Source organism: Homo sapiens, chromosome 7, assembly GCF_000001405.40.
Source record: "Homo sapiens chromosome 7, GRCh38.p14 Primary Assembly".
NCBI lineage: Eukaryota > Metazoa > Chordata > Mammalia > Primates > Hominidae > Homo > Homo sapiens.
The window spans coordinates 89,839,632-90,394,918 of NC_000007.14; the positions used below are offsets into that span (position 1 = coordinate 89,839,632).

A 555,287-nucleotide genomic window follows, 5' to 3' on the forward strand; every position below is an offset into this window, starting at 1 on the left:
AAACTTTTTCTACGGTAGCTGTTTAAACTGAAAGAAAATTGTACTAGGTATCCATTAAAGTTTGATCAGAAAAACATATGCCACTGTAGACATTTTGAGCTTTCTCAGGAAATTCAGAGTTTCAAGGTTACAAGGAAGCTGCCACCAGTTATTTCATCTGCCTTCATCACCAAACGGGGGTTCCTGAGGAAGATGCCTCCAAATTGCAGGCAAAATCCATGTCTGCCATCTGCTGATGCTCATGTGCCTGACCTGATGTGTCTCTTCTTTCCTATTTTGAATCTTCATGAAAGCCTCTAATTGGCAGAATATCACTGGAATCCTGCAGGCCATGGAGTATGGGAACTGTAGTCTCCAGGCTTCCAAAATTCATAAAACAGGACATTTTTCTGACAGGCCACCTCATCTCTTGTCAACTGAACCAAAAGAGCCAAATCAAAGAGTACAAGGCAGTCCTCCTCTAAAGAGTGACGCGTATTGCCTTCTCAGTCACTGAAAACCCTTGTAAGAGCTCTAATTATGCCAGAAAATGAATTTTCATGAAGAGAATTTGTCATCAGCAGCAGCAGCAAGTATTTATTGCCACAAAAATGAGAGAAGCACAGTTATTGTTCCAGGAGCATACAATGCCTTAGTCGGGAAGATAAAACTTTATTATTTTTAAAAGTGTTGAGCACCAAATTCATGTCAGGGACTTGACTAAAGGCTTTTCGAATTTCTTAAATCCTCATAACTTTTCTCTGATGTATTTATTGTTTGCTCTATTTAGCAGCTAAGAAAATTGAAATTCAAAGCAGTTAAGAGGAAATTGCCCAAGTCCTATCTACAGCATTGGTGCCAGACATACCCGGATTATGTCTGATTCCAAAGCTTTTGCTCTTTCTGCTACACAGTGATGGTGGTAAAGTCATATTTCTGAGGGTCAAATAATTACTATAAGAAAATAAGTGCTAAAATAATTCAAAGAGATGAACAAAAGTAAATTTATATTGGATGATCATAATCACCCATTCTTTTTAAGTCAGGATCTGTATTATTATTTTGTGAACATTTGACATTTGTTTACTACCACAGATAACTTAGGGTATCTCTTTGAAACTTCTTACTTCTGTTGCCAGTTAACAGGAATAAAGATTTAAACTTGAATTAAAATGCTATTCAGGGACTTCCATTAACCAGTATCAGTTGGTTGCTTCTAAAGCTAACCATGAGAAAAATATATATATATTTAAAGAAACTTTAGCAAGGACTGTCCATTCATTGCCTGATGCTATTTGGGAACAAAATGGCTCAATTCTTTTTGTCCTCAGATTAATAGAGCAAGCTCAAGTGTTATAAAGAGCACTTTAACTCCCTCCAATATTTTCACTGTGGTTTCTTGTGGCAGAGCTCATTTGCAATAATCCATGTGTAATTTGGTAAACCAAATGGAAAATCTGGCATTGTAACAATTCTCTTTACTGGGAGAAATGCTAAATATATAAAAAATTGAAAGGCAAGGCAACCCCATTCTTCAACTTTATCATCTCTTTGACAAGTGAAATTTTCCATTTGTTGATAGAATATTAAAAAACAGATGACATAAAACTGAAGAAATGTAATGAGGAACTCTGATATGGTTGTCCTATGCTTTCTAAGTATTGTAAGATGTGAAATGTGTATTATAAAATGTCCTTCTCAAGAGATTGAATACTCCTAGACCTAAAATTGAATTACTATAAAATACTTGAAATCATTAAAACAAGTATTTCTCTTTTTATTTGGCATATTATATATGTAAATAACATACACTAATTCTTATATCAGCCTGGTATTGGAGAAAGGCAACAAGGCTGAAGCAATGGGAAAGGGCTTTACTTCATAAGGATGACTTTTTTGAATGATAAAAGTACATAGTGAACCACAACATAAAAAAACATTTAGGCATAAAGGCTAAATCACTTATTTTGAAGTAAAAAATCATAAGATTTATACACTAGAATTGAATGTTTATCAAGAATACAAAAAGAGACTTGGCAGGTACGGTGGCTCACGCCTGTAATCACAGCAGTTTGGGAGGCTGAGGTTGGTAGACTACCTGAGGCCAGGAGTTTGAGACCAGCGTGGCCAACATGGTGAAATCCCATCTCTACTAAAAATACAAAAATTAACTGGGCATGGTGGCATAGTCCCAGCTACTTGGGAGGCTGAGGCAGGAGAACCGCTTGAACCCGGGAGGCGAAGTTTGCGGTGATCTGAGATCATGCCACTGCACTCCAGCCTGGGTGACAGAGCAAGACTCCATGTAAAAAAAATATATATATAAAATATACAAAAAGGAAGTTATTTTAGATTTAGATTTTGATATTTAATTACTCCATATGTTAGAGATTTTTAAATAAATTTTTGCTTAAAAATGCAACAGTGTCAACTTTGCTGTAATTTGATACTACTTTCATTTGAATTTACAACAGGGTGGGCTTATTTTTCACATTCCATAGAAATATAAGTTCCAGAGACTTCAGCATCACCTTTGGGATCTTATGAGGTCAGTAAATAATACCCTTTTCTTCCCATCTTATGTTCAGAATAGATTTAAAAATAAGGCAGAGGAAATAGATCGAGATTTAAACAACAGCTTTATGACTGATAAAGCAGATTAGAGAATGTGGCATCAAACATGCATCAAATAGCTTCCCAACATGCCATCCCCAAAGTAGACAGACTCACACACCCAGAGACACACCGAGCTGTGGGCTTTTCCCATCCCATGGAGTTCATCTGAATGCACAAGAGCAAAGAACAAAAGTGGAGGTAGTGACTTCTAAAAGTAGGAAAGAAGGGCTGGGTTGGCTTTCCCCAAAACCTGCAATCAGTGAGAAGTGAGTGATGGGTGAGGAAATGAGGCAGTAGTACTATGCTACAGGGACCCTGTACATGGAAAAACGAGGGGTAAAATAGTGTCTCCCGTCCCCAAAATTCAAATTGAAATAAGGAATCAGTGAGGGTGTGTAGCTTCCAGGGTGACAGCCTGCAGTCATCCTCCTTCACCTACTAAATATATATGTTTTTTTTCCTGCATATAGCACATACAAATAATATATATTTCATTTTTACAAAATATTTACTTCTTTTTCTCATTTTAGTGTTCGTTAGCCCATAGTACAGGCATATAACAGTTTTTTCCACAAAGTATTTTAACCTAGTACTGGAGATGAATGGATAGATAGGTAAGATGATTGATACATATATATAGATAGAGAGAAAAAAAAAACTTCCAGAAAATACTGCATTGGGTCTAATCATCTTTTGTATTATAAAATAACAATAAAGGGTTACAGTCCATATAATAGATACTAACAAAATTAGTTACTAATTATGTATCTGAATTTATACGGGTTATTTGCCTTCCCTAGACTGCTTTATGCATCACAACATATAGCCTTGGATGCAGAATGCAATTTTCTATGCCCTTTAGAAACTGCTATTTCCCCTTTTTCATCTGGTTATACATTTTCATTGTGCCATCATTGTGAATAATTGGGCTCACATGATACTAATAGCATAGAGATTTGGAATTTTTGCATTTATAAAGATCTAAAATAGTCATGATTAAATATTTGGAAGAAACTAAAACTAATTTTGAATAACTGTTATTGTGATGGGGGATGGGATTCAATCTTAACACATTTAGGAAATGCAAAATAAATTATCTAATCTCCTTAATTATGTAGAGTATTTTAATATATGCAAAATTAAACTTTAAATGATCGTTCAGTAAGATCAAATATTCGTTATGAAATCACTATTTAATCATTGCTCATAGTTGCCTAACCCATTACAGTTCAAACTGCTGTTAAAAGAATGGCCTAAACTTGCAGTTTCACCTATTACATTGTTTGAGGAGCCACAGATCATAGCGTGTGTGGTCCAAAAAAAGTCAGAAAGAATAAAATTGATATTAGCATTTTTTGTTTACTTCTCTTAATATTGCTGAAAAAAGCAAAGACACTCTTCATCCTCCTTGATGTGATGCTGATTTTCCATTCAAGTGGAATCCCACAGCAGGACATTGGAATTAAGCAATAAAGTGCTCTTGGTGACCAAACACCAGACATGTCACAATTAACATGAGTAAATTAGGTTACATCTTATTTGTCAACTCATTTTCATTACTAGTTTTCTCTAACCACCAAATGGATGGGTTAGAAAGTGATGGATTATATGCCTGTTCACCAAGCTGCTATAAGTGTCTTAGAGGCTTTGTCAAGAAAGTCACCCACGACTGGGCAAGCTAAAGGGACTTGCCAAAGGAGTCAAGAGGAGGTAGGCAGAGCATGAAAGCCCTTCTTAGGAGAATGAAAAAAGAAATGGGAACAGAAGCTAAAAGGTAAAGCAGATAATTGTAATTAAAGTTTCATTAGAAAGTATTCTCCAAAATCAACCAAATAAAGTTAGTGGGAAACGGTATATAGATAATGGATAACAATCTAGGATTTGAAGTCAGACAGAACTAGACATGAATTTCAGCTCATACATCAATAGACAGTACAACCTGAATAAATTTCTTAATTTTTCAACATTTCAATTTCCTCATTGAAAAATTGTCATAATAATACTATTATGATTGTGGCGAAGAGAAATGAATTTTTTTTGCATATCAAAATTGTTCAATAAACACTCCCTATAATTACTGCTGCTTTGCTGTGCTGTAGTTTTTATTAATGTAGAAAGGCATTAGCTCCCATTTCTTTAAATTCAGCAGTGTAATTATGAATATCCATCACCATTTCTGCTGCCAAGACCACTGCAATGAAGTAGGGAAAAGGGAATGGCATACTGAGATGAGAGCCAGTGGGAGTGGCCTGCCCCATGGTAAGGAGTATTTTATCACTTATATCGTTTATAATTGTCTGTGAAAAGTGATTTTTAAAAAAACTGGCTTTTAATACAGTTTAAATTCCCTACAGATAATGCATCCCTTTATTGACTGTGCCAGTGAAACTGTCCGCTCACCATATCCTGCCCCATGCATCACCACTGCTCTTTATACAGATGAAGTCTGAGGGCCAGAGAATACAAGCAAGTAGCCAAAGTTACAGAGGATCATTTTCAAGCTGCTTCTTTTCAAAAATAATTCCACATTTTTTCAGTTCTTTCCAGCTCATTTGCCACTTCCTAACTTCTTTTGACTCATGTATCAGGTCCTTAGTTTGGTTTTCCTCCAAAATCTAAACTAACACAAGCAAAATCCATTCATTTTCAGAGGTTCCTCATAGAAAAGGTAGAAACAAATATAGTGCATTCACTCTAAAGGATTTTTACTATTTCTGTTTCTACCTCTTATGCAGTATTCCTGGTCTCTGCTAGTCCAGTCTTACGAGGCTCTGTTAACAACTGGTGTGATGTACTAAAATGTTTGCCTGGAATAAGGCGACGACAAAGTCGAGCCACCTTTATGCCATGTCATATTTTAATAGTGTTTTGTTTCTTAATCCTTCCCAAAAGGGAAAAAATACATGATAGCTCTTTTCCCCCAACTGTAAAGAAAAAAAGAAAAGCTAAACAATGTTGGGATTTCTTCCAGATTCTATTGCCCCTTCACTGAAGCTATTGTGAGATGTTTCTTTCAGTGTGTGTATTAAGAATCCACTCTGCTAGCTAAAGTCAGGTAAGTTTCCACTTGTCACCACTGAAGGAAGTAAAATGCCAAGAATGGAACAAATGACACACACCTTTATTTCCACCATACACAATGTGCCTTTCCACTTGGCAACACAAAGCAGAACAGATAAAGTAATATTCTGCTAAATAATTATGCACACCAAAACAATGGCTATTTGTGCAACTCAAGAAGAAATCGTTATGTTGTTTACTGTTCACAGTTCTCACTGTCAAAGGTCAATATTGTGTTTTGTGCCCTGATTGTCTTAAATTAATAAACACTATTCTCTTGCTGGGTTGAGAAAGAAAAGAGCAATCTGTCAAGAGAAGTATTTCTCTTTCATTAAAAGATTTTACTCAGTCCAGAAAACTGCTCCTACCTCCACCTTCCTGGCTAGTAATGAGAGAAAATCCATGGCAACCAGTTTCAAGCCACCTAAATAAAGATGTCCCAAAGAAATCCTATGATGAATATGATCTTTTTCCAGAAGAGCATTTCTCTCCATAATTATGCTATAAAACAGATTTCACACCATAGGTATAATGTATAAAACATAAGCTAAAATTTAGGGCCTAAGATTTGAAAAGTCTAAAACATTTCTATCTCAACAGTCTCTATTTACTCTAATCACTTTTCTATAAATAACTATATCCATGTGGTCTATTCCAAAAGTCCTCTAAGCATATCACATGTTTCTGCTCAGAAAAGTTTGATAGTACCAATTATTACTTACTTCAGGAAAAAGGATATGCATTTAATAAAATTAATTGGGGAAATTTATTCATAAATGAATATAAAGATTGTGGTGAGGATCCTTAAAATGCTCATTTCACACTCAACTCTAAAGTTTACTCATGATTTGACTAACCGATAAAAGCTCTGCAATAAAAAAGCAACGTAATAATACAGTTTCTAAATGAGCAAGTATTGAAGCCAATTGAAACCTAGTAGGTGAAAAGGTTTTTTTTATAAATGTTAAAAGCTGAAGCTTGAAGGGATAGGAAATAAAACATTTTAAAAGCATCAGTAAGAGACAATCTTAGGTATAAACATAATTATTTATTTAGGGGATTCCTAGAGATAGATGCTGCAGCCAGCAAAGATATGATGGCACGTAAACCACATCAACAAGAGAAGTTGGAACAGCTGAAATGTGATGTTCCTCCCAGGGAAGCAATTTGGACTCAAACCAGGCCAACAGTGATGAAAAATCATTATCATTGAGTGACCAGTTCTTTAGTTGTGTCTCATTATGGTTTGAGAAAGGTATTTCAGGTCTGGACTTGGAAGCTAATGCTTTTATCACAAGCATCGAATGCTAATTTGTTAATCCAGATCTGCCAGGACAAGCATAGTTTCTTCTTATTTCAATTACCTACACTGATGGTTAGAAAGCACACCAGAATCCAAGCATCTGTTTCATTTGAGATAAAAAGTGTTTAAAGAAAACAAAGTTAATACCATATGCATTATAATTAAAATTCTGCTTGGACAATAAAAATGTTAATATATAAGTGAATTTTTTTTTTTAATTTTTAAGACAGAGTCTCGCTCTGCTGCCCAGGCTGGAGTGCAGTGGCATGATCTCAGCTCACTGCAAACTCCGGCTTCCAGGTTCACACCATTCTCCTGCCTCAGCCTCCCAAGTAACTGGGACTACAGGCACCTGCCACCACGCCCGGCTATTTTTTTGTATTTTTAGTAGAGACGGGGTTTCACCGTGTTAGCCAGGATGGTCTCGATCTCTTGACCTTGTGATCCACCCACCTCAGCCTCCCAAAGTGCTGGGATAACAGGTGTGAGCCATCACACCTGGCCTATAAAGTGAATTTTTTAAGCAAGGGGAAAAGCTCAAATTCAAATTTTAAATAATCTGTTGGTTGATTCTCTATTAAATGAGTTCAAGAAAAAAGACTAATCATTCACATCCTCACTACCATCAGAGATTGCTAATTACCATCTTTTTCCAACTTTTTTGGGGCTAATTCAGAAATTCAATGTTTATGACATTTTTCAGTTAAATTCTTCATAATGTATACTCAACAAAAGACAAACATCTCACATCAGCCAGCAAGTTTCCTCCCAACACTTAATATCTTCATATTTGGTAAAGGTAACAATCCAAAATAAAATCATTTTACTTAACGGAATTAACAGAGAATGAAATCATCGCACTGTTTCTTTAAAATAATTGTCTAGAATATGAGGTTTTTCCACCAGGAAATATTATGAAAATACACATTGAAATTATTTCCTACTCAATCAGCAGTTCTATTAAGCATTTTACAATCAGATGCTTCAATGCAAGATGCAAATTGTTTTATTTCTGAATCCCCTCCCTCACATTGTGTGACTCCTGAAATTGCTTTAGAAGGAAGCACTTGTTTTTTAAAATAATATTGTAATTCTTTAATAGATACAAAACTAACAAAGAAACTTTGCTTTAACAAATAAGCAATCATTTAGGAGCACATATATCCCAAATATAAAAGATTGTAGATTTAAGCTATTTGTCTTTTTTCCAAGATCATTTGGTTTGAAAGATTCCTCTACTCAAAGGCAATGCGCATCATTTCCACTTTGCTAGGTTATTTGGGAAACACTACAGAAGTGGTAGAGTTTATATGCCACAATGGTTACAATTATTGGCTTTAAAGTCAAACATGAGTCAGAGTCCCAGGTCTGCTACATAAGATTTTGTGATCTTGAGCCTCAGTGTTATTATGGGTAATTGGAATAAAAATAGTATCTTACATGTTTGCTGTAAAATTGCATTAAATAATGCTTAATGCCTATGTATAATAAACAACAAATGTTATCTATGATAATTGTGATTAATAGTATAATTAATAAATGGATATACATTTTTATTTCTATAAGTATGGCTGAGTAGATACCCTGAATCATTGTCTCAATTGAATCAATTAAAATTCCAGTTAAAATATAGCATTATTTTTCAAAGCATTGTTGAACTGGCATGAAAGTTAGAAATTCAAAAGCCCTAAACAAAATTAAAGCATTACTGCTTACTCTAAGAGGTAAAAAAATAATAAATCTGGCATTCACCCGAGGGTTCGAGACCTTGCTATTCTAATCGGCAGGTTTGTGGAGTTAGGGACAGAAGACAAAGGCAGCACTCTGTTTATAGGTGGAATTTAGGATGAGACACTCCAGATAGCTGGAAAATGTTTACTGGAGCTTTGTTCTTGCTTTTATTTTTGTTGAATGGCAAATCATGCTTTCTATAAAATTTTTAAATCCTCAAAATAAATTTAATTTAGAGTAATTTTGTTTGGTACTGGCCACGGGCAATTGGGAGAAGTAAATGCAACTTTTCTGAAAAATATCACTTTTGGCACAACCCTCAAATAATTCCCACAGATAAAGTTCCAAGGATAAACAACTCAGAACTGAATATCATAAAACACACATACAGAAACAAGATATTATATGTAGAAATCTGTAGAAATAATAGCAGAAACAAGCTGACAAACATTAAGAAAAGGAATTATTTGAAACACACTAAGAAATAACTCTATATGTCTAAAGAAACAAAAAAAGTTTGATATTTTGACTAGCAACTAGGAGACTATAAAAATGAACGTTCAGATTTGAAAAGGAACCAAATAAAATCTCAGGAAATACTGTACTAACTAAACTTAAAAAGTCAATAACTGAATTAAATTCAGCAGCAGAGATAAATTATGAACTGGAAGAGATATTGTCCAGAAAATAGTCTGGAGAGACAAAGAGATGGAAGACAAAAAATGAAGTGAAGGGGCACAGACAGAAAAGGGCTGATCAATATGTAATTGTTGTTTCAAAGGGAGATAGAAAAAAATGGGAAATAAACGATCACAGAAAGAGATAATAGTTGAGAACGTCATAGAATGTTTTAAAAAAAACCACAAATTCTCAGTTCTAAGAATATCAGTGAATACTAAGAAGGGTAAATAAATACATTTGCAAGACGACAAATCATAACTAAACTGTGAAACACGGAAAAAAAAAGTCTTTATTGAAGCCAAGGAGAATAAACAAATTACCCACAAAGAAAAGGCAATTATATTGGTAGCTGACTTCACAACCACAGAAAGAAAAAAATAGATGTCTTGAATATTATTTTCAAGATGCTGAGATGAAATAACTATAATCTTAAAACTTTGTACTGAGCAAAAATATCAACCAAGAATAAGGGTGGATAAGGATATTTTCAGACCAAGAGAGTTAACACGAGAATTAAATATTTAAAGCTATGCTTCAGAAAGAAAGATAATGATCCCAGATAGAAATCTGAGATGAAAGAAAAATAATGGACAAAGATACTGGTAAATATGTGAATAAATCATAAAATAAGAATGTCTATACAAGTATGATTTATCAATAATATTTAAACATTAAAACATTAAAAAAAGAATGTCTTGGGTGTAGGTGGGTGGGAACAGATTCAAAATAAATTATAGGTCTCATACAGTTACAAGGGAAATGATAGAACTTACAGGATTCTTATATTCAGGTAAGGTTGCCAGATTTAGGAAATGAAAATATGCTTTTCATTCATTGTTTACCTAAAATTCAAATTCAACTAAGTGTCCTGTTTTTTAGTCTGGCAACCCTATGTTAATTGATATGTATGAAAAAAAATTATGCTTAAATTTAAGTATGCAGTTAATTTAATAATATAAAATCAATTAGTGCATTTTGCCATATTTACAGATTGAAAAGAAAAATCATATGACAACTTCAATAAATGTAAAAAAAATTAATCAATAAAATTCAATATTCATTAAAGGTAATCTTCAAATGGAAATATATAATACACTTTTTTAGTCTGCTTATGAGTATTATGAGAATCCTTAGTAAATGTCTTACTTTGTGGTGACATTATAAAGTAATTTTCTTTAGAATCACGGATGACACAAGAATGGTTACTATCACTACATTTATTCCACATTGTGTTTGAGGTTCTGACCACTGGAATAAGAGAAGAAAATAAAATTATAAATTCTCACAATTGGAAAGGAATAAAGCAAGTCATTCTCTCAGATTATGTAATTGTCCACCTAAAACAAAGAAATCTACGGGTAATTGTCAATATATTATTGATGTAATTATGGTGTGTGCTAAACTGGCTAGATAGGTAGTGATAGGTAGTGATTTTGGATTTGGACTCCCACTAACTTGGAATATTTCTGAGTTAATTTTACAAAATCAGCATATTTCTTGTTTAAAAAGAGAAAGAATCACAATGTTGCTGGAAATCAATATATATATTGATATATATATATGTCTTGTTCTGTTGTCCAGGCTGGTGTGCAGTGGCAAAATTGTAGCCTCAACCTCCAGGTACTCAAGCAATACTCCCACCTCAGCCTCCCAAGTAAATATGACCACAAGTGCACACCATCTAACTCGGCTAATTTTGTTTTGCTTTGTTTTGTTTTGTTTGTAGAAATGAGGTCTCACTATGTTGCGCAGGCTGGTCTTAGACTCCTGGACTCAAGCAATCCTCCCACCTTGGTCTCCCAAACTGCTAGGATTACAGGCATGAGCCACCATGCCGAGCCATAAATATTTTTAAATAAATATAAAATACTATTGTATTTTTATATGTCAACATTAACAGAAAATGTAATTTTCAAAATGATATCATTTTTCTATGGCAACAAAAAAGTACCAAGTACCTAGAAATAAATTTAATAAAAATTGGATAAGCATTGTGAAAAAAATTAACTTTTATAAAGGCAATAAAGAAAACATAAGTAAAGGGAGAATTATGCCATGAATCCATAAACATAATTGCATGTGCACATGCATACATACCCACAAGGTTGGTAATTGATAATAGAATGGAAGCTTCTGCTGAGTGGGGAGAACATGGACTCCAATACTTAATTGTGGGCCAATTAGTTATCTTATAGAAGGAAAATAAAAGTGGATTGCTAACTTGCCACAAAAAAATAAAGTTATAATATTTATGATTGGAAGGGAAATCTATAAAACTAGTAGAATACCATGAGGAAAAACAGGTTTATGACTTTAGGCTAAATATAAAAAACATATACCATAAAGGAAATTATAAATTAAACTACAGTAAAATTAAGAACTTCTGTTCATCAAAGTTTAAAAGGTAATTCATAAACTAGAAGACATTAGCAACACATATTAGCCACAAATGCATATGACCTCAAAAATATTTTAAAACCCTGTAAATTGATAAGAAAAATATAAACATTTAAATAAAAATAAAAAAGGTAAAAAACACAGAAACACTTTTTACAGAGTAGAAAACACAAAATTCTTGTAAACATGAAAAATTTTCAGCTTCATTAGTAATCAGAAAAAATTTAAATAACAATGAAAATTCAATAAATAATGACAAAAGTTGTACAATTTAAGAAATGGGACAATACCACATGTTGGCAGAATAAAAGGACATATATTAATGAAAATTCTCTTCCACTGCTAGTGGGAAGATAAATTGAAACACCTTTTGGGAAAGTTGAGCATTACCTGGTAAAGTGGAGTGTGTGTGAAATCTGCAATCCAGAAGCTCCATGTCTACACGTAAAGCTTAGAGAAATCCTTGCACAAGTGTTTCAGAAGCATTGCAAGAATCAAGAAAAGAACATCAGTGGTTAAGAACCACGAACAACATAGTCAGGCTCTTAGATTGAAAACTCCTGTCTGCTACTTTATAACTCTATCTTAGTTAATTTATTAGCATTGTTATGTTCTTGCATCCTCAACTGTAAGTTGAAAATAACAATAGTACCTATTTCATAGGCTTGTGTTGATATTTAAATATTTAAAAGTGCTTGGAATAGTGCCTGGCACACAGTAAGTATTATACTGTTATCTGTTATTATTATTTACAACAGCATTGTTAATCATCAAAAAAAAAAAAACCTGGAAATACTGCAAATATTTGCCACTAGGATATGTATGTATAAAACTATATGTATACACACACATATATATTCATATATGTACACACATAAACACAATGGAATACAATATAACAGCAAAAATAAAAACTTTAGAATAAACAAGATAAGCAACTCAGACTATACAATATGATGCAATTTTTGTGATTTTTTAAAGGCAAAATGTTACATTGTTTAAGAAGGTATATTTTATTAAACTTGGGGAAAAAGAGAGGGAATGATTTACATGAATTTAGAATTTCAGAATGGTTGTGTCCTCTTTGGAGACAATGAGTGGAATGAAAGCTGGGAGTGTGACCCAAGGGTTTCTATAGTGCTAATAATATTCTCTCTCTTAGCCTATAAGAAGATTGAGATTTATTTAGTCTTAAACTGTATGTATACCTCTTGTGCACATTTTATGTTCTGTATTTTGCCAAATATAGTGTGAAGTATTTTAATGTGAAGTATTCCACAAACTCAAGGTATAAATATGGCTTCTTTGCTTTAACTTTAAAATTAATTGCTTTACTTCTCACTTGCCTTGTTGATATGGTTTGGCTCTGTGTTGCCAACCCAAATCTCATGTGAAATTGTAATCCCCGTGTGTTGAAAGTAGGGCCTGGTTGGAGGTGATTGGATCATGGGGGTGGTTTCCAGTGGTTCAGCACCATCTCCCTAGTGCTGTCTCATGATCGGGTTATCACGAGATCTAATTATTTAAAAGTGGCTCTTCCCCTTTCTCCTGCTGCCATTTAAGATATGCCTTGCTTCCCCTCACCTTCAGCCATGATTATAAGTTTCCTGAGTCCTCCCGAGCCACATGGAACTGTAAGTCAATTAAACATCTTTATAAATCACCAGTCTCAGGTAGCTTTTTATAGCAGTGTGGGAACAGATAATACACTTGTTAACAAGAAAATCATTTCCTCTCTAAAATACCACCTCCTTTACAAGTTGTCCTAAACATGGGTTTTTTTTTTTCCACACCTAAGGAACTAAGATACACGAGTCCTGGATATTTTCTGTCTCTCATTTTCACTGCTTGTCACAATTGTATTGCAATGCTAGAAGCTAATTCAAAACAATTTTACTGACGATGGGGATGCAATATGACCCAGATGGAAAATTTATATTATACACATCTCATCAGCAGCAATTTCTGAGATGAGGTTAGAGCAGCAGTAGAAATACAAAAGAAATAGAAGGAAACGGAGAATGGAATCATAGACAGCAGAAAAACATTTACCCCTTAAATGTCAAATTGGGGATAACAAAACCAAATTAGCCTCATACAAATTTTACCTCTCCTTAGTAATAATGGTCCCTAAAACTATACTTCCTGAAACAGAAAACAAGCCCTGATTAACACTAAGGATGCTGTATTTCTTTTGAATTTCCTATTTTCTTCATGCAGAGCAATGTGTCAAATCCAAGTTGAGCTTCCTGCACAGGGCTGCTTAGGATCTGTTCATGATACACAAAGTGAGTTACTGGGTTGGAGGTTTCTAGCAGAGAGAGTCAGAATAAAGATGAGAAAAAATAGAAGAATGCCATTTTTAAATGCTTATTAGATGCGACATAAAAAAATGTATTCTAAGGTCTGTATTAAAAAGATTTTGCCCATAATTCCAGGGTAAAAAATGTTAAGCATGACTGCACAGAAATGATAAGGCACTGATTTATGTATAGACTAGGGGAGACAACAATTTTTTGGTTAGACTATTCCGTCACACATTATAAAATGGCTTTTCCTTTTTTACTGTTTAGTTCAATAAATCTTCTTGTCTATTAATCTGAATTGCTGGCTCAAGCTACATACCATGATTTTCTCACTGAAATAAAGTCTGTGGGAGAGGCCCCTGGCATAAACTAAAATCTTATATCAAGTGCAGAATTCTTCTGTCTCCTGCAGGCCCATTGCAAGATTTTACTGTGTTTGCTTACTAATATAAGCTAGAGAAATTCCCATTAATGTTTAAAGCAGTTGTAAGCCCCATGAGGACCCGAAATCACTTAAAATCCTTTAAGTGTTTTTCATAACACACATTAATCACTATTTCAGTCAAGACATATATGACAAGGAGTGATGAGCAAATAAAATGTTATAAATAAAATGCCTAGAAAAATATTTATTAGTATTACATTATAGTATAGTTTATGAAGTTAAAAAAAGAAGATAACAAATATTAGCTAACAATGATATAAACCTGATAAAACAGTAATTGGAACTAAAGTGTTCTAATGTCCTAAAATTCTAAAGCCAAGGCTTTGGTAGCTGGGAACAAGAACAGCTATACTCCAGAGGCCAATGTGGGGAAAGTGGAGACAGTCCTTCAAAGTCAAAGATGCAGCAAGTAAGAAAGAGTGAGCTGCCTAGACGTGTGACAGTAGGATGAGCCAAGGAAGCTCTGTGGCTGAGTCTTCTGGCAACACAATTTTGGGGATATTGACTCTTGAAAGACAAGCTGAGTCTGAGTTACCTGCTCTGAACCCAAAACACTTAAGAGCACAAAAATTCTATAGGGTTAGTTGGCAAAATTTCCAGAGATAAAAATGAAAATTTATGAATAACTTCACAAAGATTGCACAGACATAAGAAAGTAACCCACTTGGAGTCAATCCAGCCAAAACAAGAAATAAAAGAGTAATAATAAATTAATACCTGCAAGACAAAGATTTTGAAATTGTCAGTCCTGGCAGTCAGAAGAAATATGTATGAAATATTTAGAGAAATAAAATGGGCAATAGCAAAAATAAGCATAAATCAAGAAAATATCAGAAGTGAACAGACAAAATTGAAAAACAGAAATTCTAGAAAAAAATTTGAAATAAATAATTCAACAAATGTTTAAAACAGCCAGAAAGATATAGTTGAAATGAGAATTAGAGAGCTAGAGATACATAGAAATAATTTATCTGGAATGAAAAAAGAGAGATAATGAAATGAAAAATGTGACATAGGTTAGGAGATGTGGGTGTGATGAGTCTTATCTATTGTGATTACAGAAGAGAAACATTTGACTTTATCATGGGGCTACTACATAATATATTGTTCAGTCTTAAGTTTTTATTAAAAAAACTTAAGGCTAATCACTTAAAGAACAGAATGTGTAAACTGCAAAACAAATGTTGGGAGGAGTATAATAAGAGGGAAAATATGTTAATAAATCAATCAGTGTGAAAAAAAGTAATGAAGGAGAACATGTATAAAGAAAGAAAAGCAGAATAGATAGAAACAAAAACACCAGAGGAACTTGAGAGTAAAAACAAATCTAAGCATATAAATACCCACGATAAATATAAATAAGCTAAATTTTGCATTGACAGATACTGTCAGAAAAGACATAGGAGTTAGCATACTTACTATATATCAAGTAATTACAGTTAGTTTTAATATTGATGTTTAACACACAGACCTTCTATTTTTAACTAATGAGGGCCTCTAAAGTTAAGTTCTGAGCTCTTGACATGACAACGGAGGTAGCTAGAATTGTTCTAGATTTAAGTTCCCATTTCTCCAAGATGTGTTGGTTTCTAAAACGACAGGGAATGGTATTTAGAGACCATGATCAAGGTATTATGGAGATTCAATCCTAGAGAACTGATGATAGTTTCTAGGCCTTTTCAGTAGACAAAGCAAGGAAATAGGCATTTCTTAAAAGGGAATGCAGCATAAAGCCTGAGTTCATATCAGTAATTCCTATTCGAAATTAAATTGTTTCTATCTCTTTTCTCTTGCACTGAAAATTTTCAGTTCCTAATGACATTAACATATTTTACTTATTTTATTCTACTAATAATAAAATAACAATCCTAATGATACAGGAATTAAAAAGAAATTACTTAGGCAGAGAGTGAGGGTATGGAAGTCCTCGATAAGGTTTTCCTTTTAATGAAAAGCAGCCCCAAATTATTTTTCCTTCTAACAAAAAAAAGCAGCCTGTAAAATCGAACTGCAGACATAGATGCTGGCAGTTGTGCCAATCATGTTCAAGATGGTGGCTCTATCCTACCTTCTTTTTGTCAGTCACATGTACAGTAAGAAGCAGACAAGATGGCACCAATCAACTGAAAAGTTCACTTGCATAATAAGATTAGGGTGGGGTGACCAGCCTTCCCCACACGCTACATAAACATCACACCTGATCCAACCAATCTGTGAGCCCTATGTAAATCAGACACTGCCTACACAAGGTGGACTATAAAATCTGGCACATCTGCCACCAGCCAGTCTTTTCCACTCAGAAGACCCCATCTCTCAATAGAGAAAGTTGTTTTTCTTTCTCTTTTCTTCTGCCTATTAAACCTCTGCTCCTAAACTCCTTGTGTGTGTCTGTGTCCTAATTTTTCCTGGCATGAGATTACAAACCCCAGGTATATACCCCAGACAACATAGCAGCTTCATATTGGGGGCTTAACTAGAATACCAAGGTACAACATTCATTGAAACAGTAAGTAGGGGAGTGGACTGCAACTCTGTCCTTTCATTTTGGGGCTCTCGGTCTCCATTTTAGAACCAAATCAAACCAAATACTGGGCCTCCTTCAATCATTTAAAAATGATTAGCTTGGGTTCCAGATTTACAAAACTTGGTGGACAGGATTACATGGAGAATCCCCCAGCACTCGTGGGTTGTTGGGCATGTTGGCCATGTTTGAACCAGCTTTGTTTCATAGAGAACTTAGCCATCATGTGGGGCTAGTGGAAGTCCTGGGGCAACTGAGGATTTCTGGCTGGGGCTACCTCCCACTGTTATCCAAAGGCTCTCCAACTTTCCTATCACAATTTCCTCATTTCCTGGTCACAACCACCATATTTCTTATTCTCTCTGAGTATGCAATGTGCAGGAATTTTTATAGTTCAGGGAAGTAGTCTTGTTTGGCAAGATCAGGGAATGTCATAGTAACCAGGGATATAGCTCAAGGGAAGGCATCTTTGTGATTTTCTAGGAACAGAACCCCCCAACCCTTCCACAGTAGGCATTACTCTTGGCCCTTGGTCTGGAGAGCACATGGCATTTCCATGTCACTCTCTGCCCTTGGTCTGGAGAGCACATGGCAGTTCCAGGTCTCTCTCTGCCCTTGGTCTGGAGAGTACATGGCAGTTCCAGGTCTCTCTCTGCCCTTGGTCTGGAGAGCACATGGCAGTTCCAGGTCTCTCTCTGCCCTTGGTCTGGAGAACACATGGCATGTTATGGTCACTCTGCTGTTGGTCTAGAGAGCACATAGCAGTTGAAGGTTAAAAGAGGCACCTAGAGGAATGGGGATCCTCTCCATGAGGCAAATTGTCGGTCCTTTACAGAAACACTCTAGCTTCCCAATTCTCCCTTTTTGCAGCCCTCTTGTAGAGAACAGGCTGCTTCTGTGAATGACAAAACTCTGCCTTCAACAACTAGGAGTAAAATATCCTTCAAAGCTAAATTTTAGCCTCCATACTGTCCCATCAGCAGGAAAACGGCCATTCAGTCCCTATATTCTTTTAAGGCACCTATCCTGCCTCTAATTAGAATGGTACTTAATTAGTAAGGGGATTTTAAGTTCAGAAGTTAAATGTAACCATTCTCTAAGGGTACATGCTTTAGCACAGACCATAACAGCAAGATACAGAGCTCAAACTAGCACACTTTCTCCATTAAGGAGGGAAATGCAACTGTCACATAGTCTCTCCTGAGATCTGCAGGGAGCCAGGCAGGTCACACAAGGCCAGGACATCAAAGGGAAATCACAGGCAGAGGACTAGAGCTGCATGGGTGAGTGTGACTAATCCCAATCTCTTAGTTCCTCTGGTTCCATGGCTGGGGTTCACACCTGCAACCATGAGTAGCACGTTCAACAAGGTGCCAGGATCCAGGAACCAAGAGGGAAAAAAAGCAGAAAGGACACCCCCCACTGTCTTCCTCTCCACCCTGGGTCACACCAAAAGGAAGGAGACTAAAGGCATGCCTTTTTCTCACTTCTCATTCTAGAAAGGTACCATCATCAGCCTGCACTCGCCTGGAGTCCATTCTGAAACACAAAGACTCATTTCACCCTGAGACTTTAAAGAAAAAGTGGCTCATTTTCTTTTGCACAGGGGCATGACCTTCTTACTAGACCTTTGCAGGCATTACAAAATCAACCCAGCTCTTTTAGTAGTCATATCAGGCAGGCCTATGGAGAATGATTCTCCTAAGTTAGAGAAGCAACTTCAGGGGAAGAATCTGAGGATTCCCCTTAGTTGGGTCCCCCTCAAGTTCCCTTCTCATTACAGGACCTTAGGGAAATAAAGGGAGACTTAGGCCAATTTTCTAACGACCCTGATAGATATACAGTTTTCCAAAATTTAACTCAAGTGTTTGACCTTTCATGAAGGGATGTTATGCTGCTTCTAAACCAAACCCTAACTGCAGCTGAAAAACAGCCAGTTCTGCAGGCAGCAGATAATTTTGGGTATGAGTAATGTGTCTCCTGTGATAGGTAAAAAGGGAAAACAGAAAACGGAGAAGGTGAAAAATAGTGGTAACAACTTTGCCAATAGAAGGAAAGCAGTATTTCTTGACAACCCTAATTGGAAAATCTAGACTTTTCTATGGTGTTTTTCCTTCTTTCATGATTTAAAATGGCTTCTATCTATTCTTTTATAATGTTCCTCCAAACCGGGAAAAGTTAATTTCCCCAAATCTTAAAAGGCTTGGCTTAGAGTTCAGCTTGGGAAAAGGGAACCCAGAAGCCTGACATGCTAGCAAAAAGGTAAAAGCACTTTTTTACCAGTCAGGCTTTTGGCTTCTCTCTCCCTGTGAAAATCAGTAAACGAAATAGTAAGGAGCAATGTTTATATTCTCTGTAAAGTTTTAATCAATGAAAGAGGATTTGTGAGGTTGGTATTACACTGTAGCCAATCTGGTGTACTTTGTGTGTCTTTCTGTATAGTTCTGTCAAAAGAAAGAGTACCTTAGGTTAGGATACAGGCCCAGGATGCCATAAGCCTGCTGTTCAAGCCAGCTCAACAAAATGGTCCATAATAAACTTTACCTCCATCTTGTTTCATGTCCTTGGGAACATGTCCTATAACCACATGGCAATACTTTTTTTTAGTCTCTGTCTTCTTGTGCTAAGTCAGTTCCTGGGTGAGGGCCACAAATTCAGAAAAGCCAGTTTATCAATCTGGGTAGGGCTAGCTAATACATCAAGGGCAGGGTTTACAGAATATCTTAAGCACTGATCTTGAATGGATCAGAATCTTGTAATCTCCAGCTGTGTGACTCCTGAGCCATGGTTTCTAATCTTGTGGCTAGTTTCTTGGTCTGATCCGCAGGCTAGAGGGAAATATATCTTGGGAAGGGGCTGTTATTATCTTTGTTTTGGGCTATAGTCTGTAGACCAGGCTCCTCCCAAAGTTGGTTTGGCCTACACCCAGGGATGGGCAAGGACAGCTTGGGGGCTGAAAACAAAATGAAGTTGGATGAGATCTTTTTCACTGTCTCTGTCACCACTTTGCAATGATGGTTTCAAAAGCTGCTTGCCACCCCTTTAAAAATATCTTGTACACTCAAGGTTAAGTCATAACCTAATTAAGCCTTGTTTGTTTCATCTGTGAGGTTACTCTTTGTAAAGTTCAAGAGCCGAAAATCTTAACTGCTTGACATGGCTAATGTCCTTTGAAAGGATTTAAAAAGATTTTCTTAAAGAGTGCTCAGCTTAATTAAAAGTGGAAATTCTAGTTATAGGTAGATTTAAAAGACCTTTATGTATTTTTCTTCTTGGATCTTGTTTTTCTGGAAAAAAAAAAAGGGTGGGGGGGGTTCTTCTCAGTTGACTAAATTACTTATTCCCATTTTTTTTTCTGTCTTGCCACTCTTAATGCACACATGAGAGGCTCTAAGCTAAAGTCTGATAGCCTAGGACTCCTTGAGGAAAACAGAGGAAATGCCACAGATGCCATTTTGGGGGGAAAAAAACCCTCTGTTTTCCTCATGAAACCCAGTAATTAAGAGCAGATAGTTCCCTCTCAAAGTCAAAGGCTCTGTTCTGTTTTGCATTGTGTTATCTGACATTTTTAAGTTTTGGGGCATCAGAAATTACCTCACATTAGAGAGTTTTGTTGTATAATAGCTAAGAAGGAAAGATACTTTAAGGGATGCCTAATAATAGTTATGGAGGGATATTTAATTCTGCACATTTGTATCAGAGAATCGTGCTCTTGACCACCTGAAAGATATGGAAACATCCTCATCCCCCACTGAGATGAGACTACCATGGGGGATGGGGTGTTTACAAAATAAGCTGATTGGCTTTGAGTTGCCTTGCAATGAAATGCATGGAAGAAGCACTGCACTGTCTTCTCCCATAGTATCTCCCTCCTTTTGGGGATCTAAAATCTAGTATAAAAAGGCACACTTAATTTTGGGATCTGTGTATTATATAGTATTTTATAGTGTATTATATAGTATTATATTATATATAGTATATATTGTATTATAGTATATATAGTCTTTTCACAAATTCAGTGTTGAAATAAAAGCATAGAAAGCTTGTCTTAAAATGCTAATCGGCCCTTTAGCAAAAGGGATTATAAAAGGTTTGTAAAGAGTTCAACTCATGATCAAATTGGTTAAAATTAGATGGAATCATCTATAAGGTTTTTTAAAAACAAACTGAGGTTAACATTAATAAACTAATGCAAGGGTAAAATTTGGCTTTCAACAGGATTTTCATGTAATAGTAAAGGCTAATGAAAGGTTTTTGCCTTTTGAGTCATCATTTTGGCAAAATAAATAATTTATGGCAATCTGGAATTCTATTTTATAACATCAAGTGTTTTAACACTCTAACATTTAACAGTCTCCCCAAAATCTAACTTCAAGTTTCAAAATTGTCTTTCCTGATGCCTGGCTTTCTGGATGGTTCAGAGGGCCCCTGAAACATCCAGAGAAGAGGTAAACAGGATCATTTGAATATGTTTAGTTACATGGGATTGCCAAAATGATGTTCAATCTTCTTTAGGTTATATTTTAGTGAATAATACTAATATATGTTCCAAAATTGTATGGGATTTCTAAAATTCTAATGTCTAACTATATGCTATCAATCATAATTAAGGTTAAAGTTATTGTAAACCACAGAGATAACTAAACTCCTTTGTCAGTAATGTTTTTAACTGTAACTACCCTGGATATTTTGTCATTTGCAGACAATTGTTGTCTTGCTTTGTTCCTTCTCAAAAGATGGTTTGTAATCAAGCTATAGGACTTTAACAGGTGTTCTCAAATGCAGTTTTCTAACAGCATTGAAAACTGTAACATTGGAATAGAGAAAAAACGTACAGGACCCATGAAGAGCTAAAATGTTCATGAATATCAAGCAAGAGTTAACTTAAGTGGAATGAACTCAGGAAACTGAAGCAAATCTTTTTGATTTTTGGCTGGAATATTGCTAATTTATGTTTTATTTTTCAGAGTCAATGAAACTTATTTTGAACTATTTACAGCCTTTAACAATTAAGTAAGGTATACTCCTGTGAACAAAATTTGGAGCATGTTTGTTTCTCTCTGTGTGGTTCCTCTAGAATTTGTAAACTATCTGTGAGTACTCTTAACTTATGACAATATAGTTGTTTGCATCAATGAATAAGAATCCATTTTTCTTTTGCAACAGGACACAATTGGAAAAACTAGTTGTTTTATCAAGGCTTTTACTGGAAGGGTATGCTTCCCTTTAAGGAGTGAATCTCAACTTGCAGAGCCAATAAAAGCCCCATGGGGAGAACTGGTCTCATACACCTGCCTATACAGTCCCCATACAGGGTTCCTGACTTGTGGTCAGTAAATTATGTTACTTTCTTACAGGTCCAGGAGCTCCAAGTTTATCTTGAGACCTTAAGAGGAGAGGATCACCCAACTCACAGGTATTTGAGGATACAAACCCATGGCTGGGCTTGGCTTTAAAGAGTCTTATCTGAGATTCCTTGTGGAACAGAGTTCCATCAAAGCCAATCCAAAAGGCCTATGTAGAAACAACCATTCTTGCTGCACGTTATGCAAGTAATCAGGACAAGTATAAGACTAAAGTTTATTCTACAAACAACACAGTCCTATCATAATTTGTTTTTACCAAAAATGACACTGGAAAGAGAAATTATGCACCAAAGCTTATCATGTATTTGTCATTAAAGCCTAGTCTCATTAATTGTTTTTAAGCTTTTTGCCTACCTTTTAGACTAACTCTGCTCATTTCTGTAAATCAAGTGGTGATCTCCTGCAGCTTGGAAGAACCAAAAAGGGATGGGTAATGTAAAAATCTGGATCAATATGCTAGTTCTGGGCAATAAACCCACAAATTCGGCTAGGTAATGAAAGTGAGTAGGGTGTCCATAACCCAGAGGTTTTTTGCTTGAGATATTAAAACCAAGGAACTTCATAGACCCACAGAGGGAAAATCTATATCTTGGCAAGTCAAATTTTATATGGAAAAAATCTACTATGTCACCTTTGCAGGAATTGCTATACTCACTCTACTATTTCCAATAGAGTTATACACGATAGCACCTTCTAGCTGAAATATTGGACAGAGAGTTTCCACTGCTGTAATATTTTACTTAATTATTATCCTTGTAGCAAGGATAATAGTTACCAACAAAAAGGAAGCATGAAAGTTTTACTAGCACTGAATCTGCTAGAACTTTTTATTGGGTTTGGTAATATGTCACACCCTAGCTATGCAAAGAAGGCTATAAAGAAAAGAGATTTTATATAAGAAATGATCTTGTATGGTAAATACTTGTCCTAAAGAAAATAGCTGGTTCTTTAAAAGAGGAATGTTTAGGACAAGTCAGAAGGTCTAAGCATGTCTTAGATGGTCTGTGGAAATCATGAAGGGATTAATATTTGCGGGAAAGATTTAGCCAAGGTTTAAAGTTAGCCAAGGTTAACTAAAGTTACTCTAGCTACCCAATTCCAATGCCACTTATCCTAAAAGGAATGTTACTTCTATATTAACATTTCAACAACATCTGTTGGAGGCAAAGCAGTTTTACAACCCATTGGAATGGCTGACACAATCAAACTCCAAATGGTGTTGCAGACAGGACCACACATGGACATGTCTTTCTTCCAAGGACCTTAGATTTACCCCAGGAGGAGCCCTAGCTACTGTTCCCACACAACGTCCCTATTCAGGAGAAAGCAGCCAGAAAGGGTCATCATCCAACACCCCCTAAAAGCAGTTAGGGTTACCACTCCACAGGGGAAAATAACACAGGAGTTAAGAAGAAATTGCTTAGGCAGATAGTGAGGCCATGAAGTCCCCAGTAAGGTTTTCCTTTTAATGAAAAGCAGCAATTAGTTTCCTTTCTAACAAAGAGCAGCCTGTAAAATTGAGCTGCAGACATAGATGCCGGTAGTTGTGCCAATCATGTTCAAGATGGTGGCTCCAACTTTCCTTCTTTTTGTCAGCCACATGTGCAGTAAGGAGCAGACAAGATGGCACCAATCAACTGAAAAGTTCACTTGCATAATAAGATTAGGGTGGGGCAACCAGCCTTCCCCACGTGCTATGTAAACATCATACTGAATCAAACCAATCTGTGAGCCCTACATAAATCAAACACTGCCTCCTCAAGCTGGACTATAAATTCCAGTGCATCCACCACCAGCTGGTCTCTTCCACTCGGAAGACCCCGTCTCTCAATAGAGAGAGCTGTTTTTCTTTCTCATTTCTTCTGCCTATTAAACCTCTGCCCCTAAACTCCTCGTGTGTGTCTGTATCCTAAATTTCCTGGCACAAGACAATGAACCCCAGGTATATACCCCAGACAATATAGCCACTTCACCAATATTGTAATGAATATAATTATTGAAAACAATATTTAAAAATTTTAAGTATATCATATAATCCTTAGAGTATGTCACACTAGTGATCTATGGTAAATTTACTAGAATTTAGGATCACTTAAAATAATTCTCCTTTGTATGGTTTATATCACCATATTGAACCAAAGTCAGATTCGTTAGCTCATTTTTTTTATTTTAGCTCCTGCTTTTGTGCTTCTCTCTTTTTTAATTTTAGTTTCTATTTTTTGAGACAGAATTTGACTCTGTTGCCCAGGCTGGAGTGCAGTGGTGCAATCTTGGCTCACTGCAACCTCTGCCTCCCAGGTTTTGAGCAATTTTCATGCCTTAGCCTCCCAAGTAGCTGGGATTATAGGCATGCACCACCACACCCAGTTAACTTTTTTTGTATTTAGGAGAGACGAGGTTTCGCCATGTTGGTCAGGCTGGTTTTGACCTCCTGACCTCAAATGATCCACCTGCCTCAGCCTCCCAATGTGCTGCGATTACAGGTGTGAGCCACCATGCCTGGCCCTTTTGTGCTTCTTCTACTAATTTTCAGAAATTACATAAAAACACATTTACGTGGTTTCAAAGTCAAACGCACAAAATGTGGCATATTTAGTATAGTTTGGTTTCTATTTATGAGCCCTCCATATATTCTTTTTCTTTTAAAAAGTTCTTATTTATTCATTTTTTAAATTTAGGCAAATATATATAAGCAAATATAATATATATATAATTATACAGGAAAACAATAATACGTTATACACATTCTCGCCACCTTATTATTTTATTCCATAGCAGTACATAGAGAATTTCCTCATTCTTTTAGAATTGAATAAAACTTCATTGTGTGGATATAATCATCTTTTACATAGTCCCAAACCCAAACATCCATGAAAGGTCATGGATAAATAAATATCCCTGCAATGAATAGTTCCATGCAAACGTCTTTTTGTGTTTTTACTAGAGTATCTTTGAGATAAATTCCAATCAGAGAGATTGCTGGGTCAAAAAGTAAAAGCATTCATAGTTTTACTACAAATTGTAAAGCTTCTATTCATAACAGTTTACCATTTTATATTCCCTCTAGAAACATACTTGTTTCCCCACAGGCTTGACCAAAGAGTATGTTGTCAAATACAAACTTTTGCCAATATAATAGAAATGGAATTTCACTGTAGTTTCAATTCGCATTTTACTTCTTGGGAAAAAAATTGAGAAACATTTCATATGTTTAAGGGTCATTTATTTCTCTTTCTCCAAGAACTGCTCATTTTTCTCCACAGTTATAATTCCTGTCTATTTTAGAAGGTCTGTATCATATTAACTCTTTATTTCCTAAATGAATTGCAAATATTTTTTCTAGTTTATCATTTATCTTTGACTTTGTTTATGGTTATTTTGCCATTCAATTTTTTAGTGTTCCAAAGGGTCAGTCTTTTCTTTACTGTTTTTGTTTTTTAATCAGAGTTAAGAAAGTTTTCTCTACTCCCAGATTACAAAGGACCTCACTCAGCTTTCCTCCTAGTACTTGTACATCTTATTTTTAAAATTTACATTTCTAATTCATTTTTATTTTTTCTTGAAGTATGGTGTGAAAATGAATGTAATTTTATATTTTTCTATATGTCTAACCAGTTATCCCAACATCAGTTATTTTGATATGATTGACGTGGAAAAACTGTACACATAGAGTTTGGGAACAAGTATACATCCACGAAATTATCACACCATCAAGGTCATAAATATATCCATCACTGCACTTCCCAAAGTTTTCTCCCACCCCACTTTATTGTTATTGTTATAATTCTGTGTGTGTGGTAGGAACACAACATAATATCTACAATTTTTGCAAATTTTAAATACATAATACAGTAAGGTGAGCTATAGGCACTATGCTATATGGTACATCTCCAGAACTTGTGTATTTTGCATAACTGAAACTTTGTACCCTTTGCCAACGTCACATATTGAAAAGTCCATCTTTTCTTCACCAATTTGATATGCTGACTTCATAATATAGTAAATTTTCACAGGGATTTTAATCTATTTCCAGATATTTTCCCTTTCTTCTCTTTAGTTAAATGTCTATTTGGTTTTCAACACTATGATATTTCAATCACTATATGTTTTAATATCAGATAGAACCAGTTCACCCCATATGCCACTACTCTATCAGGACATTCAGGGCTATTCTTGCTTGTTTTTCCAAATGAAATGGCTAATCTATGTGTTTATGTCCGGGGTGGGGGGGTGTGGAATCTTAATGATAATTACACTGAGATTATATTAGATTTATTTATTAATTTGCAAAATATTAACATATAATATTAAAGCTTCCTATAAGTTAATATGGTATATAAACACAACACAAACCCAATTAGAGGATATACTGAAAGAGAAGTCCTTGTTATGTTCATAAATATTTATATGCAAGCCTAGATGTGTTTAAAACCTATATGGAGAAAGCTATAAAAAGCTCCTGAAAGGCACAAAAGTACCTACAACAAAAGGAAAAGATATGCCATATTTTTGCATACACAATTCAATATCATATAGATGTTAATCTTTGCCTGCACACGCATAAGCTCAGTTTCCTGCTTATTGTCTGAAATCCTTCTTTCGACACTTTCTAGAAAAACATCATGGAAAAGTCAATGTCAAAACACACTGTATGGGTATCACAGACATGAAAAAAATCTGAGACTACCGTAGAGCATCCTATAAAGAAATGCTGTATCATTAACACTATTGATAATAAAGAACATCATGCTATATGGAAAACGACAAACATCAAAAACTCTAAGAGCCAGACTCTAAATGCAAAGAAATTTGGAAAACTTTCAACACAGATGTTTTCAAGGGGTCTCTGAAGCCTTTTAGGGATCTGCAGGGTTGAGGTGATTTTCAGTATTATTATTATTCTTGAGACAGGGTTTTGCTTTGTCACACAGGCCGGAAGGCAGCAGTGCAATCATAGGTCACTGCAGCCTTGAACTCCTGGCCTCAAGTGATCCTCCTGCCTCAGCCTCTTGAGTAGCTGGGGTTACAGGCATGAGCCACCATGCCCAGCCATTTTGCATAATTTTTAATGTGTTATTTGTCATCTTTCATTATGTTGAAATTTGCCTTAATGGTTCAAGAACAATCATAGGTAAAATTATTGACAACTTTTCATGAATTAAGTGGTATTCATGAAACTGTGCCAGTGGACATATTTTTCACCACCACACACTCAGAGTACTAAAAAATAATGGGGAAAGCCAATTTCTCTTAAAAATATCTTAGGTGAAGTAGAAATTATTGATATTATTACATCTCAACCCTTTGAGTACCCATGTTTTAAATCTGTGTGACAAAGGAGGAATTATACATAGAGTACCTGGCTGCATACCGAAGTATAATAGTTGCCTCTAGGAAAAGCACTTAGGCAGTTGTTTGACTGGTGAGCTGAACTAGCTACTTTTTCACAGAATGCTATTTTTAGTTGAAAGAGTGGCAGACAAGAAAATGATGAGTATTCAAATTTGGGCTACCTTTTAGAAAATTTCTTAACCATAAACAAAGTCAGCCTGCTGTTTCAAGGTAAAGAACTGGCTACATTTGTCAACAATGATAAAATTTAAGTTTCCAAGTGAAAATTAGAATTTTGGAAAACTGGCATCTGCCACCATGCATTTTCCAATCTTCAAAGAATATGTTTTGTGGGGATATCAGTTGAGGTTTTGACACTACATAATAAACGTGTTAATATTTGAAAGTTCCCCAAACTCAGTGAATCAGTATTTTCCAAATACCTAACGCATGATGTTATAAAATCATGCATGGTAAAAGACCATTCAGAGTACAAGATAAACTAATAAATTTTAATGTAACACTATAGGACAAGGCCATTGATATGTGAAGTGAGCTGAATGGTGGCCCTGAAAAAGATATTTCCATGTCTTAATTCTCAGAACCTGTAATTATTAACCTTATAGGATAAACAAGTAAATTACATGTAAAATATGTGATTAAGTTACATATTTTGAGACAAGAGGCATATCCTGGATTATCTGGATGGGACCTAAATCCAATGACTAGTATCCTCATAAAAATGAGCCAGAGGTGGACTATATAGACAGAAGAGGAGAAGGCAACGTGACCACAGAGGCAGAGATTGGAGTGACAGTCACGATTCAAGAAATACTGGCAGCCACCAGAATATAAAAGAGACAGAAAGGGTTGGGCACGGTGGCTCACGCCTATAATCCCAGCACTTTGGGAGGCCAAGGCAGGTGGATCACCTGAGGTCAGGAGTTCAAGACCAGCCTGGCCAACCTGGTGAAACCCCGTCTCTATTAAAAATACAAAAATTAGCCAGGCATGGTGATGGGCACCTGTAACCCCAGCTACTTGGGAGGCTGAGGCAGGAGAATCGCTTGAACCTGGGAGATGGAGGTTGCAGTGAGCCGAGATCAAGGCATTGCACTCCAGCCTGGGTGACAGAGTGAGACTCTATATACTTTTACCAAAACAATATATGGGAGCAGATTGATACAGAAGCAGACATAAGAATGCAGCTGTCTTCTCTTAAGACAGACATTTAAGAAATTTACACAAACGCAAAACAATCCCACTCTAATAACTGTATTTATTTTGGAAAATATAGTTAAGTTTTCCTAACAATTGTTATGTTGACAAATTATGGTTTTAGTATTGTAATTTTAAAATGAATTATTACATATTTTTAAATTTTTCAAGTTGTAATTTTTAATACAATAAATGATAGCTATGATCCACATAAACAAAAGTTCTTTGGGATCCTCAGAATCTTCAGAAATATACAGAGGCCCTAAGACCAACAAAAGAATACTGCATTAACTAGTTTATTATACTTATAATTTCATATTTTATGCATTCATAAGAATGACATCTGATGAAAAATCTACACCTCTATAAATTCAAAAGACTTCTTTCATTAAGAATAAAATATTGGAAAATGAATTCAGAGGTCTCTATGAGGTGTGCCTGGAGGAGGAAGCTAAATTTCAGTTTCTGAATTGAGTTTATTAAAGGTTTGGAACTTCTTAATAAAAAGATAAAAAAATCATTTGACCCCTCAATGAAAAAGCAGAGGAAAAATGCAAAGCTTGGGGGAAAACTGTATAAAAAGTCATGATCATAACATTTTAATATTGCACAGAGAAAAATACTTCTTCATATTTCTATGAAATCTATCCAATCACCTTACATGCAAAACTATTTTTATTTCTTCTTCCCAAACTCCACCCCAAATTCCTCCCCAGCCTTACCCCATCCTTTGACCTTATGACTCCTTCCTTTTCTCTTAGGCTCTACATCACAAAAGCTCCCAAAGTCTACTCTGGAAACACTCAAATATCCTTCAGGAGTGGAAGAGGAAAAGAAATTCCATGGACAGTCAGAACCAACTTTTAAAGGTAAAGGTGGGGATGAGAAAGAAACTCAAAACATTGATGATTTTGGTCTTGTTCCATAGGCTTACATTTTCTTCTCTATGGACCAAGTACCTCCGTTTAACTTAATTATTAAATGGCATTCATTCATATTTTTAATTAAAAATACTTTATTGATAAAAAATACTAATACCCATCTGAGCCTTCAGCGAGTTGTAATCTTTTTGCTAGTGGAGGGTCTGACCTCAGTGCTGATGGCTGCTGACTGATCAGGGTGGTAGTCGCTGAAGGTAGGGGTAGCTATGGTAATTTCTGAAAATAATACAACAATTAATCTGGCCACATTGACAGATTCTTCCTTCAAAACAGATTTCTGTTGTGCTGCTGTTTGACAGCGTTTTACCCGCTATAGAACTTTGAAAACTAGAGCCAATCGTCTCAAACCCTGATGCTCATTTATCAACTAAGTTTATGTAATATTCTACATTCATCATCATTTCAGCAATGTTCACAGCATCTTCAGCAGGAGTAGATTCTATCTCAAAAAAACACTGCTCATCCATAAGAAGAAAACTCCTCATCCATTCATGTTTTATCATGTGACTGCAGCAGTTATGTCACATCTTCAGGCTCCACTTCCATTTCTAGTTTTGTTAACTATTTCTAGCACATCTGCAGTTATTTCCTCCATGGAAGTCTCGAACCCTTCCACATCATCCATAAGGGCTGGATTCAACTTCTTCCAAACTCCTGCTAATGTTGATATTTTGACCTCCTCCCAAGAATCATGAATGTTCTTAATGGCAGCTAGAATAATGAATCCTTTCCAGAAAATTTTCAATTTACTTTATTCAGATCCCTCAGAAAAAAACACTTTCTATGGTAGCTATATCTCAAATTAAGACTAGAAAGCTGAAAGGATTCCTTCATCCATGGGCTGCAGAATGGATGCTGTGTTAGTAAGCATGAAAATTACATTAATCTCCTTGAACATCTCCATTAGAGCTCGTGGGTGACTAGAAATCTTTTTCTGAGCAAAGTCTCAATAGTGGGCTTAGAATATCAAGGAAACCATTCTGTAAAGAGTTGTGCTGTCATTTACACTTGTCAATTTCCAGATCACAGGCAGAGTAGATTTATTATTATCTTATGGGTCTCTAGGATTTTAGAAATGATAAAAGAGTATTTAGCTTTGACTTTGTCAGCAGCTGCATTAGTCACTAACAAAAGACAGCATGTCCTTTAAGACTTTGAATCCAGGCATTGAATTGACTTCTCTATGATAGTCCTAGATGGTATCTTCTTCCAATATAAGGCTATTTTTCTCCTATGGAAAATCTATTGTTCAGTGTAACCACTTTCATCAATGATCTTAGCTGGATCTTCTGGATAACTTGCTGCATATTCTACATCAGCACGTGTTGCTTCACCTTGCACAATTTTTAATTTTAATTTTTTTTAAATTTTAGCCTTTATGAGCACATAGTAGGTGTATATATTTATGGAGTACATGAGATATTTTGATAAAGGTATACAATCAGTAATAATCACGTCAGGGTAAATCGGGTATCCATCACCTCAAGCATTTATCATTTGTGTTAAGAACATTCCAACTGGCTAGGCGCGGTGGCTCACACCTGTAATCCCAGCACTTTGGGAGGCCAAGTTGGGTGGATCGCCTAAGGTCGGGAGTTTGAGACCAGTCTGACCAACATGGAGAAACCCCGTCCCTACTAAAAATACAAAATTAGCCAGGCATGGTGGTGCATGCCTGCAATCCCAGCTACTCGGGAGGCTGAGGCAGGAGAATCACTTGAACCCAGGAGGCAGAGGCTGTGGTGATCAGGCCATTGCATTCCAGCCTGGGCAACAAGAGTGAAACTCCATCTCAAAAAAAAAAAATCCAATTATACTCTTTTACTTATTTTTAAATGTGCTATAAATAATCATTGACTGTAGTCACCTTGTTGTGCTATCAAATACTAGATCTTATTCATTCTATTTAATTACATTTTTGTACCCATTAACCATTCCCACTCCTCTCAGCCCCACCAGTACTCATGCCAGCCCCTGGTAACCATCATTCTAATCTCCATAACCATGAAGTCAATTGCTTTAATTTTTAGCTCCCACAAATAAGGGAGAACATGCAAAATTTGTCTTTCTGTGCCTGACTTATTTCACTTAACCTAATGTCTTCCAGTTCCATCCACGTGGTTGCACATGACAGGATTTCATTCTTTTGTATAGCTAAATAGTACTCCATTTTGTATATGACTATTGTGAATAGTGTTGCAATAAACATAGGAGTGCAGGTATCAACTCAATATACTGATTTCTCTCTTTTGGGTATATACCTGGCAGAGAGATTGCTTGATTACATGGAGCTCTAATTTTAATTTTTTGAGGAATCTGCAAACTGTTCTCCATAGTGGCTATTTTTAATTTACATTCCCACCAACATTGTACAAGGGTTTCCTTTCCTCTGCATTCTTACCAGCAATCATTGTTACCTGTCTTTTGGATAAAAGTCCTTTTTACTGGGGTGACATAGTATCTCATTGTAGTTTTGATTTGCATTTCTCTGATGATCAGTGATGTTGAACACATTTTAATAGGACTGTTTACCATTTATATGTCTCTTGAGAAACGTCTATTCAGATCTTTTGCCCATTTTTAATCAGAATATTAGACGTTTTTCTATTAACTTGTTTGAGATCCTTATATATATGGGTATTAATCCCTTGTCAGATGAATAGTTTGCAAATATTTTCACCCAATCTGTATGGTGTCTCTTCACTTTGTTGGCCATTTCCTTTACTGTGCAGAAGCTTTTTAACTTGATGTGATCCCATTTGTCCATTTAGCTTGGTTGCCTATGCTTGTAAAGTATTATTCAAGTAATTTTTGCCCAGACCAACATCCTTGAGAGTTTATCCAATGTATTTTTTAATAGTTTCATGGTTTCAGGTGTTAGATTTAAGTCTTTACTCCATTTTGATTTGGTGTTTGAATATGGTGAGAAATAGGGGTCTAGTTTCATTATTCTACATAGGAATATCCAGTATTCCCAGCATCATTTATTGAAGAGACTGTCTTTTTCCCAATGTATGTTCTTGGCACCTTTGCTGAAAATGAGTTCACCATAGATGTGTATGGATTTCTCTGGGTTCTCTGTTCTCTTCTTTTGGTCTAGGTGTCTGTTTTTATTCCAGTACCATGATGTTTTGGTTACTATAGCTTTGTAGTATAATTAGAAATCAAGTAAAGTAATTCCTCCAATTTTGTTCTTTTTGCTCAAGATGGCTTTAACTATTCTGGGTCTTTTGTGGTTTTATATAAGTTTTAGGATTGATTTTTCTATTTCTGGAAAGAATGTCATTGGTATTTTGATAGAGATTGCATTAAATCTGTAGATTACTTTGAGTAGTATGAACATTTTAACAATATTGATTCTTCCAATCCTTGTACGAGGAATGTCTTTCCATTTTATGGTGTGTACTCTTCAGTTTCCTTCATCAGTGTTTCATAGTCCTCATTGTAGAGATCTTTCACTTCTTTGGTTAATTCCTATGTATTTATTTGTGAATATTTTATCCCATTTACTAGGATGTCTATTTACTGTGTTGATAGTTTCTTTTGCTGTGCAGAATCTCTTTAGTTCAATTAAGTCCCATTTGTCAATTTTTTTTTTTTTTTTTTTTGCAATTGCATTTGGAATCTTCTTCAAAAAATCTTTGCCAAGGCCTATGTCCAGAATGGTACTTTCTAGGTTTTCTTCTAGGGCTTTTATAGTTTTGGGTTTTGCACTTAAATCTTTAATCCATCTTGAGTTGATTTTTGTGTATAGTGAAAGGGAGAGTTCCAGTTTTAATCTTCTGCATATGGCTAGCCAGCTGTCCAAGCACCACTTATTAAATAGAGTATCCTTTTGTCATTGCTTATTTTAGTAGACTTTGTTGAAGATCACATATTTGTAGGTGTCTAGCTTTATTTCTGGGTTCTTTAACTGGTTCTATTGGTCAATATGCCTGTTTCTGTACCAGTACCATGCTGTTTTGGTTAATGTAGCTTTGTATTTGTAGTTTGAAGTTAGGCAGTGTGATGGTTCCAGCTTTGCTCTTTTTGCTTAGGATTGCTTTGGCTATTCATGTGTTTTTAGTTTCACATGAATTTTAGAATAGCTTTTTCTAATTCTAAGAAGAATATCATTGGTAGTTTGATAAGAATAGCTTTTGGCAGTATGGCCATTTTAATGATATGGACTCTTTCAATCTTTGTGTCATTTCTGATTGTCAGCATTGTTTTGTAATTCTCCTTGTAGAGATATTTCACCTCCCTGGTTAGCTTTATTCCTAGGTATTTTACTTTTTGTGTGTGGCTATTATAAATGGCATTGCAGTCTTGATTTGGCTCTCAGTTTGGACACTCTATATAGAAATGCTACTCATGTTTATACATTGATTTTATACCCTGAAATTTTGCTGAAGTTGTTTATTAGATCAAGGAGATTTGGGGCAGACTATGGGATTTTCTATGTAAAGAATCATGTTGTCTGCAAACGGGGATAGTGTGACTTCCTCTTTTCCTATTTGGATGCTTTTTATTTCTTTCTCTTGCCTAATTGCTCTGGCTGGGACTTGAGGTACCGTGTTGACTAGGAGTAGTGAGAGTGCACATCCTTTTCTTGTTCTCATTCTCAAGGGGAAAGCTGCCAGCTTTTGCTTTCTGCATCAATTGAGATGATCACATGGTTTCTGTTTTTAGTTCTGTTTATGTGATGAATCACATTTATTGATTTGCGTATGTTGAACCAACCTTGCACCCCAAGGATAAAGCCTACTTTATTGTGGTGGATTAGCTTCTTGATATTCTACTGGATTTGGTTGGCTAATATTTTCTTGAAGATTTTTGCATCTATTTTCCTCAAGGATATTGGCCTGATGTTTTCTGTTTCATGTGTCTCTGCCACATTTTGGTATAGGAATGATGCTGGCTTCATTGAAGGAGTTAGAAAGGAGTCCCTCATCCTCAATTATTTTTGAAAAGTTTCGATAGGATTAGTATCAGCTCTTCTTTATACATCTGGTAAATTAGGTGCAAATCTATCTCATCCAGGACTTTTTCTGGTTGGTAGGCTTTTTATAACTAATGCAATTTCAGAACTCATTATTGGTCCATTCAGGGTCTGAATTTCTTCTTGCTTCAATTTTGGGAATTTATATGTTTCCAGAAATTTATCAATTTCTTTTAGGTTTTCTAGTATGTGTGCATAGAGGTATTCATATAGTCTATGATTTTTTTTTGTATTTCTGTGAGGTCAGTGGTAATCGTCCCTTTGTTATTTCTGATTTTGTTATTTTGTATCTCCTCTCTCTTTTTTCTTTATTAGTCTAGCTAGTGGTCTATCAATCTTATTTATGCTTTCAAAAAACAAACTTCTGGTTTGCTTGTCTTTCGTACAGTTTTTGCATCTCAATTTCATTCAGTTCAGCTCTGATTTTGATTATTTTTTTCTCCTGTTAACTTTGGTGTTGGTTTGCTTCTGTTTCTCTAGTTCCTGAATGTTTTATGTTATTTTGCTAATTGAAGATCTGTCTAACTTTTTGATGTGAGCATTTAGTGATAAAAAACTTTCCTCTTAACACTGCTTTAGCTGTGACCCAGAGATTCTGATATGTTTTATCTTTGTTTTCATTAGTTTCAAAGAATTTCCTAGTTTCTGCCTTAATTTCATTGCTTACCCAAAAGTCATTCAGGAGCTAGTTGTTTAACTTGCATGTAATTGTGTGGTTTTGAGGTATCTTCTTAGTATTGATTTCTATTTTTATTGCACTGTGATCAGTGAGTGTGGTGGTATGATTTTGTTTTTTTTAATTTGTTGAGAATTGTTCTATTGCCAATCATGTGATCTATTTTGGAGTAAGTGCCATGAGCAGATGGAAATAATGTATATTCTGTTGTTTTTGAAGGAATGTTCTGTAGATGTCTGTTAGAGCCATTTGGTCAAGTGTTGAGTTTAGGTCTCAAATAGCTGCGTTACTTATCTGCTTTGATGATCTGTCTAATACTGAAAGTGGGATATTAAAGTTTCCCACTGTCATTTTTTGCTTCTATAAGTCTCTTCATAGGTCTCTAAGAACTTATTTTATGAATCTGAGTTCTCCAGCATTGGGTGTGTATATATTTAAGAGTTAATTCTTCTTGAGTTGAGCTTTTTATCATGATGTAATGCCCTTCTTTGTCTTTTTCATTACTGTGGGATTCATGTCTGTTTTATTTGAAATTAAAATAGCAACCTCTCCCTTTTTACTTTTCCATTTGTTTGTACATTTTTCTCCATTTCTTTACTGTGAGCCTATTGGTGTCACTGCATGTGAGAAGAGTCCCTTGAAGACAGCATATCATTGGGACTTGCTTCTTTATCCAACTTGCCACTCTGTGCCTTTTAAGTAGGGCATTTAGCTCATTTACATTCAAGATTAATATTAATATATGCAAATTCAATCCTGTAATTGTGTTGTCAGCTGGTTGTTATGCAGACTTGATTGTGTGGTTGCTTTAATAGTGTCAATGCTGAATGTGCTTAAGTGTGTTTTTCTCATGGCCAGTAACAACATTGCCATGGTTGGAACTCTCTTAAGGAACTCTTGTAATGCAGGTCTGGTGGCAATGAATTACCTAGCACTTGCTTTTCTGAAAAGAATCTTATTTCTCATTCACTTATGAAGCTTAGTTTGGCTGGATATTAAATTCTTGGCTGGAATTTCTTTTCTTTAAGAATGCTGAATATAGGCAGTCAATCTCTCTGGTTTGCAGGGTTTCTGCTGAAAGGTCCTCTGTTAGCTTCATTGGGTTCCCTTTGTAGGTGACCAACCCTTTCTCTCTAGATGCCTTTAATATTTTTTCTTTCACATTGACCTTGGAGAATCTGATGACTATGTGCGTTATAGATGGTCATCTTGCACAGTATCTCACAGGGGTTCTCCAAATTTCCTGAATATGTGTGTCAACCTCTGCAGTCAGATTGGGGAAATTTTTGTGAACAATATCCTTAAATATGTTTTCCAAATGGCTTGCTTTCTCTCCCTCACTTTCTGGACTGCCAATAAGTTTTAAGTTTGGTCTCTTTGCATAATCCCATATGTCCCAGAAGTTTTATTTTTTATTTATTTTTGTCTGACTGAGTTGATTTCCACAATTGGTCTTTGAACTCTGATATCCTATCTTCAGCTTGGTCTATTCTGCTGTTAAAATTTCTGATTGTTTTACGAAATTCTTACTGTGAGTTTTTCAGCCCTATCAGATCAGTTTGGTTCTTTCTTAAAATGGCTATTTCATATTTTAGCTCTCGTATTATTTTATTGGATTCCTTAGATTCTATGGTTTGGGTTTTGACTTTCTCCTGAATCTTGATGGTATTCATTCCTATTCAGATTCTGAATTCTACGTCTGTCATTTCAGCCATTTCAGCCTGGTTAAGAACCATTGCTGGGAAGCTAGAGTACTTGTTTGGAGATGAGAACACACTCTGGCCTTTTTAGTTGCTAGAGTTCTTGACTGATTCTCGTCTGTGTGGGCAGATGTTCCTTTAGTCTTTGAAGTTGCTGGGAAGTGTTGCTTTCATATTCTCCAATGCCCTTGAGGGTTTGAATTTGGTATAAGTTGGATTCAGTTGACTGGCTTTGTTTCTGAATGATTTCAGTGGGCCAAGGCTCAGCTTAGCTCTCCTGGGCTGTGTGCTGTAACCCTGAGGGACTGGTATCATGCCCACGGCTTTGTCCTCTGGCCCCTCAAGGTTAAGCACCCACTTGCTGTAGGGGCCAAGGTGTTGCCAGTCTGATGACAAAAACATTTTGATGAGGGTTGCTGGCCAAAGCACTTTGATGGCATGGTGGTGCAGGATCCACACTCACAGTGGTAATGCAGCAGCATTCAAGTGCACACTTGCACTGACCTGATAGGTTTATCTTTTGGTCTTCCTCTACTCGAGATATAAGTAGTTTACACACAACAATTAGAGTGTTGTAGTATTCTGTATTTGTCTGTGTACTTATATTACCAGTGAGTTCTGTACCTTCAGATGATTTCTTGTTTCTCATTAATGTCCTTTTCTTACAGATTAAATAACTCTCTTTAGCATTTCTTATAAGACAGGTCTGGTGTTGACAAATCCCTTAGCTTTTGTTTGTCTGGGAAAGTCTTTATTTTTTCCTTCATGTCTGAAGAATATTTTCACTGTATATACTATTCTAGGGTAACAGTTTTTTTCTTCCAGCACTTTATATATGTCATGCTACTGTCTCCTGGCCTGTACGGTTTTGACTGAGAAGTTTGCTGCCGGACATATTAGAGCTCCTTTATGTTTCATTTTTTTTCTCTTAATGCTTTTAGGATCCTTTCTTTATCCTGGACCTTTGGGATTTGATTGTTAAATGTCTTGAGGTAATCTTCTTTATGTTAAATCTGATTGGTGTTCTATAACCTTCCTGTACTTGAATATTGATTCCTCACCCTAGGTTTGGAAAGTTCTCTGTTATCTCTTTGAATCTCTTTCTAACCCAACTTCTCTCTCTCTCTATCTTCTATTTAAGGCCAATGCCTCTTATATTTGCCCTTTTGAGACTATTTTCTAGATCTTTTAGGCATGTTTTATTCCTTTTTATTCTTTTTTATCTTCTCTATTTATTTTCAAATGTGTGTGTTAAAGCTCTTTCTTCATTCTTTTTTCTGCTTGTTTCATTCTGCTTTTGAGAGACTCGGATGCATTCTTCAGTTTGTCAATTGAATTTTTCAACTCCAAAATTTATGCTTAGATTTTTAAAAATTATTTCAATCTCTTTGATATATTTATCTGATAGAAATTCTGAATTCCCTCTCTGTGTTATCTTGAATTTTATTTAGATTCCTTAAAACAGCTATTTTGAATTCTCTGTAAGAAATGCCATATATCTCAGTCACTCCAAGATTGGTTACTGGTGTCTTATTTAGTTCATTTGATGAGGCACCCACCACCATGCCCAGCAATTTTTTTGTATTTTTCAGTAGAGATGGGGTTTCACCATGTTGGCCAGGCAGGTCATAAACTCCTGACCTGAGATGATCCACCTACCTTGGCCTCCCAGAGTGCTGGGATTACAGGCGTGAGCCACTGCACCCGGCCATCAAAGTCCTCTTTACTCTACCTTCTCTTTTCATCAAGTGGAAGGAGTCTCTCCTGGAGTTGCGAATTGTGCTGTCTGGGTTTGGGGGATGGGTGACACAAGCACTACCTTGGCCAGCCCAGCTGGTATCTCACTGGGTCACATGCATCCCATGTTCACTGGCTTCAAGCCCAGAACAACATCAGGACTTGCCCAGGAATTGCAGTCCTTGTGGCCTAGACTGCCTTTCAAGTTTATTTAAAATCCCAGAGCACTGTAGCCCATGGTGGTGGGGCTAGGTGGAATCCAGCTTCCAACTGCTGGGACAAATAATTCCTCTTTGACTGGGGCTAGTCTAAATGCTTCCTCTGTGGGTGCTGACTGAATTTTTATCTGTTCTTTTCTGCTGTGACAGGACAACACTGAGTTCCAATTAAAAGTCCCATAATCACTTCTCTTTCCTACCCCAAGCACACAGATTCTCTCTCCCCATACCACACAGTACTGCTAGGGGATGGGGAAGGAGTGGTGTTAGCAATTCAAGACTGTCTTTCCTACCTTCTTCAGTGCCTCTTTCCTTGATATGATGTTAAACTCAGCTACTGTAATTGCTCACCTGACTTTGATTTTTATGAAGGTGCTTCCATGTGTGGATAGTTGTTCAGTTTGGTGTTCCTGCAGGGGAGATAATCACTTCAAAGGGAATGGGAAGATGTTGGTCAAAGGGTACCAAGTTGCAGTTATGAATAAATCTAGTGTACACTATGACTATAGATTACAGGCACAGAGCCACAACCTGTGGCTCTGTGCCTGTAATCCTAGCACTTTGGGAGGCTGATGCAGGCTGATTGCTTGAGCTCAGGAGCTCAAGATCAGCCTGGGTAACATGACGAAACTCCATCTCTACAAAAAAAAAAAAAAATACAAAAATTAGCCAGATGTGGTGGCATGTGCCTGTGGTCTCAGCTACTCAGGAGGCTGAGGTGGGAGGATTCCTTGAGCCCAGGAGGCCAAGGTGGCAGCAAGCCATAATCGAGCCACTACACTCCAGCCTGAATGACAGAGCAAGACTGTCTCAAAAATTTAAAAAAAAAGTATGTATTGTATTTATTTTGGTTATCTCCATATTTTTGGAGATATCACAAGTACAACTGTGTGAGGAGATGGATATGCTACTTTGCTTGACTATAGTAATAATTTTACTATACGTTTATCAAACATTTTGTGTACCTCAAATATAAACAATTTTTTCTACAGTTAACCATGAAGGAAGACTTTACTCAGTCTATTGCAATAAGGGACGGAGACTGAAATCAACTCTGCTGAAACAAAAGGCAGGAAGGTTTCTAAGGTGAGCTAGTGGAAAAGCACTGAAGTACATTAAGGGGAAGGTTGATCAATGAGATTTGTCCAGCACATTGGGTTATTCCTGTTATTCCACAATTCACAAATGTTTTTCTCTGTGATCAGGCCACCTTTGTTTGCTAATCAGTGCCCATCTAAATTAGGCCTGTATGGAACCACAGAGACTGGAAGATGAGGTGCTGTCTTATTTGACATTAATACTTCAAAAAGATGTTTCTAGATTCTTCAGAAAGGCATTTCCTGGGTGGTAAAACTGGCAGGATGGCCAGTTCCAGATATCTGACTGGAGATGTCTAGCACTCACTTCCTTCACAAAAAAGAGTCAAAACGGTGAATAGATAACTACTCATCTGAGAACATTAAGGTTGTCTTGGTCACTAGTAACAATATTTTAGATGCTAAAATGCTGCTTGTAAATTCATGTCAGAATGCTAACATACTTCCATTTCTTCATCCCATCCCAAAAAGCACTCTAAGAAGATCACAATAACCATGTGAGGCATTCAGGGCACAAACACACTTTTGTTCTGCTATCTTTTCTCTGACACTCAGACCACCCTTGCCTATAGCAATCATGTTTGACTATAAGCTACTTGAGGAAAGACTCTTTTTAAATTAAATTTTATAGCTCTTAGAGGTGTTAATACAGTAATGTACAAATGATTATGTTCTAATAATATTGACTGATGCATTAAATAAATGAACATTCCCCTCCCTGGAGATACGTATCAAAGAGCTCATAGCAGAATCTGAACATATCTATGGTCAAAATCAGTTTACATGCCAAATCTATGTAATCTCACATCCACTGCAATCCAACCTTCTTTATTACAATAACAACCAAGTCAACCTTTTAGAATACAGCCACAAGACCAAAAATCCATTAGACCTGAGTGACAAATAGGAACCACAGAGTTCATGCAGATAGCTCCCTGATACCATAATAAGTATAAATGAGTTTTTTTAAAGGTTCCTGTAGAAAAATATGTAGATAACCAAAAATAAAAGTACTCATTTTATTATAAAGTGTTACATGTGCATTTAATACATGCACATTTAATGCATTTCCTACCAGGTGCCAGGTCCTTTTGAGAAATGAAATTAATTATTGAAAATATTGGAATATTGAAATATTGAAATTATTGAAAATATTGAAATTAATATTTTCACTGTTTGTCTCCATCAAATGTCTTATTAAAGGTAAGTAGACCTTCTGCTAGCCTATTTAGGTAAGAATATAAAAATGTAGGGTTATGGGCCTGGCGCGGTGGCTCACGCCTGTAATCCCAGACTTTGGGAGGCCGAGGTGGGCGGATCACGAGGTCAGGAGATCAAAACCATCCTGGCTAACATGGTGAAAGTCCGTCTCTATTAAAAATACAAAAAATTAGCCGGGCGTGGTGGCGGGCGCCTGTAGTCCCAGCTACTCAGGAGGCTGAGGCAGGAGAATGGCATGAACCCGGGAGGCGGAGCTTGCAGTGAGCCGAGATCGCGCCACTGCACTCCAGCCTGGGCAGCAGAGTGAGACTCCGTCTCAAAAAATAATAATAATATAGAGTTATGTACATGTGGAGTATTTACTAAATTGATCTGATCTTATATGAATTATTTCAGGCACTCTCGTCTTCATCTTAAAATGGAATGGGAATCTACATCATTTGGGACTTCCCATTACTCTCAGAAAATAGCCCACCTCTGCTTTTTGAAAATAATTCTCGGCCGGGCGCAGTGGCTCACGCCTATCATCCCAGCACTTTGGGAGTCTGAGGCGGGCGGATCACGAGGTCAGGAGATCGAGACCACGGTGAAACTCCGTCTCTACTAAAAATACAAAAAATTAGCCAGGTGCTGTGGCGGGCACCTGTAGTCCCAGCTACTCGGGAGGCTGAGGCAGGAGAATGGCATCAACCCGGGAGGCGGAGCTTGCAGTGAGCCAAGATTGCGCCACTGCACTCCAGCCTGGACGACAGAGCAAGACTCCAACTCAAAAAAAAAAAAAAAAAAAAAAGAAAAAGAAAATAATTCTCCTCAGCTGTATTTTGGTTCCCCTAGTTTTCCAGCTACTCAGAGTTTAGTATTACAATTATCTTATTATTGTTCTCATCTTGAATCATTTCAATAATCCTTAAAACATATTCAGGTTTTCATAAACTAAAAAAAAAGATAAGCATATATAAAAGAAAACATCTAAAGAAATCTGTATTAGTTGTCTAACATCACATAACAAATTACCCAAGATCTTAGTGACTTAAAACAATAAACACTTATTAATTCACAGTTTCTGTGGGTAAGGAACTCAGTTGTGGCTTACCTGGGGGTTCTGCCTTAGGATCACTTAAGATCTTAGTGACTTAAAACAATAAACACTTATTAATTCACAGTTTCTGTGGGAAAGGAACTCAGTTGTGGCTTACCTGGGTGGTTCTGCCATAGGATCACTTAAGATGTTGCAGTCAGGATGTCAGCCATTTCTGCAGGCATCAGAAGACTTGACTTGGTCTGGAAAATCTGCACATAAGACAGCTCTCTGCCATGGTGCTGGTTGGAAAAGTTCCTCTTTATGAGTTACTTGAGTGTCGGCATGACGTGATGGCTAGCTTCCCCCAGCATGAGCAACCTATGAAAGGGCATGACAGAACCTATAACACTTTTATGATCTAGAATCAGAAATCATACAGCATTATTTTTTCAATTTACTATGGCTTACACAAGTCAGCACTATTCCATGTGAAAGGGAATTACAGAGGGGCATGAATACCAGGAGACTAAGATCATTGGATGCCATATTGGAGGATAGCTATCATAACATTTTTCTCTTGTTCCCACCTATCTATTATATTTGCTAAACAATGTTCCTCTCTGGTTTTGCTGCCAAGCTCCTAAAATATTTGATCTACATCTTTCACGTCCTCTCTTTAAGGATTCTAATTCCTTCTTATCCTTTTTGTCATCTACTTCAGTGCATACAACTCCATGAAACTATTTCCTCAAAGGTTACTAGTTATCTCTTTCTGCTAAATGTATGACGTTTGCCTTTCCTCAGACTTGTCATTCAACATTTTAAAGTGTTTGCTACTATGAACAACCCCCTAGTGACATTTCCTCATTCTTTGGCATCTTTGGCACTTTATGGGCTTCTTCCATCTCTTTGATGCCACTTAGCTTCTCCACTGTGTTTCTATCTATGGAGTGTTCTCTAAGTTCACACCTCCATTTTTCTCCCTATAGTTTGGTCTCATATATCCTCACTGCTTTGGCTGTGACATTTAGTATCTGGCCATTAGTAAATATGTATCTCCTTCCCTACTCAATCATGGTATGTTCTTGCCAGCTGCCTACTAGCATCTTCATTCTCTAATCTCTAAGAAATTCCCACTGATTCTTCCTTCAATACCTCTTTGAAGAATCTGCCTTATCTCTTTCGTTCCAACTACCACTACTGTAGTCCAAGCCCTCTCTATCTCACAACCAGATCAACACAGCACTATTTTAGCTGATATATTTACTGGACTCGAGGGCTGACCTTGCCTTTTCTTTAATAAAACTGTCATACGCTTTTCCACTACATCTTCTTTAAAAATTCCTTTTATCTTTTTATTTTTAATCATGAAAAGATTCATTATCATCTGATTTCAAATCTAAACTCCTTAGACTAGTTTCTGAAACACTTAATGTGTTTTGGAACCACACCATTTGGCTACCATACTTAATTCCTTATTTTCTTTATTTCTTACTCTTATTTACCTTATTTTTCCTTAATGAGGTTAATCTACTCATTGTCCTGCAAATACACAAATTTCCACATTTCCTTTCTTTAATTCTATTCTCCACCACACACACAGAAAAATATGCTCTTATTTATGTCCTCCATTTTATGAATTTTCCAGTCTCAGTTTCCACAATCTCAATGAAATCTTCTCTGACTACTTTGTTTCATACTAAACTGTTTGATTTTTTGGTTCCTGATGCCCTATTAGTCACCCACATCTCTGATTCTTCATATGTTAGTTTTATTTCCACAGCTCAGTTGTCGGCTTCTAAATGCTGGATTTATTTATTTCTTCTCATATTTCTTTTAAAACATCTAAAATAGTCTACAAGTACCATGCTGAGCACATAATAGGCCATGAATAAATATTTATTGGTTAACTAAATGAGGAAAACAACTAGAAAATTCCCATGGCATTTGGCAGAATGACTACAGGCAAAAGGCTCCTTCTCAAAATATATTATCTAAAAGTGCATTTTCCCCATGTGTCAATGAAAAAACAAATGACTTTCTTCTAGCATAGCCAAAGTTAGCTCTTAAAGCATGTGTAAAATCCAAAAGACAGAATTTCTGAAGGCACAACTGTTTAACTAAAAAGACAGATACGCAAAAGAATTGCTTCATTTAACAAGTACAGAGGAAATAGATCACATTCCAAAAGTAATTTGATAATTTTGGCAGCTGGAAAATAATTTTATAAAAATTTAAGCAATAAGGCTGTTGTCTTGGATTTGTTAAGGGAAAGGAAATTTTCATAAAGCCAAAAAAGTAAAAGAAGAACTTACATATGTGAGTATCAGGAAAAGAAATAGTGAGGATAATTGTATCACTGAAGAAACATCTTTTTTTCTAATTCAAGCATATAAAAAATTAATGTGACTATTAACAACTATGACCTCTCTATAGAAAGAAAATATATCCGTACTTCCCCCAGAGTCTCACAGTTGTTGTGTCCTCCTTTGGAAGCAATATTATGTCTTGGAACCTGTTTGAGGCTCTGCAGTCAGTGGAACTGTTCATTACTAGCTGAGTGACCTTAGGCAAGTTACTGAATCTGGAGGAAACTTACCAACCTCACAGAGCTGTTGGGAAAATTAAATGAGATTATGTATCTGAAGGAACCTGGCATGGTGTCTGACTCATGCTGGCCAATACATCTTAGTCTCTTTCCATTCTGATTAGCAGAGATAAAGAGATATTGGGAGACAGAACCACACTAGAGTAGGAAGGAGGAAACTGGGACTATTTTCCAGGTTGAGCTGCTACTTAGATATTATGGCAGGAACAGCAAATTTTCTTACAGATTCCATTTTCTTCACTTAAAAAGATTTTTTAGTTTTAATTTTTGTGGGAACAGGGTGGGTATATATATTTATGGGGTACATGAGATATTTTGATGCAGGCATCCAATGTATAATAATCACATTATGGAGATGGGGTATCCATCTCCTTAAGCTTTTAACCTTTGTGTTACAAAAAACATCCAATTGTAATTGTTTAGCTATTTTTAAATATACAACTAAATTATTTTCATTATAGTCACAGTGTTGTGCTATCAAATACTAGGTATTCATTTTTCTAAATATTTTTTATGCTCATTAAACATCCCCATCTACCCTCAGTGTCCCCACTACTTTTTCAAGTCTCTGGTAAACATCCTTCTACTCTCTATCTCCATATGTTCAATTGTTTTGATTGTTGCATCTCACAAATAAGTGAAAACAGGTGATGTTTGTCATTCTGTGCCTGAGCCTGACTTATTTCACTTAACATAATGGCCTCCAGTCCCATCCATGTTGTTGTAATTGGCAGCATCTCATTTTTTATGGTTAAATAGCACTCCATCATGCATAAGGACCACATTTTCTTTATCCTTTCATCTGTTGATGGTCACTTAGGTTGCTTCCAAATCTTGGCAATTGTAAACAGTGCTATAGCAAACATGGGAGTGCAGATATCTCTTCTACATACTGATTTCCTCTCTTTTGGGTATATACCTGGGAGTGAGATTGCAGGATCACATGGTAGCTCTATTTTTAGTGTTTTGAGGACGCTCCAAACTGTTCTCCATAGTGATTATACTAATTTACATTCCCACCAACAGTGTAAAAGGGTTCCCTTTTCTCCACACCCTTACTAGCATTTGCTATTGCCTGTCTTTTGGATAAAAGCCATTTTTACTGGGATGAGATGAGATCTCATTGTAGTCTTGATTTGCATTTCTCTGATGATTAATAATATGGAACACCTTATCATATGCCTGTTTGTCATTAGCATGTGTTCTTCTGATAAATGTCTATTCAGAGCTCTTGCCCAGTTTTAAAAATCTTTTAAGTTCAGGGGTACATATGCAGGTTTGTTACATAAGTAAACGTGTGCCATGGGGGTTGGCTGTATAGATTATTTTATCACCCAGATATTAAGCCTAGTACCCATTAGTTATTTTTCTGGTCCTCTCCCTCCTCCCACCCTCCACCCACCGATAGGTCCTAGTGTGTGTTGTTCCCCTCTATGTGTCTCAGCATTTAGCTCCCACTTATAAGTGAGAACAGGAGGTATTTGGTTTTCTGTTCCTGCATTAATTTGCTAAGGATAATGGCCTCCAGCTCCATCCATGTCCATACAAATAAGGTGATTTCGTTCTTTCTTATGGCTACAGAGTAGTCCATGGTGTATATATACCACCTTTTCTTTATCCAGTCTATCATTGATGGGCATTTAGGTTGGTTTCATGCCTTTGCTATTGTAAATAGTACTGCAGTGAACATACACATGCATGTGTCTTCTTAACAGAACAATTTATATTCTTTTGGGCATATACCCAGTAATGGGATTGCTGAGTCGAATGTTATTTCTATCTTGAGGTCTTTGAGGAATCACCACACTGTTTTCCATAATGGTTGAACTAACTTACACTCCCACCAACAATGTATAAGCATTTCTTTTTCTCTACAGTCTCACCAGCATCTGTTTTTTGACTTTTAATAATAGCCATTAGACTGGTGTTAGATGGTATTTCATTGTGGTTTTGATTTGCATTTCGCTAATGATCAGTGATGTTTGTGCCCATCCTTCTTGAGGATTTCCAGGTATTTGAAGGGACTTGGGCCCCAAGTCCAATATCACTGTGGCTTTGGCAGACTGAAAGAGATACCACCTTGGTTGTCTTGGATAAGATCTGCAAGAATTCTCTGGGTAACCAGGCAGAGACTCTTGTTCTTTTCCCTTACTTTCTCCCAAACAGAGTTTCTCTCTGTGCTGAGCTGTCTGGAACTAGGGGTGTGGTCATGAAAGCACCATGCTAGTGTTAGCACGGCCACTAGGTCTTGCCTAAGGCCCGCTGTAACAACCACCTGGCTACCACCTTTGTTCACTCAAGGCCCTAGGGCTCTACAATCAGCAAGTGAAGCCAGTGCAGTTTGTGTCCTTCCCTTCAGGATGTTGAGTTCCCCCAGGCGGGTCCAGAGATGCTGCTTGGGAGCCAGGGATTGGAGTCAAGAATCTTAAAAATTTGCCTTATGTTCTATTCTTCTGTGGCTAAGCTGGCATTCAAACCACAATATATATTTCTCCCCATTCTTCCCTCTCCTTTCCATAGGCGAGGAGCCTCCCTGTGAGCACTGCCACCACCACTGGCCTATCATGGGGTTCTGCCAGGTCACCACTGATGTTCACTTAATGCCCAAGGGCTCCTCATTCATCTTGTGGTGAATGCTGCCAGTCCTGAAACTCAGCCTTCAGGGCCATGGGCTCTGCTCTGGCCCCAGGGCAGATCCAGAAAGGCTGTTCAAGAGCCTAGTTCTGGAATCGGGAACCCCACACTTTTGCTTACGGCTCTACCCCACTGTTGTGGAGCTGGTACCTTAGGTGAAAGACAAAGTCCCATTTACTTTTCTCTCTGCTTTTCTCAAACAGAAAGGTCTTTCACTGTAGCCACCACAGCTGGGAATGTGCTGAGTCACGTCTACAGTCAGCATGTTTCAGAGTCCAAGGACCACAGCATACTACTTGGTTATCTCTGCTGGTTATTCAGGCACCAAGGACTCTTTAGTCATTAGGTGATGTATCCTGCCAGGACTGGGTCCTTCCTTCAAGGCAATGGGTTCCCTTTGACTCAACATGTGTCTAGAAATGTCATATGGGAGACAGGGCTTGAAAAGGGGACATCATAACCCTGACTGGTGCCATATCCTACTGTGGCTAAGCTGGTAACCAAGATGCAAGACAACTCCTCTTTACTCTTTGCTCTCCTCACCTTAATTAGAAGAAATAGGACACTTTTGTTGTCACAAGCTGCTCTGCCTAGGGTTGGAGTCGAATTGGCTCAAGCACTTCTTCAGCCACTCCAGCTGGTGTCTCCCTAGGTCATGTGCCCCCTAGTCCTCTGGCTCTGAGCCCAGCCCAGCACTAGGATTTGCCTAGGAATTGCGGTCCTTCTGGACTGCCTTTCAAGTTTACCTAAGACTCCAGAGTACTTTGGCCTATGGTGCCAAAGCTTTCCAAGAAGCTGAAGTTCTGACCGATGGGATGAGTGATTCCCCTTTTGCTAGGTCTGGTCCAAATGCTTTCTCCATGTGCTGGCACTAGCTGAGTCCAGGCTGGCTTTTCTCTCTGCTATGACAGAGTAGCAATGAGTTCAGTGTATGCCTCCCAGTCACTGTGCTCTCCCTACCCTAAATGCACAGGCTCTCTGCACTACAGAGCCATTGCCAGGAAATTGGGAAGGGGTGATGTCGCTGATTCAAGACTGTCTCTCCAACCCTTCTCTATGCCTCTTTCAATGATACAAAGTTAAAACCAAGTACTATGATTGCTCACCTGAGTTTTGGTACCTGTGATGGTTCTTTTCTGTATCCAGTTGTTAAAATTTGGTGTTTCTGCAGGGAATATGAATGGTGTAGGCTTCTATTCTGCCATCTTGCTCCATCCCTCCTCTTCTTATAGAAGCCCCTGAGTTTTAATGGGTAGCCAAATAAAGATATATTTCTTTTGGCTTCCTGGAGTTTCTAACTGATTTATTTGCAATGCCGTTTGGTAGACCAGATACTACTTTACTACCATTCACCACTAACTTCAGTCCTACGCTCAGCCAAATGACAACATTCATGACTCTTTTTTGATACCTATGGGCTCTTCTGTGTATGACCACTGGACCAGATGATCTCTAAGAAATCTTCCAGCAATCAGTGGTTCTGGGAAAACACATGGGATGATGTTCATTTCTCTTAGTCGATATTGCAATTACTTAGTGGGTTTTCTCTTTTTCTCAAAATTTAACAGGAAATTTGAAATGATCTTGGTTTTAAAATTCTCAGATGTCTTCTGCATGTTAAACCTATCAAATATTTATTTAGGAGACGGATGGCATATTGTGGTTGCTGTAACAAAATACCATAAACCTGATGGCTTAAAACGATAGATTTTTTTATTCTTTCACAGCTCTGGAGGCCAAAAGTCCAAATTCCATGTGTCAGCAGGGCCACAAAGACTCTAGGGGAGAATCATTCCTTTCCTCCTCCAGTTTCTGGTGGCTCCAGGCCTTAGTGGGTTGGTGGTTGCATCACTTCAATACTTGTTTACATCTTCATATGGCCTTATCTATATCTTTGTCTGCTGTCTCTTACCAGGACACTTGTCATTAGATCTTGGTCTCATCTCAAGAACTTTAGTCCCATCTGCAAATATTTTATTTGTAAATAATATCACATCCACAAGTTCTGGGGATTAGGACTTGGATATATGTTTTGGGGAGTCACCATTGAACTCACTACAGATGGCTACATAAACAATCACTTATAAAATACATGCAGTAGAGCTATCTCATACTCTAACAAGGAAATAATCATATTTCCCTTTTTAACTATTTACAAAAAAATGAAAAATTTGTTTTAAGATATTTTCATATGAATTGTGAAGCTACACATTTAAATAGCAATCTTTTCAATCTATCAATATCTTCTACATTATCATAGCATTTTCATTATTGTGAATTTTGTTCTAATTTTGGAATTTACTACTTCTTAAATAGATAACAATTATTTAGAAAGAAGTCTTGGAAAAACCAATTTTTTTCTTCTGTTTAAAGAAACAAGTACACATAAATACAATCTTAAAATTCAACATAAAAGTATGGAGAAAAAAATTATTCTCCTTCAATATTCCTTTCTTAATCCCTCTCTCTTCCTTAGACAAATAACAGTTTAAAATTTCTTTCCGAAACTTTTGGGCATACATAAAGGACAGTTGTTTGTGGGTTTTTTTGTTTATTATAAATGAGATTATGGTCAGTGAATTGCATTTTCTCTTTACCAATACCTCTTGAAGATATCTGTCTACATGGACATCTATACTATTATTTTTGTAACTGCACAATATTGATAGAAATAATGCGCCATAATTTGTTGATGAACATCTAATTTACTTTCAAATTTTTTATATCACAAAAATGTTTTAATGTCATATATCTTTAAGAACGTGCAAATATTTCTATAGGATAGATATTTAGAGGTAAAATTCTTTGGTCAAAGTTATGCACATGTCCACTTTGATTTATCCTGCTCATTTGTCTTGCAAAATGCTCTGTGAAAGGGACAATTATGGCTAAAGAATAATCCTTATGTGGTCAATTAACCAGCTATATTCTTCTATAATAGCTGGACAGATCATGTGGGCAAAAGGATATACATGTATATGTTTATATGCATCTGTATATTTTTATGTACATATGTGTGTGTGTGTGTGTGTGTGTGTGTATAATATACTGTTTGTTTTTTCTATCTAGGTGTTATAGAAAGCCACTTAGCATCAGCTGGATAAATTAGAAAAAAAGTCACTTATGCTAATATCCCCCCATCCACCCAAATAGGCTAAGCATCATACACTCAAATAAGGAAAAAGAGAGCCATTTTTTTCAGTGTAGTAAACAAACCACAATAAAAAAAAAAAAACCTAAAAGAAAAAAGTAGCATCTGTTCTGCTTTATGGACCAGTGCCATGGTCCCAAGGCAGAACACTCTCTCAGTTCAAGAATTCGCCCTGAGAATGGAGGCAGCTCCAAAATATCTAATGGAGGCATCTTAAATCAACACAAGAGCTCAATTCAACAATGCCATCACAACTCTGTACTTTTTTCCCAACAGTTCTAGCAGAAGAAAACTTGCTAAAAGTTATATGTAACTTGAATTCCAAGGTGATCTGAATAAAATGAGTGCAGCACCACAAATTATGTATTTAGATGCTTTTCAGCTAATCTAGGAAAGAAAGAATATCTTTTCCTCAGGCAAAAGGTTAAACTGGAGTGACAGTAGCATAAAAAAACTTATTGTGGTGCCTCAATAGCTGTCACTCCTGACTTCGGCACTCAGCATAATTATATCAACATAGTAATAAAAATAATTCCAAAGTATTTGAACATGGTATGTCCTTAAAACAGGTTGACAACTAAGGATGCACATATTTTGAAGGTAGCAGACTTACAGCTCTTTAAAATGCAGCAGGAAACTGCATTTCTAAAATACAGGAATACATAGAATTATTTATCAAGTCATTATAGAATATTTACAGCCTTAGAAAATTTATCATGTTCCATTAAGTAGAGTTTGCTTCCATCAAGCTATTCCTTATGCAGAGCTTCAAATACCCTTCATCTAACCTCACTGAAGTCCAGTGTACACTTTCTGCCTCTGAAATATCTCCACATATATCCTTATCACATATTTGGCAAAATAGGGGGTCAAGCAATAAAAACCTGATAGGTTGTATTGCATGGAATTGCTTTCTGATCAAAATCTAAGATGCATAAAATGTTGGGTTGTTGCAGAGTTTGTTGTATTTACAACAAAGCAGAAAAGTTAGTCAATTTAAACATATGAAATCGGCTGCGCTAAAGATTAGAACACCCTGGGGATCAGAGACACAGTTCAGGATGGCTGAGCACTGACAGTGTGACATATTTCAGGACAAAAGGATTTTGTACTGGGGGAATGATTCCATTCTACCGACGAGCAAATGGAGCAAATGATTATTTTTGCATTCTTTATGTGTTATTCTTTGACTTCTCTTTTCACCATTTGGAGATCAAACTGTTTTTGGCTGTTCTGTGACTTTTTTAACCAACGATCGGATACCTTTTTCTCTGCTTGTTTTCACTTGTTTTTTATTTATTTATTTTGAGATATAATTAACACTCAGTAGTATGCACAGCCAGGCACAGTGGCTCATGCCTATAATCCCAGCCCTTTGGTAGGCCGAGGTGGGTGGATCACTTCAGGTCAGGAGTTCGAGACCAGCCTGGCCAACACGGTGAAACCCCATCTCTACTAAAAATCCAAAAACTAATAATAATTAGCTAGGCACGGGGCATGTGCCTGTAATCCCAGCTACTCCAGAGGCTGAGGCAGGAGAATCACTAGAACCTGGGAGGCAGAGGTTGCAGTGAGCCGAGATCACGCCATTGCACTCCAGTCTGGGCAACAGAGCAAGACTCTATCCCAAAAAAAAAAAACAAAAACAGTATGCACAAACTTCAACTGTTCAGTATGATGAGCTTTAATAATTATATACAGCTATGTAACCAACACTGAAAAAATACATTTAAAAAAATCCCTTGTGCTCTGTTCCAGTCGATTTCTGTCCCCATCCCCACATTAACTATGAGATTTCTATCAGCATAGATTACTTTTCCCTGTATTCAGATTTCATACAAATGAAATCCTACAGTATATGCTTTTTATCACTTAATATAATGTTGTTGGTTATCCTTTCTATCACTTAATATAACGCTGTTGGTTATCCTCCATGTTGTTCTGTATATCAATAGTTTTAACTGCTAAATAGTGGTCAATTGTATGAATATACTACAATCTATCTATCAAGTCTCCCATTGTTTGATATCTGGGTTTGTTCTAGTTTTTGTTATTATAAATCTGGTTGCTATATCTTTTTACATGTCACGTTAATACCTATGAGTAGTATTGCTAGGTCATAGGGACTGCCAGTTTTCCTAAGCATTTTTATCACTTTACACTCCACCAGCAACATATGAGAGGTTCTTCACTCCACATTCTCACCAAAATAAGATGTTTTCAGTTTTTTTTTTAAATTTCAGCCACTCCTGTGGATGTTTAGTATAGCATCTCATTGTTGCTTTAGTTTGCAGAGCCTTATATCTAGTAATGTTAAAGACTTTTTAAATGTATTTATTGTTCATTCATAGATTTTCTTTTGTGAAGTGTTTAAGTCTATTGCACATATTTCAATTGGGTTGTCTTTTTGTAGTTGATTGGTAGGAAATTTTTATCTATTCTGTATACAAGTCTGTTGTCAGAAATTCTTTGAATTTTATTTATCATTTTGAGATTTACTTATTAATTTTTAATGGAGTCTTTTGATGAGCAGAATTTTAAATTTAGCCTAATTTTAGTAATTAACTTATTGTCTCTTATGGTTGATGCTTTTTGTGTTCTATCAAATACATCTTTGCCTAACCTGAGGTCATGAAGATATGTTTCTTTTTTCTTCTAGAAGCTTTATAAGTGTCATTTTATGTTTAGGTCTGGGATCCATTTTGAATTAATTTTTGTATATGGAATAAGAGTGAAATTACATTTTCTTCCATATAGATATCTAGTTGTTCCAGCAACATTTGTTGAAAAGACTTTGGCCAAAGAATTGCTTTGGCACTTCTTTGAAAATCACTTGACTACATATTTGAAGTTGAAAATCACTTTACTGAGTATTTGTGGTTTGTTTGTGTTCTATTAATTTATTTGCCTATGCTTATGCCAATACCACAGTTCCCTGATTACTATACGTTTATAGTAAATTTTGAAGTCAGGTAGTCTTAAGTCCTCCAATTTTGTTCTTTTTCAATATAGGTTTTGCAATTCTATTTTCTTTTCATTACCATATATAATTTAGAACTATCTTGTCTATTTCTTCAGAATAGCCTGTTGACATTTTGATAGAGATTGCATTGAGTCTATCTATCAGTTTAGGAAGCCTAGACATTTTAACAATGTTGCATTTTCCTATCGAGGAACATGCTATACTTCTCCATTTATTTAGATCTTTAATTTCTCTCCCAAATATTTTATAATTTTCAGTGTAGAGGTGTTACATATCTTTTATTAGATTTACTCTTTCTTCTCCAAGGTTTTTTGATGCTATTACATATTTTTAACTGCTATTTTCCAACTGGTGGTGGGATGGCAATTTGCTCTATGGCTGGGGCCCTTGTAATTCCAATCTATTACAAGAGCCCACACACGGTTATTAAACATGCATTAGCAGGTCAGCTGGTTTCTGCCTATCCTGTCTGTGATTAATTCTTCTAGAAAGGAGAACAGTGATAAATCTCTTCTATCCTATAAAGAGTTTCTCACTCTCTGATGTCTTGTTCATTTGGGTTTCTTTATGTGCTCAGCTTTATGATGTTTTTTAAAATATCATTTTTATACCTTATCTGGTTTGTTTGGGTTATTAATTTAAGACTAACGGTCTTTTGTGACTTTTTACATCCAAACTAGAAATCAATCAATTATGTGGTTTTTTAAAATAGTTTTAAGGTAACCTTCCTCTTTACTATGTCTGAAAGTACAAAAAGGAAATGAATCAAATAGTGGTCAGGACAACAAAATCATAAAGAAATCTGTTGACTTATGGCTTGCTATGTGCTAGGTCCTAGATTTACAAGTATCACCAAATTCAGTTCTTAGAACAACCCTATGAGGGAGGCATGACAGTCATTATCCCCATTTCACAGCTGAGTAAGCTGAAATACAGAGTACATAACTAGTTTGTCTGATGAAACACAGCTCTTAAATGAAAAAACTGGGATTTAAACACAAGTAGTATGGGTTTCGAGCCTACATTCTCACCACCTTCTCTTCAATTTCCCTCTAACAAATCTTATCATTTCTACATTTACCCTCATTTCCCAAGTACGATAGCTATCTGGAATTTTTAACTGTAAGTGCTCATTTCTTTATTGAGTTGTGCCGCTTCTGCAATTTTCATCTGCAATTTTCATCTATACAATCTCTTACACTCACTTAGTATTTTTATATAATAGATACAACTTATTAAGTGCTCATATAAAAGATATTGTGTGTTATTAACAGTAGTTTTGTATATATTATTCACAAATATCACAAAAATTCTTAAAGATAGATGATGTTGTTCTCACTCTATTTGGGGGTCCAAATTAAGTTCCAAAGCAAGCAATTGTCTTAATTCACATAAAAATTAGTCAAAGGGTGAAATTGGAATCTGACCAATCTTGGGTTTAAAGCCCATGTTCCCTTTACCACTCCACACAGCCTCTCTCTCATGAATGACTCTCCGAGTCTTCTGAACTCATCGTCACAACTCCCTTTCCTCATATTTTATTAGGTACTCTAACTGGGTATTTATTTAAATGCTACTTCTTTGTGTATCATTACTTTATTTTTGCTTCTGCTATTTTAAATTCATTTGTTTGAAGTTAAGGCCTCAATGTCTACTGGAGCCTCCTTTGGAGGATATTCTTAAAACTGAAATTTAGATTAAAAAATATAAATGACGAGTTAATGGGTGCAGCACACCAATATGGCACATGTATACATATGTAACTAACCTGCACGTTGTGCCCATGTACCCTAAAACTTAAAGTATAATAAAAAATATGTATATATAAGGAAATAATCATTAATGGAAATGAGTGAAAGAAGTCAACCAAGCAGACTTTCAGATGTGTACAGTAGATTGGGGTCTGGGGCCCATACTATGGGCAGGACCTGGTTCTCAGCTACTAGAGTTAGGAGAAATAATGCAGAATCTCTCTGCTCATTCTCATAAAGGTATGAAATTACATATGATTCCACATTACCATTATTACCATTTTTTTTCAAACAACCCCTCATACCAACTTTATCTACTTCAAAATACAATACACAATTAATGTCCATTTTAACATGGATTCAACAGAATGAAAGGAGATCAAAAAGGCTCCCAAACTCCTCAGGGCTGACTCTGATACTTGCACTCCACCACCATTACTGCCAGTAAAACTTGTCCAATTCTAGCCTCATATATCAAAAATCTCATGCATAGCTTCCACATGCATATAGTTTCTTGAATCATTTAGATAAAAGAAGAAAAACTCTATAATAAGGGCTTGCAATCGGAGAGACTGTCACTTGATCTACTAATACTCAATTTATGGTAGGCCCTATGCAAAAATCTATAATTCGTAATTTTGCACCTATTTCTGAAATTTAATGGCACTTAACAAGATTTAAAAATACTGAACGCTTATCTTCATTCTCAGTACAGAAACCCTTCAGAGAAAAAATTCTGCTACTCTCTTAGGACTGAATCTCATTTCAGACACATGTTCCTTTCTATAGCTCAGGTGTAATTATTTAAATGTCATTAAATCCTTCAAATCTGTTTGATAAAGTAATTGAAATTAATTCATGTAATTTATTTTACTTTCAATGATAGAAACGTGTGCACATAAATGTCACTGCACTGCCAAACCCAGTGGATCGCAACTGAGTTTTCTTTCTGAGGATTTCTAGTCAGCAGGGATTTTAACTTCCAAATGCAAAAATTTCTCTCTTGCAGCACATAAGTGGGCTGAGGCACTAATTAGCAAGTTTCATTAGTAAGAAATTCTCTCATTCAGGCCTATGACCAAAGAGATGAAGCTAGGACGTTATTGAGACCAAGTTCCTGCTCTAAAGCGATCCCTGTAATACTATCACAAATTATAATAGTGCTTTTTATTTTTTTCTTTTATTATACTTTAAGTTTTAGGGTACATGTGCACAATGTGCAGGTTAGTTACATATGTATATATGTGCCATGTCAGTGTGCTGCACCCAGTAACTCGTCATTTAACATTAGGTATATCTCCTAATGTTATCCCTCCCCCATCCCCCCTGCCCCCACCCCACAATAGGCCCCGCTGTGTGATGTTCCCCTTCCTGTGTCCATGTGTTCTCATTGTTCTATTCCCACCTATGAGTGAGAACATGCGGTGTTTGGTTTTATGTCCTTGTGATAGTTTGCAGAGAATGATGGTTTCCAGCTTCATCCATGTCCCTACAAAGGACATGAACTCATCCTTTTTTATAGCTGCATAGTATTCCATGGTGTATATGTGCCACATTTTCTTTTTTTTTAGGTTTACTTTTATTATTATTATTATTATTATTATCATTATTATTATACTTTAAGTTTTAGGGTACATGTGCACAATGTGCAGGTTAGTTACATATGTATACATGTGCCATACTGGTGCGCTGCACCCACTAACTCGTCATCTAGCATTAGATATATCTCCCAGTGCTATCCCTCCCCCCTCCCCCCACCCCACAACAGTCCCCAGAGTGTGATGTTCCCCTTCCTGTGTCCATGTGTTCTCATTGTTCAATTCCCACCTATAAGTGAGAATATGTGTTGTTTGGTTTTTTGTTCTTGCAATAGTTTACTGAGAATGATGATTTCCAATTTCATCCATGTCCCTACAAAGGACATGAACTCATCATTTTTTATGGCTGCATAGTATTCCATGGTGTATATATGCCACATTTTCTTAATCCAGTCTATCATTCTTGGACACTTGGGTTGGTTCCAAGTATTTGCTATTGTGAATAATGCCACAATAAACATACATGTGCATGTGTCTTTATAGCAGCATGATTTATAGTCCTTTGGGTATATACCCAGTAATGGGATGGCTGGGTCAAATGGTATTTCTAGTTCTAGATCCCTGAGGAATCGCCACACTGACTTCCACAATGGTTGAACTAGTTTACAGTCCCACCAACAATGTAAAAGTGCTCCTATTTCTCCACATCCTCTCCAGCACCTGTTGTTTCCTGACATTTAATGATTGCCATTCTAACTGGTGTGAGATGATATCTCATTGTGGTTTTGATTTGCGTTTCTCTGATGGCCAGTGATGGTGAGCATTTTTTCATGTGTTTTTTGGCTGCATAAATGTCTTCTTTTGAGAAGTGTCTGTTCATGTACTTTGCCCACTTTTTGATGGGGTTGTTTTTTTCTTGTAAATTTGTTTGAGTTCATCGTAGATTCTGGATATTAGCCCTTTGTCAGATGAGTAGGTTGCAAAAATTTTCTCCCATTTTGTAGGTTGCCTGTTCACTCTGATGGCAGTTTCTTTTGCTGTGCAGAAGCTCTTTAGTTTAATTAGATCCCATTTGTCAATTTTGGCTTTTGTTGCCATTGCTTTTGGTGTTTTAGACATGAAGTCCTTGCCCATGCCTATGTCCTGAATGGTAATGCCTAGGTTTTCTTCTAGGGTTTTTATGGTTTTAGGTCTAACGTTTAATTCTTTAATACATCTTGAATTGATTTTTGTATAAGGTGTAAGGAAGGGATCCAGTTTCAGCTTTCTACATATGGCTAGCCAGTTTTCCCAGCACCATTTATTAAATAGGGAATCCTTTCCCCATTGCTTCTTTTTCTCAGGTTTGTCAAAGATCAGATAGTTGTAGATATGCGGTGTTATTTCTGAGGGCTCTGTTCTGTTCCATTGATCTATATCTCTGTTTTGGTACCAGTACCATGCTGTTTTGGTTACTGTAGCCTTGTACTGTAGTTTGAAGTCAGGTAGTGTGATGCCTCCAGCTTTGTTCTTTTGGCCTAGGATTGACTTGGTGATGTGGGTTCTTTTTTGGTTCCATATGAACTTTAAAGTAGTTTTTTCCAATTCTGTGAAGAAAGGCATTGGTAGCTTGATGGGGATGGCATTGAATCTATAAATTACCTTGGGCAGTAGGGCCATTTTCATGATATTGATTCTTCCTACACATGAGCATGGAATGTTTTTCCATTTGTTTGTATCCTCTTTTATTTTCCTGAGCAGTGTTTTGTAGTTCTCCTGGAAGAGGTCCTTCACATCCCTTGTAAGCTAGGTATTTTATTCTCTTTGAAGCAATTGTGAATGGGAGTTCACTCATGATTTGGCTCTCTGTTTCTCTGTTGTTGGTGTATAAGAATGGTTGTGATTTTCGTACATTGATTTTGTATCCTGAGACTGCTGAATTTGCTTATCAGCTTAAGGAGATTTTGGGCTGAGACAATGGGGTTTTCTAGGTATACAATCATGTCGTCTGCAAACAGGGACAATTTGACTTCCTCTTTTCCTAATTGAATACACTTTATTTCCTTCTCCTGCCTAATTGTCCTGGTCAGAACTTCCAACACTATGTTGAATAGGAGTGGTGAGAGAGGGCATCCCTGTCTTGTGCCCGTTTTCAGAGGGAATGCTTCCAGTTTTTGCCCATTCAGTATGATATTGGCTGTGGGTTTGTCATAGATAGCTCTTATTATTTTGAAATACGTCCCATCAATACCTAATTTATTGAGAGTTTTTAGCATGAAGGGTTGTTGAATTTTGTCAAAGGCCTTTTCTGCATCTATTGAGATAATCATGTGGTTTTTGTCTTTGGTTCTGTTTATATGCTGGATTACATTTATTGATTTGCATATTTTGAACCAGCCTTGCATCCCAGGGATGAAGCCCACTTGATCATAGTGGATAAGCTTTTTGATGTGCTGCTGGATTCGGTTTGCCAGTATTTTATTGAGGATTTTTGCATCAATGTTCATCAAGGATATTGGTCTAAAATTCTCTTTTTTGGTTGTGTCTCTGCCCGGCTTTGGTATCAGGATGATGCTGGCCTCATAAAATGAGTTAGGGAGGATTCCCTCTTTTTCTGTTGATTGGAATAGTTTCAGAAGGAATGGTACCAGTTCCTCCTTGTACCTCTGGTAGAATTCGGCTGTGAATCCATCTGGTCCTGGACTCTTTTTGGTTGGTAAGCTATTGATTATTGCCACAATTTCAGAGCCTGTTATTGGTCTATTCAGAGATTCAACTTCTTCCTGGTTTAGTCTTGGGAGAGTGTATGTGTCGAGGAATGTATCCATTTCTTCTAGATTTTCTAGTTTGTTTGCATAGAGGTGTTTGTAGTATTCTCTGATGGTAGTTTGTATTTCTGTGGGATCAGTGGTGATATCCCCTTTATCATTTTTTATTGTGTCTATTTGATTCTTCCCTCTTTTCTTCGTTATTGGTCTTGCTAGCGGTCTATCAATTTTGTTGATCCTTTCAAAAAACCAGCTCCTGGATTCATTGATTTTTTGAAGGGTTTTTTGTGTCTCTATTTCCTTCAGTTCTGCTCTGATTTTAGTTGTTTCTTGCCTTCTGCTAGCTTTTGAATGTGTTTGCTCTTGCTTTTCTAGTTTTTTTAATTGTGATGTTAGGCTGTCAATTTTACATCTTTCCTGCTTTCTCTTGTGGGCATTTAGTGCTATAAATTTCCCTCTACACACTGCTTTGAATGCGTCCCACAGGTTCTGGTATGTTGTGTCTTTGTTCTCATTGGTTTCAAAGAACATCTTTATTTCTGCCTTCATTTCGTTATGTACCCAGTAGTCATTCAGGAGCAGGTTGTTCAGTTTCCATGTAGTTGAGCGGTTTTGAGTGAGATTCTTAATCCTGAGTTCTAGTTTGATTGCACTGTGGTCTGAGAGATAGTTTGTTATAATTTCTGTTCTTTTACATTTGCTGAGGAGAGCTTTACTTCCAACTATGTGGTCAATTTTGGAATAGGTGTGGTGTGGTGCTGAAAAAAATGTATATTCTGTTGATTTGGGGTAGAGAGTTCTGTAGATGTCTATTAGGTCCGCTTGGTACAGAGCTGAGTTCAATTCCTGGGTATCCTTGTTGACTTTCTGTCTCGTTGATCTGTCTAATGTTGACAGTGGGATGTTAAAGTCTCCCATTATTAATGTGTGGGAGTCTAAGTCTCTTTGTAGGTCACTTAGGACTTGCCTTATGAATCTGGGTGCTCCTGTATTGGGTGCATATATATTTAGGATAGTTAGCTCTTCTTGTTGAATTGATCCCTTTACCATTATGTAATGGCCTTCTTTGTCTCTTTTGATCTTTGTTGGTTTAAAGTCTGTTTTATCAGAGACTAGGATTGCAACCCCTGCCTTTTTTTGTTCTCCATTTGCTTGGTAGATCTTCCTCCATCTTTTTATTTTGAGCCTATGTGTGTCTCTGCACGTGAGATGGGTTTCCTGAATACAGCACACTGATGGGTCTTGACTCTTTATCCAATTTGCCAGTCTGTGTCTTCTAATTGGAGCATTTAGTCCGTTTACATTTAAAGTTAATATTGTTATGTGTGAATTTGATCCTATCATTATGATGTTAGCTGGTTATTTTGCTCGTTAGTTGATGCAGTTTCTTCCTAGTCTGGATGGTCTTTACATTTTGGCATGATTTTGCAGTGGCTGGTACCGGTTGTTCCTTTCCATGTTTTGCACTTCCTTCAGGAGCTCTTTTAGGGCAGGCCTGGTGGTGACAAAATCTCTCAGCATTTGCTTGTCTGTAAAGGATTTTATTTCTCCTTCACTTATGAAGCTTAGTTTGGCTGGATATGAAATTCTGGGTTGAAAATTCTTTTCTTTAAGAATGTTGAATTTTGGCCCCCACTCTCTTCTGGCTTGTAGAGTTTCTGCCGAGAGATCAGCTGTTAGTCTGATGGGCTTCCCTTTGAGGGTAACCCGACCTTTCTCTCTGGCTGCCCTTAACATTTTTTCCTTCATTTCAACTTTGGTGAATCTGACAATTATGTGTCTTGGAGTTGCTCTTCTCGAGGAGTATCTTTGTGGTGTTCTCTGTATTTCCTGAATCTGAATGTTGGCCTACCTTGCTAGATTGGGGAAGTTCTCCTGGATATATCCTGCAGAGTGTTTTCCAACTTGGTTCCATTCTCCCCATCACTTTCAGGTACACCAATCAGACGTAGATTTGGTCTTTTCACATAGTCCCATATTTCTTGGAGGCTTTGTTCATTTCTTTTTATTCTTTTTTCTCCAAACTTCCCTTCTCACTTCATTTCATTCATTTCATCCTCCATAGCTGATACCCTTTGTTCTAGTTGATCGCATCAGCTCCTAAGGCTTCTGCATTCTTCACATAGTTCTCGAGCCTTGGTTTTCAGCTCCATCAGCTCCTTTAAGCGCTTCTCTGTATTGGTTATTCTAGTTATACATTCTTCTAAATTTTTTCAAAGTTTTCAACTTCTTTGCTTTTGGTTTGAATGTCCTCCCGTAGCTCGGAGTAATTTGATCGTCTGAAGCCTTCTTCTCTCAGCTTGTCAAAGTCGTTCTCCGTCCAGCTTTGTTCCGTTGCTAGTGAGGAACTGTGTTCCTTTGGAGGAGGAGAGGCGCTCTGCTTTTTAGAGTTTCCAGTTTTTCTGCTCTGTTTTTTCCCCATCTTTGTGGTTTTATCTACTTTTGGTCTTTGATGATGGTGATGTACAGATGGGTTTTTGGTGTGGATGTCCTTTCTGTTTGTTAGTTTTCCTTCTAACAGACAGGACCCTCAGCTGCAGGTCTGTCGGAGTACCCGCCTTGTGAGGTGTCAGTATGCCCCTGCTGGGGGGTGCCTCCCAGTTAGGCTGCTCAGGGGTCAGGGGTCAGGGGTCAGGGACCCACTTGAGGAGGCAGTCTGCCCGTTCTCAGATCTCCAGCTGCGTGCTGGGAGAACCACTGCTCTCTTCAAAGCTCAGATGGAAATGCAGAAATCACCCATCTTCTGAGTCGCTCACGCTAGGAGCTGTAGACCAGAGCTGTTCCTATTCGGCCATCTTGGCTCCTTCCCCTGCCACATTTTCTTAATCCAGTCTATCGTTGTTGGACATTTATCTTGGTTCCAAGTCTTTGCTATTGGGAATAGTGACACAATAAACATACGTGTGCATGTGTCTTATAGCAGCATGATTTATAATCCTTTGGGTATATACCCAGTAATGGGATGGCTCGGTCAAATGGTATTTCTAGTTCTAGATCACTGAGGAATCACCACACTGACTTCCACAATGGTTGAACTAGTTTACAGTCCCACCAACAGTGTAAAATTGTCCCTATTTCTCCACATCCTCTCCAGCACCTGTTGTTTCCTGACTTTTTAATGATCGCCATTCTAACTCGTGTGAGATGGTATCTCATTGTGGTTTTGATTTGCATCTGACAAAAGGCTAATATCCAGAATCTACAATGAACTCAAACAAATTTACAAGAAAAAAACAAACAACCCCATCAAAAAGTGGGCGAAGGATATGAATAGACACTTCTCAAAAGAAGACATTTATGCAGCCAAAAGACACATGAAAAAATGCTCATCACCACTGGACAAGCGCTTTTGAAAAACCAGGAAAGACCATAGCAGCAAATAGAATCCCTTTAGAAACTGATTTTGGCATGCCTGGAACAGATGCTACAATCACTTCTAGTCAGTAAGCACTCATGAACAACAAAACTGCTACAGGCAAAATGAGCTAATATCTGACCCAAACTCATGTTCACAAAGTCGCTTCAAGATCTCACTTCATACATTTCCCTACATATTTTTTCAGGTGAAACTACAACCTGCCTTTTCTTGAGTAACCCGCCCTTTTGTCCGCTTACAAAGCACAACAGTGTAGATAGTGTTTGGCTGGCCTGTTAGAAAGTTGATTTGTCATTGCCATTTGTCTAACGCATGCTTGTTACAGAACAAGGAATATGCTTTCAAATAAGGGTATGAAATGTGGTTTGATGAAACACAGTGAGTGAAGGAAAACTTAGTCCTTGCCTGTGTACTTGTAACATACTAGTCAGTCTGGTGTGGAATATAATAATCTACAACTGATCTGAGCAAATATTTCTCTCTGATTAGAGGACAGTGATGATAGAATATTCCAGCAAAGTTAAAAAGGAAGAATGTGGTTTCTCCCTATGGTGTAATCCCAGGAGGAGTTCACTGTTCTTCCTATTTCAGAATTGCTGACAGTTGAAAATTATCTTCAGTTACTTTATTATCTGTTTAGATTTGAAGATAAATGAATCAAACATCTAATTTAATGCAGTCATTTAATTCTACTGGTTACCTATTCTCTTCTATACAATTGAGTTTTGTATTTCATATCAAAGGGTATCTTTATAGCAGATTAATATCTAAACCACTAGAAAAAACCTTTATAAGTGAAGATGTTTATATGCTCATACATATTTAAAAAATACTTGCATTCTGTGAAAACTACAAATGTCAAGTGACTTACAGACAACAGGAAATCATATTGAATTTGTGATTAACATTATAGTAATAACTACATCGCACAAATACACAGATGTATATTTGTTGCCATGATAAAAGTTTCCTTAAATTATGTGATTTGTAACATATCTTAGCACAAGTCATATTTTCCTTGGTGACCCATGTTACCTCTAAAATATCCACTGGTAAATATATGGACAGAATGTTTATTTTCTGTTTGGACTACAAAATCTACATAGACGCATGCAACCTTTAAAGCAATGCAACCATTAAGTAAAGCAAATGACTAAATTTCTGTGTTGTACTTTCAGCAGTGCCATGTAAACATGAGGCCTGAGGGCACGCTTTAGCAGTTTGCTCTTGCCCTTCTTCAGGTCTGCCCCTCCACATGGGTAAGGGAACTGCAAGGCCAAGGCTCTGGGAGCTTGGAACTCTGGAATTACTAAGTGGGAAGCTATGGATGAAGCTTGCCTATGAGGACCAAAGTGTACACACATATGTACAAAAGGCACCAAGCATCTTGTAATGCAAAACTGATCTTGGCAAAAGAACTAAGAAGCCATAGGCCTACATCTCGGTATACCTGTGAAGATCTAAGTTTTCTAAGAATCTTCAATTCTGACATGGTCTTCCAGTTCATTCCAAATGCATATTCACATTTTGTATCAAAATATGAGGATAGCTCATATTTTGTAATCATTTTCTTACCTTGATTTATAACTTTTAAATATTTAGATATATGATATTTAATTACTATTTTTAGTTATACCTTCATCCTAACACAGTTAGGACCAGGTTTTATCTTTAATAAAGACCCCAATCTTCCTAAGCATGACTCACTTTTCCACTTCACTGCAGAATGGTTTGATTACAGGCTCTAAAAAAATAAACAGAACTAATTGCCTATACATAATACATCATAAGTGCCACAATATGCAAGCAAAAGAGGAAACATGCTGCACACATATATTATCAGATAAAGTGCAACAAAGAACATAAATGTATTATTCATGACATGAAGTGAAATGACTAATGTCTTTAAAACTACATTGCTCCCTACCCATGGACATAAAATGAATTGTTTTAAATGTGTACATGATGACATTACAAGCGTTACTAAATAAATTTAAACACTTCAACGGGAGCTATGAAAAAAAAAAAACGGTCAACTATAAAATTACCCAAATTACATTTTCTCAATTTTTAACAAAATTATAATCATGTTTTTGTCTTGCTTATTAAAAATTTCATAAAGTCAAAAGATATGCAGAAAATAAAGAATACATGTGTATAACTCCAGAAAATACATGGAAAGAGAAGGAGTTTATCATTAAAGTCTTTGCCACAATACACTTCTCTTCATAATGCTTGAAAGAAATCTTCATAGCAGAGTGAATCAAATGGAATATGGTAGACTGGTAACAGAGGCAGAATCTATCTGCATTAGTGCATGGAATGCATCAAGGACCTGACTTTTTAACTTATTAAACATATCTGTACCAGATTTTAGGACAATAAGAAACTCGCTTTAAGTCAAAGGATTGAGAAATCTCATATTGATGGGAATTACACATTCTTTTTAGCTAGTATCCCAAGTGTTATACCCAAAATGGCTCACTAAAGTAACATGAAAATGCTTTAAAAATAGAATACTTGATGATTCATAAAAATAATTAAGGACTGTGTTGGACCAAAATTTTATCATGATGAAGAATAATTTTGCTACCAACAGAAAAATAATGCAGCATATTTTGCAAATTCTTATGCATATTTTGCTCTTTTGAAAGTCTATATAAACATCGACTTACATTCTTTAATTTTTATTATAATCACATAACTACAATAAACAGAAGCTCAGATTTGCTTCTGACTGTCACTGACAGAATCAACATATATTGTCTGAAATTTCCAAAGTCAGAGGCAGTAACATTAATTAATGAAAATTACAATGGTTTTGCTTTGAAATTGTGAACTTTTACTTTTTTTCTTTTTAATTATTATGGATACATAATAGTTATATGCATTTATGAGGTACTTTGATACAAGCATACGAGGTGCAATGATTAAGTGGGGATAATTGAGATATCCATCACCTCAAACATTTATCATTTCTCTGTGCTAGGAACATTTCATATCCACTCCTCTAGTTATTTTTAAAACATACAATAAATTGTTGTTATAGTTGCCCTGTTGTGCTACAGAACACTAGCTCTTATTCTATCTAACTGTATTTTTGTACCCATTGACCATCCTCTCTCTATCCCCCTCCTCACCACCCTCCCCAGACTCCAGTAACTATCATTCTACTCTCTATCTCCATGAATTTAATTTTTTTAGTTCCCACATATGCATGAGAACATGCAATGCTTCTCCTTATCTGCCTGGCTAATTTTACTTAATATAATGTCTTCCAGTTCTATTTATGTAGTTGAAGATGACAAGATCTCATTCTTTATTATGGGTGAATAATATTCCACTGTGTATATGCACCACATTTTTTTTAATCCAGTCATCTATCAAAGGACACTTGGAATGATTTCACATCTTGACTATTGTGAATAGTGCTACAATAAACATGGGAGTGCAGATATCTCTTCAATATATTGATTTTATTTCTTTTGGATATAACTCAGCAGTGGGATTGCTGGATTTTATGGTAGTTCCATTTTTAGTTTTTTGAGGAAACTCCATACTGTTCTCCATAGTGGCTGTACTAATTTACCTTCCCATCAATAGAGTACGAGGGTTCCACTTTCTCCAACATCCTCACTGGCATCCATTATTGCCTGTCTTTTTTTATAAAAGCCATTTTAACTGGGGAGAAGTATCTCATATAGTTTTGACTTGCATTTCTCTGATGGTTAGAGATGTTGAATATTTTTTCATGTAACTGTTGGCTATTTGTATGTCTTCTTTTGAGAGATATCTGTTCAGATATTTTGTCCATTTTTAATTGGATTAATTTGCTTTTTTTTCTGTTGTGATGTTGAATCTTGTCTTTTTCTTGTACTTTTCTAAAACGCTTGGTAATGTAAGAACAGAATATCAACAATGTAGAATTTTACTAGTATGTTCATACAAATGCACTTCAGAAACAAAAAAAGAGCCAAAAGCATTACTACAAAATAAAAGAAAATCATTGTCAATATTCAGTTATGATTTTGCAAAATCTGTATCCATAGCAAAAACTGTTCTTTGGTTAATTTGAACTATTCCCTCTGATATATTCAATTTTCTGTATTAAACTAAACAAGAAATATGATCCTAAACTAACAGGGAATGAGTATAGGAAGGAAGAAATAAAATAATATCCCACTGTAATCAGAGTAGAAGAATGTATTAGTTACATGGAAAGGCATTTGTGCAGTATTCTTCTCAGGTTCCTTTACATTTATCCAATGATTGAAAAGACAGCATCTACTGTAGTAAAATGACGCCTCCAATTTCACAGAAATACAAGGGAACAGGAAAAAGTTTTAAGTTGCAGTAAGATTATTTTAGCTTAAAGTACAAAGAAATTGTTGAAAAAATAATACTCTACACAGAAAGTTTTTGGAAGGAAACACATTATAACTGGTCTGTTGTACATATATTTCTTGCTAGCAAAACAAGGTCTCTTTTCTAACCCACTATATAATTTGCTCTGATGTAAGTTGAACCTTATGTAGTTCATCAATGTTAGAAACATAAACTAGGGCACTGAGATTGTATAAAACTAAGATGTACTTCTTTGCTAACACAGACATTATTCCATAATCATTTACAACAATGTATCATTTATCTTTAATTCTAGATTTTCCTTTTGAAATTTTGAAATATATGACTCTAGCTGCCTTCTGCATGAATATAGAATTTTTTAAGAGTCAGTGTACTTTTTAAAGAATAAATTGACTCCTTTTCACACATAAGTCAAAAATGGCAGAAAATATTTTGCTTTGATTTAAAAAAAATGACACCAGCTGAAACCCAAAAATGTCAAGTAGATACTCATTCCATTTTTAATGGGGTTTCCTTTCAAAAAATAATTTCAATATTGTTTAGGTATTCTTAACGCCCCCAAGACACAAGGAAGAGTAGAAGAAAGACGAGTGCCATGAAGTGAGAAGAATCCAAAATTAATGATATATAATAAAAATCAAAAAAGCAAAGAATAGTCCCATTTTATTAATCAGTTTGATTCCTGAATATCTACTGTGTCGTCACAACTGGTCTAGCTATATATTATCTAGGAATGTATAAAGAAACCAAGTAAATACACATGCAGCAGAAAACAATTGTTTACTACACAGTTTAGTAGTGGCTTTGTAAGCAATAGGAGTTTCAAGTATCAAGAAATCTATGTTTATAGGGAATGTTCAGCAATTATTTTCAGGATGGAGAGGACAAAAGGAAATAGACAATGAAAGCACCAGGAAGTGGAAGGAGACTGGAACTCAAATTCATTGAAAATGTCCAACAAAACAAGCACTGTCCTTTGTGTTTTTGTTGTATGACAGAATTTCCCTCGATTATGGTTATTCATGTGGGAGGGAGTCATGATATATTCAAAAGAAGACAAACAATGTCACCCCCTTGAAGTGGCTCTTTACAAGACACAGTGAACTTAGGTATCAAAGAGAAAATAAGAGAATATTTAAACTAATTACTTGTAAAATGAGTGAAGGAGGAAGAGCTGAATAAAACAATATGTAGACAGTAATAAAATTCATATTGAAGGTGTCTTCTGGAAAAGATAATGCATTCAGGATCAATGAGTATATTTTCCAATTCCACAACTCAGAAACCAGTTGTGATGATTCAAAAGAAATGAGAATAACACTAAAAACAAAGAAGGGTGCCAAACGCCAACACAGGAATACCTGCAAGATATAATGCAGACTGAAAAAAAATATGGATTAATACACAACTCCTGTTTTACAAGAAATCAAAATAGTTCTGCAAGAAGTACAAAGAAAATTTCAGCAACTGGTTTTAATTTGAAACAGTAAAGGCTAGAGGAATCGTGTTGTCACGGGAAAGACAAAAGATATGTCACTTTAAGTTTTACTCCTCACAACACTCTAAGGCCATGAAGTAGTACCTATGATGAAAGCATTTGGCTACAACCCCAGAGAGATGCAGGATGTAGCATTCCCACACTGAGCAAGCTAAAATCCAGACAAAAGGATTATATACAGCCAAACTTTCTTGGATTAAAAGCAGGCTGGAGAGAAAACAAAATAAGGAAAATCAGCCTGAATTCAGTAGTTTCAAAAGATAATAAGAATTAACTTTACAGGAAATAATTCACCATAAATGCAGATATCAGTATACTTCCTCAGCCTAGTTAATAATTAAAGTCATAACATTTAACTGTAAATCTTGCCTTTCAATTGCATTTTGAAGGGCTAATTATGAGACCTTTATAGACAAAGAGGAGAACCAAGGAGAATTCACGTTTAGTGTTTTTGAGCAGATGGAATACCTGGTTAGAGCTGCCCCAATACAAAGTCAGTCTTATAAAAACTCATGAAGAAACTCTGCAACATAAACATGAAACTAAACATAATATGCAAAGTACAGGTACAAAAGTATGCTTTTGAAGATGTACTAAAGGCAGCAAAAGAAAATCATTTTAAAAACTGCTTTCCTCTCTCAAGAAAATTAAATAAAATAGATTCAAACGTGATAAGCAAATATGCTTACATGAAAAGGAAGATTATGGGGTTAAGCTAAAATATTTTGTTTAAATCTCTGAAGAGCTTAAAATGGCATTAGAGGACATATAAGCTTAGAAGCTATTGAAAAATAAAAGTAGAATCAAAAGTGTCAAAAAATCAAATCACTGCTTTGGATAAGAGGCTTTAAAAATCACTCAGAATATGATGTAAAGAAAAGTAAGAGACATTGAGAATAGACAGCAGAAATCCACATTTAGGAATAGGATTTCCTGGCAAATCCTATTTGAAAACAGAACAGATGGAATAAAAATAATATCCAAAGTATATTAAAAGAGTATTTCCCTAGTCAAATATAAACTGCATTCACCTCAAAATAAAAATCAAACATTAACTTGAGGCAAGCAAAAATTGAAACACAGCATGCTAAAAGTTATAGGGTACGGCAAAAGCAGTTCAAAGAGGGGATTTTATATTGGCAAATACCTACATCAGAGAAAAAATAAATATCTCAAATAAACAACCCAACTTTACACCTCAAGGAACTGGAAAAAGAACAAACTGACCCCAAAGTTATTATAAGGAAGGAGATAATAAAGATCAGAGCAGAAATAAGTTAAATAGAGTCAAGAAAAACAATGGAAAAGATCAACTGAAATAAGAGTTGATTTTTTGAAAAGATAAACAAAATTGACAAGACTTTACCTAGACTAAGAAAAAAAGAGAAGATTCAAATAAATAAAATCTAGGTGAAGTTATTTAATGAGAATTGTCATCTCAATTGAATCTGGGTTTATTCAATTTTTGAGGACAAAGAAAGAACGCTTCAAGCATCCAAAGAGAAGAGACATTTCACCCACAAAGAAAAAAGGATTTGATCACATCATTTTTTCTACTTGACTTTATTAAATGCTAGATAATCTCTACCAATGTTTGCAAATATTAAAAGGAAATGGTTCTGACTCATGAAATCTGTAGTCTACTAAATCACGATTCTGGAAAATTAGCAAGGGATAGAAATTTTTTATTGAAAAAATGATGTAGGAACTACATCATTTATGTGACATTTCAAGGGGAAAGAAACTGTTTGAAGATATACACCAGTGAACGAACACATAAATCAAAATCTACAGCCCACAAATGATTAATTTGTTAGTGAGCATTAAATATATATTCATTTATTTTTAAAACACACACACACGCACACACACATATATATATTATGTATACAGAGAGAGAGAGGGAGAGAGACAGAGAGACAGAGAAAGAGAGAGAGCATGCACGAAAGAGAGAGGCAAGTATAGTAATGGTGGAAAATCCAGTTACAAAATATAAATTAATAAGAGAGATTAAAGAAATTGAAAGTTTTCCAAGTCTCCATCTTATAGAGAAGAAGTCAGTTATCATAGTTGATATTTTTAATAATACAGAATCCTGAAAGTTTTTTAAAGTGTTAGAATAAATCTCTAGCAATTTGAAGGCCTTCCAAATTAAAAAAGAAAAAAAAAAATCAGAGAAACTCAGGCCATAAAAGAAAACAAAACAAAGAGATAAGAAGTATTAAACAAAGTTGCAATATCAGTAAGAGGCAAATTCAGATTTATCATACAAACTTCAAAGGAAGAAAGAATGATACTTCTATGGATAAAAGGACAATGTTCAAAGGCTATTAAATTGTCATCACTTTTCTGCATCAAATAAAGCAAAAAAAAACAAAGCAAAAAGGATTGGAAATGAAAGTTGACATTAATGGAAATGAGATAATGCAGTAAAAGCTTGTTTAACTGACTTTCTAGATTAATTGACATCGTCTAGTCCTCTGTCAAATATAAAACATATCCATAGCCGTTTAAACACTAACCACTGACAGGTTCCTTCTACTGTATGTGCATACTCTTCTGTTCACATCAGTTGAGTTGTATGCTTACCAAGAGTCAGTTATGTTTTTCCAGAACATGCTTACATTTGTTACACTTGATATCTATATTAGGCATGATATCGTATATAAAATATTATGTATTCAATGAAATAAATGTGTAAAATGTTTGTACTTAATTGAAACTAAATGAAACACTTTGTGAGGCTTTAATGTGGTTCCCTTAAAATGTTCTGTCAAGTTAGGTGTAAGCTAAAAAACATAAATTATTGAGAGATGAACTATCAACTGCAAAAACCTAGACATATTATTGTACACTCAGATCACTTTCAAAAATGTTTCTAAATTCTCACTCCACTTAAAAATCCACAATCAAAAATAACAGACCTTACATAATGGGTATGATTTAAGCCAGAAAAATAATAGAACTCCAGTTTAGGGCCCATATTCCTAGAAAGGCCGTGTATCACAGAATTACCAAACAAATATGTAATCTGTATGTTTTCAGCCAAAATAAAAGGTTTTCAATAAGTACAGATATTCTTCTTTATCTACTACCTTAGCAGACATTTTTTGATTAATTGATTTACTCCAGTCCTGATCATTTTAGATGGAGTGCTTCTATTGTTGTGAAAATTTTAACACTCCTCTCTCAGTATTTGACATTAAATAGTTTAAATAAAGTGAGGTTATGGAGGTGACTAATAATAATAAATAATATAGTATCTAAATTTGGTTTTATAGATTTATGCCTAGACCTATTCCCTGCAAAAAAAAAAATACTCCTTTTTAAACTTCCCTTGACCATTTATAAAAACTGACCACATATTAGACCATTTGCTATAAAACGTACATTTTTACAGTAGTGATATTAGAGTTTACATTACTTGGCTATGGTGAAAATATCCTGAAGCCAGAGAATATCTTCTGTGTTTCAGGACACAAGGGATTCAGTATAACTAAAGCAGAATGGCCTTATAGGCCAGTTATAAGGACTTTAACTCAAACTTTGAAGACTTAAAGTAAAATTATCTATATTTTATGGTTTTCTTTTTAAAATTTTCATAGAGTAAAATGTATTTTGTATGGATTTTACTAAATGCACAGAATCATGTATCTACCACCTCAGTATCATATAAAATAGTTTTAACAGTCTGACAACTTCAACAAAAATAGGATGAAAGAATCAAGGACATGAATAGAGGAACCAGTTAGGAGGCAATGGCGAAAATCAGAAATAACGTATGGCTTGAACCAAAATGGTGGCAGCAGAGGTGGTTTAAAGTTTTTAGATTCAATAGGTAATTTTTAAGGGTAAAGCCTGCTTGATATCCTGCCAGAATGGATGTTAATTAAAAGCGAAAGAGGATTCAAGGATGAATCTAAGTTCATTTTAAAAAGCAAATAAAAGGACGATTTTGAGATGGGGATGATAGAAGGGTGAGTTCAAGTTGAAATATTAATTTTGAATTGTCTATAAGATGTCTAAATAATGAAAGAATCAGTATTTGAATATATGACTATGAAGCAAAGAAAAAGGTCTTGACCCAATATATAAATTTGAGAGTTGTCAGTATATAGATGGCATTTAAAGTCATGAAATAGGATAATATCAACAACGAACTATGTGTAGACAGGAAGGAGGTCCAATGCCTTAGCTTAGGATGTTAGAGAGGTTGGAGAGATTAAGAAGAACCAGCAAAGGAGACTCAAAAGAAGCAGTCATTGTAAACAAAGTGAGTAATAATTTGTGAGCCAAAGCAAGAAAATGTTCCAAGGATAAAGGAATAATCAACTGTTTCAAATTCTGTAGATAGGTCAGTTAAGAAAAGGACTAAGAAATGCCATTGGATTTCGCAACTTGGAGGCCATTGGTGACCCCCAAGGACACCCTTAAAAAAGTTCTGTGTATACAGTCTGATTGAAGTAGGCTCAATCCAAAAGAGAAAAGAAGAATTGGAGCCAATGCAAACAGCCAAATCTTTTGAAAAGCTTTATTATAAAAGAAAAGAGAGAAATAATGGTGGTGATAGTAGGAAGAAAAAGTAGAAGCAGTTGGGTTTGTTTTGATAAGATAATAAAAAATCACTACATGCTCATTCACAAGTTTAATGGAAAGGAAGAATTGATAATACAAGAAAGAGAAAGAACTGCTAGAGTGAATTTCTTAAGAGGATGAGAGAGAATGAGAGAGAATGTGTATGAGTATGGGGGTTTTCTTTGCTGGGAATTTAGACAGTTCATTTATAAAAAAGGAGTCTGGGCATAACACATGAGCATGGATACAGGTAGGTAGAGAGAAAAGAATGGATAGACTCAGGCAAATCCTCTGATTGTTTTCATTTTATCATCAACAGCAGAGAGTGAGAATGAGGGAGGAGATGACAGAAGTTTTATACGAAACAAAAGAATCTGAAAGGTTATGTGAAAAATGAATATATGAGGGAAATATAATATAATCGTTAGTCATCATTAGGGCACACTTGAGTTTAGATGTCATAAATTTAAAGTGAGATAATGACAGTGAGGGTATTGATAAGATTTTCTCCAGCCATGTTCAACTTTGCAGGCACAGTCACAAGGTAGGCAGACAGATGGATTTAACTGAGATTGTGATTTCTCCAGGAAGTATAATGAAATAAGAGAGACACAATGAAGTTGTGGATTTATGGCAAAGGAATGATTAGGATGATGAAACATGGAATTATCACTGAATAAGAAAGGGTGTAAAGACATGTGCTGAGTTAGGGACAAGGAGAAGGTGGTAGACCCATTAATTTCAGGTCTCTATGATGGGTAAAAGGATTATTGGAATTAGAGTACTGGGGAGAGTCGACTAAAATAACAGAAGGTGATAGAGAATGAGAGGCTTTGAAATCAAAATTATAGAATGGATATTGTTAACAATAATGGCAAAATCTAGGCTATAAACAGGAGTGAGTTGTAGAAATAGGACTAATAGCAGCGGAGAGTATAAGGTCAAGAGGATGAGAGACCAAAATATCAGATAGATGATTTCATAGATCTTGACTGCACCAGGAATTATGACAGGCAGTGCTGGTGTTGGAGGAAGAAACAACAATACAAGAGTTTAATTTTTCAGGAAATGAAGAGAAATGAAATACAGACTGTACACAACTACAAAAAGAAGGAATAGTGGGTGGTAGAGTATACTAACAGGAGATTCAAAATTGGAAATTCTCTTAGGGGAGAAAGAAAATTATAGTCATCAGTGAGGAGCTAAGAAAACTCCTACCCCACCTCCATTCTCGGTAGCTCAGAAGGGCTTTTTCTGAGCTTGGCCTTGGCAGTCGCTGAGGAAACCAGTCACTCTAAGGAAGCAGTTTCAGAAAAAAGCAAAGCCATTGCAGAATTAAGCAGAGAAAGGGCCTGAGCTAGCTCTTCAGCTTGGCTATCATGGCATGGAAGGAATCCAGAAACTCTCACATGCCCTCAGGAGGGTCATGCAAGGTAATTGATGGGATGATTAGCAGGGGGCCAACACCTGTAACTGTGGGCAGCCGACCATGCAGGCTGGAGATCAAAAGGAAATCACAGCCAGACTTCAGGGACAGCTGCTGAATTTTGAAGAGCTGAAATAGGGTCAAGACAGCAGAAAGCATCACAGTTTCCATCCAAGCCAAGAGAGGAGAGTATCACATATTCTTCAGTCTCAAATTTCAGCAGAGGTGGCCAACAAAGCAAAAGCTGCGACAGACTAGTAAGGGACATCATTGCTGCAGAATTCAGTACCAATACAGAGAGCAGTACAAGGACACACAGAAAGCAGAGACCCCTTCTCTGAAATGAAGAGAGACAATGAACACCCTTGCATACTCACTCTACCTTGGGAAGAAATATGAGAAGGAGGTAGTATTTGAAAATCTGAACATATTCCCAAAGGGAACTGTTTTAACACAGTCAGTAGCTTGTGATGAAGGTTAGATCATTTATCACAAATGAACAAGCTGTTTCTTCACAGATCTGAATGCAAAGACCCTTGTAACACATGCATTGAGTAAATAAAAATAAAAGTAAAATAAAGAACTATCTCATAGATAGTTATAGATTCTTTTATAGATAGACAGGCTATCTTCAACTAAGCTCTAAAATCAGCCTCAAATGTTGAATCAAAAACTGAATTATGATATTGTGGTCTGTTTGGAAGAAGATTTAGGTCAGGAGTATGAAACAGATGAAACCACACTGCAGTAATGAAGGTCAAACATGAAATGATTACAGTGTATCTAAGAAGAATTAGGAGATCAAATGCTGGAACATTACAATGCTGCAATTCTAGGTCACTACTTCTGGGAATTGGATTCTATCTTAGCCAAGTGTCCAGGTTCTCACAGGTCCAGTGGCGAAAAATGTGCTGGGGACAGGGATGGAGATAGAACAAGTACATCATCTTCTATGCTCCTGCATCCAACAACCCCAGTTCCCCTGACATAGTAGTGCTTACTCTACAGGTTGACAGAACAAATAGGTAATCCTTTTTAATCTATTGGTCGGCTTCAGATTATAAGCTTTTAAGGTAGCAAAGAAAGCTATATTTACATGTGAAAAGAACAGTTCATAAAGCCTGGATTTAAAAATAAAAAGCAAAACAAACAAACAAAAAAAATCACCTCAAATCTTGTGAGATGTCTGTAGAATAAAATCACAAATTGATAAGAACAATCTCAATTAAACCTGGCTGATATTAGCAAATATTCTTATCCAGTTTCCCAATTCTTGTTAAGACACTTAATAATCCTAACAATAACTAATGTCTATGAGTGCTTAACATTTTCCAGGCACTAGGCTGTAATACTTACACATACATATTATCTCCTTTTATTCTTACAACAACCCTATGAGGGAGCTGTTGGTTTTATCCCTATTTTACAGAGAAACTAATGTTTAGAGAGGTTAAGTAATTTGTAGAAGGACAAATACCAAATAAGTAGTGAAACAGCAATTTAAGCCCAATAATGTTCATTTCAGGGCCCATATGTTTTACAAGTGAAGAGTACCTCCCATATGATTAGCATTTATAGAAGACTTATAAAGTCTTACTATTAAAGACTTAAAGTTTATAGTTGTTTTGCTCATCTCACTTTGTGTCCCTTAAAACATCCCTGTGAAACAGGGACTGGTATTATCCTCATTTTTCAGGAGAGAAAATTAAGGTTAAGAGAGGTACTGAGCCCAAGGTTATCTCCAGCTATAGAGAAATGAAGCAGGAAGTGTGGAGAGAGAAGTTAAAACAGGGAACACTCACTCAGGTTTAATGTGGATTTTTTTGTATAATTTTACAGAACACAAAATAACATGTGAATCCAGTAACAAAAATACACCTTCCAAATCTGGCCAAATTATTGTCTAATCTAATGACTAGGGCACTGATCCTTTCTCTTCCTAATTAGCAAGTAAATATCTGGAGAGATGCTGTACTTGCCTAACTTATTGGGGTGGTGTTACTAATCTTCTACAAATGCCTCTTCTTCCCCAGATGCCATTGCCAAACTTGACTAGTCACATTGTTGAAAGAATATACCCAAATGCCCAGAAAAAAGCGTCTACTTCTTCAGTTACCAAGTGACTCAGAGGCAGTTTAAAAGAAAGGGAAACAAGAAGTATCTTAGGTAGGGACCACATATTCATTGCTCATGAGTGCCCCAGCTATAGCTGCCACCCCAGTAGCCTGTTTTGTTCAGCATTTGTCCAGGAAAAAAGCCTCATGATTTGTAGGATATATGATATAATCATCCTAACCATAGCTGAGATTGTCTTATCTATGATTAGGTCCCCTTGTTTAGAAAACTTGTCAGCCACATCCTTATCAGCTTGTGACCCAGACAGCCTTGCTGCAGAGGTTCAGGCCAGGATGTGACAGAAGGCACGGGAGGCGAAAGGCTGTACAGAAGCAGCAGCATTGAAGGACCAAGTTCTCATTACTGAGGCACTTCTGCACAACCCACAACTTCCAAATCTATTTCTCCCTATGTTCTAGATTTTTTGAATGGGTTCAAAAGGGAAAACAGAACTGCATAGGTGAACATTCATTTTATTGGAAAAATTTTAGAATCCGCTCTGCCTAAAATGTGAGGAATGTGTGTATTTAAATTTTAATACTGGAAGATTGATACTGTCACAACTAAGAAACATACAATGGCTATGGTAATACAGTATTAAAATGCTCTATTTTCCTCTTTTTAATACTACTTAAGTAATAATAAACAATACATGTAGAATGAATGTTCAACCTTTTAAAACTCCTTTTATTTTCATCATTTTATCTGTTCTCTATAGTATCTTGTAGGTAATAGGGATGATAAGATCTTATTTTCCTGATATATTTTCAAAATTATATTTTTGCCTTATTCTCAATAAAAGGATACAAAGCTGTAGTTAGACAGGGGAATAAATTTTTTGAGGCCATCATACAACATGGTAACTACAGTTAATAGTAATGTATTGTATATTTCAAAATTTCTATGAGTAAATTTTAAATGTTTTCACCACAAAAAAAGATAAATATTTGAGGTGATATGTATGTTAATGAGCTTTACTTGATTATTCCATATTTTTAAATATATCACAACATCACTTTGTACTCCAAAAATATATACAATTATATATTTTTATAATTGTCAATTTACACCAAAATAAGAAAACATATTTCAGAAATCAGAAATATGCCCTTTAAAAAAATTATGACATGTTTGAGTAAGATGATAATACTGATGTCATGTTTTTTGGATTTTCCCAATCCTCCTTAAAAAGCTAACAGAAATGAGAAGCAACTGCTAATCAGTGGAGGGTTTCTTTTTGCAATCATGTGATTGTGCAAGGTTGCACAATCTGTGTATATACTAAAAAGCATTGAATTGTGACCATTAAATGGAAGAATTGTATAATATATGAATTGTGTTCAATAAAGTTGTTACTTTTGGCAGGAATTAAACAACAGACATATTTCTCACAGTTATGGCGGCTGAGAAGTCCAAGATCAAGATGCCAGTAGGTTTGGTTCCTGCTGGGGGCTCTCTTCTTGATTTGCAAATGGCCACCTTCTCACTGTGTTCTCATGTGGTAAAGAAAGAGAGTAAGCTTGGCCAGGTGCTGTGGCTCAAACCTGTAATCCCAGCACTTGGGGAGGCCAAGGTGGGTGGATCAGGAGGTCAGGAAATTGAGATCATCCTAGCCAACATGGTGAAACCCTGTCTCTACTAAAAATACAAAAATTAGCTGGGCTTGGTGGCACATGCCTGTAATCCCAGCTACTCGGGAGGCTGAGGCAGGAGAATGGCTTGAACCAGGGAGTCGGAGGTTGCAGTGAGCTAAGATTACGCCACTGCACTCCAGCCTGCTGACAGTGAGGCTCCGTCAAAGAGAGAAAGAGAGAAAGAGGGAAAGAGGGAAAGAGAGAAAAGAAGGAAGGAAGGAAGGAAGGAAGGAAGGAAGGAAGGAAGGAAGGAAGGAAGGAAGGAAGGATGGTTAAAAAAGCTCTTATTTTTAAAAAGCTAACAGAGTAACTAGGATATCATGATGGGTTAAAGGAGGCCACAGACATTCCTGTCATTAAGAGGGAAAGTCTGTTTTCCTTGCCCTTGTGTCTGGGCTGTCTTATGGCTGCTTTGAATAATGGAGTATGTGAAAGTGATGCTATGCCAGTTCCAGGCCTAGTCTCTCTTAAGAGAGCTGGCTGACTCCATCTTGGTCTCTTGGAGACTTCACTGCTATGTTAGAATGTTATCTTGAAGTCACTCCAGTCTAAGGAAACTTAAGTTAGCCATGTGGAGAGAGAAAGAGAAAAAAAGGATGGTTGGCCAGTCCCCAGGTGTTACAACTCTCAACTATTCAAGCCATTTCACCCAGGTTGAGGTTGCAACATTGTAAAACAGAGACAAGACACCGGTGCCATGCCATGCCTGCATCTATGACCCAAAAACATTCTGAGATATAATAATTGTCCTTCTAAGGCAATAAGCTCTTGGTATGTTTGTTATGCAGCAACAAACAGAATAGATTGCAAAACAAGGTGATGAAGTATCCTGTACATCCCAGGAAAAGAGCAAGAGAGTTTGAAACACTGAGCACAGCAAGATTCTAGGAAGAATAGCAGCTGTGCAGGAATAAATAAAGAGGATACAAACGGAATTCTGACAAGTTCTTAAGGGCAAGAAACCCAGGCATTTCCAAAAAGCATTCATTCCCAAAGGAGGAGGTTTCCACTCAGGGTGGAGTGTTTAAATGACCAAACTTAGCACAGTCATAACTTCAGGGAGACTTCACAGGTTCCTGCTTATAGATTAGTACAAGGGGATTGCAGAAAGTTCTGAGGGTGTTGGGACAGACTGGGCCCTCTGGGATCTCAAGAATAACCAAAGCCCTACAATGAAGAGAAATTGCTCAAAGCAGAACACCACTTGTTCAGGATAAAAAGCTCCCGGGTGTCAGAGGGACAGAAGATTTAGATTCCAGTGAAAAAGGAGAGTAGAAGAGGTGGATCTCAGAAAATATTAGAGATTCATCTATGCTGATAAATTTCTTTCTTTTGTTTTTAAGCATGTCACAGTGAAACCTAAGAGGAAACCTGGAATTATGAAGCTGGAAAAGCAATCTTGACTTTCATTTCTGCTAAGCAAACACTTGCTTCTAAAATACAGGAAACTGCTTTTCACTTAAAATGAACAATTAAAAGGATTGCAGCAAAATTCAACTAAAAAAATTGCAAGTTATCAAGGAGAAAAAAAAACCTAAATCATACACTAATAGAAAATAATTCACATAAGAAAAATATGGCTACAAAACAGAGTTGGAATCCAATATAACCAAAAAACACTACAAAATTATAGAAGCTATTAAATAAAAGACAAATCCAAATTTTAAAACATTGTAAATGTTGATGGACTTAGGGATCATTAAGCAACAGATGTAGATGAAAGTAAATGAGGATTAAACTAGACAAACCAATAAATAGAAATTAATATCACAGAATGTACCACTGTGGAAGCAGAGAGAAAAGAAAAATGAAAAAAAGAAATTAATAATTTTTTAAGTTAGATAAAATAGTAAATTAACAAAAGGCAAAAACAATGCAACATAGATACATAAAGAATTCCTAAAATAAGTGGAATAAGTGGAACAGGAAAAATACTGGAAATATATAATTCAAGGAAACATTTCTTAAATAAAAGAATTAAATTGCATAATTAAAGCACATACAATAGGAAACTAATAAAAATTTTGTTTTTCTTTTTCTTGAGATGGGGTCTTACTCTGTTGCCCAGGCTAGAGTGCAGTGGAGTGATGATGGCTCACTGTAGCCTTTATCTTCCAGGCTCAAGTAATCCTCCCACTTCAGCTTCCCAAGTAGCTGAGACCACAGGCATGCACAGCATACCAGACTAATTTTTTATTATTATTTGTAGAGACAAACTCTCACTATGTTGCCCAGGCTGGTCTCAAAATTCTGGGCTCAAGCAATCCTCCCACCTCGCCCTCCCAAAGTGCTGGGATTATAGGCATGAGCCACCATGCCCAGCCAAATATAAATTTTAGAACTGAAAGATACAATAGCTCAATTTTTTAAACTCAATAAATTGGCTCAACAGCAGAATGGAGGGGACAGAGAAAAGAATCAATGAACCAGAAGATAAAACAATAGAAATTACCCAACCTGAATAACAAAGAAAAAATTCTTTTAAAAAGTGACATTCAGGGAGCTGTGGAGCTATAATAAAACATTCACTCAAGAAATCAGAGTCTCAGAAGAATAGGAGAAAGAGGATGAGGATAAAAAATTACTCAAGGAAATAATAGCTGAACACTTTCTGAATGTTGCAAAAGACATAAACCTATAATTAAAGTAGCCAAGTGATGAAAAACAGAAGATTTTAAAGAAATCTGCATCAGAAGACAGAGTAAATCTTCTAAAAATGAAAGGCAAATTTTAAAAATCTTCAAAGCGGCAAAAGAGAAATGTATTCCTTTTCTATAGGAGAAAAATATTTAAATGACAGTGGATTTTTTATCAGAAATCATGGAAGCCAGAACAGAGTAGCACATTTTTCAAATACTTAAAGAAATGAATTTCCAACCCAGAATCCTATACCTAATGAAAATAGCTTTCAGGGGTGAAAAAGAAATCAAAACATCCTCAGATGAAAAATTATTACTAGAATAATTTATCACCAGCATACCTACCTTACAAGAATTACTAAAGAAAGTTGAATTTATAATTTTAAAATTCCCCCAAAAAGGAATATTCAGGCCCACATGATTTCCTTCTGTAATTCTAACAAATGTTTAAAAAATTAATTCTACACAATCTCTTCCAGAAAATGGAGGACGAAGGTACGCTTTTCAATTAACTTTATGAAGTTAGTACTACCAAAATGCAAACCAGCAAAGGATTTTAAACAATGGATTGACACACTGATTTATACAGTAAAAAAATGATAACTTGGGTGAAAATAATTTAGCAGATATAATAATTTAGCAATATAAAAGGCAGATAATTCAATTAAGAAGGAAGTATACTGGTCCAAGAAACAGACTGTGAACGTCAGAGTTATGGCTCTATTGATATATATGGATAGAAGAGAACAGATCAAAAGAGACTCAAGAGAAAGAAGCCATGGAATTTGGAGAATTGTCATTAATGGGAATTGGGAATACAGGAGGAGAAATCGTTTTGTAATGAAAATAGTAAGTTCACGTTTGACACTCTGTGGACACTCTAATGGTCATGAACTTACAACCCTGAGTCTCAGGAGACAGATACGTATTCTGGAGACTTCGATATATTAGCAGTATAGCCATAGAGGCAGATGGAATTCACTCAATAATCCTATGCAGAGGGCCGGGTGTGGTGGTTCACACCTGCAATCCCAGCACTTTGGGAGGCTGAGGCAGGAGGACTGCTTTAGGCCAGGAGCTCGTAACCAGCCTGGGCAACATAGGGAGACCCCATCTCTACAAAAAAAAGAAAATTAGCCAGGCATGGTGGCTCACTCTGTAGTCCTAGTTACTCTGAAGGCTGAGGTAGGAGGATCACTAGAGCTGAAGAGTTCAAGACTGCAGTAAGCTGATTGTGCCATTATACTGCAGCCTGGGCAACAGAGCAAGCCCCTGTTTCTAAATTTAAAAAAAAAAATTAAAATAATTTTTAAATTAAAAACAACAAGAATCCTATGCAGAGTAAAAACAAATTTGTCTTTTAAAAATCAGTGTTTTTAGAACCTTATTTATTCAAGTACCACTTTCAGAACTTTTGACATCTAGCACACCATATCACCCACACTATTGTATATTTAATAATTTTCTTGGACTCTCATATCTTCTACTTAAATTTATTTTAAAACAAAACCTTTTATCAGCACTGTAAAATAAAATCAATGTTACCTCTCATAATAAATGGGAAATGACCATAAAAATAAATGTGGTTCTAATTGTTTATATTTTAATCCAATATTATTACCTGTGATACTCCAGTGCCTGCTTCAGCTCCTGGCAGCTGTTCTCTTTGTTAAAATAAAGGGTTTTTTAAGAAAGACTTACCACAACCTAATATAATAAGACAAACTTTCCACAATCTAAAATAATAAAAATTAAAAATAATTTAAAAGGAGAACAATTGAATTTTTACTATATGATTGGATATGATTTAACCCACTGTGATATTGGATACTGGATATTATTTCATGCCCTGTGAGCCACCTAAAATTATTTCCTGTGCTACCTTTGGAATGTGATCTCCAATTGGGGAAAATATTGCTTTGAAGGATAGACAGAGGAAGAGGGTCAGAGATGTACTCAGAGTGTCAGAAAGGGTCAGAGTTCCAAGGTGGACTAGAGTAAAGGAGGAGAAATGAATCAGTAGACATAGAATCAACAGGGTCAAGTTATATAGAATAGTGTCAAATAGCATAGAAAGATTAGCTCTGGGGATTTATAGAGGCACATTCAGGATGGCTCTCAAGAGTCCAGATAATGATTAAACAAACAAGTAAACACCTACTTGCTCCTGAGCTATAGCTTAAGGAACTGAGTGAAGCTAAAAGATCTTACACTTGCTCCCCATCAGGTGACCAATTTGAACCTACACCTAACATTAGCTCTCCTCCAGCATCTCTTCCTCTCCTCTCTGTCCCCTCTCCCAAGCCCACCATCCTCTTGCTGTACCTGATGCGTTAGTAAAGAAGTATGCCAAGAGCATGTAGTGTAGGACCCCTCACCTGTGAGGACCATTTGCAACTGACCACATTCTCCCACTCAGCAGTGTCTCCCGCAATAAAAGCTTTGTGCCCAGACTAATCACCTTTCAGAAGAAGTCAAAAGCGAGGCAGTCAGCATAAGATGTAGGAGTGAAATGAAAAATCATATAGGAGATAATAAAAATATACAGGAGCTTTAACTTGCTACAACTCCACACTGCTCTACTTACTTTCAAATAAATGTGAGCCTTAAATCATTATGCAGACTCTGTGATGAGTATGCACTGCATAAAAAATGTTAGCTTCCTTTACTCTTCCAAAATGTGATTGATCATCTTCCACTCCATCCGCTCTGCACACTTGACTCGTTTTAATATGTGGTCAAAAATAATTTTTATTTGCAAAGTGTGGTCAACAAGTAACACTTTGGGGAAAAAAATGTTTGTTTAGCAAATCTGAAGGTCTTCATTTGCATTTTTCTCTTTTGTTCACTGATCTCTGACAAAATGATATTTTTCAACCTTTCCTTTTTGCCAAACCCATGAAACCTTACGTGTCACCTACATTAAATATACACAATTTCCTTTTAAATGTATTCACACAACTAGTTTAGAAACAGACTTGTGTATAATCTGAGAAGTTATAACTTCTTATACTCAATAGTTTTCATTCTAAATAGTTTTAGTATTTTTAAGCCTCATTCCCACTGAAAAACATCCTCAAGTTAATGACATAAAATAGATGATAAACAGATGTGAATAGAGCAACTCAAATTCTGTAAAATATTATATCTCCCAAATGTCCAAATTTCAATTTAAAACTTAAATACAAATTTAGACAACTATTTTCATAAAGACTTGAACACTGTGCATAATCAACAGAGAAAAATAATTTTTGTTTCACCAAACTACAATAAAGGACCAGAGTAGTGTGAACATTTGCATTGAAATGAAAATGCAATGTTCATTCCAATATAGAGCAGAACCTCTAAAATGTTGTACAGCTTATATATTCTATGGTATTTTTGTAATCTAAACTAAGACAAACAAGCACAAACTTAGTATAATTATAAGTAGTCAAAGAAGAGTTAAAAGAAACTCAGAACCACCATTCTCCTGAATAGCTCCAAGAGAGAAAGCGGGCAAGAGGGAGAGGCAAAAAGAAGGAAGGAAGGGAAGAAGGGAGGCTGAGGAGAAAGAGGGAGAGGGAAGGAGGGAGGAAGAGGTGGGGCCAACAGGGAGGGAAGGAGGGAGGAAGAGGTGGGGCCAACAGGGAGGGAAGGAGGGAGGAAGAGGTGGGGACAACAGGGAGGGAAGGAGGGAGGAAGAGGTGGGGCCAACAGGGAGGGAAGGAGGGAGGAAGAGGTGGGGCCAACAGGGAGGGAAGGAGGGAGGAAGAGGTGGGGACAACAGGGAGGGAAGGAGGGAGGAAGAGGTGGGGCCAACAGGGAGGGAAGGAGGGAGGAAGAGGTGGGGCCAACAGGGAGGGAAGGAGGGAGGAAGAGGTGGGGCCAACAGGGAGGGAAGGAGGGAGGAAGAGGTGGGGCCAACAGGGAGGGAAGGAGGGAGGAAGAGGTGGGGACAACAGGGAGGGAAGGAGGGAGGAAGAGGTGGGGCCAACAGGGAGGGAAGGAGGGAGGAAGAGGTGGGGACAACAGGGAGGGAAGGAGGGAGGAAGAGGTGGGGACAACAGGGAGGGAAGGAGACTTCAATCTGTGACTTTGTCATTTGGCTGTGTGTGTGTGTTCCTTCCTCACCACTGCCTCTTGACTACAAGTGATTTCTTAATTATCCTATAAAACAAGGGTCAGCAAACTATGGCCCACAGGCCAAATTCAGCCTGCTGTCTGTTTTGGTATAATAACATTTTACTGAAATATAACCCCACTCATATGTTTACACAATAGAGTTAAGTAACTGCAACAAAAAGACACATAGCCTGCAAAGCCTAAAATATCTGGCCGTTTGCAAAAGAACTTTAACAACCTCTGCTCTAAAACATTACCCAAATGGCATTTCATCCCCTGTGAAATTTTCCTGACTCTCATTAATATTATAGTCCTGCATTTCCTGATAGAAGATGGCAAATGTTATTTGCATTGCACGATTACAGTCCATTATAGGTTTTGGGGTGAAGGGATTATATGTATCTTCTCCCTACACTGTGAGCTGCTCAGGAGCAGAGGCTCTGCCATTTTAACGTCACCTACCTCTGGCCCAATACCTGCCATAAATAGAAAGCTCAATTCATGTTTCTGCATGAATAGCATAACCTTTTACATGATGGAAAAACATCATAGTACCTCCAGAATTAAAAGAAACATATTACCATGTTATGATTAGTCATTCTCGGGGTGTGACTGAGAAATAGGCTCAGAATTAGTAGATGACATGATGTTCGTGGCTGTTTTGTTTTTTGTTTTTGTTTCCAAAGTGGCTTATTTGATTTGGATTCCAGAAGCAAATTCTGAGAAGGAGATGTGTGTGTGTGGGAAATGTACCGGGTACTGTTCTAGGGAAATACCATCTGTGATGGAGTAAAGGTGGTAGGAATGGGCAGAAGTTGAATTGCAATGCAGTTGCCACCAAGGCCTCAGCCAATCCCATACAGAACGTTGGAACTAGGATAGTCCTGCAGAGTTTTCCAGGATTGAGGCAAAAAACTAGGCCTCTGCACCACTGCTTAGCATAATCAATGGTTATGGGAACATCTGGAAGAGATAGCATAGAAGAGTGGTCTGCATAGAAGCAGTTCCCTTCTGCCAAGGAAGCTGAAAGCAAGTCCTTCTGGAGGAAGATCCAGCTGTGAGCCATCAGCAGGCAAAAACTTAGTGAATGTGTGTGTGCCCATGTTGGCTGTGAAGAAAAATCTGGGAGGGGGTCTATAGCAGCCAACATGAGCAGGCGGAGACACTCCCTCAGAAGCTCATACCTCAGAAGTTATGAGAATAATATAGAACCCTGAGCCCCCAGCCGTGATCTTTCTAAAATAGGCTAAATATTCACAAAAGCACCAACAGGGTTCAAGCCCAAGTAATCAGTTCTCCAGCCTCTGTGGCTGTCAATCTGCCATGATCTGTCCCTTCAGTCTTAATAAAATTACTGCAGACAGGGGAAATTGCCCTCCTATGGAACTATGGGAAATCACAATCGGTAATAGTCTTTTAGGCCAAACTGTGAGATTTCTTATAACTTGCACAGCCTAAAGTTGATCGGTCCACTTAGAATTAGGAAGCCTAGCAGGAATGATTAAAAAGCATCCATTCAGAAAACATTCCCAGACTCATCACCATCTGGTCAGATCTGATTATTACACAGTCAAGGAAACTCCCACCGGAGACACCACAGGGAGAATTCTTCTGAGGCTGCCACTTAGCATTTGTTAACGGCAGCAGGGAATAAGTGTGATGTACGACAGGCACTGTATGCCAGGTACCTGCACATCATGCTGCACTCCACTGACTCGTCTTTCAGCAAGTCCAGAGATAAGGAGATGCATGGTGATATTTTAAAGTGCTTTAATGATTTTTTAAAAAGAGTGGAAGATACATACTTTTGAAAACAAGAAAGAAAACAAAACAAAAAAAAAATATGCTGAATGCAGAGCAGCATGCCCGTCTCATTCCATACTGGTCAGCAGCCTCCGCGCTCCAACTAGGAACACGAATGCCATTTTTCAAACACCCCAGATGCTTCCCTGCATGCAAGACTTTCTAACCAATTTTTCAAACTAAGTACAACCCTGAAATGTGACTGCTTTCTCAATCTGCTTTGAAAGAGTTTCAGCAGTTTTGATTTCTGCCAGTAGGTTTAGGATCCCCACAGAACACAGCTACAAATAAAAGCTAAAGATAAATAGAAAGGAGAAAGTAGGTTTTGCCAGGGTGCTAACTCTTCTGAACTTCACATAGGAGAGGAGACCTGCTGTGATGAGACTGTTGGTTAGAAAAAAAGACATATCAACAAGATTCACCAAAAAATCCCAACTGCAACTCAGAAAAGCTTCCAAAAGTTGACATTCTATACTAATAACAAGTGAAAAACATCAATTACATTTACATTATTGAAGCTGAGCATAAAGAGAACTGGATAAATCAAAGAGATTCCTCGGGTTTTTCCAACCTTCAGAGATTCTACCCAGGACATTTAGTAAACTACAAGCAAGAGGACATGTCAAATAGGCTAATCTGACAATTCTTAGGCATTCATTTGCAGTCATGAATGGTACACAGATAATCTTCCTATTGAAAGTTTTTCAATAAAATTCAAGGGCCAGAAGTTGGGAAAGAATTGGTCATTTGTTGTTGTAGCTGTCTTCCATAACTTGGCTAGTGATTGAAAAACTTCTCAAATGTAACTGCAGCAACTTCGCTGGAGTACAGCCTGGAGTACAGCTGTGATCAGCAAAGCTGACTAGGCTCATGGCATTTGAATCAAATCCTCTTGATGTGTAATTTGTCTAAAATATTTTCTTCATTATGTTGTGTTAAGAACTCTTACTCTGCAGACCAAGTCTACCTTGCATGTGACAAACATGATTTAAACCAGTGGTTCTCAAACAGGAGTGAATTTGTCCCCATGGGACATTTGGCAATGTCTGGAGACATTGCTGGCTGACTCAACTAGAGTGTGGGGAGTGTTAATAACATCTAATGCAGGGTTGACCAATCTTTTGGCTTCCCTGGGCCACACTGAAACAAGAATTGTCTTGGGCCACACATAAAATACACTAACATTAACAATAGCTGATGAGCTAAAAAAATAAAAAAATAAAAAAAACTCATAATATTTTAAGAAAGTTTACAAATTTGTGTTGAGCCACATTCAAAGCCTTCCTGAGCCACATGCAGCCTGTGGGCCACAGGTTGGACAAGCTTGAGCTAGTGGGTAGAGGTCAGGAATGCTATTAATCATTCTACAATGCATAGAGCAGCCTCTTTCCCCCCAAAAAATTCAATAGTGTCAAGGGTGAGAAATTCTGACTTAGATCTTGCTCAGGTTGAGACTATAGAAGCCCTGTGGAAGAAAATGCTGCAAAGCAGTTCAGTTGTGCGCAATATGCACATGAAGTATATGCAGTATGCACAAGAAGGGCAACAGAGCTTTGCTTCAATGGAAATCTACTGAGCAGATCTATTTTAGGATCTTGTACTGTCCATCACAGTTTGCATCAATCTAATCAGTCTATAAAGCAGAAGAATAAAAAAATTAAGTGCCTACATTCTGCTTTCTCTGATTCCTGCCCAGGATTTTGACTCTTCAAAGACAGGAGCAATTTTACAACCTCATCCTCAGTTTAGTGACTAGTTAATGCTGACTGCTTTGCCTTGTTACACAAGAGGTTTACAAACAGAAAAGCACAGATGACTTTTAACCATTAAAAATTGTGCCTATATGTTTAGTGAAGAGGACACTAGCTATTTTCCAATCCAAGATTTACATGATTAATAACACATGCCATTCCTCAACCCTTCCTTATTTGGGGAACTCCTTCATTATGAATTCAAACCTTTTTAACCTGAACCCAGGCCTCTATTTAACTGTTATTGGATAGTTCTCCATAAATTCATAATGACCAGATTTTAACTCATCTGTTTGCTAAAAAACTGATATCTTTCCAATGTATTTTCCTCTTCCACTATTGTCTGTTGACCAGATCAAGCATTTATACCTTCTTTCTCTAATCACTCCTATTTAGTTAGGCTCTATAGATTTTTTACTTTGAGTTATCTCTTCTACTCTCCCTTCCACTTTATTTATAATATCATACTCCACTTCTAGGTCTCCCAGAGCCTTTTTTCAGGTGTTCCTGCTGACTCGAGGCTTTCCTTTTCCTTCCTACACCATCCCAACTACATCTTTTATATAATAGTCATCTTCATCAAACCTCACCCATTTTAATCCATTTGTGTTATATTTATTTAAGACTTAAGGAGATACAGCAAGGTAGTTGGTTGAATAGGTTCTCACAGAAATTCATATCCACCCAGAACCTCAGAATGTGACTTATTTTAAAATAGAGTCTTTTCAGATGTAATTTGGTTGTACTAGATTAGGGCTGGCCCTAAATCCAATGACTGTTATCCTTATAAGAATGTGCGTGGACACCCAGAGAAAAAGGGCAGCCTAAAGATGGGGGGCAGATATTAGAGTTATGTGTCTACAAGCCAAAGAATGCTAAGAATTGCCAGCAAACACCAGAAGCTAGGTGAGTAGCATGGCATGGTTCTTAGAGTCTCCAAGAGGAGTAAACCTTGCCAATGTCAATGCCTTAATTTTGGACTTCTGGCCTTCTAAATTGTGAGAGGGTAAATTTCCATTGTTTTCAACATTGAGTTTGTGTTAATTAGTTCTGGTAGTCCTAGGAAACTATTACAGCGGTCATAACAAAATGCTTCAGTCTTCCAACTACAGGTAGCATAATTGTCCAAAGACCCCAGGTGCTGCTCTAATACCCACTTGGCGTTTGCTCCAAGGCCACGTTTCCCATAGGCTGCTCCCTGCCAGTGACTAAGAGCAGCATACACACAAAGCAGAACAATTCCTGGGAGGCACAGACTACTTTGTTGGCCAGTTTGACTCCAAGACTCTTTCAAAGCCTTGTTACACTATTCTTAGACTGAATACTGTCTGAAATGCTCTCATCCTGCCTTCTTTTCCTCTCTTCTTTTGGAATAAGTCTGCCTCCTGGTCTGATGATCCTCTAACCTTCCCCAACTCCCCTCCTAATTTTTCCCGTAAGTGTATCCCTAATAAAATGCATACATATTAAATTGTACCTTGCTATCTACCTCCTGGAAAACCTGAACTGACCCAGAAGAGAATGACAGACTCTGGTTTCTATTTGAAAAATAGAAAATAGATTGCTCTGCCTGGTTTGTGGAAAGTAAATTAGAATTTGGCAAGATTGAAAGGGAAAGACCAAATAGAAATATAATGCAGTAGCTAAAGGAGAGAGGCTTGTGGCTTGCAGTATACTAGTGATAGCAGTAGATGCAGTGGTCAGATTCCAGATATACTTCGGCAGTAAGACTTATAAAACCTGGTGATGCATTTATGTGAGGGTGTAGGAAAAATCAGTATCAAGTTGATTCCTTAATTTCTAGCAAGAGCAAATGCAAGGATGTTGGTGACATTCACTGAGATGTAGAATGCTGGAAGAGTAAATCCAAAACTAAAAAATTAAAATTTTAGTTTATATATGTTAAGATCAAAATTATTTGCAGATATCTAAACAGAGACGTCAAAGAGAGAATTGATTCTTAAGAAGCTCAAAAGAGTGGACCAGACTTCTACATGAAGTTGGCAGATATAAGAATCCAGTGTTTAAAGCAGAGGGAGTAATTCAAATCTTTTAGGAAATAATGTAGAGTTAGCAACAAAAGGGCAGTCATGAGGCCTTCCAAAATGTAAAGGTCAAGACCAGAAAAGGAAGTGGACAATGGAGACTGAGACAGAATGAAAAGAGGGGTAGGAGGAAAGTGTGAACATGGTATCCACAAAGGGAAGGGAAGAGTGCATTTTGAGGATGAGTGGAGGGTTCACTGGTCAAATGCTGTTGCAAATACAAGAAAGATCATTTAAAATTGTCCATTGGCTTCGGAGACAGTTAATCTTCATGTTGGTGGAATGGTGATGATGGACGCAAGATGGGAGGGGTCTGAGAAGAGAATAGGACTTCAGATCAAGTTGCCTCTGTCAGTATGTAAACCGTTATGCCCCAAACACACATCACTGATAGAAAAGCTTGCATTCATAACAAAAAAAATATAGCCAAGGGGATTTCCACTTTGGTATTTTTGAATGTAAACTTTAAGCACTTTCCCACCACCACTTATCAATGTTTTCTTTTCATATTTATAACCATAATAAAAAAGATAAACTTTTGTGTAGCCAGAAGGCCAACAGAAACAAACAGCAATAATAGAAGCTAAAACAATGTGTTTCTGGATAAGGAGTCACAAGAGACAAAGGCAGAGCAGAGATATCGACTCTCTGTGTTGTGTCATGTGCCGCATTTTGAGCTCTCTGCATTGAAGGATATCTGCTACTTGAAGGCAGGACAACTGTTTATTTGGAATTTACCTCTTTACTGTTTGGTCAATAGTCTCTATTCCAATATACTCACAAAGTATTGTTTTAAGCATAAAATCATATTAAGATTAAATATACAAATTCTTAGATTATCATCATCATCTGATCTCTCTGAACTTCTTTTTCATTTTACTACATTCTTTAGTCCTTCCTGGCAAAACCCAACTCCTCCATTTTCCTTCCAATACCACTGTTATAACCTCTTTGACGTCATTAGAGACAACATTATTCAAAATATTTGGGCTACTGGTGATCATTGCCCATAATCTCAGTCTCTACTGTCACATCAGTAAAAGCCTGATGACTCTTATTTAAGAGAAAATAAGGAGGTTCTAGACATCAGAAAGACTACCTGATGACTCTTATTTAAGAGAAAATAAGGAGGTTCTAGACATCAGAAAGACTATCAGTCTATTGTAGCCTAAAGGAATACTATTCAAGTTTAAAGTCAATGGAAGCCTTAAAAGGTTGATATGGTATTCAAAGTGCAATCACTCAATATAATCAAGTGTCTTACTCTTTACAGATAAAAGACCAGAAACAAAAATGTAATATAAAGTTTACTAGGATATTACTTGGCATTTATTGCAGGTAATATAAAGATATTTTAAGAAAAAATGCATATTTTGCATCTATGTGAGATTTACAAGCACATATCTCCAAGTCAAAATTAACACTGAAGTCCACATGGCCAGAGACTAGTACACAAGTACACATGAAATGAGTTTGGTAGTGATCTCCCAGATAAAACCACAGCAAAGAAGCATCAAAGCAGCAGCATTGTGAACTCTACTTCAATTCTTTAATGTACCATCTAAGTTTGGATAGTTTGGAGGTCCATACAAAGGCATTGGTTACCCTGGCCCACATCAAGAGTGCTGGATATTTTTGCTTGCAGTAATGAAGTATTTACACACATATTACATGTTGCAGAAACACTCCAGCTACCTGAAGAAAGGGCTAGCATACTAAAGAGGAGAAAAATAAAACAGAACAAATTTTGATATGAATAACTATGCCTTAATAGCAATACCAAGGGCCATGTAGCTTTCTGGACAAGGTTTAAGATGGCAGTGGTGGCCCTCTACACCCGGCAGAAGAATAAATCTTAAGGATATTCAAAAGGCACATGTCCTGTTTTCAGTATATGTAATAGGGGAGGTTTCTCCCCTGGACCTCCAGGTGCAGTTAGGCTGCCAACAAGTCAGAATAATGAGTAGGCTCACCCCACACATGCCCTGCTCTCTGTACCCCAGGCAGGCATTTGTCAGAGTATAAATTATCTACAGTGGTCTCCAAAGGCTCTGGAAAGTTAGTGTATATCCTTGAAAAAAGGAGAGAAACCCTAGAACTAATATTATAGAAAATAGGGGCTAAGTAAAGGTATATTCTAAGTAGAAAATGTTGCTCTGGTTAGAAAACACACACACAAATGCATTCTTGCCAACACCAAGTGAAACATCAGATGCTAGTTATTCAATTCTATATTCCTTCCTAGTCACTTTAAAATCTAAGGACATGAATAGCAATGTTTAAATGTCAGCATTGAATCTTGACAACAGCTTAAGGCCTCATTATTTTAACGTATCTTCACTGAGTGATAACAGACACCAAAGAAATACATAATTAGATAATTACTTTGTATTGGCTCAATCTTTTTAAGGACTCCAAAGAATATTAAAAACTTTGAAAGATCAAGGATGCAGCAAATTTAACTCTTCAATGAAATGCAAATTTAAAATAGCACTGCAGTAATGCTGACATTCTGCCTTACGGAGGAGGGTAGGGAAGGAAGGAAACCAATCATCTATATTAACCAACAAATCAGTGACCAGAACATTTTCCACAGAAAGTAACAAAATATCTGATCATTTGAAGCTTAAATGATAAAGTTACTCCATTTCCTCGTGTAACAAAAAGCTTGAAGTAGTAATTCAGAAGTGGTTCAATAGTGCAACTATGCCAAACCACTGGACTGTGAGACTGATTTGCTCAGCCTTCTTATAGCCTCAAGGTGCCTGTGGCCTTCCCCATTGAGAGTTGAGGTGTGAGTAGATGAAGTACCTAAGGGAGCACTAAGACAGGGAAAGTACCTTGCATGATCACATCCAAAGAAGGAAGAGAAAAAAGAGCGGAAGAGTATTTTCCCTTCATACAATTCTCTCTTATCAAGAAGAAAAGTACCTTCCAGCAGATTTCCCATTACTTCTCATCGGTTAAAACTAAATCATATGTTCATATTGAGACTAATCAATGCCTAAGGAAATGGGATTGCCACATTGGATTAGATATATCAGCCCGGCCTCCGAGGACTTGGTAATTGAGGTCTGAATAAAATCGGAGCATTGCTAGCAAAGAAAAAGGGAGAACATTAGTAGACAACAAGCAGTGTCAGCCACAACTCTACATTTTATACTAGAGGTCAAAATATTTGGCTCTATTGGATGTTTTAAGTAAAGTAGTTTCTCTTTCTTTCCAAAGTAATGCAGAGTTTCAACTTTATAAATATAAGAACCAGTTCCCTGGATGACCTCCCTGCTGGTATAATAAAGCACTAGGAGATAGGTGCTTGCATGCTTTCCAAGGAATTTAGACCCCAGTCACGTGAGACTCCATGGATTACAATCATCACTGAACTTCCCCCAAAGCAAATAAGTAATTAGTGCAGTCTCCAGAACATAGAGTTATTGTGGAAAAATACAGCTAAATACAGCAAATGCTCTATTACTGGCTTCCACTTCTGTGCAGTCTTCCAGCTCTAAGTACAAGTCATTGCAATAATCTGATCAAATGGTATCAAAGGTGAGGCTAACTGCAGCAAAGAATTTCTGTGCTGGCCAGTTAAATATTGATTATTCCCCAAAATGGAATGGCCACTTTAGATCATATCACAGAACTAATAAACATTATCTCCTTGAACTCAAAAGGGACCCAGAAATAAGCTCAGCTTGAGACTTAACCAATTTATTCTTTGTTACTTTGATTCTCTCTTATTTCAACTTGGATGCTTTGCTAGAATTAGTATTATGAGAATACAGTGTTATTTCCAGTAGGTCCTTCAGTTGTAAATCTGAAATTCCAAGTATAGTTCTGATCTCTCTATATTGAGCTAATTCATTCAGTGTCACTGATGGAGGGTGAAGCATCTTATGTGCCTGAGATAAGAGATAAATGAAAGAATTCTTCACAGTCTATTGGGAACACAGAGAGGTAAACAGTTACAAGGTGGTATGCAAGAAGAAACAATCTGGAAAAAAGGGAGCATGTCACACATGATGTGGTAAAACAGTGCTATGTACTCAGGGTGAGCTTTGGAGGCAGGGAGGAGGTTGTTCAGATCTATCCAGGGCCACTTACTAGCTGTGTGACAGAGCATACATTGCTCTCTCTCTAAAACACAGAAAAATGTGTTATTACTACCAGAGAGGTTTTAAGCATTAAATGAGATGAAAACTGCAAGTGCATGGCACCCTGCCCCCACACAGAAGAAAAGCTAGATAAATGTTTTTCCGTTCCCCTTCTTGTTCCTATCCCTTCCTCAGGGAGAGACCAGGTCAGATTATTCTGGAGAGCAGAAAGCTCCAGGATGGGGCACAGTGGACCAGGGCTCAACTGCCAGAGATGAGTGCTGTAAGCACTGAATAAGTCTTTGAGTAAATTCAAACTGAGGTCAGAAGGAAGAGTTGGGAAATAAGCATTGCCTATTTTCTTTTTTCACAATTAGTTTTATAAAGTTTTATTTATTTTTTAACATGTTTATTGTGGTATCATTTATATGCAAAGAACAGCACACATTTAATATGTACAATTTGATGAGTTTGGACATATGTGAACACTCATGAAACCATCACCATAATCAAGGTAATAGACATATCCATCACCTTCTAAGTTTCCTTGTATCCGTTTGCTTTTTTGGGTTTTTTTTTTTTTTTTTTTTTTTTTTTGGTTTGGGAGAGGGGGTTGTTTGTTTTTGCTAAAAACACTTAACATGAGATCTACCCTCTTAACAAATTTTGAAGTGTACAATACCGTATTGTTAACTATGGGCACTATACTGTGCAGCAGACCTCTAGAACTTATCTAGCATAACTGAAACTTTATACCTATTTAACAACTCCCCATTTACCTCAGCCCCTGGCAACCTAGGGGCTAGAGTAGTCTTTGCTTCTGTGAGTTTGACTGACCTCATACAAGTGGAATTGTGCAGTATTTGTCCTTTTGTGACTAGCTCATTTCACTTAGCATAATGTCTTTAATGTCCAGCTATGTTGTCCCAAATGGCAGGATTTCCTTCTTTTTTAAGGTGGAGTAATATTCTATTGTGTATATAAACCACATTTTCTTTATACAGATATTTTAAGAGCTAGTGTGAGGAACCAAAGGCCCCTGTGTTTGCTGATTGGTTTCACTCAAAAGTAAAATTTTTTGTATGCCTTCATCACAGGAGGTAGTTTTAGAACTTGAAGCAAGCAACCCACCAAAGTTAAGCTCCTACCCTCCACAGAGAATAGCAGATTGGGATGCTATCTTCTTTGATGACTACATTTCTAAGGGATGGCTCCTAGGTCCTAAAGACAGTCCTGTGTTGTAAAAGGAGCTAGGAGCTTTTAAAAATATGTACATCTCAAAGGGGCAGAGTAAGAATTTGGAAGTATAAGTTTTCTAAAATAAACTCCCTAAGAAAGGAAGGGGAGGTACTTCTGCAGTTAGGCCATCAGGATTCTGTCAGGGCTGGGGTTGACAGGGGGGTCAGAGCCCTAAAAGGATAAGGAAATCTGTCTAAAATTTATTAAGGTGGAGGAAAATGTTACACTCATTTTTGTCAATAACAAAGGGCCAAAATTTTTAACTTTGATTAAGTCTAAGTTATCAATAATTATCCTATATGGCTTGTGCTTTCTGTGTCTTGTCCAAAAAACAAAAATAAAAACAAAAACAAAAAACTTAGTTTATCCTAAGGTCACAAAACTTGTCTTCTATCTTTCCTCTGGGGATATAACAGTTTTAACTCTGATATTTAAATCATTGAGCACTTTGTAATTAATTTTGTTATGTGGTATAAAATAAGGGTTAAAATTTTTTTCTTTCCGTATGCCTATTCTAATGTAGGCATACTATTTATAGAAAATAAAAGGTATTCTTTCCTCATTGAATTACCTGGCCACTTTTATCATTGATCAATTGAACACCTATGTTTGAGGAAATTTCAGATATCTCTATTAAGTTCCATTCCCAATAGGAATCTATCTTGATTAATGTAGCTTTATATATAGTAAATTATGAATTCAGGCAACATAAGTCATCCAATATTTTTCTTTTTAAAAATTGTTTTGGCTATACTAGGTCTCTAGCATTTCAATATAAATCAAAGCATCTGCTTTTTTTTTCCTGCCAAAAAGCCTACTGGAATTTTGATTGAGATTGCATTGAATCTATAGATCAATGTGGGGAGATTTGATATCTTAACAACATTGAGTCTACCAATCTAAGAACCTGGTATATCTCTCCATTTATTTAGGTCTTCTTTAATTTCAGCAAGCTTTGGCAGATTTCTGTGTAGAGGACTTGTACATCTGTTATTGAATTTATCCTTAATTGCTATTACAATTTTTTTATTTTTCAATTATTCATAGTTAGTATATAGAAATGCAGTTAAGTTTTGGATAATGATTGTAGTGATTTGAATAGTGGCCCCTAAAATCTGTGTGTATCCAGAATCTCAGAATGTGAACTTATTTGGAAATAGTCTTTGCAGATATGAATACTTAAGAATATCAAGATGAAATTATCTTGGATTTAGGGTTGGCCCTAAATACAATAACCAGTGTCCTTATAAGAAGAAGAGAGGACATACAGAGGCACACACACACACACACACACACACACACACACACACAGACAAGCACACACACAAAGTCCATATGAAGATGGAGGCAGAGCCTGGAATTACGCCTGGAGCCACCAGAAGCTGAAAGAAGCAATAAAAGATTATTTCCTGAAGTTATCTGGGAAGGTTGTTCTACATTTTATCCAGTTTTCTAGTTGGTTATGTGGATAAGTCTCATACAGTATCTTGGTGTACATTTTGCAACTAGTTTATTTTGACTTGTATGTCAGCTATCAATTTATTACTTCTTAGCTTGAAATCCATATTTCTTTATCTTGCATTGTCAGAATGAAGTGGATCTTACTTTTTTTATTTTTATAGACTTTGTGGCTACAAATGTAGTTTGTTTCTTTGTTTGTTTTTTTTTTCTTTGAGACGGAGTCTTGCTCTGTCGCCCAGGCTGGAGTGCAGTGGCACGATAGCTCACTGCAAGCTCCGCCTCCCGGGTACATGCCATTCTCCTGCCTCTGCCTCCTGAGTAGCTGGGACTACAGGCGCCCGCCACCATGCCCGCCTGATTTTTTTTGTATTTTTAGTAGAGATGGGGTTTCACCGTGTTAACCAGGATGGTCTCGATCTCCTGACCTCGTGATCCGCCCAGCTCGGCCCCCCAAAGTGCTGGGATTACAGGCGTGAGCCACCATGCCCGGCCTACAAATGTAGTTTTGTTACATGGATATATTGCAGTGGGGAAGTCTGAGGTTTTAGTGTAACTATCACCTGAATTGTGTATATAGTATCCATTAATTTCTCATCCAGCACCCCCCTCCTACCCTCCCATCCTCTCACTCTTCCAAGTCTCCAAAGTCTATTATTCTACTCTCTATGACCACGTGTACAAATTTTTAGCTCCCACTTATAAGTGAGAACATGCAATATTGACTTTCTGTTTCTGAGTTATTTTACTTGAGAATGGCCTCCAGTTCCATCTATGTTGCTGTAAGAGGCATGACTTCATTCTTCTTTATGGCTGAATAGTATTCCAAGGTATATACATACCACATTTTCTTCATCCAATCATCCGCTGATGGACACTTAGGTTGATTCCCTATCTTAGCTATCGTGAATACTGCTGCAATAAACACACAAAGCAGACATCTTTTTTTTGAGACAGAGTTTCACTCTTTTTGCCCGGACTGGAGTGCAATGGCAGGATCTCGGCTCACTGCAACCTCCACCTCCTGGGTTCAAGCGATTATCCTGCCTCAGCCTCTCAAGTAGCTGCGATTACAAGCATGCACCACCAACCCCAGCTAATTTTGTATTTTTAGTAGAGATGGGGTTTTGCCATGTTGGTCAGGCTCATCTCAAACTCCTAACCTCAGGTGATCCGCCCACCTCGGCCTCCCAAAGTGCTGGGATTACAGGCATGAGCCAGCGTGCCCAGCCAGACATCTTTTTGATATAATGATGAACTTTCCTTTGGGTAGAAACTCAGAAGTAGAATTGCTGGATTAAATGGTAGTTCTATTTTCAATCTTTTGAGAAATCTCCATTTTGTTTTTCATAGAGGTTGGGTCAACAAAATTAAGACAGAAATCAAAAATTTTTTGAAATTAGTGAAAGTGGAGACACAATATACCCAGACTTCTTGGATACAGCAAAAGCAGTGCTAAGAGGTAAGTTCATAGCATCAAATGCCCACATTAAAAAAAAAAATAGAAAGCTCAAAAATCAGCAACCCAACATGATACCTCAAGGAACTATAAAAACAAGAACAAACCAAACCCAAAGCTGACAGAAGAAAAGAAATAACAAAGATTGCAGCAGAACAAAATGAAATTGAGACTAAAAAAAAAAATACAGAAGATCTATGAAACAAAAAGTTGGTTCGTTGAAAAGATAAACAAAATCAATAGACTGTTAGCTAGAGTAACCAAGAAAAGGAAAGAGAGAATCCAAATAAATACAATCAGAATGGAGAAAGGAGACTTTACAATTGAAGTGGACCTTGTAAACATTTCTCCTTAGTTAAGTGGAACACATTAGGCTTTGTCAATAGAGGGAACTGGAGAAACTGGAAAGGGGGTTCTTTCTCTCCTCAGTCCTAGTGTGATTTTTTTCCCCTTCCCCTGATGTGGCTGCTGGTGGCGTGGAGAAGGCCCAGCAGTGCTCACCTTTCAACGTTTCTCTGACACCTCGGATGGCAGCTTCCTGCAGACCAGCTTCATCCCCTGATGCCATAGAGAACTTCTCCACCACCCAGCAATCCTCAGCCACACTGTATCCTATGGGGTCTCAATATTAGCCTTATGATGGGAGGGGACATCTAAATTCTTTCTTTCTTCCTTGGCTATGCTCCGTCATCCATGGAGATAGTACTTACTCCCATATTCTTTAGAGTCAATGCTTATCCTTTTTGGCAGTTACCCACTTTTGCAAGTTAATGATTTTTTCATTAAATATTGCCCACTCAATGGAGTGACAACTTTAAAGTACTAAAGGAAAATAAACTGTCAACAGAATTGTGTATGCAATGTTATCTTACAAATCATACAATATCACTTACAAAATGAAGGGGAAAGACTTTTCAAATAAACAAAAACAGAATGTATTTTTAGCAGACCTGAATATAAGAAAGATTGAAGAAATTTCTTCAGGGAAAAGTAATAATACTAGAAAGAAACTTCAATCTACACAAGGAAATAAAAGCACCAAAAATGGCAATGAATTTCATATAAAACTCAAGCTTTAAATGTTCTTAAAGGTCTATTGATTGCCAAAAGCAAAAATGACAGCAATGTCTTGGGAAATAATAGCATAGGTAAAATTATAATAGGTGATAAGTCACATATTATCAGTAGCATGAAAGGTGGTGGTGAAATTGGGAATACAATGTGGAAACGTCTTCACATCACACATAACGGGGTATAGTATTATTTGAAGGTAGAATGTAATTAATTTTAATACCATATAGCAATTCCCACAACAAGCTCTATGGTAAGAGAAACAAAACTTATTTTCATGCCAAAACCTGTAAAAAAATACATTATATGGCTTTATTCATGATAAATAGAAGTAATCTGACCGCATCTCACCTGCAGAATGGAGAAACAAGGGGGCACATCATTACCATGGGACACTAGTAAACAATAAGGAAGAACAAATTGCTTATATATGAAATAAAAAGGATGAATATCAAATTGAATATGCTAAGCGAAAGCAACCAGTCTCAAAAGATTAAATACTGTGTGATGCTATTTACATCACATTCTAAAAAAGGTGAAATTACAAGGACAGAAAGCAATTCAGTGGTGGCCAGGGCTGGGGGTAAGAAGAGAGATTGACTACAAAGGGGTTTGTGGAAACTTTTTGAGGTGATGGAGGTATTCTATATACTGGTTATGGTGGTGATTACATGCCTGGATGCATTTATTTATCAAAAATCAGAGCTGCACACTAAAAACAATAAATCTTATTGCATGTAAATTTACCTTAATTTAAAAGAAAATGAAAAAAATTTCCGTTTTCCTGTTCAAATTACTAGTGTCATATCTGTCTCCTGACTGAACTTTGCATGTATATCAGAAAGTTTACTATATTTTATTGAGAATATTTTTGATAATCTGGGTGTTCAATTATACATGTTTAAGTTTAAATTCCTTTGGCCATTGTTTATGACATAAATTTCAAGGCTTCTACTGACCAACTGTTTGTTAGAAGAGTTCCTAAGGTACCCCCTGGAGTAAAACCCTGGCTGCTATAATTTCATCTCAGTCCACAATGCAAAAAAAAAAAAAAAAAAGGTGTATTGCCTTCTCTTCAGGAATGTGCCCTTGGTAAGCATCTCATTTTTTTACAGTAAGATATCAACCTTGTCTTCAGTGTGACTGACTGTACAAGCACACGTCCATGTACATAATCAGCAAAGTCAAAGAACATCACTCCAACACCTGTTAGGAGCATAACCTCAAATTCACTGTAGCCAATATCCATCAAAAGCTTGAATGTAAAACAATATTTATGGAGGATTGCCTAAACACATGCTATCTATCCTCTCATCTGGTCTTTAAAATTTATCCCTAAGTTAAACTAGACCATCCTAGGGAGTAACCTACCTACACAACACCACTGTGGCCTCTACAAATTGATGTGACTGACATGCTATTAAAGACCTATATTAAGGGAGGTTGTAAGAAAGAGCTTAATGAAGCTCATTGTTTTTGTCAAGGACATTGTTCACTGTGGTACATAGTGTTTCTTTTCTCAGTATAATATATAGTCCTGTCTCTCTTGGTCAATATTTATGATACAGAAACCAAGACTAGCCCTATTCTCATTTTTTTTCACTCACTACTAGAAACTTTAAAGAGAAGTCTTGCTCAGCATCAATGATATTGCACGGAGGATGTAGGAGTATGCATTTTTAAGCCTGAAGAACATACATGAACTAACCTACCTGTAGTCACTTTACTTTTACTCCTTTGTTTTCACCATGTCTCAGTTTTCTTACTCTTGCTAATTCAATTCATCATGCTATTTTATATAATTGCTACTTCAGAAATGATAAAATATAAATAGATTCAAAATTAATACATGTCCATAGACTAGTGATTGGTTTTCTTCTAAGTTAAATAAAGCAAACATGCTTTCTGTCCACTGGCCATAATAAAGCTCAGTGCTAAGCATAGAGAAAAGAATGAAATAGACATCTGCTTTAGGCTATACTTTTACCATCATTCTGTAGAATTTTTGCCTAAATCTCAAGTCTCAAAAATTAAAAACAGAGATTCCCTTTAAGAAAACTTTCTTTTTCTGGTAGTTCAGATTATTGGTACTTATTTTGTCTTACTTGCAGTGGAAGATCCACCACAGTTTTTAATACAAGAAAACTATTTGATGATACTGTCACTAAAATAATATCCAAGGGAGCTATTAGACTAACAGCAAAATGGAACTTGGAAAAAAGATCACACCATTTGTTTTACATGGCTACTATATACAAGAATATGCAAAAGTGAGCTAATAACATTACAATATTCTTTCTCCTGATGGCTGTAAAAGTGTCATAGTAATTACTTCTTATAGTGTGTTGTTACTTAAAGAAACTTAAATGTAGTTTTACGGCATGATTTTTGCTTTCTCAAGACAGAGATAACAGTAGAGACAAGACTGAAGTGAGTGTTCAGAAGTTCATTTCAAGAGACCTGGGTTCTAATTCTGTGTCTTCTATGTCACCCTGAGTAGGTTACAGCTTCTCTAGACTTCAGTTCTATGACAGCAGATGAGAGTGGCCTTGAACATAAATGAGGTCCCTTGAGCTAACAACATCCATACATTCAACAAAAAAATTATTGAAAACCTGCCATGTTTCTGGTTAGCACTAATAAAACACCTGTCCCATCTTCATGGATATCATCCATGAAACACAATATCTAACACAACCTATTACTGCAACAAACACCAAAAATCATGCACTAACGCCTACATCGGTACATTGAAGTACCTACTTCAATGACTCTTATCCTGTAAAGGGCTTTCCAACCCCAAAGTGCTACCTTTCCTCCCCGAGTAAACTTCCTGTCAGTTGCCTCCTGTTTTCTTTTCCCTTTTGGTGGGGAATAAAGATAGATTCTTAGTGCTTAGGTTAATACATCTTTCTGCCTGTGAAGTGATTTGAATCCTAAAGAGGTAGTAAACCCTAGTACTCTCTCTCAGTCCATGTATTTTGATCTTGTATTCAAGAAGACTGCACACATGAAGAGTTTGCAATGCTTGCTTTTGAGGAAAAAAGTGTGTGTGCGTGTGTGTGTAAAACAAAGAGAATCCCTGTGTAAAATGGTTACTATAAGAAAAAAAAAGAGTGACTATTTGAATATAGATACAACTAAGGGAAACTGAGCCATATTTTGTTAAGATTGAAATGAAAAAATAAATGAAACAAGATTTTCATTTTCTTCTCATCATTTTGCGGCTTCAATTGATGAAGAGGAGTGCAAGAAACTGTCTGGAAACTCAACCATATTTTTACAGTCTTAGTGAGTCCAGATAGGATAAAGCCCAGAATGTGCAATTTGAAAAATGATTTTTATATTAGTGAAATATATTTTAGCACATGAGACGACATCTTTTTAATGCTTCCTGCAATACATAGCCTCATCCTGTCCTATAAAGCCTTCATTTTCCCCAGAATGACCTGGCAGCCAGCTGAAAGGACACAGTGGACTGCCTGACTGATTACACCCTTGGAATATTTATGTAACTTTTCGATGGCAGCAAAATGCTGAAAAGAGGATACAGCAGATAAGGTAATGGAAGCCGGCCTGACTTAAGCCTCATGTAATCCCTGACATCTCCTAAATCACTAGGTAAGATTAGTCAGTGATAAAAATTCTCCAACAGTGGGCAGCTCTCTGAAAGCCTGCATCTTCCTGTTGAGTGGAATGTCAAATTTAGAGAATGTATTATCTGACCTACCAAAGATACTACTTTTAAGTCCTTGACCAGTTAAGTAAACAGTGCAGACAACTATTATGTGGTTTTTATTTTACTGTTGTTGTTTTATAGCTGAGTTATATCCCAGCCAGATTCACATTGTGAATGTTTAGTTGAATGCTGCACCAAATGATAGTTGCACCTATTCAGGCCAAACCTCAAGAAATGTTTTTCCTCTTTACTTCTGTCTTTGAATGACTTCTATTCCAAATGTGAAAAGGACACATTTTCCTTTCCTACTGTGTGGCAAAAATAAGGCAATCTCAGATCTCTTCAAAATTGTCTCAATTTTTACCTTTTACAAAGAAAGAAGGAGTCACCTACCTCTTTCTGTAGACTAAGAAGAATGCTATATAAAAATCCATACAGTACAATGTAATTTTTTAATCATTTCATATAAACAGGGAAGATTCATAGAGATACTCAGAAAACAAAGTATTGGGATTTTATGCAAATATATCATTATAGTATACATTTTTATATAATTTTGATCATTGTTAATATTTTCTGCATTATAACATTTATTTGACAACTTCTATCTAACCCAGTTATTTTATTGCAAGGTAATATGGATATATTAGTCTTAAGTCAAAGGTAGATTCTACTATCATGAATTTAAGTGGTATTCTCTATCCAGAACCCAAATGGTCTTATTTGTTAGGTTTCTTGCTAGGTGCAAGATACAGTGAAGGGAGCATTACTCTTTGTTAAATTTAAGAAGCTTGTAATATATAAAGCCATATACAGTATATAAAACTAGAGAAATTCTCTCTCTTCACTTTTTTTTCTAATGTGTGGTCCATGGCCTACCAAAAATACTATGCATCAGACATAACGAGGATGCATATGTTTAGGAGCATTACTAACATTTAAATATGTTGTAACAATTCAGGCACAAAAATCCGGCGCAGAAAAGCTAATACTTTTTCCCCATGATTCTGAAATACTGGAATCAATGTCAACTCTCAAACACATGCACATGAGTTATAGGTTCACCCAAAAGTCAACAACATAGCTAAACAGAAAATCACAACCCACAGTTGGCTCCAATGAGTAAGAATTAAAGAGAAAAAGCCTGTTTCTATCTTGAATTTTGTTCAGAAGTGTTTTTTTTGTTTTTTTTGGTTTTTTTATTATCATTATACTTTAAGTTTTAGGGTACATGTGCACAATGTGCAGGTTCTGTTTTGACTCAGCAGGTGAGGGATGAAAAAACAGTAAAAAATTAACTTCAAGAGCTAGGTGCGGTGGCTCACGCCTGTAATCCCAGCACTTTGGGAGGCCGAGGCAGGTGGATCACAAGATCAGGAGATTGAGACCACCCTGACTAACACGCTGAAACCCCATCTTTATTAAAAATACAAAAAATTAGCCGGGCATGGTAGCGGGCGCCTGTAGTCCCAGCTACTCGGGAGGCTGAGGCAGGAGAATGGCGTGAACCTGGGAGGCGGAGCTTGCAGTGAGCCGAGATCTCACCACTGCACTCCAGCCTGAGTGACAGAGTGAGACTCCGTCTCAAAAAAAAACAAAAAAAAAACTAATTTCAATTTTCAAGTTTTAAAACAGCCATTGTTAATAGTTTAGAATTCAGATCTAGAAGAAATTAAACAGTAAACAACACTGCCAATATGGTAAATGTTAATATTAATGTAAATATTAAGGATTAGGATAATTGCTGTGTTATGGTTCCAGAAATCTGAGTGCTATGGATTAAGGGATTTATTATAGAGATTAGACCTTATGCAACTGTGGGAGAAGAAGAGGAAATAAAAGTACAGAGGACAAAAGTTGGAGGATCAGTTCCACTGAATAGGATGGGGCCTGATTAAGAAGTCTATTGACAGCTGTTGACTCTGCATTTGTTGATGAACTCAAAGTCACTGTAGGTCAGTCAGCAGAGGTGACAAAGAAGAAGAAAAGCTGAATGTAAAAAGGGGTAGAGCAATAAAAACTGAAACCTGCAAAGACAAAGTTAAACCAGTGAACTCACTAGAACGTGTGTTTATCTCTCAGTATTTCCAATCTCAATCACATCCATAACCTACAGACAAAGCTGGTACCCTTCGTCACAGAGCTGAACAAGTATCTGGCCTGGGACTTGAAGTAGCTAAAATCGGAAATCTAGATAAACCAGCAGATCAGCATCATACCCCTCATTTAATGTTCTGTAATATACATTAAGCACTTATCACTACATCTTATGTTAGTAAAGAAATGGAAAAGAATTGATATATAAATATACATATATATACACACACACATATCTACATATACACACATATGTTTATATATGTAAAAATAAATTCATATCAAAATAAGAAATTATCATAACAATTATAGTTCTCATTTCTAATCGGTCATGTTGTTGCAGCTGGTATCTAGAACTTCTCTATTTCACTACCCATCACACATTCTCTTTGCTCTCTAAAGCAATTTGGTTACTAAAGTTTTCTTGCCTGGTAAGGTGACCCAAACCCTCAATTCTAAAATATTTGGCCTATTTATATTCTATCACTATAGTTTTTCATTAACCTTTTTTTTTCTGTAGAGATAGCATCTTGCTATGTTGCACAAGCTGATCTCAAACTTCTGGCCTCAAGGGATCCTACCAAAGTGCTGGGATTATAGGCAGGAGCCACTGTGCTCAGCCATTTCTTTATTAACTTTTATCACAGGTGATGAATGTACTAAGAGGCACCCCAAGGATGTCTGCATTCCTGACATATTCCTTCTAACCTTCCACAGCATAACAGCAATACAATTATCCTCTTGATAATCAAGAGAAACAACCTGAGCCAGCACAGTTGTCTTCTTTGCCTGTTGATTAACAAGCATAAGAAGCCCAGAGTGGTCAGTCTCAACTTCCAAATTAAGGGAACCAATCCAGTGTCCCCTGGTGGAAACATAACTCCCTCAATAGTTAAGATCTCTAAACTAGAAAAGCGTAAAGTCACTGGGTCAGGAATCCAACATTTTGCTAGTGGATCACTAGGGAAATTATGAGAGGACCGTCTCCTATTTTTATTCCTTAATTCCAGGAGTCATGAATCCCAGTTATGAGAGAAAAAGGACCCTGTGTTGGACACTAACCTAGAGCATGTACCACATCCTAGACAACATTGTCCTAAACCCAAATTGCGTTGTCATCTAGCTGGTGCTGTAATAAAATATTTGAAAGACCATTTTACCACTCTCTCTGGTCTTTGCTAGCTATCATTCATGGTTGTTTTTAAAAAGGCATTTTCCAGGTAAATAGCTACATACCAAGTTATGGGGGTAAGTCAATTTGCTTCAAAAACAAAACCACATCTGAACCAGCTGCTAGAATTGGAGTTAGCACATGATTAACTGTATGATAATCCACTGACATTCTCCAAGGTCCATCTTTCTGCTATACAAGCCAAAAGGCAAACTGAATGGAGATTTACATCACCATTTTTCAAGTCTACAGTGGTGATTATAATCTCTACAATGATCCAAGTTTGTGGTATTGCCTTTGACTTATTAGTTGGTAGACAGAAGTTCCAGAGGCTACCACTTGGCCTTTCTTACAATAACAGCCACTATTCCATGGATTAGGGAACTAATGTGGAAACTATGCCAGTTGCTGAATATGCCTGATACAACTATGCATTCCTGAACTGAAGAAATCATCACATAATGGATTCAGGTACCCATTGGTCCACTCAAATCCAAGTCAAAACTCCATTGATTGCTTTACATCTACAACTTTACTCTGTCTAGAAGACCACATTGCATTTAGGGTTTCTAGGAATAGGTGTCAACTATAAGACTATTGTCCAGTAATTCTCAAAAACACTGGTTATTTTTCCTTCTTCAATTTACCACCCTGGTAAATAGCAATAGATCCCTTTGAGGAATGTTAAGATTTCCATTATAGAATTATGGCTGTGTCAAAGGACTGTTCATCCTCAAAGGGACCTGGCCTCCTCTTCACTCAAGGGACTCTGGTTCTGAAAACTGAATCATGTTTGGAAATTGATTGACAGGGAATGACTCTATTGTTGTGATTCAAATCAGACTTTTGTTCCAAGACCTAGAGTTTGCCACTTAAACAATTAAAGTAAGACTAGAAGAGGCTGAATAAGGCTTCCAGTTTTACAGATACCATGATCATCAATGTCCTCTCTCCATAGGTCAAATCTGATGACTGCTTTGCTCTGCTATCCAGTATGTTAACTGTGCCCACCTTACTTCTGGCAACGACGTGCCAGGTTTTGGTCCCTGCCACCCAGGGATCCCCTCATCTCCTTTGAATTCAGGGACTATAGTTTGATGACAGCTTTTTTTCACTGTCAATCCTGAACTATAGAGAATGACAACCACAGAGCTCTCCAAGGACACTGACTTTTTTTTTTTTTTTTTTTTTTTTTTTACAAATATTTCTTACAGCTTTGTTCAAGAGCATCTTCCTTCCTTCTTTCTTACAGTTTTGATGAGGGAGTGTTCTCTGGTCCCTTCTGAGGGACAGAATTCAGAACTGGGTACACAACTCTTACATAACAAATCTACTTTTACATTCCAACCTTTCTGACCCTTTGCATATCTTCCTCTATGGTAAAGCAAGGAACTCCTGAAATTTCAAATTCAATTAGTGTAGGCCACCTCTGGGCCCATGTTTCAGTAAACTCACCAAGAAAACTCAGAGCCATGCTAACTGTCTAAGCTACAAAACTAAACCCAGAATCTCTCCTTAGTTCATCCATATCAACAAATTCAGCCCAATCCAATATTTCATTTCTTCTTCACCGTTCCAACTTCTGTATTATCCATTTCCATACATGTACCCCAGGATTCTATCCATGTAAATTCGTAAAATCTTGCAGTTATCTTGGCATGTCTGGTACCTTTCATGTGTCACATTTTGTACCTAACATCCAGGGCTGGCCTGAGGATTTTAGTCTGGATATAGATCTAGAAGACAATATCTAGGGGTAGATTCTAAGGAGGATCAGCAGGGCCTTGCAATGATTTTACCTTAAAGGAAGCTTCATGTTCTTCAGACAAGGGGAGACTAACACCCATCGGCAAGGGATGAAGAGCTGCTTCTCCTGGCAAAGGAGACTCAGCAGAATTTTGGTTTCCCATGTCCCCCACTTTATGAGGATCTGTTCGTATGTCCCCATCTCAATTATTTTGGTTTTCACTTCTCCCAACTCAAATTACTAACTTTTAACATATGAAACTCTGAAGGATTGTGAATTCAATTTGTGTTGAATTTCAGGCAATTTTAGGACTAGACTTTGGATTTAACTTTCAGAAATCTCATCCCTGTGATTACAGTAGGTAAAAGCGTATTTTAAGATAGTCATAAAAGCATTCTAGTCCATTCCTTGAATCTTGAGACTTGAAGCCACCATTTCTTTCTTTTTTTTTTTTTCCTTTTCTTTTTGAGACAAAGTCTCACTCTGTTGCCCAGACTAGAGTGTAGTGGTATGATCATGGCTCACTGTAGCCTCAAATTCCTGGGTTCAAGTGGACCTCCTGCCTTAGCCTCCCAAAGCACTGGGATTATAGGTGAGAGCCACCATGTGTGGCCCATTTCCTTATTCATGCTTCCCGAACACTTAGAAAGAGCTGAGCAGCAGCATTATGGCCTGTGTTTTGAACAAAATTTCAATGGCAGCAAGTATCTGGCCATGCAAAGCCTTGCCTTCTATAGTCACTTGATTGCAGTTGTCCACAGTTGATCATTTAAGATCCTATTTTGCCATGGCATGGCATGCTACTAGTATCCCCTTTGTCACTGGAGACTAGGTCATTAATGCATCTAAATTTTATCAGATCAGAAAAACATTTGCAGATTATTCAGAACCAATACAAAGACCCCATTCTCAAGGTTCTGTTCCTATGGAAGCTCAAAAAACAGGCTACATTTGGTACCACCGAGTGAGAATTAAAGCGAAAAAGCCTGCTTCCATTTGGGATTGTGTTTAGAATGATCTATTTGACTAAGCAGGTCAAAGATTAATAAAAACAAGCAAAAACGAATTTAAACCTCAAAGTTGTACATGTTGAACACATTTTTGATGCCCAAAAATTTCCGTTCAATTAAGCAAAAATATAGACAATGTTCAAAACCGCCAATGTTTTCTACATCATATGTTTTAACTCTAAAACAAACTACAGAGGCCTGGCACGATGGCTCATGCATTGTAATCCCAGCACTTTGGGAGGCCAAGGCAGGTGGATCACGAGGTCAGGAGTTCAAGACCAGCCTGGCCAATATGGTGAAACCCCATCTCTACTAAAAATACAAAAATTAGCCGGGAGTGGTGGCATATGCCTGTAGTCCCAGGTACTCAGGAGGCTGAGGCAGAGCAATCGCTTGAACCCGGGGGTGGAGGTTGCAGTGAGCCAAGATCATGCCACTGCATTCCAGCCTGGGCAACAGAGTGAGACTCCGTCAAAAAAAAAAAAAAAAACTAGAAAATGACAGTGTTTTCAATATATTAAATGTTAGTATTACTGATTAGCTTGAGTGCCTAGACTAAATCCTAGGGGAAAAAATGAAAGATAGCTATACTAGATTTATTAGGGAAAGCAATTTTCATAAAGGCAATGTATTTGATAAAGCAAAGCATATGGTCTAGCTGGCAATTAATACAAGCCCTGTGGTGTGATATTTGCCTGTACGTGTGTGGCAAAACATCTTTCTCATATCACCCTATTACAATAAAATGCATTCGCAGCAAAAGTAAGTGCACTGTCAGCCTGGAAAAAGCCAATGATTGGTATCTCTGAATCCCTTTATGTATAGAAAATATCTTCTCTCTCCTTCCCCTTGAGCTTTTAGAGTCAGGGTTTTAAAAACAGCAGAAAAGAAATCCTCTTTGAAATTTCTTTTAAGCTGATTAGCTGACACTTAATGAGTATTAGATATTGCACTGGACGACAATAGGCATATATATATGTAGACATAACTTTCAGGTACTAAAAAACTCCACCTTCAAAACCAGCTCTTAAAGTATTTAAATATTTAACAGAACTGAGTACATTTGTCCAAATGATGCTTTCCTTAATATCACACAAGGCACTAGCATCCAACTTGTCCCTCCAAGTGCCCTAGACATGGTGCCAAGCAAATGCTGGCAGGCTCTTCTAAGCATACTCTTTCTAGGTATAGATCCATGAAATAGTGCCAGTTCAATGTGATGTGGCTTCTTGCAAATGCTCTTTTAATGCATTGTATTCCCCAACAAATAATGTCTCATGTCTGGTATGTCAATTTCTTTCTACAACATGGGAATCTTTCAATCTATTCATTCTTGTTTATAAATGCAAACTTTGCATTATTCTATTCACACATACACACCAAAAAGAAACATATACTAGTGCATTCCAAAATATGTTCCAATTATACTAATTTAGTCTTTTGGATCTATTCAAGTTTTTCAAACATTAGCTCTTACTGAACTCCTTCAAAATACAGTCACATTTTAAGACTGCAGGATTAGTTAAGTGCAAGGTCACATTGCAAAGTCAGTAGTACAGAGAGCAAAGATTCTCAGAATCACTGATCTCTCTTCCCTTTTAGTGACCTTAGACTTGCCCCCTTCTTCCTTCTCACCAAGCAAAAGACACTCTCACTTCCACAAGGGTCTCAATCCCACTATGTCCAATACTAATGAGGAGGGAGAGACCTTCATCTTAGTAACCTCATCACAAAAGAACAGAGGGGAACAAGTTCGTTATTATAGCAAAGGTCAACATAGGTCTTTATAGAAAACTAACATATATAAAGATGTAGCTCATCAGGGGTTGGAAAGGAAAGAGAACCAAATGTTTATAATCACCTGCATTATCCTGCAGCTATTGAAGAAGAGAAAGTTGTCACCAATGCATCTACATTTTTAAATTCCTTTAGTCTCCTTTAAAGGTGCCTACCTCATTTTACATAGAAGTGTAAATTAATACAGAGAAGTGCTGAAATCATGAATGTAAGACTTAATGGATTCTACAAGCTAAATACACCTGACATTATTGTCCATATCAAGAATCAAAACAATACCAGAATCTCTGTGCCTTTTTTTCCCTGTTTTGAACCATCACAGCTGTCCTGGGTACAAAGGAGTCAGTGCCAGGACATTTCTCATATTTCATTTATACAAGCTACTTATTACAGAGCAGCATACAGAACTTTTAGGGAATGTAACTTATACAACACTGAGCACAGAATATATCTAAAATTTCTCCACTTCTCACCACCAGATACTGCTACCATTTCTAGCCCGGAATTTTGCAATAACCTCCCAATTTATAATCCCTGCTCTTGTCTTTCCCCTTCAGAAAATCTTCAAACTAGCAGCTAGAGGGAACTTTTTAAAGTAGGCACTCCATCATGGCATTCAGATCGTATCATTCCCCCACTTATAGTAACATTTCTTGCTCTTGGCTGCACATTGGGTAGCTTCAAAACCTACCATTGTCTGGAGCCACCCGCCAGAAATTCTGGTTTAATTGGTCTAGAGTATGTACTGAGCTCCACAGGTGATTCTAATATCCAGACTTTGCTATGACCTCAAGGCCCAACATGAAGGCAAGTTACCTTTTTAATTTCAGCTCTTACTGTGCTCCCTCATTTAGACTATCTCAAATACACTGACCTCCTCTCTGTTCCATGAAGTCAACGGGCCCACCTCTGAACCACTACACTTGATGTTCCATATTTTTCTTCATTGCTTCTTTTCCTGTGACAGCTAGCTCCTTCACTTCCTTTACATCTTTTTAACTTTTAAGTTCAGGGTACAAGTGCAGGCTTGTTCCATAGGTAAACTTGCATTATGCAGGTTTGTTGCATAGATTGTTTCATCACACAGGTATTAAGCCTGGCACCCACTAGTTGTTTTTGTTTATCCTTTCCCTCTTTCCACCCTCCACCTTCCAGAAGGCCCCAGTGTGTGTTGTTCCCCTTTGTGTGCCCATGTGTTCTCATCATTTAGCCCCCACTTATAAGGGAGAACATGCAATATTTGGTTTTCTCTTCCTGTGTTAGTTTGCTAAGGATAATGGTCTCCAGCTCCATCCATGTCCCTGCAAAGGATGGCTGCATAGTATTCCATGCTGTATATTTACCACATTTTCTTTATAATTCTCGTTCTCAGTGACACCTTCACTGGCTACCCCTGACATTTTATACCCCCCGTCCTGATTCATATTTTCAGCAATAATCACTATCCAACATACAATATATCTTCTTTATTTATTTTGTTCCACCTGAAGAAGCCTGTTGGTTCAGGATGGTGCCCCTAACTCATGGAGCAATGCTATTACACAGCCGGAGCTCAAGAAATGTTTATTAAATAAACAAATGGCATTTTCAAGTAATGAAAACCCTGCTAAAGAACTTTGAGACAGCATCTAACAGCCAACATTGGAATATTCATTGTGATCATAAGCCTTAAGCACATTCTCAACCAAAACTGGCTAAATGAAAACAACCTAGATAAGAAGTTGCCATGTACAGCAAAATACAGATACACTGTCTGCACTTCATCCTTCAGACAAAAGAAACCCCTAGAGCAAAGGTTATTTCTTCTTTTGTGGAGCATTCAGAGCTTTCAGGACTACCAGACATCTAAAAGCCTACAGAAATTAAAAAAAAAAAATCAAATGGGAAATAGACCATGTTTATCCTCTCCCTTGCATATATATTTTTTTCATATTTCCTTTGTAATTCACTCATTTGGGGTCTGAGAAATTTCTTTATATGTCATTGTGGAGGTGCACTCATTCACAATGATTGCTTTCAAGCACATGACATGGCATCCACTTCACCCCCAACTCTCTGCTGCCTCAAGAAGACTGTCCTAGAGAAAGTTAACATCCTGATTCCTTTTATTTTTTTTTGGTCAAGAAATAAATCTTGAAATAAAAACTCCTGAACTTTCTACCCTGCCTAAAATTTTGGGCTAAATAAAATATCTTCTGAATTACCAATCCAACAAGAGAGAGATTTTTTAAAAGAGAGAAAAAGAGAACAACTCATCAGCAGAGCAGAAAAATCACAAATCACTAAACACAGGGCTATTTCCAGTTGCACCCATAAGCAGTGCTGCTAAAAACTAGGTCTCAATTCCACTGGGTCTAAGCCTTCCTCTTGCTCGAAGAAGCAGCTAAAACATTGTTCGTTCCCCACTTGCCTCAGAGACAGTGAGATTCTTGAGGCTTCTGTTTAGAAAAATTGTTACAGTCTCTCAATACGTCTGTGTTTTTATTATCACTGTTAATAATGAAAAACAAACTGTGGTCCTTCGTAGCTCCGATACACATGCTGATAACCAATCTACCTGAACACTATAAAATTCCTGGTAGTCTCAATAAATATTTGATAAAATAATAAAACTCTCACAGTTCTGAATTCTTTTCTACTTCCTATATGTTCAACTTCATATAGGGATTTCTGATTATAGAACTAGCATAAAAAGAGCCTTCTAAAATTTGGATTTATATTTAAATTCTGTTCTAGTGATGAAATTTCATTCCTAAGCTACAAACCAGCAAGATAAACCAGGCAAATCATTTTGCTTCATTTTTTCTTTTCATGCTCCCATCCTTAGACTTAAAATAATCCCAGCAGAAAATGATAAACCCTATTTCCTAGTATTCTATCATTAGACAGACTGTTCTAATAAGTAATATTTTAAGAAACAAAATAACCAAGAGTTCATTGATTAAACAAACAACTAGTTTGTTCAACAAATAGTTATAGAATGCTATTTACTATACTCATATTTTTGGCAATACAGCAATAAACAAATACACACAATCCTTTACCTCATGCACATTATCATCTAAAGGGGGAGAGAAACATTTATTACATAAACTTAAATATATCTATCTACATTCAAAAAGTATTTATCAAGCTCCTTTACGGCATAGGAGTTGGGTAAAAATGGTGCACAAAATACATATGACCAATGTTTTCATGGAGTCTAATGAAGAAGACTGTATTAGCCTATTTTCATGCTGCTGATAAAGACATACCCGAGACTGGGCAATTCACAAAGAAAAGAAGGTTTAATGGAGAATCACAGATCCACATGGCTGGGGAAGCCTCACAATCATGGCAGAAGGCAAGGAGGAGCAAGTCACATCTTATATGCATGGCCACAGGCAAAGAGAGAGCTTGTGCGGGGAGACTCCTATTTTTAAATCCATCAGATCTCTTGAGAACCATTCACTATCATGAGAACAGCACAGGAAAGACCCACCCGCATGATTCAGTCATCTCCCACTGGGTCCCTCCCACAACACGTGGAAATTATGGGAACTACAAAATGAGATTTGGGTGAAAACACAAAGCAAAACCATATCTTTCTGTCCCTGGCCCCTCCCAAATTTCATATCTTCACATTTCAAAACCAATTATGTCTTCTTAACAGTCCCCCCAAAGTCTCAACTCTTTTCAGTATTAACTCAAAAGTCCACAGTCCAAAGTTTCATCTGAGACAAGGCAAGTCCTTTCCACCTATGAGCCTGTAAAATCAAAACCAAGTCAGTTAATTCCTAGATACAATGGGGGTACAGGTATCGTGTAAATACACCCATTCCAAATGGGAGAAATTGGCCAAAACAAAGGGGCCACAGGCCCCATGCAAGTCCAAAATCCAGTGAGGCAATCAAATCTTAAAGCTCCAAAATGATCTCCTTTGACTCCATGTCTCACATCCAGGTCACACCTATGAAAGAGGTGGGTTTCCATGGTTCAGGCAGCTCCACCCCTGTGGTTTTTCAGGGTAGTACTTCCCTCCCAGCTGCTTTCATGGACTGGCATGGAGGGTCTGTGGCTTTTTCCGGCACACAGTGCAAGCTGTCAGTGGATCTATCATTCTGGGGTCTGGAGGATGGTGGCCCTCTTCTCACAGCTCCATTAGGTGGTGCCCTGGTAGGACTCTGTGTGGGGGCCCCAAACCCACATTTCCCTTCTGCACCACCCTAGCAGAAGTTCTCCATGAAGACCCCGCCCCTGCGGCAAACTTCTACCTGGCATCCAGGGATTTCCATACATCTTCTGAAATCTAGGCAGAGGTTCCCAAACACCAGTTCTTGACTTCTGTGCACTGGCAGTCTCAACACCATGTGGAAGTTGCCAAGGCTTGAGGCTTGCACCCTCTGAAGCCATGGCCCAAGCTCTACATTGGCCCCTTTCAGCCATAGCTGGAGCAGCTGTGACACAGGGCTCCAAGTCCCTAGGCTGCACACAGCACGGGGACCCTGGACCTAGCCCCTGAAACCACTTTTTCCTCCTAGGCCTCTGGGCCTGTGATAGGAGGGGCTGCCATGAAGACCTCTGATATGCCCTGGAGACATTTTTCCCATTATTTTGGGGATTAACATTCAGCTCATTACCTAGGCAAATCTCTGCAGTCAGCTTGAACTGCACCCCAGAAAATGAAATTTTCTTTTCTATCACATGGTTAGGCTGCAAATTTTCTGAACTTTTATGCTCTGCTTCCTTAATAAAACTGAATGCCTTTAACAGCACCTAAGTCACACCATGAATGCTTTGCTGCTTAGAAATTTCATCTGCCAAATACTGTAAATCATCTCTTTCAAGTTCAAAGCTCCACAAATCTCTAGGGCAAAGGAAAAATGTCAGCAGTCTCTTTGCTAAAACATAACAAGAGTCACCTTTACTCCAGTTCCCAAAAAGTTCCTCATCTCCATCTGAGACCACCTCAGCCTAGACTTTATTGTCCATATTGCTATCAGCATTTTGGGAAAAGCCAAAGTCTTTAGGAAGTTCCAAACTTTCCCATATTTTTCCATCTTCTTCTGACCTATCCAAACTGTTCCAACCTCTGCCTGTTACCCAGTTCCAAAGTTGCTTCCACATTTTCAGGTATCTTTTCAGCAGGGACCCACTCCTGGTACCAACTTACTGTTTCAGTCCATTTTCATGCTGCTGATAAAGATATACCCAAGACGGGGCAATTTACAAAGGAAAGAGGTTTGATGGAGAACTCACAGTTTCTCTTGTCTGGGGAAGCCTCACAATCATGGCAGAAGGCAAGGAGGAGCAAGTCACATCTTATGTGCATGGCAGCAGGCAAAGAGAGAGCTTGTGCAGGAAGACTCACATTTTTAAAACCACCAGATCTTGTGAGACCCATTCACTATCATGAGAACAGCATGGGAAGGACCCACCCCATGATTCAGTCATCTCCCACCAGGTCCCTCCCACAACACATGGGAATTATGGGAGCTACAAGATGAGATTTGGGTGGAGACATGGAGCCAAACCATATCAAAGACAAACATTAAATAAAGCCAGCAACAGCAATAAGTTCTATAAAGGAAACTAACAAGGTTCTACGAGAGAAAATAACGAATTTTTTCAGGAAGTGACATATCAGCAGAGAAATGAAAAATGAGTAGGTGTTAAATGTGTGTTTAGCAAAGAGCAGTCTGAGAAGATAGGAAGGTTTGCACAAAGACCCTGCCAGAAAATACTTGCCAGTTTGAGAAGAACTGTGAAACTACACTAATAATGCCTGGAGTGAAGATAATATTTGAAGATGAGTTAAACAAGCTGGGTGCAGTGGCTCATGCCTGTAATTCCAGCACTTTGGGAGGCAGAGGCGAGCGGATCACTTGAGGTCAAGAGTTTGAGACCAGCCTGGCCAACACGGTGAACCCCCTTCTCTACTAAATATACCAAAAAAAAATTAGCCAGGTGCAGTAATGCGTGCCTGTAATCCCAGCCACTAGGGAGATTGAGACAGGAGAATTGCTTGAACCCAGAAGGCGGAGGCTGCAGTAAGCCAAGATCAGGCCCCCCATCTCCAGCTTGAATGACAGAGCAAGACTCTATCTCAAAAAAAAAAAAAGACTTAAACAGAGTTCATATCAGAACTTTTATATTAAATTTCTGAAGAACATTAATTTTTTTCAAAATTTCCGAAGTTCGCATGTAACAGAATTTTATGCGTCACTCACTAATGTACTGCTTCACAAAGCATCCTTCATGAACCATCATTTTCATTTTAAACAGTTTTATAGCCCAGTGCATTTAGAATTGCAGCTGAAACAAAATTAAATCAATACCTTTTGTGCAGAACTTCTCAAATATTTAGAATGATAAATTGTAAATATTCATATGGAGAAAGAGGGGCAGCACTTAACAAACATTATATTATGGAACTCTTTTGGAGTATTTCAGCAGACTACTGCATAAACAGAACACATTCTGAAAAATAGTGCATTAATGCATTTTTCCAAAAAGTATTTATTGAAGACCTACCACATTACAGTTCCTATTCTGGATTCCAGAGATACGGTGATTAATGAGGTAGACCACCTGCCCTAGGGAAACAGTGTACCTAGTAGGAAGGAGTGATACCCATACATCAGATTACTATGAGTGTTATTCCAGACATATGTGCAAGTAGGTATGGTAACACATAACACAAGTGGGAGCATCTAGCACTTATCTACTAGGCTTAAAGGAGGATAAATGTTGATACTAATTCTTGAAAATAGTAATCAATATACAGTATACTTTAAAACTTCTTATTTTTACAACTGTGGAATTATACAATTTAAAACCTGAATGAGATCTTAGAATAAACTATCTCAAGTTTCTCTTTTATCCATAGGTAGAAACTAAAACTCAAACAAAACATCTTTTTACATAATAATTTCATGATAGAGTTAAGATGAAAATTTGATTTCTAGTATACAGTAATGAGGGCATTTTATTAATTGTATTGCATCATAGTAACAACATTCAGAATATTAGAGCATTTTCTCTCCATGCTTTCAAGACCCTAAAAGACATTTTCATGTCTTAGCCATAGACTCTCACACTTATTGGGCTACATTTCCAACCAACCAGCCCCAAAAATTTGGTATGACAAAGTTTAGGCCACATGGCATGAAAATGTCTTTTTTTAATATGTATATATAATATATATTAAATTATAATATATATTTTTAATTTAAATATATATTTAATTTAATTTAAATATATATTTAATTTTAAATATATATTTAATTTAAATATATTTAATTTTAAATATATATTTAATTTAAATATATTTAATTTTAATATATATTTAAATATATACAATATATAATATATATTAATATATAATAAAATATATATTATATATTTATAATATATAATTATATTATAAATTATATATATTATATAATTATATATTATAAATTATATATATTATATAATATATATTATAAATATATATAATATGTATATATTATATTTTGATATATATAAAATATAATATATAATAAAAATATAATATATATATTTTAATTTAAATATATATTTAATTTAATTTAAAAATATATATTTAATTTAAATGTTCTATATATTATACATAATGTATATATAATATATATACATTACATTATATATACACATTTATATGTAGAGAACAGGCAGATGCTGTTTAATATGCATATTAAATGTATATATACATTTAATATATATTATATATACATTACATTATATATAATATATATTATATATACATACATTACATTATATATATTATATGTATATATAAAATCTATCCTAGAGATATAGATAAATGATAGATAGATAGATATAGAGATAGAGATATATATCCTATACATATACGCACACACAGAGATGGTATATTTTCTATTTTTCTATTCAAGCTGAAGGCCTAAGAACTAAGAGAGCCAATAGTATAGTTTTATCCCAAGAGCCAGCCAACTGAGATCAAAGAAAGGCCAGTGTTTCTGTTCAAGTGTGAAGGCTGGAAGAGACCCATGTCCAGCTCAATGTCAGGCTGAATGGGATCCCCCTTACTCAGTGCAGAGTCTGCCTGTTTGTTATCTACGGGTCTTCGACTGATTAGATGAGAACCGCTCACATTAGGGAGGGAAACCTGCTTTACTCATTCTACCAATTCAAATGTTAATCTCATCCAGATACACCTTCACAGACAGGCTCAGAATGTTGGCCAAATGTCTGGGCACCCCACAGCCCAGTCAAATTGACACATAATGTTAGCCATCACAAGTCAACCCCTTATCAATTTAATGCCCATACTCACCTCCTTAAACCACACTTAATCTCCAAATAAAAGCAATAACAAGGTCATAATTCCACCTAACATAATACAATTATTCTATGTACAATTACAAACACACTAACTTTTTCCCCAGAAGACAAGATAAGGTCTTTGAGTGAGATTCACTCAAAGATTCACCCATAAGATTATTACCATTTTTACTGTACATTTTCTATGTTTAGATATGTTTAGGTACACAAATATTTGCCAGTGTGTAACAATTCCCAACAGTATTCAGTACAGAATGTGCTGTACAGGTTTGCAATCTAGGAGAAACAGGCTGTACCACATAGCCTAGTTGTGCGGTAGGCTGTACCATCCAGGTTTCTGTAAGTACACTATGATGTTCGCACAACAACAGAATCACCTAAGGACACATTTCCCACAACTTATCTTTGTCATTAAGTGATACATGGCTGTACTACGATGTAAAATTAATAATACTTAAGAACTGCAGTATCAAATCAATTCATCTTATGTTACGTGGTTAGAAAATAAGGGAGAAAAGAAAACAAAGATATTTGTACTTTTTCATTATTCATTCTGTATTCCTTTTGCCCTCAGCAAGCACATCTGCTAGTAATGGTTTTTTACCTGGTGGGAGTGACCCAATCTTTCATTTCTGGAGGGTCTGGGCCATTAGTAGTCCTGCCTGGACTGGGTTGTTGTAGTTTTCCTTTAACCTCAATCACAGGGTATAGTGATATTAAGAGATGCCCTAGGCAGGGCACAGTGGCTCACACTTGTAATCCCAGCACCTTGGGAGGCCAAGGCAGGTGGATCACCTGAGATGAGGAGTTCAAGACCAGCCTGGCCAACATTGTGAAACCCCATCTCTACTAAAAATTCAAAAATTAGCCGGGCATGGTGGTGCATGCCTGTAATCCCAATTACTAGGGAGGCTGAGGCAGGAGGATCACTTGAACCCGGGAGGCGGAGGTTGCAGTGAGCTAAGATCATGCCACTGCACTCCAGCCTGGGCAACAGAGCGAGACTCCGTCTCAAAAAACAACAACAACAACAACAACAAAAAAGATGCCCTAAGGGATCACCTGTATTCCTGATACATTCTTCCTTACCTCCATTGTGAAGTAGCAGTCCAATTTCCCCTTGGTAGTCAAGATCAATCACCCCAACAAGCACAGTAGCTTGCTTCTTTGAATGTTCACTTGGAGGCATGAGGAGCTGAAAGTACCCTGCTGTAGTCTTAACTTCCAGTTCAGTGGAATCATTGTTGTATCTCCTGGTAGAAGCATTTCTGTATTTGGAACTAAGGCCTCTAGGCCAGCAGAGCATAAGGTCATGGAATAAGGTCATGGAATCAGAAAGCAAACTTTTGCTAGTGAATCACTAAGGGCAATAGTGAGTGGTGCCACTTCCATTTCCATCCCTTCATTCCTAGACCCATGAATCCTGACTATGGGAGAAACAGCACCATATATTGTATGCTCATTCGGATAATATATAGTTGGCCCTCTGTATCCATAGGTTTCACATCGAGAGATTCAACTAACTACGGATCAAAAATATTTGGAAACCAAATTTCACCTTGATATGGTTTGGCTGTGTTCCCCACTCAAATCTTCTCTTGAATCATAGTTCCCATAATCCCCACGTCATGGGAGTGACCTGGTGGGAGGTAATTGAATCATGGGAGCAGTTACTCCCATGCTGTTCTCATGATAGTGAGAGAGTTCATGAGATCTCATGGTTTTATAAGGGCCTTTTCCCCCTTTGCTCAGCACATCTCTCTCCTGCCACCATGTGAAGAAGGATGTGTTTGCTTCCCCTTCTACCATGATTGTAAGTTTACAGAGGCATTCCCAGTCATGTAGCTCTGTGAGTCAATTAAACCTATTTCCTTTATAAATTACCCAGTCTTGGATATTTCTTTATAGCAGGATGAGAATGGACTAATACATTTTCTGAACAAGTACAGACTTATTTTTCATGTCATTCTCTAAACAATGCAGTACAATAGCAATTTACATAGCATTTACATTGTATTAGGTATCATAAATAATCTAGAGATGTTTAAAGGATACAGGAAGATGTGCATAGTTTATATGCGAATAACACACCATTTTACATCAGGAACTTGAGTTTCCATGAATTTTGGTATATGCAGGGGGTCCTGGAACCAATGCATGGCTACTGACTAACAACTGTACAGCCTTCTGTAGAACCTTGCCCAAATCCTGCAAGGTATTACCATCTAGATAACAATGTAACTGAGTCTTCAAAAAGTCATTCCCCAGTTCTATCAAACCAGCTGCTTCAGGATGGTAGGGAATATAGCAAGACTGTTGAATTCCATCATGATGGGCCAATTGCCACACTTCTTTTCTGTAAATTGAGTTATATGATCAGAAGCAATGTTGGGATATCATGATGGTGAATAAGACATTCTTTAAGTCTTTGGATGGTAGATTTAGAAGAAGCATTATGTGCCAGAAAGGCAAATTCATGTCCAGAGTAAGCGTCTATTACAGTAAGAACAAAATGTTTCCCCATCCATGATGGATGGAAGTGGTTCAATGTAATCAACCTGCCATCAGGTAGCTGATCAACCTGGGGAATGGTATCAAACTGGGTACTCAATGTTGGGCTCTGCTGCTGGCAGATTGGGCACTCTGTGGCAGTCATAGCTCAAGTGGCTTTGGTGAATGGCATCCATGTTGCTGAGCCCAGGCATGATCTCCATCCATGCTACCATGGCCACTTTGTTCATGAACCAACGAGGTGATAACAGGCTATCTGGAGAAAGAGGCTGGCTGGTTTCCCGAGAACTGGTCAACCTATGCAGTTAATTATTAAAGTGCTTCTCTGCTGAGGATACCATTTGGTAAGCATTCACATGGGATACAAATAATTTCACATTTTTGCCCATTCACAGAGTTCTGTCTTCATACCTCTTCCCTAAATTTTCTTGTAACCAATTTCCCAATCATGTTACTTCCAAGTCCCTAACCATCCAGCCAAACCATTGGCCACCGCCCATAGTCAGCATGCAATCACATGTCTAGTCATTTCTCTTTGCAAGCAAAATGAACAACTAGGTGCACTGCTTGAAGTTCTGCCAATGGATCACAGGAAATTCCCTATGAAGCCATAGGTGCAAGGCTGGGAGAGAGAAGGGAGTGTAACAGCAGTGGGGACCACTGGCATTTGAACCACTTTTTCATTTAATTTACTTGTGTTTTCAGTACCTCCTCTGGCCTGATCATGTACAAACTACTTCCATTTGATGATGTAGCACTGCTAAACATGCCCAACGTTATGCCTTGGTGGGTCTCTTTACTACTGTAAATGTGTCATTAGCATGTTTAAATCAAATCATATTAGCGATCAAACTTCAGAAACCTCACAACGAATTCAGAAAACTTACCCTTAAAATTCTGTTTCTCTAGAACCACTGTCAGTACCAAAATCTACGGGTTAGAGTTCCTCAGAGAAACAGAACCAACAGTATTTGATTTATATCCAACTTATTGTAAAAATTTGGTTCATATGATTATGGAGGCTGAGAAGTCCTAAAATCTGTAGTTGGCAAGCTAGAGGCCCAGGAGAACCAGTGGTATACTTCCAATCTGAGTCAGAAGGCCTGAGAACCAGGAGCACTGATGTTATAAATTTAGTCTGAAATATGGCAGGCTCAAAACCCAAGAAGAGCCATTTTTCAGTTTGAATCCAAAGACAGGAAAAGACTAATGTCTCAATTCAGATGGTGAGGCAAGAGTTCTCTCTTACTAAAGATATGGTCAGCCTTTTTGTTCTTTTCATTCCTTTAACTGATTGGATGAGGGCCACCCACATTAAGGAGGGCAATTTGTTTAACTCTGTCTATGAATTCAAATGGTAATTTCATTCAGAAACACCCTTGCAGACACACCCAGGATGTTTGACCAAAGATCTAGGCCTACTCAGGTTGACACATACCATTAGCCATCACAACACCTTAAATAATAGACTTAAACAGTTCCTTACTAAAGCCTAAAATTTTGAGTGTGGTTTGGGGTAGTAATAAATTTAGGACTCTCATCTTTCTGTAAACTTTACTAAATATTAAATAAATGTTAATACTGTTACAGTAGGTAGTTAGGCATAAGTGGGGCAGGAGAGGGCTCTCCCAACCCACAAGAAATGTTGGGTGATCGTTCGGCAGTTATCACATTGCCTCTGTAAAAGTGATAAATTGGGAGCCAGTGCCAGGGAGAAGCCATTTCCTGATGGTCCACAACTACTGCACTAAAGTGTTCATTGAAAGCAGAAGCCAGGGAGAAGGAACTTCCTGGGCATGCACGTTAAGAGACAAAATGGCAGAGTATGATATTCCAGGGTCACTCTACTGGAAAAAGGAAGAAAGCCTCAGATGGGCATATGTACAACTTCCTAAACACAATGCACTTGTTCACTTCCCAAGGGTAAGGAGGGCACTGTGCATGTGGGCAGCCCACCGTAAGGGAAGAATCATGGGAAGGAGGCCAGTCTATAAAGTCCTAGAATCAAGGTTAAATGTCACACTTGAACTTCTCTCTCTTTAACCTTCACATGTCATCTTGGGTCTCTGTCAAGTGAATTTTCCTTCCTTTCCTGTTCTAAGATCTTTTAAATAAACTTCCACTCCTGCTGTGAAACTTGCCTCAGTCTCTTTTTCTGCTTCATGCCCCTCAGTCAAATTTCTTCTGAGGAGGAGGAAAAAAAATTGAAGTTGCCACAGATGCATATGGATTCATCACCAGTAACTTGGGGTAACTCAGATCTCTTCCATCGGTAACAATACTGGTATTTTCTAGTTCACAGAATAAAGGGGAAAATGTAGAAGGATGACAAATTTGTAAGAGAAAAAAATGCTGTTATCAAGTCAAACCTCAATTGCTTGACTTCAGGCTGCTGGAGAGAAGTTTTAATGCGTAAATTCTAGTTTGAAACCTTAGTAATTTGGGGAGGAGTTGGTGGTGCTGATAAAATATTCGTGAAGAGTAAAATGAACAGAATAATGTAAAAGGGGGGCAATCTGGTTGACCAATTGGGAAACATAAACTACCATTTGCATGGTGATAAAGGCCAGTAACCTACTTAAACACTGTCTCAGGAGTCCCAGAGCTTTGTAGTGTCTTGAAGTTGCTTGTTTGTTTGTTTGTTTTGAGATGGAGTCTCACTCAGCCACTCAGGCTGGAGTGCAGTGGCACAATCTCAGCTCGCTACAACCCTCACCTCCCGGGTTCAAGCAATTTTCCTGCCTCAGCCTCCCAAGTACCTGGGACTACAGGCATGGCTAATTTCATTTAATATACCACACCTGGCTAATTTTTTTTTGTATTTTTATTTTCATCGTGTTAGCCAAGCTGGTCTTGAACTCCTGACCTCAGGTGATCCACCTGCCTCGGACTCCCAAGGTGCTGGGATTACAGGTGTAAGCCACCGTGCTGGCCATGCCTTGAAGTTCTCTAAGCTCTCTTTGGTTGTCAGGGACTGGCTGATGCTAGCAGGAACATCAAAGCAGGAGGCCACCCAGATTAGACAAGGAACTATGGGAACCCTAGTCCTTGCTTCTCTTCTTTGGGACTCTTGTCCCCTCTACAGCCTGGAGTTGACCAGAGGACCTCTGGGACTCATACATTTAGTGTCATCTCACATCTCTATGGATGGCCTCTGTTTCAGAATTCCTCCCAGTGACTGCCATGGCACATGATTTGGGATGTCTTGCTCAGATTTTAAAATAGACAAGTTCTGGAATATAGGATACCTACAGTCTATACCAAGCTTCAGATTTGAGCAACTCCTGCCTTCTGTACATCCATTCTTACCAGCATGTTCCAATGATGTTGCCACCTCTATCTGTAGTACCCAGGGGCGATAGAGGTGGTGGCAGGCATTACTTACTCTGTGCCCCCCACACCCACATGGCAACAAAGGTGGACACGTCACCCTCTCCTCAGCCTGCAGCACAAATGTTGTGTCTATCCCCACTGAAGCTTTTTGAGACTGTTGCTCCCCATCCCTAACAAAACCTTATTAATGTCTTCTCTTACTTCCAATCACAGTGATGTTATCTCCTGCAGGTCTTAAGTCATGCCAGATGAAGGACAAACATTTCTTACATCTGGGACTGCTCTTTATAGCACCTCAGCTATTCTTTCGCTGGTGGCAGTGTAGGGAAGACAGGAGTGAGGTCATCATTGACAAAGATCACACTCTAGGAATGTTGTGATTGCCACCTAAAGAGTTGGAGAGAAGATATGGTTGGAGGATGCGTTGTTCTATGTTTACTCTACAAGCTCTTGAAAGATAAATTTAGCATGTCCAGAAAATGAATGACATATGTTTCACATTTTCCTGCACAATCTGAGTGAGCCTTGCATTTATGGTAATTACCAAGGAAGCACAGTGTCAACCTTCAGAGAATCGTGGGAAGTCAGTATTTATAGGTGGAATGATGAATGGTGCAGCATCATGAGTGATGATGTAACCAGCATTAAATAGATGGCATCAGGAAATTACAGAGGCAAAAAGATCTCTAATGTTTCGAAGTAAACAGAGCCATGACATTGTGAGTAACAACAACTTTGCTACCTCTTTCTCCTGGTAAGAAATGAAAGTAACCAGGAACACTACATTTCATCTGAAGAGATGGTTCATAACAAATATTTGCCTACTGTCTCAGTTTGCACAGGTTGCCCTAACAAAAATATGACACACTGGGTATCCGAAACAACAGAAATTTATTTTCTCACAGATGTGGAAGCTGGAATTCCAAGACCAAGGTGTTGGCATGTTTGGTTTCTCCTAAGGCCTCTCTCCTCTGCTTGCAGATGGCCTTCGGCTGTGTCCTCACCCAGCCTTTCTCTGGGTGTGTATGGGACAGGTGTCTCTGTCTCTTCTTATAAAGATATCTGTCTTACTGGATTAGGGCCTCATCCTACTGACTCATTTAATCTTAATCACCTCTTTAAAAGTTCTATCTCCAAAGGCAGCCACACTGGAGGTTAGGTCTTCAAAATATGAATTTTGGAGAACAACAATTCAGTCCATAACACATAAAGCCCTACACAACCTAAGGATAGCTCTATTAAAAATGTTCCTTTTATAACACCTCAAAACACCTCACTGCTACCTATTAATTATAATTTGGCAGCCATGGATATTATTTTAGGGTGTGTCTGAGGAATTAAAAAAAACAGCTTTTTCAAGTTAAAAGTACATGTGAATAACAAGACATATGTTTCTCAAAGCTTAAGATGGTCTCCACCAGCAGTTCAGCAACTAGCAGCACAAAGTATGAGCAAACACTCAAACACAAGCATGAGCTAAAGTAAAACTTAGGGTCAAATGTACCTCTCAAAGTATATGATTGGAGCTAACTTTTTTATTTTAAGTTACAGAAAAAAAAACAGGAGAACTGAAGAGAAATCTTCATCTAATATGTTGTTTAAAATCTGGAAACATATTTTCTGTACTCTTGCATCATTTTTTTTTTCTACCAAGTAACAAATGGATGTGTCTTCTTGCAGGACCAAAAACAAAAAGAAAAGTAAAACACAGAGTTCTCAAAAGCACCATAATCCCTTTAAATTTGTGTTTGAGATGTCATTAGTTAACGTACTGTTCAATGTACTAATAAACCACATAGGCCTGAAAGAATCCATACAACTTGAAATTTGTGGAGATATTTAAGAAAAAGACTTGACTTATCGAAAGCATTATAAAGCATTCTCATTCACAGAAAGGCTTATATTAGGATTGATTCTCAGATCTCAAATTTATCGGACCACCTATCACTAAATAAATACCTTTATCAATAAATTATACTGCAAAGCCTTTGCTGAAAGTGCTGAGATTAATATCATAAAAGATCAAAAAACTTCTTAAGAAAGACATTATAGTTTCATGTACATCTGATGCAAAAAGAAATAAAGCTCTTTAACCTGAATTCTAAATTTCATGTTTGGCATAATTCATAGAAGAAGCATAAATATTTGACAGATTGAGAAGGAGACAATATGGCTTTTATCCAAATAATTTTCTAATAATTTATCTGAAGCAATCATTTACAATGAGGCACACTAACTAGATTAATAAATAGTAAATCTTTAGAACATAAAAAAAGTTATCTCTATATTATCAAATGAATAAATCAAAGTTAAAATTTAAAATGTGAGCATCTACTGCATCTACTATACAGTCCCATTTAATATGGAGCACTCAAGACACTGACAACTGGTTCTGTAAAATTTAAAATAGCACCTATGTTAAGGCTCTGTTTTCACAGATACCTGCTTTCCCCTGCCCTCCATTCCAAAAAAAGATCAAATTTTAAAGAGCACTTTATATTCATGTGGCATCTGTACACAAGTTCTCCAGAGAGAAAGAACCAATAGGATATCATAGGTAAATAAGATAGATAGATAGATAGATAGATAGATAGATAGATAGATAGATAGATAGCTTTTATAATGAATTGGTTCACATGATTATGGAGGCTAAGTCACAAGACTTGTGGTCAAGAAGCTGAAGAACCAGGAGGGTCAATAGTGCAGTTTCTGTCTGAAAGCCAGCAAGGTTGAAACCCAAGCAGAGCTGATTTCAGTTCAAATCCAAAGGAAGGAAAAGACCCAATGTCTCAGCTCAAACGATCAGGCAGAGCTCTCTCTTACTCCCTCATCACTCTTACAGCTAATAATCTAGTTAAAGGCACAAAATCACCTTTGGAAGAATATCATCAAAGGCACGGAAGGAACAAGTCTTTCGACTTAAGCCCCATAACTGTCTGTTAAAAAAAATAAAAAATATTTATTACCATGAAATACTATATTCTTAAAATTATACTTATATTTCAGCAGACCCTATCTCATATCCTGTTTTATATTGATGCAATTTGATCATTCTCCTAAATCTTAAATTTTAATACATATTTCTACTATTGGCAAAGAAAGGAGAAAAATAGTTATTAAATGCTAAATTGATCTTTAATTCATTCAAATTTTTATTGAGCACCTACCTCACACCATTCTTGGTTAGGAGAATCTGTGCTCCTTGTCATCAGATTGTTCTAACTTGTAAGTAGAGCTAGAAATGTAGAGTGTGTGTGTGTGTGTGTGTGTGTGTGTGTGTGTGTGTGCAAACTCACATATTTTCATTATGGTCATTTAATCTAACTTTTAAAACACAGTGCGGGCCAAATAAAAGACACTGGTGATCCAGTTTTTGACCCCAGGCTGTCACTTGTTTCACTTTGTATTATACCATCATTTTTCTCTCCAATTCTGTGCATCCTTTAACTGCCTGGCAACTTTCTCTTATACAATAAAAATTTGAGACTTAAGATCTCAGTCTTCCTCTATGTCTCAAGCATTGCCATCATTCTCGGTGGATCTAACAAGGAAAGGATTTCTTAGTCAATCACTTTAGTAACTTCATTTCTTAACATCTTCAGTTCCAGTGACATAAACTTCATCTTAACTCCAACAGCCACATCCTGGACCTTATTCTTTTTTTTTTTTTTTTTTTTTTTTTGAGACGGAGTCTCGCTCTGTCGCCCAGGCTGGAGTGCAGTGGCGCAATCTCGGCTCACTGCAAGCTCCGCCTCCCGGGTTCACGCCATTCTCCTGCCTCAGCCTCCCAAGTAGCTGGGACTACAGGCGCCCGCCACTACGCCCGGCTAATTTTTTGTATTTTTAGTAGAGACGGGGTTTCACCGTTTTAGCCGGGATGGTCTCGATCTCCTGACCTCGTGATCCGCCCGCCTCAGCCTCCCAAAGTGCTGGGATTACAGGCGTGAGCCACCGCGCCCGGCCGACCTTATTCTTAATCTGGTTCACTCACTCAATACTGACCCACCATAGACTTCCTGAATCAAAACATTCATTTCTCCACACACAAACTCTTTCCTCCAGAATCTCTCATATAGCTATGTCCACAGCATTTATTCTTTTACCTTTCTGAGACCACTAGTCCTTAATCCTTTCAAAGGGAGCCTCTCTAATCTTCAGCCTTCACTTCCTGTTCTATTTTCCCTAGACTCCGTGGTCCCCCATATCAACCACTCTCTTGCCAGTGTCTGTAAAACATCTTTTGTTTTTCTTCCATCAGTTTTTCTTAACTAAATGCCAGTACAGGATCAATTCACAAACTCTTATTTTCTCTATGCCTGCACCCAGACTAAGAGACACCTCAAGCAAAAATTACGCAAATTGGCACATTGATATCACAACACATTTTATATCTCCATTGTTGGCAAACTGCTACTTGCTGCTTGATCTTTTTTTCCCCAACTTTACTGAGCTATAGTTGGCAATTTAGAATGTATCTATTTAAGGTTTACAACTTCGTGATTTTTATATACACATATATTATGAAATGTTTGCCACAGTCAAGCAAATGAACATATCACCTCACATAGTTATAATTTTGTGTGTTGAGAACACTTAAGATCTACCCTCTTAGCAAATTTCAAGGATACAATAGTATTAACTATAGTTCACATTGTTATACATTAGCTATCCAGAGCTTATTTAACTAGCATAAGTGAAATTCTGTACCCCTTGACCAACATCTCCCCATATCCTCCTCCCCCCATCCTCTGGCACCACCATTCTACTCTCTGTTTCTATGGGTGTGACATTTTTGGAGTCTACATACAAGTGAGATCATACAATATTTGTCCTTCTGTGTCTGGCTTACTTTACTTAGCATCATGTCCTCAAGGTTCATCTATATTTTTGAAAATGACAAGATTTCCTTCTTTTTTAAGGTTGAATAATATTCCATAGGGGTGTGCGTGTGTGCATGCATGTGCATGCAGGTATATCACATTTATTTACCCATTCATCCATAGTAGACATTAGGTTGTTTCCATATCTTGACTATTATGAATAATGCAGAAATGAGCATGAGAGTGCACATATCTTTAAGATCTTGATTTCTTTTTCCTTTTTAAAATATATACCCAGAAGTGGGATTACTGGATCATAAAGTATTTCTATTTTTAATTCTTTGAGGAACCTTCATACTGCTTTCCAAGAAGATATAATAGGGAAAAGATAGTCTCTTCAATAACAGTGTTGGGAAAACTGGATATTTACCTACAAAGGAATAAAATTGAACCGTATTTCACACTATCTACAAAAATAAACTCAAAATTAATTAAAAACCTGAATGTAATATCTGAAGCTATAAAACTACAAGAAGAAATCAGAGGAAATACTTCTTGATATTGGTCTGGGCAGTGATTGTTTGGGTATGACACCAAAAGCACAAGCAACAAAAGTAAAAATTGACAAATAGAATGGCATAAAACTAAAACTCTTCTGCACAACAAGCAGAATAAAGAGACAACCTGAGGAACACGAGAAAATATTTGCAAACCATGCATCTAATAAGGTATTAATATCCATAATATGTAAAGAACTCATGCAACTCAATAGCAACAAAATAATAATAACCTAATTTTAAAATAGGCAAAGGACCTGAAGAGACATTTCTTCAAAGAAAATATACAAATGGCCAACAGGTATATGAAAAGGTGCTCAAAATCACTAACCATCAGGGAAGTGCAAATCAAAACCATAATGAGATTTCAGCTCGCTCCTGTGGCTATTATCAAAAAGACAAGAAATAACAAGTGTTGATGAGAGTGTGGGGAAAAGAAAACCCTTATGCACTGTTGGTGCAAATGTAAATTAGACAACCTTTTTCATGTTTCCTTCCTTAGCTTTCTCATTAATTCTGCAAAATATGTACTTGAAATCTCTCCATTATTTTCAAACTCCACCAACTCATCATTCAGCAAATAGCCTTCCCTCCACCTACAAAGAAAAAACTACAAGCTGCAGAAGGAAACCTTCAATTCTTTGCAACTTCACCTATTCTTTTTCCTTTCTTCCTGTCAGAGAGAAGAATCAGATTCCCAAATCTAACGCCTCCCCCAGTGCTCTAGATACACCCACACCTGCCTCCTCAGGAGCCTCCCTCATTATTTATCCTTTTGTTCATTTCCCTATAGTTTTGTTTACTCTTGTTCTATCATTCATTCAAAGAAAATTTAAACATGCTCAGAGTTCTGCTGTGCAAAAATAAAAGGATCCTATATCTCCCTCCACAACTGCCTTTTCTCATTTACTTTCATTTAAAAAATAAGCACATACTACATAACAGCCACAGTCTTTGAAAACGTTGTCCACTCTTTTTGTCTCCTACTCCTCTCTTCCCATTTACTTCTCCATCCACTGATGTGCAGTTTCTACCATCACTTCATGTAGTTCTAACTGTTTTGACCAAGATATCCATTCTGGTGAATCCAACAGACACTATGCAGTTCTCATCTTATTTGATGCCTCTAAATCATGTAACACTGTTGAGCACTCCCTCCTATGTGAAATTCTATCTTCCCTTGATATAGACAGTGCCATGCTTTTTAAGGTCTTTGCTGCTTTTTTTTTTCAGATGGGATGGGCAGAGAATGGACATCTTCTGTTCATTGCTTAAAAGTTGATATTCTCATAACTTCTTCTCATAACTTCTGTTTTTAGTCTACAAACTCTCTCCCTAATAACCTCATTTATTCCCATGGCCTTAATTACTACTACTAGTTCAGTGTACTCCTGAGTTTCAGAAAAGTATATATAATTGCAAGGACATTAATCTGCTTAAATATCTCAACCACCACTTATGCAAAAATGAACCAATAATTGCTGCCACAAATGTTTTCCTCCTCTGTGTTTCCTATCTCCATGAAAAGCAGCAAAATTCTGCCAGCTAAATAGCCACACTTCCATGTTTTCCATCCTAGTAAAAAGCAGCAAAATCCTGCTAACTGTAACCCTCCAGTGTTTTCTATCACCAGATAAAGTCACAAAATTCCTGCTAGCTGATCAAGCAAAAACCAATTTAACTCTTCTTCCTCTTCTAGTTGATTCCACCTCCTCAAAATTTGGCAAAGCTTACGCTTCATCAATCTTTGCTGCTATTTCCTTCTAAATTCGAAATGTCATTATCCCCTTGTGTGATCACTCTAACAGCCTCCTATATGATCTCCTCACTCCATCTGCCACCACTCTCATCACCTCTGATTCCATTTTCACATGACAGCCTGAGTGACCTTTCAAAAGCTTAGGCACACTTATGTCACTCTCTGGTTTAAAATCTCTCAGCAGCTTATCATTGGTCTCTGAATAAAGTTAAAAGTCCTAGAAGGGCTTGAAAGATCTGGAGAATTTACACAGGCAAATGTGTTTCCAATTGCAAGCTTGCCAGTGGTTTTTAAGAGATATTTAAGGACATAAAATTCTAAGCTCTATTATCTGCCCCCAAATAATTATAATAATAATACTTAATACTTATATAGCACATCTATTTTTAAAGCACTTTCATATATATTATTTAATTCGTGGCTTTCAAAAGCCCATTTTTGGGATAAGAAAATTGAGAACTCAAGGTTAAGTGGTTTACACAAGGTCAATTATCTGCTAAGTGACATGATTGGTACTCAAATTCTAGTAAAATTAAGTCACTTTATAGAAGAGACTGATATAAAAAAAAATTTTTTTAGAGTTTCACTAAGCAAATTGTTTGGAATGAGATTAAAGCCAGAGTCATCTTATGTTGAATTTTGATAGATGATAGATAGATATAGATGAGTTTTTATAAAAAGATCCCAGTGCAGAAGCAAAATAACTGTTTAAAAACAAGTATCGGATATTTAGAGGAAATATTATTTCTAGGAGAGGACACAGTATTTTTTAGCTTCACTTTATTTTGTCGAAGACTAGCTCTGGCACTAAACTTGATGCATACAAAAGATGTCAGAAAATATAAAGATTTAACTATTTGCAGCTTTGTCATTTTATTTATTTCAACACTAGAACTGACTTTCAGAATGAAAAAATAAAAATAAAAAAGAAGTTCCTGCCATAAAATTAATCACTTGTCAATAAATAAAAAGTAAAATGTGTGTTGGACTGAAGTGAAGGTTGACTAAAGAGTAGCTGAATAGATAAAGGAGATTCAACATTGTCATCAGAAGATATGAGCACCATACCACAAGGGGAACTTGGGGAACTCTGCCAAGAACAGAATGAATGCCCACTGCCAACACAAACTGACAGAGGGAGCCATGGGAGCCAGTGTGAAATAAAAGACAGAACAGAGTTAATTCAGGTCAACCAGGCCTAATGAAAGACCAGATAAGAGAAGAGATAGAAGCCAACCAAGTGGAAATGCCTGTCTAGATAACAGCTAATGAAAGAACCCACCAAAATTAACTATGAACAAAAGATTGTTCTTATAGCCAACCCTCCAAGTGATTGAAATGCAAATGCTTTCATGAAAGCAGTCTTCTCCAAGTAAAGAGAAAATCTTAAATGAAACTTTTTTTTTCTTTTTTTTAGAAAGAGTCTCTTCTCTGTCGCCCAGGCTGGAGGTGCGATGGCACGATCTCAGCTCACTGCAACCTCCGCCTCCCGGATTTAAGCGATTCTCCTGCCTCAGCCTCCTGAGTAGCTGGGATTACCGGTGTGTGGCACCACGCCAGGCTAATTTTTGTATTTTTAGTACAGATGGAGTTTCACAATGTTAGTCAGGCTGGTCTCGAACTCCTGACCTCGTCATCCTCCTGCCTCAGCCTCCCAAAGTGCTAGGATGACAGGCATGAGCCACCGCGCAAAACCGAAACTTTTAACATCACGTTTTGAGACAAAAATGATTCTGAAAGACATTTTGGCTTAAGAAGAAATCACTTTATATTCCATTAGTTCCCTGAATTTAGCAAAAACCTTTGAGAAGAAAAAGGTCACAGTGATAATTGCTACTGTTTTCCCAATAATTAAATAAAAACAAAAATAATAATAAAAATTAAAACAAACAAAATCTTCCGGGGATGAAAAATCACAGTGTGACTATATGACCATCCAGAACCAGATTCCTCAATGAAGAGAGGTGTGGTTAAAGGAGCAATCCAAAAACCACTCAATTTTGAGAGAAAGGTTTTATGCCCAGTTTAAAATAATAAAATAAATGAAACTAAAGGGTAAAATAAATTTTTGGAAAGCCCTTTTTTTATTTCATGGCCACTGGAATAGACAGAGTTATTCTTATTTTGCTAAATATTTTATCGTGAAAAGACTAGGAAATATATCAAACATTACTAGCTTTGGTAACCAAGGTTTTCCTTTACAGCAAAAGATTAAGAAAAGTACTAAGTTGGCACAAAAGTAATTGCAGTTTTTGCCATTACTTTTGTGCCAGCCTAATAATAAGTAAAAATTAATTGACTAACAAAAATCGTAACAGACACCAAAAAAAGTTTCTCCTGAGACTAACTAAAGAAACATTCACATCTTCATGCTGCCAGGAAGACAAACTGCCATACAACCAGAGGCTAACTTGGGATTGCATGCATTTACTAGCTTTGAATGATGATAGAGATAAACTCTTTAATTCTGCTTTGAAATCCTGTGAACCCTATAACTTCATTCACAGATATGTGGAGAAAAGAATATTGCTTTCTTTTCTATTAGTTTACCTTGCAAAATTTCACCAGTCAGGTTATACTTGCCCAAACCTCTAAGTTTGCTATTATATATGACCAGAAACTAAAAGCTACTTTTGGTAAGAGCGAAAAATGAGTCACTCTTGGATACCATTGGTGAGACTCCAAACTAGCTACAAACTTTTATAGTATAATTTGGCAAAATCACCAGAATTTAAACTGTACCTGCCCTTTGACTCAGCAATTCAACTTTGGTGAATTTATTGTATGTATATACTTGCTGAAGATATAAGCCTGGGTATTTGGAGCCACATGATTCATACTAGCAAAAAAAATGTCCATCAATAAAGAGGCTGATTAAATAGATTATTACCCATTCGTACAATAGAATTTGCACACATTGAAAAGATTGAGGTAGATCTGTATTCGTTGCTAAGGAAAGATCTCCAAGGTGAACTAAGATGAAAAAAATCAAGTGTAATATACTGTTAATGTATCCTTCCCTTCATGAACAATTTTGAAAACATTTTCCTATGGATATATAAGGATGTATTCATATATGGATATATTCAGGTATACAATGTTTTTGTAGATTTATACACCAAGATTTCAAACATAGTAAACTTTGGGTTTAGGACCTGAATGGAAATGGGAGGGTACGTTTTTAATTTTCATCTTACATCTACTATACCATCTAAATTTTATTATCATGCACATATACAACATCTTCCAAAGTTTCTATGGGATTTATCCTAGAAGCTGGCATTTGAGACCACTTTTATTTGTCTTTTTCCGATAAAATATAGTTTCAATGCAGCAAAAACTGTCAAATATGAAATAAACAGGGTCAAATTAGTCATGGTAGGTTGTCTTTGCTCAAAACTAAGCATAAACAAATGCTTATATCTAATCTATATCATATCCACAGCAATGGCTGATATGATCTTATTCTCTCCCTCATTCCAGAATAAGCATGTTCGATAGGGCACTAGTGTTTAATTAAGCACAATTTTCAAAGGCTGGATCAGGCCCCACTAGACATATAAATGCAATATACTTAGTACCATAAAGTTTGCTAATAATGCGCATTCATAAGGTAAAAGCCTTTTAATATCAGGGTATTAGGTTAGCTGGAATCCAATTTATGAAAAAAACCTTCTATATGTGCTCATTGGTAAGCAATAATGCATTTCAATTCCATGCCGGCACAAAACCTCTCAGGTTCCCTTATGCTCTTTTAAATAAGAATCATAGAACATTAATAGAAGTGCTCTCCTAGGTCTCTATTCAAATGTTCTTTGATTTATAGATTTCATTAACAAAGATCAAGCAAATTTCCTTTTGCTAGTATTCCAGAGTGAGACAAAGCTGCTAACACTTGTTTTGTGAAAACTTGCATTATGGCATTTTAAAACTACTTTGTTTTAGGGCTTTGTCAAACTCAGACATGATCTCTTTTCAGGGTTAGGCCTATTTTGATCACTTTTAATAAGTAATAGATGGATGTTTTAACATACCAGGAGACAGAAACAGTCAAAGAAATATTCTACTCTTTCCTGTATTTCTTCCCTGAGGGCAATGCTTTAAAAAAAATCAATTGTGATATATGTCACATTGCATTTCAGCCCTCTGCTGAAGAGGGAAAATTCTGAGGAGCTGGGACCCCTCCAGTCCTAACTCTGAGCTGGCATGGCCCACACTGGTCATAGGGTGCAGACACAGAGAGGACTGCCTACAACTAGGGACTTCTTCAAAGGCAAGAGATATTCTGACCACTGTTTTGCACACTTTGAAGTAGAACTAGGAGTGGTGGTAATAGCCAATCATAACTCATTTCCTCTCTGAGGCTGGTTCAAGGGGCATGTCTTTCTCTTTTCCAAAAATGATGTTAAACAGCAACCAAGCCTAATTTCCCCCAGAACATTTCTCACATAAATTTTACAAGCATTGTATTTTCTGTCTGTTATGTTTTGTTTCCTGGTAAAAGTGCACACAGATAACAGCTTGATTGTGACACGTGCTTGTGAACAATAAATATTTATTATCACAACACTTCTTTGTTCCCAGCTTGGTGAGTCTGGAGAGATTTTAGGCAAATTAAGGGCAATTTGAGCCTGGATCTCTCAAAACAGTGCTAAGTAGAATTACTGAAGAGATACTTCTCATTTATACCAGAACAAAAATTCTTATTTTCACACATATATCAACATTTGCTTAATTCATGCTCACCAGATAATAGTACACCATGTTAAAGAAAATCTGTAGCTATAGAACTACATGTTGAATGGAAAGCGATTTATTTTGAAGTCCTGAAACTGATGACTAAGACGGAATGTTATGCATCTCAGAGCACCTTGCATTTTAGTAACATGTAAAAATATTTTTAATTAGTATGAGTATCATTTATCAGCATTGTCTACTCACAAAGTATTTAGACACACAGCTATCTACACACAAAGTATTTTGCACATGTTTAAAAATAGCCTTGTGGCCTTAATTCTTATTAATATGAACTCTATATAGTTTATAGAGTTTATATTGTTTATGTATAATTTATATTGTTTATTCACAAATACTCTATCTCATGAGATTGCCATAAGAATAAGGCATATACTGTTGTATTTCCATTGTGGAAATTTCAGAAATACAGACTCAAAAAGATAGAGTTCTCAGAATCACACAAGAGGTTCAAAACTTGAGCCTTTCTGTCTCCAAATCCTAAGCCTTTCTGTAATACCTTACTTACCTGCAATTTAGTAAGACATTATATTAAAAATATTTTGGTTCATATGCTCTATGTACATCGAGCTATAGGATACAATGCCAGTCTTCAAATAGCACACTAGTCAGTCAGCTAACAAATACATATTGAGTGCCCACTACATGCCAAACACTGTTTTAGGCTATAACAGTGAAGATAAATAATCCCTCTTCTTACTGAGCTGATATTCTAGGAAGATAGGATCAAAAATAGAACACATTAAGACAATTTTAGGTACTGTTAATTGCTGGGAAGATGTCTTAGTATAATGTCATAGAAAGTGGCCACTGTGGGACTCTGTTTTAGATAGGGAGGTCAGGGAAGGGCTCTTTGAAGAAAATGGCATGTGAGTTGATACCCAATTGAAGAGAAGAAAGGAGTCATGCTTTGATCTGGGGAAAAGATGGATCCAAGCAAAAGGATAGCAAGTGCAAAAGTTCAGATCTGTGTGTATCCAAAGTAATGGAGGCCTAGTGTGAAAGGGGAGCGTATAAACAGATGAGGTTGGAGAGATGGACAGGGGCCCATCACATAGGCCCTAAAACTTTAGCCTAACAAACCAAGATTTATTTCTTACGCATGTCACATTCCAATAAGAATTGTCTGGGGTGAGAGGTTTGCTCCAGGAAGGCAATGAAGACCCCACCATCCTTTCATCTTGTGGGAATATCATGTTTAATATACGCTCTCCAATTCTGCCACACAATAGGAAAGAGACAGGAGGATCCTAGCTGGGAGAGTTTTATGAGACAGGCCTGGAAGTGATGTCCACTACTTCTGCTTACATTCCATTGCCCAAACTTGGTCCACATGAAAGATGAGGAGGATGGGAAATGTAATTTAGCTGTGTGCCCATGAAGAAGATAAAAAAAAAAAAAAAAACAGGATATTGGTAAGTGTTAGCATTCTTTGGTGCAGGCTTCATATAATAATTTTTAAAATGATCTTTCATGTACAGTGAGAAGCCACTGGACATTTTAAGCAGAAGAGCAACACAATCTGATTGTTATTCTGAAGGATCACTTGCCTGTTGTGTGGAAGCTAAGCTATTATGAGCATTCAGTCAAAGAGACTAGTCAGGAGGCTAATGCAGAACTCAGGGTAAAATTTTAGTTGTTCAATTAGATTGTAACAAGGTAAATTAAGAAAAATTGTCAGATTTTGAATACAGTTATTTGTGGGCACAGGTAGAGTTTACTGACATATTGGTTGCAAGAATGAGAGAAGTGTCAAAATGACTTATTTTTTCCCTTTTTTTTTTTTGATTGAGCAATTGGTGTAATTTATTGAGATATAGTGGCTTAGAGGAAATTAGATTTGGGGTTGGGGTAGGAGAGACCAGAGAGTCTCTACTTCTATTTGAACACACTAAACTTGAAATACCTATTAGACCTTCAAGTGAAGATATCAAATAAGAAGTTGGATGTGTGAATCTGGAGCTCAGGAGAGTAATTCAGTTCGGAGATACAAATTGGTGGTCATTCATTGAATTGATGGAATATAAAAATTCAGAAATGTCATTTTATAATATTTGCAAGGAACTAGAGAAACAATGTTTAAACATATATATTTTACTGAATATGTATAAAATATAAAAAAATTAAGATAAACATTACTTTCAAGAAAAACTATTTGTTGGAAAAATACAGATTAATAAAACCATACTATGAATTTACATCACAATATGGGTATAATTTCTTGTTTGCAAATAATATAAACATAGTGCTTTTGGCTATAATAATAAGAAAAAATAGCTTTTGTGTAAATCTTCTTAAATAGGGATAGATGGCACTATATAAGCATATCATATATTTTCTGATTTTAGCTCTTAGAAAAAATAAAAGCCATGGCTCAAAATTTAAAGTGATATATAGGAAATCAAGCTTCTTGATATTGCCACTAAAGCCTAGAAATATTAGACACCAATAGAACTAAACCCAATCACATTCAAAAGAAATAGTTGACCTTCAAAAAGTTTATTCCAATTGGGAAAACTTATTATGAAAGTGTTCCACTAAATGAAATGTAACACATTTTATTTTTAGTTCATAAAAGCCTACTTATATATTTCTAAATTTTTAATTCAGTGCATGAAAATAACTTTAAAAGCTTCAGTAGCTGAAATTTTTTAAAAATTGCATCAAAATATTTTAAGAGTATCTTTTCATCTTGAACTCAGTATAGCAGGAAAATGTTCACTATCTCATGGGTGGCTTTTGCAATGCCAAAATTGGTTCTTCCCTAGTATATTTTACTTCATCTTACTACCAGTTTTCACATGAATTCTTTGAGGGATGGAGTGATTTTGCTTCTGTTTTTTCACTGGGAATTACTTAATCCTAAATCTTGTGGAAAGATAAGGCAAAGAAAACCAAGAGAACTCATTGAAATAGAAAAAGAAGGCTTAGTTATGTTTTAGATATCATAGCTTTTTTTTGTAAGGGACTAAACAGTTCATTTTACCTGTGTTAACTGATCAACCAAGCAGCCAGTCACGTATCTGACTTTAATGATTTGTCTTGAAGACACAAGTTTTTTAAGTAATTAGTTGCTCAATATAATCACCATTTAAAAGAAGAAAAAAGCATTACCAAAACTTTAGGCAAAAATAAAAAGAAAGTGAAAATAACATAAACTTCACCAATATTAAAGAGGAGTTATTGAAAATTATAAAACTCTTCCTATGAAGTTGAAATTGTGTTATTAATAGCTTCTAATAATCTTCTTCTCTGAGTGTAAATACATTGTCTTTAATTAAAATCCCAGTGAGGGGCCTTTATAGCATGACTTAACTCTTCCCCAGTGACTATTTTTAAAAGTGCGTATTTGGAGTGGATAAAAGAGCTCTGGATCACACAAATATCAAGATCTTCCACACTCCCCACAAGAGAGCATATAGACAAATGCTGCCTGGAGCACCATAAGAGCAATTTAATCAAGGTCAGTCTCTTATACAAAATGCTTACAAGTTCATCCCAACATTTCCTTAACCAAGAAAAAATAGATTTATTACATTGTAACATTATATTGCACTCACCCCTCAGAAGCAAACCAAATCCCCACAAATGAGAAACAGTTTTAAGGACACAATCCTTAACATGGTATTCAAGGCCCTCCTTGATATATTCCACAAACCCCAACATATCCCCCAAAAATCTTACATGTGCACTTTCTATCAGTCAAACCTCACTCGATTCCCCAACCCATGGCTTTGTCTGCCGTCTTATTCCACCGTATCTGTATTTTCCAAATAGTACACATACCAAGGGCTATTTCATAAGATACATCTTCCTAACAAATGTCAATGATCTTCTTCTGTTTTGATTTGGGCAAGCACCCAGATACACACACCCACATACACACACACACACACACACACACACACACACTCACTCTACACCCTTCAGATTTCCACCACACTGCTACACCTCCACAGAGCACTTATCACATTCTGATGTAGTATTTTGAGTTCATTTTACCCATTTTAAGTAGGCAAAAAGCCTACTTAGAAGTATAGCACAAGAACTCACTCAAAAGAGTAAGTAGTAGTGAAGCAGATACTGGAGTAGGGGTCAGAAGACTACTTTGAAACCCACTTAGCAGAAGCTTAACTTCTCTCTCTCTATTTCTCTCCCTCACTCTCCCTCCCTCTCTTTTTCTCTCTCAACTTGCTTTTATTGATCTGTAAAACCAGTGTATCAGAAATTACTTTGTAGTAGGATTATGAGGCTTAAATTGGTAATATATGAGAATCCTACGATATGAAGCAGATAGAAGCATAAAGCATTATTATTATTATTATATACTACTTACAATGTACCTCTTATACAGCAAATGTTCAAAAGTCATTTTTATATTCCTATCACATTGAAAAAAGAAAGACATGAAATATTGTGAAACAATAGTAAATTTACAGTAAGTCCAGGTCCAATTGGAAATCAGGCAAATAAATCAAAGGTCTCAAAAATATATGAGTTTGTTGATGTCAATAAAATAAATGTTCTCTCATCCACCCTTCCATTCTATTTGGTTGTCACAATAGCACAAAAGGACACCTGAGGGTTAGAAAATGTAAGAAATAATTCTGATGTGGATCAAGGCTCAACCGCCTAGAAATGAAGATGGTGTGTTCCCTTGACTGCTCTGCAGCGCACTTGCTACTAATCAGGAGGTTCTATTCCCGCCAAAAGGGTTAGGATAGATTGAAAACATGATTTATGATAGAGGCAAAAATATAGATAACAAAGGTAAATGTGTCGTTTGAATGCTATTTTTTTAAGAAAAGAAACTGAAGAAAATGTGAACTCAGAAAAAGAATGTTTTCATAGAGCAAATTATTTTACATACCAACTGTATGAAGAGTCAGCCCTCTGTATCCATGGGTTCTACATCCATGGATTCCACAAACCATGGATCAAAAATATTTGGGAAAAAATAAAAAATAACAGAACAACAATAAAAATACAAATTTTAAAAACAATACAGTATAACAACTATTCATGTAACATTTACAGTATACTAGGTATTATAAGTAACCTAGAAATGATTTAAAGTACACAGGAGGATGTGTAGGTACATACTGCAAATATTACATAAGGGACTTGAGCATCTGTAGATTCTAGTATTTGCAAAGGATCCTAAACCAATCCCCACAGATTATCAGAGATGACGATACTGTATCATAGCGTAAAATAATAATTGATATTTATAATAAAGATTCTAAGTTATTAATAGTTGTATGTTCTATATTCTTTAATTAGGTGGAGATGCTTATAGTACTTCATAAAAATATTTCATACAAAATTATACAAAAATGAAGTTTCAGTGCTTTCATTATCTAGAAAATTTACTCTTGTGAAAAGAATTATTTGCAGCAATATCAGATAAATGAAACATTGAGCTAATTAAGCAAAATATTTTGTATAATTTCTGTCTAACTATTTAAGGAAAGTGCTTAAAGAGTACTTTAAACAAGATTTCAAGAAGCTGTTAGTGCCTGCATTCTCCTTGGAATAGTTAGGAATAAGCAAAAGAGAAGATGAGACTCCAGGACAAATGAACACCATTATTAAAGATGTGGAGGAATGGACATATGAGGCCTGTTCATAAAAACATAGAGACCAACGTGGGGAATAATAATTAAGAGTAAATAAGGTGCCCAGAATGTAAAGAGAGGCTTAAAAGTCATGCCGAGAAATGTAGTTGTAACAGAAAGTGAGATAGAGCCATTGAAAGCTTCTGATCTAGCAGCAATCTTATGAAAGCATTATTTAAATAACACTTTGTTGTTTTTTTTTAATTCTTTTTTTTATTATACTTTAAGTTTTAGGGTACAGGTGCACAACGTGCAGGTTTGTTACATATGTATACATGTGGCATGTTGGCGTGCTGCACCAATCAACTCGTCATTTAACATTAGATACATCTCCTAATGCTATCCCCCTCCCCTCTCCCCCCACCACACAACAGGCCCTGGTGTGTGATGTTCCCCTTCCTGTGTCCATGTGTTCTCATTGTTCAATTCCCACCTATGAGTGAGAATATGCGGTGTTTGGTTTTTTCTCCTTGCAATAGTTTGCTGAGAATGATAGTTTCCAGCTTCATCCATGTCCCTACAAAGGACACGAACTCATCCTTTTTTATGGCTGCATAGTATTCCATGGTGTATATGTGCCACATTTTCTTTATCCAGTCTATCATTGTTGGACATTTGGCTTGGTTCCAAGTCTTTGCTATTGTGAATAGTGCCACAATAAACATAAGTGTGCATGTGTCTTTATAGCAGCATGATTTATAATCCTTTGGGTATATACCCAGTAATGGGATGGCTGGGTCAAATGGTATTTCTAGTTCAAGATCCCTGAGGAATCACCACACTGACTTCCACAATGGTTGAACTAGTTTACAGTCCCACCAACAGTGTAAAAGTGTCCCTATTTCTCCACATCTTCTCCAGCACCTGTTGTTTCCTGACTTTTTAATGATTGCCATTCTAACTGGTGTGAGATGGTATCTCCTTGTGGTTTTGATTTGCATTTCTCTAATGGCCAGGGATGATGAGCATTTTTTCATGTGTCTGTTGGCTGCATAAATGTCTTCTTTTGAGAAGTGTCTGTTCATATCCTTCGCCCACTTTTTGATGGGGCTATTTGTTTTTTTCTTGTAGATTTGTTTGAGTTCATTGTAGATTCTGAATATTAGCCCTTTGTCAGATGAGTAGATTGCAAAAATGTTCTCCCATTCTGTAGGTTGCCTGTTCATTCTGATTGTAGTTTCTTTTGCTATGCAGAAGCTCTTCAGTTTAATTAGATCTCATTTGTCAATTTTGGCTTTTGTTGCCATTGCTTTTGGTGTTTTAGACATGAAGTCCTTGCCCATGCCTATGTCTTCAATGGTATTGCCTAGGTTTTCTTCTAGGGTTTTTATGGTTTTAGGTCTGACATGTAAGTCTTTAATCCATCTCGAATTAATTTTTGTGTAAGGTGTAAGGAAGGGATCCAGTTTCAGCTTTCTACATATGGCTAGCCAGTTTTCCCAGCACCATTTATTAAATAGGGAATTCTTTCCCCATTGCTTATTTTTGTCAGATTTGTCAAAGATCAGATGGTTGTAGATATGCAGCATTATTTCTGAGGGCTCTGTTCTGTTCCATTGTTCTATATCTCTGTTTTGGTACCAGTACCATGCTGTTTTGGTTACTGTAGCCTTATAGTATAGTTTGAACTCAGGTAGCATACCTCCAGCTTTGTTCTTTTGGCTTAGGATTGACTTGGTGATGTGGGCTCTTTTTTGGTTCCATATGAACTTTAAAGTAGTCTTTTCCAATCCTGTGAAAAAAGTCATTGGTAGCTTGATGGGGATGGCATTGAATCTATAAATTACCTTGGGCAGTATGGCCATTTTCATGATATTGATTCTTCCTACCCATGAGCATGGAATGTTCTTCTATTTGTTTGTATCCTCTTTTATTTCCTTGAGCAGTGGTTTGTAGTTCTCCTTGAAGAGGTCCTTCACATCCCTTGTAAGTTGGATTCCTAGGTATTTTATTCTCTTTGAAGCAATTGTGAATGGGAGTTCACTCATGATTTGGTTCTGTTTGTCTGTTATTGGTGTATAAGAATGCTTGTGATTTTTACACATTGATTTTGTATCCTGAGACTTTGCTGAATTTGCCTATCAGCTTTAGGAGATTTTGGGCTGAGATGATGGGGTTTTAAGAAGAGACTGAATTAGTGAGACTGAAGATAAGGAAGCCAGTGAGCAAGTTCTTGGTGTCACCCAGTAATTAAGTTCTGGGATATTATTGGAAAATGATCCTTCCTTATTTAAATATTCACCAATACATGAAGCAATCTTATGAAAAGAGTTATCATGTAGACAGTACACAACTGTGAAAGAAAAATATCTTGGGCCCTGAAAATCACTAAGCTAAATAGAAAACTCAAGCTGGAAACTGCTCAGGGAAAACCTGCCTCCCATTCTATTCAAAGTCATCCCTCTGCTCACTGAGATAGATGCACATTCTGTTTGCCTCCTTTGGAAAGTCTTATCAGAAACTCAGAAGAATGTAACCATTTGTCTCTTACCCACCTGTGACCTGGAAGGTCTCTCCTTGCTTAGAGTTGTCCCTGCCTTTCTGGATGGAACCAGTTTACTTCTTACATATGTTGATTGATATCTAATGTCTCCCTAAAATGTATAAAACCAAGCTATGCCCTGACCACCTTGGGCACAAGTTGTCAGGACTTCTTGAGACTGTGTCATGGGTGCACGTCCTCAACCTCAGCGAAATAAACTTTCTAAATTAACTGAGACCTGTCTCAAATTTTCAGAGTTCACACAACATATATGAAGACACAAAAGTTAATTAGTATTGCTTCAATGTCTCCAGCCCTTTACTTTCTTGCCTACCAAAGAAAATTCTAGCTTAGCCCATTCTGTCCTTCCCATCATGCTCTATTTGGGGGATTCAGAAGGGTTCTTTGGAAGCTTTTCATTTGAATAAATCAACAGAAGAGTCAGAAGTCTGCAGCTAGGGAAGAGGTTTTCAGGGGATTCTGGAAAATGTAGAAAGCATAAAGTATGGGAATATCAAAGCAAACATTTTACTGGACAATGTTAAACAGGCAACAAAAACTTTATTCAAGACTATTGCAATACAGCCATTTTGGAGAATAGTACAGTGGTTCCTCAAAAAACTAAAAATAGAATTACTATATCATCTAGCAATACCACTGCTGGGTATACACAAAAGGAAATGAACTCTGTTGAAGGGAAGTCTGCACTCCCATGTTCACTGCAGCATTATTCACAATATCCAAGTTGTGGAAACAACCTAATAGTTCACTAATGGATAATCAATTTTTAAAATATGTCATATATACACAACAAAATACTGTTTAGCCTTAAAAGAAAAAAAAAACAGGAAATTCTATCATTTGTGATATGGAAGAAACTTGAGGACATTTAGTTGAAATAAGCCAGGCACAGAAAGACTAATGCCATATGATCTCACTTATATGTGGGATCTAAACAGGTTGGACTCACAGAGGTAAAGTGTAGAATGGTGGCTCCTAGAGGCTGGGAGTTGAGGGGAGGAAGATCGGGAAAGGGGAGATGTTGTTGAATGGGTACAAAGTTACAGTTAGAAGGAATAAGTTCTGGATGTTCTATTTCACAGCAAGGTGACTACAGTTAATATATTGTACATTTTAAAATAGCTTAAAGTGAAGATTTTAGATATTCTCATCACAAATAAACAATAAATATTTGAGGTGATGGATATGCTAATTACTCTGATTTGATCATTCCACAATGTAACATGTGAACAACACTTTTTTTGTTTTGTTTTTGTTTTTGTTATGGAGTTTCACTCTTGTTGCCCAGGCTGGAGTGCAATGGCGCAATCTTGGCTCACTGCAACCTCCGCCTCCTGGGTTCAAACAATTCTGCCTCAGCCTCCCAAGTAGCTGGGATTACAGGGGTGTGCCACCATGCCCAGCTAATTTTTCTATTTTTAGTAGAGATGCAGTTTCACCATGTTGGCCAGGTTGGTCGTGAACTCCTGGCCTCAGGTAATCCACCCATTTCAGCCTCCCACAGTGCTGGGATTACAGGCATGAGCCACCACATCCAGCCTGTAAACAACACTTTGTAGCCCATAAATATATACAATTATTGTTTGTCAATTAAAAATAAAGCTTTACAAAAAGAATATTGCAATAGGAGAAGGAGGCCTGAACTCAGTGTAAATGCAATTCTTCTGAAACAAACACCTGGGAAGTTTTTAAGAGCTGAGACAGAAGGGTCTTAGACCATCTGTGTTTGCTAGTTGGTTTTACCCAAAGAGAGAGTCAACATTCTCATACCTTCATGACAGGAGATAGTTTTACAACTGGAAGCAAGGTGCCCACCAAAGTTAGGTTCCTACTCTCCCACAGAAACTGGGATACAGAAGGTCTAACTTCCTTGACAATTACATATCAAAGAGATGGCTGTAGATCTTTGAGAAAGACAATCCTGGGTGGTAAAACTGGCAGAAGGCTTTTAAAAAAGTTTTGCATCACAAAGGAGCAGTGAAACATTTATAATTACAAGTTTTCTAAAGTGAATGTTTTACCTTAGAAAGGGAGATCAGGGGTCTAGAGGTCGGTCGGAAGCAGCCTATTTAAACGTTTGGGGGAGCTGAAGGAAACACTAAGGCTATCTTGGTCAAATGCAATTGCTTTGAATAAAAAAAGTGAAAAAAAATAATTTAAGAGTTATTACTGGCATAAACAAAAGTAGTGCTATTCATAATGTTTGAGAAATACAAGTGGAAAACTTGAGTTTTTATTGTAAAGGAAAATTTTTAAATCCCAGGGTATCCAAACTCTTTATGTAAAAGGGAAGTTTAAGCTTGAAGGCTGAGTCTCCCTCTTCCAGATGACTAGCTATGACAACATTATGCATCAGCCCAAGTAAAAGGCCTCAGGCATCTATGAAGGGCCACCCCCACAGATCATTTCTAAGTAAATTCTCCCATAAACAAGGACATCCCAATTGTAATTTTAGGTCTACAATCTAAGTCTAGCTCCTAAAACTATAGTCTGTTCAATTCCACACTGAAAACGTCCACTACAAGCTTATCTTCCCAGGTGCAGAAAAACACAAGATGAGATTGTCTTTGTTCCTCTACCTAACTGATTTTTCCTTTACTGCCTTTTTTCTCTTTATTTACCTTATCTTACATAAAATGGTAGTCTCACAAAAATGTAACCATTTGCCTTACTGCCTACCTGTTCCTCTTCCTACCTACCTGTTCCTCTTCCTGCAGGTCTCCTTCCACCCACTTTAATGAAATAGATAAATACTAAACCTCCTGAAAAGCTCCTTGGAATGACAGCCACAGATATGGCTTATGATTTTCCCAGATGTGCCCTAAAACTGGCTTAGTAAACCTCGAATGATTGAGATTTTTGTCTCTGTTATTCATTTCAGTTACCATTATGAAATTATTTTTTGGTTATAGTTTTTCTATTACAATACTACATGGGGACTAGACTGTAAGCCTTTTTGAGTGTTACACACTAGTATTAAAATACCAACTGCCAGAATAAAAACTAGCACATCCGATTAAACTTCGAGTAGCCTCCCAAAAATGATCCTAACTGAAAATTATTTTCCAAAGAAAGAAAACTATCTTGATCTGAGATATGTTGATAAAAGAAATCAATACATTAGAAAAAGTTTTTCTAGGAATCCAGAAAACAAAATTTAATAAATAGTATTAATATTGTATCCCAATGAAGAAAATATTGAAAATCTTCTTTGTCTGTGGCTATTAAAATAGCTGGTGAGAAGATATCCCATTTAAACTATATCCTCTACCAACCTCTCTGTTTAATGAAGATGTACAATATTATATATTTGCAAGTTCTTAGAAAAGAAGGGAAGATTTTTTTAATTCCAGGTACATAAGGTTACATATGATAAATTGTTTTTTTCTAGCAATGTTGGTTTTACACTCACAATGTTTCATTAAGAGTTTCACATGAGAGACTGAAGACAATCCATAATTGGCATAGCTGTTTTCTTTCTCCAACCCAGTCCACACCACCCTCACACCAACCTATCTGCTTGCATGAATAGACAAAAATGCCAAAAGATCCTCAACTCAGGCCAAATTGCACGAAAAAAAAAGTTACTGAAGCAAGAAAGTACTAAAGATTGTTTCCTCTGAAGCCTTTATGTGACGTCCCTAACCTGCAAAGTCCCCAACCTCTAAACTTCCCATATTCTTGCTCTTACAGTGTCAAGGAAATGGACTGGACTTTTTGCATATGAATGAATGGGTAAGAGTAGGAGGGGCTGTAAAAGGAGGTTCCCTCAAAGTCTCCATTAAATACTCATTAAAGTCCTCCTCTGTAAACTGTAACTCCCTCATCAGACATCACTGATCATCTGTTGGGCTTAATGACCTACCAATAAAAACTAATTTGATCTTAATTGAATCTCAATGTGAATGTTTTTTTAGAAATAAACAAATTACAATTTTCTATATATACCAATTTTTCTCATTGCTGCCTTTTCAGTGACTTTTCATTAAACCTCAGATACTGGTTCATCAAATGAGTAACATGTTATGGGCTTCCTTATTTCTCTAACTCCCTAATTCCTTCTTTTCCCATATTTTGGGGTACTGGAAAATTTAGGAATCAACAAGCAATAACCAAACAATTCCATTAATAAATGGGCAAAGGACATTAACAGACACTCAAAAAAAGACATACATGCAGCCAAAAAAGATATGAAAAAAATGTTCAACATCACTAATCATTAGAGAAATGCAATTCAAAACTACAATGGGATATCATCTCACACCAGTCAGAATGGCTATTCTTTAAAAGTCAAAAAATAACAGATGCTGGTGAAGTGGTGGAGAAAAGGCAACACTTATACACTGCTGGTGGGAATGTAAACTAATTCAGCCACTATAGAAACCAGTTTGGAGATTTCTGAAAGAAGTTAAAACAGAGCTGTCATTTGACCCAACAATCCCATTACTGGGTATGTATCCAAACAAAAATAAATCATTCTAATAGAAGGACACATGCACTCATTTGTTCATTGCAGCACTATTCACAATAGCAAAGACATGGCCTCAACCTAAATGCCCAACAACAGTGGACTGAATAAAGAAAATGTGGTACATATACACCACAAAATACTACACAGTCATAAAAAGAGTGAGATCACATCCCTTGCAGCAACGTGGATGGAGCCGGAGGCCTTTATTCTAAGTGCATTAACAAAGGAACAGAAAACCAAATACCACATGTTCTCACTTATAAGTGGAAGATAAGCACTGAGTACATATGAACACAAAGAGGGAAATAACAGACACCAGAGCCTATTTGAGAGTGGAGTGTGGGAGAAGGGTGAGGATCAAAAAACTACCTATCGGGTACTATGCTTACTACCTGGGTGATGAAATAACCTGTACACCAAATCCTTGTGACATACAATTTACCCTTATAACAAACTTGTACAGGTATTGCTTGAACTTAAAAGTTAGAAGAAAAAAATTAAATTAAAAAGAAAAAGATTCTGAAACCTGTTGGACAGATTTTTAAAAACTCCTTGAAGTTGCTGCCTACCCCATGGAAAAGCAAAATGAATGCAAGAACCTTTGTCTTTTTCCTCATAATAAACGAAATGTAAAAGAGGACAGGTGTCATTTCTTCTTGCAAGGTAGGAACTTAGAAAATAAGTTGGACTAGAATGTATTTATTTATGCTGATAATGTTATCTTTACAATTTCCCTGCTTTCAGAAAAACCAAAAGTCCTTATCCGTCCACTCAATTTAACTTGTCAAATATTCATGAGTACCTCTAGAGAAAATATATTCTGCTAAACACTGTGGGAGATTTAAAAAATAGTGACACATACTTGTGTCCTAATTGTAGAAATAAGACATGTTTACAATTTTATTTCAAGGCTGAATGTGTAAAGAGAGGCATATAAAAAGTCACATGGATGGTTCAAAGGGAAAAATAGCTTCCCTCCATTTGAAGAGAACCATTCTGCCAGTCTAGTTCTGTGTTAAGATATGTGACTTCAATAAGTTTCTTTGACCAGGGAGCATAAAACAAAAAATAAGTGTATATTAATTATTAGTGATCAGTTTCTGAGTTGAGAGAAAGATCTAGAGAACTTGGACCAAGGGGCAAGCAAGTTTTCATATTGCTCTAGAGGACAGAATAAAGATTTGGATCTAGAAAAACCTTGGAGGCCAATTTCAAAGGTTTATAGTGTCAAATTGGAACCAACCAAAATGTCCAACAATGATAGACTGGATTAAGAAAATGTGACACATATACACCATGGAATACTATGCAGCCATAAAAAAGGATGAGTTCATGTCCTTTGTAGGGACATGGATGAAGCTGGAAACCATCATTCTCAGCAAACTATCGCAAGGACAAAAAACCAAACACCAAACTATATATAATATATATTATATATAAACAATATATATTATATATATTATAAACAGTATATAATATATATTATATATAAATATATATAAAAAAGAACAAAAAATATATATATATATATATAAAAGAACAAAAAAAAGAAGTTTAATAGTGGTAAATTGTGGACATTGAGGGATATAGTGTGAAACAAATACAGGGTTGGGTCATCAAATCAGATTCACAGCGATCAGAGATCTTACCCAGAATCAAACCATACTAACAAGTTTAAAGAGAAAGAAAATCATGAGAGAGGGGAAGGATGGAGAAGCTGGGATAGCCAGTGTCACTTTCAGGTCATTTTGTGATGCATTAGTATCTGCTCTGATCTAGATTTAACATGAGCTCTAAGTGTTGCATGCAAAGCACTGCTTACATAAAAGCGAGCCATCACTGTCATAAAATATCTTAATTTTTTTTTTTTTTTTTTTTTAGACGGAGTCTCGCTCTGTCACCCAGGCTGGAGTGAAGTGGCGCAATCTTGGCTCACTGCAAACTCCACCTCCCAGGCTCACGCCGTTCTCCTGCCTCAGCCTCCCAAGTAGCTAGGACTACAGGCGCCCGCCACCACGCCTGGCTAATTTTTTGTATTTTTAGTAGAGACGGGGTTTCACCGTGTCAGCCAGGATGGTATCGATCTCCTCTCCTCGTGATCCGCCTGCCTCGGCCTCCCAAAGTGCTGGGATTACAGGGGTGAGCCACCGCGCTCGGCCAAAATATCTGAATTTTATTCTCAGTTACTAGTTTGTGTGATGTTTTCCAGGTAGCCTGCCCTATAAATTCACACATTTCCAGGTTTATTTAACATAAGCAATCCTAGACAGACCAGATACATGTGCAAAAGTTCTCCACATGTAAGAATTCTCCCACTATTAAATAGCAGCAGATCTTTCTTTAGAATGTTTACAAGGGTTTTTGATGGATCTTTTCTTCCAAGGGCATCCCACAGCAGGGTGAGAAAATGACTTGTAGGTCTATGGCTAACATTTTTCTTTCCAGTCCACACTCTGACTTTAGTCACTAATCCCTTGGTACATATTTCTCAAGCATCTTTTCATTATTTGTCTTAAAGTATTTTATACAGATGAATAAGTCTACTAACATCCTGACAACTACCATGTTTTGAAACATCCAATGGGGAGTAGGAATGTCCTCTACAAAGGATGTTAATTGCAACTATATGTTTTTCACAAGTCTTTTGCTGTTCTCTTACAAGTTTGATTACTCTTTTTCCTCTATCACCTATAGTTATTTGAACCATTGATATGTGTTGATGGAGGCAAACAAAGTTGAGTTCACTTTTATTTCTGGCCAATTGGTTTCCATATGTAACATTTACAGTCTCCAAGTTAGCCTCCCAAAGTATTTTCTAATCTTTGTAAAATTCTATCGGTTAACAAGGCATTTGTTATACTATATAGCTGTGACAGCAAGATTAAAGTAACATTTAACATACCATGAAATTAGATAAAAATTATAGTGTCATTCCCTCCCAACCATTCCCTCCCAATAGAAATGATATTTTTTCCATGTGCCACATGTTTCCAAATGCCTTAGGAGGTTATTGTTCAGAATATTCTAGATTCCATCTGGTTTTTGATATAACCATATCCCTGCTACCAGTGTGCAGGTATTTACAGACACAGGTTTCCATGTGGCATTTTTTAATATCCTCCTTCTATTTCCCATAATTATGACACAGTGTGTTCACTATCTGTTTTATCCAAACCAATTACAACCTGAAAGCAAACTCACTTTGCATTTGTGACACCTAGGTCATTAGAAAATGATGATAGAAGTCTCATCGTCCAGTGACAACCTGCTATAATTTAGAATTAGCATAGTGTTCCCACAGTGTACCTTCCCAACCTGGCTTTTGACCACTCTTGGCCACTGGCCTTTGAAAACATCAGAATCAATAGTGACTAGAGTATCTGATAATTCTTCTTTGATAAGAGTATGAACCCTTTCCCAGGGTTGCCAATGATTATAGCAGTCCAATAGAATAATTATTCAATTAGTTTATTTACTTAGAGCTTTAGAATCCCCTCAAAGTGATTTTTGTGGCCAACCTCTTAGAAAAGCACTCCCTTTAGTGTCACTGTTTGGGTTATCAAGTCTTTTTCTTAATGAGGACAATCATCCCAGAACATTATTTCAGACTGACCTACATATTTATTTCAAAATCAAAGCTATCCCAAAGCCATCTCTTAAAATCTCTACAGAACATCTGGTATGGCATGGCCATTGGTGATCAAGCTACCACATATGTTGCTGCCATTTCACTTGTATGGGATTGGTACCATTTGGAAAAACAGTCTGAAATGGAAAATTTTGTGTGCCCCATGAGGCTATCAGTTGTGTATATTTTACCTGCAAACACAGTTCCATCTTACTACACAATAAGGCTTCCCATAAACATCCTTATGTACCTCCAGAAGGGACTTATTAGTAATATAGGATTACTGGGTTCCATATTAGCTTTTTTAAAGTGCATTTCATCCACATTCACATTTGATATACTCGAAGGAACAAAACAAGCTCTAATATACTTGACAAATGGCATCAATCTGCTTTCCATCATATCCAGATAGCTGTTACAGCAATATGTCACCATGACTTAAGCCCACACGGAATTCTTAAGCTCTGCTGTTTGGCATTCTCTGCCCTATAAGATTCATGGTAGTATTTATCTCAAGTCAACTGAGAAATAACCAGAATGGCAAATTCAGCTTGTAAACAATGAGCTGAATGATAGTAGTAGTCAGCTGTCAGTAAGTTGATTCATCAGGAAATGCTGTGTCACTTCTTTTCTTAAATTACCCAAGTGGAGTCCAATTTCTCTTCCTTAGACAAAACAGATGAGGAGGTTTCTCCCATACCCACCATTACTCATTGCCAGACTTGAGAGAGATAGCTAAGAGTATTCTTCTCTTGTCCTTATTACATTCCTCTCTGGGATCATGTCCCACCTCTGTTTGCTGTGATACACTCCATTTCCATTTATAACCTGCCCCCTTTATCCTTTTTCCCACGGTTGTGTTTCTTATCTGAAATGTACTGTTGAACCATAACACTGGCAATAACAAAATCTTTCCTAATGCTGCTCCTTGGCCTCACTCCCTGGGATAACTTGTCAACCCATAACATCTCTGCCATTCAACAGAATCTAGAATTACTGACATGTCCCCATTCATCAATTTTAAGAATCCACAACAATAATTAAAGAATGTGTTACAGGGTGTTGCTAACACCTCCTTTTCCATTGCTTAAGAGAAATAGGGCAGGATGAAGGGAGACTGCATCAAATGGGAGGCAGAAGTGCCAAATTTCAGCCAAATTCAGCTTTACCCAGGATCAAAATTTATTAACGTAATGACTCAATTTTTATTTTTATTTCATTCAAAGTTTATGACGTTTCTTTTCTTAAATAACTTTTTTATTGATTATGAAATAAATATGTGGGATTAGGTTAAAACATTAAAACCAAATTGACTTATTTCTTCTGACATTCTATAGCAGACATAAGTATTCTCTGAGATTTTTGGAAGAACTTCCTTGTATGCAGAAGTTCCACAGTAGCTGTTAGGAGCAGGAGTAAAATTATGACTCTGGGAGTTTAATCACTGCAGTCCTTGCCAGGCCTTCACACTGAAGTGCTGGAAAGCTCTGGGCAAATTACTTACTCTCTCAGTGTTTATTTCTCCAACTGAAAATTAGGTTGATTTCTCCAACTGATAATTAGGTTGAACTAGTAATTTTTTCTGTATTGTTTGTGATATTTTAGGAAGATATCACCCTTGACGGTTTTCTATGACTTAAGAAGTTGAATCAAGTTTCAACTTCTTAGCAAGACATACAAGTTACTTCAAAATCTGTGACCTCCCCTCCACCGCCAAAATGCTTCATTTTAACTCCTATTATTCCCTTTATGTACACCAATGTCAGCAAACTTTTTCTGTAAAAACCGAGTAGCAAATATTTTCACCCTGGCAGACCATATAGTCTCCATCAGAACTACTTAATTATTTTAACACAGAGACAGTTTCATTTTCACACTGCTGATAAAGACATTCCTGAGACTGGGCAATTTACAAAAGAAAGAGGTTTATTGGACTTACAGTTCCACGTGGTTGGGGAGGCCTCACAATCATGACAGAAGGTGAAAGGCATGTCTCACATGGTGGTGGCAAGAGACAGAATGAGAGCCAAGCAAACGGGTTTCCCTTTATCAAACCATCAGGTCTCGTGAGATTCATTCACTATCAGGAGAACAGCAAAGGAAAGGCCTGCCCCCCATAATTCAATCACCTCCCACTGGTTTCCTCTCAGGACACATGGGAACTGTGGGAGTTACAATTCAAAATGAGATTTGGGTGGGGACACAGCCAAACCATATCAGTCAGCTATAGACAATACGTAAATGAAAGAGCATGGCTATGTTCTAACCAAACTTTCTTTATGGACACTGAAATATGCATTTTATATAATTTACATGTCACAAACTACTATTCTTTTTATTTTTTTCAACCATTTTGTACAGCTCATGGGTCTTACAAAAGCAGTCAGTGGGCTGGATTTAGCCCTTGAGCCATAGTCTACCAATCCCTAATGTATACTGTGCTTACATCATGCAAAATGTCTCTCCATTTCCTAAATAATTAAAGTATTTTCAAGGTTCAATGCCATTGCACATAAGGATTCCTTTGCCTAAAACATCATTATTTCCACACCCTCATTTTTTCCTGACAAATTCCTACAGGCCAATCAAAGGTTGCTCACCTAGTATCCCTCCCCAAATCTTCTGCAATCTTTCTATCTCAATATGACAGGATCAACCATTCAGTGGGTTAAACCAAATACCTTACTCACGCTTGACTATTTCTCTCACATCTCACATGCAATTCATGAGAAAAATCTTCCCAGTACTATTCCAAAATACATCCCAAAACCTACACTTCTCCGTATGACAGTCTGAGACACCATCATCTCTCCCATAGACTGTTTCCAACATATAAGCCAGAGTGCTATTCCTGAAACATGCTTCCCAAGCTCCCATCTCAGGACATTTTTCATTTGCTATTGTTCATGTCACAAACATTCTTCCCAGAGATATTTCCAAAAATCATTCACCTGCTTCAAGTCTTTGTGAAAATGGCAAAATTTCAGAGACAATTTCTAAACACTCTCTAAAAATTTCAAACTCCACCACTCCCAAAATTCCATATCTTCTTTCCTGGTTTATTTCCTTCTTCACATTTACAGCATTTGACATATGATATGTTTTACTTTTTGGTTTATCATCTGTATCTCTCCACCAGAATGAAGTTTCACATCAGGAAATTTTGCCTGTTCGTTCACTGCAGAATCTTCAATGCCTCAAACATCATCTACCACTTGGTAAGTTTATTCATCACTTACTATGTTACAGATTCTATTACAGGCAGGCTCACTTTGCCTGAATCCTCAATGTCAAGTCCTTATTTAACATCTCCGTGTTCTGAATGTTCCTTCAAAATTCATCATTGCAGAGAAAGACAACTCTTATACAGTGTCGATGAGAATGTAGATTAGTACAGCCATTGTGGAAAACAATATGGAGGTTTCTCAAAAAACTAAAAATAGAACTGCCATAAAATCCAGCAGTCTCAAAAATATGTAGGTATTTACCCAAAGGAAAGAAAATCAGTACATCAAAGGGATTCCCACATCTGCTGATTATCGCAGTACTGTTCACAATTACCAAGATATGGAATCAATCTAAGTATCCATCAACAGATGTATGGATAAAGAAAATGTGGTGTATATATACACAAAGGAATACTATTCAGCAATAAAAAGGGAGTGAAACTGTCATTTGCAGTAACATAGATGTAGCCAGATATCATTGTGTTAAGGGAAATAAGCCAGGTACACAATGAAAAATATCACATGTCCTCACTCATATGTGGGAGCTAAAAATGTTGATCTCATGGACATAGAGTAATAGTACCATATGCTGGGAAGGGGGTGGGAGAAGACAGGTTGCTCAATGGGTACAAAAATACAGTTAGACAGAAGGAATACGTTCTAATGTTTCATAGTAAAGTAGAGTGACCATAGTTAATAATAATTCATTATATATTTCACAACATCTAGAAGATTTGAAATGTTCCCAGCACAAACAAATGATAAATGTTTGAGGCGATGACTATCCTAATTACCTTGATCATTACCCATTGTATGCATGTATCAAAATATCACACATTTCTCAAAAATGTATAATTATTATATATCAATAAAAAATTCATCATAATAAACCCTTTAAAATCAAGGAAAAACGTATTCAGATCTGTCATGACTCTATGCCAAAAACTCACATTGGACTCTACTCCAAAATTTTCCATGTGTACCATATTACAATTTTAGGGTTTTATTAAGCCTTTTGGGAACATCAGAGACATAAACAATAGGTGATTTAAAATCAAAATGAAAGTATATAATGCATTTTAATGACTTTAAGATTAAAATATTCATTTCTGTTACCAACTATTACTTTTTTAGCATACTCTCTATTAGAATCTACAACTTCAACTCAGATTTTTGCTACATTAAACCAGTCTTAAGAAATATTTTTTTACCCAAATACAAAAGTGGTCAATCAAACCACCCACTCATTTACTACCTCTTGAGGATACTTTTAAAAGGCTCAGTTAGCCAAAAAGCCACTTTTCTTCTAGCAGGATATATATAGACATTGAATCTGAATAAATTACTGGACTAAACCTGCATAGGCAAGTAACTTAGTGCTTTTATGTAGCAAAGTGTTTGCTATATATTGTACAACGTATTTGACAAAATCATTTGATTCTGTTAGATGTGCTCATCTTGCTATGGCAGACTTCAGATATTACATCATTGATTACATCATCATTACAATCACTTTAGGTTTGTCTCCAACCTTGCCTATTTAATTCCTTTGACCCAAAATCAAAAAAATAAAAACAGAATATTACAATGCAACGAAGAGGGAGAAATTCACCAAATGTCAGTATTTAGTTACTAAATTTGATAAATATAAATTATTGATATATGAGTAACAAAAATTAATTTTTAGTAGTGATCAGAAGATATAAAATCACTAGGAAATCTTAACTCAAAAAAATTTCCACATAAGATTGAATCTATCATATATCTATTTCAGAGCTTTTGTTGGTATTGGGCAATTTGAACTGCTTTAAACAGCACAAACCCTGTTTTTAGGTTAGGGCCAAAGCTGCAACTGACAAACATGAAAAGAAAAAGTCCAAGATATCATCACAGTTTATTTGTGAAAATTACCATTATATAAGGATAATTCTCCATAAACACAAAATAAATAAAAATTTAATAATCTTACTCATCACTCCTTGTTGAGGGATAAGTTAATATATTTAATGAGCTTGGAACAGTGTCTAGAATGTATTAAACTTTAAATAAATGTTGGTTATTGTTGTTTTGCGCAATGAGAGTAGTACTACCAGAAACTGGAAAACGCACAACCTATATAGTTTGATATTCCAAGGTAGGTTCTTAAAGCCACAGGGTAAATACACATCTTTATAGAATATCAGTTTTAACTTCCACAAGCAAATCAAATTAATTTAAAACTTTTAAATTAAAATAAATATGGATATACTATGCAGTTAAATACAACATGCAAATTAATATTTTAAATAATAAACTATATTTAAAAGAAATTTTCCCATTCATGGAGGAGAGTTTCAGGATGCATTTACAAACCTAGCTCAATCTCTTCCTCTTAGGGATATTTTGGTAACAAAACAGGCTTTGACAAGCATTGCTTTATGAAGCACCCTCTTTGTGCCTATATTAATAAAAAAATAGCATATGTCTGCCCTCATTCTCCATGTAGAAGAGTAAATCTTATCACCTTGCTCTGTCTAGCTCTTCAAGGACCAACATTTTTTTCTTGCTGCCTTCTTCACCAAGGGTATGTGGAAGCAAACCTGAGCTAATCCTTGCATCTACAATTCTTTTACTTTGAACATTGCAGAACTAAAATTTACTAATACCTACCTGAAAACTCCCAAAATGCATTTGTTTTTTAATATTTGATTAATAGATTATAATTAGGAAAGAGTAAGTACCATATATTTGCATCTTGATGAGGATATTTAAAAGGAAGAAATCAAAATAATGATTTCTGGTGTTTTTGAGAAGTTCTATAGAATTTAGTGTTTATATCTTGATTACAAAGCCTCTTCATAATTTACAAGTTGTGTCTCAGCTCTGCCTCCCATTTAAATCTGATTAATCCAGATGACCTTGTTCTAACAGCAGGTGGGTTACTGTGATTTATTTTGGGGAATTGCTAATGAGAAAGAAAAAATGTTAATTATAAAATATCTGTGTCCTAGGCAAACAAAATATAATTTTTTGAGGCCACATATTTGAGGAATTATATCCAAATCTGGTATATTTAAGACTTTCTACACTGAGTTGAAAAATATCAGAATATCCACCTCTCACAGAAAGAATTTAAAAATGAAGTACCTAGTTAATATCAAACCCTGACAATGTGTACTAGGAGAACAAATAATTTGTGAAATTAACTTATAACCACCTGATATTTAGACCTAATTGTTTATATTTGTATTTTCTAGATATACTTGTGTATGTATATCTATGTATACATATACACATAATAAACATGTATATACAAAAAATTATTAAACTTGTACCAAAATATTCTAGATTAATGTAATATATTTCCACCAGGTGAAACTAATAAATAAGCTGAAATGAGAGAAAATATGTGGGTTTTGCTATTTTTTCTGATTCTAAATTTCTTGAGTGAAATTTACAAAGTCAGAATATATTGCCAAAAATTATGACCTAGAAACTATATTTCAGAATGGTTAATACAGCAGTCAAAACATGTGACATAGAAAGAACACAGCATTCTTATACCTTTTGGATGCTGGTAAATTTTAATTTTTTTTTACTTCTACAATGATTACATTAATAATTGCTTAATAATGTCGTTACACTGTATATTTATGTTTTACACATGCCTTTGTATGCACATCACATTTTACAATTAAAAAGGATTACCTGAAAGAAAAAGATAAAAGTTGCAAAATTATTTACTAACACCATAAAGAGTCCAGTAAGACACCTAGAAACGAAATCAACTTCCCTATAGGTCACTGTTTTTCTGATCAATAGCAATTGCTAATAGTGTAGAGTAACTAAATAATTAAGATACTTAGGGAAACATCTAATAGGGAATATTTGAGTTTTGCATGAAAAAAACATAAAAGTATTGAAGAATTTTTTTAAATTCTGAATAAATAGACATACTGTTGGATAGGAAGACACAATATAGTAAGCATATATATATAGTAAGCATATATATAGTATATATGTATATATATTGTGTATATATATGGATGAATCTATGAGTATATATATATAATAAACCCCCAATTCAACATCCTATATTTTTTATTTGAATTCTAAAAATAAATCTGTTTTTACAATACATAAACTATATGTTTATACTTATTCTGGTTTTTATTATAAAAAATTTCAAAGACACAGAAAAGTAAGTTTATTTTTATAGGGTGTTTTAAAATAAACACTAAGCTTAATACTTAGACTTAACAATATGTAACCATATTTGATTTATTTATTCATTTATGTATTTGCTTGCTGTAATAAATTAAGAATATCACAGCATTTCTATCTTAAGTATTTTAGTATGTATTTCTTAAAAAATGAAAATATGTTTCTGCATAACCACCATAAAAGTCAATATCTAACAAATTAATATTATCTAGTTCATATTTCCTTAACTACCCTAAAAATGGCTTTTATTGCTCATTTGTTCACACTAGAATTAAGACTGACATGTGCCATTTGGTTAGGCCTTTTAACATAGACTTCCCCTGCCACTTCACCACTTCAGACACACACACACACACACACTTTTTCATTTCTTATCATTGACATGTTGACCAAGATAGTTATGTCGAATCTCCCATATTATGAACTATCTTTGTGGTTTTTCTAAATGTTTTCTCATGGTCTTGTTTAGCATTTTCTTCTTTATTCTCTGTATTTCCCAAAAAATAAAAGTTAGACATAAAAGCTTGATTAGATTCAGGTTTAATACTTTTGACAAAAATGTTTAATAGGTGATGCTGATTCTGCTTATGAAATTATAGAGGTACAAAATATCTGGTTGTCCACTGCGAGTGTTGTTATGGTTGATCTTTGGGTTCAGGTGGGGAGAGCCTGATCCCTCCATTGTTCAGTTACATGTTTTCCTTTTGCATCCTTAAAGTATTCTGTAGGTAGTACTTTTCCACTATGCAAATATTGAGTTCCTCAGCAACCTTTCACCTAATGGTTTGGCATACACTGATGATCTTTGCCTAATTCAATTACTTTGTTATGAATTACAAAAAAAGTGGTTTTTCTAATTGTATTATTTATTCCATAGTTATTAATTTCCATTCTTCAAAAAATATATATTTTTGAGATAATTTGTCTACGCTGAAATACATTTCCAATTAGAATGAAAGAATAAATGCTTATTTCTTTCTTTTTAATTAGCAATGTATATGTCTAAAAGGTAGTGTAATAGTCACCTCTACCAGTAACAAATAAGGTTGGTTTTTGTGTTTTCTCTTCTCTGATATCATTATGTATCCACGTGTTTCAAAGAATTGTAACTATTATTCTTTCAGTGATAAAACTGTCTCATCTTTTTGGCCAAGAGAGCCCCGCAGGCTGGTTCCTGTGCCGTGTTGAAAAATACGTCATTAGTCTTTGAAAGCTTCTTTGCTTTCTGGCACAGCAAGATCTTCCTGGCTCACCTTTTACATTCCTTTTTACACACCTGGAAACTGCCATATCTCTAAGAAACCTTGTTATTTGTGGAGAGCCATATTTAGAGACCACAGTCAGGGTGCTAAAAGGGTTCATTGCTAAGGGTAATGCTTCTTCAATCTCCCTTTCTAGAACGGTGCTACAAAATATAATTTGTTATTAGAAAAAAATCATAGGTTCACATGAGTATTTTCAATGCACGTTGAACATGACAGGGTTTTCAGTTAGATTATTTGTTATTATACTGATTTATTTTACCCACATTAAATTAAAATAATACTATTATTAAAATTAAAACTACGAAGTAAAATTATTAGATTGAGTGAAAAAATATACTTTCTAATCCTTCTAACATAGCAGTTCAAGGTATAATAATTAAACCATAGTGGTATGAGTACAGAATTATTAAATATAGATCAGTGAAAGAAAGTTAACATTTCAGAAAGATTTAAAATGACATTTTGAATTAGTGGTGAAATATGAACATCCACTAAATAGTATGTGTACAACCAGCTACATGATTGGAAAAAAATTGTTAAATTCTTCTGTCATAACATACATAAAAATATTTTTTACTTGAATTCAAAAGCTAAAGCAAAATCAAAAGCATTATAATAAAACACAGGAAAGATGCTTTCAATCAGATAGAAAGAAATGCCTTGTTAAACAAGATGAAAAGCTAGATTTTATTAAGGGAAAGATTAATAGACAAATACTTGAAAAAGACTTGAAACTAGATAAATACTTGAAACAAAAGTTTCAAATACATGACATTACGAGAAATATTCACAATACATTATCTAGTGTATCATATACCATTAGATAATACAGGAAAAACTCCTATAAACCAATTTTATAAGGAGAAAATGTCAATTAAAAATGATAAGCATATGAATATGCAATTTACAGAAAAAATACAAGTAAACATCTGAAAAGATGTTCAGCCTAATATTTAAGAAAATGTAAGTTAAAATAATCATAAGATCATTTTTGGCAAAGGTATTATCAAAAATTAAAATTAAAATGGTTAAATGTTAGCCAGGATGTAGGAAACAGAAATTCCCAGAGTTATGGCAGGAGCATAAATTGGGTCATCTTTTGGGGAGGGTAGTATGTTAACCAACCAAAATGTTGAATCTTTATGACACACCAGCTTCATTTCTGGCTATCTAGCCATAGAAATACACATAGTTAAAAAGATTATGTGCAGGAATATTTATTAAAGCATTGTTCACAATACAAAATTTTGAATAACTTTGTTTATCCACTGATGTATAAGCAGCTTAGAAATGTATGGTATATTTAGAACATAAGGAAAATATATGTGTGCCAGTTTCATATTTATGGCACAGAATATGTATGGTAAGATCTAATGTATTTTTCAAAACATATATGCAAAAATATGCAAATAATTGCATATGCTATATATAAAGAAAGGGGTGAAGACTTGCTCTTTGTCATATGTAAATATGAATTGATAACATCTCTGTAGTTATGTGACAAGGAAAGAACAGCTAGCAACAGGATATATTTTATAGAGAAAACAATTTTTTGAAAAATAACCTAATAAGAACTTAAAATAAATGGCAAAACCCAGAAGACAGATGTTGGTTTATACAAAGATTTCAGAGAATGGGTGATACTGCTGTGCATGACCCAGAAGAGTAACATTCCAGAGAAGATGACAGAACAAAGCAGAGAGAACGAATGATGGTAAGAAAGAGAAAGATGAAAGACGAGAGGATGATCAGTCACAACTTTAGTGGTAACATGGCTAAGAAGTACTTTAGATAAGAGGAAATCTCTAAAATGAGATTTTTAGATGTTTGCATAGAGCAAAGAAATTTTTCCTGGAGACGTACAACTCATGGCAAAAAGGCTGCCCTATGTGAGTTATGTTATCTATAAATGCTTTATGTGAGTTATGTTACCTACATAAAAGCTAAAATAATACTATTAAAATTAAAACTACTAAGTAAAATTATTAGACTGAGTGAAAAACATAGATCTTAATTCTTAAACCATATCACTTCACAGAGCATAAATGCTCCATGTGAGTTATGTTTCTGTAAAAATAACAGTGGAGAGGTTGTCGTAACCTTTGGGGAACAAGACAAACTTGTCACATGTGATGAAGCCCCTAGACACAAAGGTGGCAGTAAGAAGTCTCGAGATCGCATCACTGCACTCCAGCCTGACGACAGAGCGAGACTCTGTCTAAAAAAAATAAAAATAAATAAATGCTTTTAAAAAAAGCTCCAAGGATTCAGAGAAAGCTTAATGAAACCTGTAGAGACAGATAAAGCGTGGGGTAGAGTTTTTACATCATTTTGCCCAGCTTTCAATGACCCAGCATACCCCAGACAACATCTGAATTGTATGTGCTTCTGGATTGCTTGTGTTTGGGCAGGGGGGTTGTTTGTTTTGCTATAAAAATGTGTTTCTAATGTATGAAGAGAAGGGAGAAAGAAAGAAAGCTAGGGAGGTAGAGAAAGGAAAAGAGGAAGGAAGGGAGGTAAAAATAAAAGAAGACAGGGATTACTATGGCTTGAATGATTTTGCGCCCTCCAGATTTCATGTTGAAAGTTAATTCTCAGTGCAACAGTATAGAGAGGTGTGGCCTTTGGGAGGTGATTGAGTCATGAGGCCTGTGCCCTCATAAATGGATTAATGCTGTTATAAAAGGGCTTGACAAGGGGGTTCATTTTCTTTTCACCCTTCCATCTTTACCTCCAGGTGAGGACACAGCCTTCTTTCTTTCCAGAGGAGGTGGCATTAAGGCATCATCTTGGAAGCTGAGAGTAGCCCTCCCTAGACAACCAAAGCTGCCACTGCCTTGATCTCAGACTTCCCAGTTTCTAGAACTAAGAAAAATAAATTTCTGTTCTTCAGAAGTTACATCATCCCAGGTATTTTGTTATAATAGTACAAAAAGGACTGAGACATAGATATCTAGCACTCCTTAATGAACTAGGAGAAAAGCTATCTGAATAATGTCTAATAATCACTATCTTCCTTCTACTAGTTCCTCCTTTACCACCCCTATTTCATTTAATAATATTGCTGCTTGCTCAGTTGCTTCACCTTAAACTTTACTATTATGTTTTATTCTTCAGTACTACATTATTCTTCTCCCCAATTAGTTGCAACATCCTGATGAATCAACCTCGCCTAAAAATAAGTCATCTTCCACCTGAGAAAAGCATCCTCTTCACCTCAGAGCTTCAAGAAGAAAGTACATGTGGTGCAGAAAAAGATAAGATATTCATCTAACCAGCCAAATCAGGCATAATCAACTTTGGTAGTGAAATAGTGACAGATGGTGCAGGCTGTTCAACTGCATATTCAATTCCATTATTCCATCTCTTACATGCGGCCCCTCTTCTCCTTTCTGACTGCCACTGTCCTAACTAAAGTAGCATCACTTCTCACCTGGACAAAAGCAGGTGCCCAACTTCTGGCATCTGCCACTCCATTCTGTGCAGAGATTCTAGATGAATATTTGTCTCAATCATTTGTAAGGCACTGAAATGACTTGGGCTAATGTAAGCAGAAAAAGAATTGTGTACAGAATACCAGAAGGCCCTCAGAATGAGTTGGAAGGCTATAGAACAAAGCTCAGGAAATTAAGAAAGATCAAGTAACGCCAGGGAGGGAGAAATATAGTCAAGGTCATGTCACGAGAAGACTTAGGGCAGACACGGCCACTGGTGCCAATACAATGGATGATCAGCAGTACCTTGGCTAGATACACTGTTAACATTATAGATCGCTGTATGTCACTACATCATCTCATTAATCCCTCAAGTCAAAGAATTACATAGGAGTTTCTAATTGGCTGAATTAAGGCGAAGTGTCTCCTTCTTCAAGTGGGAAGGATAAATGTCTGCCCTCTATTTGGTTTCTACAGTGGGAGACAGAACTCCACTTCAGATTAATACATAATAGAGAATTCTCCCCAAATTGGAATGGTAATTGCATTCTTGGTAGCCAAAAATAATAATAAGTTTTCACTGCATTCGTCTTTAAAGGAAACCCTAAGCCTTGTTACACCTCTTTCAAACTCATTACTGACTACTTATTGCCAACTCTATAAAATCTACATTTCTAAATATAAGTAACATCTAGGCAATAATCAAACCATCTCTTGAATTCCCTTTCTAGACTTCTTTCTTTGAATTGATTCTTAACAGACCATTCCCCTATTCCATTGTTTCTATTATATAGTTCTTCCTGCTGGTAATTATCTTCCTTAATTCTACTTTTACAAGCGTTACACCACCTTCAACATTCCCTGAAATGCAACCTTTTCCAACAATTCCTTGTTTCCTGTTAACGTCTCCTTTTCCAGAGGTCTGTAATCAATTCTTACGATTTTATGTTGCCTTGGCATCCATTTTGAATATGTTTACTTTTCTCATACTAAAAGCAGGGCTCAGTCACCCTTGGCAGTTTTACAGCCCCACCCAGGTTCCTCAATGTAGTCAGTCCAGATGTCTGCTTTATACAAATTCTTCCTGGCAAGCACCTCCCTATGGAACAGCTAGATATAACCTACTCTACTGGCCCTGCTGACCCTCACTGTCTTCATGGACTGTGCAGATATACCACAGTGACCGCCTTTCAGTCACACTGTGACCTCCTAGAGCTCATGCCTGCTTGTTTTAAACTTACCAATTAAAACTCCTTCAGGAAACCTTTTTGGATAATGCCCTGGTCCCCAGCAAAGTCACTGACCCATGGGCTTCTCTCTCTCTACTCCCTCTCCCCTGGTGCTGACTGATCTCCAGGCATGTTGTTTACCCCCAGAGCCTGTAAGTAATAAAATCTTTATTTCTATCTTGTGTCCCTCCTAATCATTTAAGGGGTGCTTCATTATCTTAAAGACCCTAAATTTAAAGAGTCCCAATTTATAAGATTTACCTTCCTCCCAAATTATATTTTAATTATTTGTGTGTGTCCTATCTCTCCCTCTAGATTGCAGTCTCTCAAAGAGCAGAACATGATTTATTTTTCACATTTCTTCAAACATTTTTCACATAGGTGCCTAACAAATGCTGAGCTGATTGTGCAAATGTAGCATTCAAAAGCAAATATAAAACAGAATAATTCACAAGCAGAAATGGTTTACAGAATTACCATGGAACAAAAAGACGAGGATGATACAATAAGAGAAGATGAGCTCTACTTTACAAAAGCTCTTTGCAAACACAAAAGTCTGAGCATAAGTCATTCTTTATGCATTTACCTAACAAAAGTATTCATTTTCAAAAAGATTCACTATATCCTTTAAAAAGTAAACTTGCTAGGAGTATTAAAATGTCACTTGATTTGCAAAAATAGTTATTTTAAATATCTATTGTATAAAGAAAGTGCACATGTACATAAATACAAAGGATGAAATCTTTTCATCAAACTCCTACTCTTCCAAAAATACTCTCTCTGGCTCTGTATTCTACGACTAAACGGAGAAGAGGGACAATGAGCTGATTTAGCAGGCAGCTACAAATGGTGATTGAAGGATCTGAAAAAAGATCTATTAAAAGAGGTCAAGAGAATGAATATTATTCAGCATTAAGATTAAAGGTTGATTTGAGACAATTTAATAACAATCTATAAATACATGAAGGGCTCTCACACAGGGAATAATCACCAGCTGCTCTCCAACTCCAATTTGGACCAGAACAGGAGAAAAATTATGTTAGATAAAAGAAAGAATTATTGATAGTAGGAATTATTTAATACTAAAATGGATAGCTAAGGAGAGTTGTGGACTCTCGTACCTTGTAAGAGAGCTTTAAAATGTTGCTGATGAAAACACACAACCTGCCTGTGGGTAAAAGAATGCACTAGATAATCTCTCAAGATTATTTCCCCATTTCTAGAATCAGAGGTTTTAAATTTATTTCTCTTTTAGAAAATTTTACTTTTCTTTCAATTTCTTGTATTGTCTAAGGAAAACTGTGTTGAAAGAATAATTTTAGGATTTGGTTATATTCTAATTTTCTTCCACATCCATCTTTAAGTTCTGCCATTTTGATGATAACTTTCTGGCATTTATTTGAGTGTTAAACTTAGGGAGAAGGTGAGCAAGAATATATGCAATATAAATTTTGAAACATTTTACAGTTAGCTTCTCTTATATTTCATACCCAAGAGGTTTCTAGCAAAGTATGACTCTTCCACCTCCATAGTTATTCCTTCTCCCGTGTCCCAGAGCTGGTATATATTTGGATCAGGGAATTCCTTCTGCTCTGTTGTTACTTCCCACAAGTTGTCTGTGACATTTAATATAGGTCAAGAAAATTAATAGAAGGAGGCATAAAAATAATGTTGAGATAGCTACAACACAACTAGCCTCTAAGTTAACTGGGTTGCATATTACACTGAAATTTCCATTTGTTTTCAAGTATGTCCAAATGATCAGAGGAAACTAACCAAGTATGTTAAAAATCTCAGAATATAAGGAAAACTAGAATTTTTTTCACTAAATATCTACTGACAATACAATCAATTAGAGGAAGTTAAAGAGTTGTTAAAACAATTCCACTAGTATATTAGTTGGAGTTCTCCAGAGAAACAGATCAATAGTGTACATGCAGAAAGGGGACAGAAAGGGAGAGGTTTATTTTAAGGAATTGGCTCAAGATTGTGTGGACTGGCAAATCTGTATAATAGGCCAGTTGGCTGGTTACTTGGGCAAGAGTTGATATCAGAGTATTGGGTTACGAATCTGTAGCACAAGCCAGTATGCTGGAAATTCAGCAGGATTTCTGTGTTACACAATCTTGAGGCACAATTCCTTCTTCAGGAAACCTTAGTTTTCATCGTAACAACTTCAGCTAATTAGATGAGGGCCACCCATATTATTTAAAAAAATAACCATTTTTATTTCAAGTCAGCTACTTGTAGATGTTAATTACATCTACAAAATACTTTCACAGAAACATCTAGCCTAGTGTTTGATCAAACTGGGCACCATAGCCTAACCAAGCTGACACATAAAATTTAACATTCACAAATGGGTTTCTCAATTTTAAATTTAGTAAGAAGGAGTTTTTTGCTGATTTCTTTGCTCAGAAATCCCTGTAATGAACTCATTCTTGATAATAAATATGGGCAATTTGCAAATAAGTCAATTTGCTTATTCATTCATTTAGTCAACAAACGCTTGTTGAGTATTCCCATGTCCTAGCACCATTCTAGGCACTAGGAATGTAGAAATAGAGAAGAAAAATAAGGCCCTCACCATCATAGACCTTATTACATTCATCTTGTTTGGAGTACTTATCACTATTCAACATTATATTGTATATCTATTAGCTTATTTGTTTATTGATTTACCCCCACAATAATATCATTTTCAACAAGTTAGGGACATTTTCTGTTTTATCATTGCTGTATGCCCAGCATACAGAACAGGTCCAAGTAGATAATAGGAAATGAAGACGTGTGCTAAATGAATTCAAGAATAGCCCAGCATAGCCTTTCCATCTTGAAGATGATAAAACAAAGACCCACAGAGGTTGACTTCTTAAAAGTCATACAATTTTAGTTATTCTACCAGGAACAGACCACAAATATCTAGGTTCATATATCCTCTGATAAACCACACATATAAAGGCACATTCAACAAACATTTATAAAAACTGGTCAATGTATGAAAATAATGGTCCCAACAAAGAACAATCACACTCATGAATTAGTCCAAGAGTATACTTTATTCTTTATCATCACCCTTCATGAAATAATGTCAGTTTAGGAAAGGCATGGTGGCTCATGCCTGTAATCCCAGCGCTTTGGGAGGCTGAGGCGGGTGGATCACGAGGTCAGGAGTTCGAGACCAACCTGGCCAACATGTTGAAACCCCATCTACTAAAAACACAAAAAAATAGCTGGGCGTGGTGGCAGGCACCTGTAATCCCAGCTACTTGGGAGGCTGAGGCAGGAGAATCGCTTGAACCCAGGAGATGGAGGTTGCAGTAAGCCAAGATTGCACCATTGCACTCCAGCCTGAGCAACAGAGCAAGACTGTCTAAAAAAAAAAAAAAAAAAAAAAAAAAAAAAAAAAAAAAAAAGAATGTCAGTTTGATAACTAAACTATTAAAGTTTAGTTCAATTGCTAAAGCTATCTATCTCAGCATTCCTCCGAAAGTAACCCGACCTTCCTACTGAAATTTCATTTCATGTGGCTGAAATGGAACCAGGTTCCTTTTCCTGGGTGCAGGAAAGGAGACACATGACACACCTAGGATGAATCACTCAGAGCACCCCAGTCCTCATAAATTGGTTTAGAGAAGGCACATAGCCCAAGGGGAACCCATCAGAGGCCATCTATGAGAGAAAGGCCCACTCTTCCTCTGAGGCCACTAAGTGTAAAAACCCAAATGTGTGAAGCTGCTGGCAGCAATCTTTTTAATTATGTGGAAGAAGCCAGCCTATAAAGGATGTCAAGTTATTAGAGAGGAAAACTTAAAGACAGAGAAAGAAAAAGATAGAAACCTAATGATATGACTTAGGGGCCTGGATCCAGCTGTGCCTGAATTTTCTATTTTTAATTACTTGGGGGCAATTAATATATGTATGTTTTTATTAAGAACATTTAATGAGATGTGTCATAAATATAGTTCTACAAATGTAAACTCTATGAATGCAGAGATTTTTGTACATTTTGTTCACCGCTGTATCATTAGCACCTAGAATGGTACCTTAGCTTCTGAAAGGCATTCAATAAATTTTTGAAATAATAAATCCCATGTTCACGATGTGTACAGCACCAGGCTTAAAACCTGCAAAGAAAATCAGGCCAAGATTTCTGGTAGTGATGTAAATTACAAAGCCCAAAAGAGTTACCATGTGCTGTGATACCTGTTATCTCATTAATCATAAACACAGGAGATAGTCGTTATTACAAATGAGGAAATTGAGCTCAGAGAGGTTAATTAATTTCCTTAAGGTCATACAGTAAATGATGGAGCTGGGCCTGAAGCCCTGGTGACCTGTCTGACTCTACTGTCTGCATGTGTTTCATTCATTAATTACAATACTATTTTATTTTGTAAAATATTTTGCCAGTGTCATTAGTCACTTGACACACAACAAGGAAAATTTAACCAAAACCTTTGTAAATAAGAATTTCAAAGACCTAGAGGTAAAACAACTTTTACCAAATCAAGCAGCAAGGATAGGAGAGCTGTAAATGAAATACAAGATTCACCACTTATTTAGCCCTTTGTGTCATATTTCAAAACATCTTCTAAACACTAATACAAAAGAATACACTGAAAGTAAATTACATACAAGGAATATCTGCAACATATCTCATGGAACCATTCACAGAATATTAGATTTAGAGGCTGGGCGCAGTGACTCACACCTGTAATTCTAGCACTTTGGGATGCCAAGGCAGGTGGGTCACCTGAGATCAGGAGTTCAAGACCAGCCTGGCCAACATAGTAAAACCTTGTCTGTACTAAATATACAAAAAAAAAAAATTAGCCAGATGTGGTGGAGGACACCGGTAATCCCAGCTACTCAGGAGGCTGAGGCAGGAGAGTTGCTTGAACATGGGAGGCGGAAGTTGCAGTAAGCCGAGCTCGCACCTCTGTACTCCAGCCTGGCTGACAGAGCAAGACTCCATCTCAAAAAAAAAAAAAAAAATTAGGTAAGAATTAGCAGGTAGTTCTTCCCACAGGGTTACACTTAAATGTATGGGTGTTTAAAGGGTACTTGGTGGCCTTGAATGTGATTGTGTACAATTTGCCATCACTCACATTGTAGAAATATGTTTTTCTATGACCGATGACATTGAAGGCAATGGTTTTGTTTCCTTTTCCTGAAAGATGATATCTCAGTATCAAATCTGTCCAGTTCTGCTTCTGAAAATCATATAGAGCAACAGGAATAATGAAGGAGAAAAACAGCTACATTTCTAGTAAAAGTAGGAGATAGAGAAAACCCAAGATTCATTAAGCATCTGTAAGCCTGGGCAATGACTCCCTAGAATGGCAGAATTGGCTGGGGAACCTGAAAGAGAACTATTAGAAAGTACAGGGGTGGAGAAGGAAGTACAGAATTCGCATATATTAGAGAGACTGATGGAAAATTAGGGTTGCAGAGGTGTTTAAAGATCCAAAAACATCACTAAAAATATTCACCCCTAGATAAACAGGGCCCCACATGAATGGGAAATTCTGTGGGTACGTCAGAAAGTAAATGGCAAAACTAGGAAACAGAATATCAATACCTAGATTCTGGGCAAGTATTGCTTAATGAAGAACCCAGCAGAAAACAACCTAAGGGAGCAGCAAGGGGGCTGCAGGGAATTATAGGAAGTGCCAAAGTCTTGGGTCTGGAAGCGTTCAGAAATTTTGCACAAATAACTCTTTCAGGAAGGAGTGTTACACTAAGAGAAAACTTCTAGAGAAGCCGCTAGATACGAAGAACAGGTTTGCTGAGGTAGCGAGAGCAATAAAGAGACACAAATTCTGGAAGGGTGCTGCCAAACAATTTGTAAAGTCACCTTGTAAGTCAAAGGCTGTGAGGAGATGTGGGAGAGATAAAACTGAGGTTGGGAGTCTTGCTAAAGCATACTGGGCTCGGAGAGTGGCTCCCCAGAAGAAAGGACTTTGTTTCCAGCCCCTGACCCTGGCTCCAGAGGAGGGAAGCCTTGAATTATGAAACCTGGAAAGCTCTTTTCCAATTCAACTTCACCCTAAAATAATCTCCCATCACCAGTTCAGGAAAATCTGTTTGGTTTAAACTGCATAACAGAAAACAAATTTGGTTTGTTTCCATACCAGCAAAGGTTGAAAATAAGTAGCTAAATTTTTCAACAAGCAATGAAAACTCAAAAATTTTGTTTTGAAGCAGATTAAGTTATAAACACACACACACACACACACATACACACACACACACACAACAGACATAGAGGGACTCATAGAAGAGAGGCCTAGAAACAAAGGATTTGCAGAACTCAAAAAAGAAATTGAAAAAAAAAAAGGACTAGATAATTTTAGAAACAAAGACAAATAAGAGCTACAATGAACAACAGACACCACAGAAAGATTAGTAATTAGAGTATAAAAAAGAAATGTGAATAAAATGGAACATATTAGAAAAGAAGAAAGGTTTGAAGAGAAGTGGATAGATATAGAAGAGAAGCAAAGAAGATCCAACATGTATTTGAAGCCCTGGGCAGGGGGAGCGGGGGCCAAGATAATGGAACAAAGAAATATTTGAAATTTTAATTATTTGTGACAGTTTTTTTTAAATGAGACATAAAATAAAAAACACATATTGCTAAATGGTATACTATGTATCAGTGAAAACACCCAGGTCAACACCAAGACAATCCCCACAAAAATTATTAAAAATCAAACATAAAAAAAAGAAAGATTATTTGGATATTCAGGCAACTAGATCAAGACACTTATAAATGACAGAAAAAAAAGTGGCATCAGACTTCTCACTGCAACACCAGAAAACAGTAAAGAAACACCTACAAGTTACTCAAAAAAATAAAATGTGAGGCAAGCATTGTATTTCAATCTAAGCTCCCCTTTAAGTATAAAGACAATGATCTTCTGAACATTAAAAAACCCAGGGTATGTTTCTCTAATTTCCCTTTCTGGGGAATCTACTATGGGATAAGCACCAGGCAATCAAGAAATTATTGGAGAAACTTTGCTGAAAGTTGATGGTGCACAATAATTACATTTAACAATAAAATTGAGGCTAAAAATGGGGAAGAGTGCTAAAGAATAGCATACAAATATTAGTATGATCTAGCAATATAAAAATAACACAAAATAAAAATTTAATTAACACAGAGATAAGAGAAAAAAAGCTAAATTCCTTGATTGTCCATAAGTTATGACCTGGAATATTGATATTTAAACTCAAAAATCTTTAGCGTATTTGAAAGCACAAAAATCAACACTAAGTTAAAGCCATTGGTGAAAATTAGATAATAGAAGAGAGAAAAGGGAAAGGAAGGAAAAGTTTCCACTCTAAATGTATTCTTGATGATAAACAATGTAAATAAAGGGGATTATTTGTATTATGTAAGATATTAATGTAAAAGTAACCACTAAAACAAATTACAAACTTTCCTAAATTTCCAAGAATTCTAAAAATAGAAGAAAAAAGCAGATAGCATCATGATTGGGAAAAGCACTCTTTCTTTTATATATTTGCACAATTACCTATTTATGAACATATATAGAATGATATTATAGACCTAGGATCAAATATTCCAGTCATATCAACAAATGTAAATGTGGTGAACTCATCTAATATATAAAAAGATTTTCATATTAGCACTCAAAGTAAAATACAACCTGATAAGGTACAAAAGAGAATCACCTAAAACAAAATGACTCAGAAGTATTAAAATTAAAGGATTGGTAGAAATTTGCAAAGAGGCTGTTAAGGACTGAACTGTGTTTCCCCACAAAATTAGTATGTTAAAGTCCTAACTCCCAGTACCTCAAAAGGAGACTGTATTTGGAGATAGGGCCTTTAAAGAAGTAATTAAGGTAAAATGACATCATTTGGGGTAAACATGTATCCTCTATGATGTCCTTATAAGAGAAAATTAGGACGTACATGCAAAAAGGGAAGACCATGTGAAGACACAGGGAGAAGAGTTCGATCTACAAGCTAAGGAGAGAGATCTCAGAAGAAACCAACACCTTGATACTGGACTTCCAGCTTTCAAGATTGTAAGGAAAAATTTCTCTTGTTTAAGACATACCATTTGCAGTATTCATTACAGCAGAACTAGCAAACTAATACGAAGACCATTGCTCTGACACTCACAATATGAACAAGCCAGATAAACTACAATTTGTATTATAGTATTTTTTAAATCCATCAGAACTGAGGATGCAAAGAGATACAAAATAATAAATTTTCTTCTTAGGAAAGAAAATATTCAGTTTTTGTTCCTTCTTAGTAGAGCTATAGGGTCTACAGAGATACATTCCAGACAGAATAAAAAGAATAGCCAAATTTTTGATCAAACTTTTGATGGCCAAGTATGGCCTGGTATATGGGTTATAATCACTAGGAATACCAAACACAAAGTGAGTCTTCCCTGCTAGCCTACTCTTCCAACAGATCTTTGCTGCATACACAGGATAAAAGGCTATAGGAAGGGCAGGAGGGCCGGGGGAGATTTCCCCTGAGGTTCACTTGAACTTCTTCAAGAGTAAAGCAGCAGGCTAGAGAAAGCCATGAGTAAGGTACAACTGCTGAATGAAATCCTTTCAAAGCACTCCAAAAGATAGGAAGAGACAGTAGAGAGGAGATAGACATCCCAAAATGCAGAAAGTAGACAGTAGAAATTGAGAAAGGATAACTCCCCATGACCCAACAAGCTAGAATCCATGGAGTAAGACAAACAGGGAACTCTCCCCTAGTTCAGGAAGTTGACTGGGCTGAATAGCATAAATAGAATTTCCCAGAGAAAGCAAAGTCCTGAACCCATCTTCAGAATATTTGTAACCAATGGGGAACTAAATCAAGGTAAAGAGGCAACACAACCCAGACCCAGCCCAGCTACGGGTTAGACTGATTTAGCCACACACATGTAATGTTACAGGAGAATGGAGTGGCCTTTTTTGGAGGTAAATATTTACGAGTTTCTAATTTTTTTTACACAGTGTTCAGCATACAATAAAATAATCACAAGATATGTGAAAAAAGAAGAAAATGAGAGGAAATAATAGAAGATGTACAGATAATCTAGATAATAGAATTATCAGATCAGACAGGGACAGTAAAATAACCATGATAATTTTGCTTTTTAACATTTCTATTCTTCAATTGACAAATAAAAATTGTATATATTTATCATTACAGCATGTTGTTCTGAAATATGTATACGTTGTGGAATAGCTAAATTAAACTAGTTAACATTGCATTACTTTAAAACATAGTAGAAAAGATGAAAATGCATAGATGAGAAATTTCAGTAGATAAATTATAAACAAAAAGGAACTAAGTTGAGATTCCAGAACTAAATTATGCAAAATAATAAATAAAAAATGCATTCAATGAAGTTAACAGCACACCAGACACAGCGGAAGAAACATAGCAGAGTTCAAGAAGGGTGAATAGAAAGTATCCAATCTAAAACAGATAAAAAGAGTGAAAAAACTAGAGTACCTGAGATCTGTAAGACAATATTAAACATTTCAATTGGCATGTAGTTGGAATCTCAGAAGAGAGACATTGTGACAGAGGAAATGTTTTAAGTGATAACCAAATATGTACAAATTATATGAAAAGATTAAGAAAACTGTAATAGGTAATTAGTAAAACTTATAAAAACTAAATTAATGGAAAAATTTTAAAAGCAGACAGAAGAAAAAAATATGAAACGAAGAATCACAGCTGATTTCTGTTAAGTGACAAAAGCAAGGTACAGAAAAGCACGTAAAATATTTACATGCTTTTGTAAGAAAGGACAGAAGGAAATAAGAGAAGATGATAGATGATTAGATACATAGACAGACACATACATACATACATAGAATGGTTGAATGTCCTTAAATTGGTTATAACTTACTCTGTGTCAGAAATAGCATGAAGAAACCATAACATGGTAACAGTAATGTGATAGTGATTGAGGATCACATAAAATCTTTGTGAGTTCACAACTAGAAACAAGCTGTGACAAGAATATCTTGAAAAGAAAAAAAAAGAACTCAACTTTAAGAAATAAGATTTAATAACAGAAATGGTAGCCTTTTTCCTTAATGATATGCATTGGTTTTACTACTAGTCTCTCTAATGCCCATGTAATTAAATAAATCAACAGTTTGATATTTTCTCTTCAAAAGAACAATGAATAGTATGCTCGTTTTATTAAATATGACTTTATTGTGTTATTATTACAAAAACAATATACATTCATAAAAGAAACACAAGAAATAAAGCTAAGTGAAAGTTAATAATAAAATAATTAACACCCATGGCCATACTACCAAGATATCACTGTGGATTATATCTTCCTATAGGTATGTAGGTAGGTAAGTAGGTATATAGGCAGGTAGATGGATGATGAGAGATAATAATAGATAATAGATGGATGGATAACTACAAATATTAATATCTATATAGTGGGACATTGATGAAGATAGAAAGATAGAGGTTATCTTTCTAAAACTGAATTATACTACACTACACTACATCTGATTTTAAATAAATAAAATCATGAAGAATTTCCTTTGCGAGGACCTCTTGTCATTTTCAGGGACCAAGACATCAGCGTTATCATTTCTGTAAAAGCCCACTGAAATCAGTAACAAAGGTCTCCTTCTAAATGTGTGTGAATTGCTTTCACTTACAACTTCAGGAAAGAAAACCTGCCAGGACATTCCTAAGAGTAAAATCCATGCTTCTTTTCACTAAATCCAAACCATTGAATTAGTGTAGACCAAGACAAACACAAAATATCACAATAATGCTTTGGGGTATATACGCTTCATTAAAGATAATCCACTACAATATGACAAAACATAAGGTAGCTATTCTTTCTGCAGCAACACAGATGAAGACTTTATTTTAAACCCATAGCAGATTGAATTTTTGCATGATGTTTTCTTTATACTGCCTTGCTTAATCTGGAAATACATTAAAACACTCATCCACCTGCTGTGCTGGTTTCAGCTGTTGCAAATTGATGATTAGCTTCCTCCTGACAATATTTTCTTCTCACAAAATTTTAAAACTGACTGAAACAATGTTAAAATTCTGAAATGGAAAATACAACTTATTTAACACTTTAAAACTATTTTACCTTTAAATCATTTGAATAAGATAAAACTATTAAGATTAGAAAACATTAATTAGGTGTTAACTTTTAATGTTTTATTCTTCTAGATGAAATTCATAACATTATCATCCCAAAGCCAGGTAAATAGGCATAATTATTAGCTGCAATTGCCTCCATTAAATGCCATCACAAAATGTGTAATGTTGGTAGCAGTCTCAGAATTTGCTGGTAACTTAAGGCAAGCTTGGTTATCAAAAATTCAAACAGACTTTTTACTTTCTCTGCTATCTGACTTAAAGGATAAGTATTTTCTTTTAGTCAAATTTAATTTTTGTATTTAAAATTTAATGAGTTGATTAAAAGAAAATCATGTAGATTAAAAAAAAATTCTTATATCCAGAAGGTTCTAAGCAAGGGTTGGCAAACTATGACTTACGGACAATTGCCTCTTTTTGTAAATAAAATGTTATCAGAGCACAGCCATACTCATTCATTTCTATATTGTCATTGGCAGATTTTACTGGACAGCAAAGTTGAGCAATTGCCACCAATAATTTATATCTTTCAAGCCTAAAATATACTATCTAACCCTTTAAGAAAAGGTTTGCCAATTCTTGGATTAAATAAAGAGTTTCAAGCCAACTCTGACCCCTATCACATCATACTTTTTAATGTGTTAAGAAAGAGAAAAAATAAAAGAAGGTATAAAAACATAACATGGTCTCCAGTTTGAATCAGTTGCTGGATTTTGTTTGTTTTAAACTGCACCTCAGCATTCAGCATTTCACTTGTCCCTTTAACTGACCCTGATCTGGTACGAATTTTCTTCTTAGCACTGAAATGTGCTCCATCACAAATTTCTGATTACCATTTTGATTAAAATATCCACCATTTTTACTGACAGTATCTCACACCTGTTCTTATTTTTATTCATATCCTTTGTATTTCCTACAACATTAAGACTAAAGAACATTCTAAGATCATTTATGGTTGAAAATTATTTCCTTATAGAATTCTACAAGTTCCTATGGGTAGGCAGTCATAGTGGTCTTGGCAAACTGAATATGCCCTAACTGATGAGCCTCCTTGATTACTCATGCTGACTCACTTGTATGAGACTCAAAATCTTTGGATTATCTTACAAATTTTAATGGGGAAGATTTTTTTTTTTTTTTTTTGAGATGGAGTTTTGCTCTGTTGCCCAGGCTGGAGTGTGGTGGTATGATCTCAGCTCACTGCAACCTCCACCTCCAGGATTCAAGTGATTTTCCTGCCTCAGCCTCCCAAGTAGCTGGGATTACAGGCATGCGCCACCATGCACAGCTAATTTTGTATTTTTAGTAGAGACGGGGTTTCTCCATGTTGGTCAGGCTGGTTTTGAACTCCCAACCTCAGGTGATCCACCAGCCTTGGCCTCCCAAAGTACTGGGATTATAGGCATGAGCCACCGCACCGGGCTTGGGAAGAATATTATGATTGAGTACTCATTGCTATTGTGAGATTAATAAGTAGCTGTAGAAGATAAACTAGTCACACACTGCATTTTTTACATTTCATTTGACAACAAATTTAGAAAATAACTCCAATAAGAATAACAGAACAGAATTAGAGAATGACAGAAAAACAAGTCCAAATTCACAAAAATCCTTCAGAGACATTTTTTAGTGAATTCTAGTTCTGTGGGTTCCAAACCTTACTACATACTGGATCACCTAGGAAATGTACACGACAAAATAACCTAAATACAGTGGGTGGGCTCTCCCCATAAAATTCTGATTCAGTAGCTCTCTTGTGGTATTCTGGGGTATATAGTTTTAACAAACATCTCATGTTGTTATGATAGATGGATATGGACAGATATTTGGAAACATGATACAGTTGTTTTCAATACTATAACACTAAGGAATGATAGTCATATCTGGTTATTTGTTTGTTCATTCCCAAGCAGCAATGTTTTGCAATTAGCTTGTGTGAGGGTTAATTTTATGTGTCAATTTGACTGGGCCATGGGGTGCCCAGATATTTGGTCAAAAATTCTGGGTGCTTCTTTGATGGTGTTTTTTAATGAGATTCACATTTAAGTTGGTAGACTGAGTAAAGCAGATTTCCCTTCATGATGTGGGTGGATCTCATCAAATCAGTGGAAGACCCAAATAGATGAAGGATGACTCTTCCCTCGGAAAAAGAGAACGTTCCTGCATGATGGCTTTTAAATGAGGATATCAACTCTTCCTGGTTCTACAGCAGCCTTTAGACTTGAACAGGGACATTGGCTCTACAGATTTTGGACTTACTAGCCTCCATGATGATGTGAGCCAGTTCCCTATAATATATCCTTTAGGAATATAGACAAATAGATAAATATCCTATTGGTTTTGTTTATCTGGAGAACCTCGACTAATACACTACGGAAAAGAGGAAAATCAATCCCTCTAAAAGTCTACAATCCTACTATTACACTGACCTTTAAGTTTAAAAAAAAAAAAAAGAAGGCCCACAATCTTTCATTGTTATTCAGCTTTATCACTGTCAAGCCCAATGATCCTGGACAATTCTCTTGGATCTTGTATTCTTCCATTTTCTCACCTGTTAAATGTTAAGGATACCCCCCTGTCTACCTCACAGAATTATGAGGGCATATACCATATACCTTGAAGAAAGTAAAGGAGAAATATGAGAGTAAACATGGCTCATTGAGCACGCATTCAGTTCCACTACCTCTGAAGTGAGAATAATAGCAGCAGGGTATCTTTAAAGAATTATACCATTAAAAACAAAGGGAAATGAAGAAGAGATTATACCAGCAAAATTTAAGAAGCTGGAAAGCAGAAGGTTCAGTGGTAAATGATTTAGCCACACAAGGGAAAGCCAAATCCTAAATAAGCATGTAAAGTTCATGTGTAACCCAATTTGCATGGCAGAATTCTCAAAAGGTTCAAGACTGAGTGAAAGTGGAGGTAAAATTAGGACAAAAAAATGGAAGATGAAAAAAAAAAAAGCAGAAGGAGTGGTTGACAGTTTTAAGACCTAATAAGTCCCAGAACACTTTTAACCAGATAACCACCGCTCCCCTCCTCCATTAGAAAAATGGAAGTTTATTCTCAAGAAAGGACCTTGGGACTAGGGGACCCCAGGCACTATGGAAGGTGAGATTACCATATAAAATCAAGGGAACATTTCATACCAAATATTGCAAGTTCCAGCTCAATTCTCCAAATCATCTCACAAAAGACTAGCAGCTAAGCTTATACTCTATGGACAGATAAATGAAAGATTCTTTATACTGAATCTGACCAGACCAAGAGAAAGAAACCTCAAGAAGTTCCCCAACTAACATGCCAATCAGATACCCAACAGTGCATTCATAGTCTCCTACCTCTTCCAAGTACACAGAGCTTGCAGTCAGCACATTAGCCCCTCAGAAAACACCTGTAGAAAGTCTCTAATGGGAAAGGCAGACAGAAACAGAGAACAAATAAAACTAGGAATAACCAGCATCGATACAGAGAGAAGGAAAGCTTTAAAAACTATAATTAGGTCTATGATGGATATGTAAAGTGGAATATGTTTATATAATTAAGTTTCTGATTAACTTCCATCATAATTTCAGAGATTTAACATTCCAGTTTTTGAACTATGAAAATATTCTGCTCAAGAACATAATAAAATAACATCACACCATTCACCATAATACATCCCTTCATAAACTCAGCAGTATATATGTATTTAATTATCTCACACAAGCATGAGACTAATCTGATTGAACAATGAAAGCAAGGCAAAAAATGTTCTAAAGGAAGCATTTTCTGTTATACTCAAAGCTAATTCCAATTGGGACATTTGTTTATGACACATATAGGGAGAAATTTGAATATACATATTTGAATATATATGCAGACACACCTCATCTTAATGCATTTCCCTTTATTGCACTTCACAGATACTACGTAAATTACAAATTGAAGGTTCTTTGTGACCCTGTGTCAAGCCTATTGGTGCCATTTTTCCAACAGCATGTGCTTACTTCATACCTCTGTGTCATATTTTGGTAATTTCCACAATATTTCAAACTTCTTCATTATTAGTATACATGATATGGTGATTTGTGATCAGTGAGCGGTTGTGACCAGGGAATGGTTACAGCAGGCCTTGGATGAGACCCAGTGCTGTGCAGGTCTCAGGTCTGACCCAGTGCAGCCGTAGTTGTGGTGGCCACAGCAGTGCCTGTGTTACTCCACCCTCAGCATTAGGTGGCTCAGAACAGAAACAAGGGCTCCATTTGTTTGGGGGAAAAAAAAGGGAAAAGAAGAAGAGTCTCCACCTGGTAATCCAGAGAATTCTTCTGGGTTTTGTTCAAGATCCTCAAGGTGGTACCCTCTACAAATCTGCAAGAACCACAGTGTTACTTGGCCTTGGGTACCCCTCCAAAGCAAATACACCTTAGATCACAATATCCAAGTTCTTTCAAATATCTTCAAAGCCTTCTCAAGAAGGATGGGTATAAACAAGCCCAGATAGTGAACATTACAATAAATACTAAACACTTCAATACCCAGATACTGAGGAACATCAACAAGCATAAGCACCATCCAGGAAAACATGACCTCACCAAATGAACTAAGCAAGGCACCAGGGACCAATCCTGGAGAAACAGAGATATTTGACCTTTCAGACAGAGAATGCAAAATAGCTATGTTGAGGAAACTCAAAGAAATTTAAGTTAACAGAGAAAAGGAATTCAGAATTTGATCAGATAGATTTAACCAAGAGACTGAAATAATTTAAAAGAACCGAGCAAAAATTTTGGAGCTGAAAAATGCACTTGTCACACTGAAGAATGCATCGGAGTCTTTTAATAGCAGAATTGATCAAGCAGAAGAAAGAATTAGTGAGCTTGAAGACAGACTATCTGAAAATACAGTCAGAAGAGACAAAAAAAGAATAAAAAACAATAAAGCACGTCTACAGAATTTTGAAAACAGCCTCAAAAAAGCAAATCTAAGAGCTATTGGCATTAAAGAGGAGGTAGAGAAATATACGGGTAGAAAGTTTGTTCAAAGGGATAATATCAGAGAATTTCCCAAAACTAGAAAAAGATATTAGTATCCAAATGCAAGAAGCTTATAGAACACAAAGCTTCTATAATACAAAAGCTTCTATAACACAAAAATTTGTGTTATAGACACAAATTTAACCCAAGGAAGATACCTCAAGGCATTTAATAATCAAACTGCCACAGATCAAGAAGAAAGAAAGGATTCTAAAAGCAGCAAGAGAAAAGAAACAAATAACTTACACTGGAACTCCAAAATATCTGGCAGCAGACTTCTCAGTGAAAGTTTACAGACCAGGAGAGAGTGGCATGGCATATATAAAAAACTGATGGAAAAAGATTTTTTATTCTAGAATATATCTCCAGTGAAGATATCCTCCAAACCTGACAGAGAAATAAAGACGTTACCAGGCAAACAAAAGCTGAGGAATTTCATCAACATCTGACCAGTCCTACAAGAAATGCTAAAGGGAGTACTTCGATAAGAAAGAAAAGGCCATTAATGAGCAATAAATAATCACCTGAAGGTACAAAACTCACTGCTAATAGTAAGCGTACAGAAAAACACAGACTATTATAACAGTGTAACTGTGGTGTGTAAACTATTTTTATGCTAAGTAGAAAGGCTAAACAATGAACAAAAAATAACTACAATAACTTTAAGACATGAACAGTAGAATAAGATATAAATAGAAACAACAAAAAGTATAAAAGTGGGGGGATGAAGTTAAGGCATAGAGTCTTTATTAGTTTTCTTTCAGCTTGTTTGTTTATGCAAACAGTGTTAAGTTTTTATTAGGTTAAAATAATGGGTTACAAAATAACCAAGCCTCATGGTAACCTCAAATCAAAAAACATAAAATAGGTACATGAAAAATAAAAAGCAAGAAACTAACATATCACCAGAGAAAACTGTGTTTACTAAAGGAAGACAAAAAGGAAAGAGAAGACTATAAATAAACCAGAAAACAAATAACAAAATGGCAGGAGTAAGTCCTTACTTATCAATAACAACATAGAATGTAAATGGACTAAACTGGCCAGTCAAAAGACCTAGACTGGCTGAATGGATGAAAAAAACAAGACCCAGTGATGTGTTTCCCACAAGAAACAAAGTTCACCTATAAAGATACACGTAGACTGAAAATAAAGAGTTGGAAAAATATATTCCATGCCAATGGAAACCAAAAAACAGCAGGGGTGGCTTTACTTATATTAGACAAAATAGATTTCAAGACAAAAACTATAAAAAAAGATAAAGAAGGTCACTATATCGTGATAAAGGGGTCAATTCAGAAAGAGGATATAACAATTTTAAATATATATGCACCCAACACTGGAGTGCCCAGATATATAAAGAAAATATTATTAGAGCTAAAGAGAGAGATAGGCCCCAATACAGTAATAGCTGGAGACTTTAACACCTCACTTTCAGCATTGGACACATCTTCCAGACAGAAAGCTAATCAAGAAACATTGGACTTAATCTATACTATAGGCCAAATGGATCTAATAAGTATTTACAGAATATTTTAGCCAAAAGCTGCAGAATCTACATTCTTTTCCTCAGCACATGAATTATTCTCAAGGATAGATCATATATTAGGTCAAAAAACAAGTCCTAAAACACTCAAAAAATCTAAAATAATATCAAGCATTTTCTCTGTCCACAGTGGAATAAACTAAAAATTAATAACAGGAGAAATTTTGAAAACTGTACAAATACAAGGAATTAAACAATATGCTCTTGAATAACCAGTGAGTTGAGAGAAATTAAGAGGGAAATTGAAAAATTTTTGAAACAAATGATAATGGAAACACAACATGCCAAAACCTATGGGATACAGCAAAAACAATACTAAAAGTTTATATCTGTAATTGTCTACATCAAAAAAGAATAAAAACTTAAAATAAACAATCTAATGATGCCTCTTAAAGGACTAGAAAAGCAAGAGCAAACCAAACCCAAAACTTGTAGAATAAAATAATAAAGATAACAGCAGAAATAAATGAATTTTAAATGAAGAAAACAATACAAAAGATCAATGAAACAAAAAAGTTGTTTTTTTGAAAAGGTAAACAAATTTGACAAACATTTAAGCCAGACTAAGAAAAAAAAGAGAGAAGACGGAAATCAATAAAATCAGAAATTAAAAGGGAGACATTACAACTGATACTGCAGAAATTCGTATGCCAATAAATTGAAAACTTAGAAGAAATGAACAAATTCATAGAGACATACAACCTCCCAAGATTGAACCAAAAAAAATCTAAAACCTAAGATTGAAGTCATAATAAAAGGAAAAGAAAAGCCCAGGATCCAATGGTTTCACTGCTGAATTCTACCTAACATTTTAAAGAGGAACTGATACCAATCCTACTGAAACTATTACAAAAAATAGAGAACAGAATATTCATTCTGTGAGGCCAGTACTACCCTGATACAAAACCAGACAAAGACACGTCAAAAGAAGAAAAATACAGACCAATATCTCTGATGAATATTGATGAAAAAATCTTGAACAAAATACTAGCAAAGCAAATTCAACAGTACATTAAAAGATCATTGATTGTGACCAAGTCATATTTATCCCTGGGATGCAAGGATGGTTCAACATACACAAATTAATCAATGTGATACTCATATCAACAGAATGAAAAAACTATATGATCATTTCAACTGATGCTGAAAAAGCATTTGATATAACTTGACACCTTTTCATGATAAAAAAAAATCTAAAAAAACTAGGTATAGAAGGAATATAACGTAATAAAAGCCATATACAATAGACCCACAGCTAGTGTAATACTGAATAGGGAAAAACTGAAAGCCTTTCCCCTAAGATCTGGAACATGACAAGGATGCCTACTTTCACCACTGTTATTCAACATAGTACTGGAAGTCTTAGCTAGAGCAATCGGACAAGAAAGAAATAAAGGACATTGAAATTGGAATGGAAGAAGTCAAATTATCCTTGTTTGCAGATAACATGATGTTATATTTGGAAAAACCTAGACTCCACACACAAAAAAAATTTAGTACTGATAAACAAATTCAATAAAGTTGTAAAATATAAAATCAACATATGAAAATCAGTAGCATTTCTATATGCCAAGAGTGAGCAATCTGAAAACGAGATTTAAAAAGTAATCCCATTTACAATAGCCACAAATAAAATTGTATACATAGGACTTGATTTAATCAAAAAAGTGAAAAATCTCTACAATAAAAATTATAAAACACTGATAAACAAAATTGAAGAAAACATCAAAAAAGAAAAATATTCCATGTTTATGGATTGGAATAATTAATATTGTTAAATTGCCCATACTACCCAAAGCAATCTACAAATTCAATGTAATCCCTATCAAAATAACAATAAAATTCTCCACAGAAATACAAAATACAATTCTAAAATTTATATGGAAACATAAAAGACCCAGAATACCCAAAGCATTCTGAACAAAAAGAACAAAACAGGAGGAATCACATTACCTGACTTCAAATTATACTATAGAGCTATAGTAACCAAAGTGGCATGATACTGGTATAAAAACAGACACATAAACCAATGGAATAGAATAGAGAACCCAGAAATAAATTCACACACCTACAGTGAATTCATTTTTGACAAAGTTACCAAAAGCAAAAAAGACAGTCTCTTCAATAAATGATGCTGGGAAAACTGGATATCTATATGTAGAAGAATGAAACTAGACCCCTATCTCTTGCCATATACCAAAATCAAATAAAAAAGACTTAAATCTAATACCTCAAACTATGAAACTACTACAATAAAAAATTTTGGAAAATCTCCAGGACATTGGTCTGGGCAAAAATCTGAGCAATACCCCCACAAGCACAGGCAACCAAAACAAAATTGGAGAAATGGGATTACATCAAGTTAAAAAGCTTCTGCACAGCAGAGAATACAATCATGAAAGTGAAGAGACAACCCACAGAATGGGAGAAAATATCTTCGAATTATCCATCTGACAAGAATGTGTAAAGAACTCAAACAACTCTACATGAAAACAATCTAATAATCTGATCAAAAAATGGGCAAAAGATCTGAACAGACATTTCTCAAAAGAAGGCTTAAAAATGCAAAACAGACATAAAAAGGTACTCAATATTATTGGTCATCAGAAAAATGCAAATCAAAACTACAATCATCTCACCCTAGTTAAAATGGCTTACATCCAAAAGACAGGCAATAACAAGTGCTGGCAAAGATGTAGAGAAAAGGAAACCTTTGTACACTCTTGGTGAGGATGTTAAATCAGTACAACCATTATGGATAACATTTGGAGATTCCTCAAAAAAACCCTAAAAATCGAGCTACCATATGATCTAGCAATTTCACTACTGGGTATATACCTGAAAGAAAGGAAATCAGTATATTGAAGAGATATCTGCACTCCCATGTTTGTTGTAGCACTGTTCACAATAGCTAAGATTTGGAAGCAACCTAAGTGTCCATCAACAGCTTAATGAATAGAGAAAATGTGGGTACATAAACATGATGGAGTACTATTCAGCCACAAAAAAGAATGAGATCCATTCATTTGCAACAACATGGTTGGAACCGGAGATCATTATGTTATGTGAAATAACCCAGTCACAGAAAGACAACATCGCATGTATCACTTATTTGTGGGATCTAAAAATCAAACAATTGAACTCATGGACATAGAGAGTAGAAGGATGGTTACCAGAGGTTGGGAGGGGCAGTGGGGGGCTGCAGGGGAGGTGGGGATGGTTAACAGGTTAAAAAAATGTTCAGAAAGAATGAATGACATGCTATGTGATCTCACTTCAAGGTTTACTATAGTCAATAATAGCTGAACTGTACATTTTTGAATAACTAAAAGAGTGCAACTGGATTGTTGATAACACAAAGGATAAATGCTTGAGGGGATGGATACCATATTCTACATGATGTGCTTGTTTCACATTCCATGCCTGTATCAAAATATTTCATGTACCATGCAAATACATATAACTACTGTGTATTCACAGATTTTATATATGTGTGTATACATATGTATATATGGCACAGAGCAAGTTGAAGAAGAAAGAGATGTCTCTTTGCAAGTACAATATCTTTATTACAAATTTTACCAAAGGTGTATCATTATACAAAGACATTGTTAGGGCTCTCTCAGAGTTTTGAAAGGGGTCCATGCAGGGGCCTATAGATTAAGCTTCACTGATCTGATTTTGTCATGTCAGTTTCTGTTTATACTTGCAACTATAAAGAAAATAATGACTTTTGGTTGAAGAAAATGTGGAGAAGGAACAGAGAGGCATATTTTTAAATTAGTAGCAATCATATTGGTAGCATTAGCATTGCTATTTTAAGACTGCTGTATGAGTGTTGTGGATTAAAGTAAATGAGTAATGATGGAAAATTTGTATCATATTATCTTCCATAGGTCCTGAAGAGCCAGGATTCTCAGTGTAGAAGAGAGTAGATACAGGTGTAATACCGAAGCCAGCCAATAAATAATCCTATCATTCTGATTTTAATTTGGAAGTGTCAGTAAGAACTCATAAGTATTTCATCTTTAAAATATTATCTATGAATATACTCTTAGTTCTATCTACCAAGGAGGCCTGAAAACAATGACCAATCTAAGAGCAAAAGTCATCCCTTAAGCCTAGATTGTGAGCTTGAAATACCATTTTCCACTAAATGAATTCAGGGATTCTTAGATAACAAATGTAAAAGGTATATATCTAAGACTTTTATCATACCAAATAGTAAAAAAGCTACCAGACACTAATAGGGTCATGTTAAGGCAGTCAGAGGGTCATGTTAAGGCAGTCAGAAGCTCATGTTAAGAAATTTCTACTGGCCAAAATGAGACAATTAGTCTTTAAAAAGACTAAAACTGAAATGAATTTAAATCTGTCAAATATGCCTAAATATGAGATTATCATATTAAAATATAAAATTAATTATCTTTGAAAAATAACAGAAAATCTATTTGTTATCTTGAAGACAAAATAAAAGGAAAGAATCAAAACAGATCCTATCTATCCTATCTGACTATAAAACTGGGTAACTAAATAGTAGATGAGGGTAAACATCCTAAGAGTATTTCAACTACAAATAAAAAAGACAAAATAAAATGTCATCATTTTTCACACACCAATAAATTAATATGTCTAAGCTTTGAGCTGTTTATACTGTATTTCTAAAAACAGAACCAGACATCGTTATGTGCCTCCTGATGAAAGAACAGGATACACTACATGCAGTTGTGCCAAAACAATCAAACGTAAGTCTGATCCAGCCTTTAGAACCAGCCACGAATTTGTGGGAAATTCAGAGGACAGAAAAAACATGTTGAGCACTTACATGAGTTTACAACTTTAAAAATCCAGTCTGTGAGAAACTCTGTAGGTTCAACACTCCTGATTATTTAACATAAAAAGTGAAAAGAAAAAAAAAATGGAAGCGAAACTTTTAGATTAAAAGAAAATGTATTTTTTTTTTATTAAGAACAGACAAGACTCATCTATAGCATTAAGGATATGCAGTTGGGTGATAAAACCGAAAAGCAACAAAAAAAGATTACTATAAAAATCAGGATAAACTCCAAATAGATACTTTAAAATTCTAAAATCATAAACAAAGTAAATTCCAAATGGGTAAATACCTAATTACAGTTTTTAAAATGTCTAGCACGTTGTGAAAAAAATTATGATAAGGTGCTAGGAAAAGATTTCTGTACGATATGAGAATAATATCATTTTCTTAAATAAGCCAACCAAAGAACAATACAATAAATGAAGGCGATAAATTTGACTCTTATCAAAATTAAGTATGTTCACCAGTCATTACACACCATAAAGTTTAATGATAAGCCATATCCTTAGTATTTGCAATGTGTAAAAGCTTGGTATCCATGATATAAAAAGAATAGTTATAAAGCAATAAGTTTTTTTAAATATAAAAATAGGCAAAGGTTAAGAAGAGGCGATTTACAGAGAAGAACACACATGGCATATAAGCTACATGAAAAGATGCTCAACAGTGCTGGTAATCAGTGAGATAACATACATATAACATTCCATATTCACCAGAATGGCAAAAACAAAATTTTGATAATACATATCTTGGCAGGGTTGTCCTAAAACAAGTGCTATAGAAAAAGTACATTAGAACCACCACTTTAGAGAATAACTAGATAATTATCCAGCAATATCTAGCAAAAGTTGTGATTAGAACAAGGCAAATAAGGAGTTTCTGGAATGCCAACATGTTATTTTTCTTGACGTGGGTGTTAATTTTGTGATAGTCATTGAAATGTACATTCATTTTTGTGTACCATTCAATATTGCTCTACTTCATTATTTTAAAAAGATTTTAATTAAACAGAAATCTATTAGAGGTATTCATGAGGAAAATGTTCTCTTTCCTTCTCCTTTTCTTTCTCCCTTGGATTCAGGAAGCTGTAGCTAGAGCTGCAATGGCCATGTTGCGACCATGAAAAAAAGGCCAAGAGATCTGCAAAGAAATGAGCCCTGACTTATTCCACTGCTGAACTAATATCAGCAATTGCCTGCCTTGAACGTCTTGTTATGTGATCAAAGTAAGTCGTCATTTGTTAAAAAGGAAGAGATGGATGAGGGTAAAGTAGTGTGGTAGAATTTAGTGCTTTTGGTAACATACAATGAGATTCTTGTATGTCAGTTTTCCCATCAGGGTAAAATAAGGATAACAATAACTGATTTATAGGGCCATTAAAAAGATTAAATAAGAAAAAAGTAAGTTAAATATGAAGCATAGTGCCTGACATATGATAGGCAATGACAGTGTTAATTTCTATTACTCTAATAACACCAATTGGAAAACAGGAGACCTTAAATATCAGTCATTCACAAATGAAATGTTTCGTACTGTTTCTGAGTTGTTTTCTGTTTTGGTTTAGTATCCTTGATATTGGTGAACACAGCTAAATGCTAAATGTATGTGGATATGGGGGAGGTGGGGATGTTCCCTGAGGATACTTAAATTTTACGTCATATGCTTCAAATCAGGGATCCAGTCTCTATCAGTCTTTACTTACGCTGTACTGTGATAGAGGAAAAGGCAAACATTAAACATGAATGTACTACACTAAGATGTCTTAATAAATTTCTAAATTATGACTTTCCTATTTGTCTTACCCTTATGCAATCTGTTACCACACAGATGGATGAACATAAAGCTGATTTATTCTCTGTCAATTTTTCATATCCTTTAAGAGTTCTCCTGATTTTAGATATTCTCATTTAAATTTTTTGAAGAGTTTCTCCTAACTCAAAGCCAGATGTTAATGTTTATAGAATAAGAATTGCTTAAATTTTTTCTCAAACTGAGGTCTCTTGACCTAAAGTAAAAGCATGATTTTACTGAATGGTTTGGGCATTTTTTAGTTGCCTAAGTATGCATGATCTTCATTTCCTTTCTGTTTTCAGCTCTTCTGTTTCTCAGCAGTTTCTTCTTCCTTGAAGAACTTGGAGTGACATTAGCTAAAGAAGTGAACAAAACCTCCCCTCACTTATATTTCACGAACTGTCTGCTGAGCAGAGTGAAAGAGGTAACTGTGATGCTACATGTTCTAGTGGAAGTTCAGTGCAGTTATAGTTGAACAAGAACTCAACAGAACAAAACCATCATTTTGTTCCATCGGATAGTCTTTGATATTCCCCACTGTATCATATTGATGAATGCCAAATGACTCCCAAACTTGCCCTAAGACCTTCACTGACCTTTCAATTTCTAACTGTATTGTGAAGCACTTTAGGGGGTCTTGACTTCATGCTTTGTCAGACTAGCTCTTTTCGTGAATGAAGTTCATGCATATGGCAGTACAATAGACACTATTAAGTCGCCCAGATGATATATCAGAGATGCATTTTTAAAGGATTGTTAAAGGTAAGAGATATTATACATATAAGAAGAGACCATCTCCTTGATCCATAGGACAGAAGTTCTTTAGAAAGACAACTAAGCCATGAATACATTCCAACATCAAAACCCAAGAGCTAATCCTGTGGAAAATTATAAAAATAAAAGACTGATGGGAAAAACTGGTAGGAACTGCTTTCATTGACAATAGCAGGTATGTGAACCAGAAGACACATTATCAGAGAATACACACACACACACCCCTCCTTCATGTTCCTATACACTCCACACATTAGATTCTGAAAAGCTATTCATTAGAAAATCCCATGTTTGTTAAGTTCAAAGTAACACTATGCAAAAGACTTGAAAATATTAGCAGATTTAATATCTTTTTACTGTGAATTACGAATGCATTGAAATAATTAAGAGATCTTAACTAGATATTCCACCAGCACACCACCATAATTAATGGAGGCTAGAACATGTCTATTAAATCCCCTGGAAAAAAGGTTTTCAGTTTCCTGATCTACAATTTGTCCATTGTTCTGCCCAAATCCTTCAGGTTCCTTCAAGGCTAGGATTGTCCCTACTTTACTCTTGGCCTCAATTGCCAAGAGACTAATGCCCATGGCTCTTGACAAAGAAAACAATCATTTAAAGGTATTTAACCTAATCGAGAGTCGTGAGAATGGAGCCAACTACACAGCCATATATGAAGTCTGCTAAAAACAGAACAAATGGGCAAGTGCTCAGGTCCTCACCAAAGCAAAGCCTTAAATGATGAAGTCAAATATAATCTGGGAGAATATCAGAATACATTACTTTTGAAAGAAAAGTCTAAGAATTATAAACATGAAGGAAAAACGGGGAGAAAGGTGCAAGAATTACATTGACTACTACACAAAAGACTCAAAGGGCCCTAATATGACTGTCATGTAGGTTCACATAAATTCTACACATATCTCTGATTATTACTTTCCTCTAGGTCAAGAGACCCCAGTTAGCAAAACACTTAAGCAATTCTCATTTCATAAACATTAACATCTGGCTTTGAGTTAGAAGAAATTCTTTCAAACATTTAAATGAGAATATTTAAAATATTCTGGGTGCACTTTTTCATTAGAGGCTCCCACAAAATTGCCACAAACAATATTTAACTGCTTTGTTTTAAATTTTGAAACTCTTGTAAAAATATTTTTACACAGAATTGTAAGATTTTTTAATATACCCCAAAGATATTTGCATTTTTGTTGTTTCATTTAACTTGGTTTAAAATTTAAAGTAATACATCATTTTTTAAAAAGCAAAAAAGTCAAACATTATGAATGGTATAATTTTACTTTGTGAAATTTTAAAAATTGTATACAGATAATACATTGTGGAAGGATACAAAAGAAACTGCCAATAGTAGCGCTCTAATAGTGGCTGTTAAACAAGGTTTGATGGCTCAGGAAAACTCACAGAACCCACAATGACAATGCTTACAAGTTTACAGGGTGTATTTTGCAGGAAAAGGATATAACATAACAATGACAGTAAGAAAGACTATGCATGTCAGACGAAGGCTGTCTCTCTTGCATCAGGAACCACCAATGCGTGGTTCCTGACTGGAACCAGAGAGCATAAAATGGAGTCTCCAATGAGGTTTTTTTCTTTTTTCCTTTGCTATTCACATAGGCATAGTCCTACTATATAATCAGCATCAATAGCAGAGGCCTCCGGGGGTCTCACTGAGACTAGGTGCCAATTGTTAGTCTCACTGTTATCAACAGTGCTGACAAGTTGATACTCACCACTGAAAAACTCTGTGGACCACATTTACAAAGTAACTATCTTCAACAGCATGCTCCATGCCTTGTCCAGGAGCCAGTGCAGCACGGGAACATTTCTTATTTCAGCAGGACACCTCAGGCTAATTCCAGACACACTGGATGAACCCCCACACCTCAAGTAGTTTCTTTGGTGAAGAAAATTCAAGAGTGTTGACCAGTGGCATGATTCAGCTTTTCCTTTTATACTTTGTTTTACTGCTTAGAGCTTCAGTACTTTAAGTATCTTTCTTTTAAAAAAACAGTTGGCATATACATTATCAGATACCAGCCACTCTGAGCAGAACTGGAAATTAGTAGTTGTAAGTAAAATTTACCTACAATTGCTATTAAAAAAGTTAGACGAGTAAAGGGCAAGACTCCTCTATACTTGGTAACCTAACAATTAAAAACAAGAAAGAAGAACTAAATGTCATTTTATCAACATTTAACTTTAGTCTTTCTCTATTAGAAAAACCATACCTGGCCCAGGAATGGAGCACAGATGCACTTTATAGCAGATCATTTAATCCAGAATGAGATGATGATTCTCTACAAAGCATATCATTTGCTCCAAACACTAAACAGCAGAATAATAATTAAGGCCCATTCAAAAGTCTGGCACTTCCAGCCCTCAGTTCTTTCTTCTCTATAAACTGGAGCTCAAATACAATTTTATAAATCCCATTAACAATAATGTTTCACAGTGAGGAGAATTATGTGTCCCAGCCACAACCTCAGGGATAAGGCGGAATTCAAAAGGAAGAGAAGTTAAAGCTTGATAGGAAATAATAATGACAAGGTCACATAAAAGCTACCCTAATTCTTACCTAATGGATTCCACACATAATTTACAGCTAAAAGATGAAGCTGAGAGGGAATCATGAATTTGGCCAAACATGAAAGACTAAAATTTTTAGTCAACTAATAGGCATTTAAGGAGTATATAATAAATGCCCAAGAGCATCTTGGCCCTTTCCCTCAATAAATTTACAAACAAGCAGTATCATCTAGGAACTTCAACTTGTACTGTGCTTGTCTTGTCCTTCAAACACAAGAAGAGTTTGTGTCACTGTTAAAACACTGGTTTCAGCCTGGGTCTCAAGTTGAATGAAATCCTAGTTTTTATTGAAGTATCAAAGACAAGTGCATCAGTATCAAATGAGAAAGGAAAGAAGTACAGAGCAAATATACAGGGAAGTGTGAAGGAATTACTGGGCAGCACTGAGTACCCATTTCAGATCATGAATTTAAAATGAGACCATCATACTTGTGTGTTTTCTTAAGCCATCTTTACACTTGAATGCAGAATGAGTTGGGTGCGTAATTGGGTTCAGCCAGGGTTGTTTTTTTGCCAAGTGTATAAATGAAAAGAAGATGGTCAAGGAAGTTAAGGGTGATTGCACAGGGTTGATTATTACAATATGGCAATGAATCTGAGGCAGAGGCATGAGATAATGACAGAGATGGTGGGGTTTTCTATGTAGAAGCAATAGTTTGTTCAATTCTACCTAGGTAAAGAGATGAAGGCACTTCACTTTAACCCCCTATCTCCAGACAACGTGTTCAAGTCCTCTGCCCTCTGTTCAGAGGAATTTGCCCAGAGATTAAATATAGATGCATGTGGTCCACATTGATGAAGATTTGGCAATGGGTCTTTTTTATTATTGTCCCTGCTCTCTACAGTGATGGTCTTTATTACTTTCTGTCCCTCCACTTCTTCCATTCCAGTCTGAGTTCTCTTCTGTCTCTCCATTCCCATCCCCAGTCTCAATCTTTTACAGTTTTTGAAAGAAGAAAACAAAAAAAAGTAATAAACATATGTGTGCCTGTGTCATTATAGTACAATGATTTATAATCCTTTGGGTATATACCCAATAATGGAATTGCTCAGTGAAATGGTATTTCTAGTTCTGGATCCTTAAGGAATCGCCACACTGTCTTCCACAATGGTTGAACTAATTTACACTCCCACCAACAATGTAAAAGCAGCACTGTTCACAATAGCAAAGACTTTGAACCAACCCAAATGCTCATCAATGATAGACTGGATAAAGAAAATGTGGCACATATACACCACGGAATACTATGCAGCCATAAAAAAGGATGAGTTCATGTCCTTTGCAGGGACATGGATGATTCTGGAAACCATCATTCTCAGCAAAGTATCACAAGAACAGAAAACCAAACGCCGCATGTTCTCACTCATAAGTGGGAGTTGAACAATGAGAACACATGGACACAGGGAGGCGAACATTACACACTGGGGCCTGTCAGGGGTGGGGGTCTAGGGGAGGGATAGCATTAGGAGAAATACCTAATGTAGATGACGAGGGTTGATGGGTGCAGCAAACCACCATGGCGTGTGTATACCTATGTAACAAACCTGCACATTCTGCACATGTACCCCAGAAGTTAAAGTATAATAAATAAAAAAAACACCCTCAGCAAATACACATGAAAAAATTTATGACTCTGTTTTTCTTCCTCCTTTTATTGTTATTCTTTTTCCTTCCCTTCCATTCCACTCCTTTCCTGAGAATTGAAATATTAAAATCATTAGGTGGGACATCTAGGTAGGCATCTGTGCTGGAAGTATGGAGAAGGGGTAGTCATAGTGACTCAGAGAAGGGTGGCAAACTCTAAGCAAAATGAGGAGGGTATTCATGTGGGGGCCTCTGGTACCCCCCACATGAATTTCTGAAAAACTTACATTTCTAATAAATTTATCTTTGTTAATGAGATAGACATAAATTTATATATGTAGATAGAGATATCCTCTGTCAAGAACAATGCCCCACCCAACATAAATCACTAACCAAAAGTTTCCATAGATGGACTTATATACACAGCACATATCACTGAGGAAATGTGTACTTAAGATGAAAATAGAAGGTATGGCAGTTTTCCAAAGATAGCAGTCCCCTCACCACTGACTGCTTAATGGACTATTAAATAATTCCAGTCTTTACCACTGTCTCTCTAAGAACATCAAAGGGACCTTAATTCATAATACACAGCACATCTTAAATCCCTCTTTTCTCTCCTCTCCAACTCTTGTCTTTGCCACAGCTGATGCTGAGCCTCACTCTCTCAACTCTCCACCTTTCTAGGTGCCCCACCTTGCTTGACTTCTGTTTTCTGTTTTTTGTTTGTTTGTTTGTTTGTTTTTGGCAAGATCAGATTCTCACATGATGGAGGAGTCAGAAAAGGTGAGCCAAGAAAGACCAAATAAATTCCCTATTTCTCTTTACTGGGCTAGAAGAGGTGTGGTGGCTATGTGTAGACTACAAACACTTATACTTTAACAAATATTGTCACACTGACACTTTTCCTTTTGGCCGCACTAAATAGGGATGCTCCCTTTACCAAGGAAAATCAATCTGTGCCCTCAGCTAGGAAGGTAAGACTGGTTGTCTACTAGGTAAAATCAAGAAAGCCTCAAGACCTTCCTTAGGCCATCTTAAACTGTTCTGCCAGGATCAGCTTAACTATGCTTAACTGTTCCTTAACCAATTAAATAATTCTTGCCCTTAATGTCTCTTGACCAATGGAGAAGGTTAACTTTGGTTCATATCCACCCAGTGCTACTTCTCTTCTTTCCTTCCCCCCAAAACCCAAAACTAATATTAGCCATATGTTTCAGTAAGCTCTCCCCAATCCGAGACTCTCTGTGGACCTACCATAGCCAGAAACAGCCAGAACTGTCTCTCTGAATTAAAGCTTGGGATTTATATAAATGGCCCTAGATACTGCCCTCTGGGGAACTTTAAGTGGCAACCTACATGCTATCTGAAACAGAAGCCCAACATCTACCTCTCTGGATGGGTCTTGCCTCTGGAAGTTGGCAGCTGGAGCCCAGCATGAATTCACAGACAGAGGGAGCTTTCTCCTGTGTCTTCAAAGGAAAATCCCAAGCAGAATCAAGTGAGCAGCCACAGCAGCAGTTCTGTCTACTGTAGGATGCTTCCTACTCAATCATAGCCAGGTGTGATTTTATATGATAGAAGTATCTCTTTCTTTTAAGCCCTTTGTTACAGGAAGGAACACAGTGTGGTTGTTTTCATCTTCAGGCACCCTTAAAAGGTAAATTTGAATCCAAATCAAATAGAAAAGATAATCCATGAATCTTACTACAGAGTTGGAATTTAACAATAATGCTAACACTTATTCACCACTTGTTATGTACCTGACACTGTTCTAGTCCTTTGTATATATTTTAATTTTATTTAATACAAAACTCCATGAGGTAGGAACTACCATTATCTCTCTTTGAAAATGAGGAAACTGAAGGTCAACAAGTAACTACTAATGTATCTGGCACTGTATCTCAAACCCAAATGCTTAATGGCTACATTATACTACCTGTCCCCTAGTATATGTGAATGGGGCAAAGAGCTGAAAGGGATATCCCTGTCCTCTCATCCAGTAGGAGTGAATGTGAAAAGAGAGAGGGAGCTAAAATCGTGGCAGAAAGGACAAATTATAAGGGGAGGTGGTCCTGAATAGCCACTGAGTGATGACAGAGAGCAATGTTGAAGAAAATGATGCTAAGACTAAGTAACATATAGTCATAGATCCATACCTCCCAGGACATCCAGCAGATAATGAAAATGCAGGCTCCCCAGGCACCTTAAAAGATCCCAAAAGAGACAGAGGTTACACAAAAGTCACACCTTCCTAATTAAAAGTACTTAGGACAAGAGACAAATGGTCCAGGTCAAGAAACCCAATCAACACAGAAAGGATGTTCGGAAGCTATGTGCTGAGGACTCAGAGCATTCTAGTCCCTTGTACACAGTAAAGGGGAAGCATGGGTGGGCAGGAAAACGCTTATCCTCAGATGTGTCGGCAGCAAACTTTTTACTAAAAGAAGACCCCATTCAAGATAAAACATAATTGAAAAATATTTAACCACCCTCTGATTCCAGCAAAATAGCTTGCCAGAAGCATTTTTTCAAATTGCATCCATTTTTATGACTAAGTGGGGTTCTTGGCAGCAGTCCTATGTGATTCCCAAGACTATGCTTAGCTGCTTATTCCTTCCATGCAAAAGCAGCCCTTTAATGCAGTCACCACCACATCCTTACAACTGTATGTCATCCCTCTATCTACCTTCATCCCACACCAACAGGTCACAAAGGTCCAAGGAGAGCTGGCGACTGAGTCACATGAGCACTTAGAGTGACAGTCCACTCTCCTCTAGATAAGCAACATCCATTCCTGAGCAGTCTGCTTTTACTTGCTCCAGGTGAATTCAATGACACTTCTGAACTTAGGAAATAAAACAGGACTGCGTTCTTTATAGTAAAAATGGCTTCAGGTTACCTCATCAGTTTCTTTCATATGTACCGCTTCCATGTCTGAGATTGTTATTAAGCTATGGACTCTCAGCTTCAAACCCACTCATCTACGCTCAACTTTGCGCTGCTGGGGCTGGAACTCTGCAAACTCTATTTCACCTCTGCCAGCTGAGTTTCTTAGATGGGGCCACCAAGAGGTGCTAGAGGGAGACCAGGGGCTGGAGGAGAGAGAGGAGACTTGCTCTTCTGTTTGCTCACTGTTCTGCAAGCATCATTCAGCACAGTTACTTCAACTCAGCAGCAGCAGTTGACTTCAGTAATAGTTGATTCCAGTTTCCATTTTTTCCATGCTCCAGGAACCAATCATCTTTTATCATCTCAGAGATAACAGGACCATAGCCACAGGATTCCCACTCTGAACTTCTCAATTCTAATAACCTCAACCTGTCCCCTTTGTTCCTGAGCCCTGGAGGGCACAGCTGCTTCCTTCAGGTACCATCTCTGCATTGCCTTAATGTTTCCCTTTTTCTCCAATACCTGATTATTTATATCCTTAAATTATCTGTTAAAATAACTGTTGTCTATTTTCCTCACCAACCCTGCCTGATACAATATGTGAGTTAATTTCTTCTGTCCTGTCTAAACATACAAAAAGGAAACCAAAATTTGTCACCTCGTGGAGCTTCAGTAATAGGAGACTGTTTAAGTTTTCAACAAATACATTCTCCCCTTTGTTGACAATGGCAGAAAACACGGTCATAAACCTACTTTTCATTTGTTCTTTTCCTGTTGTTGACTGTTAATGATGAATGTTTGGAAATCAAAATTTTAATGCTGAAAATTTTATTGGTTAAAGTTACTTGTATTACATAAAGGAGAAGTAATTCAATCTTGAGCAAGAAAACAGAGCTGTGAAAACTTTTGGGTTTCCTCAAAACTTCCTGCATGAGTTTCCTCTGGCTACACATTTCTTTGTCCACATTATGACAAACCTGGTGGTTTAAAACAACAGAAGTGTATTCTCTCATAAATCTGGAGGCCAGCAATCTGAAATCAATGTGTCAGCAAGGCTGTGCTACCACTGAAGACTCTAGGGGAGAATCCCTTGCTTCTTCCAGCTTCTGGTGGCTCTACGACTCCTTGACCTGTACCACACCAATCGAATCTCTGCCTATGAGATCATATCACCTCCTCCTCTTTATGTGTCTTCTCCTCTATGTCTTTCTCTAAAAACTCCTCTGCTTTTATCTTATAAGGATACATGTGATTGTATGTAAGGCCCACCCAGATAATCCAGAGTAGCTCCTCCTCTCAAGAACCTTAATTTAATCAGTTCCTTTATTATACAAGGTAATATTCACAGCCTCTAGGAAAAAGGACATGGACAAATTTGGGGGGAGTCACCATTTAGCCCACCATTGTCCACCCTTAATGACCCCTTTACTTTTTCCATTTTCTTCCTTTGGGAATGGGAATGTTTTGTAACTGTTATAATATGTCTGACTCATTATTGTAGTTTGGAAACAACTTGTTTTCTAGTTTCACAGGTCCACAAATGGAGACAATGTCCCAAGATGGATCATGCTTAGATTCTCACCTATATCTTATTTACATGATTTAGATGATGAGATTTGGGACTTTTTAAGCAATTATATTTAAATGAGATTCTCAGATTTAGAGCTTGTGCTATAACAGTTTGAGGTTTTGAGGGATGTATTTTGCATATAGGTTGAACATAATTTTTGGAGGGCCAAAGGATGGAATGTAGTATACTAAATGCTGTCCTTCAAAAAGATACGTCCACATTTTACTCCCCAGAACCTGTGAATACTACCTTATATGGCAGAAGGTGTGATTAAGGATCTTGAGTTAAAGAATTTATGTTAGATTATCCAGGTGAATATGAAATGCAATCACCATGTATATTTATATAAGAAAGGCAGAGGGATTTTGAGATAGGCATGCAGAGGAGAAACCACACAAAGAAGTAGCAGCAATATAATCATGAAGGCAGAGACTGGGTTCACGAAGCTACAGACCAAGGAACACCAAAGAATATCAATTGCCACCAGAAGCTGAAAAAGGCAAGAAGCAGATTATCCCCTGGAGCCTTCGCAAGGAATACAGCCACGTCAACAACTTGGTTTCAGACTTCTGGTCTCCAGAACTGTGGGAGAACACATTTTTTTTTTTTTGGTCTCTCTTATTTTACTGTGGTGAGAACAATTAACAAGAGATCTACCTTCTCAAACATTTTTTTTTAGTTCTTTTTAATTATACTTTAAGTTTTAGGGTACATGTGCACAATGTGCAGGTTAGTTACATATGTATACATGTGCCATGTTGGTGTGCTGCACCCATTAACTCGTCATTTAACATTAGGTATATCTCCTAATGCTATCCCTCCCCCTGCCCCATCCCACAACAGTCCCCGGTGTGTGATGCTCCCCTTCCTGTGTCCATGATGAGTTCATGTCCTTTGTAGGGACATGGATGAAGCTGGAAACCATCATTCTCAGCAAACTATCGCAAGGACAAAAAACCAAACACCGCATGTTCTCATTCACAAGTGGGAATTGAACAATGAGAACACATGGACCCAAACATTTTTAACATACACTACATTATTGTTGACAATAGGCACAACATTTTACAAAAGATCACTAGAACTTATCCATTGTGCTTGACAAACTTCATGATGGTAGATTAGTAACTCTCCACTTCCACTTTGCCCCAACCCCTGGTAACCATTATTGCACTCTTTGATTTTATGAATTTGGCTATTTTAAATACCTCATATAGTTGAAATTATGCAGTATTTGTCTTTACGTGACCAGCTTATTTTACTTAGCATAATGTGCTCAAAGTTCATCCATACTGCAAAATTTCCTCCTTTTACAGGGCTAAGTAGTGTCCCATAATATGAATATACTACATTTTCTTTATTAATTTATCAATCAATGGGCATTCAGGTTGTTTCCACATCTGCGGTATTGTAAATAGTGCTGCAATGAACATAAGAGTGCTAGCATCTCTTCAAGATCTTTATTTCAATTCGATTGGATAAATACCCAGAAGTGAGCTTGCTTAGTCACACAGTAGATCTATGTTTAAGTTTGAGGAACCTCCATACTGTTTCCAAATTAACTGCCCCATTTTGCATTCCCATCAACAGAGTGCAGGGGTTCCAATTTCTCCACATCCTTCCCAACATTTCTCTTTAAAATAACAATAATAATAATAATAACCATTCTAATATGTGATGTCTTCTTTGGGAAAATGTCACTCAACTCCTTAGAACATTTTTTTAGGGTTTTTTTTTTTTTTGCTATTAAGTTATATGAATTCCCTACATATTTGGGGGATTAAACACTTAGACGATTTTCAAATATCTGCTCCCATTCCATAAGCTGCCTTTTCATTCTCTTGATTGTTGCCATTCCTGTGCAAATTTCATGTAGTCCCACATGTTTATTTTTGTTTTTGTTGCCTGTACTTGAGGTGTCATATACATAAAATCATTGCCAAGACCAATATCATGAATATTTCCACGTGTTTTCTTCTAGTTGTTTTAAATTTTCAGGTCTCATCTTTAAGTCTTTTGTCCTTTTTGAGCTGATTCTTATTTATGGTATAAGATAAGGATCCAATTTTATTATCTTGTATGTGGATATTCAGTTTTCCCAAAACCATTTACTCATAAAACTATCATTTTTCTATTGTATATTCTAGGCACTTTTGTCAAGAATCAGTTGACCTTACAGGCATACCTCATTTTATTACACTTCACTTTATGGTACTTTACAGATATTTTGTTTTTTTACAAATGTAACTTTGTGGCAACCCTGTTTCCAGCAAGTCTGTTGGCACCATTTTTCCAACAGCATATACTCACTTCATGTCTCTGAGTCACATGCTGGTAATTTTAACAATATTTCAAACTTTTTCATTATTATTATATCTATTATGGTAATCCATAATCAGTGCTCTTTGATGTTACTAGTGTAGTTGTTTGGGGGTATTATGATCTACGCCCATGTAAGACAGTGAAGTTAATCAGTAAATACTCTGTGTATTCTGACTGTTCCATGGACTGGCCATTCCCCTATCTCTCTCTCTCCCCTCAGATCTCCCTATTCCCTGAGACACAACAATATTGAAATTAGGCCAATTAATAATGATACAATCACCTCTAAGTATTCACATGAAAGGAAGAGTTACATATCTCTCACCTGAAAACAGAAGCTAGAGATTATAAAGTTTAGTGAGGAAGGCATGTGATCTAAAACAGGGACAATTTTGCTTCTTTCTAATTTGCATGTCTTTTATTTATTTCTCTTGCCTCATTGCTCCAGTTAGGACTTCCAGTGCTGTATGTGTAGAAGTAGCAACAATAGGCATTCTTGCCTTTTTCCTGATCTTAGAGAAAAAGCTTTCAACTTTTCCCAATAATTATGATGTTAGCTGTGTGTTTTGTTATATATGGCCTTAATGATGTTAAGGTAATTTCCTTCTATTACTAGTTTGTTGAGAGTTTTTATCATAAATGTTTGCTGAGATTTGTCAGACACTTTATCTTCACCTATTTAGATGATCATGTGATTTTTATCCTTTATTTTATTAATATAGTTTATCACATTAATTGTGTTGAACCATCTTTGCATCCCAGAAATAAAGACCCCTTGGTCATGGTGTAAGATCCTTTTAAAATGCTGTTGAATTCAGTTTGTTATACTTTGCTCTGATCTTTATGATTCCCCTCCTTCTGCCAGCTTTGAGCTTTGTATCTTGCTAGTGTTCAGTTGAGAACTTTTGCATGTATATTTATCATGGTTACTGACTTGTAGTTTTCTTGATACCAAAAGGTATCAGGGTGATGCTGATGAAACGAACTTGGAAATATTTCCTTCTTTTCAATATTTTGAAATGATTTGAGAAGTAATGTTATCAGCTTTTCTTTAAATGCTTAGTAGAATTAAACAGTGAAGCTATCAGATCCACAGCTTTTCTTTGGAAATTTTTTTTATCACAGATAACAACTCCATACTAGTTATGTCTATTCAGACTATTTCTTTATGATTTAGTCTTCATAAGTTCTATGTTGGTAAAAACTTATCCATTTATTCTAGGTCATTCAGTTTGTTAGCATAAACTTATATGCTATAATTGTTTGTAATAGACTTTATAATTATTTTTATTTTTGTGGCATCAGTTATAATGTTCATTTTTATTTCTGATTTTATTTCAGTCTCCATTTTTTTAGTCTAGCTAACAGTATGTCCATTTAATATTTTCAGAATACCAACTCTTAGCTCTGTTGATTTCTTTCTATTATTTGTCTATTTCAGTCATTCCTAGTCTAATCTGTTATTTTCTTTTTCCTGCTAACTTTAGGTTTAGCTTGGTTTTCATTGGTCTAGTTCCTAAAGTGTAAAGTTTAGTTCTTTATTTAAGATCTTTCTTGATTTTTAATGTAGGCATTTATTGCTATGAAAGTCTCTCTTAGTATTGCTTTGCCACGTCCCATAAATTTTGGTATGTTGTATTTGTATTTTCATTTGTCTCAAGGTATTTCCTAATTTCCTCTTAAAGTTTGTCTTTAACCCAATGATTATTTAAGAGTGTGTTCTTTAATTTCCACTTGTGTAAATTTTCTAGTTTTCTTTTTGTCACTGATTTTAAGTTTATTTCATTGTGGTCAGAAAACATACTTCGTATGATTTTAATCTTCTTAACTTTGTTAAGATTTGTTTAGTGACCTAACTCACAATCCATTCTGGAGAAAAATCTATATATACTTGAGAAGAATATGTATTTTGCTATTGTTGAGTGAAATGTCCTATATCTCTGTGTGTGTGTGTATATATATATACTATATATATATAGTGTGTATATATATATAGTATATATATATCTGTATATATGTATCTGTATGTGTGTGTGTGTGTGTGTGTGTATATATATATATATATATATATATATATATATATATATATATATATATATAGTGTCATTCTAGTCCTGTTTCCTTATTGACCTTCCATCTGGATGTTCTGTCCATTATTGGCCGATGTTGGCTTTATATATTTTGGCACTTTTCTGTTTAATGCATATATATATATATGTGTGTGTGCGTGTGTGTGTATACACACACGTGTATATATATACACACACACATATATAATTGTGAGATCTTTCTGGTCGAGTGACCCTTTTATCATTAGTCATTATAAAAATTCTTCTGTCTTTTGTTACAGTTCTAGACATAGTTCTATTTTGTCTAAGATTGCTTGCTTAGACCCTTGCTCTCTTTCAGTTAGCATTTGCATAGAATATCTTTTTCCATTCCTTCAGTGATTAAGTGAAGTAATGAATAATGAAATGAAGCCATAATAAAAAGTCTCCCATCAAAAAAATAAAAATAAAAAAAGCCTAAGACCTAATGGCTTGAGAGCTGATTTCTACTATCTTTTAAAGAACAATACCAACTGTACTTAAACTCCTTATAAAATTAAAGAGGAGGGAATCCTTCCAAACTCATTCTACAAGGCTAGCATTACCCTGATACTAAAACCAGACAAGGACACACAAAGAAAGAAAGAAAAACACAGGCCAATATCACTGATGAACATAGATGCAAATATTCTCAACAAAATACTAGCAAAGCAAATCCAACAGTACAATAAAAAGATCACACACCATGATCAAGTGGAATTCATCCCTGGGAGGCAAGGATGGTTTCACATATACAAATCAATAAATGTGATACATCACATTAATAAAATAAAGAACAAAAATTATATGAGTATTTCGACAGATGAAAAAAAGGCATTTGATAAAATTCACCATCCCTACATGCAAAATACCCTCAACAAACTAGGAATAGAAGGAAAATACCTCAAAATGGAAGAATCAAATATGATGAAGCCACAGATGACATCACAGTCAATGGGGAAAAATTGAAACTCTTTCCTCTAAGATCTAGAAAAAGACAAAGATGCCCACTTTCACCACTTTCATTCAACAAATACTGGAAGTCCTGGCCACAGCAATTAGCTAAGGGAAAGAAATAAAGGGCTTCAAAGCTGGAAAGAAAGAAGTCAAATTATCCTTATTTGTAGAATGTGATGTTATTTTTAAAGAAATTGAAAGACTATAAAAAACCTGTTACAATTGATAAACAAATTCAGTGAAGTTACAGGATATGAAATCAATATACAAAACTCAGTAGCATTTGTATACACCAAGAACAAACAATCTGAAAAGAAATCAAGAAAGCAATTGCATTTGCAATAGCTACAACGGTTATAAAATACTTAGAAATCAATTTAACCAAAGAAGTGAAAGATCTATATAAGAAAAATGATTTAAAAATTGATGAAATAAATTAAAAGATCACACAAAAAAGTGAAAAGATATTCCATACTCATGAATTTTAAGAATTAATATTGTGAAAATGGCAATACTACTAAAAGTAATTTATAGAGTCAATGCAATTTGTATCAAAATACCAATGACATTTTTCACAGAAATATAAAACAATCCTAAAATCTGCGTGGACCTACAAAAGACCCCAAATAGTCTTAATCAAAAAGAACAAAGCTGGAGCCACCACATTACCCAACTTCAAATATGACTGCAAAGCTATAGTAACCAAATCAACATGTTATTGGCATAAAAACAGATATGTAGACCAATGGAGAAGTATTGAGAACCCAGATATTAATCCATACATTTACAGCTAACTGCTTTGACAAAGGCACCAAGAACATAGAATACAGAAAGAACAGTCTCTTCAATAAATTGTACTGGGAAAACTGAATAACCACATGCAAAAGAATGAAACTAGACCCCGATCTCTTGCCATACATAAAAATCAAATCAAAATGAATTGAAATCTTAAATCTTAGACCTAGAATTATGAAACCCTAGAGAAAAAAATTGGGTAAATGAGCCAGGACATGGGTCTGGGCAAATAATTTTTGTGTAAGACCTCAAAAGCACAGGCAGCCAAAGCAAAAACTGACATATGGGATTATATTAAGCTAAAATGCTTCTGCACAGCAAAGGAAATAATCAACGAAGTGAAGAGACAACCAGCAGAATGGGGAAAAATATTTACAAACTATTCAACTGACAAAAGATTAACACAGAACATATAAGGAGCTCAAACAACTCAATAGCAATAAAAACACCCCAATTAAAAACTGGGCAAAGGACCTGGATAGCCATTTCTCAGAAGAATGCATACAAATGGCCAACAGTTATATGAAAAAACCTCAATATAACTAATCATCAGAGAAATGCAAATCAAAAATGCAACTAAATGGCAGTGAGATGATATCTCATTGTCTTGTATCTTTTGGTCTCATAGCAAAAAGACAGGGAAAAACAGATGCTGGCAAAGATGTGGAGAAAGGGGAATCCTTGCACAGTGTTGATGGAAGTATCAATTACCACAGCCACTGTGGAAAACCGTATGGATATTTCTCAAAAAACTAAAAATTGGGGGTGGGGGGTTGAGCCAAGATGTCTGAATAGAGGCAGCTCCATTCTGCAGCTCCCACCAAGAAGGACAAAAACTACAAGTGAACTCTGCATCTTCAATTGAGGTACTGAAGTTCTCCTACTGGGATTGCCTAGGTGGCTGGCATGACCCATGGAGAGTGAGCAAAAACAGGGTGGAACGTGAGATTTGGGAGGGGCCAGGGGTGGAATTATATGGTTTGTCTGTGTCCCCACCCAAATCTCATCTTGAATTGTAGTCCCCATAATTCCCATGTGTCGTGGGAGGGACCTTGTGGGAGGTAATTGAATCATGCTGGTGGTTACCCTCATGCTGTTCTTGTGATAATGAGTAAATCTCATGAGATCTGATGGTTTTATAAAGGGGAGTTCTCCTGCACAGGTTTTCTCTTGTCTGCTGCCATGTAAGAGATACCTTTTGCCTGCTGCCATGATTGTGAGGCCTCTCCAGCCATGTGGAACTGTGAGTCCATTAGGCCTCTTTTTCTTTAGAAATTATCCTATCTTGAGTATGTCTTGATCAGTAGCATGAAAATGGACTAATATAGTGATGCTTATCCCAATTCTTCTGATTTGATCTTTACACATTATATGAAGGTATCAAATTATACATACCCCCAAGATGTGTCTATTATGTATCAATATTTCTGATATATAAAATTAATTTTAAAAAACTAATAATAAAGTAAACTTATAGAACAGCAAATAGTTTGGGCTATTTTTAATCCATTTTTTAATCCTTTTTTTAAATCCATTCAGCCACCCTATGTTTGATTAGGGAGTTTAATTTATTTACTGTATTAGTTTGTTTTCATGCTGCATCAAGACATACCCAAAACCGGAACAAAAGAGGTTTAATTGGACTTACAGTTCCACATGGCTGGGGAGGCCTCAGAATCATGGTGGGAAGTGAAAGGCACTTCCTACATGGCAGCAGCAAGAGAAAAAGGAGGAGGAAGCAAAAGTGGAAACCCCTGATCAAACCATCGAATCTCATGAGACTTATTCACTATAATGAAAATAGCACGGGAAAAACCAGCCCCTATGATTCAATTATGTCCCCATGGGTCCCTCCTACAACATGTGAGAATTCTGAGAGATACAATTCAAGTTGAGATTTGGGTGAGGACACAGCCAAACGACATTATTTACATTTAAAGTAATTATTGATAGGGAAGGATTTGCTATTGCCACTTTATTCATTGTTTTCTACTGGTCTTATAGTTCTTCTATTGTATTTTCCTTTCCTATTGCTTTCCTTTGTGTTTTGTCCACTTTTCGTATTAGCACACTTTGATCTTTTTCTCTTTTGATTTTGTGTAACTTTGTGGGTATAACATGTCTCTGGGTGAATTTCTTTGTGTTGATCTAATTTGGTATCTTCTAGGCTTCCTAGATGTGGATGATCATTTCCTTCCCCAGATTTGGAAAGTTTTCACCCATTATTTCTCTGAATAAGCTTTATGGTTCTTTTTCTTCTCCTAGTACTCCCATAATGTGCATATTGCTCCTATTGATGATGTCCCATAATTCCTCTATGCTTTCTCCACTTTTTCATTTTTTTTTGTTTTTCTACTGAATTATTTTTAGTGATCTTTCAATTCACTCATCCTTTCTTCTGATTAATCTAGTCTGCTATTGAATCCCTCTAGTAAATTTTTAGTTGAGTTATTGTGCTCTTCAGCTCCATGATTTCTGTTTGGTACTTTTAATATTTTCTATCTCTTTGTTGAAATTCTTACTTTATACATGCATTGTTCTTTTGACCTCACTGAGCATCTTTTTAAGAGTTATTTTTAATTCTCTGTCTGTAAATTATATACCTCCTTTTCATTAGGCTTTGGTTTCTGTAGATTTACCTTGTTCTTTTGTTTGAAACATCTTTGCCTGGTTTTTCATTTTTCTTGACTCTCTGTGTTGATGTCTGCATATTACACAAAGCAGGCACCCCTCTGTCTTCACAAACTGACCTGTATAGGAAAAGACCTTCACCAATCATCCTAGCCAGGGATTCTGAGATCGTCTATTAACTCTTTTCCTCTCAAGGAAGAAGTAGGCAGCTGCAGTTTCTGACTACTTGCTCTGTGCTGAGCTAGGGTGGGGAGCTTTGGCATCTACCAATCCAAGTCAACATGCCCATTGTTCCCCAGGCAGCTAGACTGTACTGGATCTGTCAGAGCTTCAAGATTGGTGAGGCAGGTACTAGTTCTTTGGGCAGCTCTGGAAACTGGGCATTGATGTACACGTCAACTCTCCCCCTACCAGAGGAAACTGAGAGCTGGTTTTATTTTTATTTTTTTCCATCTATTTGCTCTGTGCTTAACTGAGGGGAGGATCCATGTCATCTACTACCTCTGTTCTCCTCCAGGTGGCTAGACTATTCTGGACCCTTCAGATATCCAAAAGCCCCCTGAGAAAATTTGGGGTATTAGACACATGAAAAAACACCTTCCCTGCTCTGGGTGAAGCTGAGAGCTAGTGTACCTTTACTTGGTCATATAGTGCTGTGCTAGGGGTAGGGTTTCTGGTGAAAGGGTATCTTAAATCTTCCCACTAGCTTTGTTAAGTCTGGTTTCATATTTGGTTTTCAGGATGCCAGAGCTTTTCTGGTTTCTCACAAAGGGGATTTGTCCATGAGTTGCTGCTGAATTGATGTGTTTATGAGGTATATTTGTGGGGGAAGAAGGGTCAAGGGCTTTCTATTTCACTATATTGCTGATATCATTTCATATTTCTATTGTTTTAAGCCCCAAAGTTTGTGGTAATTTGTTATGGCAGCTTTAAGAAACTAACACGGTTCCCAAAAGATAACAAAAAATACAATGGCAAAAAGTTAAAAATTGTTAAAACCAGATTTGAAAAAAAAAGATTACCAGCCATAGGACATATGTTCTCAACTTCAGATGGGGGAGGGATGAGAGTAGATACAGATTCATTTGTACTATTTCAAAATAAGTTTTAAAGTACAAAAGTCAGTGCTATTAATTGAGATTCTTAACTGTTGATGTTATACAAGAGTTTCAAGAATCAACAAGCTTTAAAAATTAATGCATCATTAAATGTATGTAGCTCATCAATTCTTTTTAATGATATTCAGTTACCCCCAAAACACAACCTGCAGGCACAGTGAAATTCACTTGGTTGATGATTCTAAACATTATGGAACGTCAACCTCTAGCAATTCAAATCTGCCCAATTGTATTTCCTTTTCACTACTGATAAATTTTCAAACTGAAACCTTTCAAACCACACATCTTGGTTACAAAATAAATTTTAAGCATTAGAATATGGTTGTTTCCATACTAAAAGAGATGAAAAAGATTCTAGTATTTATTTTCTTGTATACAACAGTTTTAAACCTTCTAAAGCTGTTTTCTATTTCTTTCATTCATCAAGCACATGAAAAAAGTAATTGTCCTAAAAGTAGAGAAAAAATGTGAAAGACGTTGCAATTCACTTTATAGCATCTTGCAAGTTATAAACTCATGTGTTTAACAACTTCTTTAAAGAACCTAGATATTATTATACTGAGTTACATCTACAAATTATATAACAACCTAGTTTTATGCTTTTCATAAGTCTCAAGGAATGTTCTTGCTACCCCAACTTTGAATCACTCTAACATTTCAGAAACTTCTTGTTTTCCCCAATCCATTATATCTGTCTACTGAAGCAGTAAATAGCCCAACATTTTTAGTGCTGAAAACCACAAATGTAACATCTTATAAGAATGAATTAATAATGAGAAAATTTTTTATGAAATGACAATAGTTCATGAATTATACTTTAAGAGTAAGAAGTTTTTGGTTCTCAGGGTTGATAATAACTAGAAGTTGTGAGAGATGTTCCTGGTTCTACTACCACCAGACCTCAGATATATGGTACTCTGGTCTTACAGGAAGCAGAGAAGCTTTCAAGGTACCCTCTTTCATCACTATATAAACAGAAAGACTATCCAAACCTGACCTTTAAGGAGCAAACAACAAGAATGGTGACAGTTAGGAGCCTAGAAGCCTAAGCAGAACTGCTCACGGCCATGAGTGGAAATTCCTGAGGGAAACTTCTGGGAATCTGAGAAAATAGAGGCCAGTGTGGCACACAGCAAGACTGGACCAGCATACCATGAAAGGGCAAAGTTCCCTAGAGTTGCCACAAGGCCCCAGTAATATGGCTGCACGTTAATCCTTGAACAGAATAAGCTAAATCTGAGACTTACTCTGATTGCAAACTCTTGACGAGGAGTAAAATATTTGCATGGTCTTAATTTCTTCTCACAGATTGTTTATTAGTTTGAAAGGGTGAAAATAATTAATTATATTGCAGATAAATAAGTTAGTATCTTGACCAAGTGATCAAAATTAGCATCACCATTGAGAGACAGATGGATATGCGTACCTCTGCATGTTATACCCTGAGAAGTACATAGCAGTACCTATCCAGTATTACAGCAAAGAATTAGAAAATATTTTAAAGACAATATCTAAAAATACAAAAAACTGTAAAATATATTATAGATGATAAGTTATAAAACTCTAATGAAAACATTTAAAAAGATAAATAAATAGGGAGCTACTCCAGGTTCAAGGATAGAAAGATTTCACATCATAAAAATGTCAGTTTTCCCTAAATTGATGTATATATTTAATGCATCTCCAACCAATGTACCAATGGGGCTTTTCACACAATTAGAACAGTTGATTCTAAAATTTCTATGGAAAAGCCAAGCATAACAATACTTCAGAAGAAGGAAATAGGAGATTTGTCTCACCATATATATGGATGCATTATAAAGCTATCTTAGAAGACAATATGATATTAGTATAAGGAAATAAACTGGCTAGTGGAAAAGAACAGCATCCAGAAATAAGCTCATATTTTATATGGAATTTTGATAGGTGGCAGAGGTGACACCATCTGTCCCTGGAGAAAAAAAAGGGTGGGTGTTTTTTGAAGTCTTTTGTTTTTTTCCCCAGTTACTTTGATGGTTCATGCTCATCATTTATTAGTAAGGGGAAGAAGAAAGAAAGAAAAGCAAATGGGCATATAAAGTGACCTCTCTGTGTCTTTTCTGATGCTTCTATTGCTGACAGAAATAGTAGTTATTAGAACCTAGACATTTTTATATATTACATTTATAATCACACCAGTTTGAGAATAAGCCCCAAAAGGCCCATGACGTCACAAATCATAATTTTGCTCTGGTGGAAATTTGGATATGTATATTATTTTCAAATTGTAGTTTGCATAAGAATCGAAGTATTTGAAAAAAAAATGTAGAGATTATAACTCAGTAGATCTGGTGTGCGGTCAGAAAAATGACATTTTTAACAAGGCTCTGGGTAATTCTGAAAACCATATTTTGAGAAAAGCTAGAATGAAGTGTTGGGGAGCCCAGGAGTAAATGCCTCTCTACACAGTTATGTAGTCTTTCCCTCATCAACAAATGTCATGGCTATATTATTAGCTGAGAATTTTAACTTTTTCAGATGGCACTACAACTAAGATTCCTAGTGAATCTTAAGAGTTGGCTATAAATCTAAAAGCCTGCATCTCACTGCTAGCCAGTTATACCACATCCAGCAATGAGTCTTTTAGGAATCTTTTTATGTTGATGAGAAAACACAATGGAGCAATGTGAAAATGCAACAAGACTTGTTGAGTACAGAATGAGAAACACTTTCTGTTTCTGCAATTTCATTTTCCTTCCCATTTTTACAGAGGGGAAGCTTGGCACTATCCTAGTAACTAATGAGATTTCCCCACAGTTCACAGCAGCAGGGCTTCCAAGAAGACCTTATACACCCTTATCCCTACCACAAAGGGCTTGAAGGCCTTGACCAAGCACAATACACATCACCAGTGTCTATTAACTTTCACCTGCAGTGATGCTTCCCAAGCAGCTCTAGCTCTGACCTTGGCTGTGGCTCTTAGCTTTGCATATTAAGGCTGGGTGAGGCACTCATCCCTATACCTCAAAATCCCCACACTTTTATGATCATTTCTTATAAAACACCAGGTAATGTTTTCAGAGAATAAACGAGGTCTGGTACATTGCATTTTTGAGAAATGGAAGAGTAACTACTCCATGCTTTCTGTATCTTTAACTGTTTTTCTCATCTGTTATGTTCCTCGGTGACTAAATTGATGCTTCCTTCTTTTTATCAAGCATATTCTAAAAGTTTATATTGTCTTCGACAGTCTGGCTTAGGAATATTTGTATACTTACTGGTACATTTTTTAAATAAAATATACTGGAATGTTTATAGTTGGGGTATCATTAATGCTTCTCATATCATAGGCCCCAAGCTGGAATATTAGGCCTCATCAATACAAACATAGATGACTTCCACCCATCACCTTCTCATTAAGTATCCTTTCCTTAGGCTTACATAGGCCATAGGGTTTTCTAAGGGGAGATGTCCATAAATGAGATGAAAGCCAAGTAATTCTTAGGCAATGACAGAGATTGCTCCTGCTAAGTGATCACCAAAGAAGGTACTAGCTACTGATAAAGTGAAAGCTTCACTATTTGCTAACTAAAGGAGCTGTGGTAGTCCATGCATTAGGCAATGGTGGGCTGCCTCTGAGGAAAGCTGGAAAATCTGTGACCCAGTTCCCACATAGATACCGAATGTGCAAACGCACCCCCTCCTTGCCATTACGGCCTGAATTGCACCTCCCCAAAATTCACATGTTGAACTTCTGAGGTATCCTTCGTACCTCAGACTGTGAGGGTATCTGTAGATAAACATTTAAAAACGTAACTAAGGTAAAATTAGGTCATGTGAGTGGACCCTAATCCCATCTGACTAATGTGTCCTTATAGGAGGAGAAGACAGACACAGGCATGAGCATGTTCAGAGAAAAGACCGTATGATGATACAGTGGGGAGGCGGCCATCTACCAGCCAAGGAGGGAGGACTCAGAAGAAACTAACCTTGCCAACACCTTGATCTTAGACTTCCAGCCACCAGAACTATGAGAAAATAGATTTCTATTATTGGAACCATTCAGTCTGTTACAGCAGCCTAGCAAACTAATATTAATACATTGCCAAGTGAACCCTTTTGGCTCTCCTGAGCAACAGTTATTTACTCTTCCTAGGCAATTTCACCGACAGTGCCTGGCCCTTAGAAGGCTCCATAAACATTTCTTAACTAAATGGCTTAAAAGACTTATGGGGTACTCTACTTTCTGACTTGTCACACAACTGCCCTTGGGTGAAAATTCCAGAGCCAGTTAATTTCTTAAATGTGGGGATAAGAAAGCAGAAAACATTTTTAAAGTGTTAATAACTTAAAATATCATCCAGTTATATGCCACAATAGCCAAAGAATATATTTCCAGGATAAACCAAAAGGATGTATCAATAGGCAACTCAAATGCTTTATTAACATATTAAAAGAAATTTTTGCCTTGATTCTTAAGTGTTAGATAAAATTTGAAGTATACACTGTTCTCATCTATTAAGGCTTAGAGGTCTTTCAAAAAGTCATTAGAGAAGTTGTTAACTGGATACTTCTGCATACTAAAAGTTGACCTCCTAAAACATGTCAACCTACAATAAAGACATATGTGACACTGGAATAATCTGACTCAATGGCTGAATTTTGCACAATGTGTATTAAAGCTTAGAACTGAGAGAAATGGAATTATCTTATTTTCAAAAATTATTTTAGCAGGCCTAATAAAAATTAAAGATACTAGGTGTAAGTGTTAACTAAAATAAAAACAGACAAATCTACAGCTACAGAAAAACAGTCTGCTCAAGTTCTTCCTGCAATGGCATAACGACGCAGGGAAGTCAACCCTTCCACCTGGGGTCATGATCCTTCTTCCCAAGATTTTCAGTCTCACCCAGGTTCCTCACAGTATCACCTTTGTTAGCTTTCAGTACTAGAAGTTACCATATTCTATGTATTTCTTTATATATTCATCTGTCTCGAGAATAAGCATCTGGAGATTGGGAATTCTGTCCTTTTCACTGCTGAATGTCTAATGCTTTAAAGCATGTCTACACATAGTAGTTTCTCAATGAAGCCTTTTCAGTTGATGGATTGACCAAAATATTCAGTAAAGTGTTTCTTAATACGGAAATCATGGACCAAAAAGAAACTGACAGGAGAGTTATAAGAAAATCTCAAAGAAACAGTGAAAATCTGAATTGCATGCAGATAGTGGGCAGCAAGCTACATGACAAATGAAATGAGATACAATTCAGAGAATAATTTGAATACAGCATTATTTGAAAATTACGATTCTTGATAGAGTAGAAAAGGTGGAATGGAAGGGCACCATGGAGCCCTTAGAGTTTCATAAGGAGTCTAAAAGCCACTTACATTTTAAAAATTAAAAGGTTGGTACTAAAATATCTTTATGTACCTGTTTACTTTCTTTATACAACTACAAAATTTGCAGGGTTTATGGAGCACAGCAAAGTGCTTTGATCAATGCCACTTTACAGATGAGTAAACCAAAGGCTTAGAGAAGGTGAATAACTGCCCAAAGTCACAAAACTAGTAAGTTTAAGAATTGAGCTCTGGACTCAGAAGATGTCGGTTAGGAAAATTACAATCTCAAAAATACTCCATGGTCAATTTTGACTCTAGTGTCCAATACAGTCAACATGGTTCAAAAAAAAATCATCTCACCTCTCCCTTAACATGAATTTGGGTCTGGGCATATTGCCAATTACTATAATTCCCATAATATTGCTCATAATTTTTCTTGCCCATAAAGAGGATCTCAAAGCACTTTCAGTAATTGTGACTGATCAAATTGTTACTATTTATGCTTGCTGTTCAATTACAAATCAGTTCAATATAATTACCTTGTTGGATTGTTGAGAAATTGCCTTATTCATTGTTGAAGACTATCTTCCAACTTGGTAATTTCTAAATAAAGCAGTGTCCTTTCTTCATGTTGTGGCATAACTCTTAGCTTTTGAAGGACCAGAAGAAGAAAGGGAAATTTTATCCCACTGTATAAAAACTAAAATAAATCAAAAAATAAACTAAATAAGAAAAGCTATGGGAGAAATGGATAAACAAAATAAACAGTAGAAGGAGACAAAAACTTATTTTAGGGCATGTAGCAAATAATAGCTAATGAGGGTAGACTACGCTTGAATTAGATACATCGAAAGCACAACCTTAGATTCTCTCCATCTCACTTATCCTTAAGACCCTCAGCCTGTTCTTCTAAGTAACTACCTCATAGGCCCACTCTAAAACCAGCAGAGATGTGTGGTTCAGCCAATTGCAACTGACAAAGCCTGAAATCCTTGTCTCTTCCCACTACTTTCTGACTCAGATGAAGTACCCAGCTACAGGACATGGGAACTGGCTTCTTTAGTTGTGTAACTAAGCTGCACAACTTAGTGACAACCCCAAAATGTAGAAGCGTCAATTCTTCGTAGTGTTTACTCTGACTATTGAGTGACTGGAGATGGGAGGGAAGCTGTAGATAAGTTGCTTTGCATTCCCCCCTTACATGAACCATCTGGGGGCAAGGTGCTTTTAAATAATCTGACAGAAAACCTCTTGCATGGCTGGAAAATTGCCTGTGTTTGTTTGTGAAGCCAAGCATAGTTCAGTGATGTACCACCTTATGTTTGCTGTCTTCCTCTTTACAACTTAACTTTTTCCTCACTCTCAGAGCCCTGGAATTAGATTTACCAATAAAGCATTAGCACCTTAGCTTTGCCTCAGGCTCTGTTCTCCAAGGACCCTAGAAAAAGTCTTATGTACTATCTGAAAGCTCTCAATGCACAAGGTAGAAAATGGGGGTATATAATGAGCTTCTAAATTAGTAGAAAAGACAAACACTTTGATGATAAATAGAGATTGGGTTGCCTATTCATGAAGAGTTAGTCTAGCACAATTTTGTGCCCAATATGTAAGTCAACTACAAATGCCCAACATTAGCATTTTAGCAGCTTAGCATGGTGGGGGAAAAGGCTCTGTTTACATAATGATATTTTTCCCATCTTTCAGAAGAAAACACAATTACAAGTGCATTTTTGAGGAATAATTTTTTCAGGAAAAGTAATGCAACCAATCATCCAAGGTACCTATAAAAATTTAATTACGATTATCAAATAAAATGCAGGGAAATAGCAACAGAAACTACTAAACATGTCTTCAATCCACCAGCCTCGAGAAAACACTGGACTTTACCCAGCTACCTCTTGTTGTCTAGTTACCCGCTCTTCAAACTGAGAATCATCAGCTGAATTTCAAAACAGAATTATGCAAGTTTATTTGATTTCCTCTGCTTGCCTCTCATGAAAAGACATAAAAATTAAAATGGATTGGTAGAGATGGTAGGAGCTTTCAGGTGAACACGAAATACTGTCATCAATCTCATTGTTTCAGGGAACAGTGGGCATGGTGGCACAATCAGGCTGAACAGAGAAAAGCATTTCAGCTGTGGCCACTATGAAAAATGAGATACCACCGAACAAGGCAGCAATTTCACACAAGCAAGTTAACATACTTCCTTTTTAAAAAGCTCCAGGGAAATCTGAAATTGCAAGTAAAGGGATTAAGAGAAGAGATGCTAAGAGAAACCCTTGACTTTTCTCTAAACCACTACATAATTTCACTAGAACAAACTCTTTAAGCCATGAGGATTACAATTTCCTGTTATAAGAGCCATTTCAATAAAAGGTTTGCTGATTACTTTGAAAAGTTAAAAAAAATAAAGTAAAAAAACAAGTAAGTGAAAACTGATTGCTCCCATGACATGAACTGCTTATTGAGTTTTAATGTCTTTCTCTTCTGTAGGTTTCAGGTGGAATTAGTCAAAACCAAACGTGGATTAACAGCATAAGAGGTAAATAAGTACATATCTTGAAAAATTAGAAGACACATCCCCCCTGAGATGTGTCTCTCAGAGTTAGAAGTCAGAGTCTTTCCTATTAACAGATTATGTTAGTATTGTTAATATAAGTTAAGACTAATGTGTAAATAATCTGTCAAAATACAAGGAAAAAAAAGAAGCTTAGTAGCTACACAACTCTGCTTATTTTTGTTGGTATTTGAAAGCACCAACCTCTCTAGTTCTATATTAGACTCTCTGTTATTGGTTTGTGGGATTCTTTGTCTTTAAGACTGCTCCTTCCACCTTGCTTTCACTTACTCTAATCAGACAACCTATCTGGGGACTTCTCATCTCATAGGACAAAATTATTCTTAATAAGCTTCATTCATCCCTATCCTCATCTCATGGCCATAATAGCAATGGAATAAATGCCAGGATCTGTAAGAATTTCCAAGCATTTAGGGGAGATGATCTTGCAAAGATAACATTGTTCTCAGATCTTTCTCTTGCTTTATCAGAACTTAGATTTTATTTCCTTTTTCTTTGAGATCCTGCCCATTTTCAGTGAGAGGAACTAATTTTTATATGATTTTAGCTAATATCTTTTCCAGAAAAAAATTTTAATAACTTATAAAGTAAACATTTTAGTCACCATGGAATGCAAAGAGGGAGGAAATTTTTGGCCAGGGGCCCCTTCTATTCTCCAACTATAAAACATGGAAGGTTACCTGGCTAACCTATGCACAGTGCCAGTCCTAGGTTAGAGACAGATTAATTAATAGCATGGGCAAATAAAACAGTGATGTAAGCAGCCAGGTAGTGGATTTCTGGGGTCAGATCCTGGACCTCAAGTATCCACACAATTACAAAAGCAAATTACTATATATTTATTGCATAGCTGCATTTATTGTCAAGGTTGTTATACATAAATAGATTTCAATACTTATTTTTTCCCTCTTAAATTGCCATCACATTGCTAAATAGCAAGAACATTCAGACCAGAAAATTGAGTTATTTTTTAAAAGGAAAGTTAAGTGGACAGCAGCTGCAGGATTATTACATTCCCTTGATTTATTTTTTATTTACAGATGCACATTTTCATTAGCTGGGATTTGAACAGAATGGATTTTTACAACAATAAAAGAAAAAGCAACCCAATTTGGGCTTTTATACACAGATGGGCTTCTGTCTCCTTAGACAGTTTTGAGTGTATCTTCTTCCAACACAGCCCAGATGCATCTATTTGTAAATGTTCAGCTCGCAGCCTTGAGGTAGAGGGCATAATTTCCCTCCCCAGTCTGAAGAACAAATCTCAGATGTAACGTGTTTTCTGTATAGATGTAAGGAAGTCCCAGAGAGGTAGGCTGGAAATGCAAACAAAATTTTTCCCTTTCTTCCCATTATAAATTAAGGCATTTCATGCTTCTGTGATTCTTTTTTCACTTACATATCTGTATTTGCTACAATGCTTTTCTAGATGGCTTTAGGCTGTATTACTTCCTCTTGCCTTAGAAAACAATCAAATTTGTGTTGCCAGTGTCCCAGACTAAGTTTCATTTCTTCACAGTTGTTAGGACTATCCTCTAAAGCTCTCAAATGTTTATTGTTTTAGGTTTCTAATCACAGTGGTTATAAATAAGCACAGATTCTGAAGAGTCCTTATATGCGGTACACATTTTCACTGACCAGTCTAGTTTGTTTGGGCGCCTAAGAAATGTTTAATAATTAAATAAATTCACCCTGGATGTGGTAAAGAACTTGAAGATTTTTAACCACACAGCCCTGCCTTAGCTTCGGAGGTGGTGCTGCTAAGACATCTCAGGAGCACTGGTTTAGAATTTTATTAATACTTCATTTTCTAACTCTGTTAGGGTAGCAATACAGTATCTTTACTATTAGGAAATTGGTAGGATGTAGTGCTACTGGACTAGCCAAGATGGTAAATGGGCATCAATACAATTGACGGCAGATATCTGGAATGCTGGGTGGAGACCACAGTGGCAAGGGTCTTCGTGACTACAGGATCACAGACTGCGGAAGACATCTGAGCCCTGATCCCTGGGTTTGTCCTCTGCCTCTTTCCTATTCCATGCTAGCCCCCTAGAGGGTCCAACGGAAGCTAAAGAACTAGGCAAGCTTTAGGTAAGCCTTGCCCACTCCAGACTTTTGTCCATGTCCCTGTACCTAAACACACTAGAAACTGTGGTTGAAAAAGTAAGACAGTAACTAACGTATCAGCAAAGCAACCAGGATATTTTCCCTGGTGATTTTACCACTTGCAAGCTTCCTGGCCCATTGCCTCAAGGACATTGTTTTCACTTGTCCCTGGCACGTGCCTATCCATATTTATGGATGAGTGGATTATCACTAGACAAAGACAAATTATCTTTAAATCTGAAGCTATAAAATGTTTATGTTTGTTGATTTATATTGCCCAGTTGTTCTCCCAGCAGGGTGGTTAGCAGGGTGACATAAAAATAAAACAGCATCCACCCTTTCTATGCCAAATGTAGGAAAAGAGTTAAAATGATGTTCCCAAACATGGATGGTGGCCCTCACTTTGACAAAACTAAATGAGTAGTACACCTTCTAAACTACAGTGATGACAAAGAAAACTCAGTTCTCTATCCTAAGTAAATTACACAGCTAGAAGTCACTTCCAGGTAAAGACCTGTACATCACCTTTCAATCCACCGAGGACTGTGTAACAGCTCATCTGATTCCGTGAAATCTGGAGTATCACCCTCTGTTTCAAGAACTTCAGTGGTTAAGTCCCAATTTAAACATTCCTCTTTTATCAAATCCTGTGAAAGAAATCTCTTTGAACTTTACCTCCATTTTAGATGTAATATTTGTGTAGAATTTATAGTCAGTGTTTGGTGCTTAGGTTTTATTTGTCCAATTTTTTAACTTAGCATGAGTTCTTCTGAGATTCATCTCTGCTTAGAAAGCAATAATAGAATAAAAACAAATACATAAATAAAAAGGATTTTTTTTCATAGAAATACTGACACAACCTTTAACTAGAGTGGAGGGAGTCGTGCGGCAGTAATAATAAAAGTAGCAAACGTTAGCAATCTGCTTCATAGCATGAAATAAAATATTTTAGTAAAAACATGAATACTGCTCAACTGTAATTTTTCACACAGCTGTGATAAAAGGATGATAAAAATGATAAGGCATAACAATTCCTGAGTAAACATACATATAAAATGAAGTGGAGGTTCAAATCTAAAGAGTATGTTTTACTTTCAGATTCTAAACATACTATGGCTGATGCCTTGTGTTTTTTATTTTTTTAACAACTATCAATTTTGTTCACTTGTACAATTTAATGGAGGCTAGCAGCTTCCAAAACCTGTGCTGCATTAGGAGATATTCTATTCTAGCCTGTGCATTTGACATCTTGTCACTTTGTAACATTACATACCTTTGAAGAGATAGCCTATCTATTGCCTCCTGATAGGAAAAAAATAGCAAAAGCAGTACCAATCAATCTTTCCACTGGAAAAATTCATTTTCTTAGAAATGATTATGTCCCTGCCTATTAAAAATCTGAGTCTTTCCCAAAGTAATAGAATACCTCTTAAATCATTAGAACAAATGGATGTTCTTCCAACAATGAGAGCAATTATTTTTCAAAATAGAAACATTCCTTCTAGAATGTTCTACCAGATGTAATTTATTTGGGGCAAATAAATGATTTTTAAGGAGGTTAAAACATAAAATGTTCTTAGAAAAAAAGATGACTATATATTTTTACATACTATACTAGTCACTATTTCGGTAGAACAATCTGTGACCTCTCGGTCAAGACACAGTTAAAGAAACATAGATAAGAAGAAACAATCAGTTTGGAACTTACAATAAAATAACTACTCTCGCATCTACATTAAGTTTGTGAACCATTACATCTGGTAGCCACAAAACATATATGAACCTGTGGCTCTCACCTTCTTTTTTTTCTTCTTCTTTCTTTGCCATATTTATACTTTCTTTTTCTTTTTCTTTTTCTTTTTTTTTTTTTTTTTTTTACTATACTTTAAGTTCTAGGGTACATGTGTACAACATGCAGGTTACACAGGTATACATGTGCCATGTTGGTTTGCTGCACCCATCAACTCGTCATTTACATTAGGTATTTCTCCTAATGCTATCCCTCCCCCAGCCCCCCACCCCCTGACAGGCCCCCAGTGTGTGATGTTCCCCAACCTGTCTCCAAGTGTTCTCATTGTTCAATTCCCACCTGTGAGTGAGAACACGCGGTGTTTGGTTTTTTGTCCTTGTGATAGTTTGCTGAGAATGATGGTTTCCAGCTTTATCCATGTCCCTGCAAAGGACATGAACTCATTCTTTTTATGGCTGCATAGTATTCCATGGTGTATTTGTGCCATATTTTCTTAATCCAGTCTATCACTGATGGACATTTGGGTTGGTTCCAAGTCTTTGCTATTGGGAATAGTGCTGCAATAAACATACGTGTGCATGTGTCTTTATAGTAGCATGATTTATAATCCCTTGGGTATATACCCAGTAATGGGATGGCTGGGTCAAATGGTATTTCTAGTTCTAGATCCTTGAGGAATCACCACACTGTCTTCTACAATGGCTGAACTAATTTACACCCCCACCAGCAGTGTAAAAGTGTTCCTATTTCTCCACATCCTCTCCAGCACCTGTTGTTTCCTGACTTTTTAATGATTGCCATTCCAACTGGTGTGAGATGGTATCCTACTGTGGTTTTGATTTGCATTTCTCTGATGACCAGTGATGATGAGGATATTTTCATGTGTCTGTTGGCTGCATGAATGTCTTCTTTTGAAAAGTGTCTGTTCATATTCTTTGCCCACTTTTTGATGGGGTTGTTTTTCTCTTGTAAATTTGTTTAAGTTCTTTGTAGATCCTGGATATTAGCCCTTTGTCAGATGGGTAGATTGCAAAAATTTTCTCCTGTTCTGTAAGTTGCCTGTTCACTCTGATGGTAGTTTCTTTTGCCATGTAGAAGCTCTTTAGTTTAATTAGATCCCATTTGTCAATTTTGGCTTTTGTTGCCTTGCTGTTGATATTTTATTCATGAAGTCATTGCCCAAGCCTATGTCCTGAATGGTATTGCCTAGGTTTTCTTCTAGGGTTTTTATGGTTTTAGGTCTTACATTTAAGTCTTTAATCCATCTTGCGTTAATTTTTGAATAAGGTGTAAGGGAGCTCTCGCCTTCTAACTGCCTTTACGCATGACCTGGCACACAGTATTTATTCACTGTTTATTTATAAACACGTATCAAGTACCTTTATGAGACATGGTAGCTGTAGAGACCTGCCCGCCTCTATGGTTGTAGTTGAGCTACCTGTTCAACAAAGTTCTGTATTCCTATCCCACAGTGCCTAGGGAAGTGTCTTCCTAGCCAGACACTAAATTTTTTAGTTTTTCTTTGCATCTAGATGTGGGCAGGTAGCTAGGAAGTAAGAAGAAGAGATATGATTCCTTCTGAGTCAACATGGTTAAGAAGCAAATATGGTCTCTTTGTTCTCTTTCCCTTATATGGCATCCTTGGAATTCACGTTTTGAAGACGGCAATGCCCCAAGATAGAAAGACCCTGAGTTTCTGCATCACCACACAGAAGACAGCCAGAAACCACATGAAAGTGCTTTGAGAGTGAGAATAAGCTTAAGTTGTGTTAAACTACAGTCATGTGCTGCATAATAACATTTCAGTCAACAACAGACAGCATATACAAGGGTTATCCTGTAAGATTATAATGGAGCCAAAAAATTTCTATTACCTAGTGATATTGTAGCTGTCATAACATTGTAGTGCAATGCATTACTCACATTTGTAGCAATGCTGGTGTAAACAAACCTACTGCACTGCCAGTCATATAGAAATATAGCACATACAATTATGTACAGTACATAATACTTGAAAATGATAACAAATGACTGTTACTGGTTTATGTATTTACTATACTATACTTTTAATCATTATTTTAGAGTATACTTCTACTTCTTAAAAAAAGTTAACTATAAACAGGCTCAGGCAGGTCAGGAGGTATTCCAGAAGAAGGCATTGTTATCACAGGAGATGACAGCTCCATGTATGTTATTGCCCCTGAAAACCTTCCAGTGGGACAAGACATGGAGGTAAAAAACAGTGATATTGATGATCCTGACACTTTGAGTCTTAGGCTAATGTATGTGTTTGTGTCATTTTTGGCAGAAAAAAGTTTAGAAAGTTTTAAAACTTTAAAAAATAGAATAAGGATATGAAGAAAATATTTTTGTATAATGTGTGTGTTTTAACTAAGTTACTACAAAAGAATCAAAAAGTTAGAGAAGAGTTTAAAATTTATAAAATAAGACAGTAAGCTAAAATTAATTTATTATTGAAAAGAATTTATAAATGTAGTATAGCCTACATGTACAGCATTTATAAAGTCTATAGCAGTATACAGTAATATCCTAGGCCTTCACATTCATTCACCACTCACTGACTCACCTAGAGCAACTTCCAGTCCTGCAAGCTCCATTCATAATAAGTACTCTGTACAGGTGTACCATTTTTTATCTTTTATAGTGTGTTTTTACCATGACTTTTCTATATTATGTTTAGATAACACAAATACTTACCATTATGTTACAGTTACATATAGTGTTCCACATAGAAACATGCTGTGCAAGTTTGTAGCCTAGGATCAACAGGCTATACCATGTAGCCTAGGTATATAGTAGGTTTGGGTACCATCTATTTTTGTATTAGTATATTCTATAATGTTTGTACAACAATAAAATCACCTAACAAGCCATTTTTCAGAATATATCCCCATTGTTAAGCAATACATGACTGTATTTTAATTTTGGGATTTATCTGTTATAATAACTAACACAATCATATAAAATAATCTTGTTCTCAGAGGAACTTACTTCTAACAAGGGAGAAACCCTCCTTCAAATGTCTTTTGGAGATAAGATACAGTTATATAAAATAATGAGGTGATAAGGCAAAGAACCAAAAATTATAGCTTAAGAAATCAGCCACATAATAAAATTAAGGAATCTGGGTTGCAAGGAAGGATGGGATCACTTAAGTCTATAGAGCTGTTAGAAAAGGCCTTATGTTGGAAGCATCCTTTTAACTTCATTTCGAAGGATGGGTAGCAGTGTAACAGTGAGAAATGAGGTCGAAAGGCATTTGATGCAGAAGGAACTGTATGACTAAGCAGGGAAGAAGTAAAGTGCAATGATTTGGGAATAGTGAATTGTCTGCCCAAAGGAGTATAGCCTGCACAGAAGTAACCATGAAATGGTTAAACAGCAACCCTCCAAGTTGCTATAGTTCAGAACTTACTGATAACCTGACATATGCATTATAAAGTCCATGGCTTTGGCACTATGGAGGGAGAAAGATGTATTTGAGGAAGGTCATCTCACCTTCAAAGTTTTTCTCTTCTTTTCAAAAATCCAGGTACTAAAACATCTCTCTCACCACTGTAGATAATGAGAGAGTGATACAGGGACTTCAAAGATCTGAGAGGTCATAGAACAGAGAGGGGCAAGATATATTTCCAGTGAACTCTAAACTAAAAGGAAATCATTCCCCTGAAAATTGACATTTCTCAAGAAGCATCATAAAAGTGACAAATCCTCCAGTCCCCTCAAAAAAATGCATTAGATTTGTGCTATTGTCAGCAAGAATAGGGCAAATAATGTTACATTGATTACAGAGCCTTCTTCAACTTTGTGAATGAGACTAGAACTTTTTTCTTGATATAAAGCTCTGATAAATAACCATCCTATCAGAGATGGACATGTTCTACAAACAGTGACTGAGAAATCTAGATGATAAGAGGGGATAATATGGCTAAGAAGCACTGCAACCTTATTTAAAAGGGGTTAAAAATTGAGAACAGAACCTCACTATACAATAACTATTTTTGAATATTTCCTTACGCTTAAGTTTATAATTTAGAAAATATGTGTTTTCACTCCAAAATATGAATACATTCATTCTTTAGAATGATCCTTTCAGGTCTGTAATTGACAGCTAATTAATTATTTAATAATATCTAGAAAACACATCTGCATTACACTTTAGTTTATATGTAGAATTGTACATTTATAAACAAATATCCATGAGCAAATAACTCTGCTTCCCTGCAAAAAGTCAGATAAGTCTTGTCTACAGAAAGAGAATATTCTCCTTTTTTAAAGGATCATCTTGGCAAAGGTGCAAAAGAGACCTGGCCAAACATAAACCAGTTCCTACTACGTTCTTTTTAAAAGTTTGAATCACATTAGTATGACTCCTTAAAAAAGGAATAGTGTTTCTTTGTTTCTGTTTGCCTTTTTAAAGACATACATAGTTTTCACACGTTTTGTTGTTGTTGTTTTTGCAAACAGTAGAGGTCCTAGCGATCTGTGTTGTTTGTTCAGCTTCCCTTGGGCTACGGAAAAGTCAGAGGCTCATTTCCAAGAGAGTACTGTGTGAAAACACAGTGGAGAGAAGTTGTAGAGTAAGCAAAGGAAATGACCCCAACGGTTTGTTCAACAGTTTGGCAGCAGCTTCCTATACCTGGGACTAATCATGCCAATCCCTGTTACTGTCAAATGTGTCCTAAGCAAGTGTCCCCTCTTTTTTTTTTTTTTTTTTTGCTATTATCTTGCTTCGTCTTACCTTGTGCTACAATAATTTATAAGAAGAGGAGTTTCAGATAAATTTATGCTTTAAAGAAATTTTCTTTTAAATTGATGCAAATGTCAAGGGAAGACAAAATATCCCCCAACTACACAGATCAGTTTCCCTCCTTTCTCTCTTTACATACCATTCCAAAAAATCTAAAATATGCATTACTGAAGATTCTTTTGGATAAGAAAAAAAAGGAAATGTACTCTGGGCATGAACAATAATTTTTCTGAAGCCTTAATTCTTTCTAAAATGGAAAACTATTGGAAAACTAACCTGCATGGTTCTAAGAACATTTTCCACAAAAAAAAAAAATAATAATTCAATTCAAAGATCTAAACCTGAGTAGAATTTATGGTGATTGCTCTTAGTCTACATGCTTACCTGGGTTTTCTCTTCAGAAAAGCCATACTTTACTTCATATCATAATCTTTTCTTTTTAACTTGGCAAACTCATTTTCTATCTTCTCACCTTCTTACACTCCAGCAATGATGACCTACTTTAATTCATTTTAATATATCCTGGTGTTTCATGGCCCCCATCAATTTGCTCATTCTGTTTGCTTTAGGTATTATAGAATGTGTCTTTCTTCCTTTGTTCACTTGCTGAACTCCTATTCATCTTCCAAACCCTTTGTGCCAGTCAAGGTTCAATGTAAGAAATAAAAGTCAGCTGGATATGCCAGACAGAAAGGCATTTAATACGAGGCATGAAGTGCCAACAAAACTGTTGAAAGGACTAGAGGAGCACAGGTCCGGGGCCACCAAAAAGTTTTCAGGTCACATGGCTACCTATGTCAGAGTTATCCCACAGCCAAGGCTGGCAGTGAAAAAAGGAGTCTGTGCATTGCCATATATATATATGTGTTTACTGTATATATATATATATATATATATATATATATATATATATATATAGTATACAGTATACGTATATATATAAATATATATATATATTTGCTGTATCATATATCTCAACTGCTATCACTACTAAAGGAAAAATGAACTCTACCTCCCTCCTGCCTTGCAAATTTTGCACCACAGTCTCTCATTACAGTTATTAGCCTTCCAACTCCAAGGTGTAGGGACACTGAAGAGAAGGAAATAGGTGCTTCTTGCCAAAGATAATATCTAAGACTCCATAGCTCAAGCCTCATATCCCATCCTCAAGCCTCTCTCTGGACTTTCCACCCCCAAATAATCTTGCTTCATCATTCCCTTCACTTTATCACCTCTATTCTTTACTAAACATATTCTTCTATTATCTTAGCAGTCCCACAATATTGCAATATAGTATTTATAGCTATGTCTATACTTTATAAACCACAAGGTATCTAAGACAAGTCTCAATCAATTTAGAGGTTTATTTTGTCAAGGTTAAGGACATGCTGGTGACACAGCCTCAGGAGGTCCTGATAATATGTGCCCAGGGTGGTTGGATGACAGCTTGATTTTACACATTTTAGGGAAACATACGACACCAATCAATACATGTAAGATGTACATTGGTTCAGTCCAGAAAGGTAGGACAACTCGAAGCAGAGGGAGGCTGCAGGGAGCTTCCAGGTCATAGGAAGATTCAAAGATTTTCTGATTGGCAATTAGTTAAAAGTTATTACCTAAACACCTGAAATCAATAGAAAGGAACATCTGGGTTAAGATAAGGTGTTGTGGAGACCAAGGTTTCATCATTCAGATGAAACCTCCAGGAAGCAGACTTCAAATCTCTTATCACACCTAAAAAGATGTCAGACTCTTAGTTAATTCTTTCCTGGATCAGGGAGAAAACTTGGAAAGGAAGGAAGATTCTCTAAAGAAAGTAGATTTTCCCCACAGAGACAGCTTTGCAGGACCATTATAAAATATGTCAAAGAAATATATTTTGGGGTAAAATACTTTGATTTCTTTCAGGGCCTGCTATCCATTGTGTGATGCTATACTAGAGTCAGGCTGGAATTATTTGGTGTCTTATTGCTGTTTTGTCAGTCTTGAGATCTCTGTTTGAATGTTAATCCTGGTAAGCTGTGCCTGAATTGCAAATGGAGGGCAATATAATAAAGTATGTCCAACCCCTGCTTCCCACCATGCTCTGAACTAGTTTTTCAGGTTAACTTTGGAATGCCCTTGGCTGAGGAAATGGTCCATCGGTCAGCTGCGGGGTGCTTAGAATTTTATTTTTGGTTCACAAATACATGTGTTTATCATTTTATTCATCCTTGTTTAATCTTCAGTGCCTAGCATAGACTCTGAACATAATATATTTTATACATTTTATTTCACCAAATTTTATTAAATATCACTTTAATTTGCAAAAGAATTACTAACTTTGAAAACTGAAATTTGCTGTTTCAATATCCTCTTTCAGTAGATTTGAAAAATTTGGAGTTGGGAAGTAGTGACATTCAACTCAACTGAAATTTCAGTAAATTCTCCTTTTCTTAGAAGAATAATAGGATACTATTCAATTAAAAATATGAAATTTGGGGGTTCTTTGGTTCTAATAGATTATTTCCTTAATGTATTCTCCAGTGATCAATTTGCTCTTCTCAATTGGAAATTAAAAAATGAGGTATGTTATTGCACTTATTTAAATTATAGTTCATTTTGAATTGTGTTAAATAACCTCTGGGCATGCTTATAAGGCTCACGAGTAAGAATACAGCAAGCAATTGGAATTTCTTTTAAAAAAAAATAGACCAAGTACCCATGCCCATGGAGCCTTGCTCACTGCTAGCACAGCAGTCCAATATTCAACTGCAAGGCAGGAGTGAGGCTAGGGGAGGGGCATCCATCATTGCTGAGGCTTGACTAGGTAAACAAAGCAGCCAGGAAGCTCGAACTGGGTGGAGCCCACTGAAGCTCAAGGAGGCCTGCCTGCCTTTGTAGACTCCACCTCTGGGGGCAGGGCATTAGCGCAACAAAAGGCAGCAGAAACTTCTGCAGACTTAAACGTCCAGGTCTGACAGCTTTGAAGAGAGTAGTGGCTCTCCCAGCAAGGAGTTTGAGATCTGAGAATGGACAGACTGCCTCAAGTGGGTCCCCAACCCCCGGGTAGCCTAACTGGGAGACGCCTCCCAGTAGGGGCCAACTGACACTTCATACAGCCGGGTGCCCCTCTGAGACGAAGCTTCCAGAGGAAGGATCAGTCAGCAACATTTGCTGTTCTGCAACCTCCACTGGTGATACCCAGGCAAACAGGGTCTGGAGTGGACCTCCAGCAAACTCCAGCAGACCTGCAGGGAGTTTGTTAGGGACGTGACTGTTAGAAGCAAAACTAACAAACGAAAAGGAACAGCATCAATATCAACAAAAAGGACATCCATGCCAAAACCCCATGTGTAGGTCACCATCATCAAAGACCAAAGGTAGATAAAACCACAAAGATGGGGAGAAACCAAAGCAGAAAAGCTGAAAACTCTAAAAATCAGAATGCCTCTTCTCCTCCAAAGGAACACAGCTCCTCGCCAGCAATGGAACAAAGCTGGATGGAGAATGACTTTGACAAGTTGACAGTGTAGGCTTCAAAAGAACAGTAATAACAAACTTCTCCGAGCTAAAGGAGGAGTTCGAAACCATCGAAAAGAAGCTAAAAACCTTGAAAAAAGATTAGACGAATGGCTAACTAGAATAAACAGCATAGAGAAGACCTTAAATGACCTGATGGAGTTGAAAACCATGGAACGAGAAATACGTGACACATGCACAAGCTTTAACAGCCGATTCCATCAAGTGGAAGAAAGGGTATCAGTGATTAAAGATCAAATTAATGAAATGAAGTGACAAGAGAAGTTTAGAGAAAAAAGAGTAAAAAGAAAGGAACAAAGCCTCCAAGAAATATGGGACTATGTGAAAAGACCAAATCTAGATCTGATTGGTGTACCTGAAACTGACAGGGAGAATGGAACCAAGCTGGAAAACACTCTGCAGGATATCATCCAGGAGAACTTCCCCAACCTAGCAAGGCAGGCCAACATTCAAATTCAGGAAATACAGAGAACACCACAAAGATACTTCCCGAGAAGAGCAACCCCAAGACACATAACTGTCAGATTCACCAAGGTTGAAATGAAGGAAAAAATGTTAAGGGCAGCCAGAGAGAAAGGTCAGGTTACCCACAAAGGGAAGCCCATCAGACTAACAGCTGATCTCTCGGCAGAAACTCTACAAGCCAGAAGAGAGTGGGGGCCAATATTCAACATTCTTAAAGAAAAGAATTTTCAACCCAGAATGTCATATCCAGCCAAAGTAAGCTTCATAATTAAAGGAGAAATAAAATCCTTTACAGATAAGCAAATGCTGAGAGATGTTGTCACCACCAGGCCTGCCTTACAAGAGCTCCTGAAAGAAGCACTAAATATGGAAAGGAACAACCTATACCAGCCACTGCAAAAACATGCCAAATTGTAAAGACCATCAAGGCTAGGAAGAAACTGCATCAACTAATGAGCAAAATAACCAGCTAACATCATAATGACAGGATCAAATTCACACATAACAATATTAACCTTAAATGTAAATGGGCTAAAAGCCCCAATGAAAAGACACAGATTGGCAAATTGGATAAAGAGTCAAGACCCATCAGCGTGCTATATTCAGGAGACCCATCTCACGTGCAGAGACACACATAGGCTCAAAATAAAGTGATGGAGGAAGATCTACCAAGCAAATAGGAAGCAAAAAAAGGCAGGGGTTGCAATCCTAGTCTCTAATAAAACAGACTTTAAACCAACAAATATCAAAAGAGACAAAGAAGACCATCACGTAATGGTAAAGGGATGATTTCAACAAGAAGAGCTAACTATCCTAAATACATAGGCTCCCAATACAGGAGCACCCAGATTCACAAAACAGGTCCTCAGAGACCTACGAAGAGACTTAGATTCCCACACAATAATAATGAGAGACTTTGACACCTCATTGTCAACATTAGAAAGATCAATGAGACAGAAAGTTAACAAGGATATCCAGGAATTGAACTCAGCTCTGCACCAAGCAGACCTAATAGACTTCTACAGAACTCTCCACCCCAAATCCATGGAATATACATTCTTCTCAGCACCACATCGCACTTATCCCAAAATTGACCACATAGTTGGAAGGAAAGCACTCCTCAGCAAATGTAAAAGAACAGAAATTATAACAAACTGTCTCTCAGACCACAATGCAATCAAATTAGAACTCAGGATTAAGAAACTCACTCAAAACCGCTCAACTACATGGAAACTGAACAACCTGTTCCTGAATGACTACTGGGTAAATAACAAAATGAAGGCAGAAATAAAGATGTTCTTTGAAACCAATGAGAACAAAGACACAACATACCAGAATCTCTGGGACACATTTAAAGCAGTGTGTAGCGGGAAATTTATAGCACTAAATGCCTACAAGAGAGAGCAGGAAAGATCTAAAATTGACACCCTAACATCACAATTAAAAGAACTAGAGAAGCAAAAGCAAACACATTCAAAAGCTAGCAGAAAGCAAGAAATAACTAAGATCAGAACAGAACTGAAGGAGATAGAGACACAAAAAACCCTTCAAAAAATCAATGAATCCAGGAGCTGATTTTTTGAAAAGATCAGCAAACTGATAGACCGCTAGCAAGACTAATAAAGAAGAAAAGAGGGAAGAATCAAATAGATGCAATAAAAAATGATAAAGGAGATATCACCACCGATCCCACAGAAATACAAACCACCATCGGAGAATACTAGAAACACCTTACGCAAATAAAATAGAAAATCTAGAAGAAACGAATAAATTCCTGGACACATACACCCTCCCAAGACTAAACCAGGAAGCAGTTGAATCCCTGAATAGACCAATAACAGGCTCTGAAATTGAGGCAATAATTAATAGCCTACCAAGCAAAAAAAAAGTCCAGGACCAGACAGATTCACAGCCGAATTGTACCAGAGGTACGAAGAGGAGCTGGTACCATTCCTTCTGAAACTATTCCAATCAATAGAAAACGAGGGAATCCTCCCTAACTCATTTTATGAGGCCAGCATCATCCTGATACCAAAGCCTGGCAGAGACACAACAAAAAAAGAGAATTTTAGACCAATATCCCTGATGAACATTGATGCAAAAATCCTCAATAAAATACTAGCCAAACTAATCCAGCAGCACAATAAAAAGCTTATCCACCATGATAAAGTTGGCTTCATCCCTGGGATGCAAGGCTGGTTCTACATACCCAAATCAATAAACATAATTCACCATATAAACAGAACCAAAGGAAAAAAACCACGTGATTATCTCAATAGATACAAAAAAAAAAAGCCTTTGACAAAATTCAACAGCCCTTCATGCTAAAAAGTCTCAATAAATTAGGTATTCATGGGACGTATCTCAAAATAATAACAGCTATTTATGACAAACCCACAGCCAATATCATAATGTGTGGGCAAAAACTGGAAGCATTCCCTTTGAAAACTGGCACAAGACAGGGATGCCGTCTCTCATCACTCCTATTCAACATAGTGTTGGAAGTTCTGGCCAGGGCAATCAGGCAGGAGAAAGAAATAAAGAGTATTCAGTTAGGAAAAGAGGAAATCAAATTGTCCCTGTTTGCAGATGACATGATTATTTATATATTTAGAAAACCCCATCATCTCAGCCCAAAATCTCCTTAATCTGATAAGCAGCTTCAGCAAAGTCTCAGGATACAAAATCAATGTGTAAAAATCACAAGCATTAACCTACTCATCTGACAAAGGGCTAATATCCAGAATCTACAATGAACTCAAACAAATTTACAAGAAAAAAACAAACAACCCCATCAAAAAGTGGGCGAAGGACATGAACAGACACTTCTCAAAAGAAGACATTTATGCAGCCAAAAAACACATGAAGAAATGCTCATCATCACTGGCCATCAGAGAAATGCAAATCAAAACCACTATGAGATATCATCTCACACCAGTTAGAATGGCAATCATTAAAAAGTCAGGAAACAACAGGTGCTGGAGAGGATGTGGAGAAATAGGAACACTTTTACACTGTTGGTGGGACTGTAAACTAGTTCAACCATTGTGGAAGTCAGTGTGGCGATTCCTCAGGGATCTAGAACTAGAAATACCATTTGACCCAGCCATCCCATTACTGGGTATATACCCAAAGGACTATAAATCATGCTGCTATAAAGACACATGCACACGTATGTTTATTGCGGCACTATTCACAATAGCAAAGACTTGGAACCAACCCAAATGTCCAACAATGATAGACTGGATTAAGAAAATGTGGCACATATACACCATGGAATACTATGCAGCCATAAAAAATGATGAGTTCATGTCCTTTGTAGGGACATGGATGAAATTGGAAACCATCATTCTCAGTAAACTATCGCAAGAACAAAAAACCAAACACCGCATATTCTCACTCATAGGTGGGAATTGAACAATGAGATCACTTGGACACAGGAAGGGGAATATCACACTCTGGGGACTGTGGTGGGGTCGGGGGAGGGGGGAGGGATAGCATTGGGAGATATACCTAATGCTAGATGACACGTTAGTGGGTGCAGCGCACCAGCATGGCACATGTATACATATGTAACTAACCTGCACAATGTGCACATGTACCCTAAAACTTAGAGTATAATAAAAAAAAAAAAAAATCACAAGCATTCCTATACACCAATAATAGACAAACAGAGAGCCAAATCATGAGTGAACTCCCATTCACAATTGCTTCAAAGAGAATAAAATACCTAGGAATCCAACTTACAAGGGACATGAAGGACCTCTTCAAGGAGAACTACAAACCACTGCTCAGTGAAATAAAAGAGGATACAAACAAATGGAAGAACATTCCATGCTCATGGGTAGGAAGAATCAATATCGTGAAAATGGCCATACTGCCCAAGGTAATTTATAGATTTAATGCCATCCCCACCAAGCTACCAATGACTTTCTTCACAGAATTGGAAAAAACTAAAGTTCATATGGAATCAAAAAAGAGCCTACATTGCCAAGACAATCCTAAGCAAAAAGAACAAAGCTGGAGGTATCACGCTACCTGACTTCAGACTATACTACAAGGCTACAGTAACCAAAACAGCATTGTACTGGTACCCAAACAGAGATATAGACCAATGGAACAGAACGGAGCTCTCAGAAATAATACCATACATCTACAATCATCTGATCTTTGACAAACCTGACAAAAACAAGAAATAAAGAAAGGATTTCCTATTTAATAAATGGTGCTGGGAAAACTGGCTAGCCATATGTAGAAAGTAGAAACTGGATCCTTCCTTACACCTTATTCAAAAATTAATTCAAGATGGATTAAAGACTTAAATGTTAATCCTAAAACCATAAAAACCCTAGAAGAAAACCTAGGCAATACCATTCAGGACATAGGCATGGGCAATGACTTCATGACTAAAACACCAAAAGCATGGCAACAAAAGCCAAAATAGACTAATGGGATCTAATTAAACTAAAGAGCTTCTGCACAGCGAAAGAAACTACCATCAGAGTGAACAGGCAACCTACAGAATGGGAGAAAATTGTTGCAATCTACTCATCTGACAAAGAGCTAATATCCAGGATCTGCAAATAACTTAAACAAATTTACAGGAAAAAATTCAAACAACCCCATCAAAAAGTGGGCGAAGGATATGAACAGACACTTCTCAGAAGAAGACATTTATGCAGCCAACAGACACATGAAAAAATGCTCATCATCACTGGCCATCAGCAAAATGCAAATCAAAACCACAGTGGGATACCATCTCACACCAGTTAGAATGGCAATCCTTAGAAAGTCAGGAAACAACAGGTGCTGGAGAGGATGTGGAGAAATAGGAACACTTTTACACTGTTGGTGGGACTGTAAACTAGTTCAACCATTGTGGAAGACAGTGTGGTGATTCGTCAAGGATCTAGAACTAGAAATAAATACCATTTGACCCAGTGATCCCATTACTGGGTATATACTCAAAGGATTATAAATCATGCTGCTATAAAAACACATGCACACGTATGTTTATTGCAGCACTATTCCCAATAGCAAAGACTCAGAACCAACCCAAATGTCCATCAGTGATAGACTGGATTAAGAAAATGTGGCGTATATACACCATGGAATACTATGCAGCCATAAAAAAGGATGAGCTCATGTCCTTTGCAGGGACATGGATGAAGCTGGAAACCATAATTCTCAGCAAACTATCACAAGGACAGAAAACCAAACACCAAATGTTCTCACTCATAGGTGGAAATTGAACAATGAGAACATTTGGACACAGGGTGGGCCTGAAGTGAGGTAGGGGGAGGGGAGAGGGATAGCATTAGGAGAAATACCTAATGTAAATGATGAGTTAATGGGTACAGCACACCAACATGGCACATGTATACATATGTAACAAACCTGCACATTGTGCAAATGTGCCCTAGAACTTAAAGTATAATAAAAAAAAAAAAAAGACTAAGTATCAAAAGAATGTTCAAATAAGGTTCAGAATATAATTTTATGTTCACTCACAATTTCTTCACTCAAGTATGGTGGACAGATAAAAAATATCTATACGTAGCCTTTCTCATCCCTGGAGTGGGGCTGAGCTACTTTTTCAAACCAAACTAGGCATGGTCCTGTGATTCTAAACCATGAAGTTATATATTTTTTAAATATCCATAGACATGTAATATTCCTCCAGACTCCATGCAAAAACGAGTTGTCCACCGGAGACTTGATTAGAGGGAAAACTAGTATTTAATAAAACTAGCAATAAATTTTTAAATACTAAACTAGAAGTGTTTTGTGTATAATTACACCACAAACTAAGAGATTATTATATAGCTAAAGGTGGATTTACTTTCAGTTTCACATAAATTCTGTAATAAGAATCAAAAGTAAAATTAGACTATACTAGAGAAAAATCAGAAGCAGGCATTGCAATAATCAGAACAGAAATTAACTGCAGAAGATACAGCTTTCATCATCAGCTTTCAAGATACTTTTAAGTGTTTCTCTTGACCTTTAAAATGAAGTACCTGAGTTATAATACTTGTGCTGAGAATATCAAAGAATCAGAATTCAGCAATAATATGGACTCAATGTTTGTGCCCCTCAAAATTCATATGTTGAAGCCCTGACTGTCAGTGTGGCTGTACTTGAAAATGGGGCCTCTAAGGAACTAATTAAGGTTAAATGAGATAATGAGATTGGGGCCTTGATTCAATACGATTAATGTCCTTATTAAGTAGAGACACTAGAGAATGCTCGTGTGCTCGCTCTCGCTCTCTCTCTCTCTCTCTCTCTCTCTCTCTCTCTCTCTCTCCCTCCCTCCCTGCCTTCCTCCCTCCCTCTCTCTCTCTTTCTGCACACAGAGGATAGGACATGTGCAGACAGTGAGGAGGTGGCCATCTGCAAGCCAGGAAGACAGCCTTCACCAGAAACTGATCATGCTGTCACCCTAATCTTGGACTTCCAGCCTCCAGAAATGTAATAACAATAATTTGTTGTTTAAGCCACCCAATCTATGGTATTTTGTCATGGCAACCAGAGCAGAATAATACAGTCATCAAGACTGCCAACAATCTTCTAGGATCCTTTTCCTGCTCATACTCCCTATCCCCACATACACACATATAATGATTTCACCAAAAAGCTGATGGCTTAGCAAGCAGCATATGGAAAGGGGGTGGCTAAAAAAGTATTAAGATTCTTATCTATTACTATCAAGGAAAATTTCATGCATATACTTTTTTGCTCCTCTGAGATCTCTTCCACTTAAAGTTACTACTGATATAAATATATAGATAAAATTAATGTTATACTCATTATATATCATAAGAATGTTGAGGTAAGGCCATCAGAGTGTGATTTAGCCACCTAGGGAAACCCTGAGCCGACTTTTGTTGGTGTATCACTAAATGGCAATAATAGAAAGGGGATTCTGAGGTCCTCATTCTCTCTTATGAGAACACAAATCCTACTATATATTACTGTGGTAATTATTTATTGTATATAATGTGTTAAAAAAATTTCTAGATTTTGGCAATATAATTGACAATATAAATCAATGTATTTCAAGTCATTGAAATACAAGCTAAATTTAAGAGGTAGAAACACTATCACAATCAAATTAATACTTGGAAGACACTAGATCCATTATTTCCAGGAAAAGGGATAATTTTGGTACAACTAATAAAAGGTATATCCCAAATAAATTGGTTTTTCAGCCTACTTACTATCTACTTTCTTCCAAATTGTTAACTTATAAAGACTTCTTCTAGCTCTAAGCGAGAAACGAAAGCCAAAAACTCTAAATTCCTACTCTTATGATCTTGAGGCTAAGACTCTGAAAACTACTTTTGTCCTCTGTCAGATGGCCTTTTGCTAGGAGCGGCCAGGAGGAGGCACAGGAAAAACCCTGGGAGGCAGGGAAGGGGAGGAAAGAATTCTTACTTCCTGTTCCTGTCTTCCTTGCAGAATGCTAGCTCTGCACTCCAACAGCACCCATTTGCATTCTTAGAACTAGTTTCATTGCCCTCTTCTCTGAAAGATTCATAGTAGCCAGGGCGTGACTGCTCTCAAGTAATCTGAGCCCCAACTTACAGAGTCTGTACTCTTCTAAATTGTAAAATCCCTAACCTCTTCCTTGTGTGCTTCTGGCCCTGGAGATGGTAGCTACTCCTTGCTGTTCTTGCTGGGCTTTCCGGTTTTGTTCTTTCAGCCTTATTTAAGATTATGTTCCCATTGTTGAAATACCTAGTGTGCTTCCTGTTTTCCTGACTGGACTTTCACCAATACATATATGAAAAAATTATCTTTAAATTTTAGGAAGGAGAACCCAAGTAAAACTATTTAAAATTCCACATAGATCTTCCAAAATTGAAAACCATTTCAAATACAAATGGATTTCATATATCTATATATATACACACACATATATATGTGTGTGTGTGTTTATGTGTGTGTGAGTATGAATTTTATATATACATATGTGAATTATACATATATGAGTATATATATGAGTATATATATACACACACACACATATACATACACACACATATGAATGAAAGACTCCTTTAGAAGCACTTTGCCTACATGGTACAAATAAGCATAGGTTTGGGGATTTTACATACAGAAATAGAATTATGCCATATATTTTGTTCTGCACACAAAACAGTTAACTGTGTAATGACACCCTAAAAAGTGAGAGTGAGAGCAAAGATGACCTTCACTTTTCACTTTTGACATTGATTAGGTTTTTTATACTGAGCATTTTACAGTTGCAATTAATTTTTTAAGATTTGTGCTGTTGAAGCAAACAATTTTCTGTTGTTTTACAGGTTATTGATAGGATCACCAGCCCTGTCCTTTTAATTGCCTAACACAGTCTTAGGTAGCCTACAGCAGGCACACATTAAATGACCAATACCGGCTTCAAGTTTCTCCTCTCTAACTTGGCAAAAAAGATTAACCATTATGGTTCAAGCCATGTATGTAACACTCTAGTCCAGGTTTTCTCGTCTTGAATATCCATGCCTTTGTAAGCATAACACAATTCATGCTTCAGTATAACACTGGGGTCGTCTTTACAGAACACAGATCATGTTACCAAAAGTGACTTCAAACTAAAATAAAATGCCTATTTTTATTTCTCAAACATGGTGAAAACGAAAAATGGTCCTAGTAACATTTTTTATCACCGTTTTCTTCTTTCACCCCTGCTATGACATTATGTTTGCGCTCCCAAGCTACACCCCTCAAATCCTCCTCACACCTCACAACAAAAACAAAAACAAAACCAAACTCCTTCCAGCAATTTCTAGTTTATCTTTTCTTTTTGATCTTGCATCACAAAATCTCAGATATTAATCTGTCCAATATAACACATTTTGGACAGCCTAGGAGAGGAAGAGTTTGAGTAGGTCAGACCAGAATTCTTTTGAGTAGGGAGGAGGAATTTAAGGAACTGACAGCAGGTAACTGATATCTGCCCAGGCTGTGTAGGCTGCATGGTGCTATAGCTTTCCCTCTCTGTAGATTCAGGGCTCCAAATGTATCCTTTATGACAGTGATGTCCTCTTTGCAGAACTAACATTTTTCTAACGCTAACAAGACAGGATGGGGATTTTGAACTTGTTAAGTTACATCTATTTATAGTGGCAGCTTCCATTTGAGGCTCCCTGGTACCTCCCATTTGTGAGGCTCTGTGGTACCTTCATGCACTACTATGACACTTTTCATTCTTCCCAAGCAATAAGTCACTAGAGTTATTATTTATTCATTTCCAACTCAGTATCCTAGAAGTTATGTAAGTGCAAATAAACATGGACTAAGAATCAGGAGCAATATAATTCATAATTTGTCAAAAAATTCATAGTTGTGATAAATGTAATATTTTTGTTCAGTTTCACTATCAAGAATAAGGAAAAATGCCTCTTCTACCACTTTTTAACTAATATATGTGAAGTATATAAAACATGTACAATAATAGGAACATAGTACATGTACATTAGGTAGCCACTGATTTCTTGCTTGAAATATAAAGTATATGAAGTTTAAAGCACTGGTAGAAATAGTAACATTTATAGTTGTTAAGGAGAAATAAGAAACATCATTCCCAAGAGAAATGAGCATGTCAAATAACCAAGGAGGAAAGGAGGGAAATTATTACAGCAAGGAAAGGGGAGAAATAGCAGAAACGGCAATGTTGAATGCAAAGATGCCTATAAGTACTGAGGAATGGGATCTAATGTCAATGAATTCATCTGCCCACCCTAGCTAGTATTGCAAGATCATGAGATTTAATCAGTTTTTGGCATTTTACCATTGGCCTTCTACTGAATTAACAATAGAAAACTCTTATCTCAAAACAGATTAAAATACTAATTTGTATACAAATCATAACTATAAAAGTCTATTATACCATCTTCAAATTCTGACACTGGATCTCTCCATTTAAGAAAGAAAAACAAAATACATCACAGTTCCATTTGATAATCTCACACATTGGGTAATTTTTCTTTTATTTTCATTGGTTTTGTTTTAATGTGAAAATCCCTCACAAAAAATAATCATAGGATGCTGTCCAGGTATATTTTAGTGCTCTGGGAAAAGATGAATAGCCAACCTATAATAACGCTTGTTCAAGGCCTAGTAATCACTACAAATGCTCTGGCCTAGTTGGGAAGGCCACCTCAATCCTTATCATTGCTTACAGACAGCAGTAAAGCACAAAAACACTGCTGAGTAATAGCTGGTGACCTCATCACTCTTTCCTACAGAATGTTGTCCTTTATCAGTGTCAGTCTCAAATCAATCGATTAGAATACAGCGCTGGTTATAAAACCCCACTTGCCTTCTGCTTCAGTGTAATGCAACCATTCTGTTTGTTTGCTCCTCAACCTCAATTTGCAGGAAAGGAACTGCAAAGATCAATTGGAAACCTCAACTTATGCACAACTACTTGGAAATCATTTTTTTATATTGATATAGTGTCAATGAAAATGAAAGTGAAAAATACTACTCACTTGAGGGGAAAAAAAAGAAATACTCTCAAGAGCTATGTTCAAGTACAATACAAAGGTTGAGTGATTGGAATTCTTTTGTGGGTAACCTGAGTGACAGCGGAAGAATACTAATATGTTGGGCCTCGGGGAAGTGTTAGCCTAATAATCTCTGCCTTCTCTTACAGTGCATGAGTGCAAGACTCTTATTCTGAAAAAGAAAAATAAAGTACTGAGAGATGTTTAATGCCAGTAAGAGACAATAATGGTACTTAGAAATTTAACAAACCAAAGACAAATCCAGCACTTAAAATTTATCCCAAGCAATAACTATAAATTAGTTAAAAAGATACCACCAAAGTTCTAGATCCATGTCAGAGGAGTACAAAAGAAAGAATATCTCAGTACCTAATTGCCACTAGATTTCTAATTGCCTCTAAACCTCTTCCTTAACTCTTACTGCAGTCTACACCACAGCTTGAGGGTCCTGTTGGGTAGTATCAGCATTATCTTCCTAGGATTGATTCTGAAACAGCTACATTTTATATAGGAGCCCCCTATATATGGATATCACTAAAGAACACCACACCTCTCTGGTTAAATTTGAAAGGATCCCTTTATTCATTTTGTATGTTATCAAACAAGAAACAGAAGAACATTCATTCCGGGACACTGTAGCCAGCATGGGAAAACACTGCAATTGAGCAGTGTACCATGGCAGACAAATTTTTGAAATCTGAATTTTTGTTTCTTCCTATCTTTTTCCTTTTCCCTTCCCCAACTGAAAAGAAAGTGGACCCTGTGCTTCTTTGCTTCAGGGAAAGGTATGGGATGTGGATTCCTTGAAGGAAGTAGGACCCCATGGAACCAAAAAGAAACCTGAAGAAAAAGACAGAACTTTCTCTGAATTAACAACAACAACAAAAAAGGCTCTACAAACTGAGAAAGACAAAGTCTGTGGATGTCTTCAGTGATGGGGCTTGTTTCCTGCTCACTAAAAATGTGGCAGGACCTCAGAAGAAAGAGCCAATTAGTATGGGTTGTGGGGTAAGGTGCCTCACCCAAAAACATCATACTCCAAGACTGTCAATGAAGCAGTAGAGAAGTGGCTAGAAGGGCAGGAAGGAGGACTAGGCAGATGGGACTAACAGGTCCTCCATCAGCACTCATGTGAAAAGCTAACATAATCACAATTATCCTCACAACACCTTTAAATGCTCATTAAGTACAACCTACAAACATATAATCTCTCAGTAAATTCAAGTCAGCCAGCTTTCCTCCAACACTGGAACAGATCATATTTCTTCCACTGAACCCCAGATCAAGTACCTGGATTATGGTAAAGGGTGATGTGCAAAAAAACACCCATCAGAAGTGCACTCAGTTTAGCTAGATGCTTACTGAAAATGAATGATGGAGCAGATACAAAGCTTGCACTTCAGGTTCACTCCTGTTACCTTCTTGAATGCCCTACAAATAGAAATAATTCCCTGATTGATTTTTCTCACTTTTTTTTTTTAACAGAGTTGAATTTCACCGGATTGCATGAAAGAATTCAACTAGATTAAAAGATAAATACATTAAGCAGGAACTTCCATGAGGAGAGCTTCCTGAATAACCTATGTTATTACGTGGTTATCATGTGATGTGCAAAATCATTGGTCATGTTTTTGTTCTGAAAGTAGAATGGAGAGTTGAGAATTTGGAAATGCTTACTTCTCAAAGACACAGTGTGTTTTGTTCAAAAGGGAATTAGCTTTAGTGCTAACTCGACTTAGGGTGAAGTGAAAGACTTCAGTTTGCCTGTGTGCTATGTGTACTGATCTCAGGCAAGTTACTGAATCTCTTTATTCCCCAATTACTTCATCTATGACAATGTATTAAGTTGGGGAGTGGGGGAATAAATAATAACTTTGAAAATACACACAAACTACATGCCATAGCCTAGTCGCTGGAATGCAGCTATTGTTGGTTTGTTTCTCCACGCTACTCTCCTCTCAAACCTTATTTCTTATTCTACCATTGCCATTCTTGTTTTATTGAAATTCAGAGAATGTCATTTTAATTTTCTAATGTTTGCTATAATGCTTGCAATGGCTTAGGCTTCATGTAAAATTTACAAAATCTTGTTATATTTTTGCATCTTCTTACAGCTAAAATTTTAATTCATTTTCTTCAAAAACTTCAATACTTTTTAGCTGTTAGCTATAAAGCAAATAAAAGATGGACAGAATAAGCAATTTAATAAAAATTGGATTTGCCTTTTTAAAAGAAAGGTTTTAATCTTCCTAAATTGGCCCTTTGATGTAGATAATTTTCAAAAGTGGGACACTTAATAGATTAAAAGTTCATGTTAAAGTCTTTCCTCGGAGTAATCAAGATTTGGTAACCCTTTAGAACTAGAATCATTAAAAACAGCAAAGAGGAGTTATTAGATGTGAAAGATCAAGATTTTCAATAAGCATGGTAGACCTGCAAATTTTAGCAAGCTGAAGATAACATTTTCACTGCACATTTCTTTAAAAGAAGATAAAGAGCATTGAATCAATATATCAGTGAAGAGATTATTATTTTTTTACAAGCTGAAGGTTGCTACAGGTCATTCCCAGTAAAGCAAACAGAATTTGTTAATTTAATCCAACAGACTTGGCAGTGAGACCAAACAGGAATTTAATCAGCAAGAGAAGGTGGTAAGCATCTCTAAAAATTGAGTGATCGCTGTGCAAACAGTAAATATCATTATGGAAGGGTGAGGAAATAAAAAGAGTGTTCCTTTCATGATTTTCATCAAGCTCATCAAATATAATAAATGATTCCAAATAAACCATTTCTAGGACTGCAACAGTGACTTAATGTTACTTGTGCTAGAAAATTAAAAATTATAGTTTTCCAGTCCCTCACCTTTCTTAAATAGTTTTCTTAAAAACTGCAAGGTTATGAAATGAACAATTAAGTGTCTTATATGCTAAGTAAAAACAGTAAATGACATTTTAGACTTTCTCCTCTCAACAAAATGTGCCAGTTCTCTGATGCCAACTTGAAGGCCTTTGGTACAAAGACTAACACAGAGACAAGGCTAAGATGTATAAGGTTAACATTAGCTATTTAGTTCTATAGTAATTGCTCTAACCATCAAAATTAAGAGTATTTTTATTTTTATTTTTTTGAAACAGAGTCTCACTCTGTCACCCAGGCTGGGGTGCAGTGGGGAAATCTCGGCTCACTGCAACCTCCATCTCCCGGGTTCAAGCAATTCTCCTGCCTTAGCCTCCCAAGTAGCCAGGATTACAGGCCCCCACCACCACACTTGGCTAATTTTTGTATTTTTAGTAGAGATGGGGTTTCACCGTGTTCACCAGGCTTGTTTCAAACTCCTGACTTCAAGTGATCCGTCCGCCATGGCTTCCCAAAGTGCTGGGATTACAGGCGTGAGCCACTGCACCTGGCCACTAAGCGTAGTTTTAAAGCACGTATATCATTATAAAAGGATAAGTGAAAAGTATTTATCATTTATCCTCCTAACCCCCACCGCCACCATTTCCATGAAGTAATCATGAAGGCATATTCAGAATCTTCTCACTTCCTGTTACCACAGAGTTTCCAGCTTCACCTGCCTTTCTTTCTTTCCTTCTCATTTCAACCTTTTGTAAAACTCTCCTTTAATTGCAGGCTCTCCTTATCTCAATCCAGTCTCCTTGAGGCCCCTTCTTTAAAAACATGCCTTTGGAATTCTCTTGCTGAACGGGCTGTGTAGGTGTATATTATATCTAAAACAAAAAGACTTTCTCAATGGTGTTTTGTTGTCTTCTCTCTAGCTATGAACACACAATGTTATCATTAAACCAGTGAATTCACTATCCTATGAAACCTCAATAAACAAAATTTAATTAGCGTTTCCCATGAGTGACAAACAAAAGTAAATTGTGTAATAAATGGCAAAGGTCCACATCTTTATTTAAAATTCTCATGGAAGTCACTTTTAAGTGGACCAAAGTAAATGGTCAACTTACCTTGAAACCCTAGAAGAAGGTTGTCTGGCTTCATACAAAACTAGACCAAGATATGAAGAGAAAATTAAAAACTATATTAAGTTAAGCTACTGAGAAGAAAGAAAATCAAGGGGAAAATCAAGGGATGCTATTTTAAAGGTCCGACTCAGAAAATAGATTGAAAATCTTAGCTTTAGGGGAAAGGAGAGATGCTTTTTCATAAACATTCTGTGTCTAAAATTGCGCCGTAAAATACATGCTCATTTATTTCTAACCCAGCTTTTACACTGTCTTGAATCATTTATCTCCACATTTCATCTCCTAGAGGAAGAGAAATTTCTTTCTTATGATTATACTGTTAAATTGTCTTCTCTTTAGAATTATCGAAAAGGATGGAACATTCTGCAGAATTTCAGTTAGTATAAGTGTCTAAATATCCATTTAAAAGTTTATGATACCTTTCAAAAAGGGCCACAAAATCTTCTCCCATCCATATATGCACATCATCCCCTCACAATGTGCTTTTGCAGCTTATTCCATCAAGAGGTAGATTTTTGAAGAGAAAAACACTGAGAGTCGACAGAGAGGCAATGCAAACACAGAAGCTGAAGAGAGAGGTATCCGGGAACCTTGCATGTGGTTGTAGAGCACCAGGATTAGTTCTCATCCCTGAATATGTCCTAAGGAAAGGATGTGTGAAGTGATGGTACAGAAGCCTACTTTCACCATGAACCTCTGAGATCTTAGCTACAAGATCCCATGACCCCCATAGACATTTTAATTGGCAAGGGGATCTGCCCAGACAGTAGGCAGAGACAGAATTCCAGCCTGTACAGAGCCCAGGTGGATTTGCAAGTAGGGCAGCTGCAGCAAAATATGACCATAGGTTACCAAACCCCTAGGCTCCCCAACTTCCTCCAAATAGTTCTAACCCCAGCTGACCACAAGGCCAGGAGAGAGCAGGGCCATCTTTCCCATGTGACTGGGGCACTTCTCTTCTGCATGCCTCTCTGCCCACCAGCCACTTGAAAGGCCCCTGGCTGGCTGTTCCCACAAGAGCATGTATACGGCACAGCCTCCACTGCCCAGTCTGAGTGCTTTGCCAGTGGCCCCACCTCAGTGTTTTCCTGGTGGCCTGGGAGCACTAAATCTCCCCTAGCATAGACAATGCCCAACCCCAAGGGGCCAGAGGACAAAGCTGTGGGCCTGGTCCCAAAGCCCCAGGGTAATAGCATACAGCTAAGGTGTGTCAATATGAGATCCGTGGCCAGCGCTTGAGCAAGGGAAGAGTCCCCACTCTCAAAACATTGAGAAAAGTTAGACACGGGTTCATGAACTGACACAGGAACAAGGTATACTTTCTTCCACAGGACTGGTCCATGAAGGATGTGGCCTGTCTGCCAGCCACAGCCTTTGCCTGAGGAATCTCTGTGGCCCAAAACACCTAATAAAAGAAACACAAGCATGAGGTCAGTGATTGGACAGGGGTCCCCCCCAAGACCTGGTGAGGGGGTCATCTCTGCTCCCACACTGCACAGAGCACTGCTGTGAACATACTGAAATAAAAAAGAGCTGCATGGCTGGGTAAGAACCAATCAGCCAGCCATTACTCTTAAGTACCATCTACTGGATCGCAGCTTCTTCTTCCAGTATATATTCTCTGTGAAACCCAGGGCAAGAATGTAGTCACTAATAAAGATCCTGTACAGAGGCTTGGCCCTCTGAAAGTAATCCAGAAACAAAGTGAACTCAACTATACTCAACTTACACCAAAGTTAATTCCTCAAGGAAAATAAAGAATAGAAAAACAAAAAGCTCCATCCAAACGACAGCAAATCCGAAAACACAAAAGAACGCAAGCTTTCTTGGATGAGAAAGAATCAGTTAAGAACTCTGGTAATTTAAAAAGTCAGAATATCCCTTTATATCCAAATGTTATTAGCTCTCCAGCAATGGTTCTTAACCAGATTGAAATGACTGAAATGACAGACATAGTTCAGAATCTGGATGGTAAGGAAACTCATTGAGATTCAGGAGAAGGTTGAAACCCATTCCAAGAAACCCGGTAAAACATTCCAAGAGTTCAAAGACAAAATAGCCATTTGAAGTAAAAACCAAACAAATCTTCTGTAATTAAAGATTGCACTGCAAGAATTTTATAATATAGTCGGAAGCATTAACAACAGAATAGACCAAACTATGGAAAGAATCTCAGAGGTCAAAGACCAGTTCTTTGAATCAACTCAGACAAATACTTAAAAAAATTCAGAAATGAACAAAACCTCTGAGAATATGGGATTATGTAAAGGGACCAAACTACAACTCATCGGCATTTCTAAGGGAGAAGGAGACATAGTAAGCAACTTGAAAAATATATTCGGGGATATAGGCCATGAAAATTTCCCTAATCCCATTACAGAGGTTGACATATAAATTCAAGAAAATACAAAGAACCCCTGTGAGATACTATACAAAATGACCATTCCCAAGACATATACTCATCAGATTCACCAAGTCAATGCAAAAGAAAAATTGTAAAGGCAGCTAGAGGGAAGGGTCAGATCACTTACAAAGGGAATTCCATCAGGCTAGCAGTGGACCTCTCAGCAGAAACCTTACAAGCCAGAAGAGACCGGTGCCTATTGTCAGCATCCTTAAAGAAATTTCAACCAAGAATTTCATATCCCACCAAACTTCACATAAGTGAAGAAGAAATAAAGTCCTTTTCAGACACACAAGCACTGAGGGAATTCATTACCACTAGACCAGTCTTACAGGAGGTCCTTAAGGGAATACTAAATATGGAAACAAAAGAACAATACCTGCTACTACTAAAACACACTTAGACACATAGCCCACAGACACTATAAAGCAATTACAAAATCAAGTCTGCAAAATTACCAGCTAACAAAATGATGGGATCAAAATCTCACATGTCAATATTAACCTTAAATGTAAGTAGTCTAAACACCCCACTTAAAAGTCATAGAGAGGCAAGTTGGATAAAAAGGCAAGCCTCCAACTGTCTGCTCTCTTCAAGAGACCCTTCTCACATGTAACACCACCCATGGGCTCAAAGTAAAGGGATAAAGATCTATTATGCAAATGCAAAACAAAAATAGACTATAAACAACAGCAATCTAGGAGGATATTACATAATGATAAAGAGTTCAATTGAACAAGAAGACTTAACTATCCTAAAAATATATGTACCCAATATTGAAGCACCCACATTCATAAAACAAGTTCTTTTTGACCTATGAAAAGGCTTAGACATCCACAAATAATAGTAGGAGTCTTCAACACCCCACTGACATAATTAGACAGATCATTGATACAGAAAACTAACAAAGATATTCAGGCCTTAAACTTGACACTGGACCAAGATTATCTACACGATACTTCACCCAATAACCACAGAATATACTTTCCTCTCATCTGCACACAAAATATTCTAAGATCAACCAGATGCTCAGCCATAAAGCAAGTCTCAATACATTGAAAAAAATCAAAATAATATCAAGCAAACTCTCGGGCCACAATGCAAAACAGAAGTAAATATTCAAAAGATCTCTCAAAACTACACAATCACATGGAAATTAAACAACTTGCTCCTGAATGACTTTTGGGTGAACAATGAAGTTAAGGCAGAAGTCAAAAAATTATTTGCAATTAATGAAAATACAGACACAACATACCAAATCCTTGGGATGCAGCTAAAATCAGTATTAAGAGAAAAGTTTATAGTGCCAAATGCCTACATCAAGAAGTTAGAAAGATCTAAAATTAACAATCTAACATTGCACCTAGAGGAATTAGAAAAACAAAACAAGCCAATCCAAAAGCTAACAGAAAAAAAGAAATCACTAAAATCAGAGCAGAACTGAATGAAATCAAGATACTATATTGTGTAGTGGCCAAGTTTGGATTTTTAATGTACCCATTACCCATTACCCAAATAATGTATACTGCACCCATTATGTAATTTCTCATTGTCCACCTCCCTCCTACTCCGAAACCCTTCCACATCTCCAGTGTCCATTATTCCACTGTATTTGTGGAATACTCTCTCCTATTTGTCACCTTTGCCCTTTTTTCTGCTGATAAATAAAATGTTTTATATTTAAAAAGATACAAAAATCGATATGAAAGATCAATGAAACCAAAAGGTGATTATTTGAAAAAATAAACAAGAGTGATAGACCACTAACTAGATTAACAAAGGAAAAAAAGAGAAAATCCAAATAAGCACAATCAGAAGTGACAAAGATGACATTACAACTGATCCCACAGAAATACAGAAGATCCTCAGAGACAATTATGAGAACATCTACGCACACAAATTAAAAAACTTGAGAGGAAATGGATAAATTCCTAGAAACACAACCTTCCAAGATTGAAATAGGAAGAAAATGAAAACCTGGACAGACCAATAACAAAATCTGAAATTGAATCAGTAATAATAAAAAAAAACCTACCAACCAAAAAACAAAGGTCAGGATCAGATACATTTACAGCTGAATTCTACCAGACATACAAAAAACTGCTATCAATTCTACTAAAACTATTCCCAAAAATTGAGGGAGAGGGATTCCTCCTCAACTTATTCTATGAAGCCAGTAACACCCTGATACAAAAATCTGGTAAACACAACAAAAAAATAAAATATCAGGTCAATAATCCCTGATAAACATGGATGGAAAAATCCTCAACAGAATACTAGCAAACGGAACCCAGCAGCACATACAAAAGTTAATTCATCATGATCAAGTAGGCTTTATTTTTAAGATGCAAAGTTGATTCCACATATGCAAATCAATAAACATGATACACCACATAAACAGAATTAAAAACAAAAACCATATGATCATCTCAATATATGCAAAAAAGCTTTAAATCCAACATCCCTTCAGGAGAGAAACCCTCAACAAATTAGGCATCAAAGGAGGATACCTCAAACTAATAAGACCTATCTATGACAAACCCACAGCCAACATCATACTGAAGAGGTAAAAGCTGTAACCATTCCCTTTGAGAACTGGAATGAGACAAGCATGCCCACTCTTACCACTCCTATTCAGCATAGTACTGGAAGTCCTAGCCAGGGCAATCAGGCAAGAAAAATAATACTGCACCCATTATGTAATTTCTCATTGTCCACCTCCCTCCTACTCCGAAACCCTTCCACATCTCCAATGTCCATTATTCCACAGAAATACAGAAGATCTTCAGAGACAATTATGAGAACATCTACGCACACAAATTAAAAACTTGAGAGGAAATGGATAAATTCCTAGAAACACAACCTTCCAAGATTGAAATAGGAAGAAAATGAAAACCTGGACAGACCAATAACAAAATCTGAAATTGAATCAGTAATAATAAAAAAAAACCTACCAACCAAAAAACATTCATATGGAACCAAAAAAGTGCCCAAATAGCCAAGCCATCATAAGCAAAAAGAACAAAATCAGAGGCATCACATTACCCAAACTATACTTCAAACTATATTATATATCACATTACTTCAAACTATATTATAAGTCTACAGTAACCAAAACAGTATGGTACTGGTACAAAAATAAACACATAGACCACAGGGACAGAATAGAGAACCTAGAAATAAAGCCACACACCTAAAATCGTCTGATCTTTGACAAAGTTGACAAAAATAAGTAATGTGGAAAAGACTCCCTAGTCAATAGATGGTCTTGGCATAACTGGCTAGCCATATGCAGAAGAATGAAACTGGACCCCTAGCTATAACCACATGTAAAAATTAACTCAAGATAGGTTAAACACTTAAATGAATGTCCCCATTTATAAAATCCTAGAAGAAGACCGAGCACATTGGCTCATACCTGTAATCCCAGCACTTTGGGAAGCTGAGGCAGGTGGATTACTTGAGACCAGGTGATCCAGACCAGCCTGGCCAACACGGCAAAACTCCATCTCTACTAAAAATACAAAAATTAGCCGGGTGTGGTAGTGCACGCCAGTAATTCCAGCTCCTGGGGAGGCTGAGGCACCAGAATCGCTTGAACCTGGGAGGTGGAGCTTGCAGTGAGCCGAGATCACGCCGCTGCACTCCAGCCTGGGTGACAGAGAAACACTCTGTCTAGAACAAAAAAATGCTAAAAGAAAACCTAGGAAATACCCTTCTCAGTATCAGGCTTGGCGAAGAATTTATGGCTAAGCCCTCAAAATAATTACTACCAAAATAAAAATTGGTAAGTGGGATCTAAATTAAACTAACGAGCTTCTGTACAGCAAGAGAAACTAGCAAGGGAGTAAGCAGAAATCCTACAGAATGGGAGAAAATATTCACAAACTATGCATTTGAGAAAGGTCTAATATTAAGAATCTATACAAAACTTAAATCAACAAGCAAAAAAGAAATAATCCTATTAAAAAGTGGGCAAAGGACATGAAGTGTCTACTTCTTAAAAGACATACAAGTGGGCAACAAACATAAAAGAAATGCTCATCATCACTAATTGTCAGAGAAATGCAAATCAAAACCACAATGAGATACCATTTCACACCACTCAGAATAGTCTTTGTTAAAAATTCAAAAAATAACAGATGCTGGTGAGGCTGCAGAGAATGGGAAGCACCTGCACACTGTTGGTGGGAATGTAAATTAGTCCAGCCACTGTGGAGAGCAGCTTGAATATTTCTCAAAGAACTAAGGGTAGAACTACCATTTGACCCAGCAATTCCATTACTGGGTATATATCCAAAAGAAGATAAATCATTCTGCCAAATGGACATACACACCCTTAAGTTCAACACAGCACTATTCACAGTAGCAAAACATAGAATCAAGCCACGTGCCCCACCATGGTGGACTGGATAAAGAAAATGTTTATATATATGTATATATACAATAGAATACCATGGAGCCATAAAAAAGAATGAAATCATGTCCTTTGCAGCAACGTGGATGCAGCTGGAGGTCATTATCCCAAGCAAACTAACACAGAAACAGAAAACCAAATATCACGTGTTTTCACTGATATGTGGGAGTTAAACATTGGGTACACATGGATATACAGATGGGTACAATAAACACTGGGGACTACTAGAACAGGGAGAGAGGGAGGATGGAAAGGGGCCGAAAAACTACCTATTGGGTATGATGCTCACGACTTGAATGACAGTTCAGTCATATCCCAAACCTCAGCATCATGCAATATACCTTTGTCACAAACCTGCACATTTACCCCCAAATCTAAAATAAAAGCTAAAATGAAAAAGGAGATTTTTCAGCTTCTTATTTGCCCTCTTGGAATGCTGTTCTGAGACTGCCATGAAGAAGCCCAATATAATCAATTAAAGAATAATAGGCCACATGGAGTAGAGGTGTGTCATTCCAACTTAGGCCCCCTAGTTAAGCAGCCAATAGCCAATATCAACTGCTAGACATGTCAGTACTGCCATCTTACACCGTCTAGCCCCTTTAGAGCTACAGAAGTTAGCCACATGAGTGAACCCAAGGGAGAGCAACTGCAGAAGCACCCAGCTGAGTCAAGACCAAATTATTTACCCATGGAGGAAAAAAAAGTTTCGAGTGGGTTCTTATGCAGCAATAGATAACTGATGAAGTACCATATTTCCTAATTTTCCAACGCAATTTAGATTTTAAATATTCTGTCCTATCATATGATGTGTCAAATGGATACTATTTTTTACATTGGAAATATGGTCTTACAAGATAGTAAGTACTAAAATGTGTTCCATAATGATGGTTGACCTAAATGGACACTTCTTACCTTCTAGAAGGTGAATTGTTATTATTATCTAGTATTAAAATAAAGTCATTTTAACCCTGAACACAGCTAGCTTTTCTTTCACTCATGCAAACTAAAAGTGGGGGCAGATAATCAAATTTAACTGCCTATGTATCCATAGAAGTATTACAGCTATTACTCATGACATCTAAGTCCAGTAAATTCCTTGTACATTCTTCTCCAGGTGTCACTGCCTCATGGCCACTCTTTCTGCCACATGCATCCATAGAAAAGCACAAACACATAAGAGATAAAATGAAGAGTGAGAAAACTGTAGATTAAGGGGCAAAGATGAATAACTGTTATAATGACACACTGAACAATCACATTTCTATAATACATTTTTGTTCGAATTGCCTCCCAGCTAGACCTCTCCTTGGGGAGATGCTGTGTAATTTCTCTGGTTATGTGATAGAACCAAGATGAAAGATAACTCACAAGCTCCTGTGGCTTAAAATATAATGGTTGAAAATTGGCGGGTTATTTTTAAAGGATTTTTGTCAAGGAAAGAGAGAACTATGCTCTTCCACCCCCAGCCACTGTCCTTCCACAAAATAAAAGTCAAATTGTTTCTTCTGTTTTTAAAGACGTTGCTAAAAAGTTATAGTGCAAATGTTTAATGAGTATTAATATACTACCCTAAATAACATCTCTCTTTTTCCTTACAATAAAAACCAAAAGATCTAAAATTTCTTCAAAAAGCAGTATAGTCAGATTCTGGGGAAAGAAATCAATTTTATAAATCATCTATAATTGAATATCTGTAATTGCAAAAGCTGTCACTGTACAATCATATACCTCATGGAACAGTCAGTTGGATTATATGATTACTTATTTTAACTCCCACTATTCTTGGAAGATATAAAAAGCAAGAATTCATATATCCAGAACCTTGTCTCTAAGGATAGCTGACTACTTCCACCAAAGTTAGAATTTATTTAAATACTGATTATAAATTAAGGTCAAATCATTTTAAATCTTCTAGACAATTCTAGTGCTGGTAGCACTTCTGTTCAAATATGCTGAATCATCTGAGGTTTTTTTTTTTCAGTATATACTCTACAAATGGGAAAACTTTTCAATGAAAAGCTAAAATTGTAGAATCTTAGCTCTAAAAGGGACCACAAACTTTTTAAGGTTATATATGAGGAAACTAAAGATCACAGAGTTGAAATAATATACCTGGAGTAGCAGGGTTTGTTAGTGGTGATGCTAGTTTGAGAACCAGGTTTCCTGGACCCTCTGACCAGCACTCTCTCCTCCATACCATGTGGACTCACCCTGGAAATTGTGTTCTCTGTGGATGGGAAGCCCTGGTATAACCCACTCCTGAATCCAGGAGCGGCCACACCTGAGCATGGAACTTCTATAACCCTTCAGACGCAGCCCTATCCCCAACTTATTAATTCAGATTCTCTACAGGAAAGCAAAGTGTTAGCAATATCTAAATGATCCCCAGGAGATTCTGGTATGCGCCTAGGGTGGAGAACACCTGTAATAGTTTCTCATCCTCACCCCCTTAATTGACTCAGGCTTAACAGGTTAGGAGTCACAGTCTTTGACTTCCTAGAATTTCTGGCTCTCTTTGGCCCCTTGATACTCTAGATATCAAGAACCTAATTCTGAGAGTTCAGACTTTTGGAGAACAGAAAACAAAAAGGGGATGGTGGAGAATAATTAAAGTACATGGGTCTTAGTGACAGGCATCATCAGTGACACTTCCTACAGACACATGAGAAATTACAAGAGAAAACTATCAAGAAAAAACTTGATTTGGCTATATAAAAATGGTTTTACTTATAGGCATTTGTCTCAACTGCTAACCAAGTTTGCAATAACATATATCAGATTGCTTATGGGTTCATTTCATTATATAAGTAGACCACTCATATAAAGTCATAGTTACCTCCTCACAAGTTCATGAAATTGTAGGCAATATGTCTTAGATGCATGCTTAGAAATTATGACATTGGAGATAAACAGGCAGAATATCTCATGTTTAAAAAAAAAGGTCTAAATCAGTCAGAATCCATGTTAGCTATATCACAAGAAAAATTATTAGCAATTCAAAGAGCCTAAAATGTATCAACTGATCCTCAATCCCAACCCAGTTCTCAAGAAGTAAAGCTAAATCTGGGTTATTTTGAACCTCAGAAATGAGAAAGATAATATTTACTTGCTGGAATAAGATTACAAGTAAAGATGGTCCCTCACCCCTTGAAAGTCTTGCTCAATTCTTGCAGTTGTGTTGAAAAATATTATTTTTTGAAAGTCCGCAGGCCATTTAAGTTTCCAGGTAAAGCATAAACATAGCCTGGTCAGCAGTGGGGTCACATGTCTCAGCCTGCCTCCTTACACAGGCAGAATTTTCATTGGTTAAATACTAATTTTGATCATATTTAATACCAACTATTAACTATTAGGCTTAAATACTGGAATCTGAACTACCTACTCAAGAAAAAGCATGTCTCTGAAGCTGCTTGGCTCAATTCCATGTGAACAGTCCAATATTTCAGAAACAACTGTGTCCCTTAAGCCTTCAACAGAACTAGAAGGGGAAAAGTTAGTTTGCCCAGTTTTTCTTCATGTCCCAGCTTGAGGTATATTTTATAGAACTGATTGTCTTTTTCCTGCCTCTGTCACCAATTCTTCCCCACGCCAACAAATCTCACATACGGAAAACACAAGTTAATTAAGCATTGTATTACAGAGTATTAATAGAAATGTTTCAGATGCTTTTCCTTAAATCCCTATGACACAATTACTATTGCCCTGAAGGAGAAATTAATTTTTATTGTAAACAGAAATACTTAAAAACATAGTTAAATGTTTAAACATCAGTTTAAAGAACAGATTAAAGGAAGTGATAGTTAAACCAAAACATTATATAGTCCAGCAAAGTAATGTGAAAAGAGAAAATATCCTCTCACCATTCTAAGCACATTAAGAGTTTTTCAAAGAATTTCACTCACTTGCATTTCAAGAACCAAATATGAATGTTGCCAATATCTCACTTCACTTCCTTGCAGTCTAACCACGGATAGCATCAAGAAAGCATTGCTTCCAGCTCATCGTTCTCCCTCCCTTAGATACATTAAGACAATTTTGATACATCAACAACCAGAGACAATGTAAAATAATGTCAGAGTTAAAAATCACAAGGCTTTGGGAGGCCAAGGCGGGCGGATCACAAGGTCAGGAGATCGAGACCATCCTGGCTAACACGGTGAAACCCCGTCTCTACTAAAAAATATATACAAAAAATTAGCCGGGCGTGGTGGCAGGTGCCTGTAGTCCCAGCTACTGGGGAGGCTGAGGCAGAAGAATGGCGTGAACCCAGGAGACAGAGCTTGCAGTGAGCCGAGATGGTGCCACTGCACTCCAGCCTAGGCGACAGAGACTCTGTCTCAAAAAAAGAAAAAAAAATCACAAGGCTACAAGTAACTTTCGGCATTTATGTGGTACATCCTCCACCTCCGACATAATCATTTAACCAGTGGTTCTCAACCTTGACTCCACACTGAAATCACCTGAAAAGCTTTAAAAATTCTGGTGCCCAGCTCTAAACCTCAGAAATTCTAATTCAATTGGTCTGAGGAGCAGCCTGAGCATCAAGATTTTTAAAACCTCTCTAGATATATTAGTTCATTCTCACAAAGAAGCTTCTTTCTAATAAATTAATATTATATTTAAAAATCCTAAAAAAAAAAAAAAAGAACTCCCCAAGAGGGTAATTTATAAAGAAAAGAGGTTTAATTGACTCACTGTTCTGCATGGCTGGGGAGGCCTCAGGAAACTTGCAGTCATGATGGACAGCAAAAGAGAAGCAAGTACCTGCTTCACAAAGTAGCAGGAGAGAGCGCCCGAAGGTGGAAGTGCCACACTTTAAACCATCAGATCTCGTGATAATTCACTCCCTATCAAGAGACCAGCATGGGTAAAACCACCCCCATGATTCAATCACCTCCCACCAGTTTCCTCCCCTGACAGGTAGAGATTATGGAGATTACAATTGGAGATGAGAGTTGGGTGGGGACACAGCCAAACCTTATCACCAGATGATTTTAATATGCAGCCAAGTATCAAAGCCCATCAAATAAAGACCACCAAGAAAACACCTGTAGTTAAGCAATGAGGCCTGCTTACCTTGCTGAAACTCCAGGAAAACATTGAGGGCTTCTCAGTAAGAGTCAGAGGGTGGTGGGTGGGGGGATTTTAGTAGATTATTTTTAGGAGTGATTAGGGAAGCAGGGAAAGTTTCTGGATTGAATAACATCAAGAAATTGGGGAAATTCTGTGATTGGGTTCCTCAATCGTCTTCATCCAAGAGCAGTGCTATCATTGATAAATAAGCAGAGATCATCAAAGAGGCAAAGTTGCTGGCAATGAGGGGTGTTAGTCATTTTTGTGGTTAAGATGTAACCTAACCATTGTCCTATTCTAAATATGGTGTATTTACGTTCTTTGGTGAAGATTTTGGTCTGGTTTTCGGCAAGGCCAATTTTTTCTCAGTCCAATTGGGCCAATTTTTATGCTATCAGAAGGTTGAGAACCACTGATTTAAACAAACTACCTAGCTGAATATGAATGCTGCCTGATTGTGACATCTGTCATTCTTTAGATTCCAGAGTTAAAGTTAGCAAATCTGGCTTATTAAACATGTTTTTTTTATTTCTCCCCAATTTATCCAAGTGAAACTTTCCCAAAGCTAAATCTTCCCAGAGAAAATTCTGTTCCCTTCCCTTGATACAATACATAGTTACACCCACAAGTTTAATTTGCAAGAGAATACATGCTACATTCTTAAGAAAAATCTAATTTAAAATTGCCCCTTTTGGTAAATCATCTTTAAAACACTAGTTATGCTGTATTTAAAACTCATTTTCTACTTATTCTGTTCTTGATGGAAGCTATTGTTAATTTTTCACAAGTATTGGCTCAGGGCTTTCTTGATACGGTACTACCCGTGAAAGATGGGGCTCCTTACAGAAATGTTTTTGACAATGTTTTGATGATTCACCTAATGTTCTGCTCTATAACAAATCAGAAGGTTGCAATCATTTATGTTTTACGCCAAGAATCACTGTGTGTATTTAATAGAAATTGGGATATTTAACTATTCTTTGGCGATCTGAAATATCTGTTTACTGTCTTAGGAAGCCTGCATAATAGTAGGTCATGTCTGCCTGAAAATAAGATACTTTCAGTGTTTTACATGTGTCAATACAGGGTATCATTTTTATTTCTTTATCAGAGATAGACAATACAGTACCTTCTGATGGTATAGCCAGACTACCCGGTATTCACTGAGAACCCTACTCAGGGCTGCCTATTCTTATTTTTACTACCTACACCTCGATGGGATACAAGTTTCTCTCACCTAGGCAGAGTTATATCCACTGCTGAGATTTAAAGGAGTCTGGAAATGGCACTATTATTTCTCTACTTGAGTTCTGAACCAGTTAAGAAAACCAAATATTAACATTAGCAAAAAGATATTTAAAGCCCTAAACCAAAAGAGGCCATATCACAGGTTGACTCCTCCAGGTGCATATACTGAGAGAGAGTTGGTGTTCAAGACATATATAAAGAATCAAAGGAAGGGGAGGAAGCAGAATGGAGCAGAGAAAAAAGTCAAACTGTGATGAAGACCCAAAACAGCCTTGGCCAACCTGGCAGGAGCTCTAGAGCGAGACTGCCCATTAGAGTCATCTCACAGTTGGTTGAAATGGCTGGGCCTTTTAATCTTGTCCTAGTTCAGTCACAAGATGTGGGATGCTCTGAAAAGGGCATATTCTTGAGCAAAGACATCCATCACTTTGCAGCTGAGGCTGACCCTAAGAAAGCAGGCAGCCGGAGACATTCTGCTGACCACCCTCTCCTCAGCTGGTCAGTGAGTTCTTTCTTGGAGGGGCTCTGGGTAACACATGTTCATGTCTACCACAGACCATGATGGGGAACACAGCTAAGGAGTTCAGCAACAAGAGGTTTCCCAATATGATATCCAGCACTAGATTTCCATCTAGACACAGGCAGCACTGAGCAATCACAGACCATCTGCTGAGATAGATGGGCAACGGGAAATGAGCAGAGATGCGGGCCTAGAAAATGCAGGTCTCGGGCCGGGCACGGTGGCTCATGCCTGTAATCCCAGCACTTTGGGAGGCCGAGGCAGGTGGATCACCTGAGGTCAGGAGTACAAGAGCAGCCTGGCCAACATGGTCTCTACTAAAAATACAAAAAATTAGCTGGGCATGGTGGCAGGCACCTATAATCCCAGCTACTCAGGAGGCTGAGGCGGGAGAATCGCTTGAATCTGGGAGGCAGAGGTTGCAGTAAGCTGAGATCCCACCATTGCACTCCAGCCTGGGCAACAAGAGCAAAACTCCATCTTGAAAGAAAAGAAAAAGGAAAAGAAAGAGAAAAAGAAAAAAAGAAAAGAGGGGAGGGGGAAGGAAGGAAGGAAGGGAAGGAGGGAAGGAGGGAGGGAGGGAGGAAGGGAGGGAGGGAGGGAAGGGAAAGAAAGAAAAGAAAAGAGAAAGAAAATGCAGTTCTCACAGGCAAGCTGACTCCTGAAGAAGAGAAACACAAAGAGCCTGAGATATGTGTATGCCAAATTTTTGCTCCCACATTTCATTAAACAGATTTTGCTCCATGAGAGGGAGTTTGAGAACAGATACAGAGACAGGCCAGGAGCGATATGCTAATGGTGACCCTCACCTGAAAGGAAACACCATGAGAGAAAGGTAAGTGGTCTCCTCTGTCCACCTGAGTCACAGATGGTCAGTTAAAGGCAGGGCAGTGAGGCTTATTCTCATTTCCAGATGTCCAGATTATCACAGTAATTCAAAGCTCTCATGTATACAGTAATCCCTTTTCTACATACTTATAAATATTATTCCATTTGAAAATTTAGTTACTCGGGAGTTGGTTTGGTTGGTTGGGGACTTGGAAGCTGAATTTTATTCTTGTTGTAGTTGCATACAAAATAATAGATTTATTTTCCAAGTTCTACATAACATTAATTTTTTTTTTTTTTTTTTGAGACGGAGTCTCACTCTGTCGCCCAGGCTGGAGTGCAGTGGCGCGATCTGGGATCACTGCAACCCCCGCCTTCCGGGTTCAAGCGATTCTCCTGCCTCAGCCTCCCAAGTAGCTGGGACTACAAGGCGCCTGCCACCAGGCCCAGCTAATTTTTGTAATTTTAGTAGAGACAGGGTTTCACCATGTTGGTCAGGCTGGTCTTGAACTCCTGACCTCAGGTGATCCACCCTCCTCGGCCTCCCAAAGTGCTGGGATTACAGATGTGAGCCACCGTGCCCAGCCAACATTAATATTTTTTAGATGCTCTGTACTCTTTTGTGTCTTAATGCAAAAATCACAATGGTTATTTTAAGAAGTCTGTGGCAAAGTGATGTTGTATATACTGCAAGTGGCAATTCAGCAGTCAGATTTTTTATCCTCATTCCCCTTTCAGCTACGCAGGAAAGGGAGTGCTTTGGAACTCAGATCAGGGAATCACAGTAGCACTCAGAGCGCAGGAATCAAGTGCAGCCATGGAGACACCCACTTCCTCAGTGAGGTGTTGAAGGTGGCTCTAAGAGCAACCACAGGTGCAAATCAGCTTTTAAAGAAGGAGCATGGGATAGGTCAAGGGCATGTCAGTCTTTCTCAGCCAGCCAAAGACACTTTAAGTAATAGGCTAGTCCTTCCTCTATAAAAGCATGATAACAAGATGTTAAGAAATTTTATTTTTAAAATATTGGCCAACTGTTTAAGTAAAATTCCATGTCACGGAGATTTGCTAACAAGATAATATATGACAAGGTGTTAATTTCCGTATGTGCAGTTAAGACAAGTCAGTCGTTCGAAATCTATTTCAGACTGATGGTCTAAAGATTGCCATAGGACCATTTCCTAAAAACACCTCCAACTCTTTAGAATATCTGCCTGAAATAGTTGAAACACAGCCAAATTAGAGAAAACACAAATCTATATTGGATCTGCCTGAACCCACACCTTTAATGATATTTAACAAAGTGTGGTCCTATGAGCACCTTACACAAATACTTCAAGCACTTACTAAAAACCCAGATGGCTGGACCTTACCTACTGAATGAGAATATCTAGGAAGTATGGCCCAGGAAGGAGTCTGCATGGTCCGCTAGTTCCCCCAGGTGATTCTAATACACACTCTAATTTGAGGAAGCCTGTTAGAAATTCAGGCTGCAAAAGGTCAGACATGAAGTCCAGAATTCAGGCTCAATGAAAAAACTCTACAGAATTCATTTGACATTTATTTGGGAACAGTATTTTTCACAAGAGAAAACTAAAACTCTTACTTATTCATTCAATAAATATTTTATTGTGTTCCTGCCTCATCTAGACCCTGTGCTAAATGCAGTAGATTCAAAAATGAAATGCATAGATTGTAAGAATGGTCTAGAATCATCACACATTATGACTCCTTTCATACTGAATTCAGACCTCGGGGTATGTATATTACTAGCATTTAAAATGAGAATTCTGGGGAGAAAATTAAACTCATGCTCAAGTAGAACTATCCTAAGGAAAGAAAAACATTAAAAAGTTTACAGAGAATACAATTAAATGTATCCATTCTTCTGTGGAAAAAAAGTGGGGTGTGGAGGGATGAACAGACATGCATGTCACTATTTTTAAATAAAAAGTTATCTTGAAACGAGATCAGAGCTTAGAGGATGACTCCTACCCCAACCTGAATCACTTCTTTATAGTAGAATCAGAGAGTTGATGAACTTTTGATCTGTCCTTTCTTTCTTTGGAAACATACATAGATCTAAAACCTGGTTATCAAAAAAGGTCATGAAGAGAGGATAAAAGGATAATATATAAAGCATTGTTGATTTTCCATAAAGTATCCATGAAACCTGCAGAAAGAATCTCCAAACACTAAACCCACTTCACACACACTACCACAATTCACTAGAATATTCCTCCTTGCTTGCTAGAATAAGCTAAGCTTGCTCAAGATTGAACACCTGAAATGGTTTCTACAAAGTGTACACAAATATGGTTATGGTATGAGAAGCACATACACGTAACTCCATTTGACCCTCATAGCTTTTGTTTATAAAAAGATTTCACCAAATATTTGTTTATAATTTTGTCCTATGATCAGACAAAACCTCTTCTGATGGTTTTGTCCACATCTTATCAAAATCAAAACAAAGAAAAGCATGCATTGAAAAAAACTGGAAAACATATTTTAATATTAAAATTAAATAGAACTATGGTTTATTTTTCTACATTTCCTAAATATTTAATAGTGAGAATGTATTACTTTATAATAAAAAGCATTTTAAATTAACTTCTTGATAGGGAGTTTTATTTTATGACAAAATATAATTTTTAAAGTAAAAATAAATTTCAAAGTAATAGTCTTCAATGGTCATTGTTTCTTTTCATCTTATTTCCTCTCCTCTTTAATATGTTTTACCCTTCAGGACAGATCATCGATCATCTCTATGTTCTTTCAAACATATGTAAGTTTCAACATTTTTGTTATAACAAGAAGTTCTGGCTTTTCTTTTTCTCTTCTCTTTTGTTGCAGCCTCATAAATTCTAACCACAGCTGTCCACTCTACCTCCCATTATTCTCAATAGTCTTGACTAACTGACTTTGAAAGCATATTGCTTCAGCACATTAACTTTTGCTGGGCACCTTTTTTCCACACCTGACTCTCCTACCTTGCAATTTTATATCTACTCTAATAGTTTTCTAGGTAATAAATTATACATGACATCTGTCTTGTCCTAGTTTTTAAAATCCCTGTAGCCTCTTAGAAGTCTTTTTAATGTCCTTATTGTCAAGTCCAAACCAACTCTGATATTTCCTTCATGTAATACTCTTCTACTTATCTTTTTTCTATCTTTGCCCTTACACTTTTTACTCCACCATCTTTCTCAGCATTTTCTTCAGTAGTTTTTTTTTTTCTCCCTCTAATGCTATCCATAGCTTATGCTTCTTGCTTTCTTCTTTTTCTACCTCTTGGTCTGCCTCTTTCATTTGCTGTAAATTTGGTGTAAAATCACCCAACCCATGGTAGATCCCTTTCTCCTTCTTCAAGTCCAGATACCATGTGTTCTTTAATCTGACATAAACTAGCCACAGGCAAGGCTCATTTGATTCTTACCATTGAGCCTTAAAATTAGCTAGTGTGGTGAATAAGACATTCATAATAACCCTTGGCTCATAAATGAGAATAGAGGGAGAAAGGTTAAGTGATCTTTCCATAGACATTGAATAATATAGTGATTGAGTGGTGAACAAAGGTTAACTACATGATTTTGTTTTCCTTTGTTTTCACATAGATTTATATTCTGACAAGAGCAGACAGATGTGTCCAGCCAAGGGAAGGCCAACTAGTATAGTACTATTGCTCTAATGTCTAATATTTTAATAGATTAGCTATGGTAAAATGGCCTATGTGAATGAAAATATAAGTTGCTTGCAGAGAGAGTTCAGGAATTCTCCTTTAGAGAATGCATCACTTTGAAAACACAAGGCACTCCAGAAATGCATGATAAATAAAAGAATTTTTAAAAATGGTTAATCAATCTAAATGGTATTTTTACAGTCTATAAGAATTTTAAATTTTTCTGCTAGAATAAAACCCCCTAAAGATTTCAATCTTATAGACACTTAGAAATCCCCTGGATCATAAGAAATAGTTTTAACGATAGCGTAAAGTTTAAAATGCACACACACACACACACACACACACACCCCCACACACACATATTCTCAGCAAACAAATAACATGACAGGTAGTTTGATCACATTTCACAGAATAAAAGTATAAACATACTAAGTAAATTCCACACTAAATCTCCATCACCACATGTGCATACATTATAAGTAAATATATCAAGGAATCTGAACGCTTGAGAAATGCCATATGTAAAAATTATCTGACACTGGCTTTTTAAATTCTTCGGCAAATTTTGAGTATGCACTTGACACCAGAATATGTAAGCAAACAATGTAAGCATGTATGCACCCAAATTAGAAGCATAAATAGTCATCTAGGCAGTAGATGAAAATGTCATTCCCTAGGATGGGTACAGTTTCATGGGTAATTGATCATATATGCCAACTCTGGGAATGTATTCCCAGACAGTGACTTGAAAGACCTTGAAACTATAAAGGCAAGGAACATAATATTGCTAGAACCAGAGTGATCATTCTGACTTGAAATGACTTGAATGTGATATTACACACCAAACATGTAAAAAAAATTTCAGTACTATAGAAGTTAAAAAGTTGTGAGGAAAACAAAAGGTGGTAGGATTCTTCAGAATTACAGCAAACCATCCATACCTGTGCTGTCCAATACCATAGTCACCAGCCACACATAGGTATTGAAATATGGTTAGTCCAATTGAAAAACTGAATGTTTAATCTTAATTGTAATTATATTTAAGTTACATTTCATTAAATTAATTTTAATTAATTTAATTTTAATTTTAAAACCAGTCCTCAATACCATTATTAGAAAATGTTTAAAAATATTTGGAGCTGGGCACAGTAGTCCATGCCTGTAGTCTCAGCTACGCAGGAGTCAGGTGGGGGGCTAACTTGAGCCCAGGAGTTTAAGACCAACCTGAGCAACATAGCAAGACTCCATTTTATATAAATTATTTAAATTAAAATATATATATATATGGACAACTTAAGTATGTTAATCTACTTTTTCAACTGTAAATTTTATGAAATCTAAATGCATACTAAGTCTTTCCAGTAAAAATTTAGTGTCCAAATTAAGATATGCTTATCCACTCAGTTGTTAGCTACTTGCAAAAAGTCAAAGACAAATAAGTAAATAATGATTTTCTCAAGCGCAGCACATCCTGTTAAGTACTTACTAAAGATTCAGAAATAATTAAAGCCATGACAATTAAATATAAAACTGCATAAAATTTCCCCCTAAAAATAACAAAATGGTACAAATCAACAAGAAAATGTCCTGAAAGAAACTAGCTATCAATTTTCTGGTCTTGAACTGAATATCAGAATGAATATCAAGAGATCATGGAATCATCAGGGGTTTTTACTATTCTTAACATTGAGTCCCATAACTATACTGGACATGAATTCAAAATGCAGCAAGCCAAGTCATAATTAGATAGCAGCCAACCTCGTGATTACTCATAATCTTAAAACACATTACCAGGACTCAAGAAGAGGATGTTGGATTGGAATAGATGAAAAACTACCCACTTGGTGTTATAGATCAAAGGGAATGTATTCAGGCTAAAACAAACCAAACCAAAGGTAGAAAAACTGATTAAATTTTTGTCTTGGTTTTTAAATAAGAAAAATTTTAGAAAGATTCACTTCCATTTCTAAGTTTCCTGCTACTTCCACCATATCTGCAGTGACTTTCTCCACTAAAGAACTGAATCTTTCCAAGTCATCCATGAGGGTTGGAGTCAAGTACTTCCCAACTCCTGTTAATGTAGTATATTTTGACCTCTTCCCACAAATCACAAATATTCTTAATGGTGTCTAGAAAGGTGAATTCTTTCCAGAAGGTCTTCAATTTCCTTTACCCGAGATTCATCAGAGAAATCACTATCTATGTCACCTGTAACCTTAATAAATGTATTTCTTAAATAATAAGACTTGAAAGTTGAAATGGCTCTTTGACTCATGGGTTGCAGAATGTATGTTGTGTTCACAGGCATAAAAACATTAACATCCTTGTACCAGTCTATCTGAGTTCTTAGGTGACAAGGTACATTGTCAATGAGCAGTAATATCTTTAAAGGAATCTTTTTTTTAATTTTCTGAACAGTAGGTCTCAACAGTGAGCTTAAAATATTCAGCAAACCATGCTGTTAACAAATGTTCTGTCATGTGGGCTTTGTTGTTCAATTTATAAAGCACAGAGAGAATAGATTTAGTATAATTGTTAAGGGTCCTAAGATTTTTCAGAATGGCAAATTGACATTGGCTTCAAATTAAAGTCACCAGCTGCACTGGCCCCAAACAAAAGGGTCGGCCTGTTCTTTAAAGCTTTAAAGCCAAGCATTGACTTCTTCTTTCTAGCTATGAAAGCCCCAGATGGCATCTTCTTTCAATATAAGGCTGCTTTGTCTATATTGAAAATCTGTTGTTTAGTGTAGCCACCTTCATTGATGATTTTAGCTATATCTTCTGGATAACTTGCTGTATCTTCTACACGAGCATTTGCTGCTTCACCTTACACTTCTATGTTATGGATATGGCTTCTTGTCTTAAACCTTATGAACTAACCACTGCTAACTTCCAACTTTTCTTCTGCAGCTTCCTCACCTCTCTCAGCCTTCATAGAATTAAAGAGAGTTAGAGCTTTGCTCTGGGTCAGGCTTTGGCTTAAGGGAAGGTTGTGGCTGGTTTGGCCTTCTATCCAGACCATTAAAACTTTCTTCATATCAGCAATAAGACTACTTCACTTTCTTATCATTACTGTGTTTGCTGGAATACCACATTTAATTTCCTTCAATAACTTTTTCTTTGCATTCACAATGCGGCTACCTGTTCGGTGCAAGAGGCCTAGATTTTGGCCTATCTTAGCTTTCAACATGCCTTCTTCACTAAGCTTAATGGTTTCTAGCTTTTGATCGAAAGTGAGAGATACGCAACTCCTCCTTTCCCTTGAACATTTAGAGGGCATTGTAGGGTTATTAATTGGCCTAATTCAATACTGTTGTGTCTCAGGGAATAGGATGGCCCAAAGAGAGGGAAAGAGATGGGGGAACAGCCAGTCAGTGGAGCAGTCAGAACACACACATTTATGGATTAAGTTCACCATCTGATATGGGCATAGCTCATGGTGCCCCAAAACAACTATAATAGCAACATCAAAGATAACTGATCACAGATCACCCTAACAGATATACTAATAATGAAAAAGTTTGAAATATTGTGAGAATTACCAAAATGTGAAACAGACATGAAGTGAGCACATGCTGTTGGAAAAATGGCATCAATAGACTTGCTTAATGCAGTTTTTTTAAGTGCAATATATTTATTTCTGCTAGAAATATATTATCAACCTTATGTAATATTTGAAGCATTACATATTATTTGTAAACAGCTTAAAATTATATATTACCCCAATTGTATATAAGTACAAATGTGTGGATATTAGTTTCTTTCATTAAAAATGGTGTTTTTTTAAAAATACATATGCACCCATTTACACCTTTCATTCACTTACACTGTTTTATGATGTTTGGTACCTGTTTCCTCACCTGAAAAAAAGGATTAGATAAGATCGTGGGTCCCAGCTGGCCACTCACAGGCTGGACGCAGCCCGGGATTACTGCACAGTATTTTGGGTTTGTCTTTAGTTGCATTTGAAAGCCTTTGGAAAAGACATTGCTCTCAAGTTCCCACTATTTTCCATTTTCTGCACCCAGTCCCCTTCATTCGTGTATGCTACCCAATGAACCCTCACAATCACATGATTTTGCACCTCTCTGTACTGAATTATACTGAAGACTCCATAAAACTTAAAAACTCCTGTATCTCATTTCAGCCATGAGCACTTGGATATGCTGTAATGATATTACACAAAGCAGAATGACACCAAATAAGATTAGCCAAATTGTAAGTCTTAATCCTCCTTCCACACGACATTCCTTTAAAATATTTGATGTTATCATTACCCCCTGCTTTCAAAAGTCTACTCTATTACCCTTAATTTTTTTGTGCATGCCTAACACCAACCTTTTAGAAATCTTTTATTTGGAAGGATTTCATGCTTAAGGTAGAGTTGCAAGAAGACCATAAAGAAACTCTGTACACCCTTTATGCAGATTCACAATTGTTAATCTTTTGCCCTATTTACTTTATCATGTGCATTTACAGTGAGTAGTGTGTGCATAAACACACATGCACATGCATAGATATGTAATATATACAAATTATTTTTCTGAACCCCTTGAGAGTAAGTAGCATGTCATGCCCCATTATCTCTAAATAATTGAAAGTGTATTTCCTAAAAACAAGATTCCACTAAATAATCACAGTAGGGTTAGCAACTTCAGGAGATTTAACAATGATGCAGTACTTTGACGTATCATCTGTATTCCAGATTTGTCAAATTACCCAGTAATGTCATTTGTAGCATATCTTTTCTTCAGTACAGATCCACTTCAAAATCACATATTGCATTTAGTCATCATGCTACTTTAGTCTCCTTAAATATAGTACAGTTCTTCAGCCTGTCTTTGTCTTTCATGGCAAAAGGATTCCTATTGTATTAGAAATCATGAATTCATACTGATACCTCCAATTCCAATGCACTCCCACAGAGTCCTCTTTTCTTGCTTTGCCCCGTTTGATATCTGTATGGAATACAGTGGAAGAAGACTCAACAATTACCTCAACGTATTTATTTACTCAACTCTACCATACACTTAAAACTAATTTCAGATTGCTTCACCTGTACAACTACAACACACAAACCTTCTAAAAAGAGGTCAGGGTTTGTTTGCATTGTTTCTGTGCTACTCAACTAACAGTGTATAGCCAGATGATATGTTCAGCAGTTACTTTGATTAATTCCTTTTTTGTCCTCCTGGATAGTTATGTTACTCATGCGCAATACAAGTGGGTTTATTTGTTCGGTTTGTTTGGAGTTTTAATGGATCTTTTCCTTCCTATTTTTATGGATATTTTTAAAAAATAGAAAATAATGTGCTTTCAACAAACTCATAGATCTAATAAGTGATTATGGCAAGGTTGAATTATAGCAAGGTTAGAGGATACAAGATTAATACTTTAAAAGACCGTTGCTTTCCTATATACCAGAAATGAACAATTGGAATTTGAAATAAACAGTTATATCATCACTAAAAAAAGAAAAAAGAAGAAATAGGTTTAAACAAAATATTCACAAAAGCTATATAAGGTAAACTACAAAACTTTGACAAAATAAATCAAAGAAGGTCTAAATAAATGGAGAGATAGTCCATGTTCATGGATAGGTAGACTCAATATTGTGAGGATGTCTGTTCTTCCCAACTTGATCTATATATTCAATGCAAACACAACCAAAATTCCAGCCAGTTACTTGTGGCTAAGAACAAACTGATTCTAAGGTTTATTTAAAGGCAGAAGACCCAAAATAGCCAACACAGTATTAAAGAAGAAAAACAGTCAGAGGGCTTAAACTACCCAACTTCAAAACTTACTACAGAACTATAGTAATAAAGACAGTGTACTATTGGCAAGAGAATAGACAATTAGATAAACGGAACAGAGAGCCCAGAACTAGGCCCACATAAATATAGTTAAATGACCTTTGACAATGGAACAAAGGCAATTCAGTGGAGAAATAATAATCTTTTCAACAAATGGTACTAGAACAACTGAATATCCACATGCAAAATAATAAGTCTAAACACAGACCTTAAATCTTTTGCAAAAATTAACTTAAATGGATCATAGACTTAAATACAAAATGCAAAACTATAAAACTTCTAGAAAGTAACAGGAGAAAATCTAGGTAGTTTTGGTTTTTTAGGTACAACACCAAAAGTACAATCCATTAACAAAAAAATTAACATGATGGACTGCATGAAAATTAAAAACTTCTGTGAAAAACATTGTTAAGAGAATAAAATGACTAGCCACACTCTGGGAGTAAATATTTGCAAAAACACGTATCTGATAAAGGATTCGTATTTCAAATATACAAAGAGCTCTTAAAACTCAACAGTAAGGAAAAGATGAATTATGGGCAAAGGATCTCTCTGAACAGACACTTAAAGATATACAGATGGCAAATAAGCATATGAAAAGATGCTCGACATCACATGTGATTAGGGAGTTGCAAATTAAAACATGAGCTACAACTACATACCTATTAGAAGAGCTAAAATTCAAAACACTAGCAATGCTAATGCTGGTGAGGATGTGGAGCAATAGGAACTCTCATTCATTGCTGGTGGAATGCAAAGTGGTACAGCCATTTAAAAAGATAGTTTGTCAATTCCTTTCAAAACTAACATAGTCTTATCATATGATCTAGCAAGTACGTTCCCGGGTATGTACCCAAGTGAGTTAAAATTTTATGTCCACTTAAAAATCTGCACATGACTGTTGACAGCAGCTTTATGCATAATTGCCAAAACTTAGAACTAAGATGTCCTTCAATAGGTAATGGATGAACAGTCTGTGGTATATCCATTTTCCATACAATGGAATATTTTTCAGCAATAAAAAGAAATGCACTATCAAGCTGTGAAAAGACTTGGAGGAATCTCAAATACATATTGCTAGTGAAAAATGAGCTATACACTGGGCGGTTCTAATTATATGACATTCTGGAAAAGGCAAAATTACAGAGATGGTAAAAAGATTGGTGGTTTCCACGGTTTGGGGGGAAAGAGGGAGAAATGAAGGGATGGTGCACAGGTGATACTTAGGCCAGTGAAATAACTCTGTGATGCTACTGTAGTAGTAGATACATGAAATCATGCATTTGTCAAAACTCATACTACTGTGCAACTCAGAGTAAGCTATAATGTAAACTATGGACTTTTTGGTCAATAATGCACCAATATTGGTTCATCAGTTGTAACTAACGCACTACAATAATGCAATAGTTTAATAATAGGGGAGACTGCCAGTGTGGGGGAGAGGGGATATACGGGACTTCTAGATTTTCTACTCGATTTTTCTGTAAACCTAAAACTGCTCTAAAAATAGCCTCTTAATAAAACAACAACAACAATAAGATACCGCTTAACAACCACTGCGATGGCTATAATTATAATTACTAACAAGTTGGCAAGGATGTGGAGAAATTGGAAACCTTATATATTGTCGGTAAGAATATAAAATGGTGTAGTCTGGCCATTCGTGAAAAGGATAAAACAACGTTACTTACTATATGACCCAGCAATTCCACTCCTAGATGTACACCCAGGAAAAATTAAGAGATATGTCCACACAAAAACCCGTACACGAATGTTCATAGCAGCATCATTCATGATAGGCAAAAAGTGGAGACAACCCAAATGCCCATCAACTGACAAATGGATAAATAAAATGTGGCATATCCATATAAAGGAAGATTATTCAGCTATAAAAAATGAAGTACGATAAATGTTACAGCATGGATGAACCTTGAAAACAGGATGCTAAGAGAAAGAAGCTGGTCAAAAAGGATTACATGTTATATGATCCCATGAATGTGAAATGTCCAGCATAGAAATATCCATAGAGATGGAAAATAGATTAGTGCATGCCAGAGGCTGGAAGGAGGGAGGAATGGAAATGACTGCAATTAGATATGGGGTTTCTTTTAGGAATAGTGAAGATTTAAATTCTGTTAACACTTATAACTAAGACACTGCACTAGCCCTTTAAATATTTCCAAATTTTAATTTTTTAAAAAAAGTCTACCTTGCTTTTTTTGAACCCAGGTATACAGCCTTAATTAAGAAATATGAAAGCTGCAAAACTCGATGGTTTTTCTACTAATGGATTATAAATTGTCACTAATAAGTATCTCAAAAAGGGTTTCAATGGATGGTACTAAAGATGAGAGCATTTTAAAGTTTCATATTTATCTTTAGGGGATGGGTCCATACCTATGCGAAAGCAGAGCTCTGCTGCCCCCAACAAGTCTGGTGGTCTTGATATAAACGCTTATTATTTATTTAGGGCTGTCTCACTCTCCTCCTTATTCTCTATTTGCCATTTAGGCTACTAGTAGATAGAAGTAATTAGAAAATAGGAACAAGGAGGCCCACCCTACTTAGAGACTGGGCAGTGCAGGTGAGAAGGAATCAGAGGAATAAAGTTCAGGGATAAGGGGGAGGCCAGGTTGGGGCTGGGCCGAAGAGATGAGAGAGATGAGCTCAGCCCTCTGGGTGGGCAATGACAAGTGTAGGTACTAGAGGACAAACTGTGGGATAGATTGCAGAGTAAGACCCTCAGGGTGGAGTCTGAACACATAGCTGGAGGCAGAGGAGGAGGGAAGGAAAAAAGTGGTAAAAAGAGATCTTAGTACAGGCCACTGTATGACTTAGCAGGTGCATCTACCTAAATATTTGTACAAATACCAACTAGAATCAAATAAGTTTAAAAGACCTTATCTAGGCCATGTCATCCAAAGTATTTTATAGTTGAGGAAATCAGAACTAGAGAAACAAAGTAAATTGGCCAAAGCATACTGGGCCTAGTCTAGTGATATATCTTCAACTCTATATTATAATCAAAGTTCAATCTTAAATCAACCTAAAATATTATATTATGTAAAATACAGCACACAGATTCATTATGTATCATTGGCACTTTTACTATGTTTTGCATTTAATCTGCCCATAAATATTCTGAAACTCATTCTTTAAATCATTTCCTGTTTGCCCCAAAAATACTCATCTCTAATCCTACTGTAACATCATCATCTACATTTCTGTTACATTAGGATTAGAGACAAATTCTGTTTATAAATAACTCTAAGAACAGTTTTTATATTTTATTTTCATGTTGAAAATCAGTCAGATTTGCTTCAGCCTCAAATAAAGTGTTTATGTAAAATTAAATGAGCACTGGCAGCAAGCTGCACTTTTTTTTTTACTAAATGGGGAAAATGGACTAATATAGCAGAGGCTTTTGCTTATTAATATTGAATGTAGTAATTCTTATATTAGTTACTTTGGTGGTAAATAAAAATAATCTCAATATGATGGAGTTTGTACATGGTATATTACCATCAAATCCAGGGAAAAATGGATTTTGTAGATTTGGGGATGTGGTACAAGTATATAAGTTTAGTTGTGTATATGTTGGTTAAGTCATTTAACAGTGATAACTGAGTACCAATCTGGTTCAAATGAATGTGCATATACTATGCAGTTGTGCAGTCTCTCTACTTGGAGCTGAAAGAATCTCCCAATTAATTTATGGATCACCTCCCTCCCTTTGAATAAGACACGCCTTTATAAGGCATGTCTTATCTGATAAAGGCCTAGAGTTGTTTATAAGGTATGTCATATCTGACATAGGCCTGGAGCACTACATGACCAGGGCATGGGTGGCTTACAGAGCTCTAGTTTTTTGGTTTTGGGGTTTTTTGGGGGGGTTAGGAGTGGGGAGTGGATAGCCCCCTCATGGACACAGAAAATAGATTGGAACTCTTGGAAATTCCAACTTGTTATTACAGATGCCTTTCTTCCATAGTCCAAAAGACAGCATTATGCAAAGTATCACTTACAGATGCATTTACATCTAAACTTGCTGTATGCTTCACAGCAAGTTGGTGTCTTTCCACTTTCTCCTTGATGAAGACCTGCATCCAATATGAATTTAAAGAGGCTCTGTAAAGTAATTCGACAGCAGCAAATATGCTATTTAAAAATGAGTCAATCCAAGATATGTAAATCCAAGAAAGGTTTTAGACTGAAGCAGTTGTTTTATAAAATACACATGCCCAAAGACACTTTTTTAGTGGAGGCAACTTGCTGAAGAAGAATTTGAAAGGATCTTTTAACATTTATAAGCAGACCAATTTGAAATTACCTAGAAAATAAGTAAGCTCCAAGAAGAACATACCTATGGCTATCCTATTTTTCGAAGGCAAAAATGGAGCTACAAAATTAAACAAAGGATGTATTTCATGTTTGAATTTGTAGAAAAAGTCTTAGAAAGGTATAATGAAAATAAATAAAATTACTAAATAAGATAACTATGAGATCCTAAGAATTTTGCCACCATCTTTGGGAATAACTAATGCTGATAAAGTAGAGACTAATACTTTGGTGCCAATTCCAACTCCTTGCACTGTACAAAGGGGGAAAAGTATCTTAATGCATAAGAAATTATGAGACAACACAAATAAAAACCAATCTTTTATGCAGAAAGTTTCAATTAAAGTGAAATTCATATTTTAAATTACCAAATTATAACCGGAAAAGTTTGTAATGTTTTCAAAATGGTCTTCGCCAAACTACCTCTATCTAGCCTGGAGGCTAGAGATGGAACTTAACTATCCACTTAAATTATATCTATGTATTTGTGCAAAGTTAAAACTTTAAATCTAATAAATTATTCGAATCAATTAAAACAAAGTCATTATTATTTGGAAAACTAAATCTTTGCCAGGATGAATATCTTAATTATTTTGACATATGAAATATGCAATGTAATTTTTATGTGGGGTTACATTTGGAATTTTCCTACATTTCATATTTAGTAAATGGATTTATTATAAGACAGTGATTTTTTTAAAGAATGAATTTAATAAGTAACTGTTTTGAAATTTTGATTTACAGATCATTATTGCCATCTGCTGGTTACATAGTTTAATTGCATTTTTTAAAATTCCCAATTGTTTTACTAAAAGACAAAGGAAAAACTGAGGCAAGTTTTAGATATCCATAACCGGATTAGAGATCTCTATGTAAGACAGATAATTTGCAGCCAGGTGCAGTGGCTCATACCTGTAATCCCAATACTTTGGGAGGCAGAGGCGGCAGGAATGCTTGAGGCTAGGAGTTTTAGACCAGCCTGGGCAACATAGTGATACCCCATCTTTACAAAAATAAACAAATTAGCTGTGTGTGGTGGCCTGCACCTGTAGTCCTTGCTACTCAGGAGGCTGAGGCAGGAGGATCCCTTGAGCCCAGGAGTTCAAGGTTTCAGTGAGCACCATCACACTTTAGCCTGTGTGACAGTGAGACCCTATCTTCAGAAAAAAAAAAAAAGCTAAATCATATGCATGAAAAAATGCTCATCATCCCTGGCCATCAGAGAAATGCAAATCAAAACCACAATGAGATACCATCTCACACCAGTTAGAATGGCGATCATTAAAAAGTCAGGAAACAACAGGTGCTGGAGAGGATGTGGAGAAATACGAACACTTTTACACTGTTGGTGGGACTGTAAACTAGTTCAACCATTGTGGAAGACGGTGTGGCGATTCCTCAGGGATCTAGAACTAGAAATACCATTTGACCCAGCCATCCCATTACTGGGTATATACCCAAAGGATTATAAATCATGCTGCTATAAAGACACATGCACACGTATCTTTATTGCAGCACTATTCACAATAGCAAAGACTTGGAACCAACCCAAATGTCCAACAATGATAGACTGGATTAAGAAAATGTGGCACATATACACCATGGAATACTCTGCAGCCATAAAAAAGGATGAGTTCATGTCCTTTGTAGGGACATGGATGAAGCTGGAAACCAGCATTCTCAGCAAACTATCACAAGGACAAAAAATCAAACACCGCATGTTCTCACTCACAGGTGGGAATTGAACAATGAGAACACTTGGACACAGGAAGGGGAACATCACACACTGGGGCCTGTCATGGGGTGGGGGAAGGGGGGAGGGATAGCATCAGGAGATATACCTAATGTAAATGATGAGTTAATGGGTGCAGCACACCAACATGGCACATGTATACATATGTAAAAAACCTGCACGTTGTGCACATGTACCCTAGAACTTAAAGTATAATAAAAACATATATATATAAAAGCTAAATCATGAGGCATCTCTGTTTCAAAGATGGTAAGATAATGCAAGAATATATTGCATCTTATCTAATTATAATGTGCTATTTTAATTGTCAATTAATCATAGATTAAATTATCAACCTAACTGCTTTAAGTTATTGTCATTAGTTAGTATACAGCTAAAATGTGACTCAAATAACCATTCAAAATAATGAGGTCAAAATAAGTGACCACTGTTACAGAAGCTGTAAAAACATGAAAACATCCATGATTCTATTCAACTGCACATAAAACTAAGTGTCATGATTTCCCTCTTATACACAAATCTACTCCTCTCCTTAGTAGGAGTAGATACATAATGATTTAGGCAACTATCTCTCAGTTAACTAATGAATCTAAAACATGTATTACTGTTTAATAATTACTAACATATCACTTGATGACAAAGAAACCAAGTGAGCAAAATATTAATTGGAAGTATTGGCAAAAATAGCAATTACTTTTGCACCAACCTAAAAATACTCACGAGTGCACTATAGGATGGCCGGTCTAGAACATAATAAAGGAACATTTGTTTAAGCATGTGCTGTGTTTTTGATGCTTTACAAGCATTAATTCATTCAATCATACCATCAGTAAGACAAATATAACTGTCTTCATTTTTCAGATGAGGAAATTAATCCTAGAGTGGCTAAATTACTAGCTCAAGGTCATACATTGGTAATCTTCCTATATGAGTCCCCTGTGTAAAAGATTTAGAGCAGCACATGGCACACAGTTAATTTTATGTGTTTACTAAACATATGAATCATAAAATATATCCTGCTTCTTTTTTCCTTTAACATTATATCATGACTATTTTCCTATATCATTAAATATCCATGCAAAATGACTTTAGTGGCTGTAATGCTTCACTATATGAATGTTTCATAACTTAGTGTTTGATACTGAGGCCACTTCTATTTTTTAACGATATAAATAATAGCACAATGAACATTCTTATAAAAAGATTAATTTTTTAAATGATAAAAATGACCAGATTTGTACTTTCAAGGGCTAGACCATGGTAAGAGCATTTTGTATCCCACCAGGACACCAAGTGATGCAAAAGGCAATTGGAAACTCCAGAAAAAACAAACTGACCAAAAAGAAAAACAATCGCTCCACTTCACTTATTGTTCCAAAAAACATTAAAACAGTCATATTTTAAAATAAGGTGCTTTATTTTGAGTTTGCCTAGCCATTCAAGAATATATTCTTATCAACCACCGTAAATACTTTGTATTTTAAATGCAGTATTGGACAGATAGAATTTATTAGCTGTTAAAACTTGGGCAAATAACTACATCCTGATGCTTGATTTTAAAATTTGCATACAGTTATTGCAAGAATTAAGTGAGAAAACATTTTGAGCACCAAACACAATGCCAGGAATGTAGAAATGCTCCTTGAAAAAAATCTCCCAAAACAAAAAATGAGCAGTAGTAGCACTTACTGAATTTAACTAAGTGACAAGATAAATAGTACTGTCAGTTAAGTGCTTTAGACCTTCAGAAAAAGCATAATTAATATGGGCTGGAGAAATGGGCTGGGGCTTGGAAGGTGACAGCATTCAGATGGGCAGGGAGAAAAGAATGTAAAAGCCAAGGGATGGCTTTTCCACATGAATAAAGGAATTCAGCGGTTATGATGTCTCAGGCTGTGGACTTCACCTGAAATGACTGAGATGGAAGATTTTGTGCCCGAGGAAGTGGGAAATTAAAGTTGAAAAGGTATATTGGGCAAATATTGAAGGCATTGGTGAGCAAGCCTAGGACTTGATTTGTGGGCCACGAACATTTTTGTGCTGTGTTGCATCAGGAAAAATTAACCTGGCCACAATGAGCCATGCTTTAGACTGGTCAGTTAGGATATGGGAGTTCAATTTGATCCATCATCAAACAGATGGGAAGTAAAGCGGTGTGGGCTCCAGCATGTGGCCCGTGACAGAGGACATGGAAAATGTCAGTGGCCCCAGTGCATCTGTGACAGCCGCTTTGGCCTCTTGTAGGGCTGCGCGGTGACTGGGAGCTAAGCGCTCCCCTCTTAGTTGGTCTTGGCTGGTGCTGAAAGCGCTTGAGCACACCGCTCCTAGGGCTGATGACTTCTGAGGAACCTTATTGGAAAAGCATTTTGCTCTAAGATTCAGTAAACGCTGTCCCGTGCCAAGGAAGTCGCGTCAACCTGAGGCTCTGGGATCAGACCCACCGGACTCACGCGGGCTCTGCCACGTGTTGCCCGCAGTCTCGGCCCGTTCCCTCCGCTTTGGTAACGGGCACTGACTGTCCGATACCTCAGCGATCGTAGGAGAGCAGAGACGTCCCTCATGCCGGGCGCACCACCGGCGGGCCGGCGGTTCCGTTGGCTTCCCTGACATACTTCCTACAGTCATTTCTTTCAGCTGAGATCTTCCCCTTTAATACCTCGTTAATTAACGTGTAACCTTTTGGTTAAAATGTCAGAGCTAAGACTAAATCTGAAGAAAAGAATGAAACCACCGTAAGTTCTTCAGACTCAGTCGTCAGCAAGGTTATGGCCCGAAGCCGTGCAGAGGCGGCGCGCGGGGAAGCTACTGGCAGAGCTGTGCGCACTGGGGGTGCTGCAGGCGCTGGGGAGAGTGTGGAGAGGCTGCGTGGAGCTGCGCGCTCGGGGTGGGGGCTGCACTCCCAATGAAGCGCGTGAAGGGCAAGCGGTGATGGGTTCTGCGCCAGTGGGGCTGGGAGCGTGTCGGGGGCTGTACGTGGGGCTGCGCGCAAGGTGAGAACTGCGCATCTAGGCTTGGGGACTGCGCGCACCAAAGGCTTGCAGGCGCTGGGGAGGGTGGGGGGGCTGTGCGTGGGGCTGCTCTCACCGGAAGCTGCACGCTCGGGGAAGCGCGGAGGCGGGGGTGCTGCGCGCTTGGGAGCACGTGGGGGAACACGCAGGGACTGCCGGCGCGAATGGCTTCGAACGCATGCGCCCCACCCGACATTTCACAGTCGCCATGACGACCGGTAGGTCCGCAACGGCTGCGGGGACAAGACCGTTGAGGCTGCCAGGCGAGTCAGGCCTTTCTGGACCTCGCCTGACTCGGCTGGGCTGTGCCTGAAATTGACCCAGCTCTATCAGGGATTATGAAAAAACAAGGAGTAAGCCCGAAGCCGCTGCAGTCTTCCCGCCCCAGCCAGTCTAAGCGGCGGTGCGGGCCTCCCCCTTCCCCCCCGCCTCCGCCCCGGAGCCGGAGGTAGAGGAGGTGGAAAAGTCGGCCCTAGGCGGCGGGAGGTCCTTCCGGCGGAGGATCCGAAATGTGGAAAATCGAAAAGGCTTGGAGCTAAAGGTGGTGGCCAAGACCCTTCTTCTCGGCCCCTTCCTGTTGGTCCGTAATTCCCTGGCGCAGCTCCGGGAAGAGGTGCACGAACTGCAGGCGTGGTGGTTCCCCAGCAGAACCACTTTGGACTTCGGTAAGGAGAGGGCAGGAGAGCTCCAGGAGGTAGCCGCATGGCGCTTTTCTTGAGTCTTGAAGGAGATCAGTTTAACAAGCAAGGGTTTGTGGGTGCCTAGTAGGAAATAAAAGCAAGGTCCGAATAGAAAGAAGTTGGCCAAAAATCTTGTCATTGAACCAGGGGAGAGAGAGAGATAGGGAGTATATTGGTCTGAAGGGCTGTCAGATCGCAGAGAGTGTTTTAAGGTCTAGGAGTTTTAAAGGCTGAGGGGAAGGATCAAGGGAAGAGGATCAGATTAAGATTCCAAGAGAGGAAATAATTAGTGGAGCAAGTCTTGGAATATTTGGAGGGGTAGAATTAAAGGCACAAATTTGAGAAGCTAACTGTGGAAAAGAGGAGAGAGAATTCCTTTTCTGAGATGGCAGGGAGTAGAAAAGCGAGGATTACTATATGGAGAAATGTTAAAGTGGAGATAAAAGAAGTTGGGAGTGCTGGCGTCTAATGGTCTTTGTTTCAGTGAAGTATGAGGCTGGGTCACCTTCAGAGGTGAGACTGATAGGATGCCGGGGTCCAGGGGACATGCTTCTGTCACAGCTTGGAAAGGGCATGTGATAAGCCCTTCAAGCATTTAGAATACTGGCATCGTTGCAACATATCATTTTTTTCAGATGTGGTATGTGGGTTAAGGGAGGGAGTGAGAGACACAGAAAGATTTTGAGCATCTTTGGAAAGCTGGATGAATTTGGTAGTATATTTGACCTTTTCCTTATATATCATCTGAAGAGTTTTTGCCAGTGTATATAATTGTTAGGAGAATTAGAAATAGGATACAAATATAGTTGAACAGGATAGTCTCTGTATATTTTAAAATTAATGAAGCCTAATAAACAGTTAATGAGCATCTTTACAACCATTTAAAGTTTTCAACCTTTTAAAAATTATAGCAACCGTGCTTGCAGACAGTCCAAAAATACACCATGGGCCATACTTTGCCTATCCTGGTATAAAACAAGTAAATCTTCCAAGAAGTATTTAAGATAAGCCCAGGACAGTTAGTAATATAGGAAAAGATCTGGGTAAGCATGGTTGACAATTTCAACATTGCAATTTTTTAATTTTTAAAAATTTAATTTCTTCAATAATTATTGAATTAATTTGCATTTATTTTGTTAGCCAAGTGAAGTAATTTTTGAATTTTTAAGAGGCTATTATTGGTGGTTTGTAAGATGACTTGCCAAGTATATTTGGGATAACCATAAGAAATACCATTATAAAATCTCAGAAGGGAGGTAGGACTTCTGGAATAGCCAAGGAAATGCACTCCTCCATGACGACAATGAAAATACTTGGAAAATTATCAAAATCATTTTCTTCAAAACTTTGGAAATTAACCAAAGGTTTACAACAATCTAAAGGGCATTAATTCAAGAAAAGCTGCTGAACCTCTATAAGAATAGCAAAGTTTGTGGTGTTTTAACTTGTTCTATTCCCCACTCTTCTCTCTCCAGGGGAATTGAAAACAAGCAATTCCCCAACCAAACAGGGGCACAGGCTGCGTTTGCAGCTCCTGTAAAAGCTCCATACCCAGAGCAGTGTCTCCCAGCTCCCAGGTGAAGTCTTATGTATACATGGGGCGTTGGCACAGGTGACTCCAGACTAGTCTCCTAGGCCATCTAGTAGCTTCTAGGTCTCGGCTCTTGTAAAGAGCTTGCAATTCATCAAGGGTTGAGCTGCACATTGGGGCTTTTAGATGTGCTGCTGAGGAAGTGATTTCCTGCATTTAATCATCTTCTGATGAATGCTAGAGAAACTGATCTAGAGTGGCTCCTCTTGGTTAGAACTAGCTGAAGCATACTGTATATACTTACTTCTTTTAAAAATTTCATATAAAGGAATAGAAAATAATACTGAAAAAAAAAAAACAAAAAAGGTCGCAATCTTCCATAATTCCATCACTCTTACCAATTACCTGAAGTAAAAAAACCCTCTCAAGTTTCTCCCTTTGCTTATCAAGCCCTGCTGCAGAGAGGTAAGCTCTGTTCAGAATTTGCTTTGTGTCCTGGATTTTTTCCTATGCTCATAGAGACAGGATTAGCTGGCCATCTTGCTTTGTGTGCTATCTTTCTAGACATGTAAAATACTACATTTGAAATACTTGTTTTAATGGTATTTTATAATAAAGCAGCTATTAATAACTTTCCTTTTTTTCTTTATTCCAGCAGTCCTTGTGGCTTATCTCCATTGGTAAGATTTAGTTTCAGTTTGAAATATTTAAAAACATTTGAATTAAAAATTGCCATCTCTCTTTGCATACAGTAAAACAATAACTTCTGGCTATATTTGTAGAACATCTTTATGTGCACCAATTTATACATGTATTTTGCTTTTTTACAAACCTCATATGTGAAACAGCATTTACAAAATAGATGCATTAGGGGAATAGTAACTTACGAATTAAAATATTTTTGCTTTACTAAATAATTCACCACACGTTTCTTTAAATATCTAGCTTTTCTAGTGTATTTTGCATGTGTAGTTCATTTAAAACCTTCCTTTATTTTATGGTAATTATATGTTGCTAGTGAAATAACTTTTTTTTTTTTTTTTTTTTGAGACAGAGTCTTGCTCTGTCTCCCAGGCTGGAGTGTAGTGGCGTGATCTTGACTCACTGCAACCTCTGCCTCCCAGGCACAAGTGATCCTCGCGCCTCAGCCTTCCAAGTAGCTGGGATTACAGGTGTGCACCACCACACCCAGCCAATTTGTTGTATTTTTGGTGGAGACAAGGTTTCACCATGTTGGCCAGGCTGGTGTCAAACTCCTGGCCTCAAATGATCCACCTGCCTCGGCCTCCCAAAGTGTTGGGATTACAGGCATGAGCCACCACATTCAGCCAGTGAAATAACTTTGGTGATAAAGTTTTAGCAACACCTGCCAATTGGAAATCAGTTAAAAAAGAAGTTAAAGATTCTGCAGTGGTTATATGGTTAAATGGCTCTGAGTCTTTCAGTGTGCAAGCCTGTGTACATTATTTTACAAAAGTGTTTATAAAAATTTGTAAAATAATATTTCCTTCTGGAATATTTTATTTTTACCTGTGCTCAGTGATTTCTACCCTTGGGAGGTATGAGATCTGCCCCTATGTTCTATTGACACAGTGCTGCTCTAGACATTTAGTCTGCAGGGAGATTTTGATGTTAGAACTGAGGCTGCAATGGTAGGGAATATTCCTGCAGTATTTGGTACCCTGGCATATGGCCTACATGTAAAGAAGGGTTAGTGGAAAACAGGGTTAATATATGGAACTTTGCTTTATTTTCAACTTCACTGGAAAGTACTGACTACATAAGTTAGCTATAGCATAATTGTTGGCCATAGCTAATTTTGTTTATCACATATGCTCTTTTCTTCACTGCCTATAGCTGTTGAGTTTCACTACTAAAAGGTCTTCAAGTACACACCTGTATTCTTTGGCACTTGAAAGTTGATCCTTTATGTGATATTATACTTATTGTAAGTCTGCTTTGATCTAAAGTAATTTTATTTAAAATTATATTCTGAACCCTTTTCAACAGTTATGGAGGTATTTCCCAAGGCTGGTACATTAGAATCACTTGAAACTTAAAAAACAAACACTAACCTGCCTCTGTTCCGATTTAGAGGCCTGGGATGGAAGGAAGGGTGAAAAAAGCCACAAGAATTTTAGATATACAATTAAGGTTTTTGTTTTGTTTTGTTTTGTTTTGTTTTGTTTTGTTTTGTTTTGTTTTGTTTTTGAGACATGATCTCTGCTCACTGCAACCTCCACCTCCTGGGTTCAAGAAATTCTCCTGCCTCAGCCTCCCTAGCAGCCAGGATTCAGACATGCACTACCATGGCTGGCTAATTTTTGTGTTTTTAGTAGAGACGGGGTTTCACCATGTTGGCAAGGCTGGTCTCGAACTCCTCACCTCAAGTGATCTGCCCGCCTCGGGCTCCCAAAGTGCTGGGATTACAGGCATGAGCCAATGTACCCGGCCACAATTAAGCTTAAAAACCACTGAGTTAAGGAATTTCAGGTGTGTGCCGTACTGGATTATAAATGCTGAAAAACATACAAGTTAGTAAGCAAATTATAAAATTAATATTATAACAATTGTTTTCTTTTTTATGGCTTTCTTATTGTTTATTTTACTGTTAGTTTTGAAACTTGTTCTTATTGTAATATGATTCTTCATTTTTTTCTAGGTTACATTTAGTAAAACTTTGTGAAAATTATCGTCATTTCTCTCACCTCTCATCTTTGGAACGGGAGATGACTTTTTGCACCAAAATGGTTAGGTTTCTTCTTCTAACGAATTAATTTGTGGTTTAAGAATAGCGAGACTATGAGGTAGAGATGTATTAGGAATTGAAATGAACTTTTGGTGAACTGCACTGTTTCATAAGCTATAACCCAGGTTTATTATTTAAATAGTAAAGTGTTTGAGATTATTTTTCTGTTACTTCATTATCTCTCACCCTTTCCTAATGCAGACTTCTTTTTAAGATAATAAAGATGAATTATAATAGCTGAGGAAGGAGAAGAATGCAAGCTCTGAAATGACATCCTTAAATGCTGATACTGGTTACAACCTCTTTACCTCTCTGAGGAAATTGTAACAGTGTGTCTTTTAGGGTGTTTTTATTTTACCAGCCCTTAAGAAAGATCTCTAATACGTTTTAATGCTTTTTTTTATAATTTCAAGTTGAAGTGTTTTTAAAAACACCTTGTTTTGTAATGTTTTGAATCTCTTGAGATGTATTTACCCCACTAGATACATATTTGCCACTGGTTAGTTCTCCATCTAAGCTCAAGAGGTTATTCATCTCTCTTTAGATTCCAGTGGTTTTTCTTTTAACTTCCAGGTAAAATAGAAACTGCTATGGTATACAACCAAATTTTGGGGTTAAACATAATCAGAAAAGAAAATCCAGTTAAATTTATGAAGTGAGATTTTCAGATCCTAGATCTTGAATATAGCAAAGGTCTTTTCATCTTGATGGCCCCAAAGCTTGTTGGTCATAGTCTATTTCTGGCCATTATCTTCTTAAATAATCTATTTTTAAGCCCTCATTTATTTTTGGTTTTGGATGAGGAAAGTCATGTTTTCTAAGTCCTCTCCCCTAATAAAACCTACCCAACAATAGTGCTTTGAAAAGTGGTAGTTATCTTGAAGATACTCTTGCCAAATGCAAAGATAAACATTCTTTTTGTCTGCTTTATAAATATGAAATATGCCAGATCTATAGTATTTTAATGTGCATCTACTTTAAATGAGTCATCTTGGGGTTTTTATAATTCCCTTACATTCTTGCCCCTCTACACTTGAAATAACAAAATACCTTAATTTTATAGATTAGTTCTCTTATAGTAGACAGGCAGCTATATGCAGCAAAACCAATAAAGTTATTTTTCAACTTTCATAGTTGTAAAATATTTTATAGCAATACAAAACAGCTAAGAAAACATGCCACATTTTATTTTAGCATTTTCAAATAATTTGTTTTTGGTGTAAGCACAGGATAAAAAAGGAGAGCGTCAAAGAAAAGAGACATAACACCTAACATTCATAAAAATTAACAAAGTATATTTTGGATGATATTTTTACAGGAAATATTTTAAATAAGTTGGTAGAATTTTTAAAATGGTACTGTATTAGCTAATAAAATATTCAGTACAAATATATGTTTGGATTTATGCATTAAAAAACTAATAAAATTATTTCCAACTTTTGTATTTGTAAATTATTTTGGTACAGGAGACAAAGCATCTAAGAAAGCATGCTGCACATTTTACTTATTTTAGCATTGTCATATAATCTGTTTCAGTGATGTGTGGGGCAAAAAAGGAAAAGAGACATAACACCTAACATTCATAAAATTAAAGTAACACATTTCAGATGATGTTACAGTAGCAAAGACTTGTAACTAACCCAAATACCCATCAATGATAGACTGGATAAAGAAAATATGTCACATACACACCATGGAATACTATGCAGCCATAAAAAAGGATGAGTTCATGACCTTTGCAGGGACGCGGGTGAAGCTAGAAGCCATCGTTCTCAGCAAACTAACACAAGAACAGAAAACCAAACACCATATGTTCTCACTCATAAGTGGGAGTTGAACAATGAGAACTCATGGACACAGAGAGGGGAACATCACACACCAGGGCCTATTGGTGGGGGGTGGGGGTGGGGGGCAAGGGGAGGGAGAGCATTAGGACAAATACCTAATGCATGCAGGACTTAAACCTTAAATGACAGGTCGATAGATGCAGCAAACCACCATGGCACATGTATACCTATGTAACAAACCTGCATGTTCTGCACATGTATCCCAGAACTTAAAGTAAAATAAATTTTAAAAAGTCAGTAGAACTCAACAAAAAATGGATGAGCTGTACTAATAAAATGTTCCATACACATATGATGTTTTCATATATATTTATGTTATTTTCATGTACTATCTGTGTTAAGTAACTGTAAAGCCCTTGAAGATCCTGTTTTCTGTCTTTTCTCATCCTTCACAATGCATACATTTTGAAATTGAAATTGTTCTCATATAAAGGGAGAAATCATAGGTTGCTGGGCTTACTAGCCATGTTTACACTGGCAGTGCTCTTTCTTAGCCATTTAAAAATGATTCTGTATAGTCTTACACAGAAGGCAATATACTATGATGGAAATAGTGTGAGCTGTGTAATGAGATGTATCTAAGTTTGAATACTGCTTCTTCCATTAGTTAGGTACCACCATGTATTCAAAAGATATTCATTAAACACTTACTGTATGTCAGGCACCATGCTATGGTTGGTCATGTTACTTAACTCCATGAGCTTTCTTCACCTGTAAAGCAGAACTCACAATACCTACTTGGCAGGGTCATTATGAGGATTAGTGAAACAAAGTTTTGAAGTACCTGGCACATAAAGGCACTCAACAAACATTAGTTTCTTCTGCACTACCCCCTACAGCTCACTAATAACCATTTTAGTAATATCAAGTTACAGAGTGAGGTTAGCTCATTTCAGAATTCCAAATAGTCTCACCTTTATTTGACGTCAACAAATAGGAGTACTGGGCTGCAGCTTGTTCTTATGCAAATTGTTCTACTGAATTCTTGCCTGTATAAATTTTATTTTTTATTCTTTTGAAACATGAGAAGATTTTCACTTAATTCAATGAAGCTTTTTCCATAGTTTCTAGGATCCTATGTTTGCACACTAATCTGAAACTATGGCTAGAAGTGAGGTGCACACAAGCTGCAACAATTCCTTCATCTGCTTCATCCAGTTGTCAGAAGCAAATGCACAGCTTCAACAGTATCTGTGTTGCTTTGCTGCTGGTAGACACCAAAAATCTGAGTACTTTAATAATAAAATTATGTTTATATTTTTATACATTACATGTTCCTATTATACATGAAGGACAAACTCATAGAAAAATTAGTTTTGAAAAAAACAGGACATTTTAAAGAAGGGGACAATTATATATATACATACACATAGCAGCAAAAATGGCAATAGCTCAAAAGTGGTTAAGATATACATACAGACACTGCAATGAACATCTTAGTGCATACTTTGTGATTTTAAAGTTATTTCCACAGGATAGATTTCATAAAGTTAAATTTCCTTAAATAAATTGTGGACACCCTTAAAGCCTTCAATGCAGTTAGCCTCAAATTACCTTTGCAAAGCTATGTGTGCACCTTTTGGATTGTATGCACCACCAAAAGTTAGTGTGTATAACAATGCTCATTTTACAACACTCTCATTGGGATTAATTAGCCTTATTAAGAATATATTTTGCTAATTTGTGAGGCCCAAAATAGTATTTGTTATTATTTTCATTTGTATTTGTTCTATGTCCAGAAAAACTCACAATATTCTTTAGAAAGTGTATGTCTCTGAAGCTCTGTATGGGTTCATATTCTTTGATTCATTGAGTCTCTTCATAAAGGATGGGGATTGAGATAAGGGGAAAGAAAAACCTTTGAAAATTCTTAATAAGAGAAATATAAGGACATTTTCAAAAGGACAGGTATATATATAACTTCATGCACAAAAGTCAAATTTAAATGGGTCAAGGACTTAAATGAAAGTAAAATATTTAAAGTCTTAGAAGAAAATAGAGAAATACAGATTAAAACCACATGGTAACATTTACATGTCAGATAAGAATTGGTGAGGACAGGGTGCCACAAGAACTCTCATGAAATTATAGTAGGAGTGTAAATTGGTACAGACACCTTAGAAAATAAGTTGTTAATTCCTAATAAGTTTTAAAGTATGTAGTCTCTGCAATTTATAGTTTCACCCTAAAGAAATGTTGTTACAAATATACCAAGGAAACCAATTACAAGAATCTTCATGGAAGCATTATTTGTACCTGAGAAAAAAAAGCTGAAAACAACTCAAAGGCCCACCAACAGAATGGATAAAATGAATATTTCCATACAACGTAATATTGTAAAGGAATGAATGTGATCTACAGTCACAAGCATCAGTGAGAACCAATGTCAAATAGACTGTTAAAGATAAAAAACTAAGTCATCAAAGGGGATGTGTGTGCATGTCAATATATATGCCATTTACATAGGGCCTAAAAGCAAACAAGACAATATTATAGAAGATATAGTGTGGCAAAACAGCGAAAGCGTAGGCATAATTAATTCAAAACATAGGCTGGTGATCACTTCTAGGAAAGAATGCAATACAGGAGAAGCCCTGGGTGCTTCAATGTTAATATTCAATTTCTTGGTGTTAAGTATACAAGTGTTCATTTTATAATTCTTTAAAATGTGTGTTTATATATGTATATAATGCTTATATATTTATACTCTTCAAAGTAGGGCTTTTATTCCTCATCAGTGGTTCTTAAACCTCATGTTCTCTTTAGGTAACTCTGGGAGCTTAAATAAGCATCAAGAGTTGTTCTGATGACACGTCCAGCTATTCAAATAAATGTTCAAATTGTAGATTTTATTGTTTCCATTTGTGCAATGTATTTTTTTCCTTCCAACTTCTATTTTAGGTGCAGGAGTACATTTGCAGGTTTGTTATATAGGTAAATTGCATGTCATGGGGTTTGGTGTACAGATTATTTTGTCACCCAGGTAATAAGCATAGTACCTGATAGGTATTTTCTCAGTTCTCGCTCTCCTCCCACCCTCCACCCTCAAATAGGCCCTGGTGCCTATTATTCCCTTCTTTTTGTCCATGTGTGCTCAGTGTTTAGCTCCTACTTATAGGGAGCACATACAGTATTTGGTTTTCTGTTCTGTATTAGTTCACTTAGGATACTGGCCTCCAGCTCCATCCATGTTGCTGCAGAGGACGTGATCTCATTTTTTTATATGGCTGTATAGTATTCCATGGTATATATGTACCACATTTTCTTTATCCATTCCACCATGGGTGGGCATTTAGGTTGATTCCATGTCTTTGCTATTGTGAATAATGCTGCAATGAACATACGTGTATATGTGTTTTTATGGTAGAACAATTTATATTCCTTTGGGTATATATCCAGTAATGGGATTGCTGGGTTGAATGATAGCTCTGTTTAAATTCTTTGAAAAATCTCCAAACTGCTTTCCACAGTGGCCAAACTGGTTTACATTTCCACCAGCAGTGTATAAGTGTTCTCTTTTCTCCACAACTTCACCAGCATCTTTTTTTTTTTTTTTTTTTTTTTTTTTTACTCTTTCATCATAACTATTCTGACTAGTGTGAGATGGTATCTTACTGTGGTCTTGATTTGCATTTCTCTAATGATTAGTGATGGTGAACATTTTTTCATATGCTTGTTGCCTACATGCACGTCTTCTTTTGAGAAGTGTCTGTTCACACTTTTTGCCCATTTTTAATGAGGTTGTTTGTTTTTGCTTGTTGATTTAAGTTCCTTATAGGTGCTGGATATTAGACCTTTGTCAGATGCATAGCTTGCAAGTGTTTTCCCCCATTCTGTAGGTTGTGTGTTTACTCTGTTGATAGTTTCTTTTACTGTGCAGAAGCTCTTTAGTTTTATTAGATCCCATTTGTCAATTTTTGTTTTTGCTGCAATTTCTCTTGGCATCTTCATCATGAAGTCTTTGCCAAGGCATATGTCCATGGCCTTTCTTGTTTTCTTCTAGGGTTTTGATAGTTTTAAGGTTTACATTCAAATCTTTCATCCATCTTGAGTTGATTTTTGTATATGGTGTAAGGAAAGAGTGGTACAGTGTCTTAAAAATTACCAGATTGTGTTTCATAGGATTTTGAAAAAAAGATGTCATTCATAGAAATTGCATTAAAATTCACATCTCTCAGGATGTGTTTCTTCATCTGTACATAGGTGATAATACCTACCTCATAGAATTATGAGGATCAAGCCAAGTGTTCCATGTCAATGTGCATTATTAAGAGCTACACATGTGATCCATTTTAATACCACCAGACAATAGGCCAACTTTGAATTGGATGTTAATAAAAAAGCTATGATGTATTCATAATCCAAAAGAGCAAATAAGATTATTTATATTTGACTTAGAATAATTTTTTGAGGAGCTTTTGCAGCTACTGACTTCTTTAGTATGCTTGCCTGAGATTAAAATAGATATTGACTTACTTATTGTGCTTTTCTGAGGTTAAAATTCTTTCATATCCTTTGAGCACATATAGATAATGGCTTTTACTTTTAAAATTTTCTTCCAAGAGATACATATAACTCATATGTAAATATTGAGATTATTCAGATGAAGCTGCAAAGCCAGTTCACAGAATATACTGGATTGAATCATATCCAAGAACCTATGAATTTTATTTAAAAAGCACCTCAGCTATTGAAAAGAGCAAGACTGTTTACACAGCTTCATACAGACCTAAGAAATACAATGGAGATCATATACAAGAGTTATTTCTTTAACAAGGATGGTGTGGCAGCCACAAAATACACCACCTTTAGGGTATTCCTCTGAGAACCTGCTGTCCAGCTGCAGGGAGCACAGGTAACTGACAGCCTTCAACTGTAGCGCCATCAGCATCTGCATGGCATTCACTCTGGGTCACATTCTTCCTGGGTAACCCCCAGCCAATGACCGAGCAAGGAAGATATACTAGTCTGTTCTCACATTGCTATAAGGAAATACCCAAGACTGGGTAATTTACAAAGGTAAGAGGTTTAATTGACTCACAGTTCAGCATGGCTGGGGAGGCCTGAGGAAACTTACAATCATGGCAGAAGGTGAAGGAGAAGCAAGCCACCTTCTTCCCAAGGTGGCAGGAAGGAGAAATGAACACAGGAGAAACTACCAAACACTTACAAAATCATCAGCTCTCGTGAGAACTCACTACCACGAGAACAGCATGGGAGAAAACACCCCCATGATTCAATTACATCCACCTGGTCTCTCCCTTGACATGTGGGGATTATGGGGATTACAATTCAAGATGAGATTTTGGGTGGGGACAGAGCCAAACCAGATGAGAAGGGTACTGTAGGGCCTGGCTGTTTTGGCCCAATGCTGAACTGCTTCATCAGGCAATCTTTGCTCTGAAGCTGCTCACTGAGCAAGCCAAGCCCTGGTCAGCCGTCCTTTGCAACTGAAGGCTCTCCTGCTTTCTTCCTCTTTCATAGATGTCAACGGGCTGAAGGCTTTACCCACCCAATCCTGCTCCCCCTCCTCTAACAGCTATGACACCTTCCTAGTTTCACCCCTTCACCCATTCCAGTTTTACATAAGTTTTCCTCACTACACAGAGATGGTGCCACCAAGACCTTATTCATTTTACAACCTTACTGGGATCCCCTAATGAAATCCCTCTGAGACTATAGCACAGTAGACCCTGGCAGAAGACAGGACCCGGTACCTATAAGATGCCTTTCCTATCTCACGGATCCAGACCATTGTCAGATTTTAGAGTTCCTAGTATGGAGAAAAGTCCCTTGGGAACAGTAGAACCTGGACTGAACTCTTTTAAAATAAGTAGGAGGTAGGCGCCTGTGGTCCCAGCTACTCGGGAAGCTGAGGCAGAAGGATCGCTGGAGCCCAGGATGCAGAGAGACACGATGGCGCCACTGCACTGCAGCGTGGGCAACAGAGTAAGACTGTCTCAAGAGAAAAAAAAAAAAGTGACAGTGTGCAAAATGTTCATTTTATGTATACTTAGTGCCATGTGCTGACTATGAAATATGATAGCATTTGTCATGAAATTACAAAAAGTGTTAAGGTGCTAGTTTGCACGTTTTCATGGAAAATGGGAGAAAGCAAGAGAACTCAAGGACATGCACTACATTTGTTTTAGTTTTGTTTGAGTTGTGATTATCTCAGTGGCTCTTCTCTCCCTCACCCACCCACCTCTCCTATTTGTTCAATCTCTCTCCCTCGTCTGGTGCCTTAAAAGGGTCTCCATGCTTTGCATCCCTCCTCCACTCCACGATCAGGGACCCACCCGGCATCACACGTTCTGCTTCAGCAACAATGAACTGCTGGAAATTTCCAGCAACTCTTTTTCCTGCCAGTGCTCACACTGTACCCTTGCCTGTTAAGGTCTTACCTGTCTTCCTCGCACACCCCTGCCTCTCACCTGCTCAGAAGTCCCCTCCTGCCAGCAGCCAGTCCTGACCATCCCCTCTGTGATCTGCTAATGCCACTCCACCTGTCACATAGTTCGATCACTTAAAAATGATCTGTTTTCCTTTGAAGTCTTTCATTGAACTCTGAATTACTTAATAAAAAGGTTTGTATATTATTTATTCCTGTTTTCCACCCGACACAGTACCTGGAAGATAGTAGATGCTCAGCAAACATTGCACAAAAGAATAATGTGGAAAATAAATGGTTAAAACATAGAAAAATTTTAAAGATAGGGTATTTGGGTCACTTTTACTGTTTTCTGTCCCTACAATATGGCTGAATCATCCCCCATATGGCTCAACATTTTCTTAATTCTTTTAAAAGTACCCAACACTATATTGAGTGCTCTGGGGATCAAAATAATAGTATATATATTAAGGCTGGGTTTGAATCTCTGCTCTACCATTTACTAGCTGGGCAATTTATATAACATTTTAAAATTTCATCATCTGTAAAGTGGAAATATTAAAGGTATCTTCTTCAAAAGTGACATTTGGAAGAAAAAAATAAAGTAATACATATAAAGCATATGAGATTCAGTAAGCACTCGGTTAGTGGTGAGTTGTTTTTGTTGCTTTTGCTAAGACCCAGGAACCCATTGTTTGAAGATCAGCATAGAGCACTAACTTGTTGGATGGGATTTGTGTTCTCTACTCAATGATTTGTTTATTCTTTAGAGACTGTCTGTCCCCTCTAGAGTCTATTATTAATATTTTCTAATGCCAATTTATGGGAGTTTTACTATTGTGCTGTTTCTCTAATAATAGCTAATTTATATTTTTAATTTTTAAAAGCCATTATGCTGGAAACAGAGCATTCATACAAACAATACACGAATGAATGTAGGTTATACTGCAAAATAGCTGGTTACTATAATGTAGTTGTATTCCATGGCTTTAAGTTTAAAAATAACTTCGCATTTACTAGAGTGGACTTACCCTCCAGGCATAAAATTTTAAAACCCAACAACTCCAGGCCTCCAGAGTCTTTACTTCCCACTAACTTCTCACCAGTGAAGGCGAAGCTAATGAAAAAGGATAGATGACTGCTTCTCAATTGGAAATGGATCCAAATGCCATCAAGGGAATTGGTGTCGGTATACAGATTTTACCTACTGTCACAGCCTGGTTGGGTGGAGGATGGGGAAGGTGGTGGTATCGGTCTACTTTTAGAGTTTTAAATGTTTCTCTGAATTCCTGTAGCAGACAATTTTGAGAAAATTTTGCCTAGAGAAAGAGTCTGAAACCAAAAAGCTAAGCAGAGGCAAAGGTTTGCAGCTTGGATCTTTAACATTAATAAGTCTGTTGCTTTTTCCTACCTCCCACTCCTGCTACCTGAAGAAGGTGAGTAGGAGGGGAGGGATGGTGAAAGAGGAGGGATATGGAGGGAAAAGGACATAAGTGGTGGTTGGGTAGATGACAGATAGTGGTTGTCTGCCTGCCGCCCATCTAGGTATGCCCCCACGGGTGGCCTCTGCTTTTGCCCACAGGGGACTCATTCACGCACAAAGGAAGGTGACAGACAATTGGCCAGAACATAGAGCACTGAAATGAAACACAAAGGCCACTCTTGGGCCTCTGTGTTTCATCACAATTATATTAGTTTGCTAGGGCGCCATCACCAAGTACCACAGACAGGTGTCGGAGATCAAGGTATCTATCAGCAGGGTTAGTTTCTTCTGGGATCTTTCCTCTTGATTTGCAGATAAGCGTTTTCTCCCTGTGTCTTCACATGATGTTTCCTCTATGCCTGTTGTATCCTAACCTCCTTTTCATATAAATTCACAATTGAGCACATAACTCCTATTTAATACCATATGTTGGAATAAAAAGCCTTATAGCAATGCATAGGATAGAAATTCTTTTCTTTAAAACTTAGAGTATTTTGCAGTAATGAAAAATGGTCCTGACATACAGAATGCCATCTAGCTTACACCTGCATGGGGCATGCACGGCATGAGGCATGAAGAAGAAAGAGATGAGCAATCCTTACCTGAAAAGAGACCACCCTCTCCTTTAATGGGAGGAGAAATTAAAGAATAATTTAATGGGAGGGGAAATTAAAGAAAAATGCCCATAGTTTGCTGCAAACACTATTGCTCAATTTAATACTGTAATGGAATCTACAATGTGTGTACAATCATTGTTAACTATACCTTTATTATCTTTATAATGTTGAGGTAAAGAGCTTTCTGCTATTATGCATTAATAACTCCATCCCTAATGCCATCATGGTTCTAGTGTCCAGGGAAGGAGTCTGTATTAGTCTGTTTTCACACTGATATAAAGAATACCACCAGAGACTGGGTAATTTATAAAGAAAGGAGGTTTAATTGACTCACAGTTCTGCATGGCTGGGGGGGGCCTCAGGAAATTCACAATTATGGTGGAAGACAAGGCACATCTTACATAGCAGCAGGTGAGACAGAGAGAGAGAGAGAGAGAGAGAGAACAAACCAGGAAGTGCCACACTTTAAAACCATCAGCTCTCATGAGAACTCACTCACTATCGTGAGAACAGCATGGGGGAAACCACCTCCATGATCCAATCACTTCCCACCAGGTTCCTCCCTTGACACCTGAGGATTACAATTTGAAATGAGATTTTGGTGGGGACACAGAGACAAACCATATTATTTCACCCCTGGCCCCTCCAAAATTTCATGTCCCTTTCAAGTTTCAAAACCAACCATTCCTTCCCAACAGTCTTAAAGTCTTAACTCATTCCAGTATCAACCTGAAAGTCCAAGTCCAGAGTCTCATCTAAGACAAGGCAAGTTCCTTCTACCTATGAGTCTGTAAAATAAAAAGCAAGTTAGTTACTTCCAAGATACAATAGGGGGCCAGGTGCAGTGGCTCACACCTGTAATCCCAGCACTTTGGGAGGCTAAGGCAGGTGGATCACCTGAGGTCAGGAGTTCAAGACTAGCCTACCCAACATGGTGAAACCCCATCTCTACTAAAGATACAAAAATTAGCTGGGTGTGGTGGCTGGCGCTTATAGTCCCAGCTACTTAGGAGGCTGAGGCAGGAGAACTGCTTGAATGTGGGAGTTAGAGGTTGCAGTGAACCGAGATCGCACCAGTGCACTCCAGCCTGGGTGACAGAGGGAGACTCCATCTCCAAAAGAAAAAAAAAAGATACAGTAGCAATACAGGCATTGGGTAAGTATTCCCATCCAAATAGGAGAAATTGGCCAAAACAAAGGGCCCACAGGCCACATGAAAATCTAAAACCCAGCCGGGCAGTCATTAAATCTTAAAGCTCCAAAATGATCTCCTTTGACTCCATGTCTCACACCCAGGGCATGCTGATGCAAGGCGTGGGTTCCCATGGCCTTGGGCAGCTCCACCCCTGTGGCTTAGCAGGGTACAGCCCCTCCAGCTGCTTTCATGGGATGGCAATGAATGTCTGTGGCTTTTTCAGGTGCAAGGTGCAAGCTGTTGGTGGATCTACCTTTCTGGGGTCTGGAGGATGGTAGCCCTTTTCTCACAGCTCCACAAGGCAGTACCTCAGTGGAGACTCTGTATGGGCACTCCAACCCCACATTTCCCTTCTGCACTGCCTAACAGAGGTTCTCAATAAGGGCTCCACCCCTCTTGCAGACTTCTGCCTGGACATCCAGGCTTTTCCACACATTCTCTGAAATCCAGATGGAGGTTCTGAAAGCTCAACTCTTGTATTCTGAATACTCACAGGCCAAACATCATGTGGAAGCTGCCAAGGTTTTGGGGCTTGCATTCTCTGAAGCAATGGTCTGAGCTGTACCTTGGCCCCTCTTAGCCACAGCTGGAGCTGGAGTGGCTGGGATGCAGGACACCATGTCCCAAGGCTGCACAGAGCAGCAGGGCCCAGGGCCCTGAGGACATTTTCCCTCTTAGGCCTTTGGGCCTGTGATGGGAGGGGCTACTTTGAAGATCTCTGAAAGGCCCTGGAGACATTTCCCCCATTGTCTTGGTGATTAACATTTGGCTCCTTGTTACTTATGCAAATTTCTGCAGCTGGCTTGAATTTCTTCCCAGAAAAATTTCTACCACATAGTCAGGCTGTACATTTTCCAAATCTTTATGCTCTGCTTCCCTTTTAAATATAAGTTCCAATTTCAAACCATCTCTTTGTGAGCGCATGTAACTGAACGCTTTCAGAATCAACCAGATTACCTCTTGAATGCTTTGCTGCTTAGAAATTTCTTCTGCCAGATACCCTAAATCATCTCTCTTAAGTTCAAAGTTCCACAGATCTCCGGAGCAGGTGAAAAATGCTGCCAGTCTCTTTGCTAAAGCATAGTAAGAGTGACCTTTACTCCAGCTCCCAATAGGTTCCTCATTTACATCTGAGACCATCTCAGCCTGGACTTCATTGTCTATATCACTATTAGCATTTTGGTCAAAACAATTCAACAAGTCTCTAGGAAGTTCCAAACTTTCATTTATCCTCTTGTCTTCATCTGAGCCTTCCAAACTGTTCCAACCTCTGCCTGTTATCCAGTTCCAAAGTTGCTTCCACATTCTCAAGTTATCTTTATAGCAGTACCACACTACCTTGGTACCAATTCTCTGTATTAGTCCGTTTTCACACTGCTATGAAGAATACCACCAGAGACTGAGTATTTATAAAGAAAGGAGGTTTAATTGACTCATAGTTCTGCATGGCTGGGGAGGCCTCAGGAAACTTACAATCATGGTAGAAGGTGAAGGGGAAGCAAGGCACATCTTACATGCGGCAGGCAACAGAGAGAGAGAGAGAGACTGCAAGAGAGAGAGAGAGAGAGAGACAGAAAGCAAGAGAGCGAGAGCGAGCATCAGGAAGTACCACACTTTAAAACCATCAGCTCTTGTGACAACTATCATGAGAATAGCATGGGGGAACCACCCCCAAGATCCAATCACCTCCCACCAGGTTCTTCCCTTGGCACCTGAGGATTACAATGCAAGATGAGATTTCAGTGGGGACACAAAGTCAAACCATATCAGAGTCTTCCTCTTAAAATTCATGGAAAGGTCATATCTATCTAATCTCTCTCTGATGCTTCTTTTGGCAGTATCACTAAAGACATTTCCATCCCAGAGAGTAGATGTGGAGGATGTCAGATTCAGAGAGAAAAAATTATTTGTCATTGGTTACAACCACAAAACCATTTACTATAGTTTTAATATTGTGAATATCTGTTCTGATCCCAACAGATCATCAGTCAAGTAGAGAAAAATAGAACAAACTATTTCTAGAGTGTCTAAAGGATTCATTCTATCATTTTAGTAGATGATATACATGACCATCAACATTCAGTCATTTCATGAATAAGACAAGACATTATAATTTACCTTAGAGTGAAGCTGTTCTCATAGAATTTACATTGTGCAATTTTGCTTTTTCACATGAATAAATTAGGGGCTCAGGAAGCAGAAGGACAAATAAGGCAGAGAACAAGCAGGAAAAATAATTGAGGTAGGACCAGTAATCCATGGAGGATCCCCAACTTCAGGTGAAAGCATAGAATATATCTGAATGTGAGAGTTGAGCCAAAGATAGACTCATTTATCCATGGACTAATGGATAGTCAAATACTAGTAAAAATAATAATAATAGCCATCATTTACAGGCTTACTCTTTGCTAGACTCTTTATATATTATATAATTTAATCTTTAGGACATCTTAGTAAAACTGTTCTGCAGATGAGAAAATTGGGTCTCAGAGATGTCAAGTGCCTTTCTTAAGGCCCTCCAACTAGACAGGGGCAAAGCTTTTAATTAGATTTGGGCCTGTCTAATCCATTGATACAATCAAACAAAACCACTGTGCCCTGGATGGAAGTCATTAATTTAAGGGCAAGTAGAACTGGACACCTAGAAACTAAGAGATCCAGGAGTTCTCATTGTATATTTGGGACTAGGTGGTAGAGGACATGAAGAACAAGGAATAGCTGGCTGGGAATGAAAGCACTGACCCTCCTGCAAGAGAAAAGTAAGACAGAAACCATGTAGTTGAAGAACCCAGATTCCAAAGGTTATCTCAAGCATTGTTTCAAAAATTGTTGACGAAGCAAATTACTCAGCTCTTCTCATCCAAAACCTTCTCGGCTTGGCGTAGACCTGGAATCCAGGGCAGGACTGAACCTCAGGGATGGGGACCAGTGTCCACCAGTGCACACGGTGGAGAGGGGAAGGGAAGAAAGCCAAAAGGCCATTAATTAAACCCAGGGACTCCTGGCTCCCAGCAGGATCCTATTCTTTCTCTTCCCACAGTAAGAAGCTAGTGGGGAGATACAGACACCAGGTGAATCCCTCAGCTGACTAGTCAGCTGTAGGATAACTGGGAAAGTGAGAGGATCCTGCGTCCTCTTGAGGAAGTGCAGCTTTCTGCTGTCCAGGCTCTGGAGTCCCTGCTAGATTTGCTCACACACAGGACTTGCACTGGGCAGAAGTCTGTGGCACATGCCTTCAAAGCATTCCATTAGCTGGAATTTAAAATTCTCTGACGGAAATCAGAATCCTGTCTGAAGGCAATTTTGCAACAGTGTGAGATGTGCATGAGGCTCCTGAAGGCCATGGAGCTGTTCCAGGCAATTCGATGAATGGAGTGTTCAGCCGGTCAGGGCAGGCACCCAATTTAAAACATGCAGGTGAATAACTGATGGGACCTCTTGCTCAAACATCTCGAATGCATTTTGCCAGGCTCTCCAAGTGTGTAAAAGTCTTGGAAAATAACATGAAATTGCCTTGACTGCACTCATAAAATGGCTGGATGTAAATGTCCTTTAAAAATAAAAATAAAAAAAACTAAAGAGCATTTTTAAGGCTTTTGCTTCACAATAGGATGAAAATGATTTGAGGTGGGAGCACAATGATGTCAGCGAAGTGTGGCTCAGCCACGCTTTTGGTAGTTAATGCAGTCAGAGACACGGAGGAAGTCAGAAAACCTATTCTAAAATGATGTCTTAATGCAAAAAGAAAAAGCAGTGATGTGTAAATAGATACTGAGTTGTGTATTCTATTATGCAGTTGAAGGAAATTGAGATCAGAACTGCCATTCTAAGAAAGAGTTGACACAGATTCTCCATTTCAGTTTCTTTGAGGTGCTTAATAATCTGAGGTTGAATACAAAGACACCTGACTTTCCCGTGCCTTGATTTACCTATCTCTGAAGCAGAGAAGACACAGTGTGGCCACTCCATGATACTCTTGTGTGTAGTGTTTACCTTTCTCAGGCATGAGAAGGCTGCAATTACAAGATGGTTCTCAGAGATATGTGGGGTATTTTTATCATACTTGTTTAAGACGAGAAAAATGTTATCCCTCATTCCAAGAATATGAAATTCAATTTTAAGCAAGTTCACAAATTTAAAAAAAATTATTATGTTCCTTCTATGTGCCAGAATTTGTGCTAGGAACTCAGAAGGCAGAGAACATTCTCTGTCCTTAAGGAACCTCAAGGAGGAGACAGACATATAAACCAGCAATTACACTAAGTATTGCAGATATAGGTGGCAGTACTAGTACATGTTTCCAGAGTGTGAACATAAAAATGGGATACCGGATCAATATGATTTGTGTGAGGTTGAAGCTACCAATATGCAAATGAGTCCCAAGTAGATGCCAGAAAATGCTTACCTAACAAAGCTGTTCCCACCTCTCCCAGTGAAAACAGAAGTCAGCCCACAATGTCTCTAAAATTCCCACTATCCAGCATTCTTAAAAGCCCTCCTAAAGAGGGTAGGATAGGAGATGCGAGTTGTACATGGAATTCAATAATTATTAGATGTTAAATATTACTGAGACCGCCATTGCCGGCCAAGATAAAGTCAGCCCTCTATAGTCTGTCTCTCTCACAGATTACAGCTAAAAATGAATACAGAAAGTAACTATTTAAGGACTCTGAAAAGTAAACACCAGAAGATAGTTTGAAAGTCAAAATTTGAAGAAAAACCAGTATTAGGATGAGAATCCTGAGTTATTTTTGCTTTTGTATCTCACTGCTTTGAAATGAAAATGGCCCTAATTATGGAACTGAGCAGTAGGAGCAGACATCAAAACTCAGAGAAATCTCCTTTGTTGAACCAAACAGATACAGAGACCTCTGTAAGCTGAAAAGTGTAGAATATATTCCAAGGCTTTTTTTTTTTCTGTTTTTCCCCTCTTTTTTCCTCCTATCTCTAAGCGAGGAGTGGCCACAGTCTAGAGCTTCTCTGCAGCAGTTGTGGCATGTGCACCTAAAACACTGAGAAAGCAAACAAACAAACCACTGTCTCTCTGGTCAGAGGATCTTCAAAAGAGTTCCCTATCATCCCAAGTGGATGGGGGAAAATTTTTGTTTTCGTTCTCTTTGTCTCTCCAGTTGTGTGGAACTGCATATCAGGGTGGTCATTATGGAAAATCAATATTCTCTAGAGGATTTTAACAGGACTCAGAGTCTCACAACATAATATCAGATTGTCTAAAATACAATCTGAAACTACTTAACATACAAAGAACCAGGAAAATGTGACCAATAGTCAAGGGAAAAACCACTAACAGGTGCCAACCCACTCCAAAACAGCAAAACTCATTCTTTTCAAGTACCTATAAAGGACACATTCTGAACCATTAAATAAACCTTAACAATTTTAAAATAATTGAAATCATACCAAATATGTTGACAATAATATGTATGACCATACATGGTTAAAGAAAAAAATAAAAAATCAAGGATATCTAGAAAATACCTAAACATTTGGAAGTTAAACAACGCAGTGTAACTGTGTTAAACAACACAGTTCTAAATAACCCATTGGTCAAGTAAGTTTCAAGGGAAATAATAAAATATTTTAAAATAATTAATAATAAAAATACAATTTATAAAAAATTGTGGAAGTGCTTAGAGAGAAGAAAATTATAGTACTAAATGCTCATATTAGAAAAGAAAGTCTCAAATCAATAACTTAAGCTTCCACAGTGAGACATTAGAAAAAAAGAACAAACAGCTGAGCAGGGTGGTTCACCCCTGTAATCCCAGAACTTTGGGAGGCCGAGGCGGGTGGATCACCTGAGGTCAGGAGTTTGAGACCAGCCAGGCCAACATGGTGAAACCCCTTCTCTACTAAAAATACAAAAAATTAGCTGGGTGTGATGGCAGGCACCTGTAATCCCAGCTACTCGGGAGGCTGAGGCAGAAGAATCTATTGAACCCGGGAGGCGGAGATTGCAGTGAGCCAAGATTGTGCTATTGCACTCCAGCTTAGAGGCTAAGAATGAAACTCCATAAAACAAACAAACAACAAAAAAAAAACAAACAAAGATAAAAAGAACAAACTAAACCCAAAGCAAGCAGAGAAAATGAATTAACAAAAATAAAAACAAAAGTCAATGAAAATGAAAGCAGAAAAACAGTAGACAAAGCCAATGAAATATCAATAAAATGCATAAATCTCTAGCTATACTAAGCAAGAAGGAGAGAGAGAGAGAAGACAAAAGCTATCAATATCAGGAATGGAAGAGTGGATATCACTACAGAAAAACAAATGACTGTATTACCACAAATTTGTGTTTAAATCAGGGTTAAATCAGGAATTAAATGGACTAATTCCTTGAAACATACAAACTACCAAAGCTTGGTGAAGAAATTAGATAACTTGATTTGTCTCATATCTATTACAGAAATTGAATTTGTAGTTAAAATACTTCAAAAAAGAAAACTCCACGTCCAGATGGTTTTACTGAGTTATTCTCCCAAACATTTAAGGAAGAAGTAACAAATCTATATAATCTTTTCTCAGAAATAGAAAAGAAGGAAATACTTCACAACCCATTTTATTAGGCTAGAATTAGACCAGCATTAAAACCAGACCAATATCCCTTATGAACATAGGTGAAATAATTCTGAACAAAATTTTAGTGAATCTATTCCAGCAATATTTACAAAGGATAATGTAACATGACTAAGCAGGATTTGTCTTGGGAATGTAAGGCTGGTTCAACATTTGAAAGTCAATCAGTATAATTAACTATATTAATAGGTTAAGAAGGAAAACCATGATTGCTTCAATAGATACAGAAAACGCATTTGAAATTTTCAATATCTATTCATGATACAAATTCTCAGCAAACTAATAATGGAAGGAAATTTTTTTAAAACTGATAAAGCGCATGTAGAAAAAACTGTATAGTTGATTTCACACTTAATGGGAAAAGACTGCTTTCCCCTAAAATAGGAAACAAGAGAAAGACTTTTGCTCTTACCACTTTTTTACAACATTGTTCTGGAAGGCCTAGCCAGTGCAATAAGGCCAGAAAAAGAAATAAAAGGCATTATGTAGAAAATTCCAAGGAATCTCTAAGAAAGCTCTAGAGCTCATAATCATAATTGACTAAAAAGATCAATATATAAAAATTAATTTTGGCCAGGCATGGTGGTTCACACCTATAATCCCATCACTTTGAGAGGCTGAGGCAGGCAGATCACTTGAGGTCAGGAGTTCGAGACCAGTCAGGCTAACATTGTGAAACCCCATCTCTACTAAAAATAGAAAAACTTAGCCAGGTGTGCTGGCACACACCTGTAATCCCAGATACTCGGGAGGCTGAGGCACGAGAATCACTTGAACCCAGGAGGCAAAGGTTGCAGTGAGCCAAGATCATGCCACTGCACTCCAGCCTGGGCAACAGAACAAGACTCTTATCTCAAAAAAAAAAAAAAACAAAAAAAACAAAACAAATGTATTTCTATATACTACCAATAAATAATTTATATTGAAATTTTACATTATGCCATTTATAATAGTGCCATAAAATAAAATATTAAGAGTAAATGTAATATCAGCAGGATCTATATGTTATAAACCCTGATTTAAAAAAAAATCCCAAAGAAAGGCCAAATAAATGGGAAGATATACTGTGTTTATGGGATATTCATAAGATGTCAATTCTCCCCAAATTTATCTATAGGTTCAATGCAATTATAATCAAAATCTCCACAAAATTATTTATATATATTGGCAAGCTGATTCTAAAGTATATAGGGTAAAGCAAAAGAACGAGAATAGCAAAAGAAATTTGAAAAAGAGCAAAGTTGGAAAACTCATACCACTTTATTTCAAGTTAGTGTAATCAAGCGTGATATTGGCAAAAGGTTGAACACCTAAGTCAATCAAATAAAATAAAGCCCAGAAATAGACCTATATAAATATGGTCAACTGAATTTCTAAAAACATACAAAAGGTAAGTCAGTGGAGAAAGGATAGTCTTTTTAACAAAATTAACTCAAAATGAATCATAGAGCTAAGTATAAAATGTAAAACTGTAAACTTTTAAAGGAAAATATAGGAGAAAATTATTACATCCCTAAATTAGGCAAAAATTCTCATATTAACACCAAAACAATACTTTCAAGGAAAAAAATTGGTAAATTAGAATTCATTAAAAATTAAGAATTTGCTTTGCAAATGACATTGTCAAAATAATGCAAAGAAAAGCCACAGACTAGGAAAAAACCATCTGTGAATTACATATATGACAAAAGACTTGTATCCAGAATATAAAAAGATCTCAAAAATGCAACAATAAAAACACAAGGAAATTTTTAAAAGAATCAAAATTTTGAACAGACACTTCAACTAAAATACATATGTATGGCAAGTAGGCACATGAAAAGACAGTCAACATCAATAGACATCAGGGAAATACAAACTGAAACCACTACCTGCCAATTAGGAAGGCTAAAGTTTAAACACAATATGACAGTACAATGTATTAGTGAGGATTCAGGCCACTGGAATATTTGAACAACAGTTTGGTAGTTTCTTACAAGAAACTTAAATACACACTTACGATCTGATCCAGCAATCTCATTTTAAGGTATTTATCCAAAAAAATGAAAACTTATGTTCATATAAAACCATTATGCAAATGTAATACAGCAGCTTTATCCATAATCGCCCAAAGTTGGAAACAAATGTCCTTTAGTGAATGGATACACAATGAATAAGCAAATTCAGCCATAAAAAGGAACAAACTATTGATACATGCAACATGGAAGATTCTCAAATTCATTATGCTAAATTTAAGAAGCTAGGCTCAAAAAGCTACATATGGTAACCCATTTACACGCTACCCTGGAAAAGGCAAAACTACAGGAAAGAAGAACAAATCAGTGGTTGCCAAGAGTTTGGAGTGAGAGAAGTTGCCCCAAATGGGGGGCAGTTAGAAGGAACACTTTGGGTCATGAAACTTGATTGGGGGCCAGGCGTGGTGGCTCACGCCTGTAATTCCAGCACTTTGGGAGGCTGAGGCAGGCAGATCACGAGGTCAGGAGATCGAGACCATCCTGGCTAACACGGTGAAACCCCGTCTCTACTAAAAATACAAAAAATTAGCCGGGCGTGGTGGCAGGCACCTGTAGTTCCAGCTACTCGGGAGGCTGAGGCAGGAGAATGGCGTGAACCCGGGAGGCGGAGCTTGCAGTGAGCCGAGATTATGCCACAGCACTCCAGCCTGGGCGACAAATCGAGACTCTGTCTCCAAAAAAAAAAAAAAAAAAAAAAAAAACTTGATTGGGATCCAAAATCATACAACTATACACTAAAATCAGTGAATATTACCTTATGAAAATTAAAAATTAGGAAATCAAAAGAAAAGCATACATATAAAAAATAGTTTTTTCTAAGCATTTCTCATTTGTAAGGTGTTTTAATTATGTTGTATGTTGTCTCATTTCACCCCCATAACAAATCTATGAAAGAGGTACTTTTATCCCCATGTTAACGTGAATAAACCCAGGTTTGGAAAAGTCGAGAAACATACTTACTGTCATATAGTTAACAAGTGACTGAGCAGGGATGTGAAGCCAGATTCCTCTGACTCCAAGGTCTGAGTTCTTCCTCCTGCACAGTGGTCAATTGGCTAGATCCACATAAACAGCATGCACAAACTCACCACTCACACATACATACCCACAGACACACACCACACAGATGGGATACATCTCACAATCACATATATGGAATGAGTGATATGCAAATATAAAATTGCATTATTTTTATATTATTCTCATTTTATATAAATCCTACCACGAGGCATAGTCTGTCTCATTCATTCATTCATTTATCATCCCTTCATTTATTCCCTCATTTCCTCAGGAAATAGCTTCCTTTGTGGCAGGTGCTATTCCAGACTCTGGAGATACTACAGTAAACAAAACAGAATAAACTCAAAAACTCTAAAATGCAACAATAAAAAACAAGGAAATTTCAAAAAGGATCAAAGTTTTGAACAGACCTTTCAACTGAAATATATATGTAGTTAATACACACACAAAAACAAGTAAATAACAAGTGGGATATTTGGTAGTGACAAGTGCTATGAAGAAACACTAAAGCAAAGTAAGAAGAGTGAGTAAGAGGAGGAACTGTTTTAGAGACAATGACCAGGGAGGCCTCTCTGCGAAGGGGAATTGAAACAGAGAATGGATGGAAGAGAGGCAGGGAGTATTGGGAAGGTCTGGGAGAAGGTTTTGCCAGGACACAGGAATAACCAGGAGAAGCCCCTGAGGTAGGAGTCGCTTGGCACGTTTGAGGTACAGCCAGTGGGCTGCTCGGCTTGGGTGAGCTTGCAGGGCTGAGAGTGGGAGGAAGCCAGGGAAGCTGTAGAACTTTCCTACTTACGGTGCGTACTTGTAGCTGTTCTTCAATTCTCCAGTATAAGTGTATCTCCCTGGTTAATTGCAAATTATTTACAGGACCATGCTTTCTATTTTTTAAATGAATCTCAGTCTGTACCTGGCACTTCACTGGGCATGGAGCTAATGCCAAATAAAAACGTGATGGTTGATGAGTGCTGTTCATACACATTTCCCAGTGGTTCTACCCCCGGAAGGCAGCTATGTGATCAATAAATAGGACGCCAGGAGAGTGGGAATTTCCAGCAGTACTTCATACTGTCACCTTTGAGACCTATAGAGAGTTCTGCTGAGGGCAAGTTTTTGTGGTATAGGAGGTCATCCTGATGAGGGTTTTTTTTTTTTTTTTTTAATGGTGGCTTTTAGCGTAAATTGGCAGGGATTGATCAGGTGTTTCCTCTAGGCTAATGCTCCTTGGGGATCATGGGATGTGGTCTGCACACTCATCTGAGAAGTTCCAGTAATGGCAAGGCAGTCACCAGGGGACCCATGTCCTCAGAGGACCTGGCTCCTCAGAGAAACTGCAGGTTCACTGGGGGAGATTATCAGGACTTTAGACCTCAGGATGAAGAGACACACTCCAGGAGGGGCTGTGGATAGTTACTATGGTGCCCCAGAAAGGTGTCAGGGTAGTGCATGGGGAAAGCCCCCCAGGGTCCTGGCCAGCTTAGAGGCAATGGGGAGGAGCATGCTGGGCAGACTGTGCGGGATCCAGTCATGATCAGCCTAGCTCCTGAGGGGCTTTGCGTGGCACAGGTGTGAGGATAAGAGCAAAGATTCCAGTAAGGAACAAAGAGACAGTGAGTCTCTAGGAAGCCTGGACTTTTGATTTAGCCAGACTTGGGTTTGCAGCCTAGCTCCTGCCCAGGGTAGAGTAAGCTCCTTTCACCACCACCGCCATTATAGGGGAATCCTAGCAAATCTATGAGAGCCAGAAGCTAGACACAATGCCTGCTGCTTAGTGCTCACCATATACTTGTCCTTGGATAGCCAATGTCAAGTTAAATTTGCCAGAATTGTCACTCTGGGCCAGAAAGAGCTGTGTCCTGGCAATGGTGGCAGGGAGTCACCAGCAGGATCGGGTAGGACCCATGGTCACCACAGTGGCTAGTGCTGTGAGGAGGATGGAGATGCAGGAGAGTTTGCTCCCATAGGCAAGCACCATGGTGGGGCCACTGAGACTGAGACCAGCACACTGAGGGCTGGGCCTGGCAGTGGCCCCTTTGCACAGGCAGAAGAGCCTCCTGGAAGAGGACTCAGTCTGGGCCCACTATGGGGGCTGACTGCTTGTAAGGAACGGAATAGACCACCAGGGGAGAACACCTCCCACATGAGGTAGTGCCAGAGCAAGACGCTGGACCTGACAACAAAGCCTTCAGTGGTGAAGACAGCAGAGACTCCAAGCTCCCTGTGAAGGAAGCGACTCATCCCATCCCTAGCCCAGCTCCTTTCCTAAGGAGGAAAAAGGTGAGAATTCCAAAAAGAAAAACTCTGTCAGTAAATTCTAACATGCGAGGTCTCAAGGAGCCCTACTCGGCCCCCGTCCAACAGCCAGTAACACAAAAAGCTGGCCGCTCAGAGACCACAGTACAGTCTGTTCTTAGGACAGAAGAGCAGATGGGTGGCACACAGGCCATAACCACCAACATGGAGTTGCTACGCCAGGTGGAGCCAGGGCCTCACTCCTGCACCCCGTGGAGCTGTGACAGCTGGTGGCGGGCATTCTGGTGACAAGTGAGCCATGAGCAGGCTTGCGTGGCACAGAGAGCGGGCTCGTTCTTACATACCCATGAGACACCCTCTGGAGAGTCCCAGAAATACTGGCCTGGAGCTTACAGGTGGAGGAGGTGTGAAGGTCTGCAGGTGCAAATGAGGCCAAGCAGTCAGTGAGATTTAAATTGGTCCTGTTAACCTGACCTCATTTGTATCCTCAGTATGGAGGCACTTTGGGAAGATAAGGCAAGAATAGTGATGATCAGTAATAGCATCTACTTGTTGAGCACCTATTGCAAGCAGGCACTAGGCTTAAAACTCTAAACATATTTTTTTTTACTCTTTATCCCAACCCTGAAATAAGGACATTTGAGACGGGAGGAAACTGAGGCTGAGCATTCATGTAAAGGTTGCGGCAGCATCTGGGAGAGGTGTGGGAAAGCACAGGAACAGGACCCAAATGTTCACAGCAGAAGCAGTCCCTAGCAGGGGCCCTTCTCTGGCATGCTCACTGCTCCCTCTGGACTCAGGAGGAGTCTCCAGGCTCCAGGAAGGACATGGGGCAAAGCTCTGCTTTTTGACCTGGGCATCTCCTTTTGAGGGAGTGGTGAGTTAGCCAAATGGGGCATGGAAATGACTGTGAAAATGGAATGGCAGCTGAAAGAAGGCCATGATCCAGGAAAGGGCATGAGGAGGGCAAACTGCAAAAGCCTGAGGCACTGCAGGGATGGGAATGTTGAAGGGTATAACAGCACATCAGGGTTTCCATGACTTTGATGCAAGGGGAAAGCGATTTTCACCTCAGACTCAAACTGGAAGTTTTTCTCCCTACCAAAAGGCAGGATGCCAGAGAAACAGACCTTTTCCCTCCTGGGTAGGAGTTTGGTGTTTCTCCAGTGCTCCACTCTGACCTAGCAGGGAGCTAGCAGAGACCATCCCACAGTCACCTCATCCAGCAGAGGATTTTCCACATGTGCCACGGGCTCTGTTCCTCAGCGACTTCAATAACAGAAGTTCAGCATTTGGGGGGTGCCAGGCTAAAGGAAGTCAATCAAGCTTCTTGTTTTGTGTTTCATTTTGCTTTTACCCTAGCATTTTCCAGAGCCTTTAACATGCTAAAACGAATTGTCACTCACCAGGAGTGGAGATGCAGCCGGTCCTGAATTTATCTGAAAAATGAAAATCTTTATTTGGAAAATGCTTATTAACATCTTAGCGAATTGGTGTTCTGGGGAAGATGATTTAGGAAAATCTGCTCTATGCATGTCACTGCCTGCTTCATGATTGCTTACTGCTTAATTTGATGCAACTTTTTTTTTAACCAAAAGTCAAATAATAACCCAGGTTTACCATTTGCAAAGCTTCTCCCTACTCCCAACACACACACCTTCCTCCTTCTTCCTCTTCTCCCTTTCCCTCTCCCTCTCCTTTTCCTGCCCTTTACTGTACAAGAATGCCTTGAATAAAGAAAACCTATAAAACAGAAATATAAATTTGGAAGTGATTATTTAATTGGCCTTTGATTTCATGACAGGCAAAAATAAGTTGGCCCTCAATTTTTTTTTTTTTTTTTGTAAAAAATGATACTTTAAATACTAAAGGATTTAAAGGATACTTGGTAAATATTTGTTGGTTTAATTCATGAAACATGTGGATGTTATGTGAAAATACATTATCTGTATCCCAGAAATAAAAAAAAATATCCTTTTTCTGGCCTAGAGCATAATACTTCAGCCCTGGGGGCCCCACTCACCTGGTATTCTATGTATATGGTGCCCCCTGCAGCAGCCCTGGGCTCATTACAAGTAACACTGATTCTTAGGTGTTCTATGCCTTTTTACCAATCTCTTTAGAGGAAGCAGATGAACATTTAGAATTTTAACAGGGAATGTTTACCTGAGGACAGAAGCTAGATGAAAAGATCAGCTGGAACCCAGAACACATATTTTTCCTGACAATCCAGCCAAATGTGAATCCAGGGACTCGGTGTAATTCATCAGAACAAAGCAACACTGCAGGCAGGTTGTGTGGTACCCATTTGCCTTTGTAATACCGCCATGCTCAATTCCAAACACAGTCTGTCAACTCATCGGAGCCCCACTGGTGAGAAAGCCAAGGCTGGCAGCAGGTTTGGTGCCACCTCTTGGTGCCAGAGCCACCTGCACACAGCATGGAGCAAGGGAATAGCCAGGGTGCCCTGGATCCAGTTCCTTCCAGAAGCCAGCAGCCCTAGGGCTCCTCCATCCCACTCCCAGCAAGAAGAAGCTGCCATGAATATGAAGGTGGGAAGAGGAAGCTCAGACCAGGGGAAGGCTTGGGCTGTGTGTTAATTCTTCTCTGGTCCCCAGGACCCAACACAGTTGTCTGGTTAATACTGCATTAAATGCAGTTAATTGATTCTAGCCCCATTTCCACTAAGAAATTCCTGAGTGCTCTCAGAAAGTTACTTCTCTTGGAGCCTGCAGCACAACAAACCACTCAGAACTTGGTGCTATAAAACAACAGCAAGCATTTGTCATTACTATCTTTCACTTCTTTAGGGGTTGATGGGGCTCAGCTAGGCAGTTTTTGGTCCTCATGCAGTGACAATCAGACAATGGCTGGGGCTAGAGTTCTCTTGAAGGCCTTTCCATTCATATTCTCTGGTGCCTGACTTGGGAAGACCTAAATAGCTGGCGGCTGGAACAGTCGGGGCTCCTCAGGCACCTCTGTCTATTACAATGTGCTCCCTCCATGTGGACTCTCTGTCAGGGTAGCTGGACTTCTTACATGAAGTCACCTGTACCCGGAGACAGGCTGGTGGAAGTCAATAACCCATTGTGATCCAGCTTCACAAGTCAAGCAGTGTCACTTCCACCATATTATATGCACGGAGACAGTCAAAAGTGCTGCCCATGTTCCAGGGCAGGAGATAGGTCTCTCTTCTTGATGGGAAGAATGTTAAAGAATTTACAGACTTGCTTTGAAACAGAGCCTTAATTTCTCCATATCCTCTAAATGAGGATAATAATACCTTCTTTTTTCCCTAAGGTATAACCCCTTCATAACCTTCTATTATAAGTGTTTGATATCCTGATATTTCTTTCTCCATGCCAGAACATACTTTCAGAAAAAGCTGAAATATTCTTTATAGTAGGATGTAAATAACTGATAAGGCTTAATATGGTACCATTGCCAGGAACTTTAGTCTTTTCATAGATCGCAACATATTTAAAGCCAATGGAATATATCACGGCATTTTGAACATCACTGAACAGTACTCAGGCAGAGATCTGTGAGCTTGGAAATGAAGCACCTACTCTTACAACCTACCTGAAAAGATGTTTACTGTTGCCTGTCTTGGTGAAAGAGCAATAAGGGACTTTGAGTTTGGGAGAAAGAATTCAGAAGAATAGTTAAAACCTCCAGTCCCAAGAACAGACCTCCTCTCTACCCCCAACCACTTTTAAACGCAGACACGAGGGACAAACTGACCACATACTTTGAAGATTACAGTAGATCTTGAACTAGTAAAGAGAATGTATCATATGAGGTTAACAGAATCAGAAATTTTGGCCAGTGAAGCCTTATCATGTCTGTCTTAAAACATCATTTTGACAAATATTTCTTCTTGAACTTAGGTAATTTTTGCAGTCGTTTAAAATAAAAGTCTGACCATTCTTCTTTCGTAAGAGGCAGACTTGGAAATAGTGTTGATCATTACTTAAATTGCTGTCCCTTCAGGAGTTAGATTTCCAAAGGAAAAAACTTAATATAATTCTTGTCATTCACTTAAAATTTACTGTCTATTTCTCATTGTGATTATCTTTAATAGTATGATATTTTTTATTTTATCTCTCACACCATAGTATTTCATTTACTTTTAAAATGGTCGTCTCATCAGGTTCTAAGATCAGGTTGCTTATTTGACAGGCAAAAATACTCGTGGATTCTAAATTATATTTTCTCCACAGCATGTTATTATGAAGTCACCAGTTTAGTATTTGACCTCAAATAACACTGAGGTCCATTATGTTAATATGCGCTCTCACTATAGTTTAAGTTTATTACAGAATATTCTGAAAGATCCAAATTTATTGGTAACTCATGGGCGAACTCCCATTTTAAATCCTCTAGTTGTTTAGAGTCACAGCAAAACTAGCAACTTGCCTTTCAACATTTGCAATAGCATAATGTGGCTTTCCACAAGCCACACTTGTTTTTAAAAGTATGTGCTAAAGAGGCTGACTCAGCATTCTGAGATGCTCTGGCATTGTATTACCCGCCCCCACCACAAAAATTTTTTTTCTTTATCTCACACCTCAAATTACAGGTTATTTGTATGCAAAAATTGCAGATAGTTCATCTATGATACTAACTCCTGGCAACTCAATAAAAGCTTTTTAGTAATATGTTTTTCTTAATCGAATATTGTGTTTCTTTTATAATATCTACAAACTAATTGATAAATAATCTCACACTTTTAATCATTTTACTTTGGAACATACTCTATTTATTCTCCACACTAAAATATTGGGCAAAAAAACCTTTTATAAGAAGTGCAGAAATAAAATTGCTAAAGTCTAATTATAAAACAAAAATATTTGGGGTTTGATTTTAAATGTTTTAATTAGAAAAGGAAAAGCAGTTTTAAGTGCAGCTTGCTATATAGCCATATTCATATGAATATATATTATTATGTTAACACAATAATAACTCTTTGCCCTTTTCATATGGAAAATAGATTGTGAAAAACAGAATGACCTTTGTTCTACCAAATGTTAAACAATAAAAGCATATCGTTTTGTCTGACCATTTAAGACCCATGATCACTTTTAAAACTCAACAATGCTTAGTTAAAAAGTCTTAATTCTTTGTAGTCTGTGCTACACATACAAAGATTACACAGATTTCTTTTCTAAAACTTTTAAATTATTTTCTAGTTTCACTAGAAACAACAGGTGTAAGATTCTATTTCCACCACAAGGTGTCAGTCCACGGTAATTTAAGCTTCAAAGGGCTTTAAACTAATCCAAGGAAAGTCAGTGACTACAGAAAATACTTATATTAAAACATGCTTTGTTAAACGGATGCTTGAAGGCGGCATGCTAGTTAAGAGTCATCACCACTCCCTAATCTCAAGTACTCAGGGACACAAACACTGCGGAAGGCCGCAGGGTCCTCTGCCTAGGAAAACCAGAGAACTTTGTTCACTTGTTTATCTGCTGACCTTCCCTCCACTATTGTCCTATGACCCTGCCAAATCCCCCTCTGCGAGAAACACCCAAGAATGATCAATAAAAAAAAATAATAATAATTAAAAAAAAAAAAGTAAAAAAAAAAAAAAAAAAAAAAAAAAAACATGAACAGTCTTCGGTGCCCTAGCAGTGAATAAAAAACAATCATGGAAAATGTGGTTGCGCGTTTATTTTCCTTTGTGTTTTCTACTCAGCTTAGTCCTGAGAATGTTGTATACCAAATCCCCAGAATTTTGCAATTCATGTCTCAGACCCTATCTTGAGGCTGGTTCCAACGGAGAGAAGTAAATCCCCTGCTCAAGTTGTCTTTTTCTAAAACCTTGGAATATTAACAGTTAACTTTACTTTAGGTTTGGAATACTTCATTGAGCTAGGATATGGGAAGCTGCACTTAAAAGCTAAGGCAAGGAAGGGAGGGACGGAGTAAACATGGGGTTTAAGGGTTTTTTTTTCGGCTGGGGAGCAGGGTTTGTGCGATTAAAGGTACACAATTTGAACAATTCAGGGAGCAAGTCACTCTCAGAAATTCAGCTTCGGATTCCTCAAACTGTCAATCACAGCCACTTCAGGACCGGCTGTTAGGTTTTAAATAAGGTGGCTGGGCGCGGTGGCTCACGCCTGTAATCTCAGCACTTTGGGAGGCCGAGGCGGGTGGATCACGAGGTCAGGAATTCAGGACCAGCCTGGCCAAGATGGTGAAATCCCCGTCTCTGCTGAAAATACAAAAATTAGCCGGGCACAGTGGCAGGCGCCTGTAATCCCAGCTACTCGGGAGGCTGAGGCAGGAGAATCGCTTGAACCCGGGGCTGGAGGTTGCAGTGAGCCAAGATCGCGCCACCGCACTCCAGCCTGGGCAACAGACTGAGACTCCGTCTCAAAAAAAATAAAAATAAAATAAAAATAAATAAGCTAACGTGTGGGAGGGTTTGTAAGCTCTAAACGGTCTATCTCAAAGTGTGATCTGGGAATGCTTCCATATCTCATGGGAACTTGTTACAAATGAGAATCTCAGACCCCATCCCAGACATACTGAACCGGAAACTGTGGGCGGACAGCCCAACAATCGGTGTTTTAATAAGCCCCCGGGTAATCTTATACACGCTAAAGTCTGAGAACCACTGCTCTAGAGAAATGCACAAACGTTCCTTAGTGGAGATTAAACAAAAGGCGAGGGGTTGGAGGGCGCGAAACGGACCTCAGGTGCAGGGCAGACGGCATTTGAGAGGAAACTGGGAGAGGCCGGAGTGCGACTTGGGGAGTCTTAGCCTCCAAGGACGTTCCGGAACCCTGCGGACGCGGGGCGCCAGCAGGTGGCGCTGGACGCGCAACGGACAAGGAGGCGGGGCCTGCAGCTGGCTTGGAGGCTCCGCGCTCTGGAGGCTCAGGCGCCGCGTGGGGCCCGCACCTCTGGGCAGCAGCGGCAGCCGAGACTCACGGTCAAGCTAAGGCGAAGAGTGGGTGAGTCCCTTGAATCGTTCTCACTGGCCGTTTGCTCCTCGAGTCCGCCCGCGTGTCCCTGCAAGGCTGGGCGCCCGCTCCCAGTCTTGGGAGGGGTGTAGCGGGTCGCAAGCCTTCTCGTGACCTGGACAGCGGCCCTCCTGGGCGAGCGCTGCTCAATTCTCCGCTTATGCGCGGCTCTGGGGCGCGCTGCCTTCCAGCCCAGCTGGGTTGTGGCCGGGCCGGGGGTTGGGGAGAGCCAGGGACTCACAGGAAGCCTTTTCGCTAGGGGCTTAAGGTTGTGGTAGATTATTAAGTTTGTGCTCAGGTTGGATTTTGATGGCAAGTTTTTTAACGTGGCAAAGTTGCCAGAGTTTGCTGTGCATTGACGAATGACTGGTGCACAGTACTTAAAATCGTGCTACTTCTCGTCTTCGGGTTTCCTGGTAACAGAGGTTTTCATTTTTAGTCCTTAGAACACTGGCCCTACTCTTTCAGGATCTGGGTGGGGTTCAGGTTCCCTCCAAAATAGTCAATCAAGGCTTTAAATATGTAATTCTGGTCAAATCCACTGGAAGGTGTTTGTAGACATAAATTTTTTGTACACTTCCAAATTTCTTACTTTGTTACTTTTGTAAAATACATTTCCCTCCACATCCTGACGTGTAATAAAAGGTTATTCATTTAACATGAATGTTAAGCACAGAGGGAAAGCAATGCTTAAAAACAGCCCAGTGAAAAAAAAAAACAAAAAACTCGACTTCACTTAGTTAAATGTAAAACAAGTGTGCACTTGAAAGTATAAAAGGTTGGAAATGCAATGCAACCCACAGTGTATTCCAGGCATTGGGTTTCTTCATATTCTCAACTGCGGGACATAAACATGAGTAAGTTGGGCTGTGCCAACATTTAGGAACACCAGGGCAGCCATCCTGGTACAGCAAAACAGCAGTCGCATTAGAAATATGCTTCACTTTTTTTAAAAGGGGGTGAAAGAGAACTTTGGGTCGAATTCTGGAGTTCCTAACATTTTAACACCAGGTTGTTTTCTGTTATTTTTCTTTTTATGAAAAGATTTTACTGTAGAACTTAAATTTCATTTTGGTTAATGTCTGATGGAAACCAACAAATTTATTTGACTCATAGTTTATTTTCCTGGCTTATGGGCATAGAGTTGACTGTGGGCCACACAGTCAACAAGCTTCCTCACTGTCATGGGCTTTTCCTTGGCTTTGCTCTTGAGTGTGGTCTCCTTACCATGCAGACAAATGGCTGGGTAACTCTCCAGGGCCACTCTGGTTTTCCACCCAGACTCCGTTTGTAGTGGCCATCAGTCAGCAAACACTGCCAACCTGCTAGCTACCCCAGGACTGGGTCTAGAAGACAGCGCTGAGCCTTTTCCTCTACTTCCCTTCCCATGCCACCATCTGCCTGTAAAACTTTATCCTCCTCTAGGATACATCGCTCTACCATGCAGTTGAAATGCCTGCCTTCTCTCCTAGACCTCAAGGTTTTTCAGAGCAGAGGCTTTATCTCATTTAACTTTGCATTCCTCCTGCCTTACATTGTTGTTCACAATATAGTTAATGAATTCATATTGAATAAATGTAGGTGGATTTGTTAGCATCCTTACGATACTGCAACCCTCAAAGTTAAAAGATCTTCTAAACATAGTGAATTATTTCTTACATTTGATTATAGTAGGTGACACTTCCATTCCTAGCACCTCCCTCCCCCACCCCACAAACTATTATGTTGGTGATATGGTTTGGAGCTGTGTCTCTCCCTCAGATCTCATGTTGAAATGTAACCCCCAGTGAGGGAGCTGGGGTCTGGTGGGAGGTGATTGGACCATGGGAGCAGTTTCTCATGGTTTAACACCATCCCCCCTTGGTGCTGTTGTCACGTTAGTGCAGGGGTACCCAACCCCGTGGCCGCAGACTGGTATCAGTCAGTGTCCTTTTAGGAACTGGGCTGCACAGCAGGAGGGGAGTGGCAGGCCAGCGAGCATTACTGCCTGAGCTCCACCTCCTGTCAGATGAACAGTGGCATTAGATTCTCCTAAGTGCATGAACCCTATTGCAAACTGCACATGCAAGGGATCTAGGTTGTGTGCTCCTTATGAGAATCTAACTATTGCCTGATGATCTGAGGTGGAACAGTTTCACCTCAAAACCCTATCCCCCTTCCCCTACTTGGAAAAATTGTCTTCCACGAAACCAGTCCCTGGTGCCAAAAAGGTTGGGGACCACTGCGATAATGTAAGACGCCTGCTCCCACTTCACCTTCCGCCATGACTATAAGCCCTCTGAGCCCTCCCCAGAAGCAGATGTTGCCATGCTTCCTTTACAGCCTATGGAACCATGAGCCAATTAAATCTCCTTTCTTTATAATAATTACCCAGCCTCAGGTATTTCTTTATAGCAGTGCGAGAACAGCGTAATACAGTTGGTTAAGTCACCAAATGACTTGGAATAATGCTTCTTAAGGAGATAGAGTGTCATTTCCTCCAGAGCAGGCATGAGTGTCATTTCTATTTTTCCTCTTTAATGTTGGTCACAGAGTTGGGTTCATAAATACTTGATGATTGGCATATGCTTTACTCAGAATTCTTTTACATGCCAGTGGTGAACACCCAAATCACACTAACTTAAACCAAAAAAAAAGGGAATGTGTTGACTGTCTAACTGAAAAATTCAGGATCTAGTCTCAGGGGCTCTAAATACTGAAATATGCCGCCAGGACTCTTCTGTGTCTTTCTCTGCTTCTTGTTCTGCTTCCGTGTTGGCTTTCTTCTTTTCTAATGAAAACATGTTCCTTCTTAGAGCATGGAGAAAAAAGCATGGCAGGCTTATACTGTGCTATCTTAACAAAATGTTAAAGACATCTCATCTCTCTCTTCCACTTCCATATATAAATATCAGAGAATGACCAGGTTTAAGTAGGGTTCTGTGCCATCGCTAAGCCAATCAATGGGAAAACAGGAAACTGCCCAGGCCTGAGTCATATACCCACTTCTGTGACCAGGGAATGAGCGTTACTATTTTACACAATCTCCCAAAATCACATTGGAGGGAGGAAGGGCATTTCTCCAAATGGAGGAAATGTTTTAAATCAGAAAAGAATGTGGGCAAACTAAAACAACAGATATCTTCATCATGAATGTTCTGTAATTTTGAAATAGATAATATCTGGAAAATATTCCAAGAGTACCTCAACAAAGTAAATGTTGGCATATGTAAAAGCAACTCGTTATTCTTTGTTATAGTTAAACCTTTAAAACTTGGAGAATGTTTTAAGAACAGTCATGTCTCTTCATGACAGGATACATTCTGAGAAATTCATTGTAAGGCGGGATTTCATTGTTGAGGAAACATCATAGAGTGTACTTACATAAACTTAGATGGTACAGCCTCCTACATACTTAGGCTAGATGGTATAGTCTATTGCTCCTAGGCTACTAATCTGTATAGCATGTTACTGTGCTGAATACTGTGGGCAGTTGAAACACAATAGTAAGTATTTGTGTATCTGAACATAGAAAAGGTATAGTAAACATACATATATCGTACAAAAGATAAAAAATTGTATATTTGTACAGGACGCTTACTATGAATAGAACTTGCAGAACTGGAAGTTGCTCTGGGTGAGTCAGTGAGTGAGTAGTGAGTGAATGTAAAGGCCTGGGACATTACTGTACAGTACTATAGACTTTATAAACACTGTACACTAAGGCTACCCTACATTTATTGAAAAATTTTTTTCTTTAATAATAAATTAACTTTAGCTTACTGTAATTTTACTTTATTAACTTATTGTTTTTACTCTTTTGTAATAACACTTAGCTTAAAACATAGTCACATTGTACAGCCATACAAAATATTTTGTTTATGTACTTACTCCTTAAGCTTTTTTTCTATTTCTAATTTTTTTTTTCTTTTTAGACTTTTTTGTTGAAACTAAGACACAAACACACACATTAGCCCAGGCCTACCCAGGGTCAGGATCATCAGTATCACTGTCTTCCACCTCTATATCTTGTCCCACTGGAAGGTCTTCAAGGGCAGTAACAGGCATGGAGCTGCCATCTTCTATGATAACAATGCCTTCTTCTGGAAGACCTCCTGAAGGACCTGCCTAGGGCTGTTTACAGTTAGCTCTTTTTTTGTAAGTAGAAGGAGTACACTTCACAATAATAATAAAAAGTATAGTATTGTAAATACTAGGCAATAGGAATTTTTTTGCTCCATTATACTCTTATGGGACCACTGTTACATATGCAGTCAGTCGTTGACCAAAGTGTTATGTGACACATCACTGTATTTTAAACTATTCCTGGAAACAGCTTTCCACCTAAAAAAGTACTACACGTGGTCTAAAATTCAGAAACACTTGGGATATTTTCTGTCAATCAAATTGTTGTATATCTAATCTGTTTTTCTCATTGAATTTCATAAAGTGTAAATTGAAGATGTGTTCCTCTGGAAATAAATTCAGAACTAATAAAAACAATGAATAGTACTGTGACATATGTTTTCTTTCCCTAAAAAATGTTACACCAATCCTGGATGAGGATCTGTGAGTTTGCTAAGGAAAAGATTCTTTTATCAAGTGAGAAATTTGAAAAGTTGTTTTCCACAGGGTTGACCAGAAGACTGGGCACATCATTAATTCGGCACAACTCACCATTCCCACTGGAAACATACTAGCAATTCACATCTTCCAAACAAGCACCAACCTCTTACTCCAAAAGAAAAATGGTACTCTGAAAATACTGTTTCAGACTCCAGTGTCAACCCCAAAATTCTGTTAAACATAAATCTTATATCAGCTACCTCCAGCCTCCATTGATGACATTATTACTCTCAATATAATACATTCCTAATTATATTTGCCATTGAAAGGAGTTGGCTTTCCTCCAGATGGAAACCTGAAATTAAATCTTCCTCAAGTAAAAGGCAACATCTGACCCTTTGTAATGCATACAGGCACCTGGGTTATTCATTGAACAAATAAGTAGATAAAGAAGAGCAGTTACTGTTGATAAGAGGGCATTGGTTTGAAACTTACAGATTATAATATGAAGTTAAATGTATAAATCAGTCACTATTTCCATTTTTATTGTATTTTATCTGCCATTCTAGTCTTTAAGTAAGTAAATTTTTTATATTGTTACATCAAACATTCACATCATAAGTAGAATGGACATGAAAGTAATTATTTTTATTTTTACAGGTGGCTGAAGCCATACTATTTTATAGAATTAATGGAAAGCAGAAAAGACATCACAAACCAAGAAGAACTTTGGAAAATGAAGCCTAGGAGAAATTTAGAAGAAGACGATTATTTGGTAAAATATTAATAATAACAATAATAAATAATAATTTACATCTTTAAACATAATTCAGATGCCATTCTGTATCTCCTAGTGTTATGAAAGTGATTTTTCACCCTAGTCTGCTGATATCTGGACTTGGATTACCGTCACTGATACTGTGAAGGACAGAGTAGCATATGTGAGAGACATAGTACCTTCACTGATTGTCAGGGACTTAGCTGAATAACCTTGAATAAGTTACTGAAAATCTGGGGTCTTAGTTTGTTTATACCATGAAAGCCTTGGACCAGATCATCCCCAAGGCCCTTCCAATTCTTTCTAACAGTCTATAGTTCTAAGTTAAAAAAAAAAAAAAGTCATCAATGCCCATATAACAGTAATTTTGTAAGCAAGCATTTTTGTCATAGACACAGTGGCAGCTTACCAAGAGATCAGTAAATTGACGATTCACTGTATAACCAAATAAATCTACTTTTGGATAAGAATCACTTGTTCCACTTTTGGTCAAACACAGGATTAAGTGTTTCTTACTACATTTTTTGACTGAAAAAGTGGCAGAAATTTTGGTTCCAAACTTCCAAATTATCTCAATGGAAGTTTTAGCAGAAATTATTTATTTAATCTTAATAATTTTAATAGGGAAAAGTAATTAATAAATTACAAGCATATACTTTATAAGAGTAACAATGTGCATAAAATGAAATAATTTCATTTTTCAAGTTAACTGTCTTACCTGTCTGAAGCATGTATTTCTTTTGTCCTAAAGACAAAAGTCTTTCAGTGCCACATAGACTATGCTATCTTCAACTAACCAGTATTCAAAAGCAAGATTCTGAATGCCCTTATTCAATGAGAAGCACAATGATTGAGCAATAAGTAATTAGTTCAAGAGATATCCCATTGTTTTGTTCAATTTTAAGATGTTAATTTTCTTTCCTTTGTAGCATAAGGACACGGGAGAGACCAGCATGCTAAAAAGACCTGTGCTTTTGCATTTGCACCAAACAGCCCATGCTGATGAATTTGACTGCCCTTCAGAACTTCAGCACACACAGGAACTCTTTCCACAGTGGCACTTGCCAATTAAAATAGCTGCTATTATAGCATCTCTGACTTTTCTTTACACTCTTCTGAGGGAAGTAATTCACCCTTTAGCAACTTCCCATCAACAATATTTTTATAAAATTCCAATCCTGGTCATCAACAAAGTCTTGCCAATGGTTTCCATCACTCTCTTGGCATTGGTTTACCTGCCAGGTGTGATAGCAGCAATTGTCCAACTTCATAATGGAACCAAGTATAAGAAGTTTCCACATTGGTTGGATAAGTGGATGTTAACAAGAAAGCAGTTTGGGCTTCTCAGTTTCTTTTTTGCTGTACTGCATGCAATTTATAGTCTGTCTTACCCAATGAGGCGATCCTACAGATACAAGTTGCTAAACTGGGCATATCAACAGGTAAGATGACAGTGTTGACACTGTTACTAATAAAAAGTCTAAGTCACCTAACAAATTAATCATTTCTCATTGTAATATCAATACCCCAACCCTGTTGAAACTCTGTGTTGAAAAAGTCATCTATTTTAAAATTTTTATTATAATTACACTAGGGCTTGGTTGTCAGTCGGTTTTATATTGAGAAATGTTTTTTAGGCTGAAAATAAGGTACAACTTTAGCAACATAAGAAACATTTTGTTCATGGACGAGGCCATATTTCAAACTTCTACCACCCTCACAAGATTACTTTTTAATATTGTTGTTCTTCTCCTTGTTTACCAATATGCATGCACATTACAGTTCTATCCAAGTAAACCATCAAATAATTATTAGAAAATTAATAGATTATGGAAGTGTTGCATTCAAGAAAAAAAGTGATAGCTCCTATGTCATTTGTCTTAGAGGAATGCAAAAAAAAAAAAAGAAAAAGTCATAAATTTGTGGAGACCTGTTATCAGGGCTTCATAGTAGGCACAGGGAAGAGTGTAGAAGGAGATTCACATTCAGGAAATAACTGTTGTTTGCATTTCTTCTTTCTTTATTTACCTTCTGGTAGGTCCAACAAAATAAAGAAGATGCCTGGATTGAGCATGATGTTTGGAGAATGGAGATTTATGTGTCTCTGGGAATTGTGGGATTGGCAATACTGGCTCTGTTGGCTGTGACATCTATTCCATCTGTGAGTGACTCTTTGACATGGAGAGAATTTCACTATATTCAGGTAAATAATATATAAAATAACCCTAAGAGGTAAATCTTCTTTTTGTGTTTATGATATAGAATATGTTGACTTTACCCCATAAAAAATAACAAATGTTTTTCAACAGCAAAGATCTTATACTTGTTCCAATTAATAATGTGCTCTCCTGTTGTTTTCCCTATTGCTTCTAATTAGGACAAGTGTTTCCTAGACATAAATAAAAGGCATTAAAATATTCTTTGTTTTTTTTTTTTGTTTGTTTGTTTTTTGTTTGTTTGTTTGTTTTTTTGAGATGAAGTCTCGCTCTGTTGCCCATGCTGGAGTACAGTGGCACGATCTCGGCTCACTGCAACCTGCGCCTCCTGGGTTCAGGCGATTCTCTTGCCTCAGCCTCCTGAGTAGCTGGGATTACAGGCACCCATCACCATGTCCAGCTAATTTTTGTATTTTTAGTAGAGACAGGGTTTTCCCATGTTGGCCAGGCTGGTCTCGATCTCCTGACCTCAAATGATCCGCCCACCTCGGCCTCCCAAAGTGCTGGGATGACAGTTGTGAGCCACCACACTCAGCCTGCTCTTTCTAATATTTGAAACTTGTTAGACAATTTGCTACCCATCTAATGTGATATTTTAGGAATCCAATATGCATGGTTTATTATTTCTTAAAAAAAATATTCTTTTACCTGTCACCTGAATTTAGTAATGCCTTTTATGTTACACAACTTAGCACTTTCCAGAAACAAAAACTCTCTCCTTGAAATAATAGAGTTTTTATCTACCAAAGATATTCTAGTGTCTCATTTCAAAGGCTGCTTTTTCCAGCTTACATTTTATATACTTACTCACTTGAAGTTTCTAAATATTCTTGTAATTTTAAAAATATCTCAGATTTACTGAGGTTTATCTTCTGGTGGTAGATTATCCATAAGAAGAGTGATGTGCCAGAATCACTCTGGGATCCTTGTCTGACAAGATTCAAAGGACTAAATTTAATTCAGTCATGAACACTGCCAATTACCGTTTATGGGTAGACATCTTTGGAAATTTCCACAAGGTCAGACATTCGCAACTATCCCTTCTACATGTCCACACGTATACTCCAACACTTTATTAGGCATCTGATTAGTTTGGAAAGTATGCCTCCATCTGAATTAGTCCAGTGTGGCTTAGAGTTGGTACAACATTCTCACAGAATTTCCTAATTTTGTAGGTTCAGCCTGATAACCACTGGAGTTCTTTGGTCCTCATTAAATAGCTTTCTTCACACATTGCTCTGCCTGTTACACATATGATGAACACTGCTTTTTAGACTTCATTAGGAATTTAGGACTGCATCTTGACAACTGAGCCTATTCTACTATATGTACAATACCTAGCCCATAATAGGTATACAATACACATTTGGTAAAACTAATTTTCAACCAATGACATGTATTTTTCAACTAGTAACCTAGAAATGTTTCACTTAAAATCTGAGAACTGGTTACACTACAAGTTACCTTGGAGATTCATATATGAAAACGCAAACTTAGCTATTTGATTGTATTCACTGGGACTTAAGAATGCGCCTGAATAATTGTGAGTTCGATTTGTTCTGGCAGGCTAATGACCATTTCCAGTAAAGTGAATAGAGGTCAGAAGTCGTATAAAAGAGGTGTTGTCAGAACACCGTTGAGATTACATAGGTGAACAACTATTTTTAAGCAACTTTATTTGTGTAGTGACAAAGCATCCCAATGCAGGCTGAAATGTTTCATCACATCTCTGGATCTCTCTATTTTGTGCAGACATTGAAAAAATTGTTCATATTATTTCCATGTTATCAGAATATTTGATTTTTTAAAAACATAGGCCAAGTTCATTCACTTCATTATTCATTTATCAAAATCAGAGTGAATCACATTAGTCGCCTTCACAACTGATAAAGATCACTGAAGTCAAATTGATTTTTGCTATAATCTTCAATCTACCTATATTTAATTGAGAATCTAAAATGTACAAATCATTGTGTTGATTCTGCAGGGATCCTGCTATAAGTAAGACTCAGTCCCTGATTTTAGGTATCCTGTGATAAGCAGAATTAAGACAAATACACAAGAGACAAAGCACAAAAAATAAATATCATAAGGGGATGAACAAAATGGTGGAGAAAGAGTAGACAAAGTTTTTGATCACCTGCCTTCAAAGAAAGGCTGTGAATTTTGTTCACTTAGACAGCTTGGAGACAAGAAATTACCCAAAAGTAAGGTGAGGAGGATAGGCAAAAAGAGTAGAAAGATGTGAATGGACATTGTTGAGAAATGTGATAGGAAAACAATCATAGATAAAGGATTTCCAAGCAACAGAGCATATCCAGATGAGGTAGGATGGGATAAACTCTTATTGAACCAATCTTCACCAATTTTGTTTTTCTTTTGCAGAGCAAGCTAGGAATTGTTTCCCTTCTACTGGGCACAATACACGCATTGATTTTTGCCTGGAATAAGTGGATAGATATAAAACAATTTGTATGGTATACACCTCCAACTTTTATGATAGCTGTTTTCCTTCCAATTGTTGTCCTGATATTTAAAAGCATACTATTCCTGCCATGCTTGAGGAAGAAGATACTGAAGATTAGACATGGTTGGGAAGACGTCACCAAAATTAACAAAACTGAGATATGTTCCCAGTTGTAGAATTACTGTTTACACACATTTTTGTTCAATATTGATATATTTTATCACCAACATTTCAAGTTTGTATTTGTTAATAAAATGATTATTCAAGGATCTTGATGTTTCTCTTTGTATATATGTGATGAGTTTGAAATATTTGTATTTCCTTGCAGATTTTATTCAAAGCAAAAAAACTTTTTAAAATGAATCTCTAGCACTTTCTTTATGATAAAAGTAAGCATGACCAAAAAATCACATCTGATTTGTCAGATTATGTAGCATTATAAATAATCAAGGGCTTTGAAATACCAGTTGTTGCTACCCATTATACAGGTATCATTAGCTATGAAAAGATAATTTTATCTGAATCTACAACAAAAGTGTAATAAGCATTTACTTACGATTGTTAAAGAACTTTCATTTGTCTGTATCCAGGTTTTACTCATGGAACACCTATCTCCAAAAACACTCAGACTATGTCTATACAAGTAAAGCAGCACAGTAATATCAGATACACAGCCAGGCAAAATGAAACTCAGGCTATCCAGGAGAAAAAAAGTAAATTCAATAATTTCCACCTGAGTCATGTACAATTCAGTTTAACTTACTTTAATGCATTGGTAAAAGTATAACATAAAACATTTCCTGAAAGAACAAATTATACATTAGCTGTCAGGACTTGCTAACTCAACTGTTTGCTTCAGAAGTTTTTCATAATTAGCAAAAGTAATCACAAACTTTATCTTTCATAGTGGTGAGCCATTTATTACTAAAGACAATAGAGCTAATCGTGCAAATTAGGAAAATCAATTAGGCTATTCAGTAAGTGGAGTCCAGTTTTTCTATTTTTTGTTCTATTGCAAAGGATGATTATTCATTATTACATGGGGGATAAGGAACCTCCTTGGGCACAAATTTGAACTCTGCATTATTGGAGTTCAGACATACAGAGATATATTCGCAGGCAGTGAAGAAAGGAGTTGAGAGCAGCAATTCTGAACTGGAGCCAGGGCAGACAAGAGTGCCCTTGAGAAAAAACTCAGCATAAAAGAAAAAGAAATCTAGGACTCTAGAATTGCAAACCAGATTCATCAAGGGAACAACATACTATGGGACCACTTAACTAATGACACATGTCATTCCGTAATCAACCAGCTCTGAGATGCAGCAGTCAAGTACCATAGTCTCACCTGCATGGCAAAGTGCCAGCTCCTCCAGTACTGAGAAGGAGAAATCAAGTTTCAACCTTCCTAGTACCAAGACATTATAGAGGCTGCAGCTTGGAATTGTTTGCAGGTGAAGTGGCACCTCAGTGAAACTTTCAGGGACAATAGCCGAGTTCTGGCTTGATTATGGGAGCCCTGTCTTGTTAGCCATGGTAACAAGCAACAATAGGCCTATTCTGAAACACAGAATATACCTTTTTGAGGATTCCTAGTTATAAGAGAAAGGGAATCAACAAGGGCCTTAAAAGCAAGGCACAAAACATCTAGATTCCATTTTTACTCATAGATTGGTAAGAACTAAAGCATTCACACTTTGTAGCTTTTCTGAAGTTTTTACAATGGTTGGGTAATATTGTTATGAGCCAAATAAAACAATAAAAGATGTCTTTAAAAGAACAATTATAATGTTCTGGTATAAGCTTGAATTTTACTCACCTCGCCAACATCTATAGAGCATATTCCATATGCCAGGTCAGTGCTAAACAGAGGATATATCAAGATAGAAATGATCTAGTCTCTACTCGCAGTCATGGGGAAGACAAATTTTAGTGCACCAATGGATTCTAAATGTACTGGTATCACTTAGGAAGAAATGACCGGTTCCCTTTACAAGAGCAAAGCCAGGAAAGTATAAGGTTGAGCCAGAAAAAAATAAACTGTTGTTTGAGCTGGGTATTGTGTATGTAAAAGTTCCTCAGAATGGGAGGGCAGGGTGTAATGTGATGTGTTGGAAGACCTAGCTTAGAGTGGCTGCAACAGAATATGTGAAAGAAATACCAGATTACATATAGACAAAGGATAGATAGGTCAAGGTCATTGTATGACATGAAACTAAGTTTGGGTTTTGCCCTTTAGGGAGTAGGGAAGCCATTAAAAACTTTAAATAGGAGCTAAACATTATTCGGGAGCTCCTACACATTATTATTTTAGGCGCTAAACATGATCAGATTTGCATTCTAGAAAGAACTATCTGTAGACTATCCAGGAGATTAATTTGATGGTGAGGGGCAAAGGGTGAAGACAAGTTAGAAAACAACAAAAATATTTAAGGAGACAACTGCAATATCCCAGGGCAGAGACAATAAATTCCCAAATGAAGGTCATTACAGAGAAGAAGATAAAAGAAGAGAGCTAATGAAATATGATAGGAAGATAGAAGTTCTCATCATTCATGAACAATAGAAGATGAGGAACAAGGGGGAGGAAGGCATTTAGGGCAGAGCTTCTAGGATTCTTTTAGCTTGGATAACTTAAGAATGATACCATTAAACAGGATAGAAAAATTCCACAGAAGGAGCAGATATTTTAACCAAAACAAAAACAGTGTGTGCTCTGTACATTGTATTGCTGTTTACAATCATCTCAGTTGTTAAGGAATGCAGTGTGTTTTTTTAGTTTCAGGGTACACAAATATAATTATGAAAGACATATAGTTTGGGAAGCGGAAAGGAAAAGGTATTTTTCCTGCTCCTTTGAAAGGGTAATTTTTAAATAAAACTTTTGATATGGTCAACACACTTATATCTGGATAATTATAGATATGAACGTAGATATGAGGGTCACTATGCTATAACACGCACAGGGTCCTCCTGGAGTAGAAGGAACAGCGCCTAGAAAACAGCTGGCTGTGAGCCCAGTGCCTTCCTTCTCCAAGCAGAGCTCTCCTTCCTGAACAAAATGAGTCCACCTGGGGTTTATTTTCTTTAAAGATTTGCTCAATAGAGATTTTATTATCTTTGGTTTAAAATAAAAGTTAAAATGATATATTTACTATTTTAATGAGTTACATTTAATGTTTTATGGCAACAAAAAAGAAATATCTGATTCTGATGTGATTTTTCAGATCATAGACTACATGTCTAAAGAAGCCTATAAGAAATTATGGCCTATGAAGTGTGGAATCTGAGACTGCTGGCAAGATGGCCGACTAGGAACAGCTCTGGTGCACAGCTCCCAGCAAGATCCACGCAGGAGGTAGGTGATTTCTGCATTTCCAACTGAGGTACCCGGTTCATCCCATTGGGACCGGTTAGACAGTGGGTGAAGCCCAAGGAGGGCGAGCCAAAGCAGGGTGGGACATCACCTCACCAGGGAAGCACTAAGGTCAGGGAACTCCGTCTCCTAGCCAAGGGAAGCCATTAGGGATTGTACTGTGCACACCAGCCCAGATACTACGCTTTTCCCACGTTCTTCACAACCCTCAGACCAGGAGATTCCCTCCGGTGCCTATGCCACCAGGGCCCTGAGTTTCCAGCACAAAACTGGGCAGCCGTTTGGGCAGACACCAAGCGAGCCACAGGAGATTTGTTTCATACCCCAGTGGCACCTGGAACACCCATGACACAGAACCGTTCACCCCTGTGGAAAGGAGGCTGAAGCCAGGGAGCCCAAGTGGTCTGGCTTGGTGGGTCCCACCCCACAGATCCCAGCAAGCTAAGATCCACTGGCTTGAAATTCTCGCTGCCAGCAGAGCAGTCTGAACTCGAGGGAGGCTCAAGCTTGGTGGCGGGAGTACTTTCAGTACTGGCTTATCTTCATGTATTTCTATAAGAACTCTGTTTTCTCTCCTATTAAAACTGCTATTACACATCTTCCTTCCACTAAAATCAACAATAGTGTCTCCACTTATACCCAGTTGGTAGATTTTCCTTAGGAAATAGATGCAATTGGAAGAGAATGAGTTCATCTTCTCACCAACAAAATCTCTTGATTGATGTACATGCGTCTGGTACCCATATCTTCTGCATATTACAACAGAAAAATTATCCCTCTCCCAGTCTATGTCTAACTCAAAGAGTTTTGGTCTTAAATTGCACTCATTTCTCTTGTGTCATCAATTTACCCCTTTCTGCTGGATTATTCCCATTAATACTCAAGCATTAGATTAAATAAATAAATAAATAAAAATTTGGACCAACGTCCCCCTGTAGTTTCTACCCATTTCTCTGCTAACCTTTAAAACAAAATTACTATAGATACTTGCCACTTTGATATTAATTTACCTATTCAGCTTTCTTTTGGTTAGTATTTGCATGACATATGTTTTCTCATCCTATTATTTACAACCTTTCTATTTTCCTATGTTTTTAGATGTCTTTTGAGAACCGTATATAGTTTAGTTTTTTAAAAAAAAATTCAGTCAGGCAATCTTTGCTTTTAATTGCAACCTATAGGCCTACATATTTAATGTCATAATTGATATATTTGGACTTCATTATACCACCTTACTATTTGCTTCCCATTTCCTCATTAGTTCTATGTTTTTTTTCTTTCTCTCTTATATGACCTCATTTCAGATTGATTGAGATTATTTATTATTTCAGTTTTCCCTTCTCAAGCAAGCATACTTTATCTTACTATTTTTAGAAGTTACTCTAGAGATTATAATATCATCATTGACATAGCAGTCTAATATTAATTGGCACTTTTACCTCTTCTTGTTCAATGTCAGGAACGTCTACCCTTTAACTTCAGTTAACCCCCTTTTGACATATATGCTATTGTTGTCATGTGTTTTAATTCTATATATATTTAAACTCAATAGAAATTATAATTATGGTTTTATATTTATTGAGATTTATACACAGTTACCCTTTCGGTTAAAAAAAAAATCTTTAGTGTTCCTTTTAGTGTGTAATGCATGCCTGCTGGAAAAAAAAATTTTTTTCACAAGTTTTTGTTCTTAAAATATCTTTATTTTATCTTCATTATTAAAGAATACATTTTAGATGCTTAGAAATCTAGGAGGGCAGTTATTTTCTTTCAGAACTTTGTAGAAAGTTTCATTGTTTCTGATGAAAGACAAAAAATCTCATTCTAACCATTGCTTCAAGAGATCCCTATGGCTACTTTATAATTTTTTTTTTTTTTGCGTTAGTTTTCAGTACTTTTGCTATAGTGAGGTTAACTTTGGTTTTCCTATTAGTTATCTTAGTTAGGGCTTGTAGGCATTCTTGAACCTGGAGTTTAATACGATTATCAGATTTGGAAAATTCTCAGCCATTATCTTTTCAAATATTGCTGATGTCCCATTTTTCTCTCTCCTTTTTCAGGATTTCAATTACCCATGCTAGATGTTCTCATTATATCTCCTATTTTATAACTCTGTCTTTTTATTTTCTTTTTTTTCTATACTTCCTCCTGGGTAATCCTACCTATTTCTTAATTCTCTCTTCAATTGTGTCTAATTGGTTATTAAATCTATCCACTGAATTTTTAGTTTTAGTTCTGAGGTAAACTCAGTTTTATAATTTTAATTTGTTTTCATAGCTTCCAATTTTCTGTCAAATTTCCTACTCTTGTCCTTAATCTCCTTCAGCAGAATAAGAATCTTAAAGGTAAATCTATTATCATCTGAAGTTCATATGAGTCTGTTTCTATTGTCAGGTTTTTTTCTCCTTATTTTTCATTAATTCATTTTATGTCCTAACATGAACTGGTTATTTTTACTGAGTGCTGGACCTTATAGTTTTTTAAAATCATACAAATAATTTGAAGCTATGATGACATTATGTTACTCCAGAGAGAATTTGTGTTTTCTTCAGACAGCCAGTTAGGGGCTCTAACAATGTGGGAATCTCTTAATCCAATTTTAAGAATTGAGTTTACTTAAAATTGGGTTTAAGCCCCTGCCAAACTTGAACTACTTCTGGTTCACATTTATTCCTAAGAGTAAGTTCCCTGAGATTCCGACCCAGAGCTTGATGGAGAGTGGCTCCAAGGGCTCTCCTCCTTGGCATACTCTGGATTACAGATTTTGTTCCATTAGTCTCTTGAGGCTACTAAAAGTACTGTTCAAGACTTGTAACCTCTCTGTTACCTCTTCTAGAATCCCCTAATGGAAAAGTAAACCTCAGTGCTGGGTTTACCTCTCTTGGGTTCTTTCTTCCTCCAAGACTTATTACCCATCACCATTTTGTTAGCTACTCAACACCTTCAGGCACAGAGTTTTTATAATTGGTCTTGCTTTTCTAGTTGATCCCAGGTTTGGTACATATAACCCAGGAATGACCAGCAGCAGAAATCACTAGAGAGAGTTGATTACATTTGTTATCTCTATGTCCCCCTCTTCCATTTTCTCTCTTCTATTCTGTACAATTTTATCTCTCACTGTTGCACTACACCTCTCTTGTCAAGATGACCAAGTGATAAAATCTCAGTCCTCACTTTACTTGCTCACCCAGTAATATTTGACAAGTTTATTCCTCTCTTTCTTGAAACATTTTATTTTCTTGGCTTCTGGGAAAACCTACTCCCTGAGTGACTTTTCTGTGTCATTTGCTGGCTCCTCTTCCCTTTCCTATCATCTCAATGTTAGCAAGATTGACTCTTTGATGTCCTTTTCTTCTCTTTTTATAACCACAATAGAAGTAATCATCTCCTTTAATCTCATGGCCTTAAATATTAGGTTGGTGTAAAAGTAATTGCTTTTTTCCCCATTACTTTCAATGGCAAAAATCTCAATTACTTTTGCACCAACCTAACAAAAAACATCAAAAGTATGTTGATGAGTCCCAAATTTATATCCCTAGGCTTTCACCTGAGCTGCAGCCTATTACATCTGCCTTTTTGACAACTTCTCTTGAATATCTAAGAAGCATCTCAAACATAAGATTCTAAAGGCAAAATCTTAATTTCTTTCCCATTCTCGCCCAGTTGCTCAAGACAGACACTCAGGAGTTATCTTTGGTACTTCCTTTTACTTCATACCCATATCCCATTTACCAGCAAATTCTACGGGCTTGACCACCAAAATATGTTTTGCATCCAACTGCAACCTCACTAAACTCATCGAGGTCCAAGTCACAGCAATCTCTCTCCTAGGATTCTTGCAACAAACTTCCAAAATGGTCTTCCTGTTCCCACTCTTGCCCTCATCCCCTGCTACCACTAGCAGAATATTTTCCACCCAGCAACCAGTGTAATTCTTCAAAAATGTAAATGCTATCCGGTCACTCCTATGCACAAAACTCTCCAATGTTTTCACATAAATTTTAAAATAAAACCCAGGCTCTTTACCATGGTCTACAAATCCCCAAAACATCTGGACCCTGCTCGCTTTCTGAACTCATCTCCTGCCACTCTTTACCTCACTCAAGCCACTCACATTCCACTGGTATTCTTGCGTGTCTTCAAAAATAAGCTCATTCCTACCTTAGGCCCTTCGTATTCTCTATATCCTCTGTCTAGAATGTTCTACCTATGCCTCAGTTTTTACATGATTAGTTTTTTTTCATCATTCACATCTATGTTGAGATGTCACCTCTTCAGAGTGCCTTTCTCTGACTACTCTACGTAAAATAGCTCCTTTCCTGTATCCTTTTCCTGGGCTTTATAGTTTTCATTACTCTGCATATTATGTCTTTTATAGGTGTACTTGTGTTTCCTGGTTGTCTGGTTCTCCTACTCAAAAGAACAGAGATTTTATCTTATTTGTGACAGTATTCTCATGACTTAGAGCCTGGCACATCGTAGAAGCTCAATAAATAATTGTTAGATGAATGAATGAATGAGGAACATGGTTGTGTTATCAATAAATGGTTGAGATAGTAGTATTTAGAAAACAAAAATGACTTAGATAAGTGATTCTCAAAGTACGCTCCACAGACCAGGAGTACCACCATCATCTAGGAGCTTACTAGAAATGCAAATCCTGGGACCCCCCAGCCCAGACCTACTAAGTTAGAAACTGGAGATAAGCAGAGTGATCTATTTTTTATCAAGACCTTCCAAAGATTCTGGATGCATGGTAAGTTTGAGAACCACTGGTTTCAGGGATAGGCCAAACCTAGCCTACTACCTATTTTATAATAAAATTTTATTGGAACACAGCCACTTGCATTCATTTACGTGTTATCTATGGCTGCTTTTGCACTACAACAGCAGTACTGAGTACTTGCAACACAGACATTATAGCCCACAAAGCCTATAATATTTACTATCCAGCCCGTTATAAAACAATTTTGATTACCTCTAGTTTAGATCAACGCCTTATGCTATGTAATTACGGCAAAGTAAACACATACGATTCATCTTCTTTTTCACCGAAATCCCACTGAAATTAAAGAAAAGCTATGGCTAAAGAAGGCACCATAGCATACTGAAAAACAGAAAAGGGTAGCATCAGTGGACCAGATTATTTGAGGAATTTCCAGGACATAAAAAACATCTCGGAGAGAGGAGACAACAGTGAGATCAGATTAAAAGAAACAAGTATAGAGACTGCACCACAAGATTCAAATAGAGGCTATTGCAAAAAGCAGCAATAGTTTCTAAGAAAACCGCAGATGAGTATTATTTTCCAAGTAAGCAAGCTAAATCAACCACCGAGAAAACATTGGGTGAATCATTAAAGGACTACCATCAGAAGATCTGGCCAGTGACCCTTCTACCCAAAGACTTGCACAGCTGGCTACAGATCTCATTTATAAACAAAGCTAAAAGGCTTTGGGAAAGGCTCATGGCTTCAGTATTGGAGTCTGAGAAGCAGAGTACAGCAAGACTGCCACAGTGACAGCAGAGGCACAGGAAGAAAAGGGAAGTCTGACTAGAGCATTTGCCACCAAGAAAAAGTGTCATGTACAGGTCTCTAAAGTAAGAGTACTGAAATAGGAGACTCCCAGAATAGCTTCAGGAAAAAGTACAAGGTAAGGACAGGAAGCCCATGTTTACCCAGTAAACAAACTACTTCCCCATAGTTATGGATTAAATTATGCCCCCCCAAAAAGATATGTTAAAGTCCTAATCCCTGGTACCTCAGAATGTGACCTTATTTGGAAATAGGTTATTGCAGATGTAATTAGTCAAAATGAGGTTACAATGGAGTATGGTGGTCTCTCAATCCAATATGACTTGTGCCCTTGTAAGAAGAGAGAGATGGCCGGGCACAGTGGCTCACGCCTGTAATCCCAGCACTTTGGGATTCCGAGGCGGGCAGATCACTTGAGGTCAGGAGTTTGGGACCAGCCTGACCAATATGGTGAAACCCCGTCCCTACTAAAAACACAAAAATTAGCTAGGTGTGGTGGCAGGCACCTATAGTCCCAGCTACTCAGGAGGCTGAGACAGGAGAATTGCTTGAACCCGGGAGGTGGAGGTTGCAGTGAGCCGAGATCGTGCCACTGCACTCCATCCTGGGTGACAGAGCAAGACTCCATCTCAAAAAAAAAAGAAGAAGAAGAAGAGAGAGACACAGAGAGGAGAATGCCATATGAAGACATGAAGACACACAGACACAGAGAGAAGACAATCATGTGAAAGGAGAGACAGAGGGCCAGGCATGATGATTCACATCAGTAATCTCAACAATTTGGGAGGCCTAGGTAAGAGAATTGCTTGAGGCCAGGAGCTCAAGACCAGACTGAGCAACATAGCAAATCCCTGTATCTACAAAAAAAATAAAAAATTAGCCAGGCATAATGGCATGTACTTGTAGTCCTAGCTACTTGGGAAGCTGAGGCAGGAGGATCACTTGAGCCCAGGAGTTTGAGGCTGCAGTGAGCTATAGTGCACTGCAGCCTGGGTGACAGAGCAACACCCTGTCTCTTAATAATAATAATAAAAAGACAGAGGCAGAGAAGCTCGAAGAAGAAAATAATCTCCTAGAGGCTTTGGAGGTTGCATGGCCTGACAGTACTTAGATTTTGGACTTTTAGCCTCCAGTACTGTGAAAAAATAAATTTCTATTAAGCCACTTAGTTTGTGGTTTGTTAGGGCAACCCTAGGAAACTAATACAGTAGACCTCCGGGCCACACATTCTACTGCTCCCTCTTTATCACCAAAAGTGGAACCCGAATTAACAGACAATCAAATTATCACCAAATACTTGGGGAAAATTAACATCATTAGAAAGGATCATCTGATTCAAATAACTGAATAACTAAAACTTGAAGAAAATTAATGGCAGCAACAGAATAAGACTTTTTAAGTATAATTTATTTGGAGGTATTCGAGAATATATTACTTTAATTAGCAAAAATATGACAGCTATGAAAAAAACAGAAACAATTGGGATTCTTGGAATTAAGACTATTATTACTATTTTTTTTTTCTTAGGGATGAGATCTCACTATGTTGCTCAGGCTAGACTCTAACTCCTGGGCTCTAGTGATCCTCCTGCCTCTGGCTCCCAAGCAGCTGGGACTACAGACCAGCATCACCACACCCAGTTTAGTTACAAAATATTTTTTAAACTATAAAAAACTATTCTGCATAGTAAAACACTGTTTATTAAGTTAAAAAAAGAAAAACACTCATGGAAAACAACAAAATACCTTTTGGCATACAAAAAGACATGCATATTTAAGAACATATATGAAATATCTTAAATAGAAACAATGGTGGGGAGAATGGGAACACGCGTCAAGGATGAAAGTTTTAAAAATAAACAAATAAGCTGGGCATGGTGGCTCACGCCTGTAGTCCCAGCACTTTGAGAGGCCAAGGCAGGCAGATCACCCAAAGTAGGAAGTTCGAGACCAGCCTGACCAACATGGAGAAACCCCATCTCTACTAAAAATACAAAATTAGCTGGGCATGGTGGTGCATGCCTGTAATCCCAGCTACTCAGGAGGCTGAGGCAGGAGAATCGCTTGAACTCGGGAGGCAGAGGTTGCGGTGAGCCAAGATCGTGCCATTGCACTCCAGCCTGGGCAAAAAGAGTGAAACTCCATCTCAAAAATAAATAAATAAGTAAAATAAACAAATGAGCAATCCTAAGCCAAAAGAACAAAGCTAGAGGCATCACACTGTCATGAGATCCTTGGGGTGTTGCTTTGCCAGCCGGAAAACCTCTGTGGCTGGTGGCACATTTCCCCAGGTTTTTACTCAGGCCCACTGGGCTCATTCCACCCACCTGGCCTGGCAGGCTGTGCTTGGCTCACACCACTGGCCCAAATCTCATGCCTACCAAGGACGAGCCAGGCACAGAGTAGCAAGGGGTATGTGAGTGAGAGTGGGGTTCAGCCACTGGGCACAGCCAGGCACACCGGCTGTGGTAAGGTTGGCAGCTCCAGGTGCCAGCATGGGTGCCAGCTCCCTATGAGGCTGCATCTGGACCAGGCATACCTGAAGCAGCTTCCACAGCTGGCACCAGGGAATGCGGTAGCACCCAGAAGCTTGGAGATGCCAGGAATCTGCAGAGCCTCAGAGAGGGTGGCACAGCCCTGGTTTGGGGAGCTCCTAGGTCTGGGATCCCCAAAGGGCCACAGCTGTCTCTCCTTCTCTCTTCTTTCTTTCTTGTTGCCTGCAACGTGGTGAGCAAGGGGCATATTTCATCCCTGTTTTTGTTACAGCTCTTTTAGCCCTCCCATTTGGCAAGTCCTGAGTTCTTGTCTTGCATCCAGGAAGAATGATGTACGCAAACAAGTGGAGGTGAGCAAGGTGAAGAGGAGCTTTATTGAGTGACAGAGGAGACCCTGGAGTGGGTAGCTCTTCTCCACAGGCAGTCATCTGATCATCTCCTTGATCTGGCTGAGCCCAGGGGTTTTATGGGCTTCAGAGGGGAGGAAGGGGTGGTGGTTGGTTCATGGGTGGCCATGGGGAGCCCAGAGAAAGCACCATAAGTTCCCATCCTGGCTCTTCAGCCAGGCCTCTGGATTCAGGCCATCCATGGCTCAAAGGTGGGGCTTCACTAGGGACCTGCCTCTTTCTGCCCTGCCTCCTGCTGTCATCCATAGCACTCAGGCTGTTTGTGCCAAGAGGCAACTGCAGGCCAGTGCCGAGCTGCCTTCAGCAACCCCCCTCACCCTCTCCCGTGCTTGTTGATACCCAAAGTCTGAAGGGCGCCAAGGCAGCAGGGGTCTGGTGTGTCAGCACTGCTCCAAGCATGTGCACCCACCCAGATTGTGACAGCACCCAGGCTCAGCCTCAATTTTGCTTCAAGATCAGAGCAGGCACCAGGAGTGGGGAGAAGCCAGGCTGTGGGAGCAGACACCTCCAAGCCTGAGGGGGCAGAGGGGCTTCCTGGGCCCCCAAGAACACAGGTATGCCCAGGTCCACAGCTGTGGCTTGGGTGGCTGCAGCTGTACCTGGGAAGCTTGAGGCTTCTGCACTGCCAATTCGGAAGGGCATGAGGCTTCTGCCTGTTCCCAGCTCTCACCAGCTCCATGAAGCTCAAAGCCAAGGCAGCGCCTCCCCACCTGCAGCTGGTGTCTTCGCAGCCACCACTCCAGGCAGGCGGCTGCTGCCATCAACATTACCCGACTTAAAATTATATTACAAGGCTTTCTATCAGGGTAAACTGTCAGTCAAAAAAAGAACAAAAAAGAAATAGAAAAAAATTATGCTACAAAAATATAGTAATCAAAATATCATGGTACTGGCATAAAAATGGACACATAGATAAACAGAACAAAATAGAGAACTCAGAAGTAAAGCCATGTACCTCCAGCCAACTCATCTTTAACCAAGTTGACAAATGTAGAAGAATGAAACTGGTCCCCTATCTCTCACCATATACAAAAATTAACCCAAGATAGATTAAAGACTTAAATTTAAGACCCAAAACTAAAAAAATCCTAGAAGAACACCTAGGAAAAACTCTTCTGGACATTGGCCTAGACAAAGAATTCATGACTAAGGCCTCAAAAGATTCAGAGGGGTAGGAGGGGAGTAAAGGATGAGAAATTACTCAGTAGGTACAATGTACGTTATTTGGGTAGTGGTTACACTAAAAGCCCAAACTTTACCTTTATGTAATATAACCATTTAAGAAAACGAACTTGTATTCCCTAAATTTATACAAATTAAAAATGAATGAATGAATGAAACAAGACACATGGGCAAATTATAAAACTGTGCTATGAATTAAGATGGTGTGATTAACTATTTACACCCAGGATCCAAAAAGGAGAAAACTTTACATATTAATAGGGAAACTAATTTCCAAAATAGATATAGCTGAAGATTAATTTACAGAACTAAACGTCTAAACTGAGGGATTCTCCCAGAACACAGTTCAAAAGAAAAAATTCATAAAATGGAAAACTTTAAAGAAGAGTTAAGGGGCATGAAAAGAGACCCAAATGATCTCAAATACCCATTGTGTAAGTTTCAGAAGGATGCAATAGAAGCAATAAAATAAGAAAACAAATAAATAATGGAGGGAAATTTCTTGGAGCTAGAGAAAGACACTAGACTTCAGAGCAAAACCTCTGTAAGATGAAGGGGCTGAGGAGGGAGGGGAGGAATGCACGCCTTTGCAAGCTTGATGGAACTTCAGGCCACCAAGGATAAAGAGAAAAATCCCAAAAACTTCCATAAGGAAGAAACAGACTTTTTTCTTTGGAAAGAAGAATCTGATTCCAAATAATTGAGGAGACAAAGTAGGTGATTATGCACATTGCTAAGATTTGGCTCTAGAAAAAGCTGGGCAGTAGATGGTATTGCTAGAAGGGATGTCATCAATAGTGAGCTAAGTGTACTAAAATTATCATTTTTCTCACAAAGCTTCATGTTCTGAAGGGAAAGAGGCAATTATAATTCTGGTCCCAGCTATAAATGGGCTGGTGCCAATGTATCATCACCCAACTGCTTCTCTAAAATCCAGCTAGCATCCGTCTCTCATAAGAAGCAGCATTTATACGAAGACATTCTAATGTCTACACATCTATAATCCAATATCTGTAATATAATCTATAATCTAATATCTGTAATCCAATATAATATCTGTAAATGCTAACTAGCATCATTTCAAATTATAAACCCCTATGAAGTCTCCCTGATAACTGACAATGAAGCCAGCATACGGAGACTTTTCCAGAGTCATGAGCTTGTGGGTGGCAGAACAAGGGCTGGGAGGCAGGCCTCCTGACTTTGTAGCCAGTACTGGTGCCACCATGTCATGCTGACAGCTCAGCACCAATCCTTCTATACTCTCGTGTTTTCTCCTGTTTGTGATAAAGTATGTACATCTGTGTCATTGGAAGGCTTGGAGAAGAGTCCAAAGGTGCAAAACAAAGCAAATCTCCCCACGCCTGGCAGAATCTTCAGTCCTGGCCTAATGAGCTCACCAGCTCAGTAAGTTCTGCGACTGCTTCGGGTTACCAAAAGAATAGAGTATGTAACAGTGCTAGGAAAAGAGACACTTAAAAACCCACATCCAGGCATTGTTCAATGACTGCTCATAAATACTTTATGGCAAAATTCTTTCTGGTGGCACAGAAGGCCATGAACAATCTGACACCTCCATTAGTCACCTCTGTTAGTCACCACTACGACTTCCTGACCCATCTCTGGGTTTCACTTCAGTTTTTAGATACCCAGCCCTAACAATTAAGCAAAACTTCATTGATAGTTCCTCTTCAAAAGTATTTCCAGAATAACTATTAAAATCCCATGGACTAGTCAAGATAGTGAGATATGCTTTTGAGTGAACAGCCACCATTTCTTCCTTTTAGAGATTTATTTTTTAACTTAACAAAAAGCAAATCTAATGTGAAACTTAATGAAAATTGTTTCAAAAACTTGAAATGCAACTACAAAATAGCCCATTATTGCCTAAGCTTTCTATACTTAACTAGTTTTCTAAATCTATATTACATAGGCTAGAGAAATAACATATTGTTTTTATATGTACAATCCAAATCTAGTCTCTCCGAATTTTCTTTAAGGCCAACTATTTTAATATAGGCCAGTATTTTACTCTATTATTCAATCGCAAACCACGTTTCTTTCCTCACAGTAGTGCATTTTGACAAAATCAATCTTTTCATTCTTTTCAGCAAATAATACAGAAATTGGGATTCATTCATGAGAAGTCAGTGAAAATAAAAATGATTTCAGATTTTCTTTACATTTGTATAATATCACTAGTAGAGGAGGAATGGCTTTCCAGACCACTTGTTAGGAAAAAAATATGAGTGGGAAATTACACTAAGCCTATATAAACAATTCCAAAGTAGAATTCTCTTTTCTCCTTGGTAAATAAATGCTTGATTTTCATAATTCAACATATAATTTTAAACTAGGGCAACCAAACTTGTGACATGAAAAGAGGAATTTTATTGTTAAGTTACACTGGTATACTGCAAAGTCATACCAAAAAAAAAGGAGCAAAATATATTTTTTAATAATCTTACACAAGAATGCTCAAGAATCTTCTACATGAGGTAACTACAGAAAAAAAGAACACTAGGTCAGCTGAAGGCTGAACTAAATTTGTTCCATAAAAGTTGGTGAGTTTCATTTTTCGCTTCTAAGGGGATAAAGGAAAAAGAATGTGCATTGTGTTTAAGAAAACCCAGAATACTGCCAAAAGTTTGCCACCCACTTTGGCATTCTGCCTTTATCCTGAAAGATAATTTCTTCTCCATTATAAACAGCCTATGTGAGATGAACTGTCAACAAGAGGGAAGCTAGAGTGAGAAACAGAGAAAAAGAACAGCATCATGCAAGGAAAGTTATGAAACAAATTGACTCTTGATTCTCTCTTGGCTTGCCTTTCTTAATGCAAATAGAATTAAAAAGTCAAATAGCCCTAATGTTAGCCAGGTGAAGTGTGGTTAGAAATGGTTGACTGGAAATTCCCTTGCTTTCATCAAACAATTGTTATGTGAATATTGCATCAGCTTGGTCCTTTTGATGTTCCTACATGACTTAAGAAAACTTTGTATTTCCAGTAGTGTATTTCCAATGACAAAAACTCTGCTGTGTGATTTTAGAAAATCACTAAAATTACCAGTGCTTTTGCTAGATCTTTCACAGTTGCAAAAACAAATGTTTTTGAACAAGGCTCTATTTTTCATGAAAATATTCAACTGAATGCAGGGAAAGTAAATGCAAAATATCTAGGGAAGGCACCAATCAAATCATGCAAGAAGAGATTTTTCTAGACTTCAAAGAAAAAGTATTCAGTGACTCCAAGGTGTGGGGCAAGGGAGGCAGGGGAGTGATGAATTTGTTTTCTTTGCATTGTTCCACTTCCTTGTTTGCTGTGTTGCACAAACTCTATTGAATATCAAGATTTGGCCTCTTATGAATAAGATACTTAATAGAGAAGAATGTCAGTTTTTTCAAGCCCATAAATACCTTTTAAATGTTCTTAGAATTTTACAATTGGATGAAAAAGCATCAAAAAACATAGTTTGTATAATTTTATCATTAAAAATATTTTCCATTATTATTCAAGGAGTTCATTGATGCTGAATACAAAATGCCTAAGATTTATTATTTAAGTTTATGAGCTAAAGGAAATCTTAGTGTTTATCTAGCCTAACTTCCTTGTTCTACATTTCTGTTTTGTTTTTTCAAATGATGTATCTTGTTTGCTTCACGATTATGTTAAAGAAAAAGTTTTTTTTCAGAAATAAGAAATAGATTATAAATTTTTAAAAAGGAAAGAAAATTGAGGAAAAAGGGAATTAAAGGATATTGGATAATATAGAGAAAGATATTTATAGGGCATAAAATCATTTCTAGTGGAAGGAGGACACATGGGTTTGTCATTGCCAGAGCACCTTTTGTTTTTCTGAGCATTTTGTGAGATGGCCAATTTTACCCAGCATAGAATCGAGTAAGAATGAAACTGAAATAATTTGCAAAGTTGAAAGTTGAGTGTGACCATAAGCCTCCAATCCTAGTTCCAGCCTGCCCACCATGCTGGGAATATAGTTTGGATATTTGTCCCTGCCCAAATCTCATGCTGAAATATAATCTCCAATGTTGGAAGTAGGACCTTGTGGGAGGTGTTTGGAACATGGGAGCAGATCTCTAGAAGCTGAGCAAATGCCAGCACCATGCTTCCTGTAAAACCTGAAGAACCATGAGCCACTTAATCCTCTTTTTTTATAAATTACTCAGTCTCATGTGTTACTTTACAGCAAGGCAAAAATGGCTTAATACCTTGGGCATGCTCCAGTAGAGATTAGAATTCACATGAAACAACAAATGAGAAACAGGGAGAAAACTATTAAGAGGTCTATGGTAGGGAAGATTGTGGCTATTGTCTCCATTTACTTTTAGAATTTCTTCGTGTGTGTGTGTGTGTGTGTGTGTGAGAGAGAGAGAGAGAGAGAGAGAGAGAGACAACTAGTAGAAACAGAGTAACCAAATCTCTTAACTGGAAATGACTTTATATGTTGTATTACTAAAAGACGTCCAATTTCCAACATCCTGAATATATACAGTGACAGAGGACAGATAACTCACTATTTTATGGGGTAGTTTATTCATTTTTGTAAATACCAGCCATTGTTCTTAATATTGTTATCAAGGGTCTCAACCCGAAAATAAATTCATCTCCCCTACCCATCTTTCGCAACAACAAAGCAAAAAATTCCCCTTCCAGACTTTGTCACATCTGTTAATGACATAGCCATTTTATCGAACTCAAAAACTTTGTGTTCCCTTGCATTTAAAAATCCAGTTATCAAGTGTTGCTAATTCCAATTTGGACTCCGTAGCATCCATTCCTACCCAGTTTCGTTTACAGCATACCATCACTTCTGCTGTACATTTATTCATCACACAGACAAACTCTGATATAATATGGAGGAAGATTATGCAAGGGCATGAATACTAGGAGGAACCATTGAGGAATATCATGGAGGCTGGCCACCACACAAGGTAACAGAATAGATGACCACTGATAAGATCACTGGGAAGAGGACATCTTTCTCCATAGGTCTAGAAGGAAAAGTTCTAGAGATAACTCTGTCTTAGTTTAGATCATGTGCCCATCTCTGAACCAATAATTATGACCAGAGAAATGGACTCCCTTAGTTAACCAGACTTGGGTCATGTGCTCTACCTATGGCTTTTTTTTTTTTTTTTTTTGAGATGGAGTCTCGCTCTGTCCCCCAGTCTTGAGTGCAGTGGCGTGGTCTCGGCTCACTGCAAGCTCTGCCTCCCATGTTAACACCATTCTCCTGCCTCAGACTCCCAAGTAGCTGGGACTACTGGTGCCTGCCACCACACCGGCTAATTTTTTTGTATTTTTAGTAGAGACAGGGTTTCACCATGTTAGCCAGGATGGTCTCGATCTCCTGACTTGTGATCTGCCCGCCTTGGCTTCCCAAAGTGCTGGGATTACAGACGTGAGCCACCGCACCCGGCCTACCTATGGCTTTTGAGGGCAAATGGTGTCATCTCCACCTGAATCACTGAATCAGAAAAGAGGGGATGCTGAACGGAAATACTACATATATCCTCTATTCTACCTCACATTTCAACTGCTTTCTTGGTCTTCTAAACATCCTCATATTACTGTCTCTATCTTCCTTTTCAAACAGTACATAGCTGACAAATTAACTTCAGTAAAACTCAACTTGGATCATATGTTTTCTTTTCTCAAAATCTTCCCTAAATGGGTCCTCACACTTAAAAGGTAAGTCCTTAGTGCTTACCTGGCATTCACACTTTTCTATAATCTCAACCCAGATTCTTCTGGTCTAATCTACAATTTTATACCTCCCTAAAAAAGTCAATTTACTCACTTTCTTCCTAAAATGACTTTGACTCCATGGCCTTGTTCACATTGTTCACATTCTTCATTCACCAAGAATACTTTTCTCTCTTCTTTCCTGTTCAAAGTCTACCCATTCTTCAAGTGCAAGTCAGAGTTTACTTCCATATAGATTTTTATAGTCATCCCAGCCTGAAGGAACTCCTTTCTCTCCCTTTCGCTCTCATGGTATTTTTGTTGTATCATTCTTAAATAATGATAAATGTTTTATTCTATTATGAATTCATATTTCAATAAGTAACACATATTATCTAGCTATCCATATTGCAAACTTCTTAAAGGCAAGGACAATGGCTTATATTTCTTTTCATTCTGTGAGAGACGTAGCTTGCATTTAATAAACATTTATTATATATCTGGATAATTATAAATATGAATATAGATATTAGTGTCACTATACTATGGCACTCAGTTTTAAAAAGAAACCTTCAACACACTAGCTTCAACCAAAGTCCACACCAGACAAGAGCTGTTCAGTAATTAGAAAGACACTACAATTCTAAAACGATGTGCACTTACTACTACATAGCTGCAGAAAATGAGTTGCTACTTTTCAAAATGAACGGGATTGCTGAAGCAATAATCTAGATTATTTTAGCCAACAGTAATATATATATATATATATATATATATATATATATATATATATATATATATATACTCCTACTTCAAGCTAGCTATCTACAATGGTTAGATATATCACGTACTGCTATTTTGCTCTTAAAAGAGTTTGTTTGAACTGAAGCATAGTCAGCACAAATTACTTCTGGGAAACCATTTCTGAGAGAATTTGGCTCTTTACATCTTTGGCCAGAATTCCTTGAGTTTTGGCTTCCAGTCTGTATTTTGCTTTCCTGGTAGAAATGTGTACTCCTAGTATCTTGCTGGCAAGGATGCCTCTGCCAAAAGGAAATACACACTACTTTATTCATGAAAGGACGGGAACACTCTCAGGTAGACTATTGGCATGTAGTCTAAGTGAAATGAGCCCACCCATCATTACAACCTTACCAAATATGTAAGACACTTCCAAGTATTGTGGATAAACACTCCTAGGTGTTGTGCATATACAAAATCATCCAGAAGTTACCCTAGAAAGGATGGCAATACAAAGTAGTATGCATGTTCCAAGAGAATAATAATAAGTGTCATAAATAATTACAGAAGGTAGAGTTTTTTTGAGTTTGGAAAGCTCAGGAAAGGTTTCAAAAGGAAACGGATCTAACCGATGGATCATTTAGTAAAGATGGACGATTTAGTAGAGTCCCACAAGAGTCAGGACTAAAAATGACATATTCTAGGCCAATAGGATAGAAAAAGAGGGCTAACATAGAGGCATAATAAGTAAAATAAGGTAGGCAATTTGGAAATACACTAGAGAAAAGCTTTAAGATTCTGTATTTTATACTATAGACAATGGAGATTTTTGAGTTTTCAAGCACCAGCAAAATAGTGTTTTAATACCAAATTGAGATATAATTGTCAGTTTTTTAAAAAAAAAGTTTTCTAAAAATAAAATAAAATCACTAAAATAATTTTGAAGAAAAAGATAAATTGAAAAAGATCTTTTGGATTGTTTTCAAAAAGATAGAAAACATGCTTTTGGAATAGAAATAACGCATAGCTTGGAATGGAATTAATGAAGCTCAAAGTCAGATCATGAGTAGGAAGCATAGAATTCAAGCACTTTAGAGGCTGGACCATGAAAGGTAACATTATAACTAAAATAATTCAGCACTTTTATTCACATTTAGTGCTTTTTTCCTGATTATAAAATAACCCAGATATATGGATAGGAAGAATCAATGTCATGAAAATGGCCATACTGCCCAAGGTAATTTATAGATTCAATGCCATCCCCATCAAGCTACAAATGACTTTCTTCACAGAATTGGAAAAAACTACTTTAAACTTCATATGGAACCAAAAAAGAGCCCGCATTGCCAAGACAATCCTAAGCCAAAAGAACAAAGCTGGAGGCATCACGCTACCTGACTTCAAACTATACTACAAGGCTACAGTAACCAAAACAGCATGGTACTGTACCAAAACAGAGATATAGACCAAAGGAACAGAACAGAGCCCTCAGAAATAATACCACACATCTACAACCATCTGATCTTTGACAAACCTGATAAAAACAAGAAATGGGGAAAGGATTCCCTATTTAATAAATGGTGCTAGGGAAACTGGCTAGCCATATGTAGAAAGCTGAAACTGGATCCCTTCTTTACACCTTGTAGAAAAATTAATTCAAGATGGATTAAAGACTTAAATGTTAATCCTAAAACCATAAAAACCCTAGAAGAAAACCTAGGCATTACCATTCAGGACATAGGCATGGGCAAGGACTTCATGTCTAAAACACCAAAGCAATGGCAACAAAAGCCAAAATTGACAAATGGGATCTAATTAAACTAAAGAGCTTCCGCACAGCAAAAGAAACTACCATCAGAGTGAACAGGCAACCTACAGAATGGGAGAAAATTTTTGCCATCTACTCATTTGACAAAGGGCTAATATCCAGAATCTACAAAGAACTCAAACAAATTTACAAGAAAAAAACAACCCCATCAAAAAGTGGTCAAAGGATATCAACAGACACTTCTCAAAAAAAGACATTTATGCAGCCAACAGACACATGAAAAAATGCTCATCATCACTGGCCATCAGAGAAATGCAAATCAAAACCACAATGAGGTACCATCTCACATCAGTTAGAATGTGGATCACTAAAAAGTCAGGAAACAACAAGTGCTGGAGATGATGTGGAGAAATAGGAACACTTTTACACTGTTGGTGGGACTGTAAACTAGTTCAACCATTGTGGAAGACAGTGTGGCAATTCCTCAAGGATCTAGAACTAGAAATACCATTTGACCCAGCTATCCCATTACTGGGTATATACCCAAAGGATTATAAATCATGCTGCTATAAAGACACATGCACATGTATGTTCATTGCGACACTATTCACAATAGCAAAGACTTGGAACCAACCCAAATATCCATCGATGATAGACTGGATTAAGAAAATGTGGCATATATACACCATGGAATACTATGCAGCCATAAAAAAGGATGAGTTCATATCCTTTGTAGGGACATGGATGCTTCATCCTACTCTTCACCAGTTAGAGTAGTTCCCTTAAGTACATAAGCAAACAGCTACTTGCATCACAAATTATTGTAATTGTAACAAAGTAATCTACATTCCTAATGACGCTGCATCATGAAGAAAACATAAAATTAAATAGCACGCAATCTATTTAAGAGATCTTAAAGAAATAATAATCATGAATAATTTTTAAAAACTATTGGACAATTATCTAAATAATTCCATAATTATTCTGAATAAATGATAAGCTGTGATCATCCTAATTAGCTTGGGAAAGGTTTTATATTAGAATAACATTCAAAAGCTGAAAAAATATGAAAAATTAAGGTAATAATAAAGTAACATAAAATAAATTAAAAGTTGCAATTACATTAAAAATCACTGTGGCCATAATTATGACCTGTAGACACATCTGGAATACAAGAACACAGGCACAGAAGTCACTTAACAAATTTTTCTTTTTATGAGTGATCAGCAATGAGTATTTTAACAGGTTTTAACACTACATTCAAACATTATCACACTTAAAAAGAGGGCTTATTATTGTATCAAAATATCTTTTTGGCAAAAAGTTAAAGCATAAGTTGAAATGTGATGAGTACAAAATGATTAGGGGGTATAATAAAATCATTATTCATCTTAATGCTTCATTCCAGCTAGCAATCCAAGTTAGCAAAAGTCACAGGAAAAACAAGGATTTTAAAAGTTGAGTATAAGATGAGAAATACTAACAACTATTTTTGGCACCTGTTTAATGCTTTGTGGCTCTATACATTTCTTAACTTTTCCTGCTTAGACTCTCTCTTTCAGTGAGTCTTTATTCTAGTATTCATCCTTTCCCAATCCAGTCTATGTGCTCTGAAGGAAAATTACCTCTTCCCTAGCCATAGGGGTGGACTCTGGATCAAACCATATCTGAAGCTTCCTCATCACTGGATCTTTCAATTATGAAACTAATACACTTCTTTTACTGGTCAAGTCATTTGGAATTAAATTTTATTTCATTAGAAAATTAAATTATATCATATATAATGTGTATGAAATATGTATACACAATTAAAATAATAATAATAAAATGAACACTCATGTACCAGACACCCAGCTTAAGAAATAAAACAGTGTTCAGAGCTCCCCTAAGTGCCCTGCCTTATTATAACTGGCTTCCCATCCCAACCCTGAGAGGTACACACCATCCTGAACTTTTGGTTTATGATATATAACAAATATCTTTTCACAATGTGACTAACCTTTTTCAGTTCCTCTATGGTTTCCATTCATTATAGAGAGTTTTTAATTTTAATGTCAAATGGATACATTTTTTCCTCTGCTAGTTCATATTACTGTATGTGTCTTATTTAATAGACCTATCCTGGCTAGGTACAGTGGCTCATGCCTGTAATCCCAGCACTATGAGAGGCCCAAGTGAGAGGATCACTTGAGCCCAGGAGTTCCAGGCTGCAGGAAGCCATGATTGTGCCATTTGAAAATATTATAGATAGATAGATGATAGATAGATAGATAGATAGATAGATAGATAGATAGAGATAGATAAATAGATATTTTTCTATGTTTTCAAGTTTTCCTTTTCATAATAAGTATTTTATTTTATTAGAATTGATTTTTGTGGGGTAAAGTACAATTTCACATTTTTCATAAAATTATTTTTCACAAAGTAACATAATGTAACCAAACTCAGGTTTGGCTGGTAGCTGCCTGAAAAGCCAAGTGCACAAGAGGCAAGGTGTGGTGGAAGGAAAGCAGCTTTATTCAAATGCCAGCAGTTGCAGAAATGGCTGGGCTCAAGCTGCAAAGAAACCATCTCAAATTTTTAAGCTAAGTGAAGGAGTTTACGAGGGGAAACACATGGGAATGGGAGTAGTGCAGGGTGCAGGCCTGCATGTGTTGTTCCCATGGTTATCTTGAGCTATTGCCCATCTGGGTGTGGCTGGCCCCATCTAGGTTACCAGATGAGTTGTAAATTAACCACCTAAAGAGGAAGAAGTCTGCAGCTAGGTCTCCATATCTGGTTTGTTTTGAGATTAGCTGGTGGAGTTTCTAAGGAAGCCTGTAGTCAGAGAAACATGCACGGTGCAAGGAAGTTTCTACTGGGAAAGAGGGAGAAGCAAAGAGCTTCAAAGTACATTTCAAAGCTATATTCTGAGATTGGAGAAATAAAATCTAAAATGCTTTTTAAACCTAAGATACTCAGTTACAAAAAACAATAGTTCTTCCTTCCTGCTGACATACAAGGCCTGCTCTGTCATAAATCAAGTTTTTTTTTCCTCTATGCCTGCACCAGTTTTTTTTTAATTGAGGAAAAAAATATATATATAATTCACCATATTTACCATTTTAAAGCTTGCAGTTCAGTGGTAATAAATACATTCATATTTGTTATTTTCCCTCTTCATCCCCTACACCCTCTTCTTAACCTCTGGTAACCCACAGTCTACTGTCTATCTTCATGAAATTCACATGTTTAGTGCCCACATACGAGTGAGAATGTGAGATATTTGTATTTTACTTAATGTAATGGCCTCTAGTTCTATCCATGTTGATGCAAATAACAGGAGTTCATTCCTTTTTATGGCTGAATAATATTCCATAATGTATATATAACACATTTCTTTATCCATTTATACATTAATGGACATTTAGGCTGATTCCATATTTTGGCTATTGTAAATGGGGCAGCAAAAAAACAGGGAAGTGTAGCTATCTCTTTTATACATTGATGTCCTTTCTTTTGGATATATACCCAGTAGTGGGATTGCTGGATCATATGGTAAGTCTATTTTTAGTTTTCTGAGGAACCTCCACGCTGTTCTCCATAGCGGCTATACTAATTTGCATCCCCACCAAGAGTGTATGAGGGTTCCCCTTTCCCCACATTCTTGCCAGCATGTTATTGTGCCTGGGTCAATTTTAATGCTACCTATTCTGTTCCCTTAGTCTGTCTAACCCTATAATATAGAATTTTGTAGCTATATAATTATCCTCGGTATCTAGGAGGGCAAATCATACTATATTGCTCTTCTTCTCTGGGAATTTTGTGACTATTCTTACCTCTTGCTCATCCATATTGATTTTTGAATTAATGCATCTAGTGCCATAAAAAATCTTGATGGGATTTTGACAGAAACTGAATTGTTAGATATATTTGGAAAGAGCAGCATTTTCACAATACTGAGTCTTTGTACCCAAGATTATGAACGATCTTTGGATATTCTTTAATGTCTTTTTCCATACGGTTTATACTTTTCTCCATGAAGTGCTTACATATCTTTTGTTAGATCTATTAATGGATACTTGGTATTTTCAATTGCCATAATAAATGGTATCTTTCTTAATTGCATTATTAAACTGCTCATAGCTGATGTATTGACATGCAATAATTTATTTATGTTAATGTTTTAAATTGAGCAATCTTGTTAAACTCTCTTATTAAATCTCATAATTTTTCTGTGGACCCTTGGGTTTTCTATGTAAGGTCATTTCATTTATGAATGACAATTTCTCCCCCTCCTTTTCAATCATTATACTTCATTTCTTTTTCTTTCCTCACTGCAGAAGCCAGGACTACAAGTACAATGTTGAACAGTGAGGTGATAGAGAGTGTCCTTGCCCTGTTTCTTATTTAAGAACATGCATTCAACATTACCTCAGGGAGTGTCATAAATCCTTACGGGGTGCTGAAGGGGGATGGTCTTTCTTCTGTACCATCTTCCTGCTGGCTTTCAGTGGTGACCCTGCCTAACAGGGGACCTCATATGGGCAAGATGATTGGTGGTAGCCAATTTTAAAAGAAGACAACAAGCTTTTGAGCCAGGTTGTCCGGCTCCAGCTTATTCCCTTAGCCTGTCAATGCAGTTAGAACCAGAGGAACAAAGTTACAGGAGCTGACCAAAAAGCTGAAGGAAAGAGTTATTTCTTGGTCCTTCTCAAGGGGAGGAAAAAAAATACTGAAAGCAGTGACACACAGCAAAAGTTTAATTTTTGAGATATGATTCTGAGAAATTTTTTTAAAAGAAACAGGTCATAAAATTAAAAGTAAAATATTTTGCAATTTTAGTGAGAGAAAAACAATACTTTAAGAAAACTTTATTTTAATATACGGGACCAATCTTAGAAGATTATTATAAATAATCTCTTTTTAATAATAACCAACTTAATCACCTACAAAATTCCTTTTATAAAGTCCACTTCATGAACCTTATGATGACTTGCACAGACCATCTATGATATGCTTGGAGTTTCTGACTTGTCCTAAACTTTTCTCTTTCTTAAATAATCAGTCATTTTACTTTAGGACAAAAGTTTACCATAGAAGATGCTTTTTTATATAAAATTATTCTCTTTTTTAATCTTCCTTACCAAAAAATACATCTTCATATCTATATCTTTCTTCAGGTCTCTCTTTTTCCTACTTACTGATTCCTTTCTAGCTTACCTCATAATTAACATTTTTAGTCCATAGTTTGAGTTGACCTTTAGATAACCTCTGAATTACATAAAATTATTATTTTCTTTTTTAATAAGACTAGAAACTGGGAGACATCTGGCCTCCAATGCTTCCCAGAGTGATGCAGAATTAAACAACCCAAAGAACAAAAATCATTAAGAGCAGAAAGAAAATTGTAAGTGTAAAGTTCAGGGCATGCAAGCATAGGGCAATGTGCATCAGAAGCTGCTGCCACAATAGCACACAGGACTCTCTATTTTACTGGCATGTTGCAAATAGGCCTAGTTTCCACACAGGAAAGAGTGTGCTATTCCCACCAGGGATATCCCTGTGGTAGGTACTTGTAGAACTACATGAGGTTTATTGGTGTTTATCCCAGATTTATTAGCTGGTATGCTTGCATCCCACTCTCCCCAAGGGTCAAAGTTCTTAGGCCTCATAGCTGAATAACAGTCATCAGCACAAAAGGGGTTACAGTCTTCATCAGCACTGTAATGGGAGTGATTAGATTGACATAACATATTTTGGAATATTAAAGTAATAATATTCCATTTTATCAAGAATTCCAGTTTTGGCCCCTAGACCCCATGCTTCCTTTCCTCTTCTGAAACTGTTAACTGGGTCTTGAATTATAGCTGCACCCCTATTTTGACCATAATACCATTCCTAGCAGGGAAACTGGGCAACTTGGCACTACCAGAAATTCTTGTTGAAATATTTGGGTTCTTTGTTTTAAATTGACAAGTCAGAGAAGGAGTAAAAAATCTAGTTTGTGGCTTTTCTTCCATTCTGATAACACTTATAGACCGAGAGGAAACTTTTCCTGCATGAGCAGTAAGGACATAGTAGTTTTCCCCTGTATCAAAAAGAAACTGAATTTGGATGCCCATGCTGTCCAGAGTTACCTGGGGTTCCTCAATGGTAATTATGATATTCCTGGACCAAGGGTGGTGAGGGAGACCCTGGGCCCCTTCAGTCTTCATCCAGTTCCTCCCTTTGCATTGCAAGAGTTTTGACTGGCCAAGCCCCTAGATGGGAGTAGGGCAGTCAATCCTCTAGTGCCAGAGATCATGACTGGTATCTTTGCACTGATGGCAGGGGCCTGGTGGGAGTCTGATACAATCCTTCATCCAATGTCCATTCTTTTTGCACTTGAAGCAAGGGTTACTACATTTGGGCCCTCACAGGTTTCCCTTTGACATCTTTTGGGCCTTTAGGGCATTGCCAATGACAGCAGCCATAATTTTAGCTTGTCATTTATTTTCCCTCCCTTTCTCTAGGTCACAATTGTTGTATACCATAAAAGCAGTATCCAGAAGCTGTGTCTGAGGCCCTATTTCCAACTTTAGAAACTTGCATCTAATATTAAGGGCAGACTGGCTTATGAAGTGCTGAGCTATAAGCGCTTTCCCTTGTTAAGAGGCTGGGTCTAGGTTAGTGTACAGTTAGTTTAACCAGCTGTAAAACATAGCCGGGATTTTTCTCCTTTTCCTGGGTGACTTCCCTCAGTTATTCCTTTTCTCATTCTTCCATGAAAGGTCAAAACCCAAAGACAAGGTTTGAAAACCATTTGCAAACTTCCTAGGATTTTCAGAGTAACTCTCTAGTTTTTCTTTACATTGCTGTGTATCTGTTACCAAAAAAGGGGCTTGGACTAGCATTGGGCACACTGGCCCTGCCACCTCTCTGAGAGTAAATAGGCTTGGGGGGTGGTGTATGGGGTACCTTTTCTATTGTGCAGAGGACTCAGCAGGATTTCTGTTGACTCTTGTGGTTTTTCTTCCAGTGTGCTAGGTGAAGAGTTACATGGAGGCAGCTGTGGTTCCCTCTGAGAGACTGGTGACCCCTGTAGCAGAGAATTATTTATGATGTCTACACCTGTCTTGGAACTCTCCTTTTGAGTACCTTTTCTTGAAACTTTGCATATAGATGGGTTCTACTAGGGGAGGCATTTTATCTCCTGTGTTGTTAAATGCACACAGTGAACAGGTTTGACAAACTTGCTTAGCCACTGAAGCCATATTAGATCTGATGAAGAGTTTGTTTACCGTGGCTAGTATGGCATCCCTCCCCTTGTGGAAGGAGTCATGCAAGGTTTTTATAGCTTTCCACTGGGCTGCTTGAGGGAGATACAATTTTGGCCACATATGTCACCAGAGTCTTTGTTTTTGACCCCCTTGCTCTTTTTATTAGTTGTTTTTCTTGTACTGTGTAGTTAGGTTTTACAGGGGAATTAGCATAAGGAAACAAAGCTAAAACTGGTTGGTATTGTATTCTGAGGGTTGCCACTTTGGCTTTCTTATCAGCCTTCCTGTTTTCCAGCACTATGGGCTAAGTGTTTCTCATGCCCCCTACAATAAATTATAGCTATAGCCTTTGGTAGATATATGCTTCTAATAATTGAAGAATTTCAGCCCCATGTTTTATGGGGGAATGCCTGCTGGTTAGTAATTCTTTTTCTTTCCAGACTGTGGCATGAACATGAACCACAAGGAATGTATATTTGGAAACTGAAAAAATGTTGAGCTTTTTCTCTTTTTCTAATATTAGAGTCCAAGTAAGAGCAATGGTCTCAGCTTTTTATGCTGATGTGCCTGGAGGCAGCAGCTGGACCTCAATATGTGTTGTAATTTACTATTGCATACCCAGCCTAGCATTCTCCATTTGACACAAAATTACTGCCGTCTGTGAACCAGCCATCTTCAGGATCTGGGAGAGGCTGATCTTTTAGATCAGGCCAGCTCATATATGTGTGTACAAATATCTGCTTGCAGGAATGATCACTGGGCATGTGGGCAGTAGTGGAGCTGGATTCAGGGTGTTACAAGTTTTAAGGATAACTTCTGGATTATTTTAAAAACATAGCCTGATATTTGGTTAACTTTTCTCCTGTCATCCAAATGTGTTCTTTTGCCTCCAAGATTGATTTAAGCTGGCATGGGGTTAGTACTTCCAGTGGTTGACCCAGAGTAATCATAGTGGCTTCCTCTACTAAAATAGCAGTGACTGCTATTGCCCACAAGGAGCTTGGACATCTCAAGGACACCCTGTCCAATTTATACCTTTCCTTTTTTTTTTTTTTTTTTTTTTTTGAGACAGAGTCTCGCTCTGTTACCCAGGCTGGAGTGTAGTGGCACCATCTCGGCTCACTGCAAGCTCTGCCTCCTGGGTTCACACCATTCTCCTACCTCAGCCTCCCCAGTAGCTGGGACTACAGGCACCCACCACCTTGCCCAGCTAATTTTTTGTATTTTTAGTACAGACAGGGTTTCACCATGTTAGCCAGGATGGTCTCGATCTCCTGACCTTGTGATCCACCTGCCTTGGCCTCCCAAAGCATACTTTTCCTTTTAGCTACATGTAAAGAAAAAGGCTTAGTGAGGTCTGGGGTGCCTAGTGCAGGAGCCTTACTGACAGCTTGTTTTAACTTAGTGAAGGCCTCCCTTATTTTTGGTGTGCATTCAATTGGCTCATTCTCTGGCCCCCACATGACTGCATAAAGGAGCTTTGCTATAAATCCAAAATTGGGAATTCATATTCTGCAAAATCCAAACATCCCCAGAAAAGGACAAATTTGTTTGGTGGGGGTGGGTCTAATCCACATATGGCTTGCACACGCTCTGGGGATATCTGTTGGGATTGAACCGTCCCCCAGTGATTGAGGATGCAGCCAAGGGGGAAGTCGGGTGAGATTGAAACTGAGTTTCTTGTCTTCTGTCTGTAGAGAACAAGGAAAACTTGAAATTTAGAGCGTTCTGGCCTAGGGCCACACACTGGGGCGTCCCCCATTGAAGGGCCTATGCTGGGGTTGAGGGCCAAGAGGGCATCCCCTGCTTGGGCCTCTTCATGACATGCCACATGTCTCTGGCCTTAGATGGGCATCAGCACCACTTGAAGAAGGATTCCGCCATATTTGGTGACCTATGATTAAGTTTCCCTTTAGTCCCCAGGTGCTGCCCTCAGCTTTTGGCATCTCTGTAGCTGGCCAAAATAGTTTTCTTCCCCAAATGGTTTCCTTAACTATTGTGGTAACTGTAGTTTGAAGGGCAAGGAATTGCAGACTCCCCAGCTTGAATTTGTTAAAGATTGGCCTCTTGATAAGGGAAGAGAATGCCCTCTGACCAGATAAACTACATGCAGTGATTTCCCCATGGATCCGCTGCACAACTTAGGCAATGATCCGAGAGTCTCCACCAGGATTTTTCTCTTAGCACCAGGTCTGCTAAACTAAAACGATCCAGATCTGGTCCCTCACAAAAGAAGCAGGGTTTTTTTCCTTATTTAGCTATTGCCTGGGTCCTTTGGGTCGGGGTACAGTAATTTCTTGTTTCAACATTACGAAAACAAAAATCAGAATGTTATGTCTTGCCACACACACAAATACCTCACAGGCACAGGGATTTGTCTTGTGCCTGGTGAAGCCTAATTGCTCCGTTCCCCACCAGCTTATCCTGTCCGAGTCTTCCAGCAGGGGGGCACCCTAGTGGCTCTTAACTACCCATCTTGTGCCCCCAAAGAGTGCCATCAGAGGAAAGAATCAGAAAGCAAAACCAAAAATAAAAATCCCAAATTGGCGCTTACCTCCTGGCTGGCTTACCAAAAATACTACGTTACCAGCTGATGTTGCAAAGTCCCAGGTTCTTCACTGAGCAAAGAACTGGACATGACACACAAATAGCAAAGCAGCAAAAGATTTATTAAGCACAGTACAATTTGCAATGGACTGGGCTGACCCACAAGTGGTATCAGCCCCGATTTGTAACATTTCATGGCCTTTTATTATGTTTTTTTACTCTAACTTACTCAACTTTATTTTTTTGTGACCAATTGCTCATCCTTGCCTTTCCCTTATTGCACCTTAACCTTACTTTATCTCTTGTAGGCTAATTGCTCATTCTTGCCTTTCCCTTATTGTGCCAACTTACTGTTTACTTCTTTTTATCTAGTATGCTCTGCTTTTGTTTTTGTTTTGCTTTTGTTTTTGTTTTGAGATGGAGTCTCACTCTTCGCCCAGGCTGGAGTGCCATGGTGCAATCTCAGCTCACTGCAACCTCCACCTCCAAGGTTCAAGCGATTCTCCTAACTCAGCCTCTGGAGTAGCTGGGACTATAGGCATGTGCCACCATGCCCAGCTAATTTTTGTATTTTTAGTAGAGACTCGGTTTCACCATGTTGGCCAGGCTCATCTTGAACTCTTGACCTCAAGTGATCCACCCACCTCTGCCTCCCAAAATGCTGGGCTTACAGGTGTGAGCCACCACACAGCCCTCTGCTTTTGTTATCTTGCATGTTCTCCTTAAGCTAGCCTACATCCAACAGTTCCCCTTCGCCCCCAGCTTCCTCTGCTATTCACCTACCTCAACAGTGATATACTTACATCGTATTTCTTTTCATTGATATTGGCCTGGTATCTCTTTTGAATCTGTAATTTTTAGTTGTTCTGTGCTCTTGAGCTTTATGCTTAACTTTTATAAATAGTATATATATGTATTTGTTTTAACCTAATCTGAAAATTCTCTCTTTTAAATGAATAGCTTATTCCATTCATATTTCTGGTGATTACTGATACATTTGGATTATTGCCACCTTCTTTTTCTTTTTTTAGAGAGATAGGGTCTCTTCTGCCACCCCGCCTGGAGTGCAGTGGCACCATCATAGCTCACTGTAACCTTGAACTCCTAGGCTCAAGCAATCCTCCTGCTTCAGCCGCCTGAGCAGCTAGGACTACAGTTGCATGCCACCATACCCAGCTAATTTTTTATTTTTTGTAGAGACGAGGGGGCCTTGCTATGTTGCCCAGGCTGGTCTCAAACTCCTGGCTTCAAATAATCCCCCATCTTGGCTACCCAAAGCACTGGGTTTACAAACATGAGCTACTGTGCACAGCCTATTTCCACCTTCTTATTAACTGATTTTTATTCGCTTCATTTTTTATGCCTTTTCTTCTTTCCCTAAATTTCCCTTCTTCTTCCTCACTCCCAGCAGACAACTTTGCATCTTATTTCACAGAGATAAAAGAAGCAATTAGAAGATAACTTCCACATGCCCCCCACAACATCTAGCTACTTCACTGCATGAGGGACCCATCTATAACCCTTTCTTCTATTGAGGATAAACTGCTCATTCTCCTAGCCAAGGCCAGCTTCACCACTTATCCACTAAATACCATCTCTTCTTGCCTACCCAATGACCTTGCTCAAACAATTCTCTACTCTTTTAAATCATCAATCTTTCAATCTCTGCTGGATCATTCCCATAACCATACATATATAGGATTGTTTTTCCATTTTAAAATAACTTTTTTTCTGGACTCTATCTTCTCCTTCAGCTACCACACCATTTCTCTTCTTCAGCTTACAAGAAAACTCTTAAGAAGAGTTGCCTATACTTGCTGTCTCCAGTTTCTGTTTTCCCATTCTCTGAACCAATTCCTATCAGGTAAGTTACCAATAATCTTCCTTTCTTTTTGTTTTTTTTTTTTTTGAGATGGGGCCAAAGTGCAGTGCTGTAATCATAGCTCACTGCAGCCTCAAACTCTTGGACTCAGGTGATCCTCCCACCTCAGCCACCCAAAGTGCTGGGATTACAGGTATGAGCTACTGGGCCCCCTGGCCTGCACATTTTAAATCTTGTTCTCATTTTTCATTCTACTTGATCACTCAAAGTCCAAGCTACTCAGGAGGCTGAGGTGGGAGGTTCACTTGAGGCCAGCATTTCAAGTCTAGCCTGGGCAACATAGCAAGAACTTGTCTCTAAAAAAGGAAAAAATAAAAAGTATTTGACACAGCTGATTATTCCCCTTTCTTTGAAATATTTTTTTCACTTGGCTTCTAGGACACTCAATTGTCCTGCTTTTTCTCTTACCTCATTAGTGGCATCTTTTTAGTTTCCTTTATCCTTACTCCTTCTCTCTCTCACTACCAAACAGTGGAATACTCCAAAACTCAATCCTTGGGGTTCTCCTCTTTTCTAACTACTCTTACACCATTGGTGATTTCATGGTTTGTATATCTCATATGCCAATAACTCCAATTAATATCTCTAGACCAGACTTCTCCTCTGAACCCCAGACTCAAATATCCAACTCCTCACTTATCATCTCTAACATAACATTCCCCAAACTGAATTCCTGATCTATTTCCCATCCTAATTTTGTTTGACACAATCTCTACCTTCTCAGTGAATGGCAACTCCAAGTCCTCCTGTTGATCAGGCCTAAAATCTTGCCATTATCTTTGACTCTTCTTTTCTCAGACCCCACAGTCAATCTACCATCAAGTTCTGTTGGTTTTACTTTTAGAATACATTTGAGAATCCTACATTTCCCCTAACTCCACTCCTACCACCTTCATCTATTCCACTATCACCTTTCACGTGTATTATTACAACAGCTCCCTAACTAGTTTCCCTGCTTCCATCCTTGTCTCCCTTCAATCTATTTACTACACTGTAGCCAGAGTTAGTCTGTTAAAATATAAATCAAATCCTATCACATCTGCTTAAAATCCTCCAAGGCTTCACATCTCATTCTGTTAAATTCCTTATTTAGCCTGCAACACCCTAAACAATCTCAGCCCAACTGCTTCCCCACATCCTACCTTCTGTCCAAGCTCTCTGACCTCATCTCCCACTAGTTGGTCTCATTCAGTCTTTTCTAGACAAGCTGGCTGTTCTGTGGACACAGCTCCTGTCTGGCCTCAGGGTCTTTCCACTTGATTTCACCCTTACTAGGACATTTCCCCCTAGCTGTCTACATGGCTCACCTACTTATCTCTCACTTCCCACTAAAATGTCACCTTGAAGGCCATTCCTGTCCATATTCCTTATTTATTTCCCTTTCTTAATTTTTCCTGTAGCATTTATCATCATCAAACATGCTTATATTTCTATTTGTATAACTTATGTATTGTCTGTCTTTCTTCAATAGAACTGATGCCTCATCTTTGGCATCTTGGTACAAATTAGAAAATGATTCAGGCATGTGCGTGTTTGCTCGTACACACACACACACACACATACACATACACACATACACGTTCATCCCACCCCATGCACAGGATTTGGTTAGCAGCTACATTTGTGTAAAGAAAAAGGCATGGGTGGGAGCAGAGTAAAAGACGAATTTTATCCACCTCCAGTGTCCCCCTCCCCATTCAACTCCTCAGCCAGGTGCCTTTGGGCAGAACATTATGCACATGATTGACAGCTCTAAGTAGAATGTAAGCTTCATGAAGACAGGGATATTTTTTGTCTTATTGCTTCTTGTGTCCCCAGTACCTTAGAAAGTGGCACACAAACACTCAATAAATATTTGAAACATAAATTAATAGTTTGAAAAAAAAACAAAGGGTAAAAGTTATTAGTTGTTATTTTAAAATAAAAAACTAAATGACATAATCCTGGAAAAGAGGGCCTCAGAACATTGATGAAGTTCATAAAATGGGTAAAGTGACTGCTGTAAAATAACCCAGAAATTAAGATAATAAGGCCTAGCATACATACCAAATATTGGAAAGTATGGGAATTATTTTACTATGTAATTGTATAATAAAAATAAGAACAGGAGAATGTTGTTCTTGGCACTTTTAAGTCAATGACCTACTTTTTACTTCTTGCCTTGACTAAGATGCACTACAAATTTTAAAGTCCTTTGAATGGTACATTCTTTGGTGATTTACTTTTAGAGGGAAATAGTTGATTGTTCAAAATCAATAAACAGGAAAAAATAAAAAGACTATGGAAAGTCTGTACACAGTAGCTGTCCCAGTGTCTCTTTTATTAAAGTTTTATTTCCTCTTTATTAAAATGTTTGCCCAATTCTCTTGCCCATTTATGGCAAGCATAAACTGTTGCTTCTCATCTGAATTTGTGTGAGCTATTTTGAAATATTTAAGACATTAATCTTTCATTCAGTTTACAGTAAATATTTTCACTCAGTTTATGTTTTGGAAAAAATATATAGAACTTTAAATTTTATTTAGTCAAATTTGTAAGTCTTTATCTTTGAGATTGCTGTCATCTATTCAAGCTTAAGTAGCCTACCAGCAATATGACAAACTTTCATTTCTGCTTTTCTGATTTTCTTTTCCATGTGACTTTGAAATTTTAAAATTTACATACCTAATAGAAATTAGTTTGGTGTATTGTATGAAACTGGTACTATAAAGCATTTTGTTACTTAAAAACACTGTGATCAATTCTGGTAACATTTGTTTAGAAATAAACTCTAACCTCTTTTCAGAGATAGTTGGATTTAGAGTCATAAAATTCCAACATTTCAAAGGACATTTCCATTTTACTTAAATTTGCTTTAAAAATAAGTTAACTATCTTAAATGTATTTTAAAAGATAATAAAACAGAGATTAAAATCAGCTCCTGCTTTAATATCTCCTCCATTACTAATCCTCTGATCTCTTTACAGTCATGAAGGTCAAACATTTATGTTTATAGAAACAGAAGTCCTATTTGTTTCGTAAAGCTGGTTTATTTTATCAGGTATTAACAATGGGCATCAAAAAGGTGATGTAACAGTATGAAAGCATGAAATAACGTCTTTGTGATTTTTTTTAAAGAATAAAGCAGTGCTTCTGTCTGGGGACTTGGGAGGCTGATGAGGGAGGATTGCTTAAGCTTGAGAGTTTGAAGCTGCAGCCAGGTGTGATCACACCACTGCACTCCAACCTGGGTGACAGAGTGAGATCCTGTCTCTAATATATATATATATATATATATATATATATATATATCCACACACACACACACATACACACACTATATATATACACACTAAGTATACTAATACATTTATACTATATATAGTATATATACTGTATATAGTATATATAATATATAGTGTATATATTTTATATAAACTATATATAGTATATATACACTATACATACTATAGTATAGTATATTATATATAGTATATATATTATAGTATACTAGATATACTATATAGTATTCTCTATATATACTATATATAGAATACTGTATATATTCTATATATATACTCTATATACTATATATTCTATACATATACTCTATATAGTATACTATATATACATATATTATATATAAAGAGTATATATATAGAACTTTGATCACAGAATTGATCACAGTGTTAAGTAACTATATATTTATACATTTATATTTATACTATATATAATATACTATTTATATTTATACTATATAGTATACTATATATAGTATAAAAATATAGCATAAATATAGTATATATAGTATAGTATACTATATACAGTATACTATAGTATAAATATAAATATAAATGTATAAATATACATGTATAAATATGAATGTATAAATATATAGTATAAATATAATGTATAAATATAAATGTATACATGTATAGTATAAATAGAAATGTATAAATATATGGTATAATATAAATATATGTATATAATAATATAATATAAATATATGTCTATAATAATAAAGCAAAGAAGAAAATGGTGTGCTAAAAAAGTGTTTACAACTGTACCTTAAGTTTTTGAGCAGTTTGTATAAGAGATACAGAATATATATTATTGATCAAACAAGGAAAATGAACATTTTTGGGTTCTTGTTTTGGTTATCTATCATTGCACAATAAATTGCCCCCAAATTGACAGCTTAAAACAATAACTTATTATTTTCACACTTCATTTTAAAGACAATTGTATTTCACAACTTTCATTTTAAAGACAATTATATTTCGCAACTTTCATTTTAAAGACAATATAACTAAGGCTCAAAATGGTTAAGCAAGTTGCTAAAGATTCAAATAAGTCATTGAAGACATTCTAACTCCTGATCCACATTAATTTGCATGGCAACATACTGCCTTTTTCATTTATTAAGTAGTATTCCAACTATAACTAAATTATACTAGCAATTCAACTGAAATTGGGTATGACTGATCCTTATTAATTTTTAGGACTTAAATGTGAGAGTTGTGAGGTAATGGAGAGTATAGAGCAGAGTAGGGAATTAAAAAAAAGCCCAAGTTAGTTCTAGACTAGTGTTTCCCAACTTTGAATAAAATATGACTCATTTTAAAGAAAGAAGAAGGGAAAAAAACCCATGACTACACTGTTGACTTAAAACTTTTAAATTAATAAAAAATGATAAAGGGGATATCACCACCGATCCCACACAAATACAAACTACCATCATAGAATACTACAAACACCTCTATGCAAATAAACTAGAAAATCTAGAAGAAATGGATAAATTCCTCGACACATACACTCTCCCAAGACTAAACCAGGAAGAAGTTGAATCTCTGAATAGACCAATAACAGGAGCTGAAACTGTGGCAATAATCAATAGCTTACCAACCAAAAAGAGTCCAGGACCAGATGGATTCACAGCCAAATTCTACCAGAGGTACAAGGAGGAACTGGTACCATTCCTTCTGAAACTATTCCAATCAATAGAAAAAGAGGGAATCCTCCCTAACTCATTTTATGAGGCCAGCATCATCCTGATACCAAAGCCTGGCAGAGACACAACCAAAAAAGAGAATTTTAGACCAATATCTTTGATGAACATTGATGCAAAAATCCTCAATAAAATACTGGCAAGCCGAATCCAGCAGCACATCAAAAAGCTTATCCACCATAATCAAGTGGGCTTCATCCCTGGGATGCAAGGCTGATTCAATATATGCAAATCAATAAATGTAATCCGGCATATAAACAGAACCAAAGACAAAAAACACATGATTATCTCAATAGATGCAGAAAAGGCCTTTGACAAAATTCAACAACACTTCATGCTAAAAACTCTCAATAAATTAGGTATTGATGGGACATATCTCAAAATAATAAGAGCTATCTATGACAAACCCACAGCCAATATCATACTGAATGGGCAAAAACTGGAAGCATTCCCTTTGAAAACTGGCACAAGACAGGGATGCCCTCTCTCACCACTCCTATTCAACGTAGTGTTGGAAGTTCTGGCCAGGGCAATTAGGCAGGAGAAGGAAATAAAGGGTATTCAATTAGGAAAAGAGGAAGTCAAATTGTCTCTGTTTGCCGATGACATGATTGTATATCCAGAAAACCCCATTGTCTCAGCCCAAAATGTCCTTAAGCGGATAAGCAACTTCAGCAAAGTCTCAGGATAGAAAATCAATGTGGAAAAATCACAAGCATTCTTATACACCAATAACAGACAAACAGAGAGCCAAATCATGAGTGAACTCTCATTCACAATTGCTTCAAAGAGAATAAAATACCTAGGAATCCACCTTACAAGGGACGTGAAGGACCTCTTCAAGGAGAACTACAAACCACTGCTCAATGAAATTAAAGAGGATACAAACAAATGGAAGAACATTCCATGCTCATGGATAGGAAGAATCAATATCATGAAAATGGCCATACTGCCCTAGGTAATTTATAGATTCAATGCCATCCCCATCAAGCTACCAATGACTTTCTTCACAGAATGGGAAAAAACTACTTTAAAGTTCATATGGAACCAAAAAAGAGCCCGCATCGCCAAGTCAATCCTAAGCCAAATCCTAAGCCAGGAGGCATCACGCTACCTGACTTCAAACTATACTACAAGGCTACAGTAACCAAAACAGCATGGTACTGGTACCAAAACAGAGGTATAGATCAATGGAACAGAACAGAGCCCTCAGAAATAACGCCGCATATCTACAACTATCTGATCTTTGACAAACCTGACAAAAACAAGCAATGGGGAAAGGATTCCCTATTTAATAAATGGTGCTGGGAAAACTGGCTAGCCATATGTAGAAAGCTGAAACTGGATCCCTTCTTTACACCTTATACAAAAATCAATTCAAGATGGATTAAAGACTTAAATGTTAGACCTAAAACCATAAAAACCCTAGAAGAAAACCTAGGCATTACCATTCAGGACATAGGCACGGGCAAGGACTTCATGTCTAAAACACCAAAAGCAATGGCAACAAAAGCCAAAATTGACAAATGGGATCTAATTAAACTAAAGAGCTTCTGCACAGCAAAAGAAACTAGCATCAGAGTGAACAGGCAACCCACAAAATGGGAGAAAATTTTTGCAACCTACTCATCTGACAAAGGGCTAATATCCAGAATCTACAACGAACTCAAACAAATTTACAAGAAAAAAACAAACAACCCCATCAAAAAGTGGGTGAAGGACATGAACAGACACTTATCAAAAGAAGACATTTATGCAGTCAAAAAACATATGAAAAAATGCTCACCATCACTGGCCATCAGAGAAATGCAAATCAAAACCACAATGAGATACCATCTCACACTAGTTAGAATGGCCATCATTAAAAAGTTAGGCAACAACAGGTGCTGGAGAGGATGTGGAGAAATAGGAACACTTTTACACTGTTGGTGGGACTGTAAACTAGTTCAACCATTGTGGAAGTCAGTGTGGCGATTCCTCAGGGATCTAGAACTAGAAATACCATTTGACCCAGCCATCCCATTACTGGGTATATACCCAAAGGACTATGAATCATGCTGCTATAAAGACACATGCACACGTATGTTTATTAAGGCACTATTCACAATAGCAAAGACTTGGAACCAACCCAAATGTCCAACAATGATAGACTGGATTAAGAAAATGTGGCACATATACACCATGGAATACTATGCAGCCATAAAAAATGATGAGTTCATGTCCTTTGTAGGGACATGGATGAAATTGGAAATCATCATTCTCAGTAAACTATTGCAAGAACAAAAAACCAAACACCACATATTCTCACTCATATGTGGGAATTGAACAATGGGAACACATGGACACAGGAGGGGGAACATCACACTCTGGGGACTGTTGTGGGGTGGGGGGAGGGGGGAGGGATAGCACTGGGAGATATACCTAACGCTAGATGACGAGTTAGTGGGTGCAGTGCACCAGCATGTCACATGTATACATAGGTAACTAACCTGCACATTGTGCACATGTACCCTAAAACTTAAAAGTATAATAAAAAAATTTTTAAATTAAAACTTGCATAAATATGTTCAAATATAAAATGAATTATAAATTTCTTATGATTACAGTTTACACACAACTATAAAACCAAAACAAATTGCAAAATTGTTAAATTATATCTAACATGTATAGTACATAATAAGTACTAGGCACTTTACATCTATCAACTTATTTAATATTCACAACCCAATGAGTTGGACATGATTATTATCGCCATTTAATAGATGAGGCAACCAAGACTGGAAGAAGTTAAACAACTTGTCCAATGTCCCAAAACTGATAAATGGCAGAGCTGGATTTCACAGAAAAGTTAACAGACAAGCGAATGTGAAGAATGATACCGTTTTACAGAAGTTAAATTGTTCCTTGTAATGTGAATATGGTATTGACTTTAACTGTAGATCTTCTGGCTTTAACATACATAAATTAAAATGAGCGGGATAGTGACTAATTTCTCCCACCACTTGTTTTTCTCTTCTGTCAACTGCTAAATATATATTGGCACAGCACAAATTAATGTCATTTGGTCTTCATTTTAAGGGAATGGCTTGTTACAAATTAAGTCTACATCTGTTCTCTCAAGTTTTTTCTTAAGACAATTCCTGATTACTATTTTTCTTTATTATTGGGATTTAATTCACATACTATACAATTTATGCCTTTGAAGAGTACAGTTCAGTGGCTTTTAGCGTATTCACAAACTTGTGCAGCCATCATCACTAATTCCAGAATATTTTCATCATACCAAAAAGAAATCCCACACTCACTAAGCAGTTAATATAGTTTAGATATTCGTGCCTTCAAAATCTCATGTTAAAATTTGATCCCCAGTGTTGGAGGTGAGGCCTAGTAGGAGGTGTTTTGGTCATGGAGGGGCGGACCCCTCATGAATGGCTTGGTGCCATTCTTACTGGAGTAATCCCATGAGAACTGGTTGTTAAAAAGAGCCTGGCACCTCCCTCCTCTCTTTCCTTTTCTTGCCATGGGAAACCTGCTCCCCTTCGTCTTCTGCCATGAATAGAAGCTTCCTGAAGCCCTCACCAGAAGCAAATGCTGGTGCCATGGCCATGCTTCTTGTATAGCCTGTAGAACTGAGTCAAAAACTCTTCATAAATTACCCAGCCTAGGCATTCCTTTATAGCAATGCCCCACACTCTTCCCCACCAGCCAGTAGGTTGGCAATTATCAAACTATTTTCTGTAATGATTTTCCTATTCTGAATATTTAATATAAACGGAATTATAAAATATGTGGATCTTTGGGTCTGGCACCTTTCACTTAGCATAATTTTTCAAGGTTTATGTTGTAATCCATGCCAGTATTGAATCCCTTTTTATACCTGAATAATGTTTCATTTTGTGGATGGGATCATATACATTTCATGTACATTTTAATCAATTAATGGACATTTGAGTTGTTTCTACCTTTGGGCTACTATGATAATGCTGTGATAATATTTGAGTGCAAGTTTTTGTGTAAAAATGTTTTCAGTTCTCTTGGGTATGTAACTAGGAGTGAAATTGCCCAACTGTTTTCCAGAATAGTTGCACATTTTACTTTCCCACCAGCAATGTATGAGGATGCCAATTTCTCTACTTTCTCACCAAGACTTGATATTGTGATACTGACTTTCTGATTATAGCCATCTCAGTAGGTGTGAGTGGTATCTCAGGTGGTTTTGATTTGCATTTATCTAAGGATTAAGGATGTTGAGCAGTTTTTTGTTTGCTTATTAGCCATGCATATCTTCTTTGAAGAAATGTGTATTCAGATTCTTTGGCCATTTTGTAATTGGGTTATTTCTCTTTTTATTCAGCTGCAAGAGTTCTCTCATTAAGATCTGACAGGTTAATACAACACCAATGCAATGATAAATGCAAAAAACAGGGACTCTGAAATTGCGTGGTTGTACTCAGTTATAAGGTGGTCATCCATGAGATCCAGAATCAAATTTGATGAAATGGTTAAGATTATAATGTTTTATAATTTGTTTATTTGAAAATATACATTTTAAATGTTTGCTAGAGAGCTCTAATATCCTCAAGAATACCTACAATGTAAACACTGTTCTATGCATAGACTAAATCCTTAGCAATAGACAGAAGGAACTGAGTGCTCTTTGAGTGAGGGAATGGGCTTGACCAGTGTTTGAAGATTTAAAAATGAATATGAAGACATGTTGTGACACTAGGGTATGATTATATTTTTATATTTAAGTAGAATCTGATTATCATCAGAAAAACTCTAATTTTAAAATCCATAGCTGGCAATATCCATGAATTCAGCCCAGGTCATCAAATGCTGAAAGCACATGGGTCAGATTGACTGTCTCCATTTTTTCTTGCTTACTTCAAAGCTATGAAGAAATCCAAAGCCCTTGCTGATACTCTTCCATGATATATTCCTTTTAAATGCTTGAAAAGTTTTCCCTTCCTACAGGAATCCCCCAAACACAGCTGTCCTTACACTGAGCCCCTATTCAAATTTTGGTTCCTCTTTCTAACATTGGTCGTCAGTCAATTTTGCTGGTCTATACCAACTGCAGATCTAGAGCCAATGCTTATAGAACTTTTCTGAGAATTCTTTTAATTTCAGATAATTTTTTAAAATTACCACAAAATTAGTTTAGAAGAATTCGCAGAGAGGTACATTGGGAGGGAAATAGCTTTGAGGCCCTTTATGGATTTATGACCAAAGCTATCCAGTCAAATTCCTCCAGGTATTTTTGCTATTTCCTATGGGTATACTGAAATTACACACATTTTAAAGCTTCCTTAATCAACTTAAACAAATACAAATAATAAAATTCAGTGTCAATGAGATACTGAATCTAAAAGATAAAAGTACATCCATATTTTTATAATGATTTTTCAATTGTTATGGAAAGAAATATGAGACTATGTAAACAGAAAAAATAAAATTTCTTTTAATTAAAAAACCCACATTAAAAAATATATCCCAAGAAAATATTCCCATCACTTATTACTCCAAAGAGTAATTTGTTCAAGGAGGTTAAAGCAGTGTTACTTATAATAGTTAAAGAATCAGAAAATGTACTTTCCTAAAATTTAGGGTTAAGAAAACTATTCTAGGCCAAACACAGTGGCTCACACATGTAATCCCAGCACACTGTGAGAGGGATGGGTGATGTGGGAAGATCACTTGAGCCTAGGCATTTAAGACCAGCCTGGGCAACCTAGGGAGATCCCCTCTCTACAAGTAATAAATAATTAGCTGGGTGTGGTGGCGTGTGCCTGCCTGTAGTCCAGCTTCTGGGAGGCTGAGGCAGGAGACTCACTTGAGCTCAGGAGGTTGAGGCTGCAGTGAGCCTTGACCATGCCACTGCACTCTAGCCTGGATTACAGATTCAGACCCTGAAAAAAAAGAGAAAGGAAGGAAGGAAGGAAGGAAGGAAGGGAGGGAGGGAGGGAGGGAGGGAGGGAGGGAGGGAGGGAAGGAAGGAAGGAAGGAAGGAAGGAAGGAAGGAAGGAAGGAAGGAAGGAAGGAAGGAAGGAAGGAAAAACTAGTCTATACCAATATATAAACTATATAGCCATTAAGAATTATAAGACTTTAGAACATGTTGATCTCTGGAAATATGTTTATGAAATAATGTTAATTATAAATATGTGTTTTGTACAGATGTACATTCAAGCATTTTAATAGATTTATAAATCCTTGTGTATCATTTTGTGTTCAAACACAGCGTATTTCTTTTTTTAATCATACTTAAACAATTTATTTTTTATTTCAATAGTTTCTGAGGAACAGGTGGCTTTTTGTGACATGAACAAATTCTTTTGCAGTAATTTCTGAGATTTTGGTGTACCCATCACCAGAGCAGTGTACACTGTACTCAATACGTAGTATTTTACCCCTCACCCCACTTCCCCCTGGAGCCCCCAGACTCCACTATATCATTCTGATGCCTTTGTGTCCTCATAGCTTAGCTCCAGCTTATGAATGAGAACATATGTTTGGTTTTCCACTCTGAGTTATTTCACTTAGAATAATCATCTCTAATTCCATCCAGGTTGCTGAGAATGCCATTATTTTGTTCCTTTTTATGGCTGAGTAGTATTCTGTGGTATATATATACTATATTTTCTTTATCCACTCGTTGGTTGATGGACATTTAGGCTGGTTCCATATTTTTTGCAATTGTGAATTGCGCTGGTATAAACATGTGCAAACACAGTCTACTTCAGATTATATTTACATGTATAAATCTATTGATGTATATTAATGTACATTGACAAATAAATGTAAGGTGATGTTAACAGAATTTCATGTTTATTGAATTCTTTGGTTTTAAAACAAAGCAGCATTTCACAAAAATTATTCTATTTTATTATAAGCACTGCTTACAAACAAATTTGTTCAAAACAAATTTGGGGGTTTGGGGAATAGGTTAGGTAAAATGTTTTTACCATAGGAATTTTCAGAGCCTTTAATTTATTAACATACATTGTGGATCTCTAAAATGAAGAGATTTCTCTTATTGTTTATCTCAAAATCTACTATTTACATCACGACTTACATTTATTTTGTGTAAATAAATCTGCATAAATCTTATTTGCACTTGTTACTAATTTATCGTTTTCACCAAACTGTAACTTCTATCAGGACAGGTAAATATATCTGTCTTCTTCACCACTGTTCCTAGAGTGCCAGCCAGGGCATATAGAAGTGGCTCAATATTTTTGAAGTGAATGACTTGCTAGAGCAGCATTTAGGCAAACTAGTGCCTAAAGTCACACATTTTGGGAACTACCACTCTAAAGTTATTTAATTGTATAATAACTTCAAAGGAAAAAAATGTGTTAATGCCCCTAGGCCACTAGAGATCCATTTAATAATTATTGCTTCGCTTCAGTTGAGTCACTTACTACTTTAGGGAACAGAAGAGATTTCTCAGAGAGCACCTCATGACCTGGAAAAGTCTTGCAAAATCATTTTCATACTCTGCATCTCCAGCTGAAAAACAATGATAAAATTAGTTACCATGGAAGTTAAAGGAATCATGCTTTGCATTAACACCAACAGTCTTCTGGAACACATTTGGTAACATTAGATTTCCCATCAAAGATATTTGTTTATTTTAATAGTTCAAGCATGAAAAAGAGATATCCCTTTTGGAAGCTGCAAATTGTTGACTCACTGATTCTCATTTAGGAAAAGGGATTTCACATTACTTTATCTATTTTCTCAATAGTCAAAGCCCATGTTAAGAGAGCTTTTAAACATATTTAAAATATATGGCTTACCTACATGTTTTACATGATAATTTATGGTTATAGAAGTTAGAAAGTGCAATTTCTTTTAATATCCCCGTGGGGAAGTTATATAATTCTATAGTTTTTTAAAATATATGGAAAAGCAATATACTTTCCGTTAACTGCTAAGATTCATGAATTTTCTCCACAAGTTCTCCAGAGGAACTACTAGAAAAAACTCCACGAATCTCATTATTTGACAGTTTTGTTGAAGTGAAATTATTAAAATTGATATTAGATTTAATGACTTGTTTCCAGTAACCAAAATGGAAAGTATTCTACCAGCTGTCGATGGTTCCACACCCTGACACATCGTTAAAACCTTAGCTTCTGCCTAAACTTTAAACCTTAATAATATTTGGCGGTAGGGGAGGGGTTACATTTCAAGTCAAACAAAGGATGTATTTCCAAAGCAGCATTTACAAAGGTTAATCTGTGTATGGACTACAAAGGGGAAAGTGCAGTGCCCCAGTGATCGATCTAAGACCCCCCTCTCGTTGTTGTTGTTGTTGGGTTTTTTTGGTCTGGTTAATAAACCACCTAGAGGGATAATTTTTAAACTTAATTTGTTGAAATGGTACTTTACTAATGTATGAAAAAAATTTCCCCAAATTTGAGAATTTTTGGTAAGTTGATTTTATATTTGGGAATAAAGATCTCTTGCTTCTTCTACTGACACCTTCTACACAAAAGATAAAAGGTACTTTTACTTGGTAATCCGCAGGGAGAAAATTTACAGAAACCCAGAGCCAAAGGTGCTCTCAGGGGATCCCCTGAAACATTCAAAGCCATTGCGGCCCCAGAAGGTAAATGGCTTTCGCAGGAACACAGGTCTCCTGACTCACGGCCTAACCTTCCTTTCCCCCACACCAAAGCTCGCGCGGCACCAGCTAGAGTGAAGGTCAAAGTCAACAGAATAATCTCTGCAGTCCAGGGTCTGTGAGGGTCCTCCTATCCGAGGGAGTTTTCATGAAAGGGCATTTCCGAACATTTTATTCCAAGGACACAGTCTAGTCAAAAGACGTTTGGGATAGGGTAAACATGAGGCAAAAGAACACTTACAAAAGAAAAAAGCGCAGTTTCTTGGAGGCTTGTCAGAAGCTAAGACTGGGGAGATGAGAACCAGGGCCCTTGGCGAGAGTTGGGGTGGGAATCGCGTAAGAAAAGCAATTTCTAGAGCGGAAAGGTGACCCCACATTACAAAAAGAAATGGAGTAGAAAAATAGGCTTGACTATTCTAAAGCTGCTTCAGAAAGAATCTCCGGAAGACCACGGAGGAACCCCGCAGGGGAGCCAGGCGGATACTCAGCCGCTCGCGGTAGAAGGGCGCGCAAAGCTGCGGAGCCGCGTGTGTGGAGCTCCCCAGTGCACTCACTGCTGGCTCCCCCTCGGTGCTCTGGGCCCTTCCCAGCTCCCTCCACACAGCCCGGCTCCCTTCACACACCCCCGCCCCCTCCGAGCTCCCCGACTCCTCCCCGCGCTCCACGGCTCTTCCCGACTCCAGTCAGCGTTCCTCGGGCCCTCGGCGCCACGAGCTGTCCGGGCACGCAGCCCCTAGCGGCGCGTCGCTGCCAAGCCGGCCTCCGCGCGCCTCCCTCCTTCCTTCTCCCCTGGCTGTTCGCGATCCAGCTTGGGTAGGCGGGGAAGCAGCTGGAGTGCGACCGCCGCGGCAGCCACCCTGCAACCGCCAGTCGGAGGTGCAGTCCGTAGGCCCTGGCCCCCGGGTGGGCCCTTGGGGAGTCGGCGCCGCTCCCGGGGAGCTGCAAGGCTCGCCCCTGCCCGGCGTGGAGGGCGCGGGGGGCGCGGAGGTGAGCGGGTCGGGGAGGAGCGCGAAAGAAGGTAGCGGCGGCGGAGTTGAGGGTCAAGATGCAGTCTGCGCCACGCGCTGCATCCATCCTCCCCGATTCTGCGCCCTCACCGGGCGTCCGCCCTGAGCTGCGGGGTCCCTCATCTCCTGGCACCTTAAGGTGGAAAGTGAGAAGGGTGGAGAAGGGTGTCTGTTCCACTGATTCCCCCTCCTCCTCCTCTTGGTTCCTAGAGCTAAGGGCAAGTCCTGAGGTTGGGCCCAGGAGAAAGAAGGCAAGGAGACATTGTCCCAGGTAGGATGTGTCCCAGCAGGAAAGGACAGGCAGGTTACTTTCGCCCCCTTGATAGTCTCCCTGCTACTTTGGGTTGATGCAGGGCATTTCATGGAAGATCATGCAGTGCTGCTTTGCGAACAGGTATTTCTAGCAGTCATTTGGTTTATTTCCCAGTAATGTAATCGTGGTGTTTAGGCCATTTCTGTTAGAAAGTAATTGGCCTCTTCTTTGACTGTCCTAAATTATCTTTGAACCCTGTGTTCAGCCTCAGCCAAAACTTGTTGAAAATTATGCCCTAAAAATCTTGCTCTTAAAATAGAGCAGAGAGATAAAGAGCATTTTTGTTGGAAGATTTCCATTTATTATCTCTCCCACCCCGTGGAGAAGGATTGGTGTCAGTTTTTACTCCTCGGGCAGTTAGTTTTTTAGATGGAAAGACAGTCCAGGCCATAGTTAATTATCGCTCATCAGTATAGGAGAAAAAGAATTCAGACTCCTGCCCCACCCCCACCCCCACCCCCAACCTCCTGACTTAGATTCTGGTCCTTTTAACAGCCCCGCTGCTTGGAACCCTTTTTGTTTTCTAAACCACCTCCCCATCCTTCCTTTTCTCCACTTTATTATTTCTTCATTTTATTGATCTGTTTATTTTTTCTTTCTTTAACCCTATAATTTTTTTACTCCGATTCTCTCTTGGTTGCTTCAAAGCTTAGAGGCTATTTAATGGAAAAGCAAAACAAAACAAAACAAAACACCCGTCCTAAATAATTTGCAGGATGTTTAGAAACATAAAGAGTAACTATGTGTGCTGCCATTGGGATGGCTGCACTCTCTGCCTCTTAGCTAGTCACTCTGTCAGGGTATGGGGAAATGAGACAATATTGAGAATGACAACTTGAGCAAATTGTGCAGTAAGGAAATGAAAAGCTTTATCCAAGTCACTTTTTATTGTACTGGTGCTATGGAAAATGTGGTGAATGAACATAGTTGTATTTTAGTACTGAAAAAACAGGACAGGTGAAGACAAATTTTTAAAGAAAGGATTGTAAATGAGTTAGAAAAGTGAGAAAGAAGATACACCAAAAATGTGAAAGAGTAAGACTGCAGGCGTGATAAAGGACATAGGACATCAGGAGATGTATTTATCCCTGCTGGGCCAGAAACCAGGACATTGAGGTAACTGAGACATTAACATAACAATAACATTGATAAATCACCTACCCCTTAAGGGCCCACATGTGTTTTCAGCAAAAAGAGAAATCTGATCTAGAGAATTATTACATGTCTTTTTGTCCTGAATTTTTTTGATGTATTCCATAACAAAGAATTTTTATTGCATCCTTAGTTACACTGCCAGCCAATGTGGAGGCAGTGATCACGGACAAGACAAACATGGTTCTTCCCTCGTGCAGTTTATTGTCCAATGGGGGAAATAGTAAACAGTAAAGAAACAATTATATAAAATATTACAAAATAAATTTAACAAGGGCTGAGTGAATTATTCTGCTATAGAGATGGAACAGTATATGGAAAGCTCCCAAGGTACATAAAGTGGTTGTTGTTTTCTCTTTCTAGAAGAGAATGCTGTGGGTGGACAATATACAGATAAGGTTAGAGAGGGGAAGCGGGGACTAACTCATTCAGGACCTTTTACGTGATAGTCAGGAAGATGGCTGTAGTTCTAAGTACAAGGAGCACCGATTTTAAGGAGAGACATTTTATGACGATTTACATTTTAAGATGATTTTAGCTGCTGTGGAGATGTTTGGAAAGGGTCAAAAGAGAAAGTAGGCTGACCCATTAGGAAATGTTTGCAGAGTTCAGGTGAGATGATAGACACCTGGACTAGCCTGGTATTGGTGGAGAGGGATTTATGAAATATGTTGGAGAACAGGAATTGGTGCAGGATTTTATGTCAAAAGTGAGGGTCAGCAAGGACTTAAGAATGACTCCCAATTTTCTGATTGGAGCAACTGGTGGATAATGGTGGCATTTACACATTTCCAGGCGAATGGGACCAGCTCTGGGTGGAAAAAGTTCAGGTTTGAACCTGTGAAGTTTGAGATGTCACAGAAAGAGGTCATAACCATATCCCCTTGGGAAGCAAAAAGGGAGGCTCTCCAGGACATAAGTGGATAGACTGGTCTTTGATAGGTAAAATTGGTGATTGTTAATTTAAGGTGAAACTAATGAGCTCAGTTTTCTGGTTTTTCTCCAGCAACCTTCACCAACGTGGATACAGATACAGAGAAAATGGATAGCTGGGTCCAGGACTAGAGTTTTGCCAAGCAGATATGATGGAGAGTAAGAGAGCTGAGGATCTTTTTAAGGGAGTGACTACAAATCTAGCCTCGGTTTAAAGAGAAACCAGAGCAGGCTGAAGGAGAGTGCAGGATATTAAGCAATTAGAGAGGTAGAGGTCAACGGATCAGATTTCTTTTGCTGTTTAGAATTATCAGTGTGAATATTTAAACTAAGATTATTGGAAGTCCTGGAGACAGTGCTTGGAGATTTCAGGCAGTGAGTGACTGAGGTGGGGTAGAGGCAAAAATTCATTGTCTCCAATGAGTAAGTCAAGGAAATAAGAGCCCCTGAAGTTGAATGGTTCATCCACTTGAATGATAAAGTCCAGGAAAAACATGATAGCTATTAGGGTAGAGAGGATGACCATGTATATACTGGGAGCCAGAGTCTGCAGTCATAAGGAATAAACTAGAAGTCAGTAGAGGACAGCAGTGAGGACAGCAGTAAGGACAGGGAGAGGGTATGGTGAAGTACCATGAGCTTCAAAGGAGCTGGGTGTTTGCAGGAGAGACAATGAAGAAGAGATGTTCAGATGTGGGCTTACAAAGTGAAGATTACACCACCCCACCTCATGGCCCTGGAGAATTATGTTTTCTTGATAGCCTCTCCAAATCTGCAGGTTGTGAAATGTCATCAAAACCTCTGTGGACAGCCCTTTCAGAGTTGCTGTCATCCAATAATAAATGCCCTATTTATGTGTGAAACAAATTAGGTTCTATTTTTCAAAAGTAACATAGCACAACAGGTGCCATTCAGCTTCAGGAATGTTCAGGAAATCCTTCTAAACTGAAAACCTTAAGAGGCTGTCCAGCTGAATGTAACTGAATTCCCTATCAAAATAATACATTCTCAAGTATTAAATGTGTACAGCAAGTCAAATGCCCATTCAAGAAAACGATGTCATTGACACAGACTTTTAGATTGAGCTCCCGAAGTTGAAGTGTTAAATATAGGGTGGTGATATTACCATTATTACACAGCTTCAAGACTTATTTAGTGTTGGAAACTACCACCAGAGTCAAGTATAACCTATTTGTTTGCTGTTTAACAAAGGAAATTGAGACTCAGAGAATCAAAGTGATTGCAGAAGCTTAGGCCTGCTCTTTCACCCCTACACTATGAAGACAAAACTTTCTATAAATGACATAGTTGTTTTTTGTTTTTGTTTGTTTTTGTTTTTGTTTTGAGGCTGAGTCTCACTCTGTTGCCCAGGCTGGAGTCCAGTGGCGCGATCTTGGCTCCCTGGTTCAAGCGATTCTCCTTCCTCAGCCTCCCAAGTAGCTGGGATTACAGGCACCTGCCACCACCCCTGCCTAATTTTTGTGCCTTTTTAGTAAAGATGGGGTTTAATCATGTTGGCCAGTCTGATCTTGAACTCCTGACCTCAAGTGATCCACCTGCTTCGGCCTCCCAAAGTGCTGAGATTACAGACGTGAGCCACCATGCCCAGCCTATAAATGACATAGTTTTATCAGTTATTTAATTTGGATTCCTTATGAATAACTTCAAAAGAAAAGGTATAGACACTGTGGACATCACCTGGGAGCTTGTGAAAAAATGCAGAATGTCTAACCTCCCTCTAGACCTAAAGAATCTGAGTGTGCATTTTAAAGAGGTCCCCAGGTGATCATATTTGCATTAAAGTTTGACAAGTGCCTTTCTAGTGAGTCATTCCCTTGGAAACAGTGGTCTGCTCAGGTCAGCAGGATCATGATGCCTGGAGAACTGGGGAGGGGATCCCCTTGTAGAACAGAAAGAAGAGATACAGTCATGGAAATATTCCGAATTTTGAATATTATGAAACAACAGGAACAAAGTATGTTGTGCAAGGAGTGACGCATTTTAAGGAATGGCATTGCCTTTCCCAGAAAGTGAAGAGAGGAAATTGGAAAATTGTGAGTGGACCTTCTGATACTGCTCCTCCTTGCGTGGAAAAGGGGAAAGAACTGCATGCATATTATTCAGCGTCCTATATTCAAAGGTAACTACTACTCTTTCGCAAGTGTAATTTTTCATTACTACAAACAACAACGTAAAAATTAACATAAGTGAGGGTCAGAAAGCCACATCTACTATCGCCAAATGATGAAAGTATTAGATTGAATTCTGAATCTTTTACTAGAGTGATTTTCAATCTTGGTTGCATAATAAAACATCTGCTAATCTTTTTTAAAAAATGCTGTTGCTCAGGATGAACCCCAGAACAATTAAGTGAAAACTGGGTGGTAGGGGGGTGACCCGTCATCACTGTGTTTTAAAACTTGCCAGGTCATTGGAGAATGCACCTAGGGTTGAGAAATACTGCTTTAGTAGCTCATTCAGAAGCAGCTCTGAGATTGCAGTTCTGCTACTCCATGTGCCAAAACAGTGGGACTTTCCCTCACTACCATAAGCGTAGTGCCAAGCCAGGTCAGCAATATTCAGGTCACCCTCACTGGCCAGTTTTCAGAACATTGAGGGAAGTAGGATTTATTTCTTGAAGAAGCCTGCTTAGACTAACTTTTAAAACAAATTGATACATGTTACATATCTATGGGGTACACATGAGTATTTGTTATATCCATAGAATGTGTAATGATCTGGTTGGAGTTTTTGGGGAATCCATCACCTTGAGTATTTATCATATCTATGTGTTAAGAACATTTCAAGTCATCTCTTCTAGCTACTTTGAAATACACAGTACATTGTTACTGACTATAGGCAACCTACTTTGCTATTGAACATTAGAACTTACTTCTTCTAACTGTACATTTGTATCCATGAACCAACATCTCTTCCTCCCCTCCTCCCATCAACACATCCTTCCAGCCTCTGATATCTCTCATGCTATTCTCTACCTCCATGGGATCCACTTTTTTAGCTCCCACACATGAGTAAAAACATGTGATATTTGCCTTTCTGTGCCTGGGTTATTTCACTTAACATAATGGCCTCCACTCCTATCCATGTTGCTGCAAATGACACGATTTCATTTTTTAAGGCTGAATAATATTTCATTGTGTATACATACCACATTTTCTTTATCCATTTGTTGATGGACATGTAGATTGATTCCATATCCTTGCTAGTGTGAATAGTGCGCAAAAAAAAAAAAAAAAAAAAAACATGTGAGGACGGGTATCTCTTTGATATACTAATTTCTTTTCCTGTAGATAATACCCGGTAGTGAGATTACTGGATTGTATGGTAGTTCCATTTTTAGTCTTTTGAGAAACAACCCCTATACTGTTGTCCACAGAGGCTGTACTAATTTACATTTCCACCAATAACATATAAGGATTCCCTTTTCTCTGAATCGTTGTCAGCATCTGTCATTTTTCTCTTTTAATAATAGCAGTTCTAATTGGGATAAGTTGAAATCTCATTGTGGTTTTGATATGCATTTCTCTGGTGATTAGTGATGCTTAGCATTTTTTCATATACCTATTAACCATTTGTTTGTCTTCTTTGGAAAAATGTCTATTCATGACCTTTACCCATTTTTATGGGATTATGTGTTTTTTATTGTCAGTTGTTTGAGTTCCTTGTATATTCTGAATATTAGTCCCTTATCAGATTAATAGTTTGCAAATATTTTCTTCTATTCAATAGGTGGTCTCTTCATTCTGTTGATTGTTTCCTTTGCTGCACGGAAGTCTTTTAGTTTAATATAGTCCCATTTGTCTATTTTTTTGTTGTTGTTGCTGTGCTTTTGAGGTCCTAGCCATAAAATCTTTGCCTAGACCAATGTCTTCAAATATTTCCCCAATGTTTTCTTCTTGAAATGAGGGGTTTTGGGTCTTATGTTTAAGTCTTTAGTTGACCTTGCGTTGATTTTTGTATATGGTGAGGGACAGGGGTCCAGTTTTATTCTTCTGCATACAGATATCCAATTGTCTAAGTACCATATATTTGAAGAGGATATCCTTTCCTCAGTGTATGTTCTTGGTGCCTTTGTTGACAATCAGTTGGCTGTAAATGTGTGGATTTTTTTTGTGGATTATCTAATCTGTTGCATTCATTGATCTGTGCATTTGTTTTTATACCGGTACCATGTTTTTTCGGTTACTATTGCCTTGTAATATATTTTGAAGTCAGGTAGTGTGATGCCTTCAGCTTTGTTCTTTTTGCTTAGGATTGCTGTAGCTATTCAGGATATTTTTTGGTTCTATATGAATTTTAGGATTGTCTTTTCTAATTCTATGAAAAATCACATTGGTATTTTGATAGGGATTGCATTGAATCTGTGTATTGCTTTGGGCAGTATGGTCATTTTAATATTAATTCTTCCAATCCATAAGCATGGAATGTTTTTCCATTCGTTTATGTCATCTTTAATTTTTTTCTACAGTGCTTTGTAGTTTTCCTTGTAGCAAACTTTCACCTCCTTGGTTAAATATATTCCTAGTTGTTTTTTGTTTGTTTTTGTTTTTTTTATAGCTATTGTAAATGGGATTGCCTTCTTGGTGTCTTTTTCAGCAAGTTCATTGTTGGTGTATAGAAATGGTACTGATTTTTGTATGTCGATTTTGTATCCTGCAACTTTATTGAATTTATTTATCAGATCTAAGAGTTTTTGTGTGAAATCTTTAGGTTTATCTAGATCTAAGATCATATCATCAGCAAAGAGGGATAATTTGACCTTCCTCTTTTCCAGTTTGGGTACCTTTTATTCTTTCTCTTTCCTGGTTGCTCTGGCTAGGACTTCCAATATGATGTTGAATAGAAGTGGTGAAAGTGGCATCCTTGTCTTGTTTCTGTTCATAGAGGAAAGGCTTTGAGCTTTTCCCCATTTCAAAATAATGATAGCTATATTATTATTATATAGATCATATAAGCCCTTATTATGTGAAGCATATTTTTTCTATCCCTAGTTTGTTGCAAGTTTTATCATGAGGGGATGCTAAATTTTCTCAAATGTTTTTTCTGCATCTATTGAGATGATCATATGGTTATTGTCCTTCATTCTCTTCAGGTGATGTATCACAGTTGTTGATTTGCATATGTTGAACCATCCTTGTATCCCTGGGATGCATTCCTGGAATAAATCCCCTTTGATCATGATGTGTGTGTGTTTTTTTTATGAGTTGTTAGATTTGGTTTGCTTCTACAGACACACACGCGCGCACACACACAATTTTTAGGAGACAGGGTCTTGCTCTGTTGCCCAGGAGGGAGTGCGGTTATGCAATCATAAATCACTGCAGCCTTCAACTTCTGGGCTCAGGTGATTCTTCTGCCTCAGCTCCCGAGTACTAGGACTTCAGGTGTGTACCACCACACCTAGCTATTGTTTAAATTTTTTGTAGAGACGAGGGTCTCATTATGTTGCCCAGGCTGGGCTTAAACTCCTGGCTTCAATCCATCCTCCTGCATTGGCCTCCCAAAGTGCTGGGATTACAGGCATAAGCCATCATGTCTGGCCCTTGGTTTGCTAGTATTTTGTTGAGAGTTTTTGTATCTGTGCTCATCAGGAATAATAGTATGTAGTTTTCTTTTTTGTTGAGCCTTGTTTGCTTTTGGTGTGAAGATAATGCTGACCTCATAGAATGAGTTAGGCAGAATTCCCTCCTGTTTAATGTTTTGGAAGAGTTTGAAGAGAATTGGTGTTAGGTCTGTTTTGAAAGTTTGGTAGAATTCGGCAGTGAAGCCATCTGGCCCTGGACTTTTCTTTGTTGGGAGTTTTTTAATTACTGCCTCAACTTTTTTTGTTACTGGTCTGTCCAGGTTTTCCATTTCTTCCCATTTCAATCTTGGTAGCTTGTATATGTGTAGCAGTTTATCCATTTCCTCTAGGTTTTCCAGTTTGTTGGTGTATAGTTGTTCATAATAGCTTCTCATGATCTTATGTATTTCTGTGGTATCAATTGTAATGTTTCCTTTTCCATTTCTGATTTTTTATTGGAGTATTTCCTCTTTTTTCTTGGTTAGTCTAGCAAGTGCTTTATCAATTTTATCTTTTCAAAAAACAAAACTTTTTGTTTCATCCATCCTTTGTATTGTTTTTTAAGTCCCAATTTGTCTAGTTCTGCTCTGATCTTTATTATTACTTTCCTTTTACCAATTTGGGGTTTGGCTTGTTTTTGCTTTTCTAGTTCCTTGAGGTACATCATTAAGTTGTTTATTTGAAATCGTAATGATTTTTTGGTGTAGGTGCTTGTTGATATAAGCTTCCATCTTAGCACTGCTTTTGCTGTATCTCATGGGTTTCAGTGTGTTGTGTTTTTATTTTTATTTGTTGAGGGAAATTTTTTGATTTCTTCCTTAATTTATTCTTTGCCCCCGTAGTCATTTAGGAGCATGTTGTTTAATCATTTATTTTTACAGTTTCAAAAGTTCCTCATGTTGTTGACTTCTAGTTTTATTCCATTGTGGTCTGAGGAAGTACTTGATATGACTTCGATTTTTAAAAAATTTGTTGAATCTTATTTTGTGTTCTAACATGGTCATTCCTAGAGAATGTCTATGTGCTGATGAGAATTTGTATTCTGTAACTGTTGTATAAAATGTTCTGTGAATGTTTGTTAGGTCCATTTGGTCTAACGTATAGTTTAAATTCAATGTTTCTTTGTTAATTTTCTGTCTAGATTATCTGTCAGATGCTGGCAGGCGGTGTTGAAGTCCCCAAATGTTGTTGTATTGGCGTCTGTTTCTCCTTTTAGATCTGATAACACTTTATTTATATTAATATATCTGAGTGGTCTGTTGTTGGGTGTATATATGTTTAGAATTGTTATATCCTCTTGCTAGAATTTATCTATTATCATTATATAATGACCTTCATTGTCTCTTTATACTGTTTTTGACTCAAACTGTTTTATTTGATATAAGTATAGTGACTTTTGGTTTCCATTTGCATGGACTATCTTTCTCCATCCCTTTGCTTTCAGTCTTATATGTGTTTTTATATGTTAGATGGGTTTCTTGTACCCAGCATATACTTGGGTTATGATTTTTTATCTATTACTAGTCCATATCTTTTCAGTGGAAAGTTTAATCCATTTGCATTCAAAGTTATTCAACAATGAAAACTTCCCAAGTCTAGTGAGAGATGTAGACACCCGGATACAGGTAACTTAGAGATCTCCAAACAGATACAATACAAGAAGGTCTTCCCCACAGCACATTATAGTCATATTGTCAAAAGTAAAAGACAAAGAGTGAATTCTAAAAACAGCAAGAGAATGACCAGTCACCTATAAAGGAACTCCCAGCAAAATAAAATTTTTACCTGTTCACATTCTGATTTACAGAAGGGATTTGAACTTGCTTTGTAAAATAAGCAGATAATTAATGTTGTTTTGTTTTTGTTTCTGTTTGAAAAAGTCTTGATCATCATGAGTGTTAGATTTAAAGATTTTGCAATTCTTATATTTTGGGAGATGCTGCAGTATATACTCAGAAGAACTCCAGGCTGGGATATAGGAAACTTGGATTCCCTTGTGTGAATCTAGCAACCTTTTTCACCCTTAGATAATGCTCATGATTACCATTAACTTTCGAATGAAGTGAGCATGGATTTCATTACTTCTGGTTTTTTTAACCACTCCTGATTCCCAGCATAGCTAGTGACATCTCCAAATGGATATTGACAGGTTTTTTTCCTACCCTGGTACCTCTGACTCCTGCCTGCCTTTCTGGGTGCATGGACCACACCAAGGGAGTGGTCTATCTTGAAAGGTGTGAAATGAAACATGTAATTGATTTAAAAATAGTAAATGTTCTTCTTTCCCAGGATCGGGTGCTCCTAGGTAACTCTGAGGAGCAATGAAATGACCAAAGAAAAAGGAATAATATACTACTTTGAGTACAACTGTAATTGTTACACCTTGATACTTATAACCCCCCAAAAACACCCTTTCCTAAACTCCTTACATGCACCTAAATAACACATGTCTTAGCTGGACAACTACCTGGCTTCCCTATTTTCTGTCTTTATGTCCTTGGATAAATTAATTATCTTCTGCAGGTCTCAGTTTCCTCATCTACAAAGTGGGTATGACAGTATTAGCACCTGTCTCTTAGGGTGGTTGTGGGGATTCAATCAGTTAATACATAAAAACCACAAGAGAGCTGAAATACATTATGTCCTATATAAGCATTAAGTAATATTACTATAATTATTGTCTTTCTAAAGTTTAACATACTGATGTATTTGGAGTTACTGGATGTGACTCATTTCTAGGGTAAAAAGTTGAATTTTCCTGGCTGTAGTCATTTCAAATTTCATTTAGTAAAAACCCCAACTTTTTTTTGAAACATTCCACCTGTGCCTGTAAAGTCCATTAAATCCTCTGAAATGGTCCACATCTGCTATGAGCATAGAAGAAATTGTGCAATGAGGGTAGAATGGAAGAGTATTTTTCTTTCAGACCCAATTTCGACACTAATTCATGGCAACCTGATTTGTATTCTTGAGCAAATTATTCCAAATATGAACATTTCAGATGCTAGTCTCTCAACTAAAAAATAATTTGAGAGATTTTTCCAGGAAGAATAACTGCATCATAGTTTATGCAGCCAACAAATGAAAGGGTGTCATGTTGCGGTCCAAAGGGCGTGGGTGGATGAGCAGAAAGAATACTTGAAGGGCTGTAGGCAGGTGAAAGATGATTTTATTCAACAGCAGCTCTGATCAACAACTTTCTCACACTGTCCATCCTGTCTCAGCTGCTTAGTCTGGTGGCTCCCACACACACAGCTCCCTTGCCTTCAGGGTCAGCAGCTTAACTATTTCTCTCTCTGGGCATGGGCAAGCCAAGCTGGGTCCTGACTCCCCCATCTGTCTGCAAAGACAGACAGCTCTGACTCTCTGTCTCTGAGCACAAGAGTGCCTCTACAGTGTCCACAGGGCAATTATACCTTTTACAGACAATAGTGGCTTAGAGCCAAGTGATGAGTTTTCCCTATGTCATAGCGATGGTGGTGAGCTTCTGTTATGTCTACATGGCTATGATAACAAGTAACAAGTGAAGTTATATGCTTGCGCTCTGAACTCACTCACTCTGGATGTTTACCTCTGCCTGTCCTTGACCAAAGCACAGCCATGTTCTTTACAAAGGGGAAGAAAAAGATTTCATACATATTATATAATTTAAGATCATAAACATGTTACTAATCCTTTTTCCATAGGTAAGCTATCTTTCTCAATGATACATTGTAAGATGTAGGGTGAATGATAGAAGTCCATGGTATTTACTCTTTTGTTATATTTTGATGCCTATTTTTCTTAAGATATTATTTAAGTGCCAGGATTCATTGTTAGCTAATTTGTCTAGCTCTCATTTAATGATAAAGTCACTAGCTACTGAAGTATATAGGGAACTTTATAACCTCTACCCCAAATGACTTTAGACAGTTTTGGTTTAAATGGCTTTTTAAAAAATGGTTTTTCTTTCTTCTCTTGTCTTGTGAGCCATCACTTAGTATCACAGTCCTCTCTGCCTCCAGCAGCATTTGTGATTTGCTGCCTCTGATCTGCTCAAAAGCTGGGTAATCATACTTGTTACAAGTGTGTTTTTCCAAAAAGTTCTGAGTGAAAACCTCAGTCCCTTTTTTCATGTGCTCTAGTGAGGTAGGAGGCAGAACTTGAATCCAGAGGCAAGGTTCAGACACTGGACCAAACTGAGGTCAGGGCAGAAGCACCTCCCCATAAGACATGCCCATCAGTGTGCCATGTCAGTTCACTATTGCCATGGCAACACCTAGAAGTTACCACCCCTTTCCATGGCAACAGCCCAACAACCCAGAAATTACCACCCTCATCCTAGAAATTTCTGCATAAATCACCCCTTAATTTGCATATAAATCAAGTAGGTTTAAATATGACTGCAGAGCTGCCACTGAGCTGCTACTCTAGGCACACTGCCTACGGGGTAGGCCTGCTCTGCAAGGAGCAGTACCTCTGCTGTTGCTGTAAACTGTTGCTTCAATAAACGTTGCTGTTTAACACCACCAGCTCGCCCTTGAATTCTTTCCCATGCAAAGCCAAGTAGTCTCCTGGGCTAAGCCCCCATTTGGGGGCTTTCCTGTCCTGCATCACTAGTGCCTTGCTGCTCAAAGAGGGGTCTCAGACCAGCATTGGTATTGCTTTCATTAGAAATGCAGAATGTTGAGCCTCCCTCCAGAACTACTCAATCAGAATCTACATTTTAACGAGATTCCGAAGTGATCTGTGTGCACATTAAAATTTGAGAAGCCCCACTTTAGCACCTCACCTTTGTGACAGTTAATTTTCCTATTGAGATGCTTTTTTAAAAGCCAAAAGATTTATGAAGAGAAACCAGAATAGTGATCCTTTTTTAGCTTACAAATTGTGTCTTACTGTGCTGTATGTTAAAGTGTGGTGAAATATTTTACCTCTAGAAAGACAGGACATTACAATGTCTAGAAGTGTTTTAATGTTCAGTAATAGGTAACTGATGACCATTTTATTTTCTCTCCCCTAGGATATTCTTGGTGATCTTGGAAGTGTCCGTATCATGGAATCAATCTCTATGATGGGAAGCCCTAAGAGCCTTAGTGAAACTTTTTTACCTAATGGCATAAATGGTATCAAAGATGCAAGGAAGGTCACTGTAGGTGTGATTGGAAGTGGAGATTTTGCCAAATCCTTGACCATTCGACTTATTAGATGCGGCTATCATGTGGTCATAGGAAGTAGAAATCCTAAGTTTGCTTCTGAATTTTTTCCTCATGTGGTAGATGTCACTCATCATGAAGATGCTCTCACAAAAACAAATATAATATTTGTTGCTATACACAGAGAACATTATACCTCCCTGTGGGACCTGAGACATCTGCTTGTGGGTAAAATCCTGATTGATGTGAGCAATAACATGAGGATAAACCAGTACCCAGAATCCAATGCTGAATATTTGGCTTCATTATTCCCAGATTCTTTGATTGTCAAAGGATTTAATGTTGTCTCAGCTTGGGCACTTCAGTTAGGACCTAAGGATGCCAGCCGGCAGGTATGTATTTTACATTTTTATTCTTATGTATCTGGTATTTTGTAGTTAAACAACTAAGCAAATATCAAACATTTTAATACCAAACTCTGACACTTTCCAATGATTATCATTTGAAAATTAATTATGAGCACCTGAAGATTAATGTCCTGACCTTGTAAGGGCACATTCCCATTCCCAACATGATGTGGAAAACTGGGAAAATAACGTGAAAGTCATCCAGTTCAACTTGAGAATAAAGCAGATGGGGCACTCTGTCAACACCATTGTGGAACAAGCTTTTATAAGTAAACACATAAAATATGTTTTAAAAATCTTTTAAATGTGCTTATGCATTACAATTAAGCATGATTATAAAACACTTTTATTGTTTTTGTCCATAAAGACAGTTGATTAGATTCCTTAGAAAATAAGTTTCAGTATTATATCATTGTATGCTGTATATCAGTCATGATAACCATTTACTTTCCAGTCTTTATTTTAATGACTGGTAAAAGAACATAGGCTCTTCTACAGGCTATTTCTGAATCCTTTTTTCTCTTTTGCATATCCACCAAAGTTTAGCAGTGGATATAGAATAAGCAAATTAGAACCAGGACCTGTGAGACAAACCTGAATTTAATAATATGCCCATATTTATGCCAATTTTAAATTTTTAACAGAAAAAAATGTGGAACAGTGATTAAATTCCAAATGAGCTACAGAAATAGTCTAAATTTGTATTATGTAGCATTTGTGCCTTTATTTTGAGTGTTTGGTTTATTTTTAGACTTATTATACCGTATTATAATTTATACAAAATTTTTTCCAAATGAGTTTTTAAAAAAGTTTATTCCACCATTGTCACAACTGTAATAAATTAATTTAGAATACTTTTTTCTTATTTGTGTTATAAAAGGACCTCTATTTTAAAAGTTCATAAATGATTATATAATATTCATTCAAATAGGATTTGTCATTCATCTGGCTAATGTTATCCAAGATTAATAATCCAAAGAGTGTTATATTGTCACCATTATGTAAATAGAAACATGCAAATATTTCTATGTGGTCTATTTTAGAGTCCTTATACAAACATCTTCAGGGATATATTTAGGAATTTGTTTTCCCCAAACATTACTTGGAGACTCTGTAGCAATATTTTTCTAGCCCTGAATGAGGTGGCCTACCCATTAGTAATAGTAGCTCACTCCAGTAATGAACTTGGTGCTCAATAAATACTTGTTGTTGTAGGCTTTCAAACTATTGAAATCTGTTAGATACTATAATATAGCTGAAAATTCAACAAGTATTTATTCCTCAAGGTCATCACAGGTGATGGTCCGTAAGTGGAGCATGCGATTGCTACCATTTTTATAAACAACAATGGTAATGCTGAGTCTTTTTGTTTTTTCCACAGGTTTATATATGCAGCAACAATATTCAAGCGCGACAACAGGTTATTGAACTTGCCCGCCAGTTGAATTTCATTCCCATTGACTTGGGATCCTTATCATCAGCCAGAGAGATTGAAAATTTACCCCTACGACTCTTTACTCTCTGGAGAGGGCCAGTGGTGGTAGCTATAAGCTTGGCCACATTTTTTTTCCTTTATTCCTTTGTCAGAGATGTGATTCATCCATATGCTAGAAACCAACAGAGTGACTTTTACAAAATTCCTATAGAGATTGTGAATAAAACCTTACCTATAGTTGCCATTACTTTGCTCTCCCTAGTATACCTCGCAGGTCTTCTGGCAGCTGCTTATCAACTTTATTACGGCACCAAGTATAGGAGATTTCCACCTTGGTTGGAAACCTGGTTACAGTGTAGAAAACAGCTTGGATTACTAAGTTTTTTCTTCGCTATGGTCCATGTTGCCTACAGCCTCTGCTTACCGATGAGAAGGTCAGAGAGATATTTGTTTCTCAACATGGCTTATCAGCAGGTACTGAATGTGCTTGTTATTTATCTGATGCTAGTAAAATACTTTTTATTAGTATAAATTGTAAAACATAAAATTTTACATGCCCTGTAATGGAAATTTGATTTTGGTATACTGCGGGAGGGGAAAGAATTGTTCTTTAAACAATGTTTTTGCAAAATAATTAGGTGGCTAATTCAAAATTATTTAAGTAAAGGCTGCTACCATCCTTTTCCATACAGAATAAAAGCAGAAAAATAGAGGGTTGGGTTCTCCCCCTTTTTCAATGTTATAATTGCAATGAGTGCTTTCAGTATTCAACAATTCATTATTTTAATGTTTTATAATTGGCTGTGCTCCACAAAATGATGAGGCAATTCTCAGTAAATATATACAATAAAATTAGAACCAGTAAAAATACAAAACAGAACAGGAAGACAAGATCAGGAGAAAAAAGTCGAATACACCTCTGCTAAGAGTGTCTCCACAGCTTCTCTTTTGGCTTTGAGATTTTCAATACAATGAGAAGGGAGACCCTATTATTTACAAAGCTCTTGTTATCAAAAACCAGAAAAGATAATAGTTCCACAGGTGAAGCTTTTCTAGCACTTAGCTCTAAAAAAAAAAATCTCAGGGAGCACTTCATGGAAGGGGTTTGATTATGAGGTAGACTATGGTTTTCCTCCATAATTCCCAATCCACAAATGTAATTTAAGGGGTTTCCCTGAAGCTGTTTGGTGTAGCATTTCTCCATGAAAGCCAAGAACATTGCACCAAAACAAATGTGTAAAAGCATCTGCATTTTGTAAGGATCGAAGGCATCATAGTCCAAGTATGTGGCATCTAGTACTTAAGCTTGTTTCAACAATAAAACCTAAAATAATATTTTTCTAATTAGTAGATTGATAACCTTTAAACCATTCACTCCCTGAAAAAAAACTTCTCTTAATGGGATACTAAGGCTTTTATTGTTGCTCAGTCAGCTCCCTTGCCTCCTTCCAGTCATTTGCCCAGATCTCACCTTCTCAGCGAGTCCTATGCTGGATACCATCTTAAATGCCGCTGCCTCTGCCCCAACCAGTATTCCCAATCCTTCTGACTTACCCTGCTCTACCTTTCTTTTTTTAATAACACTTACCATCTTCTAACACACTTGATTTCCATGTTAAAAATACATTTACCAGTGTCTGCCTTCCCCCAACAGAAAGTAAGTTCATGAGAAGAGGGATCTTTGTCTATCTTTTTCACTGATGCATACCCAGTGCCTAGATTTGAGCCTAGACATTGTGGACACTCAAACAGCCCATTTGTGGATGAATGAATGAACTGGGAGAGCAGGTAGATCCAGGTTGTAGTCTCCGAGTACACTGGGTAGTGCTGTTTTTCTGTATTGTATAGATATCAAATAAGAAGATGGTAAGAACTCTGTGGCCTCTTTCAAGATGATGGTATGATTGCCTTAGGGAACTAATAGCTAAGAAGCAGCTTTTCGTTGTTAAATTTCAAGTATGTTTTGTTAACTGGAATTGGACAAAGTTAAACTGTTGTTAAGTTAGAATCTGTTTTCCATTAATAGATACTTATTTAAATCAAAAATTTCAGCTGAAGGAGTCCAATACTTGATTTATACTCTAATTATATTCTGAATGTAAATAGAACTTCTAAAGGTAGTCCCTACACAAAATACCACAAATTCAGAGTTCACCGTCTGACTTGATTATATACACATTATCAATGTAAGGAAAAGACATTTGGAAAAAATACTGCATATAAATGACACAATTGGATAGTTGGGGATCATATTAAATGAGGCAGTTCAAGTGGATAAATGAGCTCCATTGGCCTTTATAGCTAGGGAAATCACAGCTTTCTAGGAAGAGAAGATGAGAAGAAAGATAAAACAGAGATATATTATTCATGTGATGGAAGAAGATACTGACATAGTTTAGAAATTCCCTGACCGGATCCAAGTTGAACTAAGGCCAGACTATATCCCAGATATTCAACCAAGTTTAAACCAGCTTGTAATAGTACTTCAAAACTAAGTTTAACTGTCAGTAACTTCTTTTGTGTCACCCTAGAACCAACTACTAGGTATTTTATGGTGTTGGATTCCAGAGTCCCTGTAATGATGATGGCAAAGCTTTGCCCCTCTATTCTAGCACGTATACAAGGAAAGAGAAAGTTTTGTCCTCCTTTTGTTTAATTCTCTTTTCCCTTACACCTGGAGCAGTATCATCCAGTAACAGGTTCTCTGTAATGGTTTGTTAGACTAAATTAGTACAACTTAAATACGTCCATATATGACCAGGTTCTTCTTATGCCAAGAGTGAACTCTGTGCTGAATCAGTTAATGTTCTACTAAATAAAGGAAATTCACATTCGCTTTCTTGTTAGGTTCATGCAAATATTGAAAACTCTTGGAATGAGGAAGAAGTTTGGAGAATTGAAATGTATATCTCCTTTGGCATAATGAGCCTTGGCTTACTTTCCCTCCTGGCAGTCACTTCTATCCCTTCAGTGAGCAATGCTTTAAACTGGAGAGAATTCAGTTTTATTCAGGTATGTGGGGTTTTGTTTGGTGAAGGATTGTGCAGGATAGGATTTCCTTGTTAAGAACAACTGCATTTTAAATATGTTCCTTATTAAAAGGGTGCCTTTGAGGCTGTATTTATGCATCTAGATACATTATGCTGGAAGCCAGCTTAGGATTGCTCTGGTTAAATAAGTGAAAGACCAGTCAGTATATGATTGTACTGGAAGACTTTGACAGCACTGCCTTCCAGTATACTATGTTAAGAACAAAAAAGTTATCTTAAAAGAGAAAAAAAAAATGAAAGTTGGGAAGGATGAGCTTAGATCAAATTTAATGTTGAAAGTCAATTTATTATTAGCCAAGTGAATGAAAAATTATTTTATGTTTTGAGTCATCTTGATTTGTCCAGAAAAATCTTATTAATTTGAACTCAAGTGGGGATGTCAATCTGAATATTTTAAAGAAATGTGTGTATATATACACACACATACAAACACAAGCAGTGGCAAACTAGGTAACTAGAGTAATGGATTATAACATGCAACCAGCCTTAAGAATTTTGTTAGTATATCAGTAGTATACTAATACGTATGGATGTCTGTAAAGGGATTTCAAACCACCATTGTATTCTTTAATAAGTTAAACATTCACCTTCTCCAATAATATCTAAATAATAAGGTTGCATATTTTAAAAATATATAACTGAAACATAGACCCTTCCTATATTTTCACAAAATCTGTACTGGTTGTATCCAAATGGTTTACAGCATAGTAGACAGATTCATGTCCTTTGGTGGTACACTTAAGTTTTGTTTCAATTCATTGCTTATTTGCTTGTTTTTTTTTTTAAGGTCCTGTAAAAATCTCATTCAAAGCAGGGCCAAAATGCTTATCTGAATTTATTTTTCCTTTTTGAAGAAAAGGGAGAGTACTTTCCCAACAGCTAGTTTAATCATACCCGAAAAGAAATAGAAGGTTCTAGACAGATGCAAATTATCATTATAAATTTAGATGAGTAATTGCAAATATTTTGCCTGCTGGAGGGTTGATATTTTCCAGTAAAGTTAGACATTACATCACTATACTGATGTAATATTACTTTTATATAACAGACTATTCTTCAAAGTAAGCACTCTTAAACATAATAATTTAGCGAACTAAAGAATGATGAGCTTTTAGAATTTAAACTGTAAAGTGCCTAACTGAAGTATTCTTAATAAACTCTATATTTTAATTGTTGTTTATATTAATACTGCAGGATTTTTCATATTTGCCTATTAACCAGTGTGTATATATGTGTGTGTGCCCATGAGGATGCTCATTTAATTTTAATTTAATTTAATTAATTTTAATAATTTTAAATTAGTTTATTTAATTTTATCATATGTCTGTTTATGTATTAACAGTGATGTGTTACCTAACAGTAGGGAACGTTCTGAGCAATGAGTCGTTAGGCAGTTTTATCATGTGAACATCATAGAGCATATTTATACAAACCATGACCTATTGCTCCCAGGCTACAAACCTGTACAGCATGTTACTGTACTGAATATTACAGGCACTTGTAACACAATGGTAAATATTTGTGTATCTAAACATATCTAAACAGAGAAAAGGTACAGTAAAAATAAGGCATATAATCTTATGGGACCACCGTTGTATATGCAGTCCATAGTTGACCAAAATGCCCTTATGTGGCACATGACTATATTTATGTGTATGTGTATACACACACACATACATACACATTTCTTTAATACACAACTGGTGGGAATGTGAATAATTTTTATAAAGAAGAGTCTAGCAGTATGTATCAGTACCCTTAAGGAAAAGCTAGATGTTTTGACCAATAATCCTACTATTAGAAACCAGTCCTAAGAAAATAAATCAAAATATGGAAAATGGCCTAACATGACATTTATAGTTGAGGAAAGTTGGAAACAGTGAATTATCAACAAAAAGGAATGGTTTAATAAATTATGCACATCCATTCAATAGAATATTATACAGTATTAATGTCATTTTCATATTTAATGACATGAGGAAAATGTTCTTGATAAAATAAATGAAGTAGTAAGAATATTAAACTGTATGCAGTAGGGCCTTATTTGTGTAACATAAGGTGTGCATATAAATAATACATATATATGCATATATAAAAATATTAATATTATTTAATTCAGTAGAGGACAAAGGTTAACTTGATAATTTAAGACAAAATAGTTTTATCAAAATATAAACATGGTGTATCTTGATAGTTTAATTTATGAGTTTCAGTCATTTGTTTCTTATTCTTTGTTTCTTTTCCTTCCTCTCCTGGCCCAAGTCTACACTTGGATATGTCGCTCTGCTCATAAGTACTTTCCATGTTTTAATTTATGGATGGAAACGAGCTTTTGAGGAAGAGTACTACAGATTTTATACACCACCAAACTTTGTTCTTGCTCTTGTTTTGCCCTCAATTGTAATTCTGGGTAAGATTATTTTATTCCTTCCATGTATAAGCCGAAAGCTAAAACGAATTAAAAAAGGCTGGGAAAAGAGCCAATTTCTGGAAGAAGGTATGGGAGGAACAATTCCTCATGTCTCCCCGGAGAGGGTCACAGTAATGTGATGACAAATGGTGTTCACAGCTGCCATATAAAGTTCTACTCATGCCATTATTTTTATGACTTCTACGTTCAGTTACAAGTATGCTGTCAAATTATCGTGGGTTGAAACTTGTTAAATGAGATTTCAACTGACTTAGTGATAGAGTTTTCTTCAAGTTAATTTTCACAAATGTCATGTTTGCCAATATGAATTTTTCTAGTCAACATATTATTGTAATTTAGGTATGTTTTGTTTTGTTTTGCACAACTGTAACCCTGTTGTTACTTTATATTTCATAATCAGGCAAAAATACTTACAGTTAATAATATAGATATAATGTTAAAAACAATTTGCAAACCAGCAGAATTTTAAGCTTTTAAAATAATTCAATGGATATACATTTTTTTCTGAAGATTAAGATTTTAATTATTCAACTTAAAAAGTAGAAATGCATTATTATACATTTTTTTAAGAAAGGACACGTTATGTTAGCATCTAGGTAAGGCTGCATGATAGCATTCCTATATTTCTCTCATAAAATAGGATTTGAAGGATGAAATTAATTGTATGAAGCAATGTGATTATATGAAGAGACACAAATTAAAAAGACAAATTAAACCTGAAATTATATTTAAAATATATTTGAGACATGAAATACATACTGATAATACATACCTCATGAAAGATTTTATTCTTTATTGTGTTACAGAGCAGTTTCATTTTCATATTAATATACTGATCAGGAAGAGGATTCAGTAACATTTGGCTTCCAAAACTGCTATCTCTAATACGGTACCAATCCTAGGAACTGTATACTAGTTCCTACTTAGAACAAAAGTATCAAGTTTGCACACAAGTAATCTGCCAGCTGACCTTTGTCGCACCTTAACCAGTCACCACTTGCTATGGTATAGGATTATACTGATGTTCTTTGAGGGATTCTGATGTGCTAGGCATGGTTCTAAGTACTTTACTTGTATTATCCCATTTAATACTTAGAACAACCCCGTGAGATAAGTAGTTATTATCCTCATTTTACACATGAGGGACCGAAGGATAGAAAAGTTATTTTTCAAAGGTCTTGCAGTTAATAAATGGCAGAGTGAGCATTCAAGTCCAGGTAGTCATATTCCAGAGGCCACGGTTTTAACCACTAGGCTCTAGAGCTCCCGCCGCGCCCCTATGCATTATGTTCACAATGCCAATCTAGATGCTTCCTCTTTTGTATAAAGTCACTGACATTCTTTAGAGTGGGTTGGGTGCATCCAAAAATGTATAAAAATATTATTATAATAAACTTATTACTGCTTGTAGGGTAATTCACAGTTACTTACCCTATTCTTGCTTGGAACATGAGCCTGGAGACCCATGGCAGTCCATATGCCTCCCTATGCAGTGAAGGGCCCTAGCAGTGTTAACAAATTGCTGAGATCCCACGGAGTCTTTCAAAAATCTCTGTAGAGTTAGTCTTCTCCTTTTCTCTTCCTGAGAAGTTCTCCTGCCTGCATAACCATTCATTAGGGAGTACTTTACAAGCATGAAGGATATTAGGGTAAGTGGCTAATTATAAATCTACTCTAGAGACATATAATCATACAGATTATTCATAAAATTTTTCAGTGCTGTCCTTCCACATTTAATTGCATTTTGCTCAAACTGTAGAATGCCCTACATTCCCCCCACCCCAATTTGCTATTTCCTTATTAAAATAGAAAATTATAGGCAAGATACAATTATATGCGTTCCTCTTCCTGAAATTATAACATTTCTAAACTTACCCACGTAGGTACTACTGAATCCAACTGCCAACAATAAAAAGACTTTTATTTAGTAGAGGCTACCTTTCCCACCAGTGACTCTTTTTCTACAACTGCCTTGTCAGTTTGGTAATTCACTTATGATTTTCTAATGTTCTCTTGGTGAATTTTATTATCTTGTACCCTCTTTTTTTTTTTTTTTTTTTTTAAAGACAGAGTCTTGCTCTGTCACCCAGGCTGGAGTGCAGTGGCACGATCTCGGCTCACTGCAAGCTCTGCCTCCCGGGTTCACGCCATTCTCCTGCCTCAGCCTCCCGAGTAGCTGGGACTACAGGTGCCCGCCACCATGCCCGGCTGATTTCTTTTTGTATTTTTAGTAGAGACGGAGTTTCACCGTGTTAGCCAGGATGGTCTCGATCTCCTGACCTCGTGATCCGCCCGCCTTGGCCTCCAAAGTGCTGGGATTACAGGTGTGAGCTACCGCGCCCGGCCTATTATCTTGTACTTTCTAACTGAGCCCTCTATTTTCTTTATTTTAATAATATTTCTCCCCACTTGAGAATCACTTGTTAGTTCTTGGTAGGAATTCAGTTGGGCAATGATAACTTTTATGGGCAAAAACATTCTATTATAGTGAACTAATGAAAATAACAGCGTATTTTCAATATTTTCTTATTCCTTAAATTCCACTCTTTTAACACTATGCTTAACCACTTAATGTGATGAAATATTCCTAAAAGTTAAATGACTATTAAAGCATATATTGTTGCATGTATATATTAAGTAGCCGATACTCTAAATAAAAATACCACTGTTACAGATAAATGGGGCCTTTAAAAATATGAAAAACAAACTTGTGAAAATGTATAAAAGATGCATCTGTTGTTTCAAATGGCACTATCTTCTTTTCAGTACTACAAAAACAGAATAATTTTGAAGTTTTAGAATAAATGTAATATATTTACTATAATTCTAAATGTTTAAATGCTTTTCTAAAAATGCAAAACTATGATGTTTAGTTGCTTTATTTTACCTCTATGTGATTATTTTTCTTAATTGTTATTTTTTATAATCATTATTTTTCTGAACCATTCTTCTGGCCTCAGAAGTAGGACTGAATTCTACTATTGCTAGGTGTGAGAAAGTGGTGGTGAGAACCTTAGAGCAGTGGAGATTTGCTACCTGGTCTGTGTTTTGAGAAGTGCCCCTTAGAAAGTTAAAAGAATGTAGAAAAGATACTCAGTCTTAATCCTATGCAAAAAAAAAAATCAAGTAATTGTTTTCCTATGAGGAAAATAACCATGAGCTGTATCATGCTACTTAGCTTTTATGTAAATATTTCTTATGTCTCCTCTATTAAGAGTATTTAAAATCATATTTAAATATGAATCTATTCATGCTAACATTATTTTTCAAAACATACATGGAAATTTAGCCCAGATTGTCTACATATAAGGTTTTTATTTGAATTGTAAAATATTTAAAAGTATGAATAAAATATATTTATAGGTATTTATCAGAGATGATTATTTTGTGCTACATACAGGTTGGCTAATGAGCTCTAGTGTTAAACTACCTGATTAATTTCTTATAAAGCAGCATAACCTTGGCTTGATTAAGGAATTCTACTTTCAAAAATTAATCTGATAATAGTAACAAGGTATATTATACTTTCATTACAATCAAATTATAGAAATTACTTGTGTAAAAGGGCTTCAAGAATATATCCAATTTTTAAATATTTTAATATATCTCCTATCTGATAACTTAATTCTTCTAAATTACCACTTGCCATTAAGCTATTTCATAATAAATTCTGTACAGTTTCCCCCCAAAAAAGAGATTTATTTATGAAATATTTAAAGTTTCTAATGTGGTATTTTAAATAAAGTATCATAAATGTAATAAGTAAATATTTATTTAGGAATACTGTGAACACTGAACTAATTATTCCTGTGTCAGTCTATGAAATCCCTGTTTTGAAATACGTAAACAGCCTAAAATGTGTTGAAATTATTTTGTAAATCCATGACTTAAAACAAGATACATACATAGTATAACACACCTCACAGTGTTAAGATTTATATTGTGAAATGAGACACCCTACCTTCAATTGTTCATCAGTGGGTAAAACAAATTCTGATGTACATTCAGGACAAATGATTAGCCCTAAATGAAACTGTAATAATTTCAGTGGAAACTCAATCTGTTTTTACCTTTAAACAGTGAATTTTACATGAATGAATGGGTTCTTCACTTTTTTTTTAGTATGAGAAAATTATACAGTGCTTAATTTTCAGAGATTCTTTCCATATGTTACTAAAAAATGTTTTGTTCAGCCTAACATACTGAGTTTTTTTTAACTTTCTAAATTATTGAATTTCCATCATGCATTCATCCAAAATTAAGGCAGACTGTTTGGATTCTTCCAGTGGCCAGATGAGCTAAATTAAATCACAAAAGCAGATGCTTTTGTATGATCTCCAAATTGCCAACTTTAAGGAAATATTCTCTTGAAATTGTCTTTAAAGATCTTTTGCAGCTTTGCAGATACCCAGACTGAGCTGGAACTGGAATTTGTCTTCCTATTGACTCTACTTCTTTAAAAGCGGCTGCCCATTACATTCCTCAGCTGTCCTTGCAGTTAGGTGTACATGTGACTGAGTGTTGGCCAGTGAGATGAAGTCTCCTCAAAGGAAGGCAGCATGTGTCCTTTTTCATCCCTTCATCTTGCTGCTGGGATTGTGGATATAACAGGAGCCCTGGCAGCTGTCTCCAGAGGATCAAAGCCACACCCAAAGAGTAAGGCAGATTAGAGACCAGAAAGACCTTGACTACTTCCCTACTTCCACTGCTTTTTCCTGCATTTAAGCCATTGTAAATCTGGGTGTGTTACATGAAGTGAAAATTAATTCTTTCTGCCCTTCAGTTCTTTATCCTGATACCATTTAACACTGTCTGAATTAACTAGACTGCAATAATTCTTTCTTTTGAAAGCTTTTAAAGGATAATGTGCAATTCACATTAAAATTGATTTTCCATTGTCAATTAGTTATACTCATTTTCCTGCCTTGATCTTTCATTAGATATTTTGTATCTGCTTGGAATATATTATCTTCTTTTTAACTGTGTAATTGGTAATTACTAAAACTCTGTAATCTCCAAAATATTGCTATCAAATTACACACCATGTTTTCTATCATTCTCATAGATCTGCCTTATAAACATTTAAATAAAAAGTACTATTTAATGATTTAACTTCTGTTTTGAAATGTTGTATACACGTGGATTTTTTTCTCATTAAATAATAATTCTAGTATTTGATGGAGGCCTTCTAATACTTTTCTGAGTTATTTCTTTTCAGAAGCATCCAGAAAGCAATACATGTGATAGTTATGGAGGGGTTTTGTTTGTTTTTACTAAAATAGTCATTTAGAAAAACCTCCATTTACATTTATTTTATTACATTATTTCATTTTACTAGCATTCATTAAGCATCTTTAAATCAGAACACACACAATATTCAAGCTATTCTGTAAACTCCCCGTAGCAGAAATTTTGTCTTATTTACTACTAAATCCCCAGTATCTAGTATAATGTGATCTATGATGGATACTAAAGAGATATTATAATAAATAATTACCCATTTTTACAGAAAATTATGTTTTTTATCATCCCGCATCCATGCAGCCATGCCTACATCCTCTTGCCTCTTCCTCATGCCTTGCCTCCTGGCCAGTGGCCTAGCGCTACCCTGTTGTCCTAAAGAGTTTCTGCTGCTGCTGCCACTACCACCACCACCACACTGCTATATGTTGAGGAGTCCTGTACACTGTGCCACTGACAAGGAGTAACTGACCTTTGTGCCTGTGCACCAGATCTGTCTGTGGAGGTTCTGGCTTCCCCAGCTGCTGCCTGGAAATGCTTAGGTGCTAATATCCTGAGAGGAGGATTGTCAGGTAAAATACAGGACTCTCAGTTAAATTTGAATTGCAGACAAACAATAAATTACTTTTTATTATAAGCATGGGCTTTTTAAAATTTTTCTAAATCTGGCAACCCTACTTAAGGAGTGAACTTTGATCAAGGAGGTACAGCACAAAATGAAGCTAGTAGATAAATTCTCCCTTCCTTTCCCCCAGATAGGCTGTTCTAAAGTGCAATAATTCATAAGACCTTCATGAAAATATCCTCAAAGACCGAGCAATTAACTGCACTTGTTGCAAAGCTATGACAAGCTCACTAACACCTGTGTTTGTGTTCCCTTCTCCTACTGCCTCACTTCCATGTTTTTCCTCACTTCTGTTTCTCAGAGATAGTACTCCCCATAGAGTGGCAGCAGGTGAGTGTTGGTGTTGTTTGTTTATGGCAGGCTTGGGGAACCTAGACTAGTACAGTACTTTTGGTAGTGGATTCTTCTAATGGGAAGTGAAACAAGAGACAAATGATGACTTTGAGAAAGTCAGGCACGGGACCCTGCAGACTCAAAATCCAGATTTGTTGAGACCCCTGAGAGTAGAAAAACCCCTCAGGGGCAGATTCACATTGATCAAATGTACAGTCATACACTGTTAAATCAAAATAGTAACTCAGCACTACTGTGTGAAATATCAGTGTCCTGTAGGCGAGAATACCATTTGTGCCTTGATTAAACATACTTTATTCTTGAATCTGCTGTTTATAAGAATTGAAGTTATAATTCAAAAGATACTGGGATCTGTTATGGGCTGAACTGTGTTTCCTCAAAATTGATACATTGAAATCCTAACTCCCACACTACCTCAGAATGTATTTGGAGATAGGATCTTTAAAGAGGTAAAGTGAGGTCATACAGTTGGGCCCTAATCCAGTATGACTGGTGTCCTCATAAGAAGAGGAGATTAGGAATCAGGCATGCACAGAGGGAAGACCACGTGAAGTAAAAGGGAGAAGACGGCATGCCAAGGAGAGATGCCTCGAGATGAAACCAATCCTGCCAACACCTTAGTCTTCAACTTCTAGCCTCCAGAACTGTAACAAAATAAATTTCTGTTGTTAAAGCCACCCAGTCTGTGGTATTTGTTACAGCAGTCTTCAAAAACTAATACAAGGTTCATAGAATCAAAACAAGTCAATTTAGATATAGAACTCAAATAATTAATGTCATTGGAACAAACCTGTCTGATTAATCTTGCTCCACAACAAAGACAGTTCTATCCTGGGGTTATTGCACTATAACTACCCACCATTTAAACACAATAAATAGTTGTTCTAAAATCTCGGGAACATTTTTTTTTCATATAATTATTCCCATGTCATGGAACTGAAGCTTTGGGTAAAAGCGCTTTATAAATTCTTCTTTTAATTTTTTTTACTTTCAATTTGTTTACTTTTCCACTAAACACGAGTAGTTCCTGCAGCTTCCTACTTAAAAATCACTTGCAGTTTGGGTTATTGTTAGTATACTTTTCATTAGAATGGTTGTCTTCAGGGGTGACTATTCTTTTACTTTCGTTTTCTGTTCCACGTGCTTATTCTTCCCAAATGTACATTAATGATTCTGTTGGAAAGAGGTAATTACTTTTGTTTTGTTTTTAGGCTTTGTTTCTGTGCTGTCAACCTGAAAAAGTTTTTTAAAACAGTGAAGTATAGGCTGGGAGCGGTGGCTCACGCCTGTGATCCTAGCACTTTGGGAGGCCAAAGTGGGCAGATCGTTTGAACCCAGGAGTTCAAGACCAACCTGGGCAATATGGTGAAACCCCATCTCTACAAAAAACAACAAAAATTAGCCAGACACGGTGGCACACACTTGTAGTTCCAGCTGCTCGTGAGGCTAAGGTGGGAGGTGGGAGGATCACCTGAGCCCAGGGAGGTCAGGGCTGCAGTGAGCAGAGATCACGCCACTGCACCCCAGCCTGGGTGACAGAGTGAGACCCTGTCTCAAAAAAAAAAAAAATTAAGTATAATAAATTCTGGTTTTGTATGCATTTCTTCTCTTACAGAATTTCCCTAAAGCTAACCTACTAAAAACTATGACTAGATTTCATATGTGCTATAAACATTCTTTATTTAAAATAAATTACTCTAATTCAGAAAGGAATAACATTTGCTTGCACATTTAGAACATCTGGCATTAGAGACTATAAAATTCATATATAGTCTCAAATACTTATTAGACATATTCTTAATTCAAGAATATATAATTATTCATATGATTAGAAATAATTATAATTTTACTAAACATTGCTAATTAGGCAGAGTACAAACAAGAAAAAGTCAGAAGGAAAATAGAACCACAATTTGCAATATATTTATTTTAAAACATTTTTAGCTTTCTTTGTTACTTTTAAAAGTAAAACTTGTAAGTCAATATATTATTAAAACTACTAGTTAATCTTTAAGTCTACAGGTGCTACTAAGAAATTGCAATTTGTAACTTAACAGAGATATTAAATTCTGTAGAATTGTTACCACATTCAAGCATTTCTATTCTGTAGGTATAACTCATTTCCCATGTTTCTCTGCTATTTATCTTTTTGCTGAAATAATTTACTCCTTCAGTAGTCATTTCACCCTTTCACCCTTCTGTGTTTTTGTGTCATAACAGAAGAATCACTAAATAATGATTAAAATTAAGTCAACATACCAAATATAAAGTTAAAGCTTTTATGAAGCTTAATCTTTGTGCACTTACCAAGAAGAAAAGTAAACCCACTATTATTTGGGAACAAAGGACTTGGAAAATCCACGAATGGAATAATTAGTGAAAACCAGTTTTATGGATGCTGTTAAAACTACTCCAAAGCAATAATAATGACAACACACATAAACATACACACACACACACACACACTCACACACATGAGCAGTGCTTCTCAAATTTTGATGTGAGGCTGAGGATCTTGAGAGATCAGAATCTCAGAATGGAGATTCTGAGTCAGTAGGTCCACCAGGCGGCAAGAGAGTCTCCATTCCTAACAGAGTCCCTAGTAATGCCAGTGCAAGTAGCCCAAGGACCCCATTTTGAGTAGCAAGGACCTGGAGTATTTACCTTACTTTGGATAACTTACAAAATGCTTTAATTTGGCTTCAAATCAAAATAAAAAGTAATTTATAATCCTTGAAATCTTTTAATGAACATTTTTTGAGTGACTAGTATGATATGGACCAGGAAGTCCCAAAGTATGTTCTCCAGACCAATAGCATCAACATTGTTTGGGAACTGGTTAAAAGCACATATCCTTGGGCCTCACCCAGACTTACTGAAGCAGAGACTCTGCAGGTAGGGCTTGAGATTCTGTTTTAACTATTTCTCCAGACGATTCTGATACACATTAGGTTTTGAAAACTACTGCTCTAGACAGTATGCTGAGGGTCTGGGGTGCATATCAAAGTGACTCTCAAGAATCTCAGTACAGTAGGAAGGGGTCCAATTGCTGAACCAGTTGATACCATTAAGTATGTGATGAGTACAAAAACGGAATGACAGACAAGGTTGCACCCAACACAGCAAAGGATGTAAAGGTTTCCTAGAAAATGTCATGTTAACTGAATTTCATAGGGATTAGCCATCTGAAGACGGTGGCATGTACAACATAATGCAAATGTTATGCGGGAGGAAACCTGCTGGCACCTTTCGAAAACTGCAGTAATTCACCCAAGATGGCTGGCTGTGGGGTGTTTGAAGACTCCTCTACCCTTGTCCTTCTCACCTGTCCATGAGTAAAACAAATACCGTTAGAGCTAGAAAAAAAAAATTACAAAGCTGAGTCTATTAACTTGCCAAGCAAGAGAACTTACTCCATGAAGAATTTCACTGAGGAGGGAAAGTCAGGGGTTTTTAAATGTTAGAAGTGGGGAGCTTATGGGGCTTATGCTAATTAAGCATTGGAAACTGGCACTCTGGATATGGGGCAGAATGAATATATAGGTCTCTACACCATTGGTTAAATAAAATAAATATCCCATTGTTCACTAGTCAGGAAAGTCTCTTCAGTTAGGTCCAGTGAGGAAGGTGCCTGTCTAAGGTTACTGAGGCTTAAAGACCCTTATCAGCTTCAGCCTGTGCTGTTAAAATACAAGAGTCAGTTGATGTCTCCTAGGCAAGCTCTACTTTAAGTGGAAATTTTTCCTTTCCCCTCCCTCCTCTTCATCTTTCCTGATCCTGAGATGCTAGGATGACCACACAAAGGATATGCAAATAATCCAATTGTCAGCTCTCTGCCACCATCTTGGTTTGGGGTGCCATTCCACAGGATTCCATTGTATTCATCCAAGTAGTTTCAGTCTCCTTTCGATGTGGTTTACTTGGACTGTGTAACAGCAATTTAAGTCATATGAATAAAACACTTAACATGCTTTGCACTTTCCCTAGGTGGAAGCAACCTTAGACCTACTAAACTGCCCTCTAGATGTAATAAGGCCTAAGAATGGTTCTAAAGATATCTATCAGTAGCTAGGCAGCAGAGTGGTGCAGCAGAAGCATGCTGGGCCCATAAAGATACCAATGAGTAGCTGTAGAGATGAAAGAAAAACAAAAAGAATGTGGAAGCCTAGGCAAGGGGGTTGTAAAAAGAGGAGAGGGGTCAACAGTGTAAAATACTACAGACTAGTATAACAGGATGAGAACTGAAAAATGTTAATAGACTTTGACCCCAAGTGTTGGTGATCTCACAGTTTCAGAGGGCTGAGGATGAGAAAAGCGGAAGAATGACTAGAAGTGTGGAAACAGGTGCTAGAAATGCTCACTACTCTCAACAAAACTTGGTCTCTTCGGCTAGGATTTACAATCAAATGCTGCCAGTCCTAATCTAGTGTTACCATTTTTCTTTTAGGGCCAGAAATATTCAACGTCTGAGGCAGAAGGAACCTTCAAAATCACTTATCAACCTCATTCTAGAAATGAGGAGAGAAGCTCTGAGAAGTGAAGTAATATTTATTTTCATTGAATTTATATGTAATTTTAAATTCATAAATTCTATGGAAGATACAAAAATGCACGTTTAAATCTTGAATAATTTTTGAAAGTTTAAAAAACAGATTAAAAGAGTTAGAGTTTTTTAAATTTTCAGTTATGGTGTTTGAGTTATTAAATTATACTGATGATCATCATGAGAAGCTTTCCATTATAGTCTTGACCCTTCTTGTATTATTATTCAGTCTACAATGGATAGGCAACAACATGTCAACTGAAAAATCATAAGATCTATAAATTTAGAAAGGAGACTTTGTTTCTTATAATGAGTTACAACCTGCAGGCTGGCCATTCTGCAGGCTGGGAAGCCCAGGCTCCCACAGAGACAGTCAACAGGCACTTTGAAGGAGGTGGGGTTGGAGCAGAAGCTTTATGCTGAATGAGTTGGCTAAACAGACATATTCAACAGATTGTAAGAAGAGCTGTGAATCTTCACTAAGAGGGGTGCTGAATAAACATGCATGTGACATGCATCCCATGCTCACTGTGGAGTGGAAACTTAACATTTAAATGCATTACAGTCCCTATACATCAAAAGGAGAAGCAGAGACATGAATGTACTAGTGCTCAGTCTCTGTAAACCTGCCAGAACCAGTCCATAGTGGGTGGTCTTTTATCAGGGGAAAGTTACTGAATCGGTCCCTTGTCCAATCAAACCTGCAGTTATGACTTGTGGAACAGGAGGGTCTTGTTAGTCAACATCTGGCCATGGATGAGCTGCAATTATTTCAATATTGCTTATGTCGAGGGCAGTTCTTATTTAACAGCTAGAGAAAAATAAAAACATTGCAGCAGTTAAAACAAAGGTTATTCTTTAAGTGTAGGTGTGAGTGACTTAACTCTTGCCTGGCATGGCCTTAGGTCTTGCTTATAATTTGTTATTGCCACAGAGTCCATTCTGTTAGCCTTCTGATCTCCATTTTAACATTAATGCTGGTCAGTTGTTGAGTCTAAGCCCTCAAAGGGAGGGGGAGCCGAGCTTGGTGGCATGTGCACCTGTACTCCCAGCTATTCCCGAGGCTGAAGCGGGAGGATCGTTTGAGCCAGAGGTTGGAGGTTGCAGAGCTACGATCCTGCCACTGCACTCCAGCCTGGGGGACACAGTGAGACCCTGTCTCAAAAAACCAGGGGTGAGGGGGACGTGAAAAGGGAGGAGGTAGGGGGGTATAGCGAGGCGTGTCCGTCCTTCCGTCCCGTCAGGGCGAGGAATTCAGCTTTTAAGGTTTATCGGGGGTCCTCTTGGCCAAAAGGGGGTCCGTTCAGTCGGTTGTGGGGCTTAGGATTTAATTTTTAGTTCTCAAACAGTAATAAAGATAATGATAATCTTGACCATACGGGATGCTGTGCCAAGCACCACTTAACAAACACTGTCATCTCATTCAATCCTCACAACAGTCCTATTTTACAGATGAGAAAAGTGAGACTTCAAGGGATAACTCGCTCTAGATTCAATAAACTGACTCAAAAGCCTTTTAACATTCTGTACAATACCTTTTATGTTTGTTTATTTAACTGTCCAGTTGGGCCACTAAAGTACAGATAAAAGCTGGGGAATGTAAGCGAGACTGGTCACTTCCCTGGGGTGAGAGAAACGCTTTCAACACTATCCGTCCATCGTATCACGCCTAACGTATCCCATAGACATCCCTCACCCCTCCACCCACTCATGCCTGTTTGAAGCAAGACTATGAAGACCGAAACACACCGGGAGCCTAAGGCACCACTCCCCGCTACCTACCGAGGTGCATCCTGCAGGCTCCTTACCGCAAGCCTGCAAACTCGCCCTGCCGGGCGCGGAGTGCAATTAGGCTTTGGGGTGGTTTGGCTCTCCGGCTTTCCGTAGCCTCTGGCCCCGCCCCCTAGCAACGCGCTGGCTTGTGTTAACAACCGGCCCGGGATCAGAGGTCTGGGTCAACTGGGGGGCGGCAGCGGCGCTAAGCGGACTGTATGGCGGTGGCCTAGGCCCCTGGCGGAATTTTGGGACCTTTCGCGACTCTAGCGACTCTCAGGCTGCCTTCCCTTCTCGGTGGCGGGGCCTCTTTGGGCCCAGCGGCTGCGGGCGCACTGTAGGACAGGAAGATCCCCCCACTCTCCACCCCGCCGCCACCGGCCATGTGGACAGAGGAAGCCGGGGCGACCGCCGAGGCCCAGGAATCCGGCATCAGGAACAAGTCTAGCAGTTCCAGTCAAATCCCGGTGGTTGGGGTGGTGACGGAGGACGATGAGGCGCAGGTATGAGCAGGTGTCTGTGCTTTCAGAGGTGGAGGGGGTGGGAGTGAAGTCTCGAGACGGGGTCCAGACCTGGGGGTGGCAAGGGTGGAACTGGGGACAGGAGTGAAGATGGGGGAAGCCGCGGGATGGAGATTCCAAGCGCAGAGCTAATCCTGATCCCCCACCCCCTGCGAACTGCACCGGTTGCGAGGGGCTGGCTGTTGTCAACCATCCTGTCTGGGGACCAGCGCTGTGTGGTCCTCCTGGAGGGTCCTAGCAAACTGAGTAGGCGGGGTTTTGCCGCGCTTCTTCGAAAAGTGGTCATAGAGCTACAGGGAGGAAAGGAATCATTCTTAGCAAAATCTTGATTTGATGACCTGATCAGTTTGAACTGAACTTTTTAATACGTAGATCCCTGTTACCGAGTGATGTTCTTGATATAGATGTAAATTTTCCCATGCTTAAATTTGCTGCGACTAAAGCCTGCACCCAGAGGGGAGGAAAACGCTGTTAAATTAGAAATTAAGCATTTTTAAAATATGAAATTGGAAGCTGGTTGTTACACGTTGGGTCGGAGAGAACCGGGAGAGAATAGAGTTGATTTGTTTTATTATGCTTGTACTGTATTTGGTTTTGGGTTTGCTTTTGTTATGAATACAAAATTCACTCTTGGAAGTTGATCTGTTGAGAAATTCCATTTGAGGCCCTTGGATCTCTATTCGAGGCGGAGGTGTTTAGAAACCCCAAGTTGTTTGTTTCCTACTAGGATTCCATTGATCCCCCAGAGAGCCCTGATCGTGCCTTAAAAGCCGCGAATTCCTGGAGGAACCCTGTCCTGCCTCACACTAATGGTGTGGGGCCACTGTGGGAATTCCTGTTGAGGCTTCTCAAATCTCAGGCTGCGTCAGGAACCCTGTCTCTTGCGTTCACATCCTGGAGCCTTGGAGAGTTCCTTGGGAGTGGTCAGTTGACTGGGGAATAGAGTTGAGCTCTCTGAGGTCTGACATTTACGCAGTAACCTGCGGAGCAACAGCATTTTGCATGAGGAGAAATAGGTGTTAGGGGAATTTGCCTAATCGATTTTGTGGACCTATTCCCCTCTGGGCGGGGAGAATTTTGAGGAACAATAGCTCTCCACTCCCTGGGCTGCAAGAAAGATCAACAATACAGCCATACTCCCAGGCAAGGGGCAAAACTGAAAAGTATGTGAATTTGATAACTGATGGCTCTCAGTCTTCCTTTACTTGCTCCAAGAAAAATTGGGCAACGTTATACAAGGCAAGCAAGCGTGGATTTTTTTTTTTTTTTAGGGAAAAATACTTTTTAAAAGCCATTGCCAAAATAGTCCAAAACATACCAAATGAAACAAGTATACCTGTGTATATGTGTGTGCATTTTCTCCCCATTTTAATTTTCTTTCTTTTCTTTCATTACTACTGCTCTTTCCAGGGCCTAGGATTCTCTTCCAAGAAGAAAGCAATCAATTTGCATTAATTCATGTTTCTGACTTGTTAATTACTAATTCTAAGAGTAGTAACATTTTCGAAGTACTGAGGAAAAAGGTAGTTTCTCCCCAAAGAAATAGAATAGGAACTTTTTATAGCTGGGAGAAATCTTAGTGATCCTCAGCCTTCTTGTTTTTTGCCTGTGGTTGTTTTTACAAATGAGAACCCTAAGTTCATGAGAAGTTAACTGAGTTACTCAGTTTCTTTACTCATAGAATGGGGGTCTAGAGACCCTGGAACGAAAAAATGATAACCTTTTAGGCCTCTGCCTTAGGCCAGTTTAGGAAAGATCCTGGGAACTGTTTCCAGTTCTTTCAAACCACTGCACATTTGCAAACTTCTCTTCTGCCTGTGTGTGCTTCTGAGACAGTATATCCTAGTGGCTAAAGGTGAGAGTATCACAACTACTTCAGTTCATTGTCAGCTTCATCACTTACCAGCTATGTGACCAAAGACCAGTATCTTAACCTTTCTATCAAATGGAGATAATGACAGTACTCATGTCCATTGTAAAGATTAAATTAAATAATATATATAGGCCGGGTGTGGTGGTTCACACCTGTAATCCCAGCACTTTGAGAGGCTGGGGAGGGCAGATCACGAGTTCAGGAGATCAAGACCATCCTGGCCAACATGGTGAAACCCCGTCTCTACTAAAAATACAAAAATTAGGTGGGCATGGTGATGCACGCCTGTAGTCCAGCTACTTGGGAGGCTGAGGCAGGAGAATCACTTGAACATGGGAGGCAGAGGTTGAAGTGAGCCAAGATTGTGCCACTGCACTCCAGCCTGGCGACAGAGTGAGCCTCCGTCTCAAAAAAACAAAACAAAACAAAACAAAAAGAAATAATATATAAGCAAACTTATACAATAATATAGAGAACTTATAGAGAGACCTATATATATAATTGAAAACAAGCAGTTATCAACATCATCATTGTCATTGTCATCATCCTTTATCCAGGGAACTAGAGCTCATAAAGTTATTTGGGCCTTAAAGCTAAGGGATTCTCTAGAATTCTGATTGTTCCCACTGGCTTCCAGGATGTGAGAGTGAGACTGGATGCCCCTGAAATCTTACTTGCTTTAATGCAGATTTCGGTCTGCTCACTTTATCCCTTCAGAGATGTTTCTAAGTTGCAGCTGGATTTCCTAATATAGAAATGCTACTTTGGCTACCTGGGCTTTTGATAGCTGTTTTATATCATTTTCTTTATTACAGACCTAAATTGAACCTTTCAGTTACCCTAACCTTAGTTTTTAGTAATTAAAGAAATAGGCTTGAATATTGCTGCCTAAGGCAGCAGGTAAAATGTACGGGTTATTTTGCTGATTTTTCTGTGTGTATGCTTTACTTCTGCATTAAGTGGTATTTTTTTCCTGCATCTTTCACAAAAATAACTTTGTAAAAGGCAATAGCGCCTATAAATTCTATCTAAGCTACTACAAATGATATTCACAGAGTATTAGATTTTTCTAACTTTAATAACTTTGAAATGTTCTCTGATAGAATTATGGAAAATGTAAATATAGATTATGAGTAAAGTTATTAGTAAATAGGGAAAACAATAGTTTAGGAATCTGGGATTTTGAATTGTTATTTTCATTCCATGTTGTGAACTTCTCATAGACATATTCTATGTAAACATTATATCTTCAAATTTTCTCTCTATAAAAATTTTGATAATCCCTACTGTAGTGATTCCAGCGTCTTCTTTTTTAAAGTGATTATCATACTTTTCCAGTTTCGAAACAATAAAATAGTACCAGAATTTTGGTGGCCATTTTCTAATTGTGAGGAACTTAGGACATGTTGCTTGCCCTTTCTGTGTCTGTTTCCTCATCTGTAAAAGATATTTTTAGAAATGCCTACCTCATCGAATTATTGTGAGAATTAAAGTATTTGTAAGGCATTTAGCACAGTGCCCAGCACATACATTCCAAGTGCCCCATAAATGGTAACTTTCTGCTATTATTAATGACTCTAGTCATAACAGCTTTATTAAATTATTAAATAAATTCAGATGATATTTACAGGGTTATATGGTTTGGCTTTGTGTCCCCACCCAAATCTCATCTCGAATTGTAATCCCCAGGTGTTGAGGGAGGGACCTGGTGGGAGGTGATTGGATCATGGGGGTGATTTCCCCCATGCTGTTCTCATGATAGTGAGTTCTCACGAGATCTGATGGTTTTATAAGAGGTTCTTCCTCTTTGCTCTCTCTCTCTCTGTCTTTCCTGCCACCTGTGAAGGAGGTCTTTGCTTCCCCTTTGCCTTCCGCCATGACTGTTTTTCTTGAGGCCTCTCTAGCCAGGTGGAACTGTGAGTCAATTAAACCTCTTTCCTTTATAAATTACCCAGTCTTGGGTGTGTCTTCATAGCAGTGTGAAAACAGACTAATACACTGGGTATCAAAACCTACCAAATAGGAAGATAGTTCTCAGATTGTTTTTCTAGTATTAATCCCAGTGTTTATGTGGCTCTGGCTTCCTACAGGAAGGTAGAGGTAATGTAGTTTAAAGGGTGCTTTATCCCCTGGAGAGTGATGGGATTGGCAGTGAAATTCACCTTAATCATATGTTGAAATCACAAGATATCTAATTTATCTATTTTCTATTTAGTTTTGTTCCCCTCATTCTAAAGTATCCCAACCCCCTTTAGAGCAGTGCTTCTCAAATTTTAATGTGCATATGGAGCACATGGGGATCTTATTAAAATGTGGATTCTGATTCTGTAGGTCTTAGATGAACCCCAGCACTCCGCTTTTCTAACAGGTTTCCAGGTGATGCTTGTGCTGCTAGTTGGAGGACCTCATTTCCCACTTTGAATAACAATTAATATAATGATTAGTTGACTGGCGTAGGTATCATGCCTGAACTTCCTTGCTCAAATTTGCTCTCCCTCTGAGAACCCATGAGAACTTCCACAATCTTTTAGTTGATATCATATCCTGTCACTGTCAGTAATACTTCCATGAACTGTGTGCTTAAAATTGTCTAGCCTTGTTTATAGGGTTTTTGCAAGAAATAACCTCTGTAGTTGGCTGCATGTGTCTATAGTGCCAGCTACTTGAGAGGCTGAAGCAGGAGGATCGCTTGAGCCTAGGAATTCAAAGCTAGCCTGGGCAACATAGGGAGACCCCCACTCTTTAAAGAGAGGAGAGAGAGAGAGAGAGAGAGAGAGAGAGAGAGAGAGAGAGAGAGAGACTCCTTGGTTGTCCATTGAGGAGTCAGGCAGAGAACTAAGGAACAAAGAACCAGAGTTTCTACATTAGACAGACCTGCTGGCCCATTTATTATTAATAGCTACGTGGCTTTAACAAGTTAGGTCCCAGGGCCTCAGTTTCATTAAGAGGGATAATAGTGCTACCTTTACTTGGTAGATTTGAAGACTAATTGAGATCAAAAATGCCAGACACATGAAAGGACCACTATAAGTGTTAGTCTCTTTCCCTGTAACTGAGTATCAAATGAGCAGGTTTCTCCCTCTGAAATGTCCCTGGGTAAAGTGGGAAATAAGTTCATCCTATAATTTGAATGAAGTAAGTCTGATTGTCTTCAAAGCAATTTATTAAACTTTTGATCTTAAAAGGTTTTGTGAATGCTTTTACAATTTCTCCATAAACATCTTAAGATGATAGTATTTTGGTATTTACATATGTATGTTCTGTTTTGTTTCTATTCTCTGCTTGTGTGATCTCATTTACCCAAAATCTTCAATTGTCACGTTAAGCCTATGATTCAGAAACCTCTGCCCCAAATTTTTCTCATCTCCAACCCCCAACACAAACCTCTTCCTCCAGCATTCCCTGTCTCAGGAAATGGTGAAATCATTTATGTAATTCCTCAAGCCAGGGAATTGTCTTCAGCTTTTTCCTTCTTTCTCCCACTGCGTCCAGTAACTCATTAGGTCTTGATGAATCTACCTCTTGATGTTTTTAATTCCATTTGCTGTTGTCTATACCAGTTGCTGCTACCTATTCAAGGCCCAAAGTTACAATCTACCTCCAACCCAGTCTTCTCCCAGTCTACCTCCAAATCAGTCTCACACAGCATACAAGATGATCTTTTCATAATTAAATTCTTCTGGTTAAATCTTGTGGAAATAAATGAAGGCTACCACAATAAACAGAGACTGTTTATTCAGCGGTTGCTATAGGGAGGGATTCAGCCACTATCACTTTTTGGCAGAGACTCCAATGCAGCCTGGGAAGCTTTATAGTGGTAAAAAGAAAGGTGTGGGGGAGGCTTCAGGTCTACTCTAATTGTAGGTTGCTGACATGGGAAAGCTAGAGGTGGACTAGCTGGAAGTAGGGTATCCTCTGTGATTGACTTGGAAAGCATATTTGGCTTTCTCTGGTTGGTCTTAAGTTGGAAGCAGAGGGACAAAAACCGGGAAAGCTGGCAGTCATTGGCCAAATCCTGACTTTTCTGAGCCAATTGCAGCAGAGGTTGTTGGCCAGAGTTATTTTGTCACATATAGTCTGACCAGTTTTGTTTATATGTTCAGTCTCAAACCATTCAATGGCTTTTTAAGATCCTTGTGTTACATACAAAGCCTTCTATAAAATCCCATGCCAGACCAATAGCTGCATGAGGTGAGGACATTGTTATTCCCCACACCTAGCACAATTCCTGAAACAAAAAAAACCTACTAATAAATAGTTATAGAAGGAGGAAAAGTCTAGGGAAGGTAGAGGGAGAGAGAGAAATCTTTAAAAATCTGCCAAGCAGGTAAAACTAGAGTAACATGAAATGGATAATGCAAGATAAATCTAAGAGGAATCTATGCTTTAATCTTTACTACTCTCTGTTCTTTTAAAAATTATACCTGCTCATTTGGAGAAAAAATCTGAAAATACACACAAATATTAGAAAGAAAATCCTGCAATTGGGGTGGCCCAAGTGCAGTGCTCTTTACAGCTAATTGATTACAGCTAGTTACGGATTTCTTCCTTTTCCATTCCCACTGCTTCCCTTGATTAGCCTTAAAAAAAAAAATCCTGCATTGACATTTCATTCCAATATCCTTGTCTAACCTTCTAAACAAATATTTCAGAAAACCAGAAAAGAAAAACCCACTGTGTGTGTGTGTGTGTGTGTGTGTGTGTGTGTGTGCATGCGCGTATAAAATCTGAGAGTGTAGGAGGAAAAGAGAAAAGACAGCTGAGGTAGTGGTGGATATCACTGCCAAATCCCCAAATCTTAAAAGGCAGAAGTCTATTTACCAAAATTTTTTGTAACAGTAAATTTAACTATTTAACAGTAATATTTAACAATTTTTAATGGTAACATAAGACCAGGTATAGATTAGTATTTAGTAAATCCTTTTTAAAATTATTTTAAAAAGTAAAAATGGCTGGGCATGTTGGCTCATGCCTGTAATTTCAAAACTTTGGGAGGCTGAGACTGGCAGATTGCTTGAGCCCAGGCATTCCAGAACAGCCTGGGCAACATGGCGACACTCTATCTCTACAAAAACTACAAAAATTAGCAAAGTATGGGGTGGTGTGCCTCTGTAGTCCCAGCTGCTCAGGAGGCTGAGGTGGAAAGATTACCTGAGCCTAGGGAGGTTGAGGTAAGCAGTGAGCCGTGATTGCACCACTGCACTCCAGCCTGAGCAACAGAGTAAGACTCTATGTCAAAAATAAATAAAAATAAATATAATTTTGAGTAAATGAGCTCATTCAGATACTTACTCCACAGACTTAAAGTTAGCATGTTTCATTACAAATTGTTTTTGATGCCATGACATCTCAGTTAGGATTAATTTCTAAAAATTGTTTTTGAAAGAAATTTCTTGAGATCAGAATATATGAATTTGTAATTTTTAAAGGCAAGGAAATACTAAAACTAAGACAATGAATAATGATTATGTAGAAGTATGGAAAAGTATGTATTGCAGATTTAAAACTCAGAAGCTGCCATGGTATTAACTAACACTAAGTGAAATTGTGTAAAATACTTATGCATGTAAGGAAAAACAAAATATATAAAAATAAAAATAGATGCATTTACTACATGATAGGAATAAGTAGGATTTTTTCGCTTTTGTTTGTATCATCATTACATCACCTTTTCAAACATTTATTTTAAAGTAGAAGTAAGCGTGAAAGCAGGAAAGAGGATACAAAGGAAACTGGGAGAGCTTAACTCCTGTAATGGGGGTAAGCACTGTGACATAACCCTGAATTAAGATAAAATGTCAGGTAGCAAGGCATTAACCCCCAAGATAAATATAGTCAAAACCACACTTAGAATTTGTAGATCCCTGTATCATCATAAATACTTTACCTCTGATCGGATTATTTCATTTTTGTTGTTGTTGGGGTTGTTTGTTTTGTTTTGTTTTGCTATTTGTATTTGTTTGTTTGTTTTTTGAGACGGAGTCTCACTCTGTCACCCAGGTTGGAGTGCAGTGGTGTGATCTCGAATCACTGCAACCTCCACCTCCCGGGTTCAAGCAATTCTTCTGCCTCAGCCTCCCGAGTAGCTGGGATTACAGGTGCCCGCCATCACACCTGGCTAATGTTTTGTATTTTTAGTAAAGACAGAGTTTCATCATGTTTGCTAGGCTGGTCTCGAACTCCTAACCTCAGATGATCCACCCGCCTCCTCCTCTCAAGCGCTGGGATTATAGGCGTGAGCCATCACGGCCGGCCTTGTTTTGCTATTGAGTTGTGTTCCTTGTATATTCTTGTTATTAATCCCTTGTCAGATGGATAGGTTGCAAATATTTTCTCCCATTTTTTGGGTTGTCTCTTCACTCTGTTAATTGTTTTCTTTCCTGTGGGTACACTTTTTAGCTTGGTGTAATCCCGTTTGTCTATTTTTGCTTTTGTGGCCTGCACTTTTGAGGTCCTACCCAAAAAAACCTGTGCCCAGACTAGTGTCCTAAAGTGTTTCCCCAATGTTTTATTCCAGTGACTTCTTAGTTTGGGGTCTTATATTTAAGTCTTTAATCCATTTTGATTTGATTTTTTTATTTGGTGAGACATAGGAGTCTAGTTTCATTCTTCTGCATATGTCTGTCCAGTTTTCCTGACACCATTTATTGAAGAGACTGTTCTTTCCCCACTGTATGTTCTTGGTACCTTTGTCAAAAATGATTTGGCTGTGAATGCAGGGACTTATTTCTGGGTTCTCTGTTCTGTTTCATTAGCCTATGTGTGTGTTTTTATGCCAGTACCATGCTGTGTTGGTTACTATAGTTTTGCAGTATATTTTGAAGTCAGGTAGTGTGGTGCCTCCAGGTCTTTTCTTTTTGCTCAGGATTGCTTTGGGTGCTCGCGGTCTACTACTTAAACTTTGGATGATAGTACCCATTTCCTTCCCCGTTTACCTATGAATAACTTTATTATAATATAGCCTCTTCTTGGTTGCATTTTCCAAATCTTTATTAAGCAACTAACAATATTATATGTCAGGCCCAGTGTTGGATGCCGGGAGTGCCTGAAAGCAAAAAAATTTTTGCTCTTGAGAGAACTTTGGGGCAGGGAGTGGTGGGGAACGAACATGTAGACCCTTTCAGAACAATGTGATGGGAATTTTAATGGATATAAACTTAGGGTGCTATGAGAGCACGGCATTTTTCTAGCCTTTTTCATCCTTTGGGAAGGTAACACCTGAGCTTCGTCTTGAAGGACCTGTGGGAATTAACCAAGGAGAGGAATAGGAATGTAACAACATGAGTGACAACAGAGGAGATGTGAGAGGCATTAATGGGGAGTCATTGAATAGTTTAGACGGGTCATGTTCAGATTTCAGTTTTATTGTTCTGATGGTAGAATAGAGGATGGTGTTGAAGGGTGCAAGAGTGGAGTCGACGAGAACAGCAGGAACCCCTTGAAATTAAGTAAGAGCTAAAAACTGAATAAATCAGTAAGATGGAATGGACTCAAGAAATATTTAAGATGTAAAATCTGTAGAACTTGGAGGTTCCTGTTTTTTTAATGTGGATGACTGGAAGAATGCTGGTACTAACTGAGATAAGGGGATACCTAGTTGAGAAAAGCAATCTCCTACCTATAGTTTAGAAGCTACTCTTACCATGTATCTGCATAGGCAAACTTAGTGTAATGTGTATACAAGATAATTTTATTTCTCAACTTATGGAAGTACTATTATTCTAAATATTTTCTTGGGCCCTTCAGGGCTGATGAAATTTTAAAACATTAAGATTATACAAAATACTAGAATTCAGGAGGGGTTTTTTACTCCAAAATCTATTTATTCCTGTGAGTTTTCATCTACTGTTCATTCTCCCCTTACTATCGTAGTGTCATAAAACATTTTTTAAGTTACCAAGGGAAAGTATCATATAAATTAGTGTGTTAGATATGACTTATTGATATAGAAGATGATCTAGAATAGTAAGAGTTGTATGTTTTTTAGGATGTTTTCAAGCCTATGGACCTTAATCGTGTCATCAAACTCCTCGAAGAGACTGATAAAGTGAGTAAGCTTTGAGAGAAAATTACTCCGCTGCATTACTTACAAACTATTTCCCTGAAAGGTAACATATATTCCTTCAAATGTAAGTCTCATTTATCTCGTTTTGTTGAAAACATTTTAAATAGTACATATCTTATATTCAAGGACTATTTAAATTTAGTATGAATATATTTAATGAAGTGGGGAGACTGGAGGAAGAGAATAGATTTGCTTTTATGAGATAGACAAACCCATGGTGGCTGTAACAGAAGGAATCCTAAGAGTACAGAAAGGATCATCTAGCCTCTGTTAAGTGCTTGTTACCTAGTAGGATTGGAGGACAGAAATGGTAGAAAACAGGGTACCGTGGTGTACTAATTATGAAATCAGGATAGATACACACAAACATGTACACATAGATAATTTATTTTGAGAACAATCATATATAAGATGTAATGGAAATTAAGTTATTTTAGACACAAGACTCAAAATTGGGAAAGCAGGCATTGAGAGAAAAGACAACAAATGTATATGCACACATGCTCATATACCACCTGATGTTATCAAGAATCGACTGAATGCCTAAAAGCCAGCACACGCTAGGAACTTATGTGGTGATTTCCAAAAAGGAATACGTATTGTTAGTAAGTAGAAAATGAGTTGACCACAAATGCCCATCAATGATAGACTGGATAAAGAAAACGTGGACATATACACCATGGAATACTATGCAGCCATAAAAAAGGATGAGTTCCTGTCCTTTCCAGGGACATGGATGAAGCTGGAAACCATAATTCTCAGCAAACTAACACAGGAACAGAAATCCAAACACTGCATGTTCTCACTGATAAGTGGGAGGTGAACAATGAGAACACATGGACACAGGGAGGGGAACGTCACATACCAGGGCCTGTCAGGGGATGGGGGACTATGGGAAGGATAGCATTAGGAGAAATACCTAATGTAGATGATGGGTTGATGGGTGCAGCAAACCACATGGCACGTGTATACCTATGTAACAAACCTTCACATTCTGCATGTGTATCCCAGAACTTAAAGTATAAAAAAAAAAAAAAAATTTTTAAGTAAGTGGGTTGACCATAGTATAGCCTATCAAAAGAAAACAATGTCCTATGAATAGGAGGCACAAAAATTTGGTCACTGTTTTAACATTTTTTATTCTCTGCTTTTTTACATATAAAGGAGAAAAAGTGACTATTGGAATAATTTATCTTTTTCTGGCTATCATTGTTGTGAAAAGTTATTTTTTATTGTGACTATATCTACATTTCCTTAAAAAACCACAACTGCATAGAGTGCCTATTAGCTGTTTAATAAGGCTACAGAGAAAAAGTATAGACAATATCACAGCTTTTCAGGAACATTTAAGATTAAAAGGACAGACAGAATTCAGTCATGGAAACACATCACTGTGTAGAAGTTTTACTTGCTTATTTTCATTTTTAATTGACTTAAGATGTTTGGCTTGCACAGAACACTGAGCATATTTTAGAAGTTAAAAATACAATCTCTACAGTCAGCTTTCCAAATTTGTCTTCTAACACCACCACTTTTTAGCTGTGTATTTTGGACACGTTACTTTAAAATGTTTCAGCTTGTGTTTCCTATTCTGGAAAACAGAGATCATAGTAGTATCTTCCTAATAGGGTCATTTTGGAAATTAATGAAGTGATATGTATATATGGTACCCATGTGGTACATGACGTAGAAAAAATATTCAATGTACTTTAGCTGTTGTTAATATTATTTCTGGAAACAATTACTGCTTTTATATTAACCTGGTTTTGATTCCCAATTTCCTAATCAAATTTAAATAATAGTTTATTTTTGATACATAATGTCTGTAAATGTTTATGGGGTACTTGTGATATTTTGTTACATGCATAAAATGTGTAATGATCAAGTCAGAGTATTTAGGCTATCTACCACCTCTAGCATTTATCATTTCTATGTGTTGGGAGCATTTCAAATCCCCTCTTCTAGCTAGTTTGAAATATACAATACATTGTTGTTGACTTTAGTCACCCTACTTTGCTAACAAATATTCACTAACACAGTCTTCCTATCTTTTGTAATTATCATTCTAGTCTATATCTCCATGAGAACAACTTTTTTAGCTTCCACACATGAGTGAAAATGTGTGATATTTGTCTTTCTAAACATGGCTTATTTCACTTAATATCTTCTAGTTCCATCCATGCTGCTACAAATGACAGAATTTCATTCTTTTTTATGGCTTAATAGGATTCCATTGTATATATAGACCATATTTTCTTTATCCATTCATCCATTGATGGACACTTAAGTTGATTCTGTATCTTTGCTATTGTGAGTAGTGCTGCAATAAACATGGAACTGTAGGTATCTCATTGATACACTGATTTCCTTTCCTTTGGATAAATACCCAGTAGTGAGATTGCTAGATCATACAGTCGTTCTGATAGTTTATTTTTACCTTCACTGTTTCAGAAAACATTTTATAACGTTTACATTATAATATAGTAATTTAAGAATTACTTGATAATTTTAAAGTGTCTACTTTTATGTTGAAGAATTTTTTAAAATCTCAACAGATTTAAAAGCACAAAAGAACTAAAATAGGTGATCTGTTTTAGGATGGCTTGGAAGAAAAACAACTTAAATTTGTCAAGAAACTGGTACAGTGTTATCAGAATGGACTTGTATCCTTTACATATATATGTATGTTCATTTCATTTATTCTGAAATGAGAATTTCTTTTAGAAAATGTGTTAGTTTTCCATTGCTGTTGTAACAAATTACCATAAATTTGATGGCTTAAAACAACATAAAGTTATTATCATACAGTTTTGGAGGTTAGAAGTCCAAAATCAGCCTCAGTGGACTAAAGTCAAGATGTTGACAGGGCTGGTTTCTCCTGAAGACTCTAGAAAGGAATCATTTCCTTGCCTTCCCCAGCTTCTGGAGGCTTCCTACATTCCTTGCCTCATGCCCTCTTCCCCCCACTGGCATCACTCTCACCTCTGCTGCTGTCGTCACATCATCTTCTCTGTCTGACCCTCCCTTCCTCCCTCTTTCCTTTATAAGGATCCCTGTGATTACGGTGGGCCCACCTGGATAATCTAGTATAATTTTCTCATCTCAAAATTCCTAATCATATGTGAAAAGTCCCTTTGCTATGTAACATAGTTACAGGTTCCAGGAATTAGGACATAGATATCTTGGGGAAGGCCATTAATCTGTCTACCACAGAAATACTGGAGAGGCCATTATTCTGTCTACCACAGAAAATATCTAACATTTTATGTTCTTTATAAGACTGTATTTTCTATCAGATAATGTAAATAAAATTGAAGAAACAATATAACACAAGTAACTGTGGATAATGTCAGTTTTTGTCGATTCAGAAAGACAATGGATGTAGTTAGAGGGCCAAGTCAAAGTCATTATTTCTATTAATTTACATGGGCAGTTGTACCTTTGATAAGCTCTCCACCCTTGTAAAGTAATAGAAGCTCATGAGGTTGTTAGCAAGATTAGATGAGATCATGTACATCCAAGTGCTTGATAATCTGCAAAATATTATATAAATATATTATCCCTACTAAATATACGACCCTGACCAGAATACATGAAAACCAGTGTGTCTTAAAACTATCTGTACGTAAAAGCCAGGTGTGATGGCTTACACCTATAATCCCAGCACTTTGGGAGGCCAAGACAGGAGGATTGCTTGAGGCTAGGAGTTCAAGACCAGACTGGTCAACATACCAAGACCCTGCCTCTACAAAAAAACAAATAGCCAGGTGTGGTGGTGTGTGCCCATATTCCTAGCTACTGGGAAGGCTAAGACAGGAGGATTGCTGAAACCCAGGAATTCAAGGTTACAGTGATCAAAGATTTTGACACTATACTCCAGTGTGAACAACTGAGTGAGACCCTGTCTCAAAAACAAACAAACAAACACTACCTTTGGATAAGAACCAGTTTGTTTTGTTTTGTTTTGGGGTGTTTGTTTGTTTGTTTGTTTGTTTGTTTTTGACACAGAGTCTCCATCCAGCCTTAGTTGCCCAGACTGGAGTATAGCGGGGCAGTCATAGCTCACTGCAACTTCAAACTCCTGGGCTTAAGCGATCCTCTCACCTCAGCCTCCCAAGTAGCTGGGACTACAGGAATGCACCCACCACACCCAGTTAATTCTTTATTTTTTTGTGGAGTCTCATTATGTTGTCCAGGTTGGTCTCAAATTCCTCAGCTGAAACAATCCTCTCGCCTCGGCCTCCCAAAGTGCTGGGATTACAGGTGTGAGCCACCACAGCTGGCCATTTTTTTTTAACATTTACATATATATGCTATTGTAAAATACAATAAAAGTATCCCACAAATATTAGATTGTTATAAAAGTTTTTATATGTCCACTCTCACTTTATGTATTCATTTTGTCACAGACTAGTAAATATACTTCCAGAACTGACAGTGGTCCATAGACCACACTTTGAATAGTATTCATCTAAATCAAGCTTGTCCAACCCTCAACCTGTGGGCTGCATGCTGCCCAGGATGGCTTGGAATGCAGCCCAACACAAATTTGTAAACTCCTTACAACATTATGATTTTTTTGATAATTTTTTTTAGTTCATCAGCTATCATTAGTGTTTGAGTATTTTATGTGTGACCCAAGACAATTCTTCTTCTTCCAGTGTGGGCCAGGGAATCCAAAAGACTGAACACCCTGAAAATGATCTTGAACAGTTGTCTGACTTGGTCTAAAGAAGTTATCAAGCCCGTGCATTGTGGCTCATGCCTGTAATCTCAGCACCCTAGGAGTCTGAGGCAGGAGGATCATTTGAGGCCAGGAGTTTGAAACCAGCCTGGGCAACATAGCAAGACCCCATCTCTAAAAAAAAAAATAGCCATGTATGGCGATGCACACCTGTAGTTTTATCTTCTCCAGAGGCTGAGGCTGAGGTGGAAGGGTCGTTTGAGCCCAGAAATTCGAGGCTGCAGTGAGCTATGTTTGTGCCACTGTACTCCAACCTGGGTATGGGTGACTGAGTGAGATCCTGTCTCTAAAAAAAAGAAAAAAAGAAAAGTTATCAAGCTCTAATATTAGCTCATTCCAGTTCAAAACCTCTTAAGACTTCCATTCAGGAAAATGTTTCTTATAATTTAATCTAAATCTTTTATTATGTTTTAGCCTTGGTTTTATTTGGACCTGTTCCATCTTAGGGCTTGTGTATATCAAGCCCTATTTACTGGTAGCTGAAAATGTCTACTAGCAGGGATTTCTTTTCCTATTTTAACCTGACATCTCAACACCTCCATTTTTTTTTTCTTCATGTTAAACCGTTGGTGGCAATTGGCTCTATTTCTAAATCCCTCTCATAGGCTGGCTATAGAAGTTGTAAAACTTAGCAAAGTTAGAGAAGTATCTTGGTCACTTCTCTAGGAAGTTAACAGAGCTTTCTATTTCCAGTGTACCCTGCTCTCCCATCTTTTCCTAAAAGGTCCTAGAAAAAGGCTAGGAGTAATAAGATTCAACCAAGAAGTGTAAGTCACATCTACCATAATTTCTTAGCTGTAAAACAAAATCAATGAAATGTGTTTATGTGCCAATAGGATTTTTTTTTTTTTTTGAGACAGAATCTCACTGTGTCACTCAGGCTGCAGTGCAATGGCATGATCTCAGCTCACTGCAATCTCCGCCTCCCGGCTTCAAGCGATTCTCCTGCCTCAGCCTCCTGAATAGCTGGGATTACAGGCACCACCACGCCCAGCGAATTTTGTATTTTTAGTAGAGACGGGGTTTTACCATGTTGGTCAGGCTGGTCTCGAACTCCTGACCTCGTGATCCACCTGCCTCGGACTCCCAAAGTGCTGGGATTACAGGCGTGAGCCAGCAGGATTTTTAAATAGATAAAATAAAAGATGCTTTTATCTGAATATCTAGAAAGTCCATATTTTGCTTTCATATTAGTTTCAGATAAAATCCTAACCAATTTAAGCCTTAAACACAGGAAAATGCATCTCAGTTTAATATTAATAAAATAGTGGAGTAAAGTAATGTTTAGGTTGCTTATTCTGAGACAGCATATGTTTGTGTGGGCAGGGGTAGGGGGTGAAGATGAAGGGTATAATTGAGCCTAATCAGTAAGTTAATGTTTTCAATGTGCTATTACTCATTGCCAGTGGGAAGTTATTGATCAACTGAATCTGTGTTGTAGCAGTTGGTAATCCAATTCTAAAGTTGTGAGAGGAAAAAAATTTTGAGTAGGCATTTACTGAGGCAAAAATGAAATGGTTTTTTTAAAAATATGGTTCTAAATTTCCTTTTTTAGACTTCAAAATAAGAATAATTAAAACAGTATCTACCACATTTGGCAAAATAGTTGGAATTCTATAGACTTTCTTCACAGAAATACTATAAAGAATATGTTAATAAAGATATTAATCTGAATTTTATTTCTTAACTAAAAATATTAAAGCCATTAAGGGATTTAGCACAGATATTTAAAATTCTGAATCTGTGTTCAGGAAAAATAAAAAACCAGCCTCGTTTTATAGAATCTGCATATGATATCATAAAACTGTGTGGGTAAGTTATCTTTCTTTAACTTTATTTTGTAGTAACATGGAGTATTTTATTATGTTTCTTATATCACAAACATACTATGCATTATAGTGTAGCAGATTGCTACAGAACTCAGAAAACTTCAGTTCATCACTTGATTCCAGCAGTTGGCATTTCAGGTAATCAGTTTGCTGTGGTCTGAGATTGCTAGCCACAAGAGATTAAATTCTAAGTATATTGAAATGCTTTCTTGTAATTAGTTACTCTGAAGTAAATGCTAAATATTAGATGTAACCAAGGAATTATAGTATTTTCAGAAAATCTTTGAGTGAACTTATGGATATGCTTATAATTTCAGTCTAGTTTTTTTCTCTGTCTTTAGAAAATTTGAGTCTCAAAGATATATTAGGTTATATATGTCATGTTTTATTTGATTTTTGAAATTTGAGTGAAGAATAAAAATCACCAATTACATTTGATATATATTTTAAAAATGTAAGTTAGAGATAAGAATTGTAAAATTAACATGTCTTATTCTTTCTACTGTTGGTTCTCTAACAAGTTCTGGGAACTGAGTATATGGTGCTTCCTTGGTGCCACATAGTGGCTAATCTAGGTATATATTAAAATATCCATTTTTAGTTGCTAAATGTAATGTAGTAGGGAGGAATAAACCTTTTGGACAATTTTACCTTCTGAACCTTTCTACCAATTTAACTTTTTAGATAGCAATTATTTATTTTAATATACAAATAATATATAAATAATAGAAAGGTTTAGTAGAATTATGCATACATGATAGGTTCTAACTCTCACTTTTAGATTTACTAGCAATATTTAATATGTAACCACTTAAATTTGTATTTTCTGATATCTGAATAAAATAACCAAAATAATATATTGAATGCCTATACCATGCCTTGCTTTTTAATAGACAGGTACAATGGAAAATAAATGGTTGCTCTGGTGTTTTCAAGGAACAAATTGGAAATTATTATTATATTGACATACGATTATATAATGTAAAACTTTTAAATCTCAAGGCTTTGCAAATCCTAGAATGCCAAGTTTATAAGAATTGCTTTCAACATCTATGCTCCTACAGAGCTCTGCACAAAGTTCATTGTCTATGAAAACTTGTGACTGAATGTTTAATTGTATAATATGATAAATCCTTTTTAGCTGCAGTCTTCATTTTCCCTCATATTTCATAATTATTCACATTGTTAATTTTTTCTACTTTTCTAATTTCAGCTTATGTCTAGATAACTTCTCTATGCCTCACCCTCACTTGTTTCTCTTTTCAAGACATTTTTGGAAGATAAAAACAATAAAAATAGAATAATAATGTCAAGCCTTTCCGTTTTGGCCTCCAAGTAGTATGGTTTTCTCATGGCATTAGAAGTATAATGCTAATTTTTTCATAAACTTTTTGGTTGAAAACTCTTCTGATGCTTTATCTTATAGATTGTGTCCTTTGCTAGAAAAGGAAAAAGTTTGGGAACAAAAAGTACTAGTTTTAGAGTCCTTCACTTTAGAGATCCAAAAAGCAGCTGGATAACAAATATAATACATTATTTGTTTCAAATGACAAATTCTGACAAACACTAGAAATGAACTTCTGTGGCATTTATAAAATTGTCCTTTTTGTAGCTTGCTCTTCAGATATCTTTAAATTCAAATTGGCCTGTATATTGCTATTGATACATCCTCATGTGATAGTTCTCAATACCATTTTCAACTACTTCTTTAATTTTTCTTGAAAAATATGAATTGGCCAAGCGCGGTGGCTCATACCTGTTAATCCCAGCACTTTGGGAGGCCGAGGCAGGCAGATCACGAGGTCAGGAGATGGAGACCATCCTGGATAACACGGTGAAACCCCATCTCTATTAAAAATGCAAAAAAAATAGCTGGGCGTGGTGGCAGGCACCTGTAGTCCCAGCTACTCGGGAGGCTGAGGCAGGAGAATGGCGTGAACCCAGAAGGCAGAGTTTGCAGTGAGCTGAGATCGTGCCACTGCACTCCAGCCTGGGCGACAGAGCAAGACTCCATCTCGAAAAAAAAAAAAAATATATATATATATATATATATATATATATATATATATATATATATGAATTAAAAGTCCTGTCTCTATAGGATATATTGTACTTTAAATAGTACAGGAGGTTCAAATTTTGAACTCATGAAATGTCAAGATAGTTTATATATTTAAAAAATAACTTTTATATTTTCTTTGAAATTTAGACTGACCCAGGTTTATGTGCTGGATCTTTTATGATTTATAAATAAGTTACTTTAAAATAACTTTGGTTATAGAAGTTGTGAAATGCGATTCTAATATAATTAATATTTGTTAACTTGAATGCCTTAATGTCTGCAAAACCATTCTGTTATTTTGTGGATAGTTACTAACCCAGCTAATAAGCAAAAATGCACTGATCTCTAAGAATGAATAAACTATCGATTTTGCCTAGAGTTTTGAAAATTTCAGGAAAAGCTCTTAACCAGTTTTTAAGTTACTGGTGAGCTTAGATCTATGGTTTGTTCCAGATTATCCAATGTCGTACTAACTTTGATATAATTATAGCTATAATTTATTACTATTTTGACCTCTAAGAGAAAGAGGGTTCCTAAGTTTTTTTATTCATGAAGCGATGCAAAATGGCTTTCTTAACCTATGCCTTTTACATCCATTTCTTAATTCTTATAATTAATATAATATTTTCTTTTTGGTCAGTTCATTAGAAACATTTTTTTTCTTTTTTTCTTTTTGATGGAGGCTCGCTCACTCTGTCGCCAGGCTGGAGTGCAGTGGCGCAATCTCAGCTCACTGCAACCTCCGCCTCCAGGATTCTAGCGATTCTCCTGCCTCAGCCTCCCGAGTAGCTGGGACTACAGGTGCACGCCACCATGCCCAGTGAATTTTTGTATTTTTAGAAGAGACGGAATTTCACCATGTTGGCCAGGATGATCTCAACCTCTTGACCTCGTGATCCACCCACCTCGGCCTCCCAAGGCGCTGGGATTACAGGTGTGAGCCACCGCACCCGGCCCCAGAAACATTTTTAATAGTTACAATACTATTAAACTGTAATACTGTGTATTACAACTGGTAGTTAATAATTGTCAATCCCCAGGGCTAAAGAATAGAATATTATTATTAATTTATTCTTTAGAAATGAACTCTCCCCCACTTACAAATGATGCTTCAATTAAAGACTTTATTAAAAATTACTGTTACAATTCTTCATTCTTATTGAAGCTTGCCATTTTTGAAAAAGAAAGTGTCGGATGAAATAACTTATGCTGAAGATACTGCTAATTCAATTGCACTTCTGGGTAAGTTAAGATTTCCTTAAGGTATAGGGATGTAACATACGACAGGTCCTACTGACAAGGGAATATCTATTTTCCCCAAGTTTCACTAAGAGGACTCCTTCTCCATGTCTAGGATCTTCTCTTGTTAGTGAATTAATCACAGTGTGCTTGGTGATAATTCTGGTATTGTATTCTGTTCAGGTTGTTTCGTGATACCAATAAAAGTCCATCTTCTAAGTACAAGGACAGGCTGATAATGTAGTTTGATGAATTATTATTTAGTTTAATGAAGTGTTTGTTAACTATTTTTGTAAATCAGAAAGTGTACATACCCTTTTTAAATAATCACAAAAACATTTCAACTTTGAACTCTAATATTGAATTGCTGCAATCATAGAATTATTCATTAAATGATCTAAAATTTTAAATCAAATCATAAAATAGCATATTAAGAACTTCAGCATAATGCACATAAAGATGCAGATGCCTATATTTTGTACACAAAAATATGAAAAATATCATAAAAGGGTAGGCACTTATGTATGGGTTATCACTTGATTTTCTAGAGAAAGAAAACAATTTCCTAGGAAACTAGATCAGGGAAACACTGGCTCTTTGAGTCAGCTCCTGGGACATGATGGCATGTTCCCAAAACAAATCCTACATTAAATCTATACTTACTAGTTTAGGTCTTTATTTGTACAGGAGGAATAAAAGATACACAATTGATCCAGTGCATTTTTAAAAATATTTACGGAATAATGATGTTCCCAGCATTATACTCCATATAGAAAGATGTTAGAGATTCAACTGGAATGAAGAAAAAAAGGATTTTTATTTTTAACATAGACACTAACCCTTTTATATCTCAGTAGGTTTTATAGTTTTTAGTTACTTTGGGAAAACTACCTAGGGTTCACCTACTCTATATCCTAGAGTAGGTGAAGGTGTTGTTGAGATTAGGTTAAACATGAAGGGGGCAATTTAAAGAAAAACACCTTAGGAAGCAGGCAGGTTCAGAAATATGGGAATTTTTAATTATGTGAATCTCTATCATCAGCAGAAATTTACAATGAGAAGCCAACCCAAAAGAGGACATGGTAGTATTAACAGATAAAAAGTGTAGTTTTTGTTGGTAACATTATTTTTTAAAATACCCCTGTTGCCATTATTTTTAAATATTGCTTCCAAGAGTGTTGACAGTCACTTGTATTATAAATACATGGCTCACTTTTTACTGAGTGTCAACTTATTCTTTGCTTAATGACTGGTACCCTGCCTGCAGAACATGTTACTATCTCATATGACAACAGTATGAACTCTTAACTTTAAATGAGCTTCCTTCGCTGATTACTGACTGCGAGTACTGCTCTTCTGTTTCTTGGTTTTTTTAATGGCTGGAAACATTAATTTAAACTAAAATAATTGTATATAAGATGAAATGTTGAACAAAAACTCTTCATGATTTTAGTTAGAACTTCCAGTTTCTACTACGTACTAATAAGTTATATTACATTTTCTTCCAAATGATACATAGATATTTCTGACTCAGAGGCAAGATTCTGGAAATGGATGGGGGAAGAAGTTGGTACTCTGCCCTGGGATTATGAAACAGGAAGCTATGATAAATTATCTAAATTTACAGGAACTAAAACAGTGGAAAAGCAGACGAAAGACCCTAGAATTTCCCATAAGCCTGCATATTTGGATAGTCTTGTTGGAAAAGCTTAGTTGTTCTTGTTGCCTAATATGTTTTAAAACCTAAGTAGTGATTTTGCAACTCCAAAAGAACAGTCCGAAAAATAAATAAAATTTAGAGTTAGAATAATCTTAAAACTGTCTTTTAAGTGATATCTTTTGCAGAGATTCTCCTGAAGCTAGGGTCAGGCTTTCCTTTGTGCTTCCTCCTTCTTTCCACTTGCCACCCCACTTGCTGACCACCTCCAGAGATGAGCGTCTTGCAAGGGCTAATGCAAAAGAGGAATTCCTAATTATTCTTTTACTCTCAGAGAGTCCAACCAGTTCTAGTTTAGTTCTAAGGTCGATATTACTGACTACCGCTGTCCTTGGGCATTCAGAGAACCTGGATCATTTCCAGAGTCCCACAGATCATTTTCAGATACCCTTGGGGATCATGTTTATAGGACTTCAACAGAGTAGATGCAATCCAGTTTGAAATACAGGCTGAAGCCAATTTAATTGTAGTTTAGATATGACTGAAAACGAACCTTCCTATTCGCCAACCCCATGCAGACAGCTTGAACATAAAACTATTACCCTTGCATGTGGGGCAGCTGCTTAAAAACTCACTCTCTTCCAGTCTGCCAACAAACTGAAGAGCAAAGTTCACCTGGAACTTCTCTAAGCAAAGAATGCATTAGTAAAGGCAAAAAATTACTGACCCTCTAGTTAGGGAGAAAAATGCTAACCCATATCTTGTCAAAATAATAATAGTATCTAACACATGTAGAACTTACAACATGCTAGATGCTTTTCTCAGCCCTTTTCTCATATTAGCTAATTTAATCCTCACAACAATCTTAAATGTGGTAACTATTGTTATACCTGCTTAATAGATGAGAAAAGTAAAACACAAGTTTACATGGGTAGTAAATGGCATAGCCAGGATTTAACCTTAGACAGTCTGGTTCTAGCATTTGTATTAATAATCATCATTCTTTCTTCCCTAGAAAGGAGAGGCTGAATTGATTGAGGGGCCAAATGTATAAGGATGGATTCAGGGTACTGTTTATATGTATGTATGTGTGTGAGCATATGTATAAAAATATGCATATAAATTGAACATGATCCAGTTTGAATCTCTGAGAATATTTTTAATAATCATCATATTATTAACATTTTATGCCTAAATTCTACAAATAAGCTTATGACAGTGTTGTTAAATAGCACCTGTTTATCTTTCTGGCAGGTGACTTAATGAAAATACCAAGTTCTGAATTGAGGATACAAATTTGTAAGTGTATTGTTGATTTTTATCATGCAGAACCACCAAAGAAGCATATTCCAGGTGAAGTTTACAATGGTCTTTCAGTGATAACTTGTGTATGTAGAAAACAGAACATTCTCATATCTCTTTGAATTTGACAGACACAGTGGGCTCATAAATGTAACACATTAAAAAGAAAACTTTTTTGTAGTCTTGAGCTCTTTGGTCATCTTTTGAAAGTTATATATGTATTTTTCAGTTTTTGATTTGCATATTTTTATTCTGATGCTAAATATGAACAAATTTGTAAAGTGATGCCCAATTTAGTTTATTAATAATTATAAATGTTACTATTATGTTATTTAATACCATTGATAAAATTATTTTTTAAACACTTTATAATTATTTATAATATCTGCCCCCACTCAGTTAAATGTTAAGCTACCAATGCCAGGGCCATTCTCCATCCTGTTTGGGAAAATAGTTCTATGTGTTATAGCTAAGGGACCTTAATATATAGTGGTAAATGAGCCACACTGAATTGGTTGGGACCAAGACAGTGGCACGTGCACTGTGAGGATATAATGTTAAGATGTACTTCTTACCTTCATAGTTTCTGTAATTTCTAATCAATCTAGGAAGGGAGAGAGGATATAAACAATAATTTCTTAAGTTATATGATTCTTAATATAGGTGGAAATAAGTGTCTGTGGTAGTTCAAAAGAAAGATTATTTAAGACTAAGGAAAAATGGGAACCAGAAGTCAGTTAAAAAAAGACAATTTAAAAAAAAAAAAGAAATTCAGGGAAAACAGAAGGAAGTCAAAAAGTAAAACAAAAAAATGGAACAGCACCTAAACTAGAGAAATGAATAAGGAGATTATTAAATGTCCAGTTTGAACTGTTGATGAGATAGATGGGGAAGGAGTGTCTTGGTAGATAAAAGATATTGGATACTAAAAGCAACAGGACCAGAAATACAGGTTTGGAATCCACCCAAATAGAGTTGAAAATTGAAGCCACCAGAATGGTTGAGTTTGCCAAGAGATAAAACATATAAGCAGCAAGGCATCAAGAATGACATGGAGAGTGTCCATATTGAGGTTTGGAAAAAATGATTCAAAGAAATTGGCAGTGAAGGGAGGCTCAAAGAGGAGGAAGAAAACCTAAAGACTGCCATGTCTTGTGTGCCAGTGAATCAAATATTTGACAAAGGAGGAGAAAGTTGTCTCAGTGTCAAACGCTGCAGTTTTCTGTAATGGAAGAGTTAAAAGGCCAAGTTAATGTGACACTTGAAAAGTTGTAGTTAAATCTTTGACAGATCTATTGATATAAAGTGGTCAGGGCAGATGCAGGATTAAAGAATCAGAGGATTGTGAGAGTAGAGGCACTGGATTTGAGAGTGAGAGAGTAGTGGCAGTTCATGAATGCAGACATATCTTAAGATCAGATGGTGAAGAAAAAGAAAGAAGATGGAGAACAGCTCAGCTAGTGCAAAGTCAGAGAAAGGTTATTTGGGTTTTGTTGTTTTTAGGATAGGAAGAAATCACATTTGTAGGCAGAGGAGCTAGAAGCTGGTAAGAAAGAAATGGGAAGGTGAAATTCTCAAAGAAAGCACAAGAGGATGGAATTAAGAGCACAAGCTTAGAGTTAACCTTGGCAAAATACAGACGCCCTTCAAAGAAAGGGAAACCAGTGGTGTAGGACTTAAGAAAAAGGAGTATTATGGGGCAAAGACGTGAGGTTGATTTGGTCAGTCTCTGAAAATTAGGAGTCAGTGCTCTCACTATCACACAGTTGGTTTCAAGTGATGGGTATGGCCAGACATCCGGGACCACGGCTGAAAAGTCCTCAGTATGGCAGTTGAAAGAGACATAGCCCTGGAGACAGGAATTAAGTCCATGAGCTTTAATGGTGTTATATCCCTCTGTTAAAATGTACCTGCAATAGAAAAAGATACAGTAAGTATAAAGTACATTTTGGTCCATCCATATGATAGACTATTATGCACATAAAAATCATTATTTTAGAAAACACTTTATAGGATGGGGAAAAGCTTACAATAAAAGTTTTAGTGAGTACAGTAGAATATAAAATTCTGTATACTAGTATGTTGTTAAAATTGTATGCATACATTAAAAATATCACAAGAAATATATGAAAATGTTAATGTTATCTCTAGATTATGAAAATATAGGCAATTTTTACCTTCCTCTTCTTACTTTTTAAATGCTTTTTATAATTCATGAGGTGAGTAGCTAGAGCATATCATAGAAAGCTCATCACAGCATTGGACAGGGCCTTGTCCACAGCCAGAGATCATATTTACAAAGATAAGACAAACTGACAGATACCTCAGAACTAGGGCAAAGTTAAAGAATCTAGTTGGACTCAAAAATCAAAAAGTCAGGGTGTTAGATAAATGAGATCACTAAGAAAAAATAAAGCCTCATCTCAGTAAATGAGGACCCTTTGGTGTTTATTTAATCCCTCTAGTTGAATGTAATTAGGTATACCTGCATCAAAAGGAGAGATAGTATTTCTCACAGGTGCTAAGACAGAAGGAATTTTTATAAGACATGTCACCAAGAATCAAACTTCCCTAAAATACTATTAAATTCACTCACAATTATCAGAGTAGCATTACATTTTTCACCTCTTATTTTATTGCTGACACTACGTAATTGTTGTCCCTTGAAAGTACTGAAGTAATGCATTGAACCTGAACAGTGAAACTGACTAGTGAAAACATTCAGTATTTGTCATTAAATCATTTTCCATTATTGAAAGTCATATCTACTGACAAGAAATATTGTTCTTTTTTAGAATTTAGGATGTTTCCAAAATTCATCGTCCTATTTTAAATACTACACCAGGGATCAGCAAACTCTGGGTCCCAGGTCAAACTAGGCCTACTGAAAACAAAATTGTGTTAGAACACAGCCATGTCCACTTATATTTGTACTGTTTATTACTGCTTTCTTGCTACAATGTGCTATAGAGTTGAGTAGTTGGCAAGAAACCTTATAACCTGCAAAGCTTAAAATACTATCTGGCCCTTTACAGAAAAAATGTGGCCCATCCCTATGCTGCGCAATTTTTAAATTCCATATACTTTTAAAAAGTTTTTCTTGCTGTTGCTTAATAATAAATTACTCATTCTTTTGTCTTAATGATCATTCTGTGAGATAACTGTATGTATTTATTAATGAATTGTTGTTAGGTTACCAGCAAGCGAGTTCATCATACAAGATTCAAATGGCTGAAGTTGGAGGATTAGCAAAAACAATGGTCCAGTCAATGACCTTGCTTGAAAATCAACTTGTTGAGAAACTTTGGGTACTTAAAGTTCTGCAGCATCTCTCAACTTCTGGTTTGTATATTATTAAGTTTAAACACTTCATTGTCAACTACTTTTGTTTATGTCTAAAAATGTCAATATTGTAAAGCACAAATAATTTTTAAAATTTATTTTCAGAAGTTAATTGTACTATAATGATGAAAGCACAAGCAGCCAGTGGAATCTGTACTCACCTCAATGACCCAGATCCCTCTGGACAGCTTTTATTTCGTTCATCAGAAATACTTTGGAACTTGCTGGAAAAATCTTCAAAAGAAGAAGTCATACAACAGCTTAGTAACTTGGAATGTTTGCTGTAAGCGTATGTGGTTAGATAGGAATGTTCTTTTAATCTTAAAATGACAGCCAGTGACATAACTAACATCTTTGTTTGAATCTGTGTTCAATTATGTTTTAGATTCATGTAATGGCTATGTTTCAGGACATCTTTTTTGTTCCATGGTATAAATGAATCTGCACAATAACAAGCCACACTTTTCTATGTGGAAGGCTCTTGAAGTAGCTTCTTAACACTAAAATATAACTTGGAATATAGATAAAGTAAAATTAGACTTTAGAAGAACTATTTCATTTATTTATCCAGTGAATCTATTATTGAGTGCTTACTATCTCCCAGATATTGCAGTAAGCATTAGCAACAAAATGTGCGTAAGCCTTCAAGTTGCTTCTTCACTTATTCAACAAATAATTGTCTGCTCTATGCCAGCTTCAGTATTAAGCCATAGAAATACCACTGAAAACAATATAGATATTGTCTCTGCTTTCGTGGAATTTACATTGTGCTAGGAGGGATGGACAAGTAAATAGACAACTAAAAGAGAACATACTAAATGTTATGAAACAGATTATTGTAAGATGCTACATGTTCTTCAGAAGAAGATCAGTCAGCACATTTTTGTTTGCAAGTGACTAAAAACCCAAATGACCAAAGCAATATAGAAAATTTATGGCTTATTTAACTACAAAGTCAAGGATAAAACTGGTTTCATGTGCAGCTTTATTCAGGGATCAGCAGATACTAGGACTTCGTCCCTCCTCTCTCTACATTGTCTTCCATGGTGCTGGCTTCACACCCAAGCCTATGTAGTAAGACCTAAGAAGTCTACGATCACATCATTTCAACCTCAAATCAAGCAGAAGAGAAACCTTGCTATCCTGAAGGCTCAGAGAAAAGTCTTTGAATTGAGTCCAGTTTGGCCCTGAATGGTCTAATATTGGTCAAATGCCTGTTCCACAGTGATTTATTAGTGCCAAAAGAAAAAATGCTCTGACTGGCGAAAAGGCAGCTGAAGGCAGCCTCACAGGAGCAAAAGTCAGGAAGGAGTAAATGCCTAAATAAAAATAAGAATGCTGTTCTTATAAAAAGGGCAAGTAGGTCCCAGGAGGCAAAGCAACAAATATCTACTATTAATACAAGGGAACCTAACTCAGAGTTGGAGAATTAATAACTGCTTCCTAATGAACTCAAGTCTAGTAACTGAATGACAAACAGGACTTGGTAACAGAAAAGTTTTGCATGCGGAGAGCATCCTAGACAGGGAAAACAAGTGAAAATATAATTAGCAAAATCAGAAAACTAAAATTCAGTATGATGAGAGCAGAAGGAACAGGCTACAATGGTGAGAGATGAGGCTAACAATGTTATCAGGGACCATAACATGAAAGGTCTAATAAGCCTTGTTAAGGAGGTAGGACTTAATCCTAAGAACAAAGAATAGTCTTTAAATGGTTTTACAAAGGAAAATGACATGATTGAATGTGTTATAGAGCTGTCACTTTGACCACCATGTGTAATAGACTGGTTTAGTGGATTCTTATCTGGTACATAGAGGATTAGAGGCAGATTTGGAAGTGTAAAAAATATTAGAAATATGTTCAAATGAATAGTATAATATAAAAAGGGAGATTTTGTTGATAGACATTCAGGAAGTATTTTCATAAAAGTGTGTGTTTTAGTTTGAGCTGCTATAATAAAGTACCGTAAACTGGGTGGTTTATAAACAACAGAAAGTTATTTTTCAGTTTGGGAGGCTAGAATTCTGATATCAGGGTGCCAGTGTGGTTGGGTTCTGATGAGGGTGCTCTTCTGGGTTGCATACTGCTGATCTCTTGTATTCTTACATGGAGGAAAGAGAGCAAGACAGCTCTCTGGAGTCCCTTTTATAAGGGCACTAATTCCATTCATGAGGGCTCATTACCTCCCTAAGGCCTCACTCCTAAAACCATCACATTGGGGGTTAGGATTTAAATATATGAATTTTGGAGGGACGCAAACATTTAGTGTATAACAATATAGTTTTTAAAATATGATTTTACTTTCTAGGGCTTTGAAGGAAGTATTTAAAAATCTGTTTATGAGAGGTTTCAGTCATTATGACCGTCAGCTTAGAAATGACATATTAGTGATCACTACAATTATAGCTCAAAATCCTGAAGCACCAATGATTGTAAGTATGAATCAAATTGCATTAATTTTAATTGTGGAAGTGGTGGGCTTGGGTGAAAGAAGTCCTATATTATGTTGGAATATTTGTGTATTTTCTTGTAATGCTAAGTTATGCTGTAATATCTTGATGGTCACCAGTGTGCTTATCACTCTGCCAATTCTTCTTTGCAATCCTTTGGAAATTTGGAATCTTCCTCATATTGTGTGATTTATACATGTATTTACCACTTATGATGCTTTTCTTTCCTTCCTGATGATTTGAGTTTCCATCTGGCATCATTTCTCTTTCACTGGAAGAACTTTGTTTACAATTTCTTGTGGTGCAAATCTACTGGCTGCTGGCAACAAGTTATCTTAGTTTTCTTTTATCTGAAAATATATTTAATTCATCTTAATTCTTAAAGTCTATGCTCATTGAATATAGAACTCTAGGCTGAAAAATGTTTTTGTTTAGCATTTCAAAGATAAAGTTCTGCTGTCTTATGGAGTCTGTTGTTTCTGATGAGAAATATTCATTGTGAGGTTCCATGGTGTAATGGTGAGCACCCTGGACTCTGATGAGAAGTATCCATTATTTCAAATCGTTATTCCCCTATGTATAATATATCATCCTTTTCTCTCACTGTTTTCAAGATTTTAACTCTATCTTTGGTTCCTAGCAGTTTCGAAATGATGTGCTAAGGTGAGATCTCCTTTGTATTTGTTCTGCTTAGGTTTCATAGAGCTTCTTGGATATATAAATTTAAGTCTTTGAGAAGATTTGGAGAACTCTTGGCCATTATTTCTTCAAATATTTTTTCAGCCCCATTCTCTCTCCCCACTTCTTCAGAGGCTCTGATTACTTTTATGTTTGACTTTTTGATATTGTCCCACAGGTTTGTGAGGCTCTGCTCACTTTTTTCAATCATTTTTCTCTCTATTCTTCAGGTTGGATAATTTGTATTAGTCTATATATTTAAATTCACTGACTTTTTTATTTCTGTCATCTCCATTCTGCTGTTAATCTCATCCAGTGCATTTTTACTTCAGATATATTTTTCAGTTTTAGAATTTATTTTTATTCCTTTTTATAGTGTCTCTCCTGAGAGTTCTTATCTTTCTATTCATTATGAGCATCTTTACTGTAGATTCTGGTATACTCCTCTGAAGAATTTTTAATAACTACATATTTAACTTAGCTGTACTCATCCCTTTTTGAGGTATGGCAGCCCAAATCTTAATTCAGTTCTTGCCTGGGATGCTTGAGTATTCTCTGCACTTGTGTGGTTCAGCTATCAGCCAGATATTTGGGAAGAGTTTGTACACAGAATTTAGCATTCTCTCTCTCTGGCTCTCTCCTTTATGGGATTTCTCCCTTCACTTTCCAATGGCTGTGGTTGCCTCTGCCCTCTGGTTCTTCAGGCCACTAAGACCACAGGGTTACTCTGAGTTTTAGCATTTCCACGAGGTGTAGAATACGGCCTGCTCTCAGGCCAAAAGCCTTTTTTTTTTTTTTTTTTTTTTTTTTTTTGAGACGGAATCTTGCTCTGTCGCCCAGGCCGGAGTGCAGTGGCGCGATCTCAGCTCACTGCAAGCTCCGCCTCCCGGGTTTGCGCCATTCTCCTGCCTCAGTCTCCTGAGTAGCTGGGACTACAGGCACCCGCCACCACACCCGGCTAATTTTTTCGTATTTTTAGTAGAGACAGGGTTTCACTGTGTTAGCCAGGATGGTCTCGATCTCCTGACCTCAGGATCTGCCCGCCTTGGCCTCCCAAAGTGCTGGGATTACAGGCGTGAGCCACCGCGCCCGGCCCCAAAAGCCTTTTTTAAAATGGGAAACTCGTGTAGTGCCATTCCCTTCTACAAAATTCTGACATCCTTCCAGTGTCTGCTTACTCTTGGTCACAAGATAGTTTTATTTGTCACCAGCAGGAGAATTTCTCTCGGAGCTACTACTCATCTGTACCAGAAGCTGAGCCTTCACATATTTTATAATTAAAAATCATTGAATGATTGAAATTATTTAATAGAGATCCTTGGCAACAATATTCACAAGTCAGTCACGTAAGTTCTAGTTGTGCTACAAAGAACTGGCTGTGACGACCTCAGCCCACTAACAGTGGACGTCAAGTAGTCCCAAGAGTCATGGAATTCATGCTGTGCAAATAGGGAAACAGTGCTACATAGTATCCTAGTTAAAGCTGCAACTTATAGGTAGACCTTTGTTTCTCTAGAATCCCCTGGTCAGGTAGTAATTTCTCATTAGTGTCCTTGCAAACATTCAGATGAATTTCACGAATGTGAGTCAAAGGAAATAATATCTTCAGCATCTAAAGAAACCATATAGATCCTAAAGTAATGGGGCTATAAAACTACAAGCTCATAAGCCCAGGGTTTGCCCCTGTAAACTCTCCCTAATGTGCAAAATCCAACTAGGATATCTCTGTCAGGAATGCTGATATGCTAAAATGTTTGCAACTCTGGTGATTCTTCAGGGCTTTTCATGCTAAGTAGGAACTACTTTATTATCTCTTGACCAAACATTTGACATAACAAGAATGGTTGGGGTAGAAGTGGAAGTGTTTAAGAAGAAAAGCTGTTGAGAATAACTGGATTTTCCTCCCTTACTGTGTCATTTGAAGTATAGGTAACGAATTATAGAAGTAACTATAAAGACCTAATATACTTTGGATCCTTAACAATTTTAAACAGACTATTCATAGAATAATATAAAATATTTCTTAGAACCTACAGAAGTAAGTTTAAAATTAAATAAATCTGGCTTATTTAATTTTAAATAAGCTTATCTGGCTATATGTTTTTATTTTTTGCCTCACTCTTTATTACTATTCATGCTTTATGAATTCAAATGAATGACAGTAGGAGAATTTGATAAATGTACTTAAGTAGTAAATATGAGCATCTGCATCATAACTTTCATCTTATTCATTCATCTTTCTGCTTATTTTATGTATTTATATTAGGAATGTGGCTTTACCAAGGATTTGATACTGTTTGCCACCTTTAATGAAGGTAAAAAGAATAAAACTTTAAACTTCTTATAATTATCTTGATAAGTCTTGTACAACATTTAAGCTTTCATTTTACTTTTTTTCCCTCACAGTTAAAAGTCAAAATCTTTTGGTAAAAGGACTTAAGCTTTCTAATTCCTATGAAGATTTTGAGTTGAAGAAATTACTATTCAACGTAATTGTGATCTTATGTAAAGATTTACCTACTGTACAGGTAAAGAGTAATCAAGGCAGGAAAATCAATAAAAATTGTCTTACTTTGTAGTATAACTATTTTAAAGTCTTGACTGTAAATATTTTATCGGTTCATATATTTACCACAGAAAGCAGTAAAATCTTACTGGCCTGAATTTTAGCTTTTAAATTTTTTCTTTGCTTATCTGTTAGTAAACAGTGAAGTACTTAAATTTAAACCACATAAACCAGAGAAAAATAGTAGAACCTAAGAGATTTAATAATACAGTTAGATCTCTTGAATTAGACAGCATAAAATGAAAGAAGCTTCACATAGGCCCATTCCAGCCTAATAATCTGTCTCTGACCATAACAAGGACTGATTTAATGCTGGAGAAAATTATTAACCTCTGTGATGCCAATCTCAAACTCTTATGAACCTGCTTTTTCATCACACAAACCTAATGTCTTTAATCACTTTTACTCTCTATGAATTTATCTTAATACTTTGTTTCCTGCATAACAGCGTGATATAATTTGAAAAATATTGGAACTGAATTTCACTTCTGGCTTATCACCTACTAGCTATGTGGCCTTAGAAAAATTACCTCGTCTATCTGTGGTTCATTTCCTCCTCCTGTAAAGGAAAGATTATAATGCTTCAGCTCTGCTCACAGGTCTATCGTGAAGTTGCTATGAAGGCTTTTTAAACTATAAAGTGACAGTAAATGTATTATTAACAATTCTGTTTAGTTAGTTACTGCATTAAGTGAAATTTCCATTTAATCTAAAACTCTACCAAGCTCCAAGGATTACTATGAAAAAGAAGTAGGAATTCAGTCTATCAACTTCACTACCAATAATAGAAAGATGGGGTAGTCTAGCAGTAAAGGCTTTAGTCAGACAGAATCTCAGTGCTACCGCTTTCTAGCTATGTGGCATTAAATGGGTTGTTTGATTTCTCTAAATCCCAGGTAGCTCAACTTCAACATGGGGATAACACCTACCTCGAGATTATTATGAGCATTTAACTGAGCTGAACATTTTCTTAGTAATGCAACTTTAAGGAATATATATATTTTCAAATGCTCAGGAAAAGAAAAGTTGTCTTTATAATTATAACTTTATTATTTGTGACAAAAAAATACATACTGTGTAGAACCTAAATGTATTTTCCAAAATGCAAATGGAAAATCATTTGGAAAATTATTCCATAAAGTATGGTTTATTATTCCAATACAGTATTATATAAATATTAAAATTAGACCTATAAAGATAATAAAATTTATACTACAGTTTATAAGTCAATTCTAATTAATTGAACAACACTTTATAGGCAACAGAGCCAAGTAGCACAGATTATGGTGAGGAGCTTCTTAAAACACTTTGTGAGCGGTGAAATCAACAATTTTTATGTGTCACATAATTTGTGGTCCAGTAATATTACTAGTAATGATAATGAATATGTACACTATCATTTGCAATACACAGGGGTGTTTTTTGAAACATTATATACTTAATTCTAGCAAGAATGTTAGAACTAGTAGTTATTCCTGTTTTCTCAACTCTAAATCTTGCATTCTTTTCACATGGACTAGTAAGGAACTAGAAAAATTAATTGTTTTTGTTAAAATCTTTATAGAATAATGCCAAATTAAAAGAAAATTAAATATAGCATATGGTGTTTTATTCTCTTGTGAATCATAAATATGTATCCATCAGAATCAGCTGTATTAATTCTGTTGTCATAATAGCTATGCATTTTAATCTCATTTTTATTAAAATGATGGGTTCAATAAAATTTTAAAATACTAGGCATGTAATGAAACATGGCTTGTGACCTAACTGACATTTATTTGGTAGAATGTTTATGTAAGTACTGTTGCATGTGGTTAAATATTCACTGTAGTCATTACCTCAGACAAAATTCTTTTTTATGGTACACAACTGAGTCTGTGAGATATTTCCTTTTAAAAAAAGAGTGAGGAAAGAGATGTCAGCACTTGCCCCAAAATATTCTATGTTTTATTGTACGTTAAAGTAAAATACGTTATACGTTTTATTATACGTTTTATTATACGTTAAAATATCCTATGGTTTTATTATAAGCAGGAACTACATTACATATATGAGCAGCAAAAACAAAAAATTAATACATATTTTATATTATTGTCAGGGAGTACATACCTCAGAAAAGAGGATTATAACTTATTTAATTTTTGGTGTTTTTTTTTTGGTACCTATCATAGATTGGGGTTATTTTATAAAGGAATTATTTTGAAATAATCCCCAATAAAACATCAAAATGTAAATTTTTATTTAATTGCCTTAAAGTATTTTTGGCTATGTTTCTAACAAAGTATCCTTTGTTCTTTCTCACAGCTATTAATTGATGGCAAAGTTATTTTGGCTTTGTTTACCTATGTTAAGAAGCCTGAGAAGCAAAAAATAATTGACTGGTCTGCAGCACAGCATGAAGAATTACAACTGCATGCAATTGCCACTTTGTCATCAGTGGCTCCTTTATTAATAGAAGAATACATGTCATGCCAGGGAAATGCTCGAGTCCTTGCATTTCTAGAATGGTGTGAGAGTGAAGGTGAGTGGCCCTTCAAGATTCTTGTCAAAATTCTAATCTTCATATTTCAACTGAATGCTCAGTATATGCATAGAAATAACAATGAAGTTAATTAAAGCAATGAGAAGTAAAAACACACAGACCTATCTTCTTAATGTATTTATATGTTGTTTTAAGAAAAACACAGATTTTAAAGTCAGACGTCAGTAAATGTCATAGTTGATGCACACCCGAAAGAAATCATACATGTAATTTGAATTTTTGTATTATTAGACCTATCTAAAAATTATATTTGGGAAGAAAATAAATGCTGGCAATATTTTATTTGCTTTGTTTGTTTGTTGAGACAGGGTCTCACCCTGTCACCCAGGCTATAGTGCAATGGCATGCTCATGGCTCACTACAGCCTCAACCTCCTGGGCTCTAGCGATCCTCCCACCCCAGCCTTCCCAGTAGCTGGGACTACAAGTTCATGCCACCACACGAAGCTAATTTTTGTATTTTATATAGACAGGGTTTCGCCATGTTGCCCCGGCTGGTCTCAAACTCCTGGGCTCAAGCCATCTGCCTACTTCGGCCTCTCACAGTGTTGCGATTACAGGCGTGAGCCTGAAATGAATTACAATATTGCCCAGTCTGGCAGTATTATAATGCATTCATTCAACAAATATTTATGACTGCCTACTGAGTACTAGATACTGTCTTAACTACTGAAAATACAGTTAGGCTTAAAATAAATATCCTTTTCTCTATGGAGCTTAAAATCTAGATCTCTAGCCAGAAGTAATGACTCCAGTGTGGTCTACCAAATTAGTAGAGCCCCAATTTATTTGTATTTTGTTTTAGTTCTTAGAAAGGAAATAAGAAATACATTCCTTTTTTAAAAAGTTTTATAAGGAAGATATTGCCTCTTTTCTGGTAGAAATTTTGCTCTGGCAATAATTTTGTATGATGCATTTTCATTAGATCAAGAATATCACCCATTTATGCATGAAGGAGGAAAAAATGATAGGCTTTTTATTCTCTAGTTTCTAATATGCTGAGCTACTAAATTTAGTCTTGTAAAATTATTTTCCACTGAATAAAGCAATTCTTCAGCCTATCCTTTATATCATTTATGTTTGTAGAAGACTTTAAGGCAAAAGGGGAAATGCTGGCTAATAAGAGAAAGACTGATAGCTAATAGTTATTCAGAACCTACTATCTGGTGAGCTTTAAACACCTTCCAAGTATTAAGTCATTTAGTCCTCTCAACAAACCTAGGAGGTATAGGTACTCTTATTATCCCTTTGTATCAGATGGGTAGAACTCAGTCTAAGAAGCTAAATAATTATTCCTGGCCACAAGTGGCAGAGCAAAAATTTAACCCAGGTTCTATAATAGAACCCACAATTTTAACCAACATGCAATACTCAGAACAGTATTTTCAACTTTTTTTTTTTTTAGCTAGAAACATAAAGCTACTTCTAAAAGCAGCTTTTAAAGAAAGCATAGCATAAAGAAGGGAGGATTTGCCTTGCTATTTATCAAGACCTACGATAAAGCTATAGTAATTAAAATTATGTGGTACTGGGTCATGGAGAGACCAATGGCATGGAATATATGAAAGGTTGGCTTTATGAGAGATGATACTGCCAATCAGTGAGGGAAGGGTGGTGTTGGGGCAGTTGGTCCTCCATGTGAAAAAATAAAAATTAGACCTCTTCACTTTGTTTTTTCTAAAAATCAATTGCAAAAGTAATAAATTAAAGATGTAAATATGAAAAGTCATACAGTGAAACTCTTAGAAGAAAACATGGGAAAATATCTTTTTGCTAGATATCAGTGTAGGAAAGGTTTCTTTAAAAAGACTCATGAGTTAAAGGTATAAGAAAAGATCGATGCATTTAACTACTGTAAAACGTACAAATGTCTATTTGACAAAATCTAAGTGAAATACTAATTTACAAAGTGAGAGATGACATTTATTACCCCTGTGACTGATAATAGATTAGAATCCAGGTTCATAAAGAACTCCTATATATCAATAAGAAAACAACTCAGTAGAGAAGTATACAAGGACTAGGGACTGCCATGTCACAGAGAAAACCCCAAATTTTCAAAAAACATTGAAAAACTCTAAATCCTGTTGGCAATCAGATAAATGCAAATTAACAGCAATAAACTACCATTTCACATTTAACAGATTTCGTGGGGGAAAATCAAGGCCAGGTGCAGTAGCTCACACCTGTAATCCCAACACTTTCAAGGCAGGAGGATCACTTGAGGCCAGAAGTTCAAGACCAGCCTGGGCAACATGGTGAGACCCCATCTCTTAAAAAAAAAAAGCAGCTGGTCATAGTGGCACACACCTGTAGTCCTAGCTTCTTGGGAGGCTGAGATGGGAGTATTGCTTGAGCCCAGGAGATTGAGACTTCAATGAGCTGTGATCATACCACTGCACTCTAGCCTGGGCAACAGAGCAAGACCCTGTCTCTTAAAAAAGAAAAATTAACTCATCTTATACATTGTATCTGTATAAACACCTTGGAAAACAATTTAGCACCTTTAGTAAAATTCAATGTGGATGTATCCTGTATTATTCTGGTCACATGGAAAAACTCTTCTCAATGGATATAAGAGGACATGAACCAGAATGTTTATTGTAACAGTTTATAGTAGTGAATGGATAAACTATAATTTATTTATAAAAATGAATGCTGAAACGAATTAAAATTAATAATCTAGATCTACTTGTGACAATGTGAATAATTTTTAAAATAAACATGTTGAATAACAGAAGCAAATTACAAAAGATACATATAATATGATACATTTGAGTAAAATTCCAAAACACATACTTCTATTCTGAGAATAGTAAGAGGGAAAAGGGATAATATTTTATTTCTCTAAAAAAAAACTAAAGCAAATATGACAAAATTTTAACATTTGTTTAAACTTTTGATAGATGTATAAGATATCTGATATATTTGCTTTATTTGAAATGTTTTTGTTTTAAATTATCACTTTTTCTCCACAGATCCGTTTTTCAGTCATGGTAACAGTTTTCATGGTACAGGTGGCCGAGGCAACAAGTTTGCCCAGATGCGTTACAGTTTAAGACTCCTGAGAGCCGTGGTCTACCTTGAAGATGAGACTGTAAACAAAGATCTTTGTGAAAAGGGAACAATTCAGCAAATGATAGGTAAAATATAACATGGTGGTTTACTGATGAAAGAGGAATATTTTTAATAGTAGTAGTTTTGTTTGAAATGTTTTTCCAAAATTTATTTTGTCTTTATGACTGAGAAATTCCTGAATATTTTCTTGATTTTTGTTTCATATTGCTGCTATAAATTAGTGTGTCTTATTGAAATATCATACTTACTAACCCTTTAAGCATTTATTTCTTCAACTCAAATATCATTTCATTTAGGATTATCTTTATCTTTTTTTAAAATGGTCTATTGTTATGTTTTATTCTTTTAGTAATAAAGGTCACCACTTTTGACCAAGGCTTTTGGAGCTATTTTAAAACAGGATAACATGGCATATTCCAATGCATGTGTCATAACAGAACACTGGTACATTGGTATTTACAGAAATGTACAGAGGAGTTTCTTTTCTGATATGAAATATCAGAATATCCTTGACTTTTAGCTTACACTTGACTATGCTAGAAAAGAAAATGGAAATTATGTGTATCATAGAAATACTGCATGTGTTACCCTATACGTCATCAATTAGACACTTAATGAGTATCTCATAAAATAAGTACACATAAACTCAGTGTAAAATTCAGAACCCCTAAACAAAAGCTGCTTTGCCTTTTGTTATTTAAAAAATAAATAGTTCTCTAGATCCTTGACTTTGAAAAGAGCTATTTCAGTCGTTCGTATTCAGTGATTGCTTCACTAGTCAATTATATAATCTGCTAGATGTCAATTAATTATAAATGCCTACTCAAAAAATCTTCTACTTGTTAAATTAAGGTGGTTACTCTTCCATCACTAGTGGAGTGGAGTGGTGCTCTCCAATAATAATAATAATAATATAGGAAATAGCAGGAAATCAAAGTATATTGAAAAGGAGCTAGGTGAAAACATTTACCTTTTTGCCCAGTTTGTTTGGGATGAACAAACCTGAAAGTACAGTTTATCATTCCTGTGCACATTCTGTTGCACAAAACTCAGTCTAACTAGAGGAAATCCAGGAAACGTAATCTTTCATATGTCTAGGAAGAATTCTTAATCCTGCCTGCACTAGGGAATAGGGTAGGGAAAAGGGAAAACAAATAGCAATGGTTTTTTTCTTCTTAGAACCTTTTCCCTTTAACCGGAAAGAAGCTGATCTTTATGTTAAGTTCTTAGAGGCAGGGACCTTGTCTTATTGAGTCTAACATGGCTGTGTAGTAGTAACGTGCTCAATAAGTAGTAACTAGATTTTAAATGTAAATGTTTATACACTTCCTGGGTACAGTGTACACTGCTTGGTGACAGGTGCACCAAAATCTCAGAAACCACCAATAAAGAACTTATCCATGTAACCAAAAACCACCTATTCCCCAAAAACTATTGAAATAAAATATAAATGTTTATATACTTCCTGTGTAGACACTGGGGTTACAAACATGTATAGAGCAGGACACCAAGGACCTTTTCCTTAATGAGAAAATAGAAACTACATGTATCATAGAAAGATAGCATGTGTTAGCCTACACGTCATCAATTAGACACTTAATGAGTAGGACAGAGTAAATGTTACAGAAACTAAGAGGCTTGGGTAGTTTTCAAGGCTAGGAAGTCTTAGGATTCTGTGAGGTAAAGGTAGTTTAGAGGTGGAAAAGAAGAGAAGGCCTTCAAGCAAGGAAATACCATGAACAGAGAGACATGGTCCTGAAATATGCATGGTGATGTGTTCAGAACTAGTTTAAGAGGAGCCAAAGTTTTATGAAGATAAATAACACAAGATAGGTTAATTGTATAGTCAGAGGCCAAGATGGAATGAGTTTTGAGTGATTGACAGTAGTTCGAACTTCATCCTCTTAAGGCATGGAGAGCCTCAAAGGGTTTTGATTAGTGAGGTTATATGTACAATGTTATGTTTTAGGAAGAAGAAACTGGGAGAAATAGAATGATCTATAACAAGGAGAGAATAAAGGCAAGGAGTTGAAGGGTACATAAATATGAGCATTATACTATGTGTTACAGGCAGCAGGGAAAGTTTCTGCCTGCACCCAGGTAGGAAGAAGAATGCTATGATCTAGAAAGAAGAAGCAGAACTATGGCCAGTCAAACTGGATTCCCAGAAGATGTTCCTGATAAAGCGATATAGGCCCCTCTGTCCATGGCATACCCCAGCACTGGGCCTCCAGCAGGCTCAGCTAGCCTCTCTTAGGGTCTGATCCCCCACCTGTAATTCATCCTAATGGGACCTAGAATAGTCAGTCGCTCAGGGCCAGTTATGGAGATAGGCTATGATTTCCATGGCCCTTCTACTTTGGAACATAGCTCCATACTTTCCCACTAATGCCAGTTACCCCTTTAACCGAGAAAAAGTCACTTTTTTTCTTTATTTAAAGCTTAAAAAAATCCTTTTTGAGGCAAAAGTGTATCATGAATATCATTTCGTCAGTGTTAGTGGCCATCTTCAGTCCTTTTCAATTTCAACTGGAAGCAAAAGAGGGATTTTAAAGGACATGGAATACTGTTACCTAAAATTGTTTAAAACACCTTCAGTTAGACATCAAGGAAAGATGCAGAAAGCAATAACAGGAATAGAAAGCACACCTAAAGAGATCTGCCACCTTTGCTTAGAATTGACCCTGTTAACCATGAGGAGAGGAAGAGATTAGGCAAACCACAGTCAGGAAATTTGGTCATATATTTGCAAAGGCACTCATTTCCTACCTCATGAAACTCTGCATATTTTTAAACCCAGTTTGCTGAGCAAAGTGTCAGGTTATTGGGGCATCCTTTAATGACATACTGTTAATTCTGAACTAGAATTTCTATATATGTGAGGCTATGGATTACATTCAGAAATTCTATATATGTAGGTAGGGCTACTGATTGTATTGAAAGCTCCAGGAATTCATTTATCATCTTCTTTTCACAGCCTCTAGGTTACTATGCAATGAAAATATCCTCTTCTAAAATAGTTTTTCTAGGCTGGGCATGGTCGTGCACGCCTGTAATCCCAACACTTTGCAAGGCCGAGGCAGGAGGATTACTTGAGCTGAGGAATTCAAGATTAGCCTAGGCAACATAATGAGACCCTGTCTCTTTATAACAAATAAAAATAAATAAGTAAATAAAATAAAAGTTTCTCTAGCCAAATAAACTTTTTAGAAGAGATTTCCAAACAGTAATTGATCAAAATAAAAGTAGTGTCCAATAACTATACAGTCTTTAAATGTTTTCATACCAGGAATCTTTAAAAATATAATAAGCAAGCCTAATGAAAAGGAAGAAGCCATTGTTTTGGAAATCCAGTCTGATATATTACTTATCCTATCTGGCCTTTGTGAGAATCACATTCAAAGGAAGGTATGTATGCCTGTGAAAGTTTTGTTCAGGTCTCCCAGTCACCTAACACTATAAACTATTTTTGGAAGTCTCTATAATTGTATTTAATTTTGTGAAAATTTAATATTTTTGTTAATAATTAGAGCATAATTATATAAAGTAAAAGGTACAGAATATACAACAGTATACACCCATTTAACTCATACCCCCAATTAAAACAGAGAATATTTCTATCTCTATAAAATTTCCTCATCCCATTAGAAGCCATGCCCCTACTCACTTCCAGACAAACTACTGTTCTGTTTTCTATTCCTATAGGTTGGTTTTCCCTATTCTTTAAGTTTATATCAATGGAATCGCACAATATTTACTCTTTTATGTCTGGATTCTGTCACCCAGCATCATATTTTAGAAATATATCCATGTTGGCCGGGCATGGTGGCTCAGGCCTGTAATCTCAGCACTTTGGGAGGCTGAGGCAGGTGGATTGCCTGAGGTCAGGAGTTTGAGACCAGCCTGGCCAACATGGTGAAACCTCATATCTACTAAAAATACAAAAATTAGCCAGGCGTTGTGGTGTGCGCCTGTAATCTCAGTTACTCGGGAGGCTGAGGCACGAGAATTGCTTGAACCTAGGAGGTAGGTTACAGTGAGCCCAGATCTCACCACTGCACTCCAGCCTAGGTGACGCAGTGAGACTCCATCTGAAAAAAAAAAAAAAAAAAAGATAGAAATATATCCATGTCATTGCATGTATCAATAATTCATTTCTTTTTATTGCTAAATAGTATTCCATTGTGTGACTATGCCAAAATGTGTTTATCTGTTCCCCTATTGATAGATAGGCACTTGGGTTGTTTTTATTTACAGCTATAATGAATAAAGCTTCAGTGAATATTCTTGTACTAGTCTTTACTAGTGGGTATAATGCTTTCATTTCTCTCGGGTAAGTATCTACAATTGGAATTGATGTATCATAAAGTAGGTGTATCTTTATAAGAAACTGCCAAACAGTTTTCCAGAGTGGGCTGTACCATTTTAAATGTTGTTTGGGGTTTGAATTGGGTTCAAACCCAAAGCCAAAATTTAGAACGAGATCTTAATCCCCTTTTATCTTTTTTAGCTCCATAGTGAACTCTGAGTCTCAGAGATTGATAATTTAAATGTTAAATAGCAAGGGATGGAATTGGAAAGATAAAAACAAAAAAATGATGGTTTCAATAGATAGATTTTAAGTGAACGCCTGTTTAGCTCCAAGCTTTGATGCAATTTCTCATCATATTCTACCACCCTGTGCCTGGGCTCCTCTGGAAAAATAATCATAATCTTGCTTACTGGGAACCAGAACTGAACAGCAAGGCAATAAGAAAGGTAATTAGTAAGAGAAAAATATTAAGTGGTTAAAACTTCACAAAAATTATTAAATGTTTTAACTACATTTATATCTTATTTCTCTCGGGGTCATTAGAAAATCTTGCATGATAGTTCTTACTATCTAAGAATTGATCTGACATAATGCTAGACTGCATTGATTATAATATTGAAGAAAATCAAGGTACAAATTTTATGACTTCTTTTAGGAGAAAGGGAATAAAACAAAAAATATCAAGGGATATTATTAAGCTGGCATGTTGATTGATGCCCCCTCTTAAAATGATTAATTTTATAATAATTTGTTTTAAATTCCTGAGAACAAGTAAGTACGGTTTTTTAAATTGCAGTAAAAATAGTATTTTTCTAACAATGTTGCTGTATTTCTCTGGTAAAAAAGCAATATTAGGGGACCGATAAAGTAGGAAAGGGAGGAATTATTTATTTATTTCAAGAAATAATTTAAAACAAATATCTTAAACAGGAAATTTTCGGAACTGAAGGAGTAGATATCGTTCTTCATGTGATGAAAACAGACCCCAGGAAGTTACAGAGTGGCTTAGGCTATAATGTACTTCTTTTTAGTACATTGGACAGCATTTGGTGAGTATTGCTATAATCAAATTAGGTAGACTCACAGCAGTCATGCATCACTTTACAACAGTGAGGATACTTTCTGAGAAATGTTTCCTTAGGCAATTTCATCTTATGCAAACATTATAGGATGTAGTTACACAAACATAGATGGTATAGCCTACTACACACTTAGGCTAGATGGTATAGCCTAAAGGCTACAAACTGTATGTCATATTACTGTACTGAAGATTGTAGGCAATTGTAACACAATAGTAAGTATTGTGTATCTAAACATACCTAAACATTAAAAAAGGTACAGTAAGACTACAGAATAAAAGATAAAAAAAAATTCTTAACGCTTGTATAGGGCACTTATAAATGGAGCTTGCAGTACCAGTTGCTGTGAGTGAGTCAGTGAGTGAATGGGGAATGAATGTGAAGGCTAGGACCTTATTATACATTACTGTAGACTTTATCAACACTCTACATTTAGATTACACTAAACTTACTTTTAAAATATTTTTCTTTTCTCAATAAATTAACCTTAGATTACTGTAATTTTTTTTTTACTTTATAAATGTTTTCATTTTCTTTATGTTTTTGGCTCTTTTGTAATAACATTTAGCTTAAAATACAAATACATTGTATAGCCATACAAAAATATTTTCTTTCTTTATATTTTTATTCTATAAGTTTCTTCTGTTTTTAAAAAAATTACATTGTTTTTACTTGTTAAACATTTTGTTAAAAACTGATTCAAACACAAATTAGCCTAGGCTTATGAAAAAATATTTGTGTGCATATATTTTATTAAACATCATAGATATTTCTGTCCAGTATACACCTAGATGTAAAAATGCCCAGATCTGGGCATTTTTACGTCTGTTCAGCTTTAGGAGATAATACTAAAAAATTTTCCAAAGTACTTACATCAATTACACCTTTCCCAGTAGTGTGGAGGTTTCTCCTTTTTCCACACCCTTACCAACACACTGCGTTGTATCTTTCATTGCAGCCATCCTTATGGACTTGTGCCAGTGTCTCTTTGTAGTTTTAATTTTCATATTCCTGATTGCTAGTGAGTTCATTTGCCATTTAAATAGCCTTTTTTTGTGTGAAATCCCTACTCAAGTCTCTTGCTCATTTTTCTACTGAATTACCTATTGTTTTTTAGAGTTCTTTATATGTCCTGGATATGAGCCTTTTTCTGTTATATGTTTGTCAAATATATTCTGCCACTCTGAGGCTTACATTTTCACTCTCTTCACTCTCTTTTTGTTGAACAGATAGTCTTAATTTCAGTGTGGTCCAATTTACCAGTCTTTTTTTATGGTCAGTACTTTTAGTGCCCTGTTTAAACAGTCTTTCCTTACCCCATAGTCATGAAGATCACTGCCTATGTTTCTTCTAGAAGCTTTATTGTTTTGCCCTTTACATTTAGACCTACAATCTACCTGGAATTGATTTGTATGTATGGTGTAAGGTGAGGTACAAGTTTTACTTTTTTTGTATGGTTGTAATTCAATGCTGTTTTTGGATAAACCATCCTTTACCCACTGCTTTGCAGTACCTTCTTTGTACAAATCAAATGTCCGTATATATTTGGATCTATTTCTAGGCTTTCTGTGCTGTTCTACTGGTCTTTTGTCTATCCTTCTGTAATGTGCTATTTTAATAATTAGGTCTTGATAAGTCTAGACATCTGGTAGAGTAAGTCTTTCTACGTTTTCCTTCCCCATTAAGATTGTCTTAGCTTTTGCTGACCCCTTGCATTTGGATATTATATTAGTCAAGATTCCCTAGAGAGACAGAACCAGTAAGAAAAAAACATAGAGAAAGAGAGATTGAGATTTATCATAAGGAATTGGCTCACACAATTATAAAGGCTGAAAAGTCCCAAGAACTACCGTCAGCAAGTGGAATACCCAGGAGTACCGATGGTGTAGTTCCAGTCTGAGACTGAAGGCCTAAGGACCAGAAAACCCAGTGTTCTGAGTGCCAATCTGAAAGCTGGATGCTTGAAGCCCAAGAAGAGCAAATATTTCCATTTGAGTCTGAAAACCTGAGTCCCAGCTCAGCAGTCAGGCAGAGGAGTTCCCTCTTACTCAGCCTTTGCATTCTGTTTAGATCTTCAGTTGCTTGCATAAGGCCCACCCACATTAGTAAGGGCAGGCTACTTTATTCAGTTTACTGATTAAAATGTTAATTACATCCAGAAACACCTTCACAGACACACCCAGAATAATGTTTGCCCAAATCTCTGGCCACCCCAGGGGTAAAACCTGGGACCACCTGAATGGGAGGAGCAAAGCTGATGGCATTTCATATACCAGCCTCTACCCTACTCCTACTTTCTATGCACTATGATGAAACAGGCAGTAGAAACAATGTCTTTTGAAACAGGCAGTAGAAACAATGTCTTTTCTTTTCTTTTCTTTTCTTTTCTTTTCTTTTCTTTTCTTTTCTTTTCTTTTCTTTTCTTTTCTTTTCTTTTCTTTTTTAAGGGGAGCTATGTTTAGAAAGGGGACACAGGAAAGTGACCACAGCAGGCTTGCAATTTCTGGGAGGAACTGAGAATAGTATCTGTTGCAACCACCAGTGATAGCTTGTTCAGTCCACATTCCCTATCAGGAAGAAGAGTGCAAGTAGCCCCGGCAGCAGCTTTAAACCTTGATTCCATGTGAGCTGCACAAACCAAAGTAGGCACTTTAGCAAATTCTTATAGGAAAGGGTTCCTGATCCAGACCGAAAGAGAGGGTTCTTGGATCACACACAGGAAAGAATTCAGGATGAGTCCAAAGGATAAAGTGAAAGCAAGTTAATTAGGAAAGTAAAGGATAAAAGAATGGCTACTCCATAATCAGAGCAGCCCTGAGGGCTGCTGGTTTCCCATTTGTATGGTTATTTCTTGATGATATGCCAAACAAGGAGTGGATTATTTATGCCTCCCCTTTATAGAACATATAAGTTAACTTCCTGATGTTGCCATGGCATTTGTAAACTGTCGTTGCACTGGTGGGAGTGTAGCAGTGAGGACAAGCAGAGGTTATTTGTGTCAGCATATTGGTTTTGATGAGTTTTACCTGGCTTATTCACTGCAACCTGTTTTATCCCCAAGGTCTTCATGACCTGTATCTTTTGCGACCTCCTATCTCATCCTGTGACTTAGAATGCCGTGACCATCTGGGAATGCAGCACAGTAGGTCTCAGCTTCATTTTACCCAGGCCCTATTCAAGATGGAGTTGCTCTGGTTCAAATGCATCTGACATTTTCCCCATCCCTTTTATAAGAGAAGCCTTAATCCTTAGGGTTGCAGAGGGATTAAGATCCGTCTTCTGTAACATCTTCAGGCTGAAGAGGGGTGATGATATTCCTGCCTATCTATTAGGGTCTCTTGTGTTCAGGGTACAGGGGAGCTCAGTCAGAAAGCACTGGTATGTTGAGGGTCATTCATAACTCTTGAGTTCTGACAGAAGGTGATATCTGAAAGAGTAACAATTGAAAATTAATTATTGATTAATATTGATAAAATTGAATAGAATATCAATTCTGGTTTTCACATTACCTAGCCCTCTTGTTTCTTCTGAGCAGCAGTCAGAGATCACTGGTTGGTTCCCAGGAATGAGCAGCGTTAGCCTAAATTGCAGAAACAAACTTGAAAACAGCTGATGAGACTAGAATCTAACAACAGGTGTACCATAGTTCTTGAAACATATTTCTCTCTCCAGTTTCCCATTTATCCTAAAGACAAATTATAATAAGGCCAATTTGCTTTATTATACTTGGCCTGATTATTTGTATAAGGTGCAGCAAGAATAATTATTTGCCATATGGGCTATTTGAATTGGCTTTGATGGAACTCTGTTCCATAAGGAATCTCAGATAAGACTTTTTTAAAGCCAAGCCCAGCCATGGGTTTGTACCCTCACATACCTAAGAGTTTGGTAAATTTCTCTTCTCTTGAGGTCCCAAGATAACTTGGGGCTCCTGGGCCTGTCAGAAAGTGACATTCTTTACTTACCACAGGCCAGGAACCCTATACAGAGACTGTGTAGACAAAGTATCAAGTTTTCCCAAAGGACTTTTATTGGCTTTACACATCAAGTCTGATTCCTCAAAGCACACCATTCCAGTCAAAGCCTTAGTAAAATAATCAGTTTCTCCAATTGTGTCCTGTTGCAAAAGAAAACAGATTCTTATTATACTTCTTGTTGCAAATACCTATATTGCCATAAATTAAGAACACTCACGAATAGTTGTCAAATTCTGGAGAAATTGGGTAGAAAAAACAAATATGCTCCAAATTTTGTTCACACGAGCATACTTTACCCAATTGTTAAAAGCTGTAAATAGCTCCAAAGATGAGTTGTCTTGACTCTGGGCGGAAAAAAGGATCAGCAACATTTTAAGCAACAAGTTAAAAAAGATGATTTTAGACTTCTGTTAGTTTAGTCCACAAAATTAATTTCTGTTTGATATTCATGAACATTTCAGCTCTCTATGAGAGTTCTGAAAGGTTTTTTCCTCTATTCAGAGATCACAATCTCCAAAGTTATCAGAAACCTGCATTTAAGAATACCTGTTAGAGTTCTATAGCTGACTATAAACGACCTTTTGAAGAGGATCAAAACAAAACAATTGTTTGTGGATGACAAAACATCGCACAGTCAAAAACATGATTGACAAAGCAATTTAGTTATCTCAGTGGCATACAACGATTTTATGTAGCAATTATAACTATTAGTGACCTATACTAAGTCATATGAGAATTGTAGGCGTTTCCCATCATTTTGGAACACATACCAATAACACATTTATGCAAATATAGCCCAAAGAAAGCTAAATACTGTTTCACATTTGACAATGCTTCCTGTATGATGTTTATACCAAATAAGCCAAATTTTACCTTTACATTAGTGTACTATTAATTTTACACTCAATTCTTAATAAAACCTTATAGACATATCTACCCAATTTTAATGTTTGACCATAAGGTAAGATTCTCATAAACCTTTTATAACCCTTTACAATTTCTGTTAAAGAGCAGATCATAAACAGGATTTTGCTCCAAGAAAAACCTGTTGTCATTTATGCCAATGTTCAGTTTACAGAAAAACTGAATAATACCCCTTTAATTTTAGCCAATGGCCACACACAGAATTTCTTTTACAATTTTTTCACAAATCTGCCCCAACTTGCTTAAACCTTCAGCTTTATCTTATCTAATTGTAAAATACCCTTTAATGTAGGAAAAAAAAATCCACATTCCCATGACTTCTTATAATCTTTTGCCAAAAACACATTTCACTTTCTTTATACACCTTACATATAAAACTGTTTCTTTAGTAGTCTCAAATACTTGTTACGCTGTTAACTCTTGGCAACTTTTGCTTTTGGCAAAAAGCTTGGTAAGTTCAGCATTCTAATTATGTACTAGGCATGGAGCCTAGGACCCAGACAGAAGTACAGATAAGGTCTGACTCTTTCCAGCATCTTATTCCATGTGTCCCAGGCCTTACCTAGCCATAAAGCAGGCAAGTTACAGTAAGAGTCATAGTGGCATTTTATGAAGCATTAAGGGGGCCTAACGACCTTCAAATTGTACAACATTTCTTGCACAAACTCCCTTTCACTAATCCTTTCACGACTTACATAGACTATGACATGCTTAGACTTTCTGACTTTTCCTAAACATCCCTCTTTTTAAGCAACCAGTTGTTTTACTTTAGGACAAGAATCTACCATACAAGATTGTTTTTTATATAACATCTGTTTTCTTTACAACCTTCTTTGCATAGCTAGGGGGCATGGCTAATTTCACATGTCCCCAGCCCTATCTACAATCTAATGCTCCTAAATAAATTGAACAATTTTCAAAAGTCAAAGAAGCCATTTATGACCGTAAAGTATTTGGAAAACCTGATACCTGATCTGCATAATTTACACCAAATGTTACATTTTTGAAGAATTTTTGTTTTACCAATAATCTTTATTAAAACTGTCTTGATTTCCCTAAGATTACTAAAGTCACATGAACTGAACATCATTCTACTTTTTACTTTTCTGAAAAAATATTTGATTTAAGTTCTTCTTATTAATAAACTAATTAGAGCTCTTTCATATATAAACATCACACACATAATACATTTAAATATGGAGACACGCAGAAGATGAAGGACTCCTTCCCTAAGCCAGGAATTGAACCCTGGACCGGGGCCGCCATTGTGAAAAGAGAAAGCATGGCCACAAGGTTACAAGGTCAAGCTCCCAAGGACATACAAGACGAGGGAAACCTCGTCCAGTTTTAGTTTTTTGGGGGACTTGCAGCAAAGTTTGTAACTGACCAGTTTGCTGGGCCATCTTGAAAGCAGGCTTACAGGTGTCCTAACCCTATGTTCTCTCCTAAGGTACCCCTCTTTATGACAGAACAATACAGAAAGACAAAGTACACCAGATTGGCTACAGGTTAAGATTAGGCTTTCAAATCATTTCTCCCATTAATCAAAACTTTACAGAGGAGACAGTGATTTTTACCATTCATTCAACTGGTTTGCACAGAGGGGAAGGGAAGGGAAAAAGGGAAGGGAGCATTGCTTTTGGCAGTGTGGGGAAGGTGAGGTGCTCAGGGAGGCCAGAGAAAGACCTGCCCATTGGTGCCAACACTGAATCAAAAGTTCAGCCAGTTGCTTTTCAGTCGAGACGGGATCTTTTCCAGCATTCCCATTTGCTCTCAAGTTTCCCCTTTTAGGGAGGAAAAAGCTTCCTCTGTCCCACAATCCTACATGCGCCTAATCCTCTCACCCATAACCATAAGCAAAAAGTGCAAGGCAGATTATTCCAAAGAGAATAGCAATTAACATCCCATAGTGCCAAACCCATTCTTAGCCAAAAGGGACTTTACTGAGAGGGGCCTCTAACTTCCTAAATCTTAGAAGGGATTCTAACCCTCCTAAATTTGCCTTCAAATCCAGGGTCGGTCAAGTTTCCTTGCTTTTTAATAAGAGGGGCTTTTAACCCACTTTGACTTAAGGAGAGACCCTAACTCCCCTAAGTTGACCTCTAACCCAATGCCATCCTTCAGCCGAGTACCCAACCACTCACCCAAGGTCGGCCAACCAGTGCTGTCGTCTCTTTCCTTTGGTTTGGGGCTGAGGGCTTTCTTCAGTATCGTCCCTTCGGGGCTTGCCAGAAAGATGTTACCAGACCCCAACACTTACCCAATATTAGCCTTTGAGTCGGGGGTTTTCTCACTATTGTCCCTTCCATGGTTGCCAGAAGGATGTTACAGGAAAGGGGTCCCAATCCAGACCCCAAGGGAAGGTTCTTGGATCAGGCGCAGAAAATAATTCAGGGTGAGTCCACAGAGTAAAGTGAAAGCAATTTATTAGGAAAGTAAAAGAATAAAAGAATGGCTACTCCATAATCAGAGCAGCCCTAAGGACTGCTGGTTGCCCGTTTGTATGGTTATTTCTTGATGATATGCCAAACATGGAGTGGATTATTTATGCCTCCCCTTTATAGGCCATATAGGGTAACGTCCTCATGTTGCCATGGCATTTGTAAACTGTCATTGTGCTGGTGGGAGTGTAGCAGTGAGGATGACCGGAGGTCACTTTTGTCAGCATCTTGGTTTTGGTGGGTTTTAGCCGCCTTCTTTACTGCAACCTGTTTTATCCGCAAAGCCTTAATAACCTGTATCTGTGCTGAACTCCTGTCTCATCCGTTGACTTCGAGCGCCTTAACCTTCTGGAAATGCAGCCCAGTAGGTCTCAGCCTTATTTCACCCAGCCCCTATTCAAGATGGAGTTGCTCTCATTCAAACACCTCTAACAAAATAATCTCAACTGCAAAGATGAGATATAATCAATAATTATCCAATGTTTAAAGTGCACCAACATCTTGAAACAGCAATGTCGACAAGGCCTGTAAATATTTTACAGAGTTTCATTCTGAGCCCAATATAATTGACCAAGGCCTGAGGCACGGTTTTTTGTTGTTATTGTTGTTGTTGTTGTTGTTTAGACGGGGTCTCATTCTGTCACCCAGCCCGGGGTGCAGTGGCGTGATCTCAGCTCACTGCAACCTCCTCCTCCTGGGTTCAAGCTATTCTCCTGCCTCAGGCTCCTGAATAACTGGGATTACAGGCGCCCACCACCATGCCCGGCTGATTCTTGTATTTTTAGTAGAGACCTCGTTTTGCCATGTTGACCAGGCTGGTCTCGAACTCCTGACCTCAGGTGATCCACCCCCCTCAGCCTCCCAAAGTGCTGGTATTACAGGCTGACCACCACACCCAGCCTGAGGCACAGTTTTAAGAGGTCCTGAGAAAATGTGCCCGAGGTGGTTGGGCTACAGCTTGGTTTTATACGTTTTGTGGAGATATAAGACATCAGTCAGTACACATAAGGTGTGCATTGGTTTGATTCGGAAAGGAAAGGCAACTCAAAGCAGGAGTTTACAGGTCAGAGGTGGATTCAGAAATTTCCTGATTGCTATCTGTTGAAATGGGTAAGTTATTATCTAAAAACTGGGGATCAATAGAAAGGAGTATCTGAGTTAAAATAAGGGATTGTTGAGACCAAGTTTCTTATTATGTGGAATAGTTGGTAAATGTCTCTTATCAGACCTTAAAAGGTGCCGGACTTAGTTAAATCTCTCCTGGATCTGGAAAATACTTGGACAGGGGAGGGGATTCGCTACAGAATGTAGATTTTCCCTAGAAGAGACAGCTTTGCAGGACCATTTAAAAATATGTCAAAGGAATATATTTTGGGGTAAAATACTTTGATTTCTTTCAGAGCCTACTGTCATGTGATGCTATACCAGAGTCAAGTTGGAATTTGGTATCTCATTGCTGTGAAGAGTCTGTTTTTTCATTCTTAAGATCTCTGTTTTAACGTTAATACTCACTGGTCAGTTGTGCCTGAATTCCAAAGGGAGGAAGTTATAATGAGGCATGTCCAACCCCTCCTTCCCATCATGGCCTGAACTAGTTTTTCAAGTTTACTTTGGAATGCCTTGGCTGAGAGAAGGGTTCGTTCAGTTGGTTGGGGGGCTTAGAATTTTATTTTTGGTTTACAGCAACAATAAATGGATATATCTTGCAAAAAAAGTTATGAGACCAGCCAGAGATGATCACTAAGAATAATTAATATCATGAAAGCAAAGGAGAATGTTTTATTTGTAGGAAAGAAATAGGCAGTTATGGAAAAGAATGGATATTGATTTTTAAAAACGTTGAAACTGAACAACGCTGGTAAAGTTTCTTCAAAGTTCTATTTTTTTAGGTAAAAACATTAGCTACTTGATTTAAGAAAATGAAGAAAACATATTCTTTGAAAATGCTTTGATAAAGATAAAGCTGTACAAATTCAGTTTAACAATAAATGTTTGTCAAATGAATAACTTTCTTTTAATTTAAGGTGCTGTATTTTGGGATGTTATCCCTCAGAGGATTATTTTCTTGAAAAGGAAGGCATTTTTCTCCTTTTGGATTTGTTAGCAGTAAGTATGGCTATAACAATCATAAGACAAAAGACAAATATGTCTATTAAAGGCCGTTTCCAAACTGAATGCCACAGAGCACAAGTCTATGAATAAATGTGCCCCAAATCATGTTCAAAGGTACGGTCTTAAACAAAATTGCTCCTAGAAATTCATAATACACAGTGTTTTAAAGGCTCTGAAAATTCCTCTGGTTGGAAAGTCATTTTACCAGTGTTTTTTCAGTGTTTTCAAATACACGGGAACAAAGAATTTGTTTTTCTTTGTACTCCATCAACCTGTTAAGAAACAGTTTGTGAAGAGCTTGACCATATGAAAACCCATAGTCATTTATTAATAACTTCTAGTTTCTTCCCCTGATATTAAAAGATAAGGGCCACGTTAGACAAGGAGCAAAGATAAGCATTTTTAAAGAACTATGTATTATTTGGAGGTAACCTGAAGAAGTCTAGTGACTCATGGACCATTGTTTTGCAGAATGAGCAGATGTGAGCAAGCTAGGCCTTCCAATAGAGACAGTGCCATCTAGCAGCTGTGAAGAATATAGCCCCTTACTAGCCTCAATTCTAACTGGAATCCATAGTCAGGATGATATGGGAGGAAACGTACAATTTTGTTTCAATAAAATTTTGAGAGAGATTCTCACACAGAGTTCTAGCCCGCTCCCTGTCCGTGATTCTATGATTGCCACTATTCTTGATTTTATTAACAGAATAACAAACCTACTTTGATTTAGCAAAAGTGCTAAAATTATTTGTGCCCCTTAACCTCCCTGAAAGTTAGTTCATTTCTCTCTTTTCGATTTCTTTACCTGTAAAACAGAGATAACAACATTATATATCTTATTGTATTGTTGGAAGGATTAAATGAGTGATTGTATGTCTGTGTGTGCATCTAAGTGTGCATGCATACATATATATTATAGATTAAATATAGTGCCTAACATGATTCCTGTATTTACTGTTATTATGAATATTATTGCTAGAATATATTTAATGCTGATTCAACCAAATTAATTGCAAATTACAGATATTATTTAATGAAGATTTTATATCAATTTCAATCTTTCACATTTGCCTGTCTCCTGAAGTAGAGAAATAAAAAAACTCATTTCCTTGAGTGTTTTGCTTAATACAACTCTGCTGAAATATAAAGTATGTAATGATAACTGCTAATAATGGTTAAATGTTAATGAGAGCTGACTATGTACCAGGGAGTCTCATATAACTCATAATAACCCTTTGCAGGTAATATTATTATCCTTTCATTTTATAAAAGGAAACTGATGATGTTCGCAATTAAAACAAAAGCTTACATATTTCCTTTGCTATATTCAAATAACAGTATACTGTAAAAGTTAATCAACAAAAAGTATTTCACATAGAAGAATTAGATTATGGAGGCCATTGCTCTGGATGGAATTTTCTATACCTAAATTTTGGTGTACTGAAAACTACTTGTAGCAAAATAAAGGAAATATGCTTTATAATAGGAGAATTTTTTTGAATCCTTAAATACTCTTTTATGGATGATGATTGCCACAAAACCAAATTACATCTTGTTTTATTTTCATATGTGATTGTCATTTGCAGTTACCATCAGTTACTCTCTTAATAACAAAGAGATTACAGTTAGTATGAATCTTTACAAGCCTTAATAAAGCATATAAATTGGAAAGATCCTGTAATTACAGTGAACTCTGTATAACACTATCGAGCTTCGCCACTTAAAATGAACATCTTCACTTATTTGTGCAAATCTTTTTCCAACTCAGCCACATCAGTCACATTTTGGTCATGATATATGTTTATAATGACTTCAGAATTATATTAAATCTTTTACTTTTTATCCTTTTAAATTTCTAATGTTTGAAAATATAGTCATTACAATGGGTGTCCATTTTAACAGGAGATTTTCCTGACTCTGAGTTTAGAAGAAACTTAATGATAATAGAAGTGTTTCTCTCTTTTTTTTTTGAAGACAATAATTCTTAATATTTATTGCAACTTTTTTCCTTTTCTGTTTCCTTGCTAAAGTTGAACCAAAAAAAATTCTGTAATCTAATACTTGGAATAATGGTTGAATTTTGTGATAATCCCAAAACTGCAGCTCATGTCAATGCTTGGCAAGGGAAGAAGGATCAGACAGCTGCTAGTCTTTTAATTAAATTGTGGAGAAAGGAGGAAAAAGAACTAGGAGTAAAACGTGATAAAAATGGGAAGATCATTGGTGAGTATATTTATAATTGTTAGTAGAAGCAATTAATGTATATATTTTAAAAGATCTTTAAATGGTATTAAGAAAGCATCAGGCCTTTCACCCCTTTGTCTAAAGTTTTTTTTTTTTTTTTACAAGGGTTTGAAAAATTTGCTATCCTAAGTGACTGGAAGAAAACTAAGTAAATTAGTAGTAGGTTCATATTTTTAGAGAATATTTTTAAGAAATGGTATTTAATTATATTCTTTTAACTAAAAAAAAAATTAAAGTAGTTCCTAAAGATGCTTCTTTGGGTTTTCTGCTTTTATAGATAGATTCAATAATATTTCATTGAGATGTAAATAGATTGCTTCAAAATAATATTTTGGTATTTTATACATTTCTGTTCATTTTTCCTTTTTCTAAATCCATTAGGCAACATGATCTGATTAATGTTTATAGAGTTTACTTTTTATATGAAAGAAGATATTGTTTCCTAAATAAAAATAGTCCAAATGTTCAAAAATTTTAATTACTAGATTCTAAATTAATGAGACTTACAGTATCATAATTTTTAGTTCATTTACATATTCCATACTGCTATATTACATTTTTTTCTTTTTTTTTTCTTTTTTTTTTGTGAGACAGGGTTTCACTCAGGTCACCCAGACTGGGGTGTGATGGTGCAATCTTGGCTCACTGAAACCTCTGCCTCCCAGGCTCAAGCGATTTTCCTGCCTTAGCCTCCCAAGTAGCTGGGACTACAGGCATGCACTACCACACCCAGCTAATTTTTGTATTTTTTGTAGAGATGAGGTTTCACCGTGTTGCCCAGGCTGGTCTCAAGCTCCTGGGCTCAAGCGATCCACTCACCTCAGCCTCTGCCAAGTGTTGGGATTATAGGCATGAGCCACCACACCTGGCCAATATATTACATTTTCTTTTTTTCTTTTTTTTTTGGAGACAGAGTCTCGCTCTTTCGCCCAGGCTGGAGTGCAGTGACATGAACTCGGCTCACTGCAACCTCCGCCTCCCAGGTTCAAATGATTCTTCTGCCTCAGCCTCCTGAGTAGCTGGGTCTACAGGCACGTGCCACCATACCCAGCTAATTTTTGTATTTTTTTAATTAGAGACAGGGTTTCACCATGTTGGCTAGGCTGGTCTTGAACTCCTGACCTCAGGGGATCTGCCCAACTCCACTTGCCAAAGTGCTGGGATTACAGACATGAGCCACTGCACCCCGCCTACATATTCTAAGCCTTTTAAGATTCTTATGGTTTCATCTAAACGGTTCACTTTTTTTTTTAAATTTTATTTTAGGTTCAGGGGTACACATACAGGTTTGTTATATGGGTAAACTCATGTCACAAGGGTTTGTTGTACAGATTATTTTGTCACCCAGGTACTAAGCCTAGTACCCAATAGTTATTTTTTCTGACCCTCTCCCTCCTCCTACTCTCTACCATCTAATAGGCCTCAGTGTGTGTTGTTCTCCTCCATGTGTCCATGAATTCTCATCATTTAGATCCCACTTATAAGTGAAGACATGCAGTGTTTGGTTTTCTGTTCCTGTGTTAGTTTGCTAAGGATAATGGCCTCCACCTCCATCCATGTTCCCTCAAAATACATGATCTCACTATTTTTATGGCTGCATAGCATTCCATGGTGTATATGGACCACATTTTCTTTATCCAGTCTGTCATGATGGGCATTTAGGTTGATTCCATGTCTTTGCTATTGTGAATAGTGCTGCAGTGAACATTCATGTGTGTGTCTTTATGATAGAATGGTTTATATTCCTCTGAGCATATACTCAGTCACAGGATTGCTGGGTCGAATAGTAGTTCTGTTTTTAGCTCTTTGAGGAATTGCCACACTGCTTTCCACAATGGTTGAACTAATTTACACTCCCAGCAACAGTGTATAAGCATCCCCTTTTCTCCACAACCTTGCCGGTATGTTATTTTTTGACTTTTTAATAACAGCCATTCTGACTGATGTGAGATACTATTTCATTGTGATTTGAATTTGAATTTTTCTAATAATCAGTGATATTGAGCTTTTTTCATATGCTTGTTGGCTGCATGTATGACTTCTTTTGAAAAGTGTCTGTTCATGTCCTTTGCCCACTTTTGAATGGGGTTGTGTTTTTTCTTATAAATTTGTTTAAGTTCATTATAGATGCTGGATATTAGACCTCTGTCAGATGCATAGTTTGCACAAATTTTCTCCCATTCTGTTGGTTGGCTTTTCATCCTGTTGATAGTTTCTTTTACTGTGCAGAAGTTCTTAAGTTTAATTAGATCCCATTTGTCAATTTTTGCTTGTATTGTGATTCCTTTTGACATCTTTGTCATGAAATCTTTGCCCATTCCTAAGTCCAGATTGCTACTGCCTAGGTTGTCTTCCAGGGTTCTTATAGTTTTGGGTTTTACATTTAAGTCTTTAATCCAACTTGAGTTGATTTTTGTATATGGTATAAGGAAGAGGTCCAGTTTCAATTTTCTGCATATGGCTGGCTAGTTATCCCAGCACCATTTATTAAATAGGGAGTTATTTCCCCATTGCTTGTTTCTGTCAGCTTTGTTGAAGATCAAGTAGTTGTAGGTGTGTAGCCTTATTTCTGGGCTCTCTATTCTGTTATATTGAACTGTGTCTGTTTTTGTACCAGTACTATGCTGTTTTGGTTACTGTGGTCTTGTAGTTTAGTTTGAACTTAGGTAACGTGATGCCTGTAGTGTTGCTCTTTGTTTAGGATTTCCTTGGCTATTGGGGCTCTTTCTGGTTCCATATGATTTTTTGAATAGTTTTCTCTAGTTATGTGAAGATTGTTGTTGATAGCTTTATAGAAATACTATTGAATCTGTAAATTGCTTTGGGCAGTATAACCATTTTAATGATATTGATTCTTCCTATCCTTGAGCATGGGATGTTTTTCCATTTGTTTGTGTCATCTCTGATTTCTTTAAGCAGTATTTTCTAATTCTCATCATAGAGGTCTTTTGGCTCCCTGGTTAGCTGTATTCCTAGGTATTTTATTCTTTTTATGGCAATTGTGAATGGGATTGTGTTTCTGACTTGGCTGTTGGCTTGGCTGTTGTTGGTGTGTAGGAATGCTAGTCACTTTTGTACATTGATTTCGTGTCCCGCAACTTTGCTAAAGTTGTTTATCAGCTAAAGGAGCTTTTGGGCCGAGACTATGGAGTTTTCTAGATACAGACTCATGTCATCTGCAAACAGGGATAGTTTGACTTCCCCTCTTCCTGTTTGGATGCTTTTTTTTTTTCTTTCTCTTGCTTGATTGCTCTGGCCAAGATTTCCAATACTATGTGGTGAAAGAGCGCATGCCTGTCTTGTGCCAGTTTACAAAGGGAATGCTTCCAGCTTTTCTCCATTCCATATAATGCTGGCTGTGGGTTTGTCATAGATGGCTCTTATTATTTTTAGATATGTTTCCTTAAGTATTGTTTATTTTTAAATGTAAATACTTCCCCTTCTGATGACTTGTATCTTCAATCCATTTTTATTGTTTCTGAGTTTTGACCTATAGCATCATAAAATAGTTTTTATATTTATAGCATAATATATAGAAACCAAAAGTAAACAAGGTTACATCACTGTTAAACTGACATTACTCAAGTTCTGGATTTCAAAATTTTTTAAATTATTTACATAGAAGTTTTACTTTTAAAAAGTAATTTTGTGAAATTTTAATATTTTACATAAACAATAAAAATGAAGGCTCTAAGTTTTGCCACAGAGTGGGGAAGAAATAGCTGCTTAATTATTATTTCAAAAGTGTAACCGTGTAATAGGCACTATTTTTTTGCTACAATATTTTTATATATTTTATGTTATCTAGACTAAAATCTCAAAATTAAGTATTTGTTTACTATGGTTTTTATCTGTCCCTTTTCTATTTTCATGCTATCCAATGATTAGATACAAAAAAACCTCTATTTACTAGCTTTCAAGAAGAGCAAAAAATCATCCCACTGCCTGCTAACTGCCCATCTATTGCGGTTATGGATGTTTCTGAGAATATTAGAGCAAAAATTTATGCTATATTGGGCAAACTAGGTAAGAAGTTCTCTTCAAATTTGCAAGAGTCTGTTTTGCTAAGTATACACACTGATTTTACTTTGGAGACAGTTTTTCAAATATAATGAGCAAAAATCTCTTTATATAGAGAAATTCATTTTCCATTGTTACCCCAATTCCCAAACTGCACCCCTCACCAATTAAATCAGAATCTCTGTGTGTGGGATCCAGGCAATAGTATTTTTTAAAGCTCCCCAGGCAATTCCAATGTGCAGATAGGATTAAGGACAGTTAGTTTAGATGATTAAGCTTAAAATACTGACATTCTGAGTCACTTGAGTTTTTTTTTTTAAGTCTTTGCTGTCTATTAAGGAAAAAGTTTATCAAACACTCTTCAGCTTCTGAAGTAAGATATTATTGTCTGACTACAACACAGAAAGAAATGATTCCTATATATTGGATGACCTGGCAGAAATGTGTTATAGAAAGAAGCCTACTCACAAGCTACTCACAGAATTAACTTTTTCATAAATCAAGATGAAATCAAAAGTAACTTTGCATTTGTTTTTAGATAGGTAGATAGATAGATAGATAGATAGATAGATAGATAGATAGATAGATTCTTAGAATCACTTGCTCTGCTAAAGTAATTCTGTCTTTATAAACTTTATTTTAGATTTTGAAAATTTACCTGGCCTATCTGCTGAAGATTTTGTCACCCTTTGTATCATACATAGATATCTTGATTTTAAAGTAAGTATCTTTTTAATAACCTGATTATTAAAATCTAGATAGCAAAAAATTAACTGGAAAATAAAATATCTATTCATGGTTGTGAGCAATCATCTACATACTGTATAGTTTTTATTTTTCATTTTGCATCTGATGCTGTTGAAGAAATACACCATACACCCATCCCATGATTGGGTGTTTTTCATGGGATAAGATTTCATCCAACTTAGTTTGTGAAAGAAGATGTACAAAACTGATATAAGCCGGGCACGGTGGCTCACGCCTGTAATCCCAGCACTTTGGGAGGCCAAGGCAGGTGGATAACGAGGTCAGGAGATCAAGACCATCCTGGCTAACATGGTGAAACCCTGTCTCTACTAAAAATACAAAAATTAGCTGGATGTGGTGGCGGGCGCCTATAGTCCCAGCTACTCGGGAGGCTGAGGCAGGAGAATGATGTGAACCTGGAAGGTGGAGCTTGCAGTGAGCCAAGATTGCGCCACTGCACTCCAGCCTGGGCGACAGAGCGAGACTCCGTCTAAAAAAAAAAAAAGAAACTGATATAAAACTGTTCAGAAGCCTAGCAAAAAAAAAAAAAATTATTTTTATGAGATGGAGATTTTGCTCTTGTCACCCAGGCTGGAGTACAATGGCATGATCTTGGCTCAATGCAACCTCTGCCTCCCAGGTTCAAGTGATTCTCCTGCCTCAGCCTCCCAAGTAGCTGGGATGACAGGCACCCGCCACCACGCCCAGCTAATTTTTGTATTTTTTAATTTTTGTATTCTCATGCCTGCAATCCTAGCACCTTGGGAGGCCGAGGTGGGTGGATCACCCAAGGTCAGGAGTTCGAGACCAGCCTGACCATACAGTTTCTTCTCTTTGGAGTTGAAATTAAATAAGTTTTTATTTATTAAAATAAATTATTAATACTTATTAAAGTATTATTTTATCATTACTTTATATTATGATCCAATCTTGATTAAAAGATAGTAGGTTACTTACCTTGCTAGTTATATTTGTCAGTAAATACTTTTGAAGTCTCAAGAAAGTCTTTTTAAGTTAACATTGTCCTTCTACTAATATTAGTACTGTATATTTGGATGTTGTAAATGAGTAAACCTCTATTTTCTTTCTTTCCTTCTTTTTTTTTTTTTTTTTGAGGCAGAGTCTCATCCTGTCACCTAGCCTAAAGTGCAGTTGCATGATCACAGCTCACTGCAGCCTCAACCTCCCAGGCTCATTTGATCCTCCAGCCTCATCTTCCCAAGTAGCTGGGACTACAAGTGTGTACCCCCATACCCAGCTTTTTATTGGGGGGGGGCGGGGCGGGGTAGAGACAAGGTCTCACTGTGTTGCTCAGGCTGCCTTCAAACTCCTAGGCTCAAGTGATCCACCCACTCCATTCAGCCCAAAGATGAATTTTTTCCTTATCATAGATATATAATTTTTTTCTTTAATTTTATGGGTCCAGCACACTTCTGCTGCACAACTCTGCTCTTTTTTCTCTAATTCTAAATACACTCAAGAACGTTAACTTCTAGACAGCCTAGAATATGAGATGGAGCCACTGACATGATGGAACCATGGAGTTAAAAGCTTGAGATTCCATTATAATTTGCCTTAGCTAGAAAGTGAGGGGCAGGGCCCCTTTCTCAGGGTGGCTGGGTTCTAGGGTCCTAGTAATCCCCATGTTCATTCTCCTAAAAGTTCATCTTGACCTAGCCTTCAATATAGGGCTTTAGGGAGGAAAGTAACGATAGTTCAGAAAGATCAGAATAAATCAGCAGTTTCTGCAGCTGTGAAATCAAGGTAACTATAAACTAGAGGGCAGTGATGATGGTGATGATGGCAGGGAACTAGGCATAGGAGAGCCTTATCCATGAATAACATACCATTGAAAAACATTTGATAAATTCCTACTGAGTACTCAAATGTAGCTGGTACCCTCAATCATTCCCAATGCACTTATTCCCAGGAAGTAATTTAGGAAAAGTTTAAGTGTTAACAGGAGTGACTAACCATATAAAAAATTGTATAATTGTACAATTGCATGATTTGTTTTTGGTTAATTTAACTTTGTTAAACTTTGTTATAACAGATTGGAGAAATATGGAATGAAATATATGAAGAAATAAAATTAGAAAAATTAAGACCAGTCACTACAGATAAAAAAGCTTTGGAAGCTATTACAACAGCATCAGAAAATATTGGAAAGATGGTTGCTTCTCTGCAAAGTGATATAATTGAAAGCCAAGCATGCCAAGACATGCAAAATGAACAAAAAGTATATGCAAAAGTAAGCTACATAGGTAGTGAGGAGGGAGAATGAAGATAGGTTGGTTAATGGGCACAAAAATACAGTTAGATAGAATAAGTTCTGTTGTTCAATAGCACAGTAGGACAACTATAGTAACAATAATTTATTGTACATTTCAAAATACCCAGAAGACTTGGAATGCTCCTAACACAAAGAAATGATAAGTGTTTAAGGGGATGGATATCCCAATTACCCTGATCATTACACATTGTATGCACATATCAAAATATCACATGTATGCCATAAATATGTACAACTATTATATATCAATAAGAAAGTAAGCCACAGATACCATTAAGGCACAAGATAATAATTTCAATGTATAAACCCAGATGAAGTTATCCATAAGATATATTTTTCTTACTTGTGGGTGTTTCAGCCTTGAGTTATTTTGTGGTTTTCTCTTAGAGTTATTTTCAGTGTCTCTGTGCAGTTTTAAAAGAAACTATGGAGTTTGAGATTGAGTTACTATATTCAATGCTGTTTTTTTGCATTATAATTTTATTTCTACAGTCTTAAATTTTTAAAAGGCAGAGAGATACTTGAGACATGCCACTGGACTCCAGCCTGGGTGACAGAGTGAGGTTCTGTCTCAAAAAAAAAAAAGAAAAAAAAGAAACTGAAACTTAATTATCTTTCTCATTTCAGATACAGGCCACGCACAAGCAAAGAGAGCTGGCTAATAAATCATGGGAAGATTTCTTGGCTAGAACATCAAACGCTAAAACGTTAAAGGTAGGATTTTTAATGTATTATAGTATCCACAACAAATAGCCAACTCTTACAGACAGACTTTTTCAGGAACAAATATTCATTCATTTTTTCCTAGTGACCTTTCCGTACAATACCAGCACTATTAGATGCTCATATGCAATTTAGAGTGATAAGTGAAACTGCATTTCACAGTTACAGAAGATGCTGCTTTGAGTTTCATTTGGTTTATCAGGGAGAAACAAGGCTGATGTTCTTGACCTACATAAAGAAGAAGATGATAGCCAGGAATGAGCAGGAAAATGTGTTCTGCTTTCCATTCTGAACCTGCTTATTCATTGATTTCTTTTCTGTGAGAGGCAAAGTAAAGGACACAAAGAGCAACTATCTTGTATTACTCTGTCCCCCAAGAGCTTTTCCCTCTGTGATCACCAAAAGAAGCATTATGTTAAACTTAAATGTGAACTGGGGATAAATATCCCTTTGTAGAAAAATGTGGTAAGCTACTTCAACTGTAAGCTAGAAACTAATCTAAAAAATGTATAGTGCTAATCGTTCACTTGAAATATGTGAGAAACACCATGGATTTCCAGAATTTCATTACTTTTCCCCACCCTTTTCCATTAATATCTTGGATACACTTTTTAAAAAATCTCTCCTTCATTTCTGATACTTTGGATAGACTTTACCTAATGTTTCAATACTTCCTATAGATATAAAATTGCTAAATGTTAAGTTAGTCCACAAGACGGTGGAACCATATTAAGATAGCAAAACCAAATTTAAGAACAAGCTCACTCAAGGTACCAAGTTATCTCCCTGTTCACTGAAAGTTCTTCCCAATTCTACTTATAAAATGTCTTCCTAACTGCCTGTATTTTTAGCACTAGTTAATGAAAATCAGCTCCTTTCCTGCAGGTCATTTATTACTTCACATTTCACTTGTTTAGTGTAGCAAATACCTTGAAAATAACTTCAAATAGCTTAAATATAACTGCAATGAATTACATAATTTATATTATTCTGAATGCTTAAAACATTTAAGTGTACTTAATCAGTTGGTAATTTATGCAATATGTTTTGCAATATGCATCACCTGATATAAATTTAATAGCTTATTAAATTATGTGCTAAAAATTGAACCTGATTTCTTCAGGATCTGCTTGACTCCTTGGTCATATATGGATTTCTTGGACTACTTCCAGAAATCTCTGGAAGACTTTTAGGTGACTGGAGTCTTCTTCAATGTGCAAAGTATCTAACTTACTAATAACTGTCTTTTTAGTCTAAATGAGTAAATGCAGATTTCAGCGCTATCTAATAAACAACCAAAGCATAAGCCAGACACAATTAAATATGTTTTTCATTGTAAGTACCATCATTACTGATTTAATAGCAATTAATATTTTCTTTCTAATTTAAAAATCCTCAGAAAGCAAAAAGCCTTCAAGAAAAAGCTATAGAAGCCTCCAGATACCATAAACGACCACAAAATGCAATATTTCACCAAACACATATTAAAGGCCTTAACACAACGGTAAGATTCTTTCTCCATAACATTTTCTTAATAGACATTAAATTTAGAGTGTTTGAACAACTGTGCAAATATACTGAAAACCATTGAATTTTACCCATTAAATGGATGGATTGTGTGGTATTGAATTATATCTCAATAAAACTGTTCAAAAAAAATTTTAAATTTAAAAATTAGAAGTTAAAAAAATTAATAAAAAAAAAACTTAGGCCCCCAAAATATTATGTCAATGGGATTTTCATCTCACATTTTTTCTTTTTGCTGTTCAAATTTCACATCATTAAGGCATATTTATCTCCAATGTATATCCACTTTTGCCCGGTTCTGGTTTAGAGTAGGCCCAGCCCTCCAGGATTTCTAAGAAACTGCTATAAACACTAGTCAGCTTATAATTGTCCTTATATCTCTTTAACAGAAAAGACGCAGTGCTTCCCCTTTTCCTGGCGAGTAGATCCCAAGTGTTCCTGGTATCCTCTGCTAGACTTAATTTGCCCCCAGTTACAAAGCTGATAAGCAATAGAAATAGAATTCAAACCTACTTTTCCTGGCTCCGATGCCCTTATCTTTCTATTATACCATAACTGCCTCCTAGTTATTCATTACATTTGTGTCTTTTCAAAAGTAAGCTGAAGGATGAATGAGTTTTTCTCTTGTTGAAAATTGTGTAAATGGACTTTTAGATATTTACCTTTTGCCTTTTTAGGTGCCCTCTGGTGGAGTAGTAACAGTGGAAAGCACTCCTGCCCGATTAGTAGGAGGACCTCTGGTTGATACGGATATTGCTCTTAAAAAACTGCCCATTCGAGGAGGAGCCTTGCAGAGGGTGAAAGCAGTTAAAATTGTGGATGCACCAAAAAAGAGTATTCCTACGTAATATACTATAGAGACTTTTTGAAATAAAGTCAGCTTATAATTTTTTAGCTGAATATATCTTTATACATATGTAAAGCCAATATTTTAGAATAAGTATTTTAGTATAAATATTTTAGTAAAATACTATAAAAATAAAAGGACATATAATTTATTTTTATGGAAAACATCAACATGTAATATCAGAAGAGTTGTCATCAGTTTCTTTGGAAAGGCTACCAATTTTACTAAGTGAAATTGTAAAACATAGTACATCAGTTAGGACTCTGTTGGTTGCATGTGAACTATTCTAACTAGTTTAAGTCAGAAAAAAAATTTCTTACAGGCTCTATACCTATCAAATCTAGGAGGAATTTAGACTACAGGCATTGCTGAATCTAAGGACTAAAACTATATGAGTAGGATCTTCTCCTTCCCTAGCAGCTCCTGGCTTACATTCTCTTAGGTTCATGCCTGTGTCTCTGTGGTTTCTGCAGCTGCCTATGCATCTCAGGACCCCTGATTGCCCACATGCCTACGGTAGTCCTGAGCCATTCACCATGACTTTGGCCATGGCTGAGTACTGCCTATTCCTGGAGCCAGAAGCAGGGCAACTCCATCCAAAACATATGGATAGAGTGGGGAATCAGGGTACTATTATCAGAAGCAAGTATATATGAATATTGGGCAGCAAGATAAACAATAACTCTGCAACAAGTATGTTGGTCAAAATAAAATTATGTTTTCTCTGCTATAAAAGCAAATGTTAGTCATGAGCCAAATGGTAAAAAAGAAAAAAAAATGCAGCTGGTTTTACTCTTAATATATAAATATACAAAGCAAACTCTAATGCTACTTCTCTTCTTTAATGGGGAAGGGAAAGGTGTAATGGGGGAAGTGTTTTCCCTCATTTGGTAGTAGAGGTATCTTGTCAAAGAATAGGAGATAAATGCCTTTATGCTGGACATAGAGCAAATCTGTGTCCCTGGATGCCCTTATGAAGTCTCCCTCTCCTGCCTTCATTCCCTTCACACCCCTCCTCCAGCCTGGAAGCCACAAAGGACATGAGTTCATGTCCAGGAATCAGAGAGACAAGGACCTGTTTCTTAGGAAAATAAACTGGAATTTGAGTCTAGATTCTGGGCCCATGGGGCACACTCAGCAGTGTACTGGTAAATGGATAACTAGCTTTCCAGGAGGGAAAAGCCCTGATTTACATCATGTTCTCACCAATTCACACAGTATAAATACTGCCACTATTACCAATCTCAAGCTACCAACATGATGCCATTGAATACATGGTTGGGAAAACATAGATAGGTTCTTTCATTATTAGATAAGAGCAGGCTCTATCACCTCAATGTACCCACATTTTCCTCCTTCTTCTTTCCTCCTCCTCCTCTTCCTCCTCTTCCCCCAACTCACATTCCTCTAGGGATTTTCCATTATCCTGTCTGTGAAGACAGTAGCATCTTCATTGAGAGGTAGGGGTTGCAGCTCTTGTCATTGTTCTAATTAGAATGAGTTGCCAGTTCACCTTAGATTGGCGGCTTCTCACCCTGGCCCAGATGCCCATCCTCTTGTGCCCCATAGGAGTAGATAACATGCATCAGCTTATCAGTGAGCTTTGTTCTCTCCTGAATCCCTTTCTCTAGTCTACCACCTTCAAGAAGATATTAGAAGGCATAATTTGTTTCTTTCCTTCACAGGGAACCCTAAGCATGGGTAGGAGCATACAACGAGATGCCCATACAAAAAATACCAGATACATCTTAGGTACACTTGAATTGATGTGAAGTGTCCATGGCTAACAATGAATCTTTGCTCCATTTTGTAGACTATAAGCTCTCTAAGAACAAGGTAGAGACCATATCTCATTAATTATTGTACTTAGTATCTCCGGAAATAAATTATTAGATAATGTGATGGTGGCCTCAGCTACTGGCAGTCTTTCCCTTGAGCTCTGCAAATGCAGCAAAGTACTGAGCTCAAAGGGAAGATTCAGCCAACAAAATACTACACAAGTAATGCTCAACACAGACAACATGTTAGTTTAAATGTATTTACTTCATAACATGATAGATTTTCTCCAAAATGGTGAGGCATAAATACTACTACATGAATATAACCAAGGTGTGGAAATAGTATTACTTGCTTGAGTATCATTTTTGTATGTAGTACAACTAAATGTCTCAGATTGATTAGGACTGTAATCTAGACAATTTCTGATGTCTGTGAACCTTTCTTCTTCCATGTATTTTGCCCATCAGCAAGAAGAAAGGTAAAACAGGGCAGATTATTATGTAGCAGCTATTTAATAGACAAATAAGTGTAAGTTGATGGAAAGCAGTAATGTTCCTTAATACAGACACTTGCACTTGGTAGACAGATTCACCCAAGTTTGCATATTATAATTCCAGCCACCACACAGTGAGTGAGTGACTCTTTCTCACAATATCACTAACTCTAAGTCTCTGTCTCTCATCACATCCTATATTCTCACACCACCCCTGAGCCCTAGGGGACATGATGCCTACCCGATCCTGCCGGCTGAGAGAAGGATGGTATATTTTCTTACATTAGTCAGGTGAGACAAAATTTGAAGCTTTCAAACTGAAACTTTTACTAACCAACTGAATGAAAAGGAAGTCAAAAGAATAAAAGTGTGGAATTCAGTGAGCACAGATAAAAGTAGCTTCAACAATCTCAGTAATGAGACTTTTACCACATGGGGGAGCTCATTCTAGCATGGTTAAACTAATTGTCAGACAGTGCTGACTTACATTGAGTGAAAAATTAGTGAATAATTAGGTGAATAACTTTCATCCATCTGGCATCATCAGTCTGCCTTATGGAACATAAAGTATTTTATATACAACTATATTATCCACCTTAAGTCTTTTGAGGTCAGATATCCAGTTTCTTTCATCATTCTTCTGATAATGTAGTTTCTAGAATGTATGAATCTGGTCAGCTCCATCTGAAGTGCTACAATTTGTTAATACTCCTCTAAACTGTGACCAAACAGATCAAAGATTTTTCAGGTGAGCAGGATCAATGTAGTTCCTCTCATTTTTACACACATTCTGCCAACACAACCTTAACTTACATTAGTTTCATTAGCAACCATTTTTTATTGCTTATATTTAGTTGCCTTTCAAGGAAAATGTCAGGGATGCTTTCTGAGAAAGAATAGCAGACCCTGACATCCAGGAACTGTCCTGGTACTATCAGGTCAAAATTCTATAGATAGACCCAATACCCCAACTTTGGTTTCCAGTATCATTCTCCAATAAAATGAGCCAGGGCTTCTTGGAGAAATGGCTAATTCTAAGGCTGGCGCAGAAATATATGAGTCTGGAGCATCTTACTGAGCTCCCAGTGGCCAAAGCTGGAATGATTTGAACAAATCAATAATGTAGTGTTGGATTATAAACCAAAGTATAAACAAATGTTCATAAATCCATACTGATATAAATAAATGATGAAAGGAAGGGAAAAAAGGAAGGAAGGGAGAGAGAAAGTGGGGGAAGCCTCCATACAAAGAATTCTAAATGATTTATGTAGATATTCCCTCCTCAAGAAGGTAGAAGATAACTACCCATTCTCAAGTATGGGTTATGCTTAGTGACTTCTTTCCAGAGGATGTAATATAGAAAGAAAGTGGAAAGAAACTTTACAATGAAGAAAACTGGCAAACACTACCTAAGCCAAGGTTAAACACCACCAATGGCAAGTCACGTCAATGACATGTGCCTTTGATATGACGTGTTGAGTATGATACTTTACCTCTGTGGTCTTCATCCCAAAAACCTATAATCCCAGTCAAACAAAGACATCAGGCAAACCCAAATTGAGGGGCATTTTGCAATATACCTGACCAGTACTCAAAATTGTCAAGGTCATCAAAAACATGGTCTGAGACATTGTCACAACCCACAGGAACCTCAGAAGACATGACAACTCGGTGTAACGTGGGATCCTGGAACAACAATAACAAAAAAGGAGCTTAGGGAAAAACTACTGAAATCTGAATAAAATAGGAAGTTTAGTTAATATTGTATTGGTTTCAGTGTATTAGTTGTGACATATATAATGTTAAGATATTAACAATAAGAATAAACATGGGGCCAGGCACAGTGGTTCAGGCCTGTAATCCCAGCACTTGGGAGGCTGACTCAGGCAGATCACTTGGGTCCAGGAGTTGGAGACCAGCTTGGGCAATGGAGTGCAATCCTGACTCTACAAAAAAATACAAAAATTATTTGGGAGTGGTGGTGTAGACCACAACCGTAGTTCCAGCTATTTGGGAGGCTGAGATAGGAGGATCAATTGAGCCCAGGAGGTTGAAGTTGCAGTGAGCCGTGATTGCACCACTGACAGAGCAAGACCCTGCCAAAAAAAAAGAAAAAGAAAAAAAAATGATGAGAGGTATATAGGAACTCTGTACCATCCTTGCAACTTCTCTGCAAATTTAAAACTTTTTTTTTTTTTTTACAGTTTGGTATTTTTTATTATTATTATACTTTAAGTTTTAGGGTACATGTGCACAATGTGCAGGTTAGTTACATATATATACATGTGCCATGCTGGTGCGCTGCACCCACTAACTCATCATCTAGCATTAGGTATATCTCCCAATGCTATCGCTCCCCCCCCTGCTTTAAAACTATTTTAAAATGAAAAGTTTATCAAATTTACAAGAAGAAAAACATTAAAAAGTGGGCAAAGGACATGAACAGACACTTTTCAAAAGATGTCATACATGGAGCCAACAAGCGTATGAAAAAAAAGCTCAATATCACTGATCATTAGAGAAATGCTATGAAACCACAATGAGATACCATCTCACACCAGTCAGAATGACTGTTATTAAAAAGTCAAAAAACAACAGATGCTGGCGAGGTTGCAGAGAAAAGAGAATGCTTATACACTGTTGCTGGGAGTGTAAATTAGTTCAACCATTGTGGAAAGCAGTGTGGCAATTCCTCAAAGAGCTAAAAACAGAACTACTATTCGACCCAGCCATCCCATGACTGAGTATATGCTCAGGGGAATATAAATCATTCTACCGTAAAGACACACGCACATGAATGTTCACTGCAGCACTATTTACAATAGCAAAGACATGGAATCAACCTAAATGACCATCATGACAGACTGGATAAAGAAAATGTGGTCCATATACACCATGGAATGCTATGCAGCCATAAAAAGAATGAGATCATGTCTTTTGCAAGAACATGGATGGAGGTGGAGGCCATTATCCCTAGCAAACCAACACAGGAACAGAAAACCGAATACCGCATGTTCTCACTTAAGTGGGAGCTAGATGATGAGAACTCATGGACACAAAATGCGGAACAACAGGCACTGAGGCCTACTTGATTGGTGGAGAGTGGGAAGAGGGAGAGGATCAGGAAAAATAACTATTGAGTACTAGGCTTAGTACCGGGGTGACAAAATAATCTGTACAACAAACCCCCGTGAAATGAGTTTACCTATAGAACAAACCTGTATGTGTACCCCTGAACCTAAAACAAAAGTTTAAAAAATAAACAAAATTAAAAGTTTATTTAAAGTTTAAAAAAGATTCTGGCCAGGCTTGGTGGCTTACGCCTGTAATCCCAGCACTTTGGGAGGCAGAGGCAGGTGGATCATCTGAGGTCAGGAGTTTGAGACCAGACTGGTGAACCTGGTGAAACCCTGTCTCTACTAAAACTACAAAAAATTAGCTGGGCATGGTGGCAGGTGCCTATAATCCCACCTACTTGGGAGGCTGAGGCAGGAGAGTCACTTGAACCCGGGAGGCGGAGGCTGCAGTGAGCCAAGATCACGCCATTGCACTCCAGCCTGAGCAACAAGAGCGAAACTCCGTCTCAAAAAAAGAAAAAATAAAGATTCGATAGAAACAGCAGAGGAACTTTAGACATAGATAATTATTATCCCTTGTATCATCTTATGAAGAAATATTTGTGGGGTCAATATTAGATCCTTTGCCACCTTTTTTCTCCTCAGCCTTAAGCTCTCTGAAAAATAATCGGTTATGAGCTAAGCCAAATGAGCTCAGCATAAACCCAAAGCTGTGAAACTGAATCTTTACCATGGTACCACTGCAAGAATTGGTGGTTTGTTTTTTAAAATGATCTCTAGACTGTCAAATGATTTTGAATAGGACAAAAGAGAAATACATATTGTCCCAATTCAGCTTCATTTTGACCACCTTCTTTTTTATCTTCTATTTTGATATCATAAAATTGCTTTTGAATTAGATCTTTCAGTCTATCCCTGCATTGTCCCACTTCAGTGTCAACTCTGTGAGTCAAAGATTACGTCTGGATTGTTCACTAATATACCCTAAAGCTTAATGAATATTTGTTGAATGAATGAATGATGAACAGAAAGAAAAAGTTTTTTTATATGCAGATGACACTATTTGTGCCAAAAACGGGGAGGAATTTACGGTATGTAATCATCATCAAAAAGCTTAAGATGAGTTGTTTTAAAACCAGATTGCCCAGTTTAGCAAATGTTCTTATTTTTAACCCAATGTAGTATGTAAATTCAATTAAAAGAACTAGAAAACCATTTTGCCATTAACTGGAAGACTAATTTTATTGATTTAAGCTAAAATGTTTATCATCGCTGCAATAAAATTGTCATGACAACTATGAGTGATTGAGGACAACTGGTTGAACAATTTTTTAGACTAAAAGTACATGGTCTCACTTTACAGCATTGAACTTTTGAGCTTCAATCATTTGCCCACAGACTGTAAAAGAGAACTGTTTTTTTTGAGGAAAACTGTAATACTGCCTCTAGGTACCACTTCGGCTCCTCTGCAGGAAATGAATTCTAGGTGGATAGCTGTCAGGTCATTTTTTTTTTTTTAGACCAAAAGCAGTTTAATGATAAAGAACACAGATGTTCAATATGGAGATGAGAAAGGACAGGAAAGTTCTTGGCAAGATTAACTCAACTTTTTACTCCTGTCACATAAATGTGACTCCTCTCAAATGAATCATCACTTTTCGATTAGAGCTAAACAGTAATAAAGTGTCAATATGAAAATATGTTGAAATTTAAAAACTCATATCAGACTAATTATTTGTCATATAAATTCCACAAATCAAAAGCTTAATGGACATAAAATCACTCATGTTTACACGCTGTCTGGTCATTTTTATGAGAACATTAATTAGCCCTACCCTCCAACCAGTTGATTTTCTGAGCTTAGGGATCCACCCTTAATTGGCAAGATAAGAAGTTTTCAATCTAGGAAATTATTAGCCCTACAATCTTATATTATCTGCTACTCATGCAAAATTGGTTATATGAAATAATATTGCCGAACGCTATGAGGTCCTTTAATATTGAAAATTCCTAACCTGGGGTTTATGCAGCCCCCTGAAATTACATGCAAAATGTAATTTTAAGAGTGTTTATATATAAAACCCCTAATAAATGGTCTATACATCATCAGAATTTGAAAGTGGTCAATAATGCAAAGAACGTCCCTCCTTTAATTCAGCTTATTCTTGGATCAAGTCAAACCATCAGGCAGTTCGTTACTTGTTCAGTATTATTTTAGCCGATTTTAAAACTTTTTATATTTGAGTTTGAGTGTACTGGAATCAGACTGTAAAGGAGAGAATCTGTCATTGTAAGGATACTTGAAACCAGTGTTGTAAACCATGGTAGCCACTGTGAAAACCTATGGGTGAGATTTTCATTGATTCTTTGTCCTGGAAAAGGCTGGACCTCTGTTGAACATATGGTTTGGTTTTTCTTATAAGCATGTGAATCTTGAAACTGTTCATGTGTCCCTCTTCACTAGGAGAAGTGGGAAACAGACCAAATTTATAGGCACCCTTTATCAAAGGTATAGGCTTTTACGACATGCATTCAAAAAGTATTAATCTAAACCGTAACTCCATTGTATTACTTCCCTGTCTTCATGTCCCAATGTTCCAATTTCCTCCACTACTTCATGTTTTCCTTTTCTTCGGTATATTTCTTTAAAGCTTCACATCCTTTTTGAAATAAGATGTGAGATATAAATAGGCAATATAAAAAATAACTCAGCTAACACAAAAATTCTATCAAATTGTACTTTACTGAAATGAAGTTTCTGTCTTTGTTTATTGTTCCTTTTTCAAAACAAAGACAATAAAAATGAGAACATAAAAAGGTTTTAGTCCTTAATGCATAGAAAAATACTTTAATATAGAAGATGGCTTGGTAATGAAATGTACATTTCAGAAACCACAAAATATACTACATTAAATATTACTTTTTAGGATAATACTGCCATTAGTTTTGGCACAGTTTAATAGTCAATATTAATATATAAGATACCTTATAAAATTGGTTACAATTTTATTCCATTGACTATTGTATCTAAAAAATATATCACATTTGCCTTTTAACTGATGTTTTCTTTAAAACAAAGACACTTTAAAAAGACACCTTCTAAGTAAAAAATTGAGAAATTATCTGAAAATATTGGAATAATTCAATAGCAATAAAGCAATTACAACAAAAAACAACGTTTATCAGTATTAAATAATTTGTATAACTATGACAAGAAATATTTGACCTCATAAATACAAGTTTTCAGGTCGCTGTCATCTTGCTTGAGGTATTTTACATGTTTTCTCTTAAATGTAATACTCTCATTTTGTAAAATCTAGTCCTGTAAGATTTAAAAGAAGAAATTGTTAATATTCATTCCAATATGACTCTTAAATTTCCTGCTTTTATACAACCCTATTGAAAAAATTAATTTCAAAAGCCTAAATACATGTCTGATGTTTAAAATTTCTTCAACAAATGTAATATGAATAATTACAGGGTTAAATGGCTTTCTTATGAACTATTCATGGGCAAACAAGGATAATTTTAATTATCTACCAAAGTGTATTATATTCCAAGATCATTTAAAATTGTAAGTCAGAGCTTGTGTGGTTTGTAAATAATGTAAAATGAGTAAAAATGAGAATCAAAACCTATCATTTTAGGGAAAAAAACTAAATATGGTAAATTTGCTACCTTGTTGGATAACTTGAAAAAAATCAGAAGAATTAAATAGTGACTTTTAAAGAAAAGTAAACTGCTATTCTCTTAAATACACATTTAAATTACCTCCTGTTATTTTCTGTGGAAAATTATATTTGGGGGGCATCACCTGTCTTCTGCCCATTCCATGAGATCTTGAAAGCAAGCAGTCTACATACATGTCCCAGAAATCCTGAGCTATGTTTAAGAAGACATTATAATGTCCAGGCCGCTGAGATTTTTGCAAGAACAACATGAAATTCCAAAAAGCATCCACATTGTGCTCTATCTTGAGTTCCTTGAGATCTATCAATGTCAAAGAGCAAGCTTTCCAGCACTGGAGATCAATGTCTTTGGTGATTCCTGGGCTGATGCTGGCAAGCACTCCTTTTTGAAACTCAAAGTCAGCATTAACCAGATTGATCAGCATCATGCAGCCCAAATGTAGATAGAACCATCTTCTTGTAGCAAAACACATATTCTATACAGAAAAAAAAATGAGAGAGGATATATTTAACTTAAAAAAGTTATTCAATCACTTGATCTAAAAAACTGTAAGTACACATATATTTGCTTTTGATCAAGCCAAATCTGCTTACTAGGTATTCATTTTTTCTAAATTACTGATTATCACATCTTCCTTTAGGATATTACAGTTCCGGTTTGATTTCCAACGTTCTGATCAAGAGTCTTTGAAATGCAACACATTTATGAAAATGCAAAGGTTCATTTCATCACAGACCTTTAAAAGTGGCAGAAACCCTAAAGAGCTTATGCTCCAACCTTCTCCCTTTACTGATTAGATCATTAGTGATACGGTTCCGCAAGTCTTCAGACTCCTGACTGCCTATCCAAGACTCCTACCTACCACAACACATTTCAACTAAGTGGATCAAAATACAGTCCTTTCTACATGTAACATAGGAAGTATTTTGTTGTTGTTAATTGAGATATTATTAACCCAAATGGTACTAGATCTCACAAACACCGTTTAAGTCTCAAAGTTACTGCTATTTCCATTTTCATGTATTGAAAAATACTTGTTACGCACTAATATCCGGTGTATTCTTGGCTTCCCTCTGTTTAGGAGCTGGTTGGAGAAGATGAACGTAGACATACATGAAGTGGCACGAAAACAAAGGTGATATAAGGTAGGATGAGATAGTGCAGGGCCCATTACATTCAGCAAAATCTTGACATTTTTCTAATGCCTCTTTGCATGCCTCCTTGCCAACTGATTGTTGGGTAAAATCGGCCCAAAGCACATAAGAGGAAGTTAAAGACTAAGTTGGCATTGAATTGCCACACACCTGCTATTCAAGGCTGCTGTTGGAAATGTCCCTTTTACAACATTGACAGCCAACGGGGAGGGATAGGGAGAGGAGAACAGATCCAGAACACAGGACTCACCTTTCCCCCCGTACACAGCCGTCTGCCACCTCCCTAAAAAAGTTGGGCTGAAGAGAGAAATCATACGAATCAAATCTAAACAGGACATTCAAGTCATTTCACATCGTCGAAAATTGTGCAAATTCCCCAGACTGAGCTGAAAGCTGGCAGTTTATGATACATGATGTATCAGAGGGAATTTCTTCCCCCTCAATTTCAGGCTAGCGCCTCTCCCTGTGCCCCCAGCCCTGGGTCAGGTCACCTGGGCGCAGAAGAGGGAGGCCACGCGGGAGTCGAGGACCTCTGGTCGCCGTCCGAGGAGCGCGTCCCGGCGCGGTGTCCTGGGTGCGCTACGCTCGTTGGGAGGAGGACGGGGCGCCTCCTGCCCACGAGGAACCAGAGGTTTCAGCGGGGACGACCCCTGCCCAGGGCGCCCTCTGCCCAGCGGACCCACTTCCCGAGGCAGGCGAACTGGGCGAGGCAGCGCTGTGTCACCCACCCCGAGCGCTCACCGGGCGCCCAAGCTCGCTCAGCGGAACCGTCTCGGCCGCGGTGCGCTTCGGCGCTGGGAGGCTCTGGCTGGCACTGGCTCACCGCGGGTGGAGCTGCCGGTTCTGCTGCGGCCACGCGGGGTTCCCGAGACAGACCCGCCGCTGGGACCGCGATCCTTTTCTAGAGGCTGAGTGAGGGGGCAGATCGTGGGTGGCCGCGCTCTCGAGGCCCCTCCCTGACCTCGCCCAACTTCCCAGCCTCCAGACCTCGGGGGCCTCTGCGCCCTGCGGCCCTGCTTTGGCCGCTGCTCTCGCCTCTCCTGCCCTCCTCCGACTTTCTTGCTATGCCAAAGGCTCAGGGTCTTCTTCGCTCTCTCCTTCTTACTTTGTTCCTTCTTTTTTCTTAGCTGAGAAGATCCATCTCGGCATTAGTCAGTCCACATACCCAAGTTATCTTCTCCCTCCGCCCACCCATGCTCCACACCGTATTCTCCTATCCAGAGAAAAATTCTCTTAAGGCTGTGAACTCTCTTAAAATGCTAAACCTCCTTGAACGGTTCTAATCTCTAGCTAAACACAGTTTATTATTAACGCTAACACATACACACGCGCAAACATACCCTTGCTTCTACACTGGGGGAAATGTTTCCTTTATCCCTTCATGGATGAAGACCCGAGCAAGTACCTTGAATTTCACATATGTATGTTGTCCATCAATCTCAGCCCCAACACATCACTTGGACTATATATGAGTTTAAGTCTACCTGCTCTGCCTATAGCCCAGCAGCGATGATCAGATGGGGCTAGGGAAATCAAAGCCAGCTGCCTTATCCCCATTTCCCCTCAGGCAGGCCACCCTTCTCACAGGTTCTTGAGCTGGGATGGTGAGATCATGGGGTGAGATGAGTGCCAAACCAAACAGCCCAGTTCCCCAGTCATTGTCCCTGCTAAAGCTCACTTCTCCCAGCACCCACCATTATTCAAAGCTCCACCCTGTTCTCATCCTGTTGGTGGAGCTAACGTAGTCAATCATTAGTTCTGCCCTGGCAATGCCTTTTTATGCCCCTTCTATCTGCAGGACCACCTCCTGCACAAAACAGAACTGAGAAAAGGGGAAGACTTGTTTACTCGGATTAGGTAGGATATACACGAATCCATCTCACACCAGATATTCTTCTGCTGTAGACTTCCAAGTGTTTCAGTCCACCATTAATCATGGACTCTCACAATTAGCAGAGATGCAGAGTGACCTAATCCAACATCCCAGCTGAAACGTGAACAAACCACCCTCCCAAGGAATTTGTCCACCCACCAAAGCTGTTTTCCAATGTGACTTAACCTTGGGCACATGTCCCCACCCCCAAAGGAAGCAACCCCTTCCATCTTTGGGTTAATGTTGGCTTCCTTCTAAAATGAATTGGCTCAATTTCTCTGTTGAGTAACCACATAGTTCCTGTCCGTCTTTTTTGAAAGATATACTTTATTTTTCATAAAACATTTTTATCTGTTTACAAGTATTCAAAACCTATTGAAAAGTTGTAAAATACAGAAAAATGTAAGGAGACAGGTAATAGTTGTCATTAAAATGCATTTTTAAAGAATATTCTAATATTAGAATTAGAGTAATGTACTAAATAGGAGTACATATTTGGGTATGATTATTATAACACACACACAGGAATGGTATTCTGAATAGAGAACTTATATAAATCAATAATAGAAAAATAAGGGTAATTGACAGAAGAGTAGACCTTAATATTCAGTAAACATGAGAAAAAATACTGAAATATTCTAAATTTAGATAGACTTAATAACAAAGCCATTTCAAGGAAATGATATATTGTCTTCCCCAAATGAAGCTTAACAAAAATTAATTTGGTAAAATACAATCTCAGCAATTTTTTGAGAAAATGAACACTTCATATGCTTTTGATGAGACTATCAGCTGGTATAATCACCAAGGAAGAAAACTGGCATTATCTGTTTAATCTGAAAGTGATCTAGAAATTTTACTCTTGGTGTCTACCCCCAAGTCAGTGAGAGAAGATATTCTTTATGTGAGTGATTTTTCTGAAGGGTCTACTTGCTACATTCAAATAGAATCTGGCAAAATGATGACAAACATAATTTTTAAATCATCATTGGGTGATCAAGAAAGTGAAATCTCCAGGGAAAAGGCGGATGGAGGCAAAGCATAAAGAATCAGAATATGGAAAAGAAGAAAGAAGAGAAAGAGAGAAGGAAGAGAGGAAAGTGAGATGTAGATAGTAAGTTTAGGCTTTATTAAAACTGGTATCTACAGTAAAAAGTGAGATATAGATATTGAATTTAGACTTTGCAAAGTTGTTAAATATGTATGGTAAAATTTCTCAGGCAATTCCTAAATGACGGAAATAGAGAACAAAACTCTTGAACCAGGGAGAAAAACAGATTGACAAATAAAAAATTAATTGAGAAAGCAAGAAGAGAGAAAAAAGCACAGCAAAAGTGACAAGTAGAAAGTAAATTTATAAGATTCAAGTCAACAATCATAATAATAGTCTGAACTTCTTGATTAAAGGAAGGAAGATGTGGTTGGATTTTAAATTCTGCTATGTGCTTTTACAAAAGATACACACACCCAAAATGAGGACAGAGAAACTTGAAAAGAATGGAAACAAATATACCATGCACATGTTAATTGTATTTTAAACTGACAGCTTTATTAATACAAAAAAGCACGATGAAGGAGAAAGGGGAACACTACATAATGATAAAAGACTCAATTCAGGAAGAAGATAAAAATATTCTAAATTTAGATATACCTAATAACGAAGCTACAGAATACATAAAACAAAAACTGACAGAAGTAGAGGGAAATTTTCACAAACTCACTATCATAGTGGGAGAGTTCCACAAGCCTTTAGGTTAAGATGATAAATAATACTAAATGTGTAGATGATTTGAACCGTCAAGTTATAAGGAACCATGAAACTTGCAGTTAAAGAACACATTCCTCCCATTAGAAAATAAAGCAAGTCTCGGGTGCAGCACACCAACATGGCACATGTATACATATGTAACAAACCTGCATGTTGTGCACATGTACCCTAAAACTTAAAGTATAATAATAATAAAATAAAAGAAAAAATAAAGTCTCATGAAATTTAAAGCAAGTCTCAACAAATTTCAAAAACTAGTATCACTCAAACTTCGTTGCCTGACCACAACACAGAAAGTTTAAAAGTCTAAAAAGTGTTTTAAGAAATATAAAAACAAGAACGTAGTTTTTCATGTTTTGAAATTTAAACAATAAATGTACTTATTTATGCAATAACTTTAAACAATCGATTTTAAAATAAAATACAATGGAAATTATAAAATATTTCAAACTGTGTGATTAAAAAACATTGCATATCAAAACTTGTGAGAAGCCAGTAAGAGGATCCTTTAAAGGAAATTAACAGCTTTAAACACTTGTGCCAAAAGAAGAGAGGCTGAAAATCTGATAGAGTGATAAATGCAACCAAATTTAACAGCTGGTAAAATAGCAGAAAAAAGGCTCTCAAAAGTTAAGAGATTTTACAAAAACACACATTAGTGAACTAAGGCAAAAAGAGTTGATTCTTTGAATAAAATAAAGCAACCTCTGATGAGGCTGATCAAGAAAGAAAATGAAAGGTAGAAAATGATATATATCTATAGATAGCAAATAAAGATTAAAACTAGATACACGAATACTAACAACCAACATATACCATATATTTGAAATTTTAAATTAAATTAATAAATTCCTAGAAAAAATATCTATAAAACTTGGCCAGGCGCAGTGGCTCACGCCTATAATCCTAGCACTTTGGGAGGCTGAGGCAGGTGGATCACCTGAGGTCCAAAGTTCGAGACCAGCCTGGTGAACATGGCGAAAACCCATCTCTACTAAAAATACAAAAATTAGCCAGGCATGGTGGCGCGTGCCTGTAATCCCAACTGCCCAGAAGGCTGCGGCAGGAGAATCGGTGGAAACCAGGAGACGGAGGCTGCAGTGAGCCGAGATCGCACCACTGCACTCTAGCCTGGGCGACAAAGAAAGACTATGGAAAATAAAAAGAAAAAAGAAAAAAATCTATAACAGTCATGTAAGAATAACTACAAAGCCAGAATAGTAAATGCTGTTTAAAGACCTTGAATAAGTAGTTTAAAATCTTCCCACTGGGAAAAAAAAAATCAAGCCCATATGATTTTGCAGGGCAACTTTCAAGGATCAAGTACTTCCTGAAAATTAGAAAAGAAGGAAATCTCCCAGACTCATTCTAACAAAATGAGACAAGGACGATCTGAAAAAGAGTAAAGTCACAGGCCATCTTACTAATGATTACAGATAAAAATAAATTCTAAACAAAATATTGACATACCAAATTCAGTAGGACTTAGAAAAAACCCAGCAGTATCAAGCTTGGATTATCCTAGGGATGCACGGGTAGTTTAACACAGGGGGGCCCAGGCCGTAGATTGGTACCAGTCTGTGGTCTGTTAAGGACCCAGCCGTACAGCAGAAGGTGAGCTGTGGGCCAGCAAGCATTATCACCTGAGCTTTGCCTCCTGTCAGATCAGCAGCAGCATTATTCTCATAGGAGCGTGAACCTTAGTGTGAACTGCACATGCAAGGGATATAGGTTGCTGCTCCTTATGAGAATCTAACGCCTGATGATCTGAAGTGAAAAAGTTTCATCCCAAAACATCCCTCCCTGCCCTCCCCACCCACCCCATCTGTGGAAAACTTGTCCTCCACAAAACTGGTCCCCAGTGCCAAAAAGGTTAGGGACTATTGGTTTAACATATTAAAATCAATGACTATATTTACCATGTACACAAATTAAATGGGAGGCTGGGCACGGTGGCTCATGCCTGTAATCCTAGCACTTTGGGAGGCCAAGGAGGGCAAATTGCTTGAGTTCACGAGTTCGAGACCAGCCTGGGCAACATGGCAAAAACCTGTCTCTACAAAAAAATACAAAAATTAGCCAGGCACAGTGGCACACGCCTATAGTCCCAGCTACTTGAGAGGCTGAAGAGGGAGAATCACTTGAGTCCAGAAGGTAGAGGTTGCAGTGAGCTAAGATCACGCCATTGCACTCTAGCCTAGGTGACAGAGTGAGACTCTGTCTCAAAAAAAATTTTTTTTAAATTAAAAGAAAATAAATTGATAAAATTCAACACCCATTCATGATTAAAAAGCAAAAACAACTCTTAGCAAACTAAGACTAGACAAAATTTTCTTAACCTCATAAATGTTATCCACTAGAACCCTACAGCAAACATCTTTCTTATGGTAAAATACTAAAATAATTCTCTTTTAATTTAGGAGCGAGAAAAGATGTGCATCATCTCTGCTAACATTTAAAATAATACCTGCAAAGAAAGGGTTAGAAAAAAGTGGGGAGTGGTATAAGGAAAAGAAAGAGAGAAAAAGAGAAAGAGAGAGGGAAGGAAGGGAAAGGAGGGGAGGGGAATGAAGGGGAGGGGAGGGGAGGGAAAGGGAGGGGAGGGGAGGGGAGGGCCGGGCAGGGCAGGGAAGGAAAGGGAAGGATCACAACTGGATAGCCTAGCAGAGAGGCAGCAAAGCTCTTGGTGAGCATGGAGCTTAGAAATCAACTGCCTGGGTTTAAGTCCTCCCTTCTGTGTTCAGATGGTAATTTGTGGCTTTGAGCTAATGATTTAATCTCTTTGTGGTTAATTTCCTTGTGAGTAAAATGGAGATGAAAAATGACCCTGCTTAAAAGGGCTGTTGTGATAAATATTTAGTGTTCTGAATAGTGCCTAGCACAGCATGCTATGTGGAATCATTTGCTTAGAAATAATAATAACATAAATTATACTGACAAATTAACAAGTTTTGTTAAGTGGTTGAATATAAGATCAATCTACAAAATCTACTGCATCAACTATATACGAGCAAAAGACCAGAACATATAAATTAGAAAAGAGATGCCATTTACAATAGCAGTAAGATGTATAAGGTAACTAGGAATAAATTTAACATAGGTAAATGAATTCTAAGTGGAGATTTTTAAAATTTTTATTGAAAGACATAAAAGACAATCTAAATAAAAATAATGCTAATATATGATCTATAAAGATATCATCTGCCCAAAGTAATATATGCATTTTCAATCAAAATCACAACAGGGTTAATGAAAATGTGATGCTAAAAGTTACATGGTAAAGCAAAGGCTCAAGACAGCCAAAATTCTCCTAAAGAAGGCCAGGCACAGTGGCTTATGCCTGTAATCCCAGCATGTGAGGAGGCCAAAGCAAGAGGATTGCTTGAGCCCAGGAGTTCCAGACCAACCTGGGCAACATAGTAGGACTTAGTTGCTACAAAAAATTTTAAAAATTAGCCAGGCATGGTGGTGTATGCCTGTAGTCCCAGCTACTTGAGAGGCTGAGGTGGGAGGATCACTTGAGTCAGGGAGGTTGAGGCTACAGTGAGCCATGATCATACCACTGCATGCCAGCCTGGGCAACAGAGTGAAACCCTGTCTCAAAAAAAAAAAAAAATTATCCTGAAGAAGAACAGTAAGGAGCAGGGTACTCACTAGTTATTAAACGGGAGGTTATTGGCTCAGGAATAAAGAAATTAAACAATGGACCAGATTACAGACCCTAAAAATAAACCTATCCATTTATAGAAATGTGTAAAACAACATGGGATTTTCTTTTTTTTTTTAATTATACTTTAAGTTCTAAGGTACGTGTGCAGGTTTGTTACATATGTATACATGTGCCATGTTGGTGTGCTGCACCCATTAACTCGTCATTTACATTAGGTATATCTCCTAATGCTATCCCTCTCCCCTCCCCCCACCCCACGACAGGCCCTGGTGTGTGATGTTCCCCACCCTGTGTCCAAATGTTCTCATTAGAACAGTGGATTTTCAATAAATAAAGCTGGGAAAACTGGTTACCCATATGGAAAACGAAATTAGATTCCTACGTTATACCATCATAAAAATCAATCCCAGGTATATTATTAATTTAAATATGAAAAGCAAAGCATTTGTACTTTAAAAAGAACATCAGAAGAATATCTTTCTGATCTTGGGGTTGAGAAGGACTTCTTACACCAGACACAAATAGTGCTGACCATAAAAGGATAATTAATACATTTGACTGCATTAAAATTAATGTCCTGTTAATCACGAGACACTATAAAGATAAAAAATAATTATATTCTGAGAGAAGATATATTCAGCACTTATAATCACAAATGAATTAGGATTAAGAGCCAAGATAGAAGACACTTCCATCGAATCAAGAAAAAGATAAACACAATAATAGAAATCTGGGCAATAGGCATAAAGAGGCATTTCATAGATTAGGAAACATAAATAATGAATAAATACACACACATATTCATTATTTAATTGCAGGCAGGAAAGTGCAATAGGGTTAATGAAAATGTGACTCTAGGGGGTTATATGGTAAAGCAAAGGCCTAAGATAGCTAAAATTCTCCTAAAGAAGGCCAGATTCAGTGACTCATGCCTGTAATCCCAACATTTGGGGAGGCTAAGGCAAGAGGATTATATGAGCCCAGGAGTTCAAGAACAACCTGGGCAACATAGTGGGGCCATGAGATGTGCACTTGTACCCATCAGGTCAAACATTAAGAAGTCTGACAATATCAAGTGTTGGAGACTGGGTGTGGTGGCTTATGCCCGTAATCCTAGTGCTTTGGGACACAAAGGCAGGAAGATCACTTGAGGCTAGGAGTTCAAGACTATCCTTGGAAAGGCCCCTACTCCACAATTTTTTTTAACTGGGTTGAGTATGGTGCCATGTGCCTGTAGTTCCAGCTACTTGGGAGGCTGAGGTGGGCAGATCACTTGAGCTCAAGAGTTTGAGGTTCCAGTGAGCTATGATCCCACCACTGCACTCCAGCCTGGGTGACGTGAGACTCCGACTTAAAAAATATCAAGTGTCAAGTGTTGGTGAACATATGAAGAATGTTAGTCAGGGTTCTCCAAAGAAACAGAACCAATAGGATCTAGCTAACATATGTATATATTATATTTTATATAAAGATATATATATATATATATATATATATATATGAAGAGATGTATTATAAAAAATTGGTTCATGTGATTATGGAGGCTGAGAAGCCCCACAATCTGCCATCTGCAAGCTAGAGACTTAGGAAAGTCAGTGGTATAGTTCCAGCCTGAGTCCAAAGGCCTTAAAACGAGGAAAGCTGACAGTGTAAGTTCAAGTCTAGGCCTAAAAGCTTGAGAACCCGGAGAGCCAATGGTGTTAAGTTCTAGTGTGAGAGCAGAAGACTAATGTCTCAGCTCAATCAGTCAGGAAGAATCAGTAAATTCTCCCTTCCTCCACCTTTTTGTTCTATTCACGCCTTGAGTGAACTGGATGATGCCTATACAATGAATTGGCTGATGGGGAGGGCAATCTGCTTTATTCAGCCTGCCAATTCAAATGCTAGTATCATCCAGCAACACACTCACAGACACACCCAGAAATAATATTTAAACAAATATCTGGGTACCCCATGGCCAGTCAAGTTGTTACATATAACTAACCATCACATGAGGCAGTAGGACTCTTGCATAGTGCTAGGAGGAGCATAAATTGGTACAATCAGTCTAGAACACAAACTGGCACCATCTTCTAAGTCTGAACAAGTATGTAACTTGCAATAAGTTTTTCAATCCCAGGAATATATCTTGAAGAAATTCTTGCAAATAGGTGACAAGAAACATACCCTAAAACGGAATATTCATGGTAGCATTGTTCACAAAAGCAAAAACATGGAAAAAATCAAAATGATCACTAACATAATAGATAAATTAACTGTGGTATATCCAACATTGCAAGTTGTTATTTGACAGTGAAAAGGAATAGACTACAGCTATATGAGTTACAGATTTTAAAAAATGGATTGCTGAATATATCATTTTTATGAAGTTCAAAGACAAGCAAAATTAAACCATATATTCTTTCTTTACAAATACATACATTTGATAAAGCAGTTTTAATAGTAAGGAAGTAATTCACACAAATTCAGGAGAGTGGTTATGTTTAGATATATGAGGAAACAAGATCTGGAAAGAATTTATAGAGTGTCTTTACAGACAGTGATTTCACTAGTCTTCTTACGCCTATGGTTTCTAACTATATATGTTAGAATATTTAGAATATATATAACATGTATAGGATATATCTGTTAGAATATATATTTTTCTATTATCAAATAATGCATAATAAAACATTTAGAACAATGACAGAAATGACATATTTCAAAGATAGAAAGATAAAACATAGGTCGGGTGCGGTGGCTCACACCTGTAATCCCAGCACTTTGGGAGGCCGAGGCAGATGGATCACAAGGTCAAGAGATCAAGACCATCCTGGCCAACAAGGTGAAATCCCGTCTCTACTAAAAATACAAAAATTAGCTGGGCATGGTGGGTGCACGCCTGTAGTCCCAGCTACTCAGGAGGCTGAGGCAGGAGAATCGCTTGAACCGGGAGGCGGGGGTTGCAGTGAGCCCAGATTGCGCCACTACACTCCAGCATGGAGACAGAGCGAGACTCTGTCTCAAAAAAAAAAAAAAAAAAAAAAAAAAGAAAGATAAAACATGGTGATTTATCGCATTGATATGAGATGGAGCGAGAACAAAAAAGAACGAGTGCTTTCAGCATACCTGCTTATGGAGTGTCATTGACAAATATGAAAGATCGAAAGGAAGATGATTAGGGGAGAATGAATTTGATTTAGGATGTGTTGTATTAGAGTTGATTCTGGATCTTCTGGAATATCTAAAATTTATCTAGAAATATAACTAGTTTGAGAGGTCTCTGTTTTGACAGAAAATTAGTGCCGCAGGTCGAGACCAGCCTGGCTAACATGGTGAAACCCCGTCTCTACTAAAAATACAAAAATTACCCGTGCGTGATGGTGTGCACCCGTAATCCCATCTACTCAGGAGTCTGAGGCACGAGAATTGCTTGAACCTGGGAGGCAGAGGTTGCAGTGAGCTGAGATTGTGCCACTGCACTCCAGCCTGGGCAACAAGAGTGCGACCCTGTCTCAAAAAAAAAAAAAAAAAAAAAAAAAAAAAAGAGAAAGAAAAGAAAAGAAAAAAGAAAATTAGTGAATTAGTGCCACCATGACAGTATACATTGATAAAAGAAAGTTGAGATGAATATGGGGACCTATGCCCAAATTTCGGGGCTCATAAACTGCAAATGGAATCAATGAAGGAAGACAGGAAAGAATAATCAGCCTATGTAAGCTCCAGGGTGATATAATGTCATAGAACCAAAGAGAGGACATAGTTGAAGAACCAGAAGACTGCTGTAGGGTCAAACACTTTAGAGAGCGGTAGGAGAATTGGATTTGAGACAGATTTTTCATTTGGCAAAATGGAAGAGAAGCGGAAAACTCAGAAGCACACAACACATGTTAAGACAGTCATGATAAATTTATGTAAATGTTTAGATTTTACAGTTGGTTATTTATAAAGTCAAGTGTATTACCTAACGAATCCACCTAATTTATCATCATAGCCCAAACAAGCCATCTAACTAAGCAAGTATGTTTTCCAAGCCACGCATTTTTTTATTAGAATTGTCTTCACGAGCAGCAATATATTCACCATCATCCCGTTCCTAGAATATTTCTGTTATCCCCAGACTTCATCTATAAGTCATATCATAGAGCATTTCTCCCTTTATCTCTTTCACCTGACCCAACTCTAAAGCTCTTTCTACACAACTGAGCTTTACCTCTGCAATTGGGTATCTATATTCACTATATTACTTGACATCCATTTTTGAATGACTATAATACGTTGTCTTTCTTCCATGAAAGCATATAATGTTCTCCTACAAGCTTATAAAAATGTCTCTATTTCACATGTTTTTAATGACTGGTATATAGTACAATGGACACAATAAATATTTTTAGCTGATTTCTATTTCATATCCATGCTATTGCCCCCTCTGAGGGAGTTTTGTCAGCTTTCCACCAGCCACACCCCTTAATTCTTTCAGAACTCCAGTGCTGCTTGAGATTTCCTGGTTTAATCAGGCCAGTAGCCTATTCATTTGCCCACATGCTTCCTACTTTCCAATCACTTAGTGCAGTTTTGTCACAGTTGTGTTAATCCCATTTCTCCTTTATTGAGCGTGCTTCTCCAGGAAATATTGCCATCATCACTCCCCACAAAATCTAGAAGGTCACTCCACACACCGTCAGGACATGTTGACTGAGTAATGCTGCTGAATACCTACAAAAAGAATAATTTTTCAATTCATTAACTTTTTGACTCAGTATAATGAAAGACATTAATTTGAAACATCTACAATTGCAATTGCCTCTAGTAAACTTTAATAACAATGTATTTATCAAAGTGCGATTCAATCACCTTGGGGAGAAAGAAAGCAGGAAATGAAGTTGAAACAAGTAAGTACCCTTCAGAGAAAACAAGCACTTGTTGACAGCTGACTAATTGAAGAGAAAGAAGGCATTCTTTTTTCAGGAACACAGGAGACAAAGATGAACAAAAGACTGTCTCAGAGACAGGAAAAAAATAGTTCAGGAGGGAAGTGAAAAAGAGATCACTAGTCCTTACCTCTTCCAAAAGGGATGATTAGTAGAAAATATTTTGTTATTGTTTAAGAACAAGAAATACAAATTTATCTTAGGACATAAAGACAAACACAAAGGCATATAAACATTGTGTATTTTAGGATCCTCGTTTTCCTTTTTTGCATAATTTTTTAGTGGTTGTTCTAAGCATTGCAATATATATCCTTAATATTTCAGACTACTTAGAGTTAATATTGAATCAATTCATTTAAAATGTAGAAATCTTGCAAGGTATGAGTTCATTTACTCACCTTTTCATCCTTTTTGCTATAGTTGTCAAATGCATTACGTTATAAATCCTATGATGCAATGTTATCATTTTCAGTGCTCTTTATTTTTTGCCGCTGAAGACCTGATTTTCCATCTGGTTGTATTTCTCTTCAACCTGAAGAACTTCTTTGGTATTTCTTATAGTACGTGTTCACTGGCTACATATACTTTTAGTTTTCTTTATCTGGAAATGTATTTTACTTCACCATCATTCTTTTAGAATTATTTTCACTGGATATAGAATTTAATGTAGTTTTGAGTTTTGTTTTATTCTTTAAAGATGTTGTTCCACTGTCTTCTGGTCTCCATTATTTTTCTGATGAGAAGACATCAATCATTCAAATCACAATTCCCTTATATGTAATGTGTCATTTTTCTCTGACAGCTTTCAAAATATCTTTAGTTTTCTGCAACTTGCTGACAATGTGCCAGGTGTGTGCAATGCAATTCTGACATTACCTAGAGTGAGGTCAAATTTCACAAGTTAAGGGTACAGTCTTCCATAAGAGCTCCCTTATTTTGTTATAGGTAGTTAGGCATGAGTGGGGCACGTGAGGGCTCTCCCCCAGCCACTAGGAATGTCAGGTGATGGTTCAGCAATTATCACATTGACTCTCTAAAAGTGACAAATTGGTAGCCAGTGCAAGGGAGAGGCCATTTCCTGATGATCCACAGCTACTGCACTGAAGTGTCCACTGAATATAGATGCCAGAGAGAAGGAACTTACTGAGCATGCACATTAAGACACAAAATGGCAGAGTATGACCTTCCAAGGGCACAGCACCAGAAAAGGGAAAAAAGCCTCAGATGGGCATGTGTACAACTAAACACACCACGCACGCTCACTTCCCAAGCACAAGGAGTGCACTGCACATGCAGGCAGCCCACTCTAAGGGAAGAATCATGGGAAAGGGGCCAGCCTATAAAGTCCTAGGATCAAGGTAAAGCACTGCACTTGTTCTTCAAGTTGCCTGATTGGATCTCTTCCAAGTGTACTTTCCTTTCTTTCCTGTTCTAATGCCTTCTTAATAAACTTCCACTCCTGCTCTGAAACTTGCCTAAGTCTCTTTTTTTTCTGCTTTATGCCCCTCCATCAAATTCTTTATTCTGAGGAGGCAAGAACTGATGTTGCTGCAGACCTGTACAGATTCATCGCTGGTAACTCAGATACTGAGAGGTGACAGCATGCTGGCAGCCCTTGCAGCCCTCGCTGGTTCTTGGCGCCTCCTCGGCCTCGGCACCCACTCTGGCCGTGCTTGAGGAGCCCTTCAGCCCCCCGCCGCACTGTGGGAGCCCCTTCCTGGGATGGGCGAGGCCGGAGGCAGCTCCCTCAGCCTGCGGGGAGGTGTGGAGGGAGAGGCACGGGCGGGAACCGGGGCTGCGCGCCGCGCTTGCTGGCCAGCTAGAGTTCTGGGTGGGCGTGGGCTTGGCGGGCCCGCACTCGGAGCAGCCAGCCGGCCCCGCAGGCCCGGGGCAGTGAGGGTAATTAGGATCCGGGCCAGCAGCTGCGGAGGGTGCGCGGGGTCCCCCACCAGTGCCGGCCCTGTGGCGCTACACTCGATTTCTCGCCGGGCCTTAGCCGCCTCCCCACGGGGCAGGGCTCGGGACCTGCAGCCTGGGCACCCTCCCCCCCACCTGTGGGCTCCTGCGCAGACCGAGCCTCCCGACCAGCGCCGCCCCCTGCTCCACGGTGCCCAGTCCCATCAACCGCCCAAGGGCTGAGAAGTGCGGGCACACGGGGCAGGACTGGCAGGCGGCTCCCGCTGGGACCCTAGTGCGGGATCCACTGGGTGAAGCCAGCTGGGCCCCTGAGTCTACTGGGGACTTGGAGAACCTTTATGTCTAGCTAACGGATTGTAAATACACCGATCAGCACTCTGTGTCTAGCTCAAGGTTTGTAAATACACCAATCAGCACTCTGTATCTAGCTAATCTAGTGAGGACATGGAGAACTTTTGTGTCTAGCTCAGGGATTGTAAATGCACCAATCAGCACCCTGTCAAAACAGACCAATCAGGTCTCTGTAAAACAGACCAATCAGCTCTCTGTAAAATGAACCAATCAGCAGGATGTGGGTGGGGCCAGATAAGAGAATAAAAGCAGGCTTCCCCAGCCAGCAGGGGCAATAGGCTCAGGTTCTCTTCCTTGCTGTGGAAGTTTTGTTCTTTTGCTCTTTGCAAAAGCTCTTGCTACTGCTCATTCTTTGGGTTCATACTGCCTTTATGAGCAGTAACACTGATCACGAAGGTCTGTAGCTTCACTGCTGAAGCCAGCAAGACCACAAACCCACTGGGAGGAATGAACAACTCCAGACCTGCTGCCTTAGGAGTTCTAATGCTCACCGTGGAGGTTTGCAGCTTCACTCCTGAGGCCAGCAAGACCACGAACCCACCAGAAGGAAGAAACTCTGAACACATCTGAACATCAGAAGGAACAAACTCTGAACACGCTGCCTTTAAGAACTGTAACACTCACCACGAGGGTCCAAGGCTTCATTGTTGAAGTCAGTGAGACCAAGAACCCACCAATTCCGGACACAATATCTTCCACCAGTAACACCTTCAGAAACTAGTTGCAAGCCCGGGATTGCTAGGTCCTTGTTCTTCTGACTGACTGGCTACAAATTCAGGCATTCCCATTGCCCCATCAGATTCTGTAATTTGCTAGAAATGACTTGCAGAACTCAGGAAAGTATTTATACTTATAGTTTTATTATAAAGGATATAGATCAGGACCAGAAAATGAAGAGATCCACAGAATGCAGTCTGGGAAGGTTCCAAACACAAAAGCTTCTGTGTCCTAAGAGCATTACTTTTTTGAATCATTAATATATAATTGCCAGTTACAGAAGCTCACCTGTGCCTTGGTGCCAGAATGTTTACTGGCGGTTTTTTTCTTTTCTTTCTTTCTTTCTTTTTTTTTTTTTTGACACAGGGTCTCACTCTGTTACCCAGGCTGGAGTGCAGTGGCATGATCTTGGCTCACTGCAGCATCTGCCTCCTGGGTTCTAGCGATTCTCCTACCTCAGCCTCCCAGGTAGCTGGGATTACAGGCACGCACCACCATGCCCAGCTAATTTTTGTATTTTTAGTAGATAAGGGGTTTCACCATGTTGGTCAGGCTGGTCTTGAACTCCTGATCTCAGGCGATCCACCCACCTCGGCCTCCCGAAGTGCTGGGGTTACAGGTGTGAGCCACCACACCCAGCTTGGAGTTTTGTTATATAGGCATGATTGATTGAACTGTAACTTGAAATATCAGGGGTTTGGTCCAGGTCCTGCTGCTTGCTGCACAGAAAGCCAGTCACTAAGACAATCATTATTGCCAAGGAAGAAGACTTTAATGGGGTCCTGCAGTCAAGGAGATAGGAGATCAGTCTCAAATCCATCTCCCCGACCAACTAAAATTAGGGGTTTATTTAGCAGGAAAGAAACATAATTACGTGTGGAAAAGCAGGAACTCAGGTGGGGTAAGAAACCAATCGTGATGAATGAGGGCTTGAACTCTCATTGTCTGGTGAGTTTCAGTTCTTTCATACTTTATTTATTTATTTATTTTTGAGACAAGGTCTCACTCTGTTGCCCAGGCTACAGTGCAGTGGCACAATCACCACTCACTGCAGCCTCACCCTCCTGGACTCAAGCAATCCTCCCACTTCAGCCTCCCGAGTAGCTAGGACTATCGGTGCATGATACCATGCCCAGCTAATTTTTGTAGTTTTTATAGAGATGAGGTTTCACCACGTTGCCCAGGCTGGTGTCAAACTCCTGGGCTCTAGCAATCTGCCCTACCTTGGCCTCCTAAAGTGCTGGGGTTACATGTGAGAGCTACTGTCCCTGGCCTCTTTGATACTTTTTGAGAGGCCTGGGGGTCCTTTCCTGAGGAACTCACATAAAAGATAGGTAAGTTTCAAGCTTTAAGACCATAAGGGTCAATTTCTATATTTATCCAAAAAAACCATCTAGTGGTCTGTTGCATCAGTTTCAGAATCATTGGTCACATGATTGAACTGAATCCCCAGCCCTCCCCACCACCCACCACCCACCACCCACCACCCTACCAAGAGGTACAGCTTATATCACATGCAATAACATAGTTGGTCATTCTGATATGGTCAGCCCCCAGCCTGAGTCATCTCATTTGCATAAACTCAAGTGTGATCCCAAGGGCCCATCAAGGATAAAAGATAATTCTATCACCCCAAAAAATTCCAAGGATTTAGAGGTCATCTCCCAGGGACAGAGGTCAAATTCTTTACAACAGTGTGGTTTTCTTTGTATTTATCCAACTTCTTGGGGTTTGCTGAGCTTCTTTTTATTTTTTTAAGACAGGGTTTACCCTGTTGCCAGGTGGGACTGCAGTGGCATAATCAGAGCTCACTGTAGCCTCAAAACTCCTGGGCTCAAGCAATCCTCCTGCCATAGACTCCCAAGTAGCTGGGACTACAGGCGTGCACCACTACACCTGACTCATTATTTTTAATTTTTTGTAGAAACAGGGTTTGCTTTGTTGCTCAGGCTTGTCGCAAACCCCCATTGTATCCTGGTAGTAACTAACTTCTTTTGTATTTTACAGGTTCATAGGTGGAAGAGACTTGCCTTGTCTCAGATGAGACTTTAGACTTGGACTTCTGAGTTAATGAGAGAATAAGACTTTGGGGGACTGTTGGGAAGGCATGATTGTGTTCCAAAATGTGAGAAGGACATGAGATTTGGGAGGGGCCGGGGGCAGAATGCGATTTGGAAGGGGCTAGGGGCAGAATAATATGGTTTGGCTCTGTGTCCCCAAGTAAACCTCATATTGAATTATAATCCTCAGTGCTGAAGGAGGGGCTTCATGGGAGATGACCGGATCATAGGAGCAGACTTCTCCCTTACTGTTCTTGTTTTGTTTTGTTTTGTTTTGTTTTTGAGATGCAGTCTCGCTCTCTCGCCCAGGCTGGAGTGCAGTGACGTGATCTCGGCTCACTGTAAGCTCCGCTTCCTGAGTTCATGCCATTCTCCTGCCTCAGCCTCTCGAGTAGCTGGGACTACAGGCACCCACCACCATGCCCGGCTAATTTGTTTTTTTTTTTTTTTTTTTTTTGTCTTTCAGTAGAGACGGGATTTCACCGTGTTAGCCGGGATGGTCTCGATCTCCTGACCTCGTGATCCACCCGCCTCGGCCTCCCAAAGTGCTGGGATTACAGGCGTGAGCCACTGCGCGCGCGCCCGGCCCCTTACCGTTCTTGGAATAGTGAGTGAGTTCTCATGAGATCTGGTTGATTAAGGTGTGTAGCACTTCCTCCTTTGCTGGCTCTCTCTCCTGCTCCACCATGTGAAGATTTCCCTCCTTACCTTTACCTTCCACCATGATTAAGTTTCCTGAGACCTCCGTAGCCATGCTTTCTACACAGCCTATGGAACTATGAGTCAATTAAATCTCTTTTGTTCATAACTTACCCAGCCTCAGGTAGTTCCTTACAGCAATGTGAGAATGGACTAATACAGGAAGGAAATTCTGGGGAGCACAGCTGCAGCTGAATTGGAACAGTACAAAATTGCCACAGTCCTGATCTTTATTTTGTTTTTTTTTTTTTTTTTTTTTTTTGAGACGGAGTCTCGCTGTCCCCCCAGCTGGAGTCCAGTGGCGTGATCTCGGCTCACTGCAAGCTCCGCCTCCCGGGTTCACGCCATTCTCCTGCGTTAGCCTCCCCAGTAGCTGGGACTTCCAGATGCCTGCCACCACGCCCGGCTAATTTTTTGTATTTTTAGCAGAGACGGGGTTTCACTGTGTGTTAGCCAGGATGGTCTCGATCTCCTGACCTCGTGATCCGCCCGCCTCGGCCTCCTAAAGTGCTGGGATTACAGCCATAAGCCACCGTGCCCGGCCCACAGTCCTGATCTTTACCAAACATACCATGATAAAAAAGAGAATGATTAACCCTGACGCCACCATGGACCTATTTAAAAAGATATGAAGTGAGGTTTCAGGTATTTAAGACCTACAGAATGTAACAGGACAAAATAATTCAATAAACTCAATTTTCTGGTTCTGACCACTTAACAACTCCACCTGAAATTCTCAGACATCATGACTAGCACTAGCATGGCAATTTTCATTTTTTGGTGGGGGGCTACTGTTTTTAATAAAATGCTGGGCTGATGGCTTTGACTCAGTGGTAACTCCTGTGTGACTTTGTAAATAAAATGGGCAAGATTACTCAATTTTATGTCCTAATTCTGCTATAGCCTTTTATATTTACCTCATAGTAATATTCTCTAAGTAATCTTTGTTTGCTTTCTTGTTGCAACACTTTAATATCTTAGAAGGAAGGAATATAAAATTGATGTAATTATTGGTTTTTCTGCTGTGTGAACTGTAAGTTAATTTCCATACATTGTTTTAATGTCACTTTCTTTTAACAAAAGAGTTGAGCTTCAAGTCAGTGACAAGTAAATACAGAACATAAAATTTTAAAAAATAACAAAAAAATGTTCATCAGCTAATAAAACACATTTTTTCTTTGTTAAAAGATAAAACTACATTTCATCTATGAAAGAATTTTCTGTCAAATCTTACATGGCAAGATTGACAACAGTAATATTTTTTTCTAAGATGAAAAACATTTTCAAATGAGAGATGAACTCCTTAATAAAGATGTAATCAGTCTTGTCAGGGAGAGGATTTACACAGTAAGTAAAGAGAAGTTCAAATTTGAAATTAATGGCACACAAGAGAGCAGTTCTCATAGTCCAGGATCAGTCCTCAGACATTTACTTGAAGGATTATTATTTCCTTTACATTTTGGAAGAAAAAAGTATAGAAGAGGTAGGAATAAATATCAGTTATTATAATAGAAAAGTTATAAAGAGAAAAAGAATTCATACTAACATCTTCTCCAGCTCACCTATACTAAATTATTAGCTAAAAAGAGAAATGACAAGAGTTTCAGATCATGCTGAGAAGCAAGAAAGAATAGAAAATAATGTGTCACATTCAATTTCAGCCTGTAATTTCATATTTCCCCTAAAAGGAAATATCTCAGGATACTGAATTACAAGTTCTAGCTAACAGATCGAGATGAAGCAGATGCTTTATACCAAGTAAGGTGCCAGACACAAACTCAAATTTTTAAAGGAAATAATCACAAAATTCTTAGACCTCTTACGTTTTCCACTCCCAATGAGAATGGAAGAGAGGGTGCCTGATCTCTTTCTTCATGCTCATTTGGATGGGCTGGGGCCTCCACCAAGTGTACTGATACTGCTTATTATGTTATTCCTGAAGCGGTAGGGCATAATAACTGCATTCTGATTCGTGTCCAGGGAAATCAAGAGATGGAGAAATTGGCCCACCAACCACTTTGGTGGTAAAAGAGGAGAGTTTCCTTTGTGATTGGCCCGCGCTCCTAAATTTGCCCAAGTAAAATCTACATGAGTGTTTCCCACGACTTGGAGGTGGATTGCATATGAGGGTGAGTTCACCTTGGATTCAGTCCAATAGTGCTGCTGAAAGAAATCAAGGGGGCCCCATTCACAAGGATGAAATCTAGGTGTATGCCAGATTGCTGGAGGTAGTAAGGGTGGAGAGATTCTAAAGCCATCACTCAAATAGAGACCCATCCACTAGGGAACCAGAAGTGAGAGACTTCACTGATGAGACTCAAGTGCCCACAAAAGCACTATGAGAGAGTTACCCTAAATATCTGCCAGTTCCAGGAACTCAAATCTGGCCCACCAAAGACAAGTTAAAGTAAGCATTTCCATATTACCTTTCTCTTCTTCCCTCCAATGCTCCAAATCTAGAGTGCCCTGAAGCTATGGCAAGCTGGCACCTAAAATCAGCACTAGCTGAAGAAAAGAAAAGACATAACTTTAAATTGAGAATTTCAAATATTATACAGAAACCAACACTCTAATTTCTGAATCTAGGAAGTGTTTTGGGCCTTAAGAGGTCTTTAGGACTGCTCATTATCTAAATGTGAGCTGAAAATCTTGGAACTCAAATTTAATGATGGGTAAAAGCTTCCACCACTGAAAAGATTTAAGACATAATGAGAGAACAAAAAAAAAAGTTGTATTAGGATTTATGCTTAGGGCTTCTTCAATGTAAAAGTAATATAAAAATCACCTTCACATAAACCTTCTACCAACTCCATCCTATCAGGCTTCCTAGAGTAAACAACTTGTTCTTTACTCTCTCTAAATAAGGACTTAGCCTCTCCTTTGTTCATCAGAAACCTTATTAAGATTTTTCTTAGACCTCGGTGGTGATCGGGAGGTGATGCTTAGGTATAAGCATATGTATAGGAATATATGCTTGGTGGCTTTTTTCCCCCCAACATTTGTTACATACTGAGGTTTTGGTATATATTTTTTCTTACCAAGAATTAAAATTTACATAAAATCAAAAGTTACAGGGATTATACTATCTTTTGATATGTTCATTTTTTCTCCTTTGTTAGCATTTAGGGCATACCCCATAACTCCAATTGCCTCACTAGTAGACATTTCCCAGTCAAATAAGATATGGCCTGAGGAAACGGCCCAGTAAGTATAATTTTACTGAAATAAGAACAGAAGCAAAGTTCTAATGGGTTGATGAATACATGGGAAATGAGGAAATAGATATAAGAAATGAATACCAAAATTTCTGGAAGCTCCACAGTAACCAAATGAGGAATTCGGTGCTGTTGCAAGAACTAGATTGAATGAAAAAAAATAAAGTTAAAGGCCAAATATAATTATTACAGACCTAATTTAAAAAAATTATGACTCTTTTAAGTGCTTATGATGCTTTAAAAATGTTTTAAAAATCTGTATTTTTATGTTCTGTGTAACTCGCATAAAATGAGTTCTCATTAAACTTCATTTTTACTTATACAACCATGTCTTCCAATAAGTATATGTTCTATACCTTCTCAGAGTATACTCTGTTATGTGTTGTATGTGGAATATACAATGGGAACAATTGTGCTCAATTACTATTCTGCCCAATGCTGTAGCTTACCATGTATAGAGTGATAGTCTATAATACATGCATAGGACAATGACTAACATATTCTTACAATATCTCCTTTGAAGGGGAATATTCTGATTAATTTATGATGTGGTAGTAATAAATACTTAAAATAACACATGAACACGCTAATATAAGCACTGATTTCATTATTTTATTTATTTATTTATTTAAAGACAGTCTCACTCTGTCACCCAGACTGGAGTGCATTGGCATCATCATGGCTTACTGCAGCCTCAACCTCCTGGGCTCAGGTGATCTTCCCACCACAGCCTCACAGGCAGCTTAGACTACAAGTGTGTGCCATCATGCCCAGCTAATTTGTTGTGTTTTTTGTAGAGACAGGGTTTTGCCATGTCACCAGGCTGGTCTCAAACTCCTGGACTCAAGAGACCAACCTGCCTTGGCCTCCCAAAGTGCTGGGATTACAGCTGTGAGCCACTATGCCTGGCCTCTTATTTTTGTTTCTTATTCATATTATCTAAGAATTTTAATTTACTGTCAGTGGTTATTGCTTTATGAAATCTCAGTAACAAGAAGCAAAGAAAATGAGATCAGTAAGTGAGAATCCTGAATACATTACGAACTTTTCTGCTCATAAGTCCTCTTGTTTGAACAAACAGGAAGCATTATCATGAAAGTCTCTTCTGATAATTCCACTGCCATTCTTACATCTATCAATGATTGAAATAAAGTATAAAAAATGAGACTAACCGATGACTAATAGGATAGTAGAAGACCCTTAAAATAGTTTTATTCCTCTAGTACAGGTGGTCTTAAATGGGGGTCTTAAAAAAATGATTCTAATTCTCAAGATTTCTAGAAATGCTTCCTAAAAAGTAACCTTTACATTATATCCTTCAAATTAAAAGCAAAGTGCCTTAACAGCGAAGTAAAATCATGTTCCATAGGAATAAATTTCCTCCACTCATTATGAATACAGGTATCAGAAAGATTAAAATTTACTTCTTTCTGTCATTGACACAACTACTCTGCTTATTCTTGCTTAGTTATTTCAGTACCCATGACAGTGTTCCAGCACATAGCTGAGTATGTGGGACAAATTCAGAACACAGAAATTATTATATTAATGCATGAATAAATGAATGAATAGTTGAAGTGTAAGTTCCTAGGAAGAAAGGCAATGAGATAAATCCACTTTTTTTCCCTCACATAGGCCTTGTTTGAAGACAATAATTACATGGCCTGAGGCCCTCTCTTTGAGAATACTTCATTTTTACTCAAAGAGGTCTTACCTAGTATGTAAACCTCATTTGTTTGATCCATTTAACTTCATCATTTGGGAGATATAATGGTTCTCAGACTTGTAATATTTTGACGGCATGAAACAAATAATATTTGATTTGTTACATCTGAAGGATTATAAGGCTAATGAGTAAGAATAACTCGATGCTCCACTTCAGGTGATTCGTATGCTATAGGAGTTAGCAATCTAGTTCTTGTCTTTCGTTTGAATAAATTAACAAATATTCCTAGAGTATCTACTGATTACAAGGCCTGAGCCAGACGGACCTTGTTAGGGACTCTTGAACAAGCAGAACTAAAAGCATGATAGACAAAAGGTAGAAATCTAATTAAAAGCAGTTGAGATGATGACACAAGATCAATTGAAATAATCTGCAAAGCCCAGAATGAAGTTAGACACTTTTCATTTTAGTCTGCTGACAAAATTAAGCAATATAACATCACAAAATATTAGATTTGTTAATTATATATTTGTCTATTTTATGCTTAAGTGTATCTACATTAAATGTTAGATTAAATGCAATGTGGTGTTAGTATTAGACCCTGGAGTAAAGTCATAGGTGAAAAACCAGTGAAAGCAAATAGTCTGTAGTTTAGTTAATATTCTAGCAATATTAATTTTTTTAGTTTTGAAAAATGGTTATAAAAGATGTTAACATTCGGGCAAACTGGATAAAGATTACATGGAATCTCTTTTGGCTATTTTTGTAACTTCTGTAAATTAAAAAGTACTTCAAAATAAAATTATTTAAAATTGTAATTAGAACAACTCTATATTAAATTTTTTCATAACCCTCATTATTGTGTGTGTGTGTGTATATATGTATATATGTATATATGTGTATATATGTATATATGTATATATGTGTATATATGTATATATGTATATATGTGTATATATGCATATATATGTATATATGTGTATATATGTATATATGTATATATGTATATGTATGTATATATGTATGTGTGTATATATATGGTTTTGTTTTGTTTTTTTTTTTTTTTTTTTTGAGACAGAGTCTCTCTCTGTCGCCCAGGCTGAAGTGTAGTGGCGCTATCTCGGCTCACTGCAAGCTCCGCCTCCCAGGTTCACGCCATTCTCCTGCCTCAGCCTCCTGAGTAGCTGGGACTACAGGCGCCCACTATCACGCCCGGCTAATTTTTTGTATTTTTAGTAGAGACGAGGTTTCACCGTGTTAGCCAGGATGGTCTCCATCTCCTGACCTCGTGATCCACCCGCCTCGGCCTCCCAAAATGCTGGGATTACAGGCGTGAGCCACTGCGCCTGGCCTGTTTTAAAATATTTTTAAAACCAAATTGTGAGTCATGTCGATGGCTTATTTGGGACTTTATTCAAGACTCTTTAGTGCCACTGACTTTAATGGTTTGCCCATACATCAAACTGAGCAACCCTAAGGAGGCATTCTTTCCTCTTCATGGCAGAAGTAGTAGTATTTTCCAACAATGACTTCTGCCTTAGGTCTGAATAGTGTCCTAAACATTTTGCCTCATGTTCATTTTAGCTGCACATTTTAAAGGGGACAGTTTCCAGTTACACAATGTTTCTTTTACTATCTGGTAATGAGAGTTATAATAAATACTTCAGGCCCTGACCACATTTTGTCAGAGGTAAATATTATGCTTTCTTTTTTGTTTACAGTACACAATGATCCTCATCATTTTGAGATATTTCTATATCAATCTCCCATTTTTTTTTTTTTAGTTGCTGTGATCATTTCCCCATGTATATGTTATGTGAAAGAAAAGTATTTGAGATTGTGTTCACTAACAAGAAATAGGCATTGGAAAATAAGTACATTGGGCTCAACACTATTCTGACACAATAGGAAAACCTAGTAAGATAGTAATCTTAATGGCAGCAAATGTCATTAAATTAAAAACATCTACACAGCAACAACCTAATGTTCATATTAATGAGAGGTAGGAACACTGATAGTAATCAACATCTGTTGCTGGTGTTAATATTCAACATTAAAGTAATCCACAGAGGGAAAATACAACTACTGCAGGTTAAATGACAACTACAGCTTTTCTGATTGGTGGTTGTAAGCAGAAGGTCCAGTAGCAGCAAAGTAATCAAGACGGGGTTTTCACATCATGTCTTTCCAAATAATCACTGTCCTAAGTGAGGAGTAGAAGACACTGTCACATTGAGGTATTAGTCAGTTTTCACAGTGCCATAAAGAACTGCGCAGACTGGGTAATTTATAAAGGAAAGAGGCTTAATTGATTCACAGTTCTACATGGCTGGGGAGGCCTTAGAAAACTTATAATCATGGCAAAAGGGGAAGCGGAAACAAGCACCTTCTTCACATGGCAAGCAGGAGAGAGAAGAAAGAAGGAGGAACTTCCAAACACTTATAAAACCGTCAGCTCTTGTGGGAACTCCCTATCAGGAGAGCGGCAGGAGAGAAACAGCCCTGCATGATCCAATCACTTCCCTACTTCCACAATGGGGATTACAAATGAAGATGAGATTTGGGTGGCGACACAGAGCCATATCGTATCAAAGTATGAAAGGTTTCTAGGATTTATTAGTTTGGGTTGTTAAGAGTTATACGGCTGGCAACGCTGTGCAGGGCCGTTTACTTCAGCTGCATACATTTTTTCGCTGCATGAGGGGTTGGGGAGAGCTACTCTCTTCTGGTCCTGAAAAGTAATCAAGAGAGAGAGGGATTTTTCACATCGTGTCTTAATTCTCACAAAGGCACGCTTCAAATGACGGATAAAAACCCGTCTTCCCGACTCCAAGAAGCTACTTTCTGACAGTTGTAAACAAGCTTCTTTCTCTTACTGCACAGGAGAGTCCTCTTACAGATCTCAGATCCTGACATTATTTTCAATAAAACTTTGTGCGGCCGCTAGTTTTAAATTCATGGTCTCCTGGAAGCTTTGGCTGGAGACTACTCAGCTCGTCACTGAACTAACGGCTTTTGGGGGTTCTTTTTTCCCAGTTGAGTTTCTGTGTCTTTTACACGTTTGGTTTTATGGTCCGTTGGAGGTTTTTTCACGCTGAGGGTGAAGATTCTTAGTTTCCTCAATTAGCATAAAAGCTGCTCCAAGGCTGCTGAGTCTTCAGTTCCATTCCATTCAAAATGTTAATTCCTGAGACACGCAACCTACGCCCTACTGTCCTTTGTCCCACGGCTTCTCGAGATTATCTCTGTGTTTTAATAGATAAAACGCCTTCTCTCCCCACCCGTGGGGTGCAAAGCACAGCGCATGGGGCTGGTGGCGCCCGAGAGCATCACACAACGCATGCGCCAGTCCGCAGGTGTGGGCGGAGGAGAAATCGCGTCGGCGGCAGGGGATGACGTAAAAAGGCCGCGCTGTACTGCGGCTTGTGCCGCTTCCGCAAGAAGGTTTCCTGGCCTGTTGCAGCCATGGTGCATTGCAGTTGCGTGTTGTTCAGAAAGGTCCGTGCGGGTCCCCTCAGCCTGGTCCCCTTAGCGCTGACAGCTCTGGTTCTTCTTTGCTCCCCTGTCTCTCCACTACTGTCTTCGTGGCGGCCTTTTCCTTGCTTGGTTTTCCCATAGACTTCTCCGCCCCTCCTGTAGTGGCGCTTTGTCAGTAAGCGGTGACAGTGGTGTGTGTACCTGGCGTGGTTTGGACGGTTGTTTGGGGGCAGGGGCAGGGTTTGAAGTTCTTTAGAGACATAGTGTGCACGTGGTATGAGGAACTGGGATACCTGCCTGCTGTGGCCCAAATGTTGTGGTGGTTTTTTTTCCTTTAATGTCCACAGCCTGTTTTTATATATTTCTCCTTGAGTGCGCTGTTTAAGGTTTTTCTAATGGATTTTTATGAAGACACGAAAGCGTGTAATTGATGTGCCTTCCTGCAGAACATTTAGGTCGATTTTTGTGTGGTGTCGGTCTTAAGAATCGTTTCCGTAAAAATTTACAACTGCTTTGAATTTTTATTTTTTAAATCTTATCCTATCAGTAATGCTTTTTGAAACGTTGCCTGCGTCATATTTGGCCATTACTTTATTTCTAACGACCAGAGTAAAATACTCCTTTTAAGTAAGGCTCCTAAACCCCTGAATCTGATTAATCTAGAGCAGGAAAAAAGTGTTACATATTTAATGGAACTGTAGAAACTCTCCTCGAGTATATCAGAATGGTCAATATTTCAACTTTCTTGAAAAAAAAATCCCATTTGTTTTTTATAATAGCTATCCTAAATGACTAGAGATGTGGATTATGAATTTAAGAAATTACTCCTTAAGTTATTTTGATTTTAATAGCCTAAGAGGTTAATACGTAAGTCCTTTACCTACAAGAAGTTCTTGATTTAGTGAAGGAAACAGGTAAACACTAAATGCAGCGTGAGATTTATAAAGGTGTAATAATAGAGATATAATCAAATTGCTGGGAGAGCCAGCAAAGTCAGAGAATTGATTAGAGGAATTTGGAAAGACGTTAGAAAATATGACGTTTAGGTGGATTTATGATAGGAAAAACAAATGACATTCTAAGTAGAGGAAAAGCATGAGCAGAATGGCATGTAGAAATGGCGGTATTTCATGTAGTACAGAGCAAAGAGGAAGAGAGGAAGGGTTGAGCAAGTGAAAAGGATACAGGAAGGAACTAGGCATGGTAGGTGAGCCTATTGTTCTTGCTACTTGGGAGGCTGAGGTGGGAGGATCCCTTAAGGCCAGGAGTTCAAGACCAGTCTGGGCAACATAGCAAGACCCCATCTTTAAAACAGTCGGGGTGGTGTGGTGCCTGTAGTCCCAGCCATTTGGGAGGCTGAAGTGGGAGAATTGCTTGAGCCCAGGAGTTTGAGGCTGCAGCAATGATAGTGCTATGATAGTGCCACGGCACTCGAGCCCAGGCACCAGAACCAGACCCTGTTTCAAAAAAAAGAAAATAAAAGATACCAGAAGGGTATTTTAGTAGCTTTGGATATACAGTTGACCCTTCAAGAACATGGGGGTTAGAGATGCCCCCGCCACAGCTGAAAATCTTCATGTAACTTTCAACTCCCCCCACAAAACAACTACTAATAATCTGTTGGCTGGAAGCCTCACTGATAACATAAGCCGTCAGTTGACACATATAAAATATATATATAGTATATACTGTATTCTTAAATTAAGCTAGAGAAAAGAAACAGTTACTAAGAAAGTCAGAAAGAAGGGAAAATATATTTACTGTTCATTAAATGGAAGTGAATTGTAAAGGTCTTCATCCTTATAGTCTTCATGTTGAATAGACTGAGGAGGAAGAGGAGGAGTTGGTCTTGCTCTCTTGGGTGGCAGAGGCAGAAGGGGTGGGGGTGGAGGAGGTGGAAGGGGAGGCAAGAGAGGCAGACACACTATGTGTAACTTTATGGAAGTACATCATAATTTCTGTCATGCTTTTGCTTTTCTCTTTCCCCCAAAAAAATGTTTCTATAGGGTACCAATACCTCTTCCACCATTTGCTTTGGTTTCAGTGCCTCTTCACAGAAGGGTCCATGTCATAAAAGAAGTCAAAAGCAGTCCTGAACAATAGGAGCTCTTCTGCCAGATTATCTAATGTTCGTTTTTCTGGTAGTTTATTCTGTGTTTTCTTCCTTGTTATCTGGCACTGGATCTGAAGCACTCATCAAGCTGTCTTCTGTTAATTCCTCTGGTTTGGTGGCTGTTAGCTCTTGAGTTTCTTCAAGATCCATATCTTGAAGTCCTTTACCCACTTTCCCGCCGTTTTTGGCATATTCACAGCCTCTTTCATGATTTCCTTGATTGGCTCTTTTGTAAATCCTGTGAAATTATAACACAACACAACACCTGGACAAAGTTTTCTCCAGCACGAACTTACTGTTTGGGGCTTATGGCTTTCATGGCTTTTTCAATAATAATGGCATCTTCAATTATGTAAACTTCAGATTTTCCTGAAGTTTTCTCTATTAGTGTTCTTTTCCATGGTTGACAATCCTTTTCGTAGAAAATCATGTTTAATGAGCCTTAAAGGTCCTTGCGACCCCGTGATCTAGAGGCTGATTTACAGACATTGTGTTTGGGGGCAAGGACACCACTTCAGTGCCTTTGATGTTGAACTCATGGGGTTCTGGGTAGCGGGGAGGTGGGGCACTGTCCATTAGCAGAGGAACTTTACAAGTCAGTCTCGTATTGGGAAGGTACTTCCTGACTTCAGGGAGAAAGCATCCATGGAACCAATCCAGAGAAAAGGTTTTTGTTCTCTAGGCCTTCTTATCCAACAAAGACTGGCAGCTGATGTTTATCTTTCCCTTTCAAGATTGAGGGGTTAGCAGCTTTATAGATAAGGACAGTCCTGATTACAAACACAACTGCATTTGCACAATACAGTAGGGTTAGCCTATCCCTTCCTGGCTTAAATCCTGGTGCTCCCTTCTCTTCCTTACTAATGTCTTTTGTAGCATGTTTTCCAGAATAGGGTACTTTCATCAGCATTAACAACCTGATTTGGGAGATATTCTTTCGTCTCAGTGATTTTCTTAATGGCATCTGGGAACTCATCTGCTGCCTCTTAGTTGGCAGAACCTGCTTCACCTGTTATCTTGATATTTCTAAAGCCAAAGCCAAACCTATTTCTTCTTTTTTTTTTTTAAATTATACTTTAAGTTCTAGGGTACATGTACACAGCGTGCAGGTTTGTTACATAGGTATACATGTGCCATGTTGGTTTGCTGCACCCATTAACTTGTCATTTACATTGGGTATTTCTCCTAATGTTATCTCTCACCCAGCCCCCAACCCCATGACAGGTCCCAGTGTGTGATGTTCCCCCCGTGTCCCAAGTGTTCTCATTGTTCAGTTCCCACCTATGAGTGAGAACATGTGGTGTTTGGTTTTCTGTCCTTGTGATAGTTTGGTCAGAATGATGGTTTCCAGCTGCATCCATGTCACTCATCCTTTTTATGGCTGCATAGTATTCCATCGTGTATATGTGCCACATTTTCTTAATCCAGTCTATCATTGATGGACATTTGGGTTGGTTCCAAGTCTTTGCTGTTGTGAATAGTGCCACAATAAACATACGTGTGCATGTGTCTTTATAGTGGCATGATTTTTAATCCTTTGGGTATATATCCAGTAATGGGATGGCTGGGTCAAATGGTATTTCTAGTTCTAGATTCTTGAGGAATCTAGAACTGTCTTCCACAGTCAAACCTCCTTCTAAAATTATCAAATCATCCTTTGCTGGCAATTAATTCTTTAGCTTTAGATCCTTCACATTCCTTTTGCTTTTAAGTTGTCATATGGTAACCTTACTTTTTCTTTTATTGTATTAGTCTATGTTTTTAAAATAGGAATCCTGCATCTACATAAAAGTTGCCTTTTTAATACAAGATAAAAAGTTAATTCACAAAAAGTGCAAGGTTTTCACACCTTTTGGCATAGCTGCTGCAGTGGCTTCATGAATTTTTGTCTTTTTTTACACTGATTCTTATTCTGGATTCATTTATCTTGAGATAGCAGGCCATCGCAGCTACAGATTTTAATCTGTGGTAGATATCAAGCAATTCATCTTTTTATCGTAGTGTCATGACTTTACTTCTTGGGAGCACTGCCAGCATCACTAGTGGCACTTTGTATGGGTTCCATGGTGGTGTTCAAGGTTTACAGTGTAGCGCTGAACATGATGAAAAATGCAAGAGAACTGTGAGAGATTACTTTTTACTGACTTATAAAATGTACTGGCAAGATGAACTGCTCATGGGGAGACGATTAGCATCACATGGCCTTTTAAGTGGCAACTTGGGACACTTGAGATCCCGGGATAGTTACAGGAGGTAACTACGAAATTATTACAGTATTCCACGATGTACTACAGTTAATTTTATGCAGTTATGATTTAATACTGCATTTTTACATTTGCTTACATTTCTCTTGACTGCAAATGCTGCCATGTAAGATCTGTAAGTGTGTGTGTAAGTTTTGATAAATTTTAAGTTTTTATAATAGATGTGTGGCCAGGTGCAGTAGCTCATGCCTGTAATTCCAGCACTTTGGGAGGCCAAGGCAAGAGGATTGTTTGTGGCCAGGAGTTTGAGACCAGCCTGGGCAACATAGCAAAACCCCATCTCTAGTTTTTAAAAATTAAGATAGATATGTGTATATTTTATGGAAGTAAATGACAAAATAGATTAGCATCTATATATTTTTTGCACTCATAACACACAGCTTTTCTTAATTTTTTCAATATTTCCAATCTATTTGCTTTGTAAGTTTTTTCAAATTGTTGCAAAGCTCAAAAAATTTTTCTAATATATTTATTGAAAAATATCTGTATATAAGTGGACACACGCAGCTCAAACCAGTGTTGTTCAAGGGTCAACTGTAGTACTAAGAATTTTTTACTTTATTTCATAAGCATTTTTTTTTTTGAGACGGAGTCTCGCTCTGTCGCCCAGGCTAGAGTGCAGTGGCTTGATCTCGGCCCACTGCAAGCTCTGCCTCCCAGGTTCATGCCATTCTCCTGCCTCAGCCTGCAGAGTAGCTGGGACTACAGGCGCCCGCCACCACGCCTGGCTAGTTTTTTTGTATTTTTAGTAGAGACAGGGTTTCTCCATGTTAGCCAGGATGGTCTCGATCTCCTGAACTCGTGATCCGCCCACCTTGGCCTCCCAGAGTGCTGGGATTACAGGCATGAGCCACTGCACTTGGCTCATAAGCATTTTTTTAATGCATGGTTTTTGAGTAAAGGAGAAACATGATTAGAGATCAGATCAATTTCAGAAAAATAGTTCAGGCAACAAGTTGGAGAATGCAATAAGGAAAAAATGCCTAAACACTGAAAGGAGCTCATGTGGTGCAGGTACTAGGGCAGTGGTACTGGAGAGAAGAGAGTAGGGCTTTGGGAAAAGAAGCAGGTGTAGTCTGAAAGACTTCCATTTGTGTAGTCTCAATGAATATGTAAACCATGGTTCTGTTACTTTAGAGAACATTGGAGGAACAGATTTTACCTGGGGAAGAGTTTGGTTTTGTTATGTTAACATTTATTTTTGAGGTGGCTATTATTCAACTGATATGTAAGAACAAGTTTCATATTGGGGAATTTCAAATATAAGTTAAATACACATTCTGCTCACATTTGCTTTATACTATTAAAAGCTTTCATCCTGGTGGAAATGTCTGACAGATTGGACATAGAAAATATCTCACCTAGGTGATGGTTATTGGTACAAGCAGAAATTACCCAGGGGAGAAAGTCTAGAATGAAAACAGGGCCAAGTCAGAAACCCTCAGGATAGGTGGGACAATAATTGATAACTGAAAAAACTAAAAGGGACTTAAGAGAGATAATCAAATGGGAAAGGGGGTCAGATCGGAGATGTGGAGGTGAGCTAAGAAAATGTTATAGAATTGGCATGTGAAAAGCTATTAACGACTTTTTTAGAAGAAGTTTTAGTGGAAGAAAGAACTAGAAAAAGGTTCTAAGGTGATACACTTTTGGTATACAAATATTCTTTCTCTTTTTTTTTTAAGTATGGAAATTTCATCGATAAGCTAAGACTCTTCACCAGGGGAGGATCCGGTGGAATGGGTTATCCTCGTTTAGGTGGAGAAGGTGGAAAAGGTGGTGATGTCTGGGTTGTAGCCCAGAACAGAATGACTTTAAAACAACTTAAAGACAGGTATCCTCGGAAACGGTTTGTGGCTGGAGTAGGAGCAAACAGCAAGTAAGTAATTACTGAATGACTTAAATTTTAGAAAATCAAACCCTTCTGGAAATTTTTTTTTTAGTTACAAAATAAAAACTTAATTGTTAATTTGAAGTAAATTATTTCCTGTATTTATAACCAAGCAAAAGCCTAAAATGTCTCAACTCATAAAAGACTGATACTAAAGAATATTTCAGAGTTTTAAAACTTTCTGTCCGTTTCTTTTCCCAATGTCTATCTGTATTCTTTTTGCACTTCCCCTGTAGAAACCGATAATTATCTGAATTCCCACTGTTTTCTTCTAAAATTATCTTTGACAACCTTTTAGAAAACTTTCAGTCTTAACCATGCTACTCTACCCCACCACCATTAGAAGGCAAGATAACCACTATTAACCTTTTCTTGACTTTTCTAAGACTTTTCTGTGTGTTTACACAAATGCAATTATGTGCCTAAAAGTTTAGAATACAAAAATGAGAGTACAGTATTTTACAATCTGCTATTTTTACTTTTTTTCACATGTCAAAATTATTCAGAATACCTGCATAATAAATAACTATTTTGTCATTTGTCTATTTAGGTTATTGTTGATTTTTTTTTCCGATTATAACCACAGTGCAGCATTCTGTGTAGATACTATTTTACATGTTTGTTCAATTATTATTTTGATAAATTCCCAGAAGTAGAATTACTAAAACATTTGTACTAATTTTTTCTTTTATGAGCAGTTTAAGAGTAGCCAGATTTGCCTTCTATAATGTAAGTACTCTCATTTGAGGTTAGTTTTTTAAAAGCTTTGCTATTTGGTGGATTTTCTTTTTTTTTTTATAGATTCATTTTTTCTTTTTTTTTTGAGACAGAGTCTCATTCTGTTGCCTAGGTTGAGTGTAGTGGGCACTATCATAGCTCACTGCAGCCTCTACCTTTCAGGCTGAAGTGATCCTCCCACCTCTGCCTCCCAAGTAGCTGAGACTACGGGTATGTGCCACCATGCCCAGCTAATTTTTAAATTTTTCTTTTTTTGTAGAAATGGGGTCGTGCTATGGTGTTCAGGCTTGTCTTGAACTCCTGGACTCAAGAGATCCTCCTGCCTCCGCCTCCCAAAGTGCTGAGATTACAGGCGTGAGCCACCACGCCTGGCTTTTTCTACCCTATTTGTATTGTAGCAATAATCTCTTCATTTCATGGTTGCAATATTTTAGTTTCGGGTTAAAATGACCTTTGGTGGTTAGCTTAGTAACTTAAATCATTACTTAATGCCATTTTAGTGGGATATAATAGTCTAAAATGCAAAGAAATAATTAGGGATAATTTTAGTTTTTTTAAACCCCGTGTTTGACCATTTAACATCTGCGTTAACCAGAGAATTGATTGCTACTCTTCTTTGTAAACCATTTTGTGTGTATGTGTGTGTGTGTATATATACACACACACATACATACATATATATACTTTTTTTTTGGTAGAATTAGTGCACTGAAAGGCTCCAAAGGAAAAGACTGTGAAATCCCTGTGCCTGTGGGTATTTCAGTAACTGATGAAAATGGTAAAATTATAGGTGAGTGTACTATAACTCCAAAAGTTGTAAAAATGTGCACGTTTTCTAAAATGAAACAATGGAATAGCTTCTCTTGAGTTTCAGAAGATTTTTTAACTAACAATTTTAGCTACTATTCTATAAGAGAGCATTTTTAAAACTTATAAAAGTTAAATTGACTGCTAGATTTAAGATTGTTTTAAAGATGTTACAGTTCTTACTTGGTCTTAAAATATATAACTAGGCTCTTTTCAATTGTTTACTGAAGTGTTTTTCTGGGGTCAAACTTTTAATAGATTTGTAAATTGGAATTTCCTGGACTGTTTTTCTGAAAGAACAATATTACATTAATGATTCTACTTATTAATTATAGATTTGTAATTGAGAATTTCCTGGCATGTATTTTTGAAAGTAAAATATTACATTAATGATTTCACTTACTAATCTATAGATTTGTAATTTTGCATTTCTTTGCCTGTATTTCTGAAAGAAATATATTGCATTAGTGATTTCACTTATTAATCTTTGCTGTAAGTATTTCTCTCCCTCTTTTTAAGGAGAACTCAATAAAGAAAATGACAGAATTTTGGTAGCTCAAGGAGGTCTTGGTGGTAAATTACTTACAAATTTCTTACCATTGAAAGGCCAGAAACGAATAATTCACCTTGATCTAAAACTTATAGCTGATGTAGGCCTAGTAGGGTAAGTATCGTTCATATTTTTATTATTATACTTTCAGAGAGAGAGTTCTTGAATAGAAAATAAATGTAAATGGTAATTTGGGGCCATAATTATTTCTAATTTATGGAATTTGTGTGTTGTGTATGTACTTGGAAAATATGCTGCTAAATATTATTTTCAAATTGCCAACACAGAGTTTCATAGTTATTGCTTATTTATAAAATTAAGACCAGAGCAATTGAATAGATCAGTGGGAATGTTAGAGAATGCATAAAGAAAGAAAAATCAATCAAATGCAATATTACAAGATGGTTAAATAATGTTACCAGATATTAATAATAAATCCAAACAAACCGTATTATTATTAAAAATATATAGAAGGAAATAAACAGGGAAAAATGGTTGACATAACTCTTTTGGGTCTTAATAGAGACATTAAAGTATCGTTAATCAAATGGCTAAAGACCAGTACAGACAATCTCAATCCTCAGACTTACGCACTGTTGCCGCCAAATTGAATCCTGCTATGACTGTATATCCTTCTTGCCTCTGCTTAGGATCTATCTAGTCTCAGCAATGTAGGCCTCACAAGAGTGTCCTCTTCCACCAGCCTCCATTCTTTCATTAAATAATGCTGTTTAGCTGTGGGGTTTGCAGTGCAGCTGCCCACTGGAAGGGGATAGATAGTAAGATACAGAATACATAAAGGAAGAGAAAACTTCAATTTGCATTTGCTCTCTCTCCCCCATCCCCCCTCCCTCCTATCCTCTCCCTCTGGCCCTATCACAGTATTACACAGTTATTCAGATGGAAAGCTTAAGGACAAGATAAGGAAAACTGCCTTATTACTGTCCTACTCCAAATTCCTAGTTCTATTTTTTGCTTCCCCATAGCTTCTTTCTAAGTTCTTTTCATGTTCCTCTTCAGTCATCTCACTGCTTCTTTACCAGACTCTTAAGTCTGTATCCCTCGTCTTTTGCCCTGCCTGACCAGCCACTAGAGCTTACCACCATTGGTTTAGGGTTCACAGAGGCCCCATTCCTGCTAAAATTATAACAAGGAAAGATGTGATCCTGGCTTGCCATTTACATTTATTTTTTTCAATAAAGCACAGTTACAAGAGTTATTAGATGTAAGTTCTATAATCCTCTATATTTTTAGGAACATTATGGGCTTAATAGGGTCTTATGGACAAGACTGGCAGTCCAGCCAATCACAGTTGCATTTTGCATAAACATGTGTTTCAAGTTCTGAAGAGACAACTTTACAGTCTAAGAGGAGCCTAGCACGGCTTAGTCATAAAAGTGGAGTGGCATGGAGGACTCAGGTTAGACTATTTAGGTTAGGATCTCAAATCCTCTGGAGGCTGGCCAGCTGGTCTTGGGTAAATTACACAGCCTCTCTAAGCCTTTGTTTTCTCTTCTTTTTTTCTTTTCTTTTCTCTCATTCTTCCTTCACTATAGTTTTTTGCTTTTCACCACGTCATTTGTTTTCTCATCTTTAATAGTGTATGGAGATAAGTCTTTCCTTAAAATGTTGGTGGGTAAGATAATGCATTTACAGCAGAATACATGCTTTGCATTTTTGTACGTTCAATGAATTGTAGCTGCTATCTTCATCATCATTATATTGCCAACTTACTGGAAAACTGCATATAATGAAATACTAGGCTTTTCAGAAGTAGGTTTGAAATTTGTCTGTAATTAAAGCATCAAGATTCTTAAGCATATCAAACAAGAATGGGGGAAAAAGATTTTTAAGTGGAATGTTTAACATATTTTCTAGTGTTTTTAAATTAGGCAACTATTCTTGAAGAGTTACTACTATGAATACTAGCATAAGTAGATATCCTTTTAGCTGGTTTTGGAAATGGACTGAATCACAGAAGAAAGTTATTGTACAACTAACAGATTTGTGCTGCTGTTGTCAGATCTGATCTTTGCATAGGTTGGATTTTAGCCTGTAAAATTTTCACTGGGTACTTTTCAAGAAAAATTTCAAATATCTGTTATTCAGTCATTAGCATCATCTTTCTATTCATACTTTGATCTTCTTGGAAATAGTTGCTTGCATTATGTGCTCAATCATTATGAAAATATGAGGATGTTGGAAACAAGCAAGTCCAGCTAGTGATAATTATGGATAAAAACAGCTGCAATTTGCTTTTCAAAAGCTATAAGAACCTGGATGAAACAGGGTATGAAAAAACTATATGTTCCAGGAGAAACAAGTCATTAAGAAACCTCACATAATTTTATTTTAAATTCATGACAGAAAGATTTTTTTAATGAGGGAAATTGTTGAAATACCTCCAGCTAATACGCTTTTATAAAATTCCAAATTAATATTTGCAGAATATTCCACCATTATTCCAAATGAAAGTTTGGCAGAGTTTTTGAAGTACCGTCTTCAAATTTGAATAAGAACTCTGTGAAGGCGGGAATCATTTTGTCTCATTGCTCAGTATGTTGCCTGATACGAAGTCAGTGCTCAATAAATATTTGTTGGATAAATTTAATGAAAATATATGAATGAGATTTAGCAATGAATGTTTTAAGTAACCCCCATTCCTAGTACTGTCTTTCATACATGGTGGGCCTTTCTTGAGGGAAATTTAGCAGTATAATCAAAGCCTTTAAAATGAGCATGTATTTTATCTGGTATTTCTTCATGTAGACATTTATTCCAAGAAAGAAATCAAAGATGTGTGCAAAGAGAAGTCTTAGCCAGAACAATCAGGCAAGAGAAAAAAAGGGCATTCAAATTGGAAAGAAGGAAGTCAAACTATCTGTTTGCCCACCATATGATCTTATACCTTGAAAACCCTAGAGACTCCTTCAAAAGACTCCTAGATTTGATAAATGAATTCAGTATACTCTCAGGTTACAAAATCAGTATACACAAATCAATAGCACTGCTATACACCAACAACAACCAAGCTGAGAATTAAATCAAGAACTCAATCCCTTTTACAATAGCTACAAAAAATAAAATACCAAAGAATATACGTAACCAAGGTCGAGAAAGATCTCTACAAGGAGAACTACAGAACACTGCTGAAAGAAATCATAGATGACACAAACAAATGGAAATACATCCAAAGCAATCCTAAGCAAAATGAACAAATCTAGAGGAATCATATTACCTGACTTCAAATTATATTACAAGGTTATAGTAACCAAAACAGCATGGTATTGACAGAGAAGTAGGTACTTAGACCAATGGAACAGAATAGAGAACCCAGAAATAAAACCAAATACTTAAGACCAACTGATCGTCAACAAAGCACACAAAAACATAAACTGGGGAAAGGATACCCTATTCAAAAAATGATGCTGAGAAAATTGGATATCCAAATGTAGAATAATGAAACTGCATTCATATCTCTCATTATATACGAAAATTAAGATAGATTAAAGATTTTAATCTAAGACCTGAAATTATAAAAATTCTACAACACTTAGGAAAAACCCTTCTGGACATTGGCCTAGACAAAGAATCTGTGACTAAGATCTCAAACCAAATGCAACAAAAATACATAAGTGGGACCTAATTAAAGTAAAAGTCTTGTGCACAGCAAAAGAAAGAATCAACAGAGTAAACAGCCTACAGAATGGGAGAAAGTATTTGCAAACTACGCATCTAACAGAGGACTAATATACTGAGTCTGCAAGGAACTCAGATCAGCAAGGAAAAAACAATTCCGTTAAAAAGTGGACAAATGACATGGACATTTCTCAAAAGAAGATATGCATACAAATGGCCAATACGCATATAAGAAAATGTTCAACATCACTAATACTCAGGGAAATGCATATTAAAACCACAATGATTTACCAACTTAGCTAGAATGGTCATTATGGAAAAGTCAAAAAACAATACGTGCTGACATAGATGTGGGGAAAAGAGAACTCATACTTTTTTTTTTTCTTTAACTTAAAAAAATTTTTTTTATTATGCTTTAAGTTCTAGGGTATGCACAACATGCAGCTTTCTTACATAGGTATACATGCGCCATGTCGGTTTGCTGCACCCATCAACTCGTCATTTACATTAGGCATATCTCCTAATGCTATCCCTCCCCCAGACCCCCACCCCCTGACAGGCCCTGGTGTGATGTTCCCCACCATGTGTCCATGTGTTCCTTGTTCAGCTCCCACTTAAGAGTGAGAACATGCAATGTTTGGTTTTCTTTCCTTATGGTAGTTTGCTGAGAATGATGGTTTCCAGCTTCATCCATGTCCCTGCAAAGGACATGAACTCATCTTTTTTTATGGCTGCATACCATTCCATGATGTATATGTGCCACGTTTTCTTAATTCAGTCTATCATTGATGGACATTTGGGTTGGTTCCAAGTCTTTGCTATTGTGAATAGTGCCACAATAAACATACGTGTGCATCTGTCTTTATAGCAGCATGATTTATAATCGTTCGGGTATGTACCCAGTAATGGGATGGCTGGGTCAAATGGTATTTCTAGTTCTAGATCCTTGAGGAATCGCCACGCTGTCTTCCACAATGGTTGAACTAGTTTACAGTCCCACCAACAATGTAGAAGTGTTAACTATTTCTCCACATCCTCTCCAGCACCTGTTGTTTCCTGACTTTTTAAGGATCGCCATTCTAACTGGTGTGAGATGGTATCTCCTTGTGGTTTTGATTTGCATTTGACGGCCAGTGATGATGAGCATTTTTTCATATGTTTGTTGGATGCATAAATGTCTTCTTTTGAGAAGTGTCTGTTCATATCCTTCGCCCACTTTTTGATGGGGTTGTTTGTTTTTTTCTTGTAAATTTGCTTGAGTACTTTGTAGATTCTGGATATTAGCCCTTTATCAGATGAGTAGATTGCAAACATTTTCTCCCATTCTGTAGGTTGCCTGTTCACTCCGATGGTAGTTTCTTTTGCTGTGCAGAAGCTCTTTAGTTTAATTAGATCCCATTTGTCAATTTTGTCTTTTGTTGCCATTGCTTTTGGTGTTTTAGACATGAAGTCCTTGCCCATGCCTATGTCCTGAATGGTGTTGCCTGGGTTTCCTTCTAGGGTTTTTATGGTTTTACGACTATCATTTAAGTCTTTAATCCATCTTGAATTAATTTTTATGTAAGGTGTAAGGAAGGGATCCAGTTTCAGCTTTCTACATATGGCTAGCCAGTTTTCCCAGCACCATTTATTATATAGAGAATCCTATCCCCATTTCTTGTTTTTGTCAGGTTTGTCAAAGATCAGATGGTTGAAGATGTGTGTTATTATTTCTGAGGGCTCTGGTCTGTCCTATTGGTCTATATCTCTGTTTTGGTACCAGTACCATGCTGTTTTGGTTACTGTAGCCTTGTAGTATAGTTTGAAGTCAGGTAGCATGATGTCTCCAGCTTTGCTTTTTGGCTTAGGATTGACTTGGCAATGGGGGCTCTTTTTTGTTTCCATACGAACTTTAAAGTAGTTTTTTCCAATTCTGTAAAGAAAGTCATTGGTAGCTTGATGGGGCTGGCATTGAATCTATAAATTACCTTGGGCAGTATGGCCATTTTCATGATACTGATTCTTCCTATCGATGAGCATGGAATGTTCTTCCATTTGTTTGTGTCCTCTTTTATTTCGTTGAGCAGTGGTTTGTGGTTCTTGAAGAGGTCCTTCACATCCCTTGTAAGTTGGATTCCTAGCTATTTTATTCTCTTTGAAGCAATTGTGAATGGGCGTTCACTCATGATTTGGCTCTCTGTTTATCTGTTATTGGTGTATAAGAATGCTTGTGATTTTTGGACATTGATTTTGTATCCTGAGACTTTGCTGAAGTTGCTTATCAGCTTGAGATTCTGGGCTGAGACGATGGTGTTTTCTAAATATACAATCTTGTCATCTTCAAACAGGGACAATTTGACTTCCTCTTTTCCTAATTGAATACCCTTTATTTCTTTCTCCTTCCTGATTGCCCTGGCCAGAACTTCCAATACTATGTTGAATAGAAGTGGCGAGAGAGGGCATCCCTGTGTTGTGCTGGTTTTCAAAGGGAGTGCTTCCAGTTTTTGTCCATTCAGTAATGATATTGGCTGTGGGTTTGTCATAAATAGCTCTCATTATTTTGAGATACGTTCCATCAATGCTGAATTTATTGAGTTTTTAGCATGAAGAGCTGTTGAATTTTGTCAAAGGCCTTTTCTGCATCTATTGAGATAATCATGTGGTTTTTGTCATTGGTTCTGTTTATATGCTGGATTACATTTATTGCTTTGCGTATGTTGAACCAGCCTTGCATCCCAGGGATGAAGCCCACTTGATCATGGTGGATAAGCTTTTTGATGTGCTGCTGGATTCAGTTTGCCAGTATTTTATTGAGGATTTTTGCATCAATGTTCATCAGGGATATTGGTCTAAAATTCTCTTTTTTGTTGTGTCTCACAGGCTCTGGTATCAGGATGATGCTGGCCTCATAAAATGAGTTAGGGAGGATTCCCTCTTTTTCTATTGATTGGAATGGTTTCAGAAGGAATGGTACCAGCTCCTCCTTGTACCTCTGGTAGAATTTGGCTGTGAATCCGTCTGGTCCTGGACTTTTTTTGGTTGGTAGGCTATTAATTATTGCCTCAATTTCAGAGCCTGTTATTGGTCTATTCAGGAATGCAACTTCTTCCTGGTTTAGTCTTGGGAGGGTATATGTGTCGAGGAATTTATCCGTTTCTTCTAGATTTTCTAGTTTATTTGCATAGAGGTGTTTATAGTATTGTCTGATGGTAGTTTGTATTTCTGTGGGATCAGTGGTGATATCCCCTTTATAACTTTTTATTGCGTCTATTTGATTCTTCTCTCTTTTCCTCTTTATTAGTCTTGCTAGCGGTCTATCAATTTTGTTGATCTTTTCAAAAAACCAGCTCCTGGATTCATTGATTTTTTTTGAAGGGTTTTTTGTGTCTCTATTTCCTTCATTTCTGCTCTGATCTTAGTTATTTCTTGCTTTCTGCTAGCTTTTGAATGTGTTTGTTCTTGCTTCTCTAGTTCTTTTAACTGTGATGTTAGGGTGTCAATTTTAGATCTTTCCTGCTTTCTCTTGTGGGCATTTAGTGCTATAAATTTCCCTCTACACACTGCTTGAAATGTGTCCCTGAGATACTGGTATGTTGTATGTTTGTTCTCATTGGTTTCAAAGAACATCTTTATTTCTGCCTTCATTTCGTTATGTACCCAGTAGTCATTCAGGAGCAGGTTATTCAGTTTCCATGTAGTTGAGTGATTTTGAGTGAGTTTCTGAATCCTGAGTTCCAATTTGATTGCACTGTGGTCTGAGAGACAGTTCCTTGTAATTTCTGTTCTTTTACATTTGCTAAGGAGTGCTTTACTTCCAACTATGTGGTCAATTTTGGATTAAGTGCGGTGTGGTGCTGAGAAGAATGTATATTCTGTTGATTTGGGGTGGAGAGTTCTGTAGATGTCTATTAGGTCCTCATGGTGCAGAGCTGAGTTCAATTCCTGGATATCCTGGTTAACTTTCTGTCTTGTTGATCTGTCTAATGTTGACAGTGGGGTGTTAAAGTCTCCCATTATTATTGTTTTGGAGTCTAAGTCTCTTTGTAGGTCTCTAAGGACTTGCTTTATGAATCTGGTTGCTCCTGTATTGTGTGCATATGTATTTAGGATAGTTAGCTCTTCTTGTTGAATTGATCCCTTTACCATTATGTAATGGCCTTCTTTGTCTCTTTTGATCTTTGTTGGTTTAAAGTCTGTTTTATCACAGACTAGGGTTGCAACCCCTGCCTTTTTTTTGTTTTCCATTTGCTTGATAAATCTTCCTCTATCCCTTTATTTTGAGCCTATGTGTGTCTCTGCATGTGAGATGGGTCTCCTAAATACAGCACACTCTTGGGTCTTGACTCTTTATCCAATTTGCCAGTCTGTGTCTTTTAGTTGGAGCATTTAGCCCATTTACATTTAAGGTTAATATTGTTATGTGTGAATTTGGTCCTGTCATTATGATGTTAGCTGGTTATTTTGCTCGTTAGTTGATGCGGTTTGTTCCTAGCGTTGGTGGTCTTTACAATTTGGCATGTTTTTACAGTGGCTGGTACCGGTTGTTCCTTTCCATGTTTAGTGCTTCCTTCAGGAGCTCTTGTAGGGCAGGGCTGGTGTTGACAAAATCTCTCAGCATTTGCTTGTCTATAAAGGATTTTATTTCTCCTTCACTTATGAATCTTAGTTTGGCTGGATATGAAATTCTGGGTTGAAAATTCTTTTCTTTAAGAATGTTGAATATTGGCCCCCACTCTCTTCTGGCTTTTAGAGTTTCTGCCGAGAGATCAGCTGTTAGTGTGATGAGCTTCCCTTTGTGGGTAACCCGACCTTTCTCTCTGGCTGCCCTTAACATTTTTTCCTTCATTTCAACTTTGGTGAATCTGACAATTATGTGTCTTTGAGTTGCTCTTTTTGAAGAATACCTTTGTGGTGGTCTCTGTATTTCCTGAATTTGAATGTTGGCCTGCCTTGCTAGGTTGAGGAAGTTCTCCTGGATAATATCCTGCAGAGTGTTTTCTGACTTGGTTCCATTCTCCCCATCACTTTCAGGTACACCAATCAGACGTAGATTTGGTCTTTTCACATAGTCCCATATTTCTTGGAGGCTTTGTTCATTTCGTTTTACTCTTTTTTCTCTAAAATTCTCTTCTTGCTTCATTTCATTCATTTAATCTTCAGTCACTGATACCCTTTCTTCCAGTTGATCAAATCAGCTACTGAAGCTTGTGCATTCGTCACATAGTTCTCATGCCATGGTTTGCAGCTCCATCAGGTCATTTAAGAACTTCTCTGCATTGGCTATTCTAGTTAGCCATTCGTCTAATCTTTTGTCAAGGTTTTTAGCTTCTTTGTGATGGGTTCCAACTTCCTCCTTTAGCTCGGAGAATTCTGATCATCTGAAGCCTTCTTCTCTCAACTCATCAAAGTCATTCTCTGTCCAGCTTTGTTCCATTGCTGGGGAGGAGCTGCATTCCTTTGGAGGGGGAGAGGTGCTCTGATTTTTAGAATTTTCAGCTTTTCTGCTCTGTTTTTTTCCCCATCTTTGTGGTTTTATCTACCTTTGGTCTTTGATGATGGTGACGTACAGATGGGTTTTTGGTGTGGATGTCCTTTCTGTTTGTTAGTTTTCCTTCTAACAGTCAGGACCCTCAGCTGCAGGTCTGTAGGAGTTTGCTGGAGGTCCACTCCAGACCGTTTGCCTGGGTATCAGCAGCAGAGGCTGCAGAACAGTGAATATTGCTGAACAGCAAATGTTGCTGCCTGATCGTTCCTCTGGAAGCTTCATCTCAGGGGTACCTGGCTATGTAAGGTGTCAGCCTGCCCTTACTGGGGGTTGCCTCCCAGTTAGGCTACTCGGGGATCAGGGACCCACTTGAGGAGGCAGTCTGTCCGTTCTCAGTTCTCAAACTCCGTGCTGGGAGAACTGCTACTGTCTTCAAAGCTATCAGACAGGGACATTTAAGTCTGCAGAGATTTCTGCTGCCTTTTGTTTGGCTATGCCCTGCCCCCGGAGGTGGATTCTAGAGGCAAGCAGTCCTTGAGCTGTGGTGGACTCCACCTAGTTTGAGCTTCCAGGTGGCTTTGTTACCTACTCAAGCCTCAGCAATGGCGGGCACCCCTCCCCCGCCAGCCTCACTGCCGCCTTGCAGTTCGATCTCAGACTGCTGTGCTAGCAATGAGTGAAGCTCCGTGAGCGTGGGACCCTCCAAGCCAGGTGCGGAATATAATCTCATGTTGTGCCATTTGCTAAGGCCATTGGAAAAGTGCAGTATTAGGGTGGGAGTGACCCGATTTTCCAGGTGCTGTTTGTCACAGATTCCCTTGGCTAGGAAAGGGAATTCCCTGACCCCTTGCATTTCCCAAGTGAGGCAATGCCTTGCCCTGCTTTGGCTCACACTCAGTGGGCTGCACCCACTGTCCTGCACCCACTATCCAACAAGCCCCAGTGAGATGAACCCAGTACCTCAGTTGGAAATGCAGAAATCACCCATCTTCTGCATCGCTCGCACTGGGAGCTGTAGACTGGAGCCATTTCTATTTGGCCATCTTGGAACCCCACCCCTGATTTTTGCTCATTGATTTTGTGTCCTGAGACTTTGCTGAAGTTGCTTATCAGCTTAAGGAGATTTTGGACTGAGACTTTGGGGTTTTCTTTTTTTTTTTTTTTTTTTTTTTTTGAGACGGAGTCTCGCTCTGTCACCCAGGCTGGAGTGCAGTGGCGGGATCTCGGCTCACTGCAAGCTCCGCCTCCCAGGTTCACGCCATTCTCCTGCCTCAGCCTCCCAAGTAGCTGGGACTACAGGCGCCCGCCACTACGCCCGGCTAATTTTTTTGTATTTTTAGTAGAGACGGGGTTTCACCGTTTTAGCCGGGATGGTCTCGATCTCCTGACCTCGTGATCCGCCCACCTCGGCCTCCCAAAGTGCTGGGATTACAGGCGTGAGCCACCGCGCCCGGCCGGGGTTTTCTAAATATACAATCATGTCATCTGCCAACAGGACAATTTGACTTTCTCTTTTCCTAATTGAATACCCTTTATTTCTCTCTCTTGCCTGACGGCCCTGGCCAAAACTTCCAACACTGTGTTGAATAGGAGTGGTAAGAGAGGGCATCCCTGTCTTGTGCCAGTTTTCAAAGGGAATGCTTCCAGTTTTTCTTATTCCGTATGAGATTGGCTGTGGGTTTGTCATAAATAGCCCTTAATATTTTGAGATACATTCTGTTGATACCTAGTGTTTTGAGAGTTTTTAGCATGAAGCGCTGTTGAATTTTCTCGAAGGCCTTTTCTGCATCTATTGAGATAATCATGTGGTTTTTGTCGTTGCTTCTGTTTATGTGATGGATTAGGTTTATTGATTTGTGTACATTGAACCAGCCTTGCATCCCAAGGATGAAGCCAACTTGATCATGGTGGATAAGCTTTTTGATGTGCTGCTGGGTTCGGTTTGCCAGTATTTTATTGAGGATTTTCGCATTGATGTTCGTCAGGGATATTGGCCTAGAATTCTCTTTTTGTTGTTGTTGTTGTTGTTGTATCTCTGCCAGGCTTTGGTATCAGGATGATGCTAGCATCATGGAATGAGTTAGAGAGGATTCCCTCTTTTTCTATTGAATGGAATTGTTTCAGAAGGAATGGTACCAGCTCCTCTTTGTACCTCTGGTAGAATTGAGCTGTGAATCCACCTCGTCCTGGACTTTTTTTGGTTGGTAAGCAATTAATTATTGCCTCATTTTCAGGACCTGTTACTGGTCTATTCAGAGATTCAAATTCTTCCTGTTTTAGTCTTGGGAGCATGTATGTGTCCAGGAATTTATCCATTTCTTCTAGATTTTCTAGTTTATTTGCATAGAATTGTTTATAGTATTGTCTGATGGTAATTTGTATTTCTGTGGGATCAGTAGTGATATCCCCTTTAGCATTTTTTTATTGCGTCTATTTGATTCTTCCCTCATTTCTTCTTTATTGGTTTTGCTAGCGGTCTATTTATATTGTAGATTCTTTCAAAAAAAAAAAAACCAGCTCCTGGATTCATTGATTTTTTTGAAGGGTATTTTGTGTCTCTATCTCTGTCATTTCTGCTCTGATCTTAGTTATTTCTTGCCTTGTGCTAGCTCTTGAATGTGTTTGCTCCTGGTTCTCTAGTTCTTTTTATTGTGATGTTAGGGTGTCCATTTTAGATCCTTCCTGCTTTCTCTTGTGGGCATTTAGTGCTATAAATTTCCCTCTCCACACTGTTTTAAGTGTGTCCCAGAGATTCTGATACATTATGTCTGTGTTCTCATTGGTTTCAAAGAACATCTTTATTTCTGCCTTCATTTCGTTATGTACCCAGTAGTCATTCAGGAGCAGGTTTTTCAGTTTCCATGTAGTTGTGTGGTTTTGAGCGAGTTTCTTAATCCTGAATTCTAATTTGATTGCACTGTGGTCTGAGAGACAGTTTCTTGTGTTTTCTGTTCTTTTGCATTTGCTGAGGAGTGTTTTACTTCTCATTATATGGTCAATTTTAGAATAAGTACGATATGCTGAGAAGAATATATATTCTGTCGATTTGGGGTGGAGAGTTCTGTTGATGTCTATTAGGTCTGGTTGGTCCAGAGCTGAGTTCAAGTCCTTGATATCCTTGTTAACCTTCTGTCTCGTTGATCTAATATTGACAGTGGGGTGTTAAAGTCTCCCATTATTATTGTGTGGGAGTCTAAGTCTCTTTGTAGCTCTCTAAGGACTTGCTTTATGAATCTGGGTGCTTTTGTATTGGGTGCATACCTATTTAGGATAGTTAGCTCTTCTTGTTGAATTGATCCCTTTACCATTATGTAATGGCCTTCTTTGTCTCTTTTGATCTTTGTTGGTTTAAAGTCTATTTTATCAGAGACTAGGATTGCAACCCCTGCCTTTTTTTGTTTTCCATTTGCTTGGTAGATCTTCCTCTATCCCTTTATTTTGAGCCTGTGTGTGTCTTTGCACATGAGATGGGTCTCCTGAGTACAGTACACCAATGGGTCTTGACTCTTTATCCAGTTTGGCAATCTGTGTCTTTTAATTGGGGCATTTAGCCCATTTACATTTAAGGTTGATATTGTTATGTGTAAATTTGATCCTGCCATTATGACGTTAGCTGGTTATTTTGCCCGTTAATTGATGCAGTTTCTTCATAGCGTCAATGGTGTTTACAATTTGGTATGTTTTTGCAGTGTCTGGTGCTAGTTGTTCCTTTCCATGTTTAGTGCTTCCTTTAGAAGCTCTTGTAAGGCAGGCCTGGTGTTGACAAAATCTCTCAGCATTTGCTTGTCTATAAAGGATTTTATTTCTCCTTCACTTACGAATCTTAATTTGGCTGGATATGAAATTCTGGATTGAAAATTCTTTTCTTTAGGAATGTTGAATATTGGCCCCCACTCTCTTCTGGCTTGTAGGGTTTCTGCCAAGAGATCCACTGTTAGTCTGATGGGCTTCCCTTTGTGGGTAACCGTACCTTTCTCTCTGGCTGCCCTTAATATTTTTTTCTTCATTTCAACTTTGGTGAATCTGACAATTATGTGTCTTGCGGTTGCTCTTCTCGAGGAGTATCTTTGTGGTGTTCTCCGTATTTCCTGAATTTGAATGTTGGCCGTCTTTGCTAGGTTGGGGAAGTTCTCCTCAATAATATCCTGAAGAGTGTTTTCTAACTTGGATCCATTCTCCCAGTCACTTTCAGGTACAGTACACTAATCAGACATAGATTTGGTCTTTTCACATAGTCCCATATTTCTTGGAGGCTTTGTTCATTTCTTTTCAGTTTTTTTTCCTCTAATTTTGTCTTCTCGCTTTATTTCATTAATTTAATCTTCAATCACTGATATCCTTCCTTTCTTCCACTTGATCCAGTCGGCTATTGAAGCTTGTGCGTGCGTCACGAAGTTCTCGTGCTGTGGTTTTGAACTCCATGAGGTCATTTAAGGACTTCTCTACACTGTTTATTCTAATTAGCCATTCGTCTAACCTTTTTTGAAGGTTTTTAGCTTCTTTGCAATGGATTAGAACATTCTCCTTAGCTCAGTGAAGTTTTTTATTACCAACCTTCTGAAGTCTACTTCTGTTAATTTGTCAAACTCATTCTCCATCCAGTTTTGTTCCATTGCTGGCGAGGAGCTGCAGTCCTTTGGAGGAGAATAGGCACTCTGGTTTTTGGAATTTTCAGCTTTTCTGCTCTGGTTTCTCCCCATCTTTGTGGTTTTATCTACCTTTGGTCTTTGATGTTGGTGACCTACGATGAGGTTTTGGTGTGCATGTGCTTTTTGTTGATGTTGATGCTATTCCTTTCTGTTTGTTAGTTTTCCTTCTAACAGTCGGGCTTCTTCGCTGCAGGTCTTTTGGAGGTTGCTGGAGGTCCACTTCAGACCCTGTTTGCCTAGGAATCACCAGCGGAGGCTGCAGAACAGCAAATATTGCTGCCTGATTTTTGCTCTGGAAGCTTTGTCCTAAAGGGGCAACCCCCTGTATGAGGTGTCTCTTGGCCCCTACTGGGAGGTGTCTCCCAGTTAGGCTACTCGGGGGTCAGGGACCCACTTGAGGAGGCAGTCTGTCCCTTCTCAGAGCTTGAACACCATGCTGGGAGAACGACTCTCTCTTCAGAGCTGTCAGACAGGGACGTTAAGGTCTGCCAAAGCTGTCTGCTGCCATTTTTTCTGATATGCCCTGCCCAGAGAGGTTGGATCTAGAGAGGCAGTAGGCCTTGCTGAGATGTGGTGGACTCCACCCATTTCGAGCTTCCAGGCCTCTTTGTTTACACTGTCAGCACAAAACCGCCTCCTCAAGCCTCAGCAATTGCGGATACCCCTCCACCTGCCAAGCTGCAGCTCATGGCAGGTCAATCTCAGACTGCTGCGCTAGCAGTGAGCAAGGCTCCGTTGGCTTGGGACCTGCTCAGCCAGGCACGGGAGGATATTTCCTGGTCTGCCGATTGCAAAGACTTGGGGAAAAGCGCAGTATTTAGGCAGGAGTGTACCACTCCTCCAGGTACAGACTGTCACGACTTCCCTTGGCTAGGAAAGGAAAATCCCCCGATCCCTTGTGCTTCCCGGGTGAAGCAACGCCCCACCCTGCTTTGGTTTGCCCTCCATGCACTGCACCCACTGCCCAACCCGCCACATTGAGATGAACCAGGTACCTCAGTTGGAAATGCAGAAATCACCCATCTTCTGTGTCGATCTTGCTGGGAGCTGTAGACCAGAGCTGTTCCTATTTGGCCATCTTGGAACTTAACTCTTACAAAGACGTACAGAGTGTTATAATGGGCATTGGAGACTCAGAGGGAGGAAGGATAGGAGGGCAGTGAGGGATGCAAAACTACCTATTGGGTACAATGTACACTGCTTGGGTGATGGGTACACTAAAATTCACTGTTGAGTGAGAATGCAAATTAGTACAACCTATATGGAAACAGTATGGAGATTTCTCAAAGAACTGAAAGTAGAAATATCATTTCATCCAGCAATCCCACTACAGGATATCTACCCAAAGGAAAAGAAGTCATTATATTAAAAAGATACCTGCACACATGTTTATCACAGTATCATTCAGAATTGCAAAGACATGGAATCAACCTTAGTGCCCATCAACCAATGAATGAAGAAAATTGAGTGTGTGTGTGTGTGTGTGTGTGTATCTATATATACACACACACCATAGAATACTACTCAGCCATAAAAAAGAATGAGGACATCTTCCTAAGTGAAGTAACTCAGGAACGGAAATCCAAGTGCCACATATTGTCACTTATAAGTGGGAGCTAAGCTGTGCGTACACAGAGGCATGCAGAGTGGTATAATGGACATTGGAGACTCGGAGGGAGGACAGGAGGATGGGGAGGGATGAAAAACTATCTGTTGGGTACAATGTACACTACTTGGGTGATGGGTACACTAAAATCCTGGACTTCACCATTACACAATGTATCCATGTAACAACAACAACAAAAAAATCACTTGTACCCCTAAAGCTATTGAAATAAAAACATTAAAAGAAATAGGTCGGACATGGTGGCTCACACCTGTAATCCCAGCACTCTGGGAGGCCAAGGTGGGCAGATCACGAGGTCAGGAGATTGAGACCATCCTGGCTAATATGGTGAAACCCCATCTCTACTGAAAATACAAAAAAAATTAGCCAGGCATTGTGGCGGGCGCCTGTAGTCCCATCTACTTGGGAGGCTGAGGCAGGAGAATGGCGTGAACCGGGAGGTGGAGCTTGCAGTGAGCCAAGATCACGCCACTGCACTCCAGCCTGGGCAACAGAGCGAGACTCCATCTCAATAGATAAATAAATAAATAAATAAATAAATAAATAAATAAATAGATATGAGCTATTAAGCTATGAAAAGATGAAAAAAGTTGCAAAAGTTTAAAGATAGTCATTGCATTGTTTAAAGTTATTTTAAAAAAACAAATAATACACACTTGTTTGCATAAAGAAAAAGTTGTCTATGAATTCCACCACCCAGAGATGACTATTAACAGTGTCTGTCTACCTGTATACACATTTTTTACAATGTTGTTTAGAGTGAAAAATTGTAGACAACCTGAAAGTCTGTCAATAGGAAATTAGTTAAGTAAATTACACTTCACCATTGAAAAGTGTTCACCTTATATGATTCAGTTTAAAGAGTAGGCCAAGCAACTATAAAGTAGTTTTCCCCTACTTCCTTCAAAAAAATATGAAAACTTGAACATTAAGACTCTATAAAAACTGCCAATTTTTTGCAGACAATAGAGGGAAAAAGAGCATGTTAAGTGTCCATGTAGGTGCTAGTAGAAAAATGAAGACTTTGGAAAAGAAACTCTGTAGGACAACTGACCCAGTTTCTTTAAAAATAAAATTGCAGATAGGAAACAAGATGGTAGGGGGAGCTTGAAAATAGATTTGAGACACACCGGGTATTTGTAACGTACAGACCTTACTTGGATTTCTATTCAAACCAAATTTTAAGAAGTATATTGCCAATGTATTAATATTTGTTGAAGCTAGGTGATAGCTAAATGGAATTCATTACACCTCTCTACTTTTGTATATGTTTGAAACTGTCTATAAAATTTTTTTTTAAAGCAGTTTACAAAACAAGGTAATGTTTTGTCAGTGTATAGCTGGAGTTAGAAAGTTACAGGTGTTTTTCTTTTTTTTCTTTAATTTCTGTTTTTTCTATGACTTCCAATGGGTTTTTATTTTTAAATCATAATTGGAATAATTATTATACACTTTAAATATTGAAACATCTTCAGTGTCCAGCATGAATTTATCTTTACCTTTTATGTAAGTGTATGTTCTCAAGTTTTTCAAGATTATTTATAATACATTTATATTCTACTTTTAATCCCAAATATATTCATGAAGTCTACTTGAATTGTTAGGAATTCAGAGATAATAATATTGACATTTGTGTATAATTTTATATTCTTGTTTCAGATTCCCAAATGCTGGAAAATCCTCTTTGCTAAGTTGTGTTTCTCATGCAAAACCTGCAATTGCAGATTACGCATGTAAGTGTAATTTGATTGTACATTTTAATGAGTGGAGGTAAACTTTTAAAGACTAATATTTCTCTGAGAATGAATAAAATGATAACTCGGAGGGTATCCTTAACTGAAAAATTTTTGGCAGATAGACTACTGTTGCACAGGCCAAAGTGCAGTTGCATGATCATGGCTCACTGCAGCCCAGGCTCAAGCCATCCCCCTGCATCAGCCTCCCATGTAGATGGGACTACAGGTATGTGCCACCATGCTTGGCTAACTTTTTTTTTTTTTTTGTGGGGACAGGGGTTTCGCCATGTTGCCCAGGCTGGTCTTGAACTCCTAGGCTCAAGTGATCTCCCACCTTGGCCTTCTAAATTGCTGGGTTATAGGTGTGAGCCACCCTCCCCAGCCATATTTTCCATTAATCTTTGAAACCTCTATACCCCTCAGCAAAGTTGCTTAAACAGGTTAGACACTTACTTTATTGCATTTATTTTTCTGTCACAGAATCGTTTATTTGGTTTAGTTAGGATTTTATGAACCACTTACCTTTTATCAGGCACTGTGATAAGTACCAGGAAGGTACTTATCATTCATTTAGCAGATACTTATTTTTGGAGCCACATTAGGTTCTGGGATTACAAAGACTGATAAACAGAAACAGCTCCTGTTTTGACTTGTATTGAGTTTGTAGACTAGTGGAGTAAGGCGTACATATCACTAATAAATATAAGGGAATATGAAAGGGTACTATGAAAGAGTATAGATGACTGCTCTAGGCTTCCTTAAGGATGTGTGATTTTTGGACTGGGATATGAGGAATAATTATGAGGTAATTAGTAAAATAGAGTGGAGGGTGAAGGGTCTTTAATCAGAGGAAATAGTATGTACACAAAGCCTTAGTGGTGGCAGGGAGTAGATTTGTGTGTCTAGAGAACATGAAATAAGGGAAAGAATCGAGATGAGCCTGGAGATGTAAGAGAGCATGTCACATAGACCATTTAGGCTGTATTTGATTTTTATATCTTAAGAGCAATTGGAAGCATTTAAGCAAGGGATAAAATGCTTAGGTTTGCTCCTCACAGAGATCTCGGCCTGTAATGTAGAAAATGGATTGGTGTGGGACATGAAGGGTCTGAGACAACCAGTTAGTAGGCTCTTGTGGTAGCTAGATGAGATATAAAAGAAGCTTTGGTTAAAAGTAGTGAGTATGATAAGATCTCTGCCATCATTAAAAGGACACAGAATGCCATTAACTTGGAAAATAAAATCAAGCCATTCTAAAATTAGACTGTGACGAAGTAGAGTGAAGTTTGGACTAAGTGCTATAAATCACAAGGCCAATATTTGTTATAATATATGTAGGACTTGAGAAGGAAGAGCAAAAAGTCATAGGAAAGAGGCTAGCGTAGGATTGATGAGGCTTAAGGATAACAATGAGAAGGAACTAGAGGATAACTGAATGAGAAGGAACTAGAAAAATTTCAGCCACAGATCCAGTGATAGAAACTTAATATCTGACCCTCCTGAACATCTATCACTCACCTTAAAGTGCAATAGAAGAACGTTGAGGTTCAGTAATTACATTAGGCCTATACAGATTATAAAAATCTGTGTTTGTCTTTTTCCAAATACTATTTATTCATTTATTTTAGAGACAGGGTCTAGCTATGTCACCCAGGCAGGAGTACAGTGGCATGATCATACCTCACTGTAACTTTGAACTCCTGGGCTCAAGCAATCCTCCCACCTCAGCCTCTGGAGTAGCTAGGACTACAGGTGCACTGCCATGTCTGCCTAGTTTTACATTTTTTGTAGAAACAGGGTCTCACTATGCTGCCCAGGCTCATCTTGAACTCCTAGCTTCAAATGATCCTCCTGCCTTGGCTTCCCAAAGCATTGGGATTACAGACATGAGCCACAACATTTGGCCCTCCAAGTACATATTAAATAGCAAAGATAATAATAGTTTCCATTTTAGCAAATTAGAACAAAATCTGAATTGAAATATTGTTTATGCATAATACCAAGACAGTTTTGAGAGTACCAGCCCTAAAATAAATTCTAGCCTTAATTTATTGCTGTGTTTCCTTTTAGTTACAACATTAAAGCCTGAACTTGGAAAGATAATGTACAGTGATTTCAAACAGGTAGGTATTTTTAAAGTAAAACACTATATTAGAAGTCAAAAGTACTTGGTTTTGGTACGTACTTGGATATTATAGTTTTTGCCTGTTTCTGTGGTGTTAGGGGAGAAAAAGTAACAAGATTTTGTTTATGCTAAGTGAAACTGGTCAAATTAATTCTGAGCACTATCATAATATATTTAATTTCTTCTTCCAAAGATTAGGTCCAGTTTATCCCTACAACATTATGTCTTCTTCTTAGCCTTAGTTTCTTCTTATTGCAAGTCTTTCTTTTACTACTATATTGGATTATTTATCTTCATTTTTTAAAAATGCTCTCTAAAGTTCATGGTAATGATTTTATTCCAACTTTTCTTTTTTTGAGAAAGAAAATGTTTTAATGGAGTTTTGGTCTCAACCAGCTATTAAAATTCATTTTTTCCTTCACAAGTAACAACAGTGGATCTTCTGTATAATTAGAAAAAAACTAAAAAAAGGAAAGTAACAATATTTAAAATATAATGTACAATCTAGTAGTTGTGCTCCTTAGCATTTACCCATGTACATTGAAAAGTTATGCACACACAGAAGTCTGCACATGGATGCTTATAGCAGCTTTATTTGTAATTACCAAACCTTGGCCAAGATATCTTTCAGTAGGTGAATGGGTAAATAAACTGTGATATATATTTAGACAGTGGATTATTATTCAGCTCTAAAAAGAACTGGGCTATCAAGCCTCAAAAAGACCTAGGGGAACCTTAAATGCGTAATACTAAGTGAGAGAAGCCAATCTGAAAAGACTGTGTGATACTGTATGATTCTAACTATATGACATTCTGGATAAGGCAAAGCTGTGGAGACAGTAAAAAAAAAAAATGAATGATTTCCAGGGTTAGGGAGGAAGGAGAGATGAATAAGCAGAGTACAGAGAACTTTTAGGGTACACTATAAAGTACAATACATATAGTAAAGTATGATACTATATAATATTACAGCAACATTGTGTTGCTGTAATGGTAGACACAGTATACATTTGTTAAAATCCATAGAATGTACAGCACCAAGAATGCAACAATGTAAAGTATAGACTTTGGGTGCTAACGATGCATCAATATGGGTTCATACAGTTTTATGACATAATTTAAAGAAACATAAAAAAGTATTTGGTTATAATAGTGATAATAACAGTAAAAGATAAAACCAGTTATAATATAGAATGTTAACTGTAAGTAAAATTGTATTAAATATAGGATAATATGAATATATAGAACAATATTTAGAGGAAAAGAGAACATCATTTATACCGAATTTTTAAGGGAAATCAGTAGAGGAAATTTCAGGACATGAGACTTCTGTTGTGCATGCTGCTTTGTCAGCTTCCTTTAAGACCCTGAATTATTTATCTACACTGGGCAAGGGATGTCGAGTACTGCCTCTCATTCTTTATTGCACTTCAGAATTATCTGGGTGGTCTAAGAACAGCAATGATGAGTGATGCTTAGGCCCCAGAGATTTGAAACTAAATCTCTTGGGGGTAGGGCCTGGGCATTTGTAGCTTCTAAGAGTTCCCTACGTGATTATGATGCACAGTGAGGTTTGAAAAGCACAAGTGGCCGGGTGTGGTGGCTTACACCTGTAATCCCAGCACTTTGGGAGGCCAAGGCAGGCAGATCACGAGGTTAGGAGATCGAGACCATCCTGGCTAACATGGTGAAACCCTGTCTCTACTAAAAATACAAAAAAAAAAAAAAATTAGATGGGTGTGGTGGTGGGTGCCTGTAGTCCCAGCTACTCCAGAGGCTGAGGCGGGAGAATGGCGTGAACCTGGGAGGTGGAGCTTGCAGTAAGCCAAGATTGCCCCACTCCACTCCAGGCTGGGCGACAGAGCGAGACTCTCTCAAAAAAAGAAAAGAAAAGCACAAGTGTAAAATGATGGTTAATAATGATTATTCCCTCTAAAAGGAGTCTAGGAAACTGTATTCTTTTATTATGTTGGTACAAAAGTAACTGTGGTTTTGGCCATTAAAAGTAATGGCCAAAAGTAGGAGAAAGTAGGAGAGCCACAACTACAACTTGGGTTTGTCGAGTGCTGTTTCACCTGACTGATCTTACTTGAATACTGGCACAAAATGAGATGATGACAAGGTGACAAGGAAGCATGCTCAGGTGAATGAACTTCTAGATGATAGAACTCTGCTCCTCATGTAATGCCATGAGATTTGCTTAAGTATAAACAATAATGACCTACAAAAATGTGAAGCATTAACAAACATGGCACTGCAAAGAACAGGTGAGGAGAATCACACCTCTATTAATGTAGTAAAGTCTCTTAAAAGTAATGCCAAAACCACAGTTACTTTTATACCAACCTAATACTTTGTAAGAATGGTCGATAATCCTGCTAGTATAATATGAACAGAAAAGGAACAATTGGTGCCAAATAAATAATTACAAATTGAATTTAAAATACAGAGCTGTACCTGGTAAATGTCTGCTGAATTAATAACCTCATAGATTTTTACGAATTTGGAGTATAAAGGTTGAAATTCTGTGAAAAGTTCATATTGGACAATACCATTTAGGAAATTATAAATAAATTTTAAACTAGGGATTAGTGTGGTGGCTCACGCCTGTAATCCCAGCACTTTGGGAGGCTAAGGTGAGAGGATCACTTGAGGATAGGAGTTTGAGAGCAGCCTGTGCAAGATAGCGAGACCCTGTCTCTACTAAAATTTTTTTAGTTAACTGGGCATGGCGGTACGCACCTGGAGTCTTAGCTACTTGGGAGACTGAGGTGGGAACATAGCTTGAGCCCAGGAGTTTGAGGCTACAGTGATCTATGGTCACACCACTGCACTCCAGCCTGGGTGACAGAGCAAGATCCTGTCTCTAAAATAATAATAATAAATAAATAAACAAATGTTAAACTAATCTGTAAAATTCCTAGATTATTAGATTAATAGTAAATATGGGACTCTAATATCTGATAACAAAATTTTAATTCTTAATACTGTACATTAATTTTACTCTTATACTTGGCTTTTCAAAGATGTAGTGGTAATCATAAGTTAGGAACTGTTTATATTTGAAATATCTTAAAAATTTTGGGATGTAATTGAACTTGCGGTTTTCATACATTTTCCTTTTTCATTAACCATTTAACTTTGTATTAGATATCAGTAGCTGATCTTCCGGGTTTAATAGAAGGAGCACATATGAACAAAGGAATGGGCCACAAATTCCTCAAGCATATAGAAAGAACTAGACAACTACTTTTTGTTGTAAGTCATATGTATACTAATGTGATATTCAAATAAATTGAAAACCAGTGAATTTAGTTTTTCTAGAATTTTTTTATAAATAAGAAAGTGGTAGCATATGTTACTCCACTAAGTCTTTTATAATATGGGGATGGAAGTGACATTGTTTACTATATCATATGTAAGTTTGGCCATACTTGCCAACATGTATTTCCTTAAGATTTCCAGCATACTACCATATTATATAGTATCATAGTATCTCTTTCATTCTTCACTGATGATGCTAGAGTTATATATGAGATTGTCTTCATACAAATTGTCTTATCCTAGTTTTTTATTTTATTAATAACTGTAATTTTATCAGAATAATTAAAGTTATCTTAACACCTCGATTTCTGTTACTTATTTTGAATTACTAAGTAACAAGTAGAGTATAGAGAAATTGTTTTTAGCTTGAGAGAGTAAAACATTTTAAAACATAGAAATGTATAGCTATTCTTCGTATGTTAAAGGCTGTCTCTTTCCTTCTCTTTTTTTTAGGTTGATATTTCTGGATTTCAGCTTTCTTCTCACACTCAATACAGGACAGCTTTTGAAACCATAATACTGCTTACAAAAGTAGGTTTTCTGTTTTACTGTGTTCTGTATTTGGTCTAATACATAGGAATGTAAGACTATATGAAATAACATAATTACAGTCTATACATACTCCACCTTTAAAGCTTTGATGTCAGTTAAAGAATTACTTAAACTTGTTGTCTCCATTTCCTCTACATTCATTTGCTCCTCAAACTACTGCAGTGGATAAAACACTCCTGGGCTTCCAAATCCCCATTACATACTTCCCAGGTTTTTATCTTGCTTCAGCTTTGGCACATTGTTTAATTCCTCTTGTTTCTCATTCTTAGTTTTGTGACCGGTAATCTTCTGGTTCTATTTCTACTCTTACACTATTTCTCCGTCTACTTTTTAGGCTCTTTTTTCTCATCCTTTAAGTAACATTATTCAGAGTTCTGTCCTAACCTTATTTTCTATCTTACTCACTCCCGTTGCTTTAGTTACAATTAATAATATTGATGACTGCCAGATCTGTAGCTGATACCTAAATCTTTTCATTGTTCTTTCTTTTTTTTTGAGACAGAGTCTTGCTCTGTCTGCCAGGCTGTAGTGCAGTGGCATGATCTCGGCTCTCTCTGTCTCCCGGGCTCAAGTGATTCTCCTGCCTCAGCCTCCCGAGTAGCTGGGATTACAAGCGTGTGCCACCACGCCCGGCTAATTTTTGTATTTTTAGTAGAGACAGGGTTTCACCATGTTGGCCAGGCTGGTCTCAAACACCTGACCACAGGTAATCCACCCACCTTGGCCTCCCAGAGTGTTGGGATTACAGGTGTGGGCCATTGCACCTGGCCTTTGTTGTTCTTTAGACCAGATGCCCATCGGACATCTTCTTTGACTAGATGTCCCATTAGTCACTTAAACTTAATATGGATAAAAGTAAACTTTTAAAAAACTTTTCGGCCATCCCCATAACTTAGTGAATGTGTAAGCTATGATATACTGATTCTTCTCACCACCTACACAAGCCCTGTCAGTTTTTTATCCTAAATCTCTCTGAAATCCATCCTCTTGTCTTTATCTACGCTGTTATAATCATCAGCCCTTCTTATTGGAATATTGAATCTGGTCCTTTCCATTCTCCCTGTGTCCTGCCTTGCTTCTCTCCAGTCCATTTTTTATATGGCAGCTAGAGTGATCTTTGTAAAAGCACCAAGCTGATGCTGATGTTCCCTGCCTAAAACACTTTGATAGACCCCCATAGCTGTTAGGTTAAAGTCTAACCTGAGCATGATTTATGAAATCTGCAAGTTTAGGCCCCTACCTAGCAGTCCTCCTCTGTAACCCTCTCCCCTAGATGCTATATTTCAGCCATGTGATTTCTCTCTAAGACAACATGGTATTGCCTTACCTCCAGGATTTTATAGATCCTATTTCATTTGCCACTTTTTGTCTATAATGAATAATACTGCTGTGAACATTTGTATGCAGGTTTTTGTATAGACATGTTTTCATTTCTCTTGGATGTATACTTAGGAGTGGAATTGCTGGATCAGATAATAATGCTTTGTTTAACATTTTGAGGAACTGCCAAACTATTCTGAATTGGTAGCACCATTGTGCCATTTTACAGTCCCACCATCAATGTATGTTCCAATTTTTCCACATGAATGTCAACACTTGTTATTGTCTGTCGTTTTTACTTTAGTCATCCTAGTGGGAGTGCAGTGGTATTTTGTTATAGTTCTTATTTGCATTTCTCTTAAGACTAATGATGCTAAGAATCTTTTTATGTGCTTATTAGGCATTTCTGTGTCTTTGGAGAAAAGTCTGTTCAGATTCTGTGTGCATTACTATTTGTATTATTTGTCTTTTAATTGTTGAGTTATAAGCATGTTTTGTATTTTTGGAAATAAGTCCCTTCTCTTTTTTTTTTTTTTTTTTTTTTGAGATGGAGTCTCACTCTGTCGCCTGGGCTGGAGTGCGGTGGCACAGTCTCGGCTTAATGCAACCCCCACCTCCCAAGTTCAAGTGATTCTCCAGCCTCAGCCTCCCCAGTAGCTGGGATTACAGGCATGTGCCACCACGCCCATCTAATTTTTGTATTTTTAGTAGAAACAGGGTTTCACCATGTTGGCCAGGCTGGTCTTGAACTCCTGACCTCAGGTGATCCGCCCACCTGGCTTCCCAGAGTGCTGGGATTACAGACGTGAGCCACCATGCCCAGCTGGAAATTAAGTCCCTTCTAAGATACATAATTTGAAAATATTTTCTCCCCTTCTGTGACTTGTCTTTTCACTTTTTCAGTGTATTTTTTCTGTATTCTTTGTGGCACAAAACTATTATTTATTTATTTAATTTTCCAGTTTTATTAAAGTGTAATTGACATAAAAATTGTGTGTACTTAAAGTGTACAAGTGATATTTGGATATATGTTTACCTTGTGAAATGATTGAATCAAGCTAATTAACATGATCCATCATCTTACATACTATTTTATGTGTGTTGAGAATATTTAAAATCTGTTTTAGCAATTTTCAAATATATAATACATTAACTATAGTCATCATACTGTAAAATAGATCTTCAGGGCTTATTCATCCTATTTAATTGAATCTTTGTTCCATTTGACCAACACCCCTCCATCTTCCTCCCCCAAGCACCCTGGCAACCACCATTTTCTCTGCTACTATGAATTCAACCTTTTAAGATTCCACATATAAGTGGGATTATGCAGTATTTTTTTTTCTGTGCTTGGCTTATTTCACTTAGCATAGTGTTCTCCAGGTTCATCCATGTTGTTATAAACGACAAGATTTTCTTTTTTTAAGGCTGAATAATATTCAGTTGTGTGTGTGTATACCACATTTTCGTTATTCATCCATTGATGGACACTGAGGTTGATTCCATGTCTCGGCTATTGTGAATAATGTTTCAGTAAAAATGGGAATGCAGAGATCTCTTTGACATACTGATTTTATTTCCTTTGGATATATACCCAGAAGTGGGATTGCCGGATCATATGGTAGTTCTATTTTTAATTTTTTGAGAAATCTTTATACTGCTTTTTACAATGGCTGTACTAATTTACATTCCCACTCAACGGTGTTCAAGAGTTCCTCTTTCTCCATATCCTTGACAACACTTGTTATCTTTTGTCTTTTTGATAATAGCCATCCTTCCAAGTGTGAGGAGCTATCTCATTGTGGTTTTTCTTTTCATTTCCCTAATGATCAGTGATGTTGAACATTTTTTCATACATATATTGGTCATTTGTTTGTTGTTGAGAAATGTCAATTCAGGTTCTTTATCCATTTTTAAATCAGGTTTATATTACCCAAAGTGATCTACGGATTCAGCACAATCCATATCAAAATTCTAATGGCATTTTTCACAGAAATAGAAAACAAATCTTAAAATTTGTATGGAACATCAAAAGACCCTGAATAGCCAAAGCAATCTTATCTTGAGCAAAAGGAACAAAGCTGGAAGCTTCACACTACCTAATTTCAAAACCTACTACAAAGCTATCATAATCAAAACAGCGTGGTACTGGCATAACAGTAGACACATAAACCAATGGAACAGAATCCAGAGCTCAGAATTAAATCCATGCATTTACAGTTAATTTTCGACAAAGGTACCTAGAACACACAGTAAGGAAAGGACAGTTTTCTTCGTCAATAAGTGATACTGAGAAAACTGAATATCCACATGCAGAGAAATGAAATTAGATCCTTACTTCACACCATATAAAAAATCAGTTCAAAGTTGATTAAAGACTTAAAGCCTGAAACCATAAAACCACTAGAAGAAAACAGAGAAGTTCCATGACATTTGTCTGAGCAATGATTTTTTTTTAATGTGACCCCAAAGCACAGGCAACAAAAAGAAAAATAGACAAGTAGGATTGCATCAAACTAAAAAGCTTCTGCACAGCAAAAGGAACAGTCAGCAGAGTGAAGAGGCAACCAAGGGAATGGGAGAAAATATTTGTAAATCATATATCTGATAAGTGGTTGATATCCAAAACATAAGGAAGCAAAACAACTCTCAATAGCAAGAAAACAACTCAAAATTTTTAATTTTCATGAAATTCCATTTGTTTCATTCTTTTCTTTCCTTTTTTAAAATTAAACTAAAATTTTGTATAGAGATGGGGTCTCGTTATGTTGTCAAGGCTTGTCTTGAACTCCTGGGCCCAAGCAATGCTCCTACCTCAGCCTCCTAAAGTGCTGAGATTACAGGCATGAGCCACCATGCCCAGTCTTACATATTTATTTATTTTTATTACAAACAGGGCTTCGCTCTGTCATGTAGGCTAGAGTGCAGACATGATCCTAGCTCATTGTAGCCTCAAACTCCTGGTGGCCTTAAGCAGTCTTCTGCCTTTTATCTATTATTTTACTTGTGCTTTTCATGTTATATCTAAGAAACAGTTGTTTAATCCAAGGTAACAAAGATTTATTCCTAAGTGCATTTACTTTTTCCAAGAATACTACAGGTATAACATTCAGTGATCATTACTGACTTCTGAATTTTATCTGTGTGAAGTCCAGATACCCATATTTGACTCTAGACGCAAAATTACAACTGTCTCTAGGATATCATTTAAGCTAAAACATACTAACACATGACTTAACCAGAGTCATTTTCTGAAATTCTTCCTTTTGTTTTCTGTTGTTGGGATTTATTGCATTTCGGTGATGTGAATGGGTTTTAGATCACCTGGGTCATTAATTACCAAATAAGTAGTTTATACAGAAACCAGTACTAAAATTATTGGGTTTTCTCTTTTGATTTAAAGGAGTTGGAATTGTACAAAGAGGAACTTCAGACAAAACCTGCACTCTTGGCAGTTAATAAAATGGACTTGCCAGATGCCCAAGATAAGTTCCATGAATTGATGAGCCAGCTCCAGAATCCTAAAGGTAAACCTATTTATTCATTTAATTCTAATTTAAAGAATAATTACAATGTACAGAGAATGCTGTTATAATCAGTGGAAAACTGACAGTTTCTGCTCTTAAAAGTCAAGTTTGAAGAAAGAATATACAAAACATGTAAATAACATTGTAACATAATAATTACCAAATTCTAGAATGTTTGATATGGACAGTAAATTAAAGGAGACAAAAGAAAGATTAATTTGAACTAAAAAGGTCAGGCTACATGAAGAATAAAACTTAAATTGGGCCCATAAGGCATATGTGGGATTTGAATAAAAGGAGGAAAAAGTCAGCATCTACCTGTGAAGTCTTTCACTTTCATTAACATACTTCACAAGCTCTTCATTCGTCTAGTACTGTACATCATAAAATTAAAGACAGAACTAAGAAGTTCTAAAGAAGTATGTTTCTTGGCAAAAGTAACTCTATAGGTTTCTGAAGAGGATGAGTCTTCTGAAAAGAACTTCATTTTTCCTGTGTATGTGTGACACAATAATAGAAGCTGTGACTCCAAAATGATTTATTTGTCTGGAATTTACTTCCTGGACTATATGTAAAGTAACTTAAAGGGATTCTCCACAGTTTTGAATATTGACATTTGCAGAACACCTTCTATCCTATGGCAATGGTGGTTTCATTCAGAGTCTAGTAGAGAACCTCATGCACAAATGAGGAAAAGTAGGGTGTATGGTATGTGGCTAACATGTTTTTCAATATGTCTCTGTTTTTATTCTTGGTAACAATTGTTGGAAAATAGATTATAGGTACTAAGACTGTCAAACAGCACCAGAAGGTCCTTTCCTCTCAAAAATCTTTCCCCTGTGTAATCTACATGTTGGAGCTGTCCTTGAGTTAATAAATTACTCATGGGATATAAATATTCTCTGATACTAAATAGCCTTCATTCCTAATGACATTTGCTTTGTATGGTCATTAGTTCTTTTTGCTAGTTGATCTTGCAGAGAAGGGAATTTTCAGAGGAAATACCGAAAGTGAGGGTGACTCAGGAGTCTGTAGCTGTTCTGACCTATCGTGAAATAAAATATAGGCCCTTTAGTGATAATCCTGAGTTATCCTCTCTGGACTTTCTTCGGGGCTTTTGAATCTCAGAAAGTAAGCTCCATGTTGTCTTCTCCACCAATCTGTTTCAGTCCAGCCTTTCTAGTTCATATCAGTTAATCCATCTAATCAGTATGCCATCTCCCCAGCCAATCAGTATGCCATGGTGACAGGGAAGAGGTAAAAGTAATATAACAATTGTTAGCCCTTGTGGGGTGATAGATTGGACTCATCTGAAATTATCTTCCCTTGAATTCTCTATAATCCCTCTTCAGTTTTTGTATGGATCCTAGCATCATTGATGATAAACCTATACTTTGGGGAAGTTAAAGGTCTCCAGTGTACTGAGGCCAAGTAGAATGTCTCAAATCATAAATGATGTTATTATTTTTACAGAAAGTATCTTTCAGAGAATCAATGCTGCCTTGCCTTATTTAACCCCCCCCACACACACAAAATTTATTACTTCCTTAAGTAAGTCATTTTTGTGATTCATCTTCTACTCATACTTAGTTTGGTTTAAAATATATTTATCTAACAAGTATGTTATGTGCCAAGAACCTTACCATAATCAATGGTAAAATCCAAAGGCTCTGAGAACTTATTAGAAAAGGTGAAAAAAGGCATGAAAAATGCTGGTGTTGGTTCCCTGCTTCACAAATCAAACCATTAACATGGTTTTAACTAACTTTCGAAAACAATGGAAATCAGCTTTGTTTGTGCTCTTTCTTTTAGATTTTCTGCATTTATTTGAAAAAAACATGATTCCAGAGAGGACTGTAGAGTTCCAACATATCATCCCCATATCTGCAGTTACTGGAGAAGGAATCGAAGAATTAAAGAATTGTATAAGAAAGTCACTGGATGAACAGGCCAACCAGGAAAATGATGCACTTCATAAGAAACAGTTGCTTAATTTGTGGATTTCTGATACAATGTCTTCTACTGAGCCACCATCAAAGCATGCTGTTACTACTTCCAAAATGGATATAATTTAAATATATTAAAAATGGTATTGATGGAACAGTATTTAATGCTTAAAAACAAGGAAATCCTTTCATCTGTGACAACCTGGAGGACATGTTAAGTAAAATAAGCCAGGCTTAGAAAGACAAATGCTGCATAATCTCACTGTGGAATCTTAAGTTGAACTCATAGAAGGAGAGAATAGAATGGTGGTTATCAAGGGCTGGTGGGGCAGTGGAGGATTGAGGAGATATTGGTCAAAATTTACAAAATTTCAGTTAGACAAGGCAACTGAGTTCAAGAGATCTGTTGTACAGCTTGGTGACTGTAATTAACAACAATGTATTTTGAAAGTCACTGAGTAAATTTTAAGTGGTTTTTCCAAAAAAGCACATAAGGTAATGCACGTTAATTAGCTATATTGAGCCATTCCACAATGTATAGATATTTCAAAACATGTTACACATGATAAATCCAGTTTTTCTACGTCATTTTTTAAAATTATATTTAATTTTTTTATTTTGAAAGTTTTTTCACAGATCTTTTTTTTAGTATTATTACCTTCTGATATATGTGTCATTATTGAAGAACCATACCTTTTAAAGTTATTATTTTGTAATTAAGTATGTCAACAGTAAAAAATAACCAGTGGCCAGGCATGGTGGCTCATGCCTGTAATCCCAGCACTTTTCGGAGGCCGAGGAGGGCAGATCACTTGAGGTCAGGAGTTCAAGACCAGCCTGGCCAACATGGCGAAACCCCGTCTCTACTAAAAATATAAAAAATTAGCCAGGCATAGTGGCGCATGCCTGTTGTAGCCCCAGCTACTCAAGAGGCTGAGGCAGGAGAATTGCTTGAACGCGGGAGGTGGAGGATACAATGAACCCGAGGTCGCGCCACTGCACTTCAGCCTGGGTGACAGAGCTAGACTCCATCTCAAAAAAAAAAAAGAGCTAAAAAATTACATTTTACAAGTTTATGGCCAGCCCACCTGTAATAACATTCTCTGATATTCCTTTACTTAGGATGTCCCTATTGAGATCATTTTTTAAATTTATGTGGAAGGATTCTCTAGATTATTATTAGAATGAGCAATTCAGTTTTGTTTGTTTTTGAGCCTGTCTTGTACCTGGTTGCACTAAATATATAATAGTTATCTTTTGTGGAGACCTTAAAACCCTAAATTTGAATACATGTTCAATGATAGTAAAGATATGACAGAAACTAGAAGATAGCTGTTTATGATTTGAGCTTTTGGAAAATTTTCGTTTCTTGAATGTAATAGTATTTTTTCCTGAATTGGAGGAGACTGATCTATATTGTTTCATTTTTCTTTTGTCCTAGTCTATTTCACTTTCTTTTGTCATAATCTATTTAATTTCCCACTTTCTTATTTTAGTAAAGAGAGAATAAATAGCAAGTGCAGGCCAGGCATGGTGGTGCAGGCCAGACATAGCGGTACATGCCTGTAATCCTAGCACTTTGGGATGCCAAGGCGGGAGGATTGCTTGAGCCCAGGAGTTCATGCCTGAGCAACATAGCAAGACCCTGGCTCTCTATAAAACAGAAAACGCAAACTTTAATATTATCAACAATCAATATATTATAAGAGATTGCAATTTCTAAGTTTCTACCTGAGTGTTTCACAAATACAAACTGGACATTTTCCCTTTAAATGAGTTTTATTATAAAATGTACATATTGATTGTAAAAACAAAAAATTCAAATAGTACAAAAGCATATAAGTAACTAATAAAAGCTCCCTTTCTGCATTAGGCCCCTCAGTTCTTCCCAGGGAAAATGATTAATAGTTTACATTCTTGCAGAAATTTTTTATGTATAAATTTTTACCCAAATGAATTCATTATATAAATTTTTTCCAACTTAGTGTTTTTTTACATAATAGTAGCAAGTTAAAAAATTGTACTTCAGGCCAGGCACGGTGGGTCACGCCTGTTAATCTCAGCACTTTGGGAGGCTGAGGCAGGAAGACCACTTGAGGTCAGGAGTTCAAGACCAGCCTGGCCAACATGGTGAAAACCCATCTCTACTAAAATACAAAAATCAGCTGGGCATGGTGGCGCATGTCTGTAATCCCAGCTACTCGGGAGGCTGAGGCAGGAGAATCGCTTGAACCCGGGAGGCGGAGGTTGCAGTGAGCTGAGATTGCGCCATTGCACTCCAGCCTGGAGGACAAGAGGGAGACTTCCTCTCAAAAAACAAAATATTGTACTTCAAAAAATTATTCTTCAATGCTATTTTTAAATTACTAGAAATTATTTTGGAATTTAATGTTGCATACAGCCTGAGATATGGCTGTTCACCCTTTGGTAAAGTATTAAAGAAAAATAATGCATTGTTCTCAGCTTAAATTTTTTTCTGATTTGACAACATGAGTGATGTTTTCCCAGTATTATTTCAATTATATTTGTTTTATTTTCTGTTCCTCACTCCTACCTCTCATTCCAGTCCCCAAACTGGCTTTTCTTTTATTTCTTTTTTCTTCATTGCTGATGTATTTATTGAGCAATGTCCTGTATCAGGCACTGTCCAAGGTGCTGTATGTGCCATGTTGAAGAGAACAGACAGGACCTACTGTCCTTGTATATCTTGCCTTTGATAACAGAAACTGCAGGGGATTGGAATAGCCTCTTTACAAGAAAAGAATAAGAGTGAGGAAAAGCGTTTGGAATTTATAGTGATCACAGTGACCAGGTTTTGTATTGGGTATGTTTTACATTTGTAACTTCAGTGCTATTTTTTTTTAAGCTCCATTGTTTTCTAAATGTAAACAAGTATCAATGTAAGGACAGTTTCATCAGGTGAATATCAGAAGTACTGACACCATAATCTCATTTTGCACTGTGGCAAAGGGTAGTAGATGTGTGTTCAGGATTATTTGCTCTGTCAGTAGTGCCCAGGGTGCCACTCCATGACTAACCGAAACATTTTATTATGTGACTCACTAAGATGTTCAATTCATTAGTATTTTCTGGTTACTCAAAGTGTACTCTATGTACCTTTTTTTGACCTTTGATTTTTATTCTGATGGAGAAGATCAGATTCCTTTTTTATCTTATAAAAAATAATTTTGAAACAAAGACTTATTTTGAAGTAAGTCTTTTAACATTATCTCAGATGCATTTTATTTTGTCCTTAAGTAAGACTTTTCATTTTTACCTTTCAAAATGCAATTTTCAAAATATATGCTTTTTTGAAACACTTATTATGTTACTGAATAACCAGAGTATTAAATTCAATGTACAGCAAATTTTTACAAAGTCCCAGTAGTTCTTGCAGAGCTTTCTATAATATCAGATTTATTTACCATCATGAAATATGTTTATACAGTATTAAGTATATTGTACTATGAAGTTGGACCTGCACACTGAAAAATTCCAAAATACCTATTATGTTGTGCTTTTTGTGATATATATTCATATTATTATTTGTCATAACAAGGTGAACTTTTTTAAAATGGTAAACATGTATTAGTTACATAATCAGGAAAAAAGTCATCTTTTATAATGAGAAAAATTAGGTCAAGGATATTTCAGGTTTTATCCAATTAGATTTCTTGTAAAGTTATGTGTTTTCTTTTATCTCAGTGCTTATTTGCTTTGCAAGGATGAAGGTTAGAGATTCCTTTCAGTAGTTAATGAAAGCTACAGACTTGTCTTGCCGAAAAATGTACATAAACACATAAACTATTTTCCAAGCAGTTTCACAGTGTTTGCAAAGTTCAGATTGAAAACCCAGTTTTACAAATCCCATCTACAAATTTGCATTGTCATTAAGATATATTAAAAATAATTTTTCAAAGCAACAGCACAGATGCACTTTAAAACTGTAGCTTAAAAATAAAAATTAGTAATATAACTTGTGTAAACCTACACAAAAGATAAAAGATATCTTATTGCAAAAATAGGGCAACATTTTGTTTTAAAGACCAAATAGTGAATTGAATTTAATGCATATCTTTAAATCCTTAATAGTATCTCAAATCTGGTTTAAATCTGTCTCTCCTTAACGGAATAGAAAGTGAAACAAATCCAGAAATCTTGTTCGAGTACATGGTCTGTGCTAGTAATCATATCTAAAGTGGTAATGTTACCATATGCTGGGTACTGGGCTGAGTAAATCACATATTTTAACTTATTTAAACACTGCACTGTATTGCCTGCTAGCGATGTCATTTTTTTAAAGTTGGATGGTGAATACATGAGTTGTTTTTTAAACTCTTTTGGGAGCCTAAAAAATTTGAATTTTTTTTTTTCCCCCCCCAGACGGAGTCTCGCTCTCTTGCCAGGCTGGAGTGCAGTGACATTATCTTGGCTCACTGCAGCCTCTGATTCCCTGGTTCAAGCAATTCTCCTGCCTCAGCCTCCCGAGTAGCTGGGATTACAGGCATCCACCACCACGTCCAGCTAATTTTTGTATTTTTAGTAGAGACGGGGTTTCACCATGTTGGCCAGGATGGGAAAATTTTTTAAAAGACATTTATTAAAAAAAAATGTCTATGCCTTATCAAAGTTTATAACTCAAGAATTAATGAGATAAACAGTGGACAAAAAGTGTTGGCAGATAACATGCATAATTTTAATTAAAAGTTAAGCAGTGAAAAATAAACATCTTTTTTTCTTAAAGAGATATTTCATATCTGTTCTATTTGTTTAGTTTTATTTATTCTTTTTAGAGACAGGGTCTCTCTGTGGAGTGCAGTGGCATGATTATAGCCCTCTGCGGCCTCAATCTTCAGGGCTTAAGTTATCCTCCTGCCTCATCCTCCCAAGTAGCTAGGACTACAAGTGTGTGCCACCATACCTGGCTAATTTTTAAAAACTATTTTGTAGAGACAGGGTCTTACTATGTTGCCCAGAGTGGTCTTGAACTCCCATCCTCATGGAATCCTCCCACTTCAGTCTCTGAAAGTGCTAGGATTATAGGCATGAGCCATTTATGCCCAGCCAGTTTTCTTTTTTCTAATTGAAGCTTGGCAAGCAGAGGGAAATGTATTAGGGAAATAGCTTTAGTTTTGAGTGGGTGTCAGTAGCCAGCTGAAGAAAAAGCAAAATGAAATAGGTAGTAGAAATGAGAAAGGGAGAGAGGGAAGAAGAAAAAAATGGATGTTGGAAAGTTGTTGCATGTCTCTCTGGATAGCTCAGAAGTATCAGTTGTGGTTATTGCCTCACTTGGCTTTTGTAAGCATGAAAAAGCCAGGGACAATTTCAACTACCATTTCTGACCATCATCAACCACAAATTTTAGGCAATTTGTTAGAATTTTTTTTAAATGTTCTTAATAGTTGTTGGGTACCTGGGAGATTTCAGAGAAAGTAATCACCTTTGTATATATTATTAATGTGTTTATAATAGAAATTAAATTCTTTGGGATGTACAGGTAAGATAAGCTATGTGAAGCATAGCTGTTATCCAAGTCGTGTGCCTTTGAAATACTTGGAATTTGAAGAACAGGACATGCAGCTTATGTTATAATTAATTTGCGAGCAATATATGGCATGATAGTATTTTCTTATCTAAATTCTGAGTGCATTGAAAGTTTAAAGCAAAGGACAAAAGCTTCCTTTGTTCATGGCCCATATTCCAGTATATTTTTCTGAAACTGCCAATATTTTCTGATCGGTACTTTCATTTTTCTAGTTGGTTACCAAATACTGTTATTGGTATTATTTCTATATAAAAGGCTTTAAGAAGACTATAGTATAATTTTCTTAAGAAAAAAGACATGATTATAAGCTAAAATATGCCTTCGGTTTTGTGTGCTACAAATTGAGGGAGATTGAGAATATTTTAAATCAAGGGCAGACATTGAGTAAAAGCTTATGACTTTGGATGGATTTGAAACATGATTAAATGACAGAGTAAATAAAAGCCCCTAGTCAAGTGAATTCTAATGGGGGAAATAAGAGGACTATATAAAAATTGAACCTCTGTTTTGAAAACAAATCTTTCCAGGAAGTGGTACCACTCTGGGGTCAAGAGAAATTGTAAGAACAATAAAATGAGCACACATGACCTTCCTTTCCTATAAAAATATGAAGCAGAAAACTCCCCCATGATTTCCTCATGTTGCTTAGAATAGTGTGTATTTCAGAACTTTTCCATTTAATATTTTTGGACCACAGTTGACTGAAACTGAGGATGGGAGGAAGGGATGCTTAAAACCTTGGATAGTACCAAACCCTATATATATTATGTTTTTTTCTATATATACACAGCTATGATAAAGTTCATAAATTAGGCACAGTAAGAGATTAAAAATATTAAATTGGGCCAATTAATATATTGTAATAAAAGCTATGTTAATGTGGTCTCCCTCTCGAAATATCTTTACTGATTATATGAGATGATAAAATGCCTACATGATAAGATCATGTGAGGTGAATGACGTAGGCATTGTAACGTACCTGGTGTTAGGCTACTGCTGACCTTCTGTCAATACCTCAGGAGAATATTTTGCTTTGATGATCCTGGATCATTGAGCCATGTTGTTAGGAGCAGGTGATATCTATCCATGGTGAATGGGAGGGTAGCATATACAACGTGGATACGCCAGATAAAGAGTTGAGTCACCTCCTGGCAGGATGGAATGAGATTTCCTCATGTTATTTAGAATAGTGTGTATTTCTGAACTTTTCCATTTAATATTTTTGGACCACAGTTGATTGTAAATAACAAACTGAGGATGGGGGAACGGAGGACTGCAGTAAATCCAAGTTTATAATACCTCATCAAAAACTCAACATAAAAGTTTCTATTTAAAACTGCGAAAAAAATTAGTGGTGATGGTAGGAGCGGGTAGTAGGCATGAAAAGAGAAAAAAACACCTTAATGCAGTTACAGGCAAAAGCCTTTACTTATCCTATTAATTGGCCAATTCTTTTGTAAATCCTCTTCACTCTCTTCTTCCTTCCCCCTCTTCACTAAGTAGCTTTATTCAAGAATCTTAGAAGCAAATGTGCTATCAAATTTGATGGTGCACTACAAATTTCTAACAGTTTGTAAAGTGACATCTCACTGTTTAATTTACTCAGAACTTTCCTTCCTTTATTACTTTGCTAGGGCTGCTGTAACAAAGTACAACACACTAGGTGGCTTAAACAACAGAAATTTATTATCTCACATTTTCTTGAGCCTGGAAATCCAAGATCAAGGTGTTGGCAGGGCTGATTGCATCTGAGGGCCATGAGAGAGAATCCGGTTCATGCCTCTAGCCTAGCTTCTGGTGATTTGGGACCAGTTTTTGGCATATCTTGTCTTGTAGAAGCATCATCCCAATCTCTGCCTTCATCTGTACATGGTGTTCTCTTTGTGTGTGTGGTTGTCACCAAATTTACCCTTTTTATAAGGACACCAGTCAGATTAGGGCCCACCCTAATGACATTTTAACTTGATTACCTCTATAAAGACATTATCTCCAAATAAGGTTGGATTCTGAGGTAATGTTGATTAGGACTTCAACATACAGTTTTTGAGGGATACATAAAACTTAACACTTCCCTATTTGATGTGGTTTGAATGCTCCCTCCAAATCTCATGTTGAAATGTGATTCCCAATGTCGGAGGTGGGCTCTGGTGGGAGGTGATTGGATCATGGGGGCAAATCCTTCATGAATGGCTTAGCACTATCCCCTTGGTGATGAATGAGTTCTTGCTCAGTTTACATGAGATCCGGTTGTTTAAAAGAATCTGGAGGCCGGGCGCGGTGGCTCACGCCTGTAATCCCAGCACTTTGGGAGGCCGAGGCGGGCGGATCACGAGGTCAGGAGATCGAGACCATCCCGGCTAAAATGGTGAAACCCCGTCTCTACTAAAAATACAAAAAATTAGCCGGGCGTAGTGGCGGGTGCCTTTAGTCCCAGCTACTTGGGAGGCTGAGGCAGGAGAATGGCGTGAACCCGGGAGGCGGAGCTTGCAGTGAGCCGAGATCCCGCCACTGCACTCCAGCCTGGGCGACAGAGCGAGACTCCGTCTCAAAGAAAAAAAAAAAAAAAAAAAAAAAGAATCTGGAACGTCCCCTTCTCTCTCTTGTTCCCTCTCTCACCATGTGACACGATGGCTCCCTGTCAGCTTCCAGCATGATTGTAAGCTTCCCGAGGCCTCACCAGAAGCAGATGCCAGCACTGTGCTTCGTATAAAGCCTGCAGAAGCCCAGCCTCAGATTTTTTTAATAGTAATTCAAGAACAGACTCACTATTTTTCCCCTTTTCACTTCTCAACTAATAGTGATAATATACTTTGCAATTACATTTTCCAATTTTGCAATTAATAGATGTTATTTTTTTATTTCGCAGGTTTTTTCTAAAAAAGTATATGGTGAGTAATTTTTATTAATCTGTATTTATTGAATTTCAGTCATGGACTTGGAAATACTCTGGTGAGATATGACTAACAAAAAGGGAACAGTATCTGCAAGTTAGTTTACATTTTGGAGTTTATGAATTGTAAAAAGCTTAGAGAAGACACAAATATTCAGAGAAGGGTGAATGTATATAAGATTTGGGTTAAAAGAATAGTGTAAGGCCATTCCAAGTTCAGGAATACCGGACATGAGCATTTAGAGTAAGTCTTAGAGACAGAAATCTAAATTAAGGAGATTGGCCTGAGTTTATAGAGTTCTGAGCAATGACAGCAACCTTTTAAGAAGGTCCACCACTTAATACTTCTTGACGTGGGGCACATTAATTACTCTGTATCTCAGTTTCTCTGCTGGTAATGTGGAGTTACTGGAATTAAATAATTGTGAAAAAGAGCCCACTGCTTAGTATGTAATAAGGTTTTCTGTTTTAAATTTAAAATAATAGGCTGGGCGCCATGGCTCACACCTGTAACCACAGCACTTTGGGAGGCCAAGGTGGGCAGATCACTCGAAGTCAGGAGTTTGAGACCAGCCTGGCCAACATGGTAAAATCTTATCTCTACTAAAAATACAAAAATTAACCAGGCATGGTGGCACACACCTGTAATCCCAGCTACTCAGTAGACTGAGGCAGGAGAATCGCTTGAACCCAGAGGCGGAGGTTGCTGTGAGCCAAGATTGCGCCACTGAACTCCTGCCTGGGTGACAGAGCAAGACTCTGTCTCAACAAAACAAAACAAAACAAAAATGTTAAATAATAATAAATTATTGGGTTTTCTAGTATTTTAAATTCACCATTACTTATGGAAATTTTTGCACCTATCTTGATCTAAGGAGGTGAGGCCTTGAATAAAATTACGATAATTATTTGTAGTGAATAAAGGGCAAGTGGGTATTTCAAAGGAAGAATCAAAAGAATGTTTCCTCAGTAACTGACCCTAATGAGTTGGAGATACGTGAGCTCTCTAACCAAGAATTAAAAGTAGTAGTTTTGAAGAAACTCAGGGATCTCCGAGATAACACAGAAAAACAATTCAGAAACTTATCAAATGTAACAAAGATTTAAATGTTAAACAAATCTTGGAACTGAGAAATACATTGGCTAAACTGAAAAATTCAGCAGAGTGGATCAAGCAGAAGAATCAGTGAACTCTGGCTATTTGAAAATACACAGAGGAGAAAAAAGAAAACAGTGAAAAGCCATGAAGATCACCTTTTGGGAGTAAAATATGAGGGGAAAAAATCACCTAGAAGATATAGAAAATTACCTCCAAAGACCAAATCTAAGAATTATTGGTGTTCAAGAGTGAGTTGAGCAAGAGCAGGGATAGAAAACTTATTCAAAGAAATAATAACAAAACTAGAGAAAGAGATAAATACCCAGGTACCGGAAGGTTAGGGAACACCAAACAGATTC

The 555,287-nt window shown here is 37.2% G+C and overlaps 5 protein-coding genes, 4 long non-coding RNA genes and 1 pseudogene across 63 annotated transcripts, besides 11 other annotated features; 6 read left to right on the forward strand and 4 right to left on the reverse strand.

The window, feature by feature from the left end:
* Positions 1-42,721: 42,721 nt before the first annotated feature.
* Positions 42,722-372,004, reverse strand: STEAP2-AS1 (STEAP2 antisense RNA 1). Its single transcript, NR_110029.2, has 3 exons — positions 371,669-372,004; positions 370,220-370,307; positions 42,722-42,924 (listed from the first exon to the last, which is right to left on the reverse strand). It is a non-coding gene; the product is annotated as an STEAP2 antisense RNA 1 (long non-coding RNA).
* Positions 47,365-48,564: an enhancer, noted in NCBI's record as "MED14-independent group 3 enhancer chr7:89516310-89517509 (GRCh37/hg19 assembly coordinates)". NCBI's record gives its function as "activates an origin of replication core promoter dependent on BRD2, BRD4, P300/CBP and CDK7 cofactors, and independent of MED14, by STARR-seq in HCT116 cells {active_cell/tissue: HCT116}" and the evidence as "EXISTENCE:reporter gene assay evidence [ECO:0000049][PMID:35650434]".
* On the forward strand, positions 279,769-285,969 carry DPY19L2P4 (DPY19L2 pseudogene 4; annotated as a pseudogene). Its single transcript, NR_003551.1, has 3 exons — positions 279,769-280,234; positions 282,436-282,460; positions 284,443-285,969. The product of NR_003551.1 is annotated as a DPY19L2 pseudogene 4 (transcript).
* Positions 313,054-313,594: an enhancer, noted in NCBI's record as "NANOG hESC enhancer chr7:89781999-89782539 (GRCh37/hg19 assembly coordinates)". NCBI's record gives its function as "activates a minimal SCP1, AML or CMV promoter by ChIP-STARR-seq in naive H9 embryonic stem cells {active_cell/tissue: H9 hESC(naive)}" and the evidence as "EXISTENCE:reporter gene assay evidence [ECO:0000049][PMID:30033119]".
* Positions 314,838-325,196, forward strand: STEAP1 (STEAP family member 1). The gene is made up of 5 exons (NM_012449.3): positions 314,838-314,912; positions 320,127-320,241; positions 321,174-321,686; positions 322,283-322,447; positions 324,846-325,196. The coding sequence occupies exons 2-5, from the start codon at positions 320,158-320,160 to the stop codon at positions 325,101-325,103; spliced, it is 1,020 nt and encodes a 339-aa protein (NP_036581.1). The 5' UTR covers positions 314,838-314,912; positions 320,127-320,157; the 3' UTR covers positions 325,104-325,196.
* Positions 333,700-333,789: an enhancer, noted in NCBI's record as "active region_26241". NCBI's record gives its function as "activates an Ori minimal core promoter by ATAC-STARR-seq in GM12878 lymphoblastoid cells {active_cell/tissue: GM12878}" and the evidence as "EXISTENCE:reporter gene assay evidence [ECO:0000049][PMID:35858748]".
* Positions 339,263-339,322: an enhancer, noted in NCBI's record as "active region_26242". NCBI's record gives its function as "activates an Ori minimal core promoter by ATAC-STARR-seq in GM12878 lymphoblastoid cells {active_cell/tissue: GM12878}" and the evidence as "EXISTENCE:reporter gene assay evidence [ECO:0000049][PMID:35858748]".
* Positions 339,333-339,382: an enhancer, noted in NCBI's record as "active region_26243". NCBI's record gives its function as "activates an Ori minimal core promoter by ATAC-STARR-seq in GM12878 lymphoblastoid cells {active_cell/tissue: GM12878}" and the evidence as "EXISTENCE:reporter gene assay evidence [ECO:0000049][PMID:35858748]".
* Positions 340,601-341,102: an enhancer, noted in NCBI's record as "NANOG hESC enhancer chr7:89809546-89810047 (GRCh37/hg19 assembly coordinates)". NCBI's record gives its function as "activates a minimal SCP1, AML or CMV promoter by ChIP-STARR-seq in naive H9 embryonic stem cells {active_cell/tissue: H9 hESC(naive)}" and the evidence as "EXISTENCE:reporter gene assay evidence [ECO:0000049][PMID:30033119]".
* A 104-nt stretch (positions 372,005-372,108) lies between the features above and the next one.
* STEAP2 (STEAP2 metalloreductase) lies at positions 372,109-403,777 on the forward strand. 23 transcript variants are annotated; one of them, XM_047420180.1, is made up of 8 exons: positions 372,109-372,414; positions 372,645-372,705; positions 376,860-376,972; positions 385,419-385,943; positions 387,340-387,867; positions 390,241-390,405; positions 392,706-392,853; positions 397,260-398,052. In XM_047420180.1, exons 4-8 carry the CDS (start codon positions 385,452-385,454, stop codon positions 397,289-397,291), a joined length of 1,365 nt encoding a protein of 454 aa, XP_047276136.1. In that variant the 5' UTR covers positions 372,109-372,414; positions 372,645-372,705; positions 376,860-376,972; positions 385,419-385,451; the 3' UTR covers positions 397,292-398,052. The 23 variants fall into 23 exon arrangements, with proteins under 23 accessions (XP_047276136.1, XP_047276134.1, XP_047276128.1 ...); XM_047420178.1 differs by having other exon boundaries at positions 395,106-397,986; XM_047420172.1 differs by having other exon boundaries at positions 376,801-376,972; positions 392,706-398,052.
* Positions 372,212-372,271: a silencer, noted in NCBI's record as "silent region_18357". NCBI's record gives its function as "represses an Ori minimal core promoter by ATAC-STARR-seq in GM12878 lymphoblastoid cells {active_cell/tissue: GM12878}" and the evidence as "EXISTENCE:reporter gene assay evidence [ECO:0000049][PMID:35858748]".
* Positions 394,929-395,134: a silencer, noted in NCBI's record as "fragment chr7:89863874-89864079 (GRCh37/hg19 assembly coordinates)". NCBI's record gives its function as "represses an EF-1alpha promoter that drives an FKBP-Casp9 reporter gene in an ReSE screen in K562 erythroleukemia cells {active_cell/tissue: K562}" and the evidence as "EXISTENCE:reporter gene assay evidence [ECO:0000049][PMID:32094911]".
* LOC107986819 (uncharacterized) lies at positions 397,956-405,500 on the reverse strand. 2 transcript variants are annotated; one of them, XR_007060423.1, is made up of 2 exons: positions 405,446-405,500; positions 397,956-404,448 (listed from the first exon to the last, which is right to left on the reverse strand). It is a non-coding gene; the product is annotated as an uncharacterized LOC107986819 (long non-coding RNA). The 2 variants fall into 2 exon arrangements; XR_007060422.1 differs by having other exon boundaries at positions 405,420-405,462.
* A 42-nt stretch (positions 405,501-405,542) lies between these two features.
* On the forward strand, positions 405,543-484,092 carry CFAP69 (cilia and flagella associated protein 69). 30 transcript variants are annotated; one of them, XR_927530.2, is made up of 25 exons: positions 405,543-405,913; positions 415,792-415,851; positions 418,467-418,532; positions 422,316-422,425; positions 425,670-425,746; positions 428,655-428,753; positions 431,895-432,044; positions 432,150-432,327; positions 434,356-434,479; positions 437,442-437,490; positions 437,582-437,703; positions 440,046-440,262; positions 443,261-443,425; positions 446,650-446,768; positions 448,603-448,721; positions 458,118-458,199; positions 460,236-460,428; positions 464,338-464,475; positions 465,113-465,189; positions 467,270-467,467; positions 468,137-468,223; positions 469,632-469,736; positions 470,437-470,603; positions 472,292-473,169; positions 480,727-480,765. XR_927530.2 is itself a non-coding variant. In XM_011516577.3 (25 exons), the coding sequence occupies exons 1-24, from the start codon at positions 405,794-405,796 to the stop codon at positions 480,782-480,784; spliced, it is 2,880 nt and encodes a 959-aa protein (XP_011514879.1). In that variant the 5' UTR covers positions 405,543-405,793; the 3' UTR covers positions 480,785-480,790; positions 481,249-484,092. The 30 variants fall into 30 exon arrangements, 28 of the variants coding, with proteins under 28 accessions (XP_011514879.1, XP_016868113.1, XP_016868114.1 ...); XR_927531.3 differs by lacking the exon at positions 480,727-480,765 and adding an exon at positions 480,286-480,688; XM_011516577.3 differs by lacking the exon at positions 472,292-473,169 and adding an exon at positions 481,249-484,092 and having other exon boundaries at positions 480,727-480,790.
* Positions 406,408-406,920: an enhancer, noted in NCBI's record as "NANOG hESC enhancer chr7:89875353-89875865 (GRCh37/hg19 assembly coordinates)". NCBI's record gives its function as "activates a minimal SCP1, AML or CMV promoter by ChIP-STARR-seq in naive H9 embryonic stem cells {active_cell/tissue: H9 hESC(naive)}" and the evidence as "EXISTENCE:reporter gene assay evidence [ECO:0000049][PMID:30033119]".
* On the reverse strand, positions 477,176-481,673 carry FAM237B (family with sequence similarity 237 member B). Its single transcript, NM_001384237.2, has 3 exons — positions 481,291-481,673; positions 481,050-481,096; positions 477,176-480,120 (listed from the first exon to the last, which is right to left on the reverse strand). Exon 3 carries the CDS (start codon positions 480,115-480,117, stop codon positions 479,698-479,700), a length of 420 nt encoding a protein of 139 aa, NP_001371166.1. The 5' UTR covers positions 480,118-480,120; positions 481,050-481,096; positions 481,291-481,673; the 3' UTR covers positions 477,176-479,697.
* Positions 484,093-491,986: 7,894 nt separating the features above from the next.
* LOC107986715 (uncharacterized) lies at positions 491,987-519,407 on the reverse strand. The gene is made up of 4 exons (XR_001744961.2): positions 516,076-519,407; positions 502,064-502,120; positions 501,191-501,269; positions 491,987-492,805 (listed from the first exon to the last, which is right to left on the reverse strand). It is a non-coding gene; the product is annotated as an uncharacterized LOC107986715 (long non-coding RNA).
* LOC101927446 (uncharacterized) lies at positions 495,592-504,463 on the forward strand. Its single transcript, NR_110085.1, has 6 exons — positions 495,592-495,940; positions 496,863-496,953; positions 498,535-498,676; positions 500,745-500,893; positions 501,884-501,968; positions 502,614-504,463. It is a non-coding gene; the product is annotated as an uncharacterized LOC101927446 (long non-coding RNA).
* Positions 506,551-506,690: an enhancer, noted in NCBI's record as "active region_26244". NCBI's record gives its function as "activates an Ori minimal core promoter by ATAC-STARR-seq in GM12878 lymphoblastoid cells {active_cell/tissue: GM12878}" and the evidence as "EXISTENCE:reporter gene assay evidence [ECO:0000049][PMID:35858748]".
* Positions 506,901-507,330: an enhancer, noted in NCBI's record as "active region_26245". NCBI's record gives its function as "activates an Ori minimal core promoter by ATAC-STARR-seq in GM12878 lymphoblastoid cells {active_cell/tissue: GM12878}" and the evidence as "EXISTENCE:reporter gene assay evidence [ECO:0000049][PMID:35858748]".
* GTPBP10 (GTP binding protein 10) lies at positions 507,085-551,822 on the forward strand. Of its 2 annotated transcripts, NM_033107.4 has the most exons (10): positions 507,085-507,143; positions 513,185-513,378; positions 514,827-514,918; positions 515,455-515,599; positions 532,524-532,597; positions 534,671-534,723; positions 537,876-537,983; positions 538,503-538,580; positions 543,325-543,448; positions 545,261-551,822. In NM_033107.4, exons 1-10 carry the CDS (start codon positions 507,111-507,113, stop codon positions 545,521-545,523), a joined length of 1,164 nt encoding a protein of 387 aa, NP_149098.2. In that variant the 5' UTR covers positions 507,085-507,110; the 3' UTR covers positions 545,524-551,822. The 2 variants fall into 2 exon arrangements, with proteins under 2 accessions (NP_149098.2, NP_001036182.1); NM_001042717.3 differs by lacking the exons at positions 514,827-514,918; positions 515,455-515,599.
* Positions 551,823-555,287: the final 3,465 nt, after the last annotated feature.

Coding starts and splice junctions, on each gene's coding strand:
- GTPBP10 (NM_033107.4), top strand. CDS start 507,111: ATGGTGCATTGCAGTTGCGTGTTGTTCAGAAAG. Junction 514,919..515,454: donor TGAAAATGGTAAAATTATAG/GTGAGTGTACTA, acceptor CCTCTTTTTAAG/GAGAACTCAATAAAGAAAAT. Junction 538,581..543,324: donor CCATAATACTGCTTACAAAA/GTAGGTTTTCTG, acceptor TTTGATTTAAAG/GAGTTGGAATTGTACAAAGA.
- STEAP2 (XM_047420172.1), top strand. CDS start 385,452: ATGGAATCAATCTCTATGATGGGAAGCCCTAAGAGCCTTAGTGAAACT. Junction 385,944..387,339: donor CTAAGGATGCCAGCCGGCAG/GTATGTATTTTA, acceptor TTTTTTCCACAG/GTTTATATATGCAGCAACAA. Junction 390,406..392,705: donor GAGAATTCAGTTTTATTCAG/GTATGTGGGGTT, acceptor TCCTGGCCCAAG/TCTACACTTGGATATGTCGC.
- STEAP1 (NM_012449.3), top strand. CDS start 320,158: ATGGAAAGCAGAAAAGACATCACAAACCAAGAAGAACTTTGGAAAATG. Junction 320,242..321,173: donor TAGAAGAAGACGATTATTTG/GTAAAATATTAA, acceptor TTTCCTTTGTAG/CATAAGGACACGGGAGAGAC. Junction 321,687..322,282: donor TAAACTGGGCATATCAACAG/GTAAGATGACAG, acceptor ACCTTCTGGTAG/GTCCAACAAAATAAAGAAGA.
- CFAP69 (XM_011516577.3), top strand. CDS start 405,794: ATGTGGACAGAGGAAGCCGGGGCGACCGCCGAGGCCCAGGAATCCGGC. Junction 405,914..415,791: donor CGGAGGACGATGAGGCGCAG/GTATGAGCAGGT, acceptor TATGTTTTTTAG/GATGTTTTCAAGCCTATGGA. Junction 428,754..431,894: donor ACCAAAGAAGCATATTCCAG/GTGAAGTTTACA, acceptor AATTGTTGTTAG/GTTACCAGCAAGCGAGTTCA.
- FAM237B (NM_001384237.2), bottom strand. CDS start 480,117: ATGTGTTTTGCTACAAGAAGATGGTTCTATCTACATTTGGGCTGCATG.